General features: G+C 47.0%; 2 protein-coding genes across 4 annotated transcripts; both read left to right on the top strand.

Moving 5' to 3' along the window:
• The first annotated feature begins 134907 nt into the window (after positions 1-134907).
• On the top strand, positions 134908-152213 carry LOC141146166 (protein FAM91A1-like). The gene is made up of 8 exons (XM_073632906.1): positions 134908-135041; positions 136741-136854; positions 139320-139392; positions 142164-142316; positions 146706-146810; positions 148139-148262; positions 148461-148530; positions 151359-152213. Exons 2-8 carry the CDS (start codon positions 136813-136815, stop codon positions 151548-151550), a joined length of 759 nt encoding a protein of 252 aa, XP_073489007.1. The 5' UTR covers positions 134908-135041; positions 136741-136812; the 3' UTR covers positions 151551-152213.
• A 13357-nt stretch (positions 152214-165570) lies between these two features.
• Positions 165571-439846, top strand: FER1L6 (fer-1 like family member 6). Of its 3 annotated transcripts, none has more exons than XM_073632222.1 (41): positions 165571-165722; positions 236651-236733; positions 249505-249625; positions 252629-252683; positions 252788-252919; positions 262467-262529; positions 267656-267734; positions 273889-274045; positions 282961-283147; positions 286586-286778; positions 290321-290664; positions 292462-292570; positions 295314-295497; positions 302825-302945; positions 311231-311331; positions 313018-313108; positions 315169-315285; positions 317312-317464; positions 319046-319229; positions 339333-339457; positions 346613-346747; positions 350921-351070; positions 355036-355146; positions 360485-360646; positions 365885-366074; positions 366876-367174; positions 368516-368641; positions 372082-372130; positions 377142-377278; positions 381215-381346; positions 382722-382850; positions 384160-384287; positions 395509-395679; positions 397833-397987; positions 399734-399876; positions 401507-401595; positions 403320-403418; positions 403657-403898; positions 405291-405454; positions 410587-410687; positions 436711-439846. In XM_073632222.1, exons 1-41 carry the CDS (start codon positions 165670-165672, stop codon positions 436889-436891), a joined length of 5745 nt encoding a protein of 1914 aa, XP_073488323.1. In that variant the 5' UTR covers positions 165571-165669; the 3' UTR covers positions 436892-439846. The 3 variants fall into 3 exon arrangements, with proteins under 3 accessions (XP_073488323.1, XP_073488324.1, XP_073488325.1); XM_073632223.1 differs by having other exon boundaries at positions 366879-367174; XM_073632224.1 differs by lacking the exon at positions 165571-165722 and adding an exon at positions 223432-223579.
• Positions 439847-552884: the final 113038 nt, after the last annotated feature.

The raw sequence follows: 552884 nt of genomic DNA on the forward strand, positions 1-552884 counted from the left end.
CCCCACAGAGGTCCGCCTTGCATCAGAGTCCCCACAGAGGTCTGCCTTGCATCAGAGTATCCACAGAGGTTCGCCTTGCAACAGGGTCCCCACAGAGGTCCGCCTTGCATCAGAGTCCCCACAGAGGTCCGCCTTGCATCAGAGTTCCCACAGACGTCCGCCTTGCATCAGTCCCCACAGAGGTCTGCCTTGCATCAGAGTCCCCACAGAGGTCCGCCTTGCATCAGAGTCCCCACAGAGGTCCGCCTTGCAGCAGAGTCCCCACAGAGGTCCCCACAGAGGTCCGCCTTGCATCAGAGTCCCCACAGAGGTCCGCCTTGCAGCAGAGTCCCCACAGAGGTCCCCACAGAGGTCCGCCTTGCATCAGAGTCCCCACAAAGGTCCGCCTTGCATCAGAGTCCCCACAGAGGTCCTCCTTGCAGCAGAGTCCCCACAGAGGTCTGCCTTGCAGCAGAGTCCCCACAGAGGTCCGCCTTGCAGCAGAGTCCCCACAGAGGTCCTCCTTGCAGCAGAGTCCCCACAGAGGTCCGCCTTGCATCAGAGTCGCCACAGAGGTCCGCCTTGCATCAGAGTCGCCACAGAGGTCCGCCTTGCATCAGAGTCCCCACAGAGGTCCGCCTTGCATCAGAGTCCCCACAGAGGTCCGCCTTGCAGCAGAGTCCCCACAGAGGTCCCCCTTGAAGCAGAGTCCCCACAGAGGTCCGCCTTGCAACAGGGTCCCCACAGAGGTCCGCCTTGCATCAGAGTCCCCACAGAGGTCTGACTTGCATCAGAGTCCCCACAGAGGTCCGCCTTGCATCAGAGTCCCCACAGAGGTCCGCCTTGCAGAAGAGTCCCCACAGAGGTCCGCCTTGCAGCAGAGTCCCCACAGAGGTCCGCCTTGCAGCAGTGTCCCCACAGAGGTCCGCCTGGCAGCAGAGTCCCCACAGAGGTCCGCCTGGCAGCAGATTCCCCACAGAAGTCCGCCTGGCAGCAGAGTCCCCACAGAGGTCCGCCTTGCATCAGAGTCCCCACAGAGGTCCGCCTTGCATCAGAGTACCCAAAGAGGTCCGCCTTGCATCAGAGTCCCCACAGAGGTCCGCCTTGCATCAGGGTCCCCACAGAGGTCCTCCTTGCATCAGAGTCTCCACAGAGGTCCGCCTTGCATCAGAGTCCCCACAGAGGTCCGCCTTGCAACAGAGTCCCCACAGACGTCCGCCTTGCATCAGAGTCCCCACAGAGGTCCGCCTTGCAGCAGAGTCCCCACAGGGGACCGCCTTGCAGCAGAGTCCCCACAGAGGTCCGCCTTGCAGCAGAGTCCCCACAGAGGTCCGCCTTGCAGCAGAGTCCTCACAGAGGTCCGCCTTGCAGCAGAGTCCCCACAGATTTCCGCCTTGCATCAGAGTCCCCACAGAGGTCCGCCTTGCAGCAGAGTCCCCACAGAGGTCCGCCTTGCATCAGAGTCCCCACAGAGGTGCGCCTTGCAGCAGAGTCCCCACAGAGGTCCGCCTTGAAGCAGAGTCCCCACAGAGGTCCTCCTTGCAGCAGAGTCCCCACAGAGGTCCGCCTTGCAGCAGAGTCCCCACAGAGGTCCGCCTTGCAGCAGAGTCCCCACAGAGGTCCGCCTTGCATCAGAGTCCCCACAGAGGTCCGCCTTGCAGCAGAGTCCCCACAGAAGTCCCACTTGCAGAAAAGTCCCCACAGAGGTCCGCCTTGCATCAGAGTCCCCACGGAGGTCCACCTTGCATCAGAGTCCCCACGGAGGTCCGCCTTGCATCAGAGTCCCCACAGAGGTCCGCCTTGCATCAGAGTTCCCACAGAGGACTGCCTTGCATCAGAGTCCCCACAGAGGTCCTCCTCGCATCAGAGTCCCCACAGAGGTCCGCCTCGCATCAGAGTCCCCACAGAGGTCCGCCTCGCATCAGAGTCCCCACAGAGGTCCGCCTCACATCAGAGTCCCCACAGAGGTCCGCCTCGCATCAGAGTCCCCACAGAGGTCCGCCTCGCATCAGAGCCCCCACAGAGGTCCGCCTTGCAGCAGAGTCCCGCCTTGCACAGAGGTCCGACTTGCATCAGAGTCCCCACAGAGGTCCGCCTTGCAGCAGAGTCCCGCCTTGCACAGAGGTCCACCTTGCACAGAGGTCCGCCTTGCAGCAGAGTCCCCACAGAGGTCCCCACAGAGGTCCGTCTTGCAGCAGAGTCCTCACAGAGGTCCGCCTTGCAGCAGAGTCCCCACAGAGGTCCGCCTTGCAGCAGAGTCCCCACAGAGGTCCGCCTTGCAGCAGAGTCCCCACAGAGGACCGCCTTGCAGCAGAGTCCCCACAGAGGTCCTCCTTGCAGCAGAGTCCCCACAGAGGTCCGCCTTGCAGCAGAGTCCCCACAGAGGTCCGCCTTGCAGCAGAGTCCCCACAGAGGTCCGCCTTGCAGCAGAGTCCCCACAGAGGTCCTCCTTGCAGCAGAGTCCCCACAGAGGTCCGCCTTGCATCAGAGTCGCCACAGAGGTCCGCCTTGCATCAGAGTCGCCACAGAGGTCTGCCTTGCATCAGAGTCGCCACAGAGGTCCGCCTTGCATCAGAGTCCCCACAGAGGTCCGCCTTGCATCAGAGTCCCCACAGAGGTCCGCCTTGCAGCAGAGTCCCCACAGAGGTCCCCCTTGAAGCAGAGTCCCCACAGAGGTCCGCCTTGCAACAGGGTCCCCACAGAGGTCCGCCTTGCATCAGAGTCCCCACAGAGGTCTGACTTGCATCAGAGTCCCCACAGAGGTCCGCCTTGCATCAGAGTCCCCACAGAGGTCCGCCTTGCAGCAGAGTCCCCACAGAGGTCCGCCTTGCAGCAGAGTCCCCACAGAGGTCCGCCTTGCAGCAGAGTCCCCACAGAGGTCCGCCTGGCAGCAGAGTCCCCACAGAGGTCCGCCTGGCAGCAGATTCCCCACAGAAGTCCGCCTGGCAGCAGAGTCCCCACAGAGGTCCGCCTTGCATCAGAGTCCCCACAGAGGTCTGCCTTGCATCAGAGTACCCACAGAGGTCCGCCTTGCATCAGAGTCCCCACAGAGGTCCGCCTTGCATCAGGGTCCCCACAGAGGTCCTCCTTGCATCAGAGTCTCCACAGAGGTCCGCCTTGCATCAGAGTCCCCACAGAGGTCCGCCTTGCAACAGAGTCCCCACAGACGTCCGCCTTGCATCAGAGTCCCCACAGAGGTCCGCCTTGCAGCAGAGTCCCCACAGGGGACCGCCTTGCATCAGAGTCCCCACAGAGGTCCGCCTTGCAGCAGAGTCCCCACAGAGGTCCTCCTTGCAGCAGAGTCCCCACAGAGGTCCCCCTTGAAGCAGAGTCCCCACAGAGGTCTGCCTTGCAACAGGATCCCCACAGAGTTCCGCCTTGCATCAGAGTCCCCACAGAGGTCCGCCTTGCAGCAGAGTCCCCACAGAAGTCCCACTTGCAGAAAAGTCCCCACAGAGGTCCGCCTTGCAGCAGAGTCCCCACAGTGGTCCGCCTTGCAGCAGAGTCCCCACAGAGGTCCGCCTTGCATCAGAGTCCCCACAGAGGTCCGCTTTGCATCAGAGTCCCCACAGAAGTCCGCCTTGCATCAGAGTCTCCACAGAGGTCCGCCTTGCAGCAGAGTCCCACCTTGCACAGAGGTCTGCCTTGCATCAGAGTCCCCACAGAGGTCCGCCTTGCAGCAGAGTCCCCACAGAGGTCCGCCTTGCAGCAGAGTCCCCACAGAGGTCCGCTTTGCAGCAGAGTCCCCACAGAGGTCCGCCTTGCAGCAGAGTCCCCACAGAGGTCCGCCTTGCATCAGAGTCCCCACAGAGGTCCGCCTTGCATCAGAGTCCCCACAGAGGTCCGCCTTGCATCAGAGTCCCCACAGAGGTCCGCCTTGCAGCAGAGTCCCGCCTTGCACAGAGGTCCGCCTTGCATCAGAGTCCCCACAGAGGTCCGCCTTGCAGCAGAGTCCCCACAGAGGTCCGCCTTGCATCAGAGTCCCCACAGAGGTCCGCCTTGCAGCAGAGTCCCGCCTTGCACAGAGGTCCGCCTTGCATCAGAGTCCCCACAGAGGTCCGCCTTGCAGCAGAGTCCCCACAGATGTCTGCCTCGCATCAGAGCCCCCACAGAGGTCCGCCTTGCAGCAGAGTCCCGCCTTGCACAGAGGTCCGCCTTGCATCAGAGTCCCCACAGAGGTCCGCCTTGCAGCAGAGTCCCGCCTTGCACAGAGGTCCGCCTTGCACAGAGGTCCGCCTTGCAGCAGAGTCCCCACAGAGGTCCCCACAGAGGTCCATCTTGCAGCAGAGTCCCCACAGAGGTCCGCCTTGCAGCAGAGTCCCCACAGAGGTCCGCCTTGCAGCAGAGTCCCCACAGAGGTCCGCCTTGCAGCAGAGTCCTCACAGAGGTCCGCCTTGCATCAGAGTCGCCACAGAGGTCCGCCTTGCATCAGAGTCGCCACAGAGGTCCGCCTTGCATCAGAGTCCCCACAGAGGTCCGCCTTGCATCAGAGTCCCCACAGAGGTCCGCCTTGCAGCAGAGTCCCCACAGAGGTCCCCCTTGAATCAGAGTCCCCACAGAGGTCCGCCTTGCAACAGGGTCCCCACAGAGGTCCGCCTTGCATCAGAGTCCCCACAGAGGTCTGACTTGCATCAGAGTCCCCACAGAGGTCCGCCTTGCATCAGAGTCCCCACAGAGGTCCGCCTTGCAGCAGAGTCCCCACAGAGGTCCGCCTGGCAGCAGAGTCCCCACAGAGGTCTGCCTGGCAGCAGATTCCCCACAGAAGTCCGCCTGGCAGCAGAGTCCCCACAGAGGTCCACCTTGCATCAGAGTCCCCACAGAGGTCCGCCTTGCATCAGAGTACCCACAGAGGCCCGCCTTGCATCAGAGTCCCCACAGAGGTCCGCCTTGCATCAGGGTCCCCACAGAGGTCCTCCTTGCATCAGAGTCTCCACAGAGGTCCGCCTTGCATCAGAGTCCCCACAGAGGTCCGCCTTGCAACAGAGTCCACACAGACGTCCGCCTTGCATCAGAGTCCCCACAGAGGTCCGCCTTGCAGCAGAGTCCCCACAGGGGACCGCCTTGCAGCAGAGTCCCCACAGAGGTCCGCCTTGCAGCAGAGTCCCCACAGAGGTCCGCCTTGCAGCAGAGTCCTCACAGAGGTCCGCCTTGCAGCAGAGTCCCCACAGATTTCCGCCTTGCATCAGAGTCCCCACAGAGGTCCGCCTTGCAGCAGAGTCCCCACAGAGGTCCGCCTTGCATCAGAGTCCCCACAGAGGTGCGCCTTGCAGCAGAGTCCCCACAGAGGTCCACCTTGCAGCAGAGTCCCCACAGAGGTCCTCCTTGCAGCAGAGTCCCCACAGAGGTCCGCCTTGCAGCAGAGTCCCCACAGAGGTCCGCCTTGCAGCAGAGTCCCCACAGAGGTCCGCCTTGCATCAGAGTCCCCACAGAGGTCCGCCTTGCAGCAGAGTCCCCACAGAAGTCCCACTTGCAGAAAAGTCCCCACAGAGGTCCGCCTTGCATCAGAGTCCCCACGGAGGTCCGCCTTGCATCAGAGTCCCCACGGAGGTCCGCCTTGCATCAGAGTCCCCACAGAGGTCCGCCTTGCATCAGAGTTCCCACAGAGGACCGCCTTGCATCAGAGTCCCCACAGAGGTCCTCCTCGCATCAGAGTCCCCACAGAGGTCCGCCTCGCATCAGAGTCCCCACAGAGGTCCGCCTCGCATCAGAGTCCCCACAGAGGTCCGCCTCGCATCAGAGTCCCCATAGAGGTCCGCCTCGCATCAGAGCCCCCACAGAGGTCCGCCTTGCAGCAGAGTCCCGCCTTGCACAGAGGTCCGACTTGCATCAGAGTCCCCACAGAGGTCTGACTTGCATCAGAGTCCCCACAGAGGTCCGCCTTGCATCAGAGTCCCCACAGAGGTCCGCCTTGCAGCAGAGTCCCCACAGAGGTCCGCCTTGCAGCAGAGTCCCCACAGAGGTCCGCCTTGCAGCAGAGTCCCCACAGAGGTCCGCCTGGCAGCAGAGTCCCCACAGAGGTCCGCCTGGCAGCAGATTCCCCACAGAAGTCCGCCTGGCAGCAGAGTCCCCACAGAGGTCCGCCTTGCATCAGAGTCCCCACAGAGGTCCGCCTTGCATCAGAGTACCCACAGAGGTCCGCCTTGCATCAGAGTCCCCACAGAGGTCCGCCTTGCATCAGGGTCCCCACAGAGGTCCTCCTTGCATCAGAGTCTCCACAGAGGTCCGCCTTGCATCAGAGTCCCCACAGAGGTCCGCCTTGCAACAGAGTCCCCACAGACGTCCGCCTTGCATCAGAGTCCCCACAGAGGTCCGCCTTGCAGCAGAGTCCCCACAGGGGACCGCCTTGCATCAGAGTCCCCACAGAGGTCCGCCTTGCAGCAGAGTCCCCACAGAGGTCCTCCTTGCAGCAGAGTCCCCACAGAGGTCCCCCTTGAAGCAGAGTCCCCACAGAGGTCTGCCTTGCAACAGGATCCCCACAGAGTTCCGCCTTGCATCAGAGTCCCCACAGAGGTCCGCCTTGCAGCAGAGTCCCCACAGAAGTCCCACTTGCAGAAAAGTCCCCACAGAGGTCCGCCTTGCATCAGAGTCGCCACAGAGGTCCGCCTTGCATCAGAGTCGCCACAGAGGTCCGCCTTGCATCAGAGTCCCCACAGAGGTCCGCCTTGCATCAGAGTCCCCACAGAGGTCCGCCTTGCAGCAGAGTCCCCACAGAGGTCCCCCTTGAATCAGAGTCCCCACAGAGGTCCGCCTTGCAACAGGGTCCCCACAGAGGTCCGCCTTGCATCAGAGTCCCCACAGAGGTCTGACTTGCATCAGAGTCCCCACAGAGGTCCGCCTTGCATCAGAGTCCCCACAGAGGTCCGCCTTGCAGCAGAGTCCCCACAGAGGTCCGCCTGGCAGCAGAGATCCCACAGAGGTCTGCCTGGCAGCAGATTCCCCACAGAAGTCCGCCTGGCAGCAGAGTCCCCACAGAGGTCCACCTTGCATCAGAGTCCCCACAGAGGTCCGCCTTGCATCAGAGTACCCACAGAGGCCCGCCTTGCATCAGAGTCCCCACAGAGGTCCGCCTTGCATCAGGGTCCCCACAGAGGTCCTCCTTGCATCAGAGTCTCCACAGAGGTCCGCCTTGCATCAGAGTCCCCACAGAGGTCCGCCTTGCAACAGAGTCCACACAGACGTCCGCCTTGCATCAGAGTCCCCACAGAGGTCCGCCTTGCAGCAGAGTCCCCACAGGGGACCGCCTTGCAGCAGAGTCCCCACAGAGGTCCGCCTTGCAGCAGAGTCCCCACAGAGGTCCGCCTTGCAGCAGAGTCCTCACAGAGGTCCGCCTTGCAGCAGAGTCCCCACAGATTTCCGCCTTGCATCAGAGTCCCCACAGAGGTCCGCCTTGCAGCAGAGTCCCCACAGAGGTCCGCCTTGCATCAGAGTCCCCACAGAGGTGCGCCTTGCAGCAGAGTCCCCACAGAGGTCCACCTTGCAGCAGAGTCCCCACAGAGGTCCTCCTTGCAGCAGAGTCCCCACAGAGGTCCGCCTTGCAGCAGAGTCCCCACAGAGGTCTGCCTTGCAGCAGAGTCCCCACAGAGGTCCGCCTTGCATCAGAGTCCCCACAGAGGTCCGCCTTGCAGCAGAGTCCCCACAGAAGTCCCACTTGCAGAAAAGTCCCCACAGAGGTCCGCCTTGCATCAGAGTCCCCACGGAGGTCCGCCTTGCATCAGAGTCCCCACGGAGGTCCGCCTTGCATCAGAGTCCCCACAGAGGTCCGCCTTGCATCAGAGTTCCCACAGAGGACCGCCTTGCATCAGAGTCCCCACAGAGGTCCTCCTCGCATCAGAGTCCCCACAGAGGTCCGCCTCGCATCAGAGTCCCCACAGAGGTCCGCCTCGCATCAGAGTCCCCACAGAGGTCCGCCTCGCATCAGAGTCCCCATAGAGGTCCGCCTCGCATCAGAGCCCCCACAGAGGTCCGCCTTGCAGCAGAGTCCCGCCTTGCACAGAGGTCCGACTTGCATCAGAGTCCCCACAGAGGTCTGACTTGCATCAGAGTCCCCACAGAGGTCCGCCTTGCATCAGAGTCCCCACAGAGGTCCGCCTTGCAGCAGAGTCCCCACAGAGGTCCGCCTTGCAGCAGAGTCCCCACAGAGGTCCGCCTTGCAGCAGAGTCCCCACAGAGGTCCGCCTGGCAGCAGAGTCCCCACAGAGGTCCGCCTGGCAGCAGATTCCCCACAGAAGTCCGCCTGGCAGCAGAGTCCCCACAGAGGTCCGCCTTGCATCAGAGTCCCCACAGAGGTCCGCCTTGCATCAGAGTACCCACAGAGGTCCGCCTTGCATCAGAGTCCCCACAGAGGTCCGCCTTGCATCAGGGTCCCCACAGAGGTCCTCCTTGCATCAGAGTCTCCACAGAGGTCCGCCTTGCATCAGAGTCCCCACAGAGGTCCGCCTTGCAACAGAGTCCCCACAGACGTCCGCCTTGCATCAGAGTCCCCACAGAGGTCCGCCTTGCAGCAGAGTCCCCACAGGGGACCGCCTTGCATCAGAGTCCCCACAGAGGTCCGCCTTGCAGCAGAGTCCCCACAGAGGTCCTCCTTGCAGCAGAGTCCCCACAGAGGTCCCCCTTGAAGCAGAGTCCCCACAGAGGTCTGCCTTGCAACAGGATCCCCACAGAGTTCCGCCTTGCATCAGAGTCCCCACAGAGGTCCGCCTTGCAGCAGAGTCCCCACAGAAGTCCCACTTGCAGAAAAGTCCCCACAGAGGTCCGCCTTGCAGCAGAGTCCCCACAGTAGTCCGCCTTGCAGCAGAGTCCCCACAGAGGTCCGCCTTGCATCAGAGTCCCCACAGAGGTCCGCCTTGCATCAGAGTCCCCACAGAAGTCCGCCTTGCATCAGAGTCTCCACAGAGGTCCGCCTTGCAGCAGAGTCCCACCTTGCACAGAGGTCTGCCTTGCATCAGAGTCCCCACAGAGGTCCGCCTTGCAGCAGAGTCCCCACAGAGGTCTGCCTTGCAGCAGAGTCCCCACAGAGGTCCGCTTTGCAGCAGAGTCCCCACAGAGGTCCGCCTTGCAGCAGAGTCCCCACAGAGGTCCGCCTTGCATCAGAGTCCCCACAGAGGTCCGCCTTGCATCAGAGTCCCCACAGAGGTCCGCCTTGCATCAGAGTCCCCACAGAAGTCCGCCTTGCATCAGAGTCCCCACAGAGGTCCGCCTTGCAGCAGAGTCCCGCCTTGCACAGAGGTCCGCCTTGCATCAGAGTCCCCACAGAGGTCCGCCTTGCAGCAGAGTCCCCACAGAGGTCCGCCTTGCATCAGAGGCCCCACAGAGGTCTGCCTTGCAGCAGAGTCCCGCCTTGCACAGAGGTCCACCTTGCATCAGAGTCCCCACAGAGGTCCGCCTTGCAGCAGAGTCCCCACAGATGTCCGCCTCGCATCAGAGCCCCCACAGAGGTCCGCCTTGCAGCAGAGTCCCGCCTTGCACAGAGGTCCGCCTTGCATCAGAGTCCCCACAGAGGTCCGCCTTGCAGCAGAGTCCCGCCTTGCACAGAGGTCCGCCTTGCACAGAGGTCCGCCTTGCAGCAGAGTCCCCACAGAGGTCCCCACAGAGGTCCGTCTTGCAGCAGAGTCCCCACAGAGGTCCGCCTTGCAGCAGAGTCCCCACAGAGGTCCACCTTGCAGCAGAGTCCCCACAGAGGTCTGCCTTGCAGCAGAGTCCCCACAGAGGTCTGCCTTGCAGCAGAGTCCCCACAGAGGTCTGCCTTGCAGCAGAGTCCCCACAGAGGTCCGCCTTGCAGCAGAGTCCCCACAGAGGTCCTCCTTGCAGCAGAGTCCCCACAGAGGTCCGCCTTGCAACAGAGACCCCACAGAGGTCCGCCTTGCAACAGAGTCCCCACAGAGGTCCGCCTTGCATCAGAGTCCCCACAGAGGTCCGCCTTGCAGCAGAGTCCTCACAGAGGTCCGCCTTGCAACAGAGTCCCCACAGAGGTCCGCCTTGCAGCAGAGTCCCCACAGAGGTCCGCCTTGCATCAGAGTCCCCACAGAGGTCCGCCTTGCATCAGAGTCCCCACAGAGGTCCGCCTTGCATCAGAGTCCTCACAGAAGTCCGCCTTGCATCAGAGTCCCCACAGAGGTCCGCCTTGCATCAGAGTCCCCACAGAGGTCTGCCTTGCATCAGAGTATCCACAGAGGTTCGCCTTGCAACAGGGTCCCCACAGAGGTCCGCCTTGCATCAGAGTCCCCACAGAGGTCCGCCTTGCATCAGAGTTCCCACAGACGTCCGCCTTGCATCAGTCCCCACAGAGGTCTGGCTTGCATCAGAGTCCCCACAGAGGTCCGCCTTGCATCAGAGTCCCCAAAGAGGTCCGCCTTGCAGCAGAGTCCCCACAGAGGTCCCCACAGAGGTCCGCCTTGCATCAGAGTCCCCACAGAGGTCCGCCTTGCAGCAGAGTCCCCACAGAGGTCCCCACAGAGGTCCGCCTTGCATCAGAGTCCCCACAGAGGTCCGCCTTGCATCAGAGTCCCCACAGAGGTCCTCCTTGCAGCAGAGTCCCCACAGAGGTCCGCCTTGCAGCAGAGTCCCCACAGAGGTCCGCCTTGCAGCAGAGTCCCCACAGAGGTCCTCCTTGCAGCAGAGTCCCCACAGAGGTCCACCTTGCATCAGAGTCGCCACAGAGGTCCGCCTTGCATCAGAGTCGCCACAGAGGTCCGCCTTGCATCAGAGTCCCCACAGAGGTCCGCCTTGCATCAGAGTCCCCACAGAGGTCCGCCTTGCAGCAGAGTCCCCACAGAGGTCCCCCTTGAAGCAGAGTCCCCACAGAGGTCCGCCTTGCAACAGGGTGCCCACAGAGGTCCGCCTTGCATCAGAGTCCCCACAGAGGTCTGACTTGCATCAGAGTCCCCACAGAGGTCCGCCTTGCATCAGAGTCCCCACAGAGGTCCGCCTTGCAGCAGAGTCCCCACAGAGGTCCGCCTGGCAGCAGAGTCCCCACGGAGGTCCGCCTGGCAGCAGATTCCCCACAGAAGTCCGCCTGGCAGCAGAGTCCCCACAGAGGTCCGCCTTGCATCAGAGTCCCCACAGAGGTCCGCCTTGCATCAGAGTACCCACAGAGGTCCGCCTTGCATCAGAGTCCCCACAGAGGTCCGCCTTGCATCAGGGTCCCCACAGAGGTCCTCCTTGCATCAGAGTCTCCACAGAGGTCCGCCTTGCATCAGAGTCCCCACAGAGGTCCGCCTTGCAACAGAGTCCACACAGACGTCCGCCTTGCATCAGAGTCCCCACAGAGGTCCGCCTTGCAGCAGAGTCCCCACAGGGGACCGCCTTGCAGCAGAGTCCCCACAGATGTCCGCGTTGCAACAGAGTCCCCACAGAGGTCCGCCTTGCAGCAGAGTCCTCACAGAGGTCCGCCTTGCAGCAGAGTCCCCACAGATTTCCGCCTTGCATCAGAGTCCCCACAGAGGTCCGCCTTGCAGCAGAGTCCCCACAGAGGTCCGCCTTGCATCAGAGTCCCCACAGAGGTGTGCCTTGCAGCAGAGTCCCCACAGAGGACCGCCTTGCAGCAGAGTCCCCACAGAGGTCCTCCTTGCAGCAGAGTCCCCACAGAGGTCCGCCTTACAGCAGAGTCCCCACAGAGGTCCGCCTTGCAGCAGAGTCCCCACAGAGGTCCGCCTTGCATCAGAGTCCCCACAGAGGTCCGCCTTGCAGCAGAGTCCCCACAGAAGTCCCACTTGCAGAAAAGTCCCCACAGAGGTCCGCCTTGCATCAGAGTCCCCACGGAGGTCCGCCTTGCATCAGAGTCCCCACGGAGGTCCGCCTTGCATCAGAGTCCCCACAGAGGTCCGCCTTGCATCAGAGTTCCCACAGAGGACCGCCTTGCATCAGAGTCCCCACAGAGGTCCGCCTTGCAGCAGAGTCCCGCCTTGCACAGAGGTCCGCCTTGCACAGAGGTCCGCCTTGCAGCAGAGTCCCCACAGAGGTCCCCACAGAGGTCCGTCTTGCAGCAGAGTCCTCACAGAGGTCCGCCTTGCAGCAGAGTCCCCACAGAGGTCCGCCTTGCAGCAGAGTCCCCACAGAGGTCCGCCTTGCAGCAGAGTCCCCACAGAGGTCTGCCTTGCAGCAGAGTCCCCACAGAGGACCGCCTTGCAGCAGAGTCCCCACAGAGGTCCTCCTTGCAGCAGAGTCCCCACAGAGGTCCGCCTTGCAGCAGAGTCCCCACAGAGGTCTGCCTTGCAGCAGAGTCCCCACAGAGGTCCACCTGGCAGCAGAGTCCCCACAGAGGTCCTCCTTGCAGCAGAGTCCCCACAGAGGTCCGCCTTGCAGCAGAGTCCCCACAGAGGTCCGCCTTGCAGCAGAGTCCCCACAGAGGTCCGCCTTGCAGCAGAGTCCCCACAGAGGTCCGCCTTGCAGCAGAGTCCTCACAGAGGTCCGCCTTGCAGCAGAGTCCCCACAGAGGTCCGCCTTGCAGCAGAGTCCCCACAGAGGTCCGCCTTGCAGCAGAGTCCCCACAGAGGTCCGCCTTGCAGCAGAGTCCCCACAGAGGTCCACCTTGCAGCAGAGTCCCCACAGAGGTCCGCCTTGCAGCAGAGTCCCCACAGAGGTCTGCCTTGCAGCAGAGTCCCCACAGAGGTCCGCCTTGCAGCAGAGTCCCCACAGAGGTCCTCCTTGCAGCAGAGTCCCCACAGAGGTCCGCCTTGCAACAGAGACCCCACAGAGGTCCGCCTTGCAACAGAGTCCCCACAGAGGTCCGCCTTGCAACAGAGTCCCCACAGAGGTCCGCCTTGCAGCAGAGTCCCCACAGAGGTCCGCCTTGCATCAGAGTCCCCACAGAGGTCCGCCTTGCATCAGAGTCCCCACAGAGGTCCGCCTTGCATCAGAGTCCTCACAGAAGTCCGCCTTGCATCAGAGTCCCCACAGAGGTCCGCCTTGCAGCAGAGTCTCGCCTTGCACAGACTTCCGCCTTGCATCAGAGTCCCCACAGAGGTCCGCCTTGCAGCAGAGTCCCCACAGAGGTCCGCCTTGCAGCAGAGTCCCCACAGAGGTCCGCCTTGCAGCAGAGTCCCCACAGAGGTCCGCCTTGCAGCAGAGTCCCCACAGAGGTCCGCCTTACATCAGAGTCACCACAGAGGTCTGCCTTGCATCAGAGTCCCCACAGAGGTCCGCCTTGCATCAGAGTCCCCACAGAAGTCCGCCTTGCATCAGAGTCCCCACAGAGGTCCGCCTTGCAGCAGAGTCCCACCTTGCACAGAGGTCCGCCTTGCATCAGAGTCCCCACAGAGGTCCGCCTTGCATCAGAGTCCCCACAGAGGTCCGCCTTGCATCAGAGTCCCCACAGAGGTCCGCCTTGCAGCAGAGTCCCCACAGAAGTCCCACTTGCAGCAGAGTCCCCACAGAGATCCGCCTTGCATCAGAGTCCCCACAGAGGTCCGCCTTGCATCAGAGTCCCCACAGAGGTCTGCCTTGCATCAGAGTATCCACAGAGGTTCGCCTTGCAACAGGGTCCCCACAGAGGTCCGCCTTGCATCAGAGTCCCCACAGAGGTCCGCCTTGCATCAGAGTTCCCACAGACGTCCGCCTTGCATCAGTCCCCACAGAGGTCTGGCTTGCATCAGAGTCCCCACAGAGGTCCGCCTTGCATCAGAGTCCCCACAGAGGTCCGCCTTGCAGCAGAGTCCCCACAGAGGTCCCCACAGAGGTCCGCCTTGCATCAGAGTCCCCACAGAGGTCCGCCTTGCAGCAGAGTCCCCACAGAGGTCCCCACAGAGGTCCGCCTTGCATCAGAGTCCCCACAGAGGTCCGCCTTGCATCAGAGTCCCCACAGAGGTCCTCCTTGCAGCAGAGTCCCCACAGAGGTCCGCCTTGCAGCAGAGTCCCCACAGAGGTCCGCCTTGCAGCAGAGTCCCCACAGAGGTCCTCCTTGCAGCAGAGTCCCCACAGAGGTCCGCCTTGCATCAGAGTCGCCACAGAGGTCCGCCTTGCATCAGAGTCGCCACAGAGGTCCGCCTTGCATCAGAGTCCCCACAGAGGTCCGCCTTGCATCAGAGTCCCCACAGAGGTCCGCCTTGCAGCAGAGTCCCCACAGAGGTCCCCCTTGAAGCAGAGTCCCCACAGAGGTCCGCCTTGCAACAGGGTGCCCACAGAGGTCCGCCTTGCATCAGAGTCCCCACAGAGGTCTGACTTGCATCAGAGTCCCCACAGAGGTCCGCCTTGCATCAGAGTCCCCACAGAGGTCCGCCTTGCAGCAGAGTCCCCACAGAGGTCCACCTGGCAGCAGAGTCCCCACGGAGGTCCGCCTGGCAGCAGATTCCCCACAGAAGTCCGCCTGGCAGCAGAGTCCCCACAGAGGTCCGCCTTGCATCAGAGTCCCCACAGAGGTCTGCCTTGCATCAGAGTACCCACAGAGGTCCGCCTTGCATCAGAGTCCCCACAGAGGTCCGCCTTGCATCAGGGTCCCCACAGAGGTCCTCCTTGCATCAGAGTCTCCACAGAGGTCCGACTTGCATCAGAGTCCCCACAGAGGTCCGCCTTGCAACAGAGTCCACACAGACGTCCGCCTTGCATCAGAGTCCCCACAGAGGTCCGCCTTGCAGCAGAGTCCCCACAGGGGACCGCCTTGCAGCAGAGTCCCCACAGAGGTCCGCCTTGCAGCAGAGTCCTCACAGAGGTCCGCCTTGCAGCAGAGTCCCCACAGATTTCCGCCTTGCATCAGAGTCCCCACAGAGGTCCGCCTTGCAGCAGAGTCCCCACAGAGGTCCGCCTTGCATCAGAGTCCCCACAGAGGTGCGCCTTGCAGCAGAGTCCCCACAGAGGTCCGCCTTGCAGCAGAGTCCCCACAGAGGTCCTCCTTGCAGCAGAGTCCCCACAGAGGTCCGCCTTACAGCAGAGTCCCCACAGAGGTCCGCCTTGCAGCAGAGTCCCCACAGAGGTCCGCCTTGCATCAGAGTCCCCACAGAGGTCCGCCTTGCAGCAGAGTCCCCACAGAAGTCCCACTTGCAGAAAAGTCCCCACAGAGGTCCGCCTTGCATCAGAGTCCCCACGGAGGTCCGCCTTGCATCAGAGTCCCCACGGAGGTCCGCCTTGCATCAGAGTCCCCACAGAGGTCCGCCTTGCATCAGAGTTCCCACAGAGGACCGCCTTGCATCAGAGTCCCCACAGAGGTCCTCCTCGCATCAGAGTCCCCACAGAGGTCCGCCTCGCATCAGAGTCCCCACAGAGGTCCGCCTCGCATCAGAGTGCCCACAGAGGTCCGCCTCGCATCAGAGTCCCCACAGAGGTCCGCCTCGCATCAGAGCCCCCACAGAGGTCCGCCTTGCAGCAGAGTCCCGCCTTGCACAGAGGTCCGACTTGCATCAGAGTCCCCACAGAGGTCCGCCTTGCAGCAGAGTCCCGCCTTGCACAGAGGTCCGCCTTGCACAGAGGTCCGCCTTGCAGCAGAGTCCCCACAGAGGTCCGCCTTGCAGCAGAGTCCCCACAGAGGTCCGCCTTGCAGCAGAGTCCCCACAGAGGTCTGCCTTGCAGCAGAGTCCCCACAGAGGACCGCCTTGCAGCAGAGTCCCCACAGAGGTCCTCCTTGCAGCAGAGTCCCCACAGAGGTCCGCCTTGCAGCAGAGTCCCCACAGAGGTCTGCCTTGCAGCAGAGTCCCCACAGAGGTCCACCTGGCAGCAGAGTCCCCACAGAGGTCCTCCTTGCAGCAGAGTCCCCACAGAGGTCCGCCTTGCATCAGAGTCGCCACAGAGGTCCGCCTTGCATCAGAGTCGCCACAGAGGTCTGCCTTGCATCAGAGTCGCCACAGAGGTCCGCCTTGCATCAGAGTCCCCACAGAGGTCCGCCTTGCATCAGAGTCCCCACAGAGGTCCGCCTTGCAGCAGAGTCCCCACAGAGGTCCCCCTTGAAGCAGAGTCCCCACAGAGGTCCGCCTTGCAACAGGGTCCCCACAGAGGTCCGCCTTGCATCAGAGTCCCCACAGAGGTCTGACTTGCATCAGAGTCCCCACAGAGGTCCGACTTGCATCAGAGTCCCCACAGAGGTCCGCCTTGCAGCAGAGTCCCCACAGAGGTCCGCCTTGCAGCAGAGTCCCCACAGAGGTCCGCCTTGCAGCAGAGTCCCCACAGAGGTCCGCCTTGCAACAGGGTCCCCACAGAGGTCCACCTTGCATCAGAGTCCCCACAGAAGTCTGACTTGCATCAGAGTCCCCACAGAGGTCCGCCTTGCATCAGAGTCCCCACAGAGGTCCGCCTTGCAGCAGAGTCCCCACAGAGGTCCGCCTTGCAGCAGAGTCCCCACAGAGGTCCGCCTTGCAGCAGATTCCCCACAGAAGTCCGCCTGGCAGCAGAGTCCCCACAGAGGTCCGCCTTGCATCAGAGTCCCCACAGAGGTCCGCCTTGCATCAGAGTACCCACAGAGGTCGGCCTTGCATCAGAGTCCCCACGGAGGTCCGCCTTGCATCAGGGTCCCCACAGAGGTCCTCCTTGCATCAGAGTCTCCACAGAGGTCCGCCTTGCATCAGAGTCCACACAGAGGTCCGCCTTGCAACAGAGTCCCCACAGACGTCCGCCTTGCATCAGAGTCCCCACAGAGGTCCGCCTTGCATCAGAGTCCCCACAGAGGTCCGCCTTGCAGCAGAGTCCCCACAGGGGACCGCCTTGCATCAGAGTCCCTACAGAGGTCCGCCTTGCAGCAGAGTCCCCACAGAGGTCCTCCTTGCAGCAGAGTCCCCACAGAGGTCCCCCTTGAAGCAGAGTCCCCACAGAGGTCTGCCTTGCAACAGGATCCCCACAGAGGTCCGCCTTGCATCAGAGTCCCCACAGAGGTCCGCCTTGCAGCAGAGTCCCCACAGAAGTCCCACTTGCAGAAAAGTCCCCACAGAGGTCCGCCTTGCAGCAGAGTCCCCACAGTGGTCCGCCTTGCAGCAGAGTCCCCACAGAGGTCCGCCTTGCATCAGAGTCCCCACAGAGGTCCGCCTTGCATCAGAGTCCCCACAGAAGTCCGCCTTGCATCAGAGTCTCCACAGAGGTCCGCCTTGCAGCAGAGTCCCACCTTGCACAGAGGTCTGCCTTGCATCAGAGTCCCCACAGAGGTCCGCCTTGCAGCAGAGTCCCCACAGAGGTCCGCCTTGCAGCAGAGTCCCCACAGAGGTCCGCTTTGCAGCAGAGTCCCCACAGAGGTCTGCCTTGCAGCAGAGTCCCCACAGAGGTCCGCCTTGCATCAGAGTCCCCACAGAGGTCCGCCTTGCATCAGAGTCCCCACAGAGGTCCGCCTTGCATCAGAGTCCCCACAGAAGTCCGCCTTGCATCAGAGTCCCCACAGAGGTCCGCCTTGCAGCAGAGTCCCGCCTTGCACAGAGGTCCGCCTTGCATCAGAGTCCCCACAGAGGTCCGCCTTGCAGCAGAGTCCCCACAGAGGTTCGCCTTGCATCAGAGTCCCCACAGAGGTCCGCCTTGCATCAGAGTCCCCACAGAGGTCCGCCTTGCAGCAGAGTCCCCACAGAAGTCCCACTTGCAGCAGAGTCCCCACAGAGATCCGCCTTGCATCAGAGTCCCCACAGAGGTCCGCCTTGCATCAGAGTCCCCACAGAGGTCCGCCTTGCACAGAGGTCCGCCTTGCAGCAGAGTCCCCACAGAGGTCCCCACAGAGGTCCGTCTTGCAGCAGAGTCCTCACAGAGGTCCGCCTTGCAGCAGAGTCCCCACAGAGGTCTGCCTTGCAGCAGAGTCCCCACAGAGGTCCGCCTTGCAGCAGAGTCCCCACAGAGGTCTGCCTTGCAGCAGAGTCCCCACAGAGGACCGCCTTGCATCAGAGTCCCCACAGAGGTCCGCCTTGCAGCAGAGTCCCCACAGAAGTCCCACTTGCAGAAAAGTCCCCACAGTGGTCCGCCTTGCAGCAGAGTCCCCACAGAGGTCCGCCTTGCATAAGAGTCCCCACAGAGGTCCGCCTTGCATCAGAGTCCCCACAGAAGTCCGCCTTGCATCAGAGTCTCCACAGAGGTCCGCCTTGCAGCAGAGTCCCACCTTGCACAGAGGTCTGCCTTGCATCAGAGTCCCCACAGAGGTCCGCCTTGCAGCAGAGTCCCCACAGAGGTCCGCCTTGCAGCAGAGTCCCCACAGAGGTCCGCTTTGCAGCAGAGTCCCCACAGAGGTCCGCCTTGCAGCAGAGTCCCCACAGAGGTCCGCCTTGCATCAGAGTCCCCACAGAGGTCCGCCTTGCATCAGAGTCCCCACAGAGGTCCGCCTTGCATCAGAGTCCCCACAGAAGTCCGCCTTGCATCAGAGTCTCCACAGAGGTCCGCCTTGCAGCAGAGTCCCGCCTTGCACAGAGGTCCGCCTTGCATCAGAGTCCCCACAGAGGTCCGCCTTGCAGCAGAGTCCCCACAGAGGTCCGCCTTGCATCAGAGTCCCCACAGAGGTCCGCCTTGCAGCAGAGTCCCGCCTTGCACAGAGGTCCGCCTTGCATCAGAGTCCCCACAGAGGTCCGCCTTGCAGCAGAGTCCCCACAGATGTCCGCCTCGCATCAGAGCCCCCACAGAGGTCCGCCTTGCAGCAGAGTCCCGCCTTGCACAGAGGTCCGCCTTGCATCAGAGTCCCCACAGAGGTCCGCCTTGCAGCAGAGTCCCGCCTTTCACAGAGGTCCGCCTTGCACAGAGGTCCACCTTGCAGCAGAGTCCCCACAGAGGTCCCCACAGAGGTCCGTCTTGCAGCAGAGTCCCCACAGAGGTCCGCCTTGCAGCAGAGTCCCCACAGAGGTCCGCCTTGCAGCAGAGTCCCCACAGAGGTCCGCCTTGCAGCAGAGTCCTCACAGAGGTCCGCCTTGCAGCAGAGTCCCCACAGAGGTCCGCCTTGCAGCAGAGTCCCCACAGAGGTCCGCCTTGCAGCAGAGTCCCCACAGAGGTCCGCCTTGCAGCAGAGTCCCCACAGAGGTCCGCCTTGCAGCAGAGTCCCCACAGAGGTCCGCCTTGCAGCAGAGTCCCCACAGAGGTCCTCCTTGCAGCAGAGTCCCCACAGAGGTCCGCCTTGCAACAGAGACCCCACAGAGGTCCGCCTTGCAACAGAGTCCCCACAGAGGTCCGCCTTGCATCAGAGTCCCCACAGAGGTCCGCCTTGCAGCAGAGTCCCCACAGAGGTCAGCCTTGCAACAGAGTCCCCACAGAGGTCCGCCTTGCAGCAGAGTCCCCACAGAGGTCCGCCTTGCATCAGAGTCCCCACAGAGGTCCGCCTTGCATCAGAGTCCCCACAGAGGTCCGCCTTGCATCAGAGTCCTCACAGAAGTCCGCCTTGCATCAGAGTCCCCACAGAGGTCCGCCTTGCAGCAGAGTCTCGCCTTGCACAGACTTCCGCCTTGCATCAGAGTCCCCACAGAGGTCCGCCTTGCAGCAGAGTCCCCACAGAGGTCCGCCTTGCAGCAGAGTCCCCACAGAGGTCCGCCTTGCAGCAGAGTCCCCACAGAGGTCCGCCTTGCAGCAGAGTCCCCACAGAGGTCCGCCTTACATCAGAGTCACCACAGAGGTCCGCCTTGCATCAGAGTCCCCACAGAGGTCCGCCTTGCATCAGAGTCCCCACAGAAGTCCGCCTTGCATCAGAGTCCCCACAGAGGTCCGCCTTGCAGGAGAGTCCCGCCTTGCACAGAGGTCCGCCTTGCATCAGAGTCCCCACAGAGGTCCGCCTTGCAGCAGAGTCCCCACAGAGGTTCGCCTTGCATCAGAGTCCCCACAGAGGTCCGCCTTTCATCAGAGTCCCCACAGAGGTCCGCCTTGCAGCAGAGTCCCCACAGAAGTCCCACTTGCAGCAGAGTCCCCACAGAGATCCGCCTTGCATCAGAGTCCCCACAGAGTTCCGCCTTGCATCAGAGTTCCCAAAGAGGTCTGCCTTGCATCAGAGTATCCACAGAGGTTCGCCTTGCAACAGGGTCCCCACAGAGGTCCGCCTTGCATCAGAGTCCCCACAGAGGTCCGCCTTGCATCAGAGTTCCCACAGACGTCGGCCTTGCATCAGTCCCCACAGAGGTCTGGCTTGCATCAGAGTCCCCACAGAGGTCCGCCTTGCATCAGAGTCCCCACAGAGGTCCGCCTTGCAGCAGAGTCCCCACAGAGGTCCCCACAGAGGTCCGCCTTGCATCAGAGTCCCCACAGAGGTCCGCCTTGCAGCAGAGTCCCCACAGAGGTCCCCACAGAGGTCCGCCTTACATCAGAGTCCCCACAGAGGTCCGCCTTGCATCAGAGTCCCCACAGAGGTCCTCCTTGCAGCAGAGTCCCCACAGAGGTCCGCCTTGCAGCAGAGTCCCCACAGAGGTCTGCCTTGCAGCAGAGTCCCCACAGAGGTCCTCCTTGCAGCAGAGTCCCCACAGAGGTCCGCCTTGCATCAGAGTCGCCACAGAGGTCCGCCTTGCATCAGAGTCGCCACAGAGGTCCGCCTTGCATCAGAGTCCCCACAGAGGTCCGCCTTGCATCAGAGTCCCCACAGAGGTCCGCCTTGCAGCAGAGTCCCCACAGAGGTCCCCCTTGAAGCAGAGTCCCCACAGAGGTCCGCCTTGCAACAGGGTCCCCACAGAGGTCCGCCTTGCATCAGAGTCCCCACAGAGGTCTGACTTGCATCAGAGTCCCCACAGAGGTCCGCCTTGCATCAGAGTCCCCACAGAGGTCCGCCTTGCAGCAGAGTCCCCACAGAGGTCCACCTGGCAGCAGAGTCCCCACAGAGGTCTGCCTGGCAGCAGATTCCCCACAGAAGTCCGCCTGGCATCAGAGTCCCCACAGAGGTCCGCCTTGCATCAGAGTACCCACAGAGGTCCGCCTTGCATCAGAGTCCCCACAGAGGTCCGCCTTGCATCAGGGTCCCCACAGAGGTCCTCCTTGCATCAGAGTCTCCACAGAGGTCCGCCTTGCATCAGAGTCCCCACAGAGGTCCGCCTTGCAACAGAGTCCACACAGACGTCCGCCTTGCATCAGAGTCCCCACAGAGGTCCGCCTTGCAGCAGAGTCCCCACAGGGGACCGCCTTGCAGCAGAGTCCCCACAGATGTCCGCCTTGCAGCAGAGTCCCCACAGAGGTCCGCCTTGCAGCAGAGTCCTCACAGAGGTCCGCCTTGCAGCAGAGTCCCCACAGATTTACGCCTTGCATCAGAGTCCCCACAGAGGTCCGCCTTGCAGCAGAGTCCCCACAGAGGTCCGCCTTGCATCAGAGTCTCCACAGAGGTGCGCCTTGCAGCAGAGTCCCCACAGAGGTCCGCCTTGCAGCAGAGTCCCCACAGAGGTCCTCCTTGCAGCAGAGTCCCCACAGAGGTCCGCCTTGCAGCAGAGTCCCCACAGAGGTCCGCCTTGCAGCAGAGTCCCCACAGAGGTCCACCTTGCATCAGAGTCCCCACAGAGGTCCGCCTTGCAGCAGAGTCCCCACAGAAGTCCCACTTGCAGAAAAGTCCCCACAGAGGTCCGCCTTGCATCAGAGTCCCCACGGAGGTCGGCCTTGCATCAGAGTCCCCACAGAGGTCCGCCTTGCATCAGGGTCCCCACAGAGGTCCTCCTTGCATCAGAGTCTCCACAGAGGTCCGCCTTGCATCAGAGTCCACACAGAGGTCCGCCTTGCAACAGAGTCCCCACAGACGTCCGCCTTGCATCAGAGTCCCCACAGAGGTCCGCCTTGCATCAGAGTCCCCACAGAGGTCCGCCTTGCAGCAGAGTCCCCACAGGGGACCGCCTTGCATCAGAGTCCCTACAGAGGTCCGCCTTGCAGCAGAGTCCCCACAGAGGTCCTCCTTGCAGCAGAGTCCCCACAGAGGTCCCCCTTGAAGCAGAGTCCCCACAGAGGTCTGCCTTGCAACAGGATCCCCACAGAGGTCCGCCTTGCATCAGAGTCCCCACAGAGGTCCGCCTTGCAGCAGAGTCCCCACAGAAGTCCCACTTGCAGAAAAGTCCCCACAGAGGTCCGCCTTGCAGCAGAGTCCCCACAGTGGTCCGCCTTGCAGCAGAGTCCCCACAGAGGTCCGCCTTGCATCAGAGTCCCCACAGAGGTCCGCCTTGCATCAGAGTCCCCACAGAAGTCCGCCTTGCATCAGAGTCTCCACAGAGGTCCGCCTTGCAGCAGAGTCCCACCTTGCACAGAGGTCTGCCTTGCATCAGAGTCCCCACAGAGGTCCGCCTTGCAGCAGAGTCCCCACAGAGGTCCGCCTTGCAGCAGAGTCCCCACAGAGGTCCGCTTTGCAGCAGAGTCCCCACAGAGGTCTGCCTTGCAGCAGAGTCCCCACAGAGGTCCGCCTTGCATCAGAGTCCCCACAGAGGTCCGCCTTGCATCAGAGTCCCCACAGAAGTCCGCCTTGCATCAGAGTCCCCACAGAGGTCCGCCTTGCAGCAGAGTCCCGCCTTGCACAGAGGTCTGCCTTGCATCAGAGTCCCCACAGAGGTCCGCCTTGCAGCAGAGTCCCCACAGAGGTTCGCCTTGCATCAGAGTCCCCACAGAGGTCCGCCTTGCATCAGAGTCCCCACAGAGGTCCGCCTTGCAGCAGAGTCCCCACAGAAGTCCCACTTGCAGCAGAGTCCCCACAGAGATCCGCCTTGCATCAGAGTCCCCACAGAGGTCCGCCTTGCATCAGAGTCCCCACAGAGGTCCGCCTTGCACAGAGGTCCGCCTTGCAGCAGAGTCCCCACAGAGGTCCCCACAGAGGTCCGTCTTGCAGCAGAGTCCTCACAGAGGTCCGCCTTGCAGCAGAGTCCCCACAGAGGTCTGCCTTGCAGCAGAGTCCCCACAGAGGTCCGCCTTGCAGCAGAGTCCCCACAGAGGTCTGCCTTGCAGCAGAGTCCCCACAGAGGACCGCCTTGCATCAGAGTCCCCACAGAGGTCCGCCTTGCAGCAGAGTCCCCACAGAAGTCCCACTTGCAGAAAAGTCCCCACAGTGGTCCGCCTTGCAGCAGAGTCCCCACAGAGGTCCGCCTTGCATCAGAGTCCCCACAGAGGTCCGCCTTGCATCAGAGTCCCCACAGAAGTCCGCCTTGCATCAGAGTCTCCACAGAGGTCCGCCTTGCAGCAGAGTCCCACCTTGCACAGAGGTCTGCCTTGCATCAGAGTCCCCACAGAGGTCCGCCTTGCAGCAGAGTCCCCACAGAGGTCCGCCTTGCAGCAGAGTCCACACAGAGGTCCGCTTTGCAGCAGAGTCCCCACAGAGGTCCGCCTTGCAGCAGAGTCCCCACAGAGGTCCGCCTTGCATCAGAGTCCCCACAGAGGTCCGCCTTGCATCAGAGTCCCCACAGAGGTCCGCCTTGCATCAGAGTCCCCACAGAAGTCCGCCTTGCATCAGAGTCCCCACAGAGGTCCGCCTTGCAGCAGAGTCCCGCCTTGCACAGAGGTCCGCCTTGCATCAGAGTCCCCACAGAGGTCCGCCTTGCAGCAGAGTCCCCACAGAGGTCCGCCTTGCATCAGAGTCCCCACAGAGGTCCGCCTTGCAGCAGAGTCCCGCCTTGCACAGAGGTCCGCCTTGCATCAGAGTCCCCACAGAGGTCCGCCTTGCAGCAGAGTCCCCACAGATGTCCGCCTCGCATCAGAGCCCCCACAGAGGTCCGCCTTGCAGCAGAGTCCCGCCTTGCACAGAGGTCCGCCTTGCATCAGAGTCCCCACAGAGGTCCGCCTTGCAGCAGAGTCCCGCCTTTCACAGAGGTCCGCCTTGCACAGAGGTCCACCTTGCAGCAGAGTCCCCACAGAGGTCCCCACAGAGGTCCGTCTTGCAGCAGAGTCCCCACAGAGGTCCGCCTTGCAGCAGAGTCCCCACAGAGGTCCGCCTTGCAGCAGAGTCCCCACAGAGGTCCGCCTTGCAGCAGAGTCCTCACAGAGGTCCGCCTTGCAGCAGAGTCCCCACAGAGGTCCGCCTTGCAGCAGAGTCCCCACAGAGGTCCACCTTGCAGCAGAGTCCCCACAGAGGTCCGCCTTGCAGCAGAGTCCCCACAGAGGTCCGCCTTGCAGCAGAGTCCCCACAGAGGTCCGCCTTGCAGCAGAGTCCCCACAGAGGTCCTCCTTGCAGCAGAGTCCCCACAGAGGTCCGCCTTGCAACAGAGACCCCACAGAGGTCCGCCTTGCAACAGAGTCCCCACAGAGGTCCGCCTTGCATCAGAGTCCCCACAGAGGTCCGCCTTGCAGCAGAGTCCCCACAGAGGTCCGCCTTGCAACAGAGTCCCCACAGAGGTCCGCCTTGCAGCAGAGTCCCCACAGAGGTCCGCCTTGCATCAGAGTCCCCACAGAGGTCCGCCTTGCATCAGAGTCCCCACAGAGGTCCGCCTTGCATCAGAGTCCTCACAGAAGTCCGCCTTGCATCAGAGTCCCCACAGAGGTCTGCCTTGCAGCAGAGTCTCGCCTTGCACAGACTTCCGCCTTGCATCAGAGTCCCCACAGAGGTCCGCCTTGCAGCAGAGTCCCCACAGAGGTCCGCCTTGCAGCAGAGTCCCCACAGAGGTCCGCCTTGCAGCAGAGTCCCCACAGAGGTCCGCCTTACATCAGAGTCACCACAGAGGTCCGCCTTGCATCAGAGTCCCCACAGAGGTCCGCCTTGCATCAGAGTCCCCACAGAAGTCCGCCTTGCATCAGAGTCCCCACAGAGGTCCGCCTTGCAGGAGAGTCCCGCCTTGCACAGAGGTCCGCCTTGCATCAGAGTCCCCACAGAGGTCCGCCTTGCAGCAGAGTCCCCACAGAGGTTCGCCTTGCATCAGAGTCCCCACAGAGGTCCGCCTTGCATCAGAGTCCCCACAGAGGTCCGCCTTGCAGCAGAGTCCCCACAGAAGTCCCACTTGCAGCAGAGTCCCCACAGAGATCCGCCTTGCATCAGAGTCCCCACAGAGTTCCGCCTTGCATCAGAGTTCCCAAAGAGGTCTGCCTTGCATCAGAGTATCCACAGAGGTTCGCCTTGCAACAGGGTCCCCACAGAGGTCCGCCTTGCATCAGAGTCCCCACAGAGGTCCGCCTTGCATCAGAGTTCCCACAGACGTCCGCCTTGCATCAGTCCCCACAGAGGTCTGGCTTGCATCAGAGTCCCCACAGAGGTCCGCCTTGCATCAGAGTCCCCACAGAGGTCCGCCTTGCAGCAGAGTCCCCACAGAGGTCCCCACAGAGGTCCGCCTTGCATCAGAGTCCCCACAGAGGTCCGCCTTGCAGCAGAGTCCCCACAGAGGTCCCCACAGAGGTCCGCCTTACATCAGAGTCCCCACAGAGGTCCGCCTTGCATCAGAGTCCCCACAGAGGTCCTCCTTGCAGCAGAGTCCCCACAGAGGTCCGCCTTGCAGCAGAGTCCCCACAGAGGTCTGCCTTGCAGCAGAGTCCCCACAGAGGTCCTCCTTGCAGCAGAGTCCCCACAGAGGTCCGCCTTGCATCAGAGTCGCCACAGAGGTCCGCCTTGCATCAGAGTCGCCACAGAGGTCCGCCTTGCATCAGAGTCCCCACAGAGGTCCGCCTTGCATCAGAGTCCCCACAGAGGTCCGCCTTGCAGCAGAGTCCCCACAGAGGTCCCCCTTGAAGCAGAGTCCCCACAGAGGTCCGCCTTGCAACAGGGTCCCCACAGAGGTCCGCCTTGCATCAGAGTCCCCACAGAGGTCTGACTTGCATCAGAGTCCCCACAGAGGTCCGCCTTGCATCAGAGTCCCCACAGAGGTCCGCCTTGCAGCAGAGTCCCCACAGAGGTCCGCCTGGCAGCAGAGTCCCCACAGAGGTCCGCCTGGCAGCAGATTCCCCACAGAAGTCCGCCTGGCAGCAGAGTCCCCACAGAGGTCCGCCTTGCATCAGAGTCCCCACAGAGGTCCGCCTTGCATCAGAGTACCCACAGAGGTCCGCCTTGCATCAGAGTCCCCACAGAGGTCCGCCTTGCATCAGGGTCCCCACAGAGGTCCTCCTTGCATCAGAGTCTCCACAGAGGTCCGCCTTGCATCAGAGTCCCCACAGAGGTCCGCCTTGCAACAGAGTCCACACAGACGTCCGCCTTGCATCAGAGTCCCCACAGAGGTCCGCCTTGCAGCAGAGTCCCCACAGGGGACCGCCTTGCAGCAGAGTCCCCACAGATGTCCGCCTTGCAGCAGAGTCCCCACAGAGGTCCGCCTTGCAGCAGAGTCCTCACAGAGGTCCGCCTTGCAGCAGAGTCCCCACAGATTTCCGCCTTGCATCAGAGTCCCCACAGAGGTCCGCCTTGCAGCAGAGTCCCCACAGAGGTCCGCCTTGCATCAGAGTCTCCACAGAGGTGCGCCTTGCAGCAGAGTCCCCACAGAGGTCCGCCTTGCAGCAGAGTCCCCACAGAGGTCCTCCTTGCAGCAGAGTCCCCACAGAGGTCCGCCTTGCAGCAGAGTCCCCACAGAGGTCCGCCTTGCAGCAGAGTCCCCACAGAGGTCCACCTTGCATCAGAGTCCCCACAGAGGTCCGCCTTGCAGCAGAGTCCCCACAGAAGTCCCACTTGCAGAAAAGTCCCCACAGAGGTCCGCCTTGCATCAGAGTCCCCACGGAGGTCCGCCTTGCATCAGAGTCCCCACGGAGGTCCGCCTTGCATCAGAGTCCCCACAGAGGTCTGCCTTGCATCAGAGTTCCCACAGAGGACCGCCTTGCATCAGAGTCCCCACAGAGGTCCTCCTCGCATCAGAGTCCCCACAGAGGTCCGCCTCGCATCAGAGTCCCCACAGAGGTCCGCCTCGCATCAGAGTCCCGACAGAGGTCCGCCTCGCATCAGAGCCCACACAGAGGTCCGCCTTGCAGCAGAGTCCCGCCTTGCACAGAGGTCCGACTTGCATCAGAGTCCCCACAGAGGTCCGCCTTGCAGCAGAGTCCCGCCTTGCACAGAGGTCCCCCTTGCACAGAGGTCCGCCTTGCAGCAGAGTCCCCACAGAGGTCCCCACAGAGGTCCGTCTTGCAGCAGAGTCCTCACAGAGGTCCGCCTTGCAGCAGAGTCCCCACAGAGGTCCGCCTTGCAGCAGAGTCCCCACAGAGGTCCGCCTTGCAGCAGAGTCCCCACAGAGGTCTACCTTGCAGCAGAGTCCCCACAGAGGACCGCCTTGCAGCAGAGTCCCCACAGAGGTCCTCCTTGCAGCAGAGTCCCCACAGAGGTCCGCCTTGCAGCAGAGTCCCCACAGAGGTCTGCCTTGCAGCAGAGTCCCCACAGAGGTCCGCCTTGCAGCAGAGTCCCCACAGAGGTCCTCCTTGCAGCAGAGTCCCCACAGAGGTCCGCCTTGCATCAGAGTCGCCACAGAGGTCCGCCGTGCATCAGAGTCGCCACAGAGGTCTGCCTTGCATCAGAGTCGCCACAGAGGTCCGCCTTGCATCAGAGTCCCCACAGAGGTCCGCCTTGCATCAGAGTCCCCACAGAGGTCCGCCTTGCAGCAGAGTCCCCACAGAGGTCCCCCTTGAAGCAGAGTCCCCACAGAGGTCCGCCTTGCAACAGGGTCCCCACAGAGGTCCGCCTTGCATCAGAGTCCCCACAGAGGTCTGACTTGCATCAGAGTCCCCACAGAGGTCCGCCTTGCATCAGAGTCCCCACAGAGGTCCGCCTTGCAGCAGAGTCCCCACAGAGGTCCGCCTTGCAGCAGAGTCCCCACAGAGGTCCGCCTTGCAGCAGAGTCCCCACAGAGGTCCGCCTTGCAACAGGGTCCCCACAGAGGTCCGCCTTGCATCAGAGTCCCCACAGAGGTCTGACTTGCATCAGAGTCCCCACAGAGGTCCGCCTTGCATCAGAGTCCCCACAGAGGTCCGCCTTGCAGCAGAGTCCCCACAGAGGTCCGCCTTGCAGCAGAGTCCCCACAAAGGTCCGCCTTGCAGCAGATTCCCCACAGAAGTCCGCCTGGCAGCAGAGTCCCCACAGAGGTCCGCCTTGCATCAGAGTCCCCACAGAGGTCCGCCTTGCATCAGAGTACCCACAGAGGTCCGCCTTGCATCAGAGTCCCCACAGAGGTCCGCCTTGCATCAGGGTCCCCACAGAGGTCCTCCTTGCATCAGAGTCTCCACAGAGGTCCGCCTTGCATCAGAGTCCACACAGAGGTCCGCCTTGCAACAGAGTCCCCACAGACGTCCGCCTTGCATCAGAGTCCCCACAGAGGTCCGCCTTGCAGCAGAGTCCCCACAGAGGACCGCCTTGCATCAGAGTCCCCACAGAGGTCCGCCTTGCAGCAGAGTCCCCACAGAGGTCCTCCTTGCAGCAGAGTCCCCACAGAGGTCCCCCTTGAAGCAGAGTCCCCACAGAGGTCTGCCTTGCAACAGGATCCCCACAGAGGTCCGCCTTGCATCAGAGTCCCCACAGAGGTCCGCCTTGCAGCAGAGTCCCCACAGAAGTCCCACTTGCAGAAAAGTCCCCACAGAGGTCCGCCTTGCAGCAGAGTCCCCACAGTGGTCCGCCTTGCAGCAGAGTCCCCACAGAGGTCCGCCTTGCATCAGAGTCCCCACAGAGGTCCGCCTTGCATCAGAGTCCCCACAGAAGTCCGCCTTGCATCAGAGTCTCCACAGAGGTCCGCCTTGCAGCAGAGTCCCACCTTGCACAGAGGTCTGCCTTGCATCAGAGTCCCCACAGAGGTCCACCTTGCAGCAGAGTCCCCACAGAGGTCCGCCTTGCAGCAGAGTCCCCACAGAGGTCCGCTTTGCAGCAGAGTCCCCACAGAGGTCCGCCTTGCAGCAGAGTCCCCACAGAGGTCCGCCTTGCATCAGAGTCCCCACAGAGGTCCGCCTTGCATCAGAGTCCCCACAGAGGTCCGCCTTGCATCAGAGTCCCCACAGAAGTCCGCCTTGCATCAGAGTCCCCACAGAGGTCCGCCTTGCAGCAGAGTCCCGCCTTGCACAGAGGTCCGCCTTGCATCAGAGTCCCCACAGAGGTCCGCCTTGCAGCAGAGTCCCCACAGAGGTCCGCCTTGCATCAGAGTCCCCACAGAGGTCCGCCTTGCAGCAGAGTCCCGCCTTGCACAGAGGTCCGCCTTGCATCAGAGTCCCCACAGAGGTCCGCCTTGCAGCAGAGTCCCCACAGATGTCCGCCTCGCATCAGAGCCCCCACAGAGGTCCGCCTTGCAGCAGAGTCCTGCCTTGCACAGAGGTTCACCTTGCATCAGAGTCCCCACAGAGGTCCGCCTTGCAGCAGAGTCCCGCCTTTCACAGAGGTCCGCCTTGCACAGAGGTCCGCCTTGCAGCAGAGTCCCCACAGAGGTCCCCACAGAGGTCCGTCTTGCAGCAGAGTCCCCACAGAGGTCCGCCTTGCAGCAGAGTCCCCACAGAGGTCCGCCTTGCAGCAGAGTCCCCACAGAGGTCCGCCTTGCAGCAGAGTCCTCACAGAGGTCCGCCTTGCAGCAGAGTCCCCACAGAGGTCCGCCTTGCAGCAGATTCCCCACAGAGGTCCGCCTTGCAGCAGAGTCCCCACAGAGGTCCGCCTTGCAGCAGAGTCCCCACAGAGGTCCGCCTTGCAGCAGAGTCCCCACAGAGGTCTGCCTTGCAGCAGAGTCCCCACAGAGGTCCGCCTTGCAGCAGAGTCCCCACAGAGGTCCGCCTTGCAGCAGAGTCCCCACAGAGGTCCTCCTTGCAGCAGAGTCCCCACAGAGGTCCGCCTTGCATCAGAGTCCCCACAGATTTCCGCCTTGCATCAGAGTCCCCACAGAGGTCCGCCTTGCAGCAGAGTCCCCACAGAGGTCCGCCTTGCAGCAGAGTCGCCACAGAGGTCTGCCTTGCAGCAGAGTCCCCACAGAGGTCCGCCTTGCAGCAGAGTCCCCACAGAGGTCCGCCTTGCAGCAGAGTCCCCACAGAGGTCCGCCTTGCAGCAGAGTCCCCACAGAGGTCCGCCTTGCAGCAGAGTCCCCACAGAGGTCCGCCTTGCAGCAGAGTCCCCACAGAGGTCCGCCTTGCATCAGAGTCCCCACAGAGGTCCGCCTTGCATCAGAGTCCCCACAGAGGTCCGCCTTGCATCAGAGTCCCCACAGAAGTCTGCCTTGCATCAGAGTTCCCACAGAGGTCCGCCTTGCAGCAGAGTCCCGCCTTGCACAGAGGTCCACCTTGCATTAAAGTCCCCACAGAAGTCCCACTTGCAGCAGAGTCCCCACAGAGGTCCGCCTTGCATCAGAGTCCCCACAGAGGTCCGCCTTGCATCAGAGTCCCCACAGAGGTCTGCCTTGCATCAGAGTCCCCCCACAGAGGTTCGCCTTGCAACAGGGTCCCCACAGAGGTCCGCTTTGCAGCAGAGTCCCCACAGAGGTCCGCCTTGCAGCAGAGTCCCCACAGAGGTCCGCCTTGCAGCAGAGTCCCCACAGAGGTCCGCTTTGCAGCAGAGTCCCCACAGAGGTCCGCCTTGCAGCAGAGCCCCCACAGAGGTCCGCCTTGCATCAGAGTCCCCACAGAGGTCCGCCTTCCATCAGAGTCCCCACAGAGGTTCGCCTTGCATCAGAGCCCCCACAGAAGTCCGCCTTGCATCAGAGTCCCCACAGAGGTCCGCCTTGCAGCAGAGTCCCGCCTTGCACAGAGGTCCGTCTTGCATCAGAGTCCCCACAGAGGTCCGCCTTGCAGCAGAGTCCCCACAGAGGTCCGCCTTGCATCAGAGTTCTCACAGAGGTCCGCCTTGCAGCAGAGTCCCGCCTTGCACAGAGGTCCGCCTTGCATCAGAGTCCCCACAGAGGTCCGCCTTGCAGCAGAGTCCCCACAGAGGTCCGCCTCGCATCAGAGCCCCCACAGAGGTCTGCCTTGCAGCAGAGTCCCGCCTTGCACAGAGGTCCGCCTTGCATCAGAGTCCCCACAGAGGTCCGCCTTGCAGCAGAGTCCCGCCTTGCACAGAGGTCCGCCTTGCACAGAGGTCCGCCTTGCAGCAGAGTCCCCACAGAGGTCCCCACAGAGGTCCGTCTTGCAGCAGAGTCCCCACAGAGGTCCGCCTTGCAGCAGAGTCCCCACAGAGGTCCGCCTTGCAGCAGAGTCCCCACAGAGGTCTGCCTTGCAGCAGAGTCCTCACAGAGGTCTGCCTTGCAGCAGAGTCCCCACAGAGGTCCGCCTTGCAGCAGAGTCCCCACAGAGGTCCGCCTTGCAGCAGAGTCCCCACAGAGGTCCGCCTTGCAGCAGAGTTCCCACAGAGGTCTGCCTTGCAGCAGAGTCCCCACAGAGGTCCGCCTTGCAGCAGAGTCCCCACAGAGGTCCGCCTTGCATCAGAGTCCCCACAGAGGTCCGCCTTGCAGCAGAGTCCCCACAGAGGTCCGCCTTGCAGCAGAGTCCCCACAGAGGTCCGCCTTGCAGCAGAGTCCCCACAGAGGTCCGCCTTGCAGCAGAGTTCCCACAGAGGTCTGCCTTGCAGCAGAGTCCCCACAGAGGTCCACCTTGCAGCAGAGTCCCCACAGAAGTCCGCCTTGCAGCAGAGTCCCCACAGAGGTCCTCCTTGCAGCAGAGTCCCCACAGAGGTCCAGCTTGCATCAGAGTCCCCACAGATTTCCGCCTTGCATCAGAGTCCCCACAGAGGTCCGCCTTGCATCAGAGTCCCCACAGAAGTCCGCCTTGCATCAGAGTCCCCACAGAGGTCCGCCTTGCATCAGAATCCCCACAGAAGTCTGCCTTGCATCAGAGTCCCCACAGAGGTCCGCCTTGCAGCAGAGTCCCACCTTGCACAGAGGTCCGCCTTGCATCAGAGTCCCCACAGAGGTCCGCCTTGCAGCAGAGTCCCGCCTTGCACAGAGGTCCGCCTTGCATCAGAGTCCCCACAGAGGTCCGCCTTGCAGCAGAGTCCCCACAGAGGTCCCCACAGAGGTCCGCCTTGCATCAGAGTCCCCACAGAGGTCCGCCTTGCATCAGAGTCCCCAGAGAGGTCCACCTTGCATCAGAGTCCCCACAGAGGTCCGCCTTGCATCAGAGTCCCCACAGAAGTCCGCCTTGCATCAGAGTTCCCACAGAGGTCCGCCTTGCAGCAGAGTCCCGCCTTGCACAGAGGTCCGCCTTGCATCAAAGTCCCCACAGAAGTCCCACTTGCAGCAGAGTCCCCACAGAGGTCCGCCTTGCATCAGAGTCCCCACAGAGGTCCGCCTTGCATCAGAGTCCCCACAGAGGTCTGCCTTGCATCAGAGTCCCCACAGAGGTTCGCCTTGCAACAGGGTCCCCACAGAGGTCCGCCTTGCATCAGAGTCCCCACAGAGGTCCGCCTTGCATCAGAGATCCCACAGAGGTCCGCCTTGCATCAGTCCCCACAGAGGTCCGCCTTGCATCAGAGTCCCCACAGAGGTCCGCCTTGCATCAGAGTCCCCACAGAGGTCCGCCATGCAGCAGAGTCCCCACAGAGGTCCCCACAGAGGTCCGCCTTGCATCAGAGTCCCCACAGAGGTCCGCCTTGCATCAGAGTCCCCACAGAGGTCCTCCTTGCAGCAGAGTCCCCACAGAGGTCCGCCTTGCATCCGAGTCCCCACAGAGGTCCTCCTTGCAGCAGAGTCCCCACAGAGGTCCGCCTTGCAGCAGAGTCCCCACAGAGGTCCGCCTTACAGCAGAGTCCCCACAGAGGTCCGCCTTGCAGCAGAGTCCCCACAGAGGTCCGCCTTGCAGCAGAGTCCCCACAGAAGTCCCACTTGCAGAAAAGTCCCCACAGAGGTCTGCCTTGCATCAGAGTCCCCACAGAGGTCCGCCTTGCATCAGAGTCCCCACGGAGGTCCGCCTTGCATCAGAGTCCCCACAGAGGTCCGCCTCGCATCAGAGTCCCCACAGAGGTCCGCCGCGCATCAGAGTCCCCACAGAGGTCCTCCTCGCATCAGAGTCCCCACAGAGGTCCGCCTCGCATCAGAGTCCCCACAGAGGTCCGCCTCGCATCAGAGTCCCCACAGAGGTCCGCCTCGCATCAGAGTCCCCACAGAGGTCCGCCTTGCATCAGAGCCCCCACAGAGGTCCGCCTTGCAGCAGAGTCCCGCCTTGCACAGAGGTCCGCCTTGCATCAGAGTCCCCACAGAGGTCCGCCTTGCAGCAGAGTCCCGCCTTGCACAGAGGTCCGCCTTGCAGCAGAGTCCCCACAGAGGTCCCCACAGAGGTCCGTCTTGCAGCAGAGTCCCCACAGAGGTCCGCCTTGCAGCAGAGTCCCCACAGAGGTCCGCCTTGCAGCAGAGTCCTCACAGAGGTCCGCCTTGCAGCAGAGTCCCCACAGAGGTCCGCCTTGCAGCAGAGTCCCCACAGAGGTCCGCCTTGCAGCAGAGTCCCCACAGAGGTCCGCCTTGCAGCAGAGTCCCCACAGAGGTCCGCCTTGCAGCAGAGTCCCCACAGAGGTCCGCCTTGCAGCAGAGTCCCCACAGAGGTCTGCCTTGCAGCAGAGTCCCCACAGAGGTCCGCCTTGCAGCAGAGTCCCCACAGAGGTCCGCCTTGCAGCAGAGTCCCCACAGAGGTCCTCCTTGCAGCAGAGTCCCCACAGAGGTCCGCCTTGCATCAGAGTCCCCACAGATTTCCGCCTTGCATCAGAGTCCCCACAGAGGTCCGCCTTGCAGCAGAGTCCCCACAGAGGTCCGCCTTGCAGCAGAGTCGCCACAGAGGTCTGCCTTGCAGCAGAGTCCCCACAGAGGTCCGCCTTGCAGCAGAGTCCCCACAGAGGTCCGCCTTGCAGCAGAGTCCCCACAGAGGTCCGCCTTGCAGCAGAGTCCCCACAGAGGTCCGCCTTGCAGCAGAGTCCCCACAGAGGTCCGCCTTGCAGCAGAGTCCCCACAGAGGTCCGCCTTGCATCAGAGTCCCCACAGAGGTCCGCCTTGCATCAGAGTCCCCACAGAGGTCCGCCTTGCATCAGAGTCCCCACAGAAGTCTGCCTTGCATCAGAGTTCCCACAGAGGTCCGCCTTGCAGCAGAGTCCCACCTTGCACAGAGGTCCACCTTGCATCAAAGTCCCCACAGAAGTCCCACTTGCAGCAGAGTCCCCACAGAGGTCCGCCTTGCATCAGAGTCCCCACAGAGGTCCGCCTTGCATCAGAGTCCCCACAGAGGTCTGCCTTGCATCAGAGTCCCCCCACAGAGGTTCGCCTTGCAACAGGGTCCCCACAGAGGTCCGCTTTGCAGCAGAGTCCCCACAGAGGTCCGCCTTGCAGCAGAGTCCCCACAGAGGTCCGCCTTGCAGCAGAGTCCCCACAGAGGTCCGCTTTGCAGCAGAGTCCCCACAGAGGTCCGCCTTGCAGCAGAGCCCCCACAGAGGTCCGCCTTGCATCAGAGTCCCCACAGAGGTCCGCCTTCCATCAGAGTCCCCACAGAGGTCCGCCTTGCATCAGAGCCCCCACAGAAGTCCGCCTTGCATCAGAGTCCCCACAGAGGTCCGCCTTGCAGCAGAGTCCCGCCTTGCACAGAGGTCCGTCTTGCATCAGAGTCCCCACAGAGGTCCGCCTTGCAGCAGAGTCCCCACAGAGGTCCGCCTTGCATCAGAGTTCTCACAGAGGTCCGCCTTGCAGCAGAGTCCCGCCTTGCACAGAGGTCCGCCTTGCATCAGAGTCCCCACAGAGGTCCGCCTTGCAGCAGAGTCCCCACAGAGGTCCGCCTCGCATCAGAGCCCCCACAGAGGTCCGCCTTGCAGCAGAGTCCCGCCTTGCACAGAGGTCCGCCTTGCATCAGAGTCCCCACAGAGGTCCGCCTTGCAGCAGAGTCCCGCCTTGCACAGAGGTCCGCCTTGCACAGAGGTCCGCCTTGCAGCAGAGTCCCCACAGAGGTCCCCACAGAGGTACGTCTTGCAGCAGAGTCCCCACAGAGGTCCGCCTTGCAGCAGAGTCCCCACAGAGGTCCGCCTTGCAGCAGAGTCCCCACAGAGGTCTGCCTTGCAGCAGAGTCCTCACAGAGGTCTGCCTTGCAGCAGAGTCCCCACAGAGGTCCGCCTTGCAGCAGAGTCCCCACAGAGGTCCGCCTTGCAGCAGAGTCCCCACAGAGGTCCGCCTTGCAGCAGAGTTCCCACAGAGGTCTGCCTTGCAGCAGAGTCCCCACAGAGGTCCGCCTTGCAGCAGAGTCCCCACAGAGGTCCGCCTTGCATCAGAGTCCCCACAGAGGTCCGCCTTGCAGCAGAGTCCCCACAGAGGTCCGCCTTGCAGCAGAGTCCCCACAGAGGTCCGCCTTGCAGCAGAGTCCCCACAGAGGTCCGCCTTGCAGCAGAGTTCCCACAGAGGTCTGCCTTGCAGCAGAGTCCCCACAGAGGTCCACCTTGCAGCAGAGTCCCCACAGAAGTCCGCCTTGCAGCAGAGTCCCCACAGAGGTCCTCCTTGCAGCAGAGTCCCCACAGAGGTCCACCTTGCATCAGAGTCCCCACAGATTTCCGCCTTGCATCAGAGTCCCCACAGAGGTCCGCCTTGCATCAGAGTCCCCACAGAAGTCCGCCTTGCATCAGAGTCCCCACAGAGGTCCGCCTTGCATCAGAATCCCCACAGAAGTCTGCCTTGCATCAGAGTCCCCACAGAGGTCCGCCTTGCAGCAGAGTCCCGCCTTGCACAGAGGTCCGCCTTGCATCAGAGTCCCCACAGAGGTCCGCCTTGCAGCAGAGTCCCGCCTTGCACAGAGGTCCGCCTTGCATCAGAGTCCCCACAGAGGTCCGCCTTGCAGCAGAGTCCCCACAGAGGTCCGCCTTGCAGCAGAGTCCCCACAGAGGTCCGCCTTGCAGCAGAGTCCCCACAGAGGTCCGCCTTGCAGCAGAGTTCCCACAGAGGTCTGCCTTGCAGCAGAGTCCCCACAGAGGTCCGCCTTGCAGCAGAGTCCCCACAGAGGTCCGCCTTGCATCAGAGTCCCCACAGAGGTCCGCCTTGCAGCAGAGTCCCCACAGAGGTCCGCCTTGCAGCAGAGTCCCCACAGAGGTCCGCCTTGCAGCAGAGTCCCCACAGAGGTCCGCCTTGCAGCAGAGTTCCCACAGAGGTCTGCCTTGCAGCAGAGTCCCCACAGAGGTCCACCTTGCAGCAGAGTCCCCACAGAAGTCCGCCTTGCAGCAGAGTCCCCACAGAGGTCCTCCTTGCAGCAGAGTCCCCACAGAGGTCCACCTTGCATCAGAGTCCCCACAGATTTCCGCCTTGCATCAGAGTCCCCACAGAGGTCCGCCTTGCATCAGAGTCCCCACAGAAGTCCGCCTTGCATCAGAGTCCCCACAGAGGTCCGCCTTGCATCAGAATCCCCACAGAAGTCTGCCTTGCATCAGAGTCCCCACAGAGGTCCGCCTTGCAGCAGAGTCCCGCCTTGCACAGAGGTCCGCCTTGCATCAGAGTCCCCACAGAGGTCCGCCTTGCAGCAGAGTCCCGCCTTGCACAGAGGTCCGCCTTGCATCAGAGTCCCCACAGAGGTCCGCCTTGCAGCAGAGTCCCCACAGAGGTCCGCCTTGCAGCGGAGTCCCCAGAGAGGTCCGCCTTGCAGCAGAGTCCCCACAGAGGTCCGCCTTGCATCAGAGTCCCCAGAGAGGTCCACCTTGCATCAGAGTCCCCACAAAGGTCCGCCTTGCATCAGAGTCCCCACAGAGGTCCGCCTTGCATCAGAGTCCCCACAGAGGTCCGCCTTGCATCAGAGTCCCCACAGAGGTCTGCCTTGCATCAGAGTCCCCACAGAGGTTCGCCTTGCAACAGGGTCCCCACAGAGGTCCGCCTTGCATCAGAGTCCCCACAGAGGTCCGCCTTGCATCAGAGATCCCACAGAGGTCCGCCTTGCATCAGTCCCCACAGAGGTCCGCCTTGCATCAGAGTCCCCACAGAGGTCCGCCTTGCATCAGAGTCCCCACAGAGGTCCGCCATGCAGCAGAGTCCCCACAGAGGTCCCCACAGAGGTCCGCCTTGCATCAGAGTCCCCACAGAGGTCCGCCTTGCATCAGAGTCCCCACAGAGGTCCTCCTTGCAGCAGAGTCCCCACAGAGGTCCGCCTTGCATCCGAGTCCCCACAGAGGTCCTCCTTGCAGCAGAGTCCCCACAGAGGTCCGCCTTGCAGCAGAGTCCCCACAGAGGTCCGCCTTACAGCAGAGTCCCCACAGAGGTCCGCCTTGCAGCAGAGTCCCCACAGAGGTCCGCCTTGCAGCAGAGTCCCCACAGAAGTCCCACTTGCAGAAAAGTCCCCACAGAGGTCTGCCTTGCATCAGAGTCCCCACAGAGGTCCGCCTTGCATCAGAGTCCCCACGGAGGTCCGCCTTGCATCAGAGTCCCCACAGAGGTCCGCCTCGCATCAGAGTCCCCACAGAGGTCCGCCTCGCATCAGAGTCCCCACAGAGGTCCTCCTCGCATCAGAGTCCCCACAGAGGTCCGCCTCGCATCAGAGTCCCCACAGAGGTCCGCCTCGCATCAGAGTCCCCACAGAGGTCCGCCTCGCATCAGAGTCCCCACAGAGGTCCGCCTTGCATCAGAGCCCCCACAGAGGTCCGCCTTGCAGCAGAGTCCCGCCTTGCACAGAGGTCCGCCTTGCATCAGAGTCCCCACAGAGGTCCGCCTTGCAGCAGAGTCCCGCCTTGCACAGAGGTCTGCCTTGCAGCAGAGTCCCCACAGAGGTCCCCACAGAGGTCCGTCTTGCAGCAGAGTCCCCACAGAGGTCCGCCTTGCAGCAGAGTCCCCACAGAGGTCCGCCTTGCAGCAGAGTCCTCACAGAGGTCCGCCTTGCAGCAAAGTCCCCACAGAGGTCCACCTTGCAGCAGAGTCCCCACAGAGGTCCGCCTTGCAGCAGAGTCCCCACAGAGGTCCGCCTTGCAGCAGAGTCCCCACAGAAGTCCGCCTTGCAGCAGAGTCCCCACAGAGGTCTGCCTTGCAGCAGAGTCCCCACAGAGGTCCGCCTTGCAGCAGAGTCCCCACAGAGGTCCTCCTTGCAGCAGAGTCCCCACAGAGGTCCGCCTTGCATCAGAGTCCCCACAGAGGTCCGCCTTGTATCAGAGTTCCCACAGAGGTCCGCCTTGCAGCAGAGTCCCCACAGAGGTCCGCCTTGCAGCAAAGTCCCCACAGAGGTCCGCCTTGCAGCAGAGTCCCCACAGAGTTCCACCTTGCAGCAGAGTCCCCACAGAGGTCCGCCTTGCAGCAGAGTCCCCACAGAGGTCCGCCTTGCAGCAGAGTCCCCACAGAGGTCCGCCTTGCAGCAGAGTCCCCACAGAGGTCCTCCTTGCAGCACAGTCCCCACAGAGGTCCGCCTTGCATCAGAGTCCCCACAGAGGTCCGCCTTGCATCAGAGTCCCCACAGAGGTCCGCCTTGCATCAGAGTCCCCACAGAGGTACGCCTTGCATCAGAGTCCCCACAGAGGTCCGCCTGGCAGAAGAGTCCCCACAGAGGTCCCCCTTGAAGCAGAGTCCTCAAAGAGGTCCGCCTTGCAGCAGAGTCCCCACAGAGGTCTGCCTTGCAGCAGAGTCCCCACAGAGGTCCGCCTTGCAGCAGAGTCCCCACAGAGGTCCGCCTTGCAGCAGAGTCCCCACAGAGGTCCTCCTTGCAGCAGAGTCCCCACAGAGGTCCACCTTGCATCAGAGTCCCCACAGATTTCCGCCTTGCATCAGAGTCCCCACAGAGGTCCGCCTTGCAGCAGAGTCCCCACAGAGGTCCGCCTTGCATCAGAGTCCCCACAGAGGTGCGCCTTGCAGCAGAGTCCCCACAGAGGTCCGCCTTGCAGCAGAGTCCCCACAGAGGTCCTCCTTGCAGCAGAGTAACCACAGAGGTCCCCCTTGAAGCAGAGTCCCCACAGAGGTCTGCCTTGCAACAGGGTCCCCACAGAGGTCCACCTTGCATCAGAGTCCCCACAGAGGTCCGCCTTGCAGCAGAGTCCCCACAGAAGTCCCACTTGCAGAAAAGTCCCCACAGAGGTCCGCCTTGCATCAGAGTCCCCACAGAGGTCCGCCTTGCATCAGAGTCCCCACAGAGGTCCGCCTTGCATCAGAGTCCCCACAGAAGTCCGCCTTGCATCAGAGTCCCCACAGAGGTCAGCCTTGCATCAGAGTCCCCACAGAAGTCCGCCTTGCATCAGAGTCCCCACAGAGGTCCGCCTTGCAGCAGAGTCCCGCCTTGCACAGAGGTCTGCCTTGCATCAGAGTCCCCACAGAGGTCCGCCTTGCATCAGAGTCCCCACAGAGGTCCGCCTTGCAGCAGAGTCCCCACAGAGGTCCGCTTTGCAGCAGAGTCCCCACAGAGGTCCGCCTTGCAGCAGAGTCCCCACAGAGGTCCGCCTTGCATCAGAGTCCCCACAGAGGTCCGCCTTGCATCAGAGTCCCCACAGAGGTCCGCCTTGCATCAGAGTCCCCACAGAAGTCTGCCTTGCATCAGAGTCCCCACAGAGGTCCGCCTTGCAGCAGAGTCCCGCCTTGCACAGAGGTCCGCCTTGCATCAGAGTCCCCACAGAGGTCTGCCTTGCAGCAGAGTCCCCACAGAGGTCCGCCTTGCAGCAGAGTCCCCACAGAGGTCCGCCTTGCAGCAGAGTCCCCACAGAGGTCCGCCTTGCAGCATAGTCCCCACAGAGGTCCGCCTTGCAGCAGAGTCCCCACAGGGGTCCGCCTTGCATCAGAGTCCCCACAGAGGTCCGCCTTGCATCAGAGTCCCCACAGAGGTCCGCCTTGCATCAGAGTCCCCACAGAAGTCCGCCTTGCATCAGAGTTCCCACAGAGGTCCGCCTTGCAGCAGAGTCCCGCCTTGCACAGAGGTTTGCCTTGCATCAAAGTCCCCACAGAAGTCCCACTTGCAGCAGAGTCCCCACAGAGGTCCGCCTTGCATCAGAGTCCCCACAGAGGTCCACCTTGCATCAGAGTCCCCACAGAGGTCTGCCTTGCATCAGAGTCCCCACAGAGGTTCGCCTTGCAACAGGGTCCCCACAGAGGTCCGCCTTGCATCAGAGTCCCCACAGAGGTCCGCCTTGCATCAGAGATCCCACAGAGGTCCGCCTTGCATCAGTCCCCACAGAGGTCCGCCTTGCATCAGAGTCCCCACAGAGGTCCGCCTTGCATCAGAGTCCCCACAGAGGTCCGCCTTGCAGCAGAGGCCCCACAGAGGTCCCCACAGAGGTCCGCCTTGCATCAGAGTCCCCACAGAGGTCCGCCTTGCATCAGAGTCCCCACAGAGGTCCTCCTTGCAGCAGAGTCCCCACAGAGGTCCGCCTTGCATCCGAGTCCCCACAGAGGTCCTCCTTGCAGCAGAGTCCCCACAGAGGTCCGCCTTGCAGCAGAGTCCCCACAGAGGTCCGCCTTGCAGCAGAGTCCCCACAGAGGTCCGCCTTGCATCAGAGTCCCCACAGAGGTCCGCCTTGCAGCAGAGTCCCCACAGAAGTCCCACTTGCAGAAAAGTCCCCACAGAGGTCCGCCTTGCATCAGAGTCCCCACAGAGGTCCGCCTTCCATCAGAGTCCCCACGGAGGTCCGCCTTGCATCAGAGTCCCCACAGAGGTCCGCCTTGCATCAGAGTTCCCACAGAGGACCGCCTTGCATCAGAGTCCCCACAGAGGTCCTCCTCGCATCAGAGTCCCCACAGAGGTCCGCCTCGCATCAGAGTCCCCACAGAGGTCCGCCTCGCATCAGAGTCCCCACAGAGGTCCGCCTCGCATCAGAGTCCCCACAGAGGTCCGCCTCGCATCAGAGCCCCCACAGAGGTCCGCCTTGCAGCAGAGTCCCGCCTTGCACAGAGGTCCGACTTGCATCAGAGTCCCCACAGAGGTCCGCCTTGCAGCAGAGTCCCACCTTGCACAGAGGTCCGCCTTGCACAGAGGTCCGCCTTGCAGCAGAGTCCCCACAGAGGTCCCCAAAGAGGTCCGTCTTGCAGCAGAGTCCTCACAGAGGTCCGCCTTGCAGCAGAGTCCCCACAGAGGTCCGCCTTGCAGCAGAGTCCCCACAGAGATCCGCCTTGCAGCAGAGTCCCCACAGAGGTCCGCCTTGCAGCAGAGTCCCCACAGAGGTCCGCCTTGCAGCAGAGTCCCCACAGAGGTCCGCCTTGCAGCAGAGTCCCCACAGAGGTCCGCCTTGCAGCAGAGTCCCCACAGAGGTCCTCCTTGCAGCAGAGTCCCCACAGAGGTCCGCCTTGCATCAGAGTCCCCACAGAGGTCCGCCTTGCATCAGAGTCCCCACAGAGGTCCGCCTTGCAGCAGAGTCCCCACAGAGGTCCGCCTTGCATCAGAGTCCCCACAGAGGTGCGCCTTGCAGCAGAGTCCCCACAGAGGTCCACCTTGCAGCAGAGTCCCCACAGAGGTCCTCCTTGCAGCAGAGTCCCCACAGAGATCCCCCTTGAAGCAGAGTCCCCACAGAGGTCCGCCTTGCATCAGAGTCCCCACAGAGGTCCGCCTTGCAGCAGAGTCCCCACAGAAGTCCCACTTGCAGAAAAGTCCCCACAGAGGTCCGCCTTGCAGCAGAGTCCCCACAGTGGTCCGCCTTGCAGCAGAGTCCCCACAGAGGTCCGCCTTGCATCAGAGTCAGCACAGAGGTCCGCCTTGCATCAGAGTCCCCACAGAAGTCCGCCTTGCAGCAGAGTCCCGCCTTGCACAGAGGTCCGCCTTGCATCAGAGTCCCCACAGAGGTCCGCCTTGCAGCAGAGTCCCCACAGAGGTCCGCCTTGCAGCAGAGTCCCCACAGAGGTCCGCTTTGCAGCAGAGTCCCCACAGAGGTCCGCCTTGCAGCAGAGTCCCCACAGAGGTCCGCCTTGCATCAGAGTCCCCACAGAGGTCCGCCTTGCATCAGAGTCCCCACAGAGGTCCGCCTTGCATCAGAGTCCCCACAGAAGTCCGCCTTGCATCAGAGTCCCCACAGAGGTCTGCCTTGCAGCAGAGTCCCGCCTTGCACAGAGGTCCGCCTTGCATCATAGTCCCCACAGAGGTCCGCCTTGCAGCAGAGTCCCCACAGAGGTCCGCCTTGCATCAGAGTCCCCACAGAGGTCCGCCTTGCAGCAGAGTCCCGCCTTGCACAGAGGTCCACCTTGCATCAGAGTCCCCACAGAGGTCCGCCTTGCAGCAGAGTCCCCACAGAGGTCCGCCTCGCATCAGAGCCCCCACAGAGGTCCGCCTTGCAGCAGAGTCCCGCCTTGCACAGAGGTCCGCCTTGCAGCAGAGTCCCCACAGAGGTCCGCCTTGCAGCAGAGTCCCGCCTTGCACAGAGGTCCGCCTTGTATAGAGGTCCGCCTTGCAGCAGAGTCCCCACAAAGGTCCCCACAGAGGTCCGTCTTGCAGCAGAGTCCCCACAGAGGTCCGCCTTGCAGCAGAGTCCCCACAGAGGTCCGCCTTGCAGCAGAGTCCCCACAGAGGTCCGCCTTGCAGCAGAGTCCCCACAGAGGTCCGCCTTGCAGCAGAGTCCCCACAGAGGTCCGCCTTGCAGCAGAGTCCCCACAGAGGTCCGCCTTGCAGCAGAGTCCCCACAGAGGTCCGCCTTGCAGCAGAGTCCCCACAGAGGTCCTCCTTGCAGCAGAGTCCCCGCAGAGGTCCGCCTTGCATCAGAGTCCCCACAGAGGTCCGCCTTGCATCAGAGTCCCCACAGAGATCCGCCTTGCAGCAGAGTCCCCACAGAGGTCCGCCTTGCATCAGAGTCCCCACAGAGGTGCGCCTTGCAGCAGAGTCCCCACAGAGGTCCGCCTTGCAGCAGAGTCCCCACAGAGGTCCTCCTTGCAGCAGAGTCCCCAAAGAGGTCCCCCTTGAAGCAGAGTCCCCACAGAGGTCTGCCTTGCAACAGGGTCCCCACAGAGGTCCGCCTTGCATCAGAGTCCCCACAGAGGTCCGCCTTGCAGCAGAGTCCCCACAGAAGTCCCACTTGCAGAAAAGTCCCCACAGAGGTCCGCCTTGCAGCAGAGTCCCCACAGTGGTCCGCCTTGCAGCAGAGTCCCCACAGAGGTCCGCCTTACAGCAGAGTCCCCACAGAGGTCCGCCTTGCAGCAGAGTCCCCACAGAGGTCCTCCTTGCAGCACAGTCCCCACAGAGGTCCGCCTTGCATCAGAGTCCCCACAGAGGTCCGCCTTGCATCAGAGTCCCCACAGAGGTCCGCCTTGCATCAGAGTCCCCACAGAGGTCCGCCTTGCATCAGAGTCCCCACAGAGGTCCGCCTGGCAGCAGAGTCCCCACAGAGGTCCTCCTTGCAGCAGAGTCCCCACAGAGGTCCGCCTTGCAGCAGAGTCCCCACAGAGGTCCGCCTTGCAGCAGAGTCCCCACAGAGGTCCGCCTTGCAGCAGAGTCCCCACAGAGGTCCGCCTTGCAGCAGAGTCCCCACAGAAGTCCCACTTGCAGAAAAGTCCCCACAGAGCTCTGCCTTGCATCAGAGTCCCCACAGAGGTCCGCCTTGCATCAGAGTCCCCACAGAGGTCCGCCTTGCATCAGAGTCCCCACAGAGGGCCGCCTGGCAGCAGAGTCCCCACAGAGGTCCGCCTTGCAGCAGAGTCCCCACAGAGGTCCTCCTTGCAGCAGAGTCCCCAAAGAGGTCCCCCTTGAAGCAGAGTCCCCACAGAGGTCTGCCTTGCAACAGGGTCCCCACAGAGGTCCGCCTTGCATCAGAGTCCCCACAGAGGTCCGCCTTGCAGCAGAGTCCCCACAGAAGTCCCACTTGCAGAAAAGTCCCCACAGAGGTCCGCCTTGCAGCAGAGTCCCCACAGTGGTCCGCCTTGCAGCAGAGTCCCCACAGAGGTCCGCCTTACAGCAGAGTCCCCACAGAGGTCCGCCTTGCAGCAGAGTCCCCACAGAGGTCCTCCTTGCAGCACAGTCCCCACAGAGGTCCGCCTTGCATCAGAGTCCCCACAGAGGTCCGCCTTGCATCAGAGTCCCCACAGAGGTCCGCCTTGCATCAGAGTCCCCACAGAGGTCCGCCTTGCATCAGAGTCCCCACAGAGGTCCGCCTGGCAGCAGAGTCCCCACAGAGGTCCTCCTTGCAGCAGAGTCCCCACAGAGGTCCGCCTTGCAGCAGAGTCCCCACAGAGGTCCGCCTTGCAGCAGAGTCCCCACAGAGGTCCGCCTTGCAGCAGAGTCCCCACAGAGGTCCGCCTTGCAGCAGAGTCCCCACAGAAGTCCCACTTGCAGAAAAGTCCCCACAGAGCTCTGCCTTGCATCAGAGTCCCCACAGAGGTCCGCCTTGCATCAGAGTCCCCACGGAGGTCCGCCTTGCATCAGAGTCCCCACAGAGGTCCGCCTCGCATCAGAGTCCCCACAGAGGTCCGCCTCGCATCAGAGTCCCCACAGAGGTCCTCCTCGCATCAGAGTCCCCACAGAGGTCCGCCTCGCATCAGAGTCCCCACAGAGGTCCGCCTCACATCAGAGTCCCCACAGAGGTCCGCCTCGCATCAGAGTCCCCACAGAGGTCCGCCTTGCATCAGAGCCCCCACAGAGGTCCGCCTTGCAGCAGAGTCCCGCCTTGCACAGAGGTCCGCCTTGCATCAGAGTCCCCACAGAGGTCCACCTTGCAGCAGAGTCCCGCCTTGCACAGAGGTCCGCCTTGCAGCAGAGTCCCCACAGAGGTCCCCACAGAGGTCCGTCTTGCAGCAGAGTCCCCACAGAGGTCCGCCTTGCAGCAGAGTCCCCACAGAGGTCCGCCTTGCAGCAGAGTCCTCACAGAGGTCCGCCTTGCAGCAGAGTCCCCACAGAGGTCCGCCTTGCAGCAGAGTCCCCACAGAGGTCCGCCTTGCAGCAGAGTCCCCACAGAGGTCCGCCTTGCAGCAGAGTCCCCACAGAGGTCCGCCTTGCAGCAGAGTCCCCACAGAGGTCCGCCTTGCAGCAGAGTCCCCACAGAGGTCCGCCTTGCAGCAGAGTCCCCACAGAGGTCCTCCTTGCAGCAGAGTCCCCACAGAGGTCCGCCTTGCATCAGAGTCCCCACAGAGGTCCGCCTTGCATCAGAGTCGCCACAGAGGTCCGCCTTGCAGCAGAGTCCCCACAGAGGTCCGCCTTGCAGCAGAGTCCCCACAGAGGTCCGCCTTGCAGCAGAGTCCCCACAGAGTTCCGCCTTGCAGCAGAGTCCCCACAGAGGTCCGCCTTGCAGCAGAGTCCCCACAGAGGTCCGCCTTGCAGCAGAGTCCCCACAGAGGTCCGCCTTGCAGCACAGTCCCCACAGAGGTCCTCCTTGCAGCACAGTCCCCACAGAGGTCCGCCTTGCATCAGAGTCCCCACAGAGGTCCGCCTTGCATCAGAGTCCCCACAGAGGTACGCCTTGCATCAGAGTCCCCACAGAGGTCCGCCTGGCAGAAGAGTCCCCACAGAGGTCCCCCTTGAAGCAGAGTCCTCACAGAGGTCCGCCTTGCAGCAGAGTCCCCACAGAGGTCTGCCTTGCAGCAGAGTCCCCACAGAGGTCCGCCTTGCAGCAGAGTCCCCACAGAGGTCCGCCTTGCAGCAGAGTCCCCACAGAGGTCCTCCTTGCAGCAGAGTCCCCACAGAGGTCCACCTTGCATCAGAGTCCCCACAGATTTCCGCCTTGCATCAGAGTCCCCACAGAAGTCCGCCTTGCAGCAGAGTCCCCACAGAGGTCCGCCTTGCATCAGAGTCCCCACAGAGGTGCGCCTTGCAGCAGAGTCCCCACAGAGGTCCGCCTTGCAGCAGAGTCCCCACAGAGGTCCTCCTTGCAGCAGAGTCCCCACAGAGGTCCTCCTTGCAGCAGAGTCCCCACAGAGGTCCCCCTTGAAGCAGAGTCCCCACAGAGGTCTGCCTTGCAACAGGGTCCCCACAGAGGTCCACCTTGCATCAGAGTCCCCACAGAGGTCCGCCTTGCAGCAGAGTCCCCACAGAAGTCCCACTTGCAGAAAAGTCCCCACAGAGGTCCGCCTTGCATCAGAGTCCCCACAGAGGTCCGCCTTGCATCAGAGTCCCCACAGAGGTCCGCCTTGCATCAGAGTCCCCACAGAAGTCCGCCTTGCATCAGAGTCCCCACAGAGGTCAGCCTTGCATCAGAGTCCCCACAGAAGTCCGCCTTGCATCAGAGTCCCCACAGAGGTCCGCCTTGCAGCAGAGTCCCCACAGAGATCCGCCTTGCAGCAGAGTCCCCACAGAGGTCCGCCTTGCAGCAGAGTCCCCACAGAGGTCCGCCTTGCAGCAGAGTCCCCACAGAGGTCCGCCTTGCAGCAGAGTCCCCACAGAGGTCCTCCTTGCAGCAGAGTCCCCACAGAGGTCCGCCTTGCATCAGAGTCCCCACAGAGGTCCGCCTTGCATCAGAGTCCCCACAGAGGTCCGCCTTGCAGCAGAGTCCCCACAGAGGTCCGCCTTGCAGCAGAGTCCCGCCTTGCACAGAGGTCTGCCTTGCATCAGAGTCCCCACAGAGGTCCGCCTTGCATCAGAGTCCCCACAGAGGTCCGCCTTGCAGCAGAGTCCCCACAGAGGTCCGCTTTGCAGCAGAGTCCCCACAGAGGTCCGCCTTGCAGCAGAGTCCCCACAGAGGTCCGCCTTGCATCAGAGTCCCCACAGAGGTCCGCCTTGCATCAGAGTCCCCGCAGAGGTCCGCCTTGCATCAGAGTCCCCACAGAGGTCCGCCTTGCAGCAGAGTCCCCACAGAGGTCCGCTTTGCAGCAGAGTCCCCACAGAGGTCCGCCTTGCAGCAGAGTCCCCACAGAGGTCCGCCTTGCATCAGAGTCCCCACAGAGGTCCGCCTTGCATCAGGATCCCCACAGAGGTCCGCCTTGCAGCAGAGTCCCCACAGAGGTCCGCCTTGCATCAGAGTCCCCACAGAGGTCCGCCTTGCAGCAGAGTCCCGCCTTGCACAGAGGTCCGCCTTGCATCAGAGTCCCCACAGAGGTCCGCCTTGCAGCAGAGTCCCCACAGAGGTCCGCCTTGCAGCAGAGTCCCCACAGAGGTCCGCCTTGCAGCAGAGTCCCCACAGAGGTCCACCTTGCAGCATAGTCCCCACAGAGGTCCGCCTTGCAGCAGAGTCCCCACAGGGGTCCGCCTTGCATCAGAGTCCCCACAGAGGTCCGCCTTGCATCAGAGTCCCCACAGAGGTCCGCCTTGCATCAGAGTCCCCACAGAAGTCCGCCTTGCATCAGAGTTCCCACAGAGGTCCGCCTTGCAGCAGAGTCCCGCCTTGCACAGAGGTTTGCCTTGCATCAAAGTCCCCACAGAAGTCCCACTTGCAGCAGAGTCCCCACAGAGGTCCGCCTTGCATCAGAGTCCCCACAGAGGTCCGCCTTGCATCAGAGTCCCCACAGAGGTCTGCCTTGCATCAGAGTCCCCACAGAGGTTCGCCTTGCAACAGGGTCCCCACAGAGGTCCGCCTTGCATCAGAGTCCCCACAGAGGTCCGCCTTGCATCAGAGATCCCACAGAGGTCCGCCTTGCATCAGTCCCCACAGAGGTCCGCCTTGCATCAGAGTCCCCACAGAGGTCCGCCTTGCAGCAGAGTCCCCACAGAGGTCCGCCTTGCAGCAGAGTCCCCACAGAGGTCCGCCTTGCATCAGTCCCCACAGAGGTCCGCCTTGCATCAGAGTCCCCACAGAGGTCCGCCTTGCAGCAGAGTCCCCACAGAGGTCCCCACAGAGGTCCGCCTTGCATCAGAGTCCCCACAGAGGTCCGCCTTGCATCAGAGTCCCCACAGAGGTCCTCCTTGCAGCAGAGTCCCCACAGAGGTCCGCCTTGCATCCGAGTCCCCACAGAGGTCCTCCTTGCAGCAGAGTCCCCACAGAGGTCCGCCTTGCAGCAGAGTCCCCACAGAGGTCCGCCTTGCAGCAGAGTCCCCACAGAGGTCCGCCTTGCATCAGAGTCCCCACAGAGGTCCGCCTTGCAGCAGAGTCCCCACAGAAGTCCCACTTGCAGAAAAGTCCCCACAGAGGTCCGCCTTGCATCAGAGTCCCCACAGAGGTCCGCCTTCCATCAGAGTCCCCACGGAGGTCCGCCTTGCATCAGAGTCCCCACAGAGGTCCGCCTTGCATCAGAGTTCCCACAGAGTCCCCACAGAGGTCCGCCTTGCAGCAGAGTCCCCACAGAGGTCCGCCTTGCAGCGGAGCCCCACAGAGGTCCGCCTTGCAGCAGAGTCCCCACAGAGGTCCGCCTTGCATCAGAGTCCCCACAGAGTTCCGCCTTGCATCAGAGTCCCCACAGAGGTCCGCCTTGCATCAGAGTCCCCACAGAAGTCCGCCTTGCATCAGAGTTCCCACAGAGGTCCGCCTTGCAGCAGAGTCCCGCCTTGCACAGAGGTCCGCCTTGCATCAAAGTCCCCACAGAAGTCCCACTTGCAGCAGAGTCCCCACAGAGGTCCGCCTTGCATCAGAGTCCCCACAGAGGTCCGCCTTGCATCAGAGTCCCCACAGAGGTCTGCCTTGCATCAGAGTCCCCACAGAGGTTCGCCTTGCAACAGGGTCCCCACAGAGGTCCGCCTTGCATCAGAGTCCCCACAGAGGTCCGCCTTGCATCAGAGATCCCACAGAGGTCCGCCTTGCATCAGTCCCCACAGAGGTCCGCCTTGCATCAGAGTCCCCACAGAGGTCCGCCTTGCATCAGAGTCCCCACAGAGGTCCGCCATGCAGCAGAGTCCCCACAGAGGTCCCCACAGAGGTCCGCCTTGCATCAGAGTCCCCACAGAGGTCCGCCTTGCATCAGAGTCCCCACAGAGGTCCGCCTTGCATCAGAGTCCCCACAGAAGTCCGCCTTGCATCAGAGTCCCCACAGAGGTCCGCCTTGCAGCAGAGTCCCGCCTTGCACAGAGGTCCGCCTTGCATCAGGATCCCCACAGAGGTCCGCCTTGCAGCAGAGTCCCCACAGAGGTCCGCCTTGCATCAGAGTCCCCACAGAGGTCCGCCTTGCAGCAGAGTCCCGCCTTGCACAGAGGTCCGCCTTGCATCAGAGTCCCCACAGAGGTCCGCCTTGCAGCAGAGTCCCCACAGAGGTCCGCCTTGCAGCGGGGTCCCCACAGAGGTCCGCCTTGCAGCAGAGTCCCCACAGAGGTCCGCCTTGCATCAGAGTCCCCAGAGAGGTCCACCTTGCATCAGAGTCCCCACAGAGGTCCGCCTTGCATCAGAGTCCCCACAGAAGTCCGCCTTGCATCAGAGTTCCCACAGAGGTCCGCCTTGCAGCAGAGTCCCGCCTTGCACAGAGGTCCGCCTTGCATCAAAGTCCCCACAGAAGTCCCACTTGCAGCAGAGTCCCCACAGAGGTCCGCCTTGCATCAGAGTCCCCACAGAGGTCCGCCTTGCATCAGAGTCCCCACAGAGGTCTGCCTTGCATCAGAGTCCCCACAGAGGTTCGCCTTGCAACAGGGTCCCCGCAGAGGTCCGCCTTGCATCAGAGTCCCCACAGAGGTCCGCCTTGCATCAGAGATCCCACAGAGGTCCGCCTTGCATCAGTCCCCACAGAGGTCCGCCTTGCATCAGAGTCCCCACAGAGGTCCGCCTTGCATCAGAGTCCTCACAGAGGTCCGCCATGCAGCAGAGTCCCCACAGAGGTCCCCATAGAGGTCCGCCTTGCATCAGAGTCCCCACAGAGGTCCGCCTTGCATCAGAGTCCCCACAGAGGTCCTCCTTGCAGCAGAGTCCCCACAGAGGTCCGCCTTGCATCCGAGTCCCCACAGAGGTCCTCCTTGCAGCAGAGTCCCCACAGAGGTCCGCCTTGCAGCAGAGTCCCCACAGAGGTCCGCCTTACAGCAGAGTCCCCACAGAGGTCCGCCTTGCAGCAGAGTCCCCACAGAGGTCCGCCTTGCAGCAGAGTCCCCACAGAAGTCCCACTTGCAGAAAAGTCCCCACAGAGGTCTGCCTTGCATCAGAGTCCCCACAGAGGTCCGCCTTGCATCAGAGTCCCCACGGAGGTCCGCCTTGCATCAGAGTCCCCACAGAGGTCCGCCTCGCATCAGAGTCCCCACAGAGGTCCGCCTCGCATCAGAGTCCCCACAGAGGTCCTCCTCGCATCAGAGTCCCCACAGAGGTCCGCCTCGCATCAGAGTCCCCACAGAGGTCCGCCTCACATCAGAGTCCCCACAGAGGTCCGCCTCGCATCAGAGTCCCCACAGAGGTCCGCCTTGCATCAGAGCCCCCACAGAGGTCCGCCTTGCAGCAGAGTCCCGCCTTGCACAGAGGTCCGCCTTGCATCAGAGTCCCCACAGAGGTCCGCCTTGCAGCAGAGTCCCGCCTTGCACAGAGGTCCGCCTTGCAGCAGAGTCCCCACAGAGGTCCCCACAGAGGTCCGTCTTGCAGCAGAGTCCCCACAGAGGTCCGCCTTGCAGCAGAGTCCCCACAGAGGTCCACCTTGCAGCAGAGTCCTCACAGAGGTCCGCCTTGCAGCAGAGTCCCCACAGAGGTCCGCCTTGCAGCAGAGTCCCCACAGAGGTCCGCCTTGCAGCAGAGTCCCCACAGAGGTCCGCCTTGCATCAGAGTCCCCACAGAGGTCCGCCTTGCAGCAGAGTCCCCACAGAGGTCTGCCTTGCAGCAGAGTCCCCCACAGAGGTCCGCCTTGCAGCAGAGTCCCCACAGAGGTCCTCCTTGCAGCAGAGTCCCCACAGAGGTCCGCCTTGCATCATAGTCCCCACAGAGGTCCGCCTTGCATCAGAGTTGCCACAGAGGTCCGCCTTGCAGCAGAGTCCCCACAGAGGTCCGCCTTGCAGCAGAGTCCCCACAGAGGTCCACCTTGCAGCAGAGTCCCCACAGAGTTCCACCTTGCAGCAGAGTCCCCACAGAGGTCCGCCTTGCAGCAGAGTCCCCACAGAGGTCCGCCTTGCAGCAGAGTCCCCACAGAGGTCCGCCTTGCAGCAGAGTCCCCACAGAGGTCCTCCTTGCAGCACAGTCCCCACAGAGGTCCGCCTTGCATCAGAGTCCCCACAGAGGTCCGCCTTGCATCAGAGTCCCCACAGAGGTCCACCTTGCATCAGAGTCCCCACAGAGGTCCGCCTTGCAGCAGAGTCCCCACAGAGGTCCGCCTTGCATCAGAGTCCCCACAGAGGTGCGCCTTGCAGAAGAGTCCCCACAGAGGTCCGCCTTGCAGCAGAGTCCCCACAGAGGTCCTCCTTGCAGCAGAGTCCCCACAGAGGTCCCCCTTGAAGCAGAGTCCCCACAGAGGTCTGCCTTGCAACAGGGTCCCCACAGAGGTCCACCTTGCATCAGAGTCCCCACAGAGGTCCGCCTTGCAGCAGAGTCCCCACAGAAGTCCCACTTGCAGAAAAGTCCCCACAGAGGTCCGCCTTGCATCAGAGTCCCCACAGAGGTCCGCCTTGCATCAGAGTCCCCACAGAGGTCCGCCTTGCATCAGAGTCCCCACAGAAGTCCGCCTTGCATCAGAGTCCCCACAGAGGTCAGCCTTGCATCAGAGTCCCCACAGAAGTCCGCCTTGCATCAGAGTCCCCACAGAGGTCCGCCTTGCAGCAGAGTCCCGCCTTGCACAGAGGTCTGCCTTGCATCAGAGTCCCCACAGAGGTCCGCCTTGCATCAGAGTCCCCACAGAGGTCCGCCTTGCAGCAGAGTCCCCACAGAGGTCCGCTTTGCAGCAGAGTCCCCACAGAGATCCGACTTGCAGCAGAGTCCCCACAGAGGTCCGCCTTGCATCAGAGTCCCCACAGAGGTCCGCCTTGCATCAGAGTCCCCACAGAGGTCCGCCTTGCATCAGAGTCCCCACAGAAGTCTGCCTTGCATCAGAGTCCCCACAGAGGTCCGCCTTGCAGCAGAGTCCCGCCTTGCACAGAGGTCCGCCTTGCATCAGAGTCCCCACAGAGGTCCGCCTTGCAGCAGAGTCCCCACAGAGGTCTGCCTTGCATCAGAGTCCCCACAGAGGTTCGCCTTGCAACAGGGTCCCCGCAGAGGTCCGCCTTGCATCAGAGTCCCCACAGAGGTCCGCCTTGCATCAGAGATCCCACAGAGGTCCACCTTGCATCAGTCCCCACAGAGGTCCGCCTTGCATCAGAGTCCCCACAGAGGTCCGCCTTGCATCAGAGTCCTCACAGAGGTCCGCCATGCAGCAGAGTCTCCACAGAGGTCCCCATAGAGGTCCGCCTTGCATCAGAGTCCCCACAGAGGTCCGCCTTGCATCAGAGTCCCCACAGAGGTCCTCCTTGCAGCAGAGTCCCCACAGAGGTCCGCCTTGCATCCGAGTCCCCACAGAGGTCCTCCTTGCAGCAGAGTCCCCACAGAGGTCCGCCTTGCAGCAGAGTCCCCACAGAGGTCCGCCTTACAGCAGAGTCCCCACAGAGGTCCGCCTTGCAGCAGAGTCCCCACAGAGGTCCGCCTTGCAGCAGAGTCCCCACAGAAGTCCCACTTGCAGAAAAGTCCCCACAGAGGTCTGCCTTGCATCAGAGTCCCCACAGAGGTCCGCCTTGCATCAGAGTCCCCACGGAGGTCCGCCTTGCATCAGAGTCCCCACAGAGGTCCGCCTCGCATCAGAGTCCCCACAGAGGTCCGCCTCGCATCAGAGTCCCCACAGAGGTCCTCCTCGCATCAGAGTCCCCACAGAGGTCCGCCTCGCATCAGAGTCCCCACAGAGGTCCGCCTCACATCAGAGTCCCCACAGAGGTCCGCCTCGCATCAGAGTCCCCACAGAGGTCCGCCTTGCATCAGAGCCCCCACAGAGGTCCGCCTTGCAGCAGAGTCCCGCCTTGCACAGAGGTCCGCCTTGCATCAGAGTCCCCACAGAGGTCCGCCTTGCAGCAGAGTCCCGCCTTGCACAGAGGTCCGCCTTGCAGCAGAGTCCCCACAGAGGTCCCCACAGAGGTCCGTCTTGCAGCAGAGTCCCCACAGAGGTCCGCCTTGCAGCAGAGTCCCCACAGAGGTCCACCTTGCAGCAGAGTCCTCACAGAGGTCCGCCTTGCAGCAGAGTCCCCACAGAGGTCCGCCTTGCAGCAGAGTCCCCACAGAGGTCCGCCTTGCAGCAGAGTCCCCACAGAGGTCCGCCTTGCATCAGAGTCCCCACAGAGGTCCGCCTTGCAGCAGAGTCCCCACAGAGGTCTGCCTTGCAGCAGAGTCCCCACAGAGGTCCGCCTTGCAGCAGAGTCCCCACAGAGGTCCTCTTTGCAGCAGAGTCCCCACAGAGGTCCGCCTTGCATCAGAGTCCCCACAGAGGTCCGCCTTGCATCAGAGTTGCCACAGAGGTCCGCCTTGCAGCAGAGTCCCCACAGAGGTCCGCCTTGCAGCAGAGTCCCCACAGAGGTCCGCCTTGCAGCAGAGTCCCCACAGAGTTCCACCTTGCAGCAGAGTCCCCACAGAGGTCCGCCTTGCAGCAGAGTCCCCACAGAGGTCCGCCTTGCAGCAGAGTCCCCACAGAGGTCCGCCTTGCAGCAGAGTCCCCACAGAGGTCCTCCTTGCAGCACAGTCCCCACAGAGGTCCGCCTTGCATCAGAGTCCCCACAGAGGTCCGCCTTGCATCAGAGTCCCCACAGAGGTCCACCTTGCATCAGAGTCCCCACAGAGGTCCGCCTTGCAGCAGAGTCCCCACAGAGGTCCGCCTTGCATCAGAGTCCCCACAGAGGTGCGCCTTGCAGAAGAGTCCCCACAGAGGTCCGCCTTGCAGCAGAGTCCCCACAGAGGTCCTCCTTGCAGCAGAGTCCCCACAGAGGTCCCCCTTGAAGCAGAGTCCCCACAGAGGTCTGCCTTGCAACAGGGTCCCCACAGAGGTCCACCTTGCATCAGAGTCCCCACAGAGGTCCGCCTTGCAGCAGAGTCCCCACAGAAGTCCCACTTGCAGAAAAGTCCCCACAGAGGTCCGCCTTGCATCAGAGTCCCCACAGAGGTCCGCCTTGCATCAGAGTCCCCACAGAGGTCCGCCTTGCATCAGTGTCCCCACAGAAGTCCGCCTTGCATCAGAGTCCCCACAGAGGTCAGCTTTGCATCAGAGTCCCCACAGAAGTCCGCCTTGCATCAGAGTCCCCACAGAGGTCCGCCTTGCAGCAGAGTCCCGCCTTGCACAGAGGTCTGCCTTGCATCAGAGTCCCCACAGAGGTCCGCCTTGCATCAGAGTCCCCACAGAGGTCCGCCTTGCAGCAGAGTCCCCACAGAGGTCCGCTTTGCAGCAGAGTCCCCACAGAGATCCGACTTGCAGCAGAGTCCCCACAGAGGTCCGCCTTGCATCAGAGTCCCCACAGAGGTCCGCCTTGCATCAGAGTCCCCACAGAGGTCCGCCTTGCATCAGAGTCCCCACAGAAGTCTGCCTTGCATCAGAGTCCCCACAGAGGTCCGCCTTGCAGCAGAGCCCCGCCTTGCACAGAGGTCCGCCTTGCATCAGAGTCCCCACAGAGGTCCGCCTTGCAGCAGAGTCCCCACAGAGGTCCGCCTTGCAGCAGAGTCCCCACAGAGGTCCGCCTTGCAGCAGAGTCCCCACAGAGGTCCACCTTGCAGCATAGTCCCCACAGAGGTCCGCCTTGCAGCAGAGTCCCCACAGGGGTCCGCCTTGCATCAGAGTCCCCACAGAGGTCCGCCTTGCATCAGAGTCCCCACAGAGGTCCGCCTTGCATCAGAGTCCCCACAGAAGTCCGCCTTGCATCAGAGTTCCCACAGAGGTCCGCCTTGCAGCAGAGTCCCGCCTTGCACAGAGGTTTGCCTTGCATCAAAGTCCCCACAGAAGTCCCACTTGCAGCAGAGTCCCCACAGAGGTCCGCCTTGCATCAGAGTCCCCACAGAGGTCCGCCTTGCATCAGAGTCCCCACAGAGGTCTGCCTTGCATCAGAGTCCCCACAGAGGTTCGCCTTGCAACAGGGTCCCCACAGAGGTCCGCCTTGCATCAGAGTCCCCACAGAGGTCCGCCTTGCATCAGAGATCCCACAGAGGTCCGCCTTGCATCAGTCCCCACAGAGGTCCGCCTTGCATCAGAGTCCCCACAGAGGTCCGCCTTGCATCAGAGTCCCCACAGAGGTCCGCCTTGCAGCAGAGTCCCCACAGAGGTCCCCACAGAGGTCCGCCTTGCATCAGAGTCCCCACAGAGGTCCGCCTTGCATCAGAGTCCCCACAGAGGTCCTCCTTGCAGCAGAGTCCCCACAGAGGTCCGCCTTGCATCCGAGTCCCCACAGAGGTCCTCCTTGCAGCAGAGTCCCCACAGAGGTCCGCCTTGCAGCAGAGTCCCCACAGAGGTCCGCCTTGCAGCAGAGTCCCCACAGAGGTCCGCCTTGCATCAGAGTCCCCACAGAGGTCCGCCTTGCAGCAGAGTCCCCACAGAAGTCCCACTTGCAGAAAAGTCCCCACAGAGGTCCGCCTTGCATCAGAGTCCCCACAGAGGTCCGCCTTCCATCAGAGTCCCCACGGAGGTCTGCCTTGCATCAGAGTCCCCACAGAGGTCCGCCTTGCATCAGAGTTCCCACAGAGGACCGCCTTGCATCAGAGTCCCCACAGAGGTCCTCCTCGCATCAGAGTCCCCACAGAGGTCCGCCTCGCATCAGAGTCCCCACAGAAGTCCGCCTCGCATCAGAGTCCCCACAGAGGTCCGCCTCACATCAGAGTCCCCACAGAGCTCCGCCTCGCATCAGAGCCCCCACAGAGGTCCGCCTTGCAGCAGAGTCCCGCCTTGCACAGAGGTCCGACTTGCATCAGAGTCCCCACAGAGGTCCGCCTTGCAGCAGAGTCCCACCTTGCACAGAGGTCCGCCTTGCACAGAGGTCCGCCTTGCAGCAGAGTCCCCACAGAGGTCCCCAAAGAGGTCCGTCTTGCAGCAGAGTCCTCACAGAGGTCCGCCTTGCAGCAGAGTCCCCACAGAGGTCCGCCTTGCAGCAGAGTCCCCACAGAGGTCCTCCTTGCAGCAGAGTCCCCACAGAGGTCCGCCTTGCATCAGAGTCCCCACAGAGGTCCGCCTTGCATCAGAGTCCCCACAGAGGTCCGCCTTGCAGCAGAGTCCCCACAGAGGTCCGCCTTGCATCAGAGTCCCCACAGAGGTGCGCCTTGCAGCAGAGTCCCCACAGAGGTCCACCTTGCAGCAGAGTCCCCACAGAGGTCCTCCTTGCAGCAGAGTCCCCACAGAGGTCCCCCTTGAAGCAGAGTCCCCACAGAGGTCCGCCTTGCATCAGAGTCCCCACAGAGGTCCGCCTTGCAGCAGAGTCCCCACAGAAGTCCCACTTGCAGAAATGTCCCCACAGAGGTCCGCTTTGCAGCAGAGTCCCCACAGTGGTCCGCCTTGCAGCAGAGTCCCCACAGAGGTCCGCCTTGCATCAGAGTCCCCACAGAGGTCCGCCTTGCATCAGAGTCCCCACAGAAGTCCGCCTTGCAGCAGAGTCCCGCCTTGCACAGAGGTCCGCCTTGCATCAGAGTCCCCACAGAGGTCCGCCTTGCAGCAGAGTCCCCACAGAGGTCCGCCTTGCAGCAGAGTCCCCACAGAGGTCCGCTTTGCAGCAGAGTCCCCACAGAGGTCCGCCTTGCAGCAGAGTCCCCACAGAGGTCCGCCTTGCATCAGAGTCCCCACAGAGGTCCGCCTTGCATCAGAGTCCCCACAGAGGTCCGCCTTGCATCAGAGTCCCCACAGAAGTCCGCCTTGCATCAGAGTCCCCACAGAGGTCCGCCTTGCAGCAGAGTCCCGCCTTGCACAGAGGTCCGCCTTGCATCATAGTCCCCACAGAGGTCCGCCTTGCAGCAGAGTCCCCACAGAGGTCCGCCTTGCATCAGAGTCCCCACAGAGGTCCGCCTTGCAGCAGAGTCCCGCCTTGCACAGAGGTCCACCTTGCATCAGAGTCCCCACAGAGGTCCGCCTTGCAGCAGAGTCCCCACAGAGGTCCGCCTCGCATCAGAGCCCCCACAGAGGTCCGCCTTGCAGCAGAGTCCCGCCTTGCACAGAGGTCCGCCTTGCAGCAGAGTCCCCACAGAGGTCCGCCTTGCAGCAGAGTCCCGCCTTGCACAGAGGTCCGCCTTGTACAGAGGTCCGCCTTGCAGCAGAGTCCCCACAGAGGTCCCCACAGAGGTCCGTCTTGCAGCAGAGTCCCCACAGAGGTCCGCCTTGCAGCAGAGTCCCCACAGAGGTCCGCCTTGCAGCAGAGTCCCCACAGAGGTCCGCCTTGCAGCAGAGTCCCCACAGAGGTCCGCCTTGCAGCAGAGTCCCCACAGAGGTCCACCTTGCAGCAGAGTCCCCACAGAGGTCCGCCTTGCAGCAGAGTCCCCACAGAGGTCCGCCTTGCAGCAGAGTCCCCACAGAGGTCCGCCTTGCAGCAGAGTCCCCACAGAGGTCCTCCTTGCAGCAGAGTCCCCGCAGAGGTCCGCCTTGCATCAGAGTCCCCACAGAGGTCCGCCTTGCATCAGAGTCCCCACAGAGGTCCGCCTTGCAGCAGAGTCCCCACAGAGGTCCGCCTTGCATCAGAGTCCCCACAGAGGTGCGCCTTGCAGCAGAGTCCCCACAGAGGTCCCCCCTGCAGCAGAGTCCCCACAGAGGTCCTCCTTGCAGCAGAGTCCCCAAAGAGGTCCCCCTTGAAGCAGAGTCCCCACAGAGGTCTGCCTTGCAACAGGGTCCCCACAGAGGTCCGCCTTGCATCAGAGTCCCCACAGAGGTCCGCCTTGCAGCAGAGTCCCCACAGAAGTCCCACTTGCAGAAAAGTCCCCACAGAGGTCCGCCTTGCAGCAGAGTCCCCACAGTGGTCCGCCTTGCAGCAGAGTCCCCACAGAGGTCCGCCTTGCATCAGAGTCCCCACAGAGGTCCGCCTTGCATCAGAGTCCCCACAGAAGTCCGCCTTGTATCAGAGTCCCCACAGAAGTCCGCCTTGCAGCAGAGTCCCGCCTTGCACAGAGGTCCGCCTTGCATCAGAGTCCCCACAGAGGTCCGCCTTGCAGCAGAGTCCCCACAGAGGTCCGCCATGCAGCAGAGTCCCCACAGAGGACCGCTTTGCAGCAGAGTCCCCACAGAGGTCCGCCTTGCAGCAGAGTCCCCACAGAGGTCCGCCTTGCATCAGACTCCCCACAGAGGTCCGCCTAGCATCAGAGTCCCCACAGAGGTCCGCCTTGCATCAGAGTCCCCACAGAAGTCCGCCTTGCATCAGAGTCCCCACAGAGGTCCGCCTTGCAGCAGAGTCCCGCCTTGCACAGAGGTCCGCCTTGCATCAGAGTCCCCACAGAGGTCCGCCTTGCAGCAGAGTCCCCACAGAGGTCCGCCTTGCATCAGAGTCCCCACAGAGGTCCGCCTTGCAGCAGAGTCCCGCCTTGCACAGAGGTCCGCCTTGCATCAGAGTCCCCACAGAGGTCCTCCTTGCAGCAGAGTCCCCACAGAGGTCCGCCTTGCATCAGAGTCCCCACAGAGGTCCGCCTTGCATCAGAGTTCCCACAGAGGTCCGCCTTGCAGCAGAGTCCCCACAGAGGTCCGCCTTGCAGCAGAGTCCCCACAGAGGTCCGCCTTGCATCAGAGTCCCCACAGAGGTCCGCCTTGCATCAGAGTCCCCACAGAAGTCCGCCTTGCATCAGAGTTCCCACAGAGGTCCGCCTTGCAGCAGAGTCCCGCCTTGCACAGAGGTCCGCCTTGCATCAAAGTCCCCACAGAAGTCCCACTTGCAGCAGAGTCCCCACAGAGGTCCGCCTTGCATCAGAGTCCCCACAGAGGTCCGCCTTGCATCAGAGTCCCCACAGAGGTCTGCCTTGCATCAGAGTCCCCACAGAGGTTCGCCTTGCAACAGGGTCCCCACAGAGGTCCGCCTTGCATCAGAGTCCCCACAGAGGTCCGCCTTGCATCAGAGTCCCCACAGAGGTCCGCCTTGCAGCAGAGTCCCCACAGAGGTCCCCACAGAGGTCCGCCTTGCATCAGAGTCCCCACAGAGGTCCGCCTTGCATCAGAGTTTCCACAGAGGTCCGCCTTGCAGCAGAGTCCCCACAGAGGTCCGCCTTGCATCCGAGTCCCCACAGAGGTCCTCCTTGCAGCAGAGTCCCCACAGAGTTCCGCCTTGCAGCAGAGTCCCCACAGAGGTCCGCCTTGCAGCAGAGTCCTCACAGAGGTCCGCCTTGCAGCAGAGTCCCCACAGAGGTCCGCCTTGCATCAGAGTCCCCACAGAGGTCCGCCTTGCAGCAGAGTCCCCACAGAAGTCCCACTTGCAGAAAAGTCCCCACAGAGGTCTGCCTTGCATCAGAGTCCCCACAGAGGTCCGCCTTGCATCAGAGTCCCCACGGAGGTCCGCCTTGCATCAGAGTCCCCACAGAGGTCCGCCTAGCATCAGAGTCCCCACAGAGGTCCGCCTCGCATCAGAGTCCCCACAGAGGTCCTCCTCACATCAGAGTCCCCACAGAGGTCCGCCTCGCATCAGAGTCCCCACAGAGGTCCGCCTCGCATCAGAGTCCCCACAGAGGTCCGCCTCGCATCAGAGTCCCCACAGAGGTCCGCCTTGCATCAGAGCCCCCACAGAGGTCCGCCTTGCATCAGAGTCCCGCCTTGCACAGAGGTCCACCTTGCATTAGAGTCCCCACAGAGGTCCGCCTTGCAGCAGAGTCCCGCCTTGCACAGAGGTCCGCCTTGCAGCAGAGTCCCCACAGAGGTCCCCACAGAGGTCCGTCTTGCAGCAGAGTCCCCACAGAGGTCCGCCTTGCAGCAGAGTCCCCACAGAGGTCCGCCTTGCGGCAGAGTCCTCACAGAGGTCCACCTTGCAGCAGAGTCCCCACAGAGGTCCCCACAGAGGTCCGTCTTGCAGCAGAGTCCCCACAGAGGTCCGCCTTGCAGCAGAGTCCCCACAGAGGTCCTCCTTGCAGCAGAGTCCCCACAGAGGTCCGCCTTGCATCAGAGTCCCCACAGAGGTCCGCCTTGCATCAGAGTTCCCACAGAGGTCCGCCTTGCAGCAGAGTCCCCACAGAGGTCCGCCTTGCAGCAGAGTCCCCACAGAGGTCCGCCTTGCAGCAGAGTCCCCACAGAGGTCTGCCTTGCAGCAGAGTCCCCACAGAGGTCCGCCTTGCAGCAGAGTCCCCACAGAGGTCCTCCTTGCAGCAGAGTCCCCACAGAGGTCCGCCTTGCATCAGAGTCCCCACAGAGGTCCGCCTTGCATCAGAGTCCCCACAGAGGTCCGCCTTGCATCAGAGTCCCCACAGAGGTCCGCCTTGCATCAGAGTCCCCACAGAGGTCCGCCTGGCAGAAGAGTCCCCACAGAGGTCCCCCTTGAAGCAGAGTCCCCACAGAGGTCCGCCTTGCACAGAGTCCCCACAGAGGTCCGCCTTGCACAGAGTCCCCACAGAGGTCCGCCTTGCAGCAGAGTCCCCACAGAGGTCCGCCTTGTAGCAGAGTCCCCACAGAGGTCCGCCTTGCAGCAGAGTCCCCACAGAGGTCCGCCTTGCATCAGAGTCCCCACAGAGGTCCGCCTTGCAGCAGAGTCCCCACAGAGGTCCACCTTGCATCAGAGTCCCCACAGAGGTCCGCCTTGCATCAGAGTCCCCACAGAGGTCCGCCTTGCATCAGAGTCCCCACAGAGGTCCGCCTTGCAGCAGAGTCCCGCCTTGCACAGAGGTCCGCCTTGCAGCAGAGTCACCACAGAGGTCCCCACAGAGGTCCGCCTTGCAGCAGAGTCCCCACAGAGGTCCGCCTTGCATCAGAGTCCCCACAGAGGTCCGCCTTGCAGCAGAGTCCCCACAGAGGTCCGCCTTGCAGCAGAGTCCCCACAGAGGTCCGCCTTGCAGCAGAGTCCCCACAGAGGTCCGCCTTGCAGCAGAGTCCCCACAGAGGTCCGCCTTGCAGCAGAGTCCCCACAGAGGTCCGCCTTGCAGCAGAGTCCCCACAGAGGTCCGCCTTGCATCAGAGTCCCCACAGAGGTCCGCCTTGCATCAGAGTCCCCACAGAGGTCCGCCTTGCATCAGAGTCCCCACAGAGGTCCGCCTTGCAGCAGAGTCCCCACAGAGGTCCCCCTTGAAGCAGAGTCCCCACAGAGGTCTGCCTTGCAACAGGGTCCCCACAGAGGTCCGCCTTGCATCAGAGTCCCCACAGAGGTCCGCCTTGCATCAGAGTCCCCACAGAGGTCCGCCTTGCAGCAGAGTCCCCACAGAGGTCCGCCTTGCAGCAGAGTCCCCACAGAGGTCCTCCTTGCAGCAGAGTCCCCACAGAGGTCCGCCTTGCATCAGAGTCCCCACAGACGTCCGCCTTGCAGCAGAGTCCCCACAGAGGTCCGCCTTGCATCAGAGTCCCCACAGAGGTCCGCCTTGCATCAGAGTCCCCACAGAGGTCCGCCTTGCATCAGAGTCCCCACAGAGGTCCGCCTTGCAGCAGAGTCCCCACAGAGGTCCCCCTTGAAGCAGAGTCCCCACAGAGGTCCGCCTTGCAACAGGGTCCCCACAGAGGTCCGCCTTGCATCAGAGTCCCCACAGAGGTCCGCCTTGCAGCAGAGTCCCCACAGAAGTCCCACTTGCAGAAAAGTCCCCACAGAGGTCCGCCTTGCAGCAGAGTCCCCACAGTGGTCCGCCTTGCAGCAGAGTCCCCACAGAGGTCCGCCTTGCATCAGAGTCCCCACAGAGGTCCGCCTTGCATCAGAGTCCCCACAGAGGTCCGCCTTGCAGCAGAGTCCCGCCTTGCACAGAGGTTCGCCTTGCAGCAGAGTCCCCACAGAGGTCCGCCTTGCAGCAGAGTCCCCACAGAGGTCCGCCTTGCAGCAGAGTCCCCACAGAGGTCCGCCTTGCATCAGAGTCCACACAGAGGTCCGCCTTGTAGCAGATTCCCCACAGAGGACCGCCTTGCATCAGAGTCCCCACAGAGGTCCGCCTTGCATCAGAGTCCCCACAGAGGTCCGCCTTGCAGCAGAGTCCCCACAGAGGTCCGCCTTGCATCAGAGTCCCCACAGAGGTCCGCCTTGTAGCAGAGTCCCCACAGAGGTCCGCCTTGCAGCAGAGTCCCCACAGAGGTCCGCCTTGCATCAGAGTCCCCACAGAGGTCCGCCTTGCAGCAGAGTCCCCACAGAGGTCCACCTTGCATCAGAGTCCCCACAGAGGTCCGCCTTGCATCAGAGTCCCCACAGAGGTCCGCCTTGCATCAGAGTCCCCACAGAGGTCCGCCTTGCAGCAGAGTCCCGCCTTGCACAGAGGTCCGCCTTGCAGCAGAGTCACCACAGAGGTCCCCACAGAGGTCCGCCTTGCAGCAGAGTCCCCACAGAGGTCCGCCTTGCATCAGAGTCCCCACAGAGGTCCGCCTTGCAGCAGAGTCCCCACAGAGGTCCGCCTTGCAGCAGAGTCCCCACAGAGGTCCGCCTTGCAGCAGAGTCCCCACAGAGGTCCGCCTTGCAGCAGAGTCCCCACAGAGGTCCGCCTTGCAGCATAGTCCCCACAGAGGTCCGCCTTGCAGCAGAGTCCCCACAGAGGTCCGCCTTGCAGCAGAGTCCCCACAGAGGTCCGCCTTGCAGCAGAGTCCCCACAGAGGTCCGCCTTGCATCAGAGTCCCCACAGAGGTCCGCCTTGCATCAGAGTCCCCACAGAGGTCCGCCTTGCAGCAGAGTCCCCACAGAGGTCCCCCTTGAAGCAGAGTCCCCACAGAGGTCCGCCTTGCAACAGGGTCCCCACAGAGGTCCGCCTTGCATCAGAGTCCCCACAGAGGTCCGCCTTGCAGCAGAGTCCCCACAGAAGTCCCACTTGCAGAAAAGTCCCCACAGAGGTCCGCCTTGCAGCAGAGTCCCCACAGTGGTCCGCCTTGCAGCAGAGTCCCCACAGAGGTCCGCCTTGCATCAGAGTCCCCACAGAGGTCCGCCTTGCATCAGAGTCCCCACAGAGGTCCGCCTTGCAGCAGAGTCCCGCCTTGCACAGAGGTTCGCCTTGCAGCAGAGTCCCCACAGAGGTCCGCCTTGCAGCAGAGTCCCCACAGAGGTCCGCCTTGCAGCAGAGTCCCCACAGAGGTCCGCCTTGCATCAGAGTCCACACAGAGGTCCGCCTTGTAGCAGATTCCCCACAGAGGACCGCCTTGCATCAGAGTCCCCACAGAGGTCCGCCTTGCATCAGAGTCCCCACAGAGGTCCGCCTTGCAGCAGAGTCCCCACAGAGGTCCGCCTTGCATCAGAGTCCCCACAGAGGTACGCCTTGCATCAGAGTTCCCACAGAGGTCCACCTTGCAGCAGAGTCCCCACAGAGGTCCACCTTGCAGCAGAGTCCCCACAGAGGTCCGCCTTGCAGCAGAGTCCCCACAGAGGTCCGCCTTGCATCGGAGTCCCCACAGAGGTCCGCCTTGCATCGGTGTCCCCACAGAGGTCAGCCTTGCAGCAGAGTCACCACAGAGGTCCGCCTTGCAGCAGAGTCGCCACAGAGGTCCGCCTTGCAGCAGATTCCCCACAGAGGTCCGCCTTGCAGCAGAGTCCCCACAGAGGTCCGCCTTGCATCAGAGTCCCCACAGAGGTCCGCCTTGCAGCAGAGTCCCCACAGAGGACCGCCTTGCATCAGAGTCCCCACAGAGGTCCACCTTGCAGCAGAGTCCCCACAGAGGTCCGCCTTGCAGGAGAGTCCCCACAGAGGTGTGCCTTGCATCAGAGTCCCCACAGAGGTCTGCCTTGCAGCAGAGTCCCCACAGAGGTCCGCCTTGCAGCAGAGTCCCCACAGAGGTCCGCCTTGTAGCAGAGTCCCCACAGAGGCCCGCCTACAGCAGAGTCCCCACAGAGGTCCGCCTTGCATCAGAGTCCGCACAGAGGTCCGCCTTGCAGCAGAGTCCCCACAGAGGACCGCCTTGCATCAGAGTCCCCACAGAGGTGCGCCTTGCAGCAGAGTACCCACAGAGGTCCGCCTTGCAGCAGAGTCCCCACAGAGGTCCGCCTTGCAGCAGAGTCCCCACAGAGGTCCGCCTTGCAGAAGAGTCCCCACAGAGGTCCGCTTTGCAGCAGAGTCCACACAGAGTTCCCCCTTGCAGGAGAGTCCCCACAGAGGTCCGCCTTGCATCAGAGTCCCCACAGAGGTCCGCCTTGCATCAGAGTCTCCACAGAGGTCAGCCTTGCAGCAGAGTCCCCACAGAGGTCCGCCTTGCAGCAGAGTCCCCACAGAGGTCCGCCTTGCAGCAGAGTCCCCACAGAGGTCCGCCTTGCAGCTGAGTCCCCACAGAGGTCCGCCTTGCAGCAGAGTCCCCACAGAGGTCCGCCTTGCATCAGAGTCCCCACAGAGGTCCGCCTTGCAGCAGAGTCCCCACAGAGGTCCGCCTTGCATCAGAGTCCCCACAGAGGTCCACCTTGCATCAGAGTCCCCAAAGAGGTCCGCCTTGCATCAGAGTCCCCACAGAGGTCCGCCTTGCAGCAGAGTCCCCACAGAGGTCCCCCATGCAGCAGAGTCCCCACAGAGGTCCCCCATGCAGCAGAGTCCCCACAGAGGTCTGCCTTGCAACAGGGTCCCCACAGAGGTCCGCCTTGCATCAGAGTCCCCACAGAGGTCCGCCTTGCATCAGAGTTCCCACAGAGGTCCGCCTTGCAGCAGAGTCCCCACAGAGGTCCCCACAGAGGTCCGCCTTGCAGCAGAGTCCCCACAAGAGGTCCACCTTGCAGCAGAGTCCCCACAGAGGTCCGCCTTGCAGCAGAGTCCCCACAGAGGTGCGCCTTGCAGCAGAGTCCCCACAGAGGTCCGCCTTGCAGCAGAGTCCCCACAGAGGTCCGCCTTGCATCAGAGTCCGCACAGAGGTCCGCCTTGCAGCAAAGTCCCCACAGAGGACCGCCTTGCATCAGAGTCCCCACAGAGGTGCGCCTTGCATCAGAGTCCCCACAGAGGTCCCCCTTGAAGCAGAGTCCCCACAGAGGTCCGCCTTGCAACAGGGTCCCCACAGAGGTCCGCCTTGCATCAGAGTCCCCACAGAGGTCCGCCTTGCAGCAGAGTCCCCACAGAAGTCCCACTTGCAGAAAAGTCCCCACAGAGGTCCGCCTTGCAGCAGAGTCCCCACAGTGGTCCGCCTTGCAGCAGAGTCCCCACAGAGGTCCGCCTTGCATCAGAGTCCCCACAGAGGTCCGCCTTGCATCAGAGTCCCCACAGAGGTCCGCCTTGCAGCACAGTCCCGCCTTGCACAGAGGTTCGCCTTGCAGCAGAGTCCCCACAGAGGTCCGCCTTGCAGCAGAGTCCCCACAGAGGTCCGCCTTGCAGCAGAGTCCCCACAGAGGTCCGCCTTGCATCAGAGTCCACACAGAGGTCCGCCTTGTAGCAGATTCCCCACAGAGGACCGCCTTGCATCAGAGTCCCCACAGAGGTCCGCCTTGCATCAGAGTCCCCACAGAGGTCCGCCTTGCAGCAGAGTCCCCACAGAGGTCCGCCTTGCATCAGAGTCCCCACAGAGGTCCGCCTTGCATCAGAGTTCCCACAGAGGTCCACCTTGCAGCAGAGTCCCCACAGAGGTCCACCTTGCAGCAGAGTCCCCACAGAGGTCCGCCTTGCAGCAGAGTCCCCACAGAGGTCCGCCTTGCATCGGAGTCCCCACAGAGGTCCGCCTTGCATCGGTGTCCCCACAGAGGTCAGCCTTGCAGCAGAGTCGCCACAGAGGTCCGCCTTGCAGCAGAGTCGCCACAGAGGTCCGCCTTGCAGCAGATTCCCCACAGAGGTCCGCCTTGCAGCAGAGTCCCCACAGAGGTCCGCCTTGCATCAGAGTCCCCACAGAGGTCCGCCTTGCAGCAGAGTCCCCACAGAGGACCGCCTTGCATCAGAGTCCCCACAGAGGTCCACCTTGCAGCAGAGTCCCCACAGAGGTCCGCCTTGCAGGAGAGTCCCCACAGAGGTGTGCCTTGCATCAGAGTCCCCACAGAGGTCTGCCTTGCAGCAGAGTCCCCACAGAGGTCCGCCTTGCAGCAGAGTCCCCACAGAGGTCCGCCTTGTAGCAGAGTCCCCACAGAGGCCCGCCTACAGCAGAGTCCCCACAGAGGTCCGCCTTGCATCAGAGTCCGCACAGAGGTCCGCCTTGCAGCAGAGTCCCCACAGAGGACCGCCTTGCATCAGAGTCCCCACAGAGGTGCGCCTTGCAGCAGAGTACCCACAGAGGTCCGCCTTGCAGCAGAGTCCCCACAGAGGTCCGCCTTGCAGCAGAGTCCCCACAGAGGTCCGCCTTGCAGAAGAGTCCCCACAGAGGTCCGCTTTGCAGCAGAGTCCACACAGAGTTCCCCCTTGCAGGAGAGTCCCCACAGAGGTCCGCCTTGCATCAGAGTCCCCACAGAGGTCCGCCTTGCATCAGAGTCCCCACAGAGGTCAGCCTTGCAGCAGAGTCCCCACAGAGGTCCGCCTTGCAGCAGAGTCCCCACAGAGGTCCGCCTTGCAGCAGAGTCCCCACAGAGGTCCGCCTTGCAGCAGAGTCCCCACAGAGGTCCGCCTTGCATCAGAGTCCCCACAGAGGTCCGCCTTGCAGCAGAGTCCCCACAGAGGTCCGCCTTGCATCAGAGTCCCCACAGAGGTCCACCTTGCATCAGAGTCCCCACAGAGGTCCGCCTTGCATCAGAGTCCCCACAGAGGTCCGCCTTGCAGCAGAGTCCCCACAGAGGTCCCCCATGCAGCAGAGTCCCCACAGAGGTCCCCCATGCAGCAGAGTCCCCACAGAGGTCCGCCTTGCAACAGGGTCCCCACAGAGGTCCGCCTTGCATCAGAGTCCCCACAGAGGTCCGCCTTGCATCAGAGTTCCCACAGAGGTCCGCCTTGCAGCAGAGTCCCCACAGAGGTCCCCACAGAGGTCCGCCTTGCAGCAGAGTCCCCACAGAGGTCCACCTTGCAGCAGAGTCCCCACAGAGGTCCGCCTTGCAGCAGAGTCCCCACAGAGGTGCGCCTTGCAGCAGAGTCCCCACAGAGGTCCGCCTTGCAGCAGAGTCCCCACAGAGGTCCGCCTTGCATCAGAGTCCGCACAGAGGTCCGCCTTGCAGCAGAGTCCCCACAGAGGACCGCCTTGCATCAGAGTCCCCACAGAGGTGCGCCTTGCATCAGAGTCCCCACAGAGGTCCGCCTTGCATCAGAGTCCCCACAGAGGTCCGCCTTGCATCAGAGTCCCCACAGAGGTCCGCCTTGCAGCAGAGTCCCCACAGAGGTCCGCCTTGCAGCAGAGTCCCCACAGAGGTCCGCCTTGCAGCAGAGTCCCCACAGAGGTCCGCCTTGCATCAGAGTCCGCACAGAGGTCCGCCTTGCATCAGAGTCCCCACAGAGGTCCGCCTTGCATCAGAGTCCCCACAGAGGTCCGCCTTGCATCAGAGTCCCCACAGAGGTCCGCCTTGCAGCAGAGTCCCCACAGAGGTCCCCCATGCAGCAGAGTCCCCACAGAGGTCCCCCATGCAGCAGAGTCCCCACAGAGGTCCGCCTTGCAACAGGGTCCCCACAGAGGTCCGCCTTGCATCAGAGTCCCCACAGAGGTCCGCCTTGCATCAGAGTTCCCACAGAGGTCCGCCTTGCAGCAGAGTCCCCACAGAGGTCCCCACAGAGGTCCGCCTTGCAGCAGAGTCCCCACAGAGGTCCACCTTGCAGCAGAGTCCCCACAGAGGTCCGCCTTGCAGCAGAGTCCCCACAGAGGTGCGCCTTGCAGCAGAGTCCCCACAGAGGTCCGCCTTGCAGCAGAGTCTCCACAGAGGTCCGCCTTGCATCAGAGTCCGCACAGAGGTCCGCCTTGCAGCAGAGTCCCCACAGAGGACCGCCTTGCATCAGAGTCCCCACAGAGGTGCGCCTTGCATCAGAGTCCCCACAGAGGTCCGCCTTGCATCAGAGTCCCCACAGAGGTCCGCCTTGCATCAGAGTCCAGACAGAGGTCCGCCTTGCAGCAGAGTCCCCACAGAGGTCCGCCTTGCAGCAGAGTCCCCACAGAGGTCCGCCTTGCAGCAGAGTCCCCACAGAGGTCCGCCTTGCATCAGAGTCCCCACAGAGGTCCGCCTTGCATCAGAGTCCCCACAGAGGTCCGCCTTGCATCAGAGTCCCCACAGAGGTCCGCCTTGCATCAGAGTCCCCACAGAGGTCCGCCTTGCAGCAGAGTCCCCACAGAGGTCCCCCATGCAGCAGAGTCCCCACAGAGGTCCCCCATGCAGCAGAGTCCCCACAGAGGTCCGCCTTGCAACAGGGTCCCCACAGAGGTCCGCCTTGCATCAGAGTCCCCACAGAGGTCCGCCTTGCAGCAGAGTCCCCACAGAGGTCCGCCTTGCAGCAGAGTCCCCACAGAGGTCCGCCTTGCAGCAGAGTCCCCACAGAGGTCCACCTTGCAGCAGAGTCCCCACAGAGGTCCGCCTTGCAGCAGAGTCCCCACAGAGGTGCGCCTTGCAGCAGAGTCCCCACAGAGGTCCGCCTTTCAGCAGAGTCCCCACAGAGTTCCCCCTTGCAGGAGAGTCCCCACAGAGGTCCGCCTTGCATCAGAGTCCCCACAGAGGTCCGCCTTGCATCAGAGTCCCCACAGAGGTCCGCCTTGCAGCAGAGTCCCCACAGAGGTCCGCCTTGCAGCAGAGTCCCCACAGAGGTCCGCCTTGCATCAGAGTCCCCACAGAGGTCTGCCTTGCAGCAGAGTCCCCACAGAGGTCCGCCTTGCAGCAGAGTCCCCACAGAGGTCCGCCTTGCATCAGAGTCCCCACAGAGGTCCGCCTTGCAGCAGAGTCCCCACAGAAGTCCCACTTGCAGAAAAGTCCCCACAGAGGTCTGCCTTGCATCAGAGTCCCCACAGAGGTCCGCCTTGCATCAGAGTCCTCACAGAGGTACGCCTTGCATCAGAGTCCCCACAGAGGTCCGCCTGGCAGAAGAGTCCCCACAGAGGTCCCCCTTGAAGCAGAGTCCTCACAGAGGTCCGCCTTGCAGCAGAGTCCCCACAGAGGTCTGCCTTGCAGCAGAGTCCCCACAGAGGTCCGCCTTGCAGCAGAGTCCCCACAGAGGTCCGCCTTGCAGCAGAGTCCCCACAGAGGTCCTCCTTGCAGCAGAGTCCCCACAGAGGTCCACCTTGCATCAGAGTCCCCACAGATTTCCGCCTTGCATCAGAGTCCCCACAGAGGTCCGCCTTGCAGCAGAGTCCCCACAGAGGTCCGCCTTGCATCAGAGTCCCCACAGAGGTGCGCCTTGCAGCAGAGTCCCCACAGAGGTCCGCCTTGCAGCAGAGTCCCCACAGAGGTCCTCCTTGCAGCAGAGTCCCCACAGAGGTCCCCCTTGAAGCAGAGTCCCCACAGAGGTCTGCCTTGCAACAGGGTCCCCACAGAGGTCCACCTTGCATCAGAGTCCCCACAGAGGTCCGCCTTGCAGCAGAGTCCCCACAGAAGTCCCACTTGCAGAAAAGTCCCCACAGAGGTCCGCCTTGCATCAGAGTCCCCACAGAGGTCCGCCTTGCATCAGAGTCCCCACAGAGGTCCGCCTTGCATCAGAGTCCCCACAGAAGTCCGCCTTGCATCAGAGTCCCCACAGAGGTCAGCCTTGCATCAGAGTCCCCACAGAAGTGCGCCTTGCATCAGAGTCCCCACAGAGGTCCGCCTTGGAGCAGAGTCCCGCCTTGCACAGAGGTCTGCCTTGCATCAGAGTCCCCACAGAGGTCTGCCTTGCATCAGAGTCCCCACAGAGGTCCGCCTTGCAGCAGAGTCCCCACAGAGGTCCGCTTTGCAGCAGAGTCCCCACAGAGGTCCGACTTGCAGCAGAGTCCCCACAGAGGTCCGCCTTGCATCAGAGTCCCCACAGAGGTCCGCCTTGCATCAGAGTCCCCACAGAGGTCCGCCTTGCATCAGAGTCCCCACAGAAGTCTGCCTTGCATCAGAGTCCCCACAGAGGCCCGCCTTGCAGCAGAGTCCCGCCTTGCACAGAGGTCCGCCTTGCATCAGAGTCCCCACAGAGGTCCGCCTTGCAGCAGAGTCCCCACAGAGGTCCGCCTTGCAGCAGAGTCCCCACAGAGGTCCGCCTTGCAGCAGAGTCCCCACAGAGGTCCACCTTGCAGCATAGTCCCCACAGAGGTCCGCCTTGCAGCAGAGTCCCCACAGGGGTCCGCCTTGCATCAGAGTCCCCACAGAGGTCCGCCTTGCATCAGAGTCCCCACAGAGGTCCGCCTTGCATCAGAGTCCCCACAGAAGTCCGCCTTGCATCAGAGTTCCCACAGAGGTCCGCCTTGCAGCAGAGTCCCGCCTTGCACAGAGGTTTGCCTTGCATCAAAGTCCCCACAGAAGTCCCACTTGCAGCAGAGTCCCCACAGAGGTCCGCCTTGCATCAGAGTCCCCACAGAGGTCCGCCTTGCATCAGAGTCCCCACAGAGGTCTGCCTTGCATCAGAGTCCCCACAGAGGTTCGCCTTGCAACAGGGTCCCCACAGAGGTCCGCCTTGCATCAGAGTCCCCACAGAGGTCCGCCTTGCATCAGAGATCCCACAGAGGTCCGCCTTGCATCAGTCCCCACAGAGGTCCGCCTTGCATCAGAGTCCCCACAGAGGTCCGCCTTGCATCAGAGTCCCCACAGAGGTCCGCCTTGCAGCAGAGTCCCCACAGAGGTCCCCACAGAGGTCCGCCTTGCATCAGAGTCCCCACAGAGGTCCGCCTTGCATCAGAGTCCCCACAGAGGTCCTCCTTGCAGCAGAGTCCCCACAGAGGTCCGCCTTGCATCCGAGTCCCAACAGAGGTCCTCCTTGCAGCAGAGTCCCCACAGAGGTCCGCCTTGCAGCAGAGTCCCCACAGAGGTCCGCCTTGCAGCAGAGTCCCCACAGAGGTCCGCCTTGCATCAGAGTCCCCACAGAGGTCCGCCTTGCAGCAGAGTCCCCACAGAAGTCCCACTTGCAGAAAAGTCCCCACAGAGGTCCGCCTTGCATCAGAGTCCCCACAGAGGTCCGCCTTCCATCAGAGTCCCCACGGAGGTCCGCCTTGCATCAGAGTCCCCACAGAGGTCCGCCTTGCATCAGAGTTCCCACAGAGGACCGCCTTGCATCAGAGTCCCCACAGAGGTCCTCCTCGCATCAGAGTCCCCACAGAGGTCCGCCTCGCATCAGAGTCCCCACAGAGGTCCGCCTCGCATCAGAGTCCCCACAGAGGTCCGCCTCGCATCAGAGTCCCCACAGAGGTCCGCCTCGCATCAGAGCCCCCACAGAGGTCCGCCTTGCAGCAGAGTCCCGCCTTGCACAGAGGTCCGACTTGCATCAGAGTCCCCACAGAGGTCCGCTTTGCAGCAGAGTCCCACCTTGCACAGAGGTCCGCCTTGCACAGAGGTCCGCCTTGCAGCAGAGTCCCCACAGAGGTCCCCAAAGAGGTCCGTCTTGCAGCAGAGTCCTCACAGAGGTCCGCCTTGCAGCAGAGTCCCCACAGAGGTCCGCCTTGCAGCAGAGTCCCCACAGAGATCCGCCTTGCAGCAGAGTCCCCACAGAGGTCCGCCTTGCAGCAGAGTCCCCACAGAGGTCCGCCTTGCAGCAGAGTCCCCACAGAGGTCCGCCTTGCAGCAGAGTCCCCACAGAGGTCCGCCTTGCAGCAGAGTCCCCACAGAGGTCCTCCTTGCAGCAGAGTCCCCACAGAGGTCCGCCTTGCATCAGAGTCCCCACAGAGGTCCGCCTTGCATCAGAGTCCCCACAGAGGTCCGCCTTGCAGCAGAGTCCCCACAGAGGTCCGCCTTGCATCAGAGTCCCCACAGAGGTGCGCCTTGCAGCAGAGTCCCCACAGAGGTCCACCTTGCAGCAGAGTCCCCACAGAGGTCCTCCTTGCAGCAGAGTCCCCACAGAGGTCCCCCTTGAAGCAGAGTCCCCACAGAGGTCCGCCTTGCATCAGAGTCCCCACAGAGGTCCGCCTTGCAGAAGAGTCCCCACAGAAGTCCCACTTGCAGAAAAGTCCCCACAGAGGTCCGCCTTGCAGCAGAGTCCCCACAGTGGTCCGCCTTGCAGCAGAGTCCCCACAGAGGTCCGCCTTGCATCAGAGTCCCCACAGAGGTCCGCCTTGCATCAGAGTCCCCACAGAAGTCCGCCTTGCAGCAGAGTCCCGCCTTGCACAGAGGTCCGCCTTGCATCAGAGTCCCCACAGAGGTCCGCCTTGCAGCAGAGTCCCCACAGAGGTCCGCCTTGCAGCAGAGTCCCCACAGAGGTCCGCTTTGCAGCAGAGTCCCCACAGAGGTCCGCCTTGCAGCAGAGTCCCCACAGAGGTCCGCCTTGCATCAGAGTCCCCACAGAGGTCCGCCTTGCATCAGAGTCCCCACAGAGGTCCGCCTTGCATCAGAGTCCCCACAGAAGTCCGCCTTGCATCAGAGTCCCCACAGAGGTCCGCCTTGCAGCAGAGTCCCGCCTTGCACAGAGGTCCGCCTTGCATCATAGTCCCCACAGAGGTCCGCCTTGCAGCAGAGTCCCCACAGAGGTCCGCCTTGCATCAGAGTCCCCACAGAGGTCCGCCTTGCAGCAGAGTACCGCCTTGCATAGAGGTCCACCTTGCATCAGAGTCCCCACAGAGGTCCGCCTTGCAGCAGAGTCCCCACAGAGGTCCGCCTCGCATCAGAGCCCCCACAGAGGTCCGCCTTGCAGCAGAGTCCCGCCTTGCACAGAGGTCCGCCTTGCAGCAGAGTCCCCACAGAGGTCCGCCTTGCAGCAGAGTCCCGCCTTGCACAGAGGTCTGCCTTGTACAGAGGTCCGCCTTGCAGCAGAGTCCCCACAGAGGTCCCCACAGAGGTCCGTCTTGCAGCAGAGTCCCCACAGAGGTCCGCCTTGCAGCAGAGTCCCCACAGAGGTCCGCCTTGCAGCAGAGTCCCCACAGAGGTCCGCCTTGCAGCAGAGTCCCCACAGAGGTCCGCCTTGCAGCAGAGTCCCCACAGAGGTCCTCCTTGCAGCAGAGTCCCCGCAGAGGTCCTCCTTGCAGCAGAGTCCCCGCAGAGGTCCGCCCTGCATCAGAGTCCCCACAGAGGTCCGCCTTGCATCAGAGTCCCCACAGAGGTCCGCCTTGCAGCAGAGTCCCCACAGAGGTCCGCCTTGCATCAGAGTCCCCACAGAGGTGCGCCTTGCAGCAGAGTCCCCACAGAGGTCCGCCCTGCAGCAGAGTCCCCACAGAGGTCCTCCTTGCAGCAGAGTCCCCAAAGAGGTCCCCCTTGAAGCAGAGTCCCCACAGAGGTCTGCCTTGCAACAGGGTCCCCACAGAGGTCCGCCTTGCATCAGAGTCCCCACAGAGGTCCGCCTTGCAGCAGAGTCCCCACAGAAGTCCCACTTGCAGAAAAGTCCCCACAGAGGTCCGCCTTGCAGCAGAGTCCCCACAGTGGTCCGCCTTGCAGCAGAGTCCCCACAGAGGTCCGCCTTGCATCAGAGTCCCCACAGAGGTCCGCCTTGCATCAGAGTCCCCACAGAAGTCCGCCTTGTATCAGAGTCCCCACAGAAGTCCGCCTTGCAGCAGAGTCCCGCCTTGCACAGAGGTCCGCCTTGCATCAGAGTCCCCACAGAGGTCCGCCTTGCAGCAGAGTCCCCACAGAGGTCCGCCTTGCAGCAGAGTCCCCACAGAGGACCGCTTTGCAGCAGAGTCCCCACAGAGGTCCGCCTTGCAGCAGAGTCCCCACAGAGGTCTGCCTTGCATCAGAGTCCCCACAGAGGTCCGCCTAGCATCAGAGTCCCCACAGAGGTCCGCCTTGCATCAGAGTCCCCACAGAAGTCCGCCTTGCATCAGAGTCCCCACAGAGGTCCGCCTTGCAGCAGAGTCCCGCCTTGCACAGAGGTCCGCCTTGCATCAGAGTCCCCACAGAGGTCCGCCTTGCAGCAGAGTCCCCACAGAGGTCCGCCTTGCATCAGAGTCCCCACAGAGGTCTGCCTTGCAGCAGAGTCCCGCCTTGCACAGAGGTCCGCCTTGCATCAGAGTCCCCACAGAGGTCCTCCTTGCAGCAGAGTCCCCACAGAGGTCCGCCTTGCATCAGAGTCCCCACAGAGGTCCGCCTTGCATCAGAGTTCCCACAGAGGTCCGCCTTGCAGCAGAGTCCCCACAGAGGTCCGCCTTGCAGCAGAGTCCCCACAGAGGTCCGCCTTGCATCAGAGTCCCCACAGAGGTCCGCCTTGCATCAGAGTCCCCACAGAAGTCCGCCTTGCATCAGAGTTCCCACAGAGGTCCGCCTTGCAGCAGAGTCCCGCCTTGCACAGAGGTCCGCCTTGCATCAAAGTCCCCACAGAAGTCCCACTTGCAGCAGAGTCCCCACAGAGGTCCGCCTTGCATCAGAGTCCCCACAGAGGTCCGCCTTGCATCAGAGTCCCCACAGAGGTCTGCCTTGCATCAGAGTCCCCACAGAGGTTCGCCTTGCAACAGGGTCCCCACAGAGGTCCGCCTTGCATCAGAGTCCCCACAGAGGTCCGCCTTGCATCAGAGATCCCACAGAGGTCCGCCTTGCATCAGTCCCCACAGAGGTCCGCCTTGCATCAGAGTCCCCACAGAGGTCCGCCTTGCATCAGAGTCCCCACAGAGGTCCGCCTTGCAGCAGAGTCCCCACAGAGGTCCCCACAGAGGTCCGCCTTGCATCAGAGTCCCCACAGAGGTCCGCCTTGCATCAGAGTTCCCACAGAGGTCCGCCTTGCAGCAGAGTCCCCACAGAGGTCCGCCTTGCATCCGAGTCCCCACAGAGGTCCTCCTTGCAGCAGAGTCCCCACAGAGTTCCGCCTTGCAGCAGAGTCCCCACAGAGGTCCGCCTTGCAGCAGAGTCCCCACAGAGGTCCGCCTTGCATCAGAGTCCCCACAGAGGTCCGCCTTGCAGCAGAGTCCCCACAGAAGTCCCACTTGCAGAAAAGTCCCCACAGAGGTCTGCCTTGCATCAGAGTCCCCACAGAGGTCCGCCTTGCATCAGAGTCCCCACGGAGGTCCGCCTTGCATCAGAGTCCCCACAGAGGTCCGCCTAGCATCAGAGTCCCCACAGAGGTCCGCCTCGCATCAGAGTCCCCACAGAGGTCCTCCTCGCATCAGAGTCCCCACAGAGGTCCGCCTCGCATCAGAGTCCCCACAGAGGTCCGCCTCGCATCAGAGTCCCCACAGAGGTCCGCCTCGCATCAGAGTCCCCACAGAGGTCCGCCTTGCATCAGAGCCCCCACAGAGGTCCGCCTTGCATCAGAGTCCCGCCTTGCACAGAGGTCCGCCTTGCATCAGAGTCCCCACAGAGGTCCGCCTTGCAGCAGAGTCCCCACAGAGGTCCGCCTTGCATCAGAGTCCCCACAGAGGTCCGCCTTGCAGCAGAGTCCCGCCTTGCACAGAGGTCCGCCTTGCATCAGAGTCCCCACAGAGGTCCGCCTTGCAGCAGAGTCCCCACAGAGGTCCGCCTTGCATCAGAGTCCCCACAGAGGTCCGCCTTGCAGCAGAGTCCCGCCTTGCACAGAGGTCCACCTTGCATCAGAGTCCCCACAGAGGTCCTCCTTGCAGCAGAGTCCCCACAGAGGTCCGCCTTGCATCAGAGTCCCCACAGAGGTCCGCCTTGCATCAGAGTTCCCACAGAGGTCTGCCTTGCAGCAGAGTCCCCACAGAGGTCCGCCTTGCAGCAGAGTCCCCACAGAGGTCCGCCTTGCATCAGAGTCCCCACAGAGGTCCGCCTTGCATCAGAGTCCCCACAGAAGTCCGCCTTGAATCAGAGTTCCCACAGAGGTCCGCCTTGCAGCAGAGTCCCGCCTTGCACAGAGGTCCGCCTTGCATCAAAGTCCCCACAGAAGTCCCACTTGCAGCAGAGTCCCCACAGAGGTCCGCCTTGCATCAGAGTCCCCACAGAGGTCCGCCTTGCATCAGAGTCCCCACAGAGGTCTGCCTTGCATCAGAGTCCCCACAGAGGTTCGCCTTGCAACAGGGTCCCCACAGAGGTCCGCCTTGCATCAGAGTCCCCACAGAGGTCCGCCTTGCATCAGAGATCCCACAGAGGTCCGCCTTGCATCAGTCCCCACAGAGGTCCGCCTTGCATCAGAGTCCCCACAGAGGTCCGCCTTGCATCAGAGTCCCCACAGAGGTCCGCCTTGCAGCAGAGTCCCCACAGAGGTCCCCACAGAGGTCCGCCTTGCATCAGAGTCCCCACAGAGGTCCGCCTTGCATCAGAGTTCCCACAGAGGTCCGCCTTGCAGCAGGGTCCCCACAGAGGTCCGCCTTGCATCCGAGTCCCCACAGAGGTCCTCCTTGCAGCAGAGTCCCCACAGAGTTCCGCCTTGCAGCAGAGTCCCCACAGAGGTCCGCCTTGCAGCAGAGTCCCCACAGAGGTCCGCCTTGCATCAGAGTCCCCACAGAGGTCCGCCTTGCAGCAGAGTCCCCACAGAAGTCCCACTTGCAGAAAAGTCCCCACAGAGGTCTGCCTTGCATCAGAGTCCCCACAGAGGTCCGCCTTGCATCAGAGTCCCCACGGAGGTCCGCCTCGCATCAGAGTCCCCACAGAGGTCCGCCTCGCATCAGAGTCCCCACAGAGGTCCTCCTCGCATCAGAGTCCCCACAGAGGTCCGCCTCGCATCAGAGTCCCCACAGAGGTCCGCCTCGCATCAGAGTCCCCACAGAGGTCCGCCTCGCATCAGAGTCCCCACAGAGGTCCGCCTTGCATCAGAGCCCCCACAGAGGTCCGCCTTGCATCAGAGTCCCGCCTTGCACAGAGGTCCGCCTTGCATCAGAGTCCCCACAGAGGTCCGCCTTGCAGCAGAGTCCCGCCTTGCACAGAGGTCCGCCTTGCAGCAGAGTCCCCACAGAGGTCCCCACAGAGGTCCGTCTTGCAGCAGAGTCCCCACAGAGGTCCGCCTTGCAGCAGAGTCCCCACAGAGGTCCGCCTTGCAGCAGAGTCCTCACAGAGGTCCGCCTTGCAGCAGAGTCCCCACAGAGGTCCGCCTTGCAGCAGAGTCCCCACAGAGGTCCGCCTTGCAGCAGAGTCCCCACAGAGGTCCGCCTTGCAGCAGAGTCCCCACAGAGGTCCGCCTTGCAGCAGAGTCCCCACAGAGGTCCGCCTTGCAGCAGAGTCCCCACAGAGGTCCGCCTTGCAGCAGAGTCCCCACAGAGGTCCTCCTTGCAGCAGAGTCCCCACAGAGGTCCGCCTTGCATCAGAGTCCCCACAGAGGTCCGCCTTGCATCAGAGTTCCCACAGAGGTCCGCCTTGCAGCAGAGTCCCCACAGAGGTCCGCCTTGCAGCAGAGTCCCCACAGAGGTCCGCCTTGCAGCAGAGTCCCCACAGAGTTCCGCCTTGCAGCAGAGTCCCCACAGAGGTCCGCCTTGCAGCAGAGTCCCCACAGAGGTCCGCCTTGCAGCAGAGTCCCCACACAGGTCCGCCTTGCAGCAGAGTCCCCACAGAGGTCCGCCTTGCAGCAGAGTCCCCAAAGAGGTCCTCCTTGCAGCAGAGTCCCCACAGAGGTCCGCCTTGCATCAGAGTCCCCACAGAGGTCCGCCTTGCATCAGAGTCCCCACAGAGGTCCGCCTTGCATCAGAGTCCCCACAGAGGTCCGCCTTGCATCAGAGTCCCCACAGAGGTCCGCCTGGCAGAAGAGTCCCCACAGAGGTCCCCCTTGAAGCAGAGTCCCCACAGAGGTCCGCCTTGCATCAGAGTCCCCACAGAGGTCCGCCTTGCAGCAGAGTCCCCACAGAGGTCCGCCTTGCAGCAGAGTCCCCACAGAGGTCCTCCTTGCAGCAGAGTCCCCACAGAGGTCCGCCTTGCATCAGAGTCCCCACAGAGGTCCGCCTTGCAGCAGAGTCCCCACAGAGGTCCGCCTTGCATCAGAGTCCCCACAGAGGTCCGCCTTGCATCAGAGTCCCCACAGAGGTCCGCCTTGCAGCAGAGTCCCCACAGAAGTCCCACTTGCAGAAAAGTCCCCACAGAGGTCCGCCTTGCAGCAGAGTCCCCACAGTGGTCCGCCTTGCAGCAGAGTCCCCACAGAGGTCCGCCTTGCATCAGAGTCCCCACAGAGGTCCGCCTTGCATCAGAGTCCCCACAGAGGTCCGCCTTGCAGCAGAGTCCCGCCTTGCACAGAGGTTCGCCTTGCAGCAGAGTCCCCACAGAGGTCCGCCTTGCAGCAGAGTCCCCACAGAGGTCCGCCTTGCAGCAGAGTCCCCACAGAGGTCCGCCTTGCATCAGAGTCCACACAGAGGTCCGCCTTGTAGCAGATTCCCCACAGAGGACCGCCTTGCATCAGAGTCCCCACAGAGGTCCGCCTTGCAGCAGTCCCCACAGAGGTCCGCCTTGCATCAGAGTCCCCACAGAGGTCCGCCTTGCATCAGAGTCCCCACAGAGGTCCACCTTGCAGCAGAGTCCCCACAGAGGTCCACCTTGCAGCAGAGTCCCCACAGAGGTCCGCCTTGCAGCAGAGTCCCCACAGAGGTCCGCCTTGCATCGGAGTCCCCACAGAGGTCCGCCTTGCATCGGTGTCCCCACAGAGGTCAGCCTTGCAGCAGAGTCGCCACAGAGGTCCGCCTTGCAGCAGAGTCGCCACAGAGGTCCGCCTTGCAGCAGACTCCCCAAAGAGGTCCGCCTTGCAGCAGAGTCCCCACAGAGGTCCGCCTTGCATCAGAGTCCCCACAGAGGTCCGCCTTGCAGCAGAGTCCCCACAGAGGACCGCCTTGCATCAGAGTCCCCACAGAGGTCCACCTTGCAGCAGAGTCCCCACAGAGGTCCGCCTTGCAGGAGAGTCCCCACAGAGGTGCGCCTTGCATCAGAGTCCCCACAGAGGTCCGCCTTGCAGCAGAGTCCCCACAGAGGTCCGCCTTGCATCAGAGTCCCCACAGAGGTCCGCCTTGCATCAGAGTCCCCACAGAGGTCCGCCTTGCATCAGAGTCCCCACAGAGGTCCGCCTTGCAGCAGAGTCCCCACAGAGGTCCCCCATGCAGCAGAGTCCCCAAAGAGGTCCCCCATGCAGCAGAGTCCCCACAGAGGTCCGCCTTGCAACAGGGTCCCCACAGAGGTCCGCCTTGCATCAGAGTTCCCACAGAGGTCCGCCTTACAGCAGAGTCCCCACAGAGGTCCCCACAGAGGTCCGCCTTGCAGCAGAGTCCCCACAGAGGTCCACCTTGCAGCAGAGTCCCCACAGAGGTCCGCCTTGCAGCAGAGTCCCCACAGAGGTGCGCCTTGCAGCAGAGTCCCCACAGAGGTCCGCCTTTCAGCAGAGTCCCCACAGAGGTCCGCCTTGCAGCAGAGTCCCCACAGAGGTCCGCCTTGTAGCAGAGTCCCCACAGAGGCCCGCCTACAGCAGAGTCCCCACAGAGGTCCGCCTTGCATCAGAGTCCGCACAGAGGTCCGCCTTGCAGCAGAGTCCCCACAGAGGACCGCCTTACATCAGAGTCCCCACAGAGGTGCGCCTTGCATCAGAGTCCCCACAGAGGTCCGCCTTGCATCAGAGTCCCCACAGAGGTCCGCCTTGCATCAGAGTCCCCACAGAGGTCAGCCTTGCAGCAGAGTCCCCACAGAGGTCCGCCTTGCAGCAGAGTCCCCACAGAGGTCCGCCTTGCAGCAGAGTCCCCACAGAGGTCCGCCTTGCAGCAGAGTCCCCACAGAGGTCCGCCTTGCATCAGAGTCCCCACAGAGGTCTGCCTTGCAGCAGAGTCCCCACAGAGGTCCGCCTTGCATCAGAGTCCCCACAGAGGTCCGCCTTGCATCAGAGTCCCCACAGAGGTCCGCCTTGCATCAGAGTCCCCACAGAGGTCCGCCTTGCAGCAGAGTCCCCACAGAGGTCCCCCATGCAGCAGAGTCCCCACAGAGGTCCCCCATGCAGCAGAGTCCCCACAGAGGTCCGCCTTGCAACAGGGTCCCCACAGAGGTCCGCCTTGCATCAGAGTCCCCACAGAGGTCCGCCTTGCATCAGAGTTCCCACAGAGGTCCGCCTTGCAGCAGAGTCCCCACAGAGGTCCCCACAGAGGTCCGCCTTGCAGCAGAGTCCCCACAGAGGTCCACCTTGCAGCAGAGTCCCCACAGAGGTCCGCCTTGCAGCAGAGTCCCCACAGAGGTGCGCCTTGCAGCAGAGTCCCCACAGAGGTCCGCCTTTCAGCAGAGTCCCCACAGAGGTCCGCCTTGCAGCAGAGTCCACACAGAGTTCCCCCTTGCAGGAGAGTCCCCACAGAGGTCCGCCTTGCATCAGAGTCCCCACAGAGGTCCGCCTTGCATCAGAGTCCCCACAGAGGTCAGCCTTGCAGCAGAGTCCCCACAGAGGTCCGCCTTGCAGCAGAGTCCCCACAGAGGTCCGCCTTGCAGCAGAGTCCCCACAGAGGTCCGCCTTGCATCAGAGTCCCCACAGAGGTCTGCCTTGCAGCAGAGTCCCCACAGAGGTCCGCCTTGCATCAGAGTCCCCACAGAGGTCCGCCTTGCATCAGAGTCCCCACAGAGGTCCGCCTTGCATCAGAGTCCCCACAGAGGTCCGCCTTGCAGCAGAGTCCCCACAGAGGTCCCCCATGCAGCAGAGTCCCCACAGAGGTCCCCCCTGCAGCAGAGTCCCCACAGAGGTCCCCCATGCAGCAGAGTCCCCACAGAGGTCCGCCTTGCAACAGGGTCCCCACAGAGGTCCGCCTTGCATCAGAGTCCCCACAGAGGTCCGCCTTGCAGCAGAGTCCCCACAGAGGTCCCCACAGAGGTCCGCCTTGCAGCAGAGTCCCCACAGAGGTCCACCTTGCAGCAGAGTCCCCACAGAGGTCCGCCTTGCAGCAGAGTCCCCACAGAGGTGCGCCTTGCAGCAGAGTCCCCACAGAGGTCCGCCTTGCAGCAGAGTCCCCACAGAGGTCTGCCTTGCATCAGTCCCCACAGAGGTCCACCTTGCAGCAGAGTCCCCACAGAGGTCCACCTTGCATCAGTCCCCACAGAGGTCCGCCTTGCAGCAGAGTCCCCACAGAGGTCCGCCTTGCATCAGAGTCGCCATAGAGGTCCGCCTTGCATCAGAGTCCCCACAGAGGTCCGCCTTGCAGCAGAGTCCCCACAGAGGTCCCCACAGAGGTCCACCTTGCATCAGAGTCCCCACAGAGGTCCGCCTTGCATCAGAGTCCCCACAGAGGTCCGCCTTGCATCAGAGTCCCCACAGAGGTCCTCCTTGCAGCAGGGTCCCCACAGAGGTCCGCCTTGCAGCAGAGTCCCCACAGAGGTCCGCCTTCCGGCAGAGTCCCCACAGAGGTCCGCCTTCCGGCAGAGTCCCCACAGAGGTCTGCCTTGCATCAGAGTCCCCACAGAGGTTCGCCTTGCAGCAGAGACCCCACAGAGGTCCGCCTTGCAGCAGAGTCCCCACAGAGGTTCGCCTTGCATCACAGTCCCCACAGAGGTCCGCCTTGCATCAGAGTCCCCACAGAGGTCCGCCTTGCATCAGAGTCCCCACAGAGGTCCGCCTTGCATCAGAGACCCCACAGTGGTCCGCCTTGCAGCAGAGTCCCCACAGAGGTCCGCCTTGCAGCAGAGTCCCCACAGAGGTCCGCCTTGCAGCAGAGTCCCGCCTTGCACAGAGGTCCACCTTGCATCAGAGTCTCCACAGAGGTCCGCCTTGCAGCAGAGTCCCCACAGAGGTCCGCCTTGCATCAGAGTTCCCACAGAGGTCCGCTTTGCAGCAGAGTCCCCACAGAGGTCCCCACAGAGGTCCGCCTTGCAGCAGAGTCCCCACAGAGGTCCGCCTTGCAGCAGAGTCCCCACAGAGGTCCGCCTTGCATCAGAGTCCCCACAGAGGTTCGCCTTGCAGCAGAGTCCCCACAGAGGTCCGCCTTGCAGCAGAGTCCCCACAGAGGTCCGCCTTGCATCAGTCCCCACAGAGGTCCGCCTTGCAGCAGAGTCCCCACAGAGGTCCGCCTTGCATTAGTCCCCACAGAGGTCCGTCTTGCAGCAGAGTCCCCACAGAGGTCCGCCTTGCATCAGAGTCCCCACAGAGGACCGCCTTGCAGCAGAGTCCCCACAGAGGTCCGCCTTGCAGCAGAGTCCCCACAGAGGTCCGCTTTGCACAGAGTCCCCACAGAGGTCCGCCTTGCACAGAGTCCCGACAGAGGTCCGCCTTGCAGCAGAGTCCCCACAGAGGTCCGCCTTGCATCAGAGTCCCCACAGAGGACCGCCTTGCAGCAGAGTCCCCACAGAGGTCCGCCTTGCAGCAGAGTCCCCACAGAGGTCCGCCTTGTAGCAGAGTCCCCACAGAGGTCCGCCTTGCAGCAGAGTCCCCACAGAGGTCCGCCTTGCATCAGAGTCCCCACAGAGGTCCGCCTTGCAGCAGAGTCCCCACAGAGGTCCACCTTGCATCAGAGTCCCCACAGAGGTCCGCCTTGCATCAGAGTCCCCACAGAGGTCCGCCTTGCATCAGAGTCCCCACAGAGGTCCGCCTTGCAGCAGAGTCCCGCCTTGCACAGAGGTCCGCCTTGCAGCAGAGTCACCACAGAGGTCCCCACAGAGGTCCGCCTTGCAGCAGAGTCCCCACAGAGTTCCGCCTTGCATCAGAGTCCCCACAGAGGTCCGCCTTGCATCAGAGTCCCCACAGAGGTCCGCCTTGCAGCAGAGTCCCCACAGAGGTCCGCCTTGCAGCAGAGTCCCCACAGAGGTCCGCCTTGCAGCAGAGTCCCCACAGAGGTCCGCCTTGCAGCAGAGTCCCCACAGAGGTCCGCCTTGCAGCAGAGTCCCCACAGAGGTCCGCCTTGCATCAGAGTCCCCACAGAGGTCCGCCTTGCAGCAGAGTCCCCACAGAAGTCCCACTTGCAGAAAAGTCCCCACAGAGGTCCGCCTTGCAGCAGAGTCCCCACAGAGGTCCCCCATGCAGCAGAGTCCCCACAGAGGTCCCCCCTGCAGCAGAGTCCCCACAGAGGTCCCCCATGCAGCAGAGTCCCCACAGAGGTCCGCCTTGCAACAGGGTCCCCACAGAGGTCCGCCTTGCATCAGAGTCCCCACAGAGGTCCGCCTTGCAGCAGAGTCCCCACAGAGGTCCCCACAGAGGTCCGCCTTGCAGCAGAGTCCCCACAGAGGTCCACCTTGCAGCAGAGTCCCCACAGAGGTCCGCCTTGCAGCAGAGTCCCCACAGAGGTGCGCCTTGCAGCAGAGTCCCCACAGAGGTCCGCCTTGCAGCAGAGTCCCCACAGAGGTCTGCCTTGCATCAGTCCCCACAGAGGTCCACCTTGCAGCAGAGTCCCCACAGAGGTCCACCTTGCATCAGTCCCCACAGAGGTCCGCCTTGCAGCAGAGTCCCCACAGAGGTCCGCCTTGCATCAGAGTCGCCATAGAGGTCCGCCTTGCATCAGAGTCCCCACAGAGGTCCGCCTTGCAGCAGAGTCCCCACAGAGGTCCCCACAGAGGTCCACCTTGCATCAGAGTCCCCACAGAGGTCCGCCTTGCATCAGAGTCCCCACAGAGGTCCGCCTTGCATCAGAGTCCCCACAGAGGTCCTCCTTGCAGCAGGGTCCCCACAGAGGTCCGCCTTGCAGCAGAGTCCCCACAGAGGTCCGCCTTCCGGCAGAGTCCCCACAGAGGTCCGCCTTCCGGCAGAGTCCCCACAGAGGTCTGCCTTGCATCAGAGTCCCCACAGAGGTTCGCCTTGCAGCAGAGACCCCACAGAGGTCCGCCTTGCAGCAGAGTCCCCACAGAGGTTCGCCTTGCATCACAGTCCCCACAGAGGTCCGCCTTGCATCAGAGTCCCCACAGAGGTCCGCCTTGCATCAGAGTCCCCACAGAGGTCCGCCTTGCATCAGAGACCCCACAGTGGTCCGCCTTGCAGCAGAGTCCCCACAGAGGTCCGCCTTGCAGCAGAGTCCCCACAGAGGTCCGCCTTGCAGCAGAGTCCCGCCTTGCACAGAGGTCCACCTTGCATCAGAGTCTCCACAGAGGTCCGCCTTGCAGCAGAGTCCCCACAGAGGTCCGCCTTGCATCAGAGTTCCCACAGAGGTCCGCTTTGCAGCAGAGTCCCCACAGAGGTCCCCACAGAGGTCCGCCTTGCAGCAGAGTCCCCACAGAGGTCCGCCTTGCAGCAGAGTCCCCACAGAGGTCCGCCTTGCATCAGAGTCCCCACAGAGGTTCGCCTTGCAGCAGAGTCCCCACAGAGGTCCGCCTTGCAGCAGAGTCCCCACAGAGGTCCGCCTTGCATCAGTCCCCACAGAGGTCCGCCTTGCAGCAGAGTCCCCACAGAGGTCCGCCTTGCATTAGTCCCCACAGAGGTCCGTCTTGCAGCAGAGTCCCCACAGAGGTCCGCCTTGCATCAGAGTCCCCACAGAGGACCGCCTTGCAGCAGAGTCCCCACAGAGGTCCGCCTTGCAGCAGAGTCCCCACAGAGGTCCGCTTTGCACAGAGTCCCCACAGAGGTCCGCCTTGCACAGAGTCCCGACAGAGGTCCGCCTTGCAGCAGAGTCCCCACAGAGGTCCGCCTTGCATCAGAGTCCCCACAGAGGACCGCCTTGCAGCAGAGTCCCCACAGAGGTCCGCCTTGCAGCAGAGTCCCCACAGAGGTCCGCCTTGTAGCAGAGTCCCCACAGAGGTCCGCCTTGCAGCAGAGTCCCCACAGAGGTCCGCCTTGCATCAGAGTCCCCACAGAGGTCCGCCTTGCAGCAGAGTCCCCACAGAGGTCCACCTTGCATCAGAGTCCCCACAGAGGTCCGCCTTGCATCAGAGTCCCCACAGAGGTCCGCCTTGCATCAGAGTCCCCACAGAGGTCCGCCTTGCAGCAGAGTCCCGCCTTGCACAGAGGTCCGCCTTGCAGCAGAGTCACCACAGAGGTCCCCACAGAGGTCCGCCTTGCAGCAGAGTCCCCACAGAGTTCCGCCTTGCATCAGAGTCCCCACAGAGGTCCGCCTTGCATCAGAGTCCCCACAGAGGTCCGCCTTGCAGCAGAGTCCCCACAGAGGTCCGCCTTGCAGCAGAGTCCCCACAGAGGTCCGCCTTGCAGCAGAGTCCCCACAGAGGTCCGCCTTGCAGCAGAGTCCCCACAGAGGTCCGCCTTGCAGCAGAGTCCCCACAGAGGTCCGCCTTGCATCAGAGTCCCCACAGAGGTCCGCCTTGCAGCAGAGTCCCCACAGAAGTCCCACTTGCAGAAAAGTCCCCACAGAGGTCCGCCTTGCAGCAGAGTCCCCACAGTGGTCCGCCTTGCAGCAGAGTCCCCACAGAGGTCCGCCTTGCATCAGAGTCCCCACAGAGGTCCGCCTTGCATCAGAGTCCCCACAGAGGTCCGCCTTGCAGCAGAGTCCCGCCTTGCACAGAGGTTCGCCTTGCAGCAGAGTCCCCACAGAGGTCCGCCTTGCAGCAGAGTCCCCACAGAGGTCCGCCTTGCAGCAGAGTCCCCACAGAGGTCCGCCTTGCATCAGAGTCCACACAGAGGTCCGCCTTGTAGCAGATTCCCCACAGAGGACCGCCTTGCATCAGAGTCCCCACAGAGGTCCGCCTTGCAGCAGTCCCCACAGAGGTCCGCCTTGCATCAGAGTCCCCACAGAGGTCCGCCTTGCATCAGAGTCCCCACAGAGGTCCACCTTGCAGCAGAGTCCCCACAGAGGTCCACCTTGCAGCAGAGTCCCCACAGAGGTCCGCCTTGCAGCAGAGTCCCCACAGAGGTCCGCCTTGCATCGGAGTCCCCACAGAGGTCCGCCTTGCATCGGTGTCCCCACAGAGGTCAGCCTTGCAGCAGAGTCGCCACAGAGGTCCGCCTTGCAGCAGAGTCGCCACAGAGGTCCGCCTTGCAGCAGATTCCCCAAAGAGGTCCACCTTGCAGCAGAGTCCCCACAGAGGTCCGCCTTGCATCAGAGTCCCCACAGAGGTCCGCCTTGCAGCAGAGTCCCCACAGAGGACCGCCTTGCATCAGAGTCCCCACAGAGGTCCACCTTGCAGCAGAGTCCCCACAGAGGTCCGCCTTGCAGGAGAGATCCCACAGAGGTGCGCCTTGCATCAGAGTCCCCACAGAGGTCCGCCTTGCAGCAGAGTCCCCACAGAGGTCCGCCTTGCATCAGAGTCCCCACAGAGGTCCGCCTTGCATCAGAGTCCCCACAGAGGTCCGCCTTGCATCAGAGTCCCCACAGAGGTCCGCCTTGCAGCAGAGTCCCCACAGAGGTCCCCCATGCAGCAGAGTCCCCAAAGAGGTCCCCCATGCAGCAGAGTCCCCACAGAGGTCCGCCTTGCAACAGGGTCCCCACAGAGGTCCGCCTTGCATCAGAGTTCCCACAGAGGTCCGCCTTGCAGCAGAGTCCCCACAGAGGTCCCCACAGAGGTCCGCCTTGCAGCAGAGTCCCCACAGAGGTCCACCTTGCAGCAGAGTCCCCACAGAGGTCCGCCTTGCAGCAGAGTCCCCACAGAGGTGCGCCTTGCAGCAGAGTCCCCACAGAGGTCCGCCTTTCAGCAGAGTCCCCACAGAGGTCCGCCTTGCAGCAGAGTCCCCACAGAGGTCCGCCTTGTAGCAGAGTCCCCACAGAGGCCCGCCTACAGCAGAGTCCCCACAGAGGTCCGCCTTGCATCAGAGTCCGCACAGAGGTCCGCCTTGCAGCAGAGTCCCCACAGAGGACCGCCTTGCATCAGAGTCCCCACAGAGGTGCGCCTTGCATCAGAGTCCCCACAGAGGTCCGCCTTGCATCAGAGTCCCCACAGAGGTCCGCCTTGCATCAGAGTCCCCACAGAGGTCAGCCTTGCAGCAGAGTCCCCACAGAGGTCCGCCTTGCAGCAGAGTCCCCACAGAGGGCCGCCTTGCAGCAGAGTCCCCACAGAGGTCCGCCTTGCAGCAGAGTCCCCACAGAGGTCCGCCTTGCATCAGAGTCCCCACAGAGGTCTGCCTTGCAGCAGAGTCCCCACAGAGGTCCGCCTTGCATCAGAGTCCCCACAGAGGTCCGCCTTGCATCAGAGTCCCCACAGAGGTCCGCCTTGCATCAGAGTCCCCACAGAGGTCCGCCTTGCAGCAGAGTCCCCACAGAGGTCCCCCATGCAGCAGAGTCCCCACAGAGGTCCCCCATGCAGCAGAGTCCCCACAGAGGTCCGCCTTGCAACAGGGTCCCCACAGAGGTCCGCCTTGCATCAGAGTCCCCACAGAGGTCCGCCTTGCATCAGAGTTCCCACAGAGGTCCGCCTTGCAGCAGAGTCCCCACAGAGGTCCCCACAGAGGTCCGCCTTGCAGCAGAGTCCCCACAGAGGTCCACCTTGCAGCAGAGTCCCCACAGAGGTCCGCCTTGCAGCAGAGTCCCCACAGAGGTGCGCCTTGCAGCAGAGTCCCCACAGAGGTCCGCCTTGCATCGGAGTCCCCACAGAGGTCCGCCTTGCATCGGTGTCCCCACAGAGGTCACCCTTGCAGCAGAGTCGCCACAGAGGTCCGCCTTGCAGCAGAGTCGCCACAGAGGTCCGCCTTGCAGCAGATTCCCCAAAGAGGTCCGCCTTGCAGCAGAGTCCCCACAGAGGTCCGCCTTGCATCAGAGTCCCCACAGAGGTCCGCCTTGCAGCAGAGTCCCCACAGAGGACCGCCTTGCATCAGAGTCCCCACAGAGGTCCACCTTGCAGCAGAGTCCCCACAGAGGTCCGCCTTGCAGGAGAGTCCCCACAGAGGTGCGCCTTGCATCAGAGTCCCCACAGAGGTCCGCCTTGCAGCAGAGTCCCCACAGAGGTCCGCCTTGCATCAGAGTCCCCACAGAGGTCCGCCTTGCATCAGAGTCCCCACAGAGGTCCGCCTTGCATCAGAGTCCCCACAGAGGTCCGCCTTGCAGCAGAGTCCCCACAGAGGTCCCCCATGCAGCAGAGTCCCCAAAGAGGTCCCCCATGCAGCAGAGTCCCCACAGAGGTCCGCCTTGCAACAGGGTCCCCACAGAGGTCCGCCTTGCATCAGAGTTCCCACAGAGGTCCGCCTTGCAGCAGAGTCCCCACAGAGGTCCCCACAGAGGTCCGCCTTGCAGCAGAGTCCCCACAGAGGTCCACCTTGCAGCAGAGTCCCCACAGAGGTCCGCCTTGCAGCAGAGTCCCCACAGAGGTGCGCCTTGCAGCAGAGTCCCCACAGAGGTCCGCCTTTCAGCAGAGTCCCCACAGAGGTCCGCCTTGCAGCAGAGTCCCCACAGAGGTCCGCCTTGTAGCAGAGTCCCCACAGAGGCCCGCCTACAGCAGAGTCCCCACAGAGGTCCGCCTTGCATCAGAGTCCGCACAGAGGTCCGCCTTGCAGCAGAGTCCCCACAGAGGACCGCCTTGCATCAGAGTCCCCACAGAGGTGCGCCTTGCATCAGAGTCCCCACAGAGGTCCGCCTTGCATCAGAGTCCCCACAGAGGTCCGCCTTGCATCAGAGTCCCCACAGAGGTCAGCCTTGCAGCAGAGTCCCCACAGAGGTCCGCCTTACAGCAGAGTCCCCACAGAGGTCCGCCTTGCAGCAGAGTCCCCACAGAGGTCCCCACAGAGGTCCACCTTGCATCAGAGTCCCCACAGAGGTCCGCCTTGCATCAGAGTCCCCACAGAGGTCCGCCTTGCATCAGAGTCCCCACAGAGGTCCGCCTTGCAGCAGAGTCCCCACAGAGGTCCCCCATGCAGCAGAGTCCCCACAGAGGTCCCCCATGCAGCAGAGTCCCCACAGAGGTCCGCCTTGCAACAGGGTCCCCACAGAGGTCCGCCTTGCATCAGAGTCCCCACAGAGGTCCGCCTTGCATCAGAGTTCCCACAGAGGTCCGCCTTGCAGCAGAGTCCCCACAGAGGTCCCCACAGAGGTCCGCCTTGCAGCAGAGTCCCCACAGAGGTCCACCTTGCAGCAGAGTCCCCACAGAGGTCCGCCTTGCAGCAGAGTCCCCACAGAGGTGCGCCTTGCAGCAGAGTCCCCACAGAGGTCCGCCTTTCAGCAGAGTCCCCACAGAGGTCCGCCTTGCAGCAGAGTCCACACAGAGTTCCCCCTTGCAGGAGAGTCCCCACAGAGGTCCGCCTTGCATCAGAGTCCCCACAGAGGTCCGCCTTGCATCAGAGTCCCCACAGAGGTCAGCCTTGCAGCAGAGTCCCCACAGAGGTCCGCCTTGCAGCAGAGTCCCCACAGAGGTCCGCCTTGCAGCAGAGTCCCCACAGAGGTCCGCCTTGCATCAGAGTCCCCACAGAGGTCTGCCTTGCAGCAGAGTCCCCACAGAGGTCCGCCTTGCATCAGAGTCCCCACAGAGGTCCGCCTTGCATCAGAGTCCCCACAGAGGTCCGCCTTGCATCAGAGTCCCCACAGAGGTCCGCCTTGCAGCAGAGTCCCCACAGAGGTCCCCCATGCAGCAGAGTCCCCACAGAGGTCCCCCCTGCAGCAGAGTCCCCACAGAGGTCCCCCATGCAGCAGAGTCCCCACAGAGGTCCGCCTTGCAACAGGGTCCCCACAGAGGTCCGCCTTGCATCAGAGTCCCCACAGAGGTCCGCCTTGCAGCAGAGTCCCCACAGAGGTCCCCACAGAGGTCCGCCTTGCAGCAGAGTCCCCACAGAGGTCCACCTTGCAGCAGAGTCCCCACAGAGGTCCGCCTTGCAGCAGAGTCCCCACAGAGGTGCGCCTTGCAGCAGAGTCCCCACAGAGGTCCGCCTTGCAGCAGAGTCCCCACAGAGGTCTGCCTTGCATCAGTCCCCACAGAGGTCCACCTTGCAGCAGAGTCCCCACAGAGGTCCACCTTGCATCAGTCCCCACAGAGGTCCGCCTTGCAGCAGAGTCCCCACAGAGGTCCGCCTTGCATCAGAGTCGCCATAGAGGTCCGCCTTGCATCAGAGTCCCCACAGAGGTCCGCCTTGCAGCAGAGTCCCCACAGAGGTCCGCCTTGCAGCAGAGTCCCCACAGAGGTGCGCCTTGCAGCAGAGTCCCCACAGAGGTCCGCCTTGCAGCAGAGTCCCCACAGAGGTCTGCCTTGCATCAGTCCCCACAGAGGTCCACCTTGCAGCAGAGTCCCCACAGAGGTCCACCTTGCATCAGTCCCCACAGAGGTCCGCCTTGCAGCAGAGTCCCCACAGAGGTCCGCCTTGCATCAGAGTCGCCATAGAGGTCCGCCTTGCATCAGAGTCCCCACAGAGGTCCGCCTTGCAGCAGAGTCCCCACAGAGGTCCCCACAGAGGTCCACCTTGCATCAGAGTCCCCACAGAGGTCCGCCTTGCATCAGAGTCCCCACAGAGGTCCGCCTTGCATCAGAGTCCCCACAGAGGTCCTCCTTGCAGCAGGGTCCCCACAGAGGTCCGCCTTGCAGCAGAGTCCCCACAGAGGTCCACCTTCCGGCAGAGTCCCCACAGAGGTCCGCCTTGCAGCAGAGTCCCCACAGAGGTCCACCTTCCGGCAGAGTCCCCACAGAGGTCTGCCTTGCATCAGAGTCCCCACAGAGGTTCGCCTTGCAGCAGAGACCCCACAGAGGTCCGCCTTGCAGCAGAGTCCCCACAGAGGTTCGCCTTGCATCACAGTCCCCACAGAGGTCCGCCTTGCATCAGAGTCCCCACAGAGGTCCGCCTTGCATCAGAGTCCCCACAGAGGTCCGCCTTGCATCAGAGACCCCACAGTGGTCCGCCTTGCAGCAGAGTCCCCACAGAGGTCCGCCTTGCAGCAGAGTCCCCACAGAGGTCCGCCTTGCAGCAGAGTCCCGCCTTGCACAGAGGTCCACCTTGCATCAGAGTCTCCACAGAGGTCCGCCTTGCAGCAGAGTCCCCACAGAGGTCCGCCTTGCATCAGAGTTCCCACAGAGGTCCGCTTTGCAGCAGAGTCCCCACAGAGGTCCCCACAGAGGTCCGCCTTGCAGCAGAGTCCCCACAGAGGTCCGCCTTGCAGCAGAGTCCCCACAGAGGTCCGCCTTGCATCAGAGTCCCCACAGAGGTTCGCCTTGCAGCAGAGTCCCCACAGAGGTCCGCCTTGCAGCAGAGTCCCCACAGAGGTCCGCCTTGCATCAGTCCCCACAGAGGTCCGCCTTGCAGCAGAGTCCCCACAGAGGTCCGCCTTGCATTAGTCCCCACAGAGGTCCGTCTTGCAGCAGAGTCCCCACAGAGGTCCGCCTTGCATCAGAGTCCCCACAGAGGACCGCCTTGCAGCAGAGTCCCCACAGAGGTCCGCCTTGCAGCAGAGTCCCCACAGAGGTCCGCTTTGCACAGAGTCCCCACAGAGGTCCGCCTTGCACAGAGTCCCGACAGAGGTCCGCCTTGCAGCAGAGTCCCCACAGAGGTCCGCCTTGCATCAGAGTCCCCACAGAGGACCGCCTTGCAGCAGAGTCCCCACAGAGGTCCGCCTTGCAGCAGAGTCCCCACAGAGGTCCGCCTTGTAGCAGAGTCCCCACAGAGGTCCGCCTTGCAGCAGAGTCCCCACAGAGGTCCGCCTTGCATCAGAGTCCCCACAGAGGTCCGCCTTGCAGCAGAGTCCCCACAGAGGTCCACCTTGCATCAGAGTCCCCACAGAGGTCCGCCTTGCATCAGAGTCCCCACAGAGGTCCGCCTTGCATCAGAGTCCCCACAGAGGTCCGCCTTGCAGCAGAGTCCCGCCTTGCACAGAGGTCCGCCTTGCAGCAGAGTCACCACAGAGGTCCCCACAGAGGTCCGCCTTGCAGCAGAGTCCCCACAGAGTTACGCCTTGCATCAGAGTCCCCACAGAGGTCCGCCTTGCATCAGAGTCCCCACAGAGGTCCGCCTTGCAGCAGAGTCCCCACAGAGGTCCGCCTTGCAGCAGAGTCCCCACAGAGGTCCGCCTTGCAGCAGAGTCCCCACAGAGGTCCGCCTTGCAGCAGAGTCCCCACAGAGGTCCGCCTTGCAGCAGAGTCCCCACAGAGGTCCGCCTTGCAGCAGAGTCCCCACAGAGGTCCGCCTTGCAGCAGAGTCCCCACAGAGGTCCGCCTTGCATCAGAGTCCCCACAGAGGTCCGCCTTGCATCAGAGTCCCCACAGAGGTCCGCCTTGCAGCAGAGTCCCCACAGAGGTCCCCCTTGAAGCAGAGTCCCCACAGAGGTCTGCCTTGCAACAGGGTCCCCACAGAGGTCCGCCTTGCATCAGAGTCCCCACAGAGGTCCGCCTTGCATCAGAGTCCCCACAGAGGTCCGCCTTGCAGCAGAGTCCCCACAGAGGTCCGCCTTGCAGCAGAGTCCCCACAGAGGTCCTCCTTGCAGCAGAGTCCCCACAGAGGTCCGCCTTGCATCAGAGTCCCCACAGAGGTCCGCCCTGCAGCAGAGTCCCCACAGAGGTCCGCCTTGCATCAGAGTCCCCACAGAGGTCCGCCTTGCATCAGAGTCCCCACAGAGGTCCGCCTTGCATCAGAGTCCCCACAGAGGTCCGCCTTGCAGCAGAGTCCCCACAGAGGTCCCCCTTGAAGCAGAGTCCCCACAGAGGTCCGCCTTGCAACAGGGTCCCCACAGAGGTCCGCCTTGCATCAGAGTCCCCACAGAGGTCCGCCTTGCAGCAGAGTCCCCACAGAAGTCCCACTTGCAGAAAAGTCCCCACAGAGGTCCGCCTTGCAGCAGAGTCCCCACAGTGGTCCGCCTTGCAGCAGAGTCCCCACAGAGGTCCGCCTTGCATCAGAGTCCCCACAGAGGTCCGCCTTGCATCAGAGTCCCCACAGAGGTCCGCCTTGCAGCAGAGTCCCGCCTTGCACAGAGGTTCGCCTTGCAGCAGAGTCCCCACAGAGGTCCGCCTTGCAGCAGAGTCCCCACAGAGGTCCGCCTTGCAGCAGAGTCCCCACAGAGGTCCGCCTTGCATCAGAGTCCACACAGAGGTCCGCCTTGTAGCAGATTCCCCACAGAGGACCGCCTTGCATCAGAGTCCCCACAGAGGTCCGCCTTGCATCAGAGTCCCCACAGAGGTCCGCCTTGCAGCAGAGTCCCCACAGAGGTCCGCCTTGCATCAGAGTCCCCACAGAGGTCCGCCTTGCATCAGAGTTCCCACAGAGGTCCACCTTGCAGCAGAGTCCCCACAGAGGTCCACCTTGCAGCAGAGTCCCCACAGAGGTCTGCCTTGCAGCAGAGTCCCCACAGAGGTCCGCCTTGCATCGGAGTCCCCACAGAGGTCCGCCTTGCATCGGTGTCCCCACAGAGGTCAGCCTTGCAGCAGAGTCGCCACAGAGGTCCGCCTTGCAGCAGAGTCGCCACAGAGGTCCGCCTTGCAGCAGATTCCCCACAGAGGTCCGCCTTGCAGCAGAGTCCCCACAGAGGTCCGCCTTGCATCAGAGTCCCCACAGAGGTCCGCCTTGCAGCAGAGTCCCCACAGAGGACCGCCTTGCATCAGAGTCCCCACAGAGGTCCACCTTGCAGCAGAGTCCCCACAGAGGTCCGCCTTGCAGGAGAGTCCCCACAGAGGTGTGCCTTGCATCAGAGTCCCCACAGAGGTCTGCCTTGCAGCAGAGTCCCCACAGAGGTCCGCCTTGCAGCAGAGTCCCCACAGAGGTCCGCCTTGTAGCAGAGTCCCCACAGAGGCCCGCCTACAGCAGAGTCCCCACAGAGGTCCGCCTTGCATCAGAGTCCGCACAGAGGTCCGACTTGCAGCAGAGTCCCCACAGAGGACCGCCTTGCATCCGAGTCCCCACAGAGGTGCGCCTTGCAGCAGAGTACCCACAGAGGTCCGCCTTGCAGCAGAGTCCCCACAGAGGTCCGCCTTGCAGCAGAGTCCCCACAGAGGTCCGCCTTGCAGAAGAGTCCCCACAGAGGTCCGCTTTGCAGCAGAGTCCACACAGAGTTCCCCCTTGCAGGAGAGTCCCCACAGAGGTCCGCCTTGCATCAGAGTCCCCACAGAGGTCCGCCTTGCATCAGAGTCTCCACAGAGGTCAGCCTTGCAGCAGAGTCCCCACAGAGGTCCGCCTTGCAGCAGAGTCCCCACAGAGGTCCGCCTTGCAGCAGAGTCCCCACAGAGGTCCGCCTTGCAGCAGAGTCCCCACAGAGGTCCGCCTTGCAGCAGAGTCCCCACAGAGGTCCGCCTTGCATCAGAGTCCCCACAGAGGTCCGCCTTGCAGCAGAGTCCCCACAGAGGTCCGCCTTGCATCAGAGTCCCCACAGAGGTCCACCTTGCATCAGAGTCCCCACAGAGGTCCGCCTTGCATCAGAGTCCCCACAGAGGTCCGCCTTGCAGCAGAGTCCCCACAGAGGTCCCCCATGCAGCAGAGTCCCCACAGAGGTCCCCCATGCAGCAGAGTCCCCACAGAGGTCCGCCTTGCAACAGGGTCCCCACAGAGGTCCGCCTTGCATCAGAGTCCCCACAGAGGTCCGCCTTGCATCAGAGTTCCCACAGAGGTCCGCCTTGCAGCAGAGTCCCCACAGAGGTCCCCACAGAGGTCCGCCTTGCAGCAGAGTCCCCACAGAGGTCCACCTTGCAGCAGAGTCCCCACAGAGGTCCGCCTTGCAGCAGAGTCCCCACAGAGGTGCGCCTTGCAGCAGAGTCCCCACAGAGGTCCGCCTTGCAGCAGAGTCCCCACAGAGGTCCGCCTTGCATCAGAGTCCGCACAGAGGTCCGCCTTGCAGCAGAGTCCCCACAGAGGACCGCCTTGCATCAGAGTCCCCACAGAGGTGCGCCTTGCATCAGAGTCCCCACAGAGGTCCCCCTTGAAGCAGAGTCCCCACAGAGGTCCGCCTTGCAACAGGGTCCCCACAGAGGTCCGCCTTGCATCAGAGTCCCCACAGAGGTCCGCCTTGCAGCAGAGTCCCCACAGAAGTCCCACTTGCAGAAAAGTCCCCACAGAGGTCCGCCTTGCAGCAGAGTCCCCACAGTGGTCCGCCTTGCAGCAGAGTCCCCACAGAGGTCCGCCTTGCATCAGAGTCCCCACAGAGGTCCGCCTTGCATCAGAGTCCCCACAGAGGTCCGCCTTGCAGCAGAGTCCCGCCTTGCACAGAGGTTCGCCTTGCAGCAGAGTCCCCACAGAGGTCCGCCTTGCAGCAGAGTCCCCACAGAGGTCCGCCTTGCATCAGAGTCCACACAGAGGTCCGCCTTGTAGCAGATTCCCCACAGAGGACCGCCTTGCATCAGAGTCCCCACAGAGGTCCGCCTTGCATCAGAGTCCCCACAGAGGTCCGCCTTGCAGCAGAGTCCCCACAGAGGTCCGCCTTGCATCAGAGTCCCCACAGAGGTCCGCCTTGCATCAGAGTTCCCACAGAGGTCCACCTTGCAGCAGAGTCCCCACAGAGGTCCACCTTGCAGCAGAGTCCCCACAGAGGTCCGCCTTGCAGCAGAGTCCCCACAGAGGTCCGCCTTGCATCGGAGTCCCCACAGAGGTCCGCCTTGCATCGGTGTCCCCACAGAGGTCAGCCTTGCAGCAGAGTCGCCACAGAGGTCCGCCTTGCAGCAGAGTCGCCACAGAGGTCCGCCTTGCAGCAGATTCCCCACAGAGGTCCGCCTTGCAGCAGAGTCCCCACAGAGGTCCGCCTTGCATCAGAGTCCCCACAGAGGTCCGCCTTGCAGCAGAGTCCCCACAGAGGACCGCCTTGCATCAGAGTCCCCACAGAGGTCCACCTTGCAGCAGAGTCCCCACAGAGGTCCGCCTTGCAGGAGAGTCCCCACAGAGGTGTGCCTTGCATCAGAGTCCCCACAGAGGTCTGCCTTGCAGCAGAGTCCCCACAGAGGTCCGCCTTGCAGCAGAGTCCCCACAGAGGTCCGCCTTGTAGCAGAGTCCCCACAGAGGCCCGCCTACAGCAGAGTCCCCACAGAGGTCCGCCTTGCATCAGAGTCCGCACAGAGGTCCGCCTTGCAACAGAGTCCCCACAGAGGACCGCCTTGCATCAGAGTCCCCACAGAGGTGCGCCTTGCAGCAGAGTACCCACAGAGGTCCGCCTTGCAGCAGAGTCCCCACAGAGGTCCGCCTTGCAGCAGAGTCCCCACAGAGGTCCGCCTTGCAGAAGAGTCCCCACAGAGGTCCGCTTTGCAGCAGAGTCCACACAGAGTTCCCCCTTGCAGGAGAGTCCCCACAGAGGTCCGCCTTGCATCAGAGTCCCCACAGAGGTCCGCCTTGCATCAGAGTCCCCACAGAGGTCAGCCTTGCAGCAGAGTCCCCACAGAGGTCCGCCTTGCAGCAGAGTCCCCACAGAGGTCCGCCTTGCAGCAGAGTCCCCACAGAGGTCCGCCTTGCAGCAGAGTCCCCACAGAGGTCCGCCTTGCATCAGAGTCCCCACAGAGGTCCGCCTTGCAGCAGAGTCCCCACAGAGGTCCGCCTTGCATCAGAGTCCCCACAGAGGTCCACCTTGCATCAGAGTCCCCACAGAGGTCCGCCTTGCATCATAGTCCCCACAGAGGTCCGCCTTGCAGCAGAGTCCCCACAGAGGTCCCCCATGCAGCAGAGTCCCCACAGAGGTCCCCCATGCAGCAGAGTCCCCACAGAGGTCCGCCTTGCAACAGGGTCCCCACAGAGGTCCGCCTTGCATCAGAGTCCCCACAGAGGTCCGCCTTGCATCAGAGTTCCCACAGAGGTCCGCCTTGCAGCAGAGTCCCCACAGAGGTCCCCACAGAGGTCCGCCTTGCAGCAGAGTCCCCACAGAGGTCCACCTTGCAGCAGAGTCCCCACAGAGGTCCGCCTTGCAGCAGAGTCCCCACAGAGGTGCGCCTTGCAGCAGAGTCCCCACAGAGGTCCGCCTTGCAGCAGAGTCCCCACAGAGGTCCGCCTTGCATCAGAGTCCGCACAGAGGTCCGCCTTGCAGCAGAGTCCCCACAGAGGACCGCCTTGCATCAGAGTCCCCACAGAGGTGCGCCTTGCATCAGAGTCCCCACAGAGGTCCGCCTTGCATCAGAGTCCCTACAGAGGTCCGCCTTGCATCAGAGTCCCCACAGAGGTCCGCCTTGCAGCAGAGTCCCCACAGAGGTCCGCCTTGCAGCAGAGTCCCCACAGAGGTCCGCCTTGCAGCAGAGTCCCCACAGAGGTCCGCCTTGCATCAGAGTCCGCACAGAGGTCCGCCTTGCATCAGAGTCCCCACAGAGGTCCGCCTTGCATCAGAGTCCCCACAGAGGTCCGCCTTGCATCAGAGTCCCCACAGAGGTCCGCCTTGCAGCAGAGTCCCCACAGAGGTCCCCCATGCAGCAGAGTCCCCACAGAGGTCCCCCATGCAGCAGAGTCCCCACAGAGGTCCGCCTTGCAACAGGGTCCCCACAGAGGTCCGCCTTGCATCAGAGTCCCCACAGAGGTCCGCCTTGCATCAGAGTTCCCACAGAGGTCCGCCTTGCAGCAGAGTCCCCACAGAGGTCCCCACAGAGGTCCGCCTTGCAGCAGAGTCCCCACAGAGGTCCACCTTGCAGCAGAGTCCCCACAGAGGTCCGCCTTGCAGCAGAGTCCCCACAGAGGTGCGCCTTGCAGCAGAGTCCCCACAGAGGTCCGCCTTGCAGCAGAGTCCCCACAGAGGTCCGCCTTGCATCAGAGTCCGCACAGAGGTCCGACTTGCAGCAGAGTCCCCACAGAGGACCGCCTTGCATCAGAGTCCCCACAGAGGTGCGCCTTGCATCAGAGTCCCCACAGAGGTCCGCCTTGCATCAGAGTCCCCACAGAGGTCCGCCTTGCATCAGAGTCCCCACAGAGGTCCGCCTTGCAGCAGAGTCCCCACAGAGGTCCGCCTTGCAGCAGAGTCCCCACAGAGGTCCGCCTTGCAGCAGAGTCCCCACAGAGGTCCGCCTTGCATCAGAGTCCCCACAGAGGTCCGCATTGCATCAGAGTCCCCACAGAGGTCCGCCTTGCATCAGAGTCCCCACAGAGGTCCGCCTTGCATCAGAGTCCCCACAGAGGTCCGCCTTGCAGCAGAGTCCCCACAGAGGTCCCCCATGCAGCAGAGTCCCCACAGAGGTCCCCCATGCAGCAGAGTCCCCACAGAGGTCCGCCTTGCAACAGGGTCCCCACAGAGGTCCGCCTTGCATCAGAGTCCCCACAGAGGTCCGCCTTGCAGCAGAGTCCCCACAGAGGTCCGCCTTGCAGCAGAGTCCCCACAGAGGTCCGCCTTGCAGCAGAGTCCCCACAGAGGTCCACCTTGCAGCAGAGTCCCCACAGAGGTCCGCCTTGCAGCAGAGTCCCCACAGAGGTGCGCCTTGCAGCAGAGTCCCCACAGAGGTCCGCCTTTCAGCAGAGTCCCCACAGAGTTCCCCCTTGCAGGAGAGTCCCCGCAGAGGTCCGCCTTGCATCAGAGTCCCCACAGAGGTCCGCCTTGCATCAGAGTCCCCACAGAGGTCAGCCTTGCAGCAGAGTCCCCACAGAGGTCCGCCTTGCAGCAGAGTCCCCACAGAGGTCCGCCTTGCAGCAGAGTCCCCACAGAGGTCCGCCTTGCATCAGAGTCCCCACAGAGGTCTGCCTTGCAGCAGAGTCCCCACAGAGGTCCGCCTTGCATCAGAGTCCCCACAGAGGTCCGCCTTGCATCAGAGTCCCCACAGAGGTCCGCCTTGCATCAGAGTCCCCACAGAGGTCCGCCTTGCAGCAGAGTCCCCACAGAGGTCCCCCATGCAGCAGAGTCCCCACAGAGGTCCCCCATGCAGCAGAGTCCCCACAGAGGTCCCCCATGCAGCAGAGTCCCCACAGAGGTCCGCCTTGCAACAGGGTCCCCACAGAGGTCCGCCTTGCATCAGAGTCCCCACAGAGGTCCGCCTTGCATCAGAGTTCCCACAGAGGTCCGCCTTGCAGCAGAGTCCCCACAGAGGTCCCCACAGAGGTCCGCCTTGCAGCAGAGTCCCCACAGAGGTCCGCCTTGCAGCAGAGTCCCCACAGAGGTCCGCCTTGCAGCAGAGTCCCCACAGAGGTGCGCCTTGCAGCAGAGTCCCCACAGAGGTCCGCCTTGCAGCAGAGTCCCCACAGAGGTCTGCCTTGCATCAGTCCCCACAGAGGTCCACCTTGCAGCAGAGTCCCCACAGAGGTCCACCTTGCATCAGTCCCCACAGAGGTCCGCCTTGCAGCAGAGTCCCCACAGAGGTCCGCCTTGCATCAGAGTCCCCATAGAGGTCCGCCTTGCATCAGAGTCCCCACAGAGGTCCGCCTTGCAGCAGAGTCCCCACAGAGGTCCCCACAGAGGTCCACCTTGCATCAGAGTCCCCACAGAGGTCCGCCTTGCATCAGAGTCCCCACAGAGGTCCGCCTTGCATAAGAGTCCCCACAGAGGTCCTCCTTGCAGCAGAGTCCCCACAGAGGTCCACCTTGCAGCAGAGTCCCCACAGAGGTCCACCTTCCGGCAGAGTCCCCACATAGGTCCGCCTTCCGGCAGAGTCCCCACAGAGGTCTGCCTTGCATCAGAGTCCCCACAGAGGTTCGCCTTGCAGCAGAGACCCCACAGAGGTCCGCCTTGCAGGAGAGTCCCCACAGAGGTTCGCCTTGCATCAGAGTCCCCACAGAGGTCCGCCTTGCATCAGAGTCCCCACAGAGGTCCGCCTTCCATCAGAGTCCCCACAGAGGTCCGCCTTACATTAGAGACCCCACAGTGGTCCGCCTTGCAGCAGAGTCCCCACAGAGGTCCGCCTTGCAGCAGAGTCCCCACAGAGGTCCGCCTTGCAGCAGAGTCCCGCCTTGCACAGAGGTTCGCCTTGCATCAGAGTCTCCACAGAGGTCCGCCTTGCAGCAGAGTCCCCACAGAGGTCTGCCTTGCATCAGAGTTCCCACAGAGGTCCGCTTTGCAGCAGAGTCCCCACAGAGGTCCCCACAGAGGTCCGCCTTGCAGCAGAGTCCCCACAGAGGTCCGCCTTGCAGCAGAGTCCCCACAGAGGTCCGCCTTGCATCAGAGTCCCCACAGAGGTTCGCCTTGCAGCAGAGTCCCCACAGAGGTCCACCTTCCGGCAGAGTCCCCACAGAGGTCCGCCTTCCGGCAGAGTCCCCACAGAAGTCTGCCTTGCATCAGAGTCCCCACAGAGGTTCGCCTTGCAGCAGAGACCCCACAGAGGTCCGCCTTGCAGCAGAGTCCCCACAGAGGTTCGCCTTGCATCACAGTCCCCACAGAGGTCCGCCTTGCATCAGAGTCCCCACAGAGGTCCGCCTTGCATCAGAGTCCCCACAGAGGTCCGCCTTGCATCAGAGACCCCACAGTGGTCCGCCTTGCAGCAGAGTCCCCACAGAGGTCCGCCTTGCAGCAGAGTCCCCACAGAGGTCCGCCTTGCAGCAGAGTCCCGCCTTACACAGAGGTCCACCTTGCATCAGAGTCTCCACAGAGGTCCGCCTTGCAGCAGAGTCCCCACAGAGGTCCGCCTTGCATCAGAGTTCCCACAGAGGTCCGCTTTGCAGCAGAGTCCCCACAGAGGTCCCCACAGAGGTCCGCCTTGCAGCAGAGTCCCCACAGAGGTCCGCCTTGCAGCAGAGTCCCCACAGAGGTCCGCCTTGCATCAGAGTCCCCACAGAGGTTCGCCTTGCAGCAGAGTCCCCACAGAGGTCCGCCTTGCAGCAGAGTCCCCACAGAGGTCCGCTTGCATTAGTCCCCACTGATGGTCCGTCTTGCAGCAGAGTCCCCACAGAGGTCCGCCTTGCATCAGAGTCCCCACAGAGGACCGCCTTGCAGCAGAGTCCCCACAGAGGTCCGCCTTGCAGCTGAGTCCCCACAGAGGTCCGCCTTGCACAGAGTCCCCACAGAGGTCCGCCTTGCACAGAGTCCCGACAGAGGTCCGCCTTGCAGCAGAGTCCCCACAGAGGTCCGCCTTGCATCAGAGTCCCCACAGAGGACCGCCTTGCAGCAGAGTCCCCACAGAGGTCCGCCTTGCAGCAGAGTCCCCACAGAGGTCCGCCTTGCAGCAGAGTCCCCACAGAGGTCCGCCTTGCAGCAGAGTCCCCACAGAGGTCTGCCTTGCATCAGAGTCCCCACAGAGGTCCGCCTTGCAGCAGAGTCCCCACAGAGGTCCGCCTTGCATCAGAGTCCCCACAGAGGTCCGCCTTGCAGCAGAGTCCCCACAGACGTCCGCCTTGCAGCAGAGTCCCCACAGAGGTCCGCCTTGCAGCAGAGTCACCACAGAGGTCCCCACAGAGGTCCGCCTTGCAGCAGAGTCCCCACAGAGGTCCGCCTTGCATCAGAGTCCCCACAGAGGTCCGCCTTGCATCAGAGTCCCCACAGAGGTCCGCCTTGCAGCAGAGTCCCCACAGAGGTCCGCCTTGCAGCAGAGTCCCCACAGAGGTCCGCCTTGCAGCAGAGTCCCCACAGAGGTCCGCCTTGCATCAGAGTCCCCACAGAGGTTCGCCTTGCAGCAGAGTCCCCACAGAGGTCCACCTTCCGGCAGAGTCCCCACAGAGGTCCGCCTTCCGGCAGAGTCCCCACAGAGGTCTGCCTTGCATCAGAGTCCCCACAGAGGTTCGCCTTGCAGCAGAGACCCCACAGAGGTCCGCCTTGCAGCAGAGTCCCCACAGAGGTTCGCCTTGCATCACAGTCCCCACAGAGGTCCGCCTTGCATCAGAGTCCCCACAGAGGTCCGCCTTGCATCAGAGTCCCCACAGAGGTCCGCCTTGCATCAGAGACCCCACAGTGGTCCGCCTTGCAGCAGAGTCCCCACAGAGGTCCGCCTTGCAGCAGAGTCCCCACAGAGGTCCGCCTTGCAGCAGAGTCCCGCCTTGCACAGAGGTCCACCTTGCATCAGAGTCTCCACAGAGGTCCGCCTTGCAGCAGAGTCCCCACAGAAGTCCGCCTTGCATCAGAGTTCCCACAGAGGTCCGCTTTGCAGCAGAGTCCCCACAGAGGTCCCCACAGAGGTCCGCCTTGCAGCAGAGTCCCCACAGAGGTCCGTCTTGCAGCAGAGTCCCCACAGAGGTCCGCCTTGCATCAGAGTCCCCACAGAGGTTCGCCTTGCAGCAGAGTCCCCACAGAGGTCCCCACAGAGGTCCGCCTTGCAGCAGAGTCCCCACAGAGGTCCGCCTTGCAGCAGAGTCCCCACAGAGGTCCGCCTTGCATCAGAGTCCCCACAGAGGTTCGCCTTGCAGCAGAGTCCCCACAGAGGTCCGCCTTGCAGCAGAGTCCCCACAGAGGTCCGCCTTGCATCAGTCCCCACAGAGGTCCGCCTTGCAGCAGAGTCCCCACAGAGGTCCGCCTTGCATTAGTCCCCACAGAGGTCCGTCTTGCAGCAGAGTCCCCACAGAGGTCCGCCTTGCATCAGAGTCCCCACAGAGGACCGCCTTGCAGCAGAGTCCCCACAGAGGTCCGCCTTGCAGCAGAGTCCCCACAGAGGTCCGCCTTGCACAGAGTCCCCACAGAGGTCCGCCTTGCACAGAGTCCCGACAGAGGTCCGCCTTGCAGCAGAGTCCCCACAGAGGTCCGCCTTGCATCAGAGTCCCCACAGAGGACCGCCTTGCAGCAGAGTCCCCACAGAGGTCCGCCTTGCAGCAGAGTCCCCACAGAGGTCCGCCTTGCAGCAGAGTCCCCACAGAGGTCCGCCTTGCAGCAGAGTCCCCACAGAGGTCCGCCTTGCATCAGAGTCCCCACAGAGGTCCGCCTTGCAGCAGAGTCCCCACAGAGGTCCGCCTTGCATCAGAGTCCCCACAGAGGTCCGCCTTGCAGCAGAGTCCCCACAGACGTCCGCCTTGCAGCAGAGTCCCCACAGAGGTCCGCCTTGCAGCAGAGTCACCACAGAGGTCCCCACAGAGGTCCGCCTTGCAGCAGAGTCCCCACAGAGGTCCGCCTTGCATCAGAGTCCCCACAGAGGTCCGCCTTGCATCAGAGTCCCCACAGAGGTCCGCCTTGCAGCAGAGTCCCCACAGAGGTCCGCCTTGCAGCAGAGTCCCCACAGAGGTCCGCCTTGCAGCAGAGTCCCCACAGAGGTCCGCCTTGCAGCAGAGTCCCCACAGAGGTCCGCCTTGCAGCAGAGTCCCCACAGAGGTCCGCCTTGCATCAGAGTCCCCACAGAGGTCCGCCTTGCATCAGAGTCCCCACAGAGGTCCGCCTTGCATCAGAGTCCCCACAGAGGTCCGCCTTGCAGCAGAGTCCCCACAGAGGTCCCCCTTGAAGCAGAGTCCCCACAGAGGTCTGCCTTGCAACAGGGTCCCCACAGAGGTCCGCCTTGCATCAGAGTCCCCACAGAGGTCCGCCTTGCATCAGAGTCCCCACAGAGGTCCGCCTTGCAGCAGAGTCCCCACAGAGGTCCGCCTTGCAGCAGAGTCCCCACAGAGGTCCTCCTTGCAGCAGAGTCCCCACAGAGGTCCGCCTTGCATCAGAGTCCCCACAGAGGTCCGCCTTGCAGCAGAGTCCCCACAGAGGTCCGCCTTGCATCAGAGTCCCCACAGAGGTCCGCCTTGCATCAGAGTCCCCACAGAGGTCCGCCTTGCATCAGAGTCCCCACAGAGGTCCGCCTTGCAGCAGAGTCCCCACAGAGGTCCCCCTTGAAGCAGAGTCCCCACAGAGGTCCGCCTTGCAACAGGGTCCCCACAGAGGTCCGCCTTGCATCAGAGTCCCCACAGAGGTCCGCCTTGCAGCAGAGTCCCCACAGAAGTCCCACTTGCAGAAAAGTCCCCACAGAGGTCCGCCTTGCAGCAGAGTCCCCACAGTGGTCCGCCTTGCAGCAGAGTCCCCACAGAGGTCCGCCTTGCATCAGAGTCCCCACAGAGGTCCGCCTTGCATCAGAGTCCCCACAGAGGTCCGCCTTGCAGCAGAGTCCCGCCTTGCACAGAGGTTCGCCTTGCAGCAGAGTCCCCACAGAGGTCCGCCTTGCAGCAGAGTCCCCACAGAGGTCCGCCTTGCAGCAGAGTCCCCACAGAGGTCCGCCTTGCATCAGAGTCCCCACAGAGGTCCGCCTTGTAGCAGATTCCCCACAGAGGACCGCCTTGCATCAGAGTCCCCACAGAGGTCCGCCTTGCATCAGAGTCCCCACAGAGGTCCGCCTTGCAGCAGAGTCCCCACAGAGGTCCGCCTTGCATCAGAGTCCCCACAGAGGTCCGCCTTGCATCAGAGTTCCCACAGAGGTCCACCTTGCAGCAGAGTCCCCACAGAGGTCCACCTTGCAGCAGAGTCCCCACAGAGGTCCGCCTTGCAGCAGAGTCCCCACAGAGGTCCGCCTTGCATCGGAGTCCCCACAGAGGTCCGCCTTGCATCGGTGTCCCCACAGAGGTCAGCCTTGCAGCAGAGTCGCCACAGAGGTCCGCCTTGCAGCAGAGTCGCCACAGAGGTCCGCCTTGCAGCAGATTCCCCACAGAGGTCCGCCTTGCAGCAGAGTCCCCACAGAGGTCCGCCTTGCATCAGAGTCCCCACAGAGGTCCGCCTTGCAGCAGAGTCCCCACAGAGGACCGCCTTGCATCAGAGTCCCCACAGAGGTCCACCTTGCAGCAGAGTCCCCACAGAGGTCCGCCTTGCAGGAGAGTCCCCACAGAGGTCTGCCTTGCATCAGAGTCCCCACAGAGGTCTGCCTTGCAGCAGAGTCCCCACAGAGGTCCGCCTTGCAGCAGAGTCCCCACAGAGGTCCGCCTTGTAGCAGAGTCCCCACAGAGGCCCGCCTACAGCAGAGTCCCCACAGAGGTCCGCCTTGCATCAGAGTCCGCACAGAGGTCCGCCTTGCAGCAGAGTCCCCACAGAGGACCGCCTTGCATCAGAGTCCCCACAGAGGTGCGCCTTGCAGCAGAGTACCCACAGAGGTCCGCCTTGCAGCAGAGTCCCCACAGAGGTCCGCCTTGCAGCAGAGTCCCCACAGAGGTCCGCCTTGCAGAAGAGTCCCCACAGAGGTCCGCTTTGCAGCAGAGTCCACACAGAGTTTCCCCTTGCAGGAGAGTCCCCACAGAGGTCCGCCTTGCATCAGAGTCCCCACAGAGGTCCGCCTTGCATCAGAGTCCCCACAGAGGTCAGCCTTGCAGCAGAGTCCCCACAGAGGTCCGCCTTGCAGCAGAGTCCCCACAGAGGTCCGCCTTGCAGCAGAGTCCCCACAGAGGTCCGCCTTGCAGCAGAGTCCCCACAGAGGTCCGCCTTGCAGCAGAGTCCCCACAGAGGTCCGCCTTGCATCAGAGTCCCCACAGAGGTCTGCCTTGCAGCAGAGTCCCCACAGAGGTCCGCCTTGCATCAGAGTCCCCACAGAGGTCCACCTTGCATCAGAGTCCCCACAGAGGTCCGCCTTGCATCAGAGTCCCCACAGAGGTCCGCCTTGCAACAGAGTCCCCACAGAGGTCCCCCATGCAGCAGAGTCCCCACAGAGGTCCCCCATGCAGCAGAGTCCCCACAGAGGTCCGCCTTGCAACAGGGTCCCCACAGAGGTCCGCCTTGCATCAGAGTCCCCACAGAGGTCCGCCTTGCATCAGAGTTCCCACAGAGGTCCGCCTTGCAGCAGAGTCCCCACAGAGGTCCCCACAGAGGTCCGCCTTGCAGCAGAGTCCCCACAGAGGTCCACCTTGCAGCAGAGTCCCCACAGAGGTCCGCCTTGCAGCAGAGTCCCCACAGAGGTGCGCCTTGCAGCAGAGTCCCCACAGAGGTCCGCCTTGCAGCAGAGTCCCCACAGAGGTCCACCTTGCATCAGAGTCCGCACAGAGGTCCGCCTTGCAGCAGAGTCCCCACAGAGGACCGCCTTGCATCAGAGTCCCCACAGAGGTGCGCCTTGCATCAGAGTCCCCACAGAGGTCCGCCTTGCATCAGAGTCCCCACAGAGGTCCGCCTTGCATCAGAGTCCCCACAGAGGTCCGCCTTGCAGCAGAGTCCCCACAGAGGTCCGCCTTGCAGCAGAGTCCCCACAGAGGTCCGCCTTGCAGCAGAGTCCCCACAGAGGTCCGCCTTGCATCAGAGTCCCCACAGAGGTCCGCCTTGCATCAGAGTCCCCACAGAGGTCCCCCATGCAGCAGAGTCCCCAAAGAGGTCCCCCATGCAGCAGAGTCCCCACAGAGGTCCGCCTTGCAACAGGGTCCCCACAGAGGTCCGCCTTGCATCAGAGTCCCCACAGAGGTCCGCCTTGCATCAGAGTCCCCACAGAGGTCCGCCTTGCAGCAGAGTCCCCACAGAGGTCCGCCTTGCAGCAGAGTCCCCACAGAGGTCCACCTTGCAGCAGAGTCCCCACAGAGGTCCGCCTTGCAGCAGAGTCCCCACAGAGGTGCGCCTTGCAGCAGAGTCCCCACAGAGGTCCGCCTTTCAGCAGAGTCCCCACAGAGGTCCGCCTTGCAGCAGAGTCCACACAGAGTTCCCCCTTGCAGGAGAGTCCCCACAGAGGTCCGCCTTGCATCAGAGTCCCCACAGAGGTCCGCCTTGCATCAGAGTCCCCACAGAGGTCAGCCTTGCAGCAGAGTCCCCACAGAGGTCCGCCTTGCAGCAGAGTCCCCACAGAGGTCCGCCTTGCAGCAGAGTCCCCACAGAGGTCCGCCTTGCATCAGAGTCCCCACAGAGGTCTGCCTTGCAGCAGAGTCCCCACAGAGGTCCGCCTTGCATCAGAGTCCCCACAGAGGTCCGCCTTGCATCAGAGTCCCCACAGAGGTCTGCCTTGCATCAGAGTCCCCACAGAGGTTCGCCTTGCAGCAGAGACCCCACAGAGGTCCGCCTTGCAGCAGAGTCCCCACAGAGGTTCGCCTTGCATCACAGTCCCCACAAAGGTCCGCCTTGCATCAGAGTCCCCACAGAGGTCCGCCTTGCATCAGAGTCCCCACAGAGGTCCGCCTTGCATCAGAGACCCCACAGTGGTCCGCCTTGCAGCAGAGTCCCCACAGAGGTCCGCCTTGCAGCAGAGTCCCCACAGAGGTCCGCCTTGCAGCAGAGTCCCGCCTTGCACAGAGGTCCACCTTGCATCAGAGTCTCCACAGAGGTCCGCCTTGCAGCAGAGTCCCCACAGAAGTCCGCCTTGCATCAGAGTTCCCACAGAGGTCCGCTTTGCAGCAGAGTCCCCACAGAGGTCCCCACAGAGGTCCGCCTTGCAGCAGAGTCCCCACAGAGGTCCGTCTTGCAGCAGAGTCCCCACAGAGGTCCGCCTTGCATCAGAGTCCCCACAGAGGTTCGCCTTGCAGCAGAGTCCCCACAGAGGTCCCCACAGAGGTCCGCCTTGCAGCAGAGTCCCCACAGAGGTCCGCCTTGCAGCAGAGTCCCCACAGAGGTCCGCCTTGCATCAGAGTCCCCACAGAGGTTCGCCTTGCAGCAGAGTCCCCACAGAGGTCCGCCTTGCAGCAGAGTCCCCACAGAGGTCCGCCTTGCATCAGTCCCCACAGAGGTCCGCCTTGCAGCAGAGTCCCCACAGAGGTCCGCCTTGCATTAGTCCCCACAGAGGTCCGTCTTGCAGCAGAGTCCCCACAGAGGTCCGCCTTGCATCAGAGTCCCCACAGAGGACCGCCTTGCAGCAGAGTCCCCACAGAGGTCCGCCTTGCAGCAGAGTCCCCACAGAGGTCCGCCTTGCACAGAGTCCCCACAGAGGTCCGCCTTGCACAGAGTCCCGACAGAGGTCCGCCTTGCAGCAGAGTCCCCACAGAGGTCCGCCTTGCATCAGAGTCCCCACAGAGGACCGCCTTGCAGCAGAGTCCCCACAGAGGTCCGCCTTGCAGCAGAGTCCCCACAGAGGTCCGCCTTGCAGCAGAGTCCCCACAGAGGTCCGCCTTGCAGCAGAGTCCCCACAGAGGTCCGCCTTGCATCAGAGTCCCCACAGAGGTCCGCCTTGCAGCAGAGTCCCCACAGAGGTCCGCCTTGCATCAGAGTCCCCACAGAGGTCCGCCTTGCAGCAGAGTCCCCACAGACGTCCGCCTTGCAGCAGAGTCCCCACAGAGGTCCGCCTTGCAGCAGAGTCACCACAGAGGTCCCCACAGAGGTCCGCCTTGCAGCAGAGTCCCCACAGAGGTCCGCCTTGCATCAGAGTCCCCACAGAGGTCCGCCTTGCATCAGAGTCCCCACAGAGGTCCGCCTTGCAGCAGAGTCCCCACAGAGGTCCGCCTTGCAGCAGAGTCCCCACAGAGGTCCGCCTTGCAGCAGAGTCCCCACAGAGGTCCGCCTTGCAGCAGAGTCCCCACAGAGGTCCGCCTTGCAGCAGAGTCCCCACAGAGGTCCGCCTTGCATCAGAGTCCCCACAGAGGTCCGCCTTGCATCAGAGTCCCCACAGAGGTCCGCCTTGCATCAGAGTCCCCACAGAGGTCTGCCTTGCAGCAGAGTCCCCACAGAGGTCCCCCTTGAAGCAGAGTCCCCACAGAGGTCTGCCTTGCAACAGGGTCCCCACAGAGGTCCGCCTTGCATCAGAGTCCCCACAGAGGTCCGCCTTGCATCAGAGTCCCCACAGAGGTCCGCCTTGCAGCAGAGTCCCCACAGAGGTCCGCCTTGCAGCAGAGTCCCCACAGAGGTCCTCCTTGCAGCAGAGTCCCCACAGAGGTCCGCCTTGCATCAGAGTCCCCACAGAGGTCCGCCTTGCAGCAGAGTCCCCACAGAGGTCCGCCTTGCATCAGAGTCCCCACAGAGGTCCGCCTTGCATCAGAGTCCCCACAGAGGTCCGCCTTGCATCAGAGTCCCCACAGAGGTCCGCCTTGCAGCAGAGTCCCCACAGAGGTCCCCCTTGAAGCAGAGTCCCCACAGAGGTCCGCCTTGCAACAGGGTCCCCACAGAGGTCCGCCTTGCATCAGAGTCCCCACAGAGGTCCGCCTTGCAGCAGAGTCCCCACAGAAGTCCCACTTGCAGAAAAGTCCCCACAGAGGTCCGCCTTGCAGCAGAGTCCCCACAGTGGTCCGCCTTGCAGCAGAGTCCCCACAGAGGTCCGCCTTGCATCAGAGTCCCCACAGAGGTCCGCCTTGCATCAGAGTCCCCACAGAGGTCCGCCTTGCAGCAGAGTCCCGCCTTGCACAGAGGTTCGCCTTGCAGCAGAGTCCCCACAGAGGTCCGCCTTGCAGCAGAGTCCCCACAGAGGTCCGCCTTGCAGCAGAGTCCCCACAGAGGTCCGCCTTGCATCAGAGTCCCCACAGAGGTCCGCCTTGTAGCAGATTCCCCACAGAGGACCGCCTTGCATCAGAGTCCCCACAGAGGTCCGCCTTGCATCAGAGTCCCCACAGAGGTCCGCCTTGCAGCAGAGTCCCCACAGAGGTCCGCCTTGCATCAGAGTCCCCACAGAGGTCCGCCTTGCATCAGAGTTCCCACAGAGGTCCACCTTGCAGCAGAGTCCCCACAGAGGTCCACCTTGCAGCAGAGTCCCCACAGAGGTCCGCCTTGCAGCAGAGTCCCCACAGAGGTCCGCCTTGCATCGGAGTCCCCACAGAGGTCCGCCTTGCATCGGTGTCCCCACAGAGGTCAGCCTTGCAGCAGAGTCGCCACAGAGGTCCGCCTTGCAGCAGAGTCGCCACAGAGGTCCGCCTTGCAGCAGATTCCCCACAGAGGTCCGCCTTGCAGCAGAGTCCCCACAGAGGTCCGCCTTGCATCAGAGTCCCCACAGAGGTCCGCCTTGCAGCAGAGTCCCCACAGAGGACCGCCTTGCATCAGAGTCCCCACAGAGGTCCACCTTGCAGCAGAGTCCCCACAGAGGTCCGCCTTGCAGGAGAGTCCCCACAGAGGTCTGCCTTGCATCAGAGTCCCCACAGAGGTCTGCCTTGCAGCAGAGTCCCCACAGAGGTCCGCCTTGCAGCAGAGTCCCCACAGAGGTCCGCCTTGTAGCAGAGTCCCCACAGAGGCCCGCCTACAGCAGAGTCCCCACAGAGGTCCGCCTTGCATCAGAGTCCGCACAGAGGTCCGCCTTGCAGCAGAGTCCCCACAGAGGACCGCCTTGCATCAGAGTCCCCACAGAGGTGCGCCTTGCAGCAGAGTACCCACAGAGGTCCGCCTTGCAGCAGAGTCCCCACAGAGGTCCGCCTTGCAGCAGAGTCCCCACAGAGGTCCGCCTTGCAGAAGAGTCCCCACAGAGGTCCGCTTTGCAGCAGAGTCCACACAGAGTTTCCCCTTGCAGGAGAGTCCCCACAGAGGTCCGCCTTGCATCAGAGTCCCCACAGAGGTCCGCCTTGCATCAGAGTCCCCACAGAGGTCAGCCTTGCAGCAGAGTCCCCACAGAGGTCCGCCTTGCAGCAGAGTCCCCACAGAGGTCCGCCTTGCAGCAGAGTCCCCACAGAGGTCCGCCTTGCAGCAGAGTCCCCACAGAGGTCCGCCTTGCAGCAGAGTCCCCACAGAGGTCCGCCTTGCATCAGAGTCCCCACAGAGGTCTGCCTTGCAGCAGAGTCCCCACAGAGGTCCGCCTTGCATCAGAGTCCCCACAGAGGTCCACCTTGCATCAGAGTCCCCACAGAGGTCCGCCTTGCATCAGAGTCCCCACAGAGGTCCGCCTTGCAGCAGAGTCCCCACAGAGGTCCCCCATGCAGCAGAGTCCCCACAGAGGTCCCCCATGCAGCAGAGTCCCCACAGAGGTCCGCCTTGCAACAGGGTCCCCACAGAGGTCCGCCTTGCATCAGAGTCCCCACAGAGGTCCGCCTTGCATCAGAGTTCCCACAGAGGTCCGCCTTGCAGCAGAGTCCCCACAGAGGTCCCCACAGAGGTCCGCCTTGCAGCAGAGTCCCCACAGAGGTCCACCTTGCAGCAGAGTCCCCACAGAGGTCCGCCTTGCAGCAGAGTCCCCACAGAGGTGCGCCTTGCAGCAGAGTCCCCACAGAGGTCCGCCTTGCAGCAGAGTCCCCACAGAGGTCCACCTTGCATCAGAGTCCGCACAGAGGTCCGCCTTGCAGCAGAGTCCCCACAGAGGACCGCCTTGCATCAGAGTCCCCACAGAGGTGCGCCTTGCATCAGAGTCCCCACAGAGGTCCGCCTTGCATCAGAGTCCCCACAGAGGTCCGCCTTGCATCAGAGTCCCCACAGAGGTCCGCCTTGCAGCAGAGTCCCCACAGAGGTCCGCCTTGCAGCAGAGTCCCCACAGAGGTCCGCCTTGCATCAGAGTCCCCACAGAGGTCCGCCTTGCATCAGAGTCCCCACAGAGGTCCCCCATGCAGCAGAGTCCCCAAAGAGGTCCCCCATGCAGCAGAGTCCCCACAGAGGTCCGCCTTGCAACAGGGTCCCCACAGAGGTCCGCCTTGCATCAGAGTCCCCACAGAGGTCCGCCTTGCATCAGAGTCCCCACAGAGGTCCGCCTTGCAGCAGAGTCCCCACAGAGGTCCGCCTTGCAGCAGAGTCCCCACAGAGGTCCACCTTGCAGCAGAGTCCCCACAGAGGTCCGCCTTGCAGCAGAGTCCCCACAGAGGTGCGCCTTGCAGCAGAGTCCCCACAGAGGTCCGCCTTTCAGCAGAGTCCCCACAGAGGTCCGCCTTGCAGCAGAGTCCACACAGAGTTCCCCCTTGCAGGAGAGTCCCCACAGAGGTCCGCCTTGCATCAGAGTCCCCACAGAGGTCCGCCTTGCATCAGAGTCCCCACAGAGGTCAGCCTTGCAGCAGAGTCCCCACAGAGGTCCGCCTTGCAGCAGAGTCCCCACAGAGGTCCGCCTTGCAGCAGAGTCCCCACAGAGGTCCGCCTTGCATCAGAGTCCCCACAGAGGTCTGCCTTGCAGCAGAGTCCCCACAGAGGTCCGCCTTGCATCAGAGTCCCCACAGAGGTCCGCCTTGCATCAGAGTCCCCACAGAGGTCCGCCTTGCATCAGAGTCCCCACAGAGGTCCGCCTTGCAGCAGAGTCCCCACAGAGGTCCCCCATGCAGCAGAGTCCCCACAGAGGTCCCCCATGCAGCAGAGTCCCCACAGAGGTCCCCCATGCAGCAGAGTCCCCACAGAGGTCCGCCTTGCAACAGGGTCCCCACAGAGGTCCGCCTTGCATCAGAGTCCCCACAGAGGTCCGCCTTGCATCAGAGTTCCCACAGAGGTCCGCCTTGCAGCAGAGTCCCCACAGAGGTCCCCACAGAGGTCCGCCTTGCAGCAGAGTCCCCACAGAGGTCCGCCTTGCAGCAGAGTCCCCACAGAGGTCCGCCTTGCAGCAGAGTCCCCACAGAGGTGCGCCTTGCAGCAGAGTCCCCACAGAGGTCCGCCTTGCAGCAGAGTCCCCACAGAGGTCTGCCTTGCATCAGTCCCCACAGAGGTCCACCTTGCAGCAGAGTCCCCACAGAGGTCCACCTTGCATCAGTCCCCACAGAGGTCCGCCTTGCAGCAGAGTCCCCACAGAGGTCCGCCTTGCATCAGAGTCCCCATAGAGGTCCGCCTTGCATCAGAGTCCCCACAGAGGTCCGCCTTGCAGCAGAGTCCCCACAGAGGTCCCCACAGAGGTCCACCTTGCATCAGAGTCCCCACAGAGGTCCGCCTTGCATCAGAGTCCCCACAGAGGTCCGCCTTGCATAAGAGTCCCCACAGAGGTCCTCCTTGCAGCAGAGTCCCCACAGAGGTCCGCCTTGCAGCAGAGTCCCCACAGAGGTCCACCTTCCGGCAGAGTCCCCACAGAGGTCCGCCTTCCGGCAGAGTCCCCACAGAGGTCTGCCTTGCATCAGAGTCCCCACAGAGGTTCGCCTTGCAGCAGAGACCCCACAGAGGTCCGCCTTGCAGCAGAGTCCCCACAGAGGTTCGCCTTGCATCAGAGTCCCCACAGAGGTCCGCCTTGCATCAGAGTCCCCACAGAGGTCCGCCTTGCATCAGAGTCCCCACAGAGGTCCGCCTTACATTAGAGACCCCACAGTGGTCCGCCTTGCAGCAGAGTCCCCACAGAGGTCCGCCTTGCAGCAGAGTCCCCACAGAGGTCCGCCTTGCAGCAGAGTCCCGCCTTGCACAGAGGTTCGCCTTGCATCAGAGTCTCCACAGAGGTCCGCCTTGCAGCAGAGTCCCCACAGAGGTCCGCCTTGCATCAGAGTTCCCACAGAGGTCCGCTTTGCAGCAGAGTCCCCACAGAGGTCCCCACAGAGGTCCGCCTTGCAGCAGAGTCCCCACAGAGGTCCGCCTTGCAGCAGAGTCCCCACAGAGGTCCGCCTTGCATCAGAGTCCCCACAGAGGTTCGCCTTGCAGCAGAGTCCCCACAGAGGTCCGCCTTGCAGCAGAGTCCCCACAGAGGTCCGCCTTGCATCAGTCCCCACAGAGGTCCGCCTTGCAGCAGAGTCCCCACAGAGGTCCGCCTTGCATTAGTCCCCACAGAGGTCCGTCTTGCAGCAGAGTCCCCACAGAGGTCCGCCTTGCATCAGAGTCCCCACAGAGGACCGCCTTGCAGCAGAGTCCCCACAGAGGTCCGCCTTGCAGCAGAGTCCCCACAGAGGTCCGCCTTGCACAGAGTCCCCACAGAGGTCCGCCTTGCACAGAGTCCCCACAGAGGTCCGCCTTGCAGCAGAGTCCCCACAGAGGTCCGCCTTGCAGCAGAGTCCCCACAGAGATCCGCCTTGCATCAGAGTCCCCACAGAGGACCGCCTTGCAGCAGAGTCCCCACAGAGGTCCGCCTTGCAGCAGAGTCCCCACAGAGGTCCGCCTTGCAGCAGAGTCCCCACAGAGGTCCGCCTTGCAGCAGAGTCCCCACAGAGGTCCGCCTTTCAGCAGAGTCCCCACAGAGGTCCGCCTTGCAGCAGAGTCCCCACAGAGGTCCGCCTTGCAGCAGAGTCCCCACAGAGGTCCGCCTTGCAGCAGAGTCCCCACAGAGGTCCGCCTTGCAGCAGAGTCACCACAGAGGTCCGCCTTGCAGCAGTCCCCACAGAGGTCCGCCTTTCAACAGAGTCCCCACAGAGGTCCGCCTTGCATCAGAGTCCCCACAGAGGCCCGCCTTGCAGCAGAGTCCCCACAGAGGTCCGCCTTGCAGCAGAGTCCCCACAGAGGTCCGCCTTGCAGCAGAGTCCCCACAGAGGTCCGCCTTGCAGCAGAGTCCCCACAGAGGTCCGCCTAACATCAGAGTCCCCACAGAGGTCCGCCTTGCTTCAGAGTCCCAACAGAGGTCCGCCTTGCAGCAGAGTCCCGCCTTGCACAGAGATCCGCCTTGCATCAGAGTCCCCACAGAGGTCCGCCTTGCATCAGAGTCCGCACAGAGGTCCGCCTTGCAGCAGAGTCCCCACAGAGGTCCGCCTTGCATCAGAGTCCCCACAGAGGTCCGCCTTGCAGCAGAGTCCCCACAGAGGTCCGCCTTGCATCTGAGTCCCCACAGAGGTCCGCCTTGCAGCAGAGTCACCACAGAGGTCCCCACAGAGGTCCGCCTTGCAGCAGAGTCCCCACAGAGGTCCGCCTTGCATCAGAGTCCCCACAGAGGTCCGCCTTGCATCAGAGTCCCCACAGAGGTCCGCCTTGCATCAGAGTCCCCACAGAGGTCCACCTTGCAGCAGAGTTACCACAGAGGTCCGCCTTGCAGCAGAGTCCCCACAGAGGTCCGCCTTGCAGCAGAGTCCCCACAGAGGTCCGCCTTGCATCAGAGTCCCCACGGAGGTCCGCCTTGCAGCAGAGTCCCCACAGAGGTCCGCCTTGCAGCAGAGTCCCCACAGAGGTCCGCCTTGTACCAGAGTCCCCACAGAGGTCCGCCTTGGAGCTCCTGTGTTCTGCTGAGAAAGGTCCCCTCGGCGGATAATGACCCCCCTGTACTGCGCAGGCGCAGCGCTTGCACAGTACGAACAACAAGAGAGCCGCCGAAAATAACCAAAGCTGAACATCTGTGAATCAGCTGTACACGGCGCCTGCGCAATGAGCAGGACATTGTGCCCAACACTGGCGCACGCTCCCGATGCTCAGCCGTGTATGTTCAGATATTTTCAGCGGCTCGGTAGTGCTTAGTACTGCGCAAGCGCTGCACAGGGGGGTCATTATCTGCCGGGGGACCTTTTTCGGCAATACACGGGGAGCAGAGCCGATCTGCCCTTGGGGGCCCAACCACAGCGGCGGGGCCCTACGCAGCTTGCATAGTGAGTGTAGAGGACGGATCGTCTCTGCCTATATGTATATTGTATAGAGCCTTGGAGTTGATAATCTGGAGATCTGTGTGCTGTATGAAGGGTTCCCGGGATCCTGTGCTGGGGGCACACACTAACAGGTGTTCTGTCGAGAAATGTCCCCCACCGAGAAGTGCCCGGTATGAATTGCGCATGCGCCGTACGGAACAGCACAACAGCTGATTTAACACGGGCATGTGAGAAGAGGAGAGATGAGAGTCGGAATGAGATGTATTACACCGTTCCTACATGTGGAGGCGCTGTGATCACCACATGTCTTACCCTTACCTAAGTCCTGCCCAATAACTGCTTTCCTCCTCACAGCAGGCCCCGCCTCCGGGGTGTGACATAGCAGAGAGTGCCCATTAGCTAAGCTGCTCCAGTGATCAGTGGTGGTGGGGAGGGGTTAGTGGACGTAGAGGGCGGCCCAGCAGTGTAATTGAGCAGGGCGGGGGAACGCCTTTCACCTCCCTGTAGCGAGACGCAGGTACACATAGAGGAGAGTGGAGGACGGACAGGAGCTCTTGTCCTGTTCCCCTCCACAGAGCGCAGTGCCGCTTATGCGCGCGAAGCCAGCTGGAAGAGATGTTTACTGCTCCGCAGACTGGCTCACACTGAAGCTCTCCCATTCCCGCGCGGCTGTATCTTGACTCTGGCCACGCTGTGACGTCATACTGCGTGCTAGTCACGTGATTTCCAAGGAGAGGGCGCATGATATCCTTCCTGCTGCGCATGCGCCAGCTACATGCGACAAACAACCCGCCTCGTGCCGATTCACTCTTAGATGTAATTCAACAAGTCACACAGTGTCATTCCCGGGGAATAGTGATTGTGATAATCAGACATTTCCAGAGGAAGGAGATGAAATGACCCCTCCTCACTTCCTCTAAGTCTCATGTCAATTATTTTTCCTTTAAAAGGTAAAGAAGAGATTTGGGGTCTTTTTGACCCCCCCCCCCCCCCCATCTCTCTATAAAGAGGAGCGGTCATCCTTATTTCTATTAGGGATGATTACATTTCTTGTATTAGAAATAAAAATGATCACAAAAAATAAAGGGACAGTGTAAAAAAAAAAATCTAAGAAGCGTCCCCATCCCTCCATGCTCGGAAGTGATCACATATGTAATTCACACAAATATATAAACCGGCCTGGTCTCTAAAGAGGAGCTCCACCCAAAAGTAGAACTTCCGTTCATCTCCCTCTGGTGCCACATTTGGCACCTTTCGTGGTGGTAGCGGGTACCTGTTTTTTTGACAGATACCCTGGCCTCACTTCCGCCAGACCTGGCCATGGCGCGGTACGTCTGAAGTTCGGATTCCTCCGCCGCCAGGCCAGTAAGAGAGCGTGAATGCGCAGTAGGGACCCGCCCGTGAAGCCGCAATTAGGGTTGTCACTTATTCTTCAAGCCAAACCCGAAAACTTTAGCGGCGCACAGTACAGGGTCTTCTCATCCAACATCAGTACCTGACCTGAATTGGGCACAAATTCTCAGAAACAGAATAACAGCAACTGGTTCATCCAGTCAGCCTTATTAAATAATATACAGTGGAACCTTGGATTACGAGCATAATCCGTTCCAGGAGAATGCTTGTAATCCAAAGCACTCGCATATCAAAGCGAGTTTCCCCATAGAAGTCAATGGAAACGAAGATAATTAATTCCACATTGACTTCTATTACATGCACTACCGCATGTGGCCAGAGGTGGGGAGGCGCCGGAGAGCCTCAGAAATACTCGAGGACAACTTGGCTGAACTCAGAAACACTCGGGAATGGAGTATTTCCGAATAATTCTAAATATTTCCCAACGGCTCCGAACCGTTCCGAGTGTCCCCAGTGCTCCCGCACCTCTGGCCAAATGCGTTACTGCACACCCCATTACCTTCAATTCTGCTCCTTTTGTGAGACAACACTCGCAAACCGAGTCAGAATTTAAAATTTAAAAAAAGTTGCTCGTCTTTCAAAACGCTTGTTAACCGCATTACTCGTTAACCAAGGTTCCACTGTATTTGTATGAGTTTAGACGTCTGTTTATCCCACACATGTTTAAATCACCGTTAGTTGACTTCTGCTGGATGTCTTGTTCCAAGCATTAGCTACTCAAATACCCCCCCGGACACTCCTATATCTCATAGAAAGCCTCCCAAGAAGAGTGCGGGATGTTATAGCCGTAAAGGACGAGGGATGCTTCCAATCTTGTGGTACGAATGTGAAGGCCCCTCTCTGTTCCTGCATGCATGTACCCTTGTGCACCCAGTCAGATCCATAAATACATGGTTTGATGTGCTGTGTTGGTTGTAATGTGTTGCCTGGACCTTCCCCCATTATGAATCCCTTCAGAATTAACAGGAACACAGACTGCAAGCCAGGTCTTCTCATCCAACATCAGTAGTTGACCTAAAATAGTGCTCCTTTGGCTGAATGGACACAAACTTCTTCAGACACTCCAAAATCTTGGGGCCCGCTTTCCCAAAGGAGGGGGGTGTTTTAGCTGCAATGGGTAAGGGGGTAATGGGATTGGGGGGGTGAGGACTCCATATTAAAGTCTATGGTTTTGGAATGGAGCATCCAACAAGCTCAACCATATGATGGTCAGATGTTCCGCAATCTTTTGGCCATATAGTGTATTAGAGCAGAGGTTGGCATCCTCCGCCACGTACCAGGGGTGGCATGCAACATCATTGGCTGTAACTGACAGCTGTCTAGGCTGTCAATACCAAAGCCTGGACCACCCACCTCCCTGATGGTATGACAGCATGCCATGGTTGAGGATGTTGGCACTCTGTGCTTCTATAGCAGCCTCTCTCAACCAGGGTGCAGTGGCATCCTGGTGGGAAAAAAAAAGCTGTCAAATGAGACTGAACTCCCGCTCTGCAGCTGAACTGTACTTCGGTAAAAAGGAAGGGGGTGTGCTGTGCTCTCTACCTCCCCCTACAGTGCAGTATCTGGCTCTGAGTGACGGTATTGTACTGCAACGTTTTAAAAGGCTGCTTGTGTGGGTGTGTACATGTGATTGTATGTACGTGTGTGTATACATGTGCTCTAATGTGTGTGTGTATGTCCCTTTTAAGACTGTACTATCAGAACTGCTTTTTTAGAACTTGTTCGTAATAGCAGCAAGGACTACTATCTTTTAGACCCCCAATCCCTCCATAAAGATTACCTGTCACCACCTATTACTGTCACAAGGGATGTTTACATTTCTTGTGACAGCAATAAAAGTCATCAAAAAAGTTTTTTTTTTTAAACACAATTTATAAATATATAATTAAATAAAATAAATAAGAAAAAAAAAACATTTTTAAAGCGCCCCCCGTCCCGGCGAGCTCGCGCAGCAAAGAAAACGTATACGTAAGTCGCGCCCGCATATGTAAACGGTGTTCAAATCACACATGTGAGGTATCGCCGCGATCGTCAGAGCGAGAGCAATAATTCTAGCACTAGACCTCCTCTGTAACTCTAACCTTATAACCATAAAAAAAATTTAAAGCGTCGCCTATGGAAATTCTTAGGTACCGTAGTTTGTCGCCATTCCACGAGTGCGTGCAATTATAAAGCGTGACATGTTTGGTATCTATTTACTCGGCGTAACATCTTCTTTCACATTATACAAAAAAAATTGGGGTAACTTTACTGTTTGGATTTTTTAAAATTCATGAAAGTGTGCCTTTTCCCAAAGATTTGCGTTTAAAACACCGCTGCACAAATACCGTGTGATATAAAATATTGCAACAATCTCCATTTTATTCTCTAGATTCTCTGCTAAAAAATATATATAATGTTTGGGGGTTCTAAGTAATTTTCTAGCAAAAAATACGGATTTTAACTTGTAAACACCAAATTTCAAAAATAGGCTTAGTCATGAAAGGGATATGAACCAAAGCGCCAAAAGATTGATATTGAAAATATAAATAACCTCATGCATATAATGATATCATGGATACGAAATGTATCCCATGATTAGAGCAGCTGCAGTGTGAAATTGATGTGAACAATTAATAAATGATAAAAAATATACCACCCTAAATGCTGCATACAACAATATATATATATGTAGCGCTGGTAGATTTCTAGTCTACCGCTGATAGGTAAATTTAGTGGGTTACTTGTTAGGTGAAGTTAGCTTTGCCTCTGTTCCAGCTTGGCTGAGTTGCGTGTAGTTTCACACTGCGCCGGTGGGTGTCGTTGTCACCATGGGCCAGTGTTGGAAAGGCAACGTGCTGAAGCGGATGAGTGCTCCTCTGTTCCAGAGACAACTCGGTGGAGGTGGTCCTCCGAGTTGCATTCTGGGAGAGGGTATTTATGGGACAGACGCCATGTTTAGGGGTTCGTTTTCAGCCACCTGCTGGCCCTCCTGGCCGACAGGTATGCATTAAGAGTACCACCTCGTGGTCCTCCGATCCGGAGGCCCGCCGTCGCTGCGGCATGTGGGTGGGCCCAGAAGCCTGTCTGGGGCCTACCACAGCGGCAGAGGAATGGTCCTGGGCTGTCTATCCTGAGTAAAGAAGCTGCACAACTGAGGAGATCCCAGGGGAGGACCCGTCATGGAAGGATCATGCAGAGTGCTGGTCTGGAGAAAGGCCTGGTGACTCAGTTGGAGGACGTATCCTGAAGTAATCTTACTGCATAGTACTGCCGGGTTGGCTTAAAGGTCCAAGTGCTGTGTTTGATATTCACCGTAAACCATTACATCCTGTGGCAGAGGATCGTACGGGTTTTGCTTCAAACAAGTCTGTGGCAGAGACTTTTGTTCGTGCTGCGCACTGGCTGCTAGGCGAGTGAGAGTAACTTATCCAGGCGGGCAAAGATTGAATCCCACAAGGGGAGTACATTCAGCTACAAGCGTTCAATTCCTAATGATGTACTAAAGAATACTAAGAAAAGGTATTTGAGTTTCCCTGCAGTTTTCCTTCTGCCTCTTTCCTGCTACTTCCTTTATTGCCCTGTTCATTAAAGCATTGGAAAAGATACTCAAGTGTCTGGTGCCTACATTGTCCGGACGTAAACTCAACGGGACCCTAGACCCGGTTCCGGTGAAATAGAGGTGGCGAAAGTGAAGGTAACAGCCCGCTTTAAACCAGCAGCTCCACCGAGAGTTATTGCTACATGTGGGGGCGTCGTCCGGGATTTGTTGGCCATCAACTTTCCGCAACCTAGAGAAGTGTTTCACCGGGAGTTTACGGTAAGGGCTGGACTTTGTCAATTTTTCTGGAGAAGAAGAGGTTAAAGTTGCAGGACTTTATTTCTGACTGCGTAGGCGGTGGGCGCCAGTGAAAGCCCGGGAACTATGTGATCAGAGGAACAAGTGGGAGGAGCCTAGCCTACTTGATACCGCGTGGGACGCGTGTATGTGTGTTGGCGCCAGTGAAGAAGAGAGGCCTCGTGATCGTGCTGAGAAGATCAGAGTGCGGCCATGTCTTTTTCGGGGATGCGACCAACTATGGGACCTAAGATGTTCCCTACCAGCAACGCTGCGGGTGCTATGCTGACCGGAACCTTGCTTACAGATACCGGTATTCATCTGAAACCGCAGGGGAGGTTTGTCCTCTATACAGTCGGGGATATTGAAGGGCTGGGCATGCTTTGTCACAAGTGTGAGGGACTGGCCATACATCTCCATCCATTTGTTCGCTGCCTGCAATGTGGAGAATATTTGTTTGTAGTGGAGCAACCTACCATGTCGCCCCGTGCTTATCGTATGGACTGGGCTACAGGTATTGCCACAGTGGAAGCTGCTACTACTGCTGAAAAAGAATGGCAGGCCGTGATTTTGCCTGTTGTCTCCGAGAGTGTTCCTGAGAGAGATACTACGGTAACTAACTCATCAGCGGACATTACTTTGATTTCCGCGTCCACTACGCCTGTCTCTGATGTACCTGTCCAGAGGAAGGTGGGATATGTGAAGGCTTCCCGCGGCCGTGGTCGAGGCCTACCCCAGAGACTACCCGAACCGGATCCCGAGGAGTCCACGTCAAGAACGGGTGAGAGATCAAAGGGGAATGTATCTGGGACTTTGTGTAGATATTTGCCAGCGGAGTAGTTGAGAGATTCGGAGATAGATTCCATGTTGGATCTCTCCGGTGATGATGACCTGTTTGAAACAATGTCACAGGAAATGTTATGGGCTCAGAGTGAAGATGTTGCTTCTGCCTTAACTTTCTCGGAGTGGACGGCTCTGAGTTCTGGGAAGACATCACCTTGTGTAGAGCCGCACAGTACTGTAAATGAGACATTGTCTAAAATTGATAGTTTGCTTCCGACACCCGTCGGGTCTATGGTTAGCAAATCATTGAACTCGTGTGTGCGCCCTGGTTCGAGGAAAAATAGATCTTTGCCAAAATTTGCACATTTGCAGAGAATGCTTAACAAGCGTGTGGCTACGGAATATGGTCTGGAGTTCCCCTATGTTACTCAGGACATTATGCAAGAGATTGAAGCCAACCGGGAGCTCTGGTACAGTGAAGCTGTTTGGGACTGTTTGTCTGTGCCCAAACCTTTCCGGAAAACTGGATATTCTGTTGCCATGGACGAACGTTTCAATGGATGTTTCCTACATTGGAGCTATGGTCGGCACATTCATGCTGACAAAGTGGTCATTTGCAGACCGGGAAAAGATGACATTGTGTACTTTATTACTACAGTGGATAAACTGGGAAAGAAACTGACATTGCCAGATCCTCGGTTCTATTGGTAATTGTGGATAAAGAAGTATGGGGTATGTAGATAGACAGTGTCAGCGTTTAGAGATCTTCGTGATCAAGATTTGATGTTCATCTCAGTGTTTCTAAATCGAAGGACTTTTTGCTAGCCGGATTTCCTTATTGAAAGGATGTGATTTACCTAAAAAAAAAATAGGGATGGACTTCTAAAGTTTCTTTAGTTTGTTTCTTTAAAAGGAGAAAATATACGGGAAGAAAGTGTTTCTCCTGCTGGAATGAGACTTTGCTCTCAAACTGTTATTGAGGATATTGTATATATTTAGTGTGTGTCTAACTTTGTTTTCTTTTCAGGAGCAATTGGATCCTCCATCAAGCTGTTAGGATTTTCAGCTAGATAGATAGTGGGGTTGTGATAGTCATAATGTGGTTTTGTTTGCGGATGTGAACATATTGATTTAAAAATGTTGAAATTGTAATGTCTTTCTACTGTCTTTCCTTCTTCTTTACTTTAATCGAAGTTTTAAGTTCTAATACCTACTCTCAGGCTTGGGAGTTATTTTTGACAGCCGTTGAGGACAACGTCTATTGTAGTGGGGGGAGTATGTAGCGCTGGTAGATTTCTAGTCTACCGCTGATAGGTAAATTTAGTGGATTACTTGTTAGGTGAAGTTGGTTTTGCCTCTGTTCCAGCTTGGCTGAGTTGCGTGTAGTTTCACACTGCGCCGGTGGGTGTCGTTGTCACCATGGGCCAGTGTTAGAAAGGCAACGTGCTGAAGCGTATGGGTGCTCCTCTGTTCCGGAGACAACTCGGTGGAGGTGGTCCTCCGAGTTGCATTCTGGGAGAGGGTATTTATGGGACAGACGCCATGTTTAGGGGTTCGTTTTCAGCCACCTGCTGGCCCTCCTGGCCGACAGGTATGCATTAAGAGTACCACCTCGTGGTCCTCCGATCCGGAGGACCGCGTCGCTGCGGCGTGTGGGTGGGCCCAGAAGCCTGTCTGGGGCCTACCACAGCGGCAGAGGAATGGTCCTGGGCTGTCTATCCTGAGTGAAGAAGCTGGACAACTGAGGAGATCCCAGGGGAGGACCCGTCATGGAATGATCATGCAGAGTGCTGGTCTGGAGAGGGGCCTGGTGACTCAGTTGGAGGACGTATCCTGAAGTAATCTTACTGCATAGTACTGCAGTACAGGTCTTTTATAGACAAGTGTGTGGCTTTCCTAATCAAGTGCAATCAGTATAATCAAACACAGCTGGCCTCAAATGAAGGTGTAGAACCATCTCAAGGGTGATCAGAAGAAATGGACAGCACCTGAGTTAAATATATGAGTGTCACAGCAAAGGGTCTGAATACTTAGGACCATGTGATATTTCAGTTTTTCTTTTTTAATAAATCTGCAAAAATGTCAACAATTCTGTTTTTCTGTCAATATGGGGTGTTGTGTGCACATTAATGAGGAAAAAAATGAACTTAAATGATTTTAGCAATGGCTGCAATATAACAAAGAGTGAAAAATTTAAGGGGGTCTGAATACTTTCCGTCCCCACTGTATATATGAAACACTGAAAACAATCATTAAAAACAGTCCCCAGTGGAATAAGTGCTCTTGCTTATGGAACGGCATTGAAGATCTCATATACAGTGCTGTGACTTGAATTACAGATGAGAAGTTCCGTGCTCTTATGTGCTTAGATAGGGTGCCCCCCTAGTAGATGTGCACTCACCCTTGGGATTGGACCAACTTTCGCTAGTTAGGTCAGTTGCATATGTGGGGCGACCCCTGTAGATATCCTCTGGACCGGTGGTTGGCTATGGTAAATGTTCCTCATGTAGATAGATACAATAGAAAAAGCCTCATTGCGCAGTACCGTTTAAAAAGAACTTTTATTCCAAAAAATTGAAAGAAGGTATTCAACTCACATGTATGAGTGCCTGACATCCTGGCACTGTTTATCTTTAACACTGTTCCATAAGCACAAGCACTTTTTCCACTGGAGACTGTTTTTAGTGATTGTTTTCAGTGTTTCACATATATATAACTTCACCTAACAAGTAACCCACTAAATTTACCTATCAGCGGTAGACTAGAAATCTACCAGCGCTACATATATATATATATTGTTGTATGTAGCATTTAGCGCGGTATATTTTTATCATTGATTAATTGTTCACATCAATTTCACACTGCAGCTGCTCTAATCATGGGATACATTTCTTATCCATGATATCATTATATGCATGAGGTTATTTATATTTTCAATATCAATCTTTTGGCGCTTTGGTTCATATATATATATATATATATATATATATATATATATATATATATATATATATTCATTTCATTGAAACTTACATTCCTTTCATCTACAGGTTTCTATTTTTAATCCTGGTTCCCCTTTTTGAATTTGCTGCTAAACACCAATCCTTGGGGTATTTAGCACACGACCAAAGTGTTGTTTTATCAGTTGCCGATTACCAAGTAGCCCAGTAGAAGTACAAGGACTGTGGAAACGTGTGCATTACATGCTGTGCATAGACTCACATTCTATTTAACATGCCCATGTACACCACGCCCAATATTCAGCCCTATTAAAACGCACATCACATTCATAGTTGCCAACAGTCCCGGGACAATCCCGATTTTGAGTCCCTCGTCCCGATTGGAGGCTGTCCCGAATCGGGATTTCCATCAGGAAAATCGGGAATGTTGTTTTTTTTTAATTTTTGGAGCAGCTGGCTCCAGCAAAATGGCGGCCGGCGCCACCGCTCGATCTTCCCCCTAGTGCTCAGTGGAGAGAGGAAGGGGGCTCGATCCGTGCAGCCAATGAATCGGCTTCTTTAGCTGCACGGCCCCTCCCCTCTCCACTGAACACACGGCGCCACCGTGTCTTGCCAAAAAGTTCCCCAGCTCGGCTATTTCCGCCGGCTCGTACTGCGCAGGCGCAGCGCCTGAGCAGTACAGGGGGTCCTTACTTGCCGAGGGGAACTTTCTCAGCAGAACACGACACCGGCCGCTCCTGGACGAGGGGAGGGTCTGCACTGAGGGGGGGGGGTCTGCACTAATAGAGGGGGGGCTGCACTAATAGAGGGGGGGTCTGCACTGATGGAGGGGGTCTGCACTGATGGAGGGGTCTACACTGATGGAGGGGGTCTGCACGGAGGGGGCCTGCACTGATAGAGGGGGTCTGCACTGATTGAGGGGGTCTGCACTGATGGAGGGGGTCTGCACTGATGGAGAGGGTCTGCACTGAGGGGGTCTGCACTGATGGAGGGGGTCTGCACTGAGGGGGTCTGCACTGATGGAGGGGGGTCTGCACTGAGGGTGTCTATACTGACTCTGCCGGGGGCACCTGATGCAAGGACAGACTCTGCTGGTGGCAGGCGACGTGGCTAGTGACACGCTCAGGGATCCCACTGATTCGGCATTATGGTGAGTTGAATGATTTAATTTTATATTACAATGTAATAATAGAAATAATGCGCTTCAATCATCCTGACACCATAACAACCATGGTGGCGGGATGATTGAAACGTTAACACCAGGTGTTTGGAGTATCTTTATCTGCTGATTGTTAAACTTTCTAGAATACACATATTTTTATTGTGTAGGATCTGGGGCTGCTGTCCCGTCATTCCCCTCTCCTCCTTTCCCTCTCCCGTTTCCCTCTCCCCCCCTCATTCATCTCAGACTCTAACCACACCCTCTTGAGCCACGCCCATTTAAGCCACGCCCACTATTAAACGTAAGCCACGCCCATTTTGCGACACACTTGTATTTTTGCAAAGCCACGCCTACGAATGAATGCCCCGCCCCCTAATTATTGTACGGCTCCGCCTACCGCCAAAAAAGTGCCCCACATATTTTTTTTGCAATGTTGGCAACTATGCACATTGTCTGCTCCAGACTGTCCCACTTTATAAAAGTCTAAAGTTGGGAGGTATGATTTTGCAGTCATTGACAATGATCCTGGGGTCCAAGATGGCGGTCACTGACACCAATGGCTGGGACTATGTAGTCACTGACATCAACTTTTGGGGTTAGAATTGCAGTCACTGAACCCCAATGCTGGGGGGGGCTAGAATTGCAGTCACTAACACCCATGTTAAGGGATTATTATTGCCATCAATGCTGGGGGTTATTATTGCAGTCACTGACACCATTGCTGGGGGTCATTATTGCAGTCACTGACACCAATGTTAAGGGATTATTATTGCCACCAATGTTTGGTGTGATGATTGCAGTCGCTGACACCAATGCCTGGGGCTAAGATTGGAGTCACTGACACCAATGTTAAAGGACTATTATAGCCGTCATTGACATCAATGTTTGGGTTTAATAGTACAGGTCACGGACACTGATGGCTATTATTACAGCCAATTGCCACCAATGCTGCGGTTATTATTACAGCCACTGACACCAATGCTGCCCCCCCCCCCCCCCCGCGCCACACTCCGGTGCCCTCTCCAGCTTACCGGAGCCGTCGGCAGCGGCAAGGGCGATCGGGTCCTCTCTGTGGCTGAGCATGGGGATGAGTGAGGGCAAGATGGCCCCCACCCGTCTCCATGACAATGCAGGGCGGAAGCGACGTCAAAACGTCACTTTCACCCATAGCTCTTAAAGGGCCATTTTTTATTTATTTTTTTTTTTTTTAATTGCTTTTTAGTGTAAATATGAGATCTGAGGTCTTTTTGACCCCAAATCTCATATTTAAGAGATCCTGCCATGCTTTTTTTCTATTACAAGGGATGTTTACATTCCTTGTAATAGGAATAAAAGTGACACAATTAAAAAAAAAAAAACAACAGTGTAAAAATAAAAAATAAAAGGTAAAATAAATAAGAAAAAAATATACCTGTACTGCTTTTGGGCAACATTCTACAAAAGGAGCGTAGAATGCCTTGGACACCTAGCATAAAATAAATAGGCAGAATTGGCAAATTATGGGTGTGGCAAAATTGCGCTAACAGTGGGAGGGGCAGAACATTTGAGTCTACTTACTGTGTATACAGTAACCAGGGTTGCCAACCTCCCGCAGCATTTTTTACTGACAAAACCTGGGAAATTTACTGGTGGAGCACATTTTTTACTGGCAACCTGAGAAATTTCAGAACATCTATTGAAACTAACAAAGTGAATATTTGAACAGTATAAACATGATGTGGAAACACTGACAATACCTATAACAAAGTAATTTGCTTGATTTACACTTAAAAAGTCAGCACAGCATGAAATCATCAGCCCCTGATATTTACTGGCAGTTGTAAAAAAATCACAGATTTTTACAAACTGTCAGTAAATTTACTGGCGGTTGGCAACCCTGACAGTAACATATGACAGTACCTGCACCCTGTGGGGTCAGGGGTCTGTAACGCACTGAGTGCAGGGGTCAGGAGTGCTAAACGCATAGGTCAGTAGACAGAGTACAACACAAAATGTATCGCTCTCCCCAAGGAGCGATCCGGTGCAGGCTATGCTATGCAGGATAGGCTATGCTATGCACTGACTCCCGCAGCAGATCGCAAGGGAAGTGCTACTGGAATGCGGTGCAGGAAGCCACACGAGAACGTGGCTTTCCCACACTGCATTCTAGTGTAAACGGGCCCTTAGGGACTTTTGTTAATCACAGCAGATTGCGTTTTGCATGCAATAGACTTCAATGGACCCGCACCAAAAACACAAATGTTGCGTTTTTGATGTACTTTGAGGTTTTTGTTCGTTTTTTTTTTTTTGTGGCCAATAGGAAAGTATGGCAATTTTGTTCTGGAGAACGACTTCAATGCAACTTTACACTCTCTGGCACTCAAGTAGCAGCAAAGTCGCATCAAAGTAGTGCAGGAACCTTTACATGTCCAATGTCGCATGTTACAGCTAGAGCTAGGGTTAGGGTTAAGGGCTAAGGTTAGGGTTAAGGGCTAGGGTTAGGGTTAGAGTTAAGGGCTAAGGTTAGGGTTAAGGCCTAGGGTTAGAGTTAGGGTTACATAGTTATATAGTTAGTCTGGCTGAAAAAAGACACAAGTCCATCTGGTTCATCCAATTAAAGGAAAAATAAAAAATTATACAATCCTATGTACACAATCCTATACCTACAGTTGATCCAGAGAAAGGCAAAAACAAAAACAGCAAAGCACGATCCAATTTGCTCCAGTAGGGGAAAGAAATCCTTCCTGATCCCCTGAGAGGCAATCGGATATTTCCTGGATCAACTTTACCTATAATTGTTAGCGGTTAGGGTTAGATTTAGAGTAACCCTAAAAATTACTGCTAACCCTAAACGTAATGATTACCGCTAACCCTAACTCTAACCCAACCTGTAACGCTGGCCTTAACCCTCACTCCAACCCTCACTCTAATCCTAACTCTAACCCTCACTCTAACCATATCAGGAACCATGAATCAGACGGAGACAGAAGTATAGTTAAATCACACTTGTTTAATAATAATAATAATAAGGTAAACAGAGTAAGCATAGTCAAAACAAGCCAGAGTTCAGTAACCGCATCGAGTTAGCCAAGCAAATGTCAGAGAGCCAGAGATAAACGTAGTAGTACAGCAAGCAGGTTTAGGAGCCAGAAGGAACGTCAGCCGAGCAAGTCTTCAACAGGAACGCAGGAGAAAGTCTCTGTGATGTTGACAAAGGCGAAGGCAGAGATCAAGTGAGCTTTAAGTAGGCAAGACTGATGAGCAGAATCAACAACAGCTGGGTAACTGTGGAGAGATAGGAGCTGGCAATTAGCCGACAGCTGAGCGGCCAGCTCAGAGAAGGAAGGGCTGAGCCCAGCCCTGACAAACCCTCATTCTAACCCTCTAATGCCCCGTACACACGGTCGGATTTTCCGACGGAAAATGTGTGATAGGACCTTGTTGTCGGAAATTCCGACCGTGTGTAGGCTCCATCACAGATTTTCCATCGGATTTTCCAACACACAAAGTTTGAGAGCAGGATATAAAATTTTCCGACAACAAAATCCGTTGTCGGAATTTCCGATCGTGTGTATACAAATCCGACGCACAAAGTGGCAAGCATGCTCAGAATAAATAAAGAGATGAAAGCTATTGGCCACTGCCCCGTTTATAGTCCCAACGTACGTGTTTTATGTCACCGCGTTCAGAATGATCGGATTTTCCGATAACTTTGTGTGACCGTGTGTTTGCAAGACAAGTTTGAGCCAACATCCGTCGGAAAAAAAATCCTAGGATTTTGTTGTCGGAATGTCCGAACAAAGTCCGACCGTGTGTACGGGGCATTACTCTCACTCTCATGCCGTCTACACACGACCGGACTTTCCGTCAGAATAGACTCCGACAGTCTTTCCGATGGAGTTCCGCTGAAACGGACTTGCCTACACACGATTACACCAAAGTCCAATCGTTTAGTACGCGATGACGTACGACGGGACTAGAAAAAGGAAGTTCAATAGCCAGTAGTCCGTTGGAATAGCATACAGACAAACGTTTTTTCCGATAGGAACTGATTCCATCAGAAGGATTTGAAACATGTTCTATTTCTAGGTCTGTCGGAATTTTAGGAAGAAAAATTCCGATGAAGCCCACACACAATCGGAATGTCCGACAGAATGATTCCGTCGGACCTTTTCTGCCGGAAAGTCCAGTCGTGTGTGCGCGGCATCACTCTAATCCTCACTCTAACCCTCATTCTAACCCTCACTCTAACTGTCACTCTAACCCTCACTCTAACTCTAACCGTCACTCCTACCCTTTCTCAAACCGTAACCCTACTCTAACCCTCACTCTAACCCTAACCCTCACTCTAACCCTAACCCTCACTCTAACCCTCACTCCAAAGCTCACTCCAACCCTCACTCTAATCCTAACCCTCACTCTAACCCTCACCTAACCCTCACTCTAACCCTAACCCTCACTCTAACCCTCACTCTAACCCTCACTCCAACCCTCACTCCAACCCTCACTCCAACCCTCACTCTAACTCTAACCCTCACTCTAACTCTAACACTCACTCCAACCCTCACTCTAACCCTCACTCCAACCCTCATTCTAACCCTCACTCCAACCCTCACTCCAACCCTCACTCTAACCCAGGGGCGGATCCAGGGGGGGCAATGGGGCAATTGCCCCCTCCGAGAATGTGGGTGAGTAAGTGGGTGGGCAGGCGTCGCTGCGGGTGAGAGAGCCGGCTGGTGGCTCCGCGGCTGAGAGCACGGGCGGCTCTGGTGGGGAGAGACAGCGGGTGGCTCCGGTGAGGAGAGACAGCAGGCGGCACTGTTGGTGAGCAGCTGTGCGGCTCGGTGACAGTGTGAGAGCGGCTGCTGGCCAATCAGGGAGCCGGCGGGCGGAGGAGCAGAGAGATAACATCATCTCTCACCGCCCAGCGCCCGCCCTGCATCCCTGCAGTTCCGCCCTCACTGTGCAGTGTGCAGCCAGCCGCGGCAGCAGAGAGATTACATCATCTCTCTGCTGCTTGACTGGTAATGTGCTGCTAATGTGTGGCATGGGACGTGGCAAGTGACAATCTGCAATGTGTGGCATGGGACGTGGCAAGTGACAATCTGCAACGTGTGGCATCGGACGTGACAAGTGACAATCTGCAACGTGTGGCATCGGACGTGGCAAGTGACAATCTGCAACGTGTGGCAGCGGACGTGGCAAGTGACAATCTACAACGTGTGGCAGCAGACGTGGCAAGTGACAATCTACAACGTGTGGCATGGGACGTGGCAAGTGACAATCTGCAACGTGTGGCATGGGAGGTGGCAAGTGACAATCTGCAATGTGTGGCATGGGAGATGGCAAGTGACAATCTGCAATGTGTGGCATGGGAGATGGCAAGTGACAATCTGCAATGTGTGGCATGGGAGATGGCAAGTGACAATCTGCAACGTGTGGCATGGGACGTGGCAAGTGACAATCTGCATCTGGTGACAGGCGACGTGGCAAGTGACAATCCGCAACGTCTGGCATGGGACGTGGCAAGTGACGTGGCAAGTGACAATCCGCAACATGTGGCAGGTGACAGTGGCAAGTGACACGCTCAGGGTTCCCACTGATTCTGCATTATGGTGAGTTGAACTATTTCATTTTTTATAACAATGTAATAATAGTAATAATGCGCTTCAATCACCCTGACACCATAACAACCATGGTGCCGTGATGATTGAAGCACTAACACCAGCCATTTCCCCGTTAAATTTACCCAACAAAAAGGTATTTTCTGGCAGTGCCCCTCCCAAGACTAGGCTCTGGATCCGCCCCTGCTCTAACCCTCACTCTAACACTCATTCTAACCCTCACTCTTACCCTAACCCTAACTCTAACCCTAGCCATTAACCTTAACCCTAGTTTTTAACCCTAACTCTAACCATAGTAATTAACCTTGACCCTAGTTCTTAACACTAGACCTTAACCTAACCCTAACATGCGATTTTGAACACAAAGGTCCCTGCACTTCTTTGATTCGACTTTGATACTACTTGAGGGCCAGAGAGTGTAAGTCGCCTCAAAGTTGGACTCCATGAACAGAATTGTCATACTTTCCTATTAACCAAAACAAAAAAAAGGTATCAAAAACACATTTTCAGAAACGCAAAATGCACTGAAAAAACGCATCAACCACAATCTTTGGTTGACTTTTAAAGGGACAGCGCAGCTATTTTCATCCAGTCTATATCAGTTGCTGTATTCTGGCAATTATAGTGTGCTGCTGTCCTTTGTATTTTATATTTTTAATTTGTAACACTAAGCGCAGGGTTTTTATTTATAGTTTTATTATCTGTATATACTAGGTAGTACTGAACATACAGCGCAGGGTTTTTATTTATAGTTTTATTATCTGTATATACTAGGTAGTACTGAACATACCAGTCCTGCAAGTTTTTGTTTTTTTAGTGGAAGTTCTCTGTCACACCCCTTGCTATGTTCTATTGCATTATATATATATATATATATATATATATATATATATATATATATATATATATATATATATATGTGTATATACTGTATTTCCCCCTCCACACTCGCTACTTTGTCTCATTTACATTGCTCATATTTTACTGTCTTAAATGTTGTTTAGCATCTCCTTCTATGCCTGCTATCTTATGAGAACTCTACCATTGGGCGGCACATAGTCAAAGAAAAACATTGTTAATCATATTGACATGACTTGACATGCTGATTGGGTGCCGGTGCCACTCCAACGCTGCAAGTCCACAAAGAAAGTTTTCTTTTTCATTATTGTCAGCCCTCCTGAAACTGTATGGTGAGATAAAAGGTGAAACCTGTATAAAAAGGGATATATAGTATGCATAGAGCAATGTGCATATTAGAGCTCTGCTCCAAGTAAAGAGCTAAATGTACCATTTAAACACATACATTCACCGGCCACTTTATTAGGTACACCTTGCTAGTACCGGGTTGGACCTCTTTTTGCCTTCAGAACCACCTTCATTCTTCATGGCATAGATTCAACAAGGTGTTGGCAACATTCCTCAGAGATTTTGGTCCATAGTGACATGATAGCATCACGCAGTTGCTGCAGATTTGTCGGCTGCACATCCATGATGCGAATCTCCACCACATCCCAAAGGTGCTCTATTGGATGGAAATCTGATGACTATGGAGGCCATTGGAGTACAGTGACCTCATTGTCATGTTCAAGAAACCAGCGATGAGATGATTGGAGCTTTGTGACATGGTGCATTATCCTGCTGGAAGGAGCCATCAGAAGATGAGTACAAGGTAGTCATAAGGGGATGGACATGGTCAGCGACAATACTTAGGTAGGCTGTGGGGTTTAAACCGTGCTCAATTGGTACTAAGGGGCCCAAAATGTCTGGAACCCCAGTCTGCCTATTTTCCTCTGACATCAACAAGCCATTTTCCTCCACACAGCTGCCGCTCGCTGGATATTTTCTCTTTTTCGGACCATTCTCTGTAAACCTGGCTGAGTGATGGCTGTGCATGAAAATCCCAGTAGATCAGCAGTTTTTTAACCACTTCAATACAGGGCACTTATACACCTTCCTGCCCAGACCAATTTTCAGCTTTCAGCTCTGTCGCACTTTGAATGACAATTGCGCGGTCATGCTACACTGTACCTAAACTAAATTTTTTTATCATTTTATTTCCACAAATAGAGCTTTCTTTTGGTGGTATTTGATCACCACTGGGATTTCTTTTTCTGCTAAACAAATATAAAAAGACCGAAAACTTTGAAAAAAAAATGTTTTTTCTTTTGTTTGTTACAAAACTTTGTGAATAAGTAAGTTTTCTCCTTCACCGATGAGGTGGCACTGATGGGCACTGATGATAGGCACTAATATGCGGCACTGATGGGGCACCGTTAGGCAGCACTGATGGGCACTGATAGGTGGCACTGATATGCAGCATTGATGGGTACACATAGGTGGCACGGATGGGCACTGAAAGGTGGCACGGATGGGCACTGATAGGCGGCACGGATGGGCACTGATAGGTGGCACAGATGGGCACTGATAGGTGTCACGGATGGGCATGGATGGGCACTGATAGGTGGCACTGATGTAAACTAATAGATGGTACTGATGGACAGTGCCAAACAATAAATCAGTGATGCCCATTGTGGGCACTGATTGGCATCCATTGTGGGCACTGATTGGCATCCCTGGTGGTCTAGGGTGGCATACCTGGTGGTGACATCCCTGGTGGTCCTGGTGGCGTCCCTGGTGGTCCAGTGTGGGCATCCGTGGGGAGGGAGCGCTGATAACCAATCAGCACAGATCCCCCTGACAGAGGACAAGCCGATTGGCTCTCCTCTACTCGCATCTGACAGACACGAATGAGGAAAAGCCAATCAACGCCTCTTCCTGTTTACACTGTGATCAGCCGTGATTGGACACAGCTGATCACGTGGTAAAGAGTCTCCGTCAGAGACTCTCTACCTAGATCGGTGTGTGCAGTGTGTCGCCGCGATGCAGCGGCTTGATATCTTGGCGACATCATATGATGTCCAGTCAGGATATCAAAACCCCTTTGCCGCCGTCATTTTGCTATATGGTGGGCGGCAAGTGGTTAAATACTCAGACCAGCCTGTCTGGCACCAACAACCATGCCACGTTCAAAGTCACTTAAATACCATTTTTTCCCCATTCTGATGCTCAGTTTGAACTTCAGCAAGTTGTCTTCACCATGTCTAGATGCCTAAATGCATTGAGTTGCTGCCATGTGATTGGCTGATTAGCAATTTGATTGTATATCGGAGCTGTTTTACATGCACATGGATTTGTATCTCTGTCCACAAACATGCTCCTAATTCTGAGACCATGTTGTCATGGACAGCTGCTGGTCTCAACTAATAAGTGGGAACCAATCAATGGTGGATCAACAGCCAATCATGGTAATCTCATGAGCTTTGTTTACAAACAAACCTGCCTGAATCAGCTGACACTGTGCATTGCTAGCTGGTAAGTGTGCTGGGAACATTTTTGTTTTGTTTTGTTCACTCCGAAAGAGACACCTTGACAACTTAAAGTGGAGTTCCACCCACTTTTACAACTCTTCAGCATCCCTCAATAAACTGTGCACTGTAAACGAATTGGATATTTTTAATTTTTTTTTCTCAGCACCTACTGTATATCTGCTATATTCATTTTTCACTTCCTCCTCCCTGGCCGTGGCCCATCGCATCATTTCCTGTTTGCAATGCCTTCTGGGAAGGGGCGGCAACTTCCTCTGACCATGCCGTTGCTATGGAAACCTGACCTGAAACCTATTACACTGCTTGTGCTGCACTGAGCATGTGCGAGATCTGCAAGGATGAGATCCAGGAAGAAACACAGTCTGGCTTCAGATGCCCACATTTAAGATGGCTACGGCCTGCTGTAAGTTTATAAAGTAAAAAACTACTGCTATAAACTAACAAAACAGACCTTAGTTTACAGACTAACTTTAGTAGAACACATTAAACTTGTGTATTATAGGGGTATTTTTATTTAAAAAGTATCATTTCGGCCGGAACACCACTTTAAGATTGTGAGGAGGGTTGAATCGAGATCGCAATTTTTTTTATGAAGTTTTAATCGTGCAATTCTAGGCGGTATTGAAAATGAATGGCACCTGAACAAGCATGGTGCAATTTGTCAGTTTTGCAGAGCGTTTCAAGATCATGGGCAGAATTGCGCAGATTCCGCCCATGATGTCCAATGCCCAAGTGGGGCCTTAGATTGAAGCCAAGCAGTTCAATTTTGGTTTCATCAGACCAGAAAATCTTTAGGTCCTTTAAGTCTTTTTTTGTAAACTCCAAGCGGGCTTTCATCTTTTTTTGCACCGAGGAGAAGCTTCCATCTAGCCACTCTGCCATAAGCCCAGATCGGTGGAGGGCTACAGTGATGGTTGTCCTTGTGGAACTTTTCCCATCTCCACACAGGATCTCTGGAGCTCAGTCAGAGTGACTATTAGGTTCTTGGTCACCTCTCTTACTAAGGCCCTTCTCCCCTGATTGCTCAGTTTGGCCGGGCGGTCAGCTCGTTGAAGAGTTGTGGTTGTGCCAAACTTCTTCCATTTGAGAACTATGGAGGCCACTATGCTCGTGGGAACCTTCAGTGCAACAGAAATTTTGTGTAACCTTCCCCAGATCTGTGCCTTGCAAAAATCCTGTCTCTGACCTCTGCAGGCCGTTCATTTTGACCTCATGGCTTTTGCTCTGATACAGTATGCATTGTCAGCTGTGAGGCCTTTTATAGGGAGGTGTGTGCCTTTCCAAATCATGTCAAATCAATTTGATTTACCACAGGTGGACTCCAATCAAGGTGTAGAAACATCTCAGCAACCATCAAGAGGAATGGGAGGCACCTGAGCTAAATTTCAAGTGTTGTTGCAAAGGATCTGAATACTTATGCCAATGTGATAGGGCCCCACACTGCTCTGCAGCATATGCGATTTTACTGTGTTTCAGATGCATTTCCTGTGCGTTTTTGGGTTGCCTGCACCTGTGAAAGATGGACATGACTCAGAAATGCACCAAAAACTTAAATAGCAGGTGCGTTTTACAGCAATTTCCATTCATTTCAATGGCAAGCTACAAAACCCACACCAAAGATGCAGCATGCAGGACCTTTAAAAACGCACCGCACCTGTAACACAGTGGTGTGAAGAGTACCAGAGGATTTAAAGGGTAGCATTTTTCTTGCAGAGTAAAAACGTATATGTGTGAAAGGGCCCATGTTTCAGTTTTTCCTTTTTCATACATTCACAGACATTTCTAAAATTCTTTTTTTCCCTTTTTCATTGTGGGGTACTGTGTGTAGATTAATGAAAGGAAAAAAATGAATTTAAACATCGCAAAATTGAAAAAAGTGAAAGGGGTCTGAATACTTTATGAATGCACTGTGTGTGTATTTATTTATGTCCCTCTCCCTCTCCCTCTCCCTCTCCCTCTCCCTCTCCCTCTCCCTCTCCCTCTCCCTCTCTCTCTCTCTCTCTATATATATATATATATATATATATATATATATATATACAAATATAGGTATAGATAGTTTATTTGCATTCATTCCAGGTCAAATGTAAGTGTGAAGGTGTTGTTTTCTTTTATAGCACATCGGTCCTGCCATCCCAGAAGTGAGTTCCATATGGTTCAAGCTCTACATTTACCACATTTCTGGATATGGACCCCCATCTCTCTTGCTGTCAAAGGGAACCAGACTCCGGAAATTGCCTGATGCTTTCCTAGTAAGTACTTTATTTCCAGGTACAGGTCTGATAACAATTAACCGCTTGCTGCCCAACCACAGTACATTTACTGCGGCAGGGCGGTACAGGCAGGCTGGATTACATACATATATATCATCCAGCCTGTTCCGGGATAGAGGCGCGCCTGCTGCTAATCCATGGGGTCACTGGCTACAACGGGATTTGGTCAGCAGGTCCTGGGCAATGATTTATGGCTGAGACCTGCTGATCGGCTGTAGCCAATTACAGTACAGAGTCCTGTGCTTACAAACACATAGGGCTCTGTACATAGATCAGCGATCTGGCTGTTTCATCTCCTTACAAAGCAGGATAGAAAAAAGCAGTCAGATCTGTTAGTAAAAGCAGCACATATTACACTTGTTTGGAACACAGTTAACCCCTTGATTGCCCCTAGATGTTAACCCCTTAGCAGCTAGTGTCATTAGTACAGTGACAGTGTACAGTATTATGTCTGATAACTGTATTCGTGTCACTATTGATGTCAGTGTACCTCCCAGCAAGGGTCTGTTAGTGCAAGATGGCCCACCACACTATCACAGTCACACTATAAGTTGCTGGTCACCACCATTACCAGTATAGCATCTATAGCTGCATAAATTCCAGTATATATATCATAGTTTGTAGACACTATATCTTTCACACAAACCATTAATGTACACTTATTGGGGTTTATATTTTTTCACCAAAGACATGGAGCAGAGTACATTTTGGCCTAAATTTATGAAGAAATTTGATTGAGAACTTACAGTTTAGTGGGAAGAGAAAAGACCACTTCTCCGCCCTTTCACCACCCATTCTGCGATGCACACCGGACATTGTGAATTTTTAGCCTGGGTTCACACTGTAGCGATGCAGGAACCAGCGTGATTCCAGTGCCGGTTCACATCTCTCCCGCAGACAGTTCACACTGCCCTTTGCAAACTGCTACGGGTGTCAATACAATGTTAATGACACCCCCCAGAACAGTTCACAGATCGCAGTGTAAACCATGGATCCGGACAGGAATCAGATCACATGGGTGAGAACACCCATGCGATCCGATTCTAGTGTGGGGGGGGGGAGTCCCTTCACCTTTTTTGTGCAAATCCAATGCGAGTTCAGCCATACAACTGTATGGCCGAACTCGCATTGCACAGACATTGCATGCGATCGGTACCGCAGTGCACATATCATACTTACCTCCACTGTGTAGCTCGTTTTGCACAGAGTGGCCCCGAACCTGTTCTTCTGGGGTCCCCGGGCGGCTCCTCCCCACATCTGATAACCCCCTCAGAGAAGCACTTCCCAGAGGGTGCACTCCTGAGTCCAGCATTCGGCGTCCATAAAGGCCGAATGCACGAATCGGCCCCGGCGCTCACGTTATTGGATTTGATTGACAGCAGCGGGAGCCAATGGCTGCGCTGCTATCAATCTATCCAATCAAGAGCTGAGAACCCAGGGCAGAGAGACAACGCGTCCCTGCTGGGTCAAGTTCGAGGGTTCAGGTAAGTAAGTAAAAGGCGGGGGGGGGGGGGGGCAAAAACACAAAGGTTTACAGCCCCTTTAATATTGGCTATAGAACTGCATTATTTGTGTGTTTTTAACACCTGCCTGGTGTTCAGCATTAAAGTAAACCATCCTAATATTGTAAACACAGCGCTGCTTGTTTAGTAACACTGATCAGTTGTTCCTTTCATAGGCCTATGACCGGTTATTGATTACATCATGGGGTCATGATCCAGGAGTCGTTCCAACATCCAATGTACTAGTTATGCTGAACGATGCATTGACTCATTCCGCTGTCCTTATTCAGGTAAGTCTGGTTTGGTTCTGGTGAAACGTGTCTTCCTGCAACTGTTAGTTATGAACTGCTTTCCAAAATGTCTTTTTTCTTTTAGGATTTTTGAAAGCTGCGTTTTCTGTTTAGTAGAGTCTTACTGCTTCTCCATCAGTGTGTGCTTCGCAGTCATGTCACTGACTAGAACCGATAAACACTCTGTGGCTGAAATTTTATTTCAGCAGTTATTGGTCAAGAAGTAATAGTGATGACAAATAATCACCTATAGATATGAATGGTATCTCTGCGCAGTTTCTTCTGTAGTTCAGGTTTTTGTCTTTGTCACTCATTCAGCAAGGATGCAGATAGTGCTTACCTACAGATACATATAGAGACACTGAATTTCTATATGTAATACATATAAGGTACAGATGTAAAGCCATCTATAGATTGATTGAATCTTGACCGATTCAGCAGGGACCAGCCAAGATTTAATCCATCTATGGGCAGGCTGGTTGTACTGAAGTCGATCCATTGTTTGGCTTCAGTACAACCAGCCTGTTGTGTTTTACTGCATACCATTACTGCTGGCGGCTATAACTGCCGGCAGTAATCATTGTGTTTGTCCGGCAGGGAACATTGTGTCCCCGCCGGCAGAACACAATTGTGCTGCGAGTAATAGGAAACCTAAGGCAAGCCATACATAATGTGATATTCTTTCCTGTGAAATCGATTGATTCCTCCATCGACACATTCAGCGTTGATGGTAGGGTTGCCACCTTTTCTTCAAGTCAAACCCGAACACTTTAGCAGTGCACAGCAATTTTGTTTTGTAGTATAAAGTTTACATATATTTTGCTATTAAATAAAATTTCTAATCATATGAAGTTAATAACAAGAGTCCCCCTCTACTCCAGAGTTCCCCTTTTACATTTGAACTCGCAGAGTTCCCTTTCACTGTAAGGGGGGACTCTGCAGACTCTGATGTAAGGGAGAACACTGGAGACTCTGACATAAGGGATGCTCTGGGAACCCTGATTTAAGAGGGAACACTGAGAACTCTGATGTACGGAGAGGACTCTGATTGAAGGGGGAACACCTGTGGCCTCTGGTGTAAAGAGGAACTCTAAAGTAAGGGGTGCTCTCACTGCTCTGAGAGTCCTGATTCACCTCAGTGTACTCACTCAGAGGCAGGAGAGAGAAGGGGAGACTTCAGTCACAGACAGGGTTGGATGGTGAGCTCACTCACCCCTTGGCAGTCAGCACCTCTCATCTAGATGTATCTGAGGCTGCTGGACTTCAAATTTCCAGCCCCCACTTTCGTTTTCTAAGGAGCGTGGGCAGACACAAAGGGGTAGGTCCTAGAGAAAGGGGTGCAGATCGAGCCCTCTCTCCTCTCCCATCTGTGTGTGTGTGTGGGGGGGATTGTTAATGCTGGCTTTGGGCAGCATGAAAGAGAGTGTAACAGACACTCTCAGCTTAGACAACTGCAGCCAGCAATCCTGCTGGGAAGCCATAGCCCAGTGAATAATGTGTCCAGGTTTCAAACAGTCTGAAACCCGGACGCATGATTCCAAACCCGAACTGTCTGGGTAAATCCCGGACAGGTAGCAACCCTAGTTGATTGGGGAATCAAGCGATTTTGCAGGGAAAAAAAAAACACGTTGTGTATGGCTTGCCGTAGGTTTCCTATTACTAGTGCCCAAAAGCAGGTATATCCAAATTCCACCCACAGACTGTCCATAGACAGTATGAGGTTGATTTACTAAAACTGGAGTGCCAAATCTCGTGCCGCTCTGCATAGAAACCAATCAGCTTCAAGTTTTTTTGTTTTTTTTATCAAAGCTTAATTGAACAAGCTGACGTTAGAAGCTGATTGGATATTATGCAGAGCTGCACCAGATTTTGCACTCTCCTGTTTTAATAAATCAACCCCAATATGTGTCTATATGACGTTTTGGGGTAAATGCTTCAAACTGTATAAATTCTTAAAATAAATAGAGATCATTCAAACATATCAGAAAATAGTAGTTTTTTGTCAGCTTCTCATTTCCAAGGTTTGTTATAGCTCCCCTAGAATGAGGTGTCACCCAGACAGGCTATGCGATGATTTTAATATCCATAAGTTTGGGCTCTGCTGTCTGCATTAATTTTTATATTCTTCCCTAGTATCCTCAAAATACTTCTTTAGGCCGGGTTCACACTGGAACCGGCTGCGGATCGCACAGGAGCGCTGTGCTCCCTGTTCCCTGTTTGAGGAACGAATCTATGCCTGAATTCTGCCCTCAAACGGAGCCAAACAAACGGAGCCAAAGACGCACAGCGTTTCTGTGCAGTGCGCTCCATAGCCGCATAGGGAGTCAGTCACATTCTCCTGCTATGCAAATTGGATGTTGAGGAAACCTCATCTGATTCACATAGGTGTGAACCCAGCCTTAAAAATTGTGATGACATTTTGTAGCCACCAGGAGGCGCTCACATTCTTATTTCTTCCTCCACAGGGTCATGGCATACATGGAATGGGAGAGACTGCACATGTTCCTTTTCCATTTGATGAAGCAGAACTACAAGGAGGTAATTTTATGAGAACATCTCATCTCATGGAATCATAAAGTATATCTAAAGCTAAAACATTTTTTTTAGTAGTTTTGGAATAAGTATTAAATGGTTAAAAGCATTGTCATATATTTTTAGCCGTTTCTGTCCTTTTGAGGAGATATGTCTTCCTTTTCTGTGCTACAGAGACAACAGAAAATGAGATGAAATCTCTCCATAGTAGGGAAAATGCTCTTGAAATCCTTGTTCTGCGTACAGGCTCTTGTGGTGTCTGCATCCACCCTGAGCCAGTGAGAGCAGGCAGTCTGCATTTAGGGTTGTCCAGCCGCTCCTGCACAGCTGTTAAATTTTGCGATGCGCCTGCGTCCACCTCCATAGTCTTGAGAAGAAGGTGTCACCAGCACACCAGGATCTCCAAAATTGTAATCACATAGTATAAAAAAAATGAATAGAAGCGATGTTTCGGAGCCACGCAGGACCCCTTCATCAGGGACATCACATGCCTGATGAAAGGGTCATGCGTGGCTCTGAAACATCGCTTCTATTTATTTTTTGATACTATGTGATTAAAATTTTGGACCCAATTTTGGAGATCCTGGTGTGCTGGTGACACTTCCTTCTCATGATTGCAGTCGGCTCCAGCCGTTAATCATTTCAGCACCCAATTTAAGATACAGCCATTTGTGCAGGAACGTGTGCGTTGGGAGTATTGCATTGCACCTCCGTAGTCTGCCTGCGTGCAGCTCAAGCCAAAGGCAGCACATATGAACGAGGCCTTAGGGCTCTTTCACACGTCCGTGTACGGAGCCCGCTCTGCTCAGCGGGGGATCGCTCCGTGGATCCCCACTGAGCAGGCAGACGACAGGTCTGTCAGAGCGCCGTTCTCCCCTATGGGGGATCGGATGAAGACGGACCGTAGAGTCCTTCGTCACCCGATCTGATCCGATGACGAATGGAAAAGTAGGTTTTTCCTCTGTTACACTTTTTTGGATCGGAGCGGGTCGGATGTCAGCGGACATGTCACCGCTGACACCCGATGCTCCATAGAGGTCTATGAAGCGTCCGTTCAGGTCCGCCTAAAAAACTGACAGGCGGACCTGAACGGATCGTTCGTGTAAAAGAGGCCTTAGACAGTTGTTGCTTTGATGCTTATCAATTGCATATTTTCAGGAAGAAATTATAAAAAAAAGAATTTTAGTGCAAACGCACAATATAAAACCCAATTTTTTTGGTAAAATTTTAAAGATGGGGTTACGTCAAGTAAATTAATACCAAACATGTCAACTCCTAAAATTGTGTGCACCCATGATATTGCAAAAATCGATAGGATCCAAAAATCTCCATAGGTGATGCTTTAAAAGTTTACATACAGCTGCTCAAATCGCTTTTAATTTACAGGTGGGAGCCGGTTGATCAAACTGATCACAAGCTGCTACTACATCCATGAGCTTGTGTTTAACCCTTCACCCTCTGGTCATACTACATACGTCCAAAGAGCTAAAAGTGGTTAAAGGAGAAGTATGGCTAAAACCCTTTTTGGCCATGCTTGTCTTGTGAGTCACAGGAGTGTACTTAGTTCTGCACTCCAGATTCAGCTGACAGCGGGCTAATGACCATTGTTGGCTGACATCATGGAGCTGGTCCAGGTTCTGCAGGAATACCGACAATTATGTAGGGATCATCCCAGATGCCTGACAGCAGCTCCCGCCCCCTGTACAGCCCGGTGCTTAAGTGAGCACTGTAGGGGCAGTGAACAAAGCGGTGACCAACAGTCACCGCTAGAGTTGTACCAATACCGGCATTAGTATAGGTCCCGGTACCAAGCATTTGCACGAGTACTCGTGCAAATACTCCTGACACCAAAAAACCGATACCTTTGCGGTGCGATTTGAGCCCATAGAAAATGTAAGGGCTCAAATCATACTGCAAAGAATCGCATGCAATTTGTACAGGAATGCAGTGCAATTCCTGTTCCAATCACATGAGATTCCCCCATCACAACTCGCATTAAAGTACATATCTCGTCAAATCCAAATCTGCATAGGGTGTTCCCGGCCCGCCAAAGATAGATAACCATGGGCGCTGGAGGTGCTCACAGGGCTGGAGGAGATGTAGAGGAGGTCCACCCCCACGCTGACATTGCTTCCGCCCTTGAGCATCTCTAGCGCTTGTTGTTATCTGTTATTGGTGGGCCGGGGACACTATGCAGATTTTTATTTGACGAGATATGTACTTTAATGTGAGTTGTTGTAACATTTTTAATAAACTGCCTATTGCTGCACTAGATGGTGCTTCCCTTTCTATACACAGTTCACACATACATGGGAGCAGTGGGGGAAATCGCATGGGATTGGGACAGGAATCACATCTCACATTTGATTCTTTTTAGTGCGATTTGAGCCCATTCATTTTGTACGGGCTCAAATCGCACCACAAAGGTATCGGGGAGTACTTGACTAAAAGTATCCATACTGGTACTCACTGATTAAAAAAAAAAAAAAAAAAAACGGTATCAATGCATCCCTCGTCACTGCTCTGTGCTCAAAGAAGACCTGAGAACTGAGCGATCGGCGGTCTTTGATCTTTCAGTTCTCAGTGTAGAGCCAGCGGGGGACAGATGCAGCATCAGATCGATGATGGAGCCATCTAGGAAATGGCTGGACAGGTGAGTGTTTATTAAAAGTCAGCAGTTGCAGTATTTGTAGCTGCTGACTTTTTTTTTGACTGGAGTTCCTCTTTAAATTTCACAAATTTGCTGTTGATTAAAACTATTTCTTCTTTGTCATCAGACTTCTCCAGCCTCAATATGGGAGCCCATAAAGCCTTAAAGGTCTTGAGGGAAAGGATAGACCTGGAGCACTTCTGTGGATACATTACCATGCTGAACCCCAGGAGCCAACATGTCATCCAGAGGAGACTGAGCGACGCGTCTGATGGGAAAGGTGATCCGTTGGTTTGTTCCTGTGGTTTAAGAGGCTCTCCAGCAAAAACTGAAAGATATCTGCTAAGCACTGTTCACATTTAAAGCCTAGTTGAACTTAAAGAAACAAAATGTTATCCCAGCTCCACTGCCAGTATAATAGTTCATGAACTTTGATTCGGTGCTCTAGCCAGGGCGTTCAGGCCCCACAGGTGCAATTCTTGAATCAGGAAGGCTGGCAACTCGGATGCTCTTGAATAAAAGTACTTTATTTGTTACATGGATACACGGGTACAGGCCAAATACTGACGCGTTTCGGCTATGAAGCCTTCATCCTCATGCTTTGATGAAGGCTTCATAGCCGAAATGTGCCAGCATATAGCCTGTACACATGTATCCATATAACAAATAAAGATATAGTCTGTACACGTGTATCCATGTAACAAATACAGTACTTTTATTCAAGAGTATCTGAGTTGCCAGCCTTCCTGATTCAAGCATTTTACCAGTTGAACTTGGACTAAGGACAGTACAGTGGAACCTTGGTTAACGAGTAACGTGGTTAATGAGCGTTTTGAAAGACGAGCAACTTTTTTTTTTTAAACCCTGACTCAGATTGCGAGCGTTGTCTTGCAAAACGAGCAGAATTCAAGCTAATGTGGTGTGCAGTACCACAATTGGCCAGAGGTGCGGGGGCGCCGGTGACACTCAGAACGGTTCAGAGCCGTTCAGAAATACTCAGAAACACTCGGAAATACTCCACTCCCGAGTGTTTCTGAGCCTTTCTGAGTTCAGCTGAGCTGTCCCTGAGTATTTCCGAGGCTCTCTGGCACCCCCACTTCTGGCCACATGCGATATTGCATACAATAGAAGTCAATGCGGAACTAATTATCTTCGTTTCCATTGACTTCTATGGGGAAACTCGATTTGATATGCGAGTGCTTTGGATTACAAGCATTCTCCTGGAACGGATTATGCTCGTAATCCAAGGTTCCACTGTACTTCATGTTTATAGTCTTGCCTCCAGTCTTCTGTTACAGCACTTGTGCAGAGTGTCCAAATAGGATGGTTCAGTCTAATAAGTAGCAGAGGTAGACCCAGTGCACTCAGTCATCAGCACCATGTAACAGACAGATGCGCCCTTCTCTTCCTTGCATTATATACTAGCCCATTATGCTTTTACTTTGCAGGGAACAAAAGAGGAAGTAAAACTCATCAGGGTTTACTTCCTCTTTAAGAGTCCATTCACACCAGATATGGTAAAACTGTGTTGAGTAGCTTATTCCACCGAGGTCCCACCGCATGGATAAGGCAAAATGCCTTTTTTCGCCTATGTGCCCCATTTACAGCAATGCGTTGTGGTGGTGTGCGGGTACAGTGCACTTATAAAAAGTACTGCATGCGGTGAGAGACAATCCACTACCTCACACTGCATGGTTGACAGTTGAACTTTGAGATGTTTTTGTGAGATCTCAATAAACGTTGTTTAAAAAAAAAGGGGAAACTGCATCACTGTGCTGAGCTCAGCCAGATCTTACTGCACACTAGCTGATGTGCTGCAGTACAGAAGTTGGTGTGAACCAGTACTAAATGTATGTGAAATATAAAGAGTGTTAATGGGAAGTCGTCTACTTTGAGCCGATAGAAAAGTAAAAATTTATGTGATGCCTTTTAAGTGGCTAACCGAATATTTATTTATTATTTATTTATTTCAGGTACTTATATAGCGCCGTCAATTTACGCAGCACTTTACATATATATTATACATTCACATCAGTCCCTACCCTCAAGGAGCTTACAATCTAAGGTTGCAGGTACCCAAATTTGACAGGTACCCGCTCCCACTTCTGTTCCAGTCGCTTAAGCGACTAGAAGCAAAAGCTCTCCCTCCCGAAGTCTTCTGGGACATATGACAGGTCAAAGAAGACTTCAGGGCCAATCACAGACCATAGCGCTGCTCGCGCATGCGCAGTGGGCACCTGGCTGTGAAGCCTCTAGCTGTCACAGCCGGGTGCCCATAGTAGAGATGCCGGTGCCGCTGAGGGAAGACACGGGGAGAACATCGCTGGACCGTGGGACAGGCGAGTGTCTGTTTATTAAAAGTTAGCAGCTACACTTTTTGTAGCTGCAGACTTTGAATAAACAAACAAATGTCTGGAACTCCGCTTTAACCTCTCCTAGAAAAACCCAATAAATATTTAATGGAACAGTTTTACCTGTGGAGTGCAGCTGCTGATGGGCCGTATCTCGTTGGTTAGAGGTGCCATAGACACCAACAGAGAATAGTTCTTATTTAATACTCGGCTGCAGGTTGCTGGGTCCAGACCCAAAAGGCTTTCACATCGCAAGAGGTCCAGTGGTAGGCCTGTTTATACAACAGAAGATCGTTACCATCATCCAAAACTGAAGATCACCATTCATTGCACTATAGTACCAAACAGAGCCTTTAACCTTTTCAATGCCAGAGCTGTGTTTGCGTTTTTTTGCACACGTTTAAAAAAATATTATTTTAGGCCTGAAGATTAGTTAAAACCCTCCAAAAATATCTTCTGAAAGCAGACACCCTGGAGAACAAAACGTTGGTAGTTTCCAATTTTTTATGTCACACGACATTTGTGCAAAGATTTACCAAGTGTAAAATTTCAATCTAAAAAAATACATTAAAATTATTTTTAGGGCACAAAAACACAATATATTGCCACATTTTTGGGTAAATTATAAAAAAAAAAAAAAATGAGGTTGTGCAGAGTAAATAGATGCCCAAAATGTCAACCTATAATTTGTACATGCCTTCCAAATGAACTTCAGTGTCCTATATTTTCCATAGGAGACACATTAAAATTTCCTACAGGTCATCAGTTTAGAGTTAATAGTGAATATTGGCCCTAGAATTTTTGCTCTCACTCCTGCATGCCCAGCAATATGTAACGTGTATCGCAAGCGACAGTTTCATAAGCAGGCACCCCCAGAGGTTGTGTTTACATCTTAGTATGCATGTACGTGGGGGTGGGGCAGGCTAAACATTTTTGGGGGTTTTTAAGTGCTTGGGTATAACTTTTATTTTTGACTCTCACTAAAACATTTATATCACGTAGGGGACAATGTGATTAAGACAGGATGCTTTAATGAGAAATCAGGGGTCTTTTAGACCCATGATATCACACCTGTGCTCCATTAGGTTCTTCTCTGGCTGTGAGGGCCAGGGAAAGTGTCAACAGAAACTGGGAGGTGACATTTAACACGATGCTTCTGGGTTCATCCCAGCTAGGGGAGATTAGCGAATGATTGTTCTCTGGTCTCCCTCTCCTTCAACCAACGACATTCACCATGTGGCTCCCAGGTCTGCAGGTTATACAGTGGGGCCTGGAAAGCATGGTAGGGGGGAAAGGGGAGGGGGCGGAGGGTCACAGAAAGTTATCAGGCAGCTGTACAGCCACCCTATCACTTTCATTAGAAAATCGACAGTCAGCATGTGGAGTGTACACACACTGGTGTAAACCCCCACACCCCCACCATTGTAAGCCATACAGCGGTGGCAGTAAAGGGGTTAATGTTGTGACTGAAATTACCTACAAGGAGGGAAAAAAGTATTTGACCCTCTGCTGATTTTGTACGTTTGCCCATTGACACAGAAATAATCAGTCTATAATTTTAATGGTAGGTGTGACAGGGACCTTAGGGGTTGATTTACTAAAACTGGAGAGTGCGAAATCTGGTGCAGCTCTGCATAGAAACCAATCAGCTTGCAGATTTCTATTTGTCAAAGCTTAATTGAACAAGCTGAAGTTAGAAGCTGATTGGCTACCATGCACAGCTGCACCAGATTTTGCACTCTCCAGTTTTAGTAAATAAGCCCCTCTTCTTTGTTTGTTTTTTCTTATGCCAAATGGTAATTTACAATGGGGTTAATGCGAGACAACCCTTTGCCTTGCAGTTGCAGCGTGGCTTCATTGACTTGAATGGCTTAGTTTTGACAAGCGGTGCTGCCTGTCAACTCGATGCACTGCGTTATATTTGTCTCGGTTGCAATGCAAAGCACCATGGCGTGTGAACAGCCTCCTTTTGGCAGTATTTTACACTTTGGGTTGGCAGTCGGCAGTAAAACCACGACTCAGCTGCGTGTTTTATCTATCCTCTCCCCCCCTTCAGGCTGCTCGTGAGAAAGAGGCCTTTGTGTTTTGTGGGGGAAAAAAAAAAAAGTTTGTGTGTTGATTGGTCCACCCATTTGCATCCCATTCGTAATACATGTACAACTAGCCTAAGGCTCTGATCTACTTCCTGATGACTCGTTAAAAGGGGAACTGTAATTCTGGTCAATGTTATTGCCTTTTTCTTTTTCTTTTTTTTTTTTTTTACAGTTTATAGAGTGATTTCTCATATTGTTCTTCTTGCTATTCTCTGTCTAATACAGATGAATCTGGCCTGGCGCTGGGCCCTGATGTTAATGGTAGCACAGAATCATTTGAGCTTGTTGTAGAAGAAGCAGCTGTAGACTTGGGACAGAAGGCCATTGATGGTAAATATGAGTGGATCAAAAACACTTTATTTATGAGTCCTACATAAAATGTGAGTCTTGTGTGACCGTAAAGCTGCACATATATAGGCAGTTTTGGGCCCTTGACACCCCTCCAGCATGACTTTAGGAGATCCAGCCTATAACAGATTTGCCAAATATGAGGGAACTATAGCAAGCACACGCAACACACATTTTACATTGTACAAAAGAATCTTTTTAATTTGAGTGGATACATTTTACAGAGTAAGGGTCGGTTCACACTACAACGACTTGGGATCCGACTTGTAAGCCCTCAAGTCGCCCCAAGTCGCTTTACTTTGAGATTTGCATTATAGTCAATGAGAGCATCTTAATTTACACTACTGAAGTCGCTCCGACTTCAGTAAAGGTTCCTGTACTACTTCAATCCGACTTCTAGGCGACCTGTACCCATAGAATTCAATGGAAGTCGCCTCCAAGTTGGATCTCCATCTATATTGAAGCAAGTTTACAGGAAAAGAAATTAGTTTACCCCGGCAAACCCCTCCCTCCCAGAGAGCTGATTATTCTCTGATTGGCCACAGCCAAAGTCACCTGTCCTGGAGGCGACTTGAAGTCACGTTGTAAGTTGCTTAAAGTCGCGCTGAAGTCGCGTTGAAGTCGCCTTGCAAAGTCGCGCTGAAGTCGTGTTGCCCCTGTGTGAATCGAGGCTAAAGCCCCATACACACTAACACAGTTGTGAAGCTACAAATTCTAACAGGCCTTTGCCTCTGGAGTCCTGCCTGTGGCGGTCGGTCTTGCAATGGCTTCATGGGACTTGAAGATCCACAATAGCTGAAATCCTGAGGTTGCCTAACCCTAGACAAAACACGCATTATATCCTGAATATACAGATATCTGGAAATTTAACAATAACACCCCTGTTTACTTTTTTGGGGCCAGGCCAGAGCTCAGCTTTTAAGTTTGTTCCATTTTTACTAAAAAAATAACCAAATCATTGACAGCAGGTGGGCCGCATGGAAAACCCACAGACAGGTTTTGCTACCGCCAGACTGACTCCCACTTTGGGGTACCAGACCTTCTACCAACATCTATGTACCTTTGCCTATTTTAAAATATCATGACTCGGCCTTTTCGAACAATCTCCCTATATGCTTCGATATTGTTGTTTTTTGTTTTAGTTATTTTAGATGTCCTCCTGACATCGACTTTATGTTATACTACCATGAGATTGTATATTCTTTATGCTCTAATAAAAATCATTTGTAAACAAAGAAAGTAACCAAATCATGTAATATTCTTCCTAACATTTGTGAACAGTGATCATTAATAGACTGCATTCCTTGTAGTACCAGCTGTGGAGTCAGACTGGGTCCCGCTGGAACTGTGCTATGGAATCCCTCTGTTCGGCTCCAGACTCAATCAAACCGTGTGCAAAAAGATTGCTGGTCATGGCCTGTGCAGCAAGGACAGGTAAAGGCCCCACTGCTGTCTACTGTTCACTTATAGTGCGAACCCATAACATAACTTTTTGCTGCTGACTTCTGATGTTGAAATTACCTAGCTTGTCCCATACTGCACATGGGCATCTTTTATTGTGGCACAGTTAAAGAAGCAATGAAGGTTTATGTGGAATAATAGCTTTTTCTTGTGCTCACTGTGTCTCTACAGCCTTCAACATCTCCTCCATTCCAGCCGAAAACTGGCTTTGAAAGTCCTCAGCTTTGTGCAATCACTGCAGGTAAGCTCTTCTATTCTCTTCATCATCAAATATTTAGCGTTTACCATCCTTTCTCTTCTCCTAGACACAGGACTGTAGCATAGCTAGAACTCCAGTAAACTCTAGTGATACCTAAATTGGTAATGGAGTATAAAACTTGTTGACCTTTCAGGTGACTTCTGATCTTCTTTAGCTCTGGTTCACATTGCAAATCGCATGTCAAATCGTCAACAATTGCCGGCAGTGGCACCGTGCTAATTGGGGCGATGCTTTCAAAAAGTAGTTTCTATACTACTTTTTTGCGATTTCAGGGTGCGTTTTCCATTGACATCTGTGCAAACACCCGCACAGATGTCTGTAAAATCGTTGCCGAATTTGGGACTGACATGCATTCATTCCCACAGCTCAGTGTGAACCAGGGCTTAAGGCCAGTTCACAAACACTGGATTTTACCGTGCCGATTCTGGGCCACTGTGCCTTGTGCCTTTTAAAGGGCTCGGTTTCCTTTTTATTTTTAACAGTGTGAAATTTTAATTAATTTTGTATGCATCTGAGCTGCAGCGCATAGAAACACACACATGGAGCTGTGGTGTGGGAAGGAAAAATGCTGTCATGTTGCAGATTACCGCAACACAGCTCAGCCAAAGGCTGCATTTAAGTGTGAACAGGGCACATAGAAAACAATTCCCCTTGTGGAGATTGGTGGTTTTCTCCTACAGGAAACTGCTGATCTTCATATATGTGTAAACAAGCCTTTAGGGCCAGTTCACACCAGAACGCAGTGTGAGAAACTCGTGTTCTGTGTGCGTTTTCCTGCACTGCATTCAAAATGCATTGCAGGTGCAATATTAAGTTAAAGGCTCCCCAGATGCAGGTCACAAACGCAATGCGCTTGTGATTGCATGGTACAGAAGTACCATGTGATGCGGTTGCAGTGAGTTTCCAAAAGTAGTGTATGCACACTGCTTTTGGTGCGGTGCAATTTCGGCCTATTCAAAATGAACGGGTTGAAATCACACCACACAGAATTCTATGTTAATACTAATGGGAACCGGCCCTTAACCACTTGCCACCCAAGCCAATTCTGACACTTCTCTCCTACATGTAAAAATCATATATATAATATTAGCAGAGACCCTAGGAAAAAAATGGTTGTCCTTGCAATTTTTCAAACACAGTTGTTTTGGAAAAAATACACAAATACATCAAATGACGGAGGAGCGGTGCGGCTCTCGTACTGGGTGGAGGGAATATGGCCATATGTCGCCCCAGAACCGCTGCTCTTGCGCACCCGTGGACATGGCGCATCCCCGATCTCTTTAACCATGTGATTGGCTGTGTCCAAATACAGCCAGTCACATGTAAATGCAGAAGTGCCGATAATTGGCTCTCATCAACTCACACTGACAGAGTGTGTGGCGAGTAAATCCGATCAGCGACATCTCCTCGCAGGGGACACCTGGACAGGTAATCAGGGCACTGATCATCAGAGCCCTGATTACAGTAAAGTCCCCCAGTGCCACCAATGATTGTCCATCAGTGACCCCAATCAGTGCTGCATATCCGTGCCCATCAGTGTGGCATTAGTGCCACCTCATCAGTGCAGCCTATCAGTGCAGCCTCATCAGCGCACATCTGTAACTGTTTTTTCTCTTTCGTTCATTTACAGACACCGTGCTCCATTATTCGGAACCATAGGGTTATATCGCCCCATACAGGAGTAGGACACTAGGCAGAAAAAAGACTTGGCTACGCCTGTGGGAAGTTCTAGGTGATATACACCCCCCTCTCTGAATAATGGAGTTTGTCAATGAACGAAAGAGAAAATGGGATTTTTGACTTACCAGTAAAAAAACATTTCTCTGAGTTCATTGACAGACACAGCACCCACCCCTCTAAGGAGTTTTGATGCTTCTGACACTGCTTGTTACTAAACTGAAGGCCTATAGCAGAGAGGGGGGTGAATATCACCTAGGACTGCCCATAGGTGTAGCCAAGTATTTTTTCTGAATTTTACGGTAAGTCAAAAATCCAATTTCCAAGCCGCTAAATCGATGGGTTTAGTTCTCCTTTTAAGGACCGATACAGAGGCTTATAGAGCAGTCCAAGTTTACCTCTCAGTGGAAAACAGTAGCGGCCCGTGCATTAGGGATGCACTCTGCACCACCCCTCCTATCCATGCATCCGGCCCCCTGATCTACATACAGGGCACCAGACCGTGGATTCCAATAGCGGGGGGGTTGAGGCATGTGATCAGAGCGTAATCAGAAGCTCTAATAGGCTTCAAAAAAGGGTGGGCTCAGGGAGCAGAACACTGTGCTCCGATCCCACCCAGTTGTGTGACAATCGCAAATGAATATTTGTTATTCTCACACTAATCCTCCTCCCGGGCAATCAGGAAGCGGGTCGTGAGACCAGTCACCCGATTGGCTGAAAGGACAGGCGATCCTATTGGATGCCTAACGCCTAGGAGGAGAGAGGAGATGCACGGCGAAAGCCACCGTGATGAAGGAGAGGACACAGGAGCCGCCGCCTGTCATCCGCCACCTAGATGGGGTAAGTGCTGGACCGATTGGCAGACAGCACTGGAACTATAGCATTAGCTATGATGTCAGCGCTCAGTAAAAATTTTAGTTAAAAAATTAAAGAGATAAGTCCACGAGGTGGCATGCACCTTATTGGACTTGACCCTTTAGTAATCCAGCACATTGTACAAAGTGACTGAATTTCTGGAGTTCAACTTTAAAGTGAAAATCTATCCCATGGTTGACTGGACCTGCTGACCAGATTTGACAGCTTATCAGTTGTGCACTTACAACTGGACTGAATCTGTTGTTCACTTTTCATAGGAAAGCGGATCTGCCATGGAGTATACCTCAGAGACTGGAACATCAACCCTGATGGGACAACCAGGCCTGACAGAGGCTGGAGTACCACTGCCTTCCAAGAACTTAATCTTTCAAGATGTCCTCCTCTCTGAGTGGAATGGGCGAGCCCGGGTCTCCAATCACCACGTGCACATGCCAAACAAGCAGGCCTGACGGCGATCAAGAACTCAGCCATCTTGTCAAACCTTTGCCCTGTTGGTGTTTGTATTTATTGCTGCTGTGTAGGTTATGTCTTTAGCAGCGTGACTCTAGAGTCAGTGGCTGGTCACTCTTTGTCCCGTGGCACGTCCCACAATTCTTCTACATTCCTAGGATGCTTTTTGTAGAATTGGAATCATTTCTAGGCCCAGTAAGAGTGCATCAAGTTATGACTAAACGTCTTACAACCACTTGTGAATGCCACTTATCCACGGACCAAACTTTTTTTTTGTTGTTTTTCATAAAGCCCGCTGGGCCTTGTAGTTCTACCAGAGCCACCGAATAGCTAAATCTGTCGTAAACTAAGATTTTGTTAAAATTCAAATTTATGGTTATTTATTAAAAACCCTTTCAACAAAAGTTTATCTATTCAAGCCATTCAAAAGCATTGATCCCGATAATAAGATTTTTAACATTTGAAGGAAATTGACAGTTTATGTTTAATGATATTTTGTAAATTTATTACAATGATTGTGAAGTATTCTCCTCAAAATGGTTACATGTACATTTTAGTCACTTTCCAATTAATAGATGTTCGCAATTTAAAAAAAAAAATACACAAAAGGCATGAACTTTTTGTCAAATAATACTGTAAATCTGAAAGGTAAGCCATTGAATAGTTTATTAAATTTCTCCTGTACAAAGGATGGTTTGTTTTTGTGTGTGTTACTTCTTATATAATAGAAAAGAAAGAGGGCGCACCAACCTAGTGCATTACCACTGATAAACTTTAATGCAGCATAAAAACAGTAAAAATTATACTCACAAACGAGCTAGCAATGCCCGCTTAGGCTCTGAAGAAAGGGGTGCTCCCCCGAAACGCGTAAGCCATCAGCCATTTGCGCTGGTCTTATCCTCTCGGCAACAGGTCCTGGGGTGTCGATCCACAGAAACAGCGCTTTTGCGCCCTTTTGAAAGCTATTTATACTAGCTCGTTTGTGAGTATAATTTTTACTGTTTTTATGCTGCATTAAAGTTTATCAGTGGTAATGCACTAGGTTGGTGCGCCCTCTTTCTTTTCTGTTTTTTTTAGCTTGAATACCCATTGTTCAAATGAGGGCTGCAAGACGCTAGGCATTACTTCTATAGGTGGCTGCACCACATATCCAGTTCATGGACACCTGAGCGCAGGAGAGGTCTTTTTTTCTTGTGTACTTCTTATATAATGACATTTAACCGTTGCCACTGGCGTCACACATATACAGTGCCTTGCAAAAGTATTCACCCCCTTGGCTTTTTACCTATTTTGTTACATTACAGCCTTTAATTCAATGTTTTTTTAATCTGAATTATATGTGATGGATCAGAACACAATAGTTTAAGTTGGTGAAGTAAAATTAGAAAAATATATACGTAAAGCGATTTTTCAGAAATAAAAAATGGATAATTGGCATGTGCGCATGTATTCACCACAAAAAACAGAGACAATGCAGCGCTAAATGTATATATAAACCCTGGAACGTGATCCAGGGATGTGACCCAAACTATAACAAGCTAAGGAAAAAATGCCAAGAGCATATACAATCAGTAGGTGAACTGAGAAGAACAATAATATTTAAAAAAATGTTCAAAATGGTGACATAACCATATGTACAGTGCTAATTGTATATATAATCAAGGAGTAATCATAACGGTGTATAGGCAGTGAAACCTAATATGATACTCCAAACCAAAATATAAAGACCTGTGATGGCCACAAAATATTTCATAAATGGTACCATCTATGTAAGTCCAAAATAGCAACATAAAAGTCACTCAAATAAAAATAAAGTTCATCATATCGTATGCGATCCCTTGAACATGATAACACGAAGAAAAATCGCATGGGAAACAGCAATGGAATTGGATGCAAAACAAGGTGATGTTCACACACGACACCCAGGAACCTTCCTCCAACGCCAGGGAAAAGGGGATGGGTACTCTTACCCGAAGCTGTGGACCCACACACCAGCTGCGGCGAGTCAAACAAGCATGGACGATGTTCCAAAGTCGCTCTCCAGCTCGAACGCCTTCAAATAGACTGGCGTGCATCCACGTACATCAGGCCGGAAGTAGCATGAACACTCGAGCCTCAATGATGATGTTCCTGGTATATGTAGTACTTCAGAGGAACAGCGTAGATCATATGGAAAAAAAAAGAAGACCTCCAAATAGTGCAGATCAATCCAATATTAAAAAATGTATTTAAATGAAAGTACAACCATAGCTTCTGATGCGTACAAAAAGTGATCACAAAACAAATAAAAATGCGTGGTATACAAAGTTAAGAGCAGGCTATGTACCCAACATGTTTCGTACGAAAGTGCTTCAACTGGGGCATAAACCTGCTGAGTATTGCCACGATATATATATATATATATATATATATATATATATATATATATATATATATATATATATATATATATATATATATAAAATATATATATATATATATATATATATATATATTTTATACAAATACATTTAAAAACTCACATGTCTCGTTAGGATTGACGAGGAACAGCTGTCAGCAACACCTCCCTCTGATCAGTCCAGCCTATCAGTGGAGCTGAGCATAGAGGCCACATTAACCCATTAGTAGTAGGTAGAGGGCGCTAGTGGCTAACAAAAAAGCAACCAGTGTAACAGTGTCTCAATGGGAAAAAAACTTCTCATAGGAATTGAGACATTGGATATAAACTGGTGAATAAACAAAATGTGTAAAACAATAATATCACACATATAGTAGAGAAACAGTGTTGATAAAGTCCCAATGTAAGGATAAGCTCAAATAGGATGGTAGATAGACGGTGATCTTGCAATATAGGTAGATTCCACTATATAAACAAATGGAAAATCCTTCACCAAGAATTAGAAGCACCCCACAGTGATAGATGGAGAGAAAAAAAAGAGAGTCATTAGCGCTTGTGCAGGATTGTGCCTGCTCACATGGGAAAGCTGGATGTTGGATAATGGATGGTAATGGACAAAGAAAACTTCTTCCCCTGGTAGTCAAACATGGGATATATAAAAAAGCAATGGAATCTTCCATAGCGTAATACAGTTTAATAAAACTGAATTAAAAACAGAAAGGGAATGCCAAATGGCCGCTTACATGAGTGGGCTGCTCGCTCGTCTAGGTGTGAATCTCGGTAGGGATGCCGTCACACCACCTCGATAGTCGGCATGCAGCATGCCATTTGGCTTCCCTTTTCTGTTTTTAATTCAATTTTATTAAACTGTATTACGCTATGGAAGATTCCATTGTTCTTTTTATATACCCATGTTTGACTACCTGGGCAAGAAGTGTTCTTTGTCCAATAACATCCATTATCCAACATCCAGCTTTCCCATGTGAGCAGGCACAATCCTGCACAAGCGCTAATGACTCTCTTTTTAACTAAAGGAGTCATTGGTATCTGGAAAGCAGATATCCATCACTGTGGGGTGCTTCTAATGCCCGGTACACACGATCGGACATTGATCGGACATTCCGACAACAAAATCAATCAGATTTTTTCCGACGGATGTTGGCTCAAACTTGTCTTGCATACACACGGTCGCACAAAGTTGTCAGAAAATCCGATCGTTCCGAACGCGGTGACGTAAAACACGTACATCAGGGCTATAAACGGGGCAATAATCAATAGCTTTCGTCTCTTCATTTATTCTGAGCATGCGTGGCACTTTGTGCGTCGGATTTCTCTACACACGATTGGAATTTAAAGGATCGGATTTTGTTGTCGGAAAATTTTATATCCTGCTTTCAAACTTTGTGTGTCGGAAATTCCAACGGAAAAAGTCCGATGGAGCCCACATACAATCGTTATTTCCGACAACACAATCCGATCGCACTTTTTCCGTCGGAAAATCCGAGCGTGTGTACAGGGCATATTTCTTGGTGAAGGATTTTCCATTTGTTTATATAGAGGAATCTACCTATATTGCAAGATCACCGTCTATCTACCATCCTATTTTGAGCTTATCCTTACATTGGGACTTTATCAACACTAATGTTTCTCTACTATATGTGTGATATTATTGTTTTACACATTTTGTTTATTCGCTAGTTTATATCCAATGTCTCAGTTCCTATGAGAAGTTTTTTCCCATTGAGACATACTGTAACACTGGTTGCTTTTTTGTTAGCCACTAGCGCCCCCTACCTACTATTAATTCTATTGATCATTATTTGCTCAATTAGGGGAGTAGCCTATTATTAATCAAGTTATATTTTTTTATTTAATATTTTTTTCTTTATTTCCACCAAACAATTTTTTTCTTTGGCACGGAGTCTCACTTTTTATTTCACGTTACCCCTTGCTGCCGTATTATATCAACACGCAGCAGTGTATGGACCGCAATCTGCATGCATCTCAACTCTTTCTCTGTTCATCCCATACGGACCAAAAAAGCATGGCCAGCCGACTGACGCTCACCGGCGTCGTCACGCCGCCGCCGTATTGCGCATTCACGCAATGGCGTGTGAACCGCAGTTTGTGTTCCATACCTCACTCTGTTTCCCCTGTACTAGCCAAAAGTGTGTGGCTGATGTACGGCAGCTCGCCAGAGCCTCGCCCATTATAAGGAAGCTCAATGGTCAGGTGATGAAATTATGCAGTTCATAATAGGTCATAGGCACAACCCAGCACCAAGAGTGATCGTTCCACATGAACATAGTCACATGACCGGAAAACGTAACCTGCGCTGATACACCATGTAGCTAGGCAACCTGAGCCAACAACCTACGCTAGCAAACAAACATGCCTATCGATTCACATGGAAAATATCATCGCTTAGGGGGCACTGAGAGCACGCTTATACTGGGGACTAAATTTAAAAACAATGTTTATAGTCCAGCTACCATAATGTGGAACCATTGATATTTAAAAACTATTAAATTGATACAAATGAAAATAGAAATAAAAAAACACATATGGAACCCTTCCCACATATACTAGCACAGAAAGAGTAACCAACTGATGACATGAAATATGATTCATCAATAGGAGGAATGACCAAGGTATGTAAATAAAACCACAAAAACAATGTACTATTGACAGTCCTATGCATGGACCTCCAATGTATGTAAATAAGGAAACTAACCAGTAATATAGCTAGTACTGCTATATGTCATAACCGAATAGCACACAGAAGTCTCACCAGTGATAAGGAAATTATAAAAAAGTGTAACCTAAGCTTTGTTAATAAAGTGAACCTTTTGCAGACTTATAACAGGTTTTCTTCTAAGATTGCCCTGTATTTGGCTCCATCCATCTTTTCATTAAGTCTGACCAGCTTCCCTGTCCCTGCTGAAGCAAAGCATCCCCACAACATGATGCTGCCACCACCATGTTTCACGGTGGGGATGGTGTGTGCAGAGTGATGTGCGATGTTAGTTTTCTGCCACACAGTGTTTTGCTTTTAGGCCAAAAAGTTCAATTTTGGTCTCATCTGACCAGAGCACCTTCTTCCACATGTTTACTGTGTCCCCCCACATGGCTTCTTGCAAACAGGACTTCTTATGGCTTTATTTCAACAATGGCTTTCTTCTTGCCACTCTTCCATAAAAGCCAGATTTGTAGAGTGCACGACTAATAGTTGTCCTGTGGACAGATTCTCCCACCTGAGCTGTGGATCTCTGCAGCTCCTCCAGAGTTACCATGGGCCTCTTGGCTGCTTCTCTGATTAATGCTCCCCTAGCCCGGCCTGTCAGTTTAGGTGGACAGCCATGTCTTGGTAGGTTTGCAGTTGTTCCATACTCTTCCCATTTTCGGATGATGGATTGAACAGTGCTCCGTGAGATGTTTAGCGCTTGGGATATTTTTTTATAACCTAATCCTGCTTTAAACTTCTCCACAGCTTTATCCCTGACCTGTCTGGTGTGCTCCTTGGCCTTCATCATGCTGTTTGTTCACTAAGGTTCTCTAACAAACCTCTGAGGGCTTCACAGAACAGCTGTATTTATACTGAAATTAAATTACATTATTATTAGGTGGACTCTATTTACCAATTAGGTGACTTCTGAAGGCAATTGGTTCCACTAGATTTTAGTTAGGGGTATCAGAGTAAAAGGGGCTGAATACAAATGCACGTCACACTTTTCACATATTTATTTGTAAAAGAATTTGAAAACAATTTATCATTTTCCTTCCACTTTATAATTATGTGCCACTTTGTCTTGGTCTATCAAATAAAATCCCAATAAAATATAATAAGTTTTTGGTTGTAGAGCGGCTACAGATAGGCAGATACATTGAAAGAATGGCAAGCAGATGTCGATTATGAAGGTAGTCATCTGAGCACCAAGCCTTCACTTGTTACAAAGGACAAAATTATCCTGATCTTTAGATGTGGTGTTCATAGTTAGAAGCATTGTTTGCTGTTATGGCCATACACAAGACGAAACCGTTATTCAACATAACCATTTTGACTCTAGTTTTACCTTTTAACATTAAAAAAAGTTTTTCGTATTAAAATGGTGTTCCTGTCACTGAACATCTGTATTAGCCTTTTTCTGCCCGTGTAATGCACGTATACACCGATCAGACACAACATTATGACCACTGACAGGTAAAGTAAATAACATTATCTCATGACATCTGGACGGCAGCAAGTGAACTTGTTATCCTCGAAGTTGATATGTTGAAAGCAGAAAAAAGTGGGTAAGCATAAGGATTTGAGTGACTTTTTAACAAGGGCCAAATTTTAAGGTCTAGACGACTGGGTCAGAGCTTCCCAAAACTGCAGCTCTTTTGGGATGTTTCTGGTCTGCAGTGGTCAGGACCCTAATAAAAGTGGTTCAAGGAAGGAAAATCAGCAAACCAGCGACAGGTTCATAGGCAGCTAAGGCTCGTTGATGCATAAGAGGAGCTAAGGCTGGCCTGTGTAGTCCGATCCAATAGAAGCGATACTGGAGCTTAAATTGCTGAAAAAGTTAATATTGGTTCTGATAGAAAGGTGTCAGAACACACAGAGCATCGTAGTTTGTTGCCTATGGAGCTGTGTAGCCACAGATGGGTCAGGGTGCCCCTGCTGACCTATGTCCGATGCCAAAAGCACCTACAATGGGCACTTGAGCATCAGAACTGAACCACGGAGTAACGGAAGAAGGTGTCTAGGTGGTGTTGACATGTCCTCCAAAATATCCAGATCTCAAAACAATCGAATATCTGTGGAATGTGCTTAAAAAACAAGTCCGATCCACGGAGGTTCCATGTTGCTTACAGGAATTAAAGGATCTGGCTCGGTGCCAGGAATAACAGCTTTTCTTCAGAGGTCTAGTGGAGTGCCTGAGTCCATGCCTCAATGGGTCAGGGATGTTTTTGGCAGCGAAAGGGGGACCTGGTCATGGTCATGTTATGGTAGGTGGTCATAATGTTATGGCTGATCGGTTTACATATATAAATAAATAATCTATGTGGATATGAGCACAGAATGCAGAATTCAGGAGCATGTTATGTAAAGAGTGCAGGATTCAGGAGTGCGCTACATACAGCGTGCAGGGTTCAGGCATGCATATCTCACATGCCACTTTACAACCAAAAAGGATACCCCTCCCCCAGTGCGGAGCTCCCCCCAACCTTAAATCCCCCCCTTGCTATATTAAAAATAAAACTAAAAAATGCCCAAAAGGGAAAACTTTATCAAAATCTCTTATATGTGATGTCTGATTTGGTAAAAACTCCCCTATCACCTGATATACTGTACCTCCTCGGCTGCACATACTGCTGATTAAAAGCCAGTAAACAACCAACTCTATCTCCCTCTCATCTGTCTTCTTTCCCACTTCTCTCCCTTTCTTACCTTCCTAACTTTCCTCTTCTCTCTCATTATTCAATCCTTCCTCCTCTCTCTCCTTCCTTTCTTTTTCCATTCTCACTCTTTTCCCTTCACCCTTCACTCCTCTATACCCTCCCTCTCTCTGCCATATCACCTCCCGCCTTCTCTCTTTCTTTCCCTCCTTCTCCCCTCTTCTGGCCTCATCTTTATCGTTTTCTTCTGTTCTTCCTTCCGCTCTTATTCCCTTCTCACTCACTCCCTTCCTTCCACCCTGTGCATGCCATTTTCTCTTCTCTCTTCCTTCCATCCCAGCTCACTTCCTCTCTCTCTCCCTCTTTTCTTTCCCTCCCACTCTCTTCCTTTCTTCCTTTTTTACTTCTATGATTCCTTCCTTCTCACCCCCTTCTTTCCCACCTTCTTACATCTCTCTCACTTTCCTAATTTTCATTTCTTCCATCGTCTTTCTCTATCCTTCCTCTCCTTATTTTCCTTATTTTATCTTCCCATTCTTTTTTTTTTCTCATGCTCTATTTTTTTGCTGCATTCCCATTGGCTTGTTGCAACCAGATTTCAGAAAAAGGAAAAAACAACTTTGTTAGGAAAGTCAGCGCACACACATATACCGTATCGCTTCTACAGATGCGCCGACTTTTAAAATAGTAAATGTTACCTACATTAGTCAAATTATTGAAATTGAAAATTTTCTGATTTGTGGTCCTTCAAAGACCGATCCTTCCATAGCATAAAAGCATCAACGTGATTTACTGTGATCAGACAGCCTGGCGGACGTTAGTGTTGGCAACATGATGAATAGGGCATGTCAGAGAAGTGTCTCTCCATAGCCATTACTCTTCTCGCTCTTCCAACTGTCACTTGTATTCACTCTGTCAGTGACAAAGGCCATCAAATCCTGTGGCACCTTTATATATCTGCCTGACAACTCTATGTACCCGTCACTCTCCTATTTATTAATATTAAACCAGGAGCAGCATGAGACAAAGAAGAAAATGTCTCATAGGGGGTCTCCCTTGCCTGCTATAACAGATTTCCAGTTTAAAGCCTAACTCTAGGAAAAGTAAAAATCCTTTTTTTGCGGTGGAGCTGCCCTCATACTGCAAGGTAAATGTTCATTTGGGTTAACTTGCTAGATTTCCCACTCCCTTGGCAGACCGTGCTCCCACATGCTCTGGCAGTGGACTGTTCCTCTATGTCCTTGCGTCCAATGCAGGACTAATGGGTAATGCAATATCTTTCATTTCAGGAGCATCTGACTAAGGGAGCACAAGGGAGACCAGATGTGGGAGACCAGATGTGGGGGCTGGTCTTGCATTGCTTGTTTAGGTTTAAATACCAGATCCTCTGCTCCCTTGTCAAATGTGCACCCTGTGCTCCAGCTGTAGACTGTTCCTTGGCATCCTCATGTACAAAGCAGGGCTTTAGACCCTACATTGGTCTTAATGATGTCTGAGGAATCTGACTGATGGAGCATATGGGAGAAGAAGCTACCGGGACCAACCTTGCAGTGCTTGTTTAGGTTTACCTTACCAGAGCCTCCACTCCCCTGGCACATGGTGCTTTCCTATTCTCCTGCAGTGGACTGTTCCTTGGCGTCTTCATGTCCAAGGCAGAGCTATGGGCCCTCCATCAGTCTTGATTATGTCTGGGGCATCCTACCAAGAATATGGGAGAAGAAGATATGAGTCTGGTCATGCGGTGCTTGTTTAGATTTGACTTACAAGATCCACCATTCTCCCGACAGACCGTGTTCCCCTATGCTCCAACAGCTGTTCCATGGCATCTTCATGTCTAAGGTAGGGCCCTCCTTAGTCTTGATGATGTCAGGGGCATCTGATTGAGGAAGCATAGGAAAGAAGAAGCTTTGGGAAAAAGTCATGCAGTGCTTTTTAAGGTTTACCTTACCAGATCTGCCATTCCCCTGGCAGATGGTGTTCTCCTATACTCCAGCAGTGAATCGTTCCTTAGCACCCTCATGTCTAAGGCAGGGCCCTCCATCAATACAGAAATGAAGTGCAGCGCAAATACAAAACCAATCCAAAAGAAGACCAATCAAAAATAATAAATAAGAGTGCAAACATTTCTTCAAAAGAGCCACAAAGCCCAGAAATCAGCATATTCATCCATAGGGAAAACAGAGATCCGAAGGCAGTGTATGGGTGACAATTCCACCACCAACGAGTATCCTTGCTCACCTTAATGGATGGACCCCTGAACTAAAAGGAAGTCATTAGCGTGCGTCTCCCTTAATTGTGGTAAAGGGAAAGCCAGCGATGGGTCCAGCAACATCAGGAAAATCACCATGCACATGTGAAATTAAAACAGATCTAAGTGCTCTCTGCTATAAACTTCTCAGGCTTTATTAAGGATAAAATGTAACACTCACATTTAAAACGAAGTACACAGGTTCAAAAATACAAGACAAGGCTCTGTGTTGCTTCCGTCTAACAGGATGGAGGCAGGTGACGTCATCCAAAACATAGCTCCTCCCACCAACCATCAGTCTTGATGATGCCAGAGGCACCTGATTCGGGAAGCGTAGGGAAAAAGAAGCTGCAGTGCTCATTTAGGTTTAACTTACTAGATCCTCTGTTCCCTCAGCATATGGTCCTCCCCTATGCTTTGGCAGTAGACTGCTCCTTGGCATCCTTATGTCCAAGGCAGCACCCTTCATCAGTCTTGATGATGGCAGGGGCATCTGACCAATGGAAAATAGGGGAGAAGAATCCGTAGGGACCAGTCTTCTAATACTTGTTTAGGTATAACTAACCAGCTCCTACGCTTCCCTGGCAGAAAGTGCTCCCCTACTGCTCTGGCAGTGGATTGGTCCTTGGTATCCTCATGTCCAAGGCAGTGCTGTGGGCCCTTCCTCAGTCTAATCATGTCAGGGGCCTCCGACCAATTAGGCATGGGGGCGTAGAAGCTGCAGGGACTGGATTTGCAGAGGAACCTGGTGGAGTAGAGGACCAAATAAGTAAAACTGGTTTTCCTGGTCCCCTAGATATAAATGAGCATTAACCCTTGGAGCTAGGGACAGCCCCACTGCAGACAAAAGTCTGATCTTCTAAAATGGCCTTAATCTGACTTTTTTTGTGTTGCTATGACGAGGCCAGAAAACAACAAACAAAAATTCCCAGCTCACTTACCAGCCAGCCTGCAACAAACCGAATTGACCCTGACTAACAGCAAACATTAAAAACAAGGGGTTTAGTTTGCACTCATTTGTTTAGTTTGCACACATTAGTTTGCATACAAATGTGTGTAAGCTAAACCCCTTGTTTGTAACATGAACTGTTAGAGTCAATTCAGTTTGTTGCATGCTGGCTGGTAATTGAGCTGGGAATTTTTCTTTGTTGCTTTTCGTTATACGTCACCATTCCATGTGCTCCTTGCATACAAAATATTAGCCCATGGTTTTTAATGGAGCGTTAGAAGGAATAGGCAACAAGCAATAAAAATCTCATGCAGATAGAAGGTGGTCTGGTTTATTGCAGACCTCATCAAAAGGGAAATAAAGCTAAGCAGTCTGTGCAGTAACTTCACAGAAGCAATTCAAATATAACAAGGGCTTATACATACTGGTACTGGTAGTTTTAAGCCACACACACAAAATAGTTATTTATCCATTTCAAGATTTTTGTTACAGCTCTGATGAAGGGGGGATACTTTGGCCTCCAAAATGTGTTGGGTACCGCTTGTCTACCTATTTTCACCTCATAGTCAAAAGTGATACCGGCTTCACACATATGCGACCGTGCCTGGGGTCTGGTGCCTCCCTGTTCACAGGTTTAGGTGCGAATCAGGTCCAAATTTTTGCATGAATTTGCACCTGCATCGGAGCCAAAGATGCACAGGACCCTTTTTTAATCCGGACCTGTGTGAACCAGCTCCATTGAGAGCCGGTCGCACTCACCTGTCATGACAATTGGATGTGGGGAAACCTGCATCTAATTCGCATATATGTAAACCTGGCCTAAAGCTATATAGACATTTGATGTGATTGTCTAGTGCTCAAACTTTTTCTCATTTGGATTTCTCACATTGGGTGTCATCCACCTGGTGCAATTGTCCCCCAGCTTTGTGTTTTTTTGAGCGGTCAAGTCAAGCCAATAAAAGCTACTATCATCCACTATTTGATGATCGCTAAGTCTGAGTCCAGTGCCTCAAATTTATTTTGGTCCTCCCTGAAAATAAATTGCAAGCAGAGGTAAAACTGCAATCCTGCCCACACATTACCTAAATTTAAAATTCTTTAATTCAGCTCCAGCTCTATCAAGTTTAATGGGTACTGTCAATTAACTTCAATTTTCAAGTTATTCAACAGATTCTCAGTTCACATGAACTTAAATGGCATCCCAGTCTTAGTCCGTAGGGTTCAATATTGAGTTGGCCCACCCTTTGTAGCTATAACAGCTTCACATCTTCTGGGAAGGCTGTCCACAAGGAGTTTAGGAGTGTTTCTATGGGAATGTTTGACCATTCTTCCATAAGTGCATTTGTGAAGTCAGGCACTGATGTGGATGAGAAGGCCTGGCTCGCAATCTCCACTCTAATTCATCCCAAAGGTGTTCTATCGAGTTGAGGTCATGACTCTGTGCAGGCCAGTCAAGTTCCTCTACCCCAAGAGTGGAGACTGCAAGCCAGGCATCTTGTCCACATCAGTGCCTGACCTCACAAATGTGTTTCTGGAAGAACGGTCAAACATTCCCATAGACACACTCCTAAACCTTGTGGACAGCCTCCCCAGAAGAGTTGAAGCTGTTATAGCTGCAAAGGGTGGGCCAACTCAATATTGAACCCTACGGACTAAGACTGGGATGCGAATAAAGTTCATGTGCGTGTAAAGGCAGGCGTCACAATACTTTTGGTATTATAGTGTGTGTGGGCCACTTGTAAGATGTTTAGATAACGCCACAAGCTCATGGACCTCATTCAGGACTAATGCAATCAGGTTCTATTCTTCCCAGCCAGTTCCTAAGGGAGACCTCTTTTTCCTTCCTTATCTCCCCTCCCCATCCCCCCATTTCCTCTTTTTTTTCTCCTTTCCTTTTGGTCCTGTATTAGTGCATAGCGAACACAGGCACCACTTGGCACCACCGCCATCAACAGAACGCTTTGTTATATACAAGGAATTCTTTGATTGAATGCGATGGAGATCGTGATGTTACCACCCTACCTCTCCTGTGAATGGTGACCTTGCTAAGCAAGCAGCCCCCTGTGTACTGGCACAGGACCCAGAAGACTGCAGTGATTCTCTGCTATCACACTGCAGTTCTACAGGTATAGAATGATATGGTCAAAACTGGACCAATGTAACTATGCTATGAAAAACATTTCTAGAGTTTTGATTTAGGTCAGTAATGGGAAAAAGATCAGCTGTGGAGAGGCCACCGACCGGTGACTAGTTCTTTGTACTCTGCTTGCCTTGGCACAGATGCCACAGTTTAGGTCCCTTGTTAAAGCCCCAAAAACTGCTTAACCCCAGGGTCCCTTTAGCGGGGTCTTTACACCCAGGGGGTGGGAAGGGCCGACCAACAATGCGACCACTGTGATTGGCTGTCATGTTGGTCATATGATCAGGAGCTGGTCTCGTTGGCTCCTGATAGTAGAGACCAAGAGAGACAACTGGAAGCACACTCTCTGCACAGAAAGCTCTGCCGCCCATGGACACATATGTGTGGCGTGTAGCCTTTTAAGCGTTATGTGTGTGGCAAGAGGTTAAAGACAATAGACAATCAATATACTGAATAATGCCTATTACCATAAAAATTCTAATTGTCTAAGTTTTTAACATTTTAAATCTACCTATGCCCAATTACCAAAAGACATAGGAAATTGCCAAACCCACAATGTCTATTACTAGAAAACATACTGTGAACATCATCACAATGGTAGTGGTTGGCACTAATCAAGAGAAACAATCCTTAATCACATATTGTACCTAGTTAATCCTAACATCTACCTAGGAAAAGGTGAACTACCATAGTGTATTACTCCATCACCTATATACACAATGTGGCGGTAAACTGGCAGGAACAAAATGTGAGCTGATATGTACATTTCTCTCCAGAATAAGACATCTCAATGTTTGGTTTAAACTTAATCACCTTTCAGTTTACAATTACTATGACGGATGGCATTCCTTTAGTGTGGGAGACGGGGAGCTGGTGAACTGATGTGTTTAAACAACCACACCCTGTAAAAGCTAGACACAATCTAACAGGTAGCAATAAAGCACACAGTTCTCCAGCAGGTGTAAGGCTGAAAACATGAGATTTCCTTGGCTGTGTAGATAATGGACTTCGGCAAGAAGAAGAGCAAAGACCAGGATAAGGAGGAAAAGACAAAGTAACGTAGCTAGGTTTTCTACTTCTATTTCATGCAGAAAATGTTTTTTTGTGTGGATTTGACTTTGGCATTGGATTTTTTCCATTAGCATTTGATCATTGGCCTTGGATTTTAGGAGCCAAAAATGCAATTTCAGCCTTAATTTGTAAATATGGTATTGTGGTTAAGAAAATCCGAGACCTTTGTGTTTGCTTTCCTGCGCCAAATTTGACAGCTGTAGTCTGTCTGCAAACTGCTGTTCTCTATGATGAATGGAGTTCCCATAGAGGACATCGTATGTCATCACAGGCCCACAGATCAGCTGAAGATGCACAAAATTTTATTTCTGGTCTTCTGGCATGCGATGCACCCTATGGTGACCTCTTCCCATTGTAGAGATAATGATCCACAAAAAGCAGATGATGGATGCCATTGGTACAGGGGTAAGGTTTTCCGATCTTCATAGCTGAGTAAGGACATTTGAATTGAGGCAGACAATAACCGATATATAGTGCTTACCTCTGTTTCTTGAAGTTATGGATTGGAAGTGGAAGGTTAAGAACTTCTAACAGCTTTTTATTGCTATATATGTCTCCACTGGGGAGATTTATTTTCACTATTGGTCCCAGTGGCCATTTTCTTTGGTACAAAAGGTGATGGAAAATCCAACATTTTTGAGTTTTCACCAAACCAAGAGGTGGGGGAAAATCTTCCAATGGGTAGAACCTGTTATGATGACAGTTGTCTAAGAAGGGACATTACCTTCTTCAGAAAACATCTCCCTTTACTTCATGTTGTGTCTCTAGGACAGGAAGAAAATATACATTCTCTGATGAGACACAAACTGAAAAAGACATTCCCTACACTCTCCAGAACAAAAAAATAATTATTGGCTTCACATATACTTTCAAGTTAAATCTATATCTGACATAGATACGTAACGAACTACTTGTAAAAAAAATGTAATTGCATTTAGTTCAATTTTAAATTGAGATTTAGGCCCCTTTCACACGAGGCGGACTCCGTTTCTACGGAGTCCGCCTCAGTCCGCCGGCTCAGCGGGAGATCAGTCCGTCGATCTCCGCTGAGCCGGCGGATGACAGGTCCCTCTCTGCTCACTGAGCGGGGAGGGGCTTGCCAGGCTCCGCTGTCGCCTATGGAGGAATCGGATGAAAACGGACAGCATCAGAACTCACCCGATCCGATCCGCCAGCGACGGACCTGGACGTAGAGCCATCCGTCTGCTTTTAGCGGATCGGACGGGGTCGGATGTCAGCGGACATGTCTCCGCTGACATCCGATGCTCCATAGACTAACATGGAGCGCCCGTTCAGGTCCGCCGTCAAAACTGACAGGCGGACCTGAACGGTCCGATCGTGTGAAAGGGGCCTTGAGCTAGTGGAATTTTGATCAAAATTTTTTGTTCCCTCAGTTTTCTCATTGTTAAGCTATGTACACACGATAGTATTTTCTGACAACAAAACCGTGGATTTTTTTCCGAAGGATGTTGGCTCAGACTTGTCTTGCATACACACGGTCACACAAATGTTTTCGGAAATCCCGAACGTCAAGAACGCGGTGACGTACAACACATACGACGAGCCGAGAAAAATGAAGTTCAATAGCCAGTGCGGATCTTCTGCTTGATTTCGAGCATGCGTGAACTTTTGTGCATCGGAATTGTGTACACACGCTCGGAATTTCCGAGCCTTGTTGTCGGAAAATTTGAGAACCTGCTCTCAAACATTTGTTGGTGGAAATTCCGACAACAAATGTTCTATGGAGCATACACACGGTCGGACTTCCCGACAACAAGTTCACATCCAACATTTGTTGATGGAAAATCCTATCATGTGTACGGCCCGTTAGTGTGGTCAAATGAAAAATGAAGGATGACATTTTTTCTCATACGAACAAATTTTTAACAGTAAATGCGATTTTCATTTGGGAAGTGACATTCATTCCAAAATCAAATGTTAAAAGCAAATTCAATTTTGAAGTATTTTCAAACGACATTCCTCAATAAACAGCAGGTAAAATTTAATATTGAACATGTCACCATTTTTCTAGATAAATATATTTCTAAGGCTGGGTTCATACTTTTGCGAATTTAATGTGGATTTCCCCGCATCCAATTCGCATAGCAGGAGATTATGACCGGCTCTCTCACATCTCCGCAGCGGCTCTGGTGCGAATTGCACAGGAGTCCTGTGCTTCTTTTTGTCCGTTCCAGGTCTGAATTCAGCCAAAGCTTCGGGCTGAAATCAGTGGCGTATTTAAGGTATGGCAGCCATGGCAAGTGCCATAGGCGCCATGGGGGGAAGGGGCGGCAAAAAGCCGCCCTCTGCATGAAAAAAAAACCCCACCTGTCCTCCCAGACTAATATAGCCACCGGCGCCGTGGTCAGCCTGCAGGATTGCGGCGCTGGTGTTTTATCAGATGGCTGTCGGGCTCGGTTTAGGCTGAGGGAGGCTCTGTCAGCAGGGAGGGGTGGGGCAGGGAGCTCCACTGACGCTCTGACTCTGCCCTGCCCTGCCCTGCCCTGCCCCGCCCCATGTACTCTGTATGTGCTCAGAGCACTGGCATTGCCTCTCCTGGACCACGAAGATTCCCGCCCCCTACCGCCGCAAGCCCCGCCCCTACCGCCGCAAGCCCCGCCCCTACCGCGGAAAGCTCCGCCTCCGGACCTCTGAGAGGTGAGCCCGGCTGGTCAGGTAGGTCTTTCTACCTATAGACTCAGTGTTACTAAACCCTCCCTGACAATGTTCTTTATCCCCCGTATAGCTGTGCATTGCTGAAAGCTTAGATTTTTAAACTGGCTACTTGGTCATCTGCTGTAGTCGCATTCGCAGTCTGGTCATCTGCTGTAGTCGCATTCGCAGTCTGGTCATTTGCTGTAGTAAGTCACATTCGCAATCTGGTCATCTGCTGTAGTCGCATTCGCAGTCTGGTCATCTGCTGTAGTCGCATTCGCAGTCTGATCATCTGCTGTAGTCGCATTCGCAGTCTGGTCATCTCTTGTAGTATGTCGCATTCGCAGTCTGGTCATCTGCTGTAGTCACATTCGCAGTCTGGTCATCTGCTGTAGTCGCATTCGCAGTCTGGTCATCTGCTGTAGTCACATTCGCAATCTGGTCATCTGCTGTAGTCGCATTCACAGTCTGGTCATCTGCTGTAGTCGCATTCGCAGTCTGGTCATCTGCTGTAGTCACATTCGCAGTCTGGTCATCTGCTGTAGTCACATTCGCAGTCTGGTCATCTCTTGTAGTATGTCGCATTCGCAGTCTGGTCATCTCTTGTAGTATATCGCATTCGCAGTCTGGTCATCTGCTGTAGTCACATTCGCAGTCTGGTCATCTCTTGTAGTATGTCGCATTCGCAGTCTGGTCATCTCTTGTAGTATGTCGCATTCGCAGTCTGGTCATCTCCTGTAGTACGTTGCATTCGCAGTCTGGTCATCTGCTGTAGTCACATTCGCAGTCTGGTCATCTGCTGTAGTCGCATTCGCAGTCTTGTCATCTTCTGTAGTCGCATTCGCAGTCTGGTCATCTGCTGTAGTCACATTCGCAATCTGGTCATCTGCTGTAGTCGCATTCGCAGTCTGGTCATCTTCTGTAGTCGCATTCGCAGTCTGGTCATCTGCTGTAGTCACATTTGCAATCTGGTCATCTGCTGTAGTCGCATTCACAGTCTGGTCATCTGCTGTAGTCGCATTCGCAGTCTGGTCATCTGCTGTAGTCACATTCGCAGTATGGTCATCTCTTGTAGTATGTCGCATTCGCAGTCTGGTCATCTGCTGTAGTCACATTCGCAGTCTGGTCATCTGCTGTAGTATGTCGCATTCGCAGTCTGGTCATCTCCTGTAGTCACATTCGCAGTCTGGTCATCTCCTGTAGTATGTCGCATTCGCAGTCTGGTCATCTGCTGTAGTATGTCACATTCGCAATCTGGTCATCTGCTGTAGTCGCATTCGCAGTCTGGTCATCTGCTGTAGTCACATTCTGGTCATCTCTTGTAGTCGCATTTGCAGTCTGGTCATCTCCTGTAGTATGTCGCATTCGCAGTCTGGTCATCTGCTGTAGTCGCATTCACAGTCTCTGGTCATCTCCTGTAGTATGTCGTATTCGCAGTCTGGTCATCTCCTGTAGTACTTCGCATTCGCAGTCTGGTCATCTGCTGTAGTCGCATTTGCAGTCTGGTCATCTTCTGTAGTCGCATTCGCAGTCTGGTCATCTGCTGTAGTATGTCACATTCGCAGTCTGGTCATCTCCTGTAGTATGTCGCATTCGCAGTCTGGTCATCTGCTGTAGTATGTCGCATTCGCAGTCTGGTCATCTGCTGTTGTATGTCGCATTCGCAGTCTGGTCATCTGCTGTAGTATGTCACATTCGCAATCTGGTCATCTGCTGTAGTCACATTCGCAGTCTGGTCATCTCTTGTAGTATGTCGCATTCGCAGTCTGGTCATCTGCTGTAGTCACATTCGCAGTCTGGTCATCTGCTGTAGTATGTCGCATTTGCAGTCTGGTCATCTCTTGTAGTCGCATTTGCCTTCTGGTCATCTCCTGTAGTATGTCGCATTCGCAGTCTGGTCATCTGCTGTAGTATGTCACATTCGCAATCTGGTCATCTGCTGTAGTCGCATTCGCAGTCTGGTCATCTGCTGTAGTCGCATTCGCAGTCTGGTCATCTGCTGTAGTCGCATTCTGGTCATCTCCTATAGTCACATTCGCAGTCTGGTCATCTCTTGTAGTCGCATTCGCAGTCTGGTCATCTCCTGTAGTATGTCGCATTCGCAGTCTGGTCATCTCCTGTAGTACGTTGCATTCGCAGTCTGGTCATCTGCTGTAGTCGCATTCGCAGTCTGGTCATCTTCTGTAGTCGCATTCGCAGTCTGGTCATCTGCTGTGGTCGCATTCGCATTCTGGTCATCTACTGTAGTCGCATTTGCAGTCTGGTCATCTGCTGTAGTCGCATTCGCATTCTGGTCATCTCCTGTAGTATGTCGCATTCGCATTCTGGTCATCTCCTGTAGTATGTCGCATTCGCATTCTGGTCATCTCCTGTAGTATGTCGCATTCCCATTCTGGTCATCTCCTGTAGTATGTCGCATTCGCATTCTGGTCATCTCCTGTAGTATGTCGCATTTGCATTCTGGTCATCTCCTGTAGTATGTCGCATTCGCATTCTGGTCATCTCCTGTAGTATGTCGCATTCGCAGACTGGTCATCTCCTGTAGTATGTCGAATTTGCAGTCTGGTCATTTCCTGTAGTATGTCGCATTTGCATTCTGGTCATCTCCTGTAGTATGTCGCATTCACAGTCTGGTCATCAGCTGTAGTCACATTCGCAGTCTGGTCATCTGCTGTAGTCACATTCGCAGTCTGGTCATCTGCTGTAGTCACATTCGCAGTCTGGTCATCTGCTGTAGTCACATTCGCAGTCTATTTAAAAGTAGTACCTGCTGTTGCACAAATCACTTTATTACACTTTTATTTCTGATATTTATGGCTATACATATTAATGTAATCCATATTGAGCACCATATTTGATTGGCTGCTTGTGCTTGGCATATACACACAATCAAATAGTGCTCAATATGGATTAAATAAATAGATATCATAAAGTTTAATAAAGTGATTTGTGCAACAAGCTCCTTAAACATTCTACATTCAGTGAAAGTTCATGCAGAGCAAACTTTGCAGTACACTAACTTTCACTGAATGTAGAATGTTTAATGACCAGGGGCGAACTGATCCATTGGGCAGTTTATGTAGTACTAATTTGTTAATAGAAGGATTAAAGAGCTTGACTTGTAGTTTTGTTAGCTGTTTTTTTTTGTTTTGTTGTTTTTTTTTTGACAGGGGTGCAGTTTCAGTGCTTGCCATAGGCGCCATTTTCACTAGATACACCTCTGGCTGAAATTGGACTTGGTGAATGGAGTCATCTTTCTTAGACAGCACAGTCAAGTTTTTACCACTTCTGTTTCTACTGCAGTTCAAGCCTTATGGTTTAGTCAAAGACCACCCAGCCTGTGATTGAACAGTGGAGTGGCAGCAACATACCGATGAGGTCACTCCATTGCTATCACTTCCTATCATTTACAGTACTTTGAAAAAGTATTCATACCCCTTGAAATTTAACAAATTTTCTCATGTTACAACAAAAAACGTAAATGTATTCTATTGGGATTTTATATGATAGACCAACACAAAGTGGCACATAATTGTGAAGTGGAAGGAAAATGATAAATGGTTTTCAACATTTTTTTTACAAATAAATATGTGAAAAGTGTGGCGTGCATTTTTATTCAGCCCCCTGAGTCAATACTTTGTAGAACCACTTTTCACTGCAATTACAGCTGAAAGTCTTTTTGGGGATGTCTCTACCAGCTTTGCACATCTATAGAGTGACATTTTTGCCCATTCTTCGTTGCAAAATGGCTCAAGCTCTGTCAGATTGGATGGAGAGCGTCTGTGAACAGCAATTTTCAAATCTTGCCACAGATTCTCATTTGGATTTAGGTCTGGACTTTGACTGGGCCATTCTAACACATGAATATGCTTTGATCTAAACCATTCCATTGTAGCTCTGGCTGTATGTTTAGGGTCATTGTCCTGCTGGAAGGTGAACCTCCACCCCAGTCTCAAGTCTTTTTCAGACTCTAATGGGGGTCGGACTTTTCGACCAGACTGGTCTGACGGACGCCGACGGACCAAATCCGGTGAACAATCTGATCGTGTCTGGGCTTCACCAGGCCTTCAGCTGACTTTTCCAGTTGCAAATCTGACGGACTTTAGATTTGGAACATGCTTCAAATCTTTACGTCGTAACTCCACCGGACCCAGAAATTTGCTCGTCTGTATTCTAGTCCGACGGACAAAAAACGACGCTAGGGCAGCTATTGGCTACTGGCTATCAACTTCCTTATTTTAGTCCGGTGTACGTCATCACGTACGAATTCGTCGGACTTTGGTGTGATCGTGTGTAGGCAAGTCCGGTCATTAGAAAGTCCGCCAAAAGTCCGTCGAAAGTCTGTCGGACAGGCTGTCGGACTTTTGTAGCCGAAAAGTCCGACCATGTGTACGTGGCATAACAGGTTTTCTTCTAAGATTGCCCTGTATTTGGCTCCATCCATCTTCCCATCAACTCTGACCAGCTTCCCTGTCCCTGCTGAAGAAAAGCATCTCCACAACATGATGCTGCCACCACCATGTTTAATGGTGAGAATGGTGTGTTCAGGGTGATGTGCAGTGTTAGTTTTCCGCCACACATAAAGTTTTACCTTTAAGCCAGAAAGTTCAATTTTGGTCTCATCTGACCAGAGCACCTTCTTCCACATGTTTGCTGTGTCCCCCACATGGCTTCTTGCAAACTGCAAAATGGACTTCTTATGGCTTTCTTTCAAAAATAGCTTCCTTCTTGCCACTCTTCTATAAAGGCCAGATTTGTGGAGTGCACGACTAATAGTTGTCCTGTGGACAGATTCTCCCACCTGAGCTGTGGATCTCTGCAGCTCCTCCAGAGTTACCATGGGCCTCTTGGCTGCTTCTCTAAATTAATGCTCTCCTTGCCCGGCCTGTCAGTTTAGGTGGACGGCCATGTCTTGGTAGGTTTGCAGTTGTGCCATATTCTTTCCATTTTTGGATGATGGATTGAACAGAGCTCCGTGAGATGTTCAAAGCTTGGGATATTTTTTATAACCTAACCCTGCTTTAAACTTCTCCACAGCTTTATCCCTGACCTGTCTTTTTGGGGATGTCTCTACCAGCTTTGCACATCTACAGAGTGACATTTTTGCCCATTCTTCTTTGCAAAATTGCTCAAGCTCTGTCAGATTGGATGGAGAGCGTCTGTGAACAGCAATTTTCAAGACTTGCCACAGATACTCAAATGGATTTAGGTCTGGACGTTGACTGGGCCATTCTAACACATGAATATGCTTTGATCTAAACTATTCAATTGTAGCTCTGGCTGTATGTTTAGGGTTGTCCTGCTGAAAGGTGAACCTCAGCCCCACAAGTCTTTTGCAGACTCTAACAGGTTTTTTTCTAAGATTGCCCTGTATTTGGCTCCATCCATCTTCCTATTAACTCTGACCAGCCTCCCTGTCCCTGCTGAAGAAAAGCATCCACACAACATGATGCTGCCACCACCATGTTTCACGGTGGGGATGGTGTGTTCAGGGTGATGTGCAGTGTTAGTTTTCCGCTACACATAGTGTTTTGCTCTTAGGTCAAAAAGTTCCGTTTTGGTCTCATCTGAGACTGTGGACAGATTCTCCCACCTGAGCTGTGGATCTCTGCAGTTCCTCCAGAGTTACCATGGGCCTCTTGGCTGCTTCTCTGATTAATGCTTTCCTTGCCCGGCCTGTCATATTAGGTGGACGGCCATGTCTTGGTAGGTTTGCAGTTGTGCCATACTCTTCCCATTTTCGGATGATGGATTGAACAATGCTCCCTGAGATGTTCAAAGCTTGGGATTATTTTTATAACCTAATCCTGCTTTAAACTTCTCTTCAACTTTATCCCTGACCTGTTTGGTGTGCTCCTTGGCCTTCATGATGCTGTTTGTTCGCTAAGGTTTTCTAAGAAACCTCTGAGGGCTTCACAGAACAGCTGTATTTATACTGAAATTAAATTACACACAGACGACTTCTGAAAGCAATTGGTTCCACTAGATTTTAGTTAGGGCTATTAGAGTAAAGGGGGCTGATGACGTATTATTTACGAAACGTACTCCAGGCGCTTCCGGTCACTTCCGGGTCCCAGCTTCCAGTTTTCTCCCATGCACAAGTGGAACGCACGCCAGCTCTAGACGTGAGCCCAGCGGCAAGCGGCTCCATAATACAATCTCTGCAGGCTATCCTTGTGCCAGGCTAAGGCACACATAAATGTAAGCAGACAACCTTCATGTTTTATATATGATTTTTAAATAAACCAACAGTATTGCACTGTAGTGTCCCTTTGTTTCCTCCATATGGATATTTTGGTGGAGAGGAGGTCACATTACAGAGGATTCATCTGGTAACCTAGGGCACTGTTTCTCAACTCCAGTCCTCAAGGCGCCCCAACAGGTCATGTTTTTTAGGATTTTCCTTAGATAAAACGGTTGTGGTAATTACTAAGGCAGTGAAACTGATCAAATCACCTGTGCAAAATAATGAAAGCCTAAAAACATGACCTGTTGGTATGGTTGCCACCTCATCCCTTTAAACCCGAACACATGTTAATTACACAGGTTCTGTGGCTGATTAAGGTGGTAATTAAACTCACTTGGTGCCTTATCTGCATTTAATTAGCCTCCTAACCTGTGTCATTCATATGTGTTCGGGTTTAAAGGGATGAGGTGGCAACTCTACCTGTTGGGGCGCCTTGAAGACTGGAGTTGAGAAACACTGACCTAGGGTATCCAATCCTGGATTTCCCAAAAGCGCATTAGACCTTCTTTTTAAATAAAGAGGTCACATCCATCTGTTGAGCAGCTTTCAATTTATAGCACATTGGGTGGATTCAATATACAGGGGGTCCCCGGGTTACAAACCAGTTAGGGACTATAGGTTTGTTCTTAAGTCGAATCTGTTTGTAAGTCAGAACAGGTACATTTTTTAAGTGTAGCTCCAGCCAAAAAAACTATTTTTAAGCTTTTTGGATAGCATAGGGAAGGGTTAACACCGCTGTAAGGTTTGTTTTGCTGTCTGTGCCTCTGTTCAGAAGATTTCACTTCACTTTCTGTCCCAATGACAATTGGATTTTGAAAATTTTGGGTTGTTGTGGAAACAAGCCTTGGTGATAAAGCATCAGTGGAGGTACCTTTTCCCCAAAATAGCTCTTACAGGAGAGAATTTTCCTTCCTAGGGGTAGATTTCCTCTCACTTCCTGTTGTCTGCCTCCGTTTGTAAGTAGGAGTCGTTTGTAAGTCGGATGTTTGTAACTAGGGGACCCCCTGTATATGGTGAAGGAATTCCCTCTTGCTTTCGGTGTGGGTCTACTAATCAAGACACATCATTGGAAATATGGACTTATAAGTTATATTTGATTAATGATTTTTTGATCACTACCAATTTATATATGTTTTTTTCTCACTGCACTTTATGTATATCTTCACTTTGTGTATGATATTTGTTTGATATAAGGAAATATTGCACTTTATGCCCACATATGCACACTTTATTTTAATGTATATTACATATAAGGAACATAATATTATCACTCAATCTTGTGTCACTTGCACAGTGACAGGTTCACTGTTTTTTTTGGGGAGCAGCTTTGTACACAAGGTATTATTATATTTTTTATATTGCTTGAAGCAAGGTTTCTTTTTTCACAAAGGGGGCTGAATACAAATGCACACCACACTTTTCACATATTTACTTGTAAAAAATGTTGAAAACCATTTATCATTTTCCTTTTACTTCACAATTATGTGCCACTTTGTGTTGGTCTATCACGTAAAATCCCAATAAAATAAATTTAAGTTTTTGGTCGTAACATGACAAAATGCAGAAAATTTCAAGGGCAACGAATACTTTTTCAAGGCACTGTAGCTCCACTTGCCCTATAACAGAGCCTGATGGGGTTTAAGCTTGTCCCTTCTCGGGGAAAGTCCAATTTAAAGTCATTTTTATTTGAGTTTCACGCTTTTTATTTTTTGTTTCCCCTTTCATATTTTCATTATTGTATGAAATATATCTGTTTGTAGATTAGCCACTAGACCAAGCAAACACTCAATTTGCAATCACTGTGCCTCCCTTGTTAAGAACTGATATGAGATAAGATATCCGCCACGTAGGTGGAACATTGTTTTCTGGTGGAGGTGGAGCAAGGTTTATTGAAAGGTTTATCAACAAAAATATACAGAGTCAATGAGCAAACATAGGAGTATACAGATCTGAATTGGTAGCATGGATGGAGTAAGGACGGTATATAGATTATGGATAGAAGAGGGTTGGTTATAAAGTAGGTTAAAGAAATGAATGTGTGTTTAAAGGAAACCTTATTAAGACCCCTTTCACACAGGGGAGTTTTTCAGGCGCTTTAGCGTTAAAAAAAGCGTCTGTAAAGCGCCTGAAAGAAGCCTTATCTGCAATCCCAATGTGAAAGCCTGAGCCCTTTCACACTGCCAGTGCCCGAAAAAGCTGGTGAAGTTCCGCTTAAGACCCTTTTCACACTGGGGCGTTTTTCAGGCATTTTTCGGGCGCTGGCAGTGTGAAAGGGCTCGGGCCAACGGCGCACCCAGCCCGGTGGCAAAAACATGAAAGCGCTGCAAAAGAAGCTGCTTGAAGGACTTTTTTTGACGCCCTGCCAGTGCAGTGTGAAAGCACTCGGACTTTCACATTGGGATTGCAGATGAGGCTTCTTTCAGGTGCTTTACAGGCGCTTTTTTTTAACGCTAAAGCGCCTGAAAAACGCCCCAGTGCGAAAGGGGTCTTAATGTATGGGTTATATGTGACAGTATTCTTGATATTTGGTACAAAAAGAAAGGAGGCTAAAGCCAACCATAGATGGTTTGAATCTCAGGCCAGTCCCTGATGAACCGGCTGAGATTCGAACCATCTATGGGCAGGCTGATTGTAAACTCGTTGATCCATCGATCAACTTGGCTACAACCAGCCTGTTGGATTTTCTGCAACGAATATTGCCAGCAGCTATAGCTGCTAGCAATAATCATTGTGTTCTCTGGGAAGGGACAGCCTCCAGGAGAACACTATAGCTCCACAGGAGGGGTTCCCCCCATCAACACTGGGGGAATCGATCGATCATGCTGGAAAGAAAATTGCATCATCTATGGCCTGCCTTCACACGGGGTGTACTACAGCTTTTGCCCAGGCAAGTGCTGTGTCTATGCACAGGTTCCATGCATCCCTGTGCAGGCAGTCCCATTGATGTCTATAGGGATGCAGCAGCTGCACTAGGGTTGCCACCTTTTCTTCAAACCAAACCCGAACACCATAGAGGCACAGGGAAAAAAAAATCTGCAGTATTCACTAAAGGATTATAAAAGACCTGGAACACCTTTGGGTGCCCCAAGAAAAGTAGTGTAAAATGTAACACGCATAACATGAGGTGGCAAACAGTGGTTGTCTCGAAAATGCTCTTGCCGCCCGCAGCTCCCAGAAGCCAACGGATTTGTGTGTGGCTATCTTAGTTACTTGGGGAGCCACAGCCTGGTCTGAATAATGTGTCCAGGTTTCAGGCGGACTATAACCCGGACACATAATTCAAAATCTGGGCTGTCCGGGTGAATCATGAACAGGTGGCAACCCTAAGCTGCACAGACACAGCTGACGCTCCGAATTTAACATCCATGCGGGTGAACGGCCCTTTCACAAACAAGGAGAAATAAACAGATACAAAGTATTTCTCCCTCAGCGCTCATGCAAAAAAAATATGACAAATAAAAATATATATAGCTGCTTCTATAAAAATGTAAACTGTATAAAAAAATATGTTAAAAAGGGTGAACGGCCCTGAATGCGGACAGTGTATGTTCAAGTCCATGCACCACAAATATCAAATTTGAGAGAGGCGGCTGTGTCTGTGAAGCCTCTGCATCCCTGTGTGGGTTAACACTGCGCTAGCACGGGCGTACGTTGTAGTGTGCATGAGGCCTAACACATAAAATATTTCCATCAAGAAAGGTATGAGAGTTGGCAAAATAGTGAGACAGGTAGGTAGATAATGGAAGGGGAAAAAAAGGAGGAGAGGGGTAGATTGTGACAGACTCACCTGGGACAGAGGATTTTGGAGGGGACCTGAAGGCTAGCCTCTTGCCTACCGACTTTGGGCCCTGGCATTTGAGGGAGCTACAAGCATTTAGGAAGATGTTCTGTTATGTAATGCAAAAGGACATTATTACATTTAACAATCAAGGAGGCCATGATGGTCTCTGCCAACGTGAAACTCAGTAAACAGATGTACAGTATGTGAAAAGAAAGCTGGTTAATGAGATCTGGAAGGCCCTGGGTCTACTGTTGCCTACTAGTCTGAAGTGGGGTGAGATCACTGTTTGTATTGTTAATTGTGCAAATTAACTCACCTATTGTTTGTCTGTAAGCTAGCAAACTATTATGTGATGTGTAATGTACTTTGTTGTGACCTTGGGGCCGGGAAGCCTGACCTGGAATGAGATCTCTGATTAACCACAACATTGTCCAGGTGGCTAGTTGTTTAACCGGTTCAATACCGGGCATTTTCACCCCCTTCCTTCCCAGACCAATTTTTGCGCGGTCGTGCGACGTTGTACCCAAACAAAATTGGCGTCCTTTTTTCCCCACATATAGAGCTTTCTTTTGGTGGTATTTGATCACCTCTGCGGTTTTTATTTTTTGCGCTATAAACAAAAGAAGAGGGACAATTTAAAAAAAAACACAATATTTTTTACTTTTTGCTATAATAAATATCCCAATTTAAAAAAAAAAAAAACAAATTTTTTCCTCAGTTTCGGCGGATACGTATTCTTCTACATATTTTTGGTAAAAAAAATCGCAATAAGCGTATATTGATTGGTTTGCGCAAAAGTTATAGCGTCTACAAAATACGGGATAGATTTATGGCATTTAAAAAATATATATATTTATTTATTTTTTTTACTAGTAATAGCGGCGATCGCGATTTTTTTTCTTGACTGCGACATTATGGCGGACACATCGGACACTTTTGACACATTTTTGGGACCATTCACATTTATACAGCGATCAATGCTATAAAATTGCATTGATTACTGTATAAATGTGACAGGCAGTGAAGGGGGGGTGATTATAACTGTAGGGGGAGGGGACGCACAAGGGGAGGAGACCGATCAGTGTTCCTCTGTACTGGGAACACAGATTGGTCTCCTCTCAACTGACAGGACGTGGATCTGTGTGTTTACACACACAGATCCATGGTCCGGCCCGGTTAACGGGCAATCGCGGGTGCCCGGCAGACATCGCGCCCCCTAGACGGCCGGGAAGCCCAGGCCGTCATATGACGTCCACCCAGGATGGGAGATCCCATCTGTGGACGTCATTTGTCTATGGCCGGGTACTGAAGTGGTTAATCAGCTTAACCATTCTAGTATATGTTGGCTAATTTGACTAACTCTTGGGGGATCCTCTATGATGGGATTAGCCATGAGTCAGCTTTACCTCGTTACATAAACCATTGTGTGATGTTTTGGGTAAACATTTGGGTTTATTGTTCATGTGATGACTGACCTACTTTTCAAGTGTATAAAAGCCTGTGTTTCTGTTCAACAAACAGTCATTCCTTTGGAGTTTACCTTTACACCTTTCTGTGTACGATGTTTGGGGTAAAAAGGGCTGGTATTAGCTCTCGGTCTGCTCGGAACGGTTTGGAGGGCAGGAAGCGGTTTGGCAGAAGGAAGCACCTAGTCGGAATGCCCAAGCGGTTTCGTCACAGAGATATTAAGGTGAATAGGTGGGGGAGGAAGGTGGAAAGTCCTGGGGACAGTCAAATGGATAATAATGACCTATAGAAGGTTAGAAGTGGGGAGTAGGATATCCAGGGTTGCCATACTTTAAGTTTTTCATGGGTGTCAGTCAAAATTTCTGTTAACTTTTCATATATCATGATTCCATCTATTCTACTGTTGACTGCCTCATAGCCTAACCACTTGAGCACCAGCCTGTATCGTTTATTAAATAAAAAACAAATAAAAAACAAGTGCAGCGCTAGGGTCCCAAACCAAAACTGAAATCATGTATGGAACAAAAATAAATCTGTGACTTTAAAAAAACTATAAATAATTGTGAATCAACACAATAAAAAAAACTGTGAAATATACACAAATGTCTATATTGTGATGTGCTATGTTCTGAAACCAGAGTCTATAGGTATAAATACAAAAAAATCTTCTCAAACGGAGGAGGTGCTTGAACAAAGGATGTTGACTGAAGACTTGAATGTAAAACAACCACGGGGAACACGTCATAGACATCTAAGAATAGGTACTCTTACCGGATCTTGTGGGACAAATCTGCCGTATAGCAGTACGTCTATCAGAGCTTGTGGAGGTGACCTCCCGTGGAATCCACCCAGATGTTGTCCCTTGGGTCACGATCACCGTTAGGCAGGGTTGTCATAGGTGGAGGTTATCGGCTCACTCGCACGCTCTCCAATTCCGGGATCAAAAAAGGTCAAAAGAAACCCATTGCGGATGAGGTCATGGAGAAAAAAGAAAGAAGAGGCTCCACATGGCGTAGATCAAAAAAAATTTTTTTAAGGATTTTATTGGATAAAAAGCCTTTACAAAATAAAAAGTGATCACTAGTAGTTAAAATGGTGGCAACGTGGGAAGCTGGAACGCCCTACGCGTTTCAACTAAGAAGCCTTCAACTGGGGCAAGATGCCCCAGTTGAAGCAATCCTCTGGGTACTGAAGAAAAAGAACAACAAGGGCGCCACTCCAAGTGCAGTATTTAAAAACAAATTTAATACATCTTTAAATTGGGTACTCACAAAGGTACACGTATACAGGCATGTAGATAACAATTTGGAGGTGCCAGATATCCCGGGGGTGGTGTCCAATCACATCTATCAGTGGCGGTTTCCTTAACACAACAGGCTTCACTGCTGGATGGTCAATGTTTCCTGCTGCGGGGAGCGCACTGCTCATAATCGGAAGAACGGGGTCACTTCCGGGTTCGTGCAGAGATAGCCTGTCTCTTTGTTTCTTTCGCCTTGCAGGAATAAGAAACAGAGATCGATCTTTCTGTACAGCGCCTTGTGTTGATTGTCAACACAGGGCTCTGGGCTGTGATTGGGCACAGCCGATCAGCAGGTCCTGGCAATGAATCATTGGCCGGGATCTGTTGACAGCGAGTGTTGGCCTTTGGGGAGTATGTTAGCACCCTAAACCCGAAAGCAGACAGTAAGGTACCAGTACTAACTTTGCCTGCACAGGCTGCCCATCCTCAGTACATTTTGGGGGCGGACAGTCTGCAAGTGTTTAAACAATGTAAATAATATTTAGGTAGGTAAATTAGTCACATAGGTATTTGTCAAATTACCCAGCACATACTAAAGCCACATTTTAGTCTAGTCATGACAGGGTTTAAAGCTGGTTCACACCACAATTTCTGCGTTCCAGATGTATTCTTGCAAAGGCACTTTAACCTCTTCTGGACATAGCGGGAGCCAATCAGTGGGCCCGTTGGACCTGATGTTCGCCGGCACCCCGTGATTGTTCTCGGGAGAGGCGGAATGGTGGTCTGCCTATGTAAACAAGGCAGACCGCCATTCTGTGAGAGGGGAAGATGGAGATCTTGTGTTTCTGCTAAGCAGGAACACAGATCTCTGTCTTCCCCCAGTCAAAGCATCCCCCACACAGTTAGAAAGCTCCCCCTAGGAGCACAGTTAACCCTTTTATTGCCCCTTCATTGACCCCTTCCCTGCCAGTGTCATTAGTACAGTGACAGTGCAATTTTTTCTTAGCACTGAACACTGTATTAGTGTCACCGGTCCCCAAAAAGTGTCACTAAGTGTCCGATTTGTCCGCCGCAATGTCGCAGTCCTGCTAAAAATTGCCAATCACCGCCAATACTAGTAAAAAAAATGAATTAATAAAACTTACATAAATCTATCCCATAGGTTGTAGACGCTATAACTTTTGCGCAAACCAATCAATATACGCTTATTGGGATTTTCTTTACCAAAAACATGTAGCAGAATACACACTGGCCTAAATTGATGAGGAAATTTAATTTTTTACATTTTTTTTTGGATATGTTTTATAGTATAAAGTAAAAAATATTGTTTTTTTTTTCAAAATTGTCGTTTTTTTTTTTTGTATATAGCGAAAAAAAAAAAAAAACGCAGAGGTGATCAAATACCACCAAAAGAAAGATCCATTTGTGGGAAAAAAAGGACATTCATTTTTTTTGGGCACAGCGTCAGACAACCACGCAATGGTCAGTTAAAGTGACGCAGTACCGTATCGCAAAAAATGGCCTGGTCAGGAAGGGGGAGGGTAAACTTTCCGGGGCTGAAGAGGTTAATGTGAACATTTCAGGTTGAAAGTCTGTTTTGTGTTGTGCACTTTTGCTTTGCTTCTAGGTAACAATATAATAACCGTATAAAGATGAATGTACACTCATAAACCTCAGTTTATGAATGGCGTCACTTGCTGGGGGAGATTTTTTTACACATACGACGTGTCCTATTCTCCAGCTGTCACCCACAATCCCCTGTTATCTCCCTTTGTGTGACGCCCTGCGTGATTACTATCATCTGTGTTTCCATACATAGGTGACACTCAAGAAGGAGTGGGAGCTAATATTTGAATTGCTGAATATCATTATGGGAGGGAATGGCCTTCCAATATAACCTGATAACATCATTATTTTTGCAGCTTGGTGTGTAGGATATTGGAGAAATACAAGGGACAGTTTGAGGATTTGTAGTATATTTAATTCCATTGAGAAATTGCTTTAAAGCAGAACTCCGGGCAAAAACTTTTTTTTTTACATGTTCTTGTTGCTAATTTCCTACCTTCTCTAAATATGTCATGCATCTTCTTGGTAACTCACTCGTTGCTTTGAAATAGCCTGTTAATTTTCAAATGAAACCATTAATTCCCAGGGGTTTCCTGTTTGTAAGACCGGTGGCTGCTATTCCTCCTGTTCCCCCAGCCGCCGGTCTTGGCGCAGCTCATCTGTAGTTCTTTTCTCCAGCAAGCAGGGATGTACTTCCAAATATAACAAAATCAATGCAACACAACTCAAAATTCACAACATAAATGATAATGAAAAAAACAGGACACTAGGAATGCTCTTCCAAAGAGGTGGGATTTTTTAGGTGCCAGTAACTGTAATCAAGATAACATACTTATAAATTGAATAAACTGCTGGAATTTAAATTTAAAAGGACACAGAGAAGAAAACATAATTTTCTGAAAAAGTTATATTAACCACTTAAAGACCAGCCTCGTTTTGGATTTTAGGTGTTTGCATGTTTAAAACAGTTTTTTTTGCTACAAATATATTATATTAGAATATATATAGAATATTATATTAGAATATACTAGAAATATATTATATTACAATATATATTATATATTGGTTTTTTTTCTAACACCCTAGAGAATAAATTACAATAAATCATTGCAATACTTTTTTTCACACCGTATTTGCGCAGCAGTCTTACAAGCGCACTTTTTTGGAAAAAAAATCACTTTTTTGAATAAATAAATAAGACAACAGTAAAGTTAGCCCAATTCTTTTTTATATTGTGAAAGATAATGTTACGCCGAGTAAACTGATACCCAACATGTCATGCTTCAAAATTGCGCCTGCTCGTGGAATGGCATCAAATTTTAAAAATTCTACAGGTTGCATGTTTTGCGATACAGAGGAGGTCTAGGGCTAGAATTATTGCTCTCGCTGTAATGCCCCGTACACATGGTCGGACTTTGTTCGGACATTCCGACAACAAAATCCTAGGATTTTTTCCGACAGATGTTGGCTCAAACTTGTCTTGCATACACACGGTCACACAAAGTTGTCGGAAAATCCGATCGTTCTGAACGCGGTGACGTAAAACACGTACGTCGGGACTATAAACGGGGCAGTGGCCAATAGCTTTCATCTCTTTATTTATTCTGAGCATGCGTGGCACTTTGTCTGTCGGATTTGTGTACACACAATCAAAATTTCCGACAACGGATTTTGTTGTCGGAAAATTTTATCTCCTGCTCTCCAACTTTGTGTGTCGGAAAATCCGATGGAAAATGTCCATCGGAAAATCCGACCGTGTGTACGGGGCATTACAATCGCGGCGATTCCTCACATGTGTGGTTTGACCACCGTTTTCATATGCGGGCACTACTCACATATGTGTTTGCTTCTGCGCGCGAGCTCGTCGGGATGGGGCGTTTTAAAAAAAAAAATTTCTTTCTTATTTATTTGATTTGATTTTATTTATTTTTACACTTTTTTTTTTTTTTAAATATTTGGGTCACTTTTATTCCTATTACAAGGAATGTAAACATTTCTTGTAATAGAAAAAAAGCATGACAGGTCCTCTTAAATATGAGATCTGGGGGGTCAAAAAGTCCTCAGATCTCATATTTGGACTTAAATGCAATAAAAAAAAAAAAAAATGTCATTTGAAAAAATGTGGCTTTAAGAGGTATGGGCGAAAGTGACGTTTTGACGTCGCTTCCACCCTGCAGTGTCATGGAGACGGGTGGGGGCCATCTTCCCCTCACTCGTCTCCATGCACAGCTAGGGAACGGACGCGGTCGCCTCCGCCACTGCCCACGGCTCCGGTAAGCGGCGGAGGGCACCGGATCGCGGCGGGAGGGGGGGGCCCTCTCCCACCACCGATAAAAGTGATCTTGCGGTGAATCTGCCACAGAGACCACTTTTATCTTGTAGCCGACCGCCGGCCGAAAACGGGGATACTGGGGATATGGCAGCTAGCTGTTGCCATGACAACGATATCCATCCTCAAAAAGGGACGTACATCGATGTGCGGCGGTCGGCAAGTAGTTAAAAACATGGAGACAGTTTATGTTTGATATCCACATTGTGGAAATAGTTGCTTGTTATGGTGTCGTAATTCCGACATGTTTCGCCATAGGGTAGGCTTCTTCAGGGGATATGTGTTACCACACCAGGACATATACAAATGAAATACACAAGAAATGTATACAGAATAACAAGCAACTATAACTAATTCCACAAAGTGGATATCAAACATGAACTGTTTTTTAAATATTTATTTTAATATAACTTAATAAAGTTTTCTTCTCTGTGACCTTTTTAAATGTAATTGAATAAACTGATGGAATTTTAAATGATGTTATTTTGACTACAGTTACTGGCACCAAAAAAAATCCCAGCTCTTTGGAAGAGCATTTCTAGTGTCCTGTTGTATAACCATTTGGGATGCAGTGCCCTTGAGACCTCCTCTGATCATTTTTTCTTGTGGAAGATGCTGAAAAAAACTCTACATGAAATTATAATAAGATAATGTAAATTCATATACAGTCCCAATTGTATAAATGCCGCAGTGCATTCAGTGCAACAATGGTCTTCAATCTTTTGAAGCCTTCAGTGACCGCCACCTCTAGGTGAAAAACTTGCTCACCTCAGCATCAGACCCCACAACAGAGTCTAATAAGTATAAGACATTCTCCTTATCCATAAGTACTGGACTATTAGACCTTCTCTGCCATATCTTCTCACAATTAAAAGCTCCACAAGTCAGCACATCCACATGATAGGGAACACAAGAAAGAGACCCATAGTGCTCTCTATTTCCACATTTATTGATAAAAACACTTACAAAAATTCTTAGATAAGTATGCAATAGGTACCCCACTTCCTGGGTATTGACGTCACGGGCTCGGCTCCTGCCCCCTTTACACGTTACGCCCTGGGATTGTGGGTTACATGAATACTCGGCACATGCAAGCGAGCAGTCTCTGGAACCAGAAGCAGAATGAGTGATAAGTTTGATTCAGGGATGTACTTCCGTCCCTGCTTGCTGTAGTGTAGACTCTCGGTCTGTACTGTCCATTGGAGGTGGTGTATGTAAAGGCAAAGCTATTTTTTCCTTTATTTTCTAGAGGGTAGAGGGGTAGACCATCCATTCTCAACCAGGGTTCCTCAAGAGGTTCCTCAGGGATCCTCAAGGGGTTCCTTGAGTTGTTACTTATTGACCTCCCATTTGATGGTGCCTGCATAGTTCCAGGTCCAATGCCACTTGGCAGAGCCAGCAGCATGACAATATCATAGCTCCCAACTGTCCCTGATTTCCAGGGGCTGTCCTTGATTTGGAGCAATGTCCCTCTTTCCCCCTCATTTGTCCCTCATTTTGATCTGATCCATATAGCTGTATATAAAATGCACTTTTTGTCCATCAAAAAGTGTTTTCCAGCACTAAACTTTTCAACTGATTTTTAAATTTCTGCATTTGTAAATTCCAAAAGCCAATAGTGGTAAAAAAAAGCACTTGTGGTTTTAACCAATCTTGTTTTTTTGTACAATTCGCCTTAAAGGGGGTGTGACAAGGGGTGTGTCCTATGTCTGCATACTTTTGCTGATAGGTGTCACTCATTCCCATCTCAAAGTTGGGAGGTATGCCCGGTGATTGCCTCTGGACCTTGTAGTTTTCAAAAAGTGTTTTCCAATGCTAAACCTTTCTTCCAAATTCTAAATTTCTGCATTTGTACATTTTAAAAGCCAATATAAAGGAATAGTAGTGGTAAAAAAAAGCCCTTGTGGATTTAATTAACCTTTTTTTGGGTTAATTCTCAATTAAGGGGGCATGGCAGGGGGCATGTCCCTTGCCTACATACATTTGCTGGTAGGTATCCCTCATTCCCATCTCAAAATGTTGGGAGGTATGCAATATTAATATTTTTAGCTGTCTGGAAGGGTGGTCTTCTGACCACTACTATGATGGGGCAGTCTTCCCTAAACACTAAGGTAAAGCCATGTTCCCACTGACCTCCAATTACTTAAATTTAGCAGGGGTTCCCTGCGGCCTAATAATTATTTTAAGGGTTCCTTTAAGCCAGAAGTCGCCAAACTATGGCCCTCCAGCTGTTCAGAAACTACAATTCCCATCATTCCTAGTCATGTTTGTGAATGGCAGAGTTTTACAATGCCTCATGGGACGTGTAGTTCCACAACAGCTGGAGGGCCGTAGTTTGGAGATCCCTGCTCTAGGCTAAAAAGGTTAAATAAGACTGAGTTGGACCCTTTCCAAAAATTTACTGCCATCTGTACTCCCGATGGGGAGATTCACCCCAATAATTGTACTGATGACCATTGACACCGAGAATGAAAGCAAAGCATAATTTTAGAGTTGGCACCAGAGGTCAGCGTAACTTTTTCAGTGGGGACACCTGTTTCAGTGACAACCGTTTAAGCAGGGTATTAAGGGTGTATGGGTCCCCCCCTTCTGTTCAACGCTGCCTCCCCTATCCATGCGTCTGGCCCCTTTCAGGACACCGGCGCATGGATTCCAATGCGGAGGGGCTGTTTTTTTTGAAGAACCAAATAGAGCCAGAGGCTCTAATAGGCTTCAATATAGGGTGGGCTCGGGTCGCAGAGAGTGCGCTTTTAGCCCACCCAGGTGTGTTACAACAGCGAATCAATATTCGCTGTTGTAACACTGATGCTCCTTCAGGCCAATCAGGAAGCTGGTTCAGGATTGGCTGAAAGGACAGGTGATCCTATTGGATGCCTAGGAGGAGGAGGAGGGAGGAGTCGCACGGCGGAAGCCACCGTGATGCAGAGAGGACACAGGAGCCGCTGCCCGCTGCCCATAGGAGCCGCAAACCGCAGCCCGTAGGAGCCCGCCTGCCTGCAACCGATGGGGTAAATGCCGAAGTAGGGGGGGTGCCGCCGGCCGGCCGACCGACCAACCGTTGGGGGGGGTTTGCCACCCCCCCAAAAAAAGAGAGGGTTTAGTTTCACAAACTTTTTTTAAAGGGTATGTTTATTAAACAATTAAACAGTTATAAACATTACAGCAATTGCAATAACAAAAAATGTTTTTGTGCAGTAATAAGACAAAGCTTATCAAACAAAATAGTACACCGAGATGCAACTCGGTGACAGATAGACAAAAGGAAAGAAGAAAGACATCCATTTGTTTATGAGTACCAGGTACTCTCAGTACTGTAGAATGAACTATAATGGTCACATATCATATCAGAACATCATAAAATGTAAAGGAATGAAAAATGAACTGAACACGATGTAGCATATGGTCAAAACCAACCTATACACAGGAATATAATAACATCAAGGGTTATTCTGGAGCAACTGTAGTCTGTGAGTCCACCCAAGGGGACTAGATTTTATTACATTTTTTAGGACAGCTTCTTGCTTCATAAGTTAATTTGTACATAGGGAGACTGACTAAAGTGGAAATGGAGGGAGGAGTCAAGTTAGCTTTTTTGGCATAGAAGAATAATAACCATAAAAGTATTTTCTTCCCTGCAGGAAGAGTATATTCCTCAACATATCCCAATAGACAATGTAGAAGATTACAAATATTAGGAGCTTGGAGGACTGTGCTAACAAAGTCGGTGATTGTTGACCACTAGGATCGAATAGGCACGGACAGTCCCAGACATATGATAAAAATGACCCCACTTGGTGCAGTTGGGAGATGCAAGCCTGCCCATCCGAAAAAGAACATAGGGAGTGTAGTAGGAGCAATGGAGGAATTAACCATAGGGGATTGAAGACGTAAGGATTTCACAAACTTTGAGAGATTTCCTGCTGTGTCTCTGTCATAGGAAGTGAAGAGAAATTTCCCCAACAGGACACAAATAGGTTGGTTAGGCTCTGAAGAAGAAGGTGTCTACCTTCGAAACGCGTCAGCCAGCAGCGATCTGCACGTCCTCCCTGTAGGATCTGGAGACTGTCATCAGTGGATAGATCACCACTTATCAAATAGATCGTTCTAAGCGTGACTTTCATCTACCTTTGTGAGTAGTTTTTTATGTACATTTTAATAAACTTTCTTAAGAATAATGCACTAGGCTGGTGCGCCCTCTCTTTTCTGTTTTTCGTTGTCTGTTAGGATATCCCTATCCTTGAGGGCAGCAAAGCCGAAAGCTATCGTCCATCCTGAACTTTGAACTGTCGGGCCTACACATTTATGCGCAAGAGTTTTTGTTTTGTTGTACAGGACACAAATAACCTGACTGGGGTTTTAACCCTTCCCTACCCTTTTCAAAATGTAAACAATAAAATGTTTTCTATACATACACCTTAAGCTTTTTAAAGGAAAACAATACATTCCTATGCAGTAGTTAATATAAATCCAAACACCTAGCCTCCATTAGCATATTGCATAGAGGGAATGAGCGTTCCTGATCTCGATTTCTGTTGCATGATTTTCATGGGATTCCGTGTGTTGCCCATAGGGCAGCCTGTTCAATACAGTGGGCTCCCTAGTTGCGTTTGCTACTCAAAAGAATCTCCTGCTTCATTTTGAATGACAAAAGGAATTTTTAAACAGGCATTTTGCTGCGATTGCCACACAACTCGTGAGATAATTGCGGCAGAATTGTACTGCGCTTGGGTTGACATTATTCTTGGTCTCAGGTTTTGCTGCAATTTGGAATCATAGGTAGAATCTCTGTGATTCTGCCAGCAATTTAAAATCACATAATATGAACAGATGTGCAGTCAGAGGAGGCAGGTGAGGCAGAGCCTCACCTATGATTGAACATAAAACCCCCCCCCAAAAAACGACCGAGCTTCAAAGGATCGTAGCTCAGAGACTTGGGGTCACAGAGACCCCAAACGTAGGTAGCTGAAGTCCTACCCCATCACTGGTCAAAATTTGGGGCTCCTACGACCTATGATTCCGGAGATACGGGGCTCCTTGCCCAGCCTGTCAGAAGCTACATACAGAGCGGCCAGTTTAAATACAAGCTGGCACACTCTGTTTGCAGCAGACTCAGAGGATGAGCTCACAGTGCCTCTCACTTCTTGTCAGAGGCACTGAGCCCAAAGGACAGCTTGAAGTCTTGGATGAATGGTAAAGTACCTTTGGCCCAAGCTGTCCAATAAAAATGCTGCAGTGGAAGCACGCCTCTCACTGCAGTGTCATTGAAGGGGCATATGTCTAAAAGACTAATACTCCCTTCCAGCCCAGCCTTCTTAAAGCAGAGTTCTGCTTAAAAAAAAAAATAAAAGTCAGCAGCTACAAATACTGCAGCTGCTGACTTTTAATAATCGGGCACTTACCTGTCCCAGGGTGCAGCGCTGCGGACGTACGAAGCCCTGCTCGTCCCCCCCTCCTCTCTGCGGCGCTGGCACTGTAACTGCTGGCACCCGGCTGTGGCTTCATAGCCGGGCACCCACTGCGCATGCGCGAGCCACGCTGCGTGCCATGACTGGCTGGGCAATCATCTGGGACCGAGAGGTGCCGCTGTGCCCCGAGAGGAAGTGGGAGCTGGGACCCTCTGAAAAGAGGGTATCCCCCCCCCCCCCAAAAAAAAAATGACATGCCAAATGTGGCATGTCAGGGGGTCACCTCCCTTAAAGCGGAAGTGACATTTTTGGGTGGAACTCCCCTTTAACTACAAGGAAAAACATGAATTTATGGGTATAAGATTTACCTACAACCCAAGTTTTTCTCACACAGTTAAGAGGGAGAAGGAGAATCTGCTGCCTACTGAAAAGGTATTGTTATAATCAAGCTAAATCATATAGTTATATGCTATATGTTATAACATAATAATTTATTATTTATCTATTTACTGTGAAATTACTGGTTGGAAGTTATAACTTAAAACTTCAGTAATTTGTCCGTTAGGCCACCTGCTTTTTTTTTTTACAGTTTTTGAAAATATAGTAAATTACCTTAAAAACAATATATAATAATTATTGGTATATTACTTACTTATGGCAATTAACCCCTTGCCACCCAGGCCAATTCTGACACTTCTCTCCTACATGTAAAAATCATCCTTTTTTTGCTAGAATATTTACTCAGAACACCCAAACATTATATACAACACCTTAGAGAATAAAATGGTGGTTGTTGCAACTTTTTATGTCACGCTGTATTTGCGCAGCAATTTTTCAAAAGGTTTTTTTTGGGAAAGAAACAGTTTCATGAATAAATAAATGAAAAAAACACTAAAGTTGGACAGTTTTTTTGTATAATGTGAAAGATGATGTTACACTGAATAAATAGATACCTGACATGTCACACTTTAAAATTGCGCACACTCGTGGAATGGCGCCAAACTTTGGTACTTAAAAATCTCCATATGCGACGCTTAGATTTTTTTACAGGTTACATGTTTAAAGTTACAGAGGAGGTCTAGTGCTAGAATTATTGCTCTCTCTCTAACGTTCGCGGCGTATGTAACCTGTTTGTATCAGTGTTAATTTAGTCGACTAAAACGACTAAAACATTTTAGTCGACTAAAATGACTAAAACATTTTAGTCGACTAAATTAATACTATTTCAGTCTACTAAAATACGACTAAAACTATTGAGATGACTAAAATACGACTAAAAATAAAAGTCATTTTAGTCAAAAGACTAAAATGAGACTTAAACTAAAATGCCATTTTAGTCAAAAGACTATGACTAAAACTAAATTGCAATTACTGAAACGTACTGGAGATTTTAGTCGACTAAAACGTAGGACATTTTAGTTGACTAAAATGTACTGGAGATTTAATCAACAAAATACGACTAAAACTAAAACAATTGCAGAAGACTAAAATGGGACTAAAACTAAAATGCCATTTTAGTCCTAAGACTAAAATTAACACTTCTGTGTATCTGGCTCTAAAACTAGCCAGTGCCTCACTCACCTCACCACACTTCCCTGTAACAGGGCCTTAAAGTATATGTAAACGCTCACCTTGTAAAATAACCCATTCAGTTTAAAATAGAAATGAAAGGCAAAACATTTGTGTATACACATAAAAAGCATGCTAAATACCTTTTTTCCCCTTTCATAAGTGATCACTTGGTCTCTGTTCTCAGATGCATAAGGATCTTAGAGAGCACAGGGAGGAGAAAAGCAGAACACTGAACTTCCCAGTGAATGGCTGTAAGAGGGGTTGGAGGGGTGTCAGCTAGAGAACTGACCATGCTGTGCTCTAATGCTTAGTGTGGTCAGTTTTTAATAGGAAAGCAGAGGGACTGGCAGGAACACCAGGGATTTCACACAAAGGAAGCAATACAAAGAGAACAGGAGACTTTCTCATACAAATACAAATGGTACAGCAGCCACATATCAGGAATATGACATTTTGGGTTTCCATATTCTTTAAAGCCCAAATCCAGGAAACTTTAAAGTTATCTCTTGCAGCTGGGCTGTGCCCACACTGCAAGGTTTAATTGCTTGTTTAGTCTATGGAAGAGGAGAAGCACTTTTACTTAATCCTCTACTACTCTGACAGGAGGCATTCCCCCACATTCCACTGGTGGACCATCTTTTGGGCATCATCATGTCCAATGCAAGGCTAAAGAGACATCAGGACCTTAGACCTCTGGAGCATGGGAGAGAAGATGCTGCAAGGATCAGACCTAAACATGCATTTAACCCTTGCCATGCAGGCGCAGAAACACTGCAAGGGATGATTTCAAAGTGTCATAGAGTTGGGCTTTAACTTCCTTGCTATCCCATTTTTTTTCAATACTATATATACAGATCTGTAGATTTTTCCTTTAGTGCATATCTGTACATCCAGTGATGTGATTGGCCTCCTGGTGGAAGAATTGTTGACATGAGATCATTTAGCCAAGAGATTCAATTGTTTTCACTCTTTCTGAGCAGATTGCTGGATAAGCAAGAACATCATCAAGATAACGATCTTATGTCTATGTGTGCAACACTTGCTGGATCCATACAGAAATTGTATCAGTTGAAAACAATAGGAAGCCTTGTCTGATCCCCAGGGCTTTTTTTGCCCCTTTTTTTACCCCCATATCCACCTCTGAGCACCAGTCCTTGGTTCCACCCCCTACCCATCTCCCAGGACCGCCCCTTTTAGAGAATACAGAACCAGGTAACATTTGTGGTAACTAAGTAATTTGTATAAAATTTGTTAACGATAACAAGAAAAGCAGTAAAATAGATCCCCTGCAGCCAGCAACACTAGGCCCTCACTTCCCCAGGAACAATAGATCCCCACAACCACCAAAAAAATACCCACCCAGCTCCAATAGACTCCTGGCAGCAACAACAAATCTACAGGCAGCCAGCATCAGCAGACCCCTCCCTCAACAGTAGATCCCTCCCAGCAACAACTGAGCCCCTGACAACAATAGATTCCCCACCAACAATACACCACCCCTGCAAAATAGATCTCCTCCAGCGACAATATGTCTCCCAGCAGGCAGCATCAATAGACCTTGCAGCACGCCCCAGCACCTCTTCCCATTACATGCATGTTTTGTTGCCTCACAACCTGGAATTAACATGGATTGTTTGAGGATTTGCATCATTTACCGTATTTATCGGCATATACCACACACTTTTTTCCCCTTAAAATCAGGGGAAAATCGTGGGTGCGTATTATAGGCCGATCCCCGCCAATTTTGGTTGATCGGAGCGATCGCGGCGATCGCCACCGACATACACAGCCGTGTGTAAATTCTAATATGGCGCAGAGACTGCAGGGACTCATCGGAGCGGAGATACACATACCCGAGTGTCCTTGGCTTTTTTCGGCGCCGCTCACAGTCACACCCATTCCCGTCATTGGACCTGTGTTATGTCCATCATAGGACTGTGAGCGGCGCAGAGAAAAGCCGAGGACACTCGGGTATGTGTAGCTCGGCTCCGACGAGTCCCTGCAGTCTCGGAACCATATTTGAATTTACACACGGCTGTGTATGTCGGCGGCGATCGCGGCGATCACACAAGGCTGCACTGGGGGCAAAGCTGCACTGGGGGCAAAGCTGCACTGGAGGCAAAGCTGCACTGGGGGCAAAGCTGCACTGGAGGCAAAGCTGCACTGGGGGCAAGGCTGCACTGGGGCAAGGCTGCACTGGGGCAAGGCTGCACTGGCAAGGCTGCACTGGCAAGGCTGCACTGGGGCAAGGCTGCACTGACAAGGCTGCACTGGGGCTAAGCTGCACTGACAAGGCTGCAATGGACACTGGGGCAAGGTTGCACTGACACTGACAAGGCTGCAAATGGACACGATAACGCTGCATTGATGGGCATTTTAATGTAAGTTTTTCTTCCTTAAACTTTACTCCTAAAAGTTTTTTTTCTTAAAATTTCCTCCTAAACTTGAGGTGCGTGTTATATGCCGGCGCGTGTTATACGCCGATAAATACGGTAATTTACAGAACATGGCCACAACTTTGAAGATGTTTTTTTTTTTTTTTTTGGGAAGCAAACAACAAATAGGACAAAATAACAGAAAAAGTCAATGTGCATAACTATTCACCCCCCTAAAGTCAATACTTTGTAGAGCCACCTTTTGCGGCTATCACAGCTCCAAGTCACTTTGGATAAGTCTCTATGATCTTGCCACATCTTACCACTGGGATTTTTGCCCATTCCTCCTTGCAAAACTGCTCCAGCTCCTTCAAGTTGGATGGTTTGCACTTGTGAACAGCAATCTTTAAGTCTGGTCACAGATTTTCTATTGGATTGAGGTCTGGACTTTGACTAGGCCATTCCAACACATTTTTTCCCTTAAACCACTCAGTGTTGCTTTAGCAGTGTGTTTGGGGTCATTGTCCTGCTGGAAGGTGAACCTCCGTCCTAGCCTCAAATCACACACAGAGTGGTACAGGTTTTGCTCAAGAATATCCCTGTATTTAGCACCATCCATCTTTCCTGCAACTCTGACCAGTTTCCCAGTCCCGACTGCTGAAAAACATCCCCACAGCATGATGCTGCCACCACCATGTTTCACAGTGGGGATGGTGTTCTTTGGGTGATGTGATGGGTTTGCGCCAGACTTAGTGTTTTCTTTGATGGCCAAAAAGTTCAATTTTATTCTCATCAGACCAGAGCACCTTCCTCCATACATTTTGGGAGTCTCCCACATGCCTTTTCGCAAACTTAAAAAGTGCCATTTTGTTTTCTGCTGAAAGTAATGGCTTTCTTCTGGCCACTCTGCCATAAAGCCCAACTCTATGGAGCGTATGGCTTATTGTCATCCTATGTACAGATACTCCAGTCTCTGCTGTGGAACTCTGCAGCTCCTCCAGGGTTACCTTAGGTCTCTGTGGTGCCTCTCTGATTAATGCCCTCCTTGCCCCGGTCCGTGAGTTTTGGTGTGCGGCCGTCTCTTGGCAGGTTTGCTGTTGTGCCATGTTCTTTCCATTTGGTTATGATAGATTTGATGGTGCTCCTAGGGATCATCAAAGATTTGGATTTTTTTTATAACCTAACTCTGACTTGTACTTCTCAACAACATTGTCCCTTACTTGTTTGGAGAGTTCCTTGGTCTTCATGGCAGTGTTTGGTTAGTGGTGCCTCTTGCTTAGGTGTTGCAGCCTCTGGGGCCTTTCAAAAAGGTGTGTATATGTAATGACAGATCATGTGACACTTAGATTGCACACAGGTGGACATCATTTCACTAATTATGTGACTTCAGAAGGTAATTGGTTGCACCAGAGCTTTTTATGGGCTTCATAACAAAGGGGGTGAATACATACACACATGCCAATTATCAGTTTTTATTTTGGAAAAATAGTTTTATGTATATGTAGCACTAACCCCCGAAGGAGCTGCTGATATTTTGTTTGGGCCTGTACTCTGCTCTTACACCCCCTATAACTTGGCTCAGTCCCCTTGACACAGCTGTGGTGCAGTGTTAGTGTGAAACCAATAGTGAAGGATAACCCCACAATGTGCAATATAACAATAGTATACCTTTGTTATTACCTGGGTATCCGTTGCTTCACCTGCTGAAAATAAGAAGAACAGCACTCCACACCAATGGTACTTAACCAGGAACGTATTTTTACTGGAACTGATATAAAATGGTAATTACAGTAATTGCACTGTCACACAATCGTAATGCAACAGTCCAATAAGTATTCACAACCGTCTGTACATACAAAGTTGTCCTAGATGACCCCTGGCAGTGCGTCAAACGCCTTAACTCTGGGCACCTTCCCACTTCCAGCACGCTCTGGTAACCACAAGAAGACAATGTTATTCAATAAAGCACAACACAATTCCTAGGGAGCTCCCCCTACTTTATAATGTAGTTCCTCTTATCTTTAGTAGGATGCAAGGCCTTGCAATTAGAGATGCAGTCCTTTCAGTCTTCTGTCTTCTGCTAGCTATTTGTGTTGTACCAATTGTAATCCGACAGTTGAACAAACGAAGGTCAAAGGAAAACGAATGCTAGAACTATTCTTGTAGTGCAGTACACCTGCAACTGCCTCTGGTGCAATTTGGCTTTTAGTAACACAGTGTCAGTAGTACAGTGAAGGATAGGCTTGAGGCCTGTTCAAACTCAGTCCTTCTTGAATAAGATCTTCTCTGTGGGACTACAGGTCCCAGCAACGCTGTGTCTATAGTCTAAGTGTGAAAAGGTGCAGTACAAACATTCTGGGCATCAGCCCTCTCACCACACTAGGTCCAGACAGATGGATGCCTCCGCTCCACAGTATCTCAGTTCGTTCGCTGCGGCCACGCCGTCACGCTGTTCCGTTTTCACAGATGACCGGGAGTCCTCAGTTACCTCCTTCAAGGGTCTCTGGATCGATCACACTGCTGCTCCAGCACGCTGTGATGTAAAGCAGGATCGCTGGCTGTTCCGCTGCGCACGAGGTAGGCTGCAACTCTGTGGGACACACACACACCCACAGAGCCCTGCTGGCAGGTTATGCGTCCCAGGAACAAGAGAAAGAAAATGGCCCCGCGGAGCCTTTTATAACCTACCCAGCATGCAGTTTAGTGCTGAGTGTCCATGGGAGGTCACTTGGCATTCTGGGTAGGTCAATTCTTTGTAAAATGTAAACAGTCACTTCCTGTAACATCCCTCCATGTCCTTGAAATAGTAAATAAATCAAGTCCATTTCACATTTTGGCCACTAGATGGTGCCAAATACCAAAGAATGCATTGTCCATACTTTTACATTACATTAAGGAAACAGGCAAAAGTTTGTCGGGGCTACATATATATTTTTCTAATTTTACTTCAACTTAGACTATTGTGTTCTGATATAATTCAGATTAAAAAAAAAAAAAAAAGGGGGGGGGGGGTACTTTTGCAAGGCACTGTACAGTTCTATTTTTTCTGTTTCCATACAGTGTCATCTACCAAAAGACTACTGGGTACCACCACAGCCTCAATCCAGGCACTGTACACCTGTAACATTGTACATTGCAAACATTTATTTATTTATTTGTTTTCATTTTTTGCAATTACACTCTACAGCTAAATAGCAGTTTGGAGTATAAAAAGTCCCTAATAGCAGCCCGACTGTCCTTGGCCAGACATTGGAGGGACCCCCAACCTCCCACTATTACTAAAATAATTCAAATCTTACACACACACGCGCCATTTACAAGTTGCTCTTTGCATCCACTTCTGGAAGATACCAAGCTACTAGTCTACTTTGAAAACGATGGTTTGACTGGTACCCTCAAAACCAAGATAAATGAGTAATTGTAACACCAAGACTGTATTGACTTCTTGTTTAGTTATGTTGTGTTGTATTTGCTTTCTTTTTATTCTTTTGTTCTTTTCGATGCATTTATAACAAAAATTATCACAAAAATTCTCCATTTTACAACCAATTGGTGCCTTATCTGTAGCTATTTTGTGCACCTATCATGCTGGCTGGTGTAATGTTTTGTAACCTTTTACTTATGCTTTTCCAATAAAAATATTTTGAAAGAAAAAAATAAAAAAAAACTCCCTAATTATGTACTGGTAAGTTAGTCAGAAATGTGAAATCTACGTTTTCTACTAGTAAAGTACGCAGATATGAGTGGAAGAAACCAAACCATGTTCATTATTCATCAGCTATTAACAAGGAACCACTCATAAAAGAAAAAAATGCCCTCTGCAAAAAACAATAGAAGAAACAATAATATGTTTTGAAAAGGAAATAAAGGAGCAATTTGGGGGCCATTCACATAGCAGTTCATGGCTGTACACCTCCCAAATCAACATATACTCACTGGCCACTTTATTAGGTACACCTGTTCAATTGCTTGGTAACACAAATTGCTAATCAGCCAATCACATGGCAGCAACTCAATGCATTTAGGCATCTAGACATGGTGAAGGCAACTTGTTGAAGTACAAACCGAGCATCAGAATGGGGAAGGAAAGGGATTTAAGTGACTTTGAACATGGCCTGGTTGTTGGTGCCAGACGGGCTGGTCTGAGTGTTTCAAAAACTGCTGATCTACTGGGATTTTCACACACAACCATCTCTCGGGTTTACAGAGAATCGTCCGAAAAAGAAAATATCCAGTGGGTGGCAGTGGTGTGGAGGAAAATGCCTTGTCAAAGGTCAGAGGAGAATGGGCAGACTGGTTCCAGATGATAGAAAGGCAACAGTAGCTCAAGTAACCACTCGTTACAACCAAGGTATGCAGGATACCATTCTGCATACCTTGGAGCAGATGGGCTACAGCAGCAGAAGACCACACCGGGTGCCACTCCTGTCAGCTAAGAACAGGAAACTGAGGCTACAGTTCGCACAGGATCACCAAAATCGGACAATAGAAGATTGGAAAAATGTTGCCTGGTCTGATTAGTCTCGGTTCAGGCTGGTGGCGGTGGTGTAATGGTGTGGGGCATATTTTCTTGGCACACGTTGGACCCTTTATTACCAATTGATCATCTTTTATACACCACGTCCTACCTGAGTTTTGTTGCTGACCATGTCCATCCCTTTATGACTACAGTGTACCCATCTTCTGATGGCTCCTTCCAGCAGGATAATGCACCATGTCATGAAGCTCAAATCATCTCACCACTGGTTTCTTGAAAATGACAATGAGGTCACTGTACTCCATTGTCCTCCACAGTCACCAGATCTCAATCCAATAGAGCACCTTTGGGATGTGGTGGAACGGGAGATTCGCATTATGGGTGGCCAACTGACAAATCTGCAGCAATTGTGTGATGCTATCATGTCACTATGGACCAAAATCTCTGAGGAATGTTTCCAACACCTTGTTGAATCTATGCCACGAAAAAGTAAGACAGTTATGAAGGCAAAAGGAGGTCCAACCCGGTACTAGCCACGTGTACCTAATAAAGTGGCTGATGAGTGTATTTCTGTGGCCAATATGTTTACGTTCAGCTGCGGCTGCAGTGTGCACAAATCACTGACAGATTGGGAAGCTCCACAACCATCCACATGTAATTGCACAAGGAGTGATTACCAGTGGTTAGGGACAGATGAGCAGCCCTGACCACAGTCTGTTTACAGAGCTGATCATCTGTCCGTAGCCAAATGTAACTGACACTTTTCACCATCCAGAAACTCGGATGACGAAACGCGTCAAAAATCAGACACTTGCAGGAACTGGAAGTAAATGATCCGTGAACTTGTGATTTGTGGCTCTGTGATGTGTGGGCAGCCACTCGGGTAACAGTATATCAGCACAGGGGAATATTGATTGGCACTGTTTTATGTGAGCCAATTTTAATTGAAGTTTGTGGACATATTGTGACGGTATCACACTATCGATACAGTTTTTGTTTTGGATTATCATACCTTGAGGATTGGAGTGCTGGGGAGTCCCTGTGAGCAGAGGAGGAGTGATGTTTTAAATGAATGGAAGACATTTTGTTTGGTAAGAGAGAGGAGGAAATAACATGTGAGCTACAATATTTATGTGATTTTGAGCATACTACAATATACTGTATATGGCTTTTGTTTTCTGGGTTATCATTTTTGGAGGTGAGATGAAGGACACTAAGTAGGAAGAAGACACCATAGACGTTTTGGAACACAAGCTTTATTTGACCCACATATCTTAAGGGCCATATCCTCTCCTGAGAGTTTAATATATTATACTGTAAATACAAGTTTTACAAGGATTTATAAAGGACGGTTTAATCTCTGGTTTTTGTGCCTGGGGGGGGCATTTTATTTTTGCTGTGTGAACTGCTTTGTACTCTACCCGAGGCTGGAGAACTGTTTATTTAAAATAACCAGTTAGAACCATTCATACTGGAATGATTGGTATGACAATCCATATAATGCACTAGGTAAATATACATTGTAAATGTAGAATAACCACTGCTTCACCTATATTCAATTTAATTAACTATCTTGTTTTACAACTGTGCATTATAAACAGAGATACACAGGTGTGGTGCAAGATTCCTCAACACCATACTCAGTACGATACAATAGATAACAAAAAAGCCATTTGCACTCCTTGAACACTATTATAAAATCATTGTTTTAATCACCTTTAATCAAAAAGCACAGAACAACCCCCCTCAACCATAAAATCAACACATCTGTCATATAAAACTTAGCTGGATCAGAGTTCCCCCACAATTATTCACACACCAAAGACTGTGGGAACCTCTTATCATTCTCTCTATAGAAAAACATCTAGGAGATTCTGGTATTTTATTTAAAGGAACCACATTTCCAGACTAGCCGTATACACAGCCGACAATTTTCTGCTACCTGTTGGACTTCTCTGCCTGCAGAGCTGTCTTTCCACCACCTCAGAGCATTGTCCCTTGGTTCCACCCCTACCCACCTTAGAGCACTGTCCCTTGGTTCCACCTCTACCCACCTTAGAACACTGTCCCTTGGTTCCACCTCTACCCACCTCCGAGCACTGCCGCTTGTTTCCACCACCTATCTACCTCTGAGGACTTTCCCTTGGTTCCACCCCTACCCACCTCTGAGCACTGTCCCTTGGTTCCACCCCTACCCACATCCGAGCACTGCCGCTTGGTTCCACCCCCTATCCACCTCCGAGGACTTTCCCTTGGTTCCACCCCTACCCACCTCTGAGCACTGTTCCTTGGTTCCACCCCTACCCACCTCCGAGCACTGTCCCTTGGTTTCACCCCTATCCACCTCCGAGCACTGCCGCTTGGTTCCACCTCCGAGGACTGTCCCTTGATTCCATCCATACCCACCTCTGAGCACTGTCCCTTGGTTCCACCCCTACCCACCTCCGAGCACTGCCGCTTGGTTCCACCTCCGAGGACTGTCCCTTGATTCCATCCATACCCACCTCTGAGCACTGTCCCTTGGTTCCACCCCTACCCAGCTCCGAGCACTGCCGCTTGGTTCCACCCCCTATCCACCTCCGAGGACTTTCCCTTGGTTCCACCCCTACCCAACTCTGAGCACTGTCCCTTGGTTCCACCCCTACCCACCTCCGAGCACTGCCGCTTGGTTTCACCCCCTATCCACCTCCAAGGACTTTCCCTTGGTTCCACCCCTACCCACCTCTGAGCACTGTCCCTTGGTTCCACCGCTACCTGAAAAAACACAAAACCGCCACCTATCTTCTGTATATGAAAATACAAAATATTCAAATGCAATATTTCATGTTTTATTTTTTTACTGCTGGCCATAATTAAGAAGGAAAATTATACAAAACCGAAGTCTATTCCCTTGTAAGTGTAATGGAAGTCTGCACGCACCATACACTCATACTTTCATGGCAGAGATGAATTGACTTTCCAATGAAAAGGTCACTAAAAAATTAGAAACATGTAATTATAGACTTGAGAGGAAAATCTTTAAAAACTAATAAAGCATTAAGATTAGGGACTTGCTCATTTTTAAAACCCCTAGAATAGCAAACAAAACAATTTATTTGTGATTCATTAAAAAGAAAGAATGGGAATACATTTTCTTTTCTTCAAAGTAATACATTTTTCAAAGCTTTAGATGACTAGAAATAAAAAAAATTAAAAAATCTATTTGATGACTTACTATAAACTTTGCGCAGCAGACTGCATTTATGGTCATCATTAAAATCACATTAAAAAAATAAAAACTGGAGTCGATGGAAGAAATTGGGATATTGTTCTAAAATGAGAAGCTATTAAAGGGTAATTTTGGTCCAAGTTTAAACTGAATGTGCTGAGCTTGCATAAATAGGGCAAAGCAACAGGTTCACTCAACTGGTCTTTGCTTATACTCTCAAACCTTTCTCTCTCCCAAATCTCTCCCTTTCATTTGCTGAAACCAATAAAAATATCTGGTACTTCTCAGTATGCAGAGCATGTGACTAGCCCCCTTTCTCCAATGACTCAGTACTGGGGCCTCAGCAGCCAATTGCTACACTAGAAGACTGTCACATGTGAGAAGAGAGAGAGAGAGCATAACCCTGTGTAAGCTCTGACCAGGTCTGCTATAAGTTTACACAGTTCCCCAATATTGATATGTGGTTTATATGGACATAAATAGGCCCATGTGCTGAAGTTTTTGGCTCCTTTTGTAGTCAAGGGAGCAGTGATTTGTTTGCTCTGGTCTGCTCAGGGTTTGATTGCTTCCCCTGGCCTCTAGGAGAAGCCTCCATAACATGAGAGAGAGCCTCCATAACAGAGAGGGAGATTCAAATGACCAGCCTAAATATTTAGCATGCCCTAGCCAATCCCTGGAGAGGAGTGTCCAGAAGGCGGCTGGGGAGGTGATAAATAGCCTAAAGCCCTGGAGAGTTTGTCCTTTTCTAAGAAGGGAAGGTTCCAAAGCCCAGTGGACTGTGTAGCTGTTCTTTGAGGTCTTAACTGTGGCTAAGCTGAGAACTTGAAGTGATCTTCTGAGGAGCTGGCTGTAGGACCCTCATTGGACCATGTCTGGAGGAAGCTGGAAGGTGTGCAGCTGTCCTGGTGACTTGAGAGTACTGACCCTGAATTGTGAACCCTGGTAACTTTGGGATGTAAGTGCCAGAGGTAGCTATGGACTGAGATGGCTCTCTTAGGGTCTCGGAGTACTGACCATTCCACTGACCCCAGCAGAATCCTGGAGTGGGAGCTTAGAGAAGAGCATCCTCCATTTATTGTGCAGTGCTTTGGAGTATCCCATGCCCTAACTCCCTCCTGTTTAAAATCCTTCAAGCAATACATTTCAATAAGACATCCACTAGATCGAAGTATTGGAGCCAGTGTGCAAGAACTGGTGCTTGTGGGAACGCACAGCCTCTGTACTATTTGGAGAGAACCAGCCTATCATCAGTGGCCCCTATGTTGATAGCCCTGCATATGCTTCTAATGTGTTTTTTTAAATGCTTTAAAAAATGTTAATTTAAATTTTATGATGTTATGGCGATGATGCTACCCCCTACGGGGAATACACTCTAAGTTTTACACTGTTTCTCCACTCCAACCAATAAAATGGAGAGTGGAAAGGGATAGTAAAAGCAGTGGTGGTTGTGAGGGCAATTAGGTAAACCTTTTGCATTAAAGTGGTATTAAACCGAAAAGCAAACATTTATTATATTGCAGCTTACCAATTCTTAGATGTGTTGGCTGCATTTGTTTTATTTTTTAGGCTTTCTTTCCTTAATTTCGCTCGGTAATCTTGTCAGTAAGTCTGTTGTTTTTCAACAGAACCAGCTGTCCTGCAGATATAGCAGTTACAGGGTTGAGACAAACCATTTACTACAGATGGGTGCTTGGAATGATCAGCTTTTTTTATTTATGTAAAACCTTTATCCCCCAAAAGAAAGTTTGCTCTAACTGCTTATAAAGTGTTAGCTGAAGTTCAGCTTCAATTGGTTAGTGTATCTAAATTTTCTTGTGCATCTAACGCTCCCCTCCCTCCATGTTACCAATGCTGTTGTCCAAACTTGCCCTTGTGCTTCTTTATCTAGAGTCCTGGCACTCTAATCCAGCAGGTGTGTTACTGGCAAGATCATCGGGTGAAAACAGAATGAAAAAAATGTAAAAAAGAAAACTAATGCAGCCACATCTAATGACTGGAAAGCTACAATATGTTACAATTTTGGTTTTAGGTTTCCTTCCGCTTTAAGGCATATCTAAACCCAAAACCAAAAATGTGTTATACTGCAGCTTAGCAGTCCTTAAATGTGGAGCTTGCATTAGTGGGAGCTGGAACTGGCTTCATAAGGCTGCTATGCCCTCTGCTGAACACTCTGCAAGATTGCAGGCTCTGGAAGTGGTGGTGGCGGTGGCAGGGGTCAGTGATCACCAGTGGTCCCTAGGTACCAAGAAGTGCCTCTCTAACTTATGGTGTTTTCGATAATTTTCTCCCTTGGTGGCCTGAGGTCCTGGCTAGGGCAATGGAATACTTGGTATGCATTACTCTTGTGCACCTTTAGTGTTTTGGAGTGTTTACTGGTACACTTGGGTCTTCCCTCTTTGGCGCTGTGTGGTATCTTAGTGGCTTGGTCTGTTATTTTGTTTCCCAGACCAAAGGCCTTAGTAAAAACCAGACTTCCCCTGTTGTATAAAGGAAATGTGCCTCTTCCATTGCTCTTGGAGCGAATCTTGTATCTCCGGCCTGGTACAGGAGGAATTCTCTGCAGCATGTACTGATCATGCTGCCTCCATTAACGAAGAACTTGCTGCTACCTTCCAAATTTTCTGTTTAATCTGTTTTCTAGTGTACTCCCCCTAGTCCTCGATTCACCAGGGGGATACGCCCTTGCTTAAAACATCTGCCACCTTATTGCGTAAGTGTGAGAAGCAGAGCATGGAGGGGTTAGTTTGCCTTCCAACTCTCAGCTAGAATCAGCAGGAGAAAGAGAAGAACAGAGAGAGGAGAACCTCTAAATATACATGTGTCCTAGATAATGTAGATGAGCTTTTAAGAGCTATATAATTCACTCAAGAGATTCAGAAAGAGAAGGTGCAATTATCTCTTCATTATTGCATGTTTTAGGGCTTGCATGAATGCAAGGGTGCATCTTTCCTGCGCAGATACAACACCATAAAAAAAAAGTGGCAACAGAAAGGAGGATTTTCTTTTATAAATGTATGAAAAGAAGATCCAGTTTTGATGAGGATTCTGCTATGAAATGGAATAAGATGTCTACGTTGGATGCGGCCTTCTCTCAGTTATATTCAAGAACACAAACCTAGCCTTTGAGTACATGGTTATGTTTCAAGATGCAATGGACAAAAGGATGGATTCCCGTCTTAAAAAGTCCTGATAGTTAACCTTGTCCAGTCTGAAACCAGCCATGGTCATCACTGTTGTCCCAAGGAACCTGAAATATTGGCTAGGCCAGATGAGATGGCATATGGAGGTAAGTATCCGGAGGGATGAGATCTTACTAAGCTTACATACTTCTCTTTTGAGGCCAGTAGACTACATAGCTGACGCTTCAGCAGAATCTATTTGTATCTAAGCTAGATCTTCTTCTCTAACTAACGCTGCTTTTAGGGCATTATTGATGAAGATCCGGCACAGAGGTTCTGTTTTAAGGTAAAATTATGCAGTATTATTTTTCAAGAGATCTATTTATGGCCCTGATTTGGAGGCTCTATTAGATCGCATAGCCATTAAAACTAAAGTCTTTCCCCTGCAGAATAAAAAAGTGCCTCAGGGTAGGTGTATGCTTCCCTTTCCAGATTTCAGTCCCTGGATAACAAGCACTCTAGCCAGAAGATATCCTGAAACACTCAAAAGTCTAAAAGGAGGGGTGCGGTTACAAAATACATGCTTATAAATGGGAGTCAAATCTCTCAATCTCTCTCCTTCTCTTAAATTTGAAGTAAAATTTTGTTTCCCCTTCTTCATACTTCATACTTATGCTACATACTGTTTCAAAAATAGCTTAATGTAAATACCTTTTTTATCTGCTTTGGTGCAGTCATGTGACCACTAAGCCGTGGCTCCCCTGTGGCTTGACAAGGGGGCTGAATTCCCATTGCTGTGACGTCACCTGCTGTCTTCCATTGGACCCCCCCCCTCCTCCATTGTCAGCACTGCCTCCCAGCTGCTCACTGACACAGGGGTGCCAAGAGGGACTCTGAAATCACACTGATGTGAATAGAGCCGACATTGTTAGATATGTTTCTGCAACTATGGGTAAAATAAGTTAACTTGCCCAAATTCCTGAATTACCCAAAAAATGTCACCTTCTGCTGTGTTACTCTTTCAGTGAGGTGCATTGTTGCAGGAAGATGCCATGTTGGGTCACACTGGGGCACACCTTATAACACTCCTATCAGTACACTTACTGTAGATGTGTTTGATTTCAGTTTTGGCGTTGTAATTTACTGCATGACACTGCGTGAGCATGTGTCATCAGTGGGGTGTTTGAGAGCACACACCAAAGTACATTCATATGTTCCAAGGAAATCTGTATTATTTTAAAGAGTCAACTCTAAAATTAACTTTTAACAGTGTCCTTTCCTATAGGCTCTGCTCCATCTACCATAGCTTACTTCTACTGCAACTTGCGTAATTTAAAATACCAGACAGAGAAAAAGACAATATTTCAATATTAATGCCCCGTACACACGGTCGGACTTTGTTCGGACATTCTGACAACAAAATCCTAGGATTTTTTCCGACGGATGTTCTCTTGCATACTCACGGTCACACAAAGTTGTCGGAAAATCCGATCGTTCTGAACGCGGTGACGTAAAACACGTACGTCGGGACTATAAACGGGGCAGTGGCCAATAGCTTTCATCTCTTTATTTATTCTGAGCATGCGTGGCACTTTGTCCGTCGGATTTCTGTACACACGATCGGAATTTCTGACAACGGATTTTGTTGTCGGAAAATTTTATATCCTGCTCTCAAACTTTGTGTGTCAGAAAATCCGATGGAAAATGTGTGATGGAGCCCACACACGGTCAGAATTTCCAACAACAAGGTCCTATCACACATTTTCCGTCGGAAAATCCGACCGTGTGTACGGGGCAAAAGTGTTTATTGAAATATTTAAGGTACATAAATGTAAATAACAGGGAGAAATCAACATACTACCAAGGCATGTTACCTTTACTGTATAAGTGCAAAAATGAAGTTTTTTATGTCACAGAGTTACATTGATGGAGGTAATAGGTAGTGCAATATCATGATTGTCTAATTACAGTTGGACTTTAGAACAGATGCAGTTTAATGGAGTCATGAGGAATATTAAGTAAGCGTCACATGTAGGTGCAACCTAAAGGATAACTGACTACCCAATAGACAAAGGATGAGGCAGTGGTGGCATGTTGTAATCCAGACTGGCGTATCTGGAAATAAGTAAGAGAATATAAAGAAAAGGAAAGTGGAAGAATTTGGGAGGGGGAGGCAGGATAAAGATAGAGGGGAAGTTTGGAGGGGAGCCAACTGGGAGTGAGGTCAAGGTATGTTAAATAAAATCCTATAGAGGAGCTAGTGATCAAAGTTGGGTGACAAAGTTAGTTATTTATGCTAATATGCTATCACATTTTGCCATGGGATCATTCAGTTGTGCTGTTCTCGTGTTGACCATAGATCAGAAGCCCTAATGTTTTATTTCATGGAAGTTAAGGATGGGAGATTTCTAAGCCTTTGCAAAACTTTGTTTTTTAGGAATGAGAACATATATCATAAGCTTAAATTGGTGCAGAATGTTTGCTTCTGTTTTTTTTCCAAAACAGAGGCTATCATTCTGCACCAATTACTCTTCTTTATTTCATGGAATTTAAGGCTGGAACAGCTGGAATACATATCAGACTTGAACATAAATTGGTGCAGAGTGATTGCTTCTGATTTAATAAACAACAAAAGCAATAACTCTGAAGGGTCTTGAACAAACAACTTGTAAAGAAAAAAAAATACCGCAAAAAGCTGGAAGACTTAACTACAGATTTTGGTATTGCCAAGAAATTTGGAGGCGAGTGCCAGGATCTGGACAACCACAACAGCATCTTGAAGGATAATTGAGTCCATATGTGGCAAAACCTGTTTGGGTCAGGATACCATCTAGATAGTAATTTAAAATCTAAATATTTACAGTATATGTATGTGGGATCAGTGAAAAATTTAATTTGAATCTATATATACTATATATAATACACTGTATGTGGGTCTTTAAATATGCTCTCCTAGAAATATTCTTTAAATATGCTCTCCTAGAAATATCTTATAATGATAAATAGAGAAACATTCACAATGATAAATAGAGAAACATTCACAGATAAAATACTAAACATTTATTGTATACAAAACATTAAAAACTTCCCCAATCATATCCAAGAAAATGGATTCTCCTCATTACAGCAGTTAATATGTGTGAATTAAAACCTCAGGTAAATTTGACTTAATAAAATATATATTTATCTCTAAAACCTCAGAAAGCTAAACATTGAATAATTCAGTCTACACATTTCACAGTTCTTCCACTTCTTCAGGACTGAAGTAGAGGCTTTCTTATACATAATGAAAAATGAGAATCCATCTACAAAGAATAACAACATTAATTCACATAAATACCTTATACATCAATATACCCACTTAGTGGAAAATGTTATGTACTGTCCTACTGTCCTATATCACCTGGTGAGGGAGAAAAGAAAGCAAGGCAACACACACACACACACACACACACACACACATATATATATATATATATATATATATATATATATATATATATATATATATATATATATATAAAATATTTTTTTTGTCCCTTTCTTGTGTTGCCTTGCTTTCTTTTCTCCCTCACCAGGTGATATAGGACAGTAGGACAGTACATAACATATAGGACAGTAGGGAAAAAAATTTAAAAGTCAGCAGCTACAAACACTGTAGCTGCTGACTTTAAATAAGCACACTTACCTGTCCTGGGTGCCCGCGATGTCGGCTGCCCGAGGCCGATCCGTCCCTCGGCTCTCGGGTGCCGGCACCGCCATCCTAACTAAAGGAAACAGGCAGTGGAGCCTTATGGCTTCACTGCCCGTTTCCTACTGCCCATGCGCGAGTCGCGCAGCACTTTGTGAATGGGACGCGATGTGTTGTGGGACACACACAGTTCCCATAACACACCGCGCCCCATTCCCCAGAAGATAACGCAGGGAGGAGAAGACTGGAGGTCACCGTGGCGTAGGAAGAGGCAGATTAGGAAGACTGCCTAGCAACAGCCATTTCACGTAAGTTAAAAAAAAGTTTTTTTTTTTCCTCCATTTTTTTAGATTTTTTTTTATGCAATTTTTTTTTCAGGATGGACCTCCACTTTCAGTCCTGAAGAAGTGGAAGAACTGTGACATGCGTAGACTGAATTATTCAGTGTTTAGCTTTCTGAGGTTTTAGAGGTAAATATATCTATATATATACTGTATATACTGTATATATATAGTTAGGTCCATATATATTTGGCACAGGCACAATTTTCACACTTTTGGCTCTGTGTGCCACCAGAATAAAATGAAAAGGAAACAATCCAAATGAATTTGAAGTGCAGACTTTCAGCTTTAATTCAAGGGGTTGAACATAAATATCAAGTACAAATTTTAGGAACTGCAACCATTTTTATACACAGCCCCTCCATTTTCAGGGGCTCAAATGTAATTGGACAAATGAAGATAATCATAAATAAAATGTTAATTTTTAATATTTTGTTGAGAATCCTTTACTGGCAATGACTGCTCGAAGTCTGGAACCCATGGACATTACCAAGGACTGGATTTCCTCTTTTCTGATCCCTTGCCAGGCTCCAACTTCAGCTGTCTTCAGTTGTGTCCGGGCTGGGCTTAGCCCTTCCTTCTCAAAGCTGGCCGCTCAGCTGTCGGCTAATTGCCAGCTCCTATCTTACCACAGTGACTCACCTGTTGATGATATCCTGCTCGTCATTCCTGCCTACTTAAGCCGTCCAGTCCAGATGATCTCTGCCTTCGCCTTGGTCACATCTCTAGAGACGCTCCCCTGTGTTCCTGTTAAAGACTTGCTTGGCTGACATTCCTTCTGGCTCCAGATCCTGCTTGCTGTTCTACTACGCTCATCTCTGGCTCCCTGACATTTTGGCTTGTCTGTCTATCTGTTCCAGTTCCTGAACTCTGGCTATGTTTTGACTACGTTTACTCTGTTTACCTTTTTTTATTGTTATTAAACAAGTGTAATTTAACTGTACTTCTGTCTGTCTGATTCATGATTTCTGACAGTAGGGGAAGGCCATGAATTCAGAAGATGCAGTCAATCCACTTGTTGGTAATATTTTTTCCAGATTGGATGAGCAGGATCACTGCATGGATCAGTTTGCTATGGCGTTAAAAAACGCTCCTGAGTCGCACGGCTCACCTGGAATCTCCCACTGTGGCTGCTCCAGTACAACCTGTGTTGCAGGCCCTCCCTGCTGCTGCTCCAGTCTCTGTGCAGGCACCTTGAGTATTACCTCTATAAGAGGTATGTCTGGTTCCGCTCCACTTCCCCAGCGATTTGGGGGTGATGCAGTCCAATGCAGAGGGTTTTTCAACCAGGTTGAGATATACTTTGAGATGCTGCCCCAGGCGTTTCCCACTGACAGAAGCAAAGTAGGTTTCGTGATATCTTTGCTTTCTGAAAGAGCCTTGGCCTGGGCAAACCCTCTATGGGAGACGCACAAACCTGTTGTCTTGAGTTACCCTGAGTTTGTGACTTCTTCTGCTTCTGCTGCCAAGTGCCTCATGTCTATCAGACAGAGTACAAGAACTGTTGCCGATTACGCCATTGAATTCCGTACTCTGGCAGCAAAGGTTGCTTGGAACAATGAGACCCTCGTGGCTGCTTTTTTTCATGGTATCTCCGATACCATCAAGGATGAGATAGCAGCCCGAGATATACCCACTGAGCTAGAGAGGTGGATCTCGTTTGCCATCCTCATTGACTCCAGACTCAGAGAAAGACTCCCTTTTAAGGAGCGCTTGCGGAAGCCTCCTGTACATTTGTCTTCGAACTTTGCAGTCCCACCCTTGCCTCCCTCTCTTTGAAGCCTGTAATCACACATATCACAGCAGGTGGGCTTGAGCCAAGCCATTGTTCTTCTGATTACAAAGCTTTGAAGTGTTCCATTCCTACCTGGCTGTGTCAACCAGGAAGTGAAATACCAGAAGTAAGATAGTAAACCATGTTGCTATCCAACACCTCCCATGCCTCCTGGTACCGAGTCGGTCTGTGAAGATGAACCCATGCACTTGGGTTCATCTCTCTGCGGATGAGAGAACCCTTAGGAGGAGGGAGAGATTGTGCCTTTATTGTGGCCAGGCAGGTCACTTTTTGAAGTCTTGTCCTACCCGTCCAGGGAACGCCGAAACCTTGAGGTCCTGTCACGGACAGACCTTAGGTGGCGTTGTTTCATCCCCAGTTATCCAGAAGGATAAGCCCCTGATTTCGGTTACCCTTTCTTGGGCTGAGTCGTCCGTCAAGATACAGGCTCTAATCGACTCTGGGGCTGCAGGCCTGTTAATTGATGCTGCCTTTGTATCGAAGCACTTGATTCCGCTGCAGCTGCGTGACACTCCACTTGCCATTGAGGCTCTTGACGGAAGACCTCTACAGCCTGCCCATGTGGCTCATGAGACTGTTCCATTGTCCATGGTCGTAGGGGCTCTTAACCATGAGATAATCCAATTCCAAGTTATTTCCTCACCTAAGTTTCCGCTGGTTATTGGTTATCCTTGGTTACAGAAGCACACCCCTCTGAGCTGTGCTGAGATTCTCTCCTGGTCACCACAATGCAGTAAGACATGCTTCCAGAAGGTAACCAAGGTCCTGTGCACCTCTTCACTCTCCTCCCTGCCGGAGGAGTACCGCGATTTTAGCGATGTCTTTGACAAAGGTCAAGCCGGTAGTTTACCTCCACACCGGTCGTATGATTGTGCAATTGACTTTCAACCTGGTGCCATACCCCCTCGTGGCCAGGTTTACCCTTTGTCGGATTTGGAGGATAAGGCCATGGAGGAGTATGTTGCAGACGCACTTTCTCCAGGTTTCATCCGCAAATCCTCATCTCCTGCTGGTGCTGGTTTCCTCTTTGTGAAGAAGAAGAGTGGTGAACTGAGACCTTGCATTGATTATAGGGGTCTCAATCGTATCACGTTTAAGAATGCCTATCCAATTCCGTTGATTACGGAGTTATTTGACCGTCTCAAGGGAGCAATGGTTTTCACGAAGCTTGATTTGAGAGGGGCATACAATCTCATGAGGATTAAGGAGGGCGACGAGTGGAAAACTGCGTTTAATATCAGAACAGGCCATTATGAGTATCTCATAATGCCTTTTGGCCCTTGTTACGCCCCGGCAGTTTTCCATTAATTCATTAACGATGTCCTCCGAGATTTATTGCAGTTATGTGTGGTGGTTTATCTCAACGATATCCTCATTTTTTCCAAGTCCCTGGAGAGCCACCACACAGATGTCTGTTGTGTGCTTCAGAACCGGAGAGAACAATCTCTACTGTAAATTGGAGAAGTGCGAATTCTATCGTGAACAGGTTAAATTCCTGGCTTATGTCATTTTCACTGCTGGTTTTTCGATGGACCAGAGAAACTTTCAGCAGTCCTACAGTGACCCTGACCATGGGTTTATGTCCTCTGCAGAGTTTTCTTGGCTTTGTCAACAATTATCGGAAGTTTATTCGTAACTTCTCGTCTCTGGTCAAGCCCCTGACTGATATGACCAGAAAGGACGGTAACCCACAGCGTTGGTGTCCGGAGTCCATTAAGGCCTTTGAGAGTCTCAAGGCTGCCTTTGTTTCTGCTCCTGTGTTGGCACATCCTGATCCTACGTTACCTTTTATCCTTGAGGCTGATGCTTCTGAGACTGGAGTTTCACTCAAAAGCTTTACTGGAAAGTAGCTCTCAGCATAACAGTTCTAGAGCAAAGTGCACGGTCTTTCCCCTAAACTAATTTGTAACTCAGGCTTGTGGCTGCCCCAGTGTACCTGCACAGGCAAGTGTCCATACACAGCAGAGTCCACAGCAGCAGACTTCAGAGCTGGTGTTCTTCAGGGAGGACAGTAAGTCCCAGCATTCCCCAGCCATGTGGAAGATTCCTAGAGGAAGGCGAGGCTCTCTCTGGGACCTGCAGCAGCTCTGTGATGTGGCTGAAGATTACATGCTGTGTCTTGACTTAGTGTTCTCCCCATGCAGACTGTCTGACTGGGCAGAGCCTTCCCCTCTTTTATTATCAGCATAGGGAATGAAGCAGAGCTCAGTAGAAAGTGCGTTTAACAAATTAACGGTTTCCCTCTGGGCTAGGGCACCAACTGTCTCACTAACCAGCATTTCAACCTGTTTACACATTTATTCAACAAAAATATATAATAGATGTAATGGTATACTGTGGAAGAAGTAAGTACACCCTTGGCATCAGAATGGGGTATTGCCCCCTTTAGCAGAACCAACTTCTTGATTTTGTATAATTGCTTACCGGTCTCTAAACTTTTTGACCACTTCTCCATGCAAAATTGCTTGAGTTGCAAGATGTTTGTTGGTCTTCTACAAAATGTCAGTGAGACCCAAATCAACGCTTTGACTGGTGCAGTACATAATTTCTCTATTTCTTCTTTTTGAGCCATTCCTTTGTGGATTTAAAAAAAAACTGTGACAAAAAATTACAACTTTAAAAAACTCACTGTGCCTCTTACTAAATGCCTCAGACTGTCTACTTTGCAAAAAAGGGTAATTTGGGGGGGAATTTATACTGTCCTTGCATTTTCAAATATGTACTATCTTAACAAAAACATTGGGATGCCTACCTTTACACGCACATGAACTTTAATGGCATCGCAGTCTTAGTCCATAGTGTTCAATATTGATTTGGCCCACCCTTTACAGTTATAACAGCTTCAACGCTTCTGGGAAGGCGGTCCACAAGGTTTAGGAGTGTGTCTTTGGGAATGTTTGATCATTCTTCCAGAAGCGCATTTGTGGGGTCAGGCACTGATGTTGGAGAGAAGTCTGCACTCCAATTCATCCCAAAGGTGTTCTATCGGGTTGAGGTCAGTACTCTGTGCAGGCCAGTGAAGTTCCTCCACCCCAAACTTGCTCATCCATGTCTTTATGGACCTTGCTTTGTGCACTGGTGAGCAGCCATGTTGGAACAAGAAGGGCCAACCCCAAACTGTTCCCACAAAGTTGGGAGCATGAAATTGTCCAATATACCAATATGTCTTGGTATGCTGATGCCTTAAAGCGGAAGTAAACCCATCGATTTATTAGTTTCATAAAACAGTTAAATTTCCGGCACATGCCGGGAATGTAACTGTCACATTGGTTGTGCTCTCAACCAAACTATCAAACCATCCAATGGCTGGTGTCATAACTGATCACATGTGCAGCATCATGGCAGTTGAAGATTAAATAGTGGCCAAGATGGCAGCTTCTTTAGCTGAAAATGATAGGAGGGTTTACTTCCACTTTAAGAGTTCTCTTCACTGGAAATAAGGGGCCAAGCCCAACCCCTGAAAAACAACCCCACACCATAATCCCTCCTCCACCAAATGATTTGGACCAGTGCACAAAGCAAGGTCCATAAAGTCATGGATGAGCGAGTTTGCGGTGGATGAACTTGACTGACCTCAACCCGACAGAACACCTTTGGGATGAATTAGAGCGCAAACTGCAAGCCAGGCCTTCTTGTCCACATCAGTGCCTAACTTCACAAATATGCTTCCGTAAGAATGGTCAAACATTCCCATAGACACACTCAGTGGCGGCTGGTGGTATATTTTTTTTTAAAAATGCTCTGGTCAGGAAAACCTTTCCGGAGTTGAGGTGGTTAACTATGGTGGTAAATGACTGTTAAACACATGTAAACACAGACTCACAAATATGGAAACCAGATACTCTGCAGAGCAGCTTATTTTCCTTTATATGGCTGATGTTGGTTCTTTAAAACACATTCTGAAGAAAGAACAGAGTGAAAGTAGAAAAGATTTACAGCTCTAATGGCATGGAAGAAAAGAAAGGCTAGTGTTTGTACAGTGGGTGTTCTCCCTCCTACTAGATAAAGACTAGGTGGAGTATATTACTGTGAGAACCATGTGTAATGGTCAAGAGAATTTGGCACAATGCATGTACAGTAACACCATGAGCATTAATATGACGTGGTGCAGTTCCTGTATACAGTATTACTGGATTATACATTGGAAAAGTTTATAAAGCACATTTTAGTTCAGCAATGTATTTAACTGTTGTGAATAAACTTTTGCAAAGCATGCTTGCAAAATAGGTGTGGGGAAACAGGACCATTCAGTACCCTTAAAAGTTTGCATGAATAAATTCCTGCCATCAAAAAGTCCCACCTTTTATAAACAAAAAGCAGCCCCTGAACTCCAGTTTAGTAACTTCACCTAGATCAGGGGTCTCCGGACTTCAGTATATTTTAAAAACATGCGCAGGTCAAAAACAAATCAGTTTTATAAATTAAGTTTTTCTTTGAGTTCTTTGTAATCAGCACAATATTTTTTAGAACAACACAAAAAGTTCAGTAAAACAAAGCAAATAAATTCCAAATTAACTTCACTCCATCAGCGTTTCCTGTATATAAGAGTCCCTATCAAAGCCCCCTTATATCAGCTTCCACATCAAAGTCCCCTCTTATATCAGAGTCCCCCTTATATCAGAGTCCTCCTTACATCAGAGCCCCCTTACATCAGGGTCCCTGTCAATAGTCCCCTCTTACATCTTTCAGCTGGCTTGATTTGTCCCATGGGCCATAGTTTGGAGGCCCCTGACCTAGACTGAGATGACAACACTCTGTTTGCTAAAAGAATGGGGATTACAAAGTTTGGGAGCTTTTACTTTGACTACAATAAAAAGAAAATGCTGCTACCAGTGAAACAAACTAAAAACTATGAACAACTACAGCTGCTAGCACACAACAAACCAAGTTCCCAAAATGATAAAACAATATAGTGCAGCGTTAACCTACATGCAGAAAGATACACTGGTATGTACCTCTAAATATGTGACATATGGTGACAAACTTCAACAATACAGTGACGTGCTGTGAGTGGACAAAATAATGTCTCTAAAAGGTGTGACACCCTCACAGTCCATATGAGGTGAGAAAGTGGGGAGTCTTCTCCAAAGCGAAGGGGATATCGGTGTCTTAGGGAAACTATGGACACTCGAGTGGGAAGGCGACCACAGGTAACAAAAACACTTCAATCTTCAAGAAGAAAAGATGGGTACTTTTACCGGATCCGTGGGATGCATCTGCCGTATAGCAGTGCGTCTGTAAGGCAAAGGAGGTAATTAACCAGGATATCCAACCAGATGATGTCCTCCAGATCTCAATCACCAATGGGGGGGTGGTTGTCTTGGAAAGGCGGTGGATCTCCAGTACACCCGATCTCCGGTACCGGAACCGAATGATTCTTGGTGGGCCCATGGAGGAAAAGAAAAAGGAACTCCACATAGTGTAGATCAAAAATTGAGGTTTTTAATTTCCAAAAACCGTACAAAATACAGGTGATCACAAGCAGATAAAAAGTATAAAAATGGCAATGTGGGAAGCTGAAATAGCTCGCCCTACGCGTTTCGACCTCACAGTCATCAACAGGGGCATAAAACAGCCTCCCCACATTGCATTTATATATAAACTGTACCCCACTTACAATTTGGTTCAGTTTATATATAAGTGCAATGTGGGGAGGCTGTTTTATGACCCTGTTGATGACTGTGAGGTCAAAACGTGTAGGGCCAGCTATTTCAGCTTCCCACATTGCCATTTTATACTTTTTATCTGCTCGTGATCACCTGTATTTTGTACAGTTTTTGGACATTAAAAACCTAAATTTTTGATCTACACTATGTGGAGTTCCTTTTTCTTTTCCTCCATGGGCCCACCAAGAATCATTCGGTTCTGATCGATTTGTTCCGGTACCGGAGATCGGGTGTACTGGAGATCCACCGCCTGTCCAAGACAACCACCCCCCCATTGGTGATTGAGATCTGGAGGACATCATCTGGTTGGATATCCTGGTTAATTACCTCCTTTGCCTTACAGACGCACTGCTATACGGCAGATGCGTCCCACGGATCCGGTAAAAGTACCCATCTTTTCTTCTTGAAGATTGAAGTGTTTTTGTTACCTGTGTTCGCCTTCCCACTCGAGTGTCCATAGTTTCCCTAAGACACCGATATTCCCTTCGCTTTGGAGAAGACTCCCCACTTTCTCACCTCTTATGGACTGTGAGGGTGTCACACCTTTTAGAGACATTATTTTGTCCATTCACAGCACGTCACTGTATTGTTGAAGTTTGTCACCATATGTCACATAATTAGAGGTACATACCAGTGTATCTTTATGCATGTAGGTTTAGCGCTGCACTATATTGTCTTTTACTTTGACTAGATTTTGAAATTGAGCTTTTTTTCAGTGAAATGCGTTGCAGTCGATAAAAAGGCTAAAGTAAGGTGTGCTTGGTGTTTTTTTAAGAGTGAAATGGGCTTTGCTTTATATGACTCTTGAGGTTTACAGGAGCTCCTTTTAATTATCCTGGACCAGTCCTTGTGCCAAAAATGGCCCCCTGTTAGAGGGGAGAACATCACTTTAGATCAGCCTATGTCAACCGGGATGCCATGGAACCCTGGGGTGCCACCTAAGATCCTCAGAGGTGCTGCGACATCCTGGTAGATAAAAGCTGTCAGATGAGACTGAACTCTCGATCCCCCTGCTGAATTTTACTTTGGCAGTGATGGAGCTCGGTCAGCCAGCGAATGTACTCTGCCAAGTGAAAGCAAAGGGAAGGGAAGTGTGTGCTGTGCTTTCTGCCCCCTAAAGTGCAGTACCCAGCTGTGTGAGTGAAGGTACTGTACTGCAATTGGCTGTATATATGTGTGTACATGTGTTTATATGTGTGTATGCATGTGTTTGTATGTGTGTGTACATTTTTTTTGTATGTGTATGTATGTGTTTGTATGTACAGTATCTCACAAGAGTGAGTACACCACTCACATTTTTGTAAATATTTTATTATATCTTTTCATGTGACAACACTGAAGAAATGACACATTGCTACAATGTAAATTAGTTAGTGTACAGCTTGTATAACAGTGTAAATTTGCTGTCCCCTCAAAATAACTCAACAAACAGCCATTAATGTCTAAACAGCTGGCTACAAAAGTGAGTACACCCCTAAGTAAAATTGTCCAAATGGGGCCCAATTAGCCATTAAAACAAAGGCCTGACTACGAAACACTGCTTTAGATATTGAAGTGGAGATAGGTAAGGAGCAACTTGTGTGATTAGCTCCGGCTCCCTAAAATGTGCTAGTGACCGCTATCATATAAGACATCTGTAGCGCTTAAGATAATGGAGAATACAACCAATAAAGATTGATCTACTCCATCACCAAGAACCAGATGTAACCTCAGAGAGTACAGGGGAGAAGAAGGACAAACCACATCGTATGAAACCACTTAAAAATCCAAAATGTTATTAAACGACGGGTACTTACAATGGTGTATATAAGAGACCAAACATGTAAATCAGCGGGCGTGGTGACGTCACAGGCCCCTACCAGTGCGTTTCGTCTCAGAAAGGATGTTGTCATTGGTTAGAATCTCACTTTATTAGTATATAAAGGCAAACATAAACAAGGGATTGGAGCCAATCCCTCGTTTCAGTGTGTCTCCCTTGTTCAGGGTCCACACTGAGGAAGGAAAAAAATGAAAGCACATGTGAGCATACACATCTAAAATAAAGGTACGCTTGAATGAAAATGTTATACTTAAAATCAACTGACCGGTGGAGCTGATCGGTTTAGTGATAGAAAGAATAAAATATGTCTCCTATAAAAAGTAAGAAAATCTATTAAACTTATAAAAGTGTATGCATAGTCCATAAAGGTTCGCTACTACCATCGGTTCCAGACCAATCCTGTGGGTTTGAAATTCACAAATTATGTGCAGATTTGCCCAGGAGAGTATTTTTAACTCATAGTGCACCCATGGTCTTTCAACAATGGCAAGCATGCTTAGGAGGGCCAATAGGTGGGTATTTGGTTAAAGTATAACTAACGGCAAAACTTGTTTGTTAATTTTGGATAGAGTGGAGATGGATTAGAACACCTGTCAGTTTTTATTGCTGTGTCCCCATTAGGGAGATTCAAACTCTCTATTTGTCCTGTTTTCCATTATCATGTAAAGCGAATGTAAAAGAAAATTCCAAATTTTGAGTGGTCCTCAGAAAAGTAATAGAGGGGAAATCTTCCAAATGGGGACATTAGTTCTGCTGAGCTGGGGGTCCCCAAGAGCTTCCCTTAATTTGCAAGGATTTCGTCTCACTTCCAGTTTGGGTCAGGAAGTGAAGGAACATCTCCCCAATGGGATGTAATCCATACATACAAAGAGACCAAAATAAAGAATTTTTAACCAAACCAATAATTTTTTCCAAAAATATGTAGAAGAATACATATTGGCCTAAGTTGATGAAGAACTTTAGTTTTTTTTTACATTTTTTTTGGATATTTATTAGAGCAAAAAGTAAAAAATATTGTTTTTTTTCAAATTGTCAGTCTTTTTTTGGTTATATCGTTAAAAAATAAAAAATCGCAGTGGTGATCAAATACCACCAAAAGAAAGCTCTATTTGTGGGAAAAAAAGGACAGTTTTGTTTGGGTACACCGTCACACGACCGCGCAATTGTCAGTTAAAGCGAAGCAGTGCCGTATCAGAAAAAACGGCCTGGTCATTAAGGGGGCAAATCTTCCGGTCCTTAAGTAGTTAAGAGGCATGGTGAGTTTTTTGAAGTTGTCGTTTTTTGTCACAATGTTTTGGAAAATGCAGAAATTATATAATTTTACTTTCACAAAGTTGTTATGTTAAGTTAAGTCTCACACAAAGCATAAGTATACTTATAATTACACCTCAAAACATATTCTGCTATGTCTCCAGAGTATGGGAATACCACATATGTGAGACTTTTTCACAGCCTAGATGCATAGAGGGGCACGAAATCCAAAGAGCTCCTTTGGGCTTTGAAGGTGCATAAATTATACATCTCATTTCCAAACTACCACCACCAGAACTGCCAACCCTCCTTCTCCCCACCACCAACAGCACAACCTTTCTTGCAGCACCCTGACCCTCCTCCTATTATTCCTCCTCTGGCCCTGCTACTTCTATCTCACAGGGAGAGGGCAGTGGGCAAAATATCTTACTGGTCCAGAGACAATAGGAAGTTGTCTTCATCCTCCTGCTGCTGTGTCTCCAGGGAAAATGCTATTACACCACGCAGTGAATGCTCCAGTAATAACACCAGAGGGATCATGAGCCTCATTGCGGAAATCTTCTTTAAGGATTTGAAATTCTTATGTAGCAACCTCTAGTGTGCTACTAGCAGTAGTACAGGCAAACCATAGTCTGGCCCAGGGAATCACTGAATCTGGGTCAGGGTTATTAGCAGTGGCGTCACTAGGAGGGGCCAGAGGGGGCCATGACCCCCCCAACAATATCCAGTGCCCCCCCATGTGCCCCGCCAAACTGACACTGGGACCAGTCTGGAATGCAGGGGACAGGGACGGACTGAGCCACCATATTGTTGGCTCCAGCTTTATTAGAAGTTAGGGCTTGATGACTCATCCAGGCAGCTCTCTTGTGGCACCCCCGGTTGTAGAATATTGGAGAATGATCTGGAAGTTAGTGGACAGAGGCTAGATGGGGAAGCTCTGCATGTTTGAAGGTCCTTTGTAGACATGTGCACACTGAAATATTTCGTTTCGGAATTTCGTTTTCGTCTGAAAAATAAATTTATTTAGTTACTCCCGAAATTCGTTTTTATTTATTTTGTTTTTCGTTAAAAGTTGCATTCGTCGGAAATCCAAATTAAGGTCGAATCTGTCATTGAAGGCTTATGGTGTCTGTCGAATGTTCAAAGAAGATTCGACGGAGCAGCTAAACTGTACTGTTTAGCTGCTCCGTCGAATCTTCTTAGAACTTTCAACAGACACCATAAGCCAAAGTACGTGTGTACTTAGTTCTAGCTATTTTACTGCTCCTCCTCTTTGGTTACAATCAGCCAATAACATTCATCAACATCATTATTTTTATTCATCTTTTCTCCCCTACGTCGAATCTTTTCTCCCCTACGTCGAATCTTTTCTCCCCTACGTCGAATCTTTTCTCCCCTACGTCGAATCTTTTTTCCCCTACGTCGAATCTTTTTTCCCCTACGTCGAATCTTTTCTCTCTGTCAAATCTTTTCTCTCTATGTAGAATAATCTTGGACTAATAGAGTTAAGGTTAGGCACATTCGACCACAGGTTTGATGGACACAGATTGTTATTGTCATCATCATGTCGAATCTCCTATCTATATCGAACTGTTGTAGCAACGAAAATGAAAATAAAGCATTTGTTTATGTCGGATCTTTCGTTTTCCGGATTCTGCACTTTCGTTATCGTTTGTTAAAACGATAACGAAAATACCTGAAATTCGGACGAAAATGCATTCGGAGGAAAACAAATGCACATGTCTAGTCCTTTGGCTATCCCCAGGAATTGGGCCTGGCAGAGAACCAAGGAGCCTTTAAATATTGGATGAGCCATGCCAGCAGGGGAGTTGGGTAGAATATGGAGAAGCGGTGCTGAGGGAGTCTGTTGGTGGCCCTTGAGGGACCCCTGCCGGGGAAAGGTTTTATCTCAGTGGCTGGCCTGGAAGAATCCTACCACAGGAGGCAGTTGGAGGAAAGCTTTCCTGAGAGGCGGCAGGAGCAAAAAGAGACAGAGTGAGTTGATCAGCACGGTGCAGGGACAGACAAGGGGAGAGACTTCCAGCTGTAGCAGGTCTCTCTTAAGGACAGCGGTTTGCTTAAGTCTTCATCCAACCTTGCCCTGGGAAGTCTCCAGTGTGCCAGTCGGGCAGGACTGGTGTAGAGCATAGCTCCCAACTGTCCCTGATTTCGAGGGACTGTCCCTGATTTGGAGCAATGTCCCTCTTTCCCCCTGATTTGTCCCTCATTTTGGTCTGATCTATATAGTTGTGTATATAAAATGCACTTTTTATCTTTCAAAAAGTGTTTTCCAGTGCTAAACCTTTCATCCAAATTCTAAATTGCTGCATTTGTAAATTTTAAAAGCCAATATAAAGGAATAGTAGTGGTAAAAAAAAAGCCCTTGTGGATTTAATTAACCTTTTTTTTGGGCTAATTCTCCTTTAAGGGTGTGTGGCATGGGGCGTGTCCTATGCCTACATACATTTGCTAGTAGGTGTCCCTCATTTCCATCTAAAAATGCTGGGAGGTATGGTAGAGTGTCAGTCAGGAGGGCTGGGAAGACGAAGCAGCCAGTTGGGCTGGCGGCATTTAAGTGGGCTAGCATTTTCTACAGAAGTAGAGCTGGGATAAGTGTCCCCAGGGAAGCAGAAGGAGTTGCAGGATGCAGTTTACTCCACATGTGCTACTTTTCCAGAGGAACTGAGAGTTTCTAGCCTGTAATGGGCAGTTGTTAAGCTTACAAAAAGACTGTTAGCTCCTAAGGAGTGAACCCAGCAGAGCTGTGCAAAGCAGCAGGATTTGTACAGGAGGAAGTGGAAGCTGTAAATAGGGAGGACATTGTCCCTGGATTTGTTGTTGCTGTTAAGTTGGGCATCCCAAAATCCCTTACCCCATACAAGTTATCATCCCCTCATAAAACAACAAAAACATGCCAAAGACTGTTTTTTGAGTCTGGATGCAAAAACGAAATGCTGTGTGCATACCTCCCAACTTTTTGAGATGGGAATGAGGGACACCTATCAGCAAAATTATGCAGGCATAAGACACACCCCTGGCCACGCCTCCTTAAGGGAGAATTGTACAAAAAAACAAGATTGGTTAAACCCTCAAGTGCTTTTTTTTACCACTACTATTCCATTATATTGGCTTTTGGAATTTACAAATACAGCAATTTAGAAATCAGATTAAAGGTTTAGCGCTGGAAAACACTTTTTGATAGATTAAAAGTGCATTTTATATACATCTATATAGATCAGACCAAAATGAGGGACAAATGAGGAGGAATGAGGGACAGAGAGACATTGCTCCAAATCAGGGACAGTCCCTCAAAATCAGGGACTGTTGGGGGATATGTGTGTGACTGGCTGTGAAGCAGTGGGGAACCCTAATATTGGCAACTCCTACTGGGGTAGTGCTTCACTTCTATAAGGCAAGGTCCAGAAAAATGCTACAAGAGCTTGCATGACACTAAAATAGTTGTAGATTGCTGCTATCCTCTTGAAACTGAAATAGCTTTTATGAGAGAAATCATCCTTTAAAATCATTTTTAAAATAAACTTTTGATAACCAGAATGATATTTGTTCTCAGGGCAAGCTTTTTTATTGTTAAGTTGAAATCTGGACATGTACTTATGGGAATGGCATTAGGGAAGGGACTGTTTGCACTGTGTGGACTGATTTCAGTACTTCGCCACTGTTTACATACCTGATAAGTCACATCTGGGAGGGAGCTGCAGTATCCCATATGCAGACAGGTACAGAGACAACAGGAGCTCTCTGCGGGTCAATGGCATTTTCCTCCTAGCATCCTTGCACAGTATGGACTCAGCTGAGAGCAGCCCGCATCGCCACAGGTGAGCCCCAGGCTTTGTTTACCTATGTTGAAAGACCAGCACACCAAAAACAAATAGTTGATTTTTTGTGAAAGGATTTGCATTTGTTGGTCCAGTTATGGGTATATTCAGAATGGACATTCATATGCCACTTCTGGGCCTGAGGAGTGATGAGTGGGGGGCACACAAGTATCAGGAGGAGCAAAGATCAAGTATAACTAGGCTTTGGAAAGTGTGAGGAAGTGTCTGTATCCCTCACTGGGCATATTCCACCCTCTCTATTTTATAGAGGAAACCAGAACAAGATCTTCCAATGAGTTCCCCTCTTCCAGTAACAACGATGTAAGAGAGATTTCCATTCATGTCCTGTTGTGTCTTCGGAACAGTAAGGGGAAATCCAGCCAATGAGACACAAAAAGCAAAAAACTGACGGGAGTGTAAAAAAAAAAAAGTTTGGCTTTAGAGTGTACTTTTCATTTTGAATGGGACGGTTCCACACCTAATGCACAAAAAAATCAGACATGTACCTTTTTTTTAATACTGTATTGCAATACATAACATTTGCAGTGTGGTGGGCTTCTTGCTATAGTGTAATGTATTTCGGTGCTGTTCACAATATATTGCACCGCAATAAACTGCACTGTGGGGTATGAGAGCTGGACAACCATAGGGTTGTATGTGGCCATCAGGCCACAGCTTGAGCTCCAGGGGTCTAAATGGACCTTATGTGAACTTTTCCTTATCACTGTTTCCTAGGTCCTAGGTCCCATCTAAACATTTGTACTTCTGGGGTTTGTGCTTTATTGAATGAGGAAAAATATGTTCTATAGCTTGTTAAAAATCAACTCCAACTTTCTTTTTATTGAATTCAGTGGGGAAGGTTTAATTTTTGTTGATGAGCCCATTGAGATCTTCTCTCACTTTTTTTTTCAGGAGGCATAAGGACAAGATTAGCAGGGGGGGGGGGGGAAGGCCAACAATAGGCTGGCAATACCATCACACAACCATTTATCCCTACCTGCTTCCAGTTTAAGATATTCTTTTGGGAGGTTTTTATATGGTCCATTATCAGGAACCTCAATAAAAGCTCAGCCCTGATGATGTTTTTTTTTTTGCACCCGAAATGCACCAGATATTGACCGCATGGTCAAGAATAAATGTTATAAGGATCGATAATTTGGCATACCTTTTCTTCTGTTAGGGCAGTGGTCTCCAAACTGCGGCCCTGGGGCCAGATGTGGTCCTTTGCTTGCCTCTATCCGGCTCTTGGGACACTATTCCATCCACAACTGACACTAATAAAGGAACACCATTCCTCTCACTGAAACCAATGATGGGATGTAGAGATGGGCCAAACACCCCCCCCCCGGTTCGGTTCTGCCAGAACTCTCGAACATCTCAAAAGTTCGGACCCAAACTGCAAACCCCATTGAACACTATGGGACCCGAACTTGAAAAATCAAAAGTCCCCATTTTGAAGGCTTATATGAAAGTTATTGGCCATAAAAAGAGTATGGGGGCCCGGGTACTGCCCTGTGGGACATGTACCATTGCAAATTTTTAATTTTTTTAAAAAGATTGTTTTTAACCGCTTGCCGACCAGCTGCCGCAGTATGTTTAGAACTGGTTGGCACAGCTGCACGAATCACCGTTGCTGTACGTCGGCCCCTTTAAGAGCTCTAGGGGGCACACGCCGGCGGCTTGACGCTGGAGCCAAAAACGCGTGGTCGGCGGCCGCGATGTCCGCCGGGGACCAGCGACCATTCCAGAGAGAGACAGAACAAGGATCTGTCAATGTAAACAGACAAATCCCCCATTCTGTCAGGGGCCTAGAGAGAGATCTGCTGTTCCTAGTGATCACTCTCTACTCCCAGTCAGTACACTGCCCCCACAATTAGAAACACCTCCCTAGGGAACAATTAACCCCTTGATCGTCCCCTAGTGTTAACCCCTTCCCTGCTGGTGACATTTATACAGTAATCAGTGGCTATTTTTAGCTCTGATCGCTGTATAAATGTCCCAAAAAAGTATCAAAAGTGTGCGATCTGTCCACCGCAATGTTGCAGTCCCGCTAAAAATTGCAGTTTGCCGCCATTACTAGTAAAAAATAAATTATTAATAAAAATGCCATAAATATATCCCCTATTTTGTAGACACTATAACTTGTGTACAAAACAATCAATATATGCTATTGCGTTTTTTGGGGTTTTTTTTTAACTAAAAATATGTAGAATACATATTGGCCTAAACTGATGAAGAAATTTGTTTTTTTTTTCTTTTTTTTGGATATTTATTATGGTAAAAAGTAAAAAATATAGTTTTTTTTTCCAAAATTTTTTGTTTATAGCGCAAAAACGAAAAACCGCAGAGGTGATCAAATACTACCAAAAGAAAGCTCTATTTGTGGGGAAAAAAAGTCATACATTTTGTTTGGGTACAACGTCGCACGACCGTGCAATTGTCAGTTAAAGCGGCGCAGTGCCGTATCGCAAAAAAATGGCCTGGTCATTAAGGGGGCAAGTCCTTAAGTGGTAAAGGAGCAGTGATTTTACTGATGCCTAAAGTTAAACAATAAAAATGAAAAATTCCTTTAAAGAGATTGTAAAGCTTAATTTTTTTTTTTAAATAACAAACATGTCATACTTACCTCCATTGTGCAGTTTGTTTTGCACAGAGTGGCCCCGAACATCCTTTTCTGGGGTCCCTCAGCGGTGCTCCTGGCTCCTCCCTGCATTGAGTGTCCACGTTGGAGAAGCTCTCTCCTACGGTGGACACCCGTGCGGGCGCGCTCCTGAGTCCTGCATCTGTGTCCATTCACAGAATGCAGGACTCGGCCCCGCCCCCCGGCGTAGCATCACTGGATTTGATTGACAGCAGCGGGAGCCAATGGCTGCGCTGCTATCAATCTATCCAATTAGGGCATGACACACCAGCTAGAGCTGGTGTGCTCGTTCCCGCCTGGCAAAGGATCGGGGGCAGGTAAGTAAAATGGGGGCTCGGGGGGGGGGGGGCTGCAGCACCACAGGAGGTTTTTCACCTTAATGCATAGAATGCATTAAGATGAAAGACCATGAGGGTTTACTACCCCTTTAAATGTAGTGCTTGGGGGTCCCCTTAGTTTGCCTGTAAGTAGCGCATCTGTACCATTTAAAGAACATGCTGCAGCAAACCAGACATTTATAAAGAAAATAAAATTACATTTAAATTGATTTTCCCTGCAAGCTTTCTTTATTTGGACAAGCTGGATTTTAGAATCTGGCTATGTGGGTGTCAGGGAGTGTTTGATTTTTTGATGCAGAAGCTGGGGCAGAGAAATTTGCCTGCGATACTACAGCTGGTGATGTTCTGCTGGCAGACATGTTGCAAGGACCTGTGACACCCTTCACTATACCATCATTCCTGTCAGTAGAGGCTGCTGAGAGGTCATGAGATATAGCGGGGGTAGACATGAAAAGTGAGAAGTGAGGAGGAGAAGAATTGTGTCCCTGTTAAGTGGCTTTCAGGTGCTCTTACCATTGGGCTGAGTGGTGGGAGGTTAAATGCCTTGTCAAGCATGTGGTACCCAAATGGCTGGTGTTTTTGCTATGCTTGATCTGCTTGCAGCAGAGATCGCAAATTGCAGCAGTGCGATCAGCTGCACATGTGCTAAAAAAAAGGCCCACACAGCTGAGCTGTGGGAAGCGGGCCAGGAGATAACAGCTCCACAATGTGATGGAATACAATGGCTGCTCTCTACTCTTCCATGATGGCTGCCTCGTTGGGGTTGTGCCTCACCCTCACTTTCCTCCTCTGCTCTATCCGGCAGCCAAGTCACGTCAGTGACCTCAACATCTGCACTGGAGCCAACGTGGCAATATGCTGCGTCTGGGGGAACATGACTGCCAATTTGTTTATCAGTGTTCTTCCCTCTGTAGGCTCATGTTGCTCCCTTTCTCTACCTCAGAAACAACGTCAGAATCAAGTAATGACTGTGCATTCTCAAGAAGCAAGTGGCTGACGCTGTGTTCAAATAATTCAGCTGACTCCTCCATGCCTAATGCTGGGGCTATGGCAGGAGTAGCTGTGGACAAGGAGGCAAAATAAGCCGCTCTGGCAGCTGCGGTGGACTGTGCACTAGTGTCAGCTTGGGTCATAGACAATGGGGAGGATGAGGATGATTTAGTAAGCCAGTTCACCACCTCCTCTGCTTGCTGTGGCTGGATAACATGGGCAACATCACTAAACAGAGACAAATGTGCTCTTCCTGATGTTGGACTACTTATTACCCACATTTAATAGAAACTGGGAAATGTGTGATTGGATGCACTTTTGAATGAAAAGTGGTGTTTGGTGCACTTTAACCACTTGAGGACCATCCACCGTCATTGTACGTCGGCTGTTTGAAGTGGAATACCGTTGTTATAACCTCAGTATCCTCTTCAACAGCTCCGCGCTCAGGTCGTCTCCGCCGCTTACCAGAGCCGTTGGTAGCGGCGGAGACGATCGCGTCCTTTCCCCTGTGAGGCTGAATGCCAAGTGAGGAAAAGATGGCCCCCCACTCGGCTCTATACCATTGGATGACGGAAGCAACGTCAATCGTCCCTTCCGCCCAATGGTCTTTAAGGGCAAAGACATTTATTTAAATTTTTTTTTAATTGCATTCAAGTGTAAATGTGAGATCTGAGGTCTTTTTGACCCCAGATCTCACATTTAAGAGGTCCTGTCATGCTTTTTTTCTATTACAAGGGATGTTTACATTCTTACATTCTTCATACTTGTAATAGGAATAAAAGTGACCCAATTTTTTTTTTAAAAGGTCGGTGTAAAAATGAAAAGTAAAATTATTTTTTTAAAGCGCCTCGTCCCGCCGAGCTCACACGCAGAAGCGAACATATACTTAAGTTGCTCCCACATATGAAAACGGTGTTCAAACCACACACGTGAGGTATCGTCGCGATTGTTAGAGCGAGAACAATAATTCTAGCACTAGACCTCTTCTGTAACTCAAAACTGGTAACCTGTAAAACTTTTTTTGGAGATTTTTAAGGGTCAAAATTTGTCACCATTCTACGAGCAGGTGCAATTTTGAAGCGTGACATGTTGGGTATCAATTTACTTGGCGTAACATTATCTTTCACAATATAAAAAAACATTGGGCTACCTTTACTGTTATCTTATTTTTTAACTCAAAAAGGCATTACACAGCACAGTGTTACCCCACAGACAACCGGTAGTACCTGCACATTACAAAGCACGGTGTTACCCTACAGACAGCCAGTTAACCTGTATATTACACAGCACAGTGTCACCTTACAGACAGCTGGTATAAACAGTGGCAGACACTCTTTAGGGTGAAGCAGTCACCCTCTGCATACAGTATAAAGGCGTCTTCTCTCTTTTAAAGGAAGTAGCTCCTTTTAGCAAAACACTGTTGACTCTCACGCTTCCAAGGAAAACACCCTGATACCCTAATGACTGTCCCATTTAAATCAACAGATTCTGCCACCATTTATTATCTGTGATTGCTGTTTTATGCTTTTCCCCTGATCTCCTGCCCTGCCCTGTACCCAAAACAAAATTCACTCTACACCCAGGACTATGTATTGTCCACCTGGGACAGTGTGAGCCTCTTATGCAGCGTACACATGAGCAGACTTTTCGACCGGACTGGTCCGACGGACCAAGTTCGGCGGGCAATTCGACCGTGTGTGGGCTTTATCGGACCTGCAGCAGACTTTTTCGGTCGAAAATCTGACGGACTTTAGATTTGGAACATGCTTCAAATCTTTGCGATGGACTTGAGTCCGGTTGAAAAATCTGCTCGTCTGTATGCTAGTCCGACAGACGAAAACTGACGCTAGGGCAGCTATTGGCTACTGGCTATCAACGTCCTTATTTTAGTCCGGTCGTACGTCAACACGTACAAATCCGTCGGACTTTGGTGTGATCGTGTGTAGGCAAGTCCAGTTGTTAGAAAGTCAGTTGAAACTCCGGTGAAAGTCCGTCGGAAAGACCGTCGGACCTTTGTTGTCGAAAAGTCCGACCGTGTGTACGCGGCTTTACCTTGTGCAGGGAGCAGCTCCAAGCTGTCAGATCATTGCTGTCCTTGTCCTGTCAGTTTTCTGTTGTGCCTGCATAAATGGAACAGTAAAGTCCCTCCATGGAGTCTGCAAAGTGTTCTGTGCTGCAAAGTGAACGTACTGCAGGCTCTGCTGACCCCAGTCCACAGAAAGGCTGAACTGTTCTCACTTCAACCAGGCTTCTTATTCTGCTTGTATTTGCAACTCTAAAAAGTGAAAAACAGCCCTGGCTCTGATGACAACACCCCCCCCCTTGTGGCTCGTGGCTCTGACAGACAGACCCCCCCCGTGGGTGGTCAGGCATTTACCGCCAGGCTGTGGGTATCCTCTTCACGTGCTCCTGTGTCTCCACCTAAGCAGCAGCAGCGGTGGAGGTATCCTACCTCCAGTCCAGCGCGTGTCTCCTCTTCCTAAGCGCCAGGCATCCAATCGGAACGCCTGGCGCTTTGGCCAATCAGGAGACAGGTCTTATGCCATGCCTCCTGATTGGCGGGGAGGAACGTTAGTGTGAAAACAGCAAAAATTAATTCGCTATCGTCACAGAATTGGGTGGGAGCGGGCGCGCTCTCGGTGCCCCGAGGCCACCTTATTTTGAAGCCTATTAGAGCCTCTGGCTCGAATCAGGTGCTCAAAAAAAAACTCCCCTTCCCACCCCCACCATAGGAATCTATGCGTCCAGCGTCCTAAAAGGGGCCGGGCACATGGATGGGGGGGCGGCGCCCGTGCGCCCACAGTGCACGGGCCGCCATGGCAATTGTTGGGCACAGTGGCTGCGTTTGATGGGCACAGTGAGGCTGCAGCCGCCACTGCTCACCCCACACTAACACTCTACACTCAGAGTCACAATAAGTGAACACACTAACTTGCTAGTAGCAAACTGAGCCCTGCTCTATCTATCTTCACTCCACCAACACACTGCAAAAGCTTCCTGTGGCATGGAAGCTTTTATAGTGTGGGGTAGGACTATGAGCACTGACTCGTGATTGGACAATGTCATCATCACTTTGTCCAATCAGGGCTCTGACAGTGCTCTCTGTTCTAATTGGCAAAACCTTGCACTTGACCAGGTGTCAGGTGCAAGGCTCCATCCAATTAGGGCCCTAGAATGCACTGTGCATCACTCAGAACGCAGGTGTTCGCCGATCGGGAGAATAGGTGATGTTGGGGCCGAACTTTTGCTCGGCCAGAACCGTTCACTCAACTCTAATGTCACTGGCAGGGAAGGGGTTAACACTAGAAGGCGATCAAGGGGTTAAATGTGTTCCCTCTTGTGTGTTTCTAACTGTGGGGGCAGTGTACTGATTGGAGGAGCAGACATATCGCTGTTCCTAATTACTAGGAACAACAGGTCTGTCTCTCCTGACATCGCGCCCGCCGGCCATGCGCATTGGGTCCCCCACCTGCTATGGCTCTTAAAGGAGTGGACGTACAGGTACACCGATTCACGCAGGGAAAACAACCTGCCGCCGTAAAAGTGTACGTGAGCCAGTCGGGAAGTGGTTAATGATATAAAAAATAGGGCACCACTGCTTCCTCTGATACCAGCAATGGGGTACTATTACTCCCACTAAGAGCCCTTTCACACTGACAGCGCCCGGGCATCAGCGGTAAAGTAATTTTAGAGGCGATTGGCCGAATAAAGGGTTAAAAGCGCCTGCAAAAGCACTGTGACAGCTTCGGAGGCGCTTCCCATTGATGCACTGCTCCTAAAGCGCCTCAAAGAAACTGCTTGCAAGACTTTTTTTGACCCAGCACTCGGCTTTCACACTGGACTTACAGATTAGGTATTTTTCAGGCGCTTTACAGGCGCTATTTTTAATGCTAAAGACCCCTCCAGTGTGAAAGGGGTCTAAAACCAATGAGGGATCATTGTTTACTTCCACTGACACTGGGGCATTTTCTACTCCCACTGGCCACAGTCTGGCCTCCCTAAAGTCTGAAGGCCACAGTCTGGCCTCCCTAAAGTCTGAAGGCCACAGTCTGGCCCTTTGTTTAGAAAGTTAGGAGCAATAAAAAAAGCTGATGGTGATTTCTCGCTCTAACAAAATGTGTTTGTGGCTGTCTCTGTTGTAGAGATTTCATGCTACTTCGTGCTTATCAAATCGTCTGCCAATGGGATAGGAAATTAACAGAAATCTCCCCAGTGGAGACACAGGAAGTAATAAAAACCTTGCAGGGGTACCTTACAGGTGTTTGAACTATTCCGAACCACCAATGTCAGCAGGGTATGTTAGCCCTAATGCCTACATGGTGTATCCATGGTGCACCACTGCTGTGCAAGCTCACTGCACGCTCCCAGCATACTGACCGAGCTGTCACAGAAATCTCCCAGTCACTGTAAACAATCTGGAGCTGGAGGGAGGGTTTTCTGATCAGGTGACTGCTGTGACAGCCAATCACAAAAGCAAATCAATAGTAAATTATGTGATCGCGCTGCCTCAATACTAAGGTAGAGTGAAGAAGCCACATGTGTTGGTGGCATAACACGTAGAGGTTGAGCCTGGCGGTGGGATTATTCACTGGATAACGTGAGATGCTGGATTTTATTACTTGCTTGTTTCTTTATGAAATAAATGTGAGTGCATTTTATGAAGTGGGTTCTGTGCAGTTTGTTGAGCTTACTAAGCCGGATACTGCACTATTGGAGGCTGTCTTTTCAGTTTATTGCGTATGACCTACTTGTGAGCTGTGTGGAGCCATTTTGGAGAAGGAATCCCATTGGTCACTAGGGAACCTGAGCATCAGAGTTTGGTCCAGCTGATTGATCTGCTTTTATGCTTTTCTGACCCTTTGGGGTCCATTATGAAGGTGAGCTTGCACTCCACTTGGTGAAAGGAGCACAAGTTGAAAACTATTGAAACACTGTGGTGTCATCTCCTTATGAAATAGAGACTTTCTGTATTGCACTATTTAAAGTGGAGTTCCACCCAAAAGTGGAACTTCCACTCATTTGTCTCCTCCCCCTCTCCAGTGCCACAATTGGCACCTTTCGGGGGGGGAGGGGGGACAGGATACCTGTCTTTGACAGGTATCCTGTTCCCACTTTCGGGAGTCTGGGCCGTGGCCTGTGACATCCCCTCGGGGCTCCCTCCTCCTCTCCCTGTCACCAGGCCAGTAGGCGAGAGGAACGGGGCCTTGCGTATGTACAGTAGGGTTCCCAGCGTGAAGCCATAAGGCTACACTGCTGGGTACCCTTACTTGCAATGGTGGCGGCAGCACCCGACAGCTGATGGAAACATCAGCTGCTGTGCCGACATCACTGGACTCCAGGACAGGTAAGTGTCCTATTGTTAACAGCCAGCAGCTGCAGTATGTGTAGCTGCTGGCTTTAATTTTTTTTTTTTGGGCGGAACACCGCTTTAAGAAGTTTTATTATTCATATTTCACATTATAAGACTTTTTTGCATTATTTACTTATTTATTTGTTCATGGATTTATTTTGCATTGCCACTTTATCTTCATGATATGTTTACATTTATAGTAATTTATTGTCACTTTTTAATTATCACTCTACCGTAGTATTGAGGCAGTGCGATCACATAATTTACTATTGATTTACTGTGGATGTGGGAACACATTTGGTGATTGCAGCAGCTGTGTATTTTATATATATCGTTATCACTAGGTGGCAGCACGCTACTACTTTCTTTACATTTCAATCACAAAAGCAAATGATCAGGAGCTCCACCTCCTGTCTTTCAGAACTCCTTATAGGCCTGGTGAGACCTTCCCTTCTCTATCCTGAATTTAAAAAAAAGGACTAGATTTGGGCTTAAAGCTGAGCTACCTTTCATTATTTTACAGTTGTGGGAGTAATTCAGAATAATACAAGTCTTCTTGTTTGTTCATTTAACAAACACTAAAATAAAATAAAACCTGTTGATCATGTCAGAAATCCATAGCTGTCCTGTGTCCTCTGCACACTTCTTTTGTTATCTCACCAAGCTTTTCTAATTATCTCGGACTGCGGAATGATTAACTTTTATTTTGTTGAATTCTGAGAGTGGGAGTAGTTGAGTAGGTAACAGAAAACACTGGACAGGGCTGACACCACTCAGGATACAAAAATGCTGTATGTTGTCAGCATACAATAGCACTTAGGAGCTGAGTGCATTTCTGGCAGATCATTGGCTATTTTTGGCACTTGCAGGTTTATAAAGGGATAAAACATGGGGCAATATGCATTTACTGGATAGGTTTCTTCTTTTAAATTCCACCTTGACATACGCCTTTGTCTTTGTGGAAACCTAATAGATTTTGTGTGGCGCCTAGTAGAACCAAACTGGCCCTCTGCTCATTTATCTGTAAAAGTTTGGGTGCTTTTCTGGTTTGGTTGTTTTTTAGTATTTTTTGTAATATCTCTTTTGATTGATTTGTATTGGTGTCTAAATGCATGAAAACATTTAGGTGTGCATTTCCATTGTCTGAAGTGATGGAAAGTATGATTGGGGATGCTGCAAACACTTGTCAGCTTGGTAAGCAGAGACTGGGCCAGCGTAGTTATGTAATGATTGCTATGTAACGTCTGCAGAGGATGCTCAAATTTTCACTTGTAGTCTGTGCCACATACATGGTGTCTTTTAGTCTTTGGCCAGTACTGCCAAAGACAGCACCAAAGAGGAGGTGTATATTGCATTTTTTAATTTTAGTATGGCTGGAGTACCATTTAAAAGAAATTACCTGGGTTTGGGCTTTAAACTTGTAAAGTTAAAACAAATTATAATAAAATTGATCAGAGACCGCAGTAGTTTCCCTTTAATCCTGATTATCACAGTGGTATACACTCACCGGCCACTTTATTAGCTACACCTTGTTAGTCCCGGGTTGGACCCCTTTTGCTTTCAGAACTGCCTTAAAGGGGTTGTAAAGGTAGAAGTTTTCTTTTATCTTAATGCCGCCCAGGACACTCCTCCTGATTGGCTGAGACACAGCAGTGGCGCCATTGGCTCCCACGGCTGTCAGTCAAAGTCGGTCAGCTTATCAGGGGAGAGAGGGGGCGAGTCATGGCTCCATGTCTGAATGGATACACAGAGCTCTGACCCGGCTCAGGTGCCCCCATATGTGTATGTTATTTGTTGTATGTACCCATAATACAGCACAGAAACAATAGTGCCCATTTTGCTTTTTTTTTTGTCCTACCTAAAACACACTGACACTCACTGACACTGATACTTAGAAAAAAAAATTCTAGCAAAAAAAAAAAAAACTGACCCTGACCTTGACCCAAACACTAACCCTGCCACTGACCTCAATCAAACCTTGAACTAGGTATTGTTTTGTGTTTTTTATTTTATTTTTTCTACACACACTTTTTTTTTCTCTGCAAGGAGAGAGAAAGATACTAAGCATTTTTCTCTTCCATTCACAGAGAAAGAAAACATTGGGACCGACTTCACAGTGACTGATAACTGTGATAGCCAATCAGAGGCTATCACAGCGATCAGGTAACCCGGAATGGGGAGTTCTGGGTCCCGATTGTTAATATGGGGCCTGGGGCTCTCCATGAGACCCCGGTCTCTGTGCTGGGAGCGTGGCATGTGACACACTCTCAGCCCCACAGAAAAATCCCAGTCCAGCGGGGCCCTATATTTGCACGTGGTCGGCGTGATTGTGTTAAGAACTATCTTTAGCATAAAGAACAAGGATTTCTGGAAGTGATGGTTTGGCCCCACAGAGTCCTGATCTCAACATCATGGAGTCTGTCTGGGATAACATGAAGAGACAGAAGGATTTGAGGCAGCCGACATCCACAGAAGATCTGTGGTTAGTTCTCCAAGATGTTTGACACAACCTACCTGGCGAGTTCCTTCAAAAACTGTGTGCTCCATTGCACAAGTTGTTACTCCTTGAGGAACCAATACTGATTCTAATATAGATCTGTAAAGTCATTGTTTTCTCTGAGTCCATTCAAGTTTTATCTTGTGTTGAGTCTTGATGAAGATGGTGTGGGGGGAGTGTGAAACGCATTGGTTGTTTTTATATGACTTTTTTTTAATCAAAACTTAAATGATCTTGGACACTTTTATCCGGTTTTGGTCTGACACTTCTTTCTGTATTTCTATGGTCTTGTTAAAACCACTTTAACAGCGGTCATGTGACTGCTTTCTATCTCTATACACAATACGTAGGAAGACCTGTTGGCAGACTTGAAGACAGAATGGCAGCAGCCATTCCTGGACTTCCCATAATAGTAGTTGGAAAGTAGCAGTGGGCTACAATACCTCCCCTCAGACAAAACAGAGACCTACTGGCAGGTTTTGTATTAACATGGTTGCCTGTAATTCACAGTGAGCACAAGAAAGGTAACACCACCCTGCCCTGAAGGGAATGGGTGAGTGTTGTCACCTTAAGGCTTCATTCACATGGGTGCTGTGGCCCTTATGGCACGAATGAGCAATTTCTTTATGCAGCTGGGCCTGGGATGCAGTGGCTGTACAGACACAGCTGTAAGTCCCAAATAGTGCATAGCTCTGAATGCATACAATGTTCATTTGGGCCGCACACCGGCCCCTGCACACCTTTAAATTAGGACATGTGGTTGTGTCCGTATGTTGGATGGTAGCCTACTGTATGTATAGTTAGCATCCGGCTGCCCAGGTCCAGGGGAAGGGGTTCATGTTTTAGCTGCCTTTCCCTGGTATGTTCACGGGCTTTCTTTGGGGTCCAGCCTCCCTCCCGTGTGCTATAAAAGGGAAGAGGTCCAAATCCTAGGGGGCTCCGGTAAACACTTGGGAAACGCATGGGGAATCTAGGCCAAAAAGTTGCTGGGACCTCTGGTCCGCCTGGATAGCCGAAAGAACCCCACAACATGGACTTTTCTGTCAGACCATGGAGAACGAATGTAGCTACCCTCTAACAGGAAGTCAGATCACAGCAACAAAAAAAGGGGTGGTTTAGTGTTGTTTTAGGGATCACAGAGCACAGAGTTAACAGTTTCTCAGTTTTGTTAAGCTCCTATAATATATATACATTTTAAAAAAAAGTGTAATCCCCGAAAATATATCCAATTATTTTCTCTTGTCTTCCTTTCCAGGAAGGGTCTGTTCTCTGGTCTGCACCTGAAGAAAAAGAAGAAAGGTGACAAGGGATTGACGTTTGCAAACAAGGGTGCACAAGGTAAGGCCTATTAAATAAACAAAGAACAACTCAGAATAGAGCCGGATCAAGATTATGGGAACACTATATTTCCTCCTCAGCTAATCAAAGCAATCTCTCCATCAAAGGACAGAATTAAACTTTTGCACAAAGCAAAGCAAGTAAGCATAAGCTCTACTTGTGTGTTATCAACCTTGCACTATATTATTAGCAAACTATGCAAAGTGCCCACACTTCCATACTATATACTATGCTTCCATACTGTAATGGAGCATAAAGAGATACACAATTAAAAAGATTTTAGTTTAACTCATAATACTTATTAATCGTTTACAATTCAATACTACACATATTTAAAGCAGAACTTTACTCTCTCAATCAACATTGTCTATTTTAATCCTTATGCTTCTAGGATTAGTAAATAGATAGGAATGTATATTATGTATTTTCTTGTTTTAAACCTTTTTTCTTTATCGTACATCACAGGACACAGAGCGACTATAGTAATTACTATCTGGGTTATACGCCACCTATAGGTGAATGGACACTGGCACACCCAAAAGACAGGAAGTCCCCCCTCTATATAACCCCTCCGATATAGGAAGTACCTCAGTTTTTTCACCAGTGTCTGCAAGGGGGTGGTCACTGATGTGATACATGTCCTCCATACTTGGAGGTCTGGACGGTTCTATTAAGAGTCATGGACTTCAATCGGAATCCATTCGAAAAAGCTGTCAGCCAAAATGAATGGTACCTGAGCCTCATTGGAAGGAGAGAAGATTCCTCAAGGTTTGCCTGTAATGCAGCCTTACGGCGCTGGACCCTGCGTAATGGAACCCTGTGCAGTGTTTGTTCTGACCAAGGTGCTTTCCTGCAGGGTGCTATATAGGTCCAGGGGAGTGGACCCCAGATTAAGGGGGGGCCCAGTCTCTGAAGGTCTTTTGTGACAAAGCTTGCCGTGATGGGTGAAGATTGGACTCCTGTTATGTTCAGAGTCCTGCAGCAGGAATGGTAAGTCTGCATTTGTTTGCAGTTTCTCTTTTTTTTTAAAAAAAAAAGAGAGAGTTCTGACTGTCTGTGCTCCCGGTGGCCACTGGGAGCAGTGTGCTGTTTAATCATGCTATGTACTCTTACTCATGTGGGATGCTGTTTTTCTTCCAGCCACTAGAGGGAGCAGGGTCACACAGTGTGGCCTATTTTTATATAGGCAGGAAGGGCGGCCATGCCATGTGGCAACAGGTTCATTAGGCCTCTGGAGACATAGCAGCAGCCCAATGGATACTAACAAAGTGTGAGTACTTACTATGGGAGAACTGTGTGACAGACAAGTCATGATTATATGCTGCATATTTACTGCTTATCTGGGGGGGACTGCACAACTGTAATAGTGGATAGTTAGCAGTTCACTTTAAAGTGTTGTTGACTGCTCTGTGGGCAGGTGCAGCGTAGTATACATGCTTGTAAACTTGTTGCTTAAATGCATGTTTAAATATACACGTTTGGAAAAACATGAGCATGGGTGCATTTTAAGGAGTTGTATCTCCAGTATAGTGCATATGTGCTTGGTTAAATCCTGCAAGACTAGTATGGGGTCAACTGCAGTTTAGCAGGTGCTTGCTTGCAAACTAGCTGAAATGCACAGTTGCTGAAGATACATGTTTTTACATATTCGCATAAATATATATGGTTATACATGTTTGCGTAAAGATACATGATCATGGTTGCACGAGGATGCATGAATGCACAAAGATGTATGTTTATTCATGTTTGCATAAAGATACATGATCATGGTTGCACATAATGCATGGTTGCACAAGGATGCATGGTTGCACAAAGATGCATGGTTATTCATGTTTGCATAAATATACATGGTTATACATGATTGCATAAAGATACATGGTTTCATAAAGATGCATGTTTGGACATATTTGTATAAATAGACATGGTTATTCATGATCGCATAAAGATACGTGATCGCATAAAGATGCATGTTTATACATGTTTGCTTAGATATACATGATCACGTAAATATACATGATCGCATAAAAATACATGGTCGCATAAAGATACATGGTTGCATAAAGATGTATGTGTAGACATGTTTGTATAGATATACATGGTTTTACATGGTAGCATAAAGATACTTGATCGCATAAAGATACATGGTTGCATAAAGATGCATGTTTATACATGTTTGCTTAAATATACATGGTTATACATGATCGCATAAAGATACATGATCACATAAGGGTACATGATCGCATAAAGATACATGATTGCATAAAAATGCATGTTTATACATGTCTGCATAGATACGTGTTGCGTAATGTTGCATAAACACATTTCATAAATGCATGCTTGCTTATTGCAAAAATGCTTGTTTCCATGGGCATATGAATGCATGTGTACAGCGCATGCTTTCATATTTGGCCTAAATGCATAGTTGCATAAGCACATGCTTCCATAAACGCATGCTTCTATAGATGCGTATTGCTTAAACACATGCTGGCATGTTTTTGTTTGTACTGCATACATATGTCTATTTACATTAAGCTGTATACATATGTATTTGTTTTCCTGGGACTACATACATATGTGCTTATTTGCATAGGGCTACATGCATATGGGCTTATTTGCCTGGGTGCTTGTTTGCCTGGGGGTAGATGCGTGTGCTTATTGAACTTGTACTGCATACATAAATGCATGAATGGCAAAAATACTTGTATACCTGCATGTTTGCATACCTAGGTACTTGCATACCTAAGGGGTTGCATAGAGGTAAACCAACATTGTTTTAGGCCTGCATCCTTGGACTGTATATTAGGTTGGATAATATAGTTGCTGCATTATTTACCTGTTATACCAGTTAAATATACCCAGAAAAGAGGGGCAGCCGGGGGAAGCAGGGGCACCGCTCTCAGGTTCAGGGATCTGGTGGTGTCCACATCTCCCGATGACAGTGATGTCAGGTGCATCTGAGCCACTGTGGTGTTTGGCATTGCAGTGTTTCCTGGCACATTAATTTTTTCGGCAGACTGCGGGCACTTCACCTTGATCATGCCTGATCTTGGTTGATCGAAGCCTAAGCAGGATCAAGCCTGGTTACTATATAGATGGGAGACTGCCCGGGGATACCAGATGCTGTAAGCTTTCCCCACCCGGGTGAGGGAGGCATCTGAGGCTGCTGGGATTTGAGAATATCTCAGGCCAGAAAATCTTAGGGCAGTCTCTGAGGTGGTTTGTTCCATCTTTAGCCGGCAGAAACCTGGTAGGTTAAGTGCACCTCTTGGGATTGTCTGGGTCTGTCACAGAGTTGTCAGTCTTTTGCCTTGCATTTGCTCTTGGAGCAGAAGTTATGGGCTCATTATTGTGAGACAATTAAATGGTAGCAGTTCCAAAGCCAAATAGGGACATGAGGTCTATCTTAAGATCTCAAGCTGCTGAACATCCTTCTGTTTCAGATAGACTAGACTGTCCAGTAATGACCTCTCTGCAAGAGGTAGATTTCAGAGTCCATAATCATCTGCAAACGCACATCTTCATGTGGCGGTTTGTTTCCAGGTCCATCAAAGATTTCTCTAATTGCAGTGGAAAGCTGTTTTTTTTGTTAATCTTCCCTTTGGGTTGGCCACAGCTCCGGAGGGTTCTCAAAGCGTCTAGCCCCAGTGCTGGGCTTGCTGAAGACACCTCAATACTCTTTACCTCAATAATCTTTGCTCAGGAAGCAGTCAATTCCAGGGCTTCCTTCGATATATTTCTACAGGAGGAAGCTGTCAAAGTACGTTCTCTACATAAAGCCCTACTGCAGTTCTTGGTAGAGGATCATTTTCTGTCTGGAACTTGAAGATCCAGGCATTGCATTGCCGGAAGGCTCTGTTTGTGTTGGGTGCTGCAGAGCAAAATTGGTGCTTGATATTCTTCCTTTTCAGGAATTTGGAAAATAGAAACCACTGATACCAGTCTCTCTAAGTTGACTTGAGGCTGGCTACAGTTCAGTGGGCTTGGTGTCCACAGGAGAAAATACTGTCCAAAGGCTTGGAATTTTTTGGTCAGTATGCCTTGCTCTGGATTATAGGACAAACCTGTTGTAGGTTTAATCTGGAAATGCCTCTGCAGGCATATATATATCAACCACCAGGGTGGCACCAGAGGTCATGCGACTCAGGGAGGTGTACCACATTCTGTCTGGGACAGTACAAGTACTTTCTCTATCGCCAATACATATTCCAGGTATAGGATAGTGGCAAAGGGAACTCTGTAGGGGAATCTACTAGATTCCAAGTTCTACAACAGTTTGGGACAGGTGTGTCCAGGACAAGAGTCCCACTGCCTTAAGGTCTGGTTCTCCCTTATTTGACTTTTTTTCCCCCATTTTGAATTCTGCCACATTTATTATTATTATTATTATTGCTATACAGGATTTATATAGCCCCAACAGTTTACGTAGCGCTTTACAATTTGAGGGTAGACAGTACAAATACAATACACTTTAATACAGTAGGAATCAGAGGGCCCTGCTCCTTAGAGCTTACAATCTAAGAGGGAAGGTCAAGAGATACAAGAGGTAATAACTGTGGGTGATGTACTGATTGAGAAGATAAATGTACAGTTGTTAGGTGGGGGCCAGATAGGCTTTTCTGAAGAGATGAGTTTTCAGGGATCGTCTGAAAGTGGATAAAGTAGGAGAAAATCGGACAGATTGGGGTAGAGCATTCCAGAGGATGTAAGAGGCTTTGGAGAAGTCCTGAAGGCGAGCATGGTATGAGGTGACAAGGGAGTTTGAGAGCAGGGGGTCTTGGGAGGAGCGAAGAGAATGATTAGGTTGGTATTTTGAGACTAGGTTAGAGATGTAGCTGGGGGCCAGGTTGTGGATGGCTTCGTAAGTTATAGTTAGTATCTTGAATTTAATTCGGTGACTGAGTGGCAGCCAATGGAGGGATTGGCAGAGGGGTATAGCAGACGCTGAGCGGTTTGTGAGGTGGATGAGCCGGGCAGCAGTGTTCATGATGGACTGAAGTAGGGATAGCCTATTTAGAGGTAAGCCAATGAGGATGGAGTTGCAGTAGTCGAGGCGGGAGATGACCAGGGAGTGGATTAGAAGCTTTGTGGTGACATTGGTTAGGAAGAGGCCTATCTTGGAGATGTTGCAGAGATTGAGGCGGCAAATTTTGGAAAGTGATAGAATGTGGGGTCGAAAGGTTAGTTCAGAGTCCAGGATTACACCTAGGACCTTGGCGTGGGGAAATGGGTTGATAGTTGAGCCGTCGATATTGACAGAGAAATCAGGGAAAGTGACACCTGAGGGAGGAAATATCATGAGCTCGGTTTTGGATAGGTTGAGTTTGAGGAAGTGATGTGACATCCAGGCTGATATGTCTGCTAGTAAGTTAGTAATGCGTGAGGAGACAGATGGAGAGAGCTGGGGGGTGGAGAGATAGATTTGGGTGTCATCAGCGTAGAGATGATATTTAAAGCCGTGGGAGGCAATCAACTGACCCAGTGAGGTGGTGTAGATTGAGAAAAGGAGAGGTCCAAGAACAGAACCTTGGGGGACCTCAACGGAGAAAGGAAGAGGAGAGGAGGAAGTAGAGTTGTAAGTGACACTGAAGGAGCGGTGGGATAGGTAGGATGAGAACCAGCGAAGAGTACAGTCACGGAGACCAAAGGAGTGTAGTTTATTGAGGAGGAGGGGTGGCCCACTGTGTCAAAGGCAGCAGAGAGATCCAGGAGAAGTAGTACAGAATAGTACAAATAGTACAGAACATCTTCTGCGAAGAATCCGTAAGGTGGTAACACTGATATTAGCGTTGGCTGAATTAGCCCAGGGGGGCTTGGTACACAGACATAGCAAGTATTGCGGGGGTTGCTCCTTGGACACTCCCAGTCTAGCGGGACCTGATGGTGTTGAGTCCTGTATCTCAGCACTGTTGAGCCCCTGAAAGCCAGCTTCAGGGAACTTCAATTACAGGACTTGAAAATATTTTTTTGCCTGGGGTGAAGGCAGGAAGGGGCACCGGCAGAAATATGTGGGTGGGAGATTTTCTTTTTCTTTCTCCAATCAGTAGAGGAAAGGAGTTTGGCCTTAAGTACCGTTAATCATCAGAGTTTGTCCCTATCCATTTTTTTCCAGGGGCCGTTGTTTCTCACTCCTTGTTTCATTCCTCATACAGCATGCAACTTGGACAGCCCCGCCTGTCAGGCCATTCTTTTGTCCTTGGGACTTGAACTGATCTCGACTGTCCTTGCAGAGGCCACTTTTTGAACCAACCGGGGGATTCTGTTGGTCCTTTTATCTCAGAAGTTGACTTCTTTGGTTGCTATCACTTCACGAAGTGGAGTGTAATGCCCTATACACATATTAGGATTTTCCAACAGCAAATGTTGGATGTGAGCTTGTTGTCGGAAAGTCCGACCTTGTGTATGCTCCATAGAACATTTGTTGTCGGAATTTCCGCCAACAAATGTTTGAGAGCAGGTTCTCAAATTTTCCGACAGCAAAACTTGTTGTCGGAAATTCCGAGCGTGTGTACCTAAGTCCAACTTACAAAAGTCCACGCATGCTCGGAATCAAGCAGAAGAGCCGCACTGGCTATTGAACTTCATTTTTCTCGGCTCGTCGTACGTGTTGTACGTCACTGCGTTCTTGACGTTCGAAATTGCCAACTACATTTGTGTGACCGTATGTATGCAAGACAAGTTTGAGCCAACATCCTTCAGAAAAAAATCCACGGTTTTGTTGTCGGAAAATCCTATCGTGTGTACAGGGCATAAGGGTTGGTGGCTCTTTCATGCAAGGAGCCATTCTTGGTTTTGCATTATAAGGTGATGTTGCGTCCTCATCTATTTTTATTGCCTAAAGTGGTTTCTAGTTTTTCACTTGAATCAGGACAGTGTCTTGCCTTTTATTTTTCTCCTACTCCACAGTTGGCAGGAGAAAGATTGCTACCCACTCTAGAGGTAGTTCAGATGCTCAGGGTCTACTTGAGTTGTCGGCACAAGTCAGGAATCCTGGTTTGTGCTGCCAGAAGAGCACAGGAAGGGCAGGCGGCATCCAGGTCGAATATTTAGCAGTGGATCTGCCAGTTTATCAATGATGCCTATGGTTTAAATGGCAAAAAAATCTTTTTTTTTATGGGGAGAGATTCTCTACCAGCTGTGGGAGTATCTTGGGCCATCCATCATCGGGTGTCAGTGGCCCAGGTGTACAAGACCACTCTTGGTCTTTTGTTTATACATCTACAGGGTTTTTACCAGGTCGATGTCAATCACATAGAAGATACTGCCTTTGGCCTCAGCGTATTACAAATAGCAGAGTAGGTCCTTCTTTGGTGGCAGTTTCTATGATGGTGTCTTCCTCCCCTCAGGGGCATTGCTTTGGGACATCCCAGATAGTAATTACTATAGCTGCTCTGTGTCCTGTGATATACGATAAAGAAAGTAATATTTTTCCTACAGCTTACCTGTAAAATCTTTTTCTTGGAGTACATCACGGGACACAGTGGACCTTCCCCTCTTTTGGGAATTGCTTGCTACAAAACTGAGGTACTTCCTGCATAGGAGGGGTTATATAGAGGGGGGACTTCATGTCTTTTGGGTGTGCCAGTGTCCATTCACCTATAGGTGGCGTATAACCCAGATAGTAATAACTATAGCTGCTCTGTGTCCTGTGATGTACTCCAAGAAAAGGATTTTACAGGTAAGCTGTAGGAAAAATCCTATTTTTCAATTTCTTCAGCTACTTCCTGGTTTTGAGGCCTAGACAAATGATGTTATACATCCCAGGAGTCTTCAGGAAGGGGAGGGGTTTTCTCAGCTAAAGGAAGGAAGGGGGAGCGCCATCTAAGTGCAGTATCACAAGGGGGGGTATAGTAGAACAACGGTTAAAAACACTTACAGAGTGTTAGATAAAACAACCTTATCTACTAAGAGCTCCGAGCACAGCCTGTTCTTTCCCAGCAACTTCTTTCTCTACTGGTGACGTTCTACGCTGGTTGGCGTGGACTTCTTGTGCATCACAAGAACGTCCAATCCTCCTCCATCGCATCTCACGGAGCCAGAACTGAGGATTGAGGATTGAGGACATTTGGCGGAAGAGCCAGTATACCATAAGCTTTTTTATCTAACACCCTGTAAGTGTTTTAAACCGTTGTTCTGATAAACCCCCTTGTGATATTGCACTTAGGTGGCGCTTCCTCCTTCCTTTCTTCTTTTTGTCTCACTTGCATAGCTGGCTCAACTCTGAGGATAGCAGCCCCACAGTGCTCCACAACGTATGTCCCAGCATCAGAGACTGTAATTACCATCCCAGCAGTTATTGCTGCACGTTTGCCTGAACTATTGTTTGCATACACTCCATGCGCCTGATTTTATGACTTTCTGTTCTCTCAGCTAAGCACGCCCTCCTGCCTGCGTGCCTGAGCTAAGGGCAGATGGATTACAGGAAGTAAATGTTACACAAATCATCTGCCCTTACTCAAGATGGCCACGGCCAGAAATGCTGGGGGGGGGGGGGGGGGGGGGACGATTAAAAATGAATTAAATAGTATTTTTGGTTTGTGGTGCTCAGATGCAGTGTAGTTCTGCTTTAAGGCTTTGGATATCATGTTTTATATTTGTATGGGGTAGCAGGGGCATAAGATGGGTTGCTAGCACCCAGGATCCCCTCCTGGGTAGGGATGACCTCAGGCGTGTTCAGACATGAGTTTGTGGCATCCATGAATTAAAAGCTATCTATGAATGAAAATGAAGGAGAGGGGATGAATGAAAGGTCCTCCTCCTCAGGGCTGGGACAACGGGTGGGCGAAAGGGCCAGCTGCCCTGGGCGCAATGATTTACTATAGGGATGAGGGTGTCTTTCTTCTGTTACAAGGCTGACGGGAGTAGTGACAGTGGCAGTGATTTTGATGGGCGTAGGATCCTCTAAGCTTGCAAATCATGAAGGGGAGGGGGGGGGAGCAGTTTGGCATCTTTGACCTGGGCATTGGATGACCTTGTCCCAGCACTGCTCCTCCTCCATTCACAATAGAAACTATATTATAATTATTATACAGGATTTATGCAGCAGCAAAAGTTTGTATAGCACTTTACATTATAACATTATAAAGGGAGGCAATACTGTTACAATATAATTCAATACAAAAGGGCTAGCAGGGCTGTACTCATGAGAGCTTACGATCTATTACGAAGGGGCAAGTGGTACAAAAGGTGATAACAGTGGGGGACATGTTTGTAGGCAGGTGCAGTTTATGTTCTCCACTGCCGGTGGCGCTCATCTGCTCATTACAGTGGGAGAGAAAGTTAAGAGAAACACAGTTCCTCTATGGTTTCCAGGGTCACTGGGAAAGCTATCCGATTGGATGCTGCCACCCCATGTGACACTAGCAGCCATCTTGGGTCAGGCAGACCCTATTTAAGGCCCTGACTCCCAGGCTTGGCTTGCATTTTCGCATGTGGGTGGTATAGGGGACAGGTCACCCGTCTGACAGGGACAGGGATTAGTGGCAGGGAGAGGTTCCTGACCAGTAGGAAAACGATAGCGACACACCACCCTTCTGGAGACCCCCCCCCCCCCCCCGATTGGCCAGGTCGCATTCCACCCCTCAAGACAGACGCTGTCGGCACATTTAAGACTTGCTCTGATACACATTGCTAATATTGCTGTGAGTGTTCCCGGTTAGGTGTCTTCCTGCTGGGCTTGTTGTGAATTACTAGATTCTGCATTAATACAAGTTCTGTTCTCTGCAATCGGGCTCTGTGTGTTTATTGCCACTGCACCTCCCCACAAGCTGGTGGTAGAATTAGAAGTTCAGGTGTTAGCTTGAGGTGGAATAGGCATCCCTAAAGAGATGAGTTTTCAGGAATCTCCTAAAAGTGGACAGAGTAGGAAATAGCTGGACAGATTGGGGTAGGGAATTCCAGGGGATGGGAGAGGGTCTGGAGAAGTCCTGTAGGTGAGCATGGGAGGAGGAGACAAGGGCGCTAGAGAGCAGAAGGTCTTGAAATGAGCAGAGAAGACAGTTTAGATCATCCATACTGAGACAAGATTGATGATGTAGCTGGGGCAGAAGCTAGATTGCCTCTGTAGAGGTGGGCCTATGAAGAAGGAATTTCAATAGTCGAGGCAAGAGATAACAAGGGAGTTTAACAATTTTTATTTCCATTACACATCATAAAAACAACCTCCCTCTGATGTGGGAGAAATGGAGAACAGTTGTTTACATCAATATGTTATAAAAACAGAAAAGGACAATCAACATCACATAATTATATTTTATAGTATGTGGTACATCCAGTTGTTGTTTGCTGTGAGGTAAACTGCCAGAGTAAACTTCCAACCGGAATCGTCCAACGCGTTGCGAATGCCTATTTACAATACACCCTTCCTCAGGGAATGATCACATTCCCCCTCTGTTCTCGGCTGCATAAGGACCTCAGAGAACTAGACGAGGAGAAACAGCAGCAAACTGACCTTCCCAGTGAATGGCTGTGCAGGAGTGGTTGGGGGGGGGGGGGGGTGTCAGCACAAGTCTGATTATTGGAGGAGAGCAGGCTGAGTTCTCAGCATAGCTAGAGAACTGACCACGGTGTGCTCTCATGCTTAATATGGTCAGTTTTTAATAGGAAAGCAGAAGGACTGGCGGAAACACCAGAGAGTTCACACAAGGGAAGCAATACAAAGAGAACAGGAAACTTTTTCATACAAGTACATGGTATATCAGGCACGTATCAGGAATATGAGATTTTGGGTTGACATATGCACTAATGAACTCTCAGAGCTTGTGTTCCCTGATCTGCAAACATGTCTAATTACCTGGGTTTTATACAATCTTGGATACATCTCTAATGCCGCGTACACACGGTCGGACTTTTCGTCTACAAAAGTCCAACGGACGCCGACGGACTAAAGCTGGCTGGTAATCCGATCGTGTGTGGGCTTCTCCGGACTTTCAGCAGACTTTTTCAGCCTCAAATCCGACGGACTTTAGATTTGAAACATGCTTCAAATCTTTACGTCGTAACTACGACGGACCCCGAAATCCGCTCGTCTGTGTGCTAGTCCGACGGACAAAAACCCATGCTAGGGCAGCTATTGGCTACTGGCTATGAACTTCCTTATTTTAGTCCGGTGTACGTCATCACGTACGAATCCGTCGGACTTTTGTGTGGTCGTGTGTAGGCAAGTCCGTTCGTTAGAAAGTCTGCTGCAAGTCCGCCGAAAGTCCGCCGGAAGTCTGTCGGACAGGCTGTCGGACTTTTGTAGACGAAAAGTCCGACCGTGTGTACGCGGCATAATAGACTTCTACGGACCATAGAAGGTCATGGATTCATCCAAGGCTCTATATAGTCTATACTGGTAAGAAGACCAAGGAAGGCGATTGGGTCACTATTTGGGTAGAATATGCCTAGATTTTTATCTACTGGGTTGTGGGCTTTGTAGCCAAGAGGTGGTACACAATATAACAGTGTGGTGAAGACTTGGAGCCATTCATGAGAAACCTTAGTGGCACTACCAGCCTGTATACCCAGGTTATGCCCCTAGTAGGAGGAAGTCCTGGCAGCCTCAATTGTTTGGGATAGAAAAGAATATTATGCCCCTGTTACCTATATCACATGTGTGAACACAATATTAAATGGCAGATAAATAGAGATGAAAATACTATGGATACTAACAAGAAAAAGGGTACACATGAATAACAGCAGGAAAAGGGGCAGATTTCTTTCCTATTTGTTCTGGGCTCTCCCCCCCTTCAAACATGGGGGGTTTTAGCACTTGAGTTGCGACACTTATGACACATGGGGCAACATTTTTTACACATATTACCTCTACTTTCCGGAAGAAGTGGATTGTGAAACAAATCAAGACACTTCAAACACCTCTAACCCGCTGTTGGGATTTATTTTAAATGAATAAATGCATTTAATAAATATATGTAAACTAATGATGGATGTTGGTATAACGTGATTCACACACAATATTGAATGTGAGGTGGAAGGTCTTAGAAGCATCATGCTTAATCCCCAAGGGGAAGCATGCAAATCAATTATTTTAAATATGTACTCTATATATTGTGAAATAAAAAAATATTTTTTAACAAATTACATTAGGGTTTCCTGTTGGTACACTGATAGTTCCATTCAACTTCATTAGTTTTTTCACTTTTGGGGTTGTGGTGCCCTGGTCACTCATAGTCTGTGAAGAATACTATACACATGCCTCTTTGACTTAATTTATTTATATTATGGAGAATGCAAGAGGAAAGGGAGCACTGCAGTATTGTAGCAGGAAAACTAAGGCTGAAAAGTGGACAAGGACTACGGTGGGACACCAGAAGTTGGTTAGGGTTCTACTAAGGGGCTTGTGTATAAAAGTGTTCTTTTTAAGACGAGTCATTTCTAGACAGCAACCAATCCACTCCAAACTTTCATTGAAGGCCTGATGCTGATTAGTCGAGGGATAAATCCGCTTCCTAAAAAAAAAAAAATGATGCTTAAGGCCCTAGATGGCAGCCCGCGAGGCACCCAAACTCCCGCTTATCTCAAGAGAAAACAACAGCAATCACTGACTAAAATTTATCCCAGCCAGTCCGTTTATACCACATGAATGCTCAGCTGGCTAAGTCATGAGATGACGGGGGTTATCAAACATACATTGTTCCATCATCCAACCATAGCTGCCTGGATTTGGTGAATATTTTATAATATTGATTAGACACTATATACAACTAAAATGTCATTTTTGGATGAACTGATCATTTAAGCACCATTGATTGTTTATGATGTTTTGTTCTTCAGACGACACTGACAGCACTCATGGCGTTGTCCCTGCAAGTGATTTGGGTGGCAGTACTGACAGTCTGCTCACCGACATCTCTACCTCTAACACGTCCCTGTCTACCGCTATGCAAAAGAAAAGGTATTTACAACATTCTCTGTTAGAATGTTTGATAATAACTCATAAATATAATAATATTTCTGTAAAGTTATGACATGACTGCCTAATTTTGAAGACATAAAGATCTCAAGCTTCCCAGTGGCATTGCTGAGCTGCTGGCTGTCCTGTTTGGTGTATTTATTCATTTATTCTTCAGTATTTTCTGTTTTAGTTTTTATTTTGTTACTGGGGGCTGCTTTTCTGACCTCATGACTAAGCCCTGACATCTGTCCTTCCAGTATTCAAAAAGACTGCCTCAATGTCCAATGGATAGCAGTTGATGTAACTTAGCAATGAAGGCATTACTAAAAGGAGGAAAAGGTCAGAGAGGGGTTAAAAACTATGTTAGTTTAGTGGGGAAGGGGCATAGTTCTTACCTGATTGGAGGCGGAAGGTGGGATTGGCAGGGATGGAGTCGCAAGGGTGGTTTGTGCAAGGTATGCTGGGTATTCATTCCAGAAAGTTTAGGTGAAGAGAAAACTTCCCATCCTTCCCATCCTGTAGTCAGGTGTATTCGGGGTTGTGGGGAAGTATTTTGTGGTTACAGATTTATAGAAAAAAAGTGAACTTTTGTCACAGCATGATGGGTCAGGGGGTCTTTGGTAGGGGGTTGTTGATATTTTTACAAGGAGCTAGGTCCTCTGAAGGAAAATGTAAGAATATGTGATTGAGTTTGTAACTTCTTTGAGCCGATTGGAAGACAGCTGAGGACATGGGCAATTTTAGTAATAAAGTGTGTCTTAAGGACACACGAAGACCCCCTCCTGGTTGCATTGTTAAAATTGTATTAATGTATTGTAATATTGATGCAATGGCTTTTTTTTTTTTTTTTTTAAATCAAATTAAGTTTAATTGAAAAATAAAAGCATATAAACAAAAGTTTACAGCAATTCCAAGACAGTCTCTTAAGTATCATGAACATACGCAGGAAAAAGCTTATACAGTGTATAACAAACACAATAGTATAAACTTGGCTTGCCTCTATCGCAAAAAGACAGTACTGTTTTGTCATAAGCAAACAGAATCAATCCCCCTAGTTTGCAACACCAACTAACAAGTGTGCAGTGTCAGAGGAATAGAACTCAAACAACAAGTAGCCTGTCCATAACCAATTCTTAAGGACTCCAGCCAGGGACCCCAAAAAATTTCAAAAAATTTGCGGGGGCATCCCCTGTGCTGGTAGATGTACTTCTCCAGTCTAATGCCGTGTACACCCGATCGGAAATTCCGACAGGAAATGTTCGGTGTGAGCTTGTTGTCGGAAAGTTCGACCGTGTGTATGCTCCATCGAACATTTGCTGTAGGAATTTCCTCACACAAATGTTTGAGAGCAGGTTCTTAAATTTTCCGACAACTTCACTTGTTGTCGGAAAGTCCGATCGTGTGTACACAAGTCCATCGCACAAAAGCTCACGCATGCTCAGAATCAAGCATAAGGAGCCGCACTGGCTATTGAACTTCCCTTTTCTGATGGCGTTCTTACGTTCGGAATTCCGACAACATTTGTGTGACCGTGTGTATGCAAGGCAAGTTTGAGCCAACATCCTTTGGAAAAAAATCCACGGTTTTGTTGTCGGAAATTCCGATCGTGTGTACGCGGAATTAGAGTTTCACCTATACATTGTACGCATTCCTTATGAGATGGGGAATCAGTAGACTTCCAATATCTAAGCACAACTCTCCGGGCTTGAAAAAGAGCTCTAGCCACAGCTTCTCTAATGGGAACAGGTAGTTGGAAATCACCTAGTATGTCCAGTAGACAAGGTTTCAAGGGTCAAGCGGGATAGAGAGCTGAAATACAGCGTTTATCGTGTTTAGTACTCCCACCCAATAAATGTGTAGTTTGGGGCACCGCCAGATTAAATGGATCAAGTCCCCATGGTCCCTGGAACATTTAATGCAAGTGGGGACAGAAGAGGCTTTTCTGGCTTGTGCTGTGTTTTCTGCTCTTAAAAGCCAACCTGAGCTATGCTTTTTATTTTATGTTTAGATAAAATAATGATGGGTTTTAACCTCCATCAGGTTTTTATTTCTGTCTGTGTCCCCCACCTCACTACTTGTTTTATTGGACAATCATTGCTTGGACAGAAAAGGAAGTGAAATCTTTCTATTTGGGATCCAGATACCAAAATAAAGCTCGTAGCGTTCTGGGTTACTCCAACCAGGTATACCTAGAATCAGGGGCGTTGCTAGGTCTACAAAAGATCTGGGGCTAGAGCCCATAGCAGCGTAGTAAAGAAAGCCATGCTCTTGGGCGGGCATACACATGTATATACAGTAATATACGTGTGGGTGTATATATATCCCCAGAGAGCCCCCCGCTTACATCAGGGTCCCCAGAGAGCCCCCCCTTACATCAGGGTCCCCAGAGAGCCTCCTCCTTACATCGGAGTCCTCAGAGAGCCTCCACCTTCCATGAGTGTACACAGAGGGCCCCCCCACTTACATCAGGGTTCCCAGAGAGGCCCCTTTACATTAGGGTCCCCACAGAGCCTCCCCCTTAAATCTGGGTCCCTAGAGAGCCTAGGCCTTAAAATTAGGGTCCCCAGAGAGCCTCTCCCTTACATCAGGGTCCCCAGAGAGCCCCCCCCACTTACATAAGGGTCCCCAGAGAGCCTCCCCTCCCTTGGGGACCCCTGCAGAGACTCTGGGCTATTGGCCTCAGATTCGGGGCTATAGCCCCAAAAGGCACCCCCTAGCAACGCCCCTGCCTAGAATGGCTCCATCTGGAGCCCGTGAAGGAGAAGCCTACGGATTGCCCACTACTAACATTCCATCTTCCCAGGGATAAAAATAGAAAACCAATTAGACCTCTGAAATTTGTCTAAACCATTTGTTCGGATGACCTTATAATTTTAGTCACCACCTAACCAAAGGTTTTTCCATTACACTTATTTTCAAGCTTTCTGTAGACAAGGCAATTTAAATGTTAATAGGAAAATTCATGCCTAACATGTAATTACTTTTTTACGGTTGATTCAACAGGTCCAAGTTAGAGGCAAAGATTCATGAAGGAGAAACTAAAATCCAGACATATCAGGTTAGCACTTTGTGTAAACTAACAACTGTTTGTCAGTAGGAAGAAATCACATGACCATCGTTTTGCCAACATGCTGCTCATCAATATATTTGTTTTCTCAACAGATTGCCATAACTATCACAGAAGGCAGGCAGCTGATTGGTGAAAATATTGATCCAATCGTCATCATAGAAATTGGAGATGAAAAGAAGCAAACAGCAGTCAAAGAAGGGACAAACGCTCCATTTTTTAATGAGGTGATTTTCAGATTGTGAAATCAAAGTGTTAGTTGTTTCCAAAACACACAGGAAGGGGTGGCTATAGATCTATCAGCTTGTAGGATATCTACTCAGCTTTGGTTATGTGCCATGAGAATCTTCTTCAATCTATCCCCATGGCACGGCTGATGTTATAAAGTGTGCATACTGTAAACATCCATTCCTTTTTCCATGGAGAAGACTTAAAAAATTAATGTTTTAAGTGTTAAACACTTTGGTGGGTCCACAAGGTTCATCACAAGTCCTGCCACAAGGTGGTTTACCCCATTCTTCATAAAAGTCAAATAAATATTTTAAATTATTCATGAATTCTAGAAGCCTGAACCAAAATTCCCTGTGTCAGTATGCGATGGTTAACTTACAATAACTCTCAGACCAGTTTGCCAACCTAAATAATATTCACATTGTTTTTAAAGTGGTGTTCCAGCTGCAAATATTTTTTTTTCAAAGTCAGCAGCTACAAACACTGTAGCTGGTGACTTTTAATAAGGACAATTACCTGTCCAGGGAGCCCACGATGTCGGCCCCCCGAGGCTGACCCATCCACTGAATTGGGTGCAGCCGCTGCCATTCTAACTAAGGGAAACTGGCAGTGGGGCCTTCAGGCTTCACCGGCAGTTTCCTACTGCGCATGCGCTAGTCGCACGGCGCTTTCTGAATGGCTCCGCCGTCCTCTGGGACACACATATGCCCCAGAAGGCAGCGGGCGAATAGCAGGAAATGGAGCCCTGGCCCGCGGCGAGGCTGCGATGGAAGTACACAAGGTACTTCATTAAAGGTAGGAGGGAGAAAGGAAAAAAAAAAAACAATAGTCAAAAACGAGTGGTGTAGGGTAGTCTTTCCTTTTAAGATCTAGTTGAAAAAGTGGGTGGAACTCTGCTTTAAGGACATATATGGCCTTTATTTGATACACGGTTTTAACCACTTCAGCCCCGGAAGATTTGGCTGTTCAATGACCAGGCCATTTTTTGCGATACGGCACTGCGTCGCTTAAATTGACAACTGCGCAGTCGTGCGACGTTGTACCCAAACAAAATTGACGTCCTTTTTTTCCCACAAATAGGGCTTTCTTTTGGTGGTATTTGATCGCCTCTGCGGTTTTTATTTTTTGCGCTATAGAGTATATAAAATGGGTGCAGAGCTATAGACTCAAAGTAATTAAAAAAAGAAGTGAACAATTATGAATATTGATATATAAACAATAAATGTCCATCATTAATAAATCAAACAGTCCATCTTGATAGTGAAACAATAATAATCACCACGTGAAATTTATAGTGAACACAAAAGGTCAAAATAGTCCCCCGAATGATGGAAGCAAATCATGAATATTGGACATAAAGATGGTTGATGCTATAAAGGCTTTATAGGTCTAGTGGCAACGGTGCCAATCGGGAGAAAATCCAAAAATGGAAATAAAATTATATAAACAATCTTGGTGACCTTCTCCGGGGTTTGATGCGACAGATAAAGATGTGCAGATACCACCACCCATATGAAATGGAGGCTTACCGAAAGGTTGGGACCCAAAACAGCGTATGCTGTATGAGTCAAGAAAGCTTAAAAGTTGCCCCCTGGCAGATGATGGGGAGATCCTTAGAGCTCTTTAGAGATGAATCACATGGAAACAGGACGTCTCTAACCTCTACACAGAAAAGACACCCCGGTGAGGCACCTCTAGGACTCCAGTGTACCGTTGGGATCTCCCCATCATCTGCCAGGGGGCAACTTTTAAGCTTTCTTGACTCATACAGCATACGCTGTTTTGGGTCCCAACCTTTCGGTAAGCCTCCATTTCATATGGGTGGTGGTATCTGCACATCTTTATCTGTCGCATCAAACCCCGGAGAAGGTCACCAAGATTGTTTATATAATTTTATTTCCATTTTTGGATTTTCTCCCGATTGGCACCGTTGCCACTAGACCTATAAAGCCTTTATAGCATCAACCATCTTTATGTCCAATATTCATGATTTGCTTCCATCATTCGGGGGACTATTTTGACCTTTTGTGTTCACTATATATTCACGTGGTGATTATTATTGTTTCACTACAAGATGGACTGTTTGATTTATTAATGATGGACATTTATTGTTTATATATCAATATTCATAATTGTTCACTTCTTTTTTGAATTACTTTGAGTCTATAGCGCTGCACCCATTTTATATACTCTACAGTTTTCAGCAAAATTTCTATTTGCAGTGTCAGCGGCTTACATGTTTTGATTAACACGTTTTTGAGTTAGCGCAAGGTTATTTTTGTTTTTGTCTATACACATTTTTTGCGCTATAAACAAAAGAAGAGCGACAATTTTGAAAAAAAAACTCAATATCTTTTACTTTTGCTATAATAAATATCCCACATTTTTTATCAAAAAAACAAATTTTTTCATCAGTTTAGGTCATTATGTATTCTTCTACATATTTTTGATTAAAAAAAATCACAATAAGCGTATATTGATTGATTTGCGCACGTTCGGAATTCTCGTCGGAAAAAGATATGATGGCTTTTCCGACGGGATTCCGCTCAAGTTTGCCTTGCATGCACACAGTCACGTAAAAGTTCGCTGAACTTCCGACCGTCAAGAATGCGGTGACGTATAACACTATGACGAGCCGAGAAAGTGAAGTTCAATGCTTCTGAGCATGCATCAAATTGTTTCTGAGCATGCGTAGGAATTTTGCACGTCAGAATTGCTACAGACGATCGCATTTTCGGATAGAAACTTTTTCCAACCGAAAAATTGAGAGCATGCTCTCAATCTTTTGCTGGCTGGAATTCGGCCAGCAAAAGTCCGATGGAGCATACACACGGTCGCATTTTCCGACGAAAAGCTCTCATCGGTCTTTTTCTGGCCGAAATTCCGATTGCGTGTACGCGGCATTATAGCGCCTACAAAATAGGGGATAGATTTATGACATTTTTATTATTATTTTTTTTTTGTTTACTAGTAATGGCGGCGATCTGCAATTTATATCGGGACTGTGATATTATGGTGGACACATCGGACACTTTTGACACATTTTTGGGACCATTGACAATTATACAGTGATCAGTGCTATAAAAATGCACTGATTACTATATAAATGTCACTGGCAGGGAAGGGGTTAACACTAGGGGGCGATCAAGGGGTTAACTGTGTTCTAACTGAAGGGGGGGTGGGACTGTCTAGGTATGAACATATGATCTGTCTCTACTCCACTGAGTAGATGCCAGTTCTCGCTCTTTCACGAGCAATCGTGGGAGCCCGGCCGTCATCGCGGCTGCCGGAAACTTGCATTGGCTCCGGGCACACGCTGCCCCTAGTGGCCACAGGGCGAAGCGATGTAAGGTAACGTTGTTTCGCCCAACCGTTCCATTCTGCCCCAGTAAAACTGTGCCGGCTGGTCGGCAAGCGGTTAACAAGTCCTCTGTTCAAGGTTTTATTATAAGCCGACATGGACAAAAATTATTTTAACAAATGCAATCAAATCAAATTGGTAAAATATTTCAGATATTTTTGTTTTGTTTACACAATGTAATGCAATGTACTTGTGCCTCCCTCTCTGTACACAACAAGAGCAGAGAGAAAGAAAGGAGCGGTTTTGTTTGTACAAAAAAACCTCATGATCACCATAATAGGAGGTCAAGATGATCACATGACCAGGAACCATACTGTTTATTTCTTAATTGCTTATGTGATACTTGTGACTGATTAAGGACTTCTGCAGTCTAAGCTTACACCTTCTTTCTTCCAACCTCAAACTGTGGCTGTGTGTTATCTTTAGGGAGCTAAATCTGGCCATAGACCGATCAAAAGCCAGCTGATTCAGAAGGAAGAGGCTGAATTTTGATCCGTCTGTGGGCAGGCTGGTTGTTGATCCATCGATCGACTTCAGTACAATCAGTCTGTCCTTTTTTCTCACCCGATCACTGCTGGTGAGTGGCGACCATAGCTGCCAACAGTGATCATTGTATTGTGTCGGCGGGGAAGGCTCCCCGCCGGCAGAACACAATAGTGCTGCGAAAGGTATTTAGCCCCTGGTTGAAGGAAAGAAAATAGCATAATGTATGGCCTATCTCAGAGTAAACAGTTTATTACAGTTACTATAGTCACCTTAGATATATTTTTACATTGAGATCATATCCCCACTTAAGCGTTTTTTTTTTTTTTATCGGTATTACACTTGCCCTACTCCAATCAGTTGGTGCCATTCCTATCAATAAGGTGCCTTTAAAAATTAGAAATAGCTTCTTGGCTATAACCAAGCTAAGCTCCCTGAGGGCTCCTGGGTGTAAGCTGTCTGAATTATGAATTTGTTTGTATTAAGTTTCTTTAGTCTGTTTTGTACCTGGTTTTCTGTCAGCCACAGAGTTACTTTTGGAACATTGTTATGACTATAAGGCTGGGTTCACACTGCTGCGGTGCGGGAACGCAGCGAATTTACTGCGGGTTCCCGCATCACACCAACTCGCACGGCAGTTCACACTGCCATATGCGAACTGCTGGGGAGTGTCATACAATGTTAATGACACCCCCAGTTCAGCCCGCATATCTAGGGTTGCCACCTGTCCAGGATTCACCCGGACAGTTCGGGTTTGGAATAATGTGTCCGGGTTTCAGACTGCCTGAAACCCGGACACATTATTCAGAATGGACTATAGCTTCCCAGCAGGGTTGCTGGCTGCAGTTGTCTAAGCTGAGAGTGTCTGTTACCCTCCTTCACACTGCCCAAAGCCAGCACTAACAGTCTCCCCCCCCAAACACACAGACGGGAGAGGAGAGAGGGCTCAATCTGCACCTCTTCCTCCCATCCCTACCCCTCTGTGTCTGCCCACACTCCAATCCCCGGCGCTGTGCCTTTAGAAAAGGAAAGTTGGGGACGGACATTTGAAGCCCAGCAGCCTCAGATAGATCTGGATGAGAGGTGCTGACTGCCAAGGGGTGAATGAGCTCACGATCCATCCCTGTCTGTCACTGAAGTCTCCCCCCTTCTCTCTCCTGCCTCTGAAGTACACTAAGGTAAATCGGGGTTCTCAGCGCACCCCTTACATCAGAGTTCCCCTTTACACTAGAGGCCACAGTGTTTCCCCTTACATCAGAGTCTTCTCCATACCTCAGAGTTCTCAGTGTTCCCCCTTAAATCAGGGTTTCCAGAGCATCCCTTATGTTAGAGTCCCCAGAGTTCTCCTGTATATTGATTAGAAATGTTATTTAATAGCGCAATATATGTATAGTATATACAATAAAAAAAAATTGCCGTGTGCCGCCAAAGTGTTCGGGTTTGACTTGAAGAAAAGGTGGCAACCCTACGCATATCGCACTGCGAACTGACAATTCGGACATTTTCGGATCGCATAGGTGTGAACACCCATGCGATCCGATTCTGGTCCGAACAAAAAAAAGGGTCCTGTGCGAGTTTGGACTGAATGCGGTGCGATATCAGCCATACTATCTGTATGGCTGATATCACACAGCACAGACATCGCATGTGATGTGAACAGCAGTGCGCTGCGAATCACATAAGATGTCTGCCACCGCAGCAGTGTGAACCCAGCCTAAAACCCATATTTTCTATCTGTAAAACTTGAAGCGAAAAATCTATTTCATACATCGGCCTCCTCCCTGTTGTGTGTGTGTGTGATCAACTCCCCATGTTCATCTTCTAGTACAGTGGTCATCAACTCCTGTCCTCAGGACCCACTAACAGGCCAGGTTTGCAAGATAACTAAAATACATCACAGGTGATATCATTTGCTGCTCAGTGATTGCAGTGTTCTAGCCTGTATCACCCCAAGGTAATACAAAAAATCTGACCTGTTAGTGGGTCCTGAGGACAGGGTTGATGAGCACTGTTTTAGAGGGTCTACGTATTCTGTCCTAACCTTTTTACTCTTGGCATATTTGAAACTTTTTTGGGGGTTTGTTTTACTTGTTGTAGCAATGTGTTTCTTCTATTCTATTTTTGCTGTCCTGAATGCTCCTTTGCATTCCTTGTTGAAATGCTTGTTATTCCAAGCCCCCGTTCACACCAGTGTGACTTACATAGTTAGCCTCAGTTCACACTGGGACGACTAGGTCGCCTGACAAGTAGCATCCCGTTCTGTGCAATGGAACCGTTCTAATCGGAGCGACTTGAGTCGCTCCGACTTACAAAAAGGTTCCTGTATGACTTTGGGGGCGACTTGCATTGACTTCTATACAGAAGTTGTTTTGCAAGTCGCCGCTGAGTCGTGTCCTGGGTGGCCTGAGGCAGTCGCGCTGTAAGTCGTGCTGCCTCAGTGTGAACCGACCCTCAGTCAGGCTGAAAAATCGGATTTTCCCTGGATCAACTTTACCTATAAATATTAGCATTCAGTGGCGGCCTGTCCTAAAGGGCGAAGGGGCACTGCCCCCTAATCCATGCTCCCGTCCCTAATCTACATGCAGGGCGCTGGACACATGGATTTCAATAGGGTTTTTTTTTTTAACCACTTCCCGACCGCCGCACGACTATATACGTCCTAAGTTTGAATGGGGATATCGTTGTTATGGCAGCAGCTAGCTGCCATAACCCCGGTATCCCCGTTTTCGTGCGGCGGCCGGCTTTCAGATAAAAGTGGTCCCTGTGGCGGATTCGCCGCGAGATCACTTTTATCGGTGGCGGGAGAGGGCCCCCCCCCTCCCGCCGCGATCCGGTGCCCTCCGCCGCTTACCGGAGCCGTCGGTAGCGGCGGAGGCGATCGCGTCCTCTACCGTTGTGTATCAGGAGACAAGTGAGGCCACGATGGCGCTCACTCGTCTCCAAGATACTGCTGGGCGGAAGCGACGTCAAAACGTCACTTCCGTCCACGCCTCTTAAAGGCATATTTTTTCAAATGTCATTTTTTTTTTTATTGCATTTTAGTGTAAATATGAGATCTGAGGTCTTTTTGACCCCAGATCTCATATTTAAGAGGTCCTGCCATGCTTTTTTCTATTACAAGGGATGTTTACATTCCTTGTAATAGGAATAAAAGTGAAACAATTTTTTTTTTTTTTTTAAACAGTATAAAAATAAATAAAATATTTTAAAATAAATAATAAAAATAAAAAAAAAAATTTTTAAAACCCCCCTGTCCCGACGAGCTCGCGCGCAGAAGCGAACGCATACGCGAGTAGCGCCCGCATATGAAAACGGTGGTCAAACCACACATGTGAGGTATCACAGTGACCGGTAGAGCGAGAGCAATAATTCTAGCCCTAGACCTCCTCTGTAGCGCAAAATATGCAACCTGTAGAATTTTTTAAACGTCGCCTATGGAGATTTTTGAGGGTAAAAGTTTGACGCCATTCCACGAGCGGGCGCAATTTTCAAGCATGACATGTTGGGTATCAATTTACTTGGCGTAACATTATATTTCACAATATTAAAAAAAATTGGGCTAACTTTACTGTTGTTTTATTTTTTTATTCAAAAAAGTGAATTTTTTCCAAAAAAAGTGCGCTTATAAGACCGCTGCGCAAATCCGGTGCAAAAAAAAGTATTGCAATGACCGCCATTGTATTCTCTAGGGTGTTAGAAGAAAAACCATATATAATGTTTGGGGGTTCTAAGTAATTTTCTAGCAGAAAAACCTGTTTTAAACATGTAAACACCTAAAATCCAAAACGAGGCTGGTCCTTAAGTGGTTAAGCAAAAAATTAGAGCCCGAGGCTTCAAAAAAGGGTGGCACTGCGCCCTGAGCTTACCCAGTTGTATGACAATAGCGAATTAATATTCGCAATTTACATGAAGAGGTTGAATAGGTTATGGGTGTTCCTCACCCCATGCAATATTTAAGAGATAGAACTGATATGGTGGACTTTAATGTTACCAGTAAAGGGCGTCTAAACCAAATAATGCTAAATGTCTTTATTACAAAATATTTAAAATATTTTTACAGATATAAAATCATTTGATCAATATATTCAGTCATTAGTAAAGTAAAGATATCTGTTATTACAAATGTCAAGAGGTTGTTGCGTTTCACATCTTTGCTTCTTCAGGACCTTATGTTCTTGACTTAAAACAGAGATCCAAGTCAAAAACAGAAAAAGACATATAAACATTGTTTACATTTAGATTGTATGGGGGTGCAACAAAATTCATTTCAACCTATCATCCAATATGTTATATTGATTCATCTATTGTTTTAAGACACTGGTTGTTGGATTGCTCTCCCACGACACTTGGCACGTCATTCTCTGCAGGCTCTTCATAGATGTTAGTCCCCATTTATGCTGCTTTCCATTCCATTGGATGATATGTTGAAATGAATTTTGTTGCACCCCCATACAATCTAAATGTAAACAATGTTTATATGTCCCTTTCTGTTTTTGACTAGGATCTCTGTTTTAAGTCAAGAACATAAGGTCCTGAAGAAGCAAAGATGTGAAACGTGTCGACCTCTTGACTTATAATAACAGATATCTTTAATTTACTAATGCCTCAGTATATTGATCAAATGATTTCATATCTGTAAAAATATTTTAAACTTTTTCTAATAAAGACATTTAGTATTATTTGGTTTATACGTCCTTTACTGGTACCGTTAAAGTCCACCATATCAGTTCTATCTCTTAATATTCACTGTTGTCTTCCTGATTCTTCTCCCGGCCAAACAGGAAGCGGCTCTTGAGGCCAACTGTGTCTCAGGAGGACCCACTTCCTATTTGACTGCGAGAAGAAGCAATGGTCTTCCCTAGAGCAAGGAGCAGCATCGGCCTTAAAAGTTAAAGCCACTGATCGCCGCCATAAAGCAATCTACTGGCCAGAACCACCTCTGTAGGGAGTTTATTCCACATTTTCACAGCTCTTATTGTGAAGAAACCTTTCTGTATTTGGAGATGAAATCTCTTTTCCTCTAGACGTAATGAGTGCCTCCTTGTCCTCTGTGATGACCTTAAAGTGAATAACTCAACACCAAGTTCACTATATGGACCACTTATATATTTATACATGTTGATCATATCCCCCCTTAATCTCCTCTTCTCAAGAGAGAATGAATTCAGTTCCTCTAATCTTTCCTCATAGCTGAGCTCCTCCATGCCTCTTATCAGTTTGGTCGCTCTTCTCTGCATCTCTCTTTTGACAGATCAAAGTCGCATGGCAAGTTGCACCCTATTTCTGGCTATGGAACTGTTCAAATCAGTGCGACTCAGATTTCCACCGACTTTGAAAAGGTTCCCGCACTATTTTTGTCGATTTCATGTGCGACTTGCATTGACATCTGTGCAGGAAATCGCACAGATGTCGGCAAGCCGCACATGAAATCGCACTGACCGGTGGCTTTGAAATCATGCTGAAGTAGCACCGTGAACCAGAGGAAGAATGAAATTTGCACGGTCTATGTAAAGAAAAACTTGGGAAAGGTGACTGCAGTACATGTTTAGCATTTTGCGTATGGTATTAGTAGTTTTCTGACTGTTGTTAAAAATCACTCTGTATCATCGGTGTGTATAATCTGGATGTATAATAATAGCACATGGTACAAAATGATCCAAGTGTGCAGAAAGTAACACATATTTGTATTTCATTGACAGTACTTTGTATTTGATTTTGTGGGGCCCCGAGAGCAGCTGTTTGACAAAATTATAAGACTCTCGGTAAGTATGACAATGACATAGCAAACATACTGATGTCTGAAACAATGTGTTTTTTACATTTCATATGTTATACTAGTCACTCTATATATTTAGAATTTTTAATTTCATATTTTAGTTTGTTCTTGCTATGCCAAATGTTACAAGTTGTGGTCTAAGACATGATCTGAGTTGTGTTAATCTTAAAGATCATTTTCTTACTCTTAAAATATAAGTAAAGGCAAACTTTTTTTTTTTTTCAAGATAGAATGGAGAGGGATTAGAACACCTGTACACCTTACTTTATATACTTTGCTGATATAATAAACGTATAAATTACAAAAAAAAAAAAAGAAAAGAAGAACACCTGTACACCTGTCAATTTTTTTTGATGTCTGTGTCCCCGTTAGGGAGATTCACCTTCTCTATTTGTCCTGTTTACCATTATCATTGAAAGTAAAAGAAAATCCTACATTTTGGGTTGTCTCCAGAAAACCCCAGTGTCTTCCATGACCGGGGGGGGGGGGGGGGGGTGTCTCCATGGAATTCCCAACACTTGCAGGAATTTCCTCTCACTTCCTGTTTAGCTATATGGACAGGAAGTGAAGAGAAATCTCTGCAATGGGACACAGATGGTGAAAAAAAAAAATCTGATAGAGGTTATCACCCTCCCTTACTCTATCCAAAATGATAAAAAAAATTGCCTACTTTAATTTGAATAGTAATAGACATTTACAGTAGATAGTTACACTACTTAAAGCGGAGTTTTGCGAAAAAAAATATTTTAGATGTCAGCAGCTGCAAATACTGCAGCTGCTGACTTTTAAAATAAGGACACTTACCTGTCCCGGGGTCCAGCGATGTCGGCACCCGAGACCGAACCGTCCCTTGATCCTCGGGTGCTGCCGCCGCCATTCTCGCTGAGGGAATCAGGAAGTGAAGCTTTGCGGCTTCACTGCCCGGTTCAATACTGCGCATTACGTGAGTCGCGCTGCGCGTCTACACTGGTCCCCGTTGTGTTGTGGGAACTGTGTATTTCCCACAACACAACAGGGGTGGGCGGGGGGTTTGCGGCTAGCTGCGGCTAGCTATACCCGGAAGTGGGTGCAGATACCTGTATTATACAGGTATCTGCACCCCCCTCCCCCCTGAAAGGTGCCAATTGTGACACCGGAGGGGGGGAAGAATCCAATGAGCGGAAGTTCCACTTTAGGGTGGAACTCCGCTTTAAAGAGGAAATACACTGCATCTGAGCACCATAAATCAAAAACACTATTTAATTATTTTTTTTAGTATTCAAAGCAAACTCCCCCAGCCATCCATGTCTTCATGCTTTATTTTGCTGAGAAATCACTTTGAAAAACAATCCCTAGAATTTTTGGTCTTGTCCATCTTAAAGTGGTTGTAAAGGCAGTTTATTTACCTGAATGCATTCTACACATTAAGATAAAAAGCCTTCTGTGTTCAGCAGCCCCCTCCCAGACCCCCTAATACGTACCTGAGCCCCATCTCTATCCAGCAATGTCCACGAGTGCCTCGGCTCTCCTGATTGGCTGAGACACAGCAATGGCGCCATTTGCTCCCACTGCTGCCAATCAAACTTAGTTAGCCAATCAGGAGAGAGGGGGCAGTGCTGAACCGCAGCTCCATGTCTGAATGGACACACAGAGCTGCAGCTCGGCTCGGGTGCCCCTATAGCAAGCTGCTTGCTGTGGGGGGCACTCAACAGGAGGGAGTGGCCAGGAGCTCCAGCCAGGGACCCAAAAATAGGGGGATCTGGGCTGCTCTGTGCAAAACCATTGCACAGGGTAGGTAAGTATAACATGTTTGTTATTTTATTAGAAAAAAACTGAGACTTTACAATCACTTTAGGTAAGGGCAGATGATTTGTGTAGCATTTACTTCCTGGAATCCATCTGCTCTTAGTTCAGGCATGCCGGTAGGAGGGTGTGCTTTGCTGATAAAGCCCCTCCATCCCCCCTGAAGACTCCTGGGATTTATGACATAATTTGCCTAGTCCTGGAAACCAGAAAGTAACTGAAGAAATGTAAAAAAAAGTTAAAAACAAGTAAATATATACTATCCTATCTATTTACTAATACTAGCATTAGTAGCATAGGGATTAAACCTAGTCAGTGTTGACTGAGAGAGTGAAGTTCCACTTTAACAATCAGTAAATAAGCTATAAAACAAACTATCACTGACCTCTGTAGCTGCAGACATGGTAGAGTAATTCATCCTTAAAATTTAGAGCAAAAACACATTCACTCTCAACAGCTTAGCTTGATCTGCTTCCCTTCCAAAGAAGTGAGCTGACCTGCCAAAATTCCAGTTTCTTTTTTTTTTTTCTCAAACAAAAGGTTTTATTGAAATTGAATAAGTGTATACAGTTCCAGAGCGCATACAGCAGTTTACAAAATATAAGGCACATCTTACATATGCAATAGGATAGAAAAAAAAAAAAAAAAAAAGCAAAATAGAAAAAGGGGGCATATAATCCATTACATCGAAAGCAAAGAAAAGGAAAAAGAAATTTCCAGTTTCTAATTTAGCACAGAACAGGTGTACGGGAAGAGGGGGGAGAACAGAGTCATGAGTCCTGACTTGTATGCATTTTCTTGTGAATTTTGATGAGAGTTTCCTCCACAGTGTGTACAGGTATAGAGGAAAGTAAGGGCTTGTTTACACTTGCGCTCCTCTGAAAAGTTGACCACAGTGGATTGCATTTGGCAGGTGGCTCAGAAGCAATATGTCATCTCCTGGATGTCTGTTTTAACCCTTGAAAGGCCAAAGTACGGTGAGGCAACAGCATGCATTACACATGGTTGCAGGGCCGTTACAACACCGCCCTATTTAGTTGAATGAGTAACATTTCGGCGGTGGTACTGCCTGCCAAACATGACCTGTGGGATCATTTTTTCTGCAGCTTTGGCATTTGTACTACACCCTCATCTGAAGGCACTCCTAGTGTCACCTAGTGTTTTTGCTGGTATGCATCATACTCCCTGGTGATGTTGTCCCTTTATTCACTCCTGGGTTCCTCTGGGTTTTTTTTTTGTGCCCCTATACTCACTGTCATCTATCTACTGTATCCATCTATCTTTGTATCTGCCTGTCTATCTATCTATCTATCTATCTACACTATATTGTCAAAAGTATTGGGGCACATGAATTTTAATGACATCCCAGTCTTAGTTCGTAGGGTTCAGTATTGAGTTGGCCCACCCTTTGCAGCTATAAGAGCTTCAACTCTTCTGGGAAGGCTGTCCACAAGGTTTAGGAGTGTTTCTATGGGAATGTTTGACCATTCCTCCAGAAGCACATTTGTAAGGTCAATCACTGATGTTGGACAAGAAGGCCTGGCTTGCAGTCTCTGCTCTAATTCATCCCAAAGGTGTTCTATCAGGTTGACTGTGCAGGCCAGTCAAGTTTCTCCACCCCAAACTCGCTCATCTATGTCTTTATGGACCTTGCTTTGTGCACTGGTCCAAATCATTTGGTGGAGGGGGGATTATGGTGTGGGGTTATTTTTCAGGGGTTAGGCTTTGCCCCAATAAAGGGAACTCCTAAGGCATCAGCTTACCAAGACATTTTAGACAATTTCATGCTCCCATCTTTGTGGGAACAGTTTGGGGATGTCCCTTCCTGTTCCAACATGACTGCACACCAGTGCACAAAGCAAGATTCATAAAGACATGGATGAGCGAGTTTGGGGTGGAGGAACTTGACTGCCTGCACAGAGTCCTGCCCTCAACCTGATAGAACACCTTTGGGATGAATTAGAGCGGAGACTGTGAGCCAGGCCTTCTAATTCAACATCAGTGCCTGACCTCCACAAATGTGCTTCTGGAAGAATGGTCAAAAATTCCTATAGAAATAAAAAGATGTATCTCTGCGCTGTGGTGGGGCGGCAGCTGACACAGATAATTATTTTACCCAACTTATAAATAATCTTAAGAAAAAGTGCTGCACAATTTTTCTTAAACACATTCCCATAGACACACTCCTAAACCTTGTGAACAGCCTTTCCAGAAGAGTTGAAGCTGTTATAGCTGGGGGCCAACTCAATATTGAACTCTGCGGACTAAGACTGGGATGCCATTCAAGTTCATGTAAAGGCAGGCGGCCCAATACTTTTGACATTATAGTGTATCTGTCTATCTGTTTGTCTGTCTCTCTATATACAGTACTTCTGGTTTCAGACTGTGTTTGAAGTTGGGGTATCACTTTCTCAGTATTATGTAAGCCAAACCCCAGCTTAGTTTGGATGTCACAACTTGAGGTTTACCGTAAAGCCCCCATGACAGTAATTCTACCGAACCTCTGATACATTAAAGTGTTGAACAATGGAAGCATAGGCAGTGGATCTGTGTAGAACATGTGCATTTCCATGTTTTGTCTCTTTAAAGGCCTGTGTTTACGGGCTGTAGGTTTGTAATGATTGTATCATTTTGACATCAGTTTGAGATCACTCAAAATTGAGAATTGCAGTTGACCTTCTCCGGACCTGAATTTTACCTGCTTTCAACAGGTTTTGCACTCTGATAGACTTGTATGGGAATGCAAAATCTGCTTAAAGCAGACAAAAGCCCATTCAAACAGGGCGTAAAAATGCTGCAAGCACACAAAAGTATGCGTTGATCCTGGCAGGAATGCATTAAATTCCTAACTTCCCGATGTGGGCTTAGATTACTGAAACCCGAAGCAGTGTTGTCAGCCCTGCCAAGTTTTCTCTGGCTGAACTACCTCCCCTCTTATTTTCCCCATAACATATGGGGTGAGTGTGGGCTGTAGTCTGCAGAGGAGAACTAGGGCAGGGATGACAACACTGCTTGATATTTCAATGTAGCATAGTGACTGTGTTGTCAGATCACTAAAGAAAGTTCGGAGCTCACATGATATCTAGAAAAATCAACAGGTACTTTTCTGTACTTGCAACATTTTGTAAAGAGTCAAACATGAAGAAACGTGCTTGTGATGGAGGGATGTACTGCATTTTCTTTCCCTAGACACAAATTGACTACGCCTCTTTCTAAATAACACCTGATGCACACTCTGCTGTTAAAATTGTAGTATACAATTTGTAAGTACTGCAGTATCTACCATGATAGATGGCATGCTAACATTTTTGTGCTTTATTCTATATGCAGGTTATGCACAACAAGTTAATTGGAGGTGTTCTGATTGGTTCCTTTAGGCTTGATTTGGGGACTGTTTACAATGAACCAGGTAATATGATAGATAGTATGTCCAAGTCACATAACTGTTTCAATTGTTGTGAGTGTGGTATGGAATCTTAATTAAGATCTCAGTGTTTTATTTCTCAGTGCCTCCAACCTTAGGGTAATTTTGTGAACCGAGTTCAGAATATCAGTACATACCACAATCCTTTCCTGAGTTTGTTAATTTATGGGGTTTTCTTACCAATGTATAAATATCTCCCAACAAAATTTAATAAGTAAATAATGTGACTTTATTAACGAGTATAGTTATACAATTTCATACAGAACTGCATTTTTTGGTGATTGATATTTCACACATACATTATCAAAACATCAACACGGCAATGAAACGATATATATAAATATTATAATTTACTCAGGGGACCACAAATTGGTCGGTTAGAAAAAAATATGTGCGGTAATCGCGCTTTATATTCAAGAACACAATATACCTTGTCGCTTGGGGAAAACAGTCCTCTGAATTTCTCCGGGCGGAAGGAATCCAAAGTATGTCTCAAAGAGTCACCAGAAAAATATTGCCAATTTGAAATAAATATTAAACCAACAGAGCTACTAAAATTAAATGGGGCAATGGTACTCTCCCTGGGACCACAGAAATTGAAATTGATGTAAACAAGTTTGTCTGAATTCCCCCAAACACGACTACAATAATACACGGCCTAGACAATCAAGTAATGTCAGTACATAAACTATCAAATATAATCCCTACAATTTTAAGAGAAAAGATAATTAAGAATTGTATGATCTGTAGCTCACCAACAGCTTAAAAGGGGAAGATGTCCACCAATATTTAAGTACATGGAGTGGTTCTAGTCACAAGGTCCAGCAAGATGGGGAGTGGTCAAGTATCAACAGACTTCTTGATCATCTAGGGGTGTATCCAGCGTGTGGGTCTGTCTTCTCTATGATCCTCACCCCCTTTATACCATCTGGGACAATAAGCTTATAAAATTATCATAAGCTCAGCCTAGAAGGTATGGCTTATTCTCCAATAAGCTTATAAAGAATTTCAGTGATTTACCTGGTAAACTCAGGTAATATCATCTTCAGCCACTAGATGGGTCTGAGGACAGAAAATGTATTCTAAACTATTTGTTAAAAGAAATGTATGTTTTCTTGTATTATGGGTATTTATCTATATATTGGGGCTTTTGAATATATGTCTATATTGTTCAGGGACCCCGGCAATTGGTACAAAATAAAATACATTTAGTATAAATTTGATTAATTAATATCACACACAACGCATGTTTATATGGATAAATGCTTGACTCCTGCACGTCCTATGAAAACCTATTCGTCTTGGGACAACACATGTTATATGGGAATTTTCATGTAGATGCAGTCACGGTTTCTATGTCTTACAACAATGATGGTATCAAGACACAGTCCTTCATTTGTTCTACCTCAAAATTTATATTTCTATCTATGGCAGATTACTCATGGGGTCAGTGGATATAAAGATTATGGTCGTTATCTGTGACCTGGAGTCTGATATATATATTTGCATCACTTATGATCACATATATCAAACAAAAATACAGGAATTGAATGTCTTCCTTGAGTATTGGAAATAGACTTTGGAAGGCTTTACTGAGGGTTTAGAGAAAGGTTTAGCTGTACAAACAATTTCTCCTTATAGACACTTTTAGTCAATATCATTATAGTCTGTTTATACATTTGGGACTGTTGACATTTTGGTGTAATATAAACCTCGCATCTCAATCATTGTCTGCGGGACAGCTTGAGTCAACATTGGGGTTTACTAAGGAAATAATTTCACCCTTTGAAACAATGGGTTTATTTACCCACTTTTTTCCCTTTAATCGAAGGCTTTGTAACTTGGATTTTAAAACGCAACTTTTTACCATAGTCAGCTGGTTTTGTGCAAGATGACATTAGTGTTCATGTTTGCTCAGCTTCAACATAGGTTTTGTCTCTTTACTTCTGCCTTCCAATGGTTCGTATAACTTAATCATCCATTTTTGATGGGAGGGAAAGTGCTTTCCTGGAGCGATGACTCAGTTAAAGTCTAAATGAAAAATTATGATATTTTGATGCGTCTCGGCCATGACACAATGTTGGAAATAAAGGTTGTTATGGCAAATAAGAGTTGTAACTGCATAAAAAACTGAACCTTGTGGAAAAGCTGAACTCCTTTACTATTTAAAATATAATTTAAATATAGTGAAAATATATATAATCTAAATATATAAACTCGCGCTAATGGTGTGAAAAAAAGGGTAATAAAAAATGAATGAAGCTGCTATACACAAAGTGCTAGACACTTGGACATGGTGACAATATATATAAATACAGCGCTCACAAACAAAAACCCATGATAAGTGAAAACAAAAACATACAGTCCATATAAAACTGAAAAGATGCTTCACATCTAACGTGCAAAGTTGTAGGGAATGCTCCACATCTGGTGTGCAAAAAATGAAAAGAAAAAGTTGCAGACAGAATTTTCAGGCATACCAATGCACCCTCACATGTGTCCCCTCTCACCGGATCACAATGACACCCAGCTTTTCAGTCTGGGAGTCAATACGGCTTATAGCGATATCCAGAGGATGTCCCGGGATGGCAGGTTCACTGATGAGATTATATGGTAAATGATCCTTCAACGTCGAAACTCAGCCATACAAAACAGGTAACTAAAAAGAAAAAAGGAGGGACCAATAGTGAAGTATGCTAAGAAAGATTATTTATTGCGTATTAAAAGGATATACTTACAAACGTACGTTATAATCAGGCATGGAAATAGTAAAAGGATGCAGCAACCACCGCTGTTGGCGTTTTTCCCACTAGACCGGAAATGACGTCAGTCGTGCCGGAAGTGCGTCGTGTCAATGCATTTTGCCCTCCCACAGGGCATCATCAAAGGACCTTTGAGGCTGAAGTAATTACTATATTTATTATCTAAATAGTATACTAATAGTGCGGTAGATCCGGGCACCACAATATTTTTTCATCCTAGCATTTTTATACAAGACCTATAAGCTTGTAGCTAGCATTTTATTATTGCTTGCTCTTATGTTACAGTTTGCTTTTGAGATAATTTCTGCATCAGATTTAGGTAATGTAATTTATCACTCTTTTTTCTTAAACAGCAGACTTTAATCCAGACTTGGACTATTTATCTGTTGTTGTTCTTTCAGTGAACATATACATTGTAGGATATTGCCATTGTTTTGCTGAGCAATTGCCATGAAGCAACCTTGTAATTTGATTTCCCTTAGAGTGACACACAACGCTTCAATAACTATTGTCCTCCAACTCACTGAATTCAATTGTGACCGAAATGCTCAACGAGCCAGGCTCCAAATATAGTGCAAATAATAAAGTGGAATATTTTTCTATGCAGATTGCAGAATAAATGAATTCAATCTACTTAGCGCAACAGGAACATTAGAATCTGAGGGTTAATGGCTCACACAGACATCTGTCTGTCTTCAAACCCACTAGCACCCACTGTGCTGTAAAGAGAACCTGAACACAGGCGGTTATACCCTGCCTTTCATTATCTCAGTCAGTAGTGAAGAAGAAGAACAGTATACATTGCCACATTTGTTATCGCCATGCTGGTCCCACATTTATATCGGGTAAGCTGTACAAAACCCAGTCTTGATGACGAGGAAGCTGTACAAGGCTCAGTCTTGATGCCAGTCCTTTGGATCACCAATTAACTGAGCCATATGTGGCCACCCGAGGCCCCTACACAAATAGTACAAATACATGGTGTTTGTACTTTTATTCAATTCTAATAATGTTTCTAATATTGTTGATCCAGAAGAAGGAGAAATAAATCTCTTTTGGGGCAGCTGCCAGTTTATCCCCACAGTGACAATCAGTGCCGGAACAAGGTCATCCAGCGCCCAGGGCAAAAGATGCCAAACTGCGCCCCCTCCCACTTTCTCTTAGGGTCAGGGTGCCCCCATCCCTGCAATAAACCATTGCGCCCAGGGTAGCCGCCCCCCCCTGCCCACTCCTTGTCCCGGCCCTGGTGCCAATCATCCCTCTATTGTTTTCCGTAAAGCTGAACTCCAAGTGAAATGCTAAATACATAGCTGAAATACCCATATTGAAGGTTTTTTCCTGCCTAAGGACTGGAATTTCTGTCCATTAGGCACGTGCAATCAGTTTCCGTCCAAATAAAAATTCGGACAAACTTTTGGTTATGGTTCATTGAAATTCGTTAAAATTAATTTTGTTTATTAGTTTTCTAATAATTTCTAAAATATTTTTGTAACGATTCGAATTTGGATCGGTCAAAAAATGATCGACCGATTCAAATTCTGTGTGAAGAATAGCTTGTTGTTAAGGAGCGGGCGGGAAGCCAGCTGGCACATCCTTAATAACTCATCAGCTGTCAGTGGGCTTCCCTACTGACAGACAACTGTAAACAAAAGAATGTCGGCAATAGAAAATTCTGAAAAAATATACAGCATGGGGTTCCGTTCCATACCAGGCCCTTCGGATCTCGTATGGGTTCTAAACTTTTTGCAGAGTCAGGCAGAGCCCCCTCTGCCCCAGAGCGCTTTCTCGCCCCCCCCCTTTCCTGGCCTGCCGGGCTGCATGCTCAGATAAGGGTCTAGTATGGATTTGGGGGGGGGCACGCTGGGTTTTTTTTCTGACTTTTCTATTGCCGTCATTCTTTTGTTTACATTTCAGCTCTCAGCGGGGAAGCCCGCTGACAGCTGATGAGTCATCGGTTGTTAAGGACGTGGCGGCCGGCTTCCCAGCCCGCTGCTTAACAACCAGCTATTCTTCACACAGAATTCAAATTGGTCGATCATTTTTTGACCGATCCGAATTCAAATTGTTCTGAAAATTTGAAATTTGTTCGAAAATATAAAGCGAAAAGAAATTTAATGAAAACTAAATGAAACAAAAAGAATTCCGTAACGAGTCAACGAAACAAAATTAGTAACGTAACTAATCTCTTTGAAACAAAACAAAACAAATTTTTCCGTTCTGCACATGTCTACTGTCCTTTCAGTTCTGAGATTTACATAGCTCTGCCAAGTACCTAGACAGGTTCACCCAGTGCCCAGGGCAAGTATGCTGATTTGCACCCCCTCCCTTGCTGCTATTGCATACCATAGAATGAGTGTACCACCCTGCGTCCATTCTCTGCCCCCTTGCTCCAGTTGCCCTTGGTTGAAATGAAGTTTGTAGTGTGAATGTGTGGTTGATTGCTTCCTTTCTAGCAGCTAGAAAGTAGTTGTGCATAAATGGTGTATTTTTGGGTGTAGGGGGTGGAGAGTGAGCATGTCGGAGCACAGTGTGGGAGCAGTAGCTGTCAGAGCAAACACGAAGCCGTGGCCCACTAGTTGCTAGCCACTGGTCTGGAGTGTGTGTGCTGTGAGATGATGCCCTTCCTGCCACTGCCCGTCCTGGCCCTGGCTCTGCCACCTACCATAATCAGCCTGGAGACCTACAGTAACTTTTCTCTACTGCAGTTAATCATTACACCTAGGTCACCCTCCCACCCCCAGACTATGGCTGGACTTTGAATGAGCAGAAGCACCCCATTTTTATTTCACTCTGTTCTCTCCTGTCAGCGTGTTCCTGTTCATCATTTGTAATTGGCTTCTAGTTTTGCCTCTCCTCTCCCAGTTTGTACAGAGCATTGCAAGAGTCTGATACCCAGTGGCTTAGCAGTTAGTGGTCCTGCCTTGCAGCACTAAGGTCCTCTGTTTCAATCCTAACAAGGACACTACCTGCATGGAGTTTCTGTGTTCTCCCTTGTGTTTGTGTGAAATTCCTTTGGGTACTCCGGTTTCCTCCCACACTCCAACAACGTGCTGGTAGGTTAGCTGGCTCTTGTCTAAATTGGCCCTAGTATGCTTCTTTGTGGGATAGGGACCTTAGAGTGTAAGCTCCTTGGGGGTAGGGACTGATGTGAATGTACAATATGTAAAGCACTGCATAAATTGCTGCCACTATAGAAATTACCTGTAATAAGTCAAATTCAGATGCTTATATTAGGTAACATAAAAATACATTGAAATACTTTAATAAATATATAACTGCATTATTTCTTTTTTATATCTGCCTGGAGTTCAGCTTTAAGTATATACAAATTAAAATAAATCTGGCACTGATGTAAAACATTCTTTTTTTTTTTTTAGGGCATCAATTCAGTGACAAATGGGCCCTTCTGACAGATCCCGCTGACATCAGGACGGGTGTTAAGGGGTACCTAAAAGTGGACATTACTGTGGCCGGCAAAGGAGACAGCGTGCAATCGTCCCAGAAAGTCAGTGATGCCGAGGAACAAATAGAAAAGTAAGGCACTGCTGTGGACAACTTATTATATATATATTAAGTATCATTTGTCTGCTCCTATGGAATATTACTTCTTTTATCCCAAAGATTGTTCCTAAATAGCTCAACGATAATACATACAGTGTACTATTCTATTTAAAGTGGACTGAAAAGTGAAAGTACTGCTCATTCGCCCTCAGCCTAACATATTTGGTATTTTTTTGGGGGAGTGAGTACCTTTTTCTGACAGATACCGACTCCCACTTCCATAATTCTTGCTTAGGCAGGAATTATGTCAGCTGGACCTGAGGCACGTTTTCTGCTCACAACCTCCAGAGACATGTCACACATCCCAGGAGGCTGTGAGAACAGTCTCACAGTCCTACGCGATCTGAAACAGCAGGAAGCCACAGCTGGCTCCCACATCCAAAATGGCGGCATTGGGTATCCGACACCTGGTGAAGAATCGGCCTTGGTGAAGACGGCGCTGGACTCCTGGCCTGGTAAATGTCTAATTGTTAAAAGTCACCATTTGCAGCTGTTGATTTTTAGACTAAAGTTCCTCTTTGAGGTCCTGATCCATTTATTGTGGCGCTGTCCTTAACTCAAAATCTACTGGATGAAGGTGATAAATATCTTAAAGGTTTTTTCATTCCAATATTCTGGTGGATTCTAAATAATGTATTCTAGGCATATTAGACATCCTGGAGGTACAGGAATTTACTATGAACGCTATCTCTAGAGCAGGCTTTTCCAACCAGGTTTCCTTGGAACCCTAGGATTTCTCCAGAGTTTGCTAGGGGTTCCTTGAGCTGTGAGCATTTTCTGCCTCTCAGATAAGTAACCACTGACACCAATAATATTTTTAGCTATCTGTAAGGTGGGATTCTTCCCAATGACCACCAATGTAAGGAGCTTTCTCCCCAGTGATCATCACACTATTGTACTGTGAGCTTTAGATAGCAATATAGATAGCAATTATTAACAGGAGTTCCCTGAGCCCGGAATGTTAGTTCAAGGGTTCCTCCATGTAAAAAACTTTGAGGAAGGGACGGGTGCTCTAGAGCATTGTCCCAGGCCGATAAACGTATGCTGTAATACTGGAATACTGATGTTCCTCCTACACTCGCTGAATTGATAAGAAAAGTTGGGAGCACTTTCAAACTGGAGCAATATACAAGGGTTCTTCAAAAAGTTTTCACACTTTTTTAACTCTATTTATTAGGAATTTCAAAAATGAATTGTGACAGACCTAGCCGGGAGAGAGACTTTTGGAGGGGACTGAATGCTAGCCTCTTGCCGATTGATTGTGGGCCCTGGCATTTGGGGGAACGGTGCCCTTTGTGAGCTGTATGCCTGGGGACCCTTGAGGTGGTATTACTGTGGATTCGGGTCCTGGTCCCCCAGGACACACAGACTCTGGGGACCCTGGATTTGCCATATTAGAAATACTAGCTGATTCATAATGCTGGGACAAATACTGTTAGGAGATGCTGATGTCAATTCCAGCCACCTGTTTGTCTGTTGCCTGCTAGAATGTGTATTGTAAATAAGTCTAGTATGGGATCTAAGAGTCATTAGATCCCCATTGTTGTTTGTGTTAATTAACTCTGCTATTGTGTGAACAAGAGTTCGGTGTTGATTTGTGATAATGTTGATTGGGTTTTCTGAGCTACAAGACGGCCAGTCTGGCCTAAAGGTCATGTCTGAGTCATCTAGGCTGTCTAAAGGGATTAGTTAATTAGCCCATGTTAATTAGGTTTCTGGTCACAGGTGTATGTTCAGAGTAATATGAGCAGGAGGTATACACCTCCTCTTTTACTGTATAAAAGAGCCTGTATTCCTTTCAATAAAAGAGATTCCTGGTGTTTGTTCTGAACTTACATACAGCCTGCCTGGTGTTTGTTCTGAGCTATCACAACTGTATTTGAACGGCACATAGCTGTAGTTCAATTCCCCGAGCATCAGATGACCGAACCATCAGACGTTGCAATCTGATTCTATAGCCTCATCCTGTATATAACTGTGTGGTAATTGATGCAGGTGATACTTTATAGGTTAAACAATGAGCAAAGTGAACAGACAATCACAAATAAGATGAATGCAGCACTATATGCAATCGGTGACAAGATGACGTACTCGCATCCTATATATAATTGTGTGGTAATTAGAGCAAGTAATGCTCATACAAAACTGGGCAAAATCAATAGACAATCATAAGTAACTAAAAAATGTCCATAGTGATGAGAAAATCTATTGACATGTGCAAAGCAGTATTCTTGAAGTGAGATGAAAAAAACGAATGTAGATGGTAGTTTCTATTCGGAAGGAAATCTCATGCACTCGAATCAGCATATAAGGTGGCAGAAGTGAATACTCTTACCGGAGGGCATGGACACAGTCACCATACGGTGGAGTGTAATGCGGGCTTTGGGGATCCAACGATCCCTGAGGTACTGTGCTGGAAGACCATACCGATAGATTCCATCCAGGACAACCGTGTATTACAGGGTGGTGTATGGATCCACATCAGATAGGAGGATGACCTTCAAAGGCAGCAAGCTCCTGGAGATGGGGGGATGACTTTCAAAGGCAACAGGCTCCTGGAGAGGGCGACTTCCACCTCATGTGAGTTGGATTAGTAAGAAGGAAAGAAGATCTCCACATAGGGCATGAATCTGATAAAAGGATGTTTTATTTAAAAAATGTCAAAAGATATGACAAGCACTGAATAAAAAGTGATCACAAAAATGGTAATAAAATCGCGTGGTAGCAAGACATCGAAAGCTTCAGCAACCCGACATGTTTCGGACGATGGTCCTTCAACTGGGGCATATATTTTAGTTACTTATGATTGTCTATTGATTTTGCCCAGTTTTGTATGAGCATTACTTGCTCTAATTACCACACAGTTATATATAGGATGCGAGTACGTCATCTTGTCACCGATTGCATATAGTGCTGCATTCATCTTATTTGTGATTGTCTGTTCACTTTGCTCATTGTTTAACCTATAAAGTATCACCTGCATCAATTACCACACAGTTATATACAGGATGAGAGTATGTCATCCTGTCACTGATTATATATAGCGCTGCATTTACCCACCATTTATATATTATTATTGCACGGTGCACCACACTGTTTCGATGCTGGCAGCTATTTCACACAAAAAAAAAAATTATTCTTGAGTTTTATTTGATTCTAAAGCCGCAGAGGAGTGTTGGGAGAGTGGAATCGAGCGAGCAGGGGCTGGTTACCTGAATTACATGACTTTTCTACATAGTCACCTTCCTTTGCAATGCATTTTTCCCAGCGTCGTGCCAACCTTTTAATGCCATCAGCAAAACATGTTTTTGGTTGAGCGCGTAGCCACTGATTCACCGCTGCTTTCACATCATCATCACATGAAAATCTTCTTGACCTTAAGGCTTCTTTGAGCGGTTACACTAGTATGGCCATTTTCAAACATTTCAATTCACTCATGAACCACTCTACGAGGAAGAACTTTATCCCCATATTGAGCACACATGCAGAGATGAATTTGCACTCCCGGCACACCTTCTGCCCCCAAAAAGCATACGATGATGTCATATACTTTATCAGGATATATTTAAAAGAGAAGTAAAAGAGAAGTATGGAAATCTGAGTCATACTTAGCTAAATGGATGCAGCATCGGTCCAGTGCTGCATCTGTCCCCCACCGGCTCTAACACTGAGAACCAAGCGATCAAACACTGCCGATCTCTTGGTTCTCACAGCTCTGTGAGCAGAGAGCTGGGGACTGTCAGTCACCGGCTCTCTGCTCTGCCCCCTCCTCCCTCACTGGAGCGTTGGGCTGTGAGGGGGGCGAGAGCAGCTGGCTCAGGCTCTTAGAGGTTTGCTGAGAGGCTGAGCCAGGTGCTGGTCCAGGCATGTGGGCGGATCCCGACCATATGGTCGCCATCCTTCCTAAACCTGGACCGGCCCTGTGACGTAAGCCAACAGCGGGCTTCAGCCCGCTGTCTGCTGAAAACGGGTCACAGGAGTGCAAAACGAACTACACTCCTGTGATCCACAGGAGAAGTACAGCCAAATGAGCTTTGGCTGTACTTCTCCTTTAAAACTGCAATTTAAACGCAAAACAGACAGACCAAACAAAAAATAATACGATATTAAAGCAATAACTGGATGTAGAAGAATGATCCCTATATTAACAATGATGTGTAGGAGCGAATGTGATATCCAGAGTCCATCTTAAAGTGGTTTTATATAGGCAGAACGTTTTTTACCTTAATGCATTCTCTGGAGGAGGCAGTTGGAGGTAGCTCACCACCCCGGAGAGGATTGGAGAGAGAGTGCTGTGTTGTGCTGTGCCCGGACAGCGGGTTGCTGTGCTGGATTTCCTGGTTGCTAGAACCAGGAGGCTGAACCAGAGTGTGACTGTAGCAGCATCAGTGACTCGGAACATCTGCATCCAGAATAGCTGCAGGGTCGCCATTGCCTTCACTGTACCACTGGAAAAGGGCACCCCCTGCCGTGCAGTGCACCAGAGGAATGGCAAGGGATCTGTTGAGAGGGTCTCTCATCCACCATTAAGTTGTAACCACTTAGTAGGCCATCTTCAGCCCAGATTAATTTATAAGCTATTCACACCTACTGACATGCTGATGAGACTCATTACACCTGATATTGCATCCATCACCAAGCCACAGCAGGCAGGAGTCATACATAGTTCATGGGGCCGTTGGTACTCCAGAGTGCTGACTTTGTTTTTGCTTTCACATTTGACTGCTATTACTGCATAACATCCTAGACCACTGTCTTCCAGCTGCTGCAACTGGGATTGCTTCACTCTTTGCACTAGTTGCCATAACGTTTCTTCATATACTGAGCCAAATCTGTAAAGATACTGCTGTCAAACGCCACTTATTGATTCATCCTTATGACTCTGCCCACCAACGGTTTTAAAGGGCCCCAATGTAGCCAGCAGAAAGTTCAACATAAAGACTCGACTAAATCACTCTATCCTGAGGGCAGAACTGTGTACAATTACAGAGTTTAAGTTTGAGGGCCCAAACCTAGCCTCTTTGTTTGAGAGCTCTTAAGTGACATAGTCTGCTCCACCTCTTTTTCAACCTGCTGGTCGCTTGTGGTGTTACATCCCATATGGAAAGCTACCATTTATACTCCTTATGTTACAGTATAATTTAGGATTTTAACTGCAGGGAACGCTGTGCCATTTTAATATATTTTTACTTATTAAAACCAAACGATTTTACAATATTTGGAGCTCTCTTTCCATTTATGGGTATCCGTGCTGAGGGTTTGATGCTCTGCTATTGATCTATCTGACATCGAGGCCCCCAACATCTCAACACAGCGGAACTATCTGGTTATTTGATGGTGGTCCGGCGTGATCATTTCTTAACAGCTCACCCAGACCCTCTGTAGTGGGGGGTCATGGGTCTCTGGTAAGCGGCCAGCTTTTACATTGGTGACGGTGGATCTGACACTTCAATTTTAATTATCAAAGAATTTCTAATATTCATCAACACTTGGGTGATCATCGCATCAATTATATGGACTTTCAATATGTTGTAAACTTGCACTGATGCACATGAAAATGCACTTCTGTGTATTCATTTAATGCACATTTTCTATGAGCACTATATATATGTTTCATATATTCTTATGAGTTTTTTTGCACTCTATGATGGTCAACTGTCATCTATATAAGTTTGTTTTATTAGCGCAGTTTCATTTTTTTCAATTGTTTTATTTATGTTTGTGTTACACATAGGGATTGCAGCTTCAATTTTTGTTTATACATCTCACCTATGCGCAGTTTTACTTTTTCTTCTTCTGACAATTTTAAAATACTTTTAAGGCACAATTGAAATTTCTAAAAGGTTCCCTATAACATAACAAATCTTCACTTTTTAAGTTTAGTTCTACTGAAAGATGAAGAGTGTATAGTGGGGGGTTCTATAATTATGCTAGTACTAGATAATTTTTATCTGCACCTCTAATTATATCATCTACTGTATAGCTAGAATATATTTAATAATGTCACACATATAAATAAATGTCATTAGTCACTATGTGCATTGTATAATATCTTCAAAGCTAATGACAGTGTAGGATAGAATTATTCTATTCTTCACTGCCTGGAGACAGTACTACACTTTAACCTCTAATTATCTGCTATTTGATGAGATGAACAGAAAAAAATGTGTTTTCTTTTCTTAGCACCCCATATAAATAAATGCCAATGGTGTAATTAGGTATAAATGTGACTGACAGTAAATGCTAATTATAAGGATTTATTTTTAGACACTTTTTACACCTTTACATTGTTTTAAACCAAGCTACGTTTTTCTAGTGACCGTTTTAATTATTTCAGGAAATTTACTTGATCTGAAAATGTCTACGAAACAGGTTAAGCTTCAGTTATTTTGAAAACCTGTTCGGTTGTGAACAATTGCTGTTGCAAATATTGTGGACCTAGTATCAAATATAGTATATTATCTATAGTCAGTAATGTGCCAAAGTAACAATTTCAGGTATTTATTTAACTGTCACAGAGATCACAGTACCCCCCCCCCCCCCCCCGACAATGCCATCTGATTTTCTCTCCAGAAAGAGAGAGCCATCTTTGTTCAGGCTTCGTCCAGGGTCTACTTCCTGGAATGAGATGTTGGCTCAGAGATGACACAATCATGTTATTCCTGGTGCCCATGCAATGTTCACAAATTTCTGATTCAGATCAGTTCCTTGCTGCAGCTGCTCACCTAACACCTAATATGTTGCTAAGTTAAAGTCTGATTATTGGGGAAGATGAGACTGAGAAAATGCTTCCTCCTTCCTGCAGCTGACTGATGACATCATCTCAGCCTAGATAGCTACTGGACTGGAGCTCAAGGATGGCTTTTACTAATTAAAGGTGGAGGTTTTCTGATAGTTATATTGTAACAGGTCGGGGGCCTATTCGTGCATGTAGGTGGGGTGCAGCATGGTGCGGAGTCAATAATTCACACAGGCAGGTGCAATAAACTTGTATTGAACAAACCCAGTGGGAAAGCCACCCAGCTGGGCACACTCATGGTTCAGTAGCCTGACAGAAGAAGATTCCAGCCAGAAAGACCGCGTCTGTTGAGAAAGGACTGAATGTGGCTTGGCCGTCCTCAGTCGGGAGAATGTCGAGAAGAGATGAGGCCCTACTCTTACCCTCCTCATCAGGAACCTTTCTCTAGCACTATTACTGTCCCTGACAGATGGGGTACCTGTCCTTACTCAGTCCACTTGCCAAAACCCAGGAGCCAGGGCCTTGAAAAGACTCTGCTTGGCCTAAGATGGCTGCTTGAGTTACGTGGGGAGGCAGCATCCAATAGGATAGCTTTCCAGTGACCCAGGAAACCATTGAGGAACCTTGTCCCTCTTGACTTCTTCTCCACAGGACCGCTGCGGAAGAGCGCCACCTGCCATGGAGAAAGTAGTTCACATTTACCTAGACCTTTCATGAAAATAAAAGGTCTGATTTACCAAACCACCCCAAATACACACTGCCTAAAACATGCTGCCAAAAATAAAACTTTTACAAAAAAATTCTTGGGAGGCACAAGTGAAATACCAATGCCTCACTGATTCCTCCTAGGCTCTAGAAATCCCACAATAATGTGTTTCTGTAATGTAACTATTCTATATATGTAGGAGCCGCTGGTTATTTGGACCCATTTTCCCCACTCACAGCATGCACAACCAGGCACACAGCCCTTTTGGAATTCTTCCACTGGCTGAATAATCAGTCTAGGGGTTCCTTTATTTATTATTTATTTTTTATTATTTTTGTATTTTGTTATTTATTATTATTTATTTTATTGAACAGGAGCTTGGATGGGTATGGGGACCATTGGATACCCCGAACTGCAGAACTGTAGAACTTGAGGACTGCTAGCCTTCAGACTGCTCTGTACAAAATGCTGGCTGCATTGCACAACCTTAAGCTCCACTGTACTGTCTCTTGTGTGGACTTGTACACTCCTGGCTGTATTGCACAGCTCCTGGCTGCACTGGGCATACTTAGAAAGTATAGCACACTCCTGGCTGTCTTGCATAACTCTTGACTGCACTGCACTAAATTGTGAGGTAAAACAACCCATAGTCACTTCTCTCTCCACTGTGTAGCTGGATGAAGTATTCACTTACTCTGAGAATAGTGGAGCTTCCTCGTTCCTGCTCTCCTAGCTCTATCCAGACTCGGACCCAGGCTCTCTCTCTCTGCTGTAAGCCCCCCAGCTAAGCCTAGCTGGGACCTTCATGTCTTCAAAATGACTCCTCAGGCTTCTCCTCTGCCTCTCTCTCTCTCTGCCCCAGGGGCAGAGCCGCCAGCACTGGGGTCACCTCCAGAAGGATGGACCCTGGAACTCTGCACTGTTCTGCTAGGCCTCAGAACTTTTTATGCACTTAATGCACCACACTGCTGTACAGTGACATGAATGAAGTGTTACTTTGTGCACTTTACATAAAGTTTACCAAAAAAAGGGAGATGTGTGATGTGGTAAAACATGTATCACACAGTCAAAATGGCCAGCGTTGATTTTTAAGATTCATTACACATGGACTTCAATGGGGTTCAGATTAAAGCTCACAATTTCCTGGAATTTACAATGAGTTTGACAGCTGAGAATTGAACACAGCTACATTTGCTCATCTCTAAAGCCACGTGAGGTAAGTCAGTATATTGTGACCCAGGATTATAAAATCCAGTGCAAGGTACAATGGGGCAGTTGGCATTCAGTCAATGTACATGTTTTATTGAACAACAAGCATCAGAAAAAAGGAAGCCAGAAAATGAGCTACTGCCATAGTGACTCTTTCTTTGCAGTTGTTTTTAAATTGGGCTAATCCATAAAATGTTCTGTGCTGATTAATATATTTGATTGTGTTTCCGTCAGGAATTTGCTGGTCCCCGTAGGTTTTCCATCTGAAAGACCATGGGCCCGGTTCTACGTGAGGATCTACAGAGCCGAAGGGCTACCAAAAATGAACTCCAGTATTATGGCCAATGTCACCAAAGCCTTCATGGGGGACGACAAGGACCTTGTAGACCCATATGTGGTCGTCATGTTTGCAGGACAGATGGTAAATGACACGCATTTGTTATGATGAACAATTTCAACATGTTATAAAATATAAGTTTTTCTAGAGTGAAATATGCCTCGCTTTAAGACTGAACTACAGGCAAATATAAAGGATCATCGAAATGTATTTTTTCATGCAGGCTTTAATTTAACTTGACATCAACCTCTTACAGTCCCTGAACAGCAGAGCTCACTCAAGAGGAGGGAGGAACAGCACAAGGAACCTCTTATGCCACGTACACTCGGCCGGACTTCCCGACAGAAAAAGTCCGATGGGAGCTTTCGGTCGGACATTCTGACAGTGTGTATGCCCCATCGGACTTTTTCTGTTGGCATTTCCGACGGACTCAGATATAGAACATGTTCTAAATCTTTCCGACGGAGTTTAGCCAGTTGGCAAGTCCGGCCGTGTGTAAGTGGCATTAGGGGTGCTTCGGTGCAAGGAACATACTGATAGGAGGAGTGAACAGGGTAAATGCAAGATGAGCTCAGTCCTCTGCTTCTGCGTTTACTCTCTAGTCACAGGCTGAGGAAAGGACAAGATTTGCATTACTGAGCTGCAGAAGTTAAAACTCAGGTCTACTTCCCTGCCAGACTCCTGTGTGGTATAACTGTATAAATCTCAGGACTGGCTGGACATAAATGCAAATCTTTATATGTATTTATATGTATATTATCTAGGTAGCTTTATCTAGGTAATAGAACTGTTTGTGGGGATGCCCCATAGTAAGCCTATATATGACGTCACCGCTCAGGCATTCCAGCCATTGTCGGAGCGATCTCTCCTCTCCCCTGTAGCAGGCACAGGCTGACACAGAGGAGGTCACGTGACCGGATCACCCTCAGTATAGGTAAGTATAGGCATCATTCTTCTACAGGGCAGTTAGTATAGGTGTTAAAAGGTGGAATGGGAGCTGTTTTAAGATTGGATAGTTTAAGCCAGAAGTTCTAGTTTGAACTTAGCATAGACAAGCAAATGAGTACTGATTATTTGTTATTTAAAAAAATAAATAATAGGCTTTAGTACTACTTTAACATAAAACAAAAAAAAACTGTGTAAGGATCAAAGGGTTTTGTAATGATTATGTGCTTCTTACATAAACCCTTGCAGAGGGAATAAAGAAAAGAGGGCGCACCAGCCTTGTGCATTATCCTTTAGTAAATTTATTGTAAAAACAGATTAAAATCTACTCACAAGCATGTGAAGATAATTTGTTTTGTTAAAAGCCTTTCATTGGTGGCAGTCAATCTCGGTACGACAGTCTCCAGGTAGTGAAGGAGAGGATTTAGGAACCACTGCTGGCTGACATGTTTCGAAGGGATACCTTCTTCTTCAGGGCCTAGCAGTGGTAACTTCTTCAGCTCATTATATACACATTCATTAGACACATCCCTTCTTGGGACGTGTCTGTCAGCCAGCAGCGGTCCCTAAGTCCTCTCCTTCACCATTTGGAGACTGACATACCGAGATTGACTGCCACCATTTGGAGGCTTTTTACAAAACAAATTACCTTCACATGTTTGAGTATTTTTTAATCAGTTTTTACAATTATTATTATTATTATACAGGATTTATATAGCGCCAACAGTTTACACAACGCTTTACAATATAAAAGGGAGACAATACAGTTATAATACAATAAAATACAAGAGGATTAAGAGGGCCCTGCTCAGAAGAGCTTACAATCTAATAGGGTGGGGCAGGTGGTACAAAAGGTTGTAACTGTGGGGAATGAGCTGATGGAAGTGGTAAAAGATTAGTTAGAGACATGATAGGCTTTCCTGAAGAGATGAGTTTTCAGGGATCGCTTGAAGGTAGCAAGAGTAGGGGATAGCTGGACAGGCGGAGGTAGCGAGTTCCAGAGGATGGGAGAGGCTCTGGAGAAATCCTAGAGACGAGCATGGGAGGAGGAGACGAGAGAGCTTGAGAGTAGGAGGTCTTGAGAAGAGCGGAGAGGACGATTTGGGTGATATTCGGAGACAAGATTGGTGATGTAGCTCGGGGCAGAGTTGTGAATGGCTCTGTATGTTGCGGTTAGTATTTTGAATTTAATTCGCTGGGTGATTGGGAGCCAGTGTAGGGATGAGAGGAGAGGGTTGTCAGACACTGAGCTGTTGGTAAGGTCTGGCAGGAGGATTCATGATAGACTGAAGAGGGGATAGCATAAGGCGATTTGTGTGCAAACACAGTCAGTCTAGGAACACCCACTCCTCCAGACTCACACCCACCCATCATGGCATTTTCATATTAGTATAACTCCTACCAAGAGCCAGCCCACTGCTTGCATCAGGGCCAAGAGCTCTTGAGAGGAGTATTGAGGCAGGGTGCTGTGATGTTTTCAGGAAACTTTGAACAGCACCCTACTGCCTCCTCCCACCAGTCATGATCTACCTGCATTACAAAGAGGGACCTGCTGATGACATCACTGGTCTACTGGATCTAAAATAAGGCATGCAATGGAAGCAGAAAGTATGGAATTTCTATGATGAGGAGAGAGGGAGGAACCAAGGAAGACAAAATAAAAGCAGATGACACTTCAGCTTTAAAGAGACCTTGTACAGAGAGAAATATGTGAGCTGTGATTGCTAGCCTCTCCTTCTAAAAAATAGGTCACTGACCAAAGGCAAGCATACAGATCACTTTGCTTGCTTACAATTTGAAGAGCTTATCAATGTACAATTAGTTTTTGTTACAAAATTTTGGGTCATTAGAAAAAAAATTAAGCTTGCCTCCAACGCAATGGGGTTTATTTACTAAAACCAGAGGGTGCAAAATCTGGTTCAGCTCTGCATAGAAACCAATCAGCTTCCAGGTTTTATTGTCAAAGCTTAACTGAACAAGCTGACGTTAGAAGGTGACTGGCTACCATGCAGAGCTGCACCCGATTTTTCACTCTCCAGTTTTAGTAAATTAACCCCAATGCTCCTTCTGTGTTATTGAAACACAAACTCGCCATTGCTGAAAATGCAATTCTGCCCAGCAGTAGACCCTTATGCTGGGTTCACACTATTGCGAATTGGATGTGGGTTCCACCGCATCCAATTCGCAATAGCAGGAGATTTTGACCAGCTCTCTATGGAGCCGGTTCACATATCTCCGCTGCGGCTCCTGTGCAAATTTGCACAGGAGCCCTGTGTGTCTTTTGGTCCATTTCAGGTCCGAATTCATCCAAAAATTTTGGCTGAAATTGGATCTGAAATGGTGAACCAGGACGCACCGGACCTCTGCTCGGAGCCACATGCGGCGATGGTGTGAACCCAGCCTAAACCATATACAACTGTAAACCTGTACACACTCTCAGCTCAGGTATGAATGAAACTCACTATTAAAGAAGAAAGAAATGTAAAGGTACATAGCGTGACTAAAGGTCAACTGGCAACTTTTGCTCTGGTAAGAGCTTTTTTTTTTAATGCATTGGTTATTTGTTTGGAATTTCAGGGTCGGACCACAGCCCAGAAAAACACGGCGACGCCGGTATGGCATGAGCAGATTGTATTTAAAGAAATGTTCCCCCCGCTGTGTCGGAGAGTAAAGATCCAGGTGTGGGATGAGGGTAGCATGAATGACGTGGCTCTGGCAACTCATTTCATAGACCTGAGGCAGATCTCCGACGAGCAAGATGGAGACAAAGGTGAGCCATTTATATTGTATGCTTGTGCATGCTAGGCCTCTTGTAAGCAACATGGAGGACGGAAGCCAAGCAGACTAAACCAGCCAATGTGGCTTAAAAATAAATCAGCTTGTGGCTGGTTATTATTATTATTATTATTATTATAATTATTATTATGAAAGTAAGACCTGAAAAAGAAAAAATGGAGTTTAGTGAGTTGGGTGTAGGTCTTACCAAATTTGTGATTAAAATATTAGATGGGCTTGGAAATTTATGTGAAGATTGATAGATAATCATTGCAGAAAGTTCAGACAAAGAGAAGAATTTTTACCCAACCCCCTTCACCAACCACCCACCCCTAATTAGGGTTAGTAAGAAGTCAAGCGATAGAGGTATGTCAGTAAAAAAAGGTATTGTCACACCAATTTGGTGGGTCAGGGGTTCTTTTCAGGGGTCAGTGAATAGTTGAATTGTTACAAAATTGGGGGCTTATCTGGGGTATGGTGCTTTCACTTGCTTGGTTATTGGTTGTTCTCTCAGAGCTAGGTTCCCTGGGGTTAGTTTTGGTAACTTCGTGTTGGTGTCGGTGGGGTGCACCCGAGGATGTGAGCAATTCTAGTTTTAAGTTGTGCCATGAGGAACACTGAAAGACCCCCTCAGTGATTGCATTGCAAAAAATGTTTGTTATTATTACAACTTTTAATTTTGTTTTAAAAGGCTGTGCTCATTTAAACTCATGTCCCGCAGTCAGTGTTATTATTTTATCAAGTAATTAGAAGGAATTTGATCCTTTAGTCATGAAATTCTCTATACAAAACTTCAAAAATGTTTTGAGTAGAGTACAGATAGAATAAAACCCGTTTTTTTGTTTTTATTATTTATTTATTCATTTTTTTTGTTTACAGGAGATACAACCACCACAATCCAGTGAAACAAAGTTATGCAGCAAACAAGTGTATTCATCAAGCACTCCACCTCCACTGCATTCTTCTGATGCATTTCACCCATATTGGGCTTAATCACAGAAATGTGCTTGCTATGATCAAGCCCATAGATAAAATGCATCATAGAGGGAAGGGTTGAGGTAGGGTGTGTGTAATGTGTACACTGCTTGCCAAAAAAAATTGTATTCATTCACTGGAATATATCCGATTCCTCTGTGTCCATTGTGTGTAGGAGTCACAATAAGCCATTTGCAGCTCAAGTACCCATCCTGTGGGAGGAGAAGCCAGCAAGACTTTGATCATGGTTTCTTCCTAGTTTATTTATTTTGCTCTCTGTGTCCTATTGGGGAGATTTCACTTCACTTCCTAATCCAGAGACACTAGAGGAACAGACAGGGAATACACTATATGATCCAAAGTATTGGGACACCTGCCTTTACACAAACATGAACTTTAATGGCATCCCAGTTTTAGTCCATTGGGTTCAATATTGAGTTGGCCCACCCTTTGCAGCTATAACAGCTTCAACTCTTCTGGGAAGGCTGTCCACAAGGTTTAGGAGTGTGTCTATGGGACTGTTTGACCATTCTTCCAGAAGCGCATTTGTGAGGTCAGGCATTGATGTTGGACGAGAAGGCCTGGCTCACAGTCTAATTCATCCCAAAGGTGTTCTATCGGGTTGAGGTCAGGACCCTGTGCAGGTCAGTCAAGTTCCCCCACCTTCCACCTCCAAACTTGCTCATCCATGTCTTTAAGGACCTTGCTTTGTGCACTGATTCAAATCATTGGTGGAGGGGAGATTATGGTGTGGGGTTGTTTTTCAGGGGTTGGGCTTGGCCCCTTAGTTCCAGTGAAGGGAACTCTTAAGGCATCAGCATACCAAGACATTTTGGGAAATTTCATGCTCACAACTTTGTGGGAACAGTTTGGAGATGGCGCCTTCCTGTTCCAACATGACTGCGCACCAGTGCATAAAACAAGGTCCATAAAGACATGGATGAGTGAGTTTGGGGTGGAGGAACTTAAATAAGAGTTCTCTTCCCTGTAACTAAGGGGCCAAGCTCAACCCCTAAAAGAAAAACCCACACCATAATCCTCCCTCCACCAAATGATTTGGACCAGTGCACAAAGCAAGGTCCATAAAGATATAGATGAGCGAGTTTGGGGTGGAGGAACTTGACTGGCCTGCACAAAGTCCTGAACTCAGCCCGATAGAACACCTTTGGGATGAATTAGAGCAGGGACTGCGATCCAGGCCTTCTCATCCAACATCAGTGCCTAACCTCACAAATGTGCTTCTGGAAGAATGGTCAAACATTCCCATAGACACACTCCTAAACCTTGTGGACAGCCTTCCCAGAAGAGTTGAAGCTGTTATAGCTGAAAAGGGTGAGTCCTGACCTCAACCTTATAGAACACCTTCAAGAGGAATTAGAGTGGAGACTGCGAGCCGGGCCTTCTCGTGCCTCACCTCACAAATGCACTTCGGGAAGAATTTTGCTGAAGCCCAGAGCCCCTGAGCAGAAGTTAATCCTAAAGCAGAACTGTACCCATCGATTTAATGGTTTCAAAAAACAGTTACATTCCTGGAATCCTGGGATTGCTAATTGTCATATTTGCTTGTGTCTTCAACCAAACTGTCAAACCATCAAATGTCTGGTGTCATAACTGATCACATGTGCAGCACAATGGCAGTTCAAGATCAAACAGAAGCAGCCTCCTTGGCTGTAAAGGATAGGAGGATTTAATTCTGCTTTAAGGCTGTCAGCAGATAGGCTTCTACAAACTCGGCAGTGACTAAAAATGCCTAAAAATGGAGAGCAACTGAACATGTGCAGAGCAGGGTGAGATGATGTATTATTGGATTTTAAACAGTATATGCACTTATTTCTAACGTTTTACATAGTTATAGCTGCCTGAAGTGATCCAGCAGGACCTAATTTTCTGACTAAAGTTCCACTAAGGGGTGAAACCAAAGTGGCATTCCCATCAGTAGAGCCCTTAGACACCCAACCTTTAGTGCCCAGTGGTAAAATTACCTCTTTTATAAAGAACTTTTTCTTCTTTTACTGGTCCTAACATAACCTAGCATACTGTAATATTCCGAATGTATAAAAAACGTGCCCAAATTGTTTTATTTCTACCGACGATGGGAAAAAACATGCTTCCGATAGCTCAACACCAGCATTTTTACCTATTTCACTTATAGGCCTAATTGGTCTAATGGCAAATCTGGTCCTGGTCTGAAATAATAGGGCTAAGAGAATGAGTAAGGCTGATCATACATGGTTCGAATCTTGGCATGTTCAGCAGGAACTGGCCGAGATTGGAACCATTAATGGGCAGGCTGAATGTACCAAGTTCCCGCCCCCCTACTGGGAGCAGACAATGGCTCGGCAGGAGGCATTCCCCTGTCGGCACTGTCTGTGTTGATGGGAGAGTTGTGCAAATTTCTTTCCTGCAACCCGTGGTTGCAGGTAGAAAATCACACAGTGTATGCCTGGCCTAGGATACATCTGACAATGGGCACCTTGTTAAATTAGTAAAGGTGAAGTTTCTGAAGTTTAATTTCTCCAAGGTACCTTTTAGTCACCATAATGGTTTTCTTTTTCTTGTCAGGATTCCTTCCAACGTTTGGTCCAGCCTGGATAAACTTGTATGGTTCTCCTCGTAATACCACTTTGATGGAAGATCACCAAGAACTCAATGAAGGTCATGGAGAAGGAGTTTCATTCAGAGGAAGAATCTTCATTGAAATTGCTGTGGAGATTCTCTCTGGAGGGGCACAGGAATCAAAGTTTTCCAAAATCATTAAGGACATCAAAATTCCAATGAAGGACTCAAAGTCTTCCAAAGGGACAGGGAAAGAGAAGGGCGAGAAAGAGGAGGCTAAACCAGCTGCTGCTGCGGACAAGACCAATTCCACCCAGGTGGAAGTGGAGCCTTTTGATGTCCCTCCTGAGGTTTCTTTTCATTTTTGTTTTCGTTCACTAAGTTTTTCTTAATAGTTTCATATTTTCAAAAGAAAAATTGGTATGGCAAACATAACGACACATAAAAAGGAGATTAATATGCTCACATAACAATTGTATCATGGAAAAGTGTCATAATAAAACATTGCACAATCAGAACACAAGTGGACCAAAGCTGTCATAAAAACATGACATAGCCAGAAATAATACATGGGCAGAAGGGGTGCCCCATGTTCTGAGAGAGAAGGTATATAATATATATCTAAAAATAGGAGGAAAAAAACTCAAGTTACAACAACTGCAACTGAAAACGAGACCCTCTCCCCCCACCACAGCGGGGACCGCGAAGGGGAAAGAAAAGGAAGAAAAGAAATGGGGAAAAAGGGGGGGAAGAAGATTGATGTTTATCAGTGGTATTTTATTTTTTATTGGTATTATCATAGTGAATTTGCTATTAACATCTCTAGCTACTATAAACGGGATTGAATTCTTCCACTTAACAATAGGGACACTGTAAGAGATTAAGGAACATGACTATTTAACTGAGTTCTACACAATTTGTAGACCTTGAGGCTGACTTCTCATGGCCTTACATTTCAGTTTAGCAAAAATCTTATAGGTGCTACAGTCCCTTGGCCTGCATGCAGTGCCGATCCTGACCTCCCTGGGGCCCTAAGCAAAATTCTGCTTAGGGGCTCTCTACCTGACCTGTGATGCCATGAGCTATGTAAACCATTTGCCATTGCCACACAGTCACACTTGACACTTACATCAGGGTTCCCAGAGAGCCCTCCTTAAATCAGTGTCCTCAGAGTCTCCCCCTACATCAGGGTCCCCAGAGGGCCCCTCATACATCAGTGTCCCCAGAGGGTGCCGTCCTTACATCAGTGTCCCCAGAGAGCCTCCCCCCTCTTACATCAGTGTCCCCAGAGGCCCCCTTCTTACATCAGTGTCCCCAGAGGGCCCCTACCTTACATTAGTGTCCCCAGAAAGCCCCCCTCTCTTATATCAGGGTCCCCAAACAGCTGACTCCCCCCCCTTGCAGAGGTTCCCCTGTACCTGGCTGGTGGAGGTGGGAGGCGGCGATCGGCAGCTCTATGGTGTCCAGGGGCAGGGGGATCTCCCTGGGGCTAGTAGTTCTATCTCCGAATGTATACAGCTGAGAGGGTCCATCCTTTGTGACAGCTCTGTGCCCCCAGTGAGCAGCGAGCCTGTCCTCCAGCTTCGGGCCTCACATCAGAGCGCGGAGATGGACTTGGAGCAGTCCATGCTCTGGAAGCATGGGGTACGCTGCGCCCGCTTGCCTCCTTGGGGAGGCGGGGTCAGAGGGCGAGGTCAAGGAGGAGGCGGTGCCACAGTGGCGCTCTTCTCCCAAGTCCCGGGGTCTCGGGCTCATCTGCCCTCGGCCGGCCCCTCGCTGTTCACTGCCATGTATCGATGGATGCCCGGCCACCCACACCTCCCCAACTTCACACATCAGAGAGCGCCCTGGGAGTTGCTGGACATGTGACACTCGCTGGCCGATATCACGATAGAAGAGCAGAGAGGGGGGAATACTGTCTGGACTGGCGGCGGGGCCTTACGCAGCTTGCGTAGTGTGCGTATAGGGCGGATCGGCTCTGCCTGCATGACTTGGTGTACCTAACTTTTACCCATGATGTGCCTCAGGAAGGCATGAGAAAGAAAGATTAGAACATTTCCAAAACCATAATGGATAGAAATATTCTTCAACCAAACTGTACAATTTCCAACATGATCCCATGGCATATCTCTGTATATGTGTTTTAGATGCATGAGGAAAAGTTTGAAGACTTCCTTCTTTTTGGATCATTATTTGAGGCGACCCTAATTGACAGAAAGATCGGGGATAAACCCATAAGCTTCGAAGTCAGTGTTGGTAAGTAAATATTGAAGACGTATTTTCTGTTTAAACAAGATAATTCATTAAAAGCTCAATGGAATTTTCAATTTCAATCAGCTAGATACCTTTCGTGTGCATCAAAACAAAAGATTTTCAAAGTTTTAGGCAGGCCATAGATTATGCCAATTTCTTTCCTTCCACCACGAGTGGAAGGAAAGAAAATTCCTCGATTCCCTCATCAACACTCAGAATCCCTCAAGCATCGTTATTATGTTCTGCCTGTGAGGAGCCTTTGCTGCTGGCAAAATTGGATTGGTCTTGCCGGATATAGTCAGTGGAACTAATTGCTTGGGAAAACCTGGCAACAGGCTGGTTGCACTGAAGTCGATCTGAACTGGCTGAAATGGCTGAACTTCGTTCCATGTATTGCTTTTAATTTTCTTTGTAGCCACAGCCTTAGAAGAAAGGACTGTCACCTGCCAACAGTTGCACAGTGGGACCTTTGCTTTTTGTCTGAAAGCAGTGGTCTGTCTGCAGAGGTCCAATGCAATAATGAAATTGTGTGTGTATGTGTGTGTGTGTGTATATATATATATATATATATATATATATATATATATATATATATACATACATACATACATACATACATACATACATACATACATACATACTATATTGTCAAAAGTATTCGGACACCTGCCCTTTACACACACATTGACTTTAATGGCATCCCAGTCTTAGTCCGCAGGGTTCAATATTGAGTTGGCCCATCCTAGTGGTGTACCGTGGAAGAAGTAAGTACACCCTTGGCTTCAGAATGGGGTATTGCCCCCTTTAGCAGAAACAACTTCTTGCAGTCATTTTGCATAATTGCTCACCGGTCTCCGAACTTTTTGACCACTTCTCCATGCAAAATTGCTTGAGTTGCAAGATGTTTGTTGGTCTTCTACAAAATTTCAGTGAGACCCAAATCAGGGCTTTGACTAGTGCAGTACATAATTTCTCTATTTCTTCTTACACGCACATGAACTTTAATGGCATCCCAGACTTAGTCCATAGGGTTCAATGTTGATTTGGCCCACCCTTTGCAGTTATAACAGCTTCCACTCTGCTGGGAAGGCTGTCCACAAGATTTAGGAGTGTGTCTATCAGAAGGTTTGACTATTCTTCCATCCCAAACTCGCTCATCCATGTCTTTATGGACCTTGCTTTATGCACTGGTCCAAATAATTTGGTGGAGGGGGGATTATAGTGTGGGGGTTTTTTCAAGAGTTGGGCTTGGCCCCTTAGTTCCAGTGAAGAAAACTCTTAAGGCGTCAGCATACCAAGACATTTTGGACAATTTCATGCTCCCGACTTTGTGGGAACAGTTTGGGGATGGCCCCTTCTTGTTCCAACATGGCTGCGCACCAGTGTATAAAGCAAGGTCCATAAAGACATGGATGAGCGAGTGTGGGGTGGAGGAACTTGAGCGGCCTGCACAAAGTCCTGACCTCAACCCGGTAGAACACCTTTGGGATGAATTAGAGCAGAGACTGCGAGCCAGGCCTTCTTGTCCATCATCAGTGCCTGACCTCACAAATGTGCTTCTGGAAGAATGGTCAAACATTCCCATAGACACACTCCTAAACCTTGTGGACAGCCTTCCCAGAAGAGTTGAAGCTGTTATAACTGCAAAGGGTGGGCCAACTCAATTTTGAACGCTACGGACTATAACTGGGATGCCAATAAAGTTCATGTGCATGTAAAGGCAGGCGTCCCGATACTTCTGATAATATAAATAATACAAAGTAGAAGCACTGACCAAAACGTGACCAAATAAATGTAAAAATGAAAAATACTAAATAAAAAATGAATTAGTCCAAATCAATGGTTGTTTATAAATGACGTGGATAATAAACAGTCCATATATAGCACATAAAGCGAGTTCTTAAGAATAACACCTCTTGACGACAGTGTACCACATGAATTGTGCTCTTACCAGAAGGCAAGCTTTAAAAAGCCTGCTGCTAATTACCCAGCCAGGGCCTTCATCCAAACGGAAGATGGTTATCCCCCGCTAGTATTTGGAAAGAGCTTGTAGTGAGCACCAAATAGCCTGGAATACTCGAGCATCAGCCACCAACGAGCAAATTCAGGTATTACCCAGAAAATATAAAGAGAGACTCCATAGTGTATACCATAGCACAAAGGATTTAATAGAATAAAAAGATTGCACTTACAAATAAGAAGAAAAAAACGATTGTAAAAAAAACAGGCAGCCAGCAAGCAAACACCCGTCCACTGAGAAAGCGCGATGACGTCTGCCTCCCTACGTGCGTTTTGTCACAATCTGACGTCGTCTTGATATAGTTTGTATACTGTATATATGGGAAAGATATCAACATTTATTATAATACAAGAAAAAATATTAGCGCAATAAATTACATTGTTTTGTGCACCCAAAATAAGAGCCTGACTTTAAAGTTTTATTCCATTAAAGCAGTCTAATAGGTTCTGCATACCATATGTATCCAATAAAAGCATGCCCCCCTTCATCGGAGCATCTGCAGGCACACATCACTGCAGCCAATTCTACAACCACCTATGACATTGCATTCGAAGAGGATCCCTGGAAGCAGTAACGAGGGTGCACAAGTAGAGAAATACCCATTGTTGCACGCAGAGGGTTCACATGTTCCAAATCATTGCACAAATATGACAGATCTGTGTAAATACCTACTGCTCAAGTGATAGCAAATGCATGGAAAATGTCACTGATATAAAGTATTTACAGGCAATTATGGAAATGTTCTTGATGGGGTGTCACCGCACAGCAGAAAAAAGAAGACATCTGATGCTGAGGACTTGGAAAGTGCACCATTACTGCAAGCTGAGGAGGGGAATGTCTCTCATGAAATCTCAATGTCATATAAATCAGTTACGATACCAGAGAAGCCGCTCATAACAGAAGGAAACAGGTACAAATGATAGCACAACCAATGCATGCATTTAAATGAATTGTAAATGATCACCTTGTAAAACAATACATTCAGTTTAAAATAAAAATGCAAGGCAAAACATTTGTATATAGATATAAAAAAACATTATAAATACCTTTTTCCCCTTTTGGAGAAGTGACCACATTCCCTCTGTTCTCAGCTGCAAAAGAGGAGATGAGGAGGAGAAGCAGCGGCACACCGATCTTCCCAGTGAACGGCTGAGCAGGGGGTTGTGTCAGGACAAGACTGATCATTGGAGGAGAGCAGGCTGAGCTCCCAGCAGAGCTAGAGAACTGACCACGCTGTGCTCTCATGCCTAGTGTGGTCAGTTTTTAATAGGAAAGAAGAGGGACTGGCAGGAACACCAGGGAGCACAAAGGAAGCAATACAAAGAGAACAGGATAATTTTTTATACAAGTACATGGTACAGCAGCCATATATCAGGAATATGAAATGTTGGGTTTATATATTATTTAACCACTTACAGACCGGAAGATTTCCCCCCTTAATGACCAGGCCATTTTTTGCGATACAGCACTGCGTTGTTTTAACTGACAATTGCGTGGGACACTGTACCCAAGCAATATTGACGTCCTTTTTTCCCACAAGTAGAGCTTTCTTTTGGTGATATTTGATCACCTCTGCGGTTTTTATTTTTTGCGCTTTAAACAAACAAAGAGCGACAATTTTGAAAAAAAAACTGTATTTTTTTACTTTTACTATAATAAATATCCAAAAAAAAATGTAAAAAAACTAATTTCTTCATCAGTTAAGGCCGATATATATTTTTCTACATATTTTTGGTAAAAAAAAAAATCGCAATAAGCGTATATTGATTGATTTGCGAAAAGTTATAGTGTCTACAAAATAGGGGATAGATTTATGACATTTTTATTATTTTTTTTTTTACTAGTAATGGCGTAGATTAGCGATTTTTAGCAAGACTGCAACATTATGGCGGACAGGTCGGACACTTTTGACACATTTTTGGAGCCACTGACATTTATACAGCGATCAGTGCTATAAAAATCCACTGATTACTGTATAAATGTCATTGGCAGGGAAGGGGTTAACACTACGGTGGGGGGGATCAAGGGATAAATGTGTTCCCTCATGAGTGTTTCTAACTGTGGGGGGATGGGACTCACTGGGGGAGGAGACCAATCGCTGTTCCTAATTAATAAGAACAGATGATCTCTCTTGTCAGAACATGGATTTGTGTGTTTACACACATACACATCCGTTTTGTCGTGCCAGCAATCGCGGGTGGCCGCCGATCAGCGCGACTGCCGGCCACATGCATCAGGCCCCAAGCTGTGCAGCAGGTGCGTGTGCCTCCAGCGGCGCCCGCAACCCCCCTAAAGGTGCACCTACGGTGATTCGCGGGATCGTGCCAGCCTGCCACAGTATAATGACGGTGGCTGGTCGGCAAGTGGTTAAAGGGATAGTTCACCTTTACCACAAAACTGCCTATGCAGATAAAGGGCATCTGTAGATAAAAACAAACTGTGTAGCTCTGACTAAAGTTGAATAAAGCCCTTGCTATAGGTGTAGGCCATTTACATGCTTACTGAAACACTCCCAGGACGTTGCTAAGTACTCTCGGGCTGTTGCTAAGTGAGGCCTAGTCATCACTGCTCACCTCCACCGTCACAGGAGTGCATATCTCCCAACTGTCCCTGATTTCGAGGGACTGTCCCTGATTTGGACCAATGTCCCTCTGTCCCTCTTTCCCCCTCATTTGTCCCTCATTTTGGTCTGATCTATATAGTTGTATATAAAAATCATTTTTTTCTTTCAAAAAGTGTTTCCCAGTGCTAAATCTTTCATCCAATTTCTAAATTGCTGCATTTGTACATTTCAAAAGCAAATATAAAGGAATAGTAGTGGTAAAAAAAAAGCCTTGTGGATTTAATTAACCTTTTTTTTAGTTAATTCTCCTTTAAGGGGGTGTGGCAGGGGGCGTGTCCTATGCCTACATACATTTGCTAGTAGGTGTCCCTCATTCCCATCTCAAAATGTTGGGAGGTGTGGGAGTGAGCTCTCAAATGCTGAGCTCGGAGCTACTGCATCGGGGGAGAGAAAGATTATGATGTGAGGGGGTTTGAATCAGAGAAAGGGCTCATTCCTGTGATGGTGGAGGTGAGCAGTGATGACTAGGCCTCACTTAGCAACATCCTGGGAGTACTGAGCAACGCCCTGGGAGTACTTAGCAACGTCCTGGGAAATTGCAGTCAGGCTTCATAAGGTATGTAAATGGCCTACACCTATAGCAAGGGTATTATTCATCTTTAGTCAGAGCTGCACAGTTTGTTTTAATCTACAAACATCCTTTACCTGCATAGGCAGGTTTTTTGTAAAGGTGAACTATCCTGTTAAATCTGGTCTGCAATCTTTGTACACCAGAGCTTTCATAGGGAAAAAGAGCAGAGAGAAGGATCAGTGAGGAACAGGCATAGCCATGCTCACAAAAGCTGCATTCTTCCCATAGGTGGGTGGCATAGCTCCCAACTGTCCCTGATTTTGAGGGACTGTCCCTGATTTGGAGCAATGTCCCTCTGTCCCTCATTCCTCCTCATTTTGATCTGATCTATATAGTTGTATATAAAATGCACTTTTTATCTATCAAAAAGTGTTTTCTAACGCTAAACCTGTCATCTGATTTCTAAATTGCTGCATATGTAAATGCCAAAAGCCAATATAAAGTAATAGTAGTAGTAAAAAAAGCACTCGTGGGTTCAACCAATCTTGTTTTTTTTGTACATTTCTCCTTTTAGGGGGCGTAGCAAGGAGTGTGTCCTATGCCTGCATACTTTTACTGATAGGTGTCCCTCAATCCCATCTCAAAAAGTTTGGAGGCATGGGGTGGTATTTTTAAATACAACATCATCTCATCATCCCCTTATTTCCCAACATGTCTTCTCTATTCTGTTTCTACAGGTAACCATCTCTCAAACATCTTCAACATGTCTTTGCTGTGTATGGAATAACCTACACCTGCCTTGCTATTAGTTAATGTAACTGCTGTACAACTTGTCTATATTGAATCCGATTTACCTTGCCTGACCAAAGAGCCGATATTACATCTGTCTCTGCATTTCTGTCTCTGCCCTGCCTTGCAGCCTGTCTTTAGTGTGGAAAGCTTTCCCTAACACCCATATGTCTTTTTATTACCTCCTATTAGATTTATTGACAAAAACTCCCCCACCCTATCTGAGTATGTCACTAAGTTCAGCTCATAAGGACAGCACGGCCGTTCTGGCCATAGTGACATGGCACTTTAACTAAGGCCGGCCATACTCGGTGCGAATCTTGGCCAGTTCCCGCAGGGACCGTCCGAGATTCAAACCATTAATGTGCAGAAAGAAAGGAATTTGCTCCATGTATGGCGGGCCTAGGGCACAACAAAGAAAGTACCGTAACTACAAACAACAGTGTTCCACTCCAGGCAGTCCGCAAGTATATCTGCATTCTGCTATCTAGCTCTCTCTTGCACAGTCTGCTTCCAGCTCTCTCCACCTTCCAACTTTCTCTCTTTATGTTATCGCTTCCTGCAATCAAAATTGCTTTATGAATGGAGGATGCAAATTCTATCTCCATGCTGCCAAACATACTCTGTCACTCTTGTTAATCACTTGCCGACCAGCTCACATACATATACGTCGGCAAAGTGTCTCGTTCCCGCGCATCGCCGTACCCATGCGTCGTCTCCTTTAAGAGCCATAGCAAGCGTGCGCGCTCGCATGCTGCACGGCGGGGAAGCCGATTTGGTCACGGAAGCCAAAACGGGGATTTGTGTATGTAAACACACAAACCCCCTGTTCTCACAGGAGAGGAGAGACAGATCTGCTGTTCCTAGTAATCAGGAACAGCGATCTGTCTCCTTCTCCAGACAGTTAGAAACACACATGAGGGAACACATTTAACCTCTTGTTCGCCCCCTAATGTTAACCACTTCCCTGCCAGTGACATTTACACGGTAATCAATGCATTTTTATAGCACTGATCCCTGTATAAATGTCAATGGTCCCCAAAAAAGTGTCAAAAGTGTCCGATCTGTCCGCCGCAATGACGCAGTCCCGCTAAAAATCGCAGATCACCGCCATTACTAGTAAAAAATAAATAAACAATAAAAATGCCATAAATCTATCCCCTGTTTTGCAGACGCTATAACTTTTGTGCAAACCTATCAATATACGCTTATTGCAATTTATTTATTTTTTTTACCAAAAATATGTAGAAGAATACATATTGGCCTAAACAGATGAAGACATTCAAATTTTTTATTTTTTTTTTATTGGGGATATTTATTATAGTAAAAAGTGCAAAATATTGTGTTTTTTTTTTTTTCAAAATTGACGCTCTTTTTTTGTTTATAGCGCAAAAAATAAAAACCGCAGAGGTTTTCAAATACCACCAAAAGAAAGCTCTACTTGTGGGGAAAAAAAGGACCTCAATTTTGTTTGGGTACAACTATGTATCGCAAAAAATGGCCTGGTCATTAACCACTTCAGCCCCGGAAGATTTGGCTGCTCAATGACCAGGCCATTTTTTGCGATACGGCACTGCGTCGATTTAACTGACCATTGCGCGGTCATGCGACATTGTACCCAAACAAAATTGACGTCCTTTTTTTCCCACAAATAGAGCTTTCTTTTGGTGGTATTTGATCACCTCTGCGGTTTTTATTTTTTGCGCTATAAACAAAAAAGTGCGACAAATTTGAAAAAACCCCACAATATTTTGTACTTTTTGCTATAATAAATATCCCAAATTTTTTTTTTAAAAAAAGCGAATTTTTTTCCTCAGTTTAGGCCGATATGTATTCTTCTACATATTTTTGGTAATAAAAATCACAATAAGCGTATATTGATTGGTTTGCGCAAAAGTTATAGTGTCTACAAAATAGGGGATAGATTTATGGCATTTTTATTATTAATATTTATTTACTAGTAATGGCGGCGATCTGCGATTTTTATCGGGACTGCGACATTATGGCGGACACATCGGACACTTTTGACACATTTTTGAAACCATTGACAATTATACAGCGATCAGTGCTATAAAAATGTACTGTGTAAATGTCACTGGCAGGGAAGGGCTTAACACTAGGGGGTTAACTGTGTTCTCTGACTGTGTTCTAACTGTGGGGGGAGGGGACTGACTATAGGAAATGACAGATGGTGGTTCCTAGCTATTAGCAACTCACTATCTGCCTCTCCTCACAGAACAGGGATTTGTGTGTTTACACACACACGTCCCTGTTCTGCCTCGCATGCCCGTGATCGCACGTGGCCGGTGGTCATAGCGACCGCCGGCCATGAGTATCTGCACCTCCGCAACGCAGCGGGCGCGCTCCTCCGGCAGCACGCGCGCGCCTGCTATCCCGCTTAAAGGAGCCGATGTACAGCTACGACGGTTCGGGGGATCGTGCCGACCTGCTGCAGTATGACGGCGGCTGGTCGGCAAGTGGTTAAGGGGGAAAATCTTCCGGGGCTGAAGTGCTTAAAGTGTAAGTAAACCCTCCTATTGTTTTCAGCCAAGGAAGCTGCCATCTTTGCCTCTGTTTAATCTACAACTGCCATGATGCTGCACATGTGATCAATTATGACACCAGCCATTGGATGGTTTGACAGTTTGGTTGAGAGCACAACCAATGGGAGTGCTGCATTTCCGGCACGTGCCGGAAATTAAACTGTTTTATGGCTGGGTTTACTACTGCTTTAATACTGTCTAATCCAGTCAAGTCTTCTGTACCATTAACTCTCTACTTTGTCCCCCACTGCCTCTACCCACTAACTCACTCACTGCTCAGGAGATCGACAATCATAAAAAAAAAGGGTTGGCGCAATTAGTGATGAGATCACCTCCACCTAACATACTATGGCTTCCACAATGTTCTTTTGACCCTGTTACCACAGAGGAGGTTGCTATACTTTTTTTCTCAGGTATACCTAACCACCGGCCCCCTGGACCCATCACAACTTCTACAGTCACCTTCTTGCTCTATTCTGTTCTCTCTAAAGCCCCTTTCACAACTCTGCCCCCGCTATATTACCAAACTGATCTCAAAATATCACCCACAACGTTCATTTTACCCTTCTAAAGTTCTCCTGCTCTCTAGCTTTCTTGTCACCTCCTCCCATGCTTACCACCAGGACGTCTCAAGACCATTTCCCATCCTCTGGAACAACCTACCTTGATCTGTCTTCTACTCTACCAGCCGTTAGGCAATCACATTTCTTCAGGGAAGCCTATCCCATCCCAACCAACAAACTGTACTTCTAATTTCTCATGAGCAGGGCCCTCCCAGTCCTCTTGTATTGATTTGTATTTCAACTGTATTTTCTCCCTGTACTTTGTAAAGCGCTGCTGGTGCTAATAAATTCTGTATAATAATGATAATGGAATGAAAGAACAGAGTAACGGAGAGATGAGCTGATCAATGTGTGCTGCTTCTCCTTCACTGTCCAGTCACAGGGTGGGGATGAGACTAGATCTGTAATGCCCTGTACAGTGTACACACGGTCGGACATTGATCGGACATTCCGACAACAAAATCTATGGTTTTTCCCGACGGATGTTGGCTCAAACTTGTCTTGCATACACACGGTCACACAAAGTTGTCGGAAAAACTGATCGTTCTAAACCGGTGATGTAAAATGCGTACGTTGGGACTATAAACGGGGCAGTAGCCAATAGCTTTCGTTTCTTAATTTATTCTGAGCATGCGTGGCACTTTGTGCGTCGGATTTGTGTACACACAATCGGAATTTCCGACAACAGATTTTGTTGTCGGAAAATTTTCTAGCAAGCTCTCAAACTTTGTGTGTCGGAAAATCCGATGGAAAATGTGTGATGGAGCCTACACACGGTCGGAATTTCCGACAACAAGGTCCTATCACACATTTTCCATTGGAAAATCCTATCGTGTGTACGGGGCATTAGTGTTATTGGGAGGCCGCAGAGAAAGAACAAGTGTCCTCCCCTGCCAGACAGAACTGCGCTTTATGGCAAAGCTGAATAAATCTAAGGATTGAATGGACAGAAATACAAATCCATTGACAAGCAAAACAGCTCCCATGTTTGTATTTTGTATGTGTTTTAAGCTGTTTGCTTGAAGCACAACGATAACTGTGTTGTCTCCACAGCACCCATCTTGTCACAATACTTCTGGGGCAAGGTGAAAGCCTTATCTTCTGTCTGCTCTAAAGGGTTGCTACTTCAGACAAAACTACCACCTTACCTAATGACAGAAATGAAGCCTGGTTTACAATGTCTTTCCAATTTGTGTTATATCCCACAGGAATTACCACTACTTGCAATTTTATGAAAAAAAGCCATGCATCTATGTGAAAAGTACTTGGGGTGACCAGACATTCAGACTGTACACGTCCAATGTGCTCCAGAAAATGACCGACCACCTGGTAAATATATTTTAATGGATTTCATTTTTACACTATTTTAGTTGTTGGATTGCAGATGGAGGTGGAGCTGTGGGGTATATGTCCGGACCCTGGTAGCTTTTCTATTACTTCCCTAGCTGCATTGATCTTTGAGATGGCATAGTTCTATCATTGGGGTTGACTGATGCTAGTACTGGGTAAATCCTCAGATGACCAGAGCAAAGAACACACATAAGCAGAGCCGTTATGCTGGGTACAATGAAAATGCTGGCTGAATAAAAGAACTTACAGATTGCAGTACTAACACATCCAATGTTAGTGCGGTGATCAATGATGTCCCTGGGGGGGGCAGAGGGGGTCCTGACCCCCCCAACATTATGCTGTGCCCCACCATGTGCCCCCCCCCCAATTAAAAACACTTTTTTTTATTTATTTTTTTTTACAAAAAGGCAATGTCTTTTTGTTTGCATTTGTAGCGGATGCGCCACATCTTGCTCGGGCCGCCGCTGGAGTAACACAGTCTCTATTGAGAGGGAGAGCTTCCCCAGTCAGCTCCTGCAGGTGATTCCTCCCCCCTCCCTCTGCTCGCTGACACTGCATAATGTGAGCGCTCACACAACCACGGCCGCCCGATCTGCTCCTTCCCCTGCATCCTCATTGGCAGGGAGAAGAGCGAGTTGCAGGAAGGACTCCACCAGGACTCTCAGTTACTAAAAAAACAGACTGATTTCTCCCGTCCTTAGGACAGGAGAACCAGCCTGTAAATTCCAAGAGATATCAGACCAGCGCTGTCAATAGCAGGGGCAGGAGGCTGGGGAACCCCACAGTGGCAGAACACCATAAATACAGGTAGCATGTACGTAGCACATAGCATAATCAAGTAGCATACATAAATAATGTTGATATAATGACACATAGCAATACATGATTAAAATCAAAACAAAATAGTGTATATGAACACAAGAGACTGAGCAGCCCATAACAAGTAATATCATGAGTAAAACATTGAAGTGTCATATAAAAGGTATGTCAGATTGGGAGCCTGTTAGCGCATATAGCTACATCCTTGATGTCCGACGCGTTTCGTGTGAAAACACTTCCTCAGGGGCGGATGCTAAAGGGTATCTGAAACCATAGAATATAGACTAATCAGATGATTAGTGGAGGTGGTTATGGTGAGCCGGGCGGGTGCTCACAGCGCATCTGCGCCACACATTGATCCCCTGTGTGACGTCATAGCTTATGACACTTCAATGTTTTACTCATGATATTACTTGTTATGGGCTGCTCAATCTCTTGTGTTCATATACACTATTTTGTTTTGATTTTAATCATGTATTGCTATGTGTCATTATATCAACATTATTTATGTATGCTACTTGGTTATGCTATGGGCTACGTACATGCTACCTGTCTTTATGATATTTATTACTCAATACACATATGCAAAATGACTTGTTCAATTTCATTTTTTACCCCAACCAGTCCACCGCTTCATTCAAAGTCCCAATGTCCTTTCTCTGTACCCAAATATGGGATGGAGGTACATCTCAGATGTAACCTCATTTAAAGTCCCACACGCCCTCTGTGGGCGCCCCCTCCTTTTTGTGGCAGAACACCAGGGCCCAGTGGCAAGACAACCTTTGCAACCCTGATAGTTCTCCCACTGCTTTGGACCCTTATATTTTCTTGGTATGCTGGTGACATATATCTCTTGTTTTCTGCCACCCTGGGGGGCCCCAATACAGTAGGAAGGGCGCTCACTGCAGAACATGTGAAAGGGCCCTTGTGGGATTGTAGTAAAGGGCCCCAGGATATATATATATATATATATATATATATATATATATATATATATATATATATATATATATATATATATATATATATATAAACAATTGGGAAAAATGGAACCGCGCTAATAAAACAAGCTATGCAAATGACAACTGTCCATCATTTGGTGAAAAACAAGTGAAAGATATATGAAACATGTATATAATACACGTCACTAAAATATATGCATTAAATGAACATATAACAGTGTATATTCCATGTGCATAGCGAAGATTGCAAAATATTTTATAAAGTCCATATAAATAGGTGGGATAAGTCACCCAGGTGTTGATTGAAATGTGGATAAAGTCCTAATAACTAAGGATAAAGTGTTCGATCCACCACCACCAATGAAGATACTGGCCGCTTACCAGAGACCCATGACCCCCCACTACAGAGGGTCTGGGTGAGCTGTTAAAACTGGTTGTTCAAGACCACCATCAAGGAACCAGATAATACCACTACGATAAAATATCAGGGGTCTCGATGTCAGATGGATGAATGGCACACTGGCGGAACGCCAAAACTCTCAGCAACGTGGTTGACCATAAATGGAAAAGAGAGCTCCTTATTCCTATCCTAAGCACGGAGTTTAGTTTGAATTCTGAGTTACAGTGCCATGCCACAGTTTCTGCTGGTGAGAAGCTGCGTTCCAGGCTGGTTGGAAGACAGTTGTGGGCTGTTCCCTTCACCGATGCTCTTGTCTTCAGGTCTGGACACTGGGAACACTGAAGGCTTCATTTGCCTTTTTGCAAGCCTGGATCTTCATGTCTATAAACGGTCCAGTATAGTAGATGCACCTTAAAAAAAAGGTCAGCTGTAAAATATGTATGTGTGTATATATATAGAATTGCATTTTATAGTTGCCCCCCTACTTTTGTCCCTGTCCCCCCATGTGCCCCCCCCTAAATTTGAAAGCTGGAGACACCACTGGCGGATCTCTCCACTGAGCTATTGTGTTCTGACTGGTGAACTGCCCCTCTGCCAGAACACAGTGATCAGGGTTGCAGCCATTGGCTTCTAAAAAGCATTCAGATTCTAGACAGGTAAACAAAACATTGACTGTCAAGATAACAAGCTAATGATCAGGATAAGCACAGACAAGCTGAGTACAAACATAGTCCAAACATTTTGGATGTATAATCTAGGGCATGAGCAGACAAATACAAATCAGAGAGACCTGAATCAGAGCATGTACAGACAGAATGAAATCAAAGTGCTGCGCTAAAAAATCATTACATCAGATAAACATAAGTGACAAATGAAAGTGACAATAGAAAAAGTCCCAAACACTTATGCCCCGTACACACGATTGGACACTCCGACAACAAAATCCATGTTTTTTTTTGACGGATGTTGGCTCAAACTTGTCTTTCGCACACACGGTCACACAAATCTTGTCACATTCCGAATGTCAAGAACGCGGTGATGTACAGCGTACGACGAGCCGAGAAAAATTAAGTTTAATAGCCAGTGTGGCTCTTCTGCTTGACTGCAAGCATGCGTGGAATTTTGTGCGTCGGAATTCTGTACACACGAACGGAATTTCTGACAACGGATTTTGTTGTTGGAAAATTTGAGATCCAGATCTCAAATTTTGTGTGACGGAAAATGTCCGATGGAGCCTACACATGGTCGGAATTTCCGACAACAAGCTCCCATCGAACATTTTCCATCGGAAAATCTGACCGTGTGTACGGGGCATAAGTGTTCAAGCAAAGAGTTCATGAATAAAAATGTCTATCCAAGTCAATCCATACCAGAATTGAGGGGATCTATGAGATTCATCCACATGAAATACCTGAAAGATCTGGCTTCCCTATGTGATGTTTATATACCTCTGCCTGTGTGACTCACTACCGTAAGGAATTTGGGTCCACACCCTCCGGTAAGCGTACCCATAATATTTATGGTGGTGGATCTTGTCTCGCTGGTGGCTGTCACTACTTATGGATCATCACTTCAAACACTTTTGTGGATTTTGCAAGGGTACACTAATGGTGGCCCCCTGTGGATATTTTTATTCATGAACTCTTTGCTTGAACACTAAGGCTCGGTTCACACTGGGGCGACTTGTCAGGCGACCTAGTCGCCTGACAAGTCGCCTCCCGTTCTGTGCTATGGAACCGTTCTAATCGGAGCGACGCAAGTCGCTCCGACTTAGAAAAAGGTTCCTGTATTACTTTGGGGGCGACTTGGGGCGACTTGCATAGACTTCTATGCAGAAGTCGTCTCGCAAGTCGCCCCGGCAGTCGTTTGCAGGTCGCCTCGCTGAGGCGACCTGCAAGTCGTGCCGCCCATGTGTGAACCGAGCCTAAGTGTTTGAGAATTTTTTCTTTTGTCACTTATGATTATTTGATGTAATAATTTTTTAGTGCAGCACTTTGATTTCGTATGTTATACACAATATTTTGTCAATTGTGATGCTAGCAGCTCTGAAAAGGTTTTTCTAGCTCAGTAATTTTATTTTATCTAATATACAGACAGAATATCCGGTTGATTCGGCACAGGCCTAATATCCAGCAGTCTATTCAAGCATTCATGATTAGGGCAGGTGTGCGCTGAAAACCTCTGAGCTGCAGTGCCGAATAACAATCAGCAGATGGCAAAGGTCCAAGGCTAATTATTACAGTTCCTGCTTTCTGAGAACATGAACAGCTCCTGACTAGCAGAAATGTTATTGCTAGTTCTTGGTCTCTGAACTCTCGCAGACCCAAAGCTCTTATAAATATTGACTTGTGTGGATTTAGAATACCTCATGCTACTAGGATAGAAGAGGTAGTGAAAGTCAGGTAACCAGGTCTGGATGCCCACCTTTTTATAATAATCATAAATTAACCGAAGATTTTGAAATTTAGACAATAGCTTTATTTAGTGAACAACATCTATATTACAGCATGGTGGGTTTGGCACTTTTGTTTAGTTTGAAAAAAAAAAATGGCACATGCTGGAATTGCCCTATATACCATGACATCAGAGTACAATGGTGCTTTAGGTCAACCAGAATGTGCCATTCTGTCATCCCAGAGGTTCTAACTACTTGCAATTTCTATTCCCTGGGAGCTCTGTAAAGTACATTTCTGCAGTTTCCACATTAATTTGAAATGACTGCGGCACTTTTCCTGCCGAGGAATGTGAAAATGTAATGTCTTGTACCAGACTAAAGGGTAAGGGAATACAAATAAGTGAAGCCAAGTAATTAAATTAGCAATATTCATGATTACCAGGGCAGTGAAATTGGTATAAAATAAAACTATTATAGCACCGCAGGGCTAAAAGGCCCCAAGAACATTTGGTGGGTGATATATCCAGTACAGCATAGACACTGGCAGTATTATTTAAGTTATGGGGTCAGCACAATTATAATGGAAATTACCTGTTACAAAGAAATACATGTCTCTAAAACTTTACCGACATTGAAGAGAGTCAAACCAGCTCACAGTTTCTTATTTCAGGGACTATTAGTGGGATCTCTGAGCATCTGCTGTGGATTTCTTTAGGGGTTCCCATCCCTGCTGGATTCTGTATTTGTTTTGGATTATACTGAATGTATCAAGAGGAGATAAAACACACAAAGGCAAGAAGGAACACCCAAAACTCCTAGGTGGACAAGAATAGATTTGAGAATTATAACATGGAGATCTCACTGTTGGAGCATCCAAACCATATAAGAAGCCAAGAGTAGACTCAGGCCAGTAGGCTCCACCATACAACGTTAATATCACTTTTGGGTGGGATGATGCTTTAAAGGCCAACTACAAGCAAAATGTTATTTTAGTTTTGGACAGAGTGAGGAAATGTCAGAACTTCAGTCAAGGCTTGACTTCCTTGATTTTGAGCATAAGCTGAATCCCTGGAGTCCTTACAGACCACTGAGTTGCTTGTAATGGACAGGATGACAGCAGGCAGGATTTAGCAGCGGTATGCCTCCACATAGACTAAGACAGGGTTCCTCAAACTACGGCCCTGCAGCTGTTGCGGAACTACACATCCCATGAGGCATTGTAAAACTCTGACATTCACAGACATGGCTAGGCATGATGGGAATTGTAGTTCTTGAACAACTGGAGGGCCATAGTTTGAAGACCCTTGGACTAAGATATAGCACTGTTTACACTGCCTGGTTTTCTGCCGAGGTGTGTTTACATTAATTTTGCCTCTGGGTGCCCATACTGCAGTGCCCCGGCTCTACAACAGGTTGTATGGTGATGAATGGCTCGCCCATATATCTCTGATCTTCCCAAAAAGTGTAAAAAAAATTGAAACCTTAGGCTCTGTGGTTGATGGCTGCTTGGCAAGCATTGAAAACACACATTTAGGATATGTATGAACTTAGGTCAATGTGCAAGCCCAGCAGGTATTTGCTAATTTGGTATATGTAATGGGCTGTGGTATTTTGTTTATTAATAGTGTTGAGCTTAATCAGGTTTTTTATTTTTGAGTTACAAGCCCAGCATGTACAACCCATTTTACTGACCCACCAATGCAGCCTCTTGAAGTGTCTATGGAAATTACAGCTTCCAGAATGCTGGAGCATATTAAAATGAGGCTGTCTTTTTATGACCACAACCTTGTAATTTCCTGTGAGTTAAAAAGAGGTATCAAGAACCTTATCTTTATTGTTTAATAATTACTAGTCTCATCAATCCTCCATTTAATATGAAATGAACAAAGGCAGACATGTATGAAGTCCAGCCTGTGTGACAACCATGACTTCCCCCATAGACACAATGGAGAAAAAATTGTAGACATGGGAGAGGAAGTATGTTAAATTAAAGAAAAAAAAAGTGCAAAGAAAAAAGAAAGCTAATGCAGAGATAAGCTGCAGTATATTAAATTTTTCGTTTTGAGTTTAGATATCCCTTAACCGCTTCAGCCCCGGAAGATTTTACCCCATTCCTGACCAGAGCACTTTTTGCGATTCGGTACTGCGTCACTTTAACTGACAATTGCGCGGTCGTGCGACATTACACCCAAACAAAACTGATGTCCTTTTTTTTCCCACAAATATAGCTTTCTTTTGGTGGTATTTGATCACCTCCGCTGTGTTTATTTTTTGCGCTATAAACAAAAAAAAAAGCGACAATTTTGAAAAAAACGCATTATTTTTTCTTTTTGCTATAATAAATATCCCCCAAAAATATATATAAAAACTATTTTTTTCCTCATTTTAGGCCGATCTGTATTCTTCTACATATTTTTGGTTAAATAAATCGCAATAAGCGTATATTGATTGGTTTGCGCAAAAGTTATAGCGTCTACAAAACAGGGGATAGATTTATAGCATTTTTATTATTAATTTTCTTTTTTACTAGCAATGGCAGCGATCTGCGATTTTTATCATGACTGCGACATTATGGCGGACACATCAGACAATTTTGACACATTTTTGAGACCATTGGCATTAATACAGCGATCAGTGCTATAAAAATGCATTGATTACTGTAAAAATGTCACTGGCAGTGAAGGGGTTAACACTAGGGGGAGGTCAAGGGGTGTTCCCTAGTGTGTGTTCTAACTGAAGGGGGGAGGGGACTGACTAGGGGAGATGACAGATCGCTGTTCATACTTTGTATGAACAGACGATCTGTCACTTCTCCCCTCAGAGAACCGGGATCCCTGTGTTTACACACAGAGATCCCAGTTCTCGCCATGTTACGAACGATCGTGGGAGCCCAGCGGTCATCGAGATCACCGGGCACTCTCATCGGCTCCGGAGGCGAACTGCGGGCACGCGCCCCTAGTGGCCACCAGAGGGAGCGACGTAACATAATGGCAATTTGCCTGCCCGTGCTATTCTGCCGCAACTACAACTGCGGCGGCTGGTCGGCAAGTGGTTAATGAACCCAGCGACCGGGTCACAATGGGGTTTATTTACTAAAGCTGGCGGGTGCAAAATCAGGCTCACTTCTGCATAGCAACCAATCGGCTTCAAGGTTTTATTGCCACAGTTATTTGAACAAGCTGGGGTTAGAAGCTGATTGGCTATGATGCACAGCTTCATCAGATTCTGAGTGCACCAATTTTAGTAAATCTCCCCACAGTGTTTTGTTTTATGTGGACCAGTTGCTCAGGCCAAATGCATGGTGGAGCAATGTGGTTCAGCAACCTGGCTTCTAACTGATTTAATTACCAAGTGCTTGTAGTGCAGAGGGAAGGCACACAATGGTATTGTAAAATAGACAGACAGCACTATGTCATAGTGCAAAATCCTCAATAATTTTTTTTATTAAACATCCTGTACTCACAAAAGCACTTGTAAGGGCACATAAAAATCCTTCACAAAATACAAAATCTATCTGACCAATAGGCAAAGTTATCTGACAGTTGAACCTTCACTGCACTGCATCTTAATTATTGGTCCTGGCTTAGACCTTGTGTGGGTTCACCCTTTTGGTATTGCTGCAGCCATGATGTTATCTTTCAGTGATAGCAATAAGCAATGTGCTAACATTTTATATTTTCTTTTTCAGCAAGAGGGGTTGGAACACATGAAGGAGCTCATTAAGATCTCTGATTTTGCACCAGAAGAAAAGATGAGGGAGGTTCTAACGGAGTTTATTAGCCAGAGCAAGTATGTTTTTCCTATCTGCGTATGTACATGTTAATATTCAACTGATAGGGTTTTAGCATAACACAAGTTTTGCACAATGCTCTTTGCAGCATTTGATTATCCTTTGCAGGCTCTTGATTGAAGGGTTGTAGAGTCCAGGTGTAGGCAATATACAGTACAACCCCCACCATAGAAATTACATTTGTTCAGGGTTGCACTGGCGCAGGTTGCAGCAGTGGAGTGAAGCAAGACTTCACATGGCCATAACTTGACCCTGGTTTCACTTTCCAATGCAACTCTTATGCCGCGTACACACAAGCGGAATGTCCGTCAGAAAAAGTCCGATGGGAGCTTTTCATCGTATAATCCGACCATGTGTATGCCCCATCAGACTATTTCCCTCGAAAATTCAGATGGATGTAGATAGAGAACATGTTATAAATTTTTCCGACGGAACTAATTACTATCGGGAAACCCGCTCGTCTGTATGCTGTTCCGACGTACCAAAAACAACGCCTGCTCTGAAGCAAGTACGAGACGGAAGCTATTGGCCAATGTCTATTGAACTTCCTTTTTCTAGTCCCATCGTACGTGTTGTACGTCACCGCGTTCTGGACGGTTGGACTTTGGTGTGACCGTGTGTATGCAAGACAGCTTGAGCGGAATTCCGCCGGAACTCTGTCGGAAAAACCTTCAGAGTTTATTCCAACGGCAAAAATGGTTGTGTGTACAGTCAGTTTTCAAGCTGTTTAGGGATACCCTAGTGGTGACACAGAGCGCTTAATTATTCCACATGGAGATTTTCCAAGTTGTGGACAGTCCTTCCTTCTTTTTTTTAGAAGAGGGGGAGAAGCGATAGGCAGAGAGCTGGATCATTCACAAAGCAACCTAGGCAGGAGCCTAGAGTCTGATGAATGTGCAGAAAGCCCAACTACAACTTCTAAGCTCCTGCAGTTAACCAGAGGAAAACAAATGTGGTCAAACCTGTGCCCCCACCACAGGAGACTTGTTGTCTTTTAATGTCAGATGGTGTGGACCAAGCCAATGCAGATGGGGCAGCTTTAGTCTCTGCCATATGCAATCTTTACTAATGTCAATCAAAGGGATGGGGTGGAGAAGCAAAGCTGTTACCTTGCCTGGGGCCCCATTCTGCCTTAAACTGTCTTTGGATATGCAAGATGTGCGAGAAACAGCACTGGTTCACCAACATCCATGGATAGTCTTGAGAGACCTATGAATAGTCTACTAGAGATTAAGGAATGGAAGCCAATGAGGTATATAGTTATAAAACAGTATATGTACCTTCCCTTTATCTACTCTGCCCGTCATTGTTTTATATAAAACTAAAAATCTTGAGAATATAGCAATTCTGTCTTTCAATAACTGCATTTCACTGTTGGGTTTTTTTGTGTAATTTAACCAACTGTGGGAACCTCATGTCCCAGTACGGAGAGGACTCAAATGTGGATTTTTCTTTGAAATCCTCTTCAAATGGGGCATGGAAAGGCACTTTTTTAATCAACATTTATTGTCAAAATCATGCTAACATGAAAAATTGTCACACTTGGCCAGAACCTTTACTTCTATCGGTTCAGAATAGTTCATGTTGACTTTAGCCTGGCACTTAAAATTAACCGATTGCACTTAACCTAATCCACAAAACCTAACATGTCACTCATTTGTAATCCTCAATCTGTCATTGTTCAGGGCATTCATCTCTGTCGCAGAAAAGAAAACTAAAATACCTGATGCAACGCTCTTGGATAAGAAGAGAGTTACACTTTGTAGGCAAGAACTGGTAAGACATCTTCTCTACAGAGAGCCCAGAGTGTACTAGCAGGTGATAATTCCATCTGTAAAGTCACCTTTGCTCATTAGGATGTAAATAAACATATTGTTTCTGGAGATCTTGTGAAGCAGAGCTGCAGTTATCACAGACATACGATGGCAGTTGGCTCGCCAATGTCTGACTGACAATAAATCCAAAGCAGCCCATATATATTGTATCCCTTTACCCAAAATTCTTTAGTTGTGGACAACTGCAACAATCTGCATACAGAGCCTGTAGCGTTCATCTGTACCCTTTTTTAGGTTATATATGTCTCAAGTTCAAGCACTGTGAATGATTCAAACATGAGTGCACAATCCTAATAATATGATAAAATATTTGACAAAAAAGCAAATTAGCATTCAAAATGTCCACTTAAAAAATTATTCCAAAAAATGTGTCCATAGGTGCTTTAGTGCGGAATCGTGAATATCCAAGCTTTTGTGCAATATGTTCTTTCACAATTGATGACAAACAAAGCCTCTTACCAGAAAGGATGGATCCCAGGTTATAGGGATCAAACACGCTCGGTTTAATTAGGACCAGCTGCGATATTCCACTCCTTCAACTCCACCAGGCGACCTGGTAGTATTATCCTGCTGAGTGCTCTCCGGCACAAGGAGAATTCCAGAAACCCAAAAGTTCCATGAGCTATGAAGTAAAGAGGAAACATTGCTGGTAGAAGCAGCAGAGGAGACGCCGCATCGGGAGGAATTCTCCTTGTGCTGGAGAGCACTCAGCAGAATAATTGGTGGAGCAGAGTATATATTGGAATTATTTCCATATCCAGGCGAAGCTACAAGTACTACCAGGTCTCTTGGCGGAGTTGAAGGAGTGGAATATCGCAGCTGGTCCTAACTAAACCGAGCGTGTTTGATCCTTATAACCTGGGATCCATCCTTTCTGGTAAGAGGCTTTGTTTGTCATCCATTGTCAAAGAACATATTGCACAAAAGCTTTGATATTCACGATTCCGGACTAAGGCACCTATGGACACATTTTTTTGGAATAATTGTTTGATCACTAAAGTGGACATTTTGAATGCTAATTAGCTTTTTTGTCAAATATTTTTTCATATTTTTAGGATTGCGCACTCATTTGTATACATATGATTTGAATTGAGTATATAGATTTTTGAGCAGCAGCACCTACACATTGTACTCATTATTTAATTAACTTTTTGGGTAAGCGCAGAATTTAACCTTTATATAATAATTCAAACAGTTCAGGTCTACAAAAAGCTGGTTGTACTCTGGGTAATTTTCTGTCAATTTTCTCCACTTTCCAGCAACAAAGAGACCTACCAACCATATGTTTGACTGATTAAAATAATTTGGTCAATTGTGAAGTTTAACTAGACAAAAAATTGACAGCTTCAACACAGTTTACTGAATATAGAATTGACAGCAGAAAAAAAAAAACATGACAGTGTCTAAAGCCTGGTACACATTATTAGTATTTTTTTTCCTTCAATCCAGCGAGCTGAACGAAAAAAAAAAATGAGTAGCTGGGGAGTAGCTCACTGTACTAATTGTGCAATGTTAGTACAGCGATCAACCTGCTGAGCTATTATGCTCCCCCCCCCCTCCACTCCAGAACACACCAGTCAGCGCTGGCAGCCATTGGCCGATCAGATGCAGGTTTTCCAGCATGACCATTAAATAGAAGCCGGCCGTTCGACTGGGTTCTGTTGGACAGGCTAATGTACACATGGGTCGACATTCAGCTCGTTTGTACCAGGCTTTGGAATGCAAACCAGTTTTTCCACAGGGATTAATCAGGGCAATTTATATCCCATCACCTTGCAGTCGATCAAAGCAGAACAAAAGAAGTACATAATGTCTTGTGCTTTATTTCTGTAAAAACAACAGATTTTTGTAAAAAGGAAAAACATGTAAAAAATGACACATCTTGCATTCTCAAGTTTAGAGAAGTTTTTAAGAGTTTTAGTACAGCCAGGTTCAAATGCACTGCTGTGGTTTGGCTTAGCTGGGGTGACCCTTTAAACCCATGTCTCTTGTAACTTTCAGGAAGGAATGTCAAACGAAGCCAAAACAATTGTACAACAGAAGAAGAAGATGTCAGTGAACGACATGACCAGAGAGATGCAAAGTTTCATTGACAGGCTCAAGTTTTTGGTGGATGAGGTATGCAGTGCTGCAGATAAATATTGTAAGGGCTAAATACTGCATATGGCCGTACAGAGTAAAATCAGCCTGTTGTTGTGTCACCCAGGGTGTGTAACTTGCTGACATGCATTACACAAAATGGTGTGTGAGGCTATACACGCGTAACCGCTGTCACTCGCCTTTACATGCGCACACATATGGGTACTTTTTTGAAGACGTAAAACTTGACATTATTTAAAATAACCCTATATGTGTGTTCATGTTAATGAGAATGTTGGTGGTTATGCATGCATAGTTGTGAATAACTGCTTGTCTTCTCTAATTGGATAAGGTGGAGAGGCAAGGCAATGACATCACAATCTTACCTTGGTCCAATCAAGCGCATTGCCTACATCACTGATTCTCTGCTTCCTCAGGGATCAGCCAGGTATGGCACATACATATTCACATGGGTCCAGGCTGGACTTATATAACATTGCAAAAAGGCAATATCAGGAATTCTGCATTAAGACAATATTGTACAGTGGCTGGACAGTGCAGCTACAGATGGCAGTGGGCATTAGCATGGAACTACAAAAAAAGGCTACACCATCCACCTCTAAGTCCAGCGGTCTAAATCGCACTTTGTGGCAAATTCCCATCTGCCAAGGCACTTATCTATCTTCATTGTCCGGAGAGTCACAGACATCAAACATGCACAGACATGTGTAATTTGTTTTGGCCCGAATATAAATTTGGATAAATACATTTTTGATTGTGGATATATCTGAATCTCCAAACGAAGTTTTCTTGAAATTAATTTAATTTTGTTTCGTATGTTGATTTTCTAACGAATTTCAAATTTTTGGAACGATTCATATTCATATGTGAAGAATAGCCAGCCGCCACGTCCTTAACAACCAATGACTTATCAGCTGTCAGCGGGCTTCCTCATTGACAGATAAATGTAAACAAATGAACGCCAGCAATGAAAAATGCAGAATAAAACCGGTGTGGCCCCCCCCAAATCCATACCGGACCCTTATCTGAGCATGCAGCCCGGCAGCCAGAAAAGAGGGGGGCCAAGCAAGAACCCCCCCCTTCTGAACAATACTGGACCACATGCCCTTAACATGGCTGCCCCCCCCCTAAAGCACCTTGTCCCCATGTTGATGGGGGACAAGGACCTCTACCCTACAACCAGGTTTTTTTCGTGTTGGCAACGGGGGAAAGGGGATCATGATTGACGATGGATCTACTTTGAGGGACATTTATTTTTGGGTTTTTTTTTTTTTTTTTTAATAGAGGATTGTCAAAAACTGTCTCTGTGTTTTTATTTACTTTTTACACTTTGGGGGTGAATGAGTAGGGGTACCCCCTACTCATTCACGGGGGGGGGGGCAGATCTTAAAGGGGCTTACAGATTCAGAGTCACCCCCGCTCCCCCACAAACACCGGGCCAAGGTTGTGGGGAAGAGGCCCTTGTTCTCATCAATATGGGCAAAATGCACTACTGGCCTGGTACGGTTCAGGAGGGGGATGCTCGTTCACCCCCTCTTTCCTGGCCTGCCGGGCTGCATGATCAGGTAAGGGTCTGATATGGATTTTGGATGGACTTGGAGGGACCCCATGCTGTTTTTCCCTTCATTTTGCATTGCCTGCATTCTTTTGTTTACATTTCAGTAGGGAAACCCGCTGACAGCTGATGAGTCATCCATTGTTAAGGACACTGCGGCCAGCTTCCCAGCCTACTCCCTAACAACCAGCTATTCTTCACATAGAATTTGAATTGGTCGATAATTTTTTGTCCAATCCAAATTCGAATCGTTTTGGAATCCGTTAGAAAATTAATTAATTAAACTAAATTAAACAGAATGGAATGAATTCCGAAACAAATCAACGAAACAAAACTAGCAACATGACGATTCCATCTGCAGGTCACTGACTCACTAAGCATAGAGGGAAGAATAATGATGAAACCCTGGATCCATATACAAATCTAATATGGCAGCTACCAAACTATTACATAAGAGTAAAATTAAAGTTGTTCCCCTTTCTTCTGCAGCCACAACACACAGTGCCCGACGTCTTCATCTGGCTCCTCAGTAACAACAAGCGAGTGGCCTATGCTCGGGTACCAGCCAGAGATATTCTGTACTCCCCAGCGCCTGAAGAGAAAGGCCACCACTGTGGAAAGATCAAAACACTTTTTTTTAAAGTAAGTGGCTGACATTCAGAGAGCTGTTCCCCAGTAACAAACAATTCAGGATCTAACCTTTCCATAACATCTGTTTCTTGGCATATTTTGGCATATTTTGTTAATTACAAAAAAGCAACGGTGTTCAACCTTTCTGATGTAGGCAACCTTTTGAGGGTTAGATGGTTACCAGGGCTGTATACAGACAACATGCTGCCCCTGGTCCAAATGTTGCCCATTTGTAAAAGCCCCACCCCCTGTGCCATGTGATTATTTTACTAAACAAAAAGGTTGAATGTGCGCATAGGCTGGGCTTACTCTTTCCTTGTGCTTTAACTACAGTTGTCTTAGACTTCTGACTGTATCCCCTACACCTCCATTCCTCTAAAGTGCTTCTGAACCTTCTAACTCCTCTCAGCATCCTGTGCTCTCTCTTCTCCCTACAGTTCTGAGCCTCCTCGCTCATCTCAGTATCCTCTGCATCTCCTTCACCCTATCATCTTCTGACTCCTCTCAGCATCTTTTTTATCCCATTCACTCTACGGTTCTATGAGCCTTCTCACTCTTCTCAGCTTGCCCCTCCCCCCCTACAAGAGTCAATTTAATTTTGCATTGTAACATTGACCTACTTAACCACATGCCGACCAGTGCACGACGATGTACGTTGGCACAATGGCACGGCTGGGCAAATGGGCGTACAGGTACTCCGTGACCGTGCCCGCGGGTCCCGCGAACTCGATGTCAGCCGGTGTCCCCCGATCGTGTCACGGAGCGGCAGAACGGGGAGATGTAAACAAAGCATTTCCACGTTTTGCCTAGTGACATGACAGGGATCTACTGCTCCCTGTCATCGGGAGCAGTGATCGCTGTCACGTGAGTTATAGCCGATCACCCCCACAGTTAGAATCACTCCCTAGGACACACTTACCCCCTTGATCGCCCCCTAGTATTTAACCCCTTCCCTGCCAGTGTCATTTACACAGTAATCAGTACATTGTTATAGCACTGATTGCTGTATAAATGACAATGGTCCCAAAATAGTGTCAAAAGTGTCCGATGTGTCCGCCATAATATCGTAGTCCCTATAAAAATCGCAGATCGCCGCCATTACTAATAAAAAAAAGATAATATAAATGCCATAAATCTATCCCCTAGATCTTTTGCGCAAACCAATCAATATATGCTTATTGTTATTTTTTTTTTACCAAAAATATGTAGAAGAATGCATATTGGTCTAAACTGAGATAGAAATGTGTTTTTTTTATATATTTTTTGGGGATATTTATTATAGCAAAAAGTAAAAAATATTGTGTTTTTTTTTTTTTTTCAAAATTGTCGCTGTTTTTTTTTATAGCGCAAAAAATAAAAACAGCAGAGGTGATCAAGTACCACCAAAAGAAAGCTCTATTTGTGGGGAAAAAAGGACGTCAATTTTGTTTGGGTGCAACGTCGCACGACCGCGCAATTGTCAGTTAAAGCGACGCAGTGCCATATCACAAAAAGTGCTCTGGTCAGGAAGGGGGTAAATCCTTCCGGGGCTGAAGTGGTTAAAAGGAAATTTCTGGGTGAGGAATTCCTTTTAATGCTTTTCTCTCCTTACAGCTCCCAGGAAAGAGAGGTCCAGGCTGGAATGTTCAAGCAAAGGTTGATGTATTCCTATGGTTGGGCTCCAGCAAGTACTCCCACTCAATCTTTGAGAATTTACCAATCGGATATGAGATTGAATCTCAACAAGCTTCAAGTGGGCAACATGGACCACCACCCCCCGGGTATCTTGTATATAAAAGTAGGTAAACCTGCATTTTATTTCTTTTGATTTAACTATAACACATATTTAAAATACCTTGACCTAAATGATGTACAACTTTAAAATATATAAAGCATTATGAATGAGAAGCCTATCTACAATAGGCTGCAGTCTAAAGAAAAAGAGAACATTCCAACTTTGCATTAATTAGGTAATTAGGCAGACAGTTCGGGAGTTCTTTCCCCGAAAGGTATGTTAAGCAAAACTATTAAAATGGTTGTAAAGGCAGACATTTTTTTTTACCTTAATGCATTCTCTGCAATAACCACTTAAGGACCAAACCTCTTTCTGAGATTTGTTGTTTACAAGTTAAAGACTGTTTTTTTTTTTGCTAGAAAAATTACTTAGAATCAAACATTATACTTTTTTTTCTAACACCCTAGAGAATAAAATTCCGGTCGTTGCAATACTTTCTGTCACACTGTATTTGCGCAGCGTTCTTACAAGCCCATTTTTTTGGAAAAAATACACTTTTTTGAATTAAAAAATAAGACAACAGTAAAGTTAGCCCATTTTTTTTTTATATTGTGAAAGATAATGATACGCCGAGTAAATTGATACCCAATATGTCACGCTTAAAAATTGCGCCCGCTGGTGGAATGGCGACAAACTTTTACTCTTAAAAATCACCATAGGCAACGTTTAAAAAATTCTACAGGTTGCATGTTTTGAGTTACAGAGGAGGTCTAGGGCTAGAATTATTGCTCTTGCTCTACCGATCGTGGTGATACCTCACATGTGCGGGCGCTACTCACGTATGCATTCGCTTCTGCACGCGAGCTCGCCAGGACGGGGTGCGTTTAAAAAATTTTTTTTTTTCCCTTATTTATTTTACCTTTTATTTTTTATTTTTATACTGTTTAAAAAAAATGTCACTTTAATTCCTATTACAAGGAATGTAAACATCCCTTGTAATAGAAAAAAGCATGACAGGACCTCTTAAATATGAGATCTGGGGTCAAAAAAGACCTCAGATCTCATATTTACAGTAAAATGCAATAAAAATAAATAATTAAAAAAAATGGCCCTTTAAGAGCAATGGGCGGAAGTGATGTTTTGACGTAGCTTCCGCCCTGCATTGTTATGGAGATGGGTGCCATCTTCCCCTCACTCGTCTCCATACCTAACAGGCGACAAAACACAATTGCCTCCGTCGCTGCTGACGGCTCTGGTAAGCAGCGGAGGGCACCAGAGCGCCGATAAAAGTGATCTCGCGGTGAATCCGCCGCAGAGACCACTTTTATCTTGTAGCGGACCGCCCGCTGAAGACGAGGATACCGGGGTTATGGCAGCTAGCCGCTGCCATAACAATGATATCCTCCTTCAAACAGCCATCTTAAAACTGCGGCGGGCGGTCCGTAAGTGGTTAAAGTAAAAAACCTTCCGCATGCAGCTTCCCCCCAGCCCTCCTCCCCCCATCTTCCCCTTATACTTATCGATATGAATAGATCTGGTTACTGTGGGTAAAGGGCCATCATCCCTATGTATAGACAAATGGAGAATACCCTCTAAGGGTGGGACTATACCGGCACTAAATAAGTACAATTAGAGTAAAAAGATTGTCATTTATTGGTCCAAAAGATTAAAAAGTAGAGGTAATATACATAAATAATAAAACTAGGCATACAACAATACAGAAATGTTGAGACAATTCAGTGACCACTAACGAATTTTGGAATTCCTTTCTCAGAGGTTGTTTGGGACACCTATGAAGAAGGAATCCCGAAACGCGTTAGTGGTCACTGAATTGTCTCAACATTTCTGTATTGTTGTATGCCTAGGTTTATGATGTATGTATATTACTTCTAGTTTTTAATCTTTTGTACCAATAAATAACATTTTTTTTTACTCCAATTGCACTTATTTAGTGCCGGTATAGTCCCACCCTTACAGGATATTCTCCACTTGCCTTATACTAACCTGAGCCTGATCTCAATCCAGCGATGTGCACGAGAGCAGAGGCTCTCTTGGCTCTCTCCATCCTCATTGGCTCAGATACAGCAGCGGGAGCCATTGGATCCTGCTGCTGTCAATCAAAACCAATGGAGAGGGAGCCATGGGCAGGGCCAAGCCATGCTCTGTGTGTCTTATGGACACACAGAGTGGGGGCTCGGGAGTGAGGACGCATGAGTGCCCCCATAGCAAACGGCCAAAAACATCCAGTGGTTAATAAATAAAAAAAAAAAAAAAACTTTATATGCCTCAACATTTTTTATAAAGTTAATTTGAGTACAGTGTTGTGTTCAATAACCGTTTGTCAGTCGGACTAGCACAGGACTGAAATGGCCTGGTAGTAGGTATTTACAGGCTTGTACTGAAGTGGTTAATGGTCAGCAGCAAAATTTTATGACTATTATACCGCGGTAATACTTTAAGGAGCCATTAGAACTCTGGAACATTGACTCTGTGTTTTTGCAGCCATTATTAAACACATAGATCAGACACTAAACTGTAAGTAACAGCCACAAGCGCCATAACACACTATAGAAGGGAGTGATTGATGGCGGAGGGGCAACCACTCTCGCTAACATGTTTTTTCATTACTTTAAATCTTATCGGCTGGTAATAAATATTCAACTAAAAAGGTCCTGCTTTTTTAGCACAAACGGAAAACCCAAGCCTCTGTTAGATAGGTTCTTTGTGGCTTATTAAATGGAAATGCATAGTAATTTGTATTTATAATACATTCACCGGCCACTTTTATTAGGTACACCTTTCTAGTACAGGGGGTCCCCGGGTTACAAACATGACAGGGACTGTAGGTTTGTTCTTATTTTGAATCTGTTTGTAAGTCGGGTTGTAAGTTTGGGTTGGGCTACATGCAGTTTTGTAACACTTTATGTATATAATGGAGAGCTAGGTATATGGGATTATTGCGGTGCCAAGAATACAAAATACAAATAATAAAATTAATTATATTTATTACAAAAAGTTAAAATTACAATTTATACAAGGTATAGAGTACATAAAGGAGCATAGGCAGATTGTAAGCTCTAACGAGCAGGGCCCTCTGATTCCTCCTGTATTGAATTGTATTGTACTTGTACTGTCTGCCCTAATGTTGTAAAGCGCTGCGTAAACTGTTGGCGCTATATAAATCCTGTATAATAATAATAATAGGCAGATGAATACAACCAAATGATGGAAGTAATCGAGTTATCCCTACTAGTTTCGCCAAAACATTGGCTTCCTCAGGGGATGTGATAGGTTGTGGTTCTACAGAAAGAGAATCTTAAATTAGTATAACAGAATATAAAGAAAAGAAATAACATTATGCATACTGCTAAAATGACTGCAGAGGAGATTGGTACGGTCTCCCCCGACAAAGTAATCCCAACCAAGATGGAAATAACATCAATCAAGGATTGTCACAACATACCCACAGAACCCCAAAGGGCCAGGTGGACAACGTCCAATGTAAGGGTCGTCCTTCTCTGCCTAGTAGTGTGGCTGCAGGGGGCTTGATAGTCACGTGACCCTTGATAAAGTCACGTGACATGTGACGCAACGCGTTGGGAGGAGCCAGTGACGTCATCCGTCATCCGACCTGCCTGTGTGCTAGACACACTGATCGGTGGGAGGAAGGAGAACGCAAACAGGTCTGATTGATTCAAAAAAGCGCTGTTACTTGCCAAATCATGTGAGTTAATACACATATGCTTTTAAGTCAATTATGTGGAGGGGGTTCATTGCGCAATGATATTCCCCTTTTTCATCCTATGGTTGCATGAATGTTAATGGGAGGAAACTAAAACTATCAGTGGAGGGTGTCAGAAGTGCAGGAGGTGAGACTCACATTTCAAAGAAACTATTGACTAAAGCTACCAGCAATAGCATCTGCGGTGTGTTCTCCTGCTGAGCGCATATAGAAAATTCACCCATAGCCCCTGAAGGATCCAGAGTACCATCTATTTTTTGTCTTTGTTTTTTTTGGTTTATTTTAATGAAGGCATCATGAAAATTGATTTTATTATATCTGCAGCATCTGTTCAATAGGCATGTGCTTCACTTTGTTTTGTATTCACGGCATTATGTACAACATTTATATGTCTTAGGAAGTTAATTGTAGCGCACCTTTTTCTTACTAGAATAACTCGATTACTTCCATCATTTGGTTGTATTCATCTGCCTATGCTCCTTTTATGTACTCTATGCCTTGTATAAATTGTAATTTTAACTTTTTGTAATAAATATAATTATTTTTATTAGTTGTATTTTGTATTCTTGGCACCGCAATAATCCCATATACCTAGCTCTCCACTTCAATTCAATACTCTTGCTGGGATAAGGTGCCCTATCTTATCAGAGACACACATACCACCAACTCCCCCCTTTTTTTCACATTCTGTATATTCTGTTTCACCTAATTTACTTATATATATCATCGTTATTGTGCAATATGCTAATGTGTGTATCAATTAATCATGATGGAAGATGCAATATGTATCACTGCTTTTGATGTATTTTACTGCATAATATTTAATCAATTCAACATGATCAGACCTATACAGCTCATTTTTTGCTTCCAAATCTGCATGCTTCATGCAAAGTCCCAACTTCTTCTCTTGCTTCGTAATTTTGGAAACACGGACTGGTGATAAAGCATCAGTGGAGGCACCTTTTTTCCCATAATACTCTTATGCCCCGTACACACGATCGGACATTGATCGGACATTCCGACAACAAAATCCTAGGATTTTTTACGACGGATGTTGGCTCAAACTTGTCTTGCATACACACGGTCACACAAATCTTGTCGGAAAATCCGATCGTTCCGAACGCGGTGACGTAAAACACGTTCGTCGGGACTATAAACGGGGCAGTAGCCAATAGCTTTCATCTCTTTATTTATTCTGAGCATGCGTGGCACTTTGTGCATCGGATTTGTGTACACACGATCGGAATTTCCGACAACGGATTTTGTTGTCGGAAAATTTTATAGCCTGCTCTCAAACTTTGTGTGTCGGAAATTCCGATGGAAAATGTGTGATGGAGCCCACACACGGTTGGAATTTCCGACAACAAGGTCCTATCACACATTTTCCGTCGGAAAATCCGACCGTGTGTACGGGGCATTATGCCGCGTACACACGATCGGAATTTCGGCCCGCAAAAGACCGATGAGAGCTTTTCGTAGGAAAATGCGACCGTGTGTATGCTCCATCTGACTTTTGCTGGCCGAATTCCAGCCAGCAAAAGATTGAGAGCATGTTCTTAATTTTTCGGTCGGAAAAAGTTCCCTTTCCGAAAATGCGATCGTCTGTGGCAATTCCGACGCGCAAAATCCCTACGCGTGCTCAGAAACAATTCGACGCATGTTCGGAAGCATTGAACTTCATTTGGCTCGTCATAGTGTTCTACGTCACCCCGTTCTTGACAGTCGTAGTTTCAGCAAACTTTTCGTGACCGTGTGTATGCAAGGCAAACTTGAGCGGAATTCCATCGGAAAAACCATCATAGCTTTTTCCGCCAAGAATTCCATATACACGCTCGGAATTTCCAACAACAAATGTTCGATGTGAACTTGTTGTCGGAAATTCCGATCGTGTGTAGGCTCCATCGGACATTTGCTGTCGAAATTTCCGACAACAAAAATTTGAGAGCTGGATTTCAAATTTTCCGCCAACAAAATCCGTTCTCGGAAATTCCGATCGTGTGTACACAATTCCGACGCACAAAAGTTCCACGCATGCTCGGAATCAAACAGAAGACCTGCACTGGCTATTGAACCTCATTCTTCTCGACTCGTCGTACGTGTTGTACGTCACCGCGTTCTTGACGAATTTCCAACAACATTTGTGCGACCGTGTGTATACAAGACAAGTTTGAGCCAACATGCGTCGGAAATAAATCCACGGTTTTGTTGTCGGAATGTCCGATCGTCTGTACGCGGCATACAGGTGTGAATTTCCCTTCCTAGGTGTAGGTTTTCCTCTCACTTCCTGTTGTTTCCCTCCGTTTGTAAGTAGGAGTCATTTGTAAGTCGGATGTTTGTAACTAGGGGACCCCCTGTACCGGGTTGGACCCCCTTTTGCCTTCAGAACTGCCTTCATTCTTCGTGGCATAGATTCAACAAGGTGTTGGAAACATTCCTCAGAGATTTTGGTCCAAAGTGAGATGATACCATCACTCAGTTGCAGATTTGTCGGCTGTACATCCATGATGGGAATCTCCCGTTCCACCACATCCTGAAGGGGCTCTATTGGATTGAGATCTGGTGACTGTGGAGGTCATTGGGGTACAGCGACCTCATTGTCATGTTTAACCACTTCAATACCGTGCACTTTCCCTCCTTCCTGCCCAAGCCATTTTCCTGCTTTCAGCGTTGTCGCTATTTAAATGACAATTGCGCGGTCATGCTACACTGTACCCAAACAACATTTTTATCATTTTGTTCCCACAAATAGAGATTTATTTTGGTGGTATTTGATCACCTCTGCGATTTTATTTTCTGCTAAACAAATAAAAAAAGACTGAAAATTTTGAAGGAAAAAAAAAGTTGTTTTTTTTTTTTCGTTTCTGTTACAAAACTTTGTAAATAAGTAAGCTTTCTTCTTTACTGATGACGCTGCACTGACAGGCACTGATAAGGTGGCACTCATAGGCACCGATGAGGTGGCACTGATGAGATGGCACCGATGGTATGCGTAGGCGGCACTGATGGGCACTGATAAGCGACACTGATGGGCACTGAAAGGCGGCACTGATGGACACTGATAGGTGGCACTGATGGGCACTAATAGGTGGCACTGATTGGCATGAATGGGCACTGATAGGTGGCACTGATGGAGACTGTGTGGCACTGATGTACACCGATAGATGGCAATGATGGGCATCACTGATTGGCAGGCACCTGCAGGCATTAGTGATGGGCACTGATTGGCATCAATTGTAGGCACTGATGGCATAAATTGTGTGGCCACCAGGGATGAGAGAGGGGAGGAGGATGAGGAGGAGCATATTGACATTTTCATAGGCTTAGAAGAAGAGGAAGAAATGCGTCAATCTGTAAGCGAAGGCTTTCCAACTCCAGGACCCTTGGGAGTAGTACGTGGCTGGGAATAGGAAGTTCCAGATGCTGTCATCCTGAGTGACCCCGAGGAGTCTACTTCTCAAGCCTCGGCAAATTTGAGGTGAATGGGCAACCTCGTGCTTCAAAGCCTGTGAAAGGACCCAAGAATTCGTAGGATGAAGGAGAAGGATGATTACTGGTTGGCAACCCTCCTTGACCACCGTTATAGGGGGAAGATTTTAGAACTCATCCCGTCCCCACAGAGAGTGTAGAAGATAAAATCTCTAGGACATGTTAAAGAGGATTTTATTGAACATTTTTCTTACTCCAGTAGGTTACAGTGTTGTGGAAAACATAGTTTTTAGTCTTCTGCTGGTCAAGAGAGGAGCGTTGGAGAAGGCGTCCGCCTAAGTGAGGCATTTTGGAATTTTTTAGTCCTCGCCGTCCAGGGCTGTCAGCTTCCACATCCCATTGGCAGCGTCTGCATCACATGGTGGACGATTACCTCGGGGCCAAAACAGAGATGAAGAGCTTTCCAGCTGACTATCCACTGACTTACTGGGTCATGAGAATAGACCACTGGCCAGAACTTGCCAAGTATGCTATTGAGTTGTTGGGCTGCCCTGCATCCAGCGTGCTTTCAGAGCGGGCATTCAGTGTTGCAGGAGGTTTCGTTACTGATCATAGAACACGTCTGTCCACAGACTCCGTGAACCGTTTGACTTTTATAAAAATGAATCAGTCCAGGATTACCAGCTATGAAGCCTCTGATATCGATGTCAGCGATTAAGTCTTTTTGGAATGTGGATTCTCTGCAGGACTTCAAGGCTGCCTAGCTTTGAGGGTGTTCAATCATTTCATCTGGAAGAATGTTTTTGGTATAGGTTTCATGTGCACAATTAACACACAAAGACTTTTTCAGCACCTGTTTGACAGGTGCATTTCATTGCAATTTTTTTTGCCTTTATCAAGAGTACCTCTATAGGGTTGCGGTGGCAAGGGGCCCCCGACACCCAAAGAGTAATTTTTCTGCACCTGTTTGACAGGTGCATATCATTGCAATTTTTTTACAGCAAGGCCAATTCTTGCTTTCATCAAGAGTATTTCTATAGGGTTACGGTGGGAAGGCGCCACCGACACCCAAAGACCAATTTTTATGCACTTGTTACTTCTATCCAAAGTCAAAGTGACACCAGAATGTATCCAAAAAAATCTCTAATCTTCCCAGTTCCCAATGCACTACATTGTGGCCTCATCATACACAGTTGCTGACCAAAATAAAGGCAGCTTGCAGGGAAAATGTCATTTTTTTTGGCTTTATAAATGCAATTATTGCTGCAGCAGATTCTAGACATGGTACAGATCTGCCACTTTACAGGTAGACTAAGGGGACCCCCCAGGCACGATATTGGAAGGAATCTTTCATTTTTATGCTTTCACTTTAAAAATCAAAAAATCACTGCTCATTTAAAAATGAAGTTTTTCACAAACTTATTTTTTTTATTGATACATGTCCCCCAGGGCAGGACCCCTATAACCATTGTATGCCCAATTACTTGCATATAAAAAAATGGGCACTTTTGATTTTTGATGTTTGGGTCCCATTGACTTTAATTCGGTTCGTTATTCGGGTCCGAACTTTCGCGGTGTTTGAAAGTTCTGGTGCGAACCGAACAAGGGTCCGTTCAGACCATCCCTAGTAGGGAACTGAAGCTCTTAGTAGCAGCTTTCTTAGTATTCCATAAAAATACAAGGGGATGATAAGGGCATTGTTTAATAGCAAAAGGCCTGCAAGGGACAATTGCTATAATACGCAAGCAAAAAAAATGCAATTGCTGCAATACATGGGCAACACACAGGCAATAGTTACAACACAAAGGCAACAAATGGGCAATTGTTACAATACATGGGCAACAAACAGAAAATGATTACAATACACAGGCAACAAATTGGAAATTGTTACAATTTGGAGAAACAAATGGACAATTGTAGCAATACAGGACAACAAATGGGCAATTGTTACAAAATGCAGGCAACAAACGGAGAATTGTTACAACACAAAAGCAACAAATGGGCAATTGTTACAATACATGGGCTACAAACAGAAAATTATTACAATACACAAGTAACAAATGGGCAATTGTTACAATATGGAGAAACAAATGGACAAGTGTAAAGCCCCGTACACACAATCAGACTTTCCGACAACAAAACCGTGGAATTTTGTACGAAGGGTATTGGCTCAAACTTGTCTTGCATACACACGGTCACACAATTGTTTACCAACAGTTATGAAAGCAGTGACGTACTAGACATACTACGTGGTTTTTCCACTCTTTAGTGCCACCCTTTGGGCTCCTTCTGCCAATTTTGCATTAGTAGAAGTTTGGTGAGTGTTGATTCGCACTTTTCTTCTTGCGTTTTTCATTTCGTGTTTTTCAGTTCGTTTCTGAACAGCTGTTCATCAACCAGACATGTTGCGGAATCGGAGGAGATAACATGTTATTTATTATTGACCATGGAGTTATTGCTTTGACATTATTTTTTTGGTTGAATAATGATTTGATTTGGTATATTTTCTATATTTTTGGATGCATAGAATGCACTTTTTGGTTTAGTTCTATTGGCAGATAGCATGTCTAATTTTTTTTTTTTTAATGCACAAATAAAAAAAAAAACATAATAATATTATTCTTGATATCACTAGAAAAAAAAAATCCTTCCATCGGTATCACCAGCAAAGCAGCTTCATTATTATCCCATTAAAGAAGAAGAGAATTGTGCGCTGCATTTGTAGATTTCATAATTTGCCACGTCACGAATGTTAATTCTTTATTACCAACGCTGGTTTACAAGACCGACCGCTTCTGCTTCTCGAGCATGCGTGTTTGTACTTTGGACTTTTGCCCGATGGACTTGTGTACACACAATCGGAAAGTCCGACAACACACATTTGTTGGCGGAAAATTTGAGAACCATGCTAGCCAACATTTTTTAGCGGAAAATCCGACAACAATTGTTTGATGGAGCGTACACACAGCCGGATTGTCTGCCAACAACCTCACATACAACATTTTCCTCGGAAAGTCCAATTGTGTGTATGGGGCATTAACATACAAACGAGTATTGTTCCAGTATGCTGGCAAGAAATGGGCAATTGTTACAATAATGGACAATTGTTATAATACATGGGCGACAAATAAAAAAGTTACAATACACAGGAAACAAATAGGCAATTATTGCAATACAGAGGCAACAAACAGGCAATTGTTATAGTACAAACAAATGTGTAAGAATCTCAGATATCTTTCAAAATACTAGTTGCCTGGCTATCATGCTGATCCCTCTGGCCTCAATTATTTAAGTAACTGACCTGGACATGTAAGCATCCAGTGAATTCAGAATGAAATCAGGGCTCCGAGTCAGCATGCCTTTTACAGATCAATGACTGAGTACTGGATCAAATCACAGACAGGAAACTAGCATTTTCAAAAAGATGACAACTTTAGCAACCTTCTATCTGTGTCTGAATAGGCTTTCTGTTGTTAATCTGGCTCAGTGTTTCCAATTTTGGGATGTTCTCTACATGCACGGGATCAATACATGCCATGACATTAAATTACAAACCGCTGACCTGTAAAATTCTATAAACAGAACTAGCTGCCTGTCACCTTTCATTGTAGCTTTTCCTGATTTTAGATCATTGCATCCACTGGAACTTTTACAGTGACCTTTACCATTAATAGGATCTTTTATTAAGGTTTTGCTACTTGAAAATTAGGGACAAGGCTGGGGTTTGTCTGGTCATCACTCATCGGCTGATAGCTTAAGAAAAAAAAGCAATTCACGTCAGGATCAGGCAGACTACACAGGATTCCTGGCCGGACTGCAGGCATACGGTTCTCCATGGTCTGGGGATTGCAGGGCGAGAAAACACTGACGCGGTATGATTTTAAAGCGAAACTCCAGACAAACAGCTAATACAAAGATGAAATACATATACTGTATGGGAGCTGTTTTACTTGTTAATCGATTTGTGTTTCTGTACATCCAGTGTGGCAAATTGCACAACTCTGCCACCAAGACCTTCTGACAGAGAAGACCTCATTTTTCTGTGCTATGGTTAAAGGGTTTGTTCACCTTTACAGAAAAAATGTAAACGTGAACTAACACTGGACTCCCTTCCCACCACCCTGGTCCCCACTTTACATAGCTGTCGGCTCCAGCGGTCTGGGGATTTGAAATGCCCGCTCTTCTTCTCTGTCTAAAACATCCGGGATTATCGGATCGATTCACTGTGCAGGTTAAATGTGACATTAACCACTTGCCGATCGCAATACTTAGATATACGTCGCGGTTTGCAAGTGGTTTACAGGGGTTATGGCTGAAGATATCAACCATAACCCCAGTACCGTTTCTTTCTGCAGGCGGCCGGCTTTCTCATGAAACCAGTCCGAGTGGCTCATGAGCTGTTGGAACGGTTCCCAAAGCTGCTCACCGGTGTTTCTCGGGCTTCCCGTTCACCCAAGAAACGATCCGGCGGTGCTGCCGGCTGCTCCCATAGGCGATCAAAGAGTGTTAACTCTATGGCCTTGGAGCCAAAGATCAAAAAAATTTTTCTTTTTAATCTCTTGCTTTCAACCACTTGGAAAGATGGCTATAGTGTGGGCTTAAATTGCAGCAAGGGCGTACATGGTCGTCCTCCTGTGCTCGCGCTGCCCTTGCGCCCCCTGCAGCAGCACGGGCGGTACGCTCTGTGATCACTGAGTCCTTGGGCCCCTCGTTTCCAGCCCTTTACCACGTGATCAGCTGTCAGCCAATGACAGTGAGGCGAAAAAAACAAGTCTATTACCGACTTCTGTAAAAGGGACATTGGTCCCACACATTGCCTGCCAGTGCTGCTAACCAGTGCACACCAGTGCCCATCAGTACTGCCAACCAGTGCCCATCAGTACTGCCAACCAGTGCCACCTATCAGTGCCCACCAGTGCCACCTGTTGGTGCCCATCATTACTGCCACCTATCAGTGCCACCTCTCAGTGCCTTTCAGTACCGCCTATCAGTGCCCTTCAGTGACCCCTATCAGTGCCACCTATCAGTGCAGCCTCATCAGTTCCTCCTGATCAGTGCCCACCAGTGCCGCCTCATCAGTGGTCTTCAATGCCACCTATCAGTGTCCATCAGTGCCTCCTGATCAGTGCCCATCAGTGCCTCCTGATCAGTGCCCATCAGTGCAGTCTCATCAGCACACATCAATGAAGGAGAAAAAGTACCTGTTTACAAAATTTTATAACTAACTATGAAAACTGTTCTTTTTTTTCAAAATTTTTGGTCTTTGTTTAGCAAAAAAAAAAAAACCCAGTGGTGATTAAATACCACCAAAAGAAAGCTCTATTTGTGTGAAAAAAATTAAAATTTCATATGGGTACATTGTTGCATGACCAATTGTTATTCAAAGAGTGACAGCGCTGAAAGCTGAAAATTGGCCTGGGCAGGAAGGGGGTATTGCCAGTAAGCAAGTGGTTAAAGGTAAAGAAATTTGGGGTCTTTTTGTATGTAATCCTTATTTCCATTACAAGGGATGTTTACATTCCTTGTAATAAGAATAAAAGTGATAAAAAAGTAAAAACAAATAATAATAATAAAACAAATTGAAAGCACCCCTTTCCCTCTGTGCTCGCACGCATATGTAAACGTTATTCGAACCACACAAATGCGAACGTCATAGCAAGAGCAATAATTCTAGCACTAGGCCTCCTCTGTAACTCTGAACAGGTAACCTGTAAAGGTGTTTAAAGCGTCACCTTTGACGATTTTTAAAGCATCGTAGTTTGTCGCCATTCCATGAGCATGCACAATTTTAAAGCGTGACATGTTAGGTATCTATTTACTCAGTGTAACATTATCTTTCACATTATATATAAAAAAATTGGGGTAACTATTGTATTTTTTATATTTTTATTTATTAAAGTGTATTTTTTTCCCCCCAAAAAATGCATTTCCAAAACTGCTGCGCAAATACCATGCAACATAAAAAATTGCAACGATCGCTATTTTATTCCATAGGGTCTCTGCTAAAAAAAAAAACTTATAATGTTTGGGGGTTGTAAGTAATTTTTCAGCAAAAAATACTGATTTAAACTTGTAAACAAAAAGTGCCAGAAAAAGCCCGGTCTTCTGAATGACAGTGGAAACATTTTCAGCACCACGGAGAGCTCCAGTCTATAGATTTGACAGCCACCTTTATTTATTCTACATGTTCACCTTTCTACGGTGACGTTCAATGGCTGTCCCCATTTGCCTGGTACACATTCCCACCATAGAATGGATGGGAGAAGAGGGGGGAAAAGGGACTTGGGACTTTATATGAGGCAATGAGTAGGTAGGTTCATCTGCCTCCATCCCTAGTAATGTATTAAAAGGAGAAAAGGTTGTGGGACTTTATATGAAGCATAAGTGCAAGGTAAGTGTGCAAAGACATGCTTGATGATTCCTTGTCCATATACAGAGATTCATGGTAAATAATGTAACATTAGTAACAATAGATATCAACTTAATATTTTATATTTCATATATATATATATATATATATATATATATATATATATATATACACATACATATACACATATCTCAACATAATCCACAAACAATTATAGTGATAAACATATTGATATCAAGTACATTGTTTAGCGGTAGACATAAATGATCTTAAAATTAATGAAGATACATTTTTTTTAATGAACTGCATAGTCCTGGAGAATCTCAAGCACATGATTGCAAGGTGTAGCATATAGCGACTCTACGCGTTTCGTGGAGTTCATCCACTCATCAGGATCAATTCGAAGTTAAAAATATCTATAAAAGATAAATATAAGTATAAAAGATAAATGAAATATAAAATATTAAGTTGATATCTATTGTTACTAATGTTACATTATTTACCTTGAATCTCTGTATATGGACAAGGAATCATCAAGCATGTCTTTGCATACTTACCTTGCAGTTATGCTTCATATGAAGTCCTACAACCTTTTCTCCTTTTAATGGAATGGATGTGAGCATAAAATGCGGGAAAAAAATGTAGTCAGGGGCTTGTTCAGACCAGCCCATATACTAAAACACTGCGGGCTGTGTAAGGACAATGAGGGGCGGTGTGATACATTGTTACAACGCATTGCACTGTTTACTTTTTTTTTTTTTAACTAATGTTACAGATTGATGCTTCATCCAAGTCTCTACACCTCAGCTCATTGCGACATGTGGCATTTTTATGCAGTGCACCTCACCGCACCTCGAGGTTGAGTTATGGTGTGAACTGGACACATAGCAAACAATTGCGCAGCTTAACACAGATAGTGTAAACAAGTCTTAAAGTGGTTGTAAACCCTTACATATACCCAGTGAAGGGATGCACAAAGCTGAAACAAATCCTCCTACACGAGTTATACCTGTTTATCTGCAGCCCTCTCTTCTCTATATTTGTTCAAAGTGCTCCATTTTTAAAGCTTGTCTGAGAGTTCAGAAAGCAGGGGGCGGAGAGCTGAAATTACACTCTACAGAGCTCAGTGACGAGAGATAAGAGTCGATTGGAAAAAACGGAAACACGCCCCCCTTCACACAACACACAGGAGGTTGTCAATCAAAGGCTGTGTGCTGCAGGGATGTGTAATTAGGAGAGGCAGGTGAGGCAGAGCTTTATTGTAATTATTTGTATATTACTTACTTATGGTAATTAACCACTTGCCACCCAGGCTTACTCAGAACCCCCAAACATTATATATATATATATATATATATATATATATATTGTTTAGCAGACACCCTAGTGAATAAAATGGTGGTCATTGCAACTTTTTATGCTACACGGTATTTGTGCAGCAATTTTTAAACCACTAAAGTTAGCCCGATTTTTTTGTATACTATGAAAGATGATGTTACGCCGAGTAAATAGATACCTAACATGTCACGCTTTAAAATTGCACACACTCGTGGAATGGCGTCAAACTTCGGTACCTAAAAAAGCCCCTATTTGTTTACATTTCTTTCAGGCATGATTGGATATTTAATCCTTTCACTGCCACTAGTGTAAGGCATATGGCAGACAGAGAGGCTTCCAGTTATGCCCTGCTGTACGTCGGCTGCATTCCCCACCCTGCTATACTATAAGCTCATAGTCGCTGTGAACTTTCACTTTGTAAAAGAAGAAGCCTCACTTCCATTTTTAATAATCTGTGTCCGATCCCCTGCATTCCTCATGGGAAGCTCATCTCCTTGTTAGCTGCATTTTCAGACAGCCATAGAGGGAGGACGGGTGCCCTTTCTAACCCCACAATAAGCCTTAGACAGCACATAAGAAGATGGGACAAAGTACTACATGTGTTTTGTCCCGAAGGAAACAGAACACATTAATAAAAAATGGATTAAGCCTAGCAGTGGTAAACTCATTGAAAAAAAAAAAGTTTCTTCCTGCAAGGCAATATTATAATGTGCTAGTATACACCGCATACTAGCACATTATGAGAGACCTACCTTAAAACGAATCCCTCCAGCGGCGTGCTGGCATTGTTGCAGAGGCTTCCATCTTCACCCAGCCTTCCTCCCGGGTTCCTGGGCTGGCAAAGGCTTGAATGGCTGAGCCGCGAAGACGTCACTTTGACGCATGCCCACGGGAACCTGGGGCACAGCACACAGCTCTGAAGGAACGGCACGGGTATGCTGTTCCTTCAGAACGCATGCGCCGGTGACGTCACGGGCTGCTCTTCACTAGAATATCTCCTAAACAGTGCACATTTAGGTGATATTTATTTTATCTATAGGTAAGCTTTATTTTAAGGACTTTGACAAAGCGCGTGCGGGCGAAACGTGTCATCACAGCAACAGACGAGCCTGCATTCCAAGTGGGTTCCTGCGGGTGTCCGTCTTTCATTTCACACTTCCTGCTGCTGCCCCGTAGTGAAGCCATCCAGGCGCGGCGATGTGCCCTGGCCTGGCTTCAGCGTTCACTCCACATTTCCTCCTGCCATCCAGGCGCCTGGATGGCAGGAGGCGAGCCGCTGTCCTCCAGTTTGGCTTCACAGACAACAGGCATCCATCTCCCTACAGCATGGTTATTGGCGCCCCTCCATCCATGCTTGTTCAGTGGTAGGTCTGGATGACATTAACCCCTCATTGCCCAGGTCACCAGTGTGGTATCATTTGCTTTTATTCCATTTATCCTTTTATAATGTGGACAATAGACACTATTGTTATATCTGTGGTTTGGTTCACTCACAATGGTTCCTTCACCTCAGGCCATCCAGGCTATTGAGCGCTGTCTACGTGTTTAGTTTGACATTATGTTGCATTTTCCAAATGTAAACTGTCAGCTGCACTAGCCCTGGAGCAGATAAACTTTTCTTTCCTGCTTATACAGCTTTTGATTGACAGCTCTTAGCGCTTGAGGAACAGTGTCTCTTTTTTCAAGCTTTATTTTAAGATTTCTTGTAGGTAAAAATAAAGATAGTTTGCTATTACTTTAAAGTAGAATTCCAGGCTAATTCTAACTAGTCGTGCATATGCTCCCTCTCCCCTTCTAACACCTATGCTGGCGAACCTGTGTAAGAAAGATGTATGTATTTACCTATTTTCAGTCCAGTGCAGTCATCTGATCCGGCTCCCCTGCGTCCGTTAACAGCAGCTGCAGGGGAGAGGAGAGACAACAGATAGGTGACTTAATCGGTCTAAGGCATTGCCAGCCGTTGTCGGCCAGGTGACCAGTAATAATACCATCTCCAAGAAAACAGGCGCTGAACCAGTCAGTAAAGGCAAACGTAATATATTGTCACCCGATACGGTAGGCAAAGAGGCAAGCATGAAAATGTATTAACAATGATAATAACACAATTGAGCATATTGAGTGATTAGTAATAAAGACAAGGCATTAGATAACACTTGGTGTACAGATCAGGATAAACAGTAGCAAGGTCACCAAAAGTGTGGCAATAGCTATGCAGGGCAATAATAAAGCTTAATTTACCAAATACAGGAGACTTTACTGCCGAAGTGTATTAATGGCGACTATGCTAGGCCTAGACTGACTAGATGTGCACTATCTTTAAAAATAAAAGAAAGGGAAGAAGGGATCAAAAGGGACTTGCAGGATGGTTTTGCTGGAGGGACATTCCTTTAATTTGTTCTTCTGCTGGCTATCATTGGGGCCCATCAAGAAGCAGTGGTGCACTTAACAACAGTTTTAGTAAACCAGCATGCAGTATAGTTGCAGTAAAGATGAAGTCAAGATGTGGTATAGGTACAGGTACAGTGTAGATGCGGGTCAAATGCGGTATAGCCGCAGCATAGGGTTGGTATGGGTGCAGTATAGGGTTGGTATGGGTGCAGTATAGGTTTGGTAGAAGTGCGGTATAGGGCAGGTATAGATGTGGTATGAGTTGGATGCATTTGGTGTCCTGCTCTGCTCTCAGTGGCTCCTTCTCTGCTAGCAGTGTCAATAATGGGCCGATAGCCCTCTCAACAGTTCCCAGGATGGTGCTGTGAATGCTCGCTGTAAAAGAGTGCCCTCAATCTCACCCTGAATGTCTCTAGTGATCAGTGGTGAAAAACAGGTGAGTGGACACTCCAGCCTCACTGCGGCAGCGGTGCAGGATCTCTGATGTGGGCGGTGCTGCTCTGCCTCCAGGTGGCCTCAGTCTCAGTTTCAGGCTCACATCCGCACTGGCAGGTGAATACTCAGACAGAGGTGCTATGTGTCTCTCTCTTTCTCTCTCTCTCTCTCTCTCTCTCGGACGCCAACTACAAGAACTTTCCCGGGCATACCATCCCAAACTACAACTCCCAGAATTCTTAGTGCTCTGCATAGAGATCTATAGGCTCGATTGGCTTTAGCTCTCCCCCTACTGGCCAGAGGAGTAAGAGGCAGCATAACATTAGTATCTCAGTAGAAAGTGTAAATCAGGCCATAGATGATACGACTTTCTTCCCTTCCACCATGGATGGCAGGAAAGAAAATTGCTTAATAATACCCACTGCGCTATTGTATTCTGCCAGCAGGGGGGGGGGGGGTGCAGGGGGCATTCCCAACTGGAAGAATGCAATGGTTACTGCTAGCAACTATAGCCGCTGGCCATAGGTGTGCGCACAGGGTGTGCCGGGTGTGCCTGGGCACACCCTTATCACCCCATGTGCATTAGTATTATCCAGGAGCAGCACCAGGTGGGTGGTTGGGGGTGCCAGTGACCAGTGTAAATGCCCCATTATATTAAAGTCTAGGTTCAACAGTAGGAACACGTTACACCCGTATTTAGGGTGTACCGTAATATGCTCTCAATCAACTGTCTCCCACCATCAGAGCCCCCTTTCTGTGACAGCAGGTGGCGTTCATGTGTGTTTGAACTTTGGGGTGCACACCCTAATGCAATAGGCTGCGCACACCTATGCCGCTGGCAGTAATCGTATGTGGAGAAATCAGACAAATTGGTTGTACCCAAGTCGATTGATGTATCAATTTGGGTACAATCAGCCTGCCCATACATGGATCAAAGTTTGCATGGCCTCTGCTGAACTGGCCAAATTTCGATCTATGTATGGCTGGCTTAAAGAGTAGCTCCACCCAAGCTGCAAAGAATTAAAAGTCAGCAGCTACACAAACTATAGCTGCTGACTTTTAATATTAGGACACTTACTTGCTCTGGAATCCAGAAATGTCAGCACCCCAGCCGATGTTTTCAACGGCTCTCATGTGCTGCTGCCACCCTTCATATTAAGGGAACCTGGCAGTGAAGCCTTGTGGCTTCACAGCTGGTTCCCTACTGCACATGCGTGAAGAGCGCTGCGTTTTCTGAATGGCCCAGTGGTGGAGGAAGGAGGGGGGGGGGGGCCGAAATTCACAATGGATCACACCACAGCGTGATCTCCCGAAAGTGGGAACAGGTACCTGTCAAAAACAAGTACCTGTCCCCCCCCCCCCTCCAAAAGATGCCAAATGTGGCACCAGAGGGGGGAGGAGTCAGATAAATGGAGCTTCCACTTTTAAGTGGTACTCCACTTTAAGTAAACTGATTGTAAAGGGGGAAATGTCTCCTTCTCCATACTTCTACCAGACTGAAGTGGATTGAAAATAGGTAAGTATATACATCGTTCTTACACTGGTTAGCCAGCAAAGTGGTTACCAGCCAGGAGGGCGACATTTTTAAGACTAGCTAAGATTAGCACAGAATTTTACTTTAAGTGAACAGTCTCTATTAATTTAATAAAGTAACCTCCGTATTGTTCCCTCATTGTCCTAGAGCAGGGGGTCTCCAAACTGTGGGCCAGGGGGCCAGATGTGGCCCTTTGCTTGCCTTTATCTGGCCCATGGGCACTATTCCTTCCCTTGATATGAGGCACCTTCCCTCCACTGACACCAAGAATGGGGCACTATTTCTCCCACTGACACCATTGATGGTGCACTATTCCCTCTCTATGACACCAACAATGGGGTACTATTCCTCCCAGTGACAACCAGAGATGGGGAACAAATTCTCTAACTGGCTTCAAATATGGGGCACCATTCCTCCCACTGACACCGGTGATGGGGTGTCATTCCTCCCACTGGCACCAATAATGTATTTTTATTTAACTCACACTGGCCAAGCATATGACATTGTTTACTCCCACTGGTCACAGTCTGGCCCCCCTAATATTTGAAGGGCAGTATACTGGCCCTTAATTTTGAAAGTTTGGAGATCAATGTCCTGGAGTGTTACAAAATCCACTGCAACTGGAATACTATTTGGCGGGGGTCAGCTCTGGGTTAGGCTTAACTGACCTTAGTTCAGCTCGGCAGTTCAATCAACAGATATTTTGATTGCTGTTGGGCTTTGTGAGGCTTAGCAAGGCTTCTGTACTATCAAATCAAAGGGACAGAAAAGCTTTCCAGAAATTCTCAGGAAGTGTCAGAATCCCACATTTGTTATAATCTATTTCTCTGATTTATTTCATCTTTTTTCCTTTTTAAAGGAAATCAATACTGTGTATATGATCATGGTAATTAGCAGTAAATGAATGTATGATGTGTTATTGATATCCTGCAGCAAAACACCTGTTCCAGTTGCGTGCCCACATGTACCAGGCTCGAGGGTTAATCGCTGCGGACAGCACCGGCCTATCAGACCCTTTTGCAAAAGTGACTTTTGTTTCGCACTGCCAGACAACAAAGGTAAAACAAAAATATAGTTCTTATGAAGTACATTAGTTTTTTTAGCTGATGATAATTTTGCTCATGTGTACATGGGGTGAAGCACAGTTCTTCTCTGAATCCCTTACATATCTGGATGGGGAAGCTAAGCAAGAAGGAATAGATTGCACACTACACTCTAATACTCTAGTGCAGAATTTCTCAACCAAGGTCCCATGGATCCCTGAGGTTCCTCCAGAGGTTACTTGGGGTTCATTGAGCAACGTCTACCTCTCAGATAAGTTTCCACTGACACCATTGATTTTTTTTTTTATCAGATTTTATTTGAAGACAATTTTATACAGTCACGTAAGAGGTTCCAATTAGATGTTAGTTCCCAGTAGCCATTTGAGGTACCTACCACCTTGGCCCAGTATCTCTTCAACTTGGGACATCGCCACATAAGATGGAGAAGGGGTCCTGAAGAATGACTGCACCTATTATAGTACAGGTTATCTCTCACCTAAATTGTATTTAAAAATCTGGGAGTTTTCTACATCCTATGCAAAATATACACTATATTACCAGAAGCTTTGAGACGCCTGCTTTTACATGCACATGAACTTTAATGGCACCCCAGTCTTAGTCCATAGGGTTCATTATTGAGTTAGCCTAACCTTTGCAGCTATAACAGCTTCAACTCTTTTTTGCAAAGGCTGTTGACAAGGTTTAGGAGTGTGTCTATGGGAATGTTTGACTATTCTTCCAGAAGCGCACGATGTGGACAAGAAGGCCTGGCTCGCAGTGTCCACTCTAATTTATCCCAGAAAGAACTTTGTGCAGGCCAGTCAAGTTCCTCCAACCCAAACTCGCTCATCCATGTCTTTATGGACCTTGCTTTGTGCACTGGTCCAAATCATTTGGTGGAGGGGGGGTTATGGTGTGGGGTTGTTCTTCAGGGGTTGGCTTGGCCCCTTAGTTCCAGCGAAGGGAGCTCTTAAGGCATCAGCATAAGAAATTTTGGACAATTTCATGCTCCCAACTTTGTGGGAACAGTTTGGAGACGGTCCCTTCCTGTTTCAACATGACTGCGCACCAGTGCATAAAGCAAGGTCCATAAAGACATGGATGAGCGAGTTTGGGGTGGAGGAACTTGACGGGCCTGCAAAGAGTCCTGACCTCAACCTGATAGATTAAATCTTTGGAATGAATTGGAGCGGAGACTGTGAGCCAGGCCTTCTCGTCCAAAATCAGTGCCTGACCTGAGATCTAACCTGACCTGACCTGAGTCAGGTCAATCTATGAGAGGGAGAGAGAGAAAACCCATTGCACAGATAAATGTCATCTGCAATACTGCCTATATCCCTCTCCCATTGTCCTCTACAAGGTAATGGGAATCTCAATAAGAAGTGGTCTAATAACGCCATATATGTGGCAGAAATCAAACCCCTCGTAGACACTAATGAACTTTTTAGCTATCTGTAAGGGGGTAATTCTTCCCAATGACCACAAGTGTAAGGGGCATTCTTCCCAATGACCATCACGCAAATGTATTATGAGTTGTAGATATATTAACTTTTAGCAGAGGTTCCCTGAGACTGGAAAATTATTTCAAGGGTTCCCCTGTGTTGAAAAGGGCTGCCATAGTGCCTAACCAGTGGCTCTGGGGGCCCTTTGACTCTTATTGTAGGTCCCTACAGATGGTATTCTGTGTTTTCTTTACCTAGGTGCTTATTCTGGCCTGTAAAGGGAACATATTCTTTAGACTGGGTCCTAGTAGTTAAATAGGAAGTAAACTTCCATGGATTGTTTGTACCTATAGGTAAGCCTATAATAAGGCTTACCTATAAGTACTGTAAATACCTCCTAAACGTCCACTGTTTAGGAGATACTTACTGTATATGCTGCCGATGATATCATCGGCGCATGCGCTCTGAAGTAATGGCCACCCATGCCGTTTCTTCAGAGCCCTGTGCCGTGACCAGCAACTCCCGCGTGCATGCGCATGAGTGACGTCACGCGGCTCCGGCCAGTCACGCAGCCAGAGTCCGCGGTCCCGGAAGAAAGACGGGCAAAGATGGATGCGGCCTCCAGTGGTGACAACGAGGGCTTCCTTTGCAAGTATATGTCACATAATGTGCTAGTATGCGATGCACCTTAGCACATTATGTCTTTACTTTGCGGGTCAGGAAAAAGAGAAAATAAAGGAGGCAACGTTTACTTCCTCTTTAACCCTTTTCGGCATACCCTGGCATCCTTTTAAAAAGTTCTGAGGGCGGGAAGGATCGCCGATCATGTGAGCACTGTCACAGTGGTCACATGATCAGAAACCGGTCCCACCGGCTACTGATGTTTTAATCAGAAAATGGCTGGCGACTCGGATGCTCTTGAATAAAAGTCCTTTATTTGGTTATAATGGGTACACGGGTACAGGCTACACTGACGCGTTTCGGCTAAGAAGCCTTCATCAAAGCAACTGATGTTTAGTTCAGACAGAGAGCTGTCTTTGACAGCTTGGCATTTGTGCTGGGAGCGCCCAGTGAGTGTGCTCTCACCATATAAACATGGGCCGCCCAGCAAGGCCTACAGTGGGTATAGAAAAAAATCAGGCCCCCTTTAAAAATCAAATTTTTTTGCTTTGCAGCCTGAAAAGGAATGGTGTCATTTGGATGGTGAGCTGTATTGGATTTAGGCCAGACATATCGTTTGGTGTTGAGGCCAAATAATTCAATTTTAGTCTCATCTGACCACCTTAAATGCACCTTGAAGATTCTGAGGCCACATGGAAAAGGGTGTTATGGTCAAATGAGACTAAAATTTTATTATTTGGCCTCAACACTGAACGATATGTCTGGCGGAAATCCATTACAGTTCACCATCAAAATAACACCATTCCTACAGTAAATCATGGAGGTGGTAATATCCTGTTATAGGGTTGTTTCTGGAGCACTTGTCAGGATAGAAGGAACAAAGGATGGGGCAAAATACCATCCAATTCTTGAGGAAAATCCGCTGCCCTCTGCCAGAAAGTTATTAATGGGAAGAAGCAGTATAGTCAGTGTTTATCTGGCGCTCCAGATGGAGTAATCCTTAGGGGTATAGTCTGTGCCTGTAATAGCTGGATGGTGATGTATCTATAGAAAGGGGTATTAAGGGTTAAAAGGGAAGGCAGCCATCCTTCAGAGTGTTCCAGAACTCTCCAAAACATGTAAGGAAAAAACGGGGGGGGGGGGGGGCGCCGACCTGAGTGTAGTATTAAAATGATGACTTTAATAGGCTAAGATTAAAAACACTTACAAGATGATAGAAGATGCATGCTCGTCAAAGTTAAGTGCATGTGGAATGCCAGGACTGCACTTTACTTTGACAAGCATGCATCTTCTATCATCTTGTAAGTGTTTTTAATCTTAGCCTATTAAAGTCATCATTTTAATACTACACTCATGTCGGCGCCTCCCCCCCCTCCCCCCATTTTTTCCATCAATGGGAGGAAGGTTTACCTTCCAACATGACAATGACCCAAAGCACACAGCAATAATGAGCACACAGTGGTTGGAAGAGAAAAAAGGTGAATGTCCTTGCATGCCCTAGTCAGAGCCCAGACTTAAACCCCATTGAAAATATGTGGAATGACTTGAAGACTGCAGTCCACAAATGGTCACCATCAAATTTAACTGCACTTGAGCAATTCTGCAAAGCAGAGCGGGCAAATATTGCAGTCTAGATGTGTAAAGTTAGTAGAGACAAATCCCAACAGACTAAAGGCTGGAATTAAAGCAAAATGTGGTTCAACAAAATACTGACATTAAGGGGGTGATCCTTTTCCCAACTCAGCAATTCTGTTTTTGAATTTTTTTTTATTTTTTCTGACATGTTGGTGTTATATCTTTCACTTGACTGTTATTAGTTGCATTGAGTAAATACAGCTGGATAAAACAAGAACTGTATCTGTCTTCATTTCAGGCTGCAAAGCAACAAAATGTGATTATTTTAAAGGGTGTGATTTTTTTCTATACCCACTGTATGTACAGCATGTGGCTATTAAAGCCTGCCCCCTTTCCGCCACATGTACATGTTAGCCAATCATAAAAGAGTTAAAGGAGAAGTTTGAAGTATATAAAAAAAAACAAACATATATACTCACCTCTGTGCTGCAGCATTGACGCGACACTTCAGCACTGCCATACTGGCATTTAGACCAAGAGCTGAGCGATCACATGACCGCTGATTAGTCAATTCTTGGTCTGCTCGCAGTGAAGAACAGTGACTGTCAGTCAATGCTCCACACTCTGCTCTTCCAGCACTTACTGGAGTGCCAGTCTTATAGGGCGTACACACGGTCGGACATTGATCAGACATTCCGACAACAAAATCCATGGATTTTTTCAGACGGATGTTGGCTCAAACTTGTCTTGCATACACACGGTCACACAAAGTTGTTGGAAAATCCGATCGTTCTGAACGCTTTGACGTAAAACACGTACGTCGGGACTATAAACGGGGCAGTGGCCAATAGCTTTCATCTCTTTTTTTATTCTAAACATGCGTGGCACTTTGTCCGTCGGATTTGTGTACACACGATCGGAATTTCCGACAACGGATTTTGTTGTCGGAAAATTTTATCTCCTGCTGTCCAACTTTGTGTGTCAGAAAATCCGATGGAAAATGTCTGATGGAGCCCACACACAGTCGGAATTTCCGACAACACGCTCCGATCGGACATTTTCCATCGGAAAATCCGACCGTGTGTACGGGGCATTAGGAGGAGGTAGGAAGTGGCTGGTTCTGGATCTCAGCTGCATGTTGAAAGGTAGAGCCAGCTGTCAGTCAGGCAGATGGGTAGATCCCAACAATATTGTCAGGATCCCTCTGTAGCCTGGCACAGTTCTGCCCTGTCAGCTGATAGCAGACAATAGCCCATAATCAACTGGTTCTGGGTCACAAGAGTACATTAGTAAATCTACTCTTGTGACCCTAAAGGGAAGAAAACCCAAAAAAGGTTTGGCCATACTTCTCTTTTTAAATGATTTGGTTTATTTCTTTTGCACTAACTTTTTTACTACATTCTGTTTATTCTGACCATTCTTTAGCACCTTAAGCCTAGGTTCACACTGACTTCGGGAATAAAACCATGTGAGTTTAGGTGAATTTCATTTCATTTTATTCCTGCATGTCAGTCCCGATTTCAGGGGTGATTTCAGGGCCATCTGTGCGGGTTTCTGCTCAGATGTTAATGGAAATCGCATCCCGAATTCACCAAAAGTAGTACAGAAACTACTTTTGTGAATCGGTGCGGCGCTGCAAATGCGGCGTTGCACTGATTCGGGCGGTGCCATTGCCGGCAATTCCCTGCTGATTTGGCATGCGATTTTGACAAATCGCATGGCAAATCACATCAATGTGAACCAGGGCTTAAGCCTCGTACACGGATTTTCCGCAGACAAAACCTCGGACTTTTGTCCAAAGGCATGTGCCTGGATTTTGTCTTGCATACAAATGGCAAGGAATTGTCGGCCAACAAACATGAACGTAGTGATGTACTACAAGGTTATTCAGCTCTTTAGCGCCACCCTTTGGGCTCCTTCTGCTAATTTTGTGTTAGTAGAAGCTTGGTGAGTGTTGATTTGCGCTTTTCATTTCGCGCTTTTCATTTCGCGCTTTTCAGTTCATTTCTGAACGGGCGTTCGTCAACCAGCCATGTTGCGGAATCGGAGGAGATAACGTGTTATTTGTTATTGGCCTTGGAGTTATTGATTTGACCCAAGTCCACTCCAGGAACAGGAGGAGGAGGATATCTTGGACAAAAAATTGGTTGCTTTATTAATCGCGACCCATTATATCATATGCCTTTGCTGCAGGAGCTCCAGGAGAATAATCCAGATGATTTTCGGAATTATCTCCGGATGACGGACCACTGCTTTCACCAACTCTTGGCATTGTTAACCCCCTATATTAGGAAGCAGGACACGTGCATGAGGCTTTTATTTTATTTTTTGGTTGAATAATAATGATTTGATTTGGTATATTTTCTATATTTTTGGATGCATAGAATGCACTTTTTGGTTAAGTTCTATGGGCAGATAGCATGTCTAATTTTATTTGTTTTCTTTTTTTAATGCACAATAAAAAAATTGTGTAGAATAATACTTGGCTATGTGTTTTACTTCAGTTTGGGAGTAGGCAGTTACATTTAAAAAATACAATGTAAAATTGACAAGGGACACCAACATAGTTGTATCTTTGATCTTAAAAACTACGGGATAATGGTGTTGTGGTAACTTGCACAAAAAAAATAAAATAAAAAAGCATAATAATATTATTCTTGATATCACTAGAAAAAAAAGCCTTTGAAAATTCATTTGCAATAACTCCATCAGTATCACCAGCAAAGCAGCTTCATTATTATCCCATTAAAGAAGAAGAGAATTGTGCGCTGGATTTCGACATTTCATAATTTGCCGCGTCACGAATGTTAATTCTCCATTATGAACGCTAGTTTACAAGACCGACCGCTTCTGGCTCGTCCTTGCTTCCCAACATGCGTGTTTGTACTTTGGACTTTTGTCCGACGGACTTGTGTACACGCGCTCAGAAAATCCGACAACAGACATTTGTCCGCGGAAAATTTTAAAGCCTGCCATCCAACATTTGTCTGCGGAAAATCCGACAACAATTGTCCGATGGAGCGTACAAACGGTCAGATATTCCGTCAACAGCTTGTCATCACACAATTCAAGGTGGAAAATCCGATCGCGGTGTACACGGCTTAAGACTAGGTTCACTCTGGCCAACGCTCTGTGGTAGATTGCTTTTCAGGGTGTGGTTAAGCAGCAGCTGTCAAGCATTCAGGAGGGGATCCTGTCACAACCCTGCTGCTTCCTAAATACTTTTTTTTTGTTTGTTTGTTTGTTTCTCTGTTGCTGAACATCAGTTTATATTGGGGCTAATGTGCCGCAACCGCAAGCCAAGTTTTGACCTGAATGGCCAAATGTGACAGGTGGTGCCGCCTGTCAGCTTGGCACGGTGCATTAAATTTGCTGCAGCCACGGCATGTGGACAGCCTCATCCAGCTGTATTTTTGGTCGGGCCACTCGTGTGGAAGAGGCTTTGGTGTTTTAAGCTTGTTACATGTTAGGCGGTATTGTTTTATGTCACACATGTTCCTGATGTCCTAATATTGGTATTTCTGCCCCACAGGTTATTTCACAGACGCTGTCACCCACATGGAACCAGATGCTGCTATTTAACAACATCATCTTGCATGGAGAGTTACAGGACATTGTGGATGACCCCCCAAACATCGTCATAGAGCTGTATGATGATGATGCGTTGGTAAGGAATAAAGCCAATATTTACAGCGGTATTAAAACCAAAACCAAGAATATAATGCAGCTTACCAATCATTGGATGTGATGGCTGCATTTGTTTTCTTTTATTTTGCTTTTTCCCTCCGTTTTCACCTGGGGATCTGGCCAGTAATACACCTCCTATATTAGTGAGATAACTCTGGATGAATGAGCACAGGAGACAGCAGCGTTGTTAGTCTGGAGGGGGCCGTAGTGTTAAATGTATTAGCAGATTTAAAAACAGTAACTAAGCCAAACTCCAGCTCACACTTTATAATCAGTTACAGCAAACAGGTTTTGTTTTTTTTTATTTTGGGATAAAGATTTTACGTGCATAAATAAAAGCTGAACATTGTAAGCACCCATGCCATTGTTAAGTGGTTTGTCTCATTTATGTTAAGTGATACATTCTGCTGGAGAGCTTGAGCTTATCAAACACAGTACTTGCTGGCTCAAACACCAGATGAAAATAGAAAAATAGAAAGCCTAAAAAAGAAAACGAATGCGGCCATCACATCTAAGAACTGGTAAGCTGCAAAATAATGTTTGCTTTTGGGTTTAATACTGCTTTAATTGATTTCAAGTTGAGCTAGATAATGGGGTAGATTGGATTCAAATGTTAATGCATAAAAAATAATGTCACATATTACTGAATCAACCAAAGGCAGTGGCGGCTGGTGTTTTTTTTTTTTCTTGGGGGGGGTGGCAAATAACCACCCCCCCACTGGTTGGTCTGCAAACAACCACCCCCCCGGCACTTACCTCATGGGTTGTGGGCAGGCTCCTATGGGCAGCAGGCAGTGGCTGGGTTGCGGACTCCCACGGGTGGGTTGCTGGCTCCTACGGGCGGGTTGCGGACTCCTACGGGCGGGTTGCTGGCTGCTACGGGTGGGTTGCTGGCTCCTACGGGCAGGTTGCGGACTTCTAACGGCAGGTTGCTGGCTCCTACGGGCGGGTTGTGGACTCCTACGGGCGGGTTGTGGACTCCTACGGGCGGGTTGCTGGCTCCTAGGGGCAGGTTGCTGGCTCCTACGGGTGGGTTGCTGGCCCCTACGGGCGGGTTGTGGACTCCTACGGGCGGGTTGTGGACTCCTACGGGCGGGTTGCTGGCTCCTACGGGCGGTTTGCTGGCTCCTACGGGCGGGTTGCTGGCTCTTACGGGCGGGTTGCTGGCTCTTACGGGCAGGTTGTTGGCTCCTACGGGCGGGTTGCTGGCTCCTACGGGCGGGTTGCTGGCTCCTACGGGCGGGTTGCTGGCTCCTACGGGCAGGTTGCTGGCTCCTACGGGCAGGTTGCTGGCTCCTACGGGCGGGTTGCGGACTCCTACAGGTGGGTTGCTGGCTCCTACAGGAGGGTTGCTGGCTCCTACGGGCAGTGGGTAGAGGCTGGCTTGCAGGCTCCTACAGGCGGTGGGCAGCGGGCGAGTTACGGGTTCCTATGGGCGGCGGACAGCGGCTTCTGTGTCCTCTCTGCATCACGGCGGCTTCCTCTGTGTGGCTCCTCCCTCCTCCTCCTAGGCATCCAATAGGATCGCCTGTCCTGTCAGCCAATCAAGGCCCGCTTCTCTATAACAAATAGCAATTCGCTTCTCTATAGCGAATATTCATAACTATTGTCACATAACTGGGTGGGATCGGGGTGCCAGTGCTCTGCGCCCTGAGCCCACCCTTTTTTGAAGCTTATTAGAGCCTCTGGCTCCAAACACGTGCTTTAAGAAAACACCCCACCATTGGAATCCATGCGTCCGGCGCCCTGTATGTAGATCATGCCCGCACCTAATGGATGGACTGCCACTGACTAAAGGGCTATGTGAGTTATTTTCTAAATTCCCTTGTTGCTTAGTGTAGCTGCTATGGTAGATGTTATGGAGTTTTTTCTATTCCTGTTATTTCTAGAAAAATAAAATGATACAAATGAAAAAACACAAATACTGTATATGTTTCCTAATAATTTCTATATATAAATCATTCACCCAACATCCAGTCCATTGCAACATGAATAGGGAGGCCTCCACACAGCCCTGGACCTTTATTAAAGTTAAAGTATAAACTAAACCCACAACAGTAAAATCAGTCTGTATATGCAATAAAGCATGCTTGTTATACTCCGCATTGTGTAAACAGGCTGTTTGATTTTGTCTTCTCTGATCCTCCCCTTCCACCTTGTACCTCTGACAAGTTTTCCTGACACCAAGAGATAAAATGGTGACAGGCAAGAGATGTCCAGCACATAGGCTTTGACAACCACAGCTCTGTCCCTGTGTGAAGGGGGGGGGGGGGTGTCCCTTCCCTCCAATCAGCTCACTGAGCTCTGCAGAGTGTGACTTCAGCTCCCTATCCCCTGGTTTCTGAAAGCTCAGACAAGCTGTATACATTATGCGCTTTGAACACATGTAGAAGAGAGAGGGATACAGAAAAACAGGTACAATGAGGGAGGATTTGTTTCATCTCTATGTATCACCTGAGGCCAGTCATTTCACTGTGTCTATGAAAGTGTTTACACACTTTTAAAGCTGAAGTTTAGGTATGAAATCCATGGCATAATGAAGGTATGCACATCTCATACAGTACCTGAGTGGAAGTTGTGGAGGCTGCAAATCAGTGATACCAGTCTTCCGGGTCCAATGCCGACTGACTGCCCTTCTCTATAACAACCACAGGGGGTTCACAGAACACCTTGTATTTTTCAATGGAATTCTCTGATTGGACAAAGTAGAGAGGTGGGGTGGTGACCAGGGGCAGCCCGTCCATTAAGGGCGCAGGGCTCTGCCCCCCCTAACCCTATGGTTAATGGATAGATTCATGCGTAGCATGAATCTATCCACGGCCACTGCAGCCACTCCCTATTCAGGTGTCTGGCCCCTGTCAGAACACCGGGCGCCTGAATTACAGCAACGGGGGTGTTTTTCTGAAGCACCTGATTAGAGGATTAGAGCCGTAGGCTCTAATAGGTTTCCAAATAGGGTGCGACTTGGAGCGCAGAGCATTGCGCTTGGAGCCCACCCAGGTGTGTTAGAAAAGCGAATATTCATTTGCTTTTCTAACACTGAATCGCGTCTCCACCAATCAGGAAGCGCGGGTCTGTTACTTGTTTCCTGCTTGGCTGAAAGGTCTGGCGATCCTATTGGACACCTAGGAGGAGGGGAGGAGAAGCACGGCAGAAGCTGCCGTGATCTCAGAAGAGGAGAGGACACAGGAGACGCTGCCAGATGCCCACCGCAGCCTGTCCCCCTGCCCGATGTGCCCGCCGATCCCCGATGAGCCTGCCGATGGTGTAAGTGCCGGTGGACCGGCAGACAGCAGGGGGGGGGTTTGAGGTGCTTTGGGAGGAAGTGGCTGTTAGCCGCCCCCCCCCAAACAAGAAAAAACACCAGCCACCAATGGTGGTGATGTCACTACGCAATAAAACTTTGCTTTATAATATATTACAAATCCAGCAAAAAAAGCAAGACCCCATTTTTATGACTTTACCTCCTGAGTGGAGCTGGAACTCAGGATCTGAGATCTTAGTACAAATGTCCACAAGATATTAGCATGAGCATCAACTGGCTCACCTTTATCTAAGGCTGAAATATAGTCAGGTATGTATAAACTCTTGTAATCTCTTGTATAGTAAAATCAGGCTGGTAAAGGTGGGGGAAGAGGGACTACGGGTCAGTTAGGCATGCTGCAGTGCACATGTGCCAACAAGGAAAATGCTGACAGAAGGAGAGAGCAGAGTGACTGCTTATCAATCTGCTGCTGCTCCTTCTCTGTCTTGCTAGTGGCAGAGAGGTGGACAGGCTGTTATGCTTAACTATACTGGAAAGAAGTCGGGTCACCAACCTGGCTGTGCTGTGTGATTTAGATTTGTAAATCTCAGGACTGGATAATGGATAATACTAATTCTTTGGCAGGTTAAACATCGTCCTTTTACTTTATGCATTTAGATATTTTTGTGGAGTTCAGCCTGAATTATTTTTGAAAACGGATTTACTAAAATTTTCTAAATAAAGCAATATGGCAATAATTGTTTGGTTTATTGATGTCGTTTGTGATTGAATATTGAAAACATTTTTTCAAAGTAACTTTCATAAAGTATTTTCGATCCTCCATGTTGTTACCTGTTCCTTCCAGTGTATGTTACATGCTACAGATGGTATTGTGTTTTTACCTTTCAGGGTAAACCGGAGTACATTGGATCTACTGTTGCTGCTCCATCAGTCACATTATCAGAGCAGACCTATTCTCCTGCCAAGCTGGCCTATTATCCCTTGTTCTGTGGCAACTTGTCTGGGGGAGATCTTTTAGCTGCCTTTGAATTGTTTCAGGTAAGTTTTTACTTGCATACTGGACCGTATTTAGACATCATGGTGCTCTACAGCCATTTAAGCGATTGGTACTCTGCTACAAGTTAAAGCTAGAATGAGCTATTTGTGACGGAGCCCTGACACCCCGATTAGGTGCTTTCACCAAACAGTGCCTCCTGCTCGCCAAACCCTTCCAGCAGACCAGGAGCTAATAAACCTTTTTAACATATAGGGATAAAGTGAGCGCTGAGCCCAACACAGTATAAACCCCTGACTCTGTTGCTCCCAATGGGGAACTAATATACAAAACAATACAATGTGAAGAAGGATAAAAAGTGAAAATTGTAAATTGGCTTTGGCTGTAATAATGTCCATGAGGGCTATAGTAATGTCCATAAAGTTCATGGGATGATAGCAACTTAAGAAGGCAGCCCCGTTGGAGAAAAAGAACCAATCCTCTGGACACTCTGGAGATAAAACAAAGGCGCCACTCTAAGTGCAATAAAACACGTGGAGTTTAATAAAAACTATAATAGGGCGTACACACGGTCGGACTTTGTTCGGACATTCCGACAACAAAATCCTAGGATTTTTTCCGACGGATGTTGGCTCAAACTTGTCTTGCATACACACGGTCACACAAAGTTGTCGGAAAATCCGATCATTCTGAACGCGGTGACGTAAAACACGTACATCGGGACTATAAACGGGGCAGTGGCCAATAGCTTTCATTTCTTTATTTATTCTGAGCATGCGTGGCACTTTATCCGTCGGATTTGTGTACACACGATCGGAATTTCCGACAACGGATTTTGTTGTCGGAAAATTTTATCTCCTGCTCTCCAACTTTGTGTGTCGGAAAATCCGATGGAAAATGTCCGATGGAGCCCACACACGGTCGGAATTTCCGACAACACGCTCCGATCGGACATTTTCCATCGGAAAGTCCGACCGTGTGTACGGGGCATTAGAAAAGTACTCACAAAGATACAATGTAAACAGGCATGTTGTCAAAAACTGACGAATATCCTGGAAGTGGTTCTGATCCGGTTCCTTGATCGCAGTGGTCTCCGGTGGACAGGCTGCGCCGATGGATGCTGAGACTTCCTGTCGTTGGAACGCACGCTGAGAACCAGGGGGATGAGGTCACTTCCAGAATCGGGAACGAATAGGCGACGCGTTTGCGGAGCTACGCTCCTTCCTCAGGCCTAACGTGGGCTGTGATTGGGCAGGGCTTATACAGCCAGTGAGTAGCGCTGATAGGTTCACGGAACGCTCAGTGCATTGGATAATGCTGCGATCACTCAAAACATAGCAAAACAATTGGGGAAGTGGCTGATTTAGATTACATCAGATACCAAAACACGTTAATTACATAGTGCATGTAAATTGCATTTAAAATGAAAAACAACAAACTGGATATGAGAGCGAACATGATCAAAGGATTATGTGTGTGTGTATGCAAAGTGAAACCAATGGAAAAAACCAACTGGGAGGCTTATTATCAGTGCTGATGGTGCTGTGTGGACCCATAGCCATGGACAAAAAGCAGGGGGTAGCACATGATGCTGAAAAAGGATCAAGAATGTGCAGAATGTATTAAAAAATGAAAAATAATGTGCAATTTGGAAAAATAATAATGACTGAAGATGAAAATGGAAAAAGGAAAAAGAGAAAAAATCAAAATAACTATAAAATTAAAAATTAAACTAAATGTAGAGATAAAAATGAAAATAAAAATAAGAATAAGGATAAAAAAAAATAATAAAGAATATGATAAAATAAATAATAAAAAATGATATATGAAAATAAATGGATGTGGAAATAAATTAGAGATTGGGTATAAGGATGGCAAATAATAATGAAAATGAGAAGAAAGAGTGAAATGGATTGAACAAAACTTGTTACAAAAGGTGCTGCGAATCCCCTATTTTATTTAATTCAATTCATCTATTTAATTTTATTCTCCTAATTTATTCAATTCATCCATTTCACTCTTTCTTCTCATTTTCATTATTATTTTCCATCTTTATACCCAATCTCTAATTTATTTCCGCATCCATTTATTTTCATATATCATTTTTTATTATTTATTTTATCATATTCTTTATTATTTTTTTTCATCCTTATTCTTATTTTTATTTTCATTTTTATTTTCATTTTATTTTTATTTTTATCTCTACATTTAGTTTAATTTTAATTTTTAATTTTATTGTTATTTTGATTTTTTCTCTTTATCCTTTTTCCATTTTCATCTTCAGTCATTATTATTTTTCCAAATTGCACATTATTTAAAATGCAATTTACATGCACTATGTAATTAACATGTTTTGGTATCTGATGTAATCTAATCAGCCACTTCCTCAATTGTTTTGCTATGTTTTGAGTGATTGCAGCATTATGCAATGCACTAAGCGTTCTGTGAACCTATCAGCGCTACTCACTGGCTGTATAAGCCCTGCCCAATCGCAGCCCACGTTAGGCCTGAGGAAGGAGCGTAGCTCCGCAAACGCGTCGCCTATTCATTCCCGGTTCCGGAATTGACCTCATCCCCCTGGTTCACAACATGCGTTCCAACGACAGGAAGTGTCGGCATCCATCTGCACAGCCTGTCCACCAGAGACCACTGCGATCAAGAAACCGGATCAGAACCACTTCCAGGATATCTGGCAGTTTTTGCCAACATGCCTGTTTACATTGTACCTTTGTGAGTACCTTGCTTACAGTTTTTATTAAATTTTTTATTGCACTTAGAGTTTCACCTTTGTTTTATCTCCATAATAAACCTTTTTACACCAGAGCATCATACACAGATTAGATGTGTAGGTAAAACCAAAGGAATGAATGTTTATTGAACAGAAATGCATGTTTTTATATACTTCAAAAGTAGGACAGTCACCAATGAAACCAATATTGCCACATAATGGTTAGATAATGAGGTAGAGTTTACACAAGGCTAATTTCATCATGTAGGAACCTCTAAGAGTTAGCCAAATTAGCCAACTGCAGAAAAAATAGGTGACTCAATTAACTTAATCAATAATGGGAATGCAACCCTAGGTGGCACACAATGGGGCAAAGACACTTATAACACCTTAAACAGATTATAGCAGGAGACCTCAGTATCAGCTGATTGATTGAGCTAATTATAATAACATCTCTTCTGATTCTAGGAGGGGGTTGAGGCAGTCAATGCTAGTTTGGGCATAGAGACCCCAAATATGTATATGGGTCCTCCAGTTCCCAGAGTCTGTGTGTTTTGTGGAGACATGGACTTGAATCCGAAGTAAAATTACTCCAGGTCCCTCAGGCACACATCTCAAAAAATAGAGCCCCCCCCCCCCCCACAAAAAAACAGGGCCCATAGTCAGTAGGCAAGAGGCTAGCCTGCAGTCCCCTCCAAAAACATGGGTTCTGTCACACTATTCATAGCAAATCAGACTCTGCTTTACATGCAGGGATACTTTTTAACTCTACAGACCACAAACAAGAAAAAGGAGATATGGTTTCATCTTTCCTGAACCAGAACATGCTCTGCAACCCAACAGGTGTCCAGAGGTGGACAGAGTTGGAATCAAAATAAGGAAAAAGTTACCACAGTTGGTAAATACTAGGATTATGCTGGCCCCTCCAGCCTTTCTTCCCTGGGCACTGGCCCACAACCATTGTCCTGTTGTATGACCAGCTGTCTACTGACCTTTAGAGGAGATATCTTCATAACATCATGTCCATGTAGGAAGTATGAGAATGCAAACTGTAAAGAAAGGGGGCATGAAAATAATCAGATATTATATCTATGTACAGTATCCTAGCAATCCAACTTTTGTAGAGTAATTAAACCCAACTACCAAGGTACTGTATATAGTCTACAGGAGCTCCACGATTATATTTAGATGTGTCACCCCTGACAAATGCCTACATTACCAAATACTTAGCCCAAGTCTTCTCTGTGGTTTCCATAGTTGACAAATCCTTCATTTGCACAGATTCCTGAATCCGGAATTCAAAGCCTGCCTCCTATTGAGACTCCAGACCCTAGCCAAGTCTATTCCGTCCCAGCAAACATCCGTCCGGTACTAAGTAAATACAGAATAGAGGTAAGTACTCATTTCCTTTGCTTATGAAAAACTTTGCTTACTGCGTAACAAAGTCTAAGTACCTGTGTTTCCCTGCTGGTTGAATGAAAAAAAAAATGACTAATGTGTAGGCTGCCTTAGGGTTTCTCCACTCTGGAGGAAGGAGCAATAGAGACACCTTTGGACAGCAGCATTGTCAGTCTGGTGGGGATGGTAGTGTTAGATGCACTAGCCGATATAGAAGGACCTAACTAACAGATTAAAGCTGAACTTAAGCTAACATTCTTTTAAGTAGATACAGCAACAGTTTTTTTTTTTTTTCTTTTGGGATAAAGGTTTTACATTAATAAATAAAAGCTGATCATTGTGTAGCGCCCTCCTAGAGTAGAGTAGGTCCAGCTATGCTTAGCTGGGGGGCCTATTTGCAAGTTCAAGTCTCCGGCGCTGTGATTGGCCAGAGCCACGATGGCATGCGAGCGGGAGCCGCCGGTAACAGCACAGCAGCTGAAGAAATGGCACGAGCGAACCGTTTCTTCAGTGCGCATGTGCCGATGACTTGGGCACATGCTGATTCAGTGAATATCTCCTAAATGGTGCAAGTTTAGGAGATATTCACGGTACCTACAGGTAAGCCTTATTATAGGCTTACCTGTAGGTAAAAGTGGTGCGTAAGGGTTACAACCACTTTAACCACCTCAATACAGGGCACTTTCACCCCCTTCCTGCCCAAGCCATTTTTCAGTTTTCAGCGCTGTCGCACTTTGAATGACAATTGCGCGGTCATGTTACACTGTACCCTAATGAAATTTTTATCATTTTTTCCCCACAAATAGAGCTTTCTTTTGGTGGTATTTGATCACCTCTGCGGTTTTTACTTTTTGCGCTATAAACAAAAGAAGAGGGACAATTTTGAAAAAACACAATATTTTTTACTTTTTGCTATAATAAATATCCAATTTTTTTTTTTTTTTAACAAATTTTTTCCTCAGTTTAGGCCGATACGTATTCTTCTACATATTTTTGGTAAAAAAAAATTGCGCTAAGCGTATATTGATTGGTTTGCGCAAAAGTTATAGCGTCTACAAAATAGGGGATAGATTTATAGCATTTTTATTATTTATTTATTTTTTACTAGTAATGGCGGCGATCTGCAATTTTTATTGTGACTGCGATATTGCGGCGGACATATCGGACACTTTTGACACATTTTTGGGACCATTCACATTTATACAGCGATCAATGCTATAAAATTGCATTGATTACTGTGTAAATGTGACTGGCAGGGAAGGGGTTAACACTAGGGGGCGCTCGAGGGGTTAATGTATTACCTAAGGAGGTGATTCTAACTGTGGGGGGAGGGGACTGACTGGGGGAGGTGACCGATCGCTGTCCCTATGTACAAGGGACACGCCATCGGTCTCCTCTCCTCTCTGACAGGACGTGGATCTGTGTTTACATGCACAGATCCACGCTCCTGCTCTGTTACCCGGCAATCGCGGGTGCCCGGCGGACATCGCGGCCGCCGGGCACGCGCACCGGGTCCAGAGCGACGCAGCGGGCACGCGCGCGCGCCGCCGGCGGCGCGCGCGCGCCCCCTAGTGGCTCGGAAGGCGAGGACGTCATATGACGTCCTCCCAGAACAATAGAAGCCTCGTCCAGCCGTCATATGACGGTGGGCGGTGGCTTAGCGGTTAAGGGGGTGCGCAACAGTTGTAAGCCTGTCAGTCGTAAATGGATTCTCAAAAGCAGCTGAAAAATAAAACATACTGGCTGGATCGCCAAGTGAAAATAAAAGAAAAAAAAGCTTAAAAAGAAGAAAACTAATGCAGCTACCACTTCTAAGGATTAGTTAGCTGCAACATATTACATTTTTATTTTAAAGTGGATGTAAACCCAATGTCATCCTTTCTAAACTCCTGCCATAGGGGTTATCTATAAGGATATACATGCCTCCTGCATGTATCTTTACCTGTCAAATGTCTCCCTTCTGTCTGTTATGAGACCCGAAAAACTGTAGATTCTGTGGGCGGGTCTGTTGTCTGGAGCTCGGTGGGTGGAGTCGTGATGTCAGTAGACTCCCCGCCCACCTCTACACTCCCCTTGTCAGTATGCATTTTCTCCTGTGTATTTCTTACACTGAACTTCTGCTATGATCTCTAACATCCAGTGAAAAGACAGGATATTAACCACATGACTTCAGCATGCCAAATCATACTGAGGTGTGGAACAGCCAATCCTTGCAGAGCTGCTGAAGAAAGGAGTGGGGGAGGGAATTAAAAAATACTGCATGTGTCTTAGGCTAGTGCACAAGATATGTAAATCACCTGTCACTCACAGCAAGGGGGAGGATTTGACAAAGTTTTTCTCTGTTTGTCAAGTTTTATCTCACTGAACAATAAAAGAGGATTGCTCAGAGATGGATTAACTCTTTGTGGCAAGACTGAGCTCAGATGATAGGAAATCTTATACTCTACATTATGACATAAAAAAAAAAATAAAATTCGGGTTTACATCCACTTTAACCAATCATATATACCAGGGATATGCAATCAGCGGACCTCCAGCTGTTGCAGAACTACAAGTCCCATGAGGCATAGCAAGACTCTGACAGCCACAAGCATGACACCCATAGGCAGAGGCATGATGGGACTTGTAGTTTTGCAACAGCTGGAGGTCCGCTAATTGCATATCCCAGATATATATAAAATTGAAGATATTTTTTTGAAGGCCACTATTCCTAACAATATAATACATGTTTACACATTTTTAAAAGCTGCAGAGATATTATTGTAAGACACTTTAGTGTGAGAATAATAAATGCAAAACTATCTAACAACCATTGCTAATGGAGTTGGCAAGCTAACTATCAGATGCCACCCAAATCCTTTAAAATGAATCAAGTCCAAGGACTCGTATGCAGTGGGGATGCACAGAATTCAAATGTTGATTATCTCTTTGGCAGACTTCCATTTATGCAGCAGGCCATAACAGCTGCTTATTTTATAATTGATTGTGTATACAGTACTCCCGTCATCTGCCTCCAAACATAAAATGCTTGTTGGAAAAATATAGTATATTTTATCTATGTATCTGTATTATTCAACAAAAGTTCAATTACAAATCATTGTGAGCACTGGCTTATGGAGTATCTTGTACCAATCCATTGGTCCACTGACTGCACTCTTGTCTGATGCAGAAAGGACACCTTAAGTGATGTCAATTCCGACAAGAATCTTCTAAATTTCTATAGGTTATACAATTTTTGTAAACAACAAAAGATCCATCACTGGATACCATGTGCCACTCACCAGGCACCCGAAGGCAGGGCTAATAAAGTGGACATCATTTTAGGATCCACATCTGTCAACGGAAATTTTTCATTAGATCAGACAATCGGCTCCAGTGCTGATCAGTGTATTCTGACAGTGGAGGAGTCATGCTGTCAGGATACATTAGAACAGTGGTGAGGATTTCTCCATCTACCTCACTTGTGTGGATGAGGGAATCTGTTTGGTTATATTGATCAGCCCGATGACTGATCCAAAAAATGGACCCATCCATGAGCGGCCTTATCCTACTTTTTTAGCTTCTGTGAGAAACTTGGCATTAATTTTCATTCACAGTGCAGGGGCCAGTGGTAAGTAATGCCTTGTTCAATAGTAGTTAGTAGTAAGTAATGCAGAGTTTAGAGGTCAGGAGCAAGCAACACAGAGTTCAGAGGTGAATAGAGACTAAAGCAGAGTGCAGAAGTAATGCAAAATTCATGGGCATGTGGTATACCATGCACAGTTCATGGGTCAGTAGAATGTAATGCAGAGTTTAGGGGTTAGTAGTAAGTAATGTAGAGTTTAGAGGTCAGGAGCATTTAATGCAAAAATCAGGGGCCAGTAATACGTAATACAGAATTCAGGGCTCAATAGAATGTAATGGAGAGTGCAAAGTCAGAAGTATCTAGTGCAGAGTTCAGGGGTTAGTAGTAAGTAACAGAGTTCAGAGACCAGTAGTAAGTGATGCAGGGTTCAGGGGGTCAGTAGTAAGTGACATAGAGTTCAGGGATTAATAGAAAATGACGTAGCATTCAGAGGTCTCTGGTAAGTGGGGCGGCACAGTGGTGTAGTGGGTAGCACTCTCACTTAGCAGTAAGAAGGGTCGCTGGTTCGAATCCCGACCACGACACTACCTGCCTGGAGTTTGCATATTCTCCCTGTGTCTGCGTGGGTTTCCTCCGGGTTCTCCGGTTTCCTCCCACACTCCAAAGACATGCTGGTAGGTTAATTGGATCCTGTCTAAATTGGCCCTAGTATATGAATGTGAGTTAGGGACCTTAGATTGTAAGCTCCTTGAGGGTGTAGGGACTGATGTGAATGTATAATGTATATGTAAGGCGCTGCGTAAATTGACGGCGCTATATAAGTACCTGAAATAAATAAATAAATAAATAAATAAGTGATACAGAGTTAAGAGATCAGTAGTAAGTAATGCATAGTTCAGAGATCAGTAGTAAGTAGTACATAGTTCAGGGGTCAGTAGTAAGTAATGCATAGTTCAGAGGTCAATAGTAAGTAGTACATAGTTCAGGGGTCAGTAGTAAGCGATGCAAAGTGTAGAGGTCAGTAGTAAATGACTCAGTGCGCAGAGTCAGTAGCAATTCAGAGTTCAGGAGTCAGGGACCAAATACACTGTTTCAAGCCATGGTTGCAAACCTAAGTCAAAATTAAGCTCCGTTTTCTTACTGTGCAAGTCTGCCCTTGGTCACTCAACTATCAAAGAACAAAGCCCCTACTGCCCATTGAAGCTATGAAATGTAACTGTTGAATGATATGGAGTGAATCTTAGCACTAGAAGATGGTAGAGCTTCATCTCAATTTGGGCAGAGATCAAGGCTCCTTGAATCAATTTGAAGACCAGCACAGGTACTTGCTGGCAACATAAGGTTCCTGCATTAAAGCATTGTTGCTGTCTTACAAACGTTTTAGGCTGGGTCATGTTCCCTTTAATTTACAGTGGACTGGTGGCCGTCAAGGGGAAAATCTAAAGAAACCCTAAGAGAATCAAAGTTTACTTCTTTCCTAAAGAGAGTTTTCTAAGAAAAAGTTAAAATCTTTTACATTACTGTTATAGATACCTGAAAAATGTAATAGTTATCCATTGTGGTACCTCCTTTGACAACCAGTCTTGTCTCACCATGGCTTATTTTAGATAAGGTCTCACATTATGCACAGTCTTCAGCTATTTTTGCACTATTGTGAAAGTTTAGGAGTTGAGAGCTTTAAAATACTGAACCCCTCCCTTCTGATGGCTTTTGTTTATTGCTATAAATGTTTGACAAACAGATCAATGACCAATCTTTCTCCATTAGGTTCTTTTCTGGGGTGTCAGAGAGATGAAGAAGGTGCAGCTGCTGTCTGTAGATCGCCCCCAGGTGATGATTGAATGTGCGGGGAAAGGTGTTAAATCCTGCGTTATTCAAAGCTACAAAAGCAATCCCAATTTCAATGTTATGTCAGACTGGTTCGAAGTGGTAAGTTGAGCTGTGAGCTTCATTATACTATACTTTTATGGCTAACATGTATTACATTAGTAATTGTTGGGGAAGGAAGGACATTGAGAGACTTTTTTGAGCCAGTAACTGAGTATGGTTTGAACTTGCCTCGTGGACACAATCGGTTGAGGGGAACAATCAATTTATTGTGCACCTATGGATAGAAACAGTACAATTCCCAGGAATTAAAGAAGGTTTTTTTTTTTCTTTTTTAAATCATACTTACCTAGGTGGATGCAGCATCGGTCCGATGCTGCATCTGTCCCCCGCCAGCTCTGAGACCGAGAACCAAGCGATCAAAGACCGCTGAGCAGAGAGCCAGTGACTGTCAGTCACTGGCTCTGTACTCTGCCCCCCCTGAGCTCACTGGACTGTGGAGGGGGTGGGAGCAGCTGGCTCAGGCTGTTGCGATCTTGCCTGAACCTGGACCTGCTCTGTGATGTCAACCAACAGCGGGCTTCAGCCCGCTGTCTGCTGAAAACAGGTCACAGGAGTGCAAAATGAACTGCACTATTGTGATCCACAGCAGAAGTACAGTCAAACAAGCTTTGGCTATACTTTTCTTTTAAAGTGGAACTAAATACTGGGAGCAGGCAGGCTCTTTATTGCAGAAGAAACGTGCACAGCTCAGTTTACGTTCTGGCACAGTGCCTGTGTGCCAGGATGACTGAACTCCTACACATATGCAGGAGTGATGTCATGCCACACTGACCAATCATGATAGCCAAAGAACGGCACCCAGGGAAAAGATGCTGACACCAGCAAGGTGTCTTAGTCAGACTGTTGAAGCAGAGATAAGCATTGTATAGTATAGTATATACCACCACCCCCCAAGTGTAAATGTCCCTAAATGTATTTGCTAAATGCAACAAGTGTAAGTACTTGAATTTGGCTTGGTATTTGCAAAGTGAGCAGTGATATGACCATATCAGTATTCTGCTGTTAATTCACTGTCCAGGCAAAAGGCTGGGTTTGAGAAAATACACCTTAACTATAAGAGGTGTCATCTGCTTAGCTGCACTGTCTTTCAAGACTGTGTAAATCTCAGCACTGTATGTGTAGAAATACAAATCCTTTGACAGGTGTGTGGATGGGGCCTACTCGCTCTGCACATGAGGGTACCTTTCTCATGTACATGCTTATCAATGCTCGGGACCAGGTGGGGCCACATTCATGTGAAAGTCAAACATTATAACAGTACCCCGGCATAAATATATCAGGAACCATAAACCAGACGGAGACAGAAGACAAGAACCATAAACCAGACGGAGACAGAAGACAGGAACCATAAACCAGACGGAGACAGAAGACAGGAACCATAAACCAGACGGAGACAGAAAGTGCAATTAAAATCACACCGTTAATAAAATGGTAAAAACACAAGCCAGGGTTTGAATGCAAGAGCGGGTAATTAGACGAGTCAGGTCAGGAAACCAGAAGTCAGCGTAGTGAGGAGCAAAAATCAGGAACAGGAATTGAAGGGAAGTGAGCCAGGCCAAGTCATAAAGGAGCACAGGAAGGAATGAGAGATCACAGACCATGCAAGGGCCTGGAGGAAATGAGCTGAGCTGTTTAAATAGCAAAAAGGGGCTGGCTGTAGGCTGGACTAATGAGGCAGGGTAATGGTAACCAGGTGAGTCACTGTGGTAACAATGAGTGGCTGGTAATCCAACAGTTGAGCAGCTTCTGAGCACTGAAAGAAAAGAGTTGCTCGTTAAGTAGCAGGAGCCAGCCCTGATAAGAAATGATCCATACACTGTGTGCAGTGGTTCCTCTGTGAGCATTCTGTCCCATGTCACTACACACCTTCCTTGATTTATGTTGCATTTAGGAGGGACAATGCTGAGTCCATGCCCACTCCACCAGTCCAGGGTAACTCTGCCACCTCACTCCCAGTAACAGAATGGGGTCCCACCAAGCACTAGCACGGAGCTCATGTGTGCTCAAAATAAACTCCTTCTCTCTCCTGTACCCTGCAGCTAGGTATATGCATTCTCTATACCGCAGGTTCAGTCCCAGTTACTATGGAGCGAGCCAGAACACTGCCCTCCTCACTAACAGAGGACCCGTCATCTTTACCAGGTAGCATACTTTAGGACCGGCTGCTATACATTCAAAACAATTCTTGGTTACTCATGGCAACTACTCTCCTGCTTTGACTCTTCTGCCGAATTAACCCTTTGTAGGGCCTTCCTCCATACCCCATGTGTGCTTTACAGGCCCTGTTCTTCTAAAATGCTATGTATCACTATGCACCCCTTTGTACATCTTCAGACCAGGCTTGGAACAGTTAATGCAACTTTACTAGCACACTAAAACAGTCCAGCCCTACCTAACTAATGCAGGCTGCCCAGGATCATACCTTCCAGTGAATGAAAGTCCATTTAACAAAAGTCCAGTAATGGTAGGTTCCTAGTCCAGGGAGAATCCCAGCAGGGTGACCCAGGAGGGGGGCCACGTGCTCCAACAGGACTACATGTTGGAGCAGTTCTTCCTTTGTAAGTCCATGTGGAAGAGGGAGAGCTATGTGCCTTCTCCTGGTGTTTGTGTCTTACGGCAAGACTCAGAAAGCCCGGGAAAGGAATCTAGACACAGTTAACCCCTTCCCATCCTGGGCAGCTTGTAGCACTTTTCATAACTACACAATGAAATTAATACAACAGCAGAAATACATTGAATGGCACCCCACAAGCACGTGCTTACAAGTGAAATAGCTTGAAGAAGCAGATTTACCATTTCAGGAAGTAATACAAGTGGAGGCGCAGAGAACTAGAGCAACAAATCCCACAGTGTAATATAGCATGAACATTAGTTCAGCATGGTAATCTAGGCAAAAAGATAACTAAAATGACGATTGTCAATGACCATAAGAGAAGGTGATGAGGGGTCCAACACGCAGGGCTGCCGTCAAATGGGAACAGAAAACCGTGTTCCAGTTACACTGAAAAGACAAGGAGAGAGGCGCCTTTGGGTGCAGATGTATGACAAGTTTTAATACACACTTAACACAAGCAACACACATTTGTGGAGTCTTAATTAGGCATATAAAGTCCCAGCAAGGGGGAGGTGGAGATCGGGTCATCAGTTGGCAGTCCAACTTCCATTTCTGGAAGTTATATGGAAAGGTATAAGATCTGCTTCCTTCCTCCTGTAACCAACCCAAAGCCCTCTAAACAACACAAACCCTCCCCTACATAGTAAAACTTAAATCCATACCTTGAGATTATACTTACTCAAATTCAGTGGCAGCATAGGGGTGCCACCCCCCAAAGTTTAGACCCATAAGAAAGCGATTCATAGAACGATTTATTGTTAAATAAATGATAATATGCTAACATTTTTTAACATCTTAACCACTTCAATACCAGGCACTTAGACATCTTCCTGCCCAAGCCAATTTTCAGCTTTCAGCGCTGTCGCAATTTGAATGACAATTGCGCAGTCATACAACACTGTACCCAAACAAATTTTTTATCATTTTGTTCCCACAAATAGAGCTTTCTTTTGGTGGTATTTGATCACCTCTGTGGTTTTTATTTTTTGCGCAACAAATAAATAAGTTTTTCTTTGTTTCTGTTAAAAATTTTTGTAAATAAGTACGTTTTCTTCAATGACGCGCACTGATATGGCTGCACTGACGGGCACTTATATGGCTGCACTGACGGGCACTGATATGGCGGCACTGACGGGCACCAATGAGGTGGCACTGATGAGGTGACACTGATGGGCACTGATAGGCACTCATAGGTGGCACTGATGGACACTCATAGGTGGCATTAATGGGTACTTATTGGTGGCACTGATGGGTGGGCACGGATGGGCACTGACAGGTGGCACCGATGGGCACTGATGACACTGATTGGTGGCACTGATGGGTGCCATTGCTGGGCATCACTGATATATAATGGTGCCAGTCAGTGCCCATTTGTGGGCACTGATTGGGCATAATTTGCACATGTGGATGGCCATGGGGTACATACCTGGCCATCCACATGTTGCCCTCTTCCCTGGTGGTCTAGTGTGGGCATCCGAGGGGGGGCTGCACTGATAAACAATCAGCGCAGACCCCCCGTCAGGAGAGCCGCCGATCGGCTCTCCTCTACTCGTGTCTGTCAGACGCGAGTGAGGAAAAGCCAATCAACGACTTTTCCTATTGACATCGTGATCAGCCATGATTGGACACGCCGGAGGCTCTTTACCAAGATCGGTGGAGCGGTGTGTCAGACTGACACACCGCTCCATCGATCGCCACGATACACGCCTCCACGGGCATGCGACGGCTGTTATCCTGCTGGATGTCATATGACGCCCAGTCAGGATAACTGAACCACCGCCCAGTCGTCAATCTGCTATAGGCCGGGCGGGAAGTGGTTAAAGTTAAAAAATGTTAGTCATATTATGATTTATTTAATAATAAATCAGTCTATGTGTGTGCAGTGCACTGCGGGGCGCCAGACTAATATAAGTCTATTAGATCCATCAATGTTTAACAAGCACGTGATTAGAGCCAGAGGCTCTAATTGGCTTGTTTTACATTGTGCTCGGGGCACAGTGCCACTTTTGACATTAGCAAATCAAAATTCGCCATTGTGTCACTTCTGGTTTCACGTCCCGGCCAATCAAGAGGCTGGAGATGGAATACAGAAGCTGCCAGGTATCAGGGGAGCCGTGACAGCCCAGGATGGAGGCTCTGTTTGCAGGTAAGGACCTGGAGGGATTTGTTTGCGCCCTCCCAAAAAAATGTTATCACCAGCCGCCACTGCTCAAATAAATTTCAAGTGTCTTTTAAATATAGTAGACATTTTACATGTATTGGTGTCCAGGTTAATTGTCAAAGTTTCAGAGGCTCCACCCAATCACACCCAAAACATCAGAGAACTGGCTACATGGGTGATTCTAATTGATGCATACATGATGATATCTGCATAATTGTACATAGATACAGGATGCTTTACAGGATGACATCCCTCGCTCACAAGATTTTATCAGTCTTTCAGCTTGAATTATGTATGACTTTATTCAGCCTGATAGACAAAGAATATTTAGTGGTGGAATGCAATTACCCCTTGGGACAGCACCAGAGAGGAGGTGAGTATTGCAGACAGAGTTCCTTTTTTTCCTTTAAAAACCTAATAGGGGTCCCAATTTTTAAAAAATGTATTTTTATATTGCGATATGATACAAATGAACTATTGTAATCTTTAATTTCCCTGATAGGAACTGCCAGAAAATGAAGTGTTACATCCTCCCTTAAGTATCTGCGTGGTGGACTGGAGAGCGTTTGGCCGAAGCACACTTGTTGGAACACACATGATCAATTGTTTGAAGCAGTTCTTGTATAAACCCCCTGAGGTGGAGCCATCCTCAATACAGGAGGTAGAAGAGGGCACACCTCCACCTGACTCTGGTGAGACCATTAGACTCTGGTGAGACCAGTAGAATATAGTGATAAAAACGATAATTCTCCTACTCTACAAGACTCTGGTCCGGCCGCACCTAGAGTATGCTGTCCAGTTCTGGGCACCAGTCCTCAGGAAGGATGTACTGGAAATGGAGCGAGTACAAAGAAGGGCAACTAAGCTAATAAAGGGTCTGGAGGATATTAGTTATGAGGAAAGGGGGATATCATTTCAATTTACAAATACAGTACTGGTGATCCCACAATAGGGATAAAACTTTTTCGCGGAAGGGAGTTTAACAAGATACGTGGCCACTCATTAAAATTAGAAGGAAAGAGGTGTAACCTTAAACTATGTAGAGGGTTCTTTACTGTAAGAGCGGCAAGGATGTGGAATTCCCTTCCACAGGCGGTGGTCTCAGTGGGGTGCATCGATAGTTTCAAAAAACTATTAGATAAGCACCTGAGCGACCGCAACATACAGGGATATACAATGTAATACTGACATATAATCACACACACATAGGTTGGACTTGATGGACTTATGGATTTTTTCAACCTCACCTACTATGTAACTATGTAACTATTTAACTATGTAACCGGATTACACTTTGGCAAAGGGTAGAACTGTGAACTTTTTCAAATTGCTTAAATATATTTGTACAAGTGTATCCATTGTGCATAGAATCCTACAACCAATTTATTGTGATTATCTAGATCTTGAATTGTATGGACTTTTCAGACAGATCTGTATGGAAATGTGCAGGTGAATCAAAATATTAAAGCTTAAAGGCTTATCTTTTCTTTCAGAAGCTCCACAGCATGATGTTTCACAGCAAGACCCAGGAGATCATATCTATGTAGATGTGGACGCACACGCAGCCCAAGAAACTCCTTCAGGACCCACTCCATCTCCTTCTCCAGTTCCTCCTGTTGCACCTTCACCTGATCCAGCTGCATATTCACTTTTAGAATCAGACACTACTCCTCTTGATCCCACATCTGGACCGCATGAAACCCTAGAGAAGAGCCCAAGCCCAGTTGGCCCTAAGCCAAAAACCTCATCAGCCACCTTTAAATCTCCCTTGAAGAAAGACACTAAGCAACAGGTGACCGTAGGGTTCTTTAGCTGCAATCTGTAGTGGAAATTAAATGGCACAAGGCACAACTGAATATGAAAGAACTTATGTAAGAATTGGGGTGTGCTGTCTAAAATTAATATTAAAGCCCACTTGTACAATGTGTTTCTGTAACACAAACCCATAATGGAGAGGGGGACGGGGAATTGGGATTTTCCAAATCCAACAAAAATCTGAGTATAAACAATGTGCAAAAAAAGTTATCTAAAAGTACATAATTTTATTGGAGCAACGTTAAAATAACCCCTTTCTTGCTCTAGTCACAAGCTTACATTTTATATAATTGTAGCTTTTGTGTTTCCAAGTACTTCTATGTTGTATCATATTGTCCCTGCTTTTTTAATGTTGTTCCAATAAAATGATGTACTTTTAGATAACATTTTTTACACTTTTTTTTCTACTCATATTTTTGTTAGTACAGGAAAGTCCCAGATCCCAATTGTGGGTTTTCACATTTTAAAGCCCAATTGTAGCTTTCTTTCTTAATAGCATACCATTATGACTACCCACCATAACATTCTGACACCCACCTAATATTGAGTAGGCCCCCCTTTTGCTGCCAAAAGAGCCCTGACCCATCGAGGCATGGACTCCACTACACAAAGCGTCAACACTGCTTCCCACGGCTTGCCCTCTTCCCATAGTGCATCCTGGTGCCATCTCTTCCCTAGGTAATTATGTAAAAGAGAAAATGTGATTCCTCAGACCAGGCTACCATCTTCCATTGCTCTGTAGTTCAGTTCTGATGATCATGTGCTCATTAAAGGCGACTTGGCTGTAGACACACATCAGTGTGGACACCCTGACTGGTCTGCAGCTAGGCAGTCCCATGCGCAACAAACTGGTGCGCAGTCATGTTGGAACAGGAAGGGGCCATCCCCAAATTGTTCCCACAAAGTCGGGATCATAAAATTGTCCAAAATGTCTTGGTATGCTGATGCCTTAAGAGTTCCCTTCACTGGAACTAAAGGGCCAAGCCCAATCCCTGAAGAACAACCCCACACCATAATCCCATCTCCACCAAAATGATGTTTATGTGGGTATAAAGGCAGGCGTCCCAATACGTTTTACAATATAGTGTAATATGCTGCTTTCAATATAGCCTAATAGCACAACCAACAGCCATGTTCCATGGCTGTGACGCTGAACCTATACACTCGGTCAGATCTTTAGGACTAGTATACAGTTTGTTTAATTATATACTTGTCTGAAGAGGTGGATATGTAGGATAGGAGAATACTATACAGCACATGGAATTCTTACAAGATTTTGGCATGTCTGCTTACACTCCTATTTTTCTTCTCTGTGCAGGAGTTGGTGAGAGGATCCACCAGGCGCTCAACGAAAAGAAAGAAGAGAACGATAGCAGATGAATCTGCAGAAAATGTCATAGATTGGTGGTCAAAATACTACGCCTCCATGGAGAAGCAACAAAAGGTTAATTTATATATTATGTACACGAGATGGGAGTAGGGCTTTGGCTATTCACCTGTAATAGGTGTACAGGTTTATGCCAGCGATGAAATAATACAGAAACCTAAAAAAATGATGGCAGAAAAAGAACAAGTAGTTCATCAAGTCTGCCCTTTTTTTTACATTTTGTGTTCCTATCTAAACTTTTTGTCTTCTGAGTATAGAACTATATTTATCCTAGGCATGTTTAAATTGACTTAATGTTGGACCGACTCACTACTTCTGTTCCAAGCATTCTCTACTCAGTAAAACAATATATTATAAGGTTAGTTTTGAACTTTCCTCCTACTAATTTGAGGTCTTGCCCCCAAGTTCTTGTTTTTAGCTTCACGCTATTTCATCCAAGAATGGGTCTGATCTACATTTAAGCCTGTCCTTGGATGAAATGCATCAAAAAGGGAGGTCCCAGGTGGGCACCCAACAGCCAGAAACAAAAGTCAATTATTTTAAATTTTTCTACATTAAACCTCATTTGCCATGTAGTTGCCCACCCCATTAATTTGTTCAGATCTTTTTGCAAGGTTTCCACATCCTGCGGAGAAGTTATTGCCCTGTCTAGCTTAGTATCATCCGCAAATACAGAGATTGAACTGTTTACCACATCCTCCAGGTCGTTTATGAACAAAATAAATAGGATTGGTCCCAGCACAGAACCCTGGGTGACCCCACTACCCACCCCGACCATTTTGAGTACTCCCCATTTATCTCATCCTCTGAACACGCCCTTGTAGCCAGTTTTCAATCCATGTACCTGAGTTGCCTTTCCACATTACCCTCTACCCTCCAGTTGCCTGCGCTGACCCTAACACTAACCCTCGTACCTATCTACTCTCATCTTCTAAATGAGCATTCTAACAGTTCCCACATACCTCATGCAAGCCCAGAGTCAGTGAACAATGTATGAAAGGAAATTTCTTATACAATTACAGGTTATAACAAAATATTTTCACTGAATACCAAGACATGACCTTCCAACTGAATTTTGTGTTTCGGATGCATTGTCCTTAATAGATTAATCTCTGTTAATAGAAAACCAGTAGCACATTTTAATTTGTGGTTAACAGCCTTTATTTATTATAAGTACAGAAAGGCCTCATTAAAAATAATAACATTAAACCTAATGGAGGAACGAGAAAGTTTAAAAAGCTTTTCATCTACCCTGTTTTGTAATGTTTCTATTAGATTGTCCATGGCAGGAATAATTTAGGCATAATTAAGATACCTTCTATGGGGTTGTTAAACTTGTAATTCATAATAAAAGCTATAACAGGAAGATGCGTTATTATTCTGAATATATTTCTTTCTCTGCATTTAAGGATTAATTATTGCAAATTTTGTGCAGCTTTTAGATTAAAAATAAGCCATGTTTTAATTAAGGTTTATATCGCTTATGTACTGTTAATCATATTCTGCTGAAACTCTTAATATTAACGCTAAAACACCACGTTGTTAATGTACAGCAATGACAAGATAAATATGCACAAAAAGTAGCTTTACAAAGAGAAAAAGTTTTCAAACTAACCCTTGCTGAAGGTATGATCAATTGTTGTAGCATATTTAATAAACTCATAAGCTGATAATACTATATAAATTGATGAGTTACTTCTTATGCTCTCCAAATGGAATTTATTCTCTGAAATTTCTAAAGGAAGAGCTCTTGTTGTCCATAGCATCCTATGCATTCTGGGAGAGCAAAAGTCAGAATCTGACCGGCAGCTACCGGCAAAAAGAACTTAGCTTCCTTCAAACACTTTCATGAGCTTAACTTGGTGTTTGGGCTGTGTGGAGTCTGGTACAGTCTAGATGTGAGCAAAACCATTGATAGGCCTGTGGAATGAAAATTCAATTCTATATTTTTTTAAATAATACTGTACCTCAATTGAAGGACCGTTTTACATGTATACATTTGTAAACATATGTTTTATGTTGTTTTGATGATTTTTTAAAATTATTTATTTATAAGTCCACTGACAATGGGGAAAAAAGGGAGAAGTAAGCATAATGGTACAAAATGATGCGATTGTATAGGAGAAGATCACAAAGCATCTATCAATCAACAAAGTACCTTCATGCATAAAAGATCTTGTCCACTTTATTCAAATGAATGGAAAAAAGGTCACTGGATCTGTATATAGGGCTCTATTGTCCATGATACTGTTTCTCTTTTCCAATCCTCCAATATACATCAGGGGTGGGGAGGGAGAAATAAATAAGAGAAGTCATAAGTCATAAGACTTGTCAGAATATAGGCCAATCTAGGATGGGTAAGTGAGAGTCAACATAATATCAGAAATAGTTGGGAGGGTGCGGAGGGTTGTAGGTATTGGACAGGTTGAACCTCTGTGGGGTTGCGGGTAGTCTTGGAAAGGGGGGGGGGGTGAGAGGGAGTTAGGTGGAAGGGAAGGGTCCAAAGATGGGAGATATATAAAATTTGAGGGGATGAGGAAAAAGATGTAATAGAGGGCAGAAGAAGGGATACCACTGGAGCAATTGATTGAAAGGGGCAAGGCATCAGCACTAATTCAGTAGTAGTAGGATCCAGTCCCATGCCGAAAGGGTCAACTTACAGTCATCAGAAAATGGAAACCGCTTCTTTTTTAAATGCTTTTTTCACAAATTATTTTACAAGGAGACATTTTAAAATACAACTACACCCAAAATGAAGCTCCACTAGTCTAAACATCCCACTAAAGTAAAGTACATGCATAACTTGCCTCCACTGTCTTCCATTTCTTTAATAAATTTCTAGTGATCCTTTCAATCAAAGGGCCTTCCTTTTGCAGGGGCACAGTGCTAAATGCCCTACAGTAATTTTACTTGCACAATTGTGTCATTGCACTCGCTAAGGATGAGGGTTACCTCAATTCTGATAATCCTCCCCCGTCCTGACAATCAGTGTGGGACTTGTATCCAAGAAGACGCCTTGCATTTGGAGGAAGTGATGCAGGTACCCTCTGGGATCCCAACTGAGTGAAGACTTTGGCTGCCCCCTTTATGATGTCATAGGGCTAAAAGAGGATTTAACTTTTAGGATAAGGTAAATAAAAAAGAGAATTCATTTGGGGAGGGGGTAGTCAAGATAACAATGTTTGAGTAATAGTGTGTGAGTATACATGATACTGGTATCACAGTGGAGTGTGAGTATTCTGTACATTAAGTTTTTTTTATTTATTTCTGTTTCTTTTGTACCGTAGGCTGCTATAGGCTAAATTTATTTTTTGGCCTCAGCAGCCCCTCGGGGGGGGGGGGGGGGGGGGGGTGTAATCTTTACAATTTATTCTATTTTTTTTCTATTGGTTGAACTTGATGGACTTTTTGACTTTTTCAAATGTAAACAATGTAAATTTATATATAATATTATGTTTTTAACTTTGTGTATTAAAATGTTCTTATACTTCTCGTAGATGAAGGCTGATGCAGCAGCTGCAGACCTTCCACCTCCAGTCGAGGAATGTGAGTATTTCAACATGCGGTATTGGTACCTATTTTAGAGCAGTGGTAGCTGCCTTATTGGAGATGGGGCAGTGAGTCCCTTTTACTAAACAGCAGTGCTTTACTGCTAAGTCTACAGCTCTTTGTGGTAGCCTTGCATAGAGCCAGAGTCTTGTCAAACCATGTGCAGTGTATGAGGGTTTAACTAATAGAAACATATAGCCCAGGTTTACATTGGAGTGATTTGTCATGCGATTTGAGAGATCAAATCGCATGACAAGTCGCAGTCTATTGGCGGCAATGGCACTGTTCCAATTGGTGCGACAGCGATTTTGTGGTGCCGGACCGATTTGCAAAAGTAGTTCCTTCACTACTTTTGCCCATTTCAGGTGCGACTTCAATAGACATCTGTGTATGAAGCCACATGGATGTCTATCAAGTAGTACCTGAAATCAAACCTGACCTTGCTACTTTGAAATCGCGCTACTTCAAGTAAAGTAGCGCGATTTCAAAGTAGCATCAATGTGAACCAGGGCTCAGGCAGACTTGCTCTGCACTTAAAAAGCAAACCTGTGTTTTGTCTATTCAGATCAAAGCAACATGTTTGTTTTAACCCCATCCCAGCAACACTTGTTTTCTCACTCCCCTGTCTCTCTGTTCAGTGCTAGCAATTAAATTGATTCTAAAAGAAAAATGACAAACATGTTATACTTACCTGCCCTGTGCAATGGTTTTGCACAGTGTGGCCCTGATCCTTTTCTTTTCGGGTCTCCTGTCGGAGGTCCTGACTTCTCCCCCCTGCCAAGTGCCCCAAATTGCAAGCCTCTTGCTATGGTGGAACTCGAGCAGGCTCGTTCTAAAGCCACACTCTGTGAGTCCATTCACAAATGGAGCACGGCTTGGCCCTGCCCCCCCTTCCCCCTTCATTGGCTCACTGGCTGTGTCTGACTGCTGTGTGAGCGAATGAGGAGAGAGAGACCCGGGAGAGCCACGGCTCTCATGCACATCGAAAGGGGGCTCAGGTAAGTGCAGGGGGGGTGCTTTACCCAGAAGTTTTTTTTTTACCTTAATGCATAATTCATTAAGGTAAAAAACCTTGAGCCTTTCGAACCACTTTAAAGGAAATACCTTGTAACTTCTGGGTGTGGGCAAGCCTGTGATTAACTCAATTTGAACGCACTAGGCCAATTAGTGTTGTAACAATGGGTGTCCATATTCCTGGGTAAGCCATGACTCCGGCAGCAAGTTGTTTACACAGATCTCTCCTGTCCTTTCACTACTGGCAGCTGAATGGAGCAGTGTTGGAGCAAAAGGAAGGTAGTCACTGTATAAGCTGCTGGGAGTGTCTCCATTAAAGTGAACCTGTTGTCTTACCCTGCATGTGCCAAGCATTTATTCATTTTAATTTCTTATTGGGTAAAATAGGAACAAGAGGGCATGCCCTTTATGGGAACACTGAAAGAAAATGGATAAATGAATGATAATTCAGAGAAAAACTGGTGTGTGCAATATTTTTCTGGATTAACTGTGGATGTAGGTTTGTGGAGCCAATGGTTCAAGAAAGGTTGACCACACTCCCAGATATGAAGCAGTAATGATTACTTTAATGAAGATAAAAATCCATCAAGATACATCATAAGGCATCATGAGACCTCTATGCAGGCATGGCAAGATTAATAGTAATAATCTTGCCATGCCTGCATAGAGGTCTCATGATGTATTATGATGTATCTTGATGGATTTTTATCTTCAATAAAGTAATCATCACTGCTTTATACCTGGGAGTGCGGTCAACCTTTCTTGAACCATTGGCTCTTATCCAGGCTGCGGACTGGACCTGCACCACAAGGTTGAGGGGAGCAATCATTCCCACCTGGAGCGGCACAGCTCTGTCTTTGTATCAATTTTCTGTATATGGAGATTTTCCAATTATTTATTCTATTTTTATTTTATTTTTTTCATTGGCTGAACTAGATGGACTTGTGTCTTTTTTCAGCCTAACTTTGTAACTATGCAACATTAGAGAAGGATTGTGAAAGGTTTGCAAAAGGTTTTTTTTTTTTGTTTTCAGCAGGCTGTGTATAATAGATTTAAAGCAGTATTAAACTCAAAAACAAAAGTCTAATATTTTACAGCTTACCATACCCTAAATGTGGTGGCTAAATTAACACTCTTTTTTTGGACTTTTTGCCTTCATTTTCATCTGGTGATCCGGTTAGTAAAACACTTCTTGCGTGAGGGTTTCTCCAATCTGGATGAAGGAGCAATGGAGACACCCTTGGCAGCAGTATTTTCAGTCTGCATGGGAAGAGGGTAGTGTTTTTCGATGGACTAGCAGATTTACAACTAGACTTATGCCCCGTACACACGATCAAAAAATTCCGCCAGCAAAAGTCCGATGTGAGCTTTTGGTCGAAAATATGTGTATGCTCCATCGGACTTTTGCTGGTGGAATTTCTGCCAGCAAAAGATTGAGAGCAGGTTCTCTTTTTTTCCAACGGAAATTCCCATCGTCTGTAACAATTCCGATGCACAAAATTCCTACGCATGCTCCGAAACAATTCGACACATGCTCGGAAGCATTGAACTTAATTTTCTCGGCTCGTCGTAATGTTGTACGTCGCCGCGTTCTTAGCGGTCGAAAGTTCAGAGAACTTTTGTGTGACCGTGTGTATGGAAGCCAAGCTTGAGCAGAATTCCGTCGGAAAAACCATCCAAGGTTTTTCTGACGGAAATTCCAATCGTGTGTACCGGGCACTAGACCTTGTACACATGGTACGAAAATCAGAAGGGAAAAGTCATAAGACGAGCTGTCTGCGGATTTTCGGATCATTAGTACGGTGCTTTTGTCTGATTTGATTTTTTCATCAGACAAAAGCTGGATGTGCAGGCTATAAAATTTTTGTCGGATGTGAACTCAATGTCTGATTTTCGGATGCTCAGTACAGAAATCTGTCACACAAAAGTCTAAAGTACAAACATGCATGCTAGGAATCAAGGAACGACTGGGAAGAGTTCAGTCTTGTAAACTACTGTTCCTAATTTAGAATTAACATCCATGACGCAGCAATTGATGAAATGTCAAAATTCTCATCTTCTTTAATGGGATAATAATGAAGCTGCTCTTCTGGAGATACTGATGTAGTTATGCCAAACTTATTTTAAAAAGCATTTGTTTTGCACGATATAAAAATTGCGAATCAAGGCTCACCAAACTTCTACTAACACAAAATTAGCAGAAGGGGCCCAAAGGGTGGCGCTTGAGAAATGAACTTCCTCTTTATACTCTCATAGTACGTCACTACGTTCGTGTTTGTCAAACAACAATTTGCGTATCGTTAGTATGCGAGACAAAATCCTGCACGTATGCTTTTGACAAAAATCAGACGCTCGGCCGTCCAACAATAGAACCGTGTGTACGAGGCTTAACAAATGCATACCGAATTCCAACTAACAGTTACAGACACATTGGGGTTGATTTACTAAAACTAGAGAGTCCAAAATCTGGTGCAGCTGTGCGTGGTAACCAATCAGCATCTAACTTGTTTCTAGCTTGTTCAATTAAGCTTTGAGAAAAAAAGGGAAGCTGATTGGTTCCTATGCAGAGCTGCACTAGATTTTGCACTCTCCAGTTTTAGTAATTAAACCCAATTTTTTTTTTTCCCTTTTGGAATACAGGTCTTCCATAAATTAATAAAAGTCGACCAAGCACCCCTGTGAATGGTAAATGGTTTGTCTCAACCCTCTAACTGTCACTTTTGCTAGACAGTTACATCTGTTAAAGGAAGTTGAAAACTAACAGGCCTAAAATAAAAAAAATTTTGTATGTTTTAATGCTGCTTATTATAAAAGCTCAGTCCTCAGATCCACTAAACCTACAGCAGTGAAATTCTAAATTTTAATTAAATTGACACCCATTTTTATAAGCCCAAGAAATAGCGAAAAGCTATTGCAAAAACAGGTATGCCAAAACAGAGTGAAAAAATAGGAAATACCTATAAGCTGCGCACCCTGGAAGACGATTACGTGAATAAATGTAAATTGTGCTAAATAACCTATTAAGGAGCAGCTGGTAGTGAGACCAAAGGTCTAATGATGTGTAAAGAAATCAAATAATCATGATCATAAGTGGATTTATAAAAACATATGTGCTGAACACTAAAGGAAAAATGTCCATATAATTTCCAAAGAAAATTAAATTCAAATGAAGTGTCCGTGAACTACCACCAGAATCTTCTATCAATGTAAGTGATGAGACGAGTGAGTGACGTATCACGTGCCCTATGATCCGATGCATTTCGTCAGTAACGTCTGACGTCATCAGGAGTTTTGGACTCCCGATGACTTCAGACGTTACTGAAGAAATGCGTCGGATCATAGGGCACGTGATACGCCACTTGCGCTAGTTGGAACGCAGTTGGAATGCAAATGGCATTCCTGCATGTTTTTTGAATTGGAAAAAGTGTTTTTACTATGTTTTATGCCGATGCCTCGTATGGAATATAGGGATTTTTTTTTTTACTACACAATGAGGAGCCCCTTCTTCTTATCTTTTCAATATATGATCAATCGTTGGAGTATATCGGGCCAGTCTTCCTTCAGAAGGCACACTCCTATTGGTATCTGCGCTTGGTCTGACTACCTGTAATGGGTGTCAATTCCTTCTGGTGAGTAGATTGTTTGCCTGGTGGTGGTGGAAGACGTTATCTCGCCCAGATCGCAAGCATTCTCATCACTCACATTGATAGAAGATTCTGGTGGTGGTTCACAGACACTTAATTTGAATTTAATTTTCTTTGGAAATTATATGGACATTTTTTCTTTAGTGCTCAGCACATATGTTTTTATGAATTCACTTATGATTTTCATCATTTTTATTTGTTTATGTATGTATATTTGAGTACCTAGAGCGCTGTATGAAATGTATTTGATTTCTTTAACACATAACAAAATAGAGCTTGGCACAAGAAGTCCTCTTGTTTTCGCATATTTGTCTCAATCTTTTTTATTTCCATTGCTTGTTTTCATGCAGCTACAAAGCCTTCTAAGACAAAAGTGCTGCTTGTTGATGAACACGACAAGAAAAAGAAAGATGCCAGAAAGACACTCGATGCTTTGAAACCAAAACTAATACCAAAGGAAGAAGGACCAAAACTTGCCACACTTCAGGTATTTGCTGTACTGGTATATACAAAAACTTTTCTAAATGTGTAGTGGTGGAGCTGCCCATGGCTGTCAAAAGCAAATGAGCTGATTACCTAAGAGGAACAATTTTTTGTCTCCGTCCCCCTGCTATAAGGCCATTGAGAGTCTCAGGGAGTCACGCTGTGCCTATGTCCACCTACAATATTTTCTATATTATAACTGAAATGTTCAGCACAGGAAGAAGGTTTATGATTGGTTGATAGAAGAAAAGTTTTTAGTACCTTATTCAGATTTGCTTAGCTATTAGGCCTTTTGCACATGGGCGTTTGAGTCAATGCAATGTAAATTCCAGCGAATTTCCCTGCTCAGAAAGCCCAGGTGCTGCATAAAAGTTTGCATACGCCTTTGCAAGGACTCATGTTTATGTAAGCACCAGTGTATAACTGAGTACAGCTGCAACACAATCATTCAAATCTATGGGTATCTGCGGGTAGTACCTGCGTTTCCTGGGCAGGTGAAATAACCTGATAATCAGATTGCACAGGCTCAGATGCCCATGGGCAATAGGCCTTACAGGCCTCACTTACTGCCTCTGTTATATATATTTTTTTAATTTGTGACTCTTATTGCCATTATATCAAAGAGTTAAACTGTGTGCATCCTAAAAATTGTCTACCTATAGATTGCTTTCCTTCCAATAATAACCATTCATATATGCGCGACTTACATTTTTGCAGCGACTTCAAAGTTGTTCATGCACTAGTTTCATCCAACTTGAGGACCATAGACTTCAATGTTAACTCTCAGAAGTTGCATGAAAGACGTACCTGAATGTTATACAATGCAACAGTTTTGCAACAGTTGTCCATTATCACTGGTCAAAGCCAAAGTATCCAAGTTGCACCCATCCAAAGTTGCATCAAAGTTGCACCAAAATTGCACTCCAAAGTCAGTGCAACTTTGGATTCATACAAGTGTGAATGAAGCTTCACTATATAAAAATGTATTGTACACACACACACAAAAAAACAGTATACTGTAGTCAAAAAACTGTGGTAAATTGACAAACCAATTAACCCCCCTCCCCCATACCGTTGACCTGCTCTCTTAGTAACATGCAATATACATATCAAATAGTCTTCTTATAAGGAAGGCTTAACATTTACAGATTGATCCACATTGTTCTATTCTTAAACAGAGTCTTCCAAATATTCATGTGCATAAAATGTATATACTGACATCTAGTTCAGGAGGAACTCTGCATAACAGTAATAAAAAGTCAATATTACTATATAATAATAAAAATAATATTAATATCAATGATAAGAAGAAATGATTTGGCCATCAAAACATAATAGTACAACTACCTGTTCCAGAGAGCATTAACCAACCACCCTCCAAAAGTGAATAGCTGTATTTGTTCCTTCTAAAAATCTTCATCATTCTTTAAGAGACATGACAGCCATTGGCCATACTGTCTATTGTCTGCCCCAAAATGTCCTTTTAGTGTATGTGCATTTTAACCACTTCGCATCCAGGCCAATTCTGACACTTCGCTCCTACATGTCAAAAATCATCATTTCTTTGCTATAAAATTACATAGAACCCCCAAACATTATATATGTTTTTTTAGCAGAGACCCTAGAGAATACAATGGCGGTCATTGCAACTTTTTATCTTGCATGGTATTTGCGCAGCAATTTTTCAAACGCTTTTTTTTAAAAAGAAAAAACAGTTTCATGCTTTAAAAAAAAACAAAACAGCAAAGTTAGCCAAATTTTTTTGCATTGTGTGAAAGATGAAGTTACGCTGAGTAAATAGATACCTAACATGTCACGCTTCAAAATTGCACACACTCGTGGAATGGCGCCAAACTTTGGTACTTAAAAATCCCCATAGGCGACGCTTTAAAATTTTTTACTGGTTACATGTTTTGAGTTACAGAAGAGGTCTAGGGCCAAGATTATTGCTGTCGCTCTAACGTTCGCGGCGATACCTCACATGTGTGGTTTGAACACCGTTATCATATGTGGGCGGGACTTACGTATGCGTTCGCTTCTGCGTGCGAGCACACAGGGACAGGGCGCTTTAAAAAAAAATTTTTTTTTTATTGTTAATTTTACTTTAAATTTTTTATTTTGACACTTTTTTAAAAAAAAAATATTTTTTTTTATCACTTTTATTCCTATTACAAGGAATGTAAACATCCCTTGTAATAGGAATATGACATAATCGGTCCTCTTTACAGTGACCCCATATCTCACCTCTAGGCTGGGAAGCCTAAAATAAAAAAAAAACAAAAAAAACGATCACCGCTTCCCAGCCGAAGCGGCGCCGTTTTGTTTAATGCAGAGGCCAGGCGTGACGTCATAACATCGCGCCCAGCCTCCGAACGATCATAGAGACTCCGGCGACCATCTGGTCCGCCGGAAATCTCTATGATCTACATCCGGGGCCGGCGGATCTGCTCTCCGACTCACCGATCGCTGAGGTGAGTCGGTAGAAGCACCGGAGGGCGGCGGGAGGGGGGGACGTCCCCTTTCGCCGCCCGTAAGAACGATCAAGTGGCGGAACAGCCTATATGATCATTCTTATGGTGTACGGAATCGCCGGCTGAAAATGCCTGTATCTGAATGATGTCTGTAGCCTCAGGCATCATTCAGATATAACCCCGGAAAGTCGAGGCCGTCATATGATGGCCTCCGGATGTCAATGACCCTTATAAGGAAGACTCGATATTTACAGATTAATCCACACTGCGAAGATTAATAAACTTAAAAAATATTCATATGCCTAAGGATTATCTAGTACTGGCATCCAGTTCAGGAGGAACTCTACATTGCAGTAGTAATAAAAGAAGAAATTGTTTGACCATCAAAGCATTGTAATACAACTGCCTGTTTTAGGGAGCACTGCAACCCTATAACAGTAAATGGCTGTATTTCTTCTTTCAAGATATCGGTGTCATTGTTTGTGAGACATGACAGTCTTACCATGTGGCACCTGCTCAGATGTGTCTACACATCTTAAAGGTTAAAAAAGGTGCACAACCTGCCATCCACTTAGTCCTGGGCATGGGACACAAAATGCATACCAAGTTACTATCAGTCAATTTTGGCCAGCTAATTACCACATTCAGAGACAGTCCTGCCCCCACAGTGTATAAATAGCTTCATATTCATATACACACTTGACATGGACAAATTCTTAAAGTGACAGTAAGCGATACCCTTGTTTTTCAAAGATAACCCATACACATTCACAACTTAATGGTCCTGTAGTCTAATGCCTTCCCCCATCTCTGTTAGTTTGGAGCAGTGCATGTTAGTTGCGGTCATTTGCACTGCTCTGTGCACACTACAAATCCCATAATCCATAGTCCATCTTGGAAGCAAGATAGAGAGTGGCTTTATTCCTACATACAGTGGGGCCATGGAAAAGGAACATAGCCACCCTCTTAAAGGAAGTCAGATCACAGCAGCAAAAAAAAGGAATTTGGAGGAGGCTGATGGCAACAGAAATGATTTATTAAGTAAAGAATACATACAATACATGCATGGATTTTTTAAAAACTAGAGTTTAGTGTCACTTTAATGGCTGAAGCATGTTCTGTACGTATTTCGAATAAGGTCAAGTTCTCAGATCATGCATCTCTCAGTATGGGAAAGTATCCAATATAAGTGTGTCTAATCCACACCAGAGAATCCACAAAACAGTCATAGGTTGTAGCAAAATATTTCCCCAATAAAAATTTGATTCACATTGGCATTGTGTAAAGCTGGTTCTTGCTTAGTGTTAAAAAAAAGTAACAATTATCTTTACAGGAAATTTTATTTGTATTTTTTGTGTATGTCAGATAGGTGGATTTAAAACCATTGAGTACTATTTATCATTGTTGGCTGTCTTTACTTATTGATTGCAAATGTCTTCAACTGTTTCGTACTGTGCTTACTGTCTCAGATATATGATGGAGAGCTGGAGAGCGAATTCAAGAACTTTGAAGACTGGGTTAGAACGTTTGAACTTCTGAGAGGAAAAGCCAACGACGAAGATCACAGCGTCCATGATGACAGAATTGTCGGTAAATTCAAAGTAAGTTATTTGAATGATCTGTTTGATGTCACAGGGTGAATGCTGACACAGTAGAGAAAAAGCCATAACTGAAGAAGTGTATCTGTCACTACAATGGTTCTCTCTGTATTTGGGTTTCCTTTGAGCCCTTTGCTTTACCTATAGACTCGTGCCACCTTTGCTTGTTCCAGCTCCTCCATTTTCATTTTGAAATCAAGAGACACAAACTAAAGAAAAGATGGAATATAATAAAGGTGTAATTTTCTCTTAGTGAACATATTTATTCCAACTTATGTAAAATCCATTGGGGAAGTGTCCCCTTGCAATGATGGCCAGTGTAGTACCCTCTTACATGGGTGGTGAGTAGAGTAGTGGCCCCCTGCATTAGCGGTTAGTGAAGTAATGCCCCTTCAGGTTGATGATCAGTGGTTAAGTGCTTACTTACATTTCTGGTCATTGGTAGTCAGTAGAGAAATGTCACTCTATACTGGTAGTCTGTGTAGTGCCTCTCTTCATTACTGGTTGGGAGAGAAGTACTTCCTTATGTTGGTGGTCACAGTCCACTTACGTTTATTGGTCAGTGTAGTGTGCCATAACATTGGTGGCTGGTGTAATGCCCCATTATATTAGTGGTCCATGGCATGGTCCATAAGTGCCCCTTATGGTCATTGGTGAAGTGTCTCCTTACATTAGTGTATAGCAGGGGTTTCCAAACTTTCTTAAAAAAGGGCCAGTTTACTGTCCTTCAAACTTTAGGGGGTCAGACTGTGGCCAGTGGGAGTAAACAATGCATCTTTGGTATTAGGAAGAGAAATAGTGACCCTTTCATTGGTCACAGTGGAAGAAATAGTGCCCCATCCCTGGTATCAGTGGGAGAAATTGTGCCCATCATTGGTATCAGTGGGAGGAATAGTGCCCCATCCTTGGTATTAGTGGGAGGAGTTGTGCCCCTTTATTTGGGTCAGTGGTGGTGGTGGGGGAATTATGCCCCATTGGGTTTCAGTGGATGAAATAGTGCCCCAATGGCAGGGCACAAGCAGGCATGTTACTATTCTGCCCTGCAATGCCTGTATGTCTCACTAGACCTGGGGCATTTGACAGCAGTCATAGGGTGCTGGGGTCTAGCAATGTCCACAAGATAATTTTTGTTATAAGTTACAACTAGTTACTTGTTCACACTGGACTGGACATGTTTACTAGTTATAACGCTGAGATCAATCCAATAGGTTTGGAATTGATGGGAGTGGTACATTGTTTAATAGAAAGCACTGCAAAGTATGGTGGAACTAATTGAAGTAAATGGAGGATTTTTTCAATAAATGAATACTATAAGTAATAATGATCTCTATTATTCATTGATATATATTGATAAGTAATAATGACTCTTCCTTTTAAGGGCTCGTTCTGCATTTATAAGAGCATAGATGATTTATCTAGCTCAATGGATAATCGGCAGATGAAAATCACACAGGGGATCCCACCTAATCATTCTGTTAAAGTCCTCATCCGTGTCTATATTGTAGCTGTAAGTATTTATTTTTTCTCATATGCACTTTCAAAACACATAAGTTCTGTTAAGTTGTTGTAATAGGCCCAGGAAGTTTTCTTTTTGCTTGTGTTAACCCATATGATGTCTTCTGAGAGACTGTATGATCTCTGAGTGAGTTACTTCAAAAAGGCATCTTCTACGTCCCTCTAGAATGGCTTACTTCTAAAACTTGCTCACACCTGCCTATCAGAGGTTGCATGGTATTGTCTTCAAAAAAGTCGATCTAAGTCAAAACAAAAATTTACCGTAATATATTGCAGCTTACCAATACTTAGATTTTGTGGCTGCATTCGTTTTCTGGTTTTATTTTTTTTTCTTTTATATTTTCATAGGGTGGCTCCTTTATCTATAGAGGAGAAACCAAGACACCGTTGGACAGCAGCACTGTCTGGGAAGAGTAGATACACTAGATAATGGGGTGTCAGACTCAATCTCATCGCAGGTCACATCAGCATTATGGTTGCCCTCAAACGGCCGGCTGTATCTGTAAGACTGCAGTATATAAATTGGAAAAAAGAGAGGCTTCCACCATATCAGGAAAGAAGTGTGGTGGTCCCATCCCTGATTAATAGACCAAAAGAATACCCCCTAGATGGGACTTTGACAGACCACCAACACTGGATAAATGTAAAAAAGTTTATTATACAAATATTGAAAGTGAACAGATATAAAAAGACGTAACATCTTTTTATATCTGTTCACTTGTCTAAAATTTTCAATATTTTTATAATGAACTTTTTTACATTTATCCGGTGTTGGTGGTCTGTCAAAGTCCCATCTAGGGGGTATTCTTTTTTGTTCACAGTATATAAATTAATTGAGGGCTTTTTTTCTCAGAGAATAGGTGCAGGAACTGAAACCCCCCCCCCCCCACCAAACTGCATCTAAATTGCACTAACAGTGGGAGGATCTTAAAAGGGCAATAAATATGAGGAGTGCATTATGTGCGGAATTCAGAGGGGCTCTATGCAGAGAGTGCGAAGATCAGGGCTGTGCTGAGTGCAGAGTTCAGGGGCGCACTATGCATAGAGTGCAGAGTTCTGGGGTGTGTTATGTACAGAGTACAGAGTTCAAAGTTCAGGGGTTCGCTGCGTACTGAGTTCAGGATTAAAGAGTTTGCTACATTCAGGGTGCAGGATTTAGGGGTGTGCTATGCACAGTATGTAGGGTTTAGTTGGAAGCACTGTGAAAAGCCTGCTAAATATGATCTATCTGTCTCTGCCTGTAGTTGCTCTATAACTTATAATACCTTCACCCATAGTCATTCATGTTGCTTTTATAACAGGGAATTAATCTGAGCCCAGCTGATCCAGATGGGAAATCTGATCCATACATTTTTCTTAAATTGGGAAAGACTGAGATAAAAGACCGGGATAGATATATCCCTAAGCAACTGAATCCAGTGTTTGGAAGGTAAGTTGCATGTCAGCTAAAGCTAAACTGCTTTAAAATCCTGAATGTAATTTCCATGTGATCTCCGGGTTATATAGAAGGGCGGCTGTACTGTATGGCAACTGTAGCAATGGGCATCTCCTATGTCTCTGCAGAACTAATGCAAGCCAATAGTTAGACTACAATGCTAGAGTGGCTGAATGCAAAATCCTGGGGAAATAGCAATTGTGACCATGGCATAAGTTAATGTCTATATTGGAATCACTTCTTACTAAAATTTCTGGAAGTCTCTAAGTCCATCCATACATGGCCTGCTATTCTCAAGTAATGCTCCTGACTCATTTGTAATAATTAGGAAGAGTTGGTCGGTTAACAGCCAAGCGATAACCAACATGCTTGTTTATTGCAAGGACTCAATATAAATAAGAGTTTTTCCACCATGCTAGCAAATCTGTGAAACGGATGTACGGTCGTCTTATTTTACCCACAGAAGAGGGTGAATTCTCTTAATCAAGCCTGGCCATGTATGGATGCCAAATTTTGCACAGGCAACACTCTAGCCAAGATGAAGGCCGCCATCACTCCTAACCCCCCTTGTTTCACTGAGCGATCAGCATTCAGAGAACAAATATAAAGCTGTCCTTGAGCTAAACAGCTGAATACGCCAGTGAAATACATGTATGCAGGGCAGGACTTAGGGTGGTAGGGGCCCCTGGGCTTGAGTCGCTTTTGGGCCCTACCTTCTACACATTACCGTATTTATCGGCATATAACACGCACCCCAAGTTTAGGAGGGAAGTTTAAGGAAAAAACTTACATTTAAATGCCCATCAATGCAGCCTTATCAGTGTCCATCTGTAGCCTTGTCCAGTGTCATTGTAGCCTTGTCATTTGAAGCCTTGTCATTGCAGTCTTGAAGTTTAAAAATGGCGCCGCCAAGATACAGAGTCCTCTGTATCTCGGCGGCTCTCGGGTCCTCTCGGCGGCTCTCGGGTCCTCTTGCAGTCCCGAGCGGAGCTGAGAGTAGCTGAGTGTTTGGGTACAGCATCACACAACTGCGCAATTGTCAGTTAAATCGACGCAGTGCTGTATCGCAAAAAAAATGATTGAAGTGCAATATTTCTATTATTACATTGTTAAAATAAATTATAAAATAAAATAGTTCAACTCACCATAAGCAGAATCAGTCGGAGCCTGAGCGTGTCACTTGCCAACATCACCTGCCTTCAGATGCGGATTGTCACTTGCCACGTCACTTGTCAGCGGATGCAGGGTGTCACTTGTCAGCGGATGCAGGGTGTCACTTGTCAGCGGATGCAGGGTGTTACTTGTCAGCGATGCAGGGTGTCACTTGCCAGGGGATGCAGGGTGTCACTTGTCAGTGATGCAGGGTGTCACTTGCCAGGGGATGCAGGGTGTCACTTGCCAGGGGATGCAGGGTGTCACTTGCCAGGGGATGCAGGGTGTCACTTGTCAGGGGATGCAGGGTGTCACTTGTCAGCGATGCAGGGTGTCACTTGTCAGCGATGCAGGGTGTCACTTGTCAGGGGATGCAGGGTGTCACTTGTCAGGGGATGCAGGGTGTCACTTGTCAGGGGATGCAGGGTGTCACTTGTCAGGGGATGCAGGGTGTCACTTGCCAGGGGATGCAGGGTGTCACTTGCCAGGGGATGCAGGGTGTCACTTGCCAGGGGATGCAGGGTGTCACTTGTCACCGATGCAGGGTGTCACTTGCCAGGGGATGCAGGGTGTCACTTGCCAGGGGATGCAGGCTGTCACTTGTCAGCGATGCAGGGTGTCACTTGCCAGGGGATGCAGGGTGTCACTTGTCAGCGGATGCAGGGTGTCACTTGCCACGTCACTTGTCAGCGGATGCAGGGTGTCACTTGTCAGTGGATGCAGGGTGTCACTTGCCACGTCACTTGCCAGCGGATGCAGGGTGTCACTTGTCAGCGGATGCAGGGTGTCTCTTGCCACGTCACTTGTCAGCGGATGCAGGGTGTCACTTGCCACGTCACTTGCCAGCGGATGCAGGGTGTCACTTGCCAGCGGATGCAGGGTGTCACTTGTCAGCGGATGCAGGGTGTCACTTTCCACGTCACTTGCCAGCAGATGCAGGGTGTCACTTTCCACGTCACTTGCCAGCAGATGCAGGGTGTCACTTGCCAGGGGATGCAGGGTGTCACTTGCCAGCGGATGCAGGGTGTCACTTGCCACGTCACTTGTCAGCGGATGCAGGGTGTCACTTGTCAGCGGATGCAGGGTGTCTCTTGTCACGTCACTTGCCAGCGGATGCAGGGTGTCACTTGCCAGCGGATGCAGGGTGTCACTTGTCAGCGGATGCAGGGTGTCACTTGCCAGCGGATGCAGGGAGTCATTTGCCATGTCACTTGTCAGCGGATGCAGGGTGTCACTTGTCAGCGGATGCAGGGTGTCACTTGCCAGCGGATGCAGGGTGTTACTTGCCAGCGGATGCAGGGTGTCACTTGTCAGCGGATGCAGGGTGTCACTTGCCAGCGGATGCAGGGTGTCACTTGCCAGCGGATGCAGGGTGTCACTTGTCAGCGGATGCAGGGTGTCACTTGCCAGCGGATGCAGGGTGTCACTTGCCATGTCACTTGTCAGCGGATGCAGGGTGTCACTTGTCAGCGAATGCAGGGTGTCACTTGCCAGCGGATGCAGGGTGTCACTTGCCATGTCACTTGTCAGCGGATGCAGGGTGTCACTTGCCAGGGGATGCAGGGTGTCACTTGTCAGCGATGCAGGGTGTCACTTGCTAGGGGATGCAGGGTGTCACTTGTCAGCGATGCAGGGTGTCACTTGCCAGGGGATGCAGGGTGTCACTTGCCAGGGGATGCAGGGTGTCACTTGCCAGGGATGCAGGGTGTCACTTGCCAGCGGATGCAGGGTGTCACTTGCCAGGGATGCAGGGTGTCACTTGCCAGCTGATGTAGGGTGTCACTTGTCATGTCGCCTGCCACCGGGTCGAAGGGGGCCCCGTCAGGTAGGATGTATGGGGGCCCCATGATTTATAACATTCGGGGGGGGGGGGGGGGACGGCAAACTCCCTCCTGCTAGCCAGCCCGTTTTGTCGGCACCGCTGCTTATTTCACAGGGACCGATCAGGCTTGTGTACTCTCACTTCCTGGTAGCGGTGGAACGCACGATAGGTCGGACGTGATGTAATCAGCCGGAAATGATGCAAGACATGGGAGGCCCTATCTTGCGTTCCACCGTTACCAGGAAGTGAGAGTACACAAGCCCGATCGGTCCCCGTTAAATAATAAGCAGCGGTGCCGGCAAAACGGGCTGGCTAGCGGGCGGGAGTTTGCCGTGGATCCGGCCCTGCCCGCGGGGGGCCCCCTATTAGGCGGGGCCCATGGGCTTGAGCCCACTCAAGCCCAATGATAAGTCCGGCCCTGCATGTATGCTTATTGTCTTGTGAAAATAGTTGTTCAGTCGGTCTAATGATCTAGACATCCTTGCCAGACGACAGTCTAGGTCAGTTGTTGCAGTTAATCCCTAGGTGGTTAAAGTATGTAAACCCAATCCCTAAATTATCATATAAAATGTATTTATTTATTTCTTTTATTTCAGGCACTCATACAACGCTGTCAATTTACACAGTGCTTTACATTTATATTGTACATTCACATCAGTCCCTGCCCTCAAGGAGCTTACAATCTAAAGACTTAAAGCAGAAATTTGGCCAAAACCTAACTACCGGTAGTCAAAAAAATGCTTCCTCCCCCCTCCTAACACCTAATCTGACTAACCTGTGTAAGAAAGATCTGTATACTTACCATACAGCCCACTCTGCTATGGTAACTGGATGCCCCCTGTGTCAGCCAGAGCTAGCTACATGGGAGATTAGAGACGTTCCAACAACAGCTAGTAAAGCCTGGATCTGTGACGTTACCCATAGGCTCCCTATGGCCCATCCATTGCTGGCACTCCCTCTTCTCCCCTGCAGCCTTGCTGGCTGACACAAGGAAGCAAGATCACATGACGGGAATGGGCCAACCTATTGATAGGTAAGTATACTTATTTTTCCTTCACAGGTTTGTCAGAATAAGCGTTAGAAAGGGGGGAGCATTTTTAAGAGTTTTCTGGAATTCCACTTTAAGTATTTTTCAATATTATTGCAGAAAAATGAAACTGCTGCCAAAATGTTTTTTCTCCTATTGGACCCAGAAGCTTTTAGCCATAATGTGCTAGTTTGCACAACATATTAGCACATTATGGCACATTATGGCACATTATGGCAGAACCCTTCATGGTTTTGACTCTTTGGCCACTTGGTTAGCCGGGCCGTGGTGACATTAGTCCATGCACATGGGAGTCACAACATCAGAGCACAACCATAAATGTATGTTGTAAAAATATGCAGTTTTGTGTACACACATGGTGGTGGCAGCATCATGTTGTGGGGATGCTTTTCTTCAGCAGGGATAGGGAAACTGGTCAGAGTTGATGGGAAGATGAATGGAGTCAAATAATGGGCAATCTTAGAAGAAAACATGTTAGAGTCTGCAAAAGACTTGAGGCTGGGGTGAAGGTTCTCCTTCCAACAGGACAACCTCCCTAAACATACAGCCAGAGCTACAATGGAATGGTTCAGACCAAAGTATATTCATGTGTTAGAATGGCCCAGTCAAAGTCCAGACCTAAATCCAATTGAGAATCTGTGGCAAGACTTGAAAATTTCTGTTCACAGACGCTCTCCATCCAATCTGACAGAGTTTGAGCTATTTTGCAAAGAAGAATGGACAGAAATGTCACTCTCTAGATGTGTAAAGCTGGTAGAGTCATCACCAAAAAGACTTGCAGCTGTAATTGCAGTGAAAGGTGGTTATACAAAGTATTGACTCGGGGGGGCTGAATACAAATGTACCCCACACTTTTCACATATTTATTTGTAAAAATGTTTGAAAACAACTTATCATTTTCCTTCCACTTCACAATTATGTGCCACTTTGTGTTGGTCTATCACATAAAATACCAATAAAATGTATTTAAGTGTTCAGTTGTTCCAAGTGTTCAAAATGTGGAAAATTTCAAGGGGTATGAATACTTTTTCAAGGCACACCTTACCTGCATAGGTAGTTTCTTTGTAAATGTGAACTAAACCTTTAAGTTTTGCAGGTTGGTCACCAATCATCTCTAATGCCCTGTACACACGGTCGGATTTTCCGACGGAAAATGTGTGATAGGACCTTGTTGTCAGAAATTCCGACCGTGTGTAGGCTCCATCACATATTTTCCATCGGATTTTCCGACACACAAAATTTGAGAGCAGGCTATAAAATTTTCCGACAACAAAATCTGTTGTCGGAATTTCCGATCGTGTGTACACAAATCCGACACACAAAGTGCCACGCATGCTCAGAATAAATAAAGAGATGAAAGCTGGTGGCCACTGCCCCGTTTATAGTCCCGACGTACGTGTTTTACGTCACCGCGTTCAGAACGATCGGATTTTCCGACAACTTTGTGTGACCGTGTGTATGCAAGACAAGTTTGAGCCAACATCCGTCGGAAAAAATCCTAGGATTTTGTTGTCGGAATGTCCGATCAATGTCCGACCGTGTGTACGGGGCATAAGTCTCAACCTGATTGGAGGAAGCAGCATACTAATGAGTTCCTTATTCTGCTTTGTTCTCCTGTTAGCATTATCAAATTCTTACAATCTAATACATTTCTGTTTGGCTCAGATCACTGATCTTTCCTCACTTGGTGTAAGTGCTAATATACAGAGGGGCACAGGTGGCTGATAGGAAGGATTTAGGTTATATATTTTAATGAATGCTGGATATATTTTAGATATGTATAAACAGTATATATAAATATATACAGTGCCTAGAAAAAGTATTTATCCCCCTTGAAATTTTCCACATTTTGTCATGTTACAACCAAAAACGTAAATGTATTTTATTGTGATTTTATGTGACAGACCAACACAAAGTGGCACATAATTGTGAAGTGGAAGGAAAATGGTTTTCAACATTTCTAACAAATATGTGAAAAGTGTGATGTGCATTTGTATTCAGCCCCCTTTACTCTAATACCCCTAACTAAAATCTAGTGGAACCAATGGCCTTCAGAAGTCACCTAATTAGTAAATAGAGTCCACCTGTGTGTAATTTTATCTCAGTATAAATACAGCTGTTCTGTGAAGCCCTCAGAGGTTTGTTAGAAAATCTTAGTGAACAAACAGCATCATGAAAGCCAAGCAACACACCAGACAGGTCAGGGATAAAGTTGTGGAGAAGTTTAAGGCAGGGTTAGGTTATAAAAAAATATCCCAAGCTTTGAACATCTCACGGAGCACTGTTCAATCCATCATTCGAAAATGGAAAGAGTATGGCACAACTGCAAACCTACCAAGACATGGCCGTCCACCTAAACTGACAGGCAGGGGAAGGAGAGCATTAATCAGAGAAGCAGCCAAAAAGCCCATGGTAACTCTGGATGAGCTGCAGAGATCCCCAGCCCAGGTGGGAGAATCTGTCTACAGGATAACTATTAGTCATGCACTCCACAAATCTGGCCTTTATGGAAGAGTGACAAGAAGAAAGCCATTGTTGAAAGAAAGCCATAATAATTTCCAATTGCAGTTTGCGAGAAGCCATGTGGAGGACACAGCAAACATGTGGAAGAAGGTGCTCCGGTCAGATGAGACCAAAATTTAACTTTCTGGCCTAAAAGCAAAACGCTTTGTGTGGCGGAAAACTAACACTGCACATCGCCCTAAACACACCATCCCCACCGTGAAACATGGTGATGGCAGCATCATGTTATGGGGATACTTTTCTTCAGCAGGGACGGGGAAGCTGGTCAGAGTTGATGGGAAGATGGATGGAGCCAAATACAGGGCAATCTTAGAAGAAAACCTGTTAGAGTCGGCAAAAGACTTGAGAGTGGTGCGGAGGTTCACCTTCCAGCAGGACAACGACCCTAAACATACAGCCAGAGCTACAATGGGATGGTTTAGATCAAAGCATATTCATGTGTAAGAATGGCCCAGTCAAAGTCCAGACCTAAATCCAACTGAGAATCGGTGGCAAGACTCAAATTGTTGTTCACAGACGCTCTCCATCCAATGTGACAGAGCTTGAGCTATTTTGCAAAGAAGAATGGGCAAAAATGTAATCTCTAGATGTGCAAAGCTGGTAGAGACATCCCCAAAAAGACTTGCAGCTGTAATTGCAGTGAAAGGAGGTTCTACAATGTATTGGCTCAGGGGGGCTGAATACAAATGCACCTCACACTTTTCATATATTTATTAGTAAAACATTTTGAAAACTATTTATCATTTTCCTTCCACTTCACAATTATGTGCCACTTTGTGTTGGTCAATTACATAAAATCCCAATAAAATACATTTATGTCTTTAGTTGTAACATGACAAAATGTGGAAAATTTCAAGGGGTATGAATACTTTTTCAAGGCACTGTACATAAACACGCACATTTGGTTAATACAAGCATGTATTTTTATACAATGATCAATTAAATAACACAACTTGTTTTGTTTAGAATTTGCTTGTTCACCCAATCGCTTTGTTACATCTCCAGCCTAGTTTTGTCAGATGCCGCGTACACACGAGCAGACTTTCCAGCAGACTTGGTCTGGACCGAACTCCGTCCGGACAATTCGATCGTGTGTGGGCTCCAGCGGACTTTTTTTCCCCCAAAAGTCAGACGGACCTAGAAATAAAACATGTTTCAAATCTTTCCAATGGACTCGAGTCCGGTCGAAAAATCCGCTCGTCTGTATGCTAGTCTGACGAACTAAAACCGACGCTAGGGCAGCTATTGGCTACTGGCTGTCAACTTCCTTATTTTAGTCCGGTCGTACATCATCACGTACGAATCCGTCAGGCTTTGGTGTGATCGTGTGTAGGCAAGTCCCTTTGTTAGGAAAGTCCCTCGGAAGTCCGCCGAAAGTCCGTCAGATAGACCGTCGGACCAGTCCGGTCGAAAAGTCCGCTCGTGTGTACACGGCATAACATGTTCTAAATAACAAATTCCATTGTGGCTCTCCTTCATCAAACTCCCATTTGGGTTAAGTGCTTAAATAAAATAAATGTAATGTATGCTTGTTGTTTAATTAAAATTAGATGTTTGTTTCCAGAAGCTGACGTTAATTCCATTTTATAAAATAAAGAACCAGATAAATTCTGGTCAAATGATTTAATGGATGTTGCAGATGGCACACCATGTCTGTTTATCTTCGGTCTGGTAGCCAAGTAATTATGAATTAATCTCAGAACGCTTGAGGTTTTCCCATTTATTCTGCTAGCCATTGCTTGCAACAAAAAAAACACGATGAAAGTAAAATTCAAGCTAACTTTCTGCAGTAATTTAACAAAGGAGAACACTGCAAAACTGCATAGATCACCAACACTGGTGCCATTTTGAGCCTGGGGGTGTTGAAATGAAGCAATAGCCCCTGGCCATTTATTTTACTCTCAATAGCTGATACCAAGAGAATGACGTGACATTTTTCCCGGGTCATAGAAATAAACGTTTTGATTTAATTTTTAAATGAAATATTCACCTAACAGTATAGCAGGCAACTAGCCCATAATTCAGTGGTCATCATAGAACCCGTTACATTGTCCCGCGGGACAGAGTCACTTGGAAGTAGTGTGGATATTAGGACACTTAAATAGCATCACCATAATGGTAATGTTGAGTGTGCAGCAGTATATACAAGTACAAGGTGAATCGGAGGTTTATGGATAAGGGATATTTTGGGGGTTTTGCTGAGAATTCCAGCCTCTCATAAATGAATGTAGTGTTCCTGCTGTCAGGAACCATGAATCAGACTGAGACGGAAGTACAGTTAAACCACACTTGTTTAATAATAAAAGTAAATAGAACAAACTTAGTCAAAACATAGCCAGAGTTTAGGAACCGGAATGGATAGTCAGACAAGCCAAACATCAGGGAGCCGGAGATGAGCGTAGTTAAACAGCAGTATCTGGAGCCAGAAGGGATGTCAGTCAAGCAAGTCTTTTAACAGGAGAGCATCTCTGTGATGTTGACTAAGGCGAAGGCAGAGATCCTCTGGGCTGGATGGCTTAAGTAGGCAGGGCTGACGAGCAGGATATCATTAACAGCTGAGTAACTGTGGGCTGGCAATTAGCCGACAACTGAGCGGCCAACTCAGAGAAGGAAGGGCTAAGCCCAGCCCTGACACCTGCATTCTGAAGAGAAGGTTAACATAGACTCTTTGGGGCGGTAAAAGGTACTTTGATACTAGAAAGGAGCAGGTAAATATAGTCTGTTGTTATTGCTGGAGTAAAGGGTGACGGGGATTGAACTTATCAAAAGAAGGAAGAAGGTAGAAAGAAATGAATGGGGTTATACAGATGGATTAAGAGTAGTATGGTGGGCACAGTTGAGGGGACAAGCCCAAGAGGATTAGACATCTAGCACAGGGATGCTATTGCTAATTAGAGTAAGTAAGGAAGTATCAAAATACAAGGGTTTTAAAGTGTTTGGAATGTGTCATTTAGAGAAACAATCATCTCAAATATCACGTCAGGAGAAGCTATTACAAGAATTTGTAGGAAAGTAAAAATTTGCTGAGCCATCTCATGCAGCAGATGTTTGTGGGTAAATTGTTTAAGGGAAGTGACTTAACTCACACAGCAAAAAAGGGGACTTACAAATGTGCGCAATTCAAAAAAATGCTGAGCCGACACAATACAGGAAGTTGTGCGGTGCACTTATGCCTCGTTTCCACTGAGCGGATCGGTTCGGGTCGGTACAGTTTGAATGGCCTAGAATGGTCCGGTCTATTCTGGTGAGCGTTTCCACTGCAAGTGGGACCACAAGGGGTCATACAGGGTTTAGAAAAAATGCCTCAGCATAGCACAGCAGAGGGTTTTCTGTCAGCCAATCAGTTAAATGTATCGTAGCTCCGCCCTAACCGAACCGTTCTATTTTCTATGGCCCCACATCTGAAGCAGAACCCTGAATGGAACGATACGATTCGGTTGTATGGGCCGCTTTCATAATGGAAACACCCAAAATAGCGTACTGTACCGAACCGATCCGCTCAGTGGAAACGAGGCATTAGCAAGTAAGAACACATGGCAGAATCAGTTTCAAGATGCCAAAGAAGTGGTCCCATGCAGACATAATATATACTGTGAATTAAACCTAGCATACAAAAAATGAGTAGTGCTAAGTAGCAGCTTTCATACATACAGAATAAAGCAGGGAATCCACAGAGTTTTTTTTTCCATTCAGCCAGCTGGTTGAACGAAAACTCCCCAAAAAACTCAGATAGCTGCATCCACACAAGTGATGAGGATGCAGGGATCTCCTCTGCTCCATTATTGTATTCTGTCAGCTGGAATTCCCCCCTCCCCATCAGAGTACACTGATCAGCGCTGCAGCCATTGGCTGCTGATGGAATGGTGATTTTCCACCAGGACTCATCGACAGAAGGCAGGCTTCTGTTGAACAGACAGAGCTACATATATACCAAAATTGGTCTGATTCCTGCTGAACTGGCTGAATTTTGATATGTGTGTACCCAGCTTGAGAACATATACTGAGAATTACGCTCAGCACATAGAAGACAGGAAGGGGTACTGTGTCACATTTACATACAAAGAGCAAAAACAGAAACTCGTTATAAAAAACTGCAAAATACACATTTACTGTATTTTATACATGAATGTATTAAGTCAAACTACGGGCCACCAGGCAACTATCCAGCGATAGGGGTTGGGTCATATCAGGGGATATCTGTGTATCATGCAGGATGAAAAGGGTAAACAATGTTAGGGTGAGTTGACATGACTACCATGTACCCCTCCTGCCTCCAACTCTTCCTATTGGTTATAAGCCTGAAAGTCATACATTTAGGCCAAAAGAGATTTGTGGGGGAAGTAGGAGAGATAAGGCCAAGCTCAACTTTTGGAAATAAATCTGGAATTTGTATATTAGAGCATATTTGTCAGATGCTAAAGATTCTTTACCTGCTTTAACTATTTAAATGAGCAAAGATCAGAATCATGGCCTGGTAAATACTGGTAAGTATTTCATTTGCAGAGGAGCTTGCAAAAGTTTTATTTTTTTCCAGCAACAGATTCAATTTAACAATTTCTGTATTACAGTATGTTCATCTTGCATTATAGTGTGAAAAAGACATGGCGTAAGTTGGAATGCCACTTTAGCACTCTGTAAAGATAACAAGCTACTTTAATTGTGTCTCTCAGGTCATTTGAAATTCAAGCAACTTTCCCAAAGGAATCTCTGTTAACTATCCTGATCTATGACTATGATCTAATTGGGAGTGACGATCTCATTGGAGAGACAAAAATTGATTTGGAAAATCGCTTCTACAGCCGGCACCGTGCGACCTGCGGCTTACAGAGTCAATATGAAATGTAAGACTTCTTATCAGTAAAAAAATACATGTGTCTGAGGACATTTTTTATTTGAGTACAGTGGTACAGTGGACTCTAGAGTCCAGATACAAAGTTAGGGGAAGAGATAGAGAGTTAGCAATTAAACATTGTCCGTACTTGAGTTAAAATACGCACCTGTAGATTAATGCGCTTGAAAAAAAAATAGCCATGTGTGTCAGGTCAGTAGCTTCTGATGCCAGAAACTTGGTTATCACGTTTTTCAATGGAGGACCTGTTGGATTTTGATGCAGTGGCACGTTAAAATATTAGTCAGAAGGTTACTTCGTGTTAGGGATTAGCTTTTCAGTTATTATGTGAGTGTTAGGGATAAAATTAGTTTTAGGGTTTTAAGCGGTTAAGTGTTAAAAGGGGGTTTAGGAGTCAAAGGCGTGTGTTAGGGGTTAAGTGTTAGGGTTAGGTTATATGTTAAGTGCTGAGGGGGCTAGGAGTCAAGGGCTCAATTTAGGGGTTAAGTCAAAGTGTTTCTATAGCTATACATTTTTTATTTCATTCTTTGAGGGACACAAGATGAAATCTATACCTTGAGTATGTTTCTTTATGTGTTTTTTTGTCTTCTTCCAACGTCCTCTATGAACTCCCAAGCTTCTCCTTTCCCCCACTTACTTTTGTTTGGAACGAGCAATGCACAATAGTTGCGGTTATGTGCACTGCTCTGTTCACACTACAAAATCCATAAGCCAGGGTCTCTGTTCCCTGTTCAACTCAGGAGCAAGCAAGAGAGGTTGGCAATTGAATGTCCTTTTTTTAACTTAACAATGCATACTTAAAAAGAAAAATTTGGAAATTGCAAAAGTTTCCTAATATATGGTGGACGAATTCTGCAAATTAATTCTGACCATTTTTAGGGTAATAAGATTGGATATGTCAAACAAAGGGCTTAGGGAGCTGGCCACTACCAGGGGAAATATGTACCAATGCAAAAATGTTTTTAAAAAGTACCATTTGGTGTATTGGAAATTGTCATTCATTAGTGGCATTAGCAATACCATCACTCTTAAGAGTCACACAATGACGCTTCCTGCAGGCTCACTGCAGAGGGAGGGTGAACAAGCCTTTTAGTTTGCCGAAGAACAGACAGCTAGAGTTTTGGGCTAACCTTGCATCACCCAAACTAAAAGTCAAAATGTATCTTTAACAATACATTTTTATATCTCTTTTTTGTTCTTTAAAGGGACACAGGATCTATTATAAACCATGGGTATATATCTCCACCTTAAGGTAATATAGACACTAGGCAAACAAAACTGCAGGCCAGCCTATATAACCCTACACATACTAGCTATGCTAGTTTAGCTTAGCGTCTTTTAGTGGATGGACATTTTTTTTTTCAGCTCTGCTTTTGACAAGTTTTACCAGGTGGAGATTGGAAGCTGTGTCCCTCAATAGATGACAAAGAAAAGAGGATTATTACACTTCCCATAAAATCACAGATCCTCTAATGTGTTTTTTTTTTCATACTGCTTACTACAACTGAAGCATATCTAGTGTGGGAGGGGATAAATAGGTCCTAGGGACTGGCCTACAGTTTTGTTTACCTTGTATCCATTCCACCTGAAGCTGGTGCTAAATAACTCATGGTACAGATTGAATCCTGTACCCCCAATAGACTCTGAGAAAAAGCTCTTCTGGTATTTTCCCACTCTACTTATAAAATATGTTTTTATTGTCATAGTGTCTGCATTAAAGATATCTTCTCCCTTCCTGGTCTGCTCAAGGTTATCACCAAAGAAGGAGCAACAGTCTCTCACATAGAATTAGATACAGGAAGGGAACCCAAAGGTTCTAACTGTTCCCCACTCTGCCAACACTTAAAAAACATGTTTTGTCTAAATAAACACTTTTGGTATGCTTCCCAAAGTGACACTTTGATCAGTTTTTGCCTATGGTGTCTTTTGAGTTAACTCTAAAAAAAATGTCAATTTCCCTTTAGGTTAACGTGAAAACATTCCAATTGGCTGATACTGAAAAATGGAAAAAAATAAATCTATTTTTATGGACATTTATTACATACTATTCTACCTATACATACAGTCATATTTACATTGCATTTATTGACTCAACTTGCATTTAATAGAACATAAAATAAACCGTTCATCTGGCTTTCATTCTAGAGAAGGATACAATGCTTGGAGAGACAGCACCAAGCCCTCAGAAATACTCACCAAACTGTGTAAAGACAACAATTTAGGTGTTCCAGTATTTACTCCAGGCCAGATACAGATTGGAAACAAGGTTTTTAAAGGAAAAACTGTGTTTGATCAAGATGGTAAGTAGGAAATATTCTTGACATATTGTACAGTTGTTATGCCCTAATGCTCCTTTAGAAAACCATTGAGATCAGAGATGTCATAGATGTCCAATGGGCCCCTACAAGGTAGTACTAATTTTTATTCATTACTCCATTTCTCCATTATTTCTCCATTGAGATCTCCACTGCCAAGATATCTCTCTGCTTGACATACCACCACCACTACTACTACTACATCCAATACTTTCCTTTTTTGACCCTGTTACCGCAGAGGAGGTTGGTATCCTTTCTGATGATATTGGCCAGGTGATGAGCGGTGCCTGGTTTCCTCCAGACATGACGCTTGCCAATCAGGCCAAAGAGTTCAATCTTTGTTTCCTCAGACTAGAGAATTGTTTCTCATGGTTTGAGAGTCCTTCAGGTGCCTTGTGGCAAACTCCAGGCAGGCTGTCATGTGACTTTTACTGAGGCGTGGCTTCTGTCTCGCCACTTTACTGTACAGGCCTGATTGGTGGAGTGCTGCAGAGATGGTTGTTCTTCTAAAAGGTTCTCCTTTCTCCACAGAGAAATGCTGGAGCTCTGTCAGAATGATCATCGGGTTCTTGGTCACATCCCTAACTAAGGCCCTTCTCCCCTGATCACTCAGTTTGGCTGGGCAGCCAGCTCTAGGAAGAGTCCTGGTGGTTCCAAACTTCTTCCATTTATGGATGATGGAGGCCACTGTGCTCATTGGGATCTTCAATGCTGCAGAAATTTTTCTGCACCCTTCCCCAGATCTGTGCCTCGATACAATCCTGTCTCAGAAGTCTACAGACAATACCTTAGACTTCATGGCTTGCTTTGTGCTCTGACATGCACTGTTAACTGTGGGACCTTATATAGACAGGTGTGTGCCTTTCCGAATCATGTCTAATCGACTGAATTTACCACAGGTGGACTCCAATCAAGTTGTAGAAACATCTCAAGGATGATCAGTGGAACCAGGATGCACTTGAGCTCCATTTTGAGTGTCATGGCAAAGGCTGTGAATACTTATGTACATGTGATTTTTTCATTTTTTTTTAAATAAATTTGCAAATAATTCAAACAAACCTCTTTCACATTGTCATTATGGGGTATTGTTTGTAGAATTTTGAGGAAAATAATGAATTTAATCCATTTTGGAATAAGGCTGTAACATAACAAAATGTGGGAAAAGTGAAGCGATGTGAATACTTTCTGGATGAACTGTATTTATTATTTTTGGGTAAAGCATGGAAGGGAAACATCTACCAGGTCTTTCAATATTTTCTGTCTTCTTTGGGGGAGATGTCTCATCATTTTTCGTGTGGTCAGAGGGATGTAAATGAGCATATTCTCTCCAGCGAATTCACAGACAGCAATAAAGCTTTTTTTTTTTTTTTTTTTAACATAGTGGGTAAATATTTATAGCAACTCTTTTGTTCTTTCTGTATTGTATTGGGGAGATTTTTTATTTCCTGCTTGGCCACCAGGATCTTTTTTTTGGGGGGGGGGACACAGATAGTAATAACATTTGCTATCCCTTCCCTGTTGTGTCCAAAACTAACAAATAGGTTTTACTGGAGTAACACTCTCAGTAAAAATTAGGGCCACATGATAGGTACGTTTTAAAATAGCCAGGAATGTGTTTGAGCAAGTTGTAGCATGCAGAGGGTTAAGTCATAATGCATGTCGCACATGCTGGGAGGATTTTGAACATAAACTTTTCTTATTTTATAATCCATTTTGCTGCCTCTTTGATAGATGAGCAAGTAGAATCATATGAGCACCTGGCACTAAAGGTTCTTAATTCTTGGCAAGAGATCCCCGGCATTGGATGTAAACTCGTTCCAGAGCACATTGAAACCCGACCTCTTTATCACAGAGATAAGCCAGGAATTGAACAGGTAAGCAGGAAAGACTTTTGAGGTCTAGGCTACCTATATTCTGCACAGCTATACTGCACTCTATATAGACTTTAGGATGAGGGGCAACTAAATTATCAGTCATAGAGGACCTTGTCTAAGAGATGAATCAATGAATTGGATTTGCGCACCCTTGATAAATATATAAATTGCTTATCTAGGAAATGCAACAAAAAATCATTGACTTTAAAGAAACTCTATCAACCAGAAAGCTACTCAAAGTACTGCTGTAGATTGATGGCAGCAGCATCATGTGCTCACCCGCTGCCCTGATCCATGGCTGTAGTTCCTCAAAGACTTATCTTATAGAAACACATTATAGGACCAAAAATATGGGAATATCTAACCACACCTATTTACTCTTGTTGGACATCCCATTTCAAGCCATGAGCATTAATAGGAGGTTGACAAAAGAATTTTAAACTCAGCGCTGCGCCTATAAACTACTAATATGCATGTATACAAACATCAACATATGTAACATAATAACATGTATAACATAATAAAGTGCTCAGTGCCAATATAGTGCAAAATAAAGTGCGATCAATAAAGTTCATCGGATGTGAGATACAGGGTTGGTGACACGTTGAGACATTTCTGGTGACTTCCTGTGCTCCCCTCCTGGGTCCCCACTCACCAGATGAAGATGATAAACACGCCTGTATAACAAAATGGTGACTCCTGTCCACCGGGTGGGTTGGTGTATCGTGCCTTTACTGAATAAGATCGCCTATCCTCCACCACATGATCAAGGTCCTGCACACTTTACACGATCAATAGATGACCGTTGTAGCAAAGTTTGGACAAATGAAGGAAAGGGGACATATAGTGTAATTACACTATATGTCCCCTTTCCTTCATTTGTCCAAACTTTGCTACAACGGTCGTCTATTGATCGTGTAAAGTGTACAGGACCTTGATCATGTGGTGGAGGATAGGAGATCCCATTCCTTAAAGGCACGATACACTAACCCACCCGTTGGACGGGAGTCACCATTTTGCTATACAGGCGTATTTATCATCTTCATCTGGTGAGTGGGGACCCAGGAGGGGAGCACAGGAAGTCACCAGAAATATCATAACGTGTCACCAACCCTGTATCTCACATCTGATGAACTTTATTGATTGCACTTTATTTTGCACTATATTGGCACTGAGCGCTTTATTATGTTATACGTTATTATGTTACATATGTTGATGTTTGTATACATGCATAATAGTAGTTTATAGGCGCAGCGCTGAGTTTAAAATTCTTTTGTCACTTTTTTGGGGTACTTACCTTGCACTACATCGGCAGCCCTATCATATACCTTCTATTTCCACAGCGCAGGTTTTAAATTAAATTAATAGGACATTGCCTTTATGCTTTAGATATACATTGTACTTTAAAAAGCTGTTCTACTAAAAAATGATAGAAGTCATTATCTGGCCAGGGTAAAACACGATATGTCTATTGTAAGGTATAGATACTTTACAATAGGCTTGCCATTTTGAATTTTCACTGTTATTTTGGAGTAAATTTTACGTAACTGAGATGCTGTGTCTTACAGAAATTTACAGTGTGGTAATTAAAAATCAAAAGATGTCAATGTGAGCTGTTTTTGTCTTCCAGGGTCGGATACAGATGTGGATTGACATGTTTCCAACTGACCTGCCACTTCCTGGTCCTCCGGTGGATATTTCACCTCGTAAGCCCAAAGGGTAACTGCAATTCTTACTTATATTCGCTACTGTTCATTTCTACTTTGGTGGATCACTATCACTGTTGATTTAAGGCTAAAGCAATTGTTTTTCAGAGTCAGACCATTGCACAGTATGGATGCTTGTTTTTGTGCAGGGGGTACGTAGAAAGTTCGGAGATGCTGCCATTCCTACAAGTTTATGGCTGTCTTGCATGTTTGGTGCAGTGGAAGTTCACCCCACCTTCCCTTTAGGTCCTCTCCATGTTAAGGATTCCAGCACCCAGATAGCAAGCAATTGAGCTAAAAGTTTGAAAATGACTTGCTAAGCTAGGGCTAGACTTGCCAGGCTTCACAAGTTTGTTGCACAATTACAGCAAGTCCGCATTGCATGACTCCAGATCAACTTTCTTTGTAAACATTTTGCAAGTCTGCTGCAAGTTCTGGGTAAGGTATGGTGTGCAATAGTCATCCCACCACAGGGGTCACTGTGGCTTGCAGAGATCTTGCTGTAGACTCATCACTTCAACTTTGCTCTTGCTAGAGACTAGCGACTCAAATTTACTACAAGTTGGAAAGTGTCAACTAGAACGTGTGCTTCAAGTGCTCTGCAGGTGTACAACTTGCCAGTGAAAATGTGCAGCAAGTTAACAGACTTACAGTTTAACACTGCCATAAATGTGTGGAAAATCATCCTTGCTATCAGGGCAGTGACATCTCTTCTCCACCCTGTCATGACCATGGCATTTGCAGAGTTTCCCTAAGGATATAAGGAGAGAGCAAAGATTGGAAGGAATACATTTACTTATGGCAGGAAAATGTCTTCCAGTTGTGTTCTGGACAGCAAGAATGGTCAGATTTGGGGAACAAATCTGCCTCTCCCTACTTGAGGAATCTGCTTGGGTGAATTTATATTTTAAAGTCAACCTGCCCATGAGGGGCACCTCCTCAGTAACATACCCAACATCAAAGAAAGATGCTACTGCTACAAAAATGAATACTTGATATTTTACGTGTTACATTTGAAAATGTTTATCTTTAAAAAGAAATCTACTTTTTGTCTTAAATTCCTCCTAAAAAAATAGCAGTTTACATCCTGTTTAGAACTACTTGTTCTGTAGCCTCAAGGCTGAATATCTGGTGGTGTGAATTATGTTCTGCTCTGTTCTTCTTGCTGGAGAGAAATCTTTTTACATGTGGACCTGTAGTGCAAGGATCACCCCTCTTATGCTTCAATCATTTTGTGGATCTGCGCTTCCTCTATCTTTCCTGATGCTTCTTTCATATTCCCTTGTAGTGCTACTCCCGTAGGACCCACAGGACTACTGTCTAGGTCTTCCCCACAGGCTTTGCACTGCCGCCAGGCACATGGGCTCATTCGTACATTTCTTACATAACCAGTCTAGATTCCTGTTTTTGTTGTTTTTATTTTTGGAGGACTTGCTACACCCTCATCAGTCATCAGATCACCTATAGTCAGGGCCAGTAATGACATGAGGAAGCAAAGTCCTGTCTCTACCAAGATTGCTGCCTCCACAAGGAGACACGGTGCCGAACATGGCATACAAGTTATTGGAAAAATCAACTGCAGGGGGACCACAGGCAATACTGGTGACTAGCTACTTGCGTTTTTGGCATGTTGTTTTCCATCTACAACAAATACATATATATTTTTTTATGTTTACTTTTTCCCTTTTTCTTTCAGTGTAAATCCTAACAGTGAACTTCAATAATTTTATTTTGTAGGTATGAATTAAGAATAATAATTTGGAACACAGAGGATGTGATCCTGGAGGATGAGAATATTTTCACTGGGCAAAAATCAAGCGACATCTATGTTAAAGGGTAAGATGGGATATAAAGTGCAGTTAATATACTGTAAATATGGGATTCAGTAGCATGTAGGTCAACAGAGAGACCTTAAGGCAGTTGCCTCAGATATGTGAACTGGGTCATTTAATTCTTTAGTTTCCTCACAATTTCTCTTGTAATTTTCAAGTATATAGATTTTATAGATTTGATGTAAACACAAGGTGGACTTTGTACTATGCTGTCATTAGTAAAGGACTCATATTGATTTCAGGTGGTTGAAGGGCCTTGAAGAAGACAGTCAGGAAACAGATGTCCACTATAACTCTCTGACCGGAGAAGGAAACTTCAACTGGCGTTTTGTATACCCCTTTCACTACTTACCAGCAGAGAAACAAGTAGTGGTCAGCAAGAGAGAAAATATTTTCTCACTAGAGAAGACAGAACGTAAAATTCCTGCCGTGCTGGTAATGCAAGTCTGGGACTTTGAGAGACTTTCATCTGATGATTTCCTGGGTATGTATTTCCAGTACATAGTAAAAAAAAAAAAAACCCTATTCAGGCTTGGTTAGCTTAAACCAGGCATGTCCAAATCGCAGCCCGCGGTCCGGTTTTGAACGGCCTGCCTGGTTATCTAAACCTATATATCTTTTGTGGCCCCCGATGATTTCCCAGCACCGGGGCCACAAAAGATATATAGGCTGGCTGCCTCGGAGGGAGGAGGCAGGACGAGTGCCATGCACACAGGAGGAGAATTTCCTGTTTACACGGCAGCCTCTGTAATAGGAAGTCCCGTCTCCGGTGCTGCCATTGGACGACTGTTCTGTCCATCAAAGGAGGCGGAACTTTCTCTTAAAGAGGCCAGTGTGTAAACAGGAGATTCTCCTAAAGGATATCTTTGGGGCTCGTCCTGCCCCCTCCATGTCCCCTCCAAGGCTGCACTGATGGCAATGGTGAGTGCATTCCTGGCAATGGTGAGTGCATTCCTGGCTAAAGGTGGGAGCTGCATTCTTGGCAATGGTGAGTGCATTCCTGGCAATGGTGGGTGCTGCATTCCTGGCAATGGTGAGTGCATTCCTGGCAATGGCGGGGCTGAATTCCTGGCAAAGGTGGGTGCTGCATTCCTGGCAATGGTGAGTGCATTCCTGGCAATGATGGGTGCTGCATTCCTGGCAATGGTGAGTGCATTCCTGGCAATGGTGGGTGCTGCATTCCTGGAAATGGTGGGTGCTGCATTCCTGGCAATGGTGAGTTCATTCCTGGCAATGGTGAGTGCATTGAAACTTCCCTCTTAAAGTGAAGGTGCATGTTACACGCCAATAAATACGGTATATCCAAATAATACGCCTGAGCTCATCTCTTTACTCACACACACAGTCACAAAGGGAAGAGCATTCTTGTTGGGCAGTGTATTAGTGCTCAAACAAACACACTTAGACCAAATTTTAATGTTTCAAAGAATGTCAGGAAAAATGGTCGGCCCTCGCGCATGTTCACTTCATCAAATCTGGCCCTCTTTGAAAAAAGTTTGGACACCCCTGGCTTAAACAATTATACACTGATATTTAATATTTTTTGAAATAATAATGCTTGGGAAGGCTTAGAACCTGCCAATAGCTATGTCCCTATTTGGGAAATTTCCTGTCCCGTGTTTTTACTATGTATTAGTAAGAATAAGTATGAGTCTGAGTATGAAATCAGTAAATATGGCTGCCTCCCATGTATCTGTATTTTTACATACCACATAAAATAACAAGGTCACACATTGATAAGATTACGTACTTCAAATGCATCTCTTTGAAATGTGTCTTAAATAATTAATAAGACTACACATCCCCTTTAAGCAGTATTTTTAAGCAAGTGAACCTTAACTTTTCATGGATTTCTGTTTCCACCCATTCATTGCAGGCTCCATTGAACTTAATCTGAATGGTTTCCATCGAGGAGCCAAGACATCCAAGAGCTGTGACGTCAGCATGGCCACCACCTTGAAGGACGAAAACAAGATCTCCATCTTTCAGCAAAAACGCATTCGGGGTTGGTGGCCATTCGTAAAAACTGGAGAGCTCACGGTAAGCACGGAATCTTGTGGCGGTGCATATAGTCTGTAAAATATCTTATGCACATGATGTAGTTAATATAGTAGTTAATACATATATATATATATATATATATATATATATATATATATATATATATATATATATATATGTATAGGCCTTGTACACAACTTGATATAAATCTGGCCCGGAGCTATTTCAATGTCTATCCATACAGTCCATTGCTTGCTTTCTCAGGTTTCCTTGTGACGATGGCACCTCTCTGCAAATTTGTACATGCTTTACATTTTACAATGTGAGTTCTTTCCCACAGTGAAACCAGAATCAGAATTGTTGTCTTATGTCTCCTTAAAATGAAAAGTAAAAACCCATTTGGCTTTCTTGCCAACAACTCCAGTTTTGTTTTCACTTTCTTTTCTTTAGCCCCATGAAACCTAGATATAATTTAAGATTTTTTTTTTTTTTTTTAGGAAATTTTTATTAATTTTTAAAAGTTATAATAAAACAATAACAAACCTCCTTGAGGTACCGAGATAGTCCAAACCTTTCTTCCTTTTTCCAGGGGAACTTCTGAGGTGACCCCAGGCACCTATTTCTACAGTACTAATAAAATAAAAATAAAAATAAAGACATACAAATACTTCACAATGCCATAGTATGTCACAATGCACAAGACTGCAATACAAAACAAATCCAAAAAAAAGAAAAAGGAAAACACTATTGAACATTAACTCCAATAGTTAAGACATCTAGATTAGTCAGTTTCACGATATCCAATCCAACTAAATCTGAATGAAATAGATGAACATGTTCAACCAATCTAGATTCAAACATGGATGAATGGTACTCCTGAGCAAAAAATACAGACTAATTTGGAGCAGTAAATCAAGAGGAAATTAGTGACATGTATAAAAAAAACAATTCAAAAGAAAACAGAAAAAAAACATATTAATCCATAGTAAGGATTCAAGTATCATGTTAGTATCTAACAACTAAGCTCCTCAGAAACTAGCCAAAGTACACTTAAGGGAAAGGTTGATTATAGAAGTTTCAATCTGCCCAGAGAATTAGTGAGGTTAGCTTTAGCATACCGTTCTGCTTATTGGAATGGTGTCATCAGCTGCTTTATTTCAGAATCAGACAAAGTATGCTCCATGAAAATTTACCATCTGGTAAAGAAATGTTTTATAGGGCCAAAGGCCTGTGCAGTGATTTCCAATTATTTCTATATACATCAAGGCCTTTAAATCCCGTTTGACCCTTGTAATCGATTGAGGTGTGGATGTCATCCAAAATTTAAGTATCACTTTACAGGCTATAAGCAGACATAGTAGAGACCAGTTAGAGATTATATGTTTATCAGGTTCTGAAGCTGAGTTGAGTTTATCCACATAACCAAATAAGCAAAGCATAGCGGTCTTGGCAATATGTACAGATGTCCAAAAATGAAACTTTGAGATTTTTTTTCAATAGAATTACTGATATGATATACAGTGCCTTGAAAATGTTTTCATACCCCATTAAATTTTCCACATTTTGTCATGTTACAAACAAAAACGTAAATATATTTTATTGGGATTTTATGTGATAGACCAACACAAAGTGGCACCTAATTGTGAAGTGGAAGGAAAATGATAAATGGTTTTCAACATTTTTTACAAATAAATATCTGAAAATTGTGGTGTGCATTTGTATTCAGCCCCCTTTTACTCTGATACCCCCAACTAAAATCTAGTGGAACCAATTGCCTATAGAACCCAAGAACTTTTACACAAATTTGGCAAATATATCCCGCCCCTCTGCTGGTGATGTTCAACTGAGACAGGTTCGCTACTTTGCACCTTTAGGACTTGCTCCAAAAATTCAACCATTTTGGCTAGCAATGCACTCTATCATCTATCATGGGTGGCAGTGGAATAAAAACTCAGTTATCCTCTTTCATGCTCAGATATGTTCTATTCCCACATACAAAAAAAAAAAAACTGGATATTTCTTTACCTACCTACCCAAAAAGTATAAGCCTCCCAACTGAATTTTGGCCAAGAGATTAAGAAAATAATATGCACTAAACATGACAGGATTTCTAGCCTCCACACTATCTGGTTTAACACTGTAAAAAATGCCCCACATATACCAATATCCATCAACCTCCAGTGAGCTGGGGTAAGACAATACCCGAAAATCATACTCATTTCCAAGAGAGGCTGGATTTATTTACAGATATGCCGCGTAAACACGATCTGATTTTCTGACAACAAATGTTCAATGGGAGCTTGTTGTCGGAAATTCCGTTTGTGTGTACACAATTCTGACGCACAAAATTCCACGCATGCTCGGAATCAAGCAGAAGAGCCACACTGGCTATTGAACTTCATTTTTCTCGGCTTGTCGTACGTGTTGTACGTCACTGCGTTCTTGACGTTTGGAATTTCCGAAAAGATTTGTGTGACCGTGTGTATGCAAGACAAGTTTCAGCCAACATCCGTTGGAAAAAAAAACATGGATTTTGTTGTCGGAATGTGCGATCGTGTGTAAAAAACAATGACAAAAATCAGCTGACTTGCTTTTAGCTGAGGATACCCTATTCAAGACTGATAAAAAGGATGGAACACTAGTACCCTTTGTAGGCGCCAGCCATTTCAGACTCACCTTACCCATCCCCTTTACCTGTTCTTCCTACCCCCCCCCCCCTCACAAACCTTTTTTTATTTCTCTTTCCTGCTTTAATTCTCTTTTGACACCTTAGTTGCTTGTCCCTGAACAACTTCATCTTTTCCTCGTTCTCTCTACATTCTTGTCTTCTTATATATATTCTTAAATATAATTCAATTTAAAATTAGCTGGGGTGCCGGGGGACTTCACCGTATCTCTGGAGACCAGAAGCAGGGATGGCCACTGATTAAACACACAGAAATGACTCATGAGATCTTTTCTTTTTTTTATGGTTAATTTGAATGTTTATTTTCCCTGTGTGTATTATTTATACAGTGAGGAAAAAAAAAAGTATTTGAACCCCTGCTGATTTTGTACATTTGCCCACTGACAAAGAAATGATCAGTCTATAGTTTTAATGGTAGGTTTATTTTAACAGTGAGAAAAAGAATAACAACAAAAAATATCCAGAAAAACGCATTTCAAAAAAGTTATAAATTGATTTGCATCTTAATGAGTTAAATAAGTATTTGAACCCTTCGCAAAACATGACTTAGTACTTGGTGGCAAAACCCTTGTTGACGATCACAGAGGTCAGACGTTTTTTGTAGTTGCCCACCAGGTTTGCACACATCTCAGGAGGGATTTTGTCCCACTACTCTTTGCAGATCCTCCCCAAGTCTTTAAGGTTTCGAGGCTGACATTTGGTAAATCGAACCTTCAGCTCCCTTCACATATTTTCTATGTGATTAAGGTTTCAAGCCTGGCTAAGCCACTCATTTGTTGCCCTGGCCATGTATTTTGGGTCATTGTCATGCTGGAATACCCATCCATGACCGATTTTCACTGCCCTGGCTGAGGGAAGGAGGTTCTCTCCCAAGATTCGATGGTACATGGCTCCGTCCATCTTTTCTTTGATGCAGTAAAGTTGTCCTGTCCCCTTAGCAGAAAAACACCCCCAAAGCGTAATGTTTTCACCTCCATGTTTGACTGGGGTGATGGTGTTCTTGGGGTCATAAGCAGCATTCCTCCTCCTCTTCCAAACACGGCGCGTTGAGTTGATGCCAAAGAGCTCCATTTTGGTCTCACTTGACCACAACACTTTCACCCAGTTCTCCTCTGAATCATTCAGATGTTCAGTAGCAAACTTCAGACGGGCCTGTACATGTGCTTTTTTGAGCAGGGGGACCTTGCGGGCGCTGCAGGATTTTAGTTCTTCACAGCGTAGTGTGTTACCAATTGTTTTCTTGGTGACTATGGTCCCAGCTGCCTTGAGATCATTGACAAGATTCTCCCGTGTAGTTCTGGGCTGATACCTCACCGTTCTCATGATCATTGAAACTGCACAAAGTAAGATCTTGCATGGAGCCCCAGACCAAGGGAGATTGACAGTTATTTTGTGTTTCTTCCATTTGCGAATAATCGCATCATTCCAGCCTTGTGTAGGGCTACAATCTTGTCCCTGACATCCTTGGACAGCTCTTTTGTCTTGGCCATGGTGGAGAGATTGGAATTTGATTGATTGCTTCTGTGGACAGGTGTCTTTTATACAGGTAACAAGCTGAGATTAGGAGCACTCCCTTTAAGAGAGTGCTCCTAATCTCAGCTCGTTATCTGTATAGAAGACACCTTGGAGGCAGAAATCTTGCTGATTGATATGGGATCAAAAACTTTTTTAACTCATTAAAATGCAAATCAATATATAACTTTTTTGAATATGGATATTTTTGTTGTTATTCTGTCTCTCACTGTTAAAATGAACCTACCATTAAAGTTATAAACTAGTCATTTCTTTGTCATTTCTTTGTCAGTGGGCCTCACTGTATATCTAGATATATATAGATATATAGTCATAGATGTAAAAAATATTACCACATCATGTTGCTGTAACCTGTTTAAAATGTTACAATAAAGTTGTGTGTGTGGGTGGGATCTGATGGACTCTCAGGCTGCGTTTTGTCTGATTTTGATCATTAGGGCTGCTTCTATACTTCCTTGGAAGTCTGTGGATGTAAGAGCTTGCACAAAAAGTTGCTTCTGTGCTAGAAGTCAGATATGCCCCACATCATGTTTATCATGTTTAGCATCATGTCTCACTATATACAGTTTTCTTGAGCAAATCATTTTTGTGAAATTTGTTACAAAGTTTCTTACCTAATGAACCTGCCAGTAGCAACACTTCCTATTGTGGGCTGACAATGTTAAGTCACTTCCTTTCAATTAACAGTAGCCTTGTCAGCCTGGTGCATGAGTTCCTTAATTTGACCGTTGGGTTGACAATCTGATATACTTGTTAGGCAGTCCAATAGCTAACTAAAATAGTCCACATGGCAGGGCTGTCAACACTGCTGTTAATTGAGCTGCAGCAGCTTAGCATTGTCAACCTGCATAGGAAGTGCTGCTATTGGTAGGATCTCTAGATAAGAAACATTTGCTCCAGTAACTGGCCTGCTCTAAATTATACATTATTTCTGTATTTTTTTTGTATTTAGGGTAAAGTTGAAGCAGAATTCCATCTTGTCACAGAAGAGGAAGCTGAGAAAAACCCTGTGGGTCGTGCCCGGAAAGAACCAGAGCCATTAGAGAAGCCAAAGTAAGTGGCTAACACCTTGTCCTACTTATACACAACTTATATGCTAATTCCCCTCAGAACCACTATTTAAGCTTGGCGTGGTTGCTGAAAAGTTGTATTATAATAACCTGCCTTTGTATTTCTCTCTGGGACTCCACTGATATGAGATGAGATATCTTTTTGTATATTACTTAGTAAAATCATTGTGACAGACTTCTCAAAGGAGCAGAATAAAGCTGGAGAAGGTTACACCAATGTTATGACCCTATGGATGAAGCAGAGACAAACTACTGCAGGGGGTAATCCCACTAATGGGTCTCTGATGGATACACGTAGCCTGCATGTCACTGAACACACCGATATACACTCAAACCTGATATACGAGCTTTGGAGTGGAGATGGCACTCAAAGAGGTTTTTTATAACTGTTATTATGAAGAGGTAGCCTCCCTAGCTTTCTGCTATTATGTACGTTGTGGAGGCGGTGTATAGTCCAGCTTATGGTCAAGGACCTCCCCCAATCAACCTAAAGGGGGCAATACTTCATTCCAAGTGAAGTCACACAGTCATTTAATGCCAGAGGTTTATACTAAACATACTTTTCATGGAGGGGAGAAGGTGGTCAGGACCAGAACATCATACAGAAGAGACGATTCAGCCTTCGCTGACGATCTAGTCTACACTCTTGAACTTGTGGATGAAACTAATTTTATGTGTCCTGCTCATCTCTTTAAATCGGAGACAGGATTATCAGCCATTCAAAAATGTTTGGCTTTTTGTCTCTCCCCCAATATTGAGGAATTCAAAGATTTAAACTTCTTTGCCAGGAAAATTATTTTGGCTTATCTCCATGTAAGGTATCACTTGGTGACTTGATTGAAGACTGGGGAGCAGGTAAGGAAATGAGAATATAAAGTCCTAAAAACTATTTGGGCAAGAAATTTGGGCAGAGGAACATATGGATGATGAGATCAATGATAATGATTTGGGCATCTCTATTGACAGACTTGCAGATGAGCAAGGATATGCAGGCTGCATTTAATTTGCAATGGTAAGGCTGCATTAATGGCCTGCATTAATAGGCAATGGAGAGGCTACTGATGGGCACGTGCAGGCTGCATTCATTGGCAATGGGGAGGCTGCTAATGGGCAATAGAGAGGTTGCTATTGTGCACTGTGCAGGCTGAATTAATTGGCAATGGAGAGGCTGCTAATGGGCAATGGAGAGGCTGCTAATGGGCACTGTGCAGGCTGCACTGATTTGCAATGAAGAGGCTGCTAATGGGTACTGTGTAGGCTCCATTAATTTGCAATGGAGAGGCTGCTAATGGGCACTGTGCAGGCTGCCTTAATTTGCAATGGAGAGGCTGCTAATGGGCACTGTGCAGGCTGCATTAATGGGAAATGTGCAGGCTGCATTAATTTGCAATGGTGAGGCTGCTGATGGGTAATGTGCAGGCTGCATTCATTGGCAAAGGTGAGGCTGCAGATGTGCAAAGGAGAGGCTGGTGATGGGCACTGTCAGGTTACATTAATTTGCAATGGTGAGGCTGCATTAATGGGCAATGGAGAGGCTGCTGGTGGGCACTGTGCAGGCTGCATTCTTTGGCAATGGAAAGGCTGCTAATGGGCACTGTGCAGGCTGCATTAATTGGCAATGGAGGGGTTGCTAAAGTGCTACGGAGAGGTTGCTAATGGGCACTGTGTAGGCTGCATTAATTGGCAATGAAGAGGCTGCTAATGGGCAATGGAGAGGCTGCTAATGGGCACTGTGCAGGCTGCATTAATTGGCAATGGAGAGGCTGCTAATGGGCAATGGAGAGGCTGCTAATGGGCACTGTGCAGGCTGCATTAATTGGCAATGCAGAGGCTGCTAATGGGCAATGGAGAGGTTGCTAATGGGCACTGTGCAGGCTGCATTAATTTGCAATGGAGAGGCTGCTAATGGGTACTGTGCAGGCACCATTAATTTGCAATGGAGAGGCTGCTAATGGGCACTGTGCAGGCTGCCTTAATTTGCAATGGAGAGGCTGCTAATGGGCACTGTGCAGGCTGCATTAATGGGCAATGTGTAGGCTGCATTGATTTGCAATGGTGAGGCTGCTGATGGGCAATGTGCAGGCTGCATTCATTGGCAAAGGTGAGGCTGCAGATGGGCAATGGATTGGAGAGGCTGGTGATGGGCACTGTCAGGTTGCATTAATTTGCAATGGTGAGGCTGCATTAATGGGCAATGGAGAGGCTGCTGATGGGCACTGTGCAGGCTGCATTGATGAGCACTGATCAGGCTGCATTGATGGATTGTGACCCGTATTATTATTATTATTATTATTATTTTGCTTCAAAGTTCTTTATTTAAAATGTACGTTTTTTTTCCTGAAATGGGGGAATGGGGGAGGTTGCTCTCAGTCAGACTTTTATAGATTTAAACAAATCCTGGGGGCGGAGCTATACCACATGTATGCTACCATGGATTGGCGTCAGGAAAGGAAAATTACGGTAAATATTTGATACAATTTTCTGTTTTCTTTCTATCCTGCTCGCTGAACACCAACAAGCCTGCCTTTGTCAGCCCAGTTACTAAGGATATTGACAAGTTTTTTTTTTTAGACACTCAATAAGGAATTGGAAATCCTCAAATGTCTTCTAATCCCATTAAACTAAAACTGACTTACAAAGGGGGCAATGTGATGTTCATGCATAGAGATAAGTAAGATATAATTTTTTTAAAATATTTAAAAATAAGAAATGGTCATCTTTTAAAAAAGGTATTGGAAAAACAAAGGAGCTTTTTCCAGGATACTGATTTTACAGTAGAAAAAAAATACCATAGACAAAGATACTGCCTCATTCCTAACAGCTGATACCCCTGCTTGCCCCACGATTTGTGCCTAAGGTACAGGTAAGTCTTTAACTAATCCACCTGAAAGACCTTTGTATCTCTGGTTGTGTCTCTCTCACAGAAAAAAATGTTAATGTGACTATTTTACAGCAAATGAACTGTAACTTTGCTTTTCTCTTTTGTTAGAGATACACCACATCTATTGGAGATAAGAGAGAAGTCCCTTTGGAAACCCTCTTTGTATCCCTTGGTGTTTAATCACTTGATATGAACAATCCTCATGGATGAGGCATTCAGCATGTTAGCTTTTTCCTTAGTGAACACTTTTTAAAAATTTTTGATAACCACTTGAAGACCGAGCCTCTTTTTTGTGGTGTTTACAAGTTAAAAACATTTTTTCTTGCTAGAAAATTACTTAGAACCCCCAAAAATGATACATTTTTTTTCTAACATCCTAGAGAATAAAATGGCGGTCATTGCAATACTTTCTGTCACACCATATTTGCGCAGCGGTCTTACAAGCGCACTTTTAAAAAAAAAAAAAATACACTTTTTTGAATCAAAAAATAAAACAACAGTAAAGTTAGCCCATTTTTTTTTATATTGTGAAAGATAATGTTACACAGAGTAAATTGATACCCAACATGTCACGCTTCAAAATTGCGCCCGCTCGTTGAATGGCGACAAACTTTTACCCTTAAAAAAAATCTCCATAGGCGACATATAAAAAATTGTACAGGTTGCATGTTTTAAGTTACAGAGGAGGTCTGGGGCTAGAATTATTGCTCTCGCTCTACTGATCGCGGGGATACCTCACATGTGTGGTTTGAACACCTTTTTCATATGCGGGCGCTACTCATGTCAGCGTTCGCTTCTGCACGCAAGCTCGGCAGGACGGGGTGTGTTTTAAAATTTTTTTTGTTATTATTTATTTTACCTTTTACTTTTTATTTTTACACTGTTTAAAAAAAAAATGTGTCACTTTTATTCCTATTACAAGGAATGTAAACATCCCTTTTAATAGAAATAAAGCATGACAGGACCTCTTAAATATGAGATCTGGAGTCAAAAAGACCTCAGATCTCATATTTACACTAAAATGCAATTAAAAAAAAATAATTAAATAAATATTTAATTTAAAAAAAAAAAAATTGGCCCTTTAAGAGCTATGGGCGGAAGTGACGTTTTGACGTCGCTTCCGCCCTGCAGTGTCATGGAGACGGGTGGGGGCCATCTTCCCCTCACTCGTCTCAATGTCAGCCCAGGGGACAGACGCAATCGCCTCCGCCGCTGCCGACGGCTCCGGTAAGCGGCGGAGGGCACCGGATCATGGTGGGAGTGGGGGCCCTCTTCCGCCGCCGATAAAAGTGATCTCGCGGCGAATCCGCCGCAGAGCCACTTTTTATCTTGTACCGGCCCGCCGGCCGAACACGGGGATACCGGGGTTATGGCAGCTAGCTGCTGCCATAACAACGATATCCGTCCCCAAATTAGGGACGTACATCGGCGTGCGGCGGTCCGGAAGTGGTTAATGCACCATCTTTTTGAGGTTTTTTTCCAACTCCCTTCAAATGCAGTGGGTCATGATGAGCACAACTTTAGTGGGAGCAGGGTATTTTTTTCTACTAATGGTTTGTCTATGTTCCTGTGCCACATTTTATTGTGGTACAGGTACATAGACAATATTTTTATTTTTTGGATTGGTTCAGAATGTTTGTTGCATGAACTCCTAGCGGCATGCCTAAGTCTTTCCTTTTGACTTCTAAATATGTATCTTTTATGTGCCATATGCTTGTCTTTGCTCTGTTTTTCTTTAATAAAAACTTATTAAACTCATAGCGGCACTTAATAAAAAAAAAATATTAAAAATTGCGTTTCAGTATGGAAGTATATAAACAAGTCTAGGTTTTTATCTTTTCTTTATATCAAATGATGAAAACAATTGGTGGCTTTCTCTTATCTCTCCACTTCATCATCCTGACAAAGACAGGTTTTATTTAGATAAAAAAAACAATACTAGTCCAAGTTTTTCCAAAGCAGAAGTAAATGCAAGACCTGCATGCCGGCATAAAGTAGACAGCAAGGCAATAATAATAAAACTTTTGGTTCATTTCGTTCCCCTGTGCCGACCATAACATGACAAATCAGGTTAGCAGTGACACATAAATCGCTAGCCTCAGCGGAGATAATGAGATCACCTCGGTCTGATCAGATCAGCCTCCACTTCATCATCCTGACACCTCCACCTCACGATGGATATCCTCCACCCTAATAAGGTTTATGGCTTCTATTTTGCTTATAAATTAGGAACGTGTCCATTCAGTGGTAATAAAAGAATTAACCTACCGCTGCTTTCATGTGCCAGACTATGTTGGAAAGATTTAATAGTCACATTTTAACATGCTGTTTTTCCCGGAGAATATTGTTCTCAGAATAGAATGTAATATTTAAAGAGGTTTCCAAGAAATAGTTTAAGGTGAACACTAGGCTTACCTTTAAAAGTGGAGCTCTAGGCTCCGTCAGAAAAAAATTAAAAGTCAGCAGCTACAAATACTGTATCTGCTTACCTTTAATATTAGGACACTTACCTGTCCACTAATCCAGTGGTGTCCTTACTCGAGCCGATTTTTCAATCGGCTTTTGGGTGCTGCCGCCGCCATTTTGGGTAAGGGAAACCGTAAGGGAAACAGTTCCTTACTGCACATGCGTGAAGTGCACGGCACTTAGTGAATGGCCCGGCGGCGGGTGGAAGGAGGAGGTGGGGCGAACTTCCAGGTACCCCATCCCCCACCCCAGAAAGATGCCAAATGTGACAGCAGAGGTGGGGGGAGGCAGATAAGCAGAGTGTCCCCTTTTGGGCTGAGCTCCACTTTAAATAGTTAGTTAACCACTTCAGCCCCAGAAGAATTTACCCCCTTCCTGACCAGAGCACTTTTTGCGATTCGGCACTCCGTCGCTTTAACTGACAATTGCGCGGTCGTGCGACGTGGCTCCCAAACAAAATTGACATCCTTTTTTCCCCACCGATAGAGCTTTCTTTTGGTGGTATTTGATCGCCTCTGCGGTTTTTATTTTTTGCGCTAAAAAAAACAAAAATAGCAACAATTTTTAAAAAAATGCATTATTTTTACTTTTTGCTATAATAAATAAAAAAAAGATCGCAATAAGCGTTTATTGATTGGTTTGCGCAAAAGATATAGCGTTTACAAAATGGGGGATAGTTTTATGGCATTTTTATTATTATTATTTTTTTTTTACTAGTAATGGCGGCGATCAGTGATTTTTATGGTGACTGCGACATTATGGCGGACACATCGGACATTTTTGACACATTTTTGGGACCATTGTCATTTATACAGCAATTAGTGCTATACAAATGCACTGATTCCTGTGTAAATGACACTGGCAGTGAAGGGGTTAACCATTAGGGGGCTAGGGAGGGGTTAAGTATGTCCCGGGGAGTGTTACTAACTGTGGGGGGGTGGCTATGTGTGACACGTCACTGATCTCTGCTCCCAATCGCAGGGAGCAGAGATCAGTGACACTGTCACTAGGCAGAACGGGGAGATGCTCGTTTACATTAGCATCTCCCCGTTCGTCCTCTCTGTGAGGCGATCGCAGGTATCCCCACGGCGATCGAGTCCGCGGGACCCGCGACCCGACTCACGGAGCTCCCGACTGGCGCGCACGCAATGGCGCGGCAGCAAATTTAAAGGAACGTACGGGTACGCCCATTTGCCCAGCCGTGCCATTCTGCCGACGTACATCAGCGTGCGCCGGTCGGGAACCGGTTAATGTACAGCAGCTACCTCTACTGATCAGCCTAGATCGAGTCTCATATCTCTGCAAACTGTATGATGTTCTCAGTGAGCAATAGAAGCAGCCTGTTCCCCAAAAGCAGCTGATCCCAACACTTTTAAGTAATTGGACAGCTGAGCTGTCATTTACAGCATCCCCGTGTCCCCGTGTCACACAGAAGCATTACTCACAGCAGTCCACCATCCATCATGACTGACACCTGTGTCCATGCCTGCTCTGAATGCTGGAGGTTGCAGAGGTGAAGACAGTCAGTAGGGATAACACTTGGTCTACAATATGCTATATATCTGTAGCACCCTCCTAGATAAGTGCTAGAATTACAGTGCCTTAAAAATATTCATACCCCACAATTACATGTGTGAAAAGTGTGGCGTGCATTTGTTTTCAGCCCCCCTAAGTCAATACTTTGTAGAACCACCTTTTGCTGCAATTACAGCAGCAAGTTTTTTTGGGTATGTCTCTACCAGCTTTGCACATCTAGAGAGTGACATTTCTGCCCATTTCCTTTGCAAAATAGCTCAAGCTCTGGCAGGTTGGATGGAGAGTGTCTTTGAACAGCAATTTTTAAGACTTGCCACAGATCCTCAATTGGATTTAGATCTGGACTTTGACTGGGCCATTTTAACAGATTATTATGCTTTGATCTAAACCATTCCATTGTAGCTCTGGCTGTATGTTTAGGGTCGTTTTCCTGCTGGAAGGTGAACCTCCACCCCAGTCTCAAGTCTTTTGCAGATTCTAACAGGTTTTCCCTTAAGATTGCCCTGTATTTGGCTCCATCCATCTTCTCATCAACTCTGACCAGCTTCCCTGTCCCTGCTGAAGAAAAGCATCCCCACAACATTATGCTTCCACCACCATGTTTCACGTGTTTCATGTTTGGAGATAGTGTGTTCAGGGTGATGTGCAGTGTTAGTCACCGTTTTGCTTTTAGGCCAAAAAGTTAAAGTATGGTCTTATCTGACCAGAGCACCTTCTTCCACATGTTTGCTGTGTCCCCCACATGGTGTCTTGCGAACTGCAAACAGGACTTCTTATGGCTTTCTTTCAACAATGGCTTTTTCTTGCCATTCTTCCATTAAGGCCAGATTTGTGGAGTACACGACTAATAGTTGTCCTGTGGACGGATTCTCCCATCTGAGCTGTGGATCTCTGCAGCTCCTCCAGAGTTACCATGGGCCTCTTGGCTGCTTCTCTGAATAATGCTTTCCTTGCCTGGCTTGTCAGTTTAGGTGGAGGGCCATGTCTTGGTACGTTGTGCCATACTCTTTCCATTTTTGGATGATGGATTGAACAGTGCTTTGTGAGATGTTCAAAGCTTGGGACTTTTTTTATAACCTAACCCTGCTTTACATTTCTCCACAACTTTATCCCTGACCTGTCTGGTGTGTCCCTTGGCCTTCATGATGCTGTTTGTTCACTAAGGTTCTCTAACAAATCTTCTCAGAACAGCTGTATTTATACAGAGATTAAATTACACACAGGTGGACACAATTTACTTACTAGGTGACTTCTGAAGGCAATTGGTTCCACTAGATTTTAGTTAGGCCCCTTTCACACTGGGGCGGTTTGCAGGCGCTATTGCGCTAAAAATAGCGCCTGAAAACCGACCCGAAACAGTCGCTGTGGTGCGCTAGCAGGACGGTAAAAAAAGTCCTGCTAGCAGCATCTTCGGAGCGGTGAAGGAGCGGTGTATACACCGCTCCTGCCCATTGAAATCAATGGGACAGTGCGGCTATACCGCCGACAAAGCGCCTCTGCAGAGGCGCTTTGCGGTGGTTTTTAACCCTTTCTCGGCCGCTAGTGGGCGGTTTTACGGTAAACAATAGCGGCGCTTTACCGCCGACGCCGCCCCCGCCCCAGTGTGAAAGGGGCCTTAGAGGGATCAGAGTAAAGGGGGCTGTAATGGCAGCGAAAGGTGGTTCTACAAAGTATTGACTCAGGGGGGCTGAATACAAATGTACCCCACACTTTTCACATATTTATTTGTAAAAAAAAAATGTGAAAAACATTATTTTCTTTCCACTTCACAATTATGTGCTACTTTGTGTTGGCCTATCACATAAAATCCCAATAAAATACATTTACATTTTTAGTTGTAACATGACAAAATGTGGAAAATGTCAAGGGGTATGAATACTTTTTCAAGGCACTGTAGATAGATAGATTTAGTGTTGGCTCCTTGTGTTTTGTGGAGCTGCGCTTTTGATAGGTAAATTTAGCTTGTCACACTGTATTCAGTTTGGCAGCAATGGCTGTGTTAGGTAAATTTAGTTGCTCACTGTATTCAGTGCAGATGACATTGACTTTTTAGTTCTGCTCAGTGTTCTTGGCTGCTGATTACTCCCTCTGCTGTCCAGAAAACCTGTGAGAATTTTCTGGATCATGGGTGTGGAGCTATGCAGATACAGTCCTGGCAAATCCCAGGGAGCTGATCCCTGATGGCTTGCTCGGTAACTGTATACAATATATTCTCTGAGCATACTGGCCTCTGGGTCTTTTTCCTAGAGAGGATCCGAGAGTTGCTGCCATGTGCTTGCTGTTTGTGAGGCCACAGGTGGGCGACCTGAGGGCCTGGATGCTGAAGCTTCAGAGAGCTGACTGAGGGACTGTGTACTGAAGATCTGGTCTGGTATCACCGGAGAAAGGTGTCACTTGGAAGTGGGTAACCAGCTTTCCCTGAATATATTGTGAGTACAGACTGCTGAGAGATCTTAGAGACTTTTTAGGCTGCTGCCACCCCTCTTGTGCTATAGGGTCAGCTACGAGTTTGCTAAAGGGGAGATCGGCTGGTGTCCTGAAGAGCTTAGTTTATCTAATTCCTTGTGAAGGGGTTATGCTCTTATTGCTCTAAAGTAAGAGGCTGCTGTTAACTGCTTTCACTACAAGCCAAGTCCACAGTTTGGTACATGCAAGGATTTTTGCTTCAGTTCTACATTTAACTGTTTTACTACAAGCAAAGTTCCAGCAGCCCCTACAGGAATAAGGGCTACATCTCAAAAACAGCACAGCATTGATTAAAAAATGATTTTGGCTAGAATACCTGGGGGTAACTGGGGAACTAATGAGGGTTCAGCTCTAACTTTATCTATTTAATCACAAAAGGGGACTGTTCAGTAAATAATGAAATCCCTTTGTGAATTGAGGTATGAAATCTTACCTGAAATCAGACAGATTGACTGCTAGTAAAGATGGTGCTAAAGGTGCTCAGACTGTATAGATATGAGAAATATATAATTGTTTGTACATCAAAAGCTAAATAGTAATCTATGGCAGTCCCTCACTTATACAGTAGTAGGAATTTATGCTAGGACATTGCGCTTTTGTTCAACCCCCTGGCTGCTTTGGCAGTATAGGACTTGACAGAGACACATTATCAAGAACATTTGGAATTGTCAGGCCCACCAGTGGCTGTAGCTCTTTAAGCGAGCAACAAATTATAGTACATTGATTGGTAAATATTATTCATCTACTTTTACAGCTTGTCTATTGTTTGATCTGTTTAGTCTAGCAACAGAGTTGTTTTAAGCCTGTTGGATTTAATTGGTCAGTATTGAAACCAATGATATGGATGGACCATTCAAGAGTTTGGGATACAACCGTATGCAAGGCAACTGGTAACTTCAACCAGAGAGATAATATTTCCACATAAGACCCCTAGTTGTAGGCGCTTCCAGAGTATTCTAGAAGAACACTGACACCTCATGTAAGAGTTGCCTGCTGTGTGAAATTACAACCTTGGATTCCAGGATTGGTATACTTTATTGTAGAATTAGACAGTTATTTAGTTTTTTTTATGAGACATGAAGCATCACTAGTCCAAGTGTGTCAATGTTCTGTAAGTAAAACCTCTGATGTAACCATATATTTCCACTCTGGCCAAATACATAAAATACATAAAAAATCCATTTAGTTCATTTGTGTATACCATTAAAGGTCATGAAATTATAATCAGACATTAACATGAATGGTACTGAAGGAACATAAGGTCTTAGTGTGACAGCTTCACTGTCATTTAAAAGTCTAAATAAAGTGCCATGAAATTGTTTCAACTCAGCTAATATAATTTTCTAAAATTGTCATGAGTACATAGGGTTGTCTACGAAAAGGAATGAACTCTAATGCCGCGTACACACGACCGGTTTTGCCGTCGGAATAAACTCCGAAGGTTTCTCCGACGGAAGTCCATTCAAGCGGTCTTGCCTACACACGGTCAAACCAAAGTCTGACCAAAGTCCGACCCTCTAGAAGGAGGTGACGAACAGCACGTACGAAGGGACTAGAAAAAGGAAGTTCAATAGCCAGTAGCCAATAGCTTCCGTCTCGTACTTGCTTCAGAGCATGCGTCGTTTTTGGTCCGTCGGAGCAGCATACAGACGAGCGGTTTTCCCGATAGGAATTGGTTCCATCGAAAATATTTAGAACATGTTCTATTTCTAGGTCCATCAGAATTTTCGAAAAAAAAAGTCCGATGAGGCATACACACGATCGGTATATACGATGAAAAGCTTCCGTCTGACTTTTTCTGTCAGACATTCCGCTCGTGTGTACGCGGCTTTAGTGGTTCACTGGCAACCCACAGTTTAGTCAGTAGGTTGAAAATTGGTAAGGAGTCAGCAGAACTACAGCTTGTAATATATGTTCAATCTTAAAGAATAAGGAATATAAATATAATTGTAGTTGTTATTGTGAAAACATGAAGCGGGTGTAGAAAGCATCCTTTTTCAAGACAATTTAATGCAACCTCAGTTCTTTTCCAGAGAGTGTATCATTTTTTGGATACCAGCAACCAGGGCTTTTTTTCAGGGGGAACTTGGTGGAACTGAGTTCCACCACCTCTGGCTCAGACCCTTTAGTGCCTGCTCACCACAATCACTTGTAAACACAGAAGTCTGGTTTCTGTGTTTACAAGTGACAGCTCTGCACTCTCTATGTATTGCAATCCTGGTATTTAATGCCCCTTTAAGACCCTCCTACTGTTTTCGTGAAATTTGACTGAACACACCCACTATTTGATGTGATTTGGAGGGTGTGTGAAGGGGGAGGGGTTTTGTGGGGCCGTGGTTAAATTCCAGTACCTATTGTTTGAGAAAAAAAGCCCTGCCAGAAACAAATGACAAGTCCAACACAGTATATACAAAAAAATACATTAACAGATTTCTTAATGGACCTTTACTATGTTTGGTGTGAAGACCAGGCTCACAATTCATTCTAATTAATTCCAAAGGGGTCTGTGGGGTTGAAGTCAGGACTCTGTGCATGTCACTTGAGTTCTTCCACACCAAACTCATCAAACAAGGTCTATATGGTTTAGGCTTTGTTCACAGTGTAAATCATGTTATAATACTTTTATCAGTTAAAACAGTTCCTTTTCAGCTTGACTAAGCATTCATGTTTATAACAATTTCGTTTGAGGGAGGAGTAAATGAGAGGTATAGCCAAAGTTTTTTTGTCCCTATTTTTGGACCTCTGTGTTTACAAGTGATAGTGGTGAGCAGAGGGCCTGAGCCAGAGGTGGTGGAACTGAGTTTCACCAGTAAAAAGCTATATATATATATATATATATACAGTATCTCACAAAAGTGAGTGCAACCCTTACATTTTTGTAAATATTTTATTATAACTTTTCATGTGACAACACTGAAGAAATGACACTTTGCTACAATGTAAAGTAGTGAGTGTACAGCTTGTATAACAGTGTAAATTTGCTGTCCCCTCAAAATAACTCAACACACAGCCATTAATGTCTAAACCGCTGGCAACAAAAGTGAGTACACCCCTAAGTGAAAATGTCCAAATTGGGCCCAATTAGCCATTTTCCCTCCCCGGTGTCATGTGATTTGTTAGTGTTACAAGGTCTCGGGTGTAAATGGGGAGCAGGTGTGTTAAATTTGGTGTTATCGCTCTCTCTCATACTGGTCACTGGAAGTTCAACATGGCACCTCATGACAAAGAACTCTTGGAGGATATGAAAAAAAGAATTGTTGCTCTACTTAAAGATGGCCTAGGCTACAAGAAGATTTGCCAAGACCCTGAAACTGAGCTGCAGCACGGTGGCCAAGACCATACAGCGGTTTAACAGGACAGGTTCCACTCAGAACAGGCCTCGCCATGGTCGACCAAAGAAGTTAAGTACGCGTGCTCAGTGTCATATCCAGAGGATGTCTTTGGGAAATAGACATATGAGTGCTGCCAGCATTGCTGCAGAGGTTGAAGGGGTGGGGGTGTCAGCCTGTCAATGTTCAGACCATACGCAGCACAATGTATCAAATTGTCAAAGTGTCATTTCTTCAGTGTTGTCACATGAATAGATATAATAATAATATTTACAAAAATGCGAGGGATGTACTCACTTTTGTGAGATACTGTATGTATGTGTGTGTGTATATATATATATATATATATATATATATAAAAAATATTTACTGCTCTACTCAAGGTACCTTATAGATTTAAAGAACCTTTTTGGAATGAATACATCATCTCCCTTTAGCCACTTTAGATTTAAAAAAGGCATTAGAGGCCGCATATCTACCTAGTATTCAAATATGCAATGGGTTAACTTTTTCAGCCTTGCTTAGGCTGGATTAATGTCAAACCCATTTTTTTTAAATCCCAAACTGTATGAGTAGTTCTCTATGTCCTGTGGGCTAGAGTGACTGATGGCAGTTTGTTATTTGTTATGTATGTGAGCTTGAAACCACTTTTTATGCTTAACACTGTTAACAAACCATGAAAAATTGACTCAAAATCCTTTTGTTTAAAAAATTCTTACTTTTGATGTTAATATTTTTTTACTTTGAACTTCTGTAAGCAAATTATTTACTTATCCCTTAATATGTCTTTAATCGTCTAGATTTTTTTCTCATAGCAAAGTCTTTGAACAAGTCACCTAAACTAATTTGCTTCTATATTTAGATGAGACAAGGCACCCAGCCTGTCTCTTTGTTTAGTCGTTCTGTTGGAATCTTTAGTATGTTTGAGAAAATAAAGTTTTATACTTTAAGGGTATAATAGCTAGGTGAAAATTTGGTGGTGACCCCTTCCCTTAGGGGCACAATTACATGCAAGTTCTGCATAGTAGTCAATCCAGCCCTGCATGGAGATACTGGTGTCTCATATCACAGGTGGCATGTTAGCTTTCAAGTTTTATATCCTATCCAATAAATGTTTTCACTAGGAGCTCATCTGCCCCATACTATGATCATCAACTGATTCTGCCTGCTCCATAGCTATTAAAATCTGTAGTGATTCAGCTATATGTTTAGTTGTTTGACTCAGACTGTCTTTTTAAAGGGTCAGGCCAGCCAAAATTGATATTACAGTTTTTGATTGGTGCTACAGAATTTAACCGCCTGACAATTTCTTATATCTCAAGGGAAATTTATTGTTGAAATCTGTTCTTTCTTTTAAATCTTTATTTAAGGTATGCGGGTTACACAAAGTGGCATAATATCAAACACATCGACCTTCCACATCAAATGATCGGCCACAATAGTAGCCCGTCAAATAAAAAAAAATAAAAATGCAAAGTACATTAATGGTATTACAGTCAAGGTTCCAGTACAGTGTCACGATAATGCAGGGAACTGTGGTCTAAAGGCTCCACAACATATATAACCTGTACTTTAATCTGAACCGTGGTGGGAACCACCTAACTGTAGAGAGGGTCAATGCTATTAAACATTTGTAAACCATTGAATAGGAACAATAATGAGTGAGAATGACACCCTGAGGGGGGCATAGCACCCCTATACCTGGCTAACAGGTACTATGCCATTGTACTCCAGGGGACTAAAACTAAGCATTGTACCTGATATAGAGTGTGACTCTTATTCCTGGATTTGCAGAAGCAGCACTAGTGGAACACCGCACACCAAGAGAGTTTTCTCTTTTTTAAGGAAGGGAAGTGGACGACACCGGAGGTGTAAATGGGGGGAAGAAAGATAAGGAAGGCTAGAAGAAGGAATAGTAAGGGGGAGTTGGGGGGATAGAAGGTTCTGGCAAGGTCGATGGCCCAAGGCCCTCGGGTTCTCTTCTAGCAAGTTACTCAAAAGTAGGACTTGTATTCGTCTGAGAATCAGAACAGATCCCAGTGTGTCCAGCGAGTGTTGTGTTCCTACTCTCTATCCCCTAGGGCAGCTGTAAGATGCTCCATCCGTTGTATATCGCACACCCTGGCTAACCACTGTGACACCTCAGGTGGAGATTGTTGCTTCCATACGCTGGGTATACATGCCCTGGCTGCATTTAGGAGGTGTTTCAGTAAAGATTTGCGATATTGCTTACAAGATATGGGCATCAGGTTTAAAAGTACTGCTGCCGGGTTATCCTGAAGAGGGGCGTCCGTGATCTTGTGAATGATCTGTAGAACCAGAAAAGGGAGAGCTCAGAACATTCCCAGAAGATGTGAAGAAGAGTGATAGTTTGGCTACCACATCTCCAGCACAGAGGGCTATGTCCTGGAAATATTGAGGCCAACACTGATGGAGTCCTGAGGGAGAGATCACTAGGAGGGGAGAACGAGGGCATATCATTGCCTCAATCGTACCTTGCTCCCCCTCCTTCCGATGCAGGCGACTGCAGCTCTATCCTCATGGCCAATGCCGGCGCCATCTTGGCTGGATAGGGTGTGGAAGTGGCCGGCTGTATCGGGACTAGGAAACGCTCCATATGGGCTGTGAATAGCACAGGACTGCGGTTCCACTTCCCTGGTCGTCTGGGCTGAGTGGAGAAGCTGTAATGTGTGGCAATTCTGTGCGGGCAATCTGCTGAAGAGCGGCGGCCCCACTCCTCCATGCCGAGATCACACCCCCCCCAAAATCTGTTCTTTCTAGCTCTGAACACCTGCTGTTGTCATTATGAGGGACCCCAACTCTCTCTGTATTTTATATTATGAAAATTGTAACAGGAGAAGCTGGAACAGGCACACCTCCCAACTTTTTGAGATGGGAACGAGGGAGACCTATTAGTAAAAGTATGTAGGCATAGTATACCCCCCCTTGCCATGCCCCTTTAAAGGAGAATTGCACTACAAAATTATTAGTTAAACCCACAAGCGCTTTTTTTTACCACTACTATTTAAACTGGCTTTTGAAATTTACGAATGCAGCAATTTAGAAATTAGATGAAAGGTTTAGCACTGGGAAACACTTTTTGAAAGAAAAAAAGTGGATTTTATATTCAACTGTATAGATCAGACCAAAATGAGGGACAAATGAGGAGGAAAGAGGGACAGTTGGGAGCTATGGTAAAGGTGGTTAGGTATACCCCAGACTCCCAGGTAGACAAGAACAATGTTTGGAATTATGGATGGGAGATCTCACTGTTGGAGAAGAAATGAGGGGTTGACTCAGCCTACCAGACACCACTTGAAACCAAAATATCACATGTGGGTGGAAAGGCCCTTTAAAATCAAACCTAGAAAATAGATGATTTAATCAATGCTTTGATTGCAAAAGCACTTTGATGAATTAGTCAGGCACTGGCAGTTTTGTAGTTTTCACTACAGGAATAAAAGGACTCAGGAATACATTACAACTACACATCAAAGATTATCAAATAAAGAACTAAGTCTGCTGTGATTAAATATGTATTTTTCCTATGCAGCACATATTTACACAGTTTCTTTATAAGGCCAGTTTTTCTCTGGCCTTTATAAAGATTTGATTAAAGACAGAATAAACCCTATTGAGAACATAATAAAACATGAAAGGAAAGCTTCACACAAATTATTTCTCTGCAGGGAGTTTGGGTAGGACAAATTATGTGAGTTTATCTTTTGATTGTTGTGATTTGCGGAGATGGCAATTCTACATCTCCTATGTCAAGCATTGCCTGTCCAGTCTGTCTGTGTGGAATGCTCGCTGGACTTAAAGAGCCGCAGCTGACTTTGTAGCGAAGGCGAAGGCAGAGCTCCTCTGGACTGGACGGCTTAAGTAGGACTGACAAGCAGGATATCATCAACAGCTGAGTAACTGTGGAGAGATAGGAGCTGGCAATTAGCCGACAGCTGAGCGGCCAGCTCAGAAAAGGAAGGGCTGAGCCCAGCCCTGACACCATCTGCGCTTACGCGAAACGGTGTATCCGCCGTCTCACGGAGATGCAAGTGTACTGCAGCCCAAAAGGAGGATGGCAGGATGCCCCGAGATGCAACTAAGCACCAGGGGGCCCCCGTGTGGCGGGGAGCCTCGATGTGTCAGAGGTTGAAGGAGCGCCGCTGAGGAACCATGATTGTAAAAGACTTGTAAAAATGTGCAGTAGAGCAGGAATATAGAGACTGGGGCCACCACCTGTACATCTAGAAAAGTTTTTAACAAACAAAAAACAAAAACAAGAAAGTAAATTAAAAAATGAGGTTAGAATTTAAGCATATATATAACCTGAAAAAAGGGGGAGAAAACATTACAGCATATCAGTTGGAGCACAGACAAAATAGGGAAAAAATGGAAGTTCAAATCCAGATAATGACCACCTTGGGGACAGTGTAAACAAAGAGACCTGGAAAGTATGTAAAAAGTGTGAAGAAATAAGAAGTGGATGATTTATAAGTCCCTATCGAAGCCTCCAGAGGAGAAACCATGTAAAAAGGGTTTCAGATTGAAGGCCTCGTTTAGACCTGGTGGAGAGGTGGCATTAAGGTTCGATATCCACCTCAACTCACGCTGTAGGAGGCACTTGCTGAGGTCTCCTCCCTGAGGGCTGGGGTGTACACTATCCAAAACAATGACTGATACCTTGGGGAAAATGCCTCTGTGACAGACCTAGCCGGGACAGAGGCTTTTGGAGGGGACTTAATGCCAGCCTCTTGCCAACTGATAATGGGCCCTGGCATTTGGGGGAACGGTGCTCTTTTTGAGCTGTATGCCTGGGGACCCTTGAGGTGGCATTACTTTAGATTCAGGTCCATGTCCCCCAAGACACACAGACTCTGGGGACCCTGGATATGCCATTGTGATGGGAGTCACTAATAGGGGCACAAGGTGAATTAGAACCCCACTATGATCTGTGCTAGTTAGACTCAATGCTGTATATATGTATATATAATGTGTGCTGTCTCACTGTGTTGTGTACTATTTGCTGTGCTAGTTTGGGGTGGGTCTGTATTCCAATGTTCTATTGTGTCTGTCTGCCTTGGATATCACAGGATGTGTAACTCTATGGAGGGAGGGGGGATTCCTCCAACAGCTCTCCCTGCTGATAAGACTGTGCACTGATGAGACGTTAAACACACCTGACCTGTGTGTCCATTGTCAGTGGACAGTTTAACCCACCCTGTTTTCCAAGGGTGAGGGGGAAGTGTTTTCAAGTGGGATCTGAATAACATGTTTTTGAATAAAGAATCATTCCTGTTTGACCCTCAAGACAGAGCCTTGTCTCGTATTTGGGGGGAGAGTTATTCGTATGGGTTTCTTGTTCGGCTGATCGGAGTGTTCGGTAGCTGCCTTTGTGTTCGGAAATGGAATGTCTTAAACAGCTTTAACCCCTTTCATACTTGGGGTGTCATTACAGCCACTATGAGCCTGTAGCACATGCCTCCCCAAAGGGAAATTGGGGTTGCTTGTTTGCATGGCCCTGATGTGGCGATGGATTCTTTTCCATAATTTCTGTATAGTTTTGCCTATATAGTAACAACCACAACCACACTATAAGAGGTATACCACTACCATAGTCTGACAGTTGGAAAAGTATCGGGGAGTGAACAGATTGCCATTTGGTAAACGTATGTTCTTTCTAGAGTCCATATATTTACAATAGGTGCATGATCCACATGGGAACGTACCAAAAAGCTTACACAGATCACCTCGAGTGGAGCCCGGGAATTCCGTCCCTGATCAACAAATCTCCCACAGAGGACGCCCGTCTGTAGGTGACCAGGGTGGGGGCAGTGGGTACAAAGGGTCCCACTGAGGGATCAGAAGTTAGGAGGTGCCAATATTTATCAAAGATATGTTTTATTTTGGAATGGTCATTAGTATAAGTGGTAATGATCCTAGTGCCCTCACTGTTTGAGGATTTCACCTTCTTGGAGAATAGTAGATCATGTCTGTTTTTAGCATCTACACTATTAAATGCCTTTTTGAGGTATTTGTGGCTATAACCCCTCTCTAATAGTCGTCGTTTAAGACTATTTGCCTCATGTTTGTAATCCGCATAATTTAAGCAGTTTTGTTTAATTCGCAAATATTGACTATACAGTATTGAATTGATAAGGGTCCTAGGGTGAAAACTGGATGAGTGTAAAATAGTATTCCCTGCAGTGGGTTTTCTAAATACTTTACAAGAAAGCATGTTTACAGGATCTTTATATATCTCGACATCCAAAAAAGTAACTTTGGAGTTGTTGAAAGACATAGTGAACTTAAGATTAAACTCATTCCAATTTAGAGCCACTAGACAATTGTTAAGCAATTGCTCAGGTCCGTCCCAGACGATGAAGATTTCATCTATTTACCTGTGCTACATAATGATGTGGCACAGGTACACGGAGAGATCCTCATCCTCAAAAATGGTACGTTCCCATTTCCCCAAGTACAGTTTATGAAAAAACATTATGTTTAAGTATGTATTCCAGGGAGAGAAGTATAAATTCGTTGAAAGATTCCTTGTCGCGGCTAGTGTGGAATAACACTCTACGGTTATATGCAAGCCCCTTAGAATGTGGGATCGAACTATAGAGGGCCTCCATGTCCACATTGGCCAAAAAGCCAATACAACCCACACTCCATTTATATTCCTGGGCACAGACGCCGATAAAGCATTTGACCAAGTGAACTGGAGGCCTATGTCCTTGGTCTTATGACATGTTGCACTTGGGGAGACCATGCTAAAATAGAACAACATAAAGTATCAACATGTGCTCACTATATGCTCTTCTCCCTGACCAACTCGTTGGTATCCCTCCCGAACCTCCTTCGGTTCCTGGTATACGGAATGCTGTCCAAGCTGAAAATCAATTTTGGCAAATCTGAGGCAATGGGGTAGAGATCTCTCCTCCCCTTTTCTGGAATTTGAGATTAAACTTTAAGATCGGGTGGAGGAACTCATCCTTGAAATACCTAGGACCATATATGCACCCAGGTTGTCCCGTACTTTTGACCTTAACTTCCCTCCACACCTGAACTAGAGTCATACCTTGTTGGAGACTTGGCATAGTGGATTGCACTCGTGGTTTGTATGCTGCAAACTTATCCCCTGCCAATAGTAATACCCCCCCCGTTACTTTAAGCAGGCGCACTCTTTATTTGTCTATTTCATTTGTGCTCATAAATGCCCTCGACTTCCTTGTCATCAACTTTTGCTCCCCCCAAGTAATACGGAGGTCTTGCAGTCCCAGATATCCTTAAATACTACCAAGCAACCGACCTAGGTAGACTAATTAACTGGCACCGCCATTATGACGCCAAACTTTGGACACAACTTGAACAAGCTCAAAGCAATGGACCATTAACGGGGGGCACCATGGTGCTACGAGGCATTGAAATTACACCCTTTGATAGGCCCCCCAACACGAACATGTTCACACCTATTTACACATGCCTCCCCCTCTTCTCGAGATTCTCCACTATTCCCAGTCTTAGGAAACCTGCAATTCTGTTTTTCATGATACGACTTTCCGAGGCTTATAAAACGCTGGTCGCCATCAGGCATCCCACTTTCTGATTCTTCTTTCACCTCCTTAATGGATTCCTCTATTTTTTACATTCTTTACAAGGTCCACGGGGCTTTAGTCATATATATATATATATATATATATATATATATATATATTTTTTTTTTTTTTTTTAATCAAATCAATTTTTATTGCTTTCATATACATACTGTACATCACAAAAAACATTCCACCCATGTACATATTAAAAAAAACAAAAAAACAACACAACCCATAACAAAACACAACCCTCCCATCCAAAAACAACCCCAAATTTCCCCCCTCTCTCTCCCTATTTTTCATAAATGTAGCTATTTATTTACTCCCATCTCATCATCCATCCAAAATATCAGACGATCTTCTCCATACCTTTTCGAATTCCCTGGGCAATCTCTGTGTAGAAAGATATACCTTTCCTTAATTAGGGTTTTCCTTAAATGTATTTTCCATGCTGCTACTGTTGGTGGGTATGGGGCTATCCATTTTTGTGCTATAAGCTTACGGGCCTGGAATAGACTCATTATTGATACCGTGCTGTCTTCCGGGACCCCGGAATTATCCAGGATACCCAGAAGGCATCCCCACCGGCTCTGGAGACAACGGAGTCCCAAAAGCATTGTTAATCATAGACACAACCTCATTCCAATAACGATGAAGTTTAGGGCATATGTAATAAATTAGCAGGGCTCCCTTTACATCTAGGGCATTGGGCAGTATCTCTATATTTCCATTTGAATAATTTTTCTGGTGTATAGTGAGCCCTGTGCAGGATAAATAATTGTGTTCGGTTTTGCTTTGGGGATAGGGAGCCCACGGGTATTGCCAACAGTGCCTGTGCCCGTTGTTCATCTGAAATTGGCCCTATATAGCCAGACCATGCTGACCTTGCTGGTATGTTCACTACTTCTTGAAATTTATCAAATATATCATATACTTGTGATATCAGACCCTTTTTTCTTTCTGTCTTATCCAACAAGGCTATTATGACTGATTTATTCCATTTCAATTCACGTGATCTACCCTGTGCTTTTAATGCATGCCTAAGCTGTAAAAATTGGAAAAATTTCATAATTTTTTCCACCTTTTAAGGAATATTGCTGGGATAAGAGGGTCTTACCTCAGGTTCTTTATAAAACCTACAATCTATCTCCTCCTGAAGAACCTATCCTGCATAATGAATTTTGAATCGGATCTGAACCGTACTTTTACACGAGACCAACAACATAACATTATCAGGTTTTTCCTTAAATCCTCAAATTGTACAAGGATTCAGGAAACTAATTTTAAAATTATGAGGTGGTATCATACTCCCTCTCTACTACATACATTTTTCCCTAACACCACCGATCGCTTTAAGAGATGCCAGGAGGGGTGAGAAATGCTACTCCATGTCTTTTGGTCCTGCCCCAAATTTGAATACTTCTGGAAAGAAATTTAGAGAATTGTCCAAAAATTCACTGATTATGAGGTTCCTGATGATCCATCTTTTTTTTAATACATGTCTCAGCCATTCCAGCAGAAATTTATAAACAATCAATTGTACGACACCTTTAAACATGGCAAAAGCCAGCATTCCTCTCAATTGGAAAAGTTCACATAAAATGACCATTAGTCTTTGGCTTAATAAATTAGAAGAAATAAATAAGATGGAGGACCTAATCCTCACAGCACAACACAACGTGAAAAGTACTCTAAATCCTGGATGGTTTGCCTAATCTGAAGATACCATGCTACTCCAAACCCCTCTTCCCCTCCTTTTTTTTTATTTTTTATGATGACTCATTAAACCCTTTGTATATTCAACTTTTATTTACTAGTTGGACATGTTGAAACCATGTGATTGATGTACCATTACCTTTGTACTATCGTCTTGATGACATGGAACTGCCTTTTTCCGGTGAAAATAAAATATTTGAAAAAAAAACAAAATGGAATTCCAACAGGACCTAATGTAAGAACAGATCCACCATATGTGGAGCAGTAAAATAGAGTCTATTTAACCTTTTAAAGCACTTGTGTACAATCCTACATCCAGTAGCAGAAACCAGTATTTGTTATATTTCTGCCTCCTCCCTATTCCTTTCGTCATGGAGACTTCATTGGGGGAACACTCATTTGGAATAAATGTTTTGCTATATCCAGTCCTTTCAATTATAGTGGTCTCTTGTGGGCCCTCAAAGGCTATGATAAGCATGCAATGCGATTACACTAATGAGAATAGTAAGATTGGGTTATAATAATAAGTTGAATTCCAGGCAAAGTCTTGTAGTCTACATTATACCCGACTAAATAAACACTTCCATTTATATTAAAAGAATGAGGACCAGAATATATTTTAAAGTATGGACACATTAGAGGACAATGTAAACAGAGAACGCATCGCTGGAGAGAAGCCGGTAATTCATATACTGATGTCAATAACGGTAAAACAAAATGAAGCATTCCTCAGGAATTTTAATTTATGACCACAGGGGAAGAAGCAGCAATTAAGCAGCGTGTGTTATTTCCTTCCTCCTGTAAATTAATCAAACAGAACAAGCAGACAATTTTCCATTGCGAGCTGCTGATTTATTCACGTGTTTTATACATTTTGGAGTCTGCAGCTTTGTAGTGTCATTTTTTATTGATTATGAAATAATAAATTTAGAAGACTATTTTACCAAGAAGCTATCATTAAAATTCACATTTCACATAAATTAATGAAGCTCATGCCACTATTGCCAAATTTCATAACGAATTAGAGTAAAAAAAAGTACACTTTCTTGCAATGACTGAAAAAACAAAAAAAAAAGAAAAACACTGGAGCTCCCTAATGTGAACAAAAACCAGGGGTAAGATCACATGGTCCCTAGCTGTCTGGATCATAGAAGAGTGACAGCAGAAAAAAGACTAAGAGGTCAATTTTTTTATTTATATATATTTTTGTTTTTACTTTTTTATGTCTGAGTATAGATCTATGTTTGTCCCAAGCATGTTTGAAGCCACTTAGTGTTGACTGAAAGTCTTTTCATCAACTGCTTTTTCAGTAAAATAATGTTCTCTAAGATTCGTTTTGAGGTTTCTTCACGCTAGTTTGAGCTCATGCCCCCATGTTCTTGATCTTGGCCTCAAATTGAAAATACTGCCCTCCTGAACCTTATTCACACCCTTGATATATTTAAAGGTTTCATTCATGTCTTGCCTTTCCCTTCTTACCTCCAGACTCTACATATTAAGTTCCTGAAATGTCTCCTGATATGGTTTATCCCTTGACTCGTTCACCATATTTGTTGTCCATCGTTCAATATCTTATCAATATCTTATAGACTCAAAAGGCTGGTTTTTATGTATAGTTTTTGGTTGTGCATTTTTTGGTATTGGCAGTGGAACCACACAGGCATTTCTTATAAACCTATTTAGACACTTTCACAAAATTCAAAGCCAGGATAAAACTTGAAAAATAAAAAACAAGTTCTTTACCACACTGGTAATCTTAGCAGAGGTTTGTTGGGTGCCAAAGATTGTATATCTACATAGACATCTGGCTGTGGTGACAGGTATCACTGGGACACGTTCCACTCTATTCAAAGCTAAAAATTAGAAAAGTTTGGGCTGGAGGCCTGGAGCTGGGCTTTGGATAAAAAGCAACAAGCCTTGCATGGAATGTGCAAAGATCATCAGGTGCACCCATCATCAGGAATACATATTGTGAGAGTCTGGACTAAGCCAATAATTTATTCTGCGCCTGCAGTGAAAATACCTTCTAATTTATATTTTATAAAGGCAATTTTCTCTATCCATTCATATGTAATGCGCTGTCCAGGGAATAAAGACTGCAGCAAATTGAAGCTCAGACACAAAGTTTTCAATTGCTGTGCAGAGTGTGGACTGAAGAGCTGAGACGATCCACAGCAGTGGTTGTCAACCTATGAGCTAAAGGGGGCCTCAAATGCAGCCCCTGACATCACCAAAGGGCCGCACATAATGTTCAATATATGTAATGGTTGAGAGGACTGTCAGAAATTGCAGACCTAATAGAGGGAATGAGGGTCAGAGACTGCGGACAGAGTACATTGTTGGCTGGTTCTATGCTGCAGGAGACAATACGAAAGTGGGAACATGTTACATGAGGCTAGTAGATATCAATACTATTACCAGAATCAATGATCTCACTACAGACTGCTGAGGTCCAATGGCGTAACAGATACACTTTGGACACTCTGCATAGTAAACAGGTCTCCAAAACTCCACTACACATCTGCAGCCCCTGTGGGATTAGGGCATCCAGATAGTTGGGACCTGCTCTGGGTATCGGGAACTCTGATGCCGCGTACACATGAGCAGAATTTCCAACAGAAAGAGTCCGATGGGAGCTTTTCATCATATATTCCGACCGTGTGTATGCCCCATCGGACTTTTTCTGTCGAAAATTCAGACGGACTTAGAGAACATGTTCTATATTTTTCCGATGGAACAAATTACTATCAGAAAAAAAGCTTGTCTGTATGCTGTTCCGACGCACAAAAAAACGACGCATGCTCTGAAGCAAGTACGAGACGGAAGCTATTGGCTACTGGCTATTGAACTTCCGTTTTCTAGTCCCATCATACGTGTTGTACATCACCGCGTTCTGGACGGTTGGAATTTGGTGTGACCGTGTGTATGCAAGACAGCTTGAGCGGAATTCTGAACGCCGTCATAAAAACCTTCAGAGTTTATTCCGACGGCAAAACTGGTCATGTGTACAGGGCATGAGAGCAGCTCCTTTATGAATGAAGCCTGCAAATAGTGATACATTATGTAAGACCAAATCTGATATACCTGGTGACATTATATAATGATGATAAAACTTCTTTTTGTCTTCTAGCTGCCCAGACACTTTTTTTTTTTAATAAATTGTAACAATGTTGTCATAATGTATTTGATCACTGCCGATCATCTTTAACGTGATGTGCAAATAATTTAAATTACAGCAAAGTTGTTGAAAACAAAAATGAAATAATTGGTGTTCCTCTTTAACACCTCATTTGTTAACCCAGACCAGTGCTTATTAACCCCTCTCAACTTTTTTTCACATTGCATTTGTAAACTTTTTTCCTTTTTTTTTTTTTTTCATTTTGTTTGCTCGTTTTTGTAGCACAGAAATACATAGGGGGGTTATTTACTAAAACGGGAGGGTGCAAAATCTGGTGCAGCTCTGCATAGAAACCAATCAGCTTCCAGGTTTTATTGCCAAAGCTTAATTGAACAAGCTGAAGTAAGAAGCTGATTGGCTACCATGCAAAGTTGCACTAGATTCTGAGTGAACCAGTTTTAGTAAATCTCCCCAACTAAATCATTAAAATGCTTGTAAATAATTTGTAAATAGCTTTACTGTGGTTTTATAAGCAGGGAAAAGTGCTCACTAGTTACTGTTTTTTTTTTTTTTTGCAGACTGCTCAGTTTTATTTTATCTCCAATTTGAAAATTTAGACAAGATGTTAGTCAAAATGCAATTAAATATTAAAAATAAAAGTAAAGTAAAATTTAGTCAAAATGTTAACGTAGATGTGAACCCTATCATTAAAATCTCATACAAGCTTCAACATGTAATATAATTTGAAAAAGTCATTTTCAATCTTTTTAAATTCTAGTTTTTATTAAAATCATGCCTGGTGATCTTGCCATGAAGACTGGAATACCAGAGTTTTCTGTCCTTGTATTCATGTAACTGATATGTAATGCATGACCCTTTTTTTTTATTTTTTCTTTCAGCCGTCCAGACACTTCATTCTCATGGTTCATGAATCCGTTCAAGTGCTTCTTCTATCTCATCTGGAGGAATTACAAGAAATACATCATCATTGCCCTGGCTCTTCTCATCCTTGCCCTGTTTATTGCACTATTTGTCTATACACTGCCAGGCGCCATCAGCCACAGAATCCTGAATGGATGAAGACGACGGACCTGATTAGTTTCATGCTGCTGTTGAGTTTATAGTACAAGACCTTTTACTGGCAAGTCTCAGTATACTGGAAACTTTTACACTCTACTGACGATTAAGATAAATTGCCCTTATTTTCCTGTTTGGATACAATTCACTAATATTCAAGCTTAATAAACTGCAAAAATGATAGAGCGTATAGATTTGTGATAGGAAACTGTGTACATCAGCAAACCTGCACCAAGAGGCTACCAATAGCTTATGGATTATTATTAAAGCTGAACTCCTGGGATAAGCAAATATTGTCTCAATACAAGAGTCATGTATATTCTTCCTTGAATAATGATGTGCTTTGTGTATTTCTTCCAGATCCGTACAGTAATCCAGTGTGAGACTTTTACTGTGCAGGAGCTTCCTGTAATAAAGACCAGTCACAGCCACCCTCTCTCCTTGTGCAGGGTGACTGGTCTTGTCTCCGCCCCCTCCTGTAGTTTTCTGCAGGCAGCCTGTAGTGGGTGGAGTCTGCTGGGCTTCCTCCAAAAGCTCTGCTTTCCACACAGGCTATGTTGATGGCTGTGATGGTACCACCAATATATTTACTGTACAAGGTAATACTAGTATAGATTTCTAATAGATATATAAATGCAGCGCTTTCACATAAAAAAAAACATAAAAGTCTTCCACAACTTTAATGTTAATGTTCAGAGTTGAGGAATCCAAAGAGTGCAGTTTAACACAAAGGGTGATATAAGATGTCCTCCACCAATATCACTGCACACAGCAGCGGTAGTAATCGGTCAACAGCGCTCAATTACACACCAACACCGAACCAACATATCCAGAGAGCCTCCTGATATCCTTAGTTCTTATTATTATGGGACACTCCAAAAAAAGAGGGGACTCAGATTGTGCAGAGTTTAGGAAAAAAACAAAAGCGCTTCATTGTGCAGTATTATGGATAACCAGCATTTATTTAAATACAGCTCAAAAACTCACAAACAATGAAGGTAAAATCGGCATGTCACTCCAAAATACAATAGGAATGTTTCCAACCAACAAGATGGCCAACTCCCGTGCGTGGCGACATCACATGACCAGGCTCCAACAAACGCGTTTTGTCATGAAAAGGCTTCAACAGGGTGTATAGTATAGATTTCTCAGTGCTCAGGTAGAGACATCCACTTTATTCCCAGCTGCTGACAATTCTTGTTCCTCTGAGCAGACACTGTAAAAACTATAAGTAACCCAGCACTTGCAAAAAGTCATATACACCCCTAAAAAGGCATGTGGTTTGTACACAAATTTAATGCAAACCCCCAAAGTCAATAAAAGTTCAACATCTAAACCCTCTCTTATGTGATACATTTTTGCTTCTTCCCTTATAAGAATATTAAACTCTCGCAAGATATTTCGACCCAAAAAACCATTGGGTCATACAACACTTGATGAAATAGTAGTATATCTGGAGAACCTGCTTGTTATCTCATCAACCCAATGGTTTTTAGGGGTCAAAATATCTGGTGGGAGTTTAAGATTTATATAAAGGAGGAAGAAAAAATGTATCGCAGAAGAGAAGATTTAGATGTCAGACTTTATTGACTGGAGATTTGCATTAAAGTGGTTGTAGCCCTAAAAAAACAAAACAAAAAAAGATCCTGTTCCTTTAAAGCAGGTTAAACAGAATAGTGCTTGTGCTGTCTAATCTGTCCCTTTCTATAATGTAAAAAACCTGGTTGATCCTGCCTGTTCCTGTGTCCCCCTAGGTCAGGGGTAGGCAACCTTGGCCCTCCAGCTGTTTTGAAATTACGTCCCATGAGACATTGCAAGACCCTAACAATCACAGGCATGACTCCTAGAGGCAGAGGCATGATGGGATTTGTAGTTTCACCACAGCTGGAGGGCCGAGGTTGCCTACCCCTGCCCTAAGTGAACTGACCACGGTAATCATGTCTGCTGATCCATGATACCATGGTCAGTATACGTGCCTCCATCATCCCGCTGTGTTAGAGTCTCTCCTCTCTTCCCCCTCTCCCCCTCCCTCCCTCCCTGTCAGTTCCTAGTGTGTGAGCGATCTTCTCCCCCCCCCTCCCCTCCTGCCGTTATTAGTAACTGGCAGTAAAGTCATAGAGTAGGATTACTGCCAGCCCCTCTGTTCTAATAAGGTATACTACACAGTGTAATTGTTTTTTTCCGCTAAATACCTTATTTCAGATCGCCTCTGTGCGGTCACATGACCTCCCGTCGCTCTCCTTCCCTGATCTAAGGACTACAGCGGGAGGGGCTGAGCAGACAGCACGGCAGTCATGTGACCTCCCGGCTGACGTCAGAGGGAAATCTAATCCCTTCCCACTATGGCCCTTAGATCGGGGAGGAGAGTGGTGGGAGGTTATGTGACCACACAGAGGCGATCTGAAAAAAGGTATTTAGCAGCAGCATTTAAAAAAAAACATTTACACTGTGTAATAAACCTTATTAGAAAAGAGTGGCTTGCATTAATCCTACTCTCTGACTTTACAACCACTTAAATTTTTTGCACAAAGCACATGCCTTTTTGGGGGATTATGGCTTATTTGGAAGCTTTGTATTATTTATAATTTACAAGGTAATATCTGGGTTTTTAAAATCATTTGATGCACATAAGGTTTGCTTATATTCTTTTGTGGCTGCTGAGGAATAAATACATATCATTGAAAGATTCTGTGCCTGGAGTTCAGCTTTAAAGTTAAATTTGTTAAATTTCACTGGCCCTTCAATTCACTTCATTTATTTTGAACTAGTCAGGGCACCCCTAATGGATAGATTCATGCATTAGAACCTTTTGGGTCATCGGGCATATGAATTACAGCGGCCAGTGTTTTTTATTTTTTTTAAAGCACTGATTAGAGCCATAGGCTCTAATAGGCTTCAAACTAGGGTGGACTCGGAACGCAGAGCATTGTGTCTGGAGCCCACCCAGCTGTGTTGAAAATTCGCTGTTGCAACACTGATCCTCCTCCCGGCCAATTGGGAAGCAGGTATGAAACCTGTTTCCTGATTGCCCAAAACTTCTGGCGATCCTATTGGACGCCTAACGCCGGGAGGAGGAGAGAGGAGACGCGCGGAAGCTGCTCCAGGAGAGGACACCGGAGCAGCTTTCCCGGAGCCTGCCAGGCTCTCACCACCCGCATCCAAGGTAAGGACAGCGGGTGGTGGTGGGGGAGTGTGTTAGTGCCGCGGGAGGAGTTAGTGCCACTCCCACCGGCGGCCCGGGGGGGGGGGGACTATTTGCCACCTCCCCAAAAAAAAAACACCAGCCACCACTGGAACTAGTTGAAGGAAAAGTGTCCTTTCTTTGTAATCTTTATTTTTGCATTTCCAACCAAAAAACAAAGGTATAATTATTCACAGTCAACTGCTACAAGACATGACTTTGCAGGTAAGAAAGAATACAGCATTATAGGATATTTCAATTCATTTTGAAAGACTGTATGTAAACTTATCTGTAGTCTTATGATTGTCCAATGCTTTTCCTGTACATTAAAAAATTTAATAAGTACATTAATAAATTATATTTTAGTGGAAATGTAGTATTCACATTTTATTCCTAGGCATTCCTATTATTTCAATTATGGGGATATGAAAGGAGGGAACAGGTGGGATCAAAGGGACAACAATAAGAGGGTGCTATTACAGGAAGGAGGGGTTTGGAACGGGGGAAGGTAAGTGATGGTGATGAGGGGGTAGTAGTTAGTGCACAAAGAGAGGGGTGGGAAAAGAAAAAAAAAGGAAGGGGAGAGGGGGGTGGAAAGTCTGCCAGTTGTCAAGAAGCTGGAACATCACATAAAAGCCAAACCCGTACACTTTAGTGATGCACAGCAAGTTTTTTTTTTTGTAGTATACATTATAGCATTGTAAAAGATCTAGAACACCTTTGGGTGCCCCAAGGAGATCAGTACTGCCCCCACCACCCCTCCTATCCAGGTGTGACAGGGAGGCTGCATGGACCCCCTGGAGCGCGGGGAGTCCAGTCTGAATAATTTGAGGCAAACTGAAACCCGGGCACATGATTCAAAACCTAGACTGTCCTGGTGAATCCTAAACAGGTGGCAACCCTAGGGAAGGGGGGGGGGGGGGGTCGGCAACTCTAGAGGATAAGGCATTACATAACCTCTTATCCAAAGGTATGTTTCAGTAGCTGTAGGGCCCCCAACTTGCGTTCAATTTTGATATCTGGTCATGTCAGCTTCCATGTCACCAACAAAACCTGGTTCTCTTATCCAGGATCGTTTCTCTGTGGGGTCAGTACATACAAATGTTGTAGGGTTCATGGACCCAATAGGAATATTACATCTTTTTTGCCACATGAGAAACACATACAATTGCAAATTCCATAATTGTAGTTCAGATCATGTGGTATATCTAATCCAATGTGATAAATGTAAAGTGCAATATGTGGGCTGTACCATACGGCCCTCACACACACATCCCAGAACATTACTGTGACAGTTTGAATCCCAATGCCAGAAATATCTCCAATGTGTCGAAACATTTTAGAGATGTACACAGGGGAGATACGTCCTCTTTTTCATTTTGTGGTATAGAGAGGATTTTACCTGCGGGGGGGTGTTAACAGACATCACAGACTTTTAGAATGTGAAGATTACTGGATACACAGGATTCAGACCCGCAACCCACAGGGACTGAACCACATGGGATGTAGATCTTTTTCTTAAATTATTTTTATCAATTTAGTGTCCAGGCAATATCATTTTTATGTAGCACCCACTATTTTTATGATCCATTTTGGAAAAATTACAAACTACGCATGCTATTGTGGATCATTGTGGATCACTTTTTATATGCCTGTTTTTTCATATGTCTATTTTTTGTGATGTGTTCCATTGCACGGAGTCATGTCGGGTTTTCCCTTTTGCATTTTTAATTCTCCTGTGTTGGTTAATCATGTGACCTTTGTATATACAATGTATATACACATTGTATATACAATACAATATAGTGTTACTTATTTTTTTTAATCAGTCATGACTAATGTCCGAAACGTGTAGGATGTTTTACAGCTTTGTACATGCATTTAATAAAGAAATACTACCTTGGATGTCATCCTTAGTGCTGACCATCCCTTTCCTTATTCTGGTACGTTGGAGGTGTCAGCAGCCTCGTGGTCGGAGCTTTTTACCAGGCGGAGCTTTTATGTGGGAAGGTTACAGCGCCTATACACCTGTTTTCCAACTCCAGAGGATAGCCATGGTTTGGCTGTAATGTTCTGTTAAATGTTGCTCAAGTAGTCTTTGGAATGTTGAAAATGAACCCAGTAAAACCTGATTTTTATTATTTAACCTGGCAAACTATCGTCTAAATGTAAGGGGTGTGTTTTTTTTCCAATTACTAGAAATGCATACTCTAAAGTGGTTGTAAACCCTTACATATACCCAGTGAAGTGACTGGCTTTGGGTGATAGACAGAGATGAAAGAAATCCTCTTTCATAAGTTGTATCTGTTTATCTGCAGTCTTCTCTTCTCCGCATCTGTTCAAAGTCCAGAATTTATAAAGCTTGTCTGAGCTCCCAGAAAGCAGGGAGATGAAGTTACACTCTGCAAAGCTCAATGAGAAGAGCTGTGAGAGCTGATTGGAGGGAAGGGACACACCCCCCTTCACACAGAACACAGGAACAGAGCTGAGACTGTCAATCACAGGCTATGTGCTGGAGATCCCTGTCAGGAAAGGTTCCTATAAACTATTTCCTATAGAAATTAGTAACTGCGGTATGATGCTGTGTTGCTTAAAGGTACCGTCAAGTGCACTTGGGAACATGGAGTCACATAGAAGCATGAGATTCAACATTTGTATACAGTATCTCACAAAAGTGAGTACACCCCTCACATTTTTGTAAATATTTTATTATATCTTTTCATGTACAACACTGAAGAAATGACACTTTGCTACAATGTAAAGTAGTGAGTGTACAGCTTGTATAACAGTGTAAATTTGCTGTCCGCTCAAAATAACTCAACACACAACCATTAATGTCTAAACCGCTGGCAATAAAAGTGAGTACACCCCTAAGTTAAAATGTCCACATTTGGCCCAACGTGTCAATATTTTGTGTGGCCACCATTATTTTCCAGCACTGCCTTAAGAGCTTCACAGGTTGCCACTGGAGTCCTCTTCCACTCCTCCATGATGACATCACAGAGCTTGTGATGTTAGAGACCTTGCACTCCTCCACCTTCTGTTTGAGGATGTCCCACAGATGATCAATAGGGTTTAGGTCTGGAGACATGCTTTGCCAGTCCATCACCTTTACCCTCTGCTTCTTTAGCAAGGCAGTGGTCATCTTGGAGGTGTGTTTGGGGTCATTATCATGTTGGAATACTGCCCTGCGGCCCAGTCTCTGAAGGGAGGGGATCATGCTCTGCTTCAGTATGTCACAGTACATGTTGGCATTTATGATTCCTCAATGAACTGTAGCTCCCCAGTGCTGGCAGCACTTTTGCAGCCCCAGACCATGACACTCCCACCACCATGCTTGACTGTAGGCAAGACACACTTGTCTTTGTACTCCTCACCTTTTTGTCGCCACACACGCTTGGCACCATCTGAATGAAATAAGTTTATCCTGGTCTCATCAGACCACAGGACATGGTTCCAGTAATCCATGTCCATAGTCTGCTTGTCTTCAGAAAACTGTTTGCGGGCTTTCTTGTGCATCATCTTTAGAAGAGGCTTCCTTCTGGGACGACAGCCATGCAGACCAATTTGATGCAGTGTGCGGCGTATGGTCTGAACACTGACAGGCTGACCCTCCACCCCTTTAACCTCTGCAGCAATTCTGGCAGCACTCATACATCTATTTCCAAAGACAACCTCTGGATATGATGCTGAGCACGTGCACTCAACTTCTTTTGTCAACCATGGCGAGGCCTGTTCTGAGTGGAACCTGTCCTGTTAAACCGATGTATGGTCTTGACCACCGTTCTGCAACTCAGTTTCAGGGTCTTGGCAATCTTCTTATACCCTAGGCCAGGGGCGGACTGATAACTCATGGGGCCCCCGGGCAATAGGAGATTATGGGGCCCCCAGGTAATCAGAGATTATGGGGCCACACAGTATGCACATACACACAGTATACAATTACACAGTATACATGTACACACAGTATACACAGACAGACACAGACAAACACAGATTTATACATACTGTCCCTGGTTTTACTGAGGCTGGCAACCCTGATGGGGCCCCCTAGTGGCCCAGGGCCCACAGGCAGTGCCCGAGTGGCTCAATGGTCAGTCCACCCCTGCCCTAGACCATCTTTATGTAGAGGAACAATTCTTTTTTTCAGATCCTCACTGAATTTTTTGCCATGAGGTGCCATGTTGAACTTCCAGTGACCAGTATGAGAGAGTGAGAGCGATAACACCAAATTTAACACACCTGCTCCCCATTCACACCTGAGACCTTGTAACACTAGCGAGTCACATGACAGCAGGGAGGGTAAATGGCTAACTGGGCCCAATTTGGACATTTTCACTTAGGGGTGTACTCACTTTTGTTGCCAGCGGTTTAGACATTAATGGCTGTGTGTTGAGTTATCTTGAGGGGACAGCAAATTTACACTGTTATACAAGCTGTACACTCACTACTTTACATTGTAGCAAAGTGTCATTTCTTCTGTGTTGTCACATGAAAAGATATAATAAAATATTTACAAAAATGTGAGGGATGTACTCACTTTTGTGAGATAGTGTATAGGAATTACAAAGAAAGGTGGACACTTATCCTTAACCAATACAAATACAAGATAATTGTGAAATGGTTAAATAACATGTTTGTATAACAATTAGGTAATAATACTGGCAAAATACATGTTTTTTGGAATATATCAATAAAAAGTTTGGTGATACACTGACCACTTGGGTATTGGATATCATCTTAATTACCTGTTTTCCGAGAACTGCTTATTTTGCCATTTGTACTATTATTTTCCAGAAATACTTGTTTATTTCATACACTGTTGTGCAACAATCATCTGGATCCCACTTCTGACACCATTTTTTAGGAAAGAGTTAAAATTCCTATAAACTATTTCCTATAGAACAGGGATATGCAATTAGCGGACCTCAAGCTGTTGCAGAACTACAAGTCCCATGAGGCATAGCAAGACTCTGACAGCCACAAGTATGACACCCAGAGGCATGATGGGACTTGTAGTTTTGCAACAGCTGGAGGTCCGCTAATTGCATATCCCTGCTATAGAATTTAGTAACCACTGTGTGGCTCCATGTTCCCAAGTTGCACTTGGAGATACCTTTAGGCTACTTTCCCTAAAGAATAAAATGGTGGTCGTTGCAACTTTTTATGTCACACAGTATTTGCGCAGCAATCTTTCAAAGAGTTTTTTTTTTTTTTTTGGAAAGAAACTATTTAATGAAAAAAAAAACACTGAAGTTAGCCTGATTTTTTTTTGTATAATGTGAAAGATGATGTTACGCCGAGTAAATAGATACCTAATATATCATGCTTTAAAATTGCACACACTTGTGGAATGGTGTCAAACTTCAGTACTTAAAAATCTCCATAGGTTACATGTTTACAGTTACAGAGGAGGTCTAGTGCTAGAATTATTGCTCTCGCTCTAACAATCGTGGCGTATGTAACCTGTGTGTATCTGGCTCTGATACTAGCCAGTGCCTCACCAGCCACTGACCTCCCCGCACGTCCCTGTCTATGTCTTTGTAATCATCAACCATGTGAGTTTCTAATGTTGTACCTTTACCTAAATGTAACCACATTGCTACACTTAGAGGCGCCTCTCTTCTCTTTTATACTCAGTTGTGACATGACACTACTTGTATATCAAGATATCACTCGTTTATCAAGTCAAGATTTATAAAAAAAACTCTCAATCCAAGGTTTTACTGTACTTGAATGGATTTTATTTTTTTAAACCAGAGTTAGGTGTTACTTTACCCTGCAATGGAAATTGAGGCCAGCAACAGGAAGAAGCAGAAAACAATGTAAGTCCTACTATTAGCATTTAAATAGAAAAAAATTGTTTAATATCACTTTAAGTTCCAGAACTTAAACCAGCTAGTGAATAATTTGGGATCACTGGCTGTGTAAATGACACAATGACAGAACTGAAAAAAGAAAACAGACGATCCGTACCACAGAGACCACCAGTGATGAATTGTGCGGGGGTCAGTACCTGGGTGCAGCTATTTGTAGCCATCAGGAATGTGTATTTCATGGCAATGTAAGGCTCGGCACTACAGGAATGATTCTGCCTTTTATTATCTGGCTGATGGAGCCGGCACATGCCTGAGGACCATTTCACAAAAAGATAACGACTTACACGACATCTCCCAGCATGAGCGGCGCTGATGATGTCCTGTTACCATGGTAACCATGGATCTGGGATGTGTGAAACTCTTAGAGATCTCATCCATCCCACCATCATTTTCTTAACCTGTTACTTTTAATATAAAGCTGGTGCATTTGACAGAAATCTTAAATAAATATATTTTTTTAAATGAATAGGCTTTTATTGCTGACCCCCGGGGTTCACTGACCTGGAGCAAGTCATAAAAGTTGGAAAGAGTCAGAAGTCCTAATCTGCATTTTTTTTTTCTTCAGGACAGTCACTCAAATTATAGATAAGGATGACAGCCAGGCAACCAGCATTTGTAAGAAAACGAATGAGCAACCTGCTTATGACATTCATAAAATACGTCAATCGGGCTGAAGTCGATTTTACACACTTTACCTTAACCAATTCAATACCGTGAACTTTCCCCTCTTCCTGCCCAGGCCAATTTTCAGCTTTCAGCGCTGTCGCTGTTTAAATGACAATTGTGCGGTCAAACAACACTGTACCCAAACAAAATTTTTATCATTTTTTTCCCCACAAATAGAGCTTTCTTTTGGTGGTATTTGATCGCCTCTGCGTTTTTTTTTTTTTGCTAAACAACAGACCGAAAGTTTTGAAAAAAAAATACGTTTTTCTTTTGTTTCTGTTATAAAATTTTGTAAATAAGTAAGTTTTCTCCTTCAGTGATGGGCACTGATAAGGCGGCACTGATGAAGTGGCACCAATGAGGTGGCACTGATATGCAGCACTGATGGGCATTGATAGGTGGCACTGATGGGCACTCATAGGTGGCAATGATAGGCGACACTGATGGGCACTGAAAGGCTGCACTGATGGGTACATATGAGTGGCACTGATAGGTGGCACTGTTGGGCACTGATAGGCCGCACTGAAGGGCACTGATACGCGACACTGGTAGATGGCACTGGCAGGCATTGCTGATGCCATCTCCCTGGTGGTCCAGGGTGGCATACCTTTTTGGGTACCTTTGTGGGCATCCCTGGTGGTCCTGGGCGGACATCCGCGTGGGGGGGGGGGCTGTGCTGATAAACAATCAGCACAGACCCCCACTGTCAGGAGAGCCGCCGATCAGCTCTCCTCTACTTGTGTCTGTCAGACGCGAGTGAGGAAAAGATGATCAACGGCTCTTCCTGTTTACATCGTGATCAGCCGTGATTGGACACGGCTGATCACATAGTAAAGAGCCTCCGTCAGAGGCTCTTTACCAAGATCGGTGAAGTGGTGTGTCAGACTGACATGCCGCAACAACGATCGCCGCGTTGCATGCCCACACGGGCGCGGACCTGCAGTTATCCTGCTGGACGTGATATGACACCCAGTCAGGATAAAAGAACCACCACTAAAGGGCTGGGCGGGAAGTGGTTAAAGTGGTTGTAAACCTCAGACATGAAATATGAACAAAGCATATCCCTCTATAGTGTGTACTTGTCTCAATCCAGAGCACTGTCATTTCAGTCTGCTGCTTCATTCCTCTGCTATAAGCATGAGTCACTTCTGACAAGTTTTCCTGACACCAAGAGGAAAATGGTGACAGCCTCAGCACTGTTCTTGTGTGCTGTGTGAAGGGGGGGGGGTTCTCCCTTTCCTCCAATCAGCTCTCAGAGCTTTCCTCACTGATGTAACTTCAGCTCTCCACCGCCTGATTTTCAGAGCTGAGTATTCCTGTGTAAATTCTGCACTTTGAATGGATGTAGGGAAAAGACAGCTGTAGACAAGAAGGTACAACTTATGTAGGAGAATTTGGCTAATCTCTGTGTATCACCTGAGGCCAGTCACTTCACGGTGTATATGTGAGGGTTTACAACCACTTTAAAGAGAAGTCATTGTATAGATGTACAGTGGGGACGGAAAGTATTCAGACCCCCTTACATTTTTCACTCTTTGTTATATTGCAGCCATTTGCTAAAATCATTTAAGTTCATTTTTTTCCTCATTAATGTACACACAGCACCCCATATTGACAGAAAAACACAGAATTGTTGACATTTTTGCAGATTTATTAAAAAAGAAAAACTGAAATATTACATGGTCCTAAGTATTCAGACCCTTTGCTCAGTATTTAGTAGAAGCCCCTTTTGATCTAATACAGCCATGAGTCTTTTTTAGGAAGGATTCAACAAGTTTTTCACACCTGGATTTGGGGATCCTCTGCCATTCCTCCTTGCAGATCCTCTCCAGTTCTGTCAGGTTGGATGGTAAACGTTGGTGGACAGCCATTTTTAGGTCTCTCTAGAGAGCTCAATTGGGTTTAAGTCAGGGCTCTGGCTGGGCCATTCAAGAACAGTCACGGAGTTGTTGTGAAGCCACTCCTTCATTATTTTAGCTGTGTGCTTAGGGTCATTGTCTTGTTGGAAGGTAAACCTTCGGCCCAGTCTGAGGTCCTGAGCACTCTGGAGAAGGTTTTCATCCAGGATATCCCTGTACTTGGTCGCATTCATCTTTCCCTCGATTGCAACCAGTCGTCCTGTCCATGCAGCTGAAAAACACCCCCACAGCATGATGCTGCCACCACCATGCTTCACTGTTGGGACTGTATTGGACAGGTGATGAGCAGTGCCTGGTTTTCTCCACACATACCGCTTAGAATTAAGGCCAAAAAGTTCTATCTTGGTCTCATCAGACCAGAGAATCTTATTTCTCACCATCTTGGAGTCCTTCAGGTGTTTTTTAGAAAACTCCATGCGGGCTTTCATGTGTCTTGCACTGAGGAGAGGCTTCTGTCGGGCCATTCTGCCATAAAGCCCTGACTGGTGGAGGGCTGCAGTGATGGTTGACTTTCTACAACTTTCTCCCATCTCCCGACTGCATGGATTATGGAGGCCACTGTGCTCTTAGGAACCTTAAGTGCAGCAGAAATTTTTTGTAACCTTGGCCAGATCTGTGCCTTGCCACAATTCTGTCTCTGAGCTCTTGAGGCAGTTCCTTTGACCTCATGATTCTCATTTGCTCTGACATGCACTGTGAGCTGTAAGGTCTTATATAGACAGGTGTGTGGTTTTTCTAATCAAGTCCAATCAGTATAATCTAACACAGCTGGACTCAAATGAAGGTGTAGAACCATCTCAAGGATGATCAGAAGAAATGGACAGCACCCGAGTTAAATATATGAGTGTCACAGCAAAGGGTCTGAATACTTAGGACTATGTGATATTTCATTTTTTCTTTTTTAATAAATCTGCAAAAATGTCAACAATTCTGTGTTTTTTCTGTCAATATGGGGTGCTGTGTGTACATTAATGAGGAAAAAAATGAACTTAAATGATTTTAGCAAATGGCTGCAATATAACAAAGAGTGAAAAATTTAAGGGGGTCTGAATACTTTCCGTCCCCACTGTACGTCAGCCTTGGGTATATAGATCAGCATTACAGATTGGATATATATATATATATATATATATTAGGGGTGCGCATCTTCACTGGCCTCACGATTCAATTACGATTATCAAGTCAACGATTCGATTCGATTCCGCGATGCATCACGATGCATCACGATGCATCACGATTACAGCGCAAGTCCGCAAGTGCTCATGGTTTTCATCAAAAAAATTTCAAGTAGTCAGGAGAACTCCATTTGTTTTATTCTATCTGTTCTTAAGAAAAAAAAGAGACAGCAGAGGAGCTCCAGGCTCTCTTCCAAAATACTAAAGGAGATGATCAGAGACTGCAGACATGCTACAGGAGATGATCAGAGACTGCAGACATGCTACAGGAGATGATCAGAGACTGCAGACATGCTACAGGAGATGATCAGAGACTGCACACATAATACAGGAGATGATCAGAGACTGCAGACATGCTACAGGAGATGATCAGAGACTGCAGACATGCTACAGGAGATGATCACAGACTGCGGACATGCTACAGGAGATGATCACAGACTGCGGACATGCTACAGGAGATGATCAGAGACTGCGGACATGCTACAGGAGATGATCACAGACTGCGGACATGCTACAGGAGATGATCAGAGACTGCGGACATGCTACAGGAGATGATCACAGACTGCGGACATGCTACAGGAGATGATCACAGACTGCGGACAATAATGCAGAGTTGTGGTGTGATGAATGCACATAGAAGACAATTTATGATATGGACTTGTGTCACAGCACACCCCCCTCCCCCTTTGTACTTACATGCTGCTCTGCCGGTGGCAGCCTGTAATGAGCAAGGCGATCTGCCTGCTCACTATCTCCCCCCGATCTCCATTCCAGCCGCCGGTTGTCGATACTTGGCATGACTATCACATTCTTTCCATCGTATCCTGAGGTCAGCAGTGAATTCTCCCGGGAGAGCGCTCCGTGCGTAAAGCTGTTATTAGTGTGTGTATATTCCGGCCATGTGACTCTCAGCCGCACCTCCCTCCTCTCACGTCTCTCCTGATGTCAGGCCCGCCCGCCTCTCTTCTGACCTGATAGCTCCAGTCAGTGGGCGGAGCTGACATCAGGAGAGACTGAGAGGAGGGAGGCGCGGCTGAGAGTCACATGGCCGGAATATACACATACTAATAACAGCTTTACGCACGGAGCGCTCTCCTGGGAGGGGGCGGGGCCAGAAATCGATTTTGCGGGTCGCATGCATCGATGCCGCATCGGGGACACCCGAATCGCGATGCATCAATGCTGCGATTAATTTCAGCAGCCCTAATATATATATATATATATATATATATATATATATATATAGGTCAACATTTGGTATATAGCACTCACACCCCTCCCCCCCCTGCTCACGGCTCTGACAGCATCCATGCCCCCCCCCCGATCCTGACTTTGACAGGAATCCCCCCGTGGCTGGCGGCTCTGACAGCACAACCCCCCCACCTCCTCCGCCTCCGTTGCTGGCGGCTCTGACAGCACAACCCCCCCCCACTCCCCTGCCACATCTGGCGGCTCTGACAACGCCCCCGGCACGGGGCTTGCAACTCTGATAGCACCCCACCCCACGGGCTCGCGGCTCCTGCCACTGAAAGCACACACAGCACCATGCGGGAGGTACGAGACTTACCAGGCTGTGGCTTTCCTCCTGCTGTGTCTCCTCCAGTACGGGCAGCAGGCAGCAGTGGTGGTGGCGGAGGAGTCCGCTCCTCATGCTTCCTCCGTTCTCTGTGTCTCCTCTTCCGCCAAAGTGCTGGGCATCCAATAGGATTTCCCAGGGCTTTGGCCAATCAGGAAACAGGTCTCACTGACCTGCCTCCTGATTGGCGGGGAGAAGCTGTAGCGTGAAAATAGCAAAAATTGATTCGCTATGGTCACGCAATTGGGTGGGATTGGGGCACATTCTCTGCGCCCCGAGCACACCCTTTTTTGAAGCCCATTAGAGCCTCTGGTTCTAATCAGCTGCTTAAAAAAAATCCACCCTCCCACCCCCGCCATAGAAGTCCATGAGTCTGGCATCCTGAGAGGGGCCGGGCGCATGGATAGAGGGGCGGCGGCAGGGATGGGGGGGCGGCACCCATGCCCCCACAATGCACGGGCTGCCACTGGCTGAGAGAATGCGCCCTGCGAGTTCTCTGCACAGTTATTCGCGGCTAACTGAAAGCTCCCGATCGCTGCTTGCGATTGGGAGCTTTCCAATCATGGGACCACCGTGACAGCCAATCAAGACGGCCACATGATCATAAAACCCCCTGCCCTCCCGGCATCCTAAAACCCTTAAAGGGCTGGGAGGCGCTGGCTCCGAAGGGGTTAAAGGCACTTTTTGGGACTGGCGAGGCTGGCAGGAACCCGGGGATACTCCAGACTTCCATGCTTTCGTTTGACCTTTCGCAAGTGTATGTCCCTGGGTCCTTGAATGTATCGATTTGCTGCTCTGCTGTACCCCCTTCTGAGCACTTCCGGATCTACAGGCTGGCAGGTTTTTTTATCTACAATTGGTGGATAAGTGTCAAACACTCTTTGGCTGTATATGAATGTTTAGATGTCCCTGAGGAAGATATATGCGAAACCCCTTGGGCTTTACTTCTTGGACAACGTTTAATGGCATCAATATATTACTCCATGCTGTATACTAAGATGGACATGCTGACGAGTCATGAGTGAGATTTTGTATCAATTCAACCAAGACAGTGTTATAACCATGGTTTTATGATTGTTACTATAGTAAAATTTTGGAGTTTTAGGTACCATTTTTTCTTTGGTTTGTGCCTTTAGCCTTGGTTCACACTATGAACACTATGAACCGCATATGAATCACATTCCTGTTCAATTATTATTATTTAAGGTACTTATATAGCGCCGTCAATTTATGCAGCGCTTTACATATACATTGTACATTCACATCGGTCCCTACCCTCAAGGAGCTTACAATTCAAATGCGATTCAACGCAGTGTGATTTCAGCCTATTTATTTGCAATCAGATTGCATGGTACTTGTGCACTGCGTTTGTGACCTGCATTGAGGGTGTCAATAAGATTGCACTGACACTGGCTGCAGATCGCAAGCGCAGTGCAGTTTAAATGCGGTGTGGGAAACACACAACGAAACAATTTTTGACCATTTGCACTGTAAAAATAAATGATCACTAATGATATGTGCGCAATGTGTGGCTGCTGCCGCGTAATTTATTTTTCTTACTTTCTCCCCTCCTGTACAGTACTTCAGTTCAGTGCTCGAATGTTCCACCCGAAAATCTACGGTTCTGGCTGGAGTACACAGACCAAAGTGGGTCTCTCGCTTTGCAGCTCCTGCTTTCTTTTCTGTGATTGAAGGAGGTAAAGATGAACTTCATGATCTCCCCTTCTACAATCACAAAACGCCTTGCATTCATTGAAAAGTTTGCAAGACGCTTTTCGAATGTGTCTGGGAAATTTTATAGATGGGCAACTCCTATCCTAATATTGATCTGTGGTTCCAAATTACTATTAATCACTGCAGTAGGGAAAGTAGGGCCAGACACAAAAAGATACACCCAGCATCTTTTCAAATAACTGTTAAACTTGTTCAGAGCATTTGTTTTGTTTTTTTTAAACCATGCTTACATAGGTATCACATTAATATTACAATTGGAAGCAGTACATAAGTGGGATAGTTTCTTTTCTTTCACAAAAGAGTGACTTAACCACTTGCCGACCGCCGCACACCGATATACGTCCGCACAATGGCAGCGGTGGGCAAATGGGAGTACGTATACGTCCCCTTTAATTTGCGGGGCTAGAGTGCGTGCGCCTGTGGGTCCTGCGGACTCGATGTACACCAGTGTCCGTGCGATCGTGTCACTGAGTGGCAGAACGGGGATATGCCTATGTAAACAAGGCATTTCCCTGTTCTGCCTAGTGACATGACAGAGATCTACTGCTAGTGTTTAACCCCTTCCCTGCCAGTGTCATTTATACAGTGATCAGTGGCTATTTATAGCACTGATCGCTGTGTAAATGACAATGGTCCCAAAATAGTGTCAAAAGTGTCCGATGTGTCCACCATAACGTTGAAGTCACGATAAAAATAGCAGATTGCCGCCATTACTAATAAAAAACAATTAATAATAAAAATGCCATAAATCTATCCCCTATTTTGTAGACGCTATAACTTTTGCGCAAATCAATCAATATGCGCTTATTGCGATTTTTTTAGCAAAAAGAGTGGGGGAGGAGTGCAGTTCCACATCCTTGCCCTGGGCGCTGGACAAACCTGTCCCAATACTGACAAGCAGAATGGGTTAAATAAATTGTACAACCACGAGTAATCACAGTAGTAGAGATTGTATCCTATAAACCTCAAAATAGAGGAAGAAAGTAATCAGGATAAAAAGCTTATGGAGCCTGAGAGGTTCATAAAACTAGATTATGCGTACTGTAAAGGTAATCCATAGTGTAAGAATGTATCAAAAGTTTAATTGACTGTTGAGCTGAAAATAAAGTATAGTTCAGAGAACAAGGAAACAGTAAAAAAAGTAGGATAAAGAAGAGTGAAGTAGGAGGTGCAGAAAGGGTACCAAGATAGTTTCTTGCCAAGGACGTTGGCTGCAGCAGACAAACCATTGTCTTACATCTGATATACGTACTGGATATATATACAGTATCTCACAAAAGTGAGTACACCCCTCACATTTTTGTAAATATTTTATTCTATCTTTTCATGTAACAACACTGAAGAAATGACACTTTGCTACAATGTCAAGTAATGAGTGTACAGCTTGTATAGCAGTGTAAATTTGCTGTCCCTTCAAAATAACTCAACACACAGCCATTAATGTCTAAACCGCTGGCAACAAAAGTGAGTACACCCCTAAGTGAAAATGTCCAAATTGGGCCAAATTAGCCATTTTCCCTCCCCGGTGTCATATGACTCGTTCGTGTTACAAGCTCTCAGGTGTGAATGGGGAGCAGGTGTGTTAAATTTGGTGTTATTGCTCTCACTCTCTCATACTGGTCACTAGAAGTTCAACAAGGCACCCCATGGCAAAGATCTCTCTGAGGATATGCAAAAACAAAATTGTTGCTCTACATAAAGATGTTTTAGAACTACATTTCCCATGATGCTCATGCACTCTGCAGTGTAGTTTAGCATCATGGGAAATTTAGTTCTAAAACATCTGGGGTGCCAAGGTTCGCCCATCACTGGCCTAGGCTATAAGAAGATTGCCAAGACCCTGAAACTGAGCTACAGCATGGTGGCCAAGACCATACATCGGTTTAATAAGACAGGTTCCACTCAGAACAGGCCTCGCCATGGTTGACCAAAGAAGGTAAGTTCATGTGCTCAGCGTCATATCCAGAGGTTGTCTTTGGGAAATAGACCTATGAGTGCTGCCAGCATTGCTGCAGAGGTTGAAGGGATGGTGGGGTCAGCCTGTCAGTGCTCAGACCATACGCCGCACACTGCATCAAATTGGTTTGCATGGTCATCCCAGAAGGAAGCCTCTTCTAAAGATGATGCACAAGAAAGCCCGCAAACAGTTTGCTAAAGCCAAGCAGATCAAGGACATGGATTACTGGAACCATGTTTTGTGGTCTGATGAGATAAACTGATTTGTTTCAGATGGTGTCAAGCGTGTGTGGCAGGAACCAGGTGAGGAGTACAAAGACAAGTGTGTCTTGCCTACAGTCAAGCATGGTGGTGGGAGTGTCATGGTCTGGGGCTGCATGAGTGCTGCCGGCACTGAGGAGCTACAGTTCATTGAGGGAACCATGAATGCCAACATGTACTGTGACTGAAGCAGAGCATGATCCCCTCCCTTTGGAAACTGGGCCGCAGGGCAGTATTCCAACATGATAACGACCCCAAACACACCTCCAAGAGGACCACTGCCTTGCTAGCGAAGCTGAGGGTAAAGGTGATGGACTGCCCAAGCATGTCTCCAGATCTAAACCCTATTGGGCATCTGTGGAGCATCCTCAAATAGAAGGCGGGGGAGCGCAAGCTCTCTAACATCCATCAGGTCCATGATGTCATCATGGAGGAGTGGAAGACTCCAGTGGCAACCTGTGAAGCTCTGGTGAACTCCTTCTTCAAGAGGGTTAAGGCAGTGCTGGAAAATAATGGTGGCCACATGGGGGCCATGGTGGGGTGTACTTACTTTTGTTGCCAGAGGTTTAGACATTGAGTTATTTTGAGGGGACAGCAAATTTACACTGTTATACAAGCTGTACACTCACTACTTTACATTGTAGCAAAGTGTCATTTCATCAGTGTTGTCACATGAAAAGCTATAATAAAATATTTACAAAAATTTGAGAGGGTGTACTCACTTGTGAGATACTGTGTGTATATATATATATATATATATATATATATATATATATATATATATATATATATATATATATATAGACACTGCTCCAAAAGATTAACCACTTCCCACCGGCCTATAACAGAATGACGGCCAGGAAGTGGTTCTGTTATCCTGACTGGGCGTCTTATGACGTCCAGCAGGATAACATGCCGGCGCGCGCCCGCGGGGGTGCGCAGCGCGGCGTGTCAGTCTGACACATCGCATCTCCGACCGTGATAAAAAGCCTCTGACAGGGGCTTCTTACCATGTGATCAGCTGTGACCATTCACAGCTGATCATCGCATGAACCAGGAAGTGCCGGTAAACTGCATTTCTTGGTTCTCGCTGAAAGGGAGAGCCGATCGGCGGCTCTCCCTGTCAGAAGGGGGGTCTGTGCTGATAATTAGCATGTTGATTATCAGCATAGCCCCATCAAATGTACCCATAAGCTGCAAATCGGTGCCCAGTCAGTGCCCCATCATAACCCCCTGCCAGTGCCCAATAAAGTGCCAATAAGTGCCCACCACAGTGCAAATCAGTGCCTACCATAGTGCCAATCAGTGTCCATCACAGTGCCAATCAGTGCCCAGCATTAACACCTGTCAGTACCTGCCCAATCAGTGCTGCCCATCAGTGCCATCTATTAGTGTCCATCAATGCCGCCTGTCAGTGCCAGTCAGTGCCGCCGGTCAGTGCCCATCAGTGCTGCATATCAGTGCCACCTATCGGTGCCCATCAGTGCTGCATATCAGTGCCACCTTTCAATGCCCATCAATTCTACATATCAGTGCCTCCGTATCAGTGCCCACTCATCAGTGCCCATGGGTGACGCCTCATCAGTGCCCATCAGTGAAGGAGAAAACCAAATTTTATAACAGAAACTAAGAAAAACTTTTTTTTTTCCAAAAAGTGTCTGGTATTGAAGTGGTTAAAGCAGCACTTTGAAAACACATCAGATCTCAATGGGAAAAAATATCATGCTGGATGTCTATACCGATATGGACTGGGTAATGTGTTAGGAACGAAAGGATGCCCCATCATTTGATGGAGATGAAAATTTTCAACCTACAGAGGGCTGAATTCAAAGACACCCCAAAAATCTAAGTGAAAAAATGATGCAGCAGGCTAGTCCATTTTGCTGAAATTTTATGCAGCAACTCAAAATGGTACTCTGTAGTTTGTATGGCCCCATGTGCTTGTATGCATACCTGACAACGTTGGGGCATGCTCCTACTAAGATGACAGATGGTGTCCTGGGGTATTTCCTCCCAGATCCGGACCAGGGCATCTCTAAGCTCCTGAACAGACTGAGGTGTAACCTGGCGGCGTCGGGTGGACCGAAACATAATGTCCCACAGGTGTTCTATTGGATTTAGGTCAGGCAAGCATGGGGACCATCCAATGGTATCAATTCCTTCATCCTTCAGGAACTGGCTGCATGCTCTCACCGCATGAGGCTGGGCATTGTCATGCACCAGGAGGAACCCAGGACCCACTGCACCAGTGTAGGGCCTGACAATGGGTCCTATCACATTGCTATAATCTTTTTATATGGACTATAAACTGAAGTCTGCTAGCACTTCTCTTGCAACACAGGACAGCACTCTGCTAGGAGGATCACAGAATTCCCAGAAAGGCTGCCTTTAGCCTGCAACTGATGTGTATGGGCTGCAGCCTTACAACAAGTTCAAACACAGCAAACCTACATCTGGTTGGCTGGCGCTGCCACCTTCCATCCATCCCCATACTTGACGTCCTGGAGGGCCATCCATCCACTGAAGGGGCCACCGTCCAGTCCTGCTTGAGAGTTCGGTTTCAGATCTTCCGATTTATGCCCGACTGATCCGCCACTGTATGGTGAGTTGGGTCTACCACGTCCGGTAAGGGTATTCCTCTTCTCCTTGTGTCCCCTTGATGGTGACGGCACCTCCAGGTGCACACTTACCACCGAATATATTTACCCCAGAGACTGTCTGATCCTTGTTGATATTGTTTCTACTTACCACCATCATTTTTGGGACTTACACATCCTCTAAACTTTATATGGGATTTTTCCACATATGTCACATTACCCAATTTGTTTTCACCAGTCATTGCATTTTTTTTTTGATTATTGCACTCATAGTGCCTTTTGTCACACTTTTTACCAGTAGTGATATATCACATTTATTTATATTTTTTTGCTGATGAGCGAATACACATCTGCTGCTAAGCTCTACGTTAGCCATCCGGATCCATCTTCGGTATGTTTACTAATTGTATCTTCAGCTAGATAGATAGGATGGCACTAATTATATGATCTTTGTTAATTGCATTTTGTCTGTATCTGTTACAGTTTTACTCTATCTTGTATCAATAAAAGTTCAAAAGGATTCTGCGCCTACTGGAATGCATTGGTATGAGAGGAGTTAACAGTGTGCCCGAATACACCTCAGTCACGTGTAGTGAGGGGCATAACAGTAAAACGAAGGCTTCTAAGCACGGCTGGCATACAGAACAGCAGCAAAGCAAAGGCTTCTAAGCACGGCTATCATACAGAACGCCAGTAATACAGCAGTGTTATCATCTTCCATATAGCCGGACAACATGTCACAGACAAAGTCAGAGCACTTCACAACAAGGTCAGAAGTTTACTCCATGAGCACAAGGAGGTCAGTGAAAAGCAAAACAATTGCCATTGCCCGCGCAAAGGCGGAATCTGCAAAAGTAAAAGCTGACTTTGCGGCAAAGGAGGCCAAAATAAAAGCTGCATTCGCCGAAAAAGAAATAAAAGCTGCGGCCGAGATGCAACTTAAATTAGAAAAGTTACGTATGGAAACTGCATTGGAGGAACTAGCTGCAGAGAAGGAGTCAGCGGCTGCTGCGGCCGAGGCAGACATCTTAGAAGAACTTGCAAAGCCCACCAGTGAGCGGCTCAGAAACGTACTTGAAAGAAAATCCGTTCCTGACGACGGTACAGAGCGTACCTCAGAATATGTGCGGCGACACGCCGAACCAGGCAACTGCCCACTTACAGCACCGAGAGCGGAATCAACCCCTGCCATTCACATGCCTTACGTCAAGCAAGAAAGTAAACCCGCACTCAGTCAGTTTTCAGCACATTCTGCAGCCAGGCTATCAAAACACTACGTCACAGTTGACCAAATCGAAAATGAAGAACGACGGGTTAAAAGACACAGCGACTGTATCTCTGATGACCGCAAATACCCACCAAGTTCCTGGCACAACAGAGCGCCCCCTGGCTACTCACACAACAATCAAGGTATGTCAGATTTCTTCAAGTTCTTAGCACGACGTGAACTGTTAGCAAAGGGACTTGCAAAGTTTAATGATCGCCCTGAAAGTTATAGAGCATGGCGTTCGTCCTTCAGAAATGCAACTAGAGACCTTGAGCTAAATGCAAGTGAAGAAGCCGACCTCTTAGTCAATTGGCTGGGGAATGAGTCGTCAGAGCATGCAAGGAGAATCAGAGACATTAACATTAATTACCCAAGCAGAGGGCTGAGCATGATATGGGAAAGGGTTGATGAATGTTACGGTTCCCCAGAAGTTATAGAAAACTCTCTTTTTAAAAGAATAGATGACTTTCCCAGGATTCCTAACAAAGGCTACCAGAAGCTGAGAGAACTGAGTGACCTAGTGGCAGAACTCCAAATAGCCAAAGCAGAAGGAGACTTGCCAGGCCTTGCCTTTCTGGACACAGCCCGTGGCGTTAACTCTATAGTGCAAAAGCTACCTTACAGCCTTCAAGAAACCTGGATTTCACGAGGCTCCAAGTACAAGCAAAAGCACAACGTCCCCTTCCCACCATTCTCTTATTTTGTGGACTTTATTCGCTATCAAGCAAAGGTTAAAAATGATCCTAGTTTTGACATCTCATCATCTGACTCTGCTTACCCTAGGTCAAGTAAGCCTGCTCTAACCCGCAACTTCAAAGACGCACCTGTTGCAGTAAGCAAAACAAGTGTATCTCCAACACAGGATCCAAGCAGAGAGTGTCCTCTTCACAAGAAGCCTCATTCGTTGTCAAAGTGCAGAGGTTTTAGAGAAAAGACTCTCCAAGATCGCAGAACCTTCCTCAAGGAAAACAGACTTTGTTACAGGTGCTGCGCATCAACTTCTCACCTTGGGAAAGACTGTAAGGTGAGCATCAACTGCTCTGAGTGCAACAGCTCAGAGCACAACACAGCTCTACATCCAGGGCCAGCGCCATGGACTCTTACCCCCTCACCCACAGTGGAAGAGCACAGCAGGGAGCAACAAGACACAGTACCTCCTGTAGTTACACCCCGGTGCACCCAAGTCTGTGGAGAAGGTCTGTCTAACAAATCCTGCTCTAAGATTTGTCTTGTCACAGTTTACCCCACGGGTCGCAGAGAAAAAGCAGTGAAGCTATACGTGATCCTGGACGATCAGAGCAACAGATCACTCGCCAGCTCAGCCTTCTTTGACACTTTCAAAATCAAGGAAGCAGGCTCTTCATACTTACTTAAGACTTGTACAGGGGTAAGTGAAGAAACTGGGAGAAGAGCCATTGGTTACCAAATTGAATCCTTTGATGGTCAGACTACCCTGCCCCTGCCAACTCTAATCGAGTGCAATCAGTTCCCAACTGATAGAGAGGAGATCCCTACACCAGAGGTGGCACTTCATCATGGACATCTGAAGGGCATAGCACATCTCATCCCTGAACTGGATCCCCAGGAAGAGATAGCACTTCTCCTTGGGAGGGACATCATCAGAGTTCACAAGGTGAGAAAACAAATCAATGGTCCCCACAACTCCCCCTATGCCCAGAAGCTAGACCTAGGATGGGTCATCATAGGCAACGTATGCCTAGGGAGTGTTCACAAACCAACCAGCGTGAACTCTCTCTTTACAAAGACACTAGAAGGTGGGCGTCCATCCCTATTTCAGCCTTGCACCAACAGATTCCTTGTAAGAGAGAAGCCTGCCAGTGTAATTCATTCCAACCCTTACACCGCTAATCTTCTTTGTCATGAAGACAGAGATCATTTAGGGTGCTCAGTTTTCCAAAGGACTAAAGAAGATCACAAAATTGGCCCATCTATTGAAGATCATATCTTCTTGGAGATAATGAGACAGGGATTCTACAAAACCAACGAAAACAGCTGGGTGGCACCCCTGCCTTTCAAAGCGCAGAGACCCCGTCTTGCTAACAACAGAGAACAAGCTTTGAAACGCTTTTCTTCCCTCAGATCCAATTTTCAAAGAAGAACAGAAATGAAAGGGCATTTCTTCTCATTCATGAGTAAGATGTTTGAGGATGACCATGCTGAGATAGCCCCACCTCTAAAAGACAATGAAGAGTGCTGGTACCTACCAATCTTCGGTGTCTACCACCCCAAGAAGCCAGGTAAAATCCGGGTAGTGTTTGACTCCAGCTCACGGCATCAAGGGGTCTCATTAAATGATGTCCTCCTAAAGGGACCAGATCTCAACAACACACTTCTTGGTGTTCTCATCAGATTCCGCAAAGAAGCAGTTGCCATAGTTGCAGACATTCAGCAAATGTTCCACAGCTTCCAAGTCAAGGAAGAACACAGGAACTTCTTGAGATTCCTATGGTTCAAAGACAATGACCCTACTAAAAACATTACAGAATACCGCATGAAAGTGCACGTTTTTGGTAACAGTCCATCTCCTGCTGTTGCCATCTATGGACTTAAGCTATCTGCCCAAGAAGGTGAGAAAGACGTTACACAGTTTATTGAAAGAGACTTTTATGTAGATGATGGTCTGAAATCACTTTCTTCACCTGAAGCTGCAATAAGTCTACTCAAGAGGACTCAAAGCACGCTTGCCTCTTCAAATCTCAGACTGCATAAGATAGCATCAAACAGCAAGGTCGTCATGGAGGCCTTCCCTTCCCAAGATTATGCCAGCGACTTCAAAGATCTGGACTTAGCTACAGACTCCCTTCCTATGCAACGCAGCCTAGGACTCAACTGGGACCTCAAGTCTGACACCCTTACCTTTCAGGTTGACCAAGAGACAAAGCCCTTCACACGGCGAGGTGTCTTATCCACCATCAACAGCCTGTATGATCCACTCGGGTTTGCAGCACCAATTACCATCCAAGGTAAGATTCTGCTTAGAGAGCTTACTGCAGACACATGTGATTGGGATTCTCCACTACCTCCTGAGAAAGAGACATTATGGGTAACATGGAGAGACTCTTTAAAGACTTTATCCAACCTACACGTACATAGACCATACACCCACTTTCCTCCCACAAGGATTCAGTCTACAAAGTTATGTGTATTCTGCGATGCTTCAGTTAAAGCAATAGGAGCAGTAACCTACCTCAAGTCAATAGACATCGAGGGCCAAGTTCAAATTGGGTTTGTTATGGGCAAAGCCAAGCTAGCACCATGTCCTGAAACCACCATTCCAAGATTGGAGCTGTGTGCTGCTGTACTAGCAGTAGAACTAGCAGAACTTATTACATCTCAGATGGATCTAGAACTCGAGGACACAGAGTTTTACACAGACAGCAAGGTAGTGTTGGGTTACATTTACAACGAAAGTAGGAGATTCTATGTTTATGTACACAACAGAGTCCTAAGAATCAGGAAGTCGACACAGCCCACCCAGTGGCATTATGTCTCAACTGATCATAACCCAGCAGATCATGCTACAAGGTCTGTACCAGCATCCCGTCTCAAAGACACTACATGGCTCACAGGACCACCTTTCCTGTACAAGTCAGTGCCTACTACTCCAGTAAGGGAGACATATGTACTGCTAGAACCTGAATCTGACTCAGATATCCGTCCTCAGGTTTCCACACTACATACAACAATTTCTAACCAACTGTTGGGATCCAAGCGCTTCCACAAATTCTCCACTTGGAAGTCCTTACAAAGAGCTACTGCTTCAAAACTCACACATGAGACTCTGACAACCTTCATGGCTGAAGTATCAGCTGTAATGAATGCCAGACCTTTGACATCTATACCTAATGATCCTGAAGATCCTTTCTTGCTTACACCTTCCACTTTGCTTACTCAGAAAGTTGAGGTGTTTACAGCTCCTCCATTCAATCTAGACACAAAGGACCTATACAGATGTCAATGGAAAAGAGTACAAGTGTTAGCTGACACCTTTTGGAACAAGTGGAAGAAACAATACTTGTCTAATCTACAGACCAGGAACAAGTGGCAAGACAGCAAACCCAACTTACAGCCTGGTGCCATCGTTCTCATGAAAGACTCTCAATCGAGGAGAAACGAGTGGCCTTTGGGTCTGATAACCCAAGTGTTTCCCAGTGAAGATGGAAACGTCAGAAAAGTTGAGCTCAAAGTCATTAGGCAAGGCCAGCCTAAACTTTTCCTCAGACCTGTTTCTGAACTTATTTTGTTACTCTCCTCCGGAGTGCCATGATGTGTGGTATCCGTGGGAAACCAAGCGGGGAGTGTCATGCCTTCTTTAATAAGGCTTGAGATTTTCCTATTTACCCTTTTGATTTAATTAGATTGCTCTATGCTGCCATCTAGCGACCATTTTGCATAACTGCGCTATATCTATTTCATGTAGTCATTTAGTATAGCTGGCTAGATTTGGTACATCAAAGCCTCCGTACTTTCAATCCCATCAGGCCTTGCATCAGCTTCCTCCACCATTTTCATCTTTTCCTACCATGGAAGCATACACATCTGCTGCTAAGCTCTACGTTAGCCATCCGGATCCATCTTCGGTATGTTTACTAATTGTATCTTCAGCTAGATAGATAGATAGGTAGGCACTAATTGTATGATCTTTATTAATTGCATTTTGTCTGTATCTGTTACAGTTTTACTCTATCTTGTATCAATAAAAGTTCAAAAGGATTCTGCGCCTACTGGAATGCATTGGTATGAGAGGAGTTAACAGTGTGCCCGAATACACCTCAGTCACGTGTAGTGAGGGGCATAACAGTAAAACGAAGGCTTCTAAGCACGGCTGGCATACAGAACAGCAGCAAAGCAAAGGCTTCTAAGCACGGCTATCATACAGAACGCCAGTAATACAGCAGTGTTATCAGCTTCCATATAGCTGGACACCATGTCACAGACAAAGTCAGAGCACTTCACAACAAGGTCAGAAGTTTACTCCACGAGCACAAGGAGGTCAGTGAAAAGCGAAACAATTGCCATTGCCCGCGCAAAGGCGCAATCTGCAAAAGTAAAAGCTGACTTTGCGGTAAAGGAGGCCAAAATAAAAGCTGCATTCGCCGAAAAAGAAATAAAAGCTGCGGCCGAGATGCAACTTAAATTAGAAAAGTTACGTATGGAAACTGCATTGGAGGAACTAGTTGCAGAGAAGGAGTCAGCGGCTGCTGCGGCCGAGGCAGACATCTTAGAAGAACTTGCAAAGCCCACCAGTGAGCGGCTCAGCAACGTACTTGAAAGAAAATCCGTTCCTGACGACGGTACAGAGCGTACCTCAGAATATGTGCGGCGGCACGCCGAACCAGACAACTGCCCACTTACAGCACCGAGAGCGGACTCAACCCCTGCCATTCACAGGCCTTACGTGAAGCAAGAAAGTAAACCCGCACTCAGTCAGTTTTCAGCACATTCTGCAGCCAGGCAATCAAAACACTACGTCACAGTTGACCAAATTGAAAATGAAGAACGACGGGTTAAAAGACACAGCGACTGTATCTCTGATGACCGCAAATACCCACCAAGTTCCTGGCACAACAGAGCGCCCCCTGGCTACTCACACAACAATCAAGGTATGTCAGATTTCTTCAAGTTCTTAGCACGACGTGAACTGTTAGCAAAGGGACTTGCAAAGTTTAATGATCGCCCTGAAAGTTATAGAGCATGGCGTTCGTCCTTCAGAAATGCAACTAGAGACCTTGAGCTAAATGCAAGTGAAGAAGCCGACCTCTTAGTCAATTGGCTGGGGAATGAGTCGTCAGAGCATGCAAGGAGAATCAGAGACATTAACATTAATTACCCAAGCAGAGGGCTGAGCATGATATGGGAAAGGGTTGATGAATGTTACGGTTCCCCAGAAGTTATAGAAAACTCTCTTTTTAAAAGAATAGATGACTTTCCCAGGATTCCTAACAAAGGCTACCAGAAGCTGAGAGAACTGAGTGACCTAGTGACAGAACTCCAAATAGCCAAAGCAGAAGGAGACTTGCCAGGCCTTGCCTTTCTGGACACAGCCCGTGGCGTTAACTCTATAGTGCAAAAGCTACCTTACAGCCTTCAAGAAACCTGGATTTCACGAGGCTCCAAGTACAAGCAAGAGCACAACACAGCTCTACATCCAGGGCCAGCGCCATGGACTCTTACCCCCTCACCCACAGTGGACGAGCACGGCGGGGAGCAACAAGACACAGTACCTCCTGTAGTTACACCCCGGTGCACCCAAGTCTGTGGAGAAGGTCTGTCTAACAAATCCTGCTCTAAGATTTGTCTTGTCACAGTTTACCCCACGGGTCGCAGAGAAAAGGCAGTGAAGCTATACGTGATCCTGGACGATCAAAGCAACAGATCACTCGCCAGCTCAGCCTTCTTTGACACTTTCAAAATCAAGGATGCCGGCTCTTCATACTTACTTAAGACTTGTACAGGGGTAAGTGAAGAAACTGGGAGAAGAGCCATTGGTTACCAAATCGAATCCTTTGATGGTCAGACAACCCTGCCTCTGCCAACTCTAATCGAGTGTAATCAGTTCCCAACGGACAGAGAGGAGATCCCTACACCAGAGGTGGCACTTCATCACGGACATCTGAAGGGCATAGCACATCTCATCCCTGAACTGGATGCCCAGGCCGAGATAGCGCTTCTCCTTGGGAGGGACATCATCAGAGTTCACAAGGTGAGAAAACAAATCAATGGTCCTCACAATTCCCCTTATGCCCAGAAACTAGATCTGGGATGGGTCATCATAGGCAACGTATGCCTAGGGAGTGTTCACAAACCAACCAGCGTGAACTCTCTCTTTACAAAGACACTAGAAGGTGGGCGTCCATCCCTATTTCAGCCTTGCACCAACAGATTCCTTGTAAGAGAGAAGCCTGCCAGTGTAATTCATTCCAACCCTTACACCGCTAATCTTCTTTGTCATGAAGACAGAGATCATTTAGGGTGCTCAGTTTTCCAAAGGACTAAAGAAGATCACAAAATTGGCCCATCTATTGAAGATCATATCTTCTTGGAGATAATGAGACAGGGATTCTACAAAACCAATGAAAACAGCTGGGTGGCACCCCTGCCTTTCAAAGCGCAGAGACCCCGTCTTGCTAACAACAGAGAACAAGCTTTGAAACGCTTTTCTTCCCTCAGATCCAATTTTCAAAGAAAAACAGAAATGAAAGAGCATTTCTTCTCATTCATGAGTAAGATGTTTGAGGATGACCATGCTGAGATAGCCCCACCTCTAAAAGACAATGAAGAGTGCTGGTACCTACCAATCTTCGGTGTCTACCACCCCAAGAAGCCAGGTAAAATCCGGGTAGTGTTTGACTCCAGCTCACGGCATCAAGGGGTCTCATTAAATGATGTCCTCCTAAAGGGACCAGATCTCAACAACACACTTCTTGGTGTTCTCATCAGATTCCGCAAAGAAGCAGTTGCCATAGTTGCAGACATTCAGCAAATGTTCCACAGCTTCCAAGTCAAGGAAGAACACAGGAACTTCTTGAGATTCCTATGGTTCAAAGACAATGACCCTACTAAAAACATTACAGAATACCGCATGAAAGTGCACGTTTTTGGTAACAGTCCATCTCCTGCTGTTGCCATCTATGGACTTAAGCTATCTGCCCAAGAAGGTGAGAAAGACGTTACACAGTTTATTGAAAGAGACTTTTATGTAGATGATGGTCTGAAATCACTTTCTTCACCTGAAGCTGCAATAAGTCTACTCAAGAGGACTCAAAGCACGCTTGCCTCTTCAAATCTCAGACTGCATAAGATAGCATCAAACAGCAAGGTCGTCATGGAGGCCTTCCCTTCCCAAGATTATGCCAGTGATTTCAAAGATCTGGACTTAGCTACAGACTCCCTTCCTATGCAACGCAGCCTAGGACTCAACTGGGACCTCAAGTCTGACACCCTTACCTTTCAGGTTGACCAAGAGACAAAGCCCTTCACACGGCGAGGTGTCTTATCCACCATTAACAGCCTGTATGATCCACTCGGGTTTGCAGCACCAATTACCATCCAAGGTAAGATTCTGCTTAGAGAGCTTACTGCAGACACATGTGATTGGGATTCTCCACTACCTCCTGAGAAAGAGACAGTATGGGTAACATGGAGAGACTCTTTAAAGACTTTATCCAACCTACACGTACATAGACCATACACCCACTTTCCTCCCACAAGGGTTCAGTCTACAAAGTTATGTGTATTCTGCGATGCTTCAGTTAAAGCAATAGGAGCAGTAACCTACCTCAAGTCAGTAGACATCAAGGGCCAAGTTCATATTGGGTTTGTTATGGGCAAAGCCAAGCTAGCACCATGTCCTGAAACCACCATTCCAAGATTGGAACTGTGTGCTGCTGTACTAGCAGTAGAAATAGCAAAACTTATTACATCTGAGATGGATCTAGAACTCGAGGACACAGAGTTTTACACAGACAGCAAAGCAGTGTTGGGTTACATTTACAACGAAAGTAGGAGATTCTATGTCTATGTACACAACAGAGTCCTAAGAATCAGGAAGTCGACAGAGCCCACCCAGTGGCATTATGTCTCAACTGATCATAACCCAGCAGATCATGCTACAAGGTCTGTAACAGCATCCCGTCTCAAAGACTCTACATGGCTCACAGGATCACCCTTCCTGTACAAGTCAGCGCCTACCACTCTAGTAAGGGAGACATATGTACTGCTAGAACCTGAATCTGACTCAGATATCCGTCCTCAGGTTTCCACGCTACATACAACAATTTCTAACCAACTGTTGGGATCCAAGCGCTTCCACAAATTCTCTACTTGGAAGTCCTTACAAAGAGCTACTGCTTCAAAACTCACACGTGAGACTCTGACAACCTTCATGGCTGAAGTATCAGCTGTAATGAATGCCAGACCTTTGACATCTATACCTAATGATCCTGAAGATCCTTTCTTGCTTACACCTTCCACTTTGCTCACTCAGAAAGTTGAGGTGATCACAGCTCCTCCAGTCAATCTAGACACAAAGGACTTATACAGATGTCAATGGAAAAGAGTACAAGTGTTAGCTGACACCTTTTGGAACAAGTGGAAGAAACAATACTTGTCTAATCTACAGACCAGGAACAAGTGGCAAGACAGCAAACCCAACTTACAGCCTGGTGCCATCGTTCTCATGAAAGACTCTCAATCCAAGAGAAACGAGTGGCCTTTGGGTTTGATAACCCAAGTGTTTCCCAGCGAAGATGGAAACGTCAGAAAAGTTGAGCTCAAAGTCATTAGGCAAGGCCAGCCTAAACTTTTCCTCAGACCTGTTTCTGAACTTATTTTGTTACTCTCCTCCGGAGTGCCATGATGTGTGGTATCCGTGGGAAACCAAGCGGGGAGTGTCATGCCTTCTTTAATAAGGCTTGAGATTTTCCTATTTACCCTTTTGATTTAATTAGATTGCTCTATGCTGCCATCTAGCGACCATTTTGCATAACTGCGCTATATCTATTTCATGTAGTCATTTAGTATAGCTGGCTAGATTTGGTACATCAAAGCCTCCGTACTTTCAATCCCATCAGGCCTTGCATCAGCTTCCTCCACCATTTTCATCTTTTCCTACCATGGAAGCATACACATCTGCTGCTAAGCTCTACGTTAGCCATCCGGATCCATCTTCGGTATGTTTACTAATTGTATCTTCAGCTAGATAGATAGATAGGTAGGCACTAATTGTATGATCTTTATTAATTGCATTTTGTCTGTATCTGTTACAGTTTTACTCTATCTTGTATCAATAAAAGTTCAAAAGGATTCTGCGCCTACTGGAATGCATTGGTATGAGAGGAGTTAACAGTGTGCCCGAATACACCTCAGTCACGTGTAGTGAGGGGCATAACACACATCCTCTAAACTTTATATGGGATTTTTCCACATATGTCACATTACCCAATTTGTTTTCACCAGTCATTGCATTTTTTTTTGATTATTGCACTCATAGTGCCTTTTGTCACACTTTTTACCAGTAGTGATATATCACATTTATTTATATTTTTTTGCTGATGAGCGAATTTATATTGTATAACATTGATGTTCATATGTTTTTATTATTCTTTGATACTTTATATAGTTGTGAAACACCTTTTTTATATACACAGGCTCCTAAGAGAGAAACCACCTCCCTTGTATAGCCCCTTACTTTTATTTCTTTATTTACATTCCCAGCGCCACACTTTATACCTTCACTTGCATTACAATTAGTCTCATTGTTGTGTTGGCTGTTTATTTCTTTAATGTTGGAGCAGTATTTTACATATTTATATTTATGAATCAATGGTTGTGGAAGGAATCATCTGAGTTTTCATTATCTCTTCTGGGGAAATATGCTTTGATATACAAGTGCTTTGGATCACAAGCGATTCCAAAACGAATTATGCTAGCAATCCAAGGTTTTACTGTATATATATATATATATATATATATATATATATATAAAATTAATTTTTTTTTTTTTTTTACATTTTTCCTTTTTCTGTTAGAATCCCTTTTCATTAACAAATGTGTCTGTAACTCGAAAATACATTTAACAAAAATGACATTTCACAAATATGTCTAATGTGAAGATACATTATATTAAAAATGACAGTTCACAAGACAGCTGACAAATATTTAACACGCTTCTTATGATTGCTGATGTCCAAACCAAAAAATTGTTTTCCACATTGAAAGCTGGTAATTAGTTAAAAAAATATAATGTCAGGGTGAAAGTACCTTACCCCTTTCCTTCCCCATCATTTTAGACTTTACAGAACCCTGGGTAAGCTACACCTATGGCAGCTGCATTTTCTCAGTCTGTAAGATCTTATAAAATAACCCAAAAATTACAGCCACAGGTTAGTGCAAAACTGTGTCATGACCAAAATAATTTCCCTGATCCAGCTGGCATTCCTTCTGCTGGTTTGGCTGGCATCTGGTTATCTTAGTCCCTCAAGATGGCAAGTTTCAGATGATGGAGTAAAGGAAATCAATTCACCTCTATTTACTAATTTTCTCTGCTTCAAAAAAAAGCCAGAAATGCACTTCTAGGTTCATTCTTAGTGTCACAGCAACAGTCAAGTGAGGAGCAATCAGGGACTTTCTGTCCCCAATCTTCACATGTAGTGCAGACAGGAGACCTGTTAAGACCACTGTGTGAACAAAATGGACCTATTACCACCGAAGTTGAGTGGGAGTGGGGCACCTGCATAGCTCCACAAGGGGATGAAATCCAAATCTCTGGAAAAGACAAGATGACCCCTGTGTCTGTTCATGTGAACTTCTGATGGAGACTACAAGTAGCAATTTTGTCACAAATTATGTGGGCATGGTCCACTGTTGTCACTATCAGGAATCCTAAGCTGAGATTGACTTACTGAAATACATCAAATGATGAAAAGGTTAAAACAAGAGTAATGCCCCGTACACACGGTCGGATTTTCCGATAGGACCTTGTTGTCGGAAATTCTGACCGTGTGTGGGCTCCATCACATATTTTCCATCGGATTTTCTGACACACAAAGTTTTAGAGCAGGATATAAAATTTTCCAACAACAAAATCCGTTGTCGGAAATTCCGATCGTGTGTACACAAATCCGACGGACAAAGTGCCACGCATGTTCAGAATAAATAAAGAGATGAAAGCTATTGGCCACTGCCCCGTTTATAGTCCCGACGTACGTGTTTTACGTCACCGCGTTTAGAACGATCGGATTTTCCAACAACTTTGTGTGACCGTGTGTATGCAAGACAAGTTTGAGTCAACATCCGTCGGAAAAAATCCTAGGATTTCGTTGTCGGAATGTCCGAACAATGTCCGACCGTGTGTACGGGGCATAATACATCACACCTACTAAAGCTTGTTGGCCATCCTGTTCCAAATTCATAGGCATTATTATGGAGTTGGCTCTCCTTTTAGGGATTTAACAGTCTCCACTCTCCTGGGAATGGTTGCCACAAGATTTTCGAGTGTGTATGTAAGAATTTGTGTCCACTCAGCCAAAGATCATTTGTGATGTGAGGTACTGATGTTGGAGGAAAAAACCTGGCACACAATTGGCATTCCAATTCATCCCACTGATGTTCAGTGGGGCTGGGGACAGGAATCTGTGCAGGCCACTCATGGTCCTCCATACCAAACTCATCAAACCATGTTTTATGGAGATGGCTTTGTGCACAGGGATACAGTCATACTGGAACAGAAAAGGCCTTTTTCCCAAAACTGTTGCCAAAATGTTGAAAGCACATAATCGTCTAATTGTCTTTGGATGCTGTACTGGAACTGGAACTCCATAATGTGGATTTGTTTCCATATTTGTTTGACCCTAAAGTGTAGGTTGTTTTAAAAAATTACAGCGGCTTATGATACATAGTGCTTCAGCAAACTGAATGTCATTCAGGTAGTTACTACCATTAATTTGATTGATGAAATATGTTTGTGCTCCGTTAAGTCAACTTCATGTAATCCCAATGTATATAATTTCAGTATTAAATCACCAACACTTTTATTGAATGTTTGTTCTGGAGTATAAATGGGTATAACCACCCACTGATAATTGCAGATATCTCTGAACTATGGAAATTGGCTATATCTAGGCAGATTTTTCTGTGACGACACCTGCGTTTAGAAGTAATATTAAACTTTTCAGTACTTAACAGACACTTTGATTTGACACAAGGCTCAGCTGTGCTGATATTTAGTCTGTCTAAGGGGAGCCAGAAGCTAATCAGAGTCCCTGCTGAGGATTATGGGTAATGGAATGTATCTCACTCTGGGGAACAGAGCAGAGTCATTACCGCTGGTGATTGCCATGGAAATGCATTGGGATTACATAATGGCACTTTACACATCATTCTCATTATAGTTCAAACATTACAGCTAAACCCTGTAATACAATGCTTTTAATGCCTTCTATGTATATTTTCTTTGAACAATGGCATGTTTTTTATCAATTTTTTTGCCAAGTGAAAAAATAGGTAAATTTGCCCAAGTAAAATTTGACAAGATTCACCAAGTGGAAAAATATTGTTCATTCAAATATTGTTAGCTTGAAATTTGCCAAGACTAATCTTTTTAGTACAGAGGCAGCTATTTTTCACCTTTGGATGAACCTATGGAAGGATGTCCATTCCTTAATTTGCCAACATGCTTTCCATGGTGACAAAACTGCTTTAATACATAGTTTCAGCATAAGAAAAGTTCATTCAATTTTTTTTTTTAATGAAAAATGTTACAATAAATTTCAGAACAAATCTATAGTCACTAAAGCCAGCCATACATGGGTCGAATTCTAAATGAATTTTCTTTCGAAAATCGGAAATGTGGGTTTTGTGATCCAATAGTGTCACTGTTGATATTGAAATTTAACAAAACCAAGCCTTCAATTTCACCTAAAGTTGCTACAGAATTTTATTAGAAATTTGCTTGTTTTTCCAAAAATTTCCAACATGCATGATCACTCTAATTCGATGGCTGCACGAAAATCGTTCATTGCTGCAGCCCACTAATAGTGCAATGTTTGAAAGAAAATTCTAAAGGTTACAATTTTCGTAATATTTCGGAATTTGACCCATGTATAGCCTGCTTAAAGTGGAAGTAAACCCAACCATCAAACAGTTTCATTTCCGTCACGTGCGTCACGTTCTTCCGTCAATGTGCTCTCAACCAAACTGTCAAACCATCCAATGGCTGGTGTCATAACTGATCACATGTGCAAATTAAACAGAGGCTTCTAGGAGCATAAATTACACATCTAATTTGACTACCTATTACACTTTTGTGAGACACTGATGGGCACTGTAGTGGCACAGGTGAGAACTGATGTGGCATGGATGAGTATTGATGTGGCATGAATGTGGCATGGATGAGTACTGATGTGGCATGAATGTGGCATGGATGAGTACTGATGTGGCATGAATGTGGCATGGATGAGTATTGATGTGGCATGAATGTGGCATGGATGAGTACTGATGTGGCATGAATGTGGCATGGATGAGTATTGATGTGGCATGAATGTGGCATGGATGAGTATTGATGTGGCATGAATGTGGCATGGATGAGTATTGATGTGGCATGAATGTGGCATGGATGAGTACTGATGTGGCATGAATGTGGCATGGATGAGTATTGATGTGGCATGAATGTGGCATGGATGAGTACTGATGTGGCATGAATGTGGCATGGATGAGTATTGATGTGGCATGAATGTGGCATGGATGAGTATTGATGTGGCATGAATGTGGCATGGATGAGTATTGATGTGGCATGAATGTGGCATGGATGAGTATTGATGTGGCATGAATGTGGCATGGATGAGTATTAATGTGGCATGAATGTGGCATGGAGGAGTACTGATGTGGCACCGATGAGCACTGATGTGCCATGGAAGTTTCACGGATGAATACTGATGTGCCATGGATGAGCATGAATGAGCCATGGATGAGCCATAGATGAGCTATGGATGGGCACGGATGAGCCATGGATGGGCACGGATGAGCCATGAATGGGCACGGATGAGCCATGGATAAGCATGCCTGGCCATGGATTAGCATGGATGAGCATGGCTGGGCATGGATGGAGCATGGATGAGCCATGGATGGGCACGGATGAGCCATGGATAAGCATGCCTGGGCATGGATGAGCATGGCTGGGCATGGATGGAGCATGGATGAGCCATGGATGGAGCATGGATGGGCAGAGATCAGCGCTGTGGGCACTTCAGATCCAGTCCACATCGCTGCTGCACCCGGCTTCTTCCTCTCCTCGCACACTGTACCGATTGGAGCAAGGAGAGGGGAGGAGCTGAACCGGACATGCTCCGGTCTGTTGACAACTGATCACTTGTCATTGGATGGAGCGATCACGTGGTAAAGGGCCGCTGCCATTGGGCCTATACCCTGTTCCGTGATGCGCCAGGTCCAGAGGACCCGACAGTGACAGACATAACGTGTGCGCAAGCCCAGGGGGCGCGCAAGAGAACGATTCTTGGAGGACGTCATACGATGCCTCTCAGAGTTATACAACTGTGCTGTAGCCATCATTCAGCTATGGCCCGGTCGGCAACTGGTTATAGTGAAGGGTTTTCAGGGATTGTCTAAAGATGGATAGATTAGGAGTTAGTCAGATAGATTAGGGTCTGGAGTTCCAAAGGCATGCAGCTAAACCTTCCTGTCCTCCAATAAACTGACTGTGTCAACAATTTCTGAGGTTTTATCGAATGAACAGGGTGAGGTGAAAATGGGAACAAATAGAAAGATGCAGTAAAAAAACAAAACAAAACAAAAAAAACATTAAAGCGGTATTAACCCCAAAACCAAAAATATAATATATTGCAGCTTACCAACCATTAGATGTGGCGGCAGCATCCATTTCCTTTTTTTTAGGCCTTTTCCCCTTCTGTTTTCACCTGGTGATCTGGCCAGTAACACATCTTCTGTATTAGAGTGCCCCCTACTCTGGATGAAGGAGAACAGAGGGCACAGCAGACAGTGGTATGGTCAGACTGGGCGGGAGGGGTTAAATGTTGTAACAGATTTAGATACACTAAAGAATTGATGTCAAATTCCAGTTGCAGTTACAGCAATAATTTTGTTCCTTTTACAATATAGGTTGTACATAAATAAATAAAATGTGATCATTATAAGCACCCCTAAAAATGGCTTGTCTCAATACTTTTAAAGCGATAGTAAACCACAAAAAAAAAAAAAAAAAAATGTTCTCCCTGCAAATTAATGTCATAATCCACTGACAGGGCTTCCATCTTCACCCGGTCTTCCATCTGGGTTTGTGTGCTGTGGCTGTTTGACTGGCTGAGCCATTCGCACAGGAGTCACGGCCACAGTACAGCTCTCTCTCTGAACAGATGAACCATTGAGCGCAGTGCACATTTAGGAGATATTTACTGCACCTACAGGTAAGCCTTATTATAGGCTTACCTGTAGGTATAAATAAAAAAAAAAAAAACAAGCAAAAAAAACGCCTTTTACTACCACTTTTACCCATACATTTTTAGGAGAGCTTCTTCTGCTGAAAAACAACAGACTTACTTGCCAGATCATCAGGTGGAAATAAAAGAAGGCCAGACTAAAAAAGAAAATAAATGCAGCCATCACATCTAAGAAAGCTGCAAGATAATAAACGTTTGCCTTTGGGTTTAATTTGCCTTTAAATATAACAACGGTGTCTTCTGTTACTGTGTGGCAGACATTGGGGTTGATTTACTAAAACCGGAGAGTGCAAAATCTGGTGCAGCTCTGGAAAGAAAGAAAAGAAAAGAAAAGAAAAGAAAAGAAAAGAAAAGAAAAGAAAAGAAATATATTTCTCTTTTAGTAATCCAACCGACTGGTTAATGTGATCTTACAAATCATCCGACTCACTGAATCTATATATTTCCTGACAGCCTGATGGAAAGTCATTTCTGTTACAGAGGCATTCCAACAAAAATAAACAAACTGACAAAAATCTGCTGAACTAGAAATTTTATAGATTGAAAACTTAATAAAAGTAAAAAAACTCTTTATCAGGCAATAGAGTAAGTGGCTGTGATAGGAAATCCGGGAATACAGTAAGAGATGATGCAGTGGAATGAGTATGTGTTGCTTATTTACAATTATTTCTGCTGACACTGTAAGCTGTTATTTCAATGGGGACCTGCTGATGGCTTTGGTGTTTGTACACCGAGAGACATTCATTTGTAAAAGTTAAAGTAGAACTGAAAGCAATTGTAGCAATAACTCTCGGTGGAGCTGCTGGTTTATAGCGGGCTGTTATCGTCACCTTCATTACCTCTATTTCACCAGAACCGGGTCTAGGGTCCCGTTGAGTTTAACACCAGACAATGTAGGCACCGGACACTTGAGTATCTTTTCCAATGCTTTAATAAAGAGTAACTGAAGGAAGTAGCAGGAGGTAGAAGGAGAGTTGCAGGGAAGTTCAAATACCTTTTCTTAGTGTAGTATTAGGAATTGAAACTTGTAGATAAATATATTCTCTCTGTAGAGTTGAATCTTTGCCCGCCTGGATAGGTCTCTCTCACTAACCTAGCAGCCAGTACGTAGCACGAACAAAAGTCTCTGCCACAAATTTAATTGGAACAAAACCTGTATGATCCTCTGCCACAGGATGTAATGGTTTACGATGAACAGCAAACACAGCACTAGAACCTTTAAGCCAACCCGGCAGTACTATGCGGTAGGATTACTTTAGGATACGTCCTCCAACTGAGTCACCAGGCCCCTCTCCAGACCAGCACTCTGCATGATCCTTCCATGACGGGTCCTCCCCTGGGATCTTCTCAGTTGTCCAGCTTCTTCCCATAGGACAGACAGCCCAGGACCATTAATCTGCTGCTGTGGTAGGCCCCAGACAGACCTCTGGGCCCACCCACATGCTGCAGCGACGTGGGCCTCCCGATCGGAGAACTACGAGGTAGTACTCTTAGCACATACCTGTCGGCCAGGAGGGCCAGCAGGTGGAACAAAATGAACCCCAAAACATGGCGTCTGTCCCATAAATACCCTCTCCCAGAATGAAACTCGGAGGACCACCTCCACCGAGTTATCTCCGGGACAGAGGAACACTCATGCGCTTAAACATGTTGCCTTTCCAACACTGACCCATGGTGACAACGACACCCACAGGTACAGTGTGAAACTACATGCAACTCAGCCAAGCTGGAACAGAGGCAAATCTGACTATGTATAAAATAGATAACCCACTAAATTTACCTATAAGCAGTAGATTGAAAATCTACCAGCGCTACACAAAACTTTTTTTTTTTTTCGATAGAGTAAGAAAGGGGTTATAGCACCTGTATTTTTTTTTTCCATCTGTGTTCCATTGGGGAAATTTCCTTTCACTTCCTGTCCCATAGCCATAACAGGAAGCAAGAGGAAATCCCTCCAATGTGATAAAATGTTGCGGTGTCACCAGAACCAGTGTCCCCATTGGAAGATTTCCCCTCTATTACTGTTCTGGTGACAACCCAGAATTTGGGTTTTTCTTTGACTTTCACTTTCAGTAACAGTAAACAGGACAAATAGAGAGGGTGGCTCTCCCTAATGGGGTCACAGAAAGCAATAAAAATTTGACAGGTGTTCTAATCCCTCCCCCCTCTATCCAAACCTAAAAAAAACTTTTGCCTTTAGTTAGACTTTACCCACTTGCTTACTGGGCACTTATACCCCCTTCCTGAGCAGGACAATTTCCAGCGTTCAGCGCTCTCACACTTTGAATGACAATTGCACGGTCATGCAACACTATACCCAAATGAAATTGTTTCTTTTTTTTTCACACAAATGGAGATTTCTTTTGGTGGTATTTAATCACCACTACATTTTTTTATTTTTTGCTAAACAAACAAAAAAAGGCATAAAAATTTGAAAAAAACACAAATGTTTTTCATATTTAGTTATAAAATTTTGCAAACGGGTAATTTTTCTCCTCCACTGATGGGCACTAATAGGTGGCACTGATGAGGCGGCACTTACGGGAGGCGCTGATGAGGCAGCACTGGTGGGCACTGATGGGTGGCACTGATAGGTGACACTGGTGGGCACTGATAGGTGGCTGGGAGAGGTGGAACTAAAAGGCAACACTGATGGGGTATGATAGGCAGCACTGGTGGGCACTGATAGGTGGCACTGTTGGGCACTGATCAGGAGGCACTGATGGTTACTGATTGGCAGTACTGATGGGCACTGATAGGTGGCACCGGTGGGCACTGATTAGCAGTACTGATGGGCACTGATAGATGGCACTGATAAGCAGCTCTGCTTGGCACTTAGGGAACCGATGTCCCGCTAAGGCCTCATGTACACTGCTGCTGGTAAACTGACGTTTAGGAGCAGTTGGGCGTTTTTTTCAGCTGCCCCTGAACGCTCCTCTATGTTATCTTATCAGTACATGTACACAGGGTCATTTATAGTCATTTCTAGGCAGTTGAGTTTAGAAGCATTTTTGTAAAGCAAAAAAATGCGTTCAGGACAGATGTTTAGTGGCATTTGACACGCCAAACGCTTGTAACAGCTTGTAAACGCGTGTAGATGCGGTAACTCACGTTTAGCCGCATTTCGTTTCCAGGCGTTTTTCATTTTTGACAATTTGCAAAAAAAACTAAATGCTTTGAAAACGCAAATGCCGCTAAATGCGGTAAAACAGACATTTTTAAAAGTCGGTAACTATCTTTCAAGTTAAATCGTTCAGGAGAGGTTTCAAGACGTCCCGTGTACATTAAGCCTAACAGAAGCCGGTAACCGGTGTTCTGCCGAGAAAGTTCCGCTCGCCGTATAAGTTCCCCCCTCTACTGCGCCTGCGCAGTAGGTATCGGCGGAAATAGCCGAAGCAGAACAGCTGAAAATCAGCTGTACACGGCGCCTGTAAGAGGGCCCCTCGCGGGCTCGCTTCGCTCCACATGCTTCGGGCACGGCCTCGCTGCGCTCGGCACTTTTAGATTCCCCCTCTAGGTCCACTTGGATGGTGGGGAAGGAACCTGGACCCAGAGCGCAGGCGCCGTGTACAGCTGATTGAAGCATTTGAGCTTCGGCTATCTCCAGCGGCTGAGAGTAGTATGTACTGCGCAGGCGCTGCGCCTGCGCAGGCGCTGCGCCTGCGCAGTACAGGGGGGGAACTTATCCGCTGAGGGAAAATTCTCGGCAAGACACCGGCTTTTCTTTACTTCCGTGATCAGCTGTCATTGACTGACAGCTGATCATGTGGTAAAGGGCCCGCTGTGGTTGGCCCTTTGCCCTGCTCTGTGATAAGCCAAGTTTCCGAAGAATGGGAGGACGTACATGGACATCCTCCCGATATTTGAGGTCCGCGTTGTAGCCGTCTTTCAGCTATAGTGCAGACATCAAGTGGTAAAGAATAAGCCAATTTCTGCCTGTTGTGTAATCTCTTCTGTAAAGTCAGTAGGTGGAACTAAACCCTCAAACACTATAAACAATTCCTGCAGCACTCACACACAAATTGTGCAAAAATTAACATAAAGTAATAAATAAAATGTATAACAATAAAAACAAGACGCTCACTCTATATTGCCAGCTGCATGTTGCTTCTGTGCTGTGTTTCTAAATTTAGCAACTTTGAAGAAACACAGTTCAGAAGCAACATGCAGCTGCCAATACAGGGTGAGTGTCTTGTTTTATTGTTATACATGTTATTTATTACTTTATGTTTATTTATGCACAAAGGATTTGTGTGTGGGCGCTGCATAAGAATTGTTTACAGTGTTTGATTTGTGCTGCTTTTGAAAGATTTATGCTGCCTTCTAGCTGGCTGCCCCACACATCTTTCTAACCACTTGTTGCTCTCCTATTTGCGCTTGAGTTATTTATTGTCAGTTTCCTAAACCCTCAAATGTACTCACCCCAACCTGCCTGCAATGTGGTGGTATTTCCTGGGTACTTTCAGGTGCCGTTTTTTGGCCTCTTGATTGGCCGGTACGGGAATGATGTCTACCTGCGCATATGCATGGGAGTCGATCAATCTGGCACAGAGAGCGCCTGGAAGGCTCAGCTCAGCGTACATTCAATAGAAAACCGTGAGCAGACAGGTAAGTGTGTGTTATTGCAGAAAAAACTGCTGCCTGCTCACAGCTTTTTGCTATAGTTAAAGAGGAACTCCAGTCTCCTATGTAAAAACTGTAGCTGCTGACTTTCAATGTAGGCACGCACGTCATTGCACATTGGCATCAAACGGCCTATTTAAAGGAGACCCTGCTGGATGCTAGCTGCTGGATGTTCTTCAGCTTCCCCTGATCCATGTTGTTGTGTTCCTACTTGTGCTGACTGATCTTCCATTGCTGACCCGGCTTGTTCCTGACCTTGCTCAGTGGATCCTGGATTCTGACCTTGGCTTGCCTCTGACTATTCTCTGCCTGATCTCCTGGTGCTGACTTTGGTTAGCTACTGGAACTTGCTCTACCTGCTTCCTTGGCACCGACCCTGGTCTCCTAACCACAGTGCTGTCTCACAGTGTATGACCCCGGCTCACCTTGGCTACGTCCCTGACCATGGCAGTCACCTGCTAACAAGCTACTGGCACCTGTGCTTCTTTGAGCCTTGTACCTCTGCCACCACATTCAGGGGTGCTCAGACCAGACATGCGAGGTAAGCCCTCTTGTCAACTCAGTCTCTAACCAAGATACGTGACAAGGCCTTAAAGCGGAACTTCCCCTTTTGGATGAAGTTCCGCTTTAAATTTAGTTCTACTTTAAAGTATATGTCCATCCAAAACTTTTTGGATACATGGGCAATGGTATGGATCTTTTTCAGGTTTTTACTGCTATCAAGGGGTTCTTTAGAGAGATTTACCTCTGTGTCCTCTCACTTTTTCAAGGTCAGATCCTTAGAATGTAGTGCAGGATTTTTACCTTACAATTACATACCCCCCAATTAATTGCCAATATGACCCGCATACCCACTTCACTAAAATATGGAAATCATTATGGTCACTGCCTGGTCCTATTTGGAAGAACTACTCAAGGAAACTAAGTATTTAAGGCAGACCCTTTTCAGCTGTTGAGATATCAGCCACACAGGGGGTGCATTGTTTTAAGTGTGTTGGCTAATTTATTGTAAGGAGGAGCAATAAAGCACAACAGTAATGTAGAGCTGCAAGAAGGCTTGGTGAAACCTGAATTGACTGCAGGGCTCCCCTTACACCTGTTGGTCACATGGCATAGCAGAACAAGGAGTTGCATGGGTGACTGCTCTGGGTCTGGATGCAGCTGATGATCTGGAAACAGTTTGGACACTGCAATAGTGCTAGAGAAGTTTGGACTGGATCTGTGCAGAATGCTGGTTTGCAGATTGGGCACAGGAATATGGAGAAGGCAGAATCATAACTATGGCAAGCAGAATTTACCAATGGCAATGTACCAGTTAAAAAAGCAGATGCAAAGTCAAAGTCCAGGCCAAGGTCAAGTTCAGATGGGCAGCAATGGTACCAAGGCAAAAGTGAAGTCAGGACACAAGTCAAAATCAAGGGCAGAAGATACAAGTACAAAAGGAGTGAGGAGGCAAACCAGGTGAGACACAGGATAACAAAAGCACAGGTCAGGTCACAGGAAGAGCAGATGTTCATTTTCACGGGTCTGGAGTATTCCGCCCAGTTCTGGTCACCAATCCTCAGAAATGATGTGTTGGAACTGGAGAGAGTCCAGAGAAGGGCAACTAAATTAAAAAGGGGACTGGAGGACCTCAATTATGAGGAAAGACTACAAGCACTAAATTTATTCTCCCTGGAGAAGAAACCCTTGAGAGGAGATGATATACAAATATCTCAACAGTGATCACAGTGTAAGTATGAAACTTTTCAGTCCCAGGGAGTGTAAGAGGACATGGGGCCACATGTGAGACTGGAAGAGAAGCGGCTTAACCTTAAGCTGCATAGGGTTTTTTTCCCTGTCAGGGCAGTTAGGATGTGGAACTCTCTTCCACAATCGGTGGTGTTGGTAGGAAATTGGATAGTTTTAAAAGACTCTTGGACATGCATCTTAAGGAAAACAAATTAAAAGGGGTATGGGAAATGATTTTTCTACACACTCACACACACCTACACAGGTTGAACTGGATGGACTGTTGTCTTTATTCAACCTTACCAACTATGTAACTATGCAAACGGGCAGTGCTTAGCTTTATATAGGGTAATTGGCGCCAACATCAATGATGAACATGCATGCTGGCTCACACAGATGGGTGATTTGAACAGATCCATGGCCTTAAATGCTCAACCATGGGCTGTATTTTGTGCATGTGCAGATTTTTGGGCACAAACACAAATCTGAACGTCCTGACACAGATCTTTAGTAAATACTGACTGTCCTGTATCTTAGGCTGGGTTCACACTATTGCGAATTGGATGCAGGTTTTCCAGCATATAATTTGCATGTCAGGAGTTTGTGACCGGCTCCCTATGGAGCCGGATCACACATCTCCAAAGCGGCACCGGTGTGAATTGCACAGGAGTCCTGTGCATCTTCTGGTCCATTTCAGGTCCGAATTCAGCCAAAAATTTGAGCTCAAATTGGACCTGAAATGTTGAACAGGGACGCACCAGACCCCTGCTGTGAGCCGCTCCATGCTGCGGTGTAAACCCAGTCTTAGTCTCTTACCACTAAGCCTTTGTGTTTATAAACAGCTAAATTGTGCTATCTGTAATTATACTACTTCTAATGTTTGTTATTAGGAACTCCTCATTCTTGTGATCAAGAATAGGCCCAGTTTCCAGCTGTGTTGCTATGATTATTTTAGTGACTTTTATAGCATAGATATAGGAGTGAGTCATTTTGGTTGCATGTGTTATTTTTCGAGGCTGGGCTGCCCCTATTCATAAGCTAATAAACTTGTTGGACTGGTTCATGAGCTGAGGACACGAAGTGATGCTACAGGAAGTTGGGGGGGGGACAAAAGACTTGAACAAACCATGTGCTGAGGACACCAAGGAACTGGTAGAAGTTCGGGAGGACTCTGAGAAGGTGGAAGCAGTCTGGAGGATCCTAAATCCTGGAACATGACTCCATCATAAAGAAAGACTGAAAATAGGAACAACAGTGTTCCCAGCACAGGATAGAAAGAGAAATGCAGTTTTATTCTTTTATTTTCTGGAAATCTATGCCTTTCCATAAAAATGTTATAAGGCAACAGTGTGCACCCTACAATGGTATTCAGGCAGTCAGAAATGGGCAGATAGAGAAATGTGAGCAGTGAGCTATGTGTTTTGGCAAAGTTGGAAAGAACATATAATCTGCTTTGTCTTTTACTCTTTTAAGGTAACAAACATCAAGTGGTGAAGCAGGCAAAGCAGACCACCAGGCCAGATAAGATGAGGTAGACCAAAAGAAAAGATGAGAACATGAGGAAGATGCAGATGATTTCCTGATGACGGCTGAATTGAAGTGGACCTTCATTTGAGCATTTCCTTATGGTCTGGAGGACAACAAAGTTCATGTGAAATTTTCCTTCTATCTATGTTATGCAGACTGCCAAAGACTTTGCTAACCCTGCTGAAAGGAACATTGCTGTTTGTCCAGGGTCAAGGTCAGATCACCCAGAACATATGGGGGTCAAAAGGTTTAATACACTCTTTTCTGGACAAAAGATTATAAAGTTGTTAAGAATTGCTAAGATTACAATTTTTCCTATGTTATGCTATAAAAATGAAAGGTGGAAAGCGTTGCTATGGCTATGATTTTTATAGCAGAGATATAGGAGTGCTGCATTTTGGTTGCATGTGTTGTTTTTGGAGGCTGGGCTTACCCTATTTATACACTAATGAAGTTGTTGGACTGGTTCATGAGCTCAGGACAGAAAGTGATGCTAGAGGAAGTAAAGGGGGGAACAAAGGGCTTGAACAAGTCATGTGCTGAGAACACAAAGCAACTGGTAGAAGTTCGGGAGGACACTGGGAAGGAAGAAGCAGTCTGGAAGATCCTGGATCCTGGAAGATGACTCCATCATAAAAAAAAGACTAAAAATATGAACATTACCTGGGGATGATACTAAATCTACAACCCCAGTTAAATACCATTTTAGTGTGTCCCTCTTGCATACATTATCCATGCTAATTTGCTGGGAAGGATAGATAGTTTGTGCATGTGTATATTGTATGCATATTTTGCAATACTTTATATGCCATGAATTGTTTTCCATACATGTAAGTACAGCATTTTTGTTTAGTAAAGCAAATTAATATTAACCCCTATTATCCTGGGAGGACATATTATGACATCCTCTCAGAATCAGGTTCCGGCACGATCTTTCACCCGATGTGTCCACCGGACACAGCCGATGACAGATCACTGTACCGGTCTGCTGCCAATAACATGTGATCGCTGTGGCCAATCACAACAGATCACATGGCAATTGTACACAATGAAAGGCTTTGATTCATGCCTTTAATTGTGTACTATTGTGATGAGCTCTGTAATTGGTCATAGCGATCACATGGTACAGACAGGGCCAATCACAGCCCATCCGTACCATGTGATTGGCCAATCACAGCTAATCACAATAGTAAACATTCAGAAAAAAAATGGTTGCTTGTATCTGTAAAATTCACAGTTATAAGCAATCATAGTATGTAAAAAAAATCCTGATCACCTTCCCATAGTAGTACAGTGTTACTATGGTAACACTGTATTGATCTGGTTACAGTATGTAAAAAGAAAAAAAATGTAATAAATAAAATAATAATTATAAATTGAAAAAATATATAAAAAAAGTATTTTTTTTTCCATACTGTCACCAGTCAGTGCCCCCTGATCACCGCCACACCAGTTATATGATGATACTGTACTGCACTGGTGACAGTATGGAAACATTTTTTTAACATTTTCTTCCTTTTCCAGAAAATTGTAACTAAAAATTACAACTTCAAAAAACCTGCAATGCTTCTTACTAAACACACTGGACTGTCTATTTTCCAAAAAGGAGTCATTTGGGGATATTTGTACTGTCCTGACATTTTTGGACCTCATAAAATGAGATAGGCCATCAGTACATCAGGATTGATCAATTTTCAGATATACAGTGGGGACGGAAAGTATTCAGACCCCCTTAAATTTTTCACTCTTTGTTATATTGCAGCCATTTGCTAAAATCATTTAAGTTCATTTTTTTCCTCATTAATGTACACACAGCACCCCATATTGACAGAAAAACACAGAATTGTTGACATTTTTGCAGATTTATTAAAAAAGAAAAACTGAAATATAACACGGTCCTATGTATTCAGACCCTTTGCTGTGACACTCATATATTTAACTCAGGTGCTGTCCATTTCTTCTGATCATCCTTGAGATGGTTCTACACCTTCATTTGAGTCCAGCTGTGTTTGATTTTACTGATTGGACTTGATTAGGAAAGCCACACACCTGTCCATATAAGACCTTACAGCTCATAATGCATGTCAGAGCAAATGAGAATCATGAGGTCAAAGGAGCTGCCTGAAGAGCTCAGAGACAGAATTGTGGCAAGGCGCAGATCTGGCCAAGGTTACAAAATAAAATTTCTGCAGCACTTAAGGTTCCTAAGAGCACAGTGGCCTCCATAATCCTTAAATGGAAAACATTTGGGATGACCAGAACCCTTCCTAGAGCTGGCCATCCGGCCAAACTGAGCTATCGGGGGAGAAGAGCAGAGTGGCCCGATGGAAGCCTCTCCTCAGTGCAAGACACATGAAAGCCCGCATGGAGTTTGCTAAAAAACACCTGAAGGACTCCAAGATGGTGAGAAATAAGATTCTCTGGTCTGATGAGACCAAGATAAAACTTTTTGGCCTTAATTCTAAGCGGTATGTGTGGAGAAAACCAGGCACTGCTCATCACCTGTCCAATACAGTCCCAACAGTGAAGCATGGTGGTGGCAGCATCATGCTGTGGGAGTGTTTTTCAGCTGCAGGGACAGGACGACTGGTTGCAATCGAGGGAAAGATGAATGCGGCCATGTACAGGGATATCCTGGACGAAAACCTTCTCCAGAGTGCTCAGGACCTCAGACTGGGACGAAGGTTTACCCCTCCAACAAGACAATGACCCTAAGCACACAGCTAAAATAACAAAGGAGTGGCTTCACAACAACTCCGTGACTGTTCTTGAATGGCCCAGCCAGAGCCCTGACTTAAACCCAATTGAGCATTTCTGGAGAGACCTAAACCTGGAGTTTACCATTCAACCTGACAGAACTGGAGAGGATCTGCAAGGAGGAATGGCAGAGGATCCCCAAATCCAGGTGTGAAAAACTTGTTGCATCTTTCCCAAAAAGGCTCATGGCTGTATTAGATCAAAAGGGGGCTTCTACTAAATACTGAGCAAAGGGTCTGAATACTTAGGACCATGTGATATTTCAGTTTTTCTTTTTTAATAAATCTGCAAAAATGTCAACAATTCTGTGTTTTTCTGTCAATATGGGGTGCTGTGTGTACATTAATGAGGAGAAAAAATTAACTTAAATGATTTTAGCAAATGGCTGCAATATAACAAAGAATGAAACATTTAAGGGGGTCTGAATACTTTCCATCCCCACTGTATACCAGAGTTTGTGGAATCTATAACTTTCCTACAGACTAAATAATATACACCGATTTGGGTTATTTTTACCAAAGAAATGTAGCAGAATACATTCTGGACTAAATTTATGAAGAAAGAATTTTATGTGCAAAATGTTATAACAGAAATGAAGAAAACAAAGTTTTTTTTCACAATATTCTATTTATTGTTCAGTTAGTAAAAAAAACAAAAACAAAAACAACATTGGTGATTAAATACCACCGAAGGAAAGAACTATTTGTGTGAAAACAATGATAAAAATGTTATATGAGTACGGTGTTGCATGATCGCTGAAAGCTGAAAAATGGCCTGGGAAAGGGGGTAAAAGTGTCCAGTATCGAAGCGGTTAACACACTACAGAGGTTTCTATGTGTTCTTCCATTTACCGCAAAGAACCTTAAAAGTCTCAAAGCAAAACAGCGGACTGGAATTAGCTTAGTCAAAATAACACACATGGACATTATTCCACCAGACAATCTGAATTGTCATGGCTCATTCACACCATAACGTGTGCCCAGTATTGTACTGTGGAGGGGTATTGCCATTCCAACCTAATTGCACCTCAGTTTATAGCTGCAGTGTGCTGTGATGAGTTATAGGTGCATTAATGGCCTAATCTCGTAGATTGTAAGCTCTAACGAGCAGGGCCCTCTGATTCCTACTGTATTTAATTGTATTGTATTTGTACTATCTAACCTCAAGTTGTAAAGCGATACGTGAACTGTTGGCGCTATATAAATCCTGTATAATAATATTAGTAATTATCAAAATATATGGGCTTCCCAATGTGATATGCCATAATATACAAAAATGCATCTGTTGCCTTGTTGTGGTATGAATGGTCCCTAAACTGTTCAGGAATCATTACTGGGCCAGGGTTATAAATATACAGAACAGATTAACAGTAAGTATAAAGCATAAAAATGCCACAAATGAAGCTTTAATCAACATCCCAGGCTTGGGCAAAGTGAAAGCGGGACATTACATATCTAATAAATAACATTAAAATGAAATTATCCGTAAAGTTTTTTTGCATATATTGGTAGCGGCTGGCTACATAATTAGCCATATGTCAAAGAATGCATTAGAGGTTTTCATTTTTAAATTCCACTTCAGCTAAATGTTCTGAAATGTACAAAATATAAACGGAAAATGAGATTTAATTTCTCCCTTGTGCTAAGAAGCAGTAGGGTGAGACATAATTGTCGCCAGTAAGCGATAAATGGGGCCCGTAAAATCCTATTCATTAAAATCTGAACTACAGGCTGATGTTAAAATAAAAAACATCAGTTAACGCGGTTAAATGTTCAATGGAAAAAGCATTAAGGGCACGTGACGCATGAGGTTGGGGGTAAAAACCCAAGGTTGAGTTGTTCTTTTATGCCCCCCCAACCGCTACCCTCTTTAGTTGCAGAGGCAATGGCTGGGGTTGTGCACATGCTGTGGCAGGAATGATACCCTCTCACATGTGGCGCCCTCCAAACGCGACCCCTGATCTACAAGCGCTCTGCATCTGCGTGTAATGCATACAGTTGCAGCACTGTAGTTCGGAGCCCAAGAAGTTAAAGCAGGCAGCGAGGGGGTGATACAATGTCTCCTTACTACCTGTCAAAATCTTTCTAATGAGCAATCCAAACTCAGAGACCTTTTGAACTTCAAAAAACATTCCTAGTGTGAATGAGCCCTAAGCCTAGATGTACACCCATGAGGTTCAACAAGTCGCGTTTTGTGTGAGTGCAGCAGCCCATGCCTCCACAAACGCAGAAAAAAGGTCCCTGCGCCATTTCTGGAATCGCAGCCCGCACAGGAGCCTCAAGTGCAGTGTGGTTCCCAGTGCAGGTGTGATTTCCAGTACGTGGAGCGTGCCTTCAGAATAAATGGCACCCGCGCGCATCCAGTGAGTTTTTCTGTGCAGGTTGTTGCGGCTGCGGGTACAGGTGCAGACCTGCAGCGGAAACCACCCGCACAGATGTGAACCTAGCCTAAATGTATTTTGGGTGCAAGTGTAAGGACCTGAATTTGATCTAGTATCAGCCTCTTGCAGTCCACTCTAGAACAGCACTCAGACTAGAAACCAATTACTTGTGTTGCATGCAAATGTGCTGACAAAGAACAGGTTGATAGGTGCAGAGGGACTTATCTGACTGTTGCTGCTCAGTCACTGCCCACTTACAGGCTGGGGGTAGGGAGGTTGTCGGCAGGTGCAATCTGTTTCCTCCACTGTAGGTGGCGCTTGACCAGAGCAGCATCACAGTTTGGAGAGGTAGTCAAGGGAAAATTGGGTTCTCTGTGGTTTCTTTGAGACAGCATTCTGGTTGGCTGCGCTGCATCAAGGTGACCCTTGGTGGCTCTCTTGGGTCAGCAGAGTCTTTTTACGTCCCTGCTCCCCAAGGTTTTGGCACACATTTGCAAGTGGGTAGTGTAGGGACAGTTTATCCATCTGTCTGGGACAGTACTAGTGGTAGGGAAAGGTTCCAGATGAGGAGGGAAAGCGTAGGGTTTACAACTTCTTTGGACTTCTTCCCACTTGGGTATGAGATGGCCAGGCCGCATTCTTCCCCTCCTAACAGGCACTGGCAGTTCAGCTGAAACCTACTTTACAACATGTCGTTGGAATTTGTGAGTGTTCCCGGTAGGGTTGCCTTCTCACTGGCTTTGTTGTGAACTGTCTTTGTTTTACTTCAATTCAAGTTCCACACACTGGAAGTTCCACACATTGCACCCGGACTGTGTGTGTTATTGCCGACGCACCACGCTGCACCCTTCTACAAGGCGACCAACCTGTATTTCTAAAATGCAGTAAAGAAAAGTCTGGTCACCAGTTTGACAGGGCTAAGCAGTTCTCAGGATTATATGGAGAGAAATACAAATCATTGTCAGGTAAAAGATTGGGTAAGATTTTCTTACCAGCCTAATGAATAGCAGTTGTTCCCAAAACATTCATGTGAGGCTCTTGTACCCTGCCTCAAAGACTTTGGATGGTTCCCTGATCCTGTCTAATAAGGCTAATGTCTATTGGTTGGTCTAAGGTAAACTATAATGGTTTGGGGCCAAAATTATTTAAATGTTCTACAAAATCCTACAAATATAATAACAATTAGAGGTTCTGAACAGAACACGTGGGCCCCAAAGAAGGACAAATATGGGCAAATGGTCACTAACGATAGAGAAAAGGCAAACGTGTTAAATATATAATTTTCTTCTGTTTACATGCATGAACAAGGAGGGTTTATTATATGTAACAGAAATGTTCATCTGTGGCTGTCAACAATAGAGGACCAAAACAAACTAGAAAAGCAAACTAGATGGAGGATGGATGAAAGACTAAAAGGTCTGCCTCCACCAATCATTGATGGGAGCTATAGTACAGCTTCTATGAATGGAGGAAAGGAATGAAAAAGTGTGGGGGGGGGGGCATAGTCAGCACAGGTCTAGAGCTCGAATGACTCCTCCCAGCAGTGGAAGATTATGGCTGGGGTGTATTGGGGGGGGGGGGGGGGGGGCAGATGACTTTGGATTTCAGCTAGAACAGCCACACCAGCACAAGAGACACTTCTGACTTATGTCTGTTTACATCCGGCTACCTCCGATTCGTCACATTTAGGTCCAAAAGAAACCTCCTTTTCCTTCTTTATTTCCTGGGCCTAGACGGACTCGGAGGTAGGCGGGTGTAAACAGACACCAGTTTCTTTACATCAGCCTGTCCATAGATCCACATGGAGCTTCCGATCAGGTCTGCCTAAGAAACTGACAGGTGGACCTTATCGGAAAGCTCATGTTAAAGAGCCCTAAGATAAGTCATTGCTATCCTCCCTCCTCCTTGAAATAAACATGCATGTTCACCAAACGTTTAATGTTAGTACAACAATCTAGATTGCTCAGCCCCTAGGTTTATGCATGCATGATCAATTGTTATTGGATGTCTGTGGATAGCTGGAGGTAGCTTTACCCTTTAAACAGACACTGTTGCCACTGACTATTGAGGGTCCAAACATAGCCCAACTCTCTCCTTTAATCCAGAGATTATACCGACAGTACCGACAGTTTACTTTTCTCCGCTTAAAAGCCAGTGTAGCCCTACCCCTGCAGGGGCTGCAGATGACTGGCTTCCCCACTCCTGCATGCACAGCCAGGCGACAAGCATTTTCCATGCTTTCTCCAGACACAAGGAACAGTCTTTGAGCTTGTTGTTTGTTGTTTATTATGGGTAATAACTTGGATGGGGAATAAGAATTATGGGATGCCCAGCTTTACTGAAACAATAACCAGCGACAACTTCCTTCCTATGTACACAATTTTGAACTGTCCTTTCCAGACACTGGCAGTCTTTTAAAGATGAAACTGCGAAAGCCCCTTAGGGACTAGGAACTCTCAGTCCCTTAGAAAGAAGCACTTTGTTTAGTAAGTAACATCCATGAGTATCTCCACTCTTCTGTAGATACTGATCCCAGTTCTACTGCCTGCAGGAACTGCCAGCCCACCTGGCTGCTTCTTCACCAGCCCACCTGGCTGCACCGAAGATCTCCCAGGGCAAGGGGCAAAAAGGTTTAAGCACAACCCTGTCCTCCAGAAAGGCTTGCTATATGTGGCCGTCTCTCCCCTTGTGAATCCCTGGGTTTGCTGATGTACTCACACTGTCCTCCTGACAGCACTGCTGTCAGGATACTCCCAAGCTCCCCCCCCTCCCCAGACCAGGGCTCCCCTCTAAGGTCCCGGACAGTGTCCTCAGCACTCCATCTTCCATCCGCCTCCCTTGCTGCCATGACTCCATATTTAAGGGCTGGCTCAGCCAACCTGCCAGGCCCACTGACTGGGGATTGCCCAAGCTACCCTAAGTATGCAGACCAACCCTCCTGGCCTCCGCCCTCCAGCTTCTAGAAATTTCTCCAAACTTCGACAACCATTAGGGGGGGGCACCAGAGACTTGCCTCTGTGAGTCATCTAGCCTGACCTGCAGTAAACCTTGACCCAATTCAGACTTGCAAGATTACTATGAGCCAGAACATAGATTTGCCTACAATGACACTAGTAGCACACTAGAGGGTGCTACACAAGCAATAGACGATTCAAATCTTGGCCAGTTCAGCAGGGGCCAGCCGAGATTTGAACCATGCATGGGCAGGCTGATTGTACAGTCAATTCTTCTTGTCAGCCTTCTGAATAAGTCCCATAGGACCACTTCCTAGGATCACCCACCTTTACAGACTCAGTTTGCTACATCATCAGAGTGTATATGTTACATGTTTGTGGAGTTGGACACTTATCCATCATCAGCGCTGCTATAACATTTGGACCGTTTATTAATTAGACTGTTTCTCTATTATATATGTTATTTCTGGTAGTTTTTATCACTGTATTTTAAGAGAATTTCTTTTATTATACTTCAAGCGGCTGCTATTTGATCTCTGATAGATCAAAATATATACTGGAATTTTATCATCAGTAGTACTTCTAATATACATCGGTTTTAAACTGCTCCACCTGTATATATTGAGCAGGTGACTCACGACTGATGGGAAAATTTGGCGCTGAGTAGTGTATTGAAGGCCTTTTTCTGTACACTTTCTTTACAGAACATAGATTTGCCTACAATGACACTAGTAGCACAAGCAATAGACAATTCAGATCTTGGCCGGTTCAGCAGGGGCCAGCCGAGATTTGAACCATGCATGGGCAGGCTGATTGTACAGTCAATCCTTCTTGTCAGCCTTCTGAATAAGTCCTTAGGTATTTTTTGATGGATACATAACTGTATTATATGGGGACCTTTTATAGCACAAAAAAATAAACATTCCCCAGTCTTGTATATCAAAACTTATAATAAATCTAAAATCAACAGAAAATTCCCTGAGTGCTGTAAAATCTTCACGTTAAATAATAACACCACCACATGTATAGTGATAAAAGTCCCACTTTATATTTAAAGTTTTTGTGCTCCACATCAATCCTCAGTCGTTATTCCTCTCGTGTCCTTTACCTTCCACACCATCCACTCACTTTAAACTTTGACCTAAAAGAGATTCCCCTTTAAGGGGCTTATTAATCTTTGGAGTTGCTCGTCCTACGCCTTCCTGCTTTGGTCGTGTGTCTCCACAATATCACAAGGTTTGATATATAAGACTAAAAGTGTGTGGAGCACTGGATGATGTACACTTGATAAAAAATGTGTAAGAGAAATTGTGATTGTGCAAGAATTTTTTTTTAATATTTAATTACTCCCCAGTAAATTTGTTATAATGCTTGGCGCCTACAGCAGTGTACAGTTGTAGTTTACAATTTCACTGTTGCTGGCTCCTGCTCTCTTAAACCCCTTTCACACTGGGGCGGTGCGCTAGGACAAGATAAAAAGTCCTGCTAGCAGCATCTTCGGAGCGGTGAAGGAGGAGTGTATACACTCCTCCTTCACGGCTCCTGCCCATTGAAATCAATGGGACAGCGCGGCTATACCGCCGGCAAAGCGCCTCTGTGGAGGCGCTTTGCTGTGGTTTTTAACCCTTTCTCAGCCGCTAGCGGGGGATAAAACCGCCCCGCTAGCGGCCGAATACCGACGGTAAAGCGCCGCTACCAATAGCGGCGCTTTACCGCCGACGCCGCCCCCGCCCCAGTATAAAAGGGGCCTTAGTAGTGCTTAACTAAACTTCTGATCTCCACAGGAAAGAGTTAACAGTTGACAGTGCAGTCTCTAGCTGGTCTGTTAGCTTGGAGGAGCAGGGAAATGCCCTACCATTCTAGGTTAATGTGCTGTGTGTTTCTATTAATGCACACAGTGTATACAGATACAACTGTAGTCGCTGCAGGCAAGGGTGACTTCAAAGGGATGCTTTAAGAAAAGGAAGCCAAAACAGGAAACCTGGGGCACTGTTCACGGTATCAAGTTAAACTGGAACATAGCTAAAGATTATTATTATACAGGATTTACATAGCGAATAGTTTACGTAGCGCTTTACAGTATAAAGGGGGACAGTACAATTACAATACAGTTCAATACAAAAGGATAAGGAGGGCCCTGCTTGTGGAGCTTACAATCTAAAGGGAGGGGGAGGTGGTACAAAAGTTAATAGCTGCAGGCGATGAACTGATGGAGGTGGATTGGGTACAGTTCTTATGCCGCGTACACACGAGCGAACTTTACAGCAGACTTTGCCCGGCGGACTTTTCGACTGAGTTTCTGAATGAACGGACTTGCCTACACACAATCCACCAAAGTCCGTCGAATTCGTACGACGTATGACCGGACTAAAACTAGGAAGTTCATAGCCAGTAGCCAATAGCTGCCCTAGCGTGGCTTTGTCCGTAAAACTAGCATACAGACGAGCGGACTTTTCGACCGGACTGGAGTCCGTCGGATAGATTTGAAACATGTTTCAAATCTAAGTCTGGCAAACTTTTGAGAAAAAAAAGTCCGCTGGAGGCCACACACGATCTAATTGTCCGACGGACTCCGGTACGCCGGAAAAGTTTGCCGGAAAGTCCGCTCGTGTGTACGCGGCATTAGGTGGAGGTGGGGTAAGCTTTCCTGAATAAGTGAGTTTTCAGGGATCGCCTAAAAGGCAGACAGGTTAGGGGATGACCGGACATAATGGAGCAGGGAGTTCCAGAGGATCGGAGAGGCTCTGAAGAAGTCCTGGAGGCGAGCATGGGAGGAGGTAGCAAAGGAGCTAAAGAGCAGAAGGTCCTGGGAGGAGCGGAGAGGACGGTTTGGGCGATGTCTGCAGATGAGGTTGGTGATGTAGCTGGGGGCGATGCTGTGGATAGCCTTGTATGTTGTGGTTAGTATTTAGAATTTTATATAATGGGGAAGCCAGTGAAGGGATTATCAGAGAGGAGCAGCAGTCACAGATCGATTAGTAAGGTGTATTAGTCTAGCAGCAGCATTCATAATAGACTGAAGGGGGATAGTCTGTGTAAAGGTAGGCCAACGAGGAGGGAATTGCAATAGTCAAGATGGGAAATAACCAAGGAGTGAATAAGTTGTTTTGTGATGTTGTTTGTCAGGAAGAGGTGAATTCTGGAAATGTTTTGGAAGTTAAGGCTGCAAGATTTAGTCAATGATTGGCTGTGGGGGCCGAAGGAGAGGTCAGAGTCTAGGATTACACCCAGCACCCTGACATGAGTGGAGGGACCAATGGTTGCGCAATTTATCTCAATGGTAAAGTCATGGGGAGAGGAAATATTACCAGCTCAGTTTTGGAAAGATTGAGCTTGAGGAAGTGGTGTGACATCCATACTGATATATCGCTCAGTAAGTTTATGATAAGTGGGGAGATTGAGGGGATGAGTTATAAAGTGGAGAGATAGATTGGGGTGTCGTCAGCATAGAGGTGATATTGGAAGCCGTGGGAGGTTATCAACTGGCCCAGGGAAGAGGTATAGAGAGAGAATAGGAAGGATGAAGGGATTAAAGGATGAAGAATCTGCATGTTCACTAAGAGATAAAAATCAGTTGCTGAAAATGCTTAAAAACTCAGGAGCTTAATATCACTTTAAAGGAAAATGCAAACTATAATGAAGGGGGTTACTTTTAATTATAGAGAATTTAGGATACTCTTCACACTCCACATTGCACAGTTATATTGCTCCATCAGGGACTTCCAAATTACATCTCCGAGAACACCAAGGTAGGAAACAGCTGGCTTTAGGAGAAATTAAAACGCAGGAACCATCTGGCAAGTTTTATTCTGATTACTGATCAGTCAGGTCTAATGATTTTTGAGACTTTCTAAATAAACAAGCTGCATGCGTTGTGGATAATTTAAACTTCAGTTTGATTTCCCTTTTAATCAGCAGCATCAACAGTGTTGGTCCATTATGATTAAAGGTGGTTGTCATGACTTAAAGTGTAAACCCTGACAATGAACTTTTCTCATTTGCTTCCTTTTGGACTCTTAAAGCATTCCCCCATAAAAAAAATATCTTGCAGTTTGCCTTTCTTTGAATGTGGTAGCTGCATTCATTTTCTTTTATTATATGTTTTCCTTCTGTATTTTCGCCTAGTAATCCTGCCAGGAACATAGTTCTTGTCCTAGAGTGACAACCATACTGTATCTAGGAGAAGCAGCATTGTCACCCTAGGAAAGGGTGTGTTAGGACTATATAACACCCCCCTCCTCCCTCCATAATGTAGAGGGAGGTGATATGTAGTCAACAGAGATAGCTAGGAACAATGCTAATAGAGAATTGAGGAAGAGAGCACAGAAGGTTATCAGCTCACGAGATTGCTGGCTGAAACAGATAAAAAAATGCTTTTAATGGTATATTAAAGGGGTTGTCAAGGTTCTATGCAGTAAGGTAAAAAACCTTCTGTGTGCAGCAGCCCCCTCAAATACTTACCTGAGCCCCATCTCTATCCAGCGATGTGCACAAGAGCAGCGGCTCTCCTGAGTCTCTTCCTCCTTATTGGCTCAGACAGCAGCAGGAGCCATTGGCTCCCTTTACTGTCAATCACAGCCAGTGAGCCAATGAGGAGAGAGTGGAGCGGGGTGAGGCCACACAGAGCAGCAACTCAGGAGCGAGCCTGCTCAGGTGCCCCCATAGCAAGCTGCTTGCTGTGGGGGCACTCAGCAGGAGGGAGGGGCCAGGAGCTCCGGCGAGGGACACGAGAAGAAGAGGATCTGGGCTGCTCTATGCAAAACCATTACACAGAGCAGGTAAGTATGACATGTTTGTTATTTAAAAAAAAACCTGCCTTCAATATCACTCTACAAAAGGGAGTAAATAGGATACATTATTTTACATACATTTCTGGGCATTTGCCTAGCTTTCCTGAATTCCTTTCTCCTGGTAGGAGAAAAGCAGCGTCAAATAAAGCTGCTTTTTTGTAAACTTGTTTTGGCGCATCAAGTGCTTGGGTCTTAATTAATTTAATTGGCCAGGATAATTATTTATTCTGGCCATTGGAATCAATTAACACTCAAGCACTGAATGCGCCTAGCCTTGAATGAATGATCTGTATAGCGCTACCTTTACGAACTGAATCGCCTCAGGGTGCTTTTTGCCGGCGGGTGTCCATCTGCGGTATAACGCGGTCCTTTACCCCATGGGGTCCCGACACGCTTACAAACACATACACATATAACATACACATATTTGGCCAATTTTTTTCGACAGGATCTAATTAACCTATCAGCATGTCTTTGGAGTGTAGGAGGAAACCCACGCAGGCACAGGGAGAACATGCAAATTCCAGGCAGATGGTGTCGTGGTCAGGATTTGAACCAGAGACCCTATTGCTGCTAGGTGAAAGCGTTAACCACTACACCACTGTGCTGCCTTAACAAGTGTTTTTGTGTGCCAAAACACTGCTGCTCCTGAACTGCTGGCAATGGGGTTTATTTCTGCCTCTAATCGCAAGTCATGTGCATGGACTCATAGGCTAACATTCAGGGGCATTTAGTAAGAGGAAAAAAAAAAACAACAAACGCTCCAAAAAGTGACGTTTTCAACGCCCAGTGTGCATATTAAGGCGTTAAAAATACCACTGAAAGTGTTTTTGTTTTATCTCTTTGATAAGTTAAAAAAAAATACCTGTTGACCTTCCTGAAAATCTTGTGAGCTGATAACTATCTTTGCTCTCTGCCTGGGCTGACTGTTGTCAATGACATTGATCACTGAGGACTACACAACTCCACCATTCTATGCTATGGACAATAGGGAAAGGGTAGAGTTTTGTGGTCCTGTCTTGTTTCTGTTGCCCTGTTGTAGAAGGATGAGTGAGTGTTGTCACCCTAAAGGCAGGAAATGTTACTGATAGGATTACCAGTTGAAAAAAAAACCTGAAAAAGAAAACAAATGCTGCCACCACATCTAGACTGGTGAGCTGCAATATATATTATTTTTGCTTTTGGGTTTGGAGTCTTTTGAATCAGCATAACAGTTCCCACCATCACTGTGTCAAATTTCCAGTGACTGTAACATTATAAGGGGTTTCAGCCATCCCTGCGAAGAGTTCCCCTAGTCTGTACACTTGTTTTGCCCATTATGAGGGGTTCCTGCTATTCCTGTGCTGAGTTCCCATGTCTGTACACCTGCTTCCACCATTATGAGGGTTTCCCACCATCCCTGCGAATAATTCTGTACACCTGATGTGTGCATTTTGAGAGCCCCCACCATCCCTGTGAAGAGTTTGTGGGTCTGTACATCTGCTGTTTTTATTATGAGGGCACCCACTATCCCTCCAAAGAGTTCCTGAGTCTGCACACCTGCTGTTCCTATTATGAAGTCTCCCACAATCCCTGCGAAGAGTCCCCAGGTCCATACATCTGCTGTGTACAGCATGAGGGGTTCCCACTATACTGCAAAGAGTTTGCAGGTCTATACACCTACTGTGCTCATTATGAAGGGTTTCCACCATCATTTTGCTGAGTGCCAAGGTCTGCATGCCTGTTGTACCTAGTATGAGGGTTTCCCACCATCACTGCAAAGTGTTCCCAGGTTATTAAATCTGCTATGCCCCTTATGAGTGGTTCCCACCATATGTGCAAAGAGTTTCCAGCTCTTTACAACTGCTATGCCCATTATGAGGGGTTCCCACCATCACTGCAAAGTTTCCCCAGTTTATCAAGTCTGCTGTGCCCCTTATGAGTGGTTCCCACCATATGTGCAAAGAAATCCCAGGTCTTTAGAACTGATATGCCCATTATGAGGGGTTCCCACCATTACTGCAAAGTGTTTCCAGGTCATCAAACCTGCTGTGCCTATTATGAGGGGCTCCCACCATATGTGCAAAGAAATCCTAGGTCTTTACAACTGCTGTGCCCGTTAAGAGATGTTCCCATTATACCAGGTTTTCCTTATATTTTGGTAATACAGTGAAACCTTGGATTACGAGCATAATCCGTTCCAGGAGAATGCTTGTAATCCAAAGCACTCGCATATTAAAGCGAATTTCCCCATAGAAGTCAATGGAAACGAAGATAATTTGTTCCACATTGACTTCTATTGCATTCAATACCGCATGTGGCCAGAGGTGGGGGGCGCCGGAGAGCCTCGGAAATATTCGGGGACAGCTCGGCTGAACTCGAAAAGCCTCGGAAACGGACTATTTCCGAGTGGTTCCGAGTGTTTCCAAACGGCTCTGAGCCGTTCAGAGTGTCACCGGCGCCCCCACACCTCTGCCCAAATTAGGGTACTGCACACCCCATTAGCTTGAATTCTGCTCGTTTTGCGAGACAACGCTCGCAAACCGAGTCAGAATTTAAGAAAAAAAGTTGCTCATCTTTCAAAACGCTCGTTAACCGCATTACTCATTAACCAAGGTTCCACTGTACTCTATTCTATCATTGTCAGATACCAGTAACTGTTCCATTCTCATAATGTCATTGAGGGCTCCAATCCACACTGCCAGTGTAAGCACTACTGGAGTTTTCTGATGTTTTGTAATCACTTGCCTAGCTGCTGTGAGGAAGAAATTAAGAGCTGATTGTTTAGCTAGCTTTAATGAGCCTGGGATAATAGAAAGTAAAGTTAACTATGGTGGCAGAATGACAATCACTGAATACATGAGGATTTTATTCCAGAAAGGCTTACTTAGAGGACAACTCCATTGTGTATGAATATAGGCGCCATGGTCGCTGAGGCATCACCAACAAGTATCAGGGTTGGAACGAAAAATGTTGTGACATCTGGTAGGGCAATCATACCACCTAGTGAGTAACTTATGGTTACCCTCTCTTGTTTTACAGTCGATGGAAAGAGTGTGCGTAAGATTAAATTCTTTATGCCGTTCTTTAGCTGAGAAAGATGTTTGAAATTCTCATTCCCATTAAAGTTGTATAAGAAGTGGAGCATGGTCCTTATGGAGTAAACAGATTGTATGCTGTGAGGGTTAACAAAAGGCCTTGAAAGTCGTTAGTGGTCTATGAATATGAGTCTGAGGTTGTAGAAAATAGTAAGTTGTTCATGTAGGAACCAAACTTTAGCTCTGCAAGAGCAGCGAGATTGCAGTTCTGCTGAGGTGATAGCTATGTGCGAGTTGTTTGAGTTGAGGGATGAAGGAAAGAAAATTGCTTGATTCTCCCATCAACCCATTCAATGTTGATGGGGGAATCCCTTCCCGCTGGTCTTTTGTATTCTGACAGCATGAGGTTTCCCAGCCGTCAGAATTCAATGATCATTGCTGGCGGCTGTAGCTGCCGGCAGTGATCGAACAAACAAACCCAACAGGCTAATTGTAATGGAGTTGCTCGATAGGTCAACTTCAGTACAAACAGCCTGCCCATAGACAGATTAAAATTCAGCTGATTCAGCAGGATCCATCTATGGCCGACTTAAGATCACTGGTAGGACTAATATGTATAAATTATGGTTGGAGGTGAGTATATTAGCACCACATCTCTATAAATGTAACAATTATTCTAAAGAGATGGAATGGGATTTTGTAGGTGCCAGATAAGTCCACCAAGTGGATAAAGTAAATAAAATGTATAAAAAATTATTAATATATGCATCCTTAAGTGCAAAAGACAAATATTAAAGTCATACATGTGTGAAAGATCATCCAATGTAATAAATTAGGGTCCTTTCCACCATCAGTCCATTAATGAAAGACAAAACAACAGTCCAAAAAAGTTCTCCGCTTTAAATTAGTAACTCAGCTCCACTCAACTCAAGTGCACAACTCCACAGCTATGATTAAGGTCCCACGCACCAATTGTGAACATTCCTTTGGACATCCTGGACTCACCAAAATAGATGGACCTATGTTTTGCAACAAAAGGTCAGAAAGTGCATTCAGATGTACTATCGCTTTATCTTTATCTGGGTCTCCAAGACCCAGATGTACTCCACTGATGAGAAAGAACATAGAGAACTCACCGTGTAAAAACATAAATACTGTACTTTATTACATAGAATTAAACATTGCGCTCACATTTGTAGGTGCCTCATAGATTTTGGCACATATCAACAACATAAACACTTGTTGGCAGCCGGCGCTGCTCCATCAGCTGGACAAGAAGCCGGCGTGCGCTCCACCTTGGTTAAACCGGATATCCCGTGGACTGTAAGTGATGTCAGCGCTGGCAGGACCCGCCCCAACACGTATTTCCTTTGAGCCTCGCCCATCCCCTGGAATTCGCTACCCCAATCTGTCAGACTGTCTCCAAATTTATCCACTTTTAGGCGATCCCTGAAAACTTTTCTCTTCAGAGAAGCCTATCCTGCCTCCATCTAACAACTGCACTATTTTCTCCATTAGCTCATCCCCCACAGCTATTACCCTTTTGTATAACTTGACCCTCCCTCCTAGATTGTAAGCTCTAAAGAGCAGGGCCCTCTGATTCCGCCTGTATTGAATTGTATTGTACTTGTACTGTCTGCCCTCATGTTGTAAAGCGCTGCATAAACTGTCGGCGCTATATAAATCCTGTATAATAATAATAATAATAATAATAATAATAATATAGTCTTTCTCTTCCCCAGGTTCATTAGTACTCACTTAGAGGGCTCTGACTTGTCATAGGCTCTATGAATCCAGCTCACTACTCCCTGCATGTCCTTTCAGAGCCAGGACTGCTGCCAGTGGTAATTTCGTCGACTAAAACATTTTAGTCGACTAAATGAATATAATTTTAGTCGACTAAAATACGAATAAAACTAAAACAACTGAAATGACTTAAATACGACTAAAACTAAAATGGCATTTTAGTCAAAAGACTAATGCCCCGTACACACGGTCGGATTTTCTAAGGGAAAATGTGTGATAGGACCTTGTTGTCGGAAATTCCGACTGTGTGTAGGCTCCATCACACATTTTCCATCGGATTTTCCGACACACAAAGTTTGAGAGCAGGCTATAAAATTTTCCGACAACAAAATCCGTTGTCGGTATTTCCGATCGTGTGTACACAAATCCGATGCACAAAGTGCCACGCATGCTCAGAATAAATAAAGAGATGAAAGCTATTGGCTACTGCCGCGTTTATAGTCCCGACGTACGTGTTTTACGTCACCGCGTTCAGAATGATTGGATTTTCCGACAACTTTGTGTGACCGTGTGTATGCAAGACAAGTTTGAGCCAACATCCGTCGGAAAAAATCCTAGGATTTTGTTGTCGGAATGTCCGATCAATGTCCAACTGTGTGTACGGGGCATAAGATTAAAACTAAATTGAAATTTGACTTCAAAATTAACACTGGTCTGTAGTGCATGTTCTTACCTCAATGCCATAATAAATAACATGTGAGATTGTTCACTCCAGCAGTATATAATGAGTTTGCAAAATTGTAGAGAATTGTTAACTAATGCATTACAATTGATTTACACCCATTACATTTTAGACAACTAAAATGATTTTTAGTCGATTAAAATATACTGGAGATTTTAGTCGACTAAAATGTAGGACATTTTAGTCGACTAAAATGTACTGGAGATTTAGTCGACTAAATATGACTAAAACTAAAACAATTGCAGAACACTAAAATGGGACTAAAACCAAAATGCCATTTTAGTCCTAAGACTAATGCCCTGTACACACGACCGTTTTTTGCCGTTGGAATAAACTCTGAAAGTTTTTACGACGGAATTCTGCTCAAGCTGTCTTGCATACACACTGTCACACCAAAGTCTGACCATCCAGAACGCGGTGACGTACAACACGTACGACAGGACTAAAAAAATGGAAGTTCAATAGCCAGCAGCCAATAGCTTCCATCTCGTACTTGCTTCAGAACATGTGTCGTTTTTGGTGCGTCGGAACAGCATACAGACGAGCGGTTTTCCCGATAGGAATATGTTCCGTCGGAAAAATATAGAACATGTTCTCTGTCTAAGTCCGTCTGAAAATGACAGAAAAAGTCTGATGGGGCATACACACGGTCGGAATATACGATGAAAAGCTCCCATCGGACTCTTTCTGACGGAAATTCCGCTTGTGTGTTCGCGGCATAAGACTAAAACTAAATCGAAATTTGCAAAAGAAAGTTTTTCTTCTGAGAAAGGGGAGCTTGGGGAATTTAAAGCACAAGCTGGTAGAGATGGAAGGTTAGTGTATGCAAAATATTTACATTTTTTGGCATCCTTCTCCTCCTTGGATTGTGAGTTGAATTTACGGGTTAGATTTTATTTTATTTTAATTTTAGGTTGGAAAACGTCCCTGAAAGTAGGAAGTATATCTCAATTCTTATGGACCACGAGAGGAGGAATGTAGAGACAAGGTGTTGTATTGTTGCATGTGGGCATAGAGTAAGCATGCTAAAGAAGTGCCACACTTATTACTATATTCATAGGAAGATTTTAGAAAATGAAGGAAGGTTTGGTCTAGGAAAAGTTGTAACTTATGCCTGGTTTTCTGAAATGTCTACCTGAAGTGAATTGGAATTAGAGAATCTTGGCTACTGCAGACTCCTGGAGAGTTGTAGCACTACTGCACCCAGCATCTCCTCCACCATTCTCAGGAACAGCCGCTGTGTCTGGTCCAGGCAAAGTCACTGTATTGTCCATGGAGCTCCTCACTGCAGACTCTTCCCCCAGAAGCTGACAATTGCTCTCACCAGTTTGATCTGAAGCTTTGTTTTCAGCAGTCTTCTCTCTTTTGGGGTATTCACTTGAATAAAAGAGGGACATCATCGTTGGAGGGAGTGAGCGATCTGCAAGATCCAATCTGCTGTTTTTGGTGTTGACATCCACACGCTAAAGGCCATGGCTGGGTTATAGCCATCTGCCCCTTACGCTTGCTATCTGGTAAGCAGGTCCATATTACGATGGCGGGCACTCTCTTGTTTGCTTTTATACACTGTGGTGACATCAAGAAGCTGAAGTGATCAATTATGGACTTTCTGGATGTTCATATGTTTTGATTTGATCAATGACTTATTTTTTTAGCGCAGCTTCTTTACTCCTAGAGAATTTGTAATGACCTCCTTGACCTCAGCTTCAAACACTATGAAATGAGGCTTACTGTTTAAGCACCAATGGAAAGTGGTCCACCTATTTTAAGGCTGCAGAATACTGGAGAATGACCAGACCATATTTTTGGGCCACTATTAATCCTGGGTTGCGTGTCCAGTAGATGTTGTGAAACATTAGTATATATAATCGTTATGACTGCGAGAATTCTGAGCTATAGAGATGTATAATCTTTTTCCATCAGATGGAGAATTCTTCACAAGTTCAATAGCTTTTTAATGAGACATTTTATGTTTCGCTTTATGCAAGTCTGCGGGCTTTAAAAATAGTTTTGCCTGATGAGTGCCCATGCCCGTAAGCACCAATCCATTCACAATGGCTCCAGTAACACAGTCTAGGAGATGTCTTTTTAAACTTTAATGCTTGAAGAAACTTTAACAGGAGAGGTGTAAGGAGCATGGGATACTCCAAAACGATTTACACATAGCAATTAGAACACAATCTTCTCCCTAAGTAATTGTAAGTACTGGATAGTCTAAGGCCTTGCAGCTGAAGACCATAAAGAAAATTTCTTTGGCATCTGGTTACCTTGCGCCTACAGTCACAGTCCCTAGGACAGCTGCCACCTTCTACCTTCCTCCGGATATGGTCCAGTGAGTGAGAGAGTCCTTCTTCAGACCAGATCCCTTGTGGTGAGGTCCTGCAATCAGCTTCTATGAAGATCAATCTAGGCCAGGGGGTCTAAAACTGGCGGCTCTCCAGCTGTTGTAAAACTACAAGTCCCATGAGCATTGCAAGGCTGACAGTTACAAGCATGACTCCCAGAGGCAGTTTCATGATGGGACTTGTAGTTTTCGCAACAGATGGAGGGCCGCCAGTTTGAGACCCCTGATCTAGGCCCTCAGCCCTGACACCACTGTAGCTTCTAGAACAGCTACACAGTCCATTGGATGCCTTAGGGCAGCAGCCCCTCAGGTTATTCAAGCATGTTCTTGAAAAAGTGTGAGACAAATATAGGTCTATACTCAGACAAAAAAATTCACAAAAAAAAAAAAAATACAGTAGACTCAATGGAGTGCTGTAATTTTTCTGTGTTCTGGAACCCTCCCGGGGAGAAGGAACCCAGCTCTCCAGTGCTTCAGACTATTTATTACCCACCCAGCCCCCTTTCTGAACACTCCTCTCAAAAGATTTGGCTGGAATGTGCTAAATATTCAAGCTGGCTATTTGAATCTCCTGCCCTAAACTCTGGAAACCTTCTTCCAGAGGCAGGGGAAAACAATTAAACTCCCAGGCTGTGAAACCCTGAACAGACCAGGGCAAACAAGCACTGCTTCCTTGATTACAGAAGGATTCAAAAACTAAATTTACCTAGCATCTCACGCTAGGAGGGTGTTGCATACACATAGCACTGTACTGTCACCTTCCAATAGTAAATGGTTTGGGTGCACAGGTAGTAATGGGGATGGATCCCTATATATACAGTATCTCACAAAAGTGAGTACACCCCTCACATTTTTGTAAATATTTTATTATATGTTTTCATGTGACAACACTGAAGAAATGAGACTTTGCTACAAAGTAGTGAGTGTACAGCTTGTATAGCAGTGTAAATTTGCTGTCCCCTAAAAATAACTCAACACACAGCCATTAATGTCTAAACCGCTGGCAACAAAAGTGAGTATACCCTTAAGTGAAAATGTCCAAACTGGGTCCAACCTGTCAATATTTTGTGTGGCCACCATTATTTTCCAGCACTGCCTTAACCCTCTTGGGCATGGAGTTCACCAGAGCTTCACAGGTTGCCACTGGAGTCCTCTTCCACCCTCCATGATGACATCACGGAGCTGGTGGATGTTAGAGACCTTGCGCTCCTCCACCTTCTGTTTGAGCATGCCCCGCAGATACTTAATAGGGTTTAGGTCTGGAGACATGCTTGGCCAGTCCATCACCTTTGCCCTCAGCTTCTAGGAAGGCAGTGGTCATCTTTTGAGGTGTGTTTGGGGTTGTTATCATGTTGGAATTCTGCCCTGCGGCCCAGTCTCTGAAGAGAGGGGAACATGCTCTGCTTCAGTATGTCACAGTACATGTTGGCATTCATGGTTCCCTCAATGAACTGTAGCTCCCCAGTGCCGGCAGCACTCATGCAGCCCCAGACCATGACACTCCAACCACCATGCTTGACTGTAGGCAAGACACAATTGTCTTTGTACTCCTGACCTGGTTGCCGCCACACACGCTTGACACCATCTGAATCAAATAAGTTTATCTTGATGTCATCAGACCACAGGACATGTCCAGTAATCCATGTCCATAGTCTGCTTGTCTTGTGCATCATCTTTAGAAGAGGCTTCCTTCTGGGACAACAGCTATGCAGACCAATTTGATGCAGTGTGCGGCGTGTGGTCTGAGCACTGACAGGCTGACCCCCAACCCCCTCAACCTCTGCAGCAATGCTGGCAGCACTCATACGTCTATTTCCCTGTCCTGTTAAACCGCTGTATGGTCTTGGCCACCGTGCTGCAGCTCAATTTCAGGGTCTTGGCAATCTTCATATAGCCTAAGCAATCTTTATGTGGAGCAACAATTCTTTTTTTCAGATCCTCAGGGAATTCTTTGCCATAAGGTGCCATGTTGAACTTCCAGTGACCAGTTTGAGAGAGGTGAGAGCGATAACACCAAATTTAACACACCTGCTCCCCATTCACACCTGAGACCTTGTAAGATGAACGAGTCACATGACATCGGGGAGGGAAAATGGCTAATTGGGCCCAATTTGGACATTTTCACTTAGGGGTGTACTCACTTTTGTTGCCAGCGGTTTAGACCTTAATGGCTGTGTGTTGAGTTATTTTGAGGGGGCAGCAAATTTATACTGTTATAAAAGCTGTACACTCACTACTTTACATTGTAGCAAAGTGTCATTTCTTCAGTATTGTCACATGAAAAGATAAAATAAAATATTTACAAAAATGTAAGGGGTGTACTCACTTTTGTGAGATACTGTACATATAGCAGTGTTCTGTCACCCTGGGTACACAAGTAGCATTGAGGATGGATCTGCACTGTACTGTCACCACCTTAAAGTAAATGGTTTGGGTACACAGGTAGTGATGTATGTGGATTTCTGTATATACACGGAGCACTGTACTGTCACCCACCTATGGTAAATGGTTTGGGTACACAGGTAGTAAAGTAGTTGTAATTTCTGTACACGTACAGCACTGTACAGTCATCCGTCTATAGTAAATAGCATAAATACAAATAATTGTTTTCTTCTCTCTTCAGAGAAAATGATGAGCTCCTCACCTTCAGTCAACCTCATGTCCAGGTCAGATGCACCAGTAATGGTGGGGAACCTGCACTGGATCAAACTCGGAGGACAAACAAGCGCAAACAGCTTCATTAACCAGTGAGCGTGAAAAACACCACAGACTGGACTATGAAAGACAAGGAAACACAGGTCACCCCATCAAACACTGAGGGTGAGAAAATGCCAATAGCTACAACCATGGAGGACAAAGAAATGCAATCACCCCAATAAGGACGAGAAGACTGAACAGGTCACAACTATAGAACTGCACATTGATATGAATTTTATTGCAATGAGGAAAGGTCAGCTTTAAGAATTGTTTTGTTTTACAGCAATTAACACTGCATTGCTGACATCTTCTGACAGATTGATATACAGATCTGTCATTTCCAGGAAATACAGTGAGGACGGAAAGTAATCAGACCCCCTTAAATTTTTCACTCTTTGTTATATTGCAGCCATTTGCTGGATGAAAACCTTCTCCAGAGTGCTCAGGACCTCAGACTGGGCCGAAGGTTTACCTTCCAACAAGACAATGACCCTAAGCACACAGCTAAAATAACGAAGGAGTGGCTTCACAACAACTCCGTGACTGTTCTTGAATGGCCCAGCCAGAGCCCTGACTTATATCCAATTGAGCATCTCTGGAGAGACCTAAAAATGGCCGTCCACCAATGTTTACCATCCAACCTGACAGAACTGGAGAGGATCTGCAAGGAGGAATGGCAGAGGATCCCCAAATCCAGGTGTGAAAAACTTGTTGCATCTTTCCTAAAAGAACTCATGGCTGTATTAGATCAAAAGGGAGCTTCTACTAAATACTGAGCAAAGGGTCTGAATACTTAGGACCATGTGATATTTCAGGTTTTCTTTTTTAATAAATCTGCAAAAATGTCAACAATTCTGTGTTTTTCTGTCAATATGGGGTGCTGTGTGTACATTAATGAGGAAAAAAATGAACTTAAATGATTTTAGCAAATGGCTGCAATATAACAAAAAGTGAAAAATTTAAGGGGGTCTGAATACTTTCCGTCCCCACTGTATATTTTTTCATCTCTGCTACAGAGCCAGTCTGGGGCGTTCTGATGCAGAATGGTAGAGAGAACCTCTAATGATTAATATTATGAACGTTTCATCCAACACCTTAATGGAAGTTATCACCACCAAACAGATTCGTGACCCTCCTGACCACAGACCTGCACTGTTGTGTCTTGGAGCTGTACTAGGAATCACTGGAGGTTCTACCGAAAGGTTTATAGAGCATAAGACAGAAATACATTTCCAGATTACATAGCAACTAGCTAGTGGTTATCTTCTGGTTGTCAGGGAAACAAGTGAAGTGTATGACAAAAGGTAGAGATTAATGTTGCTGTCTCAGCGATAGTACAATCTCCCTACGGTAGGAAATGAAATGCACAACGTTTTCCTCTAAGTGGGACTTTAAAGGGGTAATAGTCATCTAAAAGTCATACCATTGTCTTCATTTTTATAATTGTCCCAATATTTTTATGACAGTGGTATGACTTTTAGATGACTATTACCCCTTTAAAGCCCCACTTAAGCCGCGTACACACGAGCGTAATGTCCGACAGAAAAAGTCCGACGGAAGCTTTTCATCTTCTATTCCGATCCTGTGTAGGCCTCATCTGACTTTTTTTTTCGAAAATTCTGATGGACCTAGAAATAGAACATGTTCTAAATATTTCCGACGAAACCAATTCCTATCGGGAAAACAGATCATCTGTATGATATTCCGACGTACCAAAAACTACGCATGCTCTGAAGAAAGTACGAGACGGAAGCTATTGGCTACTGGCTATTGAACTTCCTTTTTCTAGTCCCGTCGTACGTGTTGTACGTCACCACGTTCTGGATGGTCGGACTTTCTTGTGACCGTGTGTAGGCAAGACCGCTTGAATGGAATTCTGTCGGAGTTCCGTCGGAGAAACCTTCGGAGTTTATTCTGACGGCATATGCAGCATAAGAAGAAAACTTTGTGCATTTCATTGTTTTAGGGATGTGGGTTTGAAAAAATGTTTGAAAAAAAAAATAGTACCATTTAGCTAATACGGTAGGAAATGAGTTGGCTGGGTCACCTATGAATAAGAAATATGCTTGGTGTCAATCAAGAGCCTGATGTCTGTTTTTGCAGTATTCAGCTGCATTAAATATAAAGAACAACCTTTGGAAAAAAAAAAATTTTTGTACTCACCTGTTCAGGTCCGTTGTTAGGAGGTCCCTCGTAATCTGCCTCTTCCTCTCCAAGGCGCCCGATGTCATTTCCCTCGGCGCCCGTGCTCGCAAGTGCTCCTGGGAGATGTCTGTCATCATTTCCCAGGAGTCACTGGGCAGCGCCGAGGGCTGTAATCGGTGCTACGGCCGCCGTTGAATCGCACATGCGCGAGAGGTGTATGCTGGTTACCCAGCATGCACCTCTACAAAGATATTCCAGGAAGCGATATCGATGTGAGCTTCACATGCCCACATTAACGATGGAAACGGCCACAAACCAAAGAATACAATTATACAGTAAGGAATTTATATATTTGAGATATATATCTAGATCATTGTATATTATTATTTTAATTACGGTAGCAATAATACTAGGATCCAAAAAAAAATAAAATTATTTTTTTTCGCTGGAACTCCGCTTTAATGAGTAACCTCACTCACATAACAAAACAACCCCTCTTCACGATCAATCTACATGGTAAGGATTTTAACAAATTGTTGCAAATTCCTACCTGTTTCTGCTCTGAAGGAACAGATCTTTGTTAGGCAATCTCCTGTGCCCAGTGATTCTGAATTGGAGAGACTAATAAATTATAATCAGCATGTGCACTTTGAGTGTTCTGATGAGAAAAGATGCAGTGTCTGTATCCCGTTAGAAGTGAGTAACCCTTTGGTATGAGTCTCTCCCCAAAAATTTGTTGCAGAGGATTCCTAAAAATCTGACTTGTATCTTAGTGCTGAGTTCTTAACACATGCAGGAAAAGACATGTTTTTGCCCACGTTCACATTGGGCCGATTTGACGTGCGATTTGACATATCAAATCGCATGCCAAATCGGTGGCTATTGACGGCAATGGCACCGCCCGAATTGGTGCGGCGCAGACTTTGTGGCGCTGCACCGATTCCCAAAAGTAGTTCCTGTACTACTTTTGGCGACTTCAGGGGCGATTTGAATAGACATCTGTGCAAGAACCTGCACAGATGTCTCTGAAATCGCTCCCGAGGTCAGACTAACATGCGGGTATGAAATTGTGTGAGTTCAGCTGAACCCGCAGCAGTGTGAACCTGGGCTCAGAGTCATTCAGTACAGATGATAGACCTTAGATCACTGGGAACATGGGGGAGAAGATGCTGTGGGGCCACAGAGGATTGGGTAAGCACATTTTCTTTTCTATGCCCTCTGGACCTAAATGAGCAATTAACCCGGGTGTAGCCCCACCGCAAGGAAAATTTTTCACATTTCCCAGAGTCGGGCTTTAATTGTGCTAGACTGTCTATTTTATGTGTTTTTTGTTTCTTTTTACGCTGCAGTGCAGTTGTAATTGTGAGAGCAGCTAAACTGTTGGGTTGTCAAGTTTGGGTAGATTTGCATTGCACCGTGTACCAAGACTCATACAGAAAAGGGAAGAGGCAAAATGTGAAGAAAATATGGACTTTGTAAAAACAAAAAAAAACATAGGTTCAATTTACAAAATTAAAGAATGTGTAAACCCACCATTTCATATTCCTGATATGTGCTTGCTCTACCATGTACAGTAAAACCTTGGATTGCGAGCATAATTTGTTTCAAAAACATGCTTGTAATCCAAGACACTCTTATATCAAAGCAAATTTTCCCATAAGAAATTATGGAAACTCAAATGATCCGTTCCACAACCTTCAGTTTAAAGTCCATATAAAAAATATTATAGCAATGTGATTTGGTTGTGTAACCATAAAATGTCCATCCACAAATGGAAGCCTCCACAAGGGAATTAGAAACAAAATCCATCAGGAGCTCCAGAGTATAAAAGAGAAGAGAGGCGCCTCTAAGTGTAGCAATATGGTTACATTTAATGAAGGTCCAACATTTAGCAAGTCACATAAATGATGATTAAAAGAGGCACATCTAAGTATGCATGCATTCGGGGTAAAACTGTCCACATAGACCGTCCTCTGCACCGTCGGCTCTCACCGCTGTCAGTCTGTAATCGTGACCGGGAAGACTACCCTGCAATAGAGCGATCTGAAAGAGAGGCTTGAACCGCTCGTGGAGTGCAGAGTGGAAGGGATGACATTGATGGTGGTGTGGAGGACGGTCTATGTGGACAGCTTTACCCCGGATGCCTGCATACTTAGATGTGCCTCTTTTAACTGCTTGCCAACCAGCTGCCGCAGTTTTACTGCGGCAGAACGGCACGCCCGGGCGAAACAAAGTTACCTTACGCCGCTTCGCATTTCGGCCACTAGGGGCCAGGTACAGTGTGTGCCTGGAGCTGATGCGAGTGCCCGGTGGGCGCGATGACCGTCGGGCACCCGCGATCGCTCGTGACAGAGCGAGAACCGGGATCTGTGTGTGAAAACACACAAATCCCGGTTCTTTCAGGGGAGTAGAGACAGATCGTGTGTTCATACTAAGTATGAACAGCGATCTTCTCTCTCTCCTCCTAGACAGTCCCATCCTCTCTACAGTTAGAACACACACAGGGAACACATTTAACCCCTTGTGTTAAACCCCCTAGTGTTATCCCCTTCCCTGCCAGTGACGTTTATACAGGAATCAGCATTTTTATAGCACTGATTGCTGTATAATTGTCAATGGTCCAAAAATGTGTCAAAAGTGTCCAATTTGTCCGCCCCATTGTCACATTCCCGATAAAAATCGCAGATCCCCGCCATTACTAGTAAAAAAAAATTAAAATAAATAAAAATGCCATAAATCTATCCCCTATTTTGTAGACGCTATAACTTTTGCACAAACCAATCAATATACGCTTATTGTGATTTTTATTACCAAAAATATGTAGAAGAATACATATTGGCCTAAACTGAGGAAAAAATTAGCTTTTTTTAAAAAAAAAATTGGGGATATTTATTATAGCAAAAAGTACAAAATATTGTGTTTTTTTTCAAAAAATTGTTGCTCTTTTTTCATTTATAGTGCAAAAAATAAAAACAGCAGAGGTGATCAAATACCACCAAAAGAAAGCTCTATTTATGGAAAAAAAAGGACGTCAAATTTATTTGGCTACAACGTCACACGACCGCGCAATTGTCAGTTAAAGCGACGCAGTGCCATATCGCAAAACATTTGGTTACATGCAATGAAGGTACAACATTTAGCAACATATTGCTACACTTAGAGGCGCCTCTCTTCTCTTTTATACTCTGTAGCTCCTGCTGGATTTTGCTTCCAATCCCTTTGTGGATGGAAATTTTACAGTTACACAACCTAGTCACATTGCTATAATCTTTTTATATGGACTATAAACTGAAGGCACTATGAATAAATGGTTGTGGAACGAATCATTTGAGTTTCCATTTTTTCTTTTGGGGAAATTTGCTTTGATATACAAATGCTTTGGATTACAAGCATGTTTCCGGAACGAATTATGCTCACAATCCAGGGTTTTAATGTATAATGTTTGGGGGTTCTAAGTAATTTTCTAGCAAAAAAAATACTGATTTTAACTTGTAAGCAACAAACGTCAGAAATAGGCCTGATCTTGAAGTGGATAAAGCGGAACTTCAGTTTTTTCCTCTTTCCCTCTATTAAATCCTCTGCCCTTGTTTTATCTTTGGATAGTAAAACATTTTTTTTCTTCCAGTAAATACCTTATACAGTTTCTTGTCTGGTAAAATGAGAAAAACATTGGAAAGAAGGTGGCCACGGCTGTCAGGCCGCATACTACCTCCCGGGCTGTGGCGCTGAACCTATTCACCATTGCCTCAATAGTAAACCCAGCCGTTAGAAAATGGGAGCTTCCGTTTGAGGCTTTTCACACAAGACTTTGGCTTTGTGACAGGTTCCCTTTAACAAAAACAAGGTGGAGGGGGAAGCCTAAGCAGAGGATGCTAAGTGAATGCAGGCCAAAACCTTTGAGTGATGTTGGGAAAGCAGTTCAATTCATTATGGTGCTGTGATGTTGTTTGGTTTTAATTACTGCCCATCTATTATAAACATAAACAGATTTACAAAGCAGGATATGTTTGTTCTTCTCTGGGAATGTTTATTACTCTCTGAGAAATACTCCCAGATCTACTGGACAAACTCATGTGCAAAGGCATTATGTTTTCTTCTTAATTTTCCTTTATGTATGCCATATATTGTAAAAAAATAAAATAAAAAAATTAAAGCTGAACTCCAGGCAGTCATAAAAAACACAAATTATTGCAGCCTTGTAATTATTAACACAAAATTTGAAGGGTTACTAAACTCTCATTTTTTTTTTTTTTTTTAATTAAAATAACCAACATATCATACTTACCTCCTCTGTGCAGGTGGTTTTGCACAGAATGGCCCCCGAACCTGCTCTTCTGGGGTCCCTCAGCGGCACTCCTGGCTGCTCCTCTTCTCGAGTGCCCCATCGGAGAAGCGCTCTCCTTCAGGACACTCGTGCGGGCGCACTCCCGTGTCCTGCTGCTGCATCTATTGACGCAGACAGCAGGACTCGGCCCCGCCCCCCGTGTCATTGGATTTGATTGACAGCAGCAGGAGCCAATGGCTCCGCTGCTATCAATCTATCCAATCAGGACACGAGACACTGGCCGGAGCTGGTGTGCTCATTCCAGTTGCAGGAATTACGGGGCTCAGGTAAGTAAAAGGGGGTTTACAACCCGCCACACGACTATATACGTCCTGACTTTGAAGCTGCTGCCACAACCGAAGTATCCATCTCTTCAGGCGGCGGTTCGGTTAACGATAATGGTGGTCTCTGTGGCAGATTCGCCATGAGATCACCGTTATCGGTGATGGGAGAGGGGCCCCCCCCTCCCGCCGCTCTCCCGTGCCCTCCGCCGCTTACCGGAGCCGCCGGGGCAGCGGCGGAGGTGATCGGACCTGTCCGTGGCTGGGTATGGAGACGAGTGAGGCTAAGATGGCCCCCACCGGTCTCCATACCATAGCAGGGCAGAAGTGACGTCAAAACGTCAGATCCGCCCATACGTTCTAAAGGCACATTTTTCTGTTGTCATTTTTATCAAATGACAATTTAGTTTTTTCTTTTATTGCATTTAAGTCCAAATATGAGATCTGAGGACTTTTTGACCCCATATTTAATAGGATTTTTTGATATTTAAGAGGACCTTTCATGCTTTTTTCTATTACAAGGGATGTTTACATTCCTTGTAATAGGAATAAAAGTGACCCAATTTTTTTTTTTTTTTTTAAACAGTGTAAAAATAAATAAAATAAATAAGAAAACAACATTTTTTTTTTAAAGTGCCCCGTCCCGACGAGCTCGCACGCAGAAGCGAACGCATACGTGAGTAGTGTCCACATATGAAAACGGTGTTCAAACCACACATGTGAGGTATTGCCGCGATCGGTAGAGCAAGAGCAATAATTCTAGCACTATACCTCCTCTGTAACTCAAAACATGAAACCTGTATAATTTTTTAAACATTGCCTATGGACATTTTTAAGGGTAAAAGTTTGACGCCATTCCACGAGCAGATGCAATTTTGAAGCGTGACATGTTGGGTATCAATTTACTCGGTGTAACATTATCTTTCACAATATAAAAAAAAATTGGGCTAACTTTACTGTTGTTTACTGGCGCTTCCTGGACCTCGAGCACGCGTGCTGGCATTTCCTGCACCTACGTAGGCCTGAAGAAAGATAGCATGCTTCGTAAACGTGTTGCCTATTGGTCCACTTTTTAACCGGAAGTGACGTCATCCCCCGGCTCCCCGCGTGCTCGAGGTCCAGGAAACGCCAGCAACCAGTGGCGCAACCCGCTCCACCTTACCAGGACATAGCCACGGATGGACTTCTCCCCCCCCTCCGGACGTTTCTATACCTATTCCTGACATGCTTCTTTTAATCTTACTCTTGTGAGTATATATGCAGAACTTGCTTATTAAAATTCAACGTTTTTACTGCACTTAGAGTGACGCTTTTGTGCTTTCTCCCTCAGATTTGCTTCTTATGTACACTAAGCTGCCTTCAAGGTGCTTAGTGTACTAATATGGACTTTGAACAGTCATTTATTTAAATTCATTACTTTTAAAATCCCATTCACTTTGTGCCATGTAATAGTCAGGTGGACCTTCACTGTGGCTGGTGCAAGCGCCAGCTAATCCCTATGTGTACCTGTCAAGCGATGTCCTCTAGTGCTGTCAGTGCTCCAGCTGGTCCCAGGCACATTTATCTTCTCTCAGTCTTCCTTCAGGGTTCCCTCAGTTTGGCCACGATGACGTCATTGTGCATGTGCACAGCAGTCACATCATAACAGAACAGAACATAACAGTGCCAAAAATGTATTCTCTTCTTGTGGCATAAAATCTTTAGCTGTCAGTGATTTTTTTTTTAACTACTTAAGGACCAGGCCTATTTTTCAAACTTGTGGTTTACAAGTTAAAATCATTTTTTTTTTTTTTTGCTAAAAAATTAGTTAGAACCCCCAGACATTATATATATATATTCAGACACCCTAGAGAATAAAATGGCGGTCATTTAAATACTTTATGTCCCACCGTATTTGTGCAGTGGTCTTACAAACGCAATTTTTTTGGAAAAATACACTTTTTTGAATTAAGAAAAAAGATAATATTAAAGTAAAAATGCTTTTTATATTGTGAAAGATAATGTTCCGCCGAGTAAATTGATACCCAACATTGCATGTTTCAAAAATGCGCCCGCTCATGGAATGGCGACAAACTTTGACACTTAAAAATCTCCATAGACGACGTTTAAAAATTTCTACAGGTTACAGTTTTGAGTTACAGAGGAGGTCTTTTGCTAGAATTATTGCTCTCGCTCTAATGATCGTGGGGATACCTCACATGTGTGGTTTGAACATCGTTTACATGTTCGGGCGTGACTTACGTATGCGTTCGCTTCTGCGTGTGAGCACCTGCGGGATGGGGCACTTTTAAAAAAATTCTTATTTATTTTATTTTTTATTTTTACACTGTCCCCTTTTAAAAAGAAAATTTGAATCACTTTTATTCCTATTACAAGAAATGTAAACATCACTTTGTAATAAAAAAAAAAAACGTCTTTAATGTGAGATTTGGGGTCAAAAAGACCTCAGATCTCATATTTACACTAAATTGCATTAAAAAAAAAATGTCCCTCTAAGGCCGTTGGGTGGAAGTGACGTTCGGCGTCGCTGCCACTTTCAACGTCATTGAGTCGAGTGGGGGCCATCATTCTCTCACTTGACTCACAGCCTCTGAGGGGAAAGGATCAGTTCTTCTCCGCCGCTACCGGTAAGCAGCGGAGACGACCAGAAGGTCCTCCCACTGCCGATAAAAGTGATCTCTCTGTGAATCCGCCATGAATACCACTTTTATCCTAAAGCAGACCCCCAGTCATTTAAAAAAAAAAAGGGGGTTACGGCAGCTATCTGCTGCCGTAACCCCAGTATTTTACGTCAAAGTACCGACGTATAACGACGGTGGGCAGTCTGGAAGTGGTTAAATGTGATTTTTATTCCAATTTAACTGCTTCCCACCTGCGTCCTTGTAAAATGACAGATGGGGCGAGAACCCTATTGTTCTGAACATACCATGCTCTGGCGCAATCTTTCACCTGCTGTGTTCAGTGGACACAGCGGATAACTGATCACTATACCGGCCCACTTGCCAGTGTCATGTGATCGCTGTGACCAAACATGCCATTCATTTATACAATTGTGTTGCTAGCTGTGATTGGTCACAGTGATCACATGGTACAGACAGGGCCAATCACAGCCCTTTTGTACCAGGTGGTTAGCTGTGAGCAATCACAACAATAGACAGTGTCTACACACGGTCATTCAGTAAAAATATTTGAAATTCACAGCTATAAGCAAGTACAGTATGTAAAAAAGAAAATCCTGATCAAATTCCCCAGAGTGGTACAATGTTACTTTGGTGACACTGTATTGCTCCAGTCACAGTATGTAAAAAAAAAAAAATGTAAAAAAAAAAGAAAAGAAAAAATATTTACCGTACTTTTTTTAAAATTATTATTATTTTTATTTTTTTACATACTGTCACCAGTCAGTGTCCCTGGTTACCGCCACACCAGTTATAAGATGAAGCTGTACTGCACTGGTGACAGTATGTAAAAAATAAACAAAATGTGAAAAAAAAACCAAAAATTTCCAAAAAAAGTAACAAAATAATTACAACTTCAAAAAACTCGCCATGCCTCTTACGAAATACCTCATAGTTACATAGTTACATAGTAGGTGAGGTTGAAAAAAGACACAAGTCCATCAAGTCCAACCTATGTGAGATCATATGTCAGTATTACATTGTATATCCCTGTATGTTGCGATCGTTCAGGTGCTTATCTAATAGTTTCTTGGAGCTATCGATGCTCCCCGCTGAGACCACCGCCTGTGGAAGGGAATTCCACATCCTTGCCGCTCTTACAGTAAAGAACCCTCTACGTAGTTTAAGGTTAAACCTCTTTTCTTCTAATTTTAATGAGTGGCCACGAGTCTTGTTAAACTCTCTTCTGCAAAAAAGTTTTATTCCTATTGTGGGGTCACCAGTACGGTATTTGTATATTGAAATCATATCCCCTCTCAAGAGTCTCTTCTCCAGAGAGAATAAGTTCAGTGCTCGCAACCTTTCCTCATAACTAAGATCCTCCAGACCCTTTATTAGCTTTGTTGTCCTTCTTTGTACTCGCTCCATTTCCAGTACATCCTTCCTGAGGACTGGTGCCCAGAACTGGACAGCATACTCCAGGTGCGGCCCGGCCAGAGTCTTGTAGAGCGGGAGAATTATCGTTTTAATCTCTGGAGTTGATCCCCTTTTTAATGCATGCCAATATTCTGTTTGCTTTGTTAGCAGCAGCTTGGCATTGCATGTCATTGCTGAGCCTGTCATCTACTAGGACCCCCAGGTCCTTTTCCATCCTAGATTCCCCCAGAGGTTCTCCCCCCAGTGTATAGATTGCATTCATATTTTTCCCACCCAAATGCATTATTTTACATTTTTCTACATTGAATCTCATTTGACATGTAGTTGCCCACACCATTAATTTGTTCAGATCTTTTTGCAAGGTTTCCACATCCTACGGAGAAGTTATTGCCCTGCCTAGCTTAGTATCGTCTGCAAATACAGAGATTGAACTGTTTATCTCATCCTCCAGGTTGTTTATGAACAAATTAAATAGGATTGGTCCCAGCACAGAACCCTAGGGGACCCCACTACCCACCCCTGACCATTCTTAGTACTCCCCATTTATCACCACACTCTGAACTCGCCCTTGTAGCCAGTTTTCAATCCATGTACTCACCCTATGGTCCATGCCAACGGACCTTATTTTGTACAGTAAACGTTTATGAGGAACTGTGTCAAATGCTTTTGCAAAATCCAGATACACCACGTCTACGGGCCTTCCTTTATCTAGATGGCAACTCACCTCCTCATAGAAGGTTAGTAGATTGGTTTGGCAAGAACGATTCTTCATGAATCCATGCTGATTACTGCTAATGATAACGTTCTCATTACTAAAATCTCGTATATAGTCCCTTATCATCCCCTCCAAGAGTTTTTTTTTTCACAAGAAATCCCCTCCAAGAGTTTACATACTATTGATGTTAGGCTAACTGGTCTGTAATTCCCAGGGATGTATTTTGGGCCCTTTTTAAATATTGGTGCTACATTGGCTTTTCTCCAATCAGCTGGTACCATTCCAGTCAGTAGACTGTCTGTAAAAATTAGGAACAACGGTCTGGCAATCACTTGACTGAGTTCCCTAAGTACTCTCAGATGCAGCTCATCTGGTCCCAGTGATTTATTAATGTTAAGTTTCTCAAGTCTAATTCTAATTCTGTCCTCTGTTAACCACTTCAGCCCCGGAAGGATTTACCCCCTTCCTGACCAGAGCACTTTTTACAATTTGGCACTGCATCGCTTTAACTGCTAATTGCGCGGTCATGCAATGCTGTACCCAAACAAAATTTGCGTCCTTTTCTTCCCACAAATAGAGCTTTTTTTTATGGTATTTGATCACCTCTGCGGTTTTAATTTTTTGCGCTATAAACGGAAAAAGAACGAAAATTTTGAAAAAAAAATGATATTTTCTACTTTTTGTTATAAAAAAATCCAATAAACTCAATTTTAGTCATACATTTAGGCCAAAATGTATTCGGCCATATGTCTTTGGTAAAAAAAAGTCAATAAGCGTATATTTATTGGTTTGCGCAAAAGTTATAGCGTCTACAAACTAGGGTACATTTTCTGGAATTTACACAGCTTTTAGTTTATGACTGCCTATATCATTTCTTGAGGTGCTAAAATGGCAGGGCAGTACAAAACCCCCCCAAATGACCCCATTTTGGAAAGTAGACACCCCAAAGAAATTACTGAGAGGCATGTTGAGCCCATTGAATATTTATTTTTTTTGTCCCAGGTGATTGAATAATGACAAAAAAAAACATTTACAAAAAGTTGTCACTAAATGATATATTGCTCACACAGGCCATGGGCATATGTGGAATTGCATCCCAAAATACATTCAGCTGCTTCTCCTGAGTACGGGGATACCACATGTGTGTGACTTTTTGGGAGCCTAGCCGCGTACGGGGCCCCTAAAACCAATCACTGCCTTCAGGATTTGTAAGGGCGTAAATTTTTGATTTCACTCCCCACTACCTATCACAGTTTTGAAGGCCATAAAATGCCCAGATGGCACAAACCTCCCCAAATTACCCCATTTTGGAAAGTAGACACCCCAAGCTATTTGCTGAGAGGCATGTTGAGTCCATGGAATATTTTATATTTTGACACAAGTTGCGGGAAAGTGACACATTTTTTTTTTGCACAAAGTTGGCACTAAATGATATATTGCTCAAACATGCCATGGGCATATGTGGAATTACACCCCAAAATACATTCTGCTGCTTCTCCTGAGTATGGGGATACCACATGTTTAGGACTTTTTGGGAGCCTAGCCGCGTACGGGGCCCCGAAACCAAGCACCGCCTTCAGGATTTCTAAGGGCGTAAATTTTTTATTTCACTCCTCACTACCTATCACAGTTTTGAAGGCCATAAAATGCCAAGATGGCACAAAACCCCACCAAATGACCACATTTTGGAAAGTAGACACCCCAAGCTATTTGCTGAGAGGCATGTTGAGTACATGGAATATTTTATATTTTGCCACAAGTTGCAGGAAAATGACAAACTTTTTTTTTTTGCACAAAGTTGTCACTAAATGATATATTGCTCAAACATGCCATGGGCATATGTGGAATTACACCCCAAAATACATTCTGCTGCTTCTCCTGAGTACGGGGATACCACATGTGTGGGACTTTTTGGGAGCCTAGCTGCGTACGGGGCCCCCAAACCAAGCACCGCCTTCAGGATTTCTAAAGGCGTAAATTTTTGATTTCACTCCTCACTACCTATCACAGTTTTGAAGGCCATAAAATGTCAAGATAGCACAACCCCCCCCCCCAAATGACCCCATTTTGGAAAGTAGACACCCCAAGCTATTTGCTGAGAGGCATGGTGAGTATTTTGCAGCTCTCATTTGTTTTTGAAAATGAAGAAAGACAAGAAAATTTTTTTTTTAAAATAGCTTGGGGTGTCTACTTTCCAAAATAGGGTCATTTGGGGGGGGGGGGTTTGTGCCACCTGGGCATTCCATGGCCTCCAAAACTGTGATAGGCAGTGAAGAGTGAAATAAAAAATTTACGCCCTTAGAAAGCCTGAAGGCGGTGCTTGGTTTTTGGGGTCCCGTACGCAGCTAGGCTCCCAAAAAGGCTCACACATGTGGTATTCCCATACTCAGGAGAAGCAACAGAATGTATTTTGGGGTGTAATTTCACATATCCCCATGGCATGTTTGAGCAATATAACATTTAGTGACAACTTTGTTCAAAAAAAAAAAAGTGTCTTTTTCCCGCAACTTGTGTCACAATATAAAATATTCCATGGACTCGACATGCCTCTCAGCAAATAGCTTGGGGTGTCTACTTTCCAAAATGGGGTCATTTGTGGGGGGGTTGAACTGTTCTGGCATTTTATGCACAACATTTAGAAGCTAATGTCACACATCACCCACTCTTCTAACCACTTGAAGACAAAGCCCTTTCTGACACTTTTTGTTTACATGAAAAAATATATTTTTTTTGCAAGAAAATTACTTTGAACCCCCAAACATTATATATATATTTTAAAGCAGATGCCCTACAGATTAAAATGGTGGGTGTTTCATTTTTTTTTTTCACACAGTATTTGCGCAGAGATTTTTCAAACACATTTTTTGGGGAAAAAACACACTTTTTTAAATTTTAATGCACTAAAACACACTATATTGCCCAAATGTTTGATGAGATAAAAAAGATGATCTTAGGCCGAGTACATGGATACCAAACATGACATGCTTTAAAATTGCGCACAAACGTGCAGTGGCGACAAACTAAATACATTTTTAAAAGCCTTTAAAAGCCTTTACAGGTTACCACTTTAGATTTATAGAGGAGGTCTACTGCTAAAATTACTGCCCTTGATCTGACCTTCGCGGTGATATCTCACATGCATGGTGCAACTGCTGTTTACATTTGACGCCAGACTGACGCTTGCGTTCGCCTTTGCGTGAGAGCAGGGGGGGACAGGGGTGCTTTTTTTTTTTTTCTTTATTATTTTTTTGCTTTTTTATCTTATTTTTAAACTGTTCCTTTCATTTTTTATTTTTTTTTTAATCATTTTTATTGTTATCTCAGGGAATGTAAATATCCCCTATGATAGCAATAGGTAGTGACAGGTACTCTTTTTTGAAAAAACTGGGGTCTATTAGACCCTAGATCTCTCCTCTGCCCTCAAAGCATCTGACCACACCAAGATCGGTGTGATAAAATGCTTTCCCAATTTCCCAATGGCGCTGTTTACATCCGGCGAAATCTAAGTCATGAAATGCTCGTAGCTTCCGGTTTCTTAGGCCATAGAGATGTTTGGAGCCACTCTGGTCTCTGATCAGCTCTATGGTCAGCTGTCTGAATCACCGGCTGCATTCTCAGGTTCCCTGTTGGGACAGGAGAGCCAGAGAAAAACATGGAAGACGGTGGGGGGGGATTCCCTCCCACTGCTTGTAAAAGCAGTCTAGAGGCTAATTAGCCGCTAGGATTGCTTTTACATGAAAGCCGACCGCTGGCTGAAAAGAATGATACCAAGATGATACCTAAACCTGCAGGCATCATTCTGGTATAACCACTCAAAGTCCAGCAATATACCAGTACGTTGCTGGTCCTTGTTGGGCATATATTGTAAACTTTTTTTTCATGCAGCCTGTGGGCTGAACGAAAAAAAGAGATTGATCGGTGGGTATGCCCACTATTAGAATACCTCCCTTCATCCACCCACTTCTAATGATGGGCATACATGCACCGTATATATATGCCGAAGCATGGGGGCATCCTCCCGCAAAAGTTAGGAGCAAATCGCTCCTCCACCCTCTGCTGCCCCCACGCTGGAGTCACGGCTTTATATATCGTGGGAGCAAACACTGTTGCTGTCAAGATAAATAAATCCGCGCTGCAACTGAATGGGGTACCTGCTAAGCAAATGATGGTTAACAATAAAAGAAAGTAACATTACATTATAACAGTAAAACTTGCCATACCTGTAAAGCAAATACAAAAAAAACATAGTAAAAAATAAAACATTTAACGCAACCTGTGCCTAAAATATATATATGCCAAAGCATGGGGGCATCCACCTGCAAAAGGCAGGAGCAAATCGCTCCTCCACCCACTGCTGCCCCCATGCTTCGGCATATATGCTGAAGTATGTAACTGTGGTGGTGAAATCACCTCCGACAGCGCTGGAGTCACGGCTTTATATATCGTGGGAGCAAACGCTGTTGCTGTCAAGATAAATAAATCCGCGCTGCAACTGAATGGCGTACCTGCTAAGCAAATGATGGTTAACAATAAAAAAAGTAACATTACAGTATAACAGTAAGACTTATCATACCTGCAAAGCAAATACAAAAAAAAACATAGTAAAAAATAAAACATTTAAATGCAACCTGTGCCTAAAATATATATATGCCGAAGCATGGGGGCATCCTCCCACAAAAGGCAGGAGCAAATCTCTCCTCCACCCACTGCTGCCCCCACGCTTCGGCATATATGCTGAAGTATGTAACCGTGGTGGTGAAATCACCTCCGACAGCGCTGGAGTCACGGCTTTATATATCATGGGAGCAAACGCTGTTGCTGTCAAGATAAATAAATCATCTCTGCAGCTGAATGGCGTACCTGAAAACAAAAAAATGGTTACCAATAAAACACAGTAAAGTATAAAAAAATTGCATATCTGAAAAGCAAACATGGTAAAACATAATAACAATAAAACATTGCAGAATAGAATACAGTAAAAAAGAGCAGAACAATGGAGAGAGAATAGAGAGAGAGAGAACAATAAAACGACAACTATTTTTGGTTTTTTTATTTTATATATTTTTTTGTGTTTTTATTTTTTTTATTTTTTTTTTTTTTACACCTTTTTTAGTAACTTTAACTTTTGTAACTGGTACCAGGTTTGGGTCTCTCAAAATGCGATGGCATCTTGGGAGACCCTGTGAAAGCGTGTCCTAGTCTGTGCAGTGCTGTACCCTACGCTAATACTCAACTAGTGTATGGTAGCGTTCAAAACATTCACCAATGCAAAGACCAGGATTGTCAGGACAGGAGGGACAATATTACCGGGTGTCACGCCTATATCCGCGCTTGCTGCAGACACGACATCTTTTTTGGGAGGCTCGTTGGGTAGGGGTACTCGGGAGGACATAAGGAAAATGCCTCTCATGCAGCCGGCTTACTGCATTTGGTTAGGGAAGGTGAGGTGGAGCACCGTCTGGAAACAAAAGGGCTCTGACGATGTCTTCCTGGAATTTAAGGAAGGATCCAGTCTGTCCTGAAGCTCTGTATAGCACATGAGCATTCAGCAAAGCCAATTGAAATAAATAAACAGACACTTTTTTGTACCAGCGTCTGGCCTTACGGGCAACTAGGTACGGCGCCAACAACTGGTCGTTGAGGTCCACCCCTCCCATATTAAGGTTGTATTCGTGGACACAGAGGGGTTTCTCCACAACACCAGTCGCCGTAGTAATTTGGACCGTCGTGTCTGCATGAAGGGAGGTAAGAACGAAAACATTCTTATTGTCCCTCCACTTCATAGCGAGCAAGTTATTATACTTCAAGCAGGCTCTCTCCCCCAGGCTAAGACGGGAATCTACAAGCCGCTGGGGAAAGCCCCGGCGATTAGACTGCACGGTGCCACATGCTCCAATCTGTTGATCAAAAAGGTGACTAAAAAGTGGCACGCTTGTGTAATAATTATCCATGTAAAAGTGGACCCCTTTCCGAATAAGGGTGACACCAAGTCCCACACTATCTTGCCAGAGCTTCCTATGTAGTCAGGGCAGTTTGTCGGCTCTACGTGACTATCTTTGCCCTCGTAAACCATAAAACTACATGTATAGCCTGTGGCCCTGTCACAGAGCTTATACATCTTGACCCCGTATCTGGCACGCTTGCTGGAAAGGTACTGTTTGAATGACAAGCGGACAGAAAATTTAATCAGGGACTCATCAACGCAGACAACTTGATGGGGAGTAAACAAGTCTGCAAAATGCTGGTTGAAGTGGTTTATGAGGGGCCGAATTTTGTAGAGCCGATCGTATTCAGGGTCTCCACGAGGACGATAGTGTTCATTGTCGATAAAGTGCATGAACCGCAAAATCTGCTCGTATCGTGCCCTGGTCATGGAGGCAGAGAACACGGGCATGTGGTAAATTGGTTCAGTGGACCAATATGACCGCAACTCTCTCTTTTTATTTATACCCATGTTGAGGGAAAGGCCCAGAAAGATCTTAAATTCAGAGACCGTAATTGGTCTCCAATCTCTGGCAAGGGAGGACTGGGGAATAGTAGCGATGTGTTGACCAGCGTATAAATTGCTTTGGTCCACAATAGATCTATAGAGATCTTTGGTGAAAAACAGCGAATAAAAATCCAGTGGCGTAAAATCGACTGTTTCCACCTGAATTCCGGGTTGGCCAGTGAATGGGGGAAGTACGGGTGCTGCAGAAGTGGTGGGTTCCCAATTCGGATTGGCAAATGCAGCAGGAAGGGCACTATGGGCACGACGGGCCTGTGTTCGTCTTCTTGGTGGCAGCGGGACACTACTTGTGCTTGCCACCTCGCCAGCTTGAACTGCACTTATGGGACTCGCCACGTCACCACGTGATACTGCAGTGCTGGATGTACGACCAGGGTGTACTAGGCCGCTGGTGCTTGCCATTTCACCAGAAGGAATAGCGGCACTAGTACTTCTCTGCTCCATACGAGAGCCCTGCGGTTCTTGCACTTCAAGGACACAAGAAGAAGATTGGGGTCTGGTACACCTGACCTTAGCAGGGACCACAACTCCGTAGCAGAGCTATCTGTCATGGAGCCGCTGTCCTCTACAGGATCGTATTCTGAGCCTGAATCTGACAGATGAGTGACTTCCTCTTCACTATCTGCCATGCTCAGAAACGTGTAGGCCTCTTCACTAGTGTACCTTCGATATGCCATTTTGGGCTCTAAATTTAGGGGTACACTAGTGAGACTCACAGGCAAAAAAGCTCCTGACTGTTAGCGACTGATTCAAAAGGCTACCAAAAAACTGTTAGCGATCGCAGGGATCAGGCCTGACTCTGCGAACGCTGCAGTTATTTGTGCTTAGTGTTTTGTAAGTGTCAGTGATCGATCGATACTGCACTTGGGTGGGCTGGGCAGGGCTGGGCCGAGGGGCAAAACGCAGGTGCTAGCAGGTATCTGGGCTGATCCCGCTAACACTGTGTTTATGGGGACCCTAAACTGCTGGGGATGCTAGTATAGATCTGATCAGATCAGATATTGATCCGTTCAGATACTATAGCACTGAGGTGTATGCTGCGAGCGTGGGTGTTAGCGGTACTGGCGCTAACCTGATGCTGCCTGGGGCGAGGCAGACCTTATCTGACCCTAAAAACGTAACTTATATCACCGCCGGGCAATTAGGGGGTTAAACCTTTATTAGGAAATAAACGGCGGGTGCCCTGAAACTATAATAAACTATAAAAAACAAACTAACTAACCAGTGTCACCCGTAACAGTTATACGGTGATCACTGGTGAAAGGGTTAACTAGGGGGCAATCATGGGGTTAAAACCTTTAGTAGGTAGTATATGGGGGTCCCTGTCGCTATAAAACGCTGACGGCGAACCTATATACTTACCTCCCTAACTAGCGTCACCTGTGTCACTAATACAGCAATCAGAAAAACGATCGCTTAGTGACACTGGCGACGGGGTGTGATCAAGGGGTTAACCTTTATTGGGGGGGTTAGGGGGGTACCCTGGACCTAAAGGGGGTACCCTAGACCTAAAGGGGGCTTACCCTAACTGCCCTAACACTTATAACTGTCACAAACTGACACCAATGCAAAAAAATAAAAATGCTATTGGTGTCACTGTGACAGGGGGTTCAGGGGGGTGATCGGGGGGTGATGGGGGGGTGAAAAGTGTGCCTAGTGTGTTCTACTGAAAGTGTAGTGTTTGGTGCACTTACTTGATGTCTTCTCTCCTCTGCGCCGGAACGAAAAGACCGGCTTGAGGAGGGATGACATCACTTCCTCTCCCTCTGTTTACATTACAGAGGCAGAGGAAAGATTTCATTCGCCGGGAGCGATCACGAGGGGGTGGCCACAAATGGATGGCCTCCACCTCACCTCTGATCACCCGGGAACAAATGCCGGCCGCCCATCCAGGACTTTTGTTCGCTCTTTTAAATTTATTACCCAATGGGATGCATTGGCTAATGCCCTTATTTAATATGCTCTTAAAACAAACCCATCTCTCCTCCGTGTTCTTTTTTCCTAGGATGTTATCCCAATTTATGCCTTTTAGCAAGGTTTGTAGTTTAGGGAAGTTGGCTCTTTTGAAATTCAGTGTCTTTGTATTCCCTTTATATTTCCTATTTGTGTGATTTATACTGAAACTAATTGACCTGTGATCGCTGTTACCCAAATTGCCCCGACATGATCCGTGATCAGGTCTGTATTGTTGGTAATCAGTAGATCCAGTAATGCTTTATTTCTAGTTGGTGCGTCTACCATCTGACCCATAAAATTGTCCGGCAAGACATTAAGGAACTGGCGAGCCTTAAATGAATGCGCGGCTCCCTCTGCCCATTCTATGTCTGGATAATTAAAATCCCCCATTATGATAACACTTCCCATCCTTGCTGCTAATCCAAGTTGTGATAGGAGATCTGTCTTCACTTCCTCCCTCAGGTTAGGGAGCCTATAGCATACTCCCAGTATTATTTTCCCCTTAGCTTCATCCCTTTGGAGCTCTACCCATAAGGATTCCACCTCCTCTCTAGCTCCCTTAGTGATGTCATCTCTCACATTCACTTGTACATTATTCTTGATATATAGGCATACCCCTCCCCCTTTTTTACCCTCTCTATCCTTGCGGTAAAGGGTATACCTTTGAATGTTTGCCAGCCAATCATGAGAGCTGTTGAATCAGATCTCTGAAATTCCCACAAAATCCAAATCCTCCTTGTACAACAGTATCTCTAGTCCGCCGGGCTCCTGGCATTGGTGAACATGCCACATAGTTTAGACCGGTCACATATTGTCCTCATATTGGGTGTTCCAAGATTGCAACTAAGATTTGCTACTATACTCACCTTGTGTTTTTGTGCTGTCTACTTTCCAAAAAAAGTCATCTTTCCAAGTATTAAATCCTCTGCCCTTGTTTTATCTTTGGATAGAAAACATTTTTTTTTCTTCCAGTAAATACCTTATACAATTTCTTGTCTGGTAAAATGGGAAAAACATTGGAAAGAAGGTGGCCACGGCTGTCAGGCCACATACTGCCTCCTGGGCTGTGAAGCTGAACCTATTCACCATTGCCTCAATAGTAGCATCCCACCCATCCGTTAGAGAATGGGAGCTTCCGTTTGAGGCTTTTCACACAAGACTTTGTCTTTGTGACAGGTTCCCTTTAACAAAAACAAGGTGGAGGGGGAAGCCTAAGCAGAGGATGCTAAGTGAATGCAGGCCAAAACCTTTGAGTGATGTTGGGAAAGCAAAACAATTCATTATGGTGCTGTGATGTTGTTTGGTTTTAATTACTGCCCATCTATTATAAACATAAACAGATTTACAAAGCAGGATATGTTTGTTCTTCTCTGGGAATGTTTATTACTCTCTAAGAAATACTCCCAGATCTACTGGACAAACTCATGTGCAAAGGCATTATGTTTTCTTCTTAATTTTCCTTTATGTGAGCAATATATTGTAAAAAATAAATAAATAAATAAATAAATAAATAAATAAATAAATAAAGCTGAACTCCAGGCAATCATAAAAACACAAATTATTGCAGCCTTGTAATTATTAACACAGCATTTGAAGGGTTAGTAAACCCTTGTTTTTTTTTTTTTTCTTAAAATAACAAACATATCATACTTGCCTCCTCTGTGCTGTTGGTATTGCACAGAGTGGCCCCGATCCTCCTCTTCTGGGGTCCCTCAGCGGCGCTCCTGGCTGCTCCTCTTCTCGAGTGCCCCGTCGGAGAAGCGCTCTTCTTCGGGACACCCGTGCGGGTGCGCTCCCGTGTCCTGCTGCTGCATCTATTGACACAGACAGCAGGACTCGCCCCCCCCCCCCCCCGGATCATTGGATTTAATTGACAGCAGCAGGAGCCAATGGCTGCGCTGCTATCAATCTATCCAATCAGGACACGAGACCCCGGCCGGAGCTGGTGTGCTCGTTCCAGTCGCGGGAATTACGGGGCTCAGGTAGAGCTGCACGATTAATCATCGAGAATCGCGATTTTTTTCCCCATTGCGATCTTGACAAAAGTGTTTTCACGATTCTTTCTATGCAGAGAATTCCCTCTGCTGTGCTGAAGCCACAGCCATCAAAAGAAAGGAAGAAAAAAAAAACAGACAGTCTGCCAAGAATCGCAACATTCTTTAGCAGTGGAACTTATGTATAAACATTGTAACAATTTGTCAATGGAATAGACTTGTGTGTAAATGAAGAAAGTTTAACCACTTAAACACTAAACCTTTTTCTGACATTTGTTGGTTTCAAGTTAAAATCTTTTTTTTTTGCTAGAAAATTACTTAGAACCTTCAAACATTATATATATATATATATATATTTAGCAGAGACCCTAGAGAATAAAATGGTGGTTGTTGCAATATTTTATGTCACACTGTATTTGCGCAGCGGTTACTTTAATGAATTAAAAAAACAAGAAAACAAAAAACTAACCAGTAAAGTTAGCCCAATTTTTTTTGTATAATGTGAAAGATTTTATGTCACGAGAATCGTGATCTTTTTATTCTAAGCAAAAAAATCGTGATTCTCATTTTGGCCAGAATCATACAGCTCTAGGCTCAGGTAAGTAAAAGGGGGCCTGGGGGGGCTGCTGCATGACAGGAGGTTTTTCACCTTAAAGCATAGAATGCATTAAGGTGAAAAACTTTGAGGGTTTACAACCCCTTTAATCCATTTTTTTCAATGCAAGTAGACTAAGTACTTGAATATGACCTTGTTTCAGCCTCTTACAGTCCCTGTAAAGCAGAGCTTAAAGTGTGAGAGGAAGAAGCAGCACAAGGAGCCAATCAGTTCATGTGCTGACAAGATGCATGTCGATAGGAGGAGAAGACAGATTGCTAGAGAAATGAGCCCACTGCTGTGCTTACCTTTGCTTTCACTGTGCAATCACAGGCTGAGATAGGTCCAGGACAACCCATCATCAGCCTTTTGCAGTCCCTGCACAGCAGAGCTCAGATTGTGAGAGGAAAAGCAGCACAAGGAGCCAATCAGATCATGTGCTGATAAGAAGCATGCCAATAAGTGGAGAAAACAGAGCGATAGTAAAATGAGCTCACCACTGTGCTATCTCTCCTTTCACTGTCCAATCACAGGCTGATATGGGTCCAGGACGACCTGTAATCAGCCTCTTGCAGTCCCTGCACAGCAGAGCTCAGAGTGTGAGATGAAGAAGCAGCACAAGAAGCCTATCAGTTCATGTGCTGACAAGAAGCATGCTGATAGAGGAGAGAGTGTAGTGTAAAATAGAGGCTAGGAAGAAGTGGGTTGAATTATGCTGGCTGTCATTAGACTGAGTACATCTAACGGTAAAGAAGAACTACAGCAAAGGATAGCTCTAGATTGAAGCTGAATATTGCAACAATTTTCATTTTTATAGGCTATTTATTGTTATCTTGTTGTGGTCATGAAACAGCTGTGAGATTCCATGCCTGAAATGCACATTTTATTATATTTATCACAGTATTTCAGGCATTTATATAACCCTAACAATTTATGCAAGGCTTTACATCTTGTACATTCACATCAGTCCCTGCCCTCAAGGAGCTTACAATCCAAGGTCCCTTAAGTAACCGCTGCAATATTATACAATCTATTACATCCTATATAACCATTGCATATATGTATCAATTTGTCTAGTCCCTATAATTGCTAATCTATAATGCCGCGTACACACGAGCGGACTTTACGACAGACTTTGCCCGACGGACGGGATTTCGTCAGACAATTCGATCGTGTGTGGGCTCCAGCGGACTTTGTTTTCTCAAAAGTTGGACGGACTTAGATTTGAAACATGTTTTAAAACTATCCGTCGAAATCGAGTCCGGGCGAAAAGTCCGCTCGTCTGTATGCTAGTTCGACGGACAAAAAGCCACGCTAGGGCAGCTATTGGCTACTGGCTATGAACGTCCTTGTTTTAGTCCGGTCGTACGTCATCACGTACAAATTCGATGGACTTTGGTGGATTGTGTGTAGGCAAGTCCGTTCATTCAGAAAGTCCGTCGTAAAGTACGTCGAAAAGTCCGCCGGGCAAAGTCTGCCATAAAGTCCGCTCGTGTGTACGCGGCATAAGAGTCTGAGAAGCACAATGATATAACAAACACATCTGCTTAGTAAGTAATCAAGTCTTATTTATTTCCCAAGGGATTAGGAAACTAACATAAAAGTATTTAAAAGGTATTACAATGTTACATAGCTTACAATCAGAACACAATACAAAAATATACTCATCACATCCTTGGCTGGTCTCAAGATGTTGAAAGAGAGAAAAACAATATTTTTTACTTTCTGCTATAAAACATACCCAATAAAAAAATGTAAAAAAATCTAATTTCTTCATAAATTTAGGCTAATATGTATTCTGCTACATGTTTTTGGTAAAAAAAAAAATCCCAATAAGCGTATATTGATTGGTTTATGCGAACATTATTGCATCTACAAACTATGGAGTTAATTTATGGAATTTATATATATATATATATATATATATATATATATATATAAGTAATGGCGGGGATCAGCGACTTATAGCAAGACAGCGATATTGCAGCGGACAATCGGACACTAACTGACACTTTTGTAGAAACCCGTGACACTAATACACTAATACAGAGATCAGTGCTAAAAATATGCACTTTCACTGTACTAATGGCACTGGCTGAGAAGGGGTTAAACATCTAGGGCAATCAAAGGGTTAACTGTGTGCCTAGCCAGTGTTTATGTATTGTACTGTGTTAGGTGCTTTTACTAAGGGAAGCGATGAATTTTGTTCCCTGCTTTGAAGGAACACAAAATCCATCTCTTCCTCTTTGTCAGAACGGAGATCTACCTTGTTTACATGGTCAGTATACTCAGGGATACCTATCCAAGGTTTCGAGAGAGTCTGGAATCCTTGGATACAATATCTTCAATCTCCTTAGTGCCGGCTGCTACAGTGCTGACCGGGAGTGGTGGCTGGATGGGTCCTGCCCCCCCCTTTTTTCCCCCTCCCCCTTTCCCCCCCCCCCTACTTTTCTAATTTGTTCCTGTCTCGTGTTTTCCTTCTTCTTCCTGTGGATGTCTCTACATACCTTTTTATATGACGCCAACTATATACTATACAAGAGTTTTTACTTTTTTGAATGGTAATGCGACTTAGAGAGCACTTGGTTCCCTACAATTGGAATTCGCCCCCGTCCCTTTTTTGGAGAGCCTGCTATTTGTCAGTTCCATCTTCTTTCTGCACTGCTACGGTTATCCTTTCATCATGCTGTAACACATGTAATCTCGCAATTACGAATCTCCTTTGCTGCTTCTACTTGTTTGTTGGTATTATACTCCGCCTGCATTGCGGACTCTCACCTCTTCTGGCAAATGATGATTTACTGGTTTTAGTCTTTTGTACCTCTTTTTTAGTGTAAAATTTTCAATAAAATTTATTGAAATGGGGGGAAAAATTGTGGGGAACCCTGTTTATGGTGATTCCAAACATTGTCCCACCTTGCAGTGAAACCTTTCTGCAGGCCCTGTCTGAGCAGAGCGGCGGGGGGTTGTGAAGGGAAGTATAGGCTGCTGGGGAGGAAGTTGACCTCCATACTCAAATCACTGGGTAACTCCACTTGTTTTTTTAATTAAATGGGCCCCCGAGTGGTTTATACCATAATGTGCTAGTATTCACCGTATATTAGAACATTACGACAGACTTACCTGTCAAGCTGAGGGAGAAAGCACAAAAGCGCCACTCTAAGTGCAGTAAAAACGTTGGATTTTAATAAGCAAGTTCTGCATATATACTCACAAGATTAAGATTAAAAGAAGCATGTCAGGAATAGGTATAGAATCGTCTGGAGGTGGGGGGAGAAGTCCATCCGTGGTTATGTCCTGGTGAGGTGGAGGCGTGGAGGGTGGTTGTTGCCGTTTCCTGGACCTACGCAGGCCTGAAGAAGGAGCGCATGCTCCATAAACGCGTCGCCTATTGGTCCACTGTTTAGCCGGAAGTGACGTCATCCCCCGGCTTCCCGCGTGCTCGAGGTCCAAGAAACGCCAGCAACCACCGGTGCAACCCGCTCCACCTCACCAGGACATAGCCACGGATGGACTATTCCTGACCTATTCCTGACATGCTTCTTTTAATCTTACTCTTGTAAGTATATATGCAGAACTTGCTTATTAAAATCCAACGTTTTTACTGCACTTAGAGTGGCACTTTTGTGCTTCCTCCCTCAGCCTCCCAAGATTTGCTTCTTATCTACACTAAGCTGCCTTAAAGGTGCTATCACAATGGACTAATATGGACTTTAAACAGTCATTTATTTAAAATCATTACTTTTAAAATCCCATTCACTTTGTGCCATGTAATAGTCAGGTGGACCTTCACTGTGGCGAAAGCGCCAACTTATCTCTATGTGTACCTGTCAAGCGATGTCCTCTAGTGCTGTCAGTGCTCCAGCTGGTCCCAGGCACGTTTATCTTCTCTCAGTCTTCCTTCCGGCCATGATGACGTAATTGTGCATGTGCACAGCAGTCACATCATCACAGAACAGAACAGTGCCGAAAATGTATTCTCTTCTTGTGTTATAAAACCTCTACCTGTCAGTGATTTTTTTTTTAACCACTTAAGGACCGGGCCTATTTTTCAAACTTGTTGTTTACATGTTAAAATCAGGTTTTTTAGCTCGAAAAATACTTAGAACTCCCAGACATTATATATATATATATATATATATATATATATGTCCCACTGTATTTGCGCAGTGGTCTTACAAACGCAATATTTTTGGAAAAATACACTTTTTTAAATTAAGAAAAAAGATAACATCAAAGTAAATTTTTTTTTATATTGTGAAAGATAATGTTCCGCCGAGTAAATTGATACCCAACATGTCACGCTTCAAAATTGCGCCTGCTCGTGGAATGGCGACAAACTTTGACACTTAAAAATCTCCATAGGGGACGTTTAAAGATTTCTACAGGCTACCAGTTTTGAGCTACAGAGGAAGTCTTTTGCTAGAATTATTGCTCTCAGTCTAACGATCGCAGCGATACTTCACATGTGTGGTTTGAACATCATTTACATGTTCGGGCGTGACTTACGTATGTGTTCACTTCTGCGCGCGAGCACCTGCGGGACGGGGAGGTTTAAAAAAAAATTCTTATTTATTTTATTCTTTTATTTTTACACTGTCCCTTTTATAAAAAAAAAAATTGGATCATTTTTATTCCTGTTCAAGGAACGTAAACATCCCTCGTAATAGAAAAAAGCCTCTTTAATGTGAGATTTGGGGTCAAAAAGACCTCAGATCTCATATTTACACTAAATTGCAATTAAAAAAAAATGTCCCTTTAAGGCCGTTGGGCGGAAGTGACGTTCGGCGTCGCTGCCACTTCCAACTTCACTCAACTCACAGCCTCTGAGGGGAAGGATCAGATCTTCTCCGCCGCTACCGGTAAGCAGCGGAGACGACCGGAACGTGGCGGGTGGGCACCTCTCATGCTGCCGATAAAAGTGATCTCGCGGTGAATCAACCACGAAGACCACTTTTATCCTAAAGTGGACCGTAAGTCATTTAGGAAAAGTACCGATGTATAACGACGGTGGGCGGTCCGGAAGTGGTTAAATGTGTTTTTTATCCCAATTTAACTGCTTCCCGCCTGCATCCTTGTAAAATGACAGATGGGGCGAGAACCCTTTTGTTCTGAACATGCCATGCTCTGCCGCGATCTTTTACCCGCTGTGTTCAGTGGACACAGCGGATAACTGATCACTATACAGGCCCGCTTGCCAGTGTCATGTGATCGTTGTGACCAATCATGCCATTCATTTATACAATTGTGTTGCTAGCTGTGATTGGTCACAGTGATCACATGGTACAGACAGGGCCAATCACAGCCCTTTTGTACAATGTGGTTAGCTGTGAGCAATCACAACAATAGACAGTGTCTAAACACGGTCATTCAGTAAAAATATTTGACATTCACAGCTATAAGCAAGTATAGTATGTAAAAAAAGAAAATCCTGATCAACTCCCCAGAGTGGTACAATGTTACTTTGGTGACACTTTATTGCTCTGGTCACAGTATATGAAAAAAAATGTAAAAAAAAAAAAGAAAAGAAAAAATATTTAAATTTTTTTTATTACCGTATATACTCGAGTATAAGCCGAGTTTTTCAGCACATTTTTTAGGCTGAAAACCCCCCTCGGCTTATGCTCGAGTGAGGGTGTAGCCGTACCTTTGATTAGTAAAACAGCGGGTGTCTCCTGCTGTGTCATGCAGTCTGTTCGGCGGCCGTCCATTGTAACAAAGCCCCGCCTCCTCCTCGTCCGTGATAGACGGAACACTGATACAATGCTGGGAAACTGTATCAGTGTTCCGTCTATCAAGGACGAGGAGGAGGCAGGGCTTTGTTACAACGGACGGCCACCGAACAGACTGCATGACATAGCGGGAGACACCCACTGTTTTAGTTATCAACGGTACAGCTGCAGATGGGCACAGTGAGGCTGCAGATGGGCACAGTGGGGCTGCAAATGGGCACAGTGGGGCTACAGATGGGCGTTGTTTACCCAGTAGCTGCTGCATTTCCCACCCTAGGCTTATACTCGAATCAATACGTTTTCCCAGTTTTTTGTGGTAAAATGAGATGCCTCGGCTTATATTCGAGTCAACCTATACTCAAATATATACAGTATTATTATTTTTTTACATACTGTCACCAGTCAGTGTCCTTTGTCACCGCCACACCAGTTATACTATGAAGCTGTACTGCACTGGTGACAGTATGTAAAAAATAAACAAATGTGAAAAAAATAAATAAATTTTCCCAAAAAAAGTCACAAAAAAAACCTTCAAAAAACTTGCCATGCCGCTTACTAAATACTAGGGATGGGCTGTCTGTTCGACTGGAACATTGGCTGTTCGCGTTCGCCGAACAGCGAACAATTTGGGGTGTTCGTGGCAAATTCGAAAGCCGCGGAACACCCTTTAAAAGTCTATGGGAGAAATCAAAAGTGCTCATTTTAAAGGCTAATATGCAAGTTATTGTCATAAAAAGTGTTTGGGGACCTGGGTCCTGCCCCAGGGGACATGTATCAATGCAAAAAAAGTTTTAAAATGGACATTTTTTCTGGCGCAGTGGTTTTAATAATGTTTAAAGTGAAACAATAAACGTGTAATATTCCTTTAAATTTTGTACGTGGGGGTGTCTGTAGTATGCCTGTAAAGTGGCGCATGTTTCCCATGTTTAGAACAGTCTGACAGCAAAATGACATTTCTAAAGGAATAAAAGTTATTTAAAACTACTCGCGGCTATAGCGAAATGTCGGAATGTCGGTCCGGCAATACACATAAAAGTTCATTGATAAAAACAGCATGGGATTCCCCCACAGAGGAACCCTGAACCAAAATTAAGAAAAAAAAATGCGTGGGGGTCCCCCAAAATTCCATACCAGGCCCTTCAGGTCTGGTATGAATATTAAGGGGAACCCCGCGCCAAAATGTAAAAAAAAAATGGCGTGGAGGTCCCCCTCAAAATCCATACCAGACCCTTCAGGTCTGGTATGGATTTTAAGGGGAACCCCGCGCCAATTTAAAAAAAAAAAATGGCGTGGGGGTCCCCCTAAAAATCCATACCAGACCCTTATCCGAGCACGCAAACTGGCAGGCTGCAGGAAAAAAGGGGGGGGACGAGAGAGCGCCCCCCTCCTGAACCATACTAGGCCACATGCCCTCAACATTGGGAGGGTGCTTTGGCATAGCCCGCCAAAGCACCTTGTCCCCATGTTGATGGGGACAAGGGCCTCATCCCCACAACCCTTTCCCGGTGATTGTGGGGGTCTTCGGGCAGGGGACTTATCGGAATCTGGAAGCCCCCTTTAACAAGGGGACCCCCAGATCCCAGCCCCCCTGTGTGAAATGGTAATGGCTACCATTTCACAAAAAAAAGTGTCAAAAATGTTAAAAATGACAAGAGACAGTTTTTGACAATTCCTTTATTTAAAGTCTTCTTCTTCCTCTGCTTCTTCCTCCGATCCTCTGCTTCTTGCTCCGGTGTTCTCGTCCAGGATCTTCCTCCGCGGCATCTTCTTACCCGCTTCCTTCTTGGGCCGCTCTACATCCATGGGAGGCTCCCGCTGTGTGACACCTCTCTTCTTCTGACACTTCTTATATAACAGAGGGTGGGGCCACCCGGTGACCTCGCCCCCTCTGACGCACGGGAACTTCCCTATGGATTTCCCTGTGACGCCAGAGGGGGCGGGGTTACCCGGTCACGTAACGGGTGACCCTGCCCCCCCTCTGGCGTCACGGAAGCAGAGGAAGAAGAAGATGGAGGAAGAAACCGAAGGAAGAAGACCCGAAGAAGATAGAAAGAAGAAGACTTTAAATAAAAGAATAGTCAAAAACTGTCTCTTGTCATTTTTAACATTTTGACACTTTTTTGTGAAATGTTAGCCATTACCATTTCACACAGGGGGGCTGGGATCTGGGGGTTCCCTTGTTAAAGGGGGCTTCCAGATTCCGATAAGCCCCCCACACACAGACCCCCACAACCACAGGGCAAGGGTTGTGGGGATGAGGCCCTTGTCCCCATCAACATGGGGACAAGGTGCTTTGGGGGGCTACCCCAAAGCAACCTCCCAATGTTGAGGGCATGTGGCCTGGTATGGTTCAGGAGGGGGGTGGCGCTCTCTCGTCCCTGAAGGGTCTGGTATGGATTTTGAGGGGGACCCCCACGCCATTTTCTTTAAACATTTTGGCGCGGGGTTCCCCTTAATATCCATACCAGACCTGAAGGGCCTGGTATGGAATTTCAGGGGACCCCCACGCATTTTTTTTTCTTAATTTTGGTTCGGGGTTCCTCTGTGGGCGAATCCCATGCTGTTTTTATCAATGAACTTTTATGTGTATTGCCGGACCGACAATTCATTATAGCCGCGAGTAGTTGTAAATAACTTTTATTCCTTTAGAAATGTCATTTTGCTGTCAGACTGTTCTAAACACGGGAAACATGCGCCACTTTGCAGGCATACTATAGACACCCCCCAGGTACGAAATTTAAAGGAATATTACACTTTTATTGTTTCACTTTAAGCATTATTAAAATCACTGCTCCCGAAAAAATGGCCATTTTTAAAACTTTTTTTGCATTGATACATGTCCCCTGGGGCAGGACCCAGGTCCGCAAACACTTTTTATGACAATAAGTTGCATATAAGCCTTTAAAATTAGCACTTTTGATTATTCATGTTCGATTCCCATAGACTTTAACAGAGTTTGCGTGTTCAAACAAATTTTTTGCCTGTTCGCATGTTCTGGTGCGAACCGAACAGGGGGTGTTTGGCTCATCCCTACTAAATACCTCAGACTGTCTACTTTCCAAAAAGGTCATTTGGAGGTATGTGTATTGTCCTGGCATTTTTGGGCCTCAAGAAATTAAATCAGTACATCAGGATTGATCGATTTTCAGAAATACACCATAGTTTGTGGACTTTTTAACAAACCCTACAAACTAAATAATATGCACTGATTTGGGTTATTTTCACCAAAAAATGTAGCAGAATACAATTTGGCCAAAATGTATAAAGAAAGATTATTTATTTGCAAAATTTTATAACAGAAACAAAGAAAAATGCTTTTTTTTTTTTTCAACATTTTTGGCCTTTTTTTGTTTATCTAGCAAAAAAATAAAAAATCAGTGGTAATTAAATACCACCAAAAGAAAGCTCTATTTGTGTGAAAAAAATGTAAAAATATTATTTGGGTACAGCCCTGCATGACCGCACAATTGTCATTCAAACTGTGACAGCGCTGAAAAGCTGAAAATCGGCCTAGGCAGGAAGGGGGTAAATGTGCCCGGTATTGAAGTGGACAATTTCACTTTAAGATCTTGTAAAGAAGCAGACAATGACCTATGAATATCTCTAAAGGAAACCAGATTAGAATTCTTAATACAAATGATCCATTTGACTAAAGAGAACCCATAAGCCATTCTCTTCCTCTAATAAATAACATAATGGCATTATGAGGAGCCAGAGAGAAAACACAGATTTACTTAAAGGAAGCCGATAGATCACAGGGCATGGACATGGCGGGGGCTTAAAAGCCGGTTTTTATTAACTTAAGTTGGCGAAGTGGGGGACATTAAAATGTATTGTAATAAATTATGTACATGTTCCAGCTTCTCATCCAGGTTGAGTAATTGATCCATTAAATTCAAAGTGGCACCCTGTGCAGCGCTAAATTACACGGCCCGGCCTCTTCTCCTAACAGATTGACTTCCAGCATATAAATGTCCCTTCTTGCTGGGAGACTCATCTGCAATGATAAGACCGTCTGCCCAGGCCATCTCAGGACTGTGTGTGTTATCGCAGCCCGGCACATAATCTCGCCAACAAACTTTGCAAGATAATGAGAACATCCAATGATAATAGGAGTGGAGTCATTTTGGTGAAATAGATTTTTTTGCCAGTTTCACTGCCGGTAAAATACTGCCGAAGCAGGAACCCTTAATTTATTAAACTGGTAGTAGAAAAAAAAAACCCTGCAAGGCAATGACATAATGTGCTAGTATGCATCGCATACTAGCACATTATGAAATACTTCAGAACGACGCCCTCCAGGGGTGCGCTGTCACCACTGACAGGGCTTCTATCTTCCCCCGGTCTTCCTTCAGGGTTCACTGGCTCCAGTCCTGTGAATGGCTGAGCCACGATGACGTTACGGTTTCACGGAATCACGGTTTACAACACAGAGTTCTGAAGAGACGGCGTGGGTATGTCGTCTGTTCAGAGCGTATGCTCCGGTGACATCGCCAGCTGCATCCAGTGTGAACATCTCTTAAACACGGCAAGTTTAGGAGATATTCAATGTACCTACAGGTAAGCCTTATTATAGGCTTGTACCTGTAGGTACAAGTTCAAAAGCGGAATCCCTGCTCCTAACATCAATGCTGACTAACCTGTGTAAAAAGAGATGTGTATACTTTTCTATTTTCAGACCGTTGCGGTCTGGTCATGTGATCCCCTGTGTCATTCAGCGGCAGCTGCAAGGGAGAGGAGAGAGAGCTTGAAAATGGCTGTGAATTCCAGGAACACTCATAAGCTCCCAAGTCCCAGCCGCTGTCGGGATTCCATCCTCTCCTATGCAGCCACTGCTAGCTGACGTAGAGAAGCCAAATCACGTGACCAGACTGGAGCAGGCTGAAAATACTGTAAGTACTGTATATACAGTATCTCACAAAAAATGAGTACACCCCTCACATTTTTGTAAATATTTTATTATATGTTTTCATATGACAACACTGAAGAAATGACACTTTGCTACAATATAAAGTAGTGAGTGTACAGCTTGTATAACAGTGTAAATTTGCTGTTCCCTCAAAATAACTCAACACACAGCCATTAATGTCTAAACCGCTGGCAACAAAAGTGAGTACACCCCTAAGTGAAAATGTCCAAACTGGGCCCAAAGTATCAATATTTTGTGTGGCCATCATTATTTTCCAGCACTGCCTTAACCCTCCTGGGCATGGAGTTCACCAGAGCTTCACAGGTCACCACTGGAGTCCTCTTCCACTCCTCCATGACAACATCACGGAGCTGGTGGATGTTAGAGACCTTGCGCTCCTCCACCTTCCGTCTGAGGATGCCCCACAGATGCTCAATAGGGTTTAGGTCTGGAGACATTCTTGGCCAGTCCATCACCTTTGCCCTCAGCTTCTTTAGCAAGGCAGTGGTCATCTTGGAGGTGTGTTTGGGGTCGTTATGTTGGAATACGGCCCTGAGGCCCAGTCTCCAAAGGGAGGGGATCATGCTCTGCTTCAGTATGTCACAGTACATGTTGGCATTCATGGTTCCCTCAATGAACTGTAGTTCCCCAGTGCTGGCAGCACTCATGCAGCCCCAGACCACGACACTCCCACCACCATGTTTGACTGTAGGCAAGACACACTTGTCTTTGTACTCCTCACCTGGTTGCCGCCACACACGCTTGACACCATCCAAACCAAATAAGTTTATCTTGGTCTCATCAGACCACAGGACATGGTTCCAGCAATCCATGTTCTTAATCTGCTTGTCATCAGCAAACTGTTTGCGGGCTTTCTTGTGCATCATCTTTAGAAGAGGCTTCCTTCAGGGATGACAGCCATGCAGACCAATTTGATGCAGTGTGCTGCGTATGGTCTGAGCACTGACAGGCTGACCTCCCACCCCTTCAACCTCTGCAGCAATGCTGGCACCACTAATATGTCTATTTCCCAAAGACAACCTCTGGATATGACACTGAGCACGTGCACTCAACCCCTTTGGTCAACCATGGCGAGGCCTGTTCTGAGTGGAACCTGTCCTGTTAAACCGCTGTAATTTAACACACCTGCTCCCCATTCACACCTGAGACTTTGTAACAGTAACCAATCCCATGACACCGGGGAGGGAAAACAGCTAATTGGCCCCAATTTGGACATTTTTACTAAGGGGTGCACCCACTTTTGTTGCCATCGGTTTAAACATTAATGGCTGTGTGTTGAGTTATTTTAAGGGGACAGCAAACTTTCACTGTTATACAAGCTGTACACTCACTACTTTACATTGTAGCAAAGTGTCATTTCTTCATGTTGTCACATATAATAAAATATTTACAAAAATGTGAGGGGTGTACTCATTTTTGTGAGCTACTGTACATCTTTTTTTACACAGGTTAGTCAGTATATGTGTTAGGATGGGGGGAAGGGACATTTTGAGACAAATTAGGTTTAGACTGGAATTCTACTTTATGTAGTTTGGGTGGGGAAAAAAAACTCAATGTGCTCTTAATTCCCTTAGAGTGTGTGTATGTATATTTTTGTGAATGTTTTTTTCAACCAAAAACTTTAGAATAGATTTGATTTTAGATTACTAGGATGAATTCCACATAGAAACACATGGCAAATCTGATGCTCCTGTAGGCAGATAATAAGAGCTGAGTAGCGGGTGGTCTACCATGTTAAAAGCAGCAGAAAGGTCTAATAGTAAGATTGTTGGGTAGTGGCCATTGGTTTTAGCAGTTAGTAAATTTCTAATGAGGAGGACAGTTTTGGTTGAACGTTGGGAGCGAAGCCAGATTGTAACGGCTCGAGAAGGTTGTTATTTATTTACAATGTGCACTTTTCCTAATGCGTTAATGCACATGGCATTAATTTATATGTAACGCCCAAACAAATTTTGCATAGACTAGAGAACAGATAAACCAGCTTTTCTTTTGCCTTTTGTGACCCATTGAGGAGACTTCCCTCCACACCCTGTCCTGGAACTCCACAGGATAAGGTAAGGAAAAGTGAGGAAACCCCTTCTATACCGTTGTCACACGAAAAGTCTGCCTATTGGAAAACAAATGTTTCTTTTCCAGTGACAACTCAAAAGTTTGTATTTTCACCCTCTTTCAGTCCTTCTGAAAATAGTCACCAGGACAAATACAGAAGTTTATTCTCCCTAGCAGAGACACAGCAATAAAAACCTTCTCAAACCAGTGGCTGAACATCGTTGTGTTGCAATGTGAGCACACTCCTGAAGCTTGAGTGTTGACCTCACCTTTTGTTACGCCCTGATGAAGGAGGAGATGTTGAGCCCCTGAAACGTGTTGGATGCTGTACACAATTAAAACTTGGAATAAGTTTCATTTTGGACCTAAACTTTTTGATGGCACACTCATTTCCAGATCAGAATTTTTCCTATGTAACCCAGGGTGATTGTGGTAACCCCTTGGTTTGCAGAGGTCTGTTTACCAAACTGATGCAGCACAGGGACTACATCAACATAATATTGACTACACAAAACCATTACCTATTTTAACACCAGGTTTCAGTGTCACCTGAAGAGAGCACAGGTTTCAGTGTCACCAACCTACCCTCTCAAGCATGTTTGGGCTTTAGATATACTTTAGGATAGCTCATTAATTTTTAATCAGTTCTCAATGAACCTCAAACAAAAATGATTCTCATTGGGAGTGGGATGCCTATTAGGGTGCATCAAAGGGCATCCACCAGCACACATGCACAGTTCCCCGACACCCCCTGGTGGATAACTAAGGGGATTTTATATGCATCGCAGGTGTATGTGGAAGGTACCTTTATTTCCTTTGATGTTTTTAACCACTTGCTTACTGGGCACTTATACCCCCTTCCTGCCAAGGCCAATTTTTAGCGCTGTCAATCTTTGAATGACAATTACGCGGTCATGCTACACTACACCCATATGAAATTGTCATAATTTTTTTCACACAAATAGAGCTTTCTTTGGTGGTATTTAATTTTTTATTTTTGCTAAACAAACAAAAAAAAGTTTTTTTATCGTTTGTTAAAACAGTTTGCAAACAGGTAATGTTTCTTCTTCATTGATGTGCGCTGATGAGCTGCACTAATGGGCACTGATAGGTGGCACTGATGAGGCAGCGCTGGTGGGCACTGATCAAGAGGCACTGATGAGGCTGCACTGATAGGCAGCACTGATGATGAGGCACTGATAGGTGGCACTGGTGGGCACTGTTAGGTGGCATTGGTGGGCACTGCTTAGCATTACTGATGAGCACTGGTAGGTGGCACTGTTTAGCAGCAGTGGCTGTCAGTGTGTGGAACCGATGTCATGTTTACACAAGCCAGTAATGAGATTATTTTTTTCTCTTTACACTGTCAGTGTGAGGGAAAAAAAAAAGCTGATTGGCTGACAGCTGATCAAGTGGTAAAGGGCCGTAATTGACCCTTTACTCCGATATGTGATCAGCCGAGTCCCAAGTACTCGCCCGCCCTGTAGCCGTCTTTCAGGTATAGCACTTGCATCAAGTGGTTAAAGTGATTGTGAAGTCTCCTTTTTTTTCTATTAAAATAACAAACATGTTATATTTACCTACCCTGTGTAATAGTTTTGCACAAGGCAGCCTTGGATCCTCTTCTTCTCGGGTCCCTGGCTGGAGCTCCTGGCCCCTCCCTCCTGTTGAGTGCCCCCACAGCAATCAGCCTGCTATGGGGGCACCTGAGCCAAGCTGCAGCTCTGTGTGTACATTCAGAAACGGAGCCACAGTTCGACACCGCCCCCTCCCTCTCCTGATTGGCTAACTGAGTTGGATTGACCGCAGTGGGAGCCAATGGTGCCGCTACTGTCTCTTAGCCAATCCCGCACTGACGAGGCACTCATGGACATCGCTGGACAGAGATGGGGCTCAGGTATGTATTAGGGGGGCTGCTGTACACAGATGGCTTTTTATCCTAATGCATAGAATGCATTAAGATAAAAAAAAAACCTTCTGACTTTACAACCATTTTCTTTATTTTTTATTTATTCTTACCACTTCAGCAAACTCTATTGAAAGACTTATTCAACTTCATTTACTGTCTCCATCTCAGTTTCACATCATTGTGGTATTTTTCCCAAAACTTTATTCATTGTTCAATTTCTTCTTTTATTAAACTATTCAAAAATGTATATTACATTTTGATTAATAACATTACCCTCTATATCTATCTTTCAAAGAGTCAATTTTTTTTCTTCTCCCCCCCCCCTTCCCTTCCTACCCATTTTTGCCATGCTCCCTCCCCCCCCCTCCACTACCCCATATGGTTTGTTCTCGACCCTCTTTCTTATTTCCGCAAACACTTATCTTCCCCAAATACTGTTGTATTTTTCTAGTTGCCCTTCTTCTCTATTGTACAAGTATTCTATTCTACTGTAGTAATCTATTCGCTCAAACCATTCCTTTGCATCTGGCCTTTCTATGCTTAACCACTTCTTTGGAATTAGTCCTTTTGCGGCGTTTAGCAATATTGGAGTTAATGTTTTTCTATATTGCTTACTTGGAACTTTTGATCCATGAAATAAACACGTCTGCAGACTGTTATGCCCTGTACACACGAGCGGATTTTCTGTCAGAAAAATCTTGGATGGTTTTTTTGACGGTATTCCGCTCAAGCTTGCCTTGCATACACACGGTCACACAAAAGTTCGCTGAACTTTCGACCGTCAAGAACGTGGTGACGAACAACACTACGACGAGCCGAGAAAATGAAATTCAATGTGTAGGAATTTTGCGCGTCAGAATTGCTACAGACAATCCCATTTTCGGATAGGAACTTTGAGAACATGCACCCAGTCTTTTGCTGGCTGGAATTCGGCCAGCAAAAGTCTGATGGCGCATACACACGGTCGCATTTTTCGACCAAAAGCTCTTATCGGTCTTTTGCTGGCCGAATTTCCAATCGTGTGTACGCGGCATTAGTCATCTTTTCTCCGGTTATCTATTCTATATATTCCAGGATTTTACAACCACTTTAAAGAACGGGCTGGTGTGTCTAATAACTTATCTTTTAAATACGTTTTATTACGCCATGCTGTGCAAGCCCAGTTTGGGTTGCTGGGGGTAGAATTATCTACTTCTTCTTTGGAACATCTTAGGGCAGATCTGAATATTACAAAATTGGTGACTACTTTTTATAATGCATGGCAAGATGCAGGACCCCTTTTCCTCCTCCTACGGGTAATGGCATGCTTACCTTCCAGATCTTAAGGATGAGGATTGGGAGGAGCTCATTGAAAATTTCTTGCAAGATGTTATTAGTACGGCTGATAAATTCCCCCATGTCAAATGTATCCATCAACTGCATTATAAACCCCCTAAGCCTAATCGCATGGGGTTGTTGGAACAAGCCTGCTCTCTACAATGTAGGGAAGTGTCTGCTAATGTTTTAGATATGTTTTGGTCCTGTCCCCGAATATGTCCTTTCTGGGCTGAATTGTTTTATATGCCGAAAACAAAATTTTGATCTGCAAGCACCAAAAACTCTGGAGGTTTGTCTACTAAGGGTACTAGATCATTTTGTTCCACTTACCTTTAACCGTATTATGTTTCGTTTGATATTTTTCTATGGCAAAAAGGCGCTTTTGTATCATTGGGAGGATCCGGCTCCGCCCACATTGTCATATGTTTACCCCTTGATAAACCACCTACCTTTGTATAAACCTATTTACAAGGGATGTGCCTGTTCCAAAAAATTTACTAAAATATGGCAACCTTGGCTAGACAATTCGATCTCCCAGTGGCCGATCTGGCCTCTTCTCAATCATCTATCTAAAGTGGTCAGATATGTCTTCTAGCTGGACCTGAAGAGAGCACTGTGTGTGGTGTGTGTATGGGTTATGGTTGTATGTGTGGTAGTTATGTTGTATTACCTTTTCTATCTCTTCTGTTATTGGCTGATACGGATTGCCCAGATATACTGTACAGTTGATCCCGCCTAACCCTATTATCGGTTGGAATGTGATATTTAATGGATGGTATAACATGTATTACCCTGTTTCTTACTATTACGGGGCTCTGCGCAGCCAACATTAATGCTATCACTTTGGTTTAGATGGCAATTGTTTTGCTCTGCTTTTGTATGTTAAAATAAAAATAAAATTAAAATTAAAAAAACTTAAACACCTTTAGAAAAAAAAAAAAAGAGCATGCACCAGCACACGTGCACAGTTCCCCGATACGCATGCGTAGGTTCACAACCTATGATGCAGGCAACAGACAATAAAATATGTCTTGCTAGGGTTTACCTTGAACTCACAAATGTGTGCACATTAATGAATGGACTATACAGATCACTTAGCGGATGCTTTGGCCAGACAAGAGACTTATGCCCCGTACACACGATCGGAAATGCCGCCAGCAAAAGACCGATGTGAGCTATTGGTCGGAAAATGCGACCCTGTGTATGCTCCATCGGACTTTTGTTGGCGGAAATCCAGCCGGCAAAAGATTGAGAGCAGGTTCCCTATTTTTCGGTCGGAAAAAGTTCCGATCCGAAAAAACGATCGTCTGTATGCAATTCGGATGCGCAAAAAATCACGCATGCATGGAAACAATTCGACGCATGCTTGGAAGCATTGAACTTCATTTTCTTGGCTTGTCGTAGTGTTGTACGATACCGCGTTCTTGACGGTCGCAAGTTCAGAGAACTTTTGTGTGACCGTGTGTATGCAAGACAAGCTTGAGCGGAATCCCGTCGGAAAAGCCATCATATCTTTTTCCGACCAAAATCCCGATCGTGTGTACGCGGCATAAGAACCTGGAGTCAAGCAATTAGCATCACAGCCAAGGAACTAGCATCTTCTAAAGGAAGGCAACAAAGTATTTCTCTTATTAAAGGTTTCCATTGAATTATTGTCCTTTTCTTCTGTGTGGCAGTGATGAGTGCTGCTGAATTTATTTTAACAAAGAAATATTTTTTCTATTAGATGTTTGTGATTAGCGCTGTGCTATGTAATGACATTAACATGATTTTGCCTCCAGTCTCTACTTGTTAAACTCATTACTGCTGACAAACCTGCCTCGTATTTTAATTAAATTATGATACAAACATTGATTTGTCTGTTCAGCTGACACCATCATGATAAAAACTTGCAACGGCAAACATGAGAAAATTTGTATAAGGGAGCGATTAGTAATAATCCTGCAGAGCCATGCTTGCTGGTCACTGTGGATAATCAACATTCGACATCCTGTCCAGCACTGTCTTCCAAAGTCAGTATAGAAGGACGCATGGTCAATGGTGGCAATGCATAAATCCAAATAAAATAATTATCCAGCACTCCTTAAACACTATGTATTAAGAGCAGATGTGCAACAGCTGTATTTACAAGTGGAAACCACACTGCCTTATCAAGGTATCCTACACTAGTGGTTCTCAACCCTGTCCTCAAGTACCCCCAACAGGCCATGTTTTGGGAATTCCCCTCAGATAAAATAGCTGTCCAAAATACCAAGCCATTGACTCTGATTTAAAGCACCTGTGCAAGATAAAGGAAAACCTGCAAACATGGCCTGTTGGGGGTACTTGAGGACAGGGTTGAGAACCACTGCCCTACACAGATGAGTTGATGCTATGGGTTACTGCACTTGGTTCTTTGTCTTACCCAGAAGACTAAAATAAGTCAACCAGTCAGGCTTCAGCATGCATCAGGTCAGATATTCAGTATTGTTTATGCCTTGCTTTTGGTTTTGACCACAGACATACCATGTGTGCAGAGATCTGAACCAAGCCTTGGGATTTATGTGGGGTACAAGTGACCAGTGCTACATCCTGTTATCTCATAGAAAAGGACGTGGTCAGTACTGGGTAGTGCAGACATTTTCCTGTGCTCATAGTTCTCTGCCTAGCCGGGAAGACCCACAGGTCCAACAGTGTGTAGAGAGCAGGATTCAGCTGAACTGACAGTGTCTGTAGAGAGAGGCAGAAGGTGGCCTGGCCGTCTTGTGCCCAAGCAGGAAGATGTTCAGGGAGGTTGCGAGCCCTCCCACTTTCCCTCCTCTTCAGGAACCTTTTCCTGCCACTACTTCTGGCCCTACTCTACCAACTCGCAAAATGGGTGCCAAACCTGGGAGCCAGGACCTGAAATAGGCTCTGCCCGAGCCAAGATGGCTGCTAGAGTCACATGCGGCAGCAGCATTTAATGGGATAGCTTCCCCAGTGACCTAGGAAACCATAGAGGAAATTATGTTCCTTTTGACTTTCTCTCCAACTGCAGTGCCACTGCAGAAGAGCACCATCGGGAGTGGAGAAAATAGAATACACTTGTCTACACGCAGGACACAGTAATGATGCTACAAAAGCTCTACATGGGCTACCAATATGAAAAAGCTTTTATATTAACTTATAAGACATCATGAGGACTAAATCACAGCAATCAATCAGAAGCTTTTTGACTTCAGCAAAGTAATATCATATGATTTATGGGGGTGGAGCCTGCTTATGGTTGCAGACAGATGCAATTTGTGATAGCTCATGCATTTGATGGAACTCAAAGCCCTGGCCAGATCCTCCTGCAACAACACTGATCAAACCCCCGCTTCTAGAACAATGGCAAGGTGCTCCATTCTGCATGGGGCACTGAAGGGAACTTGCCTCTTCTCCAATATCATAGTCTCCTTGATCTAACTTTGATAGATCACCATTGGCTTCTGGTTCTGTTCCTTTCTCCAGTTTACCATGCTGCTGTATCTGGGAACCGTTTGTGTGCCGCATGCCCTTGTGTTCTGGCAATGAATAGAACTTATCTATACCTACAATATACTGCTACCTCACTATTTTTGTTATAGATACCTCATTCTGTACAGTACCTTTACCCCCACCTCCCACCATGATGCTAGCAACTTTGAGCCCACCAACTGCTATCTATTTCTTCCTGACTACAGACTGGAGGGACGACTCAGCGGATCCCATCTTTTTCCCTGTATGGCAATTACTCATCTCATTTATCCCATGGTTTATTCCTCAGCTGCATAATAATGTGAATATTGGGAAAATTGTTCATCACCATTTGCTGGAGCTTTCTATGCTATACATGCTAGTATACTGGCTGGAGGACTGGTACCCCATGAGAAGCTACATACCTATGTCACGACTAAGTGAGGCACACTGCCCCTGCTTAATACATCTACTTTTCATTCCTGTTAAGCTGTGAGTGCTCCCTATCCCAGACGCTCCTTGGGCCACCACAAGTAATTAAACATGTTTATTACTGTAATGCTATGTACCATACTATATGCTTCTTGCTAATGCTACTATACATACTATCGCATCACCTATCCTTTAACTGCCACAAAAAAGTTTGGCAGGTGTTCTGGCTCTCTCCCCCCTTCCCATGCATCTATAGCCATCACAGATGGTGGGTGTCCTTTCCTGGGTGCACCTTTCACGGGGACCCAGAAACATCCCCCGACCCCCCTGTAATATGGGAGTCAAAAAACTCAGAGAGCTTGTTCCCATAAAGGTTTGTCTGATCCCTTCACCGTAGAAGAAATTACTAAGGCCATATGCAAATCCCCTTCTGGCAAAGGCTCTGGACCAGAAGGTTAAACAGGTACCTTCTTTTTAAGATATATTATTCCCTGTACTTGAGACCACTTTCAACTTCATCTCCAAAGACTGTCAGTTTATTCCCCAATCTCAGGAAGCCAATATTACAGTGATGCCCGAAGACAATAAAGATCCAACCCAATGTGCCATTTCTGGACTTATTTCACTATTAAATGTTGATCCTATAATCTATGCAAAGATCCTGATCATTGATAGACTAAACTCCTATACCCTCTACTTTATCAACAAGGAGCAAATTCATTTTGTTCCCTATCGGGAGGGCTAGCACAATACCATCACCGTGTTGTGCCTTCTTTCCATCAAAGCGGAGAAGGTTTCTCCTTACTATTTTCTACCAAATTGGCCTACCACCATTTACAGACACAATATGTGCTCTCCACCACTGCCCCACAGACCAGAATTCTATGAAATCCGACCCAAGATTACTTACATTAGAAGTGGAACCAGACAGGGGTGTTCGCTGTTGCTTTACCTCTACATATTAGCAAAAAAACATCCAGCAGAAGCCATCAGATTTGATTCTTCCATTTAAGGTATAAATAACATTATATAGTATATTTAAGGCACAAGTGGCTGCATATACTGGGCACAAGTGGCTGCATTTGACAGGCACAAGTGGCTGCATTTGATGGGCACAAGTGGCTGCATTTGATGGGCACAAGTGGCTGCATATGATGGGCACAAGTGGCTGCATATGATGGGGCACAAGTGGCTGCGTATGATGGGGCACAAGTGGCTGCATATGATGGGGCACAAGTGGCTGCATATGATGGGCACTAGTGGCTGCGTATGATGGGCACAATGGCTGCATTTGATGGGCACAATGGCTGCGTTTGATGGGCACAGTGGCTGCATTTGATGGGCACAATGGGTGCATTTGATGGGCACAAGTGGCTGTGTATGATGGGCACAGTGGCTGCATTTGATGGGGGGGTTCAGTATTTTTCAGTTTGGTTGCGTCCCCCAAAAATTTTGAGCACCAGCCGCCACTGGTGCTGCACATGAACTATTCTACATGGACTCCCTGTTTAAAGAGAGTATTTAACCACTTGCCGACCGCTGCACGCCGATATACGTTGGCACAATGGCAGCGGTGGGCAAATGGGCATACCTGTACGCCCCCTTTAAGAGGCGGGGATAGCAGGCGCGCGCCCGCCGCGTACAGCGTGACCGTGCATGCGGTATCGGCGGACTCGATGTCCGCTGGTCTCCCGGTGATCATGTCATGGAGCCGCAGAATGGGGAAGTGCCTATGTAAACAAGGCATTTCTCCGATCTGCCTTGTGTCATGACAGAGATCACTGCTCCCTGTCAACGGGAGCAGTGATCGCTGTCATGTGACTGGAAGCCCATCCCCCCTATAGTTAGAATCACACCCTAGGACACACTTAACCCCTTCATTGCCCCCTAGTGGTTAACCCCTTCCCTGCCAGTGTCATTTACACAGTAATCAGTGCATTTTTATAGCACTGATCGCTGTATAAATGACAATGGTCCCAAAATAATGTCAAAAGTGTCCGATGTGTCTGCTATAATGTCGCAGTCCCGATAAAAAAATAACTTTCTGAACATTAACTGAACAAGGGATCAAGTTTGAAGACTGGAGATCACAGTCCACTAATCTGTTTTCAAAACTTAATATGCACTGATAATATTATCCAACTTTTCTTGTTTTTTTCAAGCTCATCATCTGTTGATATATTGGGACCAGCACTGGGCTATAGAAGGAGTACAGACGGCACGGAATACTTAGGAAGTCTCAGGCACAGATGCTCTGTGTACAGGCAGCCCCCAGGAGCAATATTCCAACACACGTTCACTGTTATTTGGAGAGATAGACACAGTAATTCCTAAATTATTAATATAACTGCAAACAAGAAATAAAAAGTGTTATGTTTAATTAAAGTAAGAAAATAAATTGATTTCCCTGAGATACATCTGTTTATTCTGTAAAGCTGCAGCAAATAATCATTTAAATTAAATGATATTTATTAAAAGAAAACATATTGTGTCATTATTGTAAAATTTACAGCAATGCTAAACAACAGGCACAAATAAAAAGAAATGGAAAGAAACTCACCGCCGAACAACCCGACAAGGTGGTGCAAGCATTCGGTGCTCAAAGTAGGACTCCCGTCTGTCGTAATCCACTGCAAAGGGTTATGAAGGCTGTCCACAAGGTTTAGGAGTGTGTCTATGGGATGTTTAACCATTCTTCCAGAAGCAAATTTTGTGAGGTCAGGGATGGATGTTGGACGAGAAGGCCTGATTTGCCGTCTCTGCACTAACTCATCCCAAAGATGTTCTATCCGGATGAGGTCAGGACGCTGTGCAGGCCAGTCAAGTTCCTCCACCCCAAACTCACTCATCCATGTCTTTATGGACCTTTCATCGTGTACTGATCCAAATCATTTGGTGGAGAGGGGATTATGGTGTGGGGTTGTTTTTCAGGGGTTGGGCTTGGCCCCTTAGTTCCAGTGAAGAGAACTCTTAAGGCGTCAGCATACCAGGACATTTTGGACAATTTCATGCTCCCAAATTTGCGGGAACAGTTTGGGGATGGCCCCTTCCTGTTCCAACATGACTGTGCACCAGTGCACAAAGCAAAGTCCATAAAGACATGGATGAGCGAGTTTGGGGTGGAGGAACTTGACTGGCCTTCACAGTCCTGACCTCAACCCAATAGAACACCTTTGGGATGAATTAGAGCGGAGACTGCGAGCCAGGCCTTCTCTCCAACATCAGTGCCTGACCTCACAAATGCACTCCTGGAAGAATGGTCAAACATTCCCATAGAGACACTCCTAAACCTCATGGACAGCCTTCCCAGAAGAGTTGAAGCTGTTATAGTTGCAAAGGGTGGGCCAACTCAATATTGAACCCTACGGATGTATGCCCCGTACACACGGTCGGATTTTCCGATGGAAAATGTCCGATCGGAGCGTGTTGTCGGAAATTCCGACCGTGTGTGGGCTCCATCGGACATTTTCCATCGGATTTTCCGACACACAAAGTTGGAGAGCAGGAGATAAAATTTTCCGACAACAAAATCCGTTGTCGGAAATTCCGATCGTGTGTACACAAATCCGACGCACAAAGTGCCACGCATGCTCAGAATAAATAAAGAGAGGAAAGCTTTTGGCCACTGCCCCGTTTATAGTCCCGACGTACGTGTTTTACATCACCGTGTTCAGAACGATCGGATTTTCCGACAACTTTGTGTGACCGTGTGTATGCAAGACAAGTTTGAGCCAACATCCGTCGGAAAAAATCCATGGATTTTGTTGTCGGAATGTCCGATCAATGTCCGACCGTGTGTACGCCCTATAAGACTGGGATGCCATTAAAGTTCATGTGTGTGTAAAGGCAGGCGTCCCAATAACTTTTTGTAATATAGTGTATAATAAAGCTTCTTCTATTGGGGAAGAAAAAAAAAAATATTGTGTTTTTTGTTAATAGTACCATAAGCTTTACTTTGTTAATGTCTCTTATATAAATATAATTTAGAATTTTGGGTCTGCCTATTTTTATTTTAGTTTTGAGTGGATGGGTATTTTTCTGCGAGCCTTATACTTCCCTTTTGTCCTATTACTTTAGTTCACACCAC

This window comes from Aquarana catesbeiana, linkage group LG05 (assembly GCF_042186555.1).
Source record: "Aquarana catesbeiana isolate 2022-GZ linkage group LG05, ASM4218655v1, whole genome shotgun sequence".
NCBI lineage: Eukaryota > Metazoa > Chordata > Amphibia > Anura > Ranidae > Aquarana > Aquarana catesbeiana.

Coding starts and splice junctions, on each gene's coding strand:
- LOC141146166 (XM_073632906.1), top strand. CDS start 136,813: ATGCTGAACGATGCATTGACTCATTCCGCTGTCCTTATTCAG. Junction 136,855..139,319: donor ATTCCGCTGTCCTTATTCAG/GTAAGTCTGGTT, acceptor CTTCCTCCACAG/GGTCATGGCATACATGGAAT. Junction 146,811..148,138: donor GGGACAGAAGGCCATTGATG/GTAAATATGAGT, acceptor CATTCCTTGTAG/TACCAGCTGTGGAGTCAGAC.
- FER1L6 (XM_073632222.1), top strand. CDS start 165,670: ATGGACTTCGGCAAGAAGAAGAGCAAAGACCAGGATAAGGAGGAAAAG. Junction 315,286..317,311: donor TCAAGTTTTTGGTGGATGAG/GTATGCAGTGCT, acceptor TTTCTTCTGCAG/CCACAACACACAGTGCCCGA. Junction 410,688..436,710: donor GAGCCATTAGAGAAGCCAAA/GTAAGTGGCTAA, acceptor TTTTTCTTTCAG/CCGTCCAGACACTTCATTCT.